The 568,330-nt window shown below is 46.8% G+C and overlaps 12 protein-coding genes and 7 long non-coding RNA genes across 39 annotated transcripts; 9 read left to right on the top strand and 10 right to left on the bottom strand.

Annotated features, from left to right (window-relative positions):
* Positions 1-15,277: 15,277 nt before the first annotated feature.
* On the top strand, positions 15,278-52,204 carry VILL (villin like). The gene is made up of 20 exons (XM_064422937.1): positions 15,278-15,833; positions 26,838-26,919; positions 28,336-28,410; positions 30,413-30,609; positions 33,025-33,133; positions 33,449-33,559; positions 34,944-35,143; positions 35,227-35,305; positions 36,651-36,749; positions 38,285-38,438; positions 39,470-39,570; positions 39,834-39,971; positions 40,504-40,662; positions 41,468-41,647; positions 42,552-42,697; positions 43,414-43,558; positions 43,875-44,063; positions 45,740-45,808; positions 46,683-46,949; positions 48,231-52,204. The coding sequence occupies exons 2-20, from the start codon at positions 26,851-26,853 to the stop codon at positions 48,342-48,344; spliced, it is 2,601 nt and encodes an 866-aa protein (XP_064279007.1). The 5' UTR covers positions 15,278-15,833; positions 26,838-26,850; the 3' UTR covers positions 48,345-52,204.
* PLCD1 (phospholipase C delta 1) lies at positions 51,901-107,454 on the bottom strand. 3 transcript variants are annotated; one of them, XM_064422835.1, is made up of 15 exons: positions 107,370-107,454; positions 91,072-91,236; positions 80,163-80,391; positions 75,306-75,435; positions 71,437-71,665; positions 70,108-70,309; positions 67,967-68,111; positions 66,771-66,920; positions 59,230-59,391; positions 57,745-57,901; positions 57,339-57,455; positions 55,861-56,039; positions 55,230-55,362; positions 53,372-53,521; positions 51,901-53,054 (listed from the first exon to the last, which is right to left on the bottom strand). In XM_064422835.1, the coding sequence occupies exons 1-15, from the start codon at positions 107,437-107,439 to the stop codon at positions 52,963-52,965; spliced, it is 2,310 nt and encodes a 769-aa protein (XP_064278905.1). In that variant the 5' UTR covers positions 107,440-107,454; the 3' UTR covers positions 51,901-52,962. The 3 variants fall into 3 exon arrangements, with proteins under 3 accessions (XP_064278905.1, XP_064278760.1, XP_064278817.1); XM_064422690.1 differs by lacking the exon at positions 107,370-107,454 and adding an exon at positions 103,242-103,647; XM_064422747.1 differs by lacking the exon at positions 107,370-107,454 and adding an exon at positions 95,395-95,841.
* Positions 107,455-120,935: 13,481 nt separating this feature from the next.
* Positions 120,936-153,247, top strand: DLEC1 (DLEC1 cilia and flagella associated protein). 2 transcript variants are annotated; one of them, XM_064422615.1, is made up of 38 exons: positions 120,936-121,091; positions 121,932-122,072; positions 122,608-122,764; positions 123,289-123,399; positions 124,301-124,452; positions 124,699-124,916; positions 125,156-125,237; positions 125,619-125,706; positions 126,477-126,650; positions 127,417-127,553; positions 128,445-128,537; positions 128,791-128,881; positions 129,769-129,931; positions 131,633-131,825; positions 133,144-133,202; positions 133,679-133,853; positions 135,119-135,212; positions 135,436-135,566; positions 135,878-136,036; positions 136,778-136,917; positions 137,154-137,307; positions 138,387-138,497; positions 139,531-139,661; positions 139,995-140,180; positions 140,272-140,330; positions 141,479-141,630; positions 142,138-142,241; positions 142,935-143,005; positions 143,637-143,854; positions 144,837-144,971; positions 146,203-146,325; positions 147,301-147,395; positions 147,482-147,566; positions 148,087-148,296; positions 149,179-149,340; positions 150,264-150,417; positions 150,993-151,113; positions 152,743-153,247. In XM_064422615.1, the coding sequence occupies exons 1-38, from the start codon at positions 120,951-120,953 to the stop codon at positions 152,849-152,851; spliced, it is 5,079 nt and encodes a 1,692-aa protein (XP_064278685.1). In that variant the 5' UTR covers positions 120,936-120,950; the 3' UTR covers positions 152,852-153,247. The 2 variants fall into 2 exon arrangements, with proteins under 2 accessions (XP_064278685.1, XP_064278714.1); XM_064422644.1 differs by lacking the exon at positions 126,477-126,650.
* Positions 153,167-163,466, bottom strand: ACAA1 (acetyl-CoA acyltransferase 1). Its single transcript, XM_064423050.1, has 12 exons — positions 163,253-163,466; positions 162,348-162,441; positions 162,064-162,121; positions 161,182-161,261; positions 160,691-160,733; positions 159,114-159,212; positions 158,628-158,708; positions 156,813-157,003; positions 156,545-156,724; positions 155,727-155,782; positions 155,115-155,260; positions 153,167-154,807 (listed from the first exon to the last, which is right to left on the bottom strand). Exons 1-12 carry the CDS (start codon positions 163,439-163,441, stop codon positions 154,732-154,734), a joined length of 1,293 nt encoding a protein of 430 aa, XP_064279120.1. The 5' UTR covers positions 163,442-163,466; the 3' UTR covers positions 153,167-154,731.
* A 1,290-nt stretch (positions 163,467-164,756) lies between these two features.
* LOC135302560 (mitogen-activated protein kinase kinase kinase 3-like) lies at positions 164,757-241,495 on the bottom strand. Of its 6 annotated transcripts, XM_064423260.1 has the most exons (18): positions 241,373-241,473; positions 233,915-234,052; positions 219,726-219,805; positions 206,627-206,736; positions 196,912-196,955; positions 195,828-195,927; positions 190,736-190,849; positions 189,122-189,233; positions 181,825-181,958; positions 179,216-179,289; positions 177,259-177,326; positions 175,330-175,422; positions 174,193-174,387; positions 173,253-173,401; positions 172,545-172,676; positions 169,518-169,647; positions 168,785-168,962; positions 164,757-167,494 (listed from the first exon to the last, which is right to left on the bottom strand). In XM_064423260.1, exons 3-18 carry the CDS (start codon positions 219,727-219,729, stop codon positions 167,266-167,268), a joined length of 1,866 nt encoding a protein of 621 aa, XP_064279330.1. In that variant the 5' UTR covers positions 219,730-219,805; positions 233,915-234,052; positions 241,373-241,473; the 3' UTR covers positions 164,757-167,265. The 6 variants fall into 6 exon arrangements, with proteins under 6 accessions (XP_064279330.1, XP_064279491.1, XP_064279245.1 ...); XM_064423421.1 differs by lacking the exon at positions 233,915-234,052 and having other exon boundaries at positions 196,912-196,952; positions 241,373-241,495; XM_064423175.1 differs by lacking the exon at positions 233,915-234,052 and having other exon boundaries at positions 241,373-241,495.
* A 960-nt stretch (positions 241,496-242,455) lies between these two features.
* On the top strand, positions 242,456-251,344 carry LOC135286867 (uncharacterized). Of its 2 annotated transcripts, XR_010350873.1 has the most exons (5): positions 242,456-242,791; positions 243,239-245,139; positions 246,315-246,409; positions 246,567-246,697; positions 251,105-251,344. It is a non-coding gene; the product is annotated as an uncharacterized LOC135286867 (long non-coding RNA). The 2 variants fall into 2 exon arrangements; XR_010350864.1 differs by having other exon boundaries at positions 246,315-246,697.
* Positions 251,345-253,793: 2,449 nt separating this feature from the next.
* LOC135302763 (cryptochrome DASH-like) lies at positions 253,794-273,281 on the top strand. Of its 2 annotated transcripts, XR_010364391.1 has the most exons (15): positions 253,794-253,867; positions 253,978-254,150; positions 255,209-255,302; positions 255,595-255,725; positions 256,714-256,862; positions 258,222-258,310; positions 260,697-260,770; positions 262,350-262,439; positions 264,501-264,580; positions 265,834-265,893; positions 266,920-267,077; positions 269,885-270,004; positions 270,970-271,146; positions 272,299-272,479; positions 272,800-273,281. XR_010364391.1 is itself a non-coding variant. In XM_064423680.1 (14 exons), exons 1-14 carry the CDS (start codon positions 253,802-253,804, stop codon positions 272,392-272,394), a joined length of 1,557 nt encoding a protein of 518 aa, XP_064279750.1. In that variant the 5' UTR covers positions 253,794-253,801; the 3' UTR covers positions 272,395-273,281. The 2 variants fall into 2 exon arrangements, 1 of the variants encoding a protein (XP_064279750.1); XM_064423680.1 differs by having other exon boundaries at positions 272,299-273,281.
* Positions 273,282-274,073: 792 nt separating this feature from the next.
* Positions 274,074-285,802, top strand: MYD88 (MYD88 innate immune signal transduction adaptor). The gene is made up of 5 exons (XM_064423801.1): positions 274,074-274,472; positions 278,777-278,908; positions 280,414-280,594; positions 281,126-281,217; positions 282,788-285,802. The coding sequence occupies exons 1-5, from the start codon at positions 274,124-274,126 to the stop codon at positions 282,940-282,942; spliced, it is 909 nt and encodes a 302-aa protein (XP_064279871.1). The 5' UTR covers positions 274,074-274,123; the 3' UTR covers positions 282,943-285,802.
* A 1,261-nt stretch (positions 285,803-287,063) lies between these two features.
* LOC135302882 (uncharacterized) lies at positions 287,064-294,947 on the bottom strand. The gene is made up of 2 exons (XR_010364462.1): positions 293,107-294,947; positions 287,064-290,884 (listed from the first exon to the last, which is right to left on the bottom strand). It is a non-coding gene; the product is annotated as an uncharacterized LOC135302882 (long non-coding RNA).
* Positions 294,948-295,367: 420 nt separating this feature from the next.
* On the top strand, positions 295,368-382,862 carry OXSR1 (oxidative stress responsive kinase 1). 2 transcript variants are annotated; one of them, XM_064424070.1, is made up of 18 exons: positions 295,368-295,640; positions 314,581-314,693; positions 324,043-324,151; positions 334,838-334,979; positions 348,956-349,011; positions 357,979-358,088; positions 361,484-361,585; positions 364,229-364,362; positions 366,188-366,236; positions 368,831-368,896; positions 369,137-369,259; positions 373,808-373,843; positions 375,465-375,638; positions 377,088-377,164; positions 378,015-378,067; positions 378,379-378,447; positions 379,325-379,389; positions 380,209-382,862. In XM_064424070.1, exons 1-18 carry the CDS (start codon positions 295,571-295,573, stop codon positions 380,281-380,283), a joined length of 1,623 nt encoding a protein of 540 aa, XP_064280140.1. In that variant the 5' UTR covers positions 295,368-295,570; the 3' UTR covers positions 380,284-382,862. The 2 variants fall into 2 exon arrangements, with proteins under 2 accessions (XP_064280140.1, XP_064280061.1); XM_064423991.1 differs by lacking the exon at positions 295,368-295,640 and adding an exon at positions 308,304-308,355.
* A 382-nt stretch (positions 382,863-383,244) lies between these two features.
* Positions 383,245-391,242, top strand: LOC135302996 (solute carrier family 22 member 13-like). Its single transcript, XM_064424169.1, has 10 exons — positions 383,245-384,522; positions 385,514-385,617; positions 385,942-386,096; positions 386,428-386,596; positions 387,018-387,138; positions 387,722-387,816; positions 388,120-388,334; positions 388,792-388,900; positions 389,027-389,237; positions 389,706-391,242. Exons 1-10 carry the CDS (start codon positions 384,151-384,153, stop codon positions 389,799-389,801), a joined length of 1,647 nt encoding a protein of 548 aa, XP_064280239.1. The 5' UTR covers positions 383,245-384,150; the 3' UTR covers positions 389,802-391,242.
* Positions 391,243-396,480: 5,238 nt separating this feature from the next.
* LOC135303161 (solute carrier family 22 member 13-like) lies at positions 396,481-405,710 on the bottom strand. 2 transcript variants are annotated; one of them, XM_064424706.1, is made up of 10 exons: positions 402,815-405,710; positions 401,435-401,538; positions 400,844-400,998; positions 400,572-400,740; positions 400,019-400,139; positions 399,341-399,435; positions 398,625-398,839; positions 397,743-397,851; positions 397,429-397,639; positions 396,481-397,295 (listed from the first exon to the last, which is right to left on the bottom strand). In XM_064424706.1, exons 1-10 carry the CDS (start codon positions 403,184-403,186, stop codon positions 397,275-397,277), a joined length of 1,572 nt encoding a protein of 523 aa, XP_064280776.1. In that variant the 5' UTR covers positions 403,187-405,710; the 3' UTR covers positions 396,481-397,274. The 2 variants fall into 2 exon arrangements, with proteins under 2 accessions (XP_064280776.1, XP_064280696.1); XM_064424626.1 differs by having other exon boundaries at positions 396,481-397,301.
* A 121-nt stretch (positions 405,711-405,831) lies between these two features.
* Positions 405,832-452,356, bottom strand: LOC135303092 (uncharacterized). 2 transcript variants are annotated; one of them, XM_064424490.1, is made up of 9 exons: positions 452,241-452,356; positions 450,708-450,844; positions 449,425-449,479; positions 447,715-448,113; positions 446,893-446,974; positions 428,382-428,533; positions 427,141-427,194; positions 411,117-411,241; positions 405,832-409,664 (listed from the first exon to the last, which is right to left on the bottom strand). In XM_064424490.1, exons 2-9 carry the CDS (start codon positions 450,833-450,835, stop codon positions 406,526-406,528), a joined length of 4,134 nt encoding a protein of 1,377 aa, XP_064280560.1. In that variant the 5' UTR covers positions 450,836-450,844; positions 452,241-452,356; the 3' UTR covers positions 405,832-406,525. The 2 variants fall into 2 exon arrangements, with proteins under 2 accessions (XP_064280560.1, XP_064280488.1); XM_064424418.1 differs by having other exon boundaries at positions 450,708-450,847; positions 452,241-452,350.
* On the bottom strand, positions 417,000-425,551 carry XIRP1 (xin actin binding repeat containing 1). The gene has a single exon (XM_064424296.1). The coding sequence runs from the start codon at positions 425,549-425,551 to the stop codon at positions 417,866-417,868; it is 7,686 nt and encodes a 2,561-aa protein (XP_064280366.1). The 3' UTR covers positions 417,000-417,865.
* Positions 452,357-478,500: 26,144 nt separating the features above from the next.
* On the top strand, positions 478,501-485,955 carry LOC135303265 (uncharacterized). 3 transcript variants are annotated; one of them, XR_010364783.1, is made up of 3 exons: positions 478,504-478,573; positions 483,110-483,238; positions 485,841-485,955. It is a non-coding gene; the product is annotated as an uncharacterized LOC135303265 (long non-coding RNA). The 3 variants fall into 3 exon arrangements; XR_010364752.1 differs by lacking the exons at positions 483,110-483,238; positions 485,841-485,955 and adding an exon at positions 480,408-480,656 and having other exon boundaries at positions 478,501-478,573; XR_010364728.1 differs by lacking the exons at positions 483,110-483,238; positions 485,841-485,955 and adding an exon at positions 480,408-480,656 and having other exon boundaries at positions 478,502-478,562.
* Positions 482,205-486,455, bottom strand: LOC135303245 (uncharacterized). The gene is made up of 3 exons (XR_010364719.1): positions 486,126-486,455; positions 484,776-485,879; positions 482,205-483,156 (listed from the first exon to the last, which is right to left on the bottom strand). It is a non-coding gene; the product is annotated as an uncharacterized LOC135303245 (long non-coding RNA).
* Positions 486,456-503,392: 16,937 nt separating this feature from the next.
* Positions 503,393-527,401, top strand: LOC135286876 (uncharacterized). Of its 6 annotated transcripts, XR_010350887.1 has the most exons (7): positions 503,393-503,596; positions 504,571-504,679; positions 504,812-504,870; positions 510,849-510,930; positions 515,520-515,628; positions 524,957-525,073; positions 527,179-527,401. It is a non-coding gene; the product is annotated as an uncharacterized LOC135286876 (long non-coding RNA). The 6 variants fall into 6 exon arrangements; XR_010350881.1 differs by lacking the exon at positions 504,812-504,870 and having other exon boundaries at positions 503,405-503,596; positions 504,571-504,768; XR_010350884.1 differs by lacking the exons at positions 504,812-504,870; positions 524,957-525,073 and having other exon boundaries at positions 503,416-503,596; positions 504,571-504,768.
* A 5,359-nt stretch (positions 527,402-532,760) lies between these two features.
* On the bottom strand, positions 532,761-535,605 carry LOC135303330 (uncharacterized). Its single transcript, XR_010364818.1, has 3 exons — positions 535,366-535,605; positions 533,241-533,565; positions 532,761-532,982 (listed from the first exon to the last, which is right to left on the bottom strand). It is a non-coding gene; the product is annotated as an uncharacterized LOC135303330 (long non-coding RNA).
* Positions 535,606-545,777: 10,172 nt separating this feature from the next.
* Positions 545,778-547,962, bottom strand: LOC135286893 (uncharacterized). The gene is made up of 2 exons (XR_010350892.1): positions 547,790-547,962; positions 545,778-545,941 (listed from the first exon to the last, which is right to left on the bottom strand). It is a non-coding gene; the product is annotated as an uncharacterized LOC135286893 (long non-coding RNA).
* Positions 547,963-568,330: the final 20,368 nt, after the last annotated feature.

A 568,330-nucleotide genomic window follows, 5' to 3' on the forward strand; every position in this document is an offset into this window, starting at 1 on the left:
TTCTTCTTTTAACTTTTTCATAACCAGGTTGTCAGCTGTGACACTTTGTTGTGATGTTTTTTAAAATAATGAATTTGATGTGCTTGCTGACAGGCTGGATCACACAGGCACTGGGTTTGTATGCTGTCACCCATTTTTAGGGATCTCACTACCAAAATAGGTATCAGCTCCATCCTGGAGACAGTCAGAAATGCTGAAGCAGAGCCACTAATTAGTCATAATGGTGGGTTCTTTTCCCTGATATCATTTTGAGCTTTAGAGCAGGCACCTCCTGAGAACTGATGTGTGATTATCAGTGAAGCAGAAATTAGATCATTAAGAACCTGGGCAAACACAGAGAGCAGCAGCTCATCCTGCAGCACGTGGAGCCCATCCTGGGCTGCATCACCAGAACTGGCACCAGCAGGGGGAGGGAGGTGATTCCCCCTCTGCTCTGCCCTCCTGCAGGGCTGGGAGCAGCTTTGGAGTCCCAACACAACAAAAACTGGAGCTGCTGGAGCAACCCCAGAGGAGGCCATGGAGGTGTTCCAAGGGATGGAGCCAGGCTGGGAGAGCTGGGGGTGCTCACCTGGAGAGGAGAAGGCTCCAGGGAGAGCTCAGAGCCCTTCCAGGGCCTGAAGGGGCTCCAGGAGAGCTGCAGAGGGACTGGGGACGAGGGATGGAAGGACAGGGCATGGGGGGATGGCTTTAAACTGAAAGAGAAATTTGGATTAGTTATTAGGAAGAAATTCTTGGCACAGATTCCCAGAGAAGCTGTGGCTGCCCCTGGATCCCTGGAAGTGTCCAAGGCCAGGCTGGACAGGGCTTGGAGCAACCTGGGATAGTGGAAGGAGGAACTGGGTGAGTTTTAATATCCCTTCCAACCCAAGCCATTCTGGGATTCTGAGAGATCCCACCTGCCATGGCCCTGCTGAGAATGACAGCAATTAGGGATGGGTCAAAGTGCTCTGAGTTGCCTTTTTAAATGCCAATATTTTTTCAAAACAAACCTCAGCATTGTCGATTCCTACAAACTTTCTGCTCCCCTCTCCTACTCTTAGGCAGCTCTGGAACAATGTAAAAAAAAAAAAAGTAATTTTTTCAACAGCATTTTCAAAGCTCATAACAATCCTGTGATTATTATTTTATTTCCTTTTTTTTTTCTTTAAATGAGCAGCAACTACAGCTTTACTGCTTTTATCAACCAACAGCCTTGAGGCTGATATAAAAAAAGCTGCACTGCTGTAATGAAAGAAACACAGATGGGAAAACTAAGGCTGCTGCTGTACCAGTGAGCTGTATGTGGCCTCTGAACATTCAATTTTAGCTTGCAGGTAGCCTAAACCACCATTCAAGGGAGGGAAGGGGAGAGAGAGGCTGAATTCTAAAAGGTCCCAGTCCAGCTCTGTAAATTGTGTGAAAGCACAGGCCTGTTTTCCTAAATGTTCAGAGCTTATCCTGATGCTTGATTTAAAATTGCACAGTGCAGGGTGGGAGGGGAGAATGACTGTGTCAGGCTGAGGCAGGAGGGAGGAGGGGAAGCACAATCTGTCAGGGACTGGAGCTGCCCTCAGATCTCCAGCAGCAGCTTCAAAGCACTGCAACAAACCTCGGCTGTCTGAGCTGGAAAACATGCAGGAGTGGGGAAAATAACATCAGGTGCCTGTTCCACAGAATTCCCAGAATGACCAGGCTGGAAGAGACCTTCAAGATCATCGAGTCCAACCCAGCCCCAACAGCTCAACTCAACCCTGGCACCCAGTGCCACATCCAGGCTTTGTTAAACACACCCAGGGATGGGGACTGCACCACCTCCCCGGGCAGCCATTCCAGAGCTTTATCAATCTTTCTGGAAAAACTTTTTCCTGATATCCAGCCTGTATTCCCTTGGTGCAGCTGGAGGCTGTGTGCTCTGGTTGTGTCAGTGCTGCTGGAGAAAGAGCCCAGCCCCAGCTGAGCACAGGCACCTTTCAGGAGCTGTGCAGAGTGAGGAGGGCAGCCCTGAGTCTCCTTTTCTCCAGGCTGAGCACCCCCAGCTCCCTCAGGGGTTCCTCTCAGGGTTTGTGTTCCCAGCCCCTCTCCAGCCTCGCTGTCCCCTCTGGATGTGCTCAGTGTCCCAAGGTCCTTCCCAAGCTGAGGGGCCAGAGCTGGGCACAGCACTGCAGGTGTGACCCTAGCAGAGCTGAGCACAGGGGCAGAGTGACCTCCCTGGGAAAAACAGTGCTGGGAGAAACCTCTCTCATCTCAGGTCAGCCCAAGGTGGGACTGGACAAGAAGTCATTCACTGAATCCTGGAATGGTTTGGGCTGGAAGGGACCTTAAAGCTCATCCAGTCCCAAGGCCCTGCCATGGCAGGGACACCTCCCACTGGGTAGGCTGAGGTCAGTGTTTCCCTTGTGTCCCAGATTGTGAGGCAATGTGTGTGTTCTATCACCATCTGCCAGAGCTGGGGCAGTTCTCTGTTCATGGGGCAGTTTTCTTTATCTCTCCCACAGCCAATCCTCCCTCCAGGAGATCTCTGCTGTCCATGGCCACTGAGTGTCCCTGCAGGGCTGATCAAATTCCAGCATCCCATGGGGAGATGCTCTGCCCAGGGCAGGAGCCAAGCATTCCTACCTGGATACAATCTGAGATCTAGGGACACCAGAACAGCATTTTGACTGGATTCTCAGGGCAGCAGCTGCCTCTTCCACTGGATCTTCAGTGGAAGACTCCACCTTTCTTCAGGATCCCTGCTCCAGCAGAACCACACCTGACACTCCAGGAGGGCTCAGCCACAATTCCCATTGGACTGCTGCCAACACCCCAACCCAGAGGGTGTCAGGCTGTGTTCTGACTCTGTCAGTGTTGTTTTGATTTACTCCATTGTTTATTTTATTTTTCAATTTTCTTCCCTAATAAAGGAGCTGTTATTCCTGCTCCCATATCTTTGCCTGGGAGCCCCTTAATTTCAAATTTATAATAATTCAGAGGGAGGGGGTTTACAATTTCCAGTTCAGGGGAGGCTCCTGCCTTCCTTAGCAGACACCTGTCTTTGCAAACCAAGACACCTTGCTGTCATCTGCTCCAGCTGATATCTGTCTCCACCAGAGGTTTTAACACAGCTTTGCTCATCCTTCAGCTCCCCCAGCCTGGCCAGAAGTGCTGCTTATAGAAAATCTGGGAAAAATTGCTTTAGTCATGCCCAAAAGCCCCCTGGAAAGAGCTAAATCCTGTCTCGAGCTCAGCTGCCTAAGCTGGGCGGGCTTGGAGGGACTTTCCAAGCGTAATTTCTTGCAGCAGTTTCTCCAGGGAGAGCCCTTTCCCGTGAGGATTTGGTGACTGCCTTGTGTGAGCTGAGCTGTGGAGCTGCAGGGAGAGGAAAGCAAGGCTCTGTGTTAGACACTGCTGCCATTTTAGAGAAGCTCTGTGCAAAATCACCTCCTCTGTCAGTGGATCTGTGGGTACAGCCACACCTGACTGATGCTCCCCCAGCCAGACCAGGGAGGGGTCTCTGAAGCCAGGGAGGAACAATCTGCAGTTGAAAACCCAGGAGGAGCAGAAGAGAGTTTGCCCTGGGAACGACTGAAATCAGAGATGTGAGCAGGGAGATCTCCCTGAGTGACAAATCCAAGCAGATCAAACACAGGAATAGAGATCAGGGGGATAAAAGGAGGAGGTGATGAAGTGGGAGTTGGTCTCTTCTCCCACAGGACAAGAGGAAATGTCCCCAAGTTGTGCCAGGGAAGGTTTAGTTTGGATCTTTAGGAATATTTATTCACCACAAGGGTGGAACAGGCTGCCCAGGGCAGTGGTGGAGCCACCATCCCTGGAAGTGTCCAAAAAATGTGTAGATGTGGCACTTGGGGACTGGGTTTAGTGGTGGGCTTGGCAGTGCTGGGTTAAAGATTGCACTCATGGATCACAAAGGTCTTTTCCAAATTTAGAGATTGAATGGTCCTGTGCAATGAATGCCAAGGTCTGGCTGGATCACCTGTGCTGTGCTTCAGAAGGAAAAAATACATGAGTTTAAACCAACAAAGCATTGCCAAAAAAATCCCCATCTCATCTGAGGAATAGGGGTTTTCAAAAGGGGAGTTATATAAAAACTGGGAAATAAGTGCTGCTGCTCTGCTGGATGCCAGAGAGGCTTCCACAGAGCTGTGGCCAGTGCCAGTGAGCCCCAGGGCAGAAATCAGAGATAAAGTGGAGATAAACAGATAAATCAGAGATAAAGTGGGCTAGGAGTGCCACAGAACAGAGTGTGGAAAGCACAGGGGGAGAAAAATATCACAGAGAGAGGCTCTGCCTTCCTCTGATGTCCCTGCCCATGGCAGGGGGCAGGAACTAAATAATCTTTAAGGTCCCTTCCAACCCAAACCACCCCAGGATTCTAGAAGAGGGAGGAAGTTGTTACCAGGATAAATGCCTGGCTTTCAGCAGGATGTCTGATTTGTGTCACATCCAAAAAGAGGATTAATTCTCAACACAAAAATGAGATTTCAGCAATGTGCAAGGACAACCATACAGCTGTGGCATTCACATTCTCTGAGCAGAGAGAGATAATTCTCTCTCTCAGGGCTTTTACCTGCAGAAGCACAGAGAGAAAAGAAAACAATTCTTATCTCTACTTGCTGCTCCTGTTGTTTTTGCACATGTGGAATGTGTTAAGAAAATTATTTACCTGAAAAGATTAAGTAATTAGATTCTAGTAATAGTTGTTTTTATTAATTGGCCAATTAGGTCAAAGCTATGTCCCAGCTGTCTGGAGACACTCATGGGTTTTTCTTTAGTAGTATCTTTTGTATAGTATAGTACAGTATATTTTTAATATAGTACAGTGTAGTGTAATATAATATTCTTTAATAAAGCAATTGTTCAACCTTCTAAATCATAGAGTCAGATGCCAATCACTCCCTGCATTGGGGGCACCCTGAATTTGATATACAGTTACATCCTTCCTGCAAGGGCCTGTGCTGCTTTTGGAGTGGATGATTCCTGTAGATCTTTTCCAATTGAAAACCTCTTCTCTTCTCTTCTCTTCTCTTCTCTTCTCTTCTCTTCTCTTCTCTTCTCTTCTCTTCTCTTCTCTTCTCTTCTCTTCTCTTCTCTTCTCTTCTCTTCTCTTCTCTTCTCTTCCTCTTCCTCTTCCTCTTCCTCTTCCTCTTCCAGCTCCTCCCCACCTCTTTTCACTTCTCTCTCCAATATGAATGCCAAAGTGAGGTACCTGTAGCACCTGTGAGCTCCTTTTAGTGAAGATCTTGAACAAACCCAGCCCCTGGGCTCCAGCAGCACGCAGCTCTGCAGACCCCAAACACAGCTGGGCAGGAGCTGTGTGTCCTCTTCAGATTCCTTCATTTCCCATTTCCCTTGTCTGAGTGGGGACACCCCTGATCTGGACCAGCACACCCTGTCACTGTCACCGTGCTGCAGGTGAGGCTTCTGGCCACCCCTGCATCCCTGGGGCCACAAGAACATCTGCAGCTGCAATTCTCTGGCACAAATGCATCTGGACTCATCTTCAAAAGCAAACGTTGTGGGAGCTGCCAGCAGCCAGGAAGGAGCTACCTGCTGCTGCTCTGCTGCCAGGGAGTGCAAAGCAGCCCAGTGAAGAGGGTTGGAGACTTTGGGAAGTGTAATCCAGCTGGGAAGGCTGATTTGGGAGAGAAGAAAGGGGATGGAAGGAAATAACTTCAAGCCTGCGTCACTGGAGATTTGAAGTGGTTTGGATTTTGGCTGAAATGGCTGAGAGCTGGGGCGTGGGCTTTTATTGAATAATTGCCATTTTCTGTGCAAAGTGCAAAAATGTTCCTGAGAAACCTCTGGTGCTTCAGTTGTTCACACCACACATTTCCTGTGTGTAAAGTGTGGCCCTTTAGAAACATCAGGTCCTTTGCTCCCCGGGCAGCAGCAATCCCTGTGTCCCCTGCAGTTCCCCAATCCCTGTGTCCCTGCAGTTCCCCAATCCCTGTGTCCCCTGCAGTTCTCCAATCCCTGTGTCCCCTGCAGTTCCCCAATCCCTGTGTTTCCTGAAATTCCCCAATCCCTGTGTCCCCTGAGCTCCCCAACCCCTGTGTCCCCTGAGCTCCCCAACCCCTGAGTTTCCTGAAATTCCCCAATCCCTGTGTTCCTTACAGTTCCCCAATCCCTGTGTCCCCCTGCTCTCCTGTGTACCTGCAGCTCCCCAGTCCCCTGCAGTTCCCTAATCCCTGAGTTTCCTGAAATTCCCCAATCCCTGTGTTCCCTGCAGTTCCCCAATCCCTTTCTCCCTTTGTTCCCCAATCCCTTTGTTCCCTAATCCCTGTGTCCCTGCAGTTCCCCAATTCCTGTGTCTCCTGCAGTTCCCCAATCCCTTTCTCTCTTTGTTCCCCAGTCCCTCTGTCCTCTGCAGTTCCTCAATCCCTTTGTTCCCTAATCCCTGTGTCCCTGCAGTTCACCAATCCCCTTGTTCCCCAATTCCTATGTCCCCTGAATTCCCCAATTCCTGTGTCTCCTGCAGTTCTCCAATCCCTTTGTTCCCCAATCCCTGTGTCTCCTGCAGTTCCCCAATCCCTGTGTTCCCCAATCCCTGTGTCCCTGCAGTTCCTGGGAGGGAGCAGAGGCTGCAGCTGCCAGGACAGGGCAGGCAGAGATGTGCAAACACACTCAGAGCTGGGTGCTCACTGCTCTCCTTGCCTTCACTCAGCTGCCTGAAGCTTGCAAACCAGTCCAGCCTGTTCCAGTCCCCTCCTCCCTGGTTCCTGGCCTTCATCTGGGCTCTTTCCTTTCGGGACTGGAGAATGATTCATCCATCAGCACAGGAATGCAGCCCTGGAGGCATCATTTGGGGCCTCTCCCAAAATCCTCTTCTGGAGCTGGATTTCTGTGCAGAAGGAATGTGGTCTGGAGAAGTCCTCCCCAGGAAATCTTTGAGCAAAGAGGAATAGAGTCCCACTCTTGTCTGGTCCTCAGCTGTGGCATTCACATTCTCTGAAAAAATCCCTTCACCCAGGATTTTTCTCCTGGGAAGCTGAGAAGCCTCAGAGAAAAGGAAAACAATTCTTACCTCATTTGCTTCTCCTGTGTTGTGCTCATCTGGAATGTGTTTGGAGATTGTTTACCCACAGGTGATTGTTTCATTGGATTCTGCTGTGAGTTTTTTTCACTCTTTGGCCAATCAGTGCCAAGCTGTGTTGGGACACTGGAGAGAGTCACCAGTTTTCATTATTACTTTTTTAGCATTCAGTAAGTATCCTTTCTGTATTCTCTAGTATAGTATTCTTTATACAATATAGTATAATAAAGTAATGAATTAGCCTTTTAAGAACATAGAGTCAGATTCATCCTTCCTCCCTGACATGGGTGTTGTCTGCAAATACAACACCCAGCCTCATCCAGATCCTTGCTGAGGAGAGAAAACATCCCAAACCCAGGCGTGGGTGCAGCAGATCTGCCTCAAGGGCCAGGACTCCTGCTCAGGTGTGAGTGCCCTGCCCTTCCCTCCTCCCCTGGCTCCTCCTCCTCCCTCTCCCTGTTTGCAAAGGGAGTGATGCCTCTGTCTGCAGGCCAGGCAGAGCCCGAGACACAGGGGAGAGCCCAGGTGCATGGTGATGTCACTGGTGCCATGTCTGCCTGTCCCCAGGCGGTTTTGGTGAGCAGGGAGATTGCCTGGCATGCTGTGCTGTGTGCTCGTGCCCCTCTGCTCCACTGGGTAATGTGTTTAATCCAAATTAAACACAGCCAAGCCCTGGGCGTAAGGAGAGGCAAGTTCTGCAGCTCCTCGTGCTTTCCCCTGGTGCCAAAAATAGGTGAGATAACACTGCCCTTTGTAGGACAAGCTCCCTGAGTGAGTGCTGCTGTTCAGAACAGCCTGGAAAAGTCAGGAGACACAATAATCCAGCCAGTTTCTGTTCAGTGTGGCACAGGGCTGCCTCTGGAACAACCTCTCACTTGTGTCAGAAGGAGTCCCATCCCACAGGGAAGTAACGTGAGCTTCTTGTTTGGTGTTCAAACACAGTAACCAGAACTTCCTGGGAAAAGGCTCTGGGCCCATCTGAGCTGGCTCTGGGTGGTGCCAGTGTGACTATTCCAGTTATTCCCATGGGATAACCCCAAAAGGTTCCTGGGAAGCACTGGGTGTATCAGCCTTGTGGCAATGAAAGCTGGAGGGTTTCAGGCAGCAGCCTGTCATGCACAGGCTGGGCGACACCAATCCTTGCTGGCACCCAGGACTGTGGCTGGCCTTTTATCTCCACATGCAGCAGAGCAGGAGGTGGCCCAGAGGGGACAGGGGACACAGGAGCTGGGGGGTCAGCTCTGGTCTGGACTCTGTGGAGATCATTTCTGATAAGGCAGCTGAAGTCCATAGACTGTGATGTGTCCTAAAGAATGGCTGCTTGAATTCTTCGCCCATTGAAAAGCTGTAATGGTAAAATCAATCTTACACTTTATCTTGGGGGTATGGTTTGGTGGTAAACGTGGCAGTGCTGGTTGGACTCAGTGACCTTAGAAGTCCTTTCCAGCCTTAGCTATTCTATCTTCCATTTTTGAGAAGTCCTGTGGTCCCAGCCCACCCAGTCTGTGATCCTCGGGCTGATCTACAAGAAGGGGGTGCAGAAGTGTGGGGGCCACACGGGGAGGTGTGCACAGCACATCCATCAGCTGAACCAGGCTGTGGTGGGATCATCCCCTCTGGTGTGGGCAGCGGGGCTGGCAGAGCTGAGTGACCCACATCTGCTGGGGGGCAATGGGCCAAGGAAGGACACCAGGCACAGACAGAGCAGGGTGGCATTTCCCCAGCCTTTAGGGGTGGTGGATTTTTGTTGCTCCTTCCTGGTTGGCACAGGCAGGGCTGCATTCCTGCAGACAATAGCTCCACCCGGGCAGCCCCAGCCCTGCTGTCCCCTGGCCATGCAGGCACAGCCCCGGCTCTGCCTGCAGCTGCCAGGCTTGCAGGGTTTGTCCTCACGCTCCTGCACCTCCTCAGAGCTGGATTAATGAGCTCTGCTGGCACACGTGAACAAGTGCAGTGATGAACTCAACTCAGCTGCCAGACTCCTGGAGAAATCTTTGCTCTGTTTTGGGGAAAGTCCCTAAGAAAAATCTGGATTCTCTGTCAGGGCACAATTCCCACCTGACACAGGAAAAGGCCATCCCCTGTGCTCCCCAGACTGGCAGCTGCTGTGCTGCTAACAATTTCCTGGGAGAGGCCGGTGGGCCCTGGCAAAGGCAGGGATTCAGGATTTCATCCTGACTCCCCAAGCACACGGTGACTTTCTGTACTCACACGTGCAGCCTGGTCACTGAAATGAGACGGGTTAAAAATTAAGTTTGCAAGGGAGGGTGGGGTTATTCTGTGGGAACTTGGGTCACCAACAGGAGCAACCAGGTTTCCCACAGTTGTGAAAATTTCTGGTCTGCCTGAGGAAAAAGGGAAATAAGGAAAAAAGGGAATAAACAGTGAGGGTGAGAGCTCCAGCTGCCTTCACCAGTAAAGCCAACCTGTTCCATGGCTACCTCAGCATCCAGTGATCCTGACCCACAGTGAAACCACTGGGATTAAAACCCACTTGGATTACTGAGTGCTAAAGAAGCAGCCTTTTTACTCTGCAGGAGAGAAACCCAGGCTACCTCTCCTGCAGGATGGGCATGAGCTGTGGGGAAACTGAGCCAACTTTCTGGTTCCTGCATGGACATCTCAGGTAATCTTGTCCAAAGGGCATAAATAACCTCTGTTTGCCACAGCTTGGTAGAACAAGGTATTGTTCTCTCATCTTGCTTGCTCGTGGTGTGATTCCCATGAAAGGACAGTTCCAAGGAACCTGGACCTCAAGGGCTGTCCCTGCCACAGCACAAGTGATTTCCTCCTCCACAGGACGCCATGGGATGACCTTTGCCAGGCTCACACACCCATTAACCAGCGCTGGGGCTGAGCCTCCCCTGCCTGTGAAATGTCTCCTTTCTGCTGGACCCAGCTGACACTGGGAATGGCAGAGGCTCTGCCTGATGACCCTGACCAAAGTGTGCTGGAATTTGCTGGGTTTCATAAGGTTTCCATTAGGGCTGTGAGAGAGCCCCTGAGGTTTTGTGGAACTCCTAAACTATCCATGCAGCGATTTTGCAAAACTGTTCTCTTTGCAGGGGCGTTGGTTTTTACTGATCCTCTCTGCTGTTTTTCCTTCCTCTCCCACTGTCTCCTTCTTCAAGGTGTAAACATTTCTCTGAGGGAAACATCTGATCCACACGAGGGCTGAAAGGGTGGCCAGGCATTGGCACAGGAAGTGGTGCAGTCACCATCCCTGGAAATGTTCAAAACCCCGTAGATGTGGCACCTGGGGACAGGGTTTAGTGGAGGACCTGGCAGTGCTGGACTCAGTGATCTGAGAGGTCTTTTCCAGCCTCAGTGATTCTGTGGCTGAGGGACAGGGTGGTGACAGGATGATCAGGAGGAGGTTGGGTACCATTCCCAAGTTGCCAGGCTCGTGTTTGGGTGATCTGGGTTTGGTTTTGCTTTTATTACCCAGTTCCCAGTGATCCTGGCTGGAAAACCTCTGTGTGTATCCTGTGCTCCCTCCCTGCTATCATCCCTGTCAGGGCAAGCAATAATCCCTGCTGCCTTCTTACGGCAGACATGGAACAGGAACACATCTCAGTGCAAGGCTCCCACAATGCCTCACCTGGGATTAAGTCCTGAATCAGGATTTAAGATCTCTAGAAGACTGCAGTTTAATATCAAGAATCAGCAGGTGATAGTCCAAATGGCTCAGCCAGCTGTGGCTTGAGTACAACTGAGAAAAACCCTCAGGAACAGGAACTGCCCAGCTTTGTTTTCCTGCACAATGTTCCCCCGTGGTTACCCTGTGAAGCTGCCATCAAACTCACCCTGTCAGACTCCATCTCTTTCCCTAAAGGATCAGCTCCTGCTGAGCCTTCACTGCCACCAAGCACTTCCCTAAAGTTTCTTGGCATTCTGGAAAAGCCTCTGGCTCATTTTCATTTGCAGTAGCAAAGCCAAGTTTTTCCCAGCACAAACCTCATCCATCTTAGCAGATAGTGAGATAACCCAAAGAACATTTTGTGCCCATCAGCATTAGGAGCAGGCTTTGACAGCAACAAGGGGGTGACGGCTCTTGGGGGTTTGGGTGGTTCTGGAAGTTTCCCCAGATAAAACAATGGTCTGAGCACATCCAGATCTGGCCTGGGGCCCATTTCCTGCATTCCTGGAAGGCAGCCAGGGCTGCCACGTCAGGGTCCCACCTGGGCTGTCCTGTTCCCTCTGCACCTGCTGATTCCTGGCTGTGGCGGGCGAGGTTAAAGGGGAGAGGTGCAGAGGAGCCCAACCCACAGTGCACACAGGCTGGGCAGCTGCCCCTCCTCTGCCACCTCCCCTGCACCCAGCAGCTGCAGATTTACCTCCTGCAACGGCAGGGCAGCTCTTTTGCTCCAAGACAGAAGCCTGGAACAAACCTCCTACTCCAAAGACTGGGAGAATGTAATTCTCCCAAAAGTAATTTTGGAAAACATGCTGCTGTACATCCCTCTGCAAAAACTCCAGCCAGAGCTCACAGGGACAGACCAAGGGACACAATACAGCCATTCCATCAGTCTTGCTGTGGTTATATTCATTGAGGTATTTCTCCTGGCTAGCAGAGACTTAGAGTGGTGCATCCCACCTCCAAGGATGGGCTGTAGACATTTTAGGATGCAGAAGAGGGTTCAAGACTGACCAGAAGCCCTGGCAGACCTTGCTGGCAATGCTGCAAGAAGTCACCACCTCTGTCTCTCTCTCAAGGGGTACTTTTGCCCATAAGCCTGAGGACACACGAGCCCCACCTCTCCAGTCCCCAGCCCAACACAGATGGCTTAAAATGGATTTTACACTAACGTGGCCAAGTAATAAACTGGAGCAACAGCTACAGGTTTGCTCCATGTCAGAAACTGCTCCTGTCTGAACCTGCTAGGAGCTGCTGGCTCTGGAAGGGTGAACTGCATCTCCAGAGCTCTTGCCAAAGCTACTCCTGCCCCAAACCAGCATTTACCCTCGTGCCAAGGCCATGCCTTTCTCCAGAACGGGGCCCATCCTGCCTGTGTCTCCACAGAGTCTGCAGAGGGAGGGCTCCTGAAGTGGACTGAGGGTTCTCAGAGTGCAGGGAGCCACTGACTGACAGGAGGTGACATGGGGAGGGTGCAGCCACTCCCTGTGGCTGGAGAGGCGTGTGACAGCACTGCTGTGCACTGCAGCACAGCCACGCTCCTCACCTGAGTGCCCAGGCACCTTCTCCTGTCCCCAGAAGTTCCCACCTGCTGCTGTTCACCATTAACCATCACCCTGATGGCTGCCAGGGGCTGCTCTGTGCTGCCCTGTCAGCTGCTGCCCACAGAGCTCCAGAACAGGACCACAGGATCATTTGGGATGGAAAAGACTCACAAGATCAACTGTAACCCAGCACTGCCAAGGCCACCACTAAACCCTGTCCCCAAGTGCCACATCTCTATCTTTAAATCCCTTCAAGGATGGTGACCCCACCACTTCCCTGGTCAGCCTGTTCCAATGCCTGATAACCCTTGTGGTGAAGAAACTTTATTCCTAATATCCAACCTCCTTTGGCACAACTTGGAACCACTTCCTTTTTTCTTTTGTTACCTGGGAGAGGAGACCAACCCCCAGCTCCTGTCAGGGAATGATAAGGTCTCATCTGAGAGATGATCTGGCAGTCAGCACACAAGCATTTGTATTGCCTTCTCAGCTTTTCCCCCACACCCAGGGGCACAGGGGGTGAGGGAGCAGCAGGTTACAACCCAATCCTCCTCTATCAGAGCAGCAGTTACACCTGTAAGGGGCACTGTGCAGATTTTCATTTGGTCATTGTGATTTTTTAGGGCAGGGAAGTGCCTGAACGAGGCTTGCAGTGAAATGTCACGTGAGGGACTTGCAGTGAAATGTCACTTGCTTGGGTTGTGGGTCAAGGAAAGCTCTCCTGAAAGCTTCTCAAAAATTCATGCAGTGCTTTTGCTGTTACAGGTCAGGGTCTTTAGCCTCAGACTGATGGCTGAAGCACTGGTATTTGAGCAGCTTGTGAGGGTTTTTTAACTCCTTCCTTTGATTTTCCAAGGCAGGAGGCCCCTGCTGTGTTATCTCATCTGCAGGGCTTGGCCCTTCCCTCTTCCTCCCAGAGCTCCAACCCAAAAGAGAGCTGGAAATGCCTTTGGAAGGTGTCACTTTGCAAACACATCCTTGGCAGAACCTGTTTCCCCGTGCACAATGTCAACCCTGTCCACAGGAACGTGGGCTGCTCCAGGCTGAGGCAGATGTTGGGCCATTCTGCTGCCAGACCCTGAGCTTGCAGTTCTGCTCTCTTCCTCCCAGCAGCCTCTGATTTACCCCAGCATGGACCTGGACAATGCTTGCAGTGTCTTGGGCTTGCCTCATCTGCCACCTGCAAGCACAAAATAACCCCCAAACCACAAGGTCTGTGAGCTCTGGGAATACCAGGGCCAGGCTTAGCACCAGGACACGAGTGCAGCAAGTTGAGCACATGGGAAGCACAGCTGGACAGGGACATCTCAGCTCAGGTTTCAGTTCTGGAAGTCAGGCTAGGCTGTTTTCCACCACTACTGAGTTAAACTGCTCGGAAATAATGTTTTCTGCTCTGTAACCCCATGGCATGACCAGAATTAGCAGGAAGCAAAAGTGCCTACAGCTCAGCACTAAATGAGTTTTATGACAAAGATCTTCTTTTCCCTTGGCATTGACTGTTCTAAACTGCTTTGCACATATTTCTGCAGAGTTGGGCTCCTTAAAAGCTCAACAGGATGATTTAGTGGTTTTTCACTGTGGCACTAATGGAGAGGAGGAGAGGGCAGCAGCTCAGGCATCACCTGTGTGGGAGCCTGAAGTGCATGAGCAAAGCTGTGGATATAGCAGTGACAGGCTCCATCCCAGAGCTCAGACTCGTATAGCCACTGCCATGGATGTGCCTTGACTTACATCAGCACCAAAATACACCCAACTATTAATTACATCTTTGGTTCTGGGGATAACGAGTCCATGTGGCAAAAAGGGAAGGGGAAACCACCATGATTTGGTGCTGATCCTCCAAGAGTCCAGGTGATTTCACCCCACCTCCCAATGCCTGCCACCAGATCTGCTGGTGTGTGACCCTCACTGCTGGGCCAGCTTAGGGTGGGCTCCAAAGATAAAAGCAGACCCTGGTGCAGGTCCCCATCCTCTGTGGACTGGAGGAAACACAAAGCATTGTTCCTCTGTCCCCTGCAACAGATGAACACTCTCAGCACGGTGAAATGAAAAGAATGGCATGAAAATAATGAAGAATGAAAGGTGAAGGCTGTTACAGGTTTATGAGCCATAGCCTGCAGACATGAAGAGAGAAATCACTTGTGAGGAGTTGGGTTTGCATCTTAAACTGTGAAACTCTGGTCTCTGCAGTGATCCTCTCAGAAATGGGCACACCCAGGCTGAATAAGCAGCTCCAGCCCACGCCCTGGTTGGCAGCTCTCTGTGGTCAGTGGCACACCGGGCTGCAGGCAGTGTCACTGGTATTTTGGGCACCCCTCCCACCACAGCTCCCTGAGGTCTGACGGTGGTCAGTGGATGAGACCTGTGGGAGCTGTGGTTTAAACCCATTCAGCCACCTGGTTTAGCTGGTGAGCTGATTCATATTTATTTTCAGATTGTGGGGGCTAATCTAGAAAATTAAGGAAGTAACAAAGGAAAAAAATGTATCTGAAGGGAAGGCCTTGGGTAGCTGCCAGTCCTGAGAGGTTGTGTGTAGTTTCCACCCCCAGAGAGGTGCAGAGCACAGCTGGGCACAGCCCTGGGTGCCCCAAAAGTCTCCATCCTCAGAGAGGTGCAGAGCACAGCTGGGCACAGCCCTGGGTCCCCCAAAAGTCTCCATCCTCAGAGAGATGCAGAGCACAGCTGGACACAGCCCTGGGTCCCCCAAGAACAGAGCTGGTGGCTGATGGCAAGGCACCATGTGGTGCCTCCTCCAGACAGGGATGTTCCCTCCATCAGCAGCAAATGGCAGGCAGGAGCAGCTGGGAATGCCAGGAGATGGTTTTTCCTCAGGTCATCCCCAGCCAGCCTTCAGTGGCTGTGATATTACAGTTTTTAGGTATTAGCCATCCCTCACAGGTGATTTTTTCCTCAGCAATGAGCTGCAAGTGTCCACACACAGAGCTTTGTGCTGCTGAAGGTGGCTCAGCAAACACTGCTGGGCTGTCTGGTTTATCATTACTCCTCTCCTGGGAGGGCAGCCCAGTTAAACACTCCAATGCTCTGTTACATCCCCGTTCCAGGCACCAAACCTGAGGGCAATCCTCACCCAGGGCTCCTTGTGAGCACAGGGACACCCAGCTCAGCCTTGCAGGGAGAAGAAGAGCTGGGATCTTCCCCGAGCACTTTCCCCCTTGGAACAGCTTTGCCAAAATTCGGGACAAGTCAGAGCCAGCGATTGGAGCTGGAATTCTTTGGCCCCAAGGGTTAACACGGCTGAGCAGCACCGCACCTTGCTTTGAGAAAAGGGAGGGAAAAAATCCCTGCTAACCTGGACAAAACAGGTTTTTAATGAAAGCAGCACTTAATCACTATTCAGGGAATTCAGAGCGGGGGACATCTGATGCAAACAGAGTTGGCTGAAACTCTCCCGCACCGGCTCCCTCTTTGTCCCCCCGTGAGCCGGGGAATGGGTGTGATCTCCGGGTAGGAGTGTCTCTGCGGTTAAGTAGAGGATTGAATTACCGAGCAGTGCTGTTCCCCGGCTGACAAGGTAGCAGAGCAGTGAACAAAAGTGCCTTGGAAGTCGGCGGAGAGGAGGAGAGGGAGCTGGGCTTGGAGGAGAAGGGACACCTGCGAGGACAGCGCGCACTTCAGCAAGGTAAGCCGGGTCCCTGCACCCTGCCAGTTTCAGAAATGTTCCATGAATTTATGTGGGATGGTAACAAACAAAAAAATTAATACGCTTCATACTCAGAAAAAATGATGAATTAAAAATCCTGCCCTGTTGCAAAGCAGGATGGACACATCTGGAAGGAGCCCACCCTGATTTACATCGTCTGGGGATGGAACAAGCAGCGCTGAGCTTGCCAAGAGCCCATCCCGGCTCCCTATCAGCTCCGAGGACACAACTTTTCCTTTAGCTCTGCACAGCCTGGCTTTGATTTCGTGCAGCAGCCAATTAACAGCGTTTTGTCCGGGCCTGGGTTGTTTTGTGCTTTGCTGCCGTGGGGGTTTCCAAAAGCTCGCCTGCCTTTGGGGCGCAGTTACGGGTCCAGGCAGCCGCAGAAAGTCTTTGGAAGTTCTCACGGATGGGTTTTATCGTCATCTGATCGACAGATTGCTAATGGCCGAGCTGCTGAGCTCTGCAAATAGAATGTTTTCTCATCCTGCTCTTTGGAGATGCGAGCTGCACCGAGATAAAATTGAGTTGTAATGGAGTGGAGCTGCTGGCTCGCTTGCCAGTATTTTTCTTAGGCGTGCCTATTAGGAACATAAATATTTAACACAAAGGAGAGCTGATATGAATTAGCATCTGTGGGAGGTTCACGCTTATTCAAGGCTGCCCCAACGCAGATGTAAACAAGTGTTAGAGCAGCTGAAGCAAGCCCGCCCCGCCAGAGCAGCCCTTGGATGGTGAATCACCCAGGTGCTTTTTACACACCGCAGCTAAATGGGCTGATTAGGGCCTGCGAAGGAGAGATTAGACAATCAGAGGGCACTGGCTTTCCCCTTCCTCGGGGTTTTACCATTTCCCCGGGATGCCAGGTGGAAGGCAGTGCAAGGACTGGCAGAGCAGAAAAATCCCTACAGCCGTCTTGCCTCACCTTCCTCCTGGCAGAGCCAGGTGAGCCTCCCCTCCTCCTCCTCCTCCTCCCTGCACAAACAGGATGCCTTTATCCTCCTCCAGCTCCCTTCTCACCAGCAGACACAGAGGTCTCATGATGGTTTTTTTTTCCCAGGCACGACTTTGAGGCAAGGTCTCCCAGCTGGGAGCAAAGGTTTTGTGCCATGGCTGTGAGCAGTGTCACCCTGATCTCCTGCCTCCTCCTGTACCTTGGGGCTTCCCCTTAGGCTGGGTCAATAAATCCCTGCTCTTGCATGGCCAGGGATGCTGAAGATGTTTTTCTTAGGAAAAAATTTCTTCACTGAAAGAATAATAAAGCACTGGAATGCTTTTCCCAGGGAGGTGGTGGAATCACCATCTCTGGATGTGTTTAAAAAAAGGCTGGGCATGGCACTTGGTGCTATAGTCTAGATTCTGAGTTGAGGTGTTAGGACATAGGTTGGAATCAATGATCTTAGAGGTCTCTTCCAACCTCATTATTCTGTGATTCTGTATGTTCACAGCATCTCCTGGTCTTTTCCACAGAGCTGTGCAAGTTTTTTCTGCACTTTGAGCATGGAAGTTGTTATCTTTTCTGTTATGGAGCACCCATCCTGTGGTGATCCATGCCCAGCTGAGGAGGAGGCTGGCTTGGGCACCTGCCCCATGCTTGGAAATGGAAATGAGCTGGGGCTCAGCTCTGTGCTGGGCACATCCTGCTGCACCAAAAGCCTTCCCTCAGTTCCCAGAGTTAAATACGTGGTGACCCACTTGGAAGCAGAGCCCTGAAGTGCTCAGTGCAGTGAAGGCAGCTCAGGGCACAACCAAAACCTTGGTGTTACCCACCCCAGATGTGTTTTTGTCACCCCTGGGGAACACTTGTGCTACCACTGACCCTCCTCAAGGTCCCTCCTTCATGACATTTTTGTGCCAGCCCTCTGAGGTTCTCACTGGACTGGCACAAGCCACAGGTTGGGCTTTCCATGTGTGAAATGTGCATCTGCCAGAGGAAGGACTCCAGGGTAACCACACCACACCCCAAATATCTCTTTGTTTATTCACATACATTCTTCAGCCTCTGTTGTCCCCTCAGAGGAGCAGATCCTTCAGACACAAAGGGAAACACTCTCCCACAACTCATTAAAACCTCTCCTCTCATGAGCTCTCTCTCCATATAACACAACCCTGGAAATGGGCCTAATTGTGGTTTATCCTGGATGATATACATTTCTACTGTATTTTCACCCGTTCTGGGTGTGAAAGGGATGCAGAAAGGGGTGACTACTATCATTTAAAGTCTTTGGCATCTTTCACTCTGCAAAGTCCAGGCATCAGGTGATGTGCATCCAGTTCAGCTACCTTGATTTCCAAGGATCTCTGCTTGTAACAGAAACCCTCTTTTTGTTGTCTGCCTTTACCTGAGCCTCTTCAGGCTTATCTGAGGCAGAGCTGGGTACAGTAGCAGTGGAACTTGTTATTGCCTTGTGTCCATGTCAGGGATGTGACACGTGGGGGACCTTAAATTGCATGGTTGGGCTCCATCCTGGGCAGTTCCTGTGGAAGGAGCTATTCACAGCAGTTGGCCTCTTTTACCTAAAAATGTCCTGTTGCCATGCCCTGGGATGAAAGGAGAGGTTTGTGCCTGGCCCTTTATTTAAAACTGCTCTTATAAAAACAGCTGCACCGGGTAGGAAACAGGCAGTGCTGGAGATCCTGTTCTTTTTTGGGTTAGAGACTATCTGGGTACCTGTCTTCCCTCTGGGAGTGTGCAGAGCCTGAATTACTGTCCTTTGTGGCTATCCCACCCATCCCAGTCCTTCAGATGCCTGGTTCCCTTCCTGGTGCTCAGACAAAACTGCCCTGGGCAGCTCCAGGTGGAAAAGGTTGTCCAGGATGAGTGACTCTGTCTAAAGCAGTTTTTGCAGCGTTTTCAGGGGTGTTTCACTCACCTGCCTTTGTGCTGGTGACGTGCTGCTCTCTCTGCTTCCATTCCTGCCCAGAGGAGCTGAGTGGCCTCTCCAGGGTCCCAGGAGAGCCAAGAGCAGCCTCAGAGCCCCCAGGGCTGGAAGGGCTGGGTGACACAGGGACAAAAACACCTCAGGTGTGGAGGGAACACGAGCCTGGAGGGCAACCCTGCTGTGGGTGGCTGCTGCCAAAAAGGTGTGTGGTGCTGGTGTTCCACTGGGAGCAGATCCTGGGGAGGGCTGGCTCTGCTCCTGAGACCTTAAAGCTCAGAAAAGGAAACTCACAGCCTGGCTCAGGACCCATCCCAGTGGAAGCTTGGGCTGGGTTAGCTGGTCCCCTTTTGTTTTGACACAGGTCTGTCTTTCATTAGAGTTGTGTCAGCCAACACTCACAGGGGATGAGCTTCCCTTTGCTGCTTGAGAAACAAAACTTCCCCCTGAATAAACATCTTTTACATCTCACTGGGCCAGGGATGGAAATGCAGAGTCACCCACAGAGCACCTGCTTAGGTCCAGGGCTTGTCATTTGCAATCCAAAGTGGAAACTGTTTGGGGTTTTGGTTTTGTTTTCTTTTCTTCATGGAAGTCCTGGGTTTCTCTTCCCAAGCTTGATGTCATGCTTGCAGGTCTGAACTGGGACAAAACTGCTTTTTGGTAGTTAATATTAATGTTTCCACTTTCCACTGGGAAGCCAGTCCTCTGGAACCAGTTCTCCAGCTGGTCTGAGGGAGGCAGAGCATCTCCCCTGCTCCATCACCACCAAAAAACGGTCTGTGGGCAAGGGCTTGTTCAACTGCACTCATTGAACTGTGCACCAGGGAAAAGCTGCTCTTGGTCTTGCACACATACACATGTGTGAATTCTCACAATAAATATAAAACTGTTACATGCAGCAGCAAAACCACTAACTCAGAGTTGTTTTTTGAGAAGGATGGGCCTGGTGGGCACTGGCAGCTGGGTTTAGAGGAGATTTATTTATAGTATTGTCTCAGTTCATGCTGGCAGAATGTTGGGGCACAGTGCATGGGACTGAGCCCCAGACTCTGGGAGAGCAGGAGGGCAGTGTGGCACTTCCCAGGCTCTCCACCCAGGGCTTTTCCTGTTAGGCCAAGGGAACAGCAAGTCCCTCCTGCCCAAGATTCACTGGATCTGCCCTAGAGCAAGCACCAGGATGAGGGGAAGCACCCAGGGGAAGCCCTCCTCAGACTTGTGCAGCTGGAACTGACGCCCAAGGGAAGGTGGATAAATCCCAGTCTCTAATCTCCTCTCTTCCCCTTCCTCCAGGCTCTGCATAGCAAGTTGTGGCCTTTTTCTCAGTTTCAGCTGGGAAAATGTAATTTTTTTGAGGTTTTCCCCTTCCTTTAAGCTTTGAGGAGCACATGCTCCCCAGGATCCTCTTGCACAGATGAACAAACACACTTTCTCTCCTCCCTGATGTCTCAGCTCTGGTTTTATTTAACCTGCAGCCACGGGGTTAAATAATGCTCTGTTAAAATGCTGATGTGGGAGAGGGTGGTAACTTTCTTTTTGTGGAGGTGGTGAGTAATTAGGAATTAGTTAGAACCTTAAGCCCTTCCCTGGAAACCAGGAAGAAGAATTGAAATGGCTTTGCTTTCCTTCTGTGTGCATCTCCTGCCCCTGCCTTTGGATGCAGGGCTGGTCCTGAGCCAGGAATCTCTCCCTTTCACCAGAGGAGAAAGAGCTGAAAGAAAGGAGAGATTTGTTCCTGATGAATTGGCAAGCTGCCTGCTCACCTTTCCCTTGGGATGGCTCCGTGCTGTTGCTGGCTCACAAACCCCATGAGAAGGGCTGGAGGTGCAGGGGACACCTCTGAAGTTGGTGTGCACCCAGCTGAAGTTTATTATTTGGCAAAAATGCACCTGGCACCACACCAGCACAATGCTGCTGCAGTAGGTTTGTGTGCAGGTTTTTAACAGCTTCTTGTGCCTGGATTTTTATTTTTTTTTCCCTGATGGATTTTCAGGGAGGTGAGTTTGCACAGCAAGAGTTTGTTACCAGTCTCAGGGAGAGCTTCCTGCAGCTCAGCCTCTGCTGCTGCTTGGGAAAGCTTTGAATCTTTTAGGGCTGCCCTCAGCCTCAGAGATCCTGCCTGCCTGGAAGAGCCTCCTGCTTTCAAAGCCATCCTGGGGAAGGAGGACTTGTGGGAAGGAATTCGGGCAGGAGCTGCGTGGGTGCTGTGACCTTCTGTGCAGGACAGCAGGGCCAGCCCCACCTGCAGCCAAGTGGCTCTGCCTTTCCCAGAGCTCTGGGCTCCACGTCCAGCGTGATGGATGTGGAAACTCAGGCCACATGACTCGGGAGCTGGAGCTGAAGTCAAAGTTCTGATTTAATTGTCAGCGCATTGTTCCCACATTGCCAGAACTTTGCTGGGACAATGCAGCTCCATCGTTCCCAGGACAAGCAGTCAGCTGGTAAAATTTTAGAGGGAAGACTCAGAAATAGCAGCAGTTTGGGGAAAAAAAAAACAATCTGCTCTTACAAATCAGTTTCCCAAGACCATCTGCTTAAAGATCAGGCTGCTGGAACTCCACCAACAGTGAGATAAACAGGGGGGACAAGGGGGATCATGAAGAGAGGTGTGGAGAGATGAGAAATATTCCCTGGATGGAGCGAGGTGTTGAGCTGGAATTTATGGCAGGTGGAAATGCAGCTGCAGGGACAAAATCAGAGGAGATAAATCAAGAGATGCCATCCCTTCTAAATCAGGAGGAATTTGAAGAGGAAGATGAGATACAGATTGAGGGCTAGTGCAGGTGGGAAGGTGGTTATTTCCCAGCAGCCTGGTATTTCCTTGTGCTCTCTGCTTTTATGTTAGCAACAATGGAAGGACTGGAGGATTAGTGCAAAGTCCATCCTCACGAGGAGCTGAAAGGTAAAGCTCACAGCCTCAGTGGTTTTCTGGGAATGACCAGGTATCAGCTGCTAAGTCTGAGATGCCAGAAATGGCCAGGAGGGGAAGGCACAGATTGGAAGAAGCCACACTAAGCCAGAGGTCTGCTTCTTGTCAGGCCTGGGTTGGTGGTTGGAGATGGGGTAAGTTTCCAGGGTTCAAGGGACAGAGCATCTGGGTCCCAGAAACACTGGTCAGCTTTTTTCAGACAGGGCAAAATGGTTATTGCCCTTTCAGAGCCTGAGGAATTCCTTGGCTAGGTGAATGCAGGTCCCTGCATCCTTTGAATTCACTGGATAGGGAATTGAAACCTCTCCTGGTTTCAATTTGAGAGGCCATCATTAACATCAAAGCATCTCCTCATCCCATGCTCTTAGATCCTCACTCACATCAACCTCAGCATCTCAGCCCAGGAACAGGGAACAGAGAACACCAGTCTCCCGTGGTAGCTTGTGGTGTGGTGATCCCTGGAAGCCACTCATGGAAAAAGGGGAAAACCTGCCCCACTTAAAGCAGTGAAGTCCCCTCTTACCTCCAGAGCCAGTGACCCCAAGGAGAGGAGCACAATCTCCAATGCCACATCTCGTGTTTTGAGCCAGCACTACTTAAGTCTAAAAAAAACCTCCAAGCCCTTTCAAGATCCATCCTGATGATCCTGTAGCATGGACAGCAGATCTTTTGTGGCCAGTGGAGGTGTCTGAAGCACGAGGGCCATTCCAAGTGTTTGCCTTATTGCCAGAGCCATGGGAAGGAGCAGCTTGCTGGAAGTGCAGCTCCTGGCCACAGAGCCTGAGGGGCTGAGCCCAGAGAGCTCAGCCCAGCCATTCACCCCACTCATTTCAAAGACATTAAGTAAAGCCAAGCCTGCCAGCTTCCCTAATAAGCTGTTCCAATGTTTAATTGCCCACCGTGATCAGAAATAGCATCTTGTTTCAAGGCCTGCTTTACGTAATTTTAGCTGCCAGGCAACAGCTCTTTCCAAGAAGGCTGAAGTGCTCTCTGTGGTCACCCAGGCGTGTCTGGGCAGAGCCCTGTCCTTGGCTTGGGGGCCACACTGAGCTCCTGAACCTGGACCTCACGGGACTTGGAGCAGGAGGATGAGCTGAGCTGTGTTTTTCCTCTTTTCCCATCCCCACAGTGCATATCCTGTTCCTTGCCCTCACCACCAGGCTCTAGCACATCCAGCATGGGTTGGAGGAAGGTCTTACAGCTCTGAGTGTGTGACAACATGAGAGAGTAAACAAGCCCCATAGCTGGCCCTCCCTAGCCATGATTTTCCTGTGATATATAAGCTGCTTTTTCTCCTCTTGCAGCAGAGAAATAGAAGACAGCTTACCCAGGCTGAGTGCTGAACTTCTGGGCAGTCAGTGTTCCTGAGCTCTGGCTGATGAGCCACATGAGGGAACTCCAGTGTTGAATTTCACTCCTGTGGGCTAAACAAGAGTTAACCACTGTCCTCTCTGCAAACAAAAAATGGCACCTACTTGGGCCCAGATGCCCAACTACAGTCGAGACAATGAAAGCAATTCAACAGCCCCTGCTTTACCTCATCTAATGCCAGTCCAAGTATTCCCAATAATTAGGCCTTTCAGCCTGGAAAGGCTGGAGCCACAGCTGCTTCCTATTTTCCCAAAGCTGTACAGAGCATGAGTCATTTCACTGGGGCTTTTTTATTGCCGTGACTGCAGCCCCGAAAGCACGCGCCAAAACCCAGGCCAGCCAAACCAGCCTGAACTCAGAGAGTGCTTCAGGAGCTGGAAATGCTCCCCTGTCCCCTTTCTGAGTCCTGCTTTTTCCCTCCCCACCCAAACAGCCCAAGACTGCCTGGAGAAATGTCCTGCTAGGTCTGGGTCCCGGCGTGGACCGAGCTGACCCGGTGATGGCTGGCACTTCCACCCCAGCCATTAATCATTAACCAGCCTTGGGAGTGACCTTGACACTTAATTAGTCATGTAGTCCTTCCTGAAGGCGAAGCTTTTCCTCGTGCTGTGCTGGTTGGAGAGGGGGCGAGGGTTGGATTTAGCAAGCAGGGGTGTTGCTGTGGTTTTGGCAGTGCATGAAGGGCAGTGGGAGTAAGGGAGACCCATCTGCCTTCACCCACAGCTTTGTTGCCTGGATTGTGACAGGAGAAGCTTTGATTTTTGGCTCTGGAGGCTCCAGGGGCCCCTGGCTGTAACACCCAGTCAAGGGCCAGCCACCGACGTTCGGTTTCCAGGTTCTCTGCCCTCAGCCAAGAGCAGCATTTGATCTTTGCAAATTTAATTTATAGCACCTTAACCAAGTGGTTAAGGCCAGAAGCTGCCTTTGCTATGCAGTGGCCACCTCTCAGCCCACATTCAAGGGGTGAACTTTTCTCCTCTTCCCATCAGAAAGGAAGATTTCCCTGGAAATGGTGGCAATGGGAGAGGCTGGCCCTGGAGGTGGAAATTGAGTAGCTGCATGTCATTAATGTGGGGGCATACAGCTGCTTCTCTCCTCCCTTCACGGGTAAAGCTGTGTCTGCCCAAGCAAGCAAATCCATCCCCATAACCAGTGATTTTCCCTGGTGAATTCCTGCCCCTCAGGTGGTTGACTCACACTTCTTGCCAATTTGCATTTCACCTAATGCTGAGCAAAACTGGTTTGACTGAGATAAGGGCTGCCCCAGACACTGCTGTTGAAACCCCACAGTGAATGCCCCAAGACTCTTAACATCCCTGTTTTTCTTCTTTTTAAATTCTAAAAGTTTCTGCCCTTCATGATTTCAGCACAGATGGGAAGATTTCACTCCATAAATACCTGTCTGGACAGGAGCTGAATTATGGGATCATCTGATAAAAACCCCACATTAAATCATTAATGAAATGAGCTGTTTGATTATATAAGTCACATTCCTATTACTTCTAACTTGGCCACTGGCTGAAAGAAGCTGGAAAATCTAAAGAAACAGCCAACCTTGTCTGTGATTCACACTCCCCCAGCTAAAGCACTGAGCAGGAAGGGAGGGACACCATTTCTCAGAAAAGTGGGGAGTCAGCACTAATTGTGAGGGTTCAGATGGAGAAAGGATCCCCAGGAGTGAAGGAGATCCAACTGAACTCATTTTCAGCTAAATAGGTTTGGTTGGGGATCTGTGGAGCACTGCTGGCTCTCAGAGGGCTCTGTCCTGCACCACTGCTGTGCTCAGAGGAATCTCAGCATCCTTTGGGTTAATTTTTGCAGGAGGGGTTGGGATGCTGAGAGAAGCAGGGATCCAGCTGTGTCTCACAGCTGGCCAGCTGCTGGTTTCCTGAGCTGTTAGCAGGAGAGCAAGACGCCTGCTGCCTTCCACAGGGAGAAGTGTCAGCAGTGCTAGAAAGCTTCACTGCCCTCAAATATAAATGTCTTTAGTGGCTTTCTTTTCAGGTTCTTCCTGCTTTGGTGCTGGAAGGAAAAACCCCTAAATAAATTAAAAAGATAGCTGAGGGAAGGAGGCTTCACTTGGGTTTTTCTGTGATAGGGACCTTTTGAGTGTGATACTAAAAGAAAGGAGAGGTCTTTTGGCTAAAGATCTGAACTAAGACCATGTTTCTGTGTTTAGTTCTTGATAGCCCTGTACCCCAGGACTGTAGAAGAGTCAGGACACCATTTAGAACAGTGTCTATCTCCTCTGTGGACACTGAAATATCTTCCTGGATCTGGCTTTTAATCTGCGTGGGTGTCAATCACCTTTCTGGGAACTGAAGTGAAAAATGTCTTTTTTTGTCCTTGCTGTTTGTTTTCCTGCCTGGAAGCTCTCTGGAGGACCTGAGAGGGAGCTGAAGGTTGCTGAATGTGTTCCTGAGGCCACATGGGCTCAGTCTCCAGCAGTCCTTCTGTGTTCAGGAAGGAATGAGCCCTTCTGACTGCTGCTGCTGGGCACTGCCAGGCTGTGCCTGCTCAGGGACAGAGAGGTGCTGGGGCTGTGCTCAGAACACCCCAGGAAACATCTGCACCTCCCTACTGCCTGAGCAGGGAGCCAGGGTCTGGGAGGTCTGGATGGACCAATGTTCTCCCTGTGGCAGCATTTTTTGTGCTCTTACTTAGTGTTCAACCTCGTCACTTGCTGCTCCCAACACGAGCAATGAACACCTTCTGGCAGGGATCACACCTCTGCCCTTCCCTCCTTCAGAACAGCAGAGAGCTGTGTTTTCTCTGGAGGCTGGGCCTGGGTTTGTGAGCAGGACTGGCTCACAAAAAGGCTGGTGTGGGTTGTGCCCCTGCACAAGCACAGCCTGTCCCATGGCTGCTGCAGCAGAGCCAGCTCCCACAGGATCTAACTGCACGTCTTTATGGACATTGCTTTGGGATTGCATTTGTTTCTGGAAGCTGCCCTGTAAACAAGCTGGGTTCTGAAGTTGTTTCTTGGGCAAAAAACTCAGCAGTAGGAACAGGGAGCATAGCTAAGGATAGTCCTTTGTTTTCCCCACATCTGGTAGGTATGATAGAGGATGGACGGGAGACCTCCGCCCATCACAGGGAGAGCTGAATACACAAAAACTATCCCAAATATTCTCAGACACCTTTGTGTGGGCAACCTGAAACCTGCTTCTTCCCCACGGAGGCACCAGAGCTTAGGAAGGTGCTGGGATTTGTGTAAAACAAATTTTGCATTGTGGTTATTGATTGGGTCCCTCTGTGTGCTGCTGTGCCTGCATGGAGCTGGCAGCCTGGTGCCCTGCCCTGAGATACCTGTCTGAATTTACAGCTGAAAGTTGGCCTGAAGTAGATGGGCTTCATTCCTTGGGCTCCCAGTGCCCCAAGGCCAGGAGACCTGGCCTGGCCTGGCCTGGCTGGCCCAGGGGGGCACAGGACTGCTGGAGGTCCTCTCATGTCTCCTCCACCCCTTGTGCCATGGTGGGAACAAACCAGTACTGCTGTCAGGTCCAGCAGCCCAGTGGATCCTTTCCACCTATTCAAATCCAGGTAAAATAATCCCCCACCCAAGCAGCAGTGTCCTATCAGTGTTTGCTGGGCTGGGATCCTACACTTTGCTTGGCCCTTCATGAACATGGATGGCCTGGGAATGGGGGTTCACCCCACCTAAGTGTTCTTAGCAAAGAGAGACACTTCAAAATGTGGATTTTCTGTATTAAACCTGCTCTGATGGCAAGAGGAACCCAGCACACTCACCATTGCATCTAATTATATAATTATTTTGGGTTTTCTTCTTCCTTTGCCTTCTAGCTCAGCCTGCAGGATGACAGACGGTGACACAAACCTCCCAAGCATCGAGAGGAAGCTGGGACTGCAGATATGGGGCATAGAGGTAGGACAAGAGGGATGGCACATGTCCTCTGTCACAGCCATGGCACATGGCCTCTGCACAGCTCTGTGTTTATGTTTCAAGGAAGATTAATTCTTGCGGTAATCTGTGTGGGAAAAGAGGGTCCTAAAGATAAGGTACAGTGGGAAACAGACAGAGTATTTCCCCATGAAATGTTCAATATGTTATTGTTTTGGTTTCCTGCTCTGTAAAACGGAGATGATAATGTTTGCAAAGGAAACAGGAATGTGGTGGGACTGAAGGAATTCCTCCAGCACTGGAGGCTTTCTTACCCCTTTTTGGAATCGATGCAAGGCTGCTTTAACACACCAGAAATTCCCTGTTTCACCAAGGTGGGTTTTCCATAGGTAGCCTTAGTCCACACCAGCAGCTGCCACGGGGAAGACACCAATTTTTGCAGCAAAGGAATTAATGGAGTCCATTTGTACTTCTTCCTTGCCTTTCCTACTCTGTGTCAGTTCAAGGAGAGATGCTGCAGCTTGTGAGGATGCCTTTTTGCTGGTGGTGCTGTCTGATTTTGGATTGGACCCAAGCTGTGCTCAACTCTGCCTTTTCTGGCCCAGTTCACCAGGAACATTCCCCTGCAATGAGAGTGGGTTTAGACTGAGGTGCAGAATCCACTCAGGGCAGCAGTGGGAAGAGGCTCCAACATCTCAGCAGGTCCCAACCATGTTCCCAAATATCACAGTGCCTTCACCTTTCCATTTCTCTGCAGAGCACTGCTCTGAGCTGCTCTCAGGGGATCTGTAATCAGAGCTCTGTGGGTTCACAGGGGTCAAGCTGGTATGCTGGGAGACAAGTCAGGCCAGCAGAAGAATGCTTGGCTCTAATTTCAGGGAACCTCAGAGCCAGCTCCAGCCCAGGAGCTGCCTGTGGACTGGTGGGTGGCACAGCAGGCACCTGTGCTGGGCAGGCATGGCTGGTTAATTATGCACTTGTGCCAGAGGAAATCTGCAGTTAGGGTCTGGAGGGGTGAGGGACCATCAGTGTGCTCTGTCTTTTCTCAGCTGAACCCCTAGCAGAGTGATTATCCTCACAAAGTGCTGGAAGTACTCAAAACTAAATTTAGGATTATATGTGCTCATTCTCCTGGGAAATTCCCTACAAATGCAAGCTCTGGAGCACTTCAGCCTGAGCCCCAGGTGTAGATCTACAGGATTGCACAAGGGCAAGGGCACTAAAATGTACTTGTCAGTCTGTCCCAGCAAAATCATCATTTTCCATTCCCACTCCTTAGTACTTTGAATATTTCCTCACAAACTCACCCTGATTCTTCCTCCTCCAAACCCTGATTGTCACCTCAGTGCTTTGTGCACCCCAGCCTGTCCTGTTTCATACACACCACACATTTCTGGCTCTTCACTTTTAGCAATGACCCCAACTCTGATTTCCTTACAGAACATGAAGATGGTTCCTGTACCTGAGAAAGCTTATGGGACTTTTTTTGAAGGAGACTGTTACATCATTTTGCATGTAAGTAAGACAGGAAACACTGCTCTCTGTTGGGCAGCTGGTTCAACCATTTTTATTTGGATCTGCCTTGGTTCCTAGGTACCCTGTACTGTGGAAAAAGCTCTGTTGAAGTGGTTGTGCATGTGTGCTCACCATCTAATCATGGATCTGAATTTCACGTGGCTGTTGTGACAACACTGCCTGTTTAGTAAATCAGAAGTTCAGAGGAGCCATTAACTTAGTAATTCATTAAAAGTGTTTATCTTCCAATCAACTGAGTCATGCCCAGGCATGGCAGAATGACCAGTACATTCCTGGAAAACTCAATCAAGGCCCACATTTGAATGATTTGTGGGAGTCCTTGGGGGATGTGGGATGTGACCAGCTGGAGGGTCTCATTTTTAGCAGGTGATGTGGGCCATGACGATGCTCCATGTCGTGTGTCACGTAAGCAGCAGAGGCTTTGCAGCCCATCCCATGTCCCCATAGAGACACTTCAGCCCCACCCAAATTTGGTCCAGACCTAGCTGCAGCCAGCTGAAGCTGAGCTGGCTGTGAAGGGCTGCTGAGAACCAGCTCTGCTCTGTGCAAACTGCCTCGTGTTCTCAGATTTTGGCAGGAGGATGATGTGTTTCACTCACCTCCTAAAATCCCTTCCAAATCTCATCTGCTTAGAGCAACCCAGGTCCCAGTGAACCCAAACCCATCATAAGGTGCAGACCAGAAGCATTTCCCACTTTTTGGGTCTGAGTGTGCCTCCTGCAAACATCTCTGTCTGGAGAGGCAACAGCACCTGCAGTGCCCCACAATAACCAACTGTGCATCCCCCCTGTGCCAGGATGGGAAATCAGGCTGGGATAGCAGCACAGGGTGTGTCTCCTGCTCAAGTGCCCCACACACATGCCTCTAGGGTACCTTCTGAGTGCTGAAAGCCTGATTTACAGGCCCACAAACACATGCTTAGAGCAGGATACTGGAGTCCTTGCAGGGAGCTGGCAGTGTAAAAATGGATTTTGATGCTCACAGGCTCAGCTTCTGTTGCAACAACTTCCCCAGGCAGAAGAGCCCTTCATCAGCCCACTATTCTCCTTTTCCCTGGAAGACAGGAGGGTAAAAACACTCATCTGTGCATTCTGCTTCTTTGCTGGAGCCTTTCCAAATAACAATTGTCCGTGGGACAATGGGACTTTGATCATCTTCAGTAGCAATGTATTAAATTGAGTGATTTTTCCACAAATTAATTTTCTGTGCCTGAGGAACAGAGTTGTATTTTATTCGACTCCTTCTGCTGTGTTTCGCTGTGGTATCACTGCACAAAGCAAATAAACAGAGTTTAGTGTCAAATCCAGCTTATAAAACGAGCTTTTATTACCTTTCCCAGGTGTCCACAATGGGATTTAACACAGTGGGTGCTAAAAAATAACTGGCACAACTCAAATAACACTGAGCACACCTTCGTCTCAGCCTGCTTGCCTCCTTTTTCTAGGCTGCTGGGGTTTTCTGTAATAAGATGAATCCCAGCATGCACACACTGGCTGAGCTTCGTTTGGAGTTATGTCTGTTTCGCAAGTCAGCAGGAATTCCGAGGCAGTTTGTGCTTCTCTGTCATGTGCTGTGAGAGCAACAACAGGAAAGAAAGGGTAGCATCTCCAGGCAAATAAATAACAGCATGCGTTGTATTTCAAAAGGTGATCTATTAGAAGAATCTGCTTTAAGTCTTAATATCAAAATGTGCAAGAGTAGGACAAGCTGAACACATTAATTGCCGGGCGCTCAGTTTTACTTGATAATGGGAGTTATAAAAGAATATCAAACAGAATCATCCTTCAGTTCAGTTTATAAAACCCATAAATTGCTCTGCTGAATAAGGAGAGCTGAGCTCCCAGGGAGTACCTGAGGCTCTGTCCTCTCTCCCCTTGCCCAGGAGAAAGGCAGAACTGGGAAAGGGCTGTGTGGTCTTTGGTTCTCCAACACAAAAATGGGCTGTGCCTTCACCTGAACTTGTCCTTCCCACCTCTTCCAGACCAAAAGGACCTCCCGTGGCACGGCCGTGGATCTGCACTACTGGATAGGCAAGGACTCCTCCCAGGACGAGCAGGGAGCTGCTGCTGTGTACGTGACACAGCTGGACGCGGCGCTCGGGGGCAGCCCCGTGCAGCACCGCGAGGCGCAGGGACACGAGTCCGAGACCTTCCAGAGCTACTTCCGCAACGGCATCATGTGAGTGCCTCCAAAGGACCACAGCGAGGGGGGTCGTGGCCCCTGGGGGGCCTCGGCTTCTTTCTACATCTCAGAGACATCTCAAAGATGTGAAAAATGCAGAATTCTCAGAATGACCAGGTTGGAAGAGACCTTCAAGATCATCGAGTCCAACCCAGCCCCAACAACTCAACTCAACCCTGGCCCCCAGTGCCACATCCAGGCTTTGTTAAACACACCCAGGGATGGGGACTGCACCACCTCCCCGGGCAGCCATTCCAGAACTTTATCACTCTTTCTGTGAAAAACTTTTTCCTGATATCCAAACTAAACTTCCCTGGTGCAGCTGGAGGCTGTGTGCTCTGGTGGTGTCAGTGCTGCTGGAGAAAGAGCCCAGCCCCAGCTGAGCACAGGCACCTTTCAGGAGCTGTGCAGAGTGATGAGGGCAGCCCTGAGTCTCCTTTTCGCCAGGCTGAGCACCCCCAGCTCCCTCAGGGCTTCCTCTCAGGGTTTGTGTTCCCAGCCCCTCTCCAGCCTCGCTGTCCCCTCTGGATGTGCTCAGTGTCCCAAGGTCCTTCCCAAGCTGAGGGGCCAGAGCTGGGCACAGCACTGGAGGTGTGACCCCAGCAGTGCAGGGACAGAGGCAGAGTGACCTCCCTGGGTCAGCACAGATGCTGATTAAAATTCAGAGCAAAGAATTCCCATTTTGAAGGAATGACTTATTCAGTCTGGAGCTGTGGCATTCTGTTCCATTGGTCGTTTTCCCAGATATTTGCAGTAATTGAATCTTAACCTCCCTTTTGTTCACCTGAGGGTCGTTGTTCCTCTCCTCCACAGAATTTCAAGTGCTCATTCAGAGCACTTCAGACTAATATCCACCTTACAGTGAAGTGCTGATTTGGCTCATACTGGGTGTAATATTTCTGTAGTGGAAGGAAGAAGTGACTGAACTTCTGTCATCTAAAAGATACTGTTGAATATATGATATGTTGATATATTGAATCCAATCCCAGGGTCTTTGCCCACTCTGGGGTTTTTGGAAGGACTCCAGTTACTGTCCTCCAAGGAAGATCTTCACTGGCAATAAACAGCCTGCTTGCTTTGGTTTCAAAAGCTGAAGGAAACTTAGATGATCCTGGGTCAATATCCTCCATCCCAGTCTGGATTGATATCTCTGTCTTGTGCATCTCAACAACCTCTCATGAATCTCCTCAGAACTCTTCTGAGGAGAAAAGTGCTTTTAGCCTCATCTTGAAGTTGAGTAGGGGACAATGAAGGACTGAAAATCAGACCCTCAAAACCAGTCTGTTTGGAAACCTCTCTGCCTCTGAAATCAGCGTGAATTAGAGTTTGTCTGGGTCTAAACCACATCCCTGTGGTCAGTGAGGAAGTCTGAGGCAGAATGAGAAATTAAAGGAGGCTCTTGCCACATCTTGGCAGGTGGACTAATCACCACAGCATCCTTCTGTGGGTATCTAAACAAGTCTAGAGTGCTGTGAGTCACATTTCTGACCGCTTTAGCCAGTACCTTTCCACCCAAAATAAAATACATCTATTACCCACAGGGCAAAAAACACAATCAACAATTGTCCCTTTCCCCCCCCCAAATGGCATTGTGTCAGTTATTACTGTAATGTGAACAACGGATCTGTTTTCTAAAATGGTCTAGGATATGTGAGAGTGGCTTAGACTTACCCAAAAAACATTGAAAGGGCTGTGGGACTTCTGTGGGGGGCTGTGCCCTCTCCTGATTGTGCAAAGTTGCCACAAGAGAGGGGATGGCATTGTGGCATGAGGTGATAATAGTGCTGAGAGTGGCTACTGCAAAGTGTGTGTTCAAGGATGGAAGAAAATAATTGGGAGGTGAAATCTGAGAGAAAGACAATGTCCCATATGTGTTTACAATTTTGTTCTGCTTCTAGCCACAGTTTCCTGTCTAAGCTGCTTTTAATAAAATAACTATTTTGAAGAAAACAAAATTTTAGCAAGAAGTTTGTTTTCTGCCAGGTCAGATTCATATTTTAATTGAATGTTTGTGGAATGTTTCAATTTTGGGATGCCACTGCCATGGTCAATAGGATTTTCAGTTTGGTTGTGTTACAATCCCATTGCCATCCCTGACCTGCCTGTTCATTTTCTCACAGGATGTTTAATGCTTGGAATCGATGATCTTGAAAGTCCAACCTAAATGATTTTATGATTCTATAATGGTGTGCACAGCAGGAACACAACACCATAAGAGGCAGACAGACACCTTGATAATGACCATGAGCAGCAGTGAGGCAACGCAGCATTTGCCACTGTAATTTTAGGACTCTGAGATTATTTTGCCTCCAGATTTTTTAGTTGTCACCAAAATTTGGGGATGTTCTCAGAGAGTAGAGGGGAAGGTATTTTCTAACCAGCTCTAACTCTTTATTCTCTGCTACACAACAGCTACAAGAAGGGAGGAGTGGCCTCAGGGTTTAAGCACGTGGAGACCAACATGTACAACATCAAGCGTCTTCTTCACGTCAAGGGCAAGAAGCACGTGTCAGCCACAGAGGTGAGAAGAAAACCCTGCTCTTCTTATGGATCATTTCTTCTTCCCTCTCCTCCTACACTCATTTTTGAGCAGATTTGCCTGGTGGGTATCTCATTTCTGCTCAAGAACTTGTATTTCAGGACAGTTTTCAAGTCCTCACTTGAGGGTTTGGTGTTACCACTGTGCTCAGTGAGGAGCTGAGTGCCAGCAGAATGAGCAGTCGCTGCAAACCTGTTCTTACATCCCCAGGGACAGGTTTGCCATGGCTGTGGCTTGTCACCTGCAGCTCTCCTCATCCTCCCCACTTTGCCAAACTCTCTCATTTCCCTGTGACAGGTAGCACTCTCCTGGGACAGTTTCAATAAGGGAGATGTTTTCCTGCTGGACCTCGGTAAGGTGCTGATCCAGTGGAATGGACCCAGCTGCAGCATTGCTGAGAAATCCAGGGTGAGTACAGGCAAAAGCCACTTGGTTTAAGGTGGCATTTTTTGATGCCTAGTGAAAAAAAAAAAGAAAAAGCTCACAGTGAAAATCTTACGACCAGCACCATAGATATGACCAAATAATCATAAATTTTCTACTTGCCCATCTGCTGGTTTTAGATGCCCATGGAATTGCTTTGCCCCAGTTCAGACCTGGCCTCAGATTGCATTTCACAGGCAGCCAAGGGCATATCACAGGTTCCTGCCCCAGAAAGTCATCCAGCTCCCTCTGGAGCTCATCTCCATCCCTCTGTGCCCAGTTGTTTGCAAGCCATAGGAGTAGAAAGTCAGCAACTCCAGTAGGTTTAGCTGCAGTAGCCACCCCAGGGTAGATTAATTTTAATTTTAATTTTTTCTTTACAGCGTCAGCAGGGAATTCTGGCTTGGTCAGTGTGAGACAAGCAGGAATACATAACCCAGGTTCTGATAGGTCAGATCTACAGCTCTTAAGGCACTTTGCAAAGGCATCATTACCCTTATTTTACTGATACAGGAACCAAGATACAGAGGCCTAATAAAGCAAGATACACCAACAGGTCATCAGCAAAGCTGGTGGCCAAGCTTGTGGTCATAATATTTATAATATTTAAAGGCAGGTGGGTCTGCTCTGTGTGTGGTGTCCCCTGATGAACTGGGAGAGGGGGAATCTCCACAGGGAATGCCATTTTTGGGACACAGTGGAGATCCTGAGGGTGCTGAAGAAGGTACAAAGCAGTCCTCAGCAGAGGATGGGGAGCAGGTTTGTGGCTGCTGGGTTCATCTCAGGCCTCGAGCAGGTCATCCCCTATGGCTGATAAAGACAGGAGTCTTTCAAAGCTATTGCAGTAAGAGTCATGGGAAGAAAAAAAATTCAATTGAAGGTGGAGATTTCAGCCTAATTAGCTGCTTGACATTTCATGCTGCTTTTCTCACAGAAGACATCCACGTTTTTTGAGCACTTGAAACATTTAAATGTAAAACGTCACCGTGGGGCGGCCGGGGTCCTGCAGCTCTGCAGCATCCTGCCTCGTTGGCCTCAGCATGTGTTCATCTCTCCCCCAGAGCATCCCACGGGACCACTGGACCTGCTGGTGCACAGTCACACGCAGGCAGTGCCTATTGTGGCTCCCACATGCCTGTGCCCTGCGGGAGCAGCGTCAGCAGCAACTACAATTAGCAATATTTTCCTCTGAGTTAGTTAATAATCAGGCATTACAGACATATCTGCTTCTTTAATAGCTAAATTTGGAGGGCACTAGGGGCTTCAGAGAGCTGTGGTATCCTGGCTTGGTTCTCAGTCAGTGCTTGGGGTCTGGGCTCTCTGGGTTTGGGGTGTGTGTCAGGATTTACCCCTGTGGCTCCTTGTGCAGGGTCTTGCTCTGGCTCGGAGCATCAGGGACAGCGAGAGGGGCGGCCGTGCTCAGATTGGCATCATTGACAACGAGAGGGACTCCCCAGACCTGATGCAGATCATGAGGATGGTGCTGGGCGAGAGGCGCGGCGAGCTCCGCGACGCCGTCCCCGACACCAAAGCCGACGAGCTGCAGAAAGCCAACGTCAGGCTCTACCAGTGAGTGCTGGGCTCCAGACCCCATCCCTTCTCACAGCGGGGCTCTGTGGGGTCTGACTCAGCTCGGTGGCTCTGTCTTGCAGTGTCTATGAGAAGGACAATGACCTGGTGGTGCAGGAGATCGCCACGCGGCCCCTGACGCAGGATCTGCTCCAGCACGAGGTGAGGCAAAGCCAGAGTGGCCTTTCCAGTGAGAAAAGGAGGCTGTGGCTCACTTTGTTTTCAGCTGAGCACCTGTTTCCTGAAAATTATCAGGCCTTCCATCGCTAGGAGAGCTTATCCCTGCTGTTAGGTTAGGACAGCTTAGCCCTGCTACAATCTCAGCAGCCGGAGGTAGGTGGTGTGTTGAAGCTGTTCCAAGAAGAGATGGCAAATTGATGCTCTCAGCCAAGGATTATATTAGCTTGGCAATCACAGTGAGGGAGAGCTGCATACCAGGAATAAATTCCAGATGGAATGAAGGCTTCTTAATACCTGATGTTCAAGGATAGCCTTCCCTCTGCCGACTCCAGAGCAAATAAATACTCTGCTCATGAAACCAGGGAGATTTGTTTTCCCGTCATAGCAAGTGGCTGGTCTCAGTGACCCACCTTGGAAGGAGATTTCCTGACAGACCCTCTGTGCAGAGTTTTTCAGAAAACAGAGGCTTTTCCTCTGACTGAAATTTGGCAGAGAATTGCTCATCCTTAATTCTCTGCAGTGCAGACCAGCCTATTCCAGCACAGCGCTGTGCTGCAAGGCTCCCACTCCCCTTTTCATCCTGATGTCAGCCTTGTTAAAATCTCAGCCTCCCTTTGCAGACATGTGAAGCCCTTTTTCTTCTTTCACAGTTCAGTTTGAAAAAGGAGCAGCCTTTGGTCCCACTGTGTGTTTGGAGCACCAGCTGTCTGCTGGGCTCAGCACACCCCTCATCCCCTTTGGGTTTGGGATCCTGCTGCGTTCACAGCAATGCAACACTGAGCTCCAGATCAGGGATCTCCATGAGGACAAAATATTCATGCAGAAGATGTCTAACTTGGACCTTTCCTGCTCCTTTAGTAGCAGATTTGGGCATAAATGCAGGCAGCAGCAGGCTGGGGTTGATGTTTCAGCATACACTTCTCCTGACCCCTTTTAGAGCCTGTGGTGGTTTTGGTTTGAGAACACCTCCTCTGAGGGGGTAATAGACAGTTTTCAGTAATGCCTAAGAAAAATACATACTTCAACTAGTTACAATTATAAATCAGCATTCTGGGCCAGGTGTGCCCACACCTGTGAACCCCTACCTTGTGGGGTTGGTGGTAGTTGTACTCCATTTATAAACCACAAGAAATTAATTTTCTGTCACCTCTAATAATGGCTGCACCAGGGTAAGAGCTCTGCAAGGCAAAGAAATGAGCTGGATATGCATCTAACTTCAATCTTCACCAAGGATCCACCTGATTGGGCTACAAATGATGAGCTTTTCCTGCACAGAGTTTTTAACGTTTGTTTTTTTCCGTTTCCTGTTTTTTCGGTTTAACCTCAGGACTGCTACATTTTAGACCAAGGTGGCTTCAAAATTTATGTCTGGAGAGGAAAAGCCTCCAGCCCAGAAGAGAAAAAAGCAGCATTCACTCGAGCTGTGGTGAGTTGTAATAGAGTGCAGACGATGTCGTGGGTGGTTGATACGTGCTGATCTAGATCTGACCACTAATTACAATTAAGTGCAGGTCTTGGGGAGCTGGCCTGTGTAATAATAGAGAGAGAAGTTGAACGTCTGGGAGAAGCATGATGACATAAATACAAAATTGTTAGTCATCAAATTGTGCTAGGACTAAGACCTGCCACTAAAACTAAGACAAAAATCATTAAAGAAAATCAAGTATAAAAGAAAATACTTTTCTACATGGTAGATAGTGAACTTCTGGGAGCTGTTGGTTCCAGGGATGGTGGAGTCAGAGAGGATCAGCAGGGTGAAGAATTTGACCAAAAAAGGTGCATAAACAGATAATAAAGGGGCTTTGACATCCATGTGTTATTTTCTGTCAGAGCATTCGTCAGCTCTTCCTCTCAGAGAAAATTAGCCTCAAGGGAACCTGAACAAGTAAGGTATTTGGTATTTTTTTACAAGTTAGCATGTTGAAGTGAAGGCTATGAGGGAACATGGCTTTTAATTAGACATCTACTTACGGGAAGACCATAAATGGCTTTATCTTCCATGAGATCTGACTAGGAGATACTGAACTTCTGTGGGTCCACCTTCAGTAAGGTCCTACCTGGAGACCTCCAGCTTCAGTAGCATTGCACCTATTGTCTCAGAGAAGAAAAGCTTAAAAATGCCTTAAAACTTATCTCACTGTCCTCCCAGCTCCTTTCAAGAGCTTGACTCAGACTCATTTTAGTAGGCAATCATCTCTGCAAATTCTGGCCCTGAGCTACACATGTAGAACAAAAGATGTGTCTGTCTTTCAGTGTGGCAGGTGGGAGGGACGGGAGAACCATCTGCTCTGCTTTTCCCTGAGGGCAGCGTGTGGCTGCAGTTTTTACAGCAGAAGTTGGATGCTCAGAAAGCCACAATCAGGCTCCTTCCCACAGCTGCCAGCCCTGCACCTCCAGGGTCATCCTGGAGCCTTCTGAGATAAACACAGGAGCAGTTCCCAAAACTGAACAAGGATTTTGGCATTGTGGCAGAACACAGAACGTTTTCTTCTCACTCTTACTGTATCAAGCACCTCTGTTGAAGTAGTCTTTTAACTCAATGATAGCACTGTTGCAAAGAAATAATATGGGTTTAGGGAAAGAAGTAGAAGAAAAAAGATTTGTGAGAGTTTAGTCTCTTCAGAACAGACTTCATGCTCTGTGGGTGCTGGGCTGCCTCCACCCCTTCATTCCCACTCTCTTTACCAGGCTGCAGGCAGAACAGTTTTCCTGGATTAGAGAGGGAAAAAAAGTTTGGAGAAAAGGGGTAGGGCAGGGTTCAGTCCCCTAAAGACAGAAGTAAACATGGATACTGCAGCAAGAGCCTTCAGTTACTTCTGATGGGTTTGAATGCAAATCTTGGACTGAATCCTGCCCTGTGTTCAGTGAGGGACACTCTTCAAGCTGGTTCAGGTCCACGTCCCTCTTCTCATGTCTGTAAAAAGCAAAAAGCTCACTAACAACCTTTCTGAACCCCACCAGGGTTTTATCCAAGCCAAAGGCTACCCTTCATCCACCAACGTTGAGGTGATCAATGATGGGGCAGAGTCAGCCATGTTCAAACAGTTGTTCCAGAGGTGGACAGAAAAGAACGAGACACAAGGGCTGGGCAAGGTCTACACTACAGGCAAAATTGGTGAGCATGTTGCTCCTGGGTTTTTCTTTCCTACCTGTGCTAAGCAGTAGCTGAGGGAGCATCATTCACATCAACTGTATCCTGCCTTCAGGATCTCAAAAATCTAATGTACACTCTCCTCATGCCTTCTATTTTCCATCTTCTTCAGTAGATGGAAAGGATTGATGAACTGAATGACATTCAGCTCTGCTGAATTTTCTTATATGAACCAAATTGCCACTTAACTCTGAATGTAAATGTTGGCAGAGTCACTCCTCTCTGAAGAATTGTGTACAAAATTTCCCACTTGCAGATCTCCCAAATTTCCTTTAGAAAGGGCTAATGCTGAGCCTGATAAGGAGTTCTGCTTTCATTTACACTGGCATCCATCCAATCCCCTCCTGACGTCAGTGGAGTGATGCTGTATTTGCACTGAGTGTAAATGGTGTATTTATCACACTGCTGAAGGGAATATTACAATGCATTAACCCCAAAGAGTGAACAATTCCAAAGAGAGAGAACTTGTTGATGAATGATGGGAAGGTGACAGAGATGCTGAATGTCTCCATCAATAACAGCTTGAGAGCCACAAATCTCTTTCCCTTGCAAGTTCTCTCTTTTCTCTTTCCCTTGCAAGTTCTCTCTGTTCTCTGTTTCTCTCTGTGCTGTCCGTAAATACTCTCTTTTCTTTGTCATGAGCTGGAGAAATGTAGGCATTTTATTTCTGAAATCAGCATTTTAAAAGGAGGGAAATGTTTATAGATTTGGAGAAAAATTAAGATTTTTCAGTCAGGAGACGAGTAATATTTTTACCAGCTAGCCATCACTGGAGCATGCTGTGTGGCCAGTTCCAGCCTGTCACAGGTCAACACTGGAGTGGCTGAGCTCTTGCATATCCCAAAATCAACGTTGGTTTACTGGGGGCAGGAGCGGCTTTTTGCAAACCTGGACTGGGTTTTACTTGCTGTACAGTGGTTGTGGGTGATGATGATGGGGAGGGTTTGTGCTGTGCACTCACTGGGTTCTTGTTTTTGTTCCGCTGGCGCACGCAGCCAAGGTGGAGCAGGTGAAGTTTGACACCACCCAGCTCCACGCCAGGCCTGAGCTGGCAGCTGAGCAGAGGATGGTGGATGATGCCTCCGGGGAGATTGAGGTGAGAGAGCTCCTTTGGCTGACAGAGGGTGCAGTAACCAGCCCGTTTCCAAGCATTACTTGCTGTGTGCAGCTTGGGGGAGGCTGAGGATGGACCTCATGGAAATTTACATCTTCCTCACAAGGGGCAGGCACTGGTCTCTTCCCTCCAGTGATGGGACCTGAGGGAGCACCTGGAGCTTCAGTGGTGTGGTAGCCAAAGGGTTGTGCTCTCTCCTCACCTTGACTCCACTGCTGTTCACCAGGATGTTTTTTGCTCCCTAGGTGTGGAGGATTGAGGATTTGGAAATGCAGCCAGTCAATCCCAAGATGTACGGGCAGTTCTACGGGGGTGATTGCTACCTGGTCCTGTACACCTACCTGAGGTCAGGCAGACCCCACTACGTCCTCTACATGTGGCAGGTAGGTCAAAGCAGAGCAGAGGGCACTGTGCTGTGCCTGCTGTACAGGCCTAAAGCTGAAGGAAGCAATTGCACACAAAAATCCCAACCCAAGCACCCAGAAGAACTCAGACACACTTTGCTCACCAGTTTCAAATATCCCAAGCTGTCCTTTGTAGGTAGCATGGACTCTGATCCCAAACTGGCATCAGACTGAACACCAGCAAAATCAGACAAAAAGACTGAAGAATGATGGAGCTTACAGTGCTGAGGTCAAAGTTTGGAGTCAGGCTGTCCCTTAAAACCTCAGTTCCTAGAGTTCTGTGGGTATATGGATACCTCTGCTTTCCTTTTTGAAGTATATTTTCATGCAGAGAGAAGCTTCAAAAAACTCTAAACTCTGCAAAGCCAGAATGCAAGTGAAATTTAAATATCTGAACGTTTCAGCTCTGATCTCATGACGTTACACACTTCGGGATTGGCAGGTGTCGAATTGTGCAGATGTTTGTACCCTTGCTCTCATCACACTGTGTGTGTCACCCCCTGTCCCCCAGGGCCGCCACGCCTCCGTGGATGAGATCACTGCCTGTGCCCTCAATGCCATCGAGCTGGACAGGAAACACGGGGACGAGGCCGTGCAGGTGCGGGTGACAATGGGCAAGGAGCCCAGGCACTTCCTGGCCATCTTCAAGGGCAAGCTGGTCATCTACGAGGTGAGCTGGCTGTGGGAGGTGGGAGCACCAGTGATGGCTTGGCAGCTGCAGTGGAAGCAGTCCAATAAAAATGGGCTGATACTCAAGAAAGGAGCCTGCCAGCCCTGCACAGGCTGGCAGAGGGGACATTTCTAGTATTCCCCAAGCAGTCTGAGCACTGTTGGAGTAAACACAGTCCTGGACTGACCCAACTCAACTGAGCTCCAGCCCTGAGTTCCAGCAGTGATGTGTGAGGTTCATTCCGACCCTGTCCCAAAATATTTTGCAGAGTTAGAATAAGGCAGTTGTCCTGTGAATTACCAATGCTGCTATCCAGAGAGGGTCTTTCAGAATACCCTACAAACGTGATTTGAATTGTCCTTGCCTGAATTACATCACATAACTTCCAACCCACTTCACTTGCTGCTGTGACATCTGTGATGGAGAAATTCCACCTGTGGCTGTGGGAGAGGGGGATTGCCCTCAGCTCTCAGTGTTGGTCCCACTATGTGGTTTCCTTGGCAGGTGTTCAGTTAAGATAAGCACAGCTGGAAATCAGGGTACAGATGCCTTGCCCAGTTTGCATGGCAAATCCTCTGCAGACACCAAGATCTTGAGGATCTTGATGGGAGCTGGTTAGGACTCTGTAATCGGGGAGAAATGTGGGAGTTGTGCCATGTAGGTTTCATTCTGACCTGGAATCAGTGCAGAACCATGGTCCATCACTGCAGCAGTGGGCAGGGCTGCGAGCCCACAGCCTTCTTCAGAGCAGTCACACCGTGGATCTGTGTCCTCCTCACGTCCACCCTTCCCTCTGTCCTTGCAGGGCGGCACGAGCCGGGCTCAGAGGAGCAGCCCCGAGCCAGCAATCCGCCTCTTCCAGGTGAGGGGCACGGATGAGGTGAACACAAAGGCCACAGAGGTGCCAGCCCGAGCCTCCTCCCTCAACTCCAACGATGTCTTCCTGCTGGCCACCAGCCAGGTCTGCTACCTGTGGTGTGGGAAGGTGAGTCTGCAGAGACACGCGGGGAGGAAGACAAAGGGATCTGGAATGGGTGAGGTGGGGCTTGAGTCTCCTGCCTCTGCTCGGTCATGGAGATGAATCCTTGGCCCATTAATTCAGTGGAGAAACACCTCAAGTTGTTCCAGGGGGTGTTAATACTACATATTACAAAAGATTTCTTCACAGAAAGGGATGTCAAGCACTGGAACAGGCAGCCCAGAGCAACGGAGGAGTAAAATGTATTCAAACATGTGTGGATGTGGCACTTGATGACATGATATAATGGTGCTGAGCTGATGGTTGGACTTCATGATCTTAAGGGTCTTTTTCAACCTTAATGATTCAATGATTCTGTGAGGAAAGTGCACCCAGGAAAGGGCTCTGTCTGTGGAGGGTCAGCAGTAAAAGCCTTCTCTACAAAGGTAACCCATGTTGGGGTTCACCTCACCTCGTTGTAGGTGTTCATACAGCTTTCATTCAGATAAATAAATAATCCCAGATTTTCCGGCTGTAAGAAATAAGGATGAGAGCAAATTCATGTGTCTGGTTTCAGTCATGTGTCAGGATGAGATGGTAGATCAAACCAAAGCACAGAAGTTGTCAATGTCCCATCCCTGGAAGTCTTCAAAGCCATGTTGGATATGGCTTGGAGCATCCTGTTTGAGTGGAAAGTGTTCCTAATAATCTTTAAAATCCCTCCCAACCCAGATAATTCTGTGAGTTTTGCTCTAAGTGACTTTGGCTGCACTAAATGTCCCTTCAAGGACTAGAAATGGACTCTGAGTGATCAGCTCAAGAGCACTCAAGCAGGTCTGAAGCTCTCCAGGGGACCAAGCCAGCTTTTCCCCATGGATAATTTTTGCCAGTCTGCCCCTAACTGCACCTCCATCTTTTATCCTGGACACAGGGATGCAGCGGAGATGAGCGGGAGATGGCAAAAATGGTGGCTGACATCGTTTCCAGGCGGGACAAACACACCATTCTGGAAGGACAGGAGCCTGCAGAGTTCTGGGAAGCTCTGGGAGGCAAAGCACCTTATGCCAGTGAAAAGAGGTAATAGTGGCCTGCTTGTTCCTCTGGGCCTGGCCAGGGGACATTAGGCAGGGGATCAAAACTTCTCAGGAAAGTGAATACTTTGATACTGTGTCCTCAATAAAGGGAGCTCCAGGCCAGAATATCATCAAGATCTTGGTCAGAAACCACACCAAGGTGTTTCTTTCCTGGCTTTTGGGCCAGGGGTTCTCCTGAATTGGGAGCTACAGGTCCAAAGCCTGTGGACAAGGGTGTGCTACATCCTCCTTTCTCTCCAGTAAACCTATCCCATATCTTGTCCTGAGGGCTGCAGGAAACACATGCTCCATTTCCAGCCATCATTAGCAGCAGCCCCAGGAGAATAATGAGACTAGTTCTGCTTATGGACAACATGAATTTCTCCAGCCCTCTGGGCTGGTGGTGGTTTCCTCTGCAAAAAGTGATCTGGTGTGGCTTTCACCACAATGAGCTGACATCAAGCTCATTGCCACAATGAGGGAAGGGTTCTGCTTTTGCCTTTTTGTGTGGAGAAAAAAATTACCTTTGAAAGTCATTAAAATGGTCTGAGAATCCCCTGCAATCTGGCATTGCTGACTTCCAGGCCTTTAGATGAGTGTTGCCATGTTCCACCTCTTCCTTCAAGGCCACAACAAGTAGCTTCAGGGCCCTGCAGTAAGCCAGGAAGGAAAGATTTCCACCTGTGTTGCTTTTTCCCTCCCCTGCCATGCATGAGGCAGGTTCCAGGAGCAGGTGACACACTACCAGCCTCGCCTCTTTGAGTGCTCCAACCAGACAGGTCGGTTCATCATGACGGAGGTGGTCGGGTTCTGCCAGGAGGACCTGGATGAAGACGATGTCATGCTGCTGGACACATGGGAAGAGGTCAGAAAAAGCCTCCTCCCCTTCTCCTCAGACATATTTTCAAACAGGTTGTGGCTTTAGTTGGTGTTTATTGAGTTGGATCTTGGCCCACAACTGGGTTCAGCTACCTTGAAATGTGCAAGAGCTGTCACCTGGAATATTTATGCTCCATGCAAAAGCAAAATCTTCCTTGGATGGGGGTAAATGTGGGCTCAGAATCACAGGGGAAAACACGTTTCCAGTCTTGTCTCTGCTCCCACTGGCAGGGGAGAGCAAACAGCTGTGTCTGCACAGGTTCTGGTGCCTCACTGACCTTCAACACCTTCTCCCCTTGCAGATTTTCCTTTGGGTTGGCAAAGCCTCCAATGCCCAGGAGAGGAACGAGGCCATTGCCTCAGCTAAGGAGTATCTCAAGACCCATCCAGCTGGGAGGGACCTGGCAACTCCCATCATCCTGGTGAAGCAGGGCTATGAGCCCCTCAACTTCACAGGATGGTTCAACGCTTGGGACCCCTACAAATGGAGTGTAAGTGGCTGGAAAAGCCCTGTGGTGTCCTCAAGGGTGTTGTTGTCAGTGATACAGGATGCACGGAGTGAAACCTCACTAGGAAATGTCCTGAGTTAACAAAATCATGGAATGGCTTGGGTTGGAAGGGGTTCTAAAGATCATCCAGTTCCAGCCCCCTGCCATGTGCAGGGACATGAGTTCCTGGTGCTGTCTGAGCAGCTTCTGCTCCTTCACCAATAAAAAAGTACCTGTGTGGTGAAACAGAGGCTTTTGCAAATGAATTCACAATGTTCATATTTTCATAAATATTAGGTTCCAAAACAAGTTTTTGATTTCAGCCAGAAAGAGGTGGGGGCTATGAGCAGTAAAATCAAGTTCAGAGGGAAAACAGACACACCCACATCATAAAGGGAAAAAACAAAAACAAAACAAAGTAACTGAAGTTTTTTGTTGAAAGTGCAGCCACAGAGGCAAATTTATGAGCCAGCTTTAAGGGCAAACTGTGGTGAAATGAAAGATGTGAGCAGACAGGTCTCATGTTCAGGTTTTTTGGAAAGCCCATCAGAGCTCAGGAGCTCCTGAGCAAGGTCACCCTGCAAAAGCAGAGTTACAAATACCAGCTCCTCCTTATGTAGAAATGGAAACCTGCTCCAAGAGGTGACTGGGAAGGAAAAATTCCTTTCTCCCCTCTTTCCCCAGGAGTCCACACCGCAGGAAAACTCTTACAGAGATATTTTATTTCCTGTATCTGGGTTTGCATTGTCTTTCTTCCCAATCCATGTGGTGGTGGATCCAGTCTTGACAGCTGGATCTGGAGAGATAAGACAGCAACTCACAGTGACCCTTAAAATATTTTGATGCTTAGAACAAAGGTCAAAACTTGTGGGTTTGTTTTATTATTTTTTTTTCCTGAGAACTGCTGAAAAACAAGGATACAGCTCATAAAATATGTGCCTCTAAAAATATCCCCTGTAGGCAGCTTCAGCAACTACAGACAAGCCATCCAAACTGTTGACATCCCAGAAACATCTGGTGTGTGTTCTTTGCTCAGTTTTGGGTCTAAATCTGTTTTCTCTGCAGTCCATGTGTTTATGTTGCTTGTTCTTGTTGGGAAACTTTGTTGGATGATTCTGTTAAGAACTGACATCTCCTGGCTGCTTAGGAAAACACAGTCATGAGCTTTGCCAATTTATCTAGCATATTCCATTTTTTAAAATAAAAAATAAGAGGTATCTGGCAATACATGACACCTAATTACAAGAAGTAAGGACTTGAGGCTTTGAAAAAATATGTTGTTTGAGCTAAATGAATCAGGAAAGTTGGAAAAAAGGAATACTTTCAGGCACTGCAAGATTAATCAAAAATGTAAAAGGTTTAAATCCAGCAGTGAATATTATTTCTCTTCATTTGTCTTCTGCTCCAAAGTCTTTACATTTCCTGGTTTCACCTTTTATTGTACAACTGAAAAGGCTGAAGTCCATTTTTTTAATTTGCTTTCAAGTGAAAGCTCAGAATCTTCTGATTGCAGGGGCTGGGGTTTGCAGGAGCTGCCACGCCAGTGGCCATCACTGGGCTTTAAAATTCAGGGTCTCCTGACCCAGGAGTGTGGACTTAAGACCCAGGAGTGTGTGTTAGAGACCAGGAGTGTGGGCTAAAGGCATCCATGGCTCTCACAACTTTCTCTTTCCCTTTAGGATGGCAAATCCTACGAGGAAATGAAGAACAGCTTGGGAGATGTGTCGGCCATATCCGAGATCAAAGTGGTGAGTTGTGTTGTGGCCATGCAAATAGAAAACACCTGGGTTCACACACCACCACATCCCCCAGCCTGTTTGCACCAAGGAGGGGACACCAGCATCGGGGCAGGGATGGGAACCTCAGGCTGCCAGCATCAGAGCTGTGGGAAGCAGAGGGAGATGTGATAAATTACCCATAAATACAGTCAGACCTGCTGGGCCTTTTCCAGTCCTGCCCAGAGGCATCTGTGAGCAGGACACTGTCCAGCTGCTCTAATGCAGAACAAATTAAGGTGTGTGCAGCTCTTAGAGGGTGTAGTTAAGTGTTTTGTGAATAGTTTACAGTGGTGGAGCCCCTGAGACCTCAAACAAGAATCCCCTGGTCAAGAAGGGCATGGCCCAGTGGGGGATCCTCAAAGTAAATGAGGTCCCAGCAGTCCCAAATGCCATTGTCACATGGGTCAGTTCTGCCCTGGGCAGGGTCAGGATGAAGGCTGGAAGGAAGTGGCAGGTTTGGATGAGGAGAGATGGCTCATCAGGGAGGGGTGTGCAGGTGATTTAGATGTTTTAGACATGGTAGACATCTAACCTCACCTTCTGTTGTCCCACATGTGCCTTCCCCTGATGTTATCTTGAGAAGAATGAGACTGCTGTAAGTATCCTCAGTTGTTTGTAAGAGCTCTCATTAGTGTGTGCTTTTAGCAGTCCTAACACCAAGGTGTAGCATTTACAGAGGCACTGCACTAACACTTTAGTTGGGACTTTCCCCTTGCTGCTTTGGAGCTACAGATAGTCTGTGCCAGAAATAGTCCCCCTCAACCCCAGCAGGAAGATCCTGGGCTCATCCCCAACTTGCTCTGCCAGAACATCTCATCATGACGTGCTTTCCTCCGTTTGGCAGGACCTGAACAACCTCAGCCTGAACAAGAGAACCCTCAGCACGACCAGCCTGGCTGGTTCAGCCACAGCAAATGCCTCCTCGGAGTACAAATCTCACTTCAGCCACGGCGACAGCAACAGCAACAGCTACAACAGCAACAACTACAACAGCCACAGCCACAGCAGCCCTGCCATGGTGCCCAACGGGGAAGGGATTTACTCCCGAGAGGTGCTGATGCACAGGACGGTGGATGAGCTTCCCGAAGGCGTGGATCCCACTAAAAAAGAGGTGACAGCTTTGCTGCTGTGGTACCTTTCTAACTCAACCTGCAACTGGCTAAGTGTGCTTTAGAACACCAAGCCCTGCTCAGACTCAAGGGGACACTGGCAGGACACACAGGTGTCACCAAAAGGAGGAGATTTGTGTGAGGAGGTTCATAGGACCATAGAATGGTTGGGTTGGAAGAGACCTTAAAGATGGTCTAGTTGCAACCCCCTGCTGTGGAAAAGGACACCTTCTGGTGGTTTTAGCTTAGTTGAAGTAATTTGGGGTTCCTATGGCAGAAAAAAAGAAAAAAAAACACCAAAAAATAATTTTAGATAGTAATTTTTGAAAACTGTTTTCTTCTGGTAGAATTGTTTAGCTCTGCCACTCAACTTCTGTCCTCAGAGGGACAGGGGGACAAGGTGACAGAGCTGAGAACTAAGCCAGAATTTGCATTTTACTTGAGCTATAGGTGAGTGTTTTCATTTGAAACTCCTCCCAGAAGAGATGTTTGGTTTTTTGGTTTTTTTAATTCTCAGAAAGCATGCATTTCAGCAATTTTCAATTTCAGAAGAAATTACACATCCCCGATTTCCAGTCAGCCCAAGGATTTTGGCAGTGTCTGCAGTTGAATCCAAGCAAGCTGAGGGGGGTACAGAGTATTGATTCCCTCTACTCCTGTAATCCTTGTTTGACCAATGTCTTGCCCAACAGATCTAGCAAAGGCCAGCACCCACAGCCAGAGCCGTGATCCACAGCTGGGCTCTGCATGGCTTCTTCTACCCAAAATACCAGGAAAAAACTCAACCTCCCATTCCCACAGGGCCTTTGTCAGCATCCCTGATGAGCCTGCTTTCTGCAAACCCTGTATTTCCAGCAATGGGAGTTAAGATTTCCAGTGAATATTTTAGGGGAGGGGACTGAGCGAGGGGGAGATGCTTTCGCTGTGAATCACTGCCTAAAACTCTGGCCAGCAGAGCTTCCCTGGTGGACCATAAACTGTCCTGGCCACAGTATGATCTGCAGGGGCTAAATTCCAGCCAGAGCATGCTAGCTCCTCAAAACTGGAACATCTCTTTGGGCTGGTGGGTTTTTATTCCCCTGGTGCTTTGGGAAGTGGGGGATGAGGAGCAGTGGGCTGGGATGTTGCATTTCCCAGCACAGGGAGGACAGGGAGCTGAACAGGAGCTGTTGGTCTGGAGTCAGAGGTCAGCACTGGCACAGTGGGGAGGGGATGCAGCCATGGGGGTGTCCAGGCTCTGCCAAAGCCAAAGCTGACCTGTCCTTCCTCTCTCCTCACTGCAGTGCTATCTCTCCGATGCTGATTTCCACGATATCTTTGGGAAGTCCAAGGACGAGTTCTACCAGATGCCAAAATGGAAGCAGCAGAACGAGAAGAAACAATTTGGACTCTTCTGAGACTGCAGGGGGCATGTGGTGACTCTGGGACCAGCCCCTGCTCCCTTAGGAGCTGCAGGAAAGAAGTGCAGGCATTTCCTCAGTGATCCCAACCCAGCACACCCATCCAACGCAGTTATTCCAGCAGCCACTGTTCAGGGCATGGCTCCTTTCTCCCTGCAAACCCAGAGCCCCAGGAGGAAAAACGTTTTTCAGGAGCAGCTTGACAAGATGTTTTTGCCTCTTTCTGACACTTTAATGCTGATAGCCATGAAGACAAGTACGTGCCACACAACTGCATTGTAGCCTCATCTTTCCTCTCCCTTTTTGCAAATTGCCACATGCACGAGGCCATGATCTTCCTTCATTTGTAGAAGTTTAAAGTTAGTCAAGACAAAGGCCATTTGCAGCTGCTGTATGAATTCTGGGGTGGGAGAGGATGGGGAAGCCCTCAGAGGATGGAGGAGGAGCCTTGAGGTCAGGAAAAAGCCAGATGCCTGATGAGGAACTCTGTGGAGTGACACCAGACAGTTCTGCCCTTTCTCACCTTGTAGAACAACTGCTCACCAAAAAACAGCAAAAATCAGTTCTAGATTAACATGCATAGCCCAGGGCAGGTAAAACACATAACAACCTGGTTTGGAGAAAAAAGCACTTATTATGAGCATATTTATTGGCATATTATTAGTTTCTAGAGGATGACACTGAAGGTTAGACACAAATATCGATTTTTGACTGCCAGACAAGATTCTGTCTATATTTTTTCTCATTCAGACAGCATCTGCAATCTCACCTGGCCTCCCTGACTGTGGCCAGGTGAATGTCAGAGTCCACCTGGCCACAGACCAGAGGCTTGAGGAAGCCAGGTGGGTTTTGGGTATGACCTGAGGCAGAGGGTGTCCTACTGCAGCTTTTATCAGGGCTCCATCCCTGTGATGTCCGTGGGGCTGAGAGTGCTGGTTCCACACTGTGGGATCAGTCTGACTGGGGAGGGCAGTGGGAAATGTGAGCAATCAGTGATTATGGGATAAAACTGTAAACTAAAGGAAGAAACACCACCTTAAAAACTCAGATAGTGTGGGTTTGCAGCTTTACTCCATTTCCAACCTGATCAGTAATTCCGAATAAACATCCAGCAGCACTGTAAGTGTCCTTGATCAGCGTGGGAGGTGGGATGGCAGCAGATAAAAAGCTCTGCAGGGCCACAGATCCTTCAAACACCTGGTCATCAATGGAATTTTGGATTTTTTTGAAAAGAGCAAACTGAGGAGGTGGGGCCCCTTCTGTTCCCAAGCTCCAGGTAGCTCAGGCCATTTGTCCCCCCATGCCCATGTACCCTGCTCCTGAAGCCCTTGTTGGCAGCAGTACCTGGCAGTTCAGCAGCTGGCCTGACTGCCCAGCCCTGCTGCAGGGGTGTGGGCATGGAGCTGGGGAGCTCCAGGCTGTTAAATGAGGAGCAAAGAGCTCTCACTCAACATCCAGAACCACATCATTGTGCAGAAGTGTCACAGTCTGGCTGGGGTGGAGAACTTTGTGTTTAAGAATTGGTAGTTAAATAAACCCCAAGCCCGTTGTTTGGTCCCTGTTCCTACCACCACTTCATCCCATTTCTGCTTGAGAGTCCAGCCCAAAACCCACTGGAACGCCCTGTGCAGAGTAAGTTAAGCACCAAGCAGAGACACAAATCAGCTGAATTACCTGTGATTGCTCCTGTTGTGTTCACAAGAGATGCAATCAGTGCACATTACCCATGTTTCAACCTCTGTTGGCCCTGCTGGAATCAGCAATATTTGCCTTGCCTCGTTGAGGAGTGCTGCTGCCAGCTCCCAAATTAATGACTTGTATGTGCTCCTCAGTAAGATGCAGGAATGCCACCTACCTGTGGCCCTAATGAGCTCCACATAATCACAATACCAGCCAAAATACAGTCAGATTATAGAGATTAGGCCAGCTTGCTGCAAAGTCCTTTAATTCCTGTGGCCACCACACTCACCAACAGGAGTGGAGTGCTCCTGCCAGCACTCAGGAACCAGCCTGGGATTTCACAGACCACGGAGCCTTCTGATACCTGGGCCTGATGGAAACTGCTGCTGCACTCCTCTTCTCATGGGGGAGTTGCTTTTACTCCCACCTCTGATTTCTGAGAGATCCTCTCCCTCCTCCTCCCTTTGGTGCCTTTTGCTGGGATGTTGGTGGCCATGTCCTGTTTCTGCTGCTCTTTTCCTCAGAGCTCTTCCCTCCAGTGGGGCTCCAGCACTTTCTGATCTGTTCAGAGATGAGTTCATGTGATAACAACATGGACATGTCCCTTCCTTTGGGGAGAGAGACCTTGCAGCATTGTCACCATGCCCTGCCCACCCCATCTCCATCTCAGCTCATTTCCCACCTGGCTAGAGTAGCTTTCCCCAGCTGTTCCTATTTGATAAGGGATGTGTTTTCATCCTATGGATCTTGCCTATCTTTAAGTGCAAAACAAGCAGAGAAAAACCCAGCCTCTCTGTGCAATCCATCCAAGCCCACCCTGACCCTGGACCTCCACTTCTCTAGTGCTGGCCACATCAGACAGGTGAGGGCTTTAGCTCAGTGATCCAATTGAAATCCAACCCTGCCACCCAAAAAATGCAAGTAATAAATTCACAGCCAACCCAGCAGGCTGATCTGACCTCACAGAGGAACAGAATCACAGCATGGTTTGCATTGGGAGGGACCTTAAAGATCATTCAATTCCAACCTCCTGCCATGGACAGGAACACCTTCCACTATCCCAGGTTGCTCAGAGCCCCTGCCAAAGTGGCCTTGAACATTCCCAGTGATGGGGCATCCACAGCTTCTCTGGGAAACCACTTCCAGTGCCTCGCTGCTCTCACAGGGAAGAATTTCTTTCTAATTTTCCCCACAAGAGCTGGTGTTGATACGAGTGAGGGGGCAGGAACATTTCTTACCACCTTCACCTCTGCTTTTCATCCCATGGCTCCCTAAAACAAAGTGCTGATAGCACACTGGCAGCAGGGACCAAACTCAGGCTGTTTGGGAGTCAAGGATGTTCCATCCTTGGCCTTCAAATGTGTCCCCAAAACGTGCCCCATCCAGAGGTGACCTGGGAGAGCTCGTGGCACTGCAGGGCCCCCTGCTCTGCCTCACTGCCACTCTAGAGCTCTTCCAGCTGGCTGGTTGTTAATGCAATATCAGCCCTTGAGGTGTGGGTTTAATTCACATTTAATCTGGCAATGGTTTACATCACACAGTATTGTAGTCAAGAGGAAAAATCAATGTGTCCAGCAATGTTTACTGCAGCATAACAAACTCCAGGGAGGGCTAAAAGAAACCCAGCTTTGCAGAGGGCCTAAGAATCACTAAATCCAGGCTATTTTGGACTAAAAAGATAAGATGACCAGAGTATGCTTAAAAGGACATTAACATCTTTGGTATCAGCCCCTTGTCTTCACCACCAGGGATCAAAACCCCCACGAATCCTGATAATTTAAGAAATCAAGCAGGTCTATCTCCAAATTCATGCATGCTGCATTCAAGTAGGACAGAGAGGCAAATAGTGACAAGTAATTGAACGCTTCCAGAATTTGTTTTAAACTTTTAATAGTCTAACATACTGTTAGCAACACAGTTGGCACTTCAAAATATATATTATTTTATTTCAACAATATTCCCTTAACTCTGTAGTTCTACTTGAAGACAAATCACTGCTTGCCATAAATACTGTGTTGTTCTCAAAACATTCTCGTGCTGGGTTACCTCTGCAGTGCAACTGGGACCTCCTAGCACTTACAACATTTACTTCCTCTCTGTTAAAAAATGACATTTTTTCTGTAAAAACACAAACAAAGTTTCACTGTATTAAAAAAAAAAAAAGAAGAAGAAAAAAAGCCCTGCTGGCAGTAGAGCATATTCCCACTGTCTTTGGCAAAAGACCTTCTCTGAGGTCCCTTTGAGTGGGTTTTATTTTGGGTCAGAGGGAAATCTGCTCTTCGGCAGCTTCTTTCTCCTTCACAGGGTGAGAGCTAGGCTTTGAATGCAAAGTGGCCTGGCTGAGAGCCAGGCACACAGGCAGAGTAGTGCTCATGTATTTTTTATTACAACACAAAAGGAAACTCGGGTTACATAACACGGGGCTTTGTAGTGCAGCTTTCTTTTTTAATCTGTAACAGAAAGGAGGGGAATGGTGTCCCCGTTCAGGGCTTCCTCTGGTGAAAGATGGCTGACACCTGCAGTTGCAAGCAGCCACCAGCCACCTGGCACCTGCAGTGCTGAGGGAGACTTTTCCTTGCACAGATGTTGGGGGCTTTGCCCAGATGCCTGACCGAGCCCAACCCAAGAGCTGTACTTCACTAAAAAAGGAGTCCCTATCCTCTCGCTAAAAGCAACATTAAAAAAAAATCGAAATAAAGTGAACTAGAACCACAGCTGGATTGGTTGAACAGGTACAAAAGGATTAATCTCGTCAGCAGCATTAGGATGTTTCCAGCAGCAGGGAGAAGGTTGTTTCACATCGGGGATCCTACGGAGCACCGAGTGCTGCTCCAGGGAAGGTGCTGGGGACTGACCCTGCCACCGGCAGGGCTCACACACTGAATTCCTTCCAGGTCTGTAAGGAGGCTGTCTGTGGCCTGGAGGAGCCAGGCTGCTAATCACAGTCCTGGATGTTGACGTAGACAAAGAGGGTGGAGGAGGAGTACGGGTCTCCGTTCTTGGTCAGGAGATGGATGTGGCGGTAACCTGGAAGCAGAGACACAGATGGAAAAAGGTCTTCGGTCCATTTGGAAAAGGATTTGCTCATGTTTTGTCAAGACCCTGCACAAACGTCTCCCTGCCTCAGAGCATTTTGTCCCCATTTCCCACAGGGTCCTGAACAGGCAGGTCCCAGAGGCACAGCTCTGAGCATGGGTAACACAAAGTGCCCAAGGCCTCTGGTGACAAAAGACAACAAAAAATCCACTCTGACCCCAGCTGTGATGGATCTGGACCACTCATCCAGGACGCTGGAGCTTCCCAAAGGGCTCAGTGGCTGTGAGGAGCAGGCAGCAGGGCCTTACCTTGCTTCAGACTCGTGAAGGGAAGGGTGTACTGCCCGATGAAGTCATTCTTGGTCGACATGTCAAAGTCCTCCACCACAAACCGGACCAGGGCAAGTGCAGGGATCTCTATGTCAAATGTAAACTCTTCATTCCAGTTTGGGTTAAAGCCTGGGCAACACAGACAAGGATGGAGGTCAGAGATGTCAGCAGTAATGGTGGTCTGAGGTGTTTGCAAATGGACGGAGACTCTTCCTGACTGTCAACCTAATCTGACCTAGACCAAGACTCTTAGGAGATGCCAAGAGCCTTGTTCCCAGCTTTGATATTGTGATTTGCTGCCTGGAATTAATAAATCCTTCAGCTTGGCCTGTTCACTGCAGACCTTGGTCCTACTAAGGAGTGAGAAGCAGGACAGGGGAGGAACTCAGCTCTGCTCCACAGGCTCTTGCTGGGTGGTACATGGATGTCTTTGGTTGCCATTGGACCAGATGCAAACTTTTAGAGCCCTAAATCAGAGGAGGGAAGAGGGGAAAGCTGTGCTGTAATATTAAGACAGCCTTCTGGGGCCTTAAGCCTCTCCAACTGCTTGAGATAATCCATCTAAGCACCACTGTGTGCCCCAATTTCCCTGTCTGCAAGAAAAGTTAATGAGGAGTGTCTGATTACAAAAAGCATAATCAAGTCTGGATAAGGGTCACGTGGTCCAGAATCACAAAGCAAACAGAGCTGAGACCGACACACATGAAATGTGGAGCAAGCCCAGTGCCCTCTCTCCAGGCCATGGCAGGTGCAGTGTCAATAAACCACTCCCCAGAAGCAAACAGGAGAGAATATCCTGCTGGAAACCCTACTGCCTGTGCAGAGCAGAGACCAAGGACAGCAAAATGTCACCTGGAGCCTGCTGGTCCTGCAGGGCTTGTGAGTGATTCAGACAGGGATCTTTCATCTGGCCCTGAAGGTGCTGAGATGGGCCTGGGGCATCTTTATTGTTTGATCTGCTTTCCACAAGGCAGAACTTATAATTCCAGCATCATTCCAATATTGTTCCAGCTAGAGAAGGGCTGGCCATGGGGCTGGGAGTGCTCAGCAGCCCTGAGGAACAGGCCTGGCAGGTCTGAAATGTTCCCTACACAACTTTCACTTGACAGGCTGTAAAAATTATTGTAGGTGACGGAAATGGCCATGAGCTTTAGGAGCCAGGCCAGATTTATTCAAACAGGAAAGAGGAAAAGGGAAACATTGTTAGCAGGCAGGAAAATATGCACCAGCTTTCCAGTGCTTGGCTCTTACTCCACACAGAAAAGAAGAGTGTGTCTGTTTGTGCAGAAGGCCATAATATTCCAACCCTCAGTGCACAGGGGGATGTCACAGCCATGTTTGACTGGTAAGAAATGGTCCTCCAGCTTCTGAGATATTCAAAATTCATCTGGGCAATACCCTGAGGAGCTTGAATAAACTTTGTATGGCTCTACATTAGGCAGAGGCTGGAACAGACACCTCTGAAGTTCCTTAAAACATCAATCTTTTGTGAGTTTGTGACACTTCTGGGGTGCAATCAGCCCCACAAGAAAGCTTCCTCTGGGCAGATCCTGGTGAAAACCCCTGCACACCAGGTCAAATCCAGCTGCATGGAGGTAAAGAGCACTTCCAAAGCTCTAGCTCTGCAAATCTGGCAGCCAGCCCCAAACAACCCACGTGGCTGATGTTGTTTTACAGGGAATTTCTGTCTCCAAACTGAAGAAGAACAACACCTCAAGTATTGCTTAGTGTGGGCAGGATTGGGTGCCCGGGCAGGTGTGCCCACAGGGCAGCAGCCTTGCCAAGGAACAGAAAAAGCTCCTGCTATGGGAGCAGGGCTGGGAGGAAACCCCCTCACCGTTGTTCTCGATGACTTTGGTCTGCTTCTTGTTGTTGTCCTGCTGGACACCGTGGATCTCTATCGTCACCTTGGGATCCACAATGGAGTTTTTGCTTTTGTTCACCTTTGGCAGCTGCTGACCAGAGATTATCTGTGGAGGAAACAGGGGAAGAGGTCAGGACACCATTAGGAGAGGGGCTCCCTGGAGGATTCCCTCTCCTTCCCCAGGAGTGCAGGATCTGCTGTGGGAGGCTGGTGCTGCCCTTTCAGGGCTGGTGCTGTGACATCCTTCAGAGGAAGCTGTCAGGAGCTAAAGCACCTAAGGAACCCTGCTCCAGCCCAGCCAGCTGGCTTTGGGACAGGCAGCTTTTCTGAGTGTCCCCACAGCTGGTACTTGGGAACACCAGAGGTGATTGCATGTCTGCCTGCAGAGTTCTGGAAGGACAGCAAATGTTGTCATTAACCTACTGCCCAACATTAAACATCTGAGTAGATCCCTGGAGGGTCCAAGTCCATGAGAGCCCCCAGATGTGGGAAATCAGTAGGGTTAGACAAGATTAAAGGTAGGACCAGAAAAAAGAGAAGATACAACCTACACACCCCCCCAAAAGTGGATGTTACTGAGATGTTTTCCAACTTCTATTCTTACTTTAAGCAGCAGCTTCTTCTTTGTCCCCCACGTTCCTTCTGTGATGGATTTTGGATTGAATTTGGTTTGTTCATCCCGGAGGAATTCGGGCTTTAAGACATACCCAGAAAAGCCATTGTCCTGGAACCGGCCCTGGTACACATCCATTTCTGTGCCTGCTGTCTGGAAATTTAGGGCAACTGCAACATAAACAAATAACTTCAGTCACTCAGATAAATCAATAGGAATCTTCTCATGCTAATTCTGCTCACGTGAAACTGCACTTCATGGACATAAACATTGGCTTTTCCACGCTTCAAAGAGCAGCAGTAAACTCTGACCCTCACAGCCTGCTAGCCCTCAGGATTTCTTGCATTCAGAGATGACAGAGATGGGAGGGGCCATTACAGCCATCCTGCTTTCCCCAGGATCAAAAATTGTCCTGCAAGGAATTTATGCTACCTGGAACAAGTGCATCTTTTAGATAAACCTCTTCATTTCTATGCTGCAGGAGCTCTCTCCTGCAGTGAAGCCAGAAAATCCATCTCAGATCATTTCTCTGGCTACTTAGCCTCATTATAAAATCTCCTTTCCAGCCCAGAGCTGCCTGTTTTCATTTGCCATCCCGAGGGGCATTGATGCCTCTGTTGTTTGGACTGGAAAGCTCCTCATTGTCTGAACTCCTTAGGTGGCAGCACAGAAGCTGTGATCAAATCACCTCTTTACTGTCTACTGCCCAAAATAGATTAAGCCTCACTGCTGTCCTAACACCAGGCACATTCCTCGTATTCTTCCCAATTTGTCGATACCTTTTTTAAAGGCATTGATGTAAAACCTGGAACAGCCTCACTGATACCACACAGGGAGTGCACATGGACCCCAGCAGCTCCTCAGTGCTCCCTTGATTTCCTCAAGGATGATTTTAAACTCTTTAGCAACATCCCTTAAGACACAGAATTTTATCCTGATTACATTTCCTTCATACATGGTCATACTTGAAGGCTGAGAGCACTTTAAGGCCCTCTCCTATTTTTCCACCTGCAGCAAGATTTTGATAACTGCAGGACACTGGTTTTCCTGGGAGCTGAAAGTACTCAGGGCTTCTAGAAAATCTTATTTTGCATGCCCAAATAGTGGATTCAGGTCTGGCCTTCCTGTATCCCATGGGAAATGGTGGTGCCTCCCAAGGACTGTCCTGAGGCCACACAGGGGTGCTACCTGTGCCCCATGGGGGCTGCAGGACCCACAGAGTTCATGCTCTCCCCTCCTTTGTTAAATGGCAACAACTCTGTTGACAGTGAAACTGCAGGGATTTGCACATTAATGTGCAGAAAAGCCTCTCCTGGTTGATTTGTGAGGCAGAAGATGGTCCATGGAAAGTCACTGGGCATTGTTTGGAAAGCTGGTCTCTCCCAGTGACTGCTGAGATTCTGCCTCAGCTGGAGCCCCTCCCCAGCCAGGTCACAGGTGACCCCCTCCAGCCTCCCAGAGACACCCACCAATCTGGCAGCCAACATTCCACAGGTCCACGGGGCTGTAGTTGGAAGAATCTGTCCTCCAGCCTGCAGGGTAGATACGGCTCAGGTGCCTGATGTTGTGATGAATAAAACTGGTTCCTACAGAGAAAGGAAAAAAGAAGAAAACATCAGTTTCAGTGGTGGGGCTACTTTTATCTCTTCTTGCTGCTGCTGTGTGCTCCTCTCTGGCTGGCAAGTCTGGCTGAATGGGAGCCACCTGCAGAAATGCCCCTCTTGGTCACAGCCTCGAGGATATTAAATTCTTCCCACTTTTCTCAGTGACATGCCTGACTAAAGAGATCACCAGCCATGTCTTCGGGGTGTCTTTTCCACCAGCAGCTGTCCCTTTCTGGGGAGCAGGGACAGAGGAGGGCAAGAACACACATACCAGACTCCTGGGCCAGCTTCAGAGCTTTGCTCTCCGAGAACGATGACATCTCGTAGAAAGCCCGAGGATGGTTGGGGTCATCAAAGCCTTCAAAGTGGACACTCTTGCAGTAGACAACTGTGTCTGACAGCTCCTTGGCCAGCTTCAAGGTGTCACTCTAAAAACAGGAGAGCGAGAGGTTTGTGGGGAGGTTTTGCTGTCGTGCTCAAAACTGGTAATTGGGTTTTCTCTATAGAACCCCTGGGGCTTCTCTTCTCCACCACTTCCAGCAGGAAAAGATGCACACTCTCAGTGGCTGCTGGTGTGCCCTCTGTGTCACCCTGTGCAGGAAAAGTTGGAAAAGGATTCCCCCTTTTTTGGTGGAATACCCTTCCTTGCTGCTCTCTGCAGGATCATTTCTATTTCAGCACCCACGTCTGTCTCCAGGTGCTAAACTTTACAGCAGAGCCTTAGCAATGACTTTTCCATACTGTCCTGGTCCCAAGCATGCAAATATGGAAATAAAGGGAATAAAAGGGTGTTTGGCCTCCACAGAGCTTGGGCTTTTCTTGCCCTTAAACTAGGAAGTTGTCACAATGCTTTGATGACTCCAATTCTACAACCACATTTACTGGTGCAAGTGAGAGTCCTCAGCTCCCCTCAGGGGCAAGAAAAGAAAGTGACAGATGTCAAAATAATGTACAGGTTACTGACTAGAGATCAGAGAAATAAATAAGACCTGCAAAGAGTGAGCAACTCATCAAAGGGAAACATAGATCAGACTGGATCCAGAGGTAACACCAACAGCTTTGCCATCAGTGGGGCTGAATGTGTCTGTGTCACCTTTGAAGCCACCCTGTGAGGGATATGGGCTTCACAAGAACCTGCACGCTGGAAAAATCCATTTCCTCACAAGATGGGACGCAACCCTTGTGTAAAGGCCAGCCTTTTCCTTCCAGCAATCACCACACAAATTGCTTTAGTAACTGGCCACTCCTTCCCCATAGATCTTCCCTCCCTCTCTCCCTCCTCCAGGTCAGAAACAAACAGCCAGTGAGGCTGCAGGGATATCCCAAAATGTGACTGGAAAAGCCAAAGTCATGTCTGCCCAAAGGCAAACAGATTTCTGGAAATAAAACAGAGATTGAACATGTGCCCTTCCACTGCTTCCAAAATTGCTACATGGTCTGTCCTTGCTGCAAGGTCCTCCAGTCTCATTTTAGAGAAAAAAGCCAACCTTTGTGCTTGGCTGGCTCTGCAAGATCTCTGTTTGTGCTTGGGACAGAGATCATTAAGCTGGGCAAGCACCAGGATCCTCAGCCCCAGCAATTTCAACAATTCACCCTTACATATCCCCAGCTGAGTAGCTGAAACCACACTGAGACCTGTCTTGGCTGGGAACAAATGAAAAATTGTATTCCAACTGCTTTTCTTTATTTATTTCTTTAGGTGTGGTACAAAACCCACCTAAAAAGTGATTTCTCAGTGATTTCTTCTTTCACTCACCTTTCCCTTCTGCTCTACCTTGGTCTTCACAGATTCATCTTCAATTTCAGCTGCTTCATCTTCATCAGAGACATCCTCAGCCTCCAGGTTGTTGTTCCCATTGACGGGGTCCTCCTGCCTGCTCAGCTTCTTGCCTTTCACCAGGATCTTCCCTTTCAATTGCTGCACAAGGAAAAGTGGACAAAATACCTGGTGGTTAGAGGAGGCTCTGGCCCACCCTGAAAAAGTCCCTCAGCTTAACCTGTGCTTTTACAGTTGCATCAATGGCTGGTTATTATCCAGAGGTAATAATAAGGTAATAATAAGTCAGGTAAAAATAAATCTGTTTTTACACTGGGTCCCTGCCCAGCCTCTGAGACCATAAGCCATGAGTCTGAAAACCCCAGAGAGCCCAGTGACTCTCCTCTGCTATAGAGCTGACCATCCCCTCAACCAGACAACTGAAGCAGTTGTGCTGTTAAAGACAATTAAAATATACCTTTTTTCCCCCATGACTGAAATGTTGCTCAGCAAACAAGGCCAAGCCTAAAGGTCTGAGCAGCTGGGAGAAATTTGTGGGACCATTTTTGCCCCTCTGTATGGCCTGTCATTTAATAAATTTATTAAATATAATATGTTTATTAGTTAATACATTTATTAATAATTTTACTAATTTATTAATAAAATTATTTCTTAATTTGTTAATAAGTTTATTAATAAAGTTTATTAACCACCCCTAGCTCTGCAGTGTGTGGTTATAAAGCTGTGCACAGCTCTGGAAACTGTTTGAGATCCAAGCAGGGACTGAGGCAGGGCAGCCTCTGCTCCACAGACATTTTATGGGGAGAGAGCCCCAGTAAGTTCTGGAGAAGTGCCTCATGCACAGCAAACATGGAATTTTAACACATTTGGCATTTTGCAGTGAAGCCTTAGGGTGCTGACAGCCTCAGGAGGATTTCCCAGACCCTCTCCAGAGCTACCTCCTCTTCAGGGAGCAGCTTCTCCTGCCACTGCTCCGATGGCACAACCCTGGGCACGAGCATCATGTGCCAGTGCACCACAGCTGGGTGCAGAGGGAGAGCAGGGAGCAAATTCCCTGTGCTGAATCAATTCTCTCCAGCCTCTTTCAAGGTTCACAAAGCCCTTGTTGGAGCCCTGGCTGCTGGGAATTTCAAACTTTCTGTGCTGCCAGGCACTGACCCCCCAGAGAACACTGCATTGACCTGAGGCCGTGGAGAAGCTTCCAAAATGGAATGACAGAACTGGGATTGTGGGTGTGGAGTTTGAATAGAAGTGTGTGATATCACAGGGTGGGAAACTCAGAGTTTAAGGGTTTAGAATATAGTAATATATAAAAAACAAGATCGAGCTTCTTCACCTTCTTCTCCATGGGTTTGGGTGGTTTTGTGTCATTGGATAAAAAAGTCCCCATTGCAGGGAACAGGTGGTTGGTTATTGAGTTAAAAGTAAAAATAATTTAGGTGTCATTTCTTAATTGGACAGTTGATCCTTCAAAGGCCTTGTAGAGAGAGAGATGGGGCTCCATTTTTAGTTTGTCAGAGTGCAGTGCTGCAGAACTCAGAGTTTGTGAGACTGACATAGATAAGGACTGCTAAACATCTGAGTCCAACAAGAAATACCATCTCACACATTTAATCCTGACCTTGGCAAAAAAGAAGCAAAGAATCCACAACCCCTCACCACTGCTGTATCCTTTGCACAAGCCCTGGCTGTGAGAGGAAGGCTAGAGCCTGGACAGGGATGACTAAGAGCCCAAACAAGGCAGCAGCAGTGCTTGGGACAGGGAGAAGTATTGGGAAAGGTGACTGGGGGTGATCTCCAGGTGTGTGGGTTGTGCCTTAAAATCAAGAGCACCACTAGGCCTGGCAGCCTCCAGGAACAGGAGATTTGCTGCCACCTGGATGTGTTTGGTACTCCTGGCTTTGGAGGGTACAAGTTATTCCAGAAAAATGCTGTCTTGGAATTAGCCAGTACAACCCCTCAGTCTGTGTAGCACATTCCCCTTTCCTCAACAACACCCTGTATTTACCTTTTCTGCAACAGCAAAAGCAACAAAACCCCACCATATTTAAATTACAGGACTGTGAAAAACCAGGAATCTTTTATAAAACAATACAGACATTTTCAAAGAACACCATTCCCCCGCTTTGCACCCTTTGTGGGTTCAAGCAAATTGCATCACATCATTACAGAGACCAACCCCTCTCATCACCACCTGGCAAAGCTGTGGATGAAGCTGGGCTTGAGCAAAAATCTGATAGTGGCACCTGAGGAAACAGCTGAGAGCATTTTAATTCAGCTACCACAGATGAGCTGTTTACAGTGGGGCACTTTCCCTGCCACTCCAAAGAGCACCCAGAGCACAGCAATATCCTCCTCCCCATCCCCAGCCCATCCTCCCAGGCTGGGCTGTGCTCTGCTTCTTCACACCCATGGCTGGGAGATGAGTTGGCTCATCTTCAGAGCCTGACTTCAGCCTGCTGCTCCCGTGTCCCTTCCCACCCTCCTGCCTCAACACCAGCTCCACTCTGTTCTTCTACCACAAAATCCAGTTCTGTGTGAGCTTTTAGGCTCTGCTCAGCACTTGGGGTGGACAAGCCTGGAAGGATTGCTCTGGGGACAGTAAGGAGTGATGCCTTAAGTTTTAGCTTTTCTATTTTTCAGATTCTGTGCTGCTTTAGTGTGTAGTTCTGAGCTTCATTTTAAGGGTGGTAAGCTCTCTGCACAGAGCAGGGAGACAAAACAATTCCTGCTCCAGCTGGGCACCAAGGACAAAGGATCCAAATCTCAGCCCAAGAGCACAAACCCCATGGGCTGCAGAGAGAAAAACAAGCAGGATGGGAGTGCAGGGGCTGCAGCTGGGATTGGACAATGAACTGCAATGTGCACATGGAGCAGAGCTGAGCCCAGGGAGAGACCCCGGCAGCGCTCGTGCATTTTGGGACCATTTGGGTTCATCTTGGGTGCAGCCCTGGCTGGGCTCTGGTGCTGCCCAAGGTGGATCCATGGAGGAGATCCTTTGAATAAATCCCTGCTTTATTCTTTAACTCTGTGCAGTCTCTGTTCTAGGTCAGCATTCTCAAGGCATCAGGAGAGGCTGAGAGCAGCCACTCTTGTCCCCTGCAGGCTGCAGATACCATCCTAATATTTAATATATTATCTGCCTCTGCTTTCTAATGTCCCACAAGAAATGTTACTGTCTCCCCTCACAGCTCAGCAGTGGAAAACTAAGCATAAGGTATTTGGGTCAGCCTGCTTGATTCTTAATTACCAGTAGGTAATTAAGCTTTTAAGTCTTGTCAAGCCTCTAAAGGGGGGAAATGATGCCTTACGTTTTAGCTTTCATATTTTTCAGATTCTGTGCTGCCTAGGTGTGTAGTTCTGAGCTTCATATTAAGTGTTGGTGAGCTCTCTGCACAGAGTAGGCAGACAAAACAATTCCTTTTCTAGGTTGGGACCAAGGACAACCAATACAAATTTCAGGCCCAAGAGCAGAAACAACGTGGACTGAAGAGAGAAAAACAAGAAAGATGGGACTTCATAATCTGGAGCTGGAATTGGACAATGAACTGCAATATGCAAATTGACCAAATCTCAGAAAAGTGAGAGACCGGTCATCCATTTTGTGACCATTTTGGTTCACTTTGGGCTGGGCTCTTGTACTTGGCCCTTAAGGCCATTTAATAAATGTCTAATCTATTCTTTAGCTCTGTCTAGCCTCTGTTCTAGGTCAGCCTTCCCAAGGTATCACTCCCATTCAGCCTGCACAGCAAGTGGGAGGTGCAATTCCTGGCACAGACCAATCCTACATGGCTGAAGAACATCATGAGGGAAGGCACAGCAACACAGCCTCCACTGTGTCTCCTCACCACAACCCATTCCAGGGCTGCCAGCAGCAGGTCCTCAGTGCTGTGTTATCCTATCTAGCCTGTGGTTCCTCTGGGAAACCTTGGATATGGTGCACATGCTCCCCATGGGCACAGGACACTGCTCCTGTGCCTACAAGGGAGATGTGCCAGCCAACTCAGAGGAGATCCATCTGCTTATTTGTCAGAAGGAAGGGTGAGACTCACCCCAGAGAGAGGCATTTTCATCCCCATTTCCTGCAAAAGGTGCAGGAAAATGGGCATGTAGTAGCACTGCAGTGAATCCCCCCTGCAGAGGAAGCAAAGTCCTAAATCTGAGAATTTATCTTCTTTACTGAGGTTTTAAATAAGCTGATATAGACAGTCACAAACACACACATGCCCTTGCTCCATCTCTCCTGGTTCCCCTTCATGTGATATTAAGTATTTCTAGCCTGAGGCAAAAGACACTCAGCACATCAGTTCAGCTCTGTTGAGCAGATCCCTTGTCTTAGGAGGAAGCAATAGCTGAAATACCCAATAAATGTTCTCCAAGTAGACCATAAAGCCATTCCAGCTGTCTGTGGGAAGCCCAAGGTGGAGTACAACCTCAGGAAAGGCTACAAGGACATTGGACTCCACTGAGAACACACAGTGGAGTGGCTGCTGGAACAGATGCAACTCTTGCCCTTCTTCACATGTCCTATAAATGGCATTCCTCAGTCCCTCTGAAGTGGAGCTCATCTGCTCTCCCACCTTTTCCACTGCACACTGAACAAGCTCAGCTCTGCAGGTGAAATGGTTCTGACAACACTGGGATATGGAAACCATCTTAAAGGAAAGCACTGATTTTATCAGAAGCAGCAGAGCTGTAATGAGCAGAGGGTTTTAAAAGGTCTGCAAACACAGGTTTATCCTACCTGAAAGCTTCCTGCCCCTAGGAGCAACCTGAGAGCCACAGCAAGGTCAGAGCTCCAGCTTTCACCTCAGTGGGAATGAAGATTTGTGAAGTGATCCATCTCAACAAACTTTCTGTGGCTTCAACACCTCCTTTAGAGTCAACAGAGAAAACCAAACACTCCCAGGGTGTGATCCCTCCAACGTTTGGACAAACACTGAGGAGGAGTGGACCACACCTCCAACTCCTCTGACTGTTTCTCCAAAGGAGTCCTCAGTGAAGGGCTCAGGTACACAGAGACAAGGGTCTGAGCACTGCCTCCTGACATCCCACTCTCAGGATGAGGATATCCACCTCTGCAGACTTCTGGGAGCTGTGAGGAATAAGATGTTCCCATTCCTGAGGAGATGTGCAGATCAGATGCACTAACTGGTATCACATCTCCATCTGTGCGTGTCCTTCAGCTGCAAACTGAAGTGTGGCACCAGAGGATGAAGAGAATCTCCAGGAGAGGGGAAGAAACACATTACTGAAGGAGGTTTTGGAGGACTGAAGGAAACTCAGCTCAAGAACTTCAGGCAAGAAGATGCACTGCAGACAAGACTGACACAAGCTGGGCTAAGGTTGGAGAAACAGAGATGGGCAGATGGACCTGAAGCCACAATGACACAAAATGTGTGGGTAATGCCCAAAGCCACTGTCCTCATAAACAGGAATTCCAGGAACAAAGAACTGTAGGGGTTTCAGACACCTGAATACACTGAATAGTTCCAACACTGGGAGCAGTTTTAGTCTCATTCTAGGACTGTGACATTGCAGCATTTCTAGCTGGGATGTAGGGACAGGGCCAAGGGGCCCTGGCAGACCCCTGAGAACATCAGTGATGGGACAGAAGGACAAGAACCCACCAGCAGCAGAGACTGGATCAGCTCCTCCCTACAACCCTGGTGCTGCCTGGAGCCTTTATGTGGTTTTTCACATAATTCACTATCGGGACCTAAAGACAGCAGCTTGGGGGAGATATTTAGATAATCTGTGTAGCCCAACACTGCTCCTGAATGGAACTGAATAAATCAGATTCCTGCCCCGGGCTGTGGTGTGGATCGTTAGCACCAATCCAAACCGTGTCAATCTTCCTTTAATTACTAACCTTGCCATGCTGACACAATCGGCAGCAATCCTTCCACTGTTTGTGTTTACAGCCTCCAGCCCTTTGCCCACTAGCAGCTCCCACCCTTTTCCTGGTATAAAACATACCTTGTTGTCCATGGTTTCCTCATGTCAACAAGGGAGGGAAAAGCCAAGAGGTTCCTGGTTTGTTTGTTTGTTTGTTTTTCCCTCACGTTTCAGTTTCAATGTATTTACACCCAAAATAATCAGCATTTCAGCCCTTTGCACGGTCCTACTTCACAGAGCAGGAAGGCAGAGGAAAAGTACCAGAAGGAAAAGGATAAGTGTTGCAACACTGCCAATTTTTCTGTGTTTAAACTAAATGGTTCAATCTCTGCAATGGAGCAGATCAGCCCAAATCCTTTCCCTAGGGTAGATCTGGGCACTGTGTTCAGCTGGGGCCAAGTGTCTTTTTGGCAATGAAAATCAGGCTAGATGAGCACAAGCGTGGAAAAAACATCTTTGGGAAGTTGGGGTCATCCCCTTCCACTCACAAATCACACATTGCTTTGCTCCGTGTTTCTCCTTTCTTTCATCCTATCATTGCCATCAGCTGAAAAGCCATCAGCAGTTTTCCTGATCCTGCACCAGGATAAATAACAAGTCAGGAGGGGACACCGAAGACGTATTTTTCCAACTCAGTAAGAGCCTGCAAAGATTGATCTCTGTGCTGGGAGTGTCCTCACCCTGGGAGAGTCACTTCTCCCATGGAGGCACCTTGTCTGTGCCAGAGCCAAGGTCCTGCTGAAGCAGCAGCAGTAAAAATTACAATTCATCCTAATTTATTGCCCTGGTGCTTAGGGACCAGCCCAGAGCAGCTTCCCTCTGTGCCAGGCATTGTATCAAATGAGGCATGACACTCCTGAACAAAAGGGGAAAGTCAGAAAGAGAAAGGAGATAAAGGAAGAGGGAGAACAAATACAGAAGATATTCTGGGTGGATTGTTTCCCTCTCCTTTCTCCCCTGCTGATTGCCAGCTTTACCTCACCCACAAACTCCTTCCAGCTCTGACTAGGCATGTTCATCCAAGTTTTGGAGAATGAGCAAAGAAATGCAATTTAAAGGGAACTGCAGCTAACTGTACAGGAGTCTGTTTCTGCAAAGTGCTAAAAAAAAAAAAAACTGAAAGAAAGAAAGAAAGAAAGAAAGACAGCAAGCACAAACCACATGGGTGGAAACAGATTAATGTTTCCTTTTGGCTCCTGTTTTGGAGACATATTTTTCATATCAAGATTCCATTTCCAGTTTTTCCTGTCAGCTAATGATTTCTCATGATTTACAGTGGTGAACCACTGTTGAGTGCTGTGTATCTCTTTCCTCTTGCAAGGCCAGGGCTCAGCTCCCAGCCTGCCCTGCTTCCTGGGAATAAAAGGGGCATCTCTAGGCCATCTCCTGCTTCCCTTCTTCCTCCATGGACACCTCCAGACCCACCCACCCAGGCCATTCCCAGTGGCTCCCCCAGGACACTCTCAATGGCAGGACACCTTGTGTTTAATACACCTTCAGTGTATTAACCACCTTGCAGTGGTTTTCCCCTTGAGTTTTGAGCTTTGCACTCAGCAAGAAGAAAAACTTCCCCTCTAGTCCAACCCTCAGGAGGCAGAAAATGTTGGAGTGGCCTTGCTTACCTCTGGGGAGGGGAACTGGGACTTGTTTCCATCGACTGGGGCAACCAAGAGCATGTCCTGCAGGATGGTGGTCATGTGCTGGGCCATGACCTTCTGCTGGTCCACGCTGCAGTGGTTCTCCAGGGAGATGATGACGGGGTATGGTGAGGTCTGGAACAAGACAGCAACACACACCATCAGTGACCTCTGTGCTTTCACCAGTCTACAGCAATTGGTGTGAGCCCCAGTGCTGCTCCCTCTGGGAATGAGTGTGTCGACAGGAGGGTCTGATATTCTGCTAAAGCAAGGATTTGTTAAAAATGGGATTTGTGAAAAATTTAACCGTGCGGTAGTTACTCAGATCTGTGCTGGTGCCTTCCAGGGATGATGATCCAGTGGAGAAGGCACCAGGATGGGTTAGGACTGCCTCTCACAGACGTTCTGGGGCACTCCCTGTGCCTCCATCTCCACTTGCACTGTTGGCCAGAGCACCTTCCTACCCACCTTCAGAGGAAGGACTGGGAATGGGGCTTTGAAATCACCTCACTTAAGGGTTTGCTCAAACCCTGGAGTGATACAAATCCTTCCTCCATTCCTGCATGGGCCTGATCTGGTTCCCTGTGCCCCCCAGGTCATTTTATGTGCTGAAGGCATTGTCATTATTGTCACTGTCACTCCTTTATGGCCCCAAACAAAACTTGGCACCAGCTCCCCAAGTGCACTGAAGGAAAAAAGCAGAGTCCAGTGAGTATGGACAGACCTAAGATTTTCTGAAGCCTGCTGCCATACAAGAATCCAGCCCTGTTCGTCCCTTTGAAAGCAGAATAAAAGCAGTCCTTCACATCCAAAACATGCACATGGGTTCCTCTAAACAAGAAACAGACCCTGAGACATCAAAGCCACACAATCATGGGCTTGCTGGTGTTTCCCACCAGGTATGCTCAAGATTATGAGCATCAATTTCATTGTAGTGGGGTCCAGGATGCAGCTCTGCTGGCACAGGTTCAGTCTCATCCTCAGATGGTGCTCTCCCTGTGCAGCAACCCCCAGGGATGATCTCTGCAGGAAGCAGAGCATGGATGCTCAGACAGAAGGAGCAGGAATTTCTCTTGTCCCCACGAGGAGAAGCTGTCATAGCTTCTGCTCTCTGCTGGGAGGGAAGAGCTCTCCTGCCAGTCCTGGGTTGTGCAACATGAGAAAAAGTTCCTCATGCTTACTTGGAATGCATAGTTCTTGATGGCCTTAATGACATCGCTGAAGAGGATCTTGGAGGTGAGAGTGTAGCCGTGATAAATGACGGGCTCTGAGTTGGGGCCATCCCAGCAATCCAGCTCCACACAGCGACAGCCTTTGGTGAGGGCTCTGCGAACAAAGAAGGACTGGTTGGGCTCTACACCTCCTGCTCCATCTCCAAGTGAGGACACACCAGGCACAGGCACTGCCTGGGAAGAATGGAAGGAAGTTCAGGAGCAAGGGAGAAGAAATGAGCTTGGAAAAACAGGGAAGCAGATAAAGGATGGGATCAGGTGGAATCAGTGTCAGCAAAGAGAGCTCAAGGTTGAGCAAGGAAAGCACAGAAGGATCTGAGAAACAAGGTACTGAAAGTCCAAGGTAGAATTATCCAAAGAGTAAGACACAGTGAGTGCCAGATGGGAAAGGACACTGATGACTGTCCCCAAGTCTTTCAGAGAAGAGAAAGAGGAAGAGAAGAGAAGAGAAGAGAAGAGAAGAGAAGAGAAGAGAAGAGAAGAGAAGAGAAGAGAAGAGAAGAGAAGAGAAGAGAAGAGAAGAGAAGAGAAGAGAAGAGAAGAGAAGAGAAGAGAAGAGAAGAGAAGAGAAGAGAAGAGAAGAGAAGAGAAGAGAAGAGAAGATCAAGAGAGGCTGCAGTGGAAGAACGACAGTGAGCCTTAGAAGCCAGGTCACAAAGTTTAGATGATGTGATTTCTTCATCTAGATCTGAAATGACATGAGGGATGAATCCTCAGAGCTGGGAGGGAGGGAACTATGGGAATTCCACCATAGCTGAGGAGCCAGTTTCCTAAACCAAGTCTACAGACTGAATTTCCATGTGAAATTCCTACCTCTACATATCCATGCTTCCATTTCAATTTATTTTCAAAAGTAGATCCCCCCCATCTATCTAGGAGGTGATCTTGCCTCTTTTACAGTAATTCCCTAAATATTTCAGACAACACAATTCCTTTAACTCATTGCAATAAAATCACAGAATGGTTTGGGTTGGAAGGGACCTTAAAGATCATCCAGTTCCAACCCCCTGCCATGGGAAGGGACAGCTTCTACTAGACCAGGTCACTCAGAGCCCTGTCCAACCTGGCCTTGAACACTTCCAGGGATGGAGCATCCACAGCATCTCTGGGAAACCTGTTCCAGAATAATGGGATTTTTTTTTCGTACAACCCACACATACATCTATAATTTTAAGACTGTAAGATGAATTCAAAGAGCTACTGAGAAGTAACCTGTGCCAGATTTCATTCTCAACACTTTTGACCTTGTGACTCCAGTCAGCCATTGCTCCTGAGAATGAGATAAGTCATAAACAAAGGCAGAACTGCAGCCATTGACTGGCTCATAAGGAAACACTGTCTCACCTGATAAAAACAAGCAGTAATGTATTGTGGGTGTGCAAATTACTAAAGGTCACTGCACCCATCTGGCCCTGAGACATCAGCCACTGTTAAAGGCAGACATAGGCAACACCTGAAGCTCAGTGCAGGGGTGCTGTGGGAATATCTGAGATGACAAAAAGGCACCAGGTGTGAGTTCTGCTGATCACTTACTCTGCTCATATCCCACCTCTGTTTTTTTTTTTTTTTTTTAATTGTTCCAATGAGGACTCTCCAAAATAAACCCCAGCATGTTGTGGGGACAGTCCCTGCCATGGGCCTCTCCCAAAAGGCAGAACAGAGCATAAGCACCATGACACTATGCATCATTTTGGCTTCTCCCAGACCTGCAGCTCCATCCCAGGAATCTTTCCATCTTGTAAGCTCCTTGCACTCTCTTGTGCCATATTTTGGGGAATGCAACACCCCCTCAGCATCATGCTTTGAAACCACCAGGCCAGAGGGCTGTAACCCAGCCTCCAGTGACTGCAGATTTTTTTATACTGCTTCCAAATGTAATAATTATGCATCCTACACTCAGGTGGACACCAGATGAGACTCAGGTCAAGGAGCTGTGACAAGGAGGGCATAGCCAACCTGGTTTGGAAACAGCTCACCCTGGAAACTTGGGCTGGTGGGATATTGCTTCTTGACCCCTTGCATCCATCAGCACAGACACTCATGTCTTCCGAAAGAAAGAGGTTAACCTCCCAAACACACACACTCTTTACCTGATGTAGGCCTCTGTGCTGCTCGGCCCTGTGATCTGGTCTTCCATGAGATAGGTGTTGTGTGAGGATGACACCAAGTAGTGGCTGAGAGGTTGGGTCATGTCCTGGTAAACTTTCCGGTGGGAGGGGTTGAAGATGTTCCCCTCCTCTGACAGCAGGTACATCAGGAAACCATCCTTGGTCATGGCATTGCCCCTCTTGGCTGTCAGGTAAACAGAGAGAAAACCCCACACTGAAAACGAGATGCCACCAGGTCGTGCCACCACCCTCACCACGGGGCCTCTGCTCTCCAGGAGACCCCAGAGGCAAAATGTGCTCCCAGGCATTCAGTAAAAGCAAAGACATGGATGTTCTCCAGACAAGGATGACACCTTCAGCTGCCTGAAAATGCTTTGAAAGCCCTTCCCAAGAACAGATTTTTATGACACTTACGTGGCTTTTTATTACACTTTACTTGTCCTTGATAACATCTTAAAAGTGTCAAAGACAGACCTTACCTCATCTGTCTCCTGAGATTTACAGCATGAACATCTTTGAGCATTCCAAGGTTTCTTTGTGCCAACCCAGAGAAGCTGTCAGATGTCTAAACACAGCCAGATAAATCCTGTCTAGATTATCCAATGAAATACATGATTTGCAAAGAGGAAATGCAAAATTACTCCCCGTTTTGAGGGACTGAACTAGATCTCAGCCTAATCCTAACACCTGACAGTTTCAAAGCCCTGTCCCTCTCCTGAAGGAATAGCAGGAGAGTGGAAAACCAGCCCATAATTCTGAGTTGGCTCTTGGAACACCCCCTCCAAGGTGCTCCAGACTGATGATTCACCCACAGTCTGAGCAGGCAGACAGTTCAGTGTCTGCCTCCTGAACAGCTGTCCCCTCCTTGGCCTCCACTCAGAGACCTCATCTGCAGATGGCTTTACAGGTGCCCACCATCGAGGACATCTGCCTCCACTCCAGCTCCTGGAGAGCACAAATATTGCTACATTCTCAGCCTTGAAAAGCCACACGAGGTCTTGGCATCAGAATAATCCATCTGAGTCTTTCCCTCAGGATTTTCATCATCCTCTAGTCAAACCTGCATCAATCCCTCTCCTGCTGTTCAGTGCACCCAAAATAAAACTGAAGAGAGATTTCCCAGCCTCTCCTCTGCCCTCCCCTCCTAGAGCTGTTAATACTCCCCTAGGAGTAGTGTTTTAGAAGCAGCTGTGGGGAGAAAATATTGCACACCACTGCAGAAAAAAAACATAAATAAAGCAGCAGCAATGCAATTCATAGTTCATCAAAAAAGCAAGATTTTGAAGCAAACCAGCCAGGGTTTTAACCTACCTCTTTCGTTGGGCTCGTATCTCTGAATTAAGGCAGGGGCAGCAACAACAGCATCTTCTTCCTGCTGCACCTCATAGAGAAACCTCACCAGGTTCTGGCAGGACATGAACCCTTCTGGGTCCGAGTACATTTGGAAGATGCTGTCTATTTCCTTCCTCTCTGTCAGTATCTTGTAAAATTCCTCTATCTCATCATCCTCCAGAGCCTCTGTTTTGGACTTGTCACAGTGCTGTAAACGTAGAGGGGAGAAGGAGTGAAAACCTTCTTTCCTTCTGGCATAGGCCAGCCGTAATCTGCACCAGGGCTACACAACGCAGAACACAAAATAATTGCAAAGAGTTACTGGCCAGCCAGTGAGGAGCACGTGGTCAATGACAATGGTTCTCACTGACAAGGCCAAAAGTTAATAAAAAGTTAAATAAAAATTACAGTTATTAGTATTTATACACTGCAAGTGTGCTCAAAAGCACCAGCCTTGAGTTCCATCACTTGGTGTGCTTCAGTCACAACAGCTCAAAATAATCCAAGCACAAATCAAGGATCAAAAGAAATTTAATTCTTAATCTCAGGGGGAATAAAGGGAAACAATTAACTCTATTAAATAATGATAGAGAGTATAGCCAAAAATCCAGGAAGTTAAGTGAAAAGAACCCTTCCTTTGACCTGAGTGGCTCAGACCTCAAGAGGCTGTCAAGATTCACAGTAGGGCTGTTTGCAAAGATGGCATCAAAAACAACTTAAAACCCCCACAACTGCTAACAAGTGCATGTTTGGGGATTAAAAAATTCACCTCTCCATGGAAATTTTCCATTCTGGGGTTTGAACTTTTTCAGTAGATACCATCTGTGACAGAGCACCACAGCCAAGGACTTGATTGACCAAGAAAGATGGGGAGTTTGAAATATACATGTTAATATCTCCATCAAGGACACAGATTTTCCAATTACAAGTTTTTCTAGTTTATTTTAAATACTCCCAGGTTCAATTTTTCATCAGAAACAACTTTTTTTTTTCCTGTTGCAAATTCTGATATTAATTTTGTTGTTTGCTCCTAGCAGAATTCTTCAGCTTGTCAAACCAGAGGAATTAAATTACTTTCCATCTTTGATCCCCTGTGACTGAGCTATTTTCCTGGATTTCATGGTGAAAATGCCTGTCTTAGTTTAACCAGTAATCACACTAATCTCAACCTAGCCCTGCCAGTGATCTCAGCAACGGCCACAATGGCTTTGGCAGTGTCCCAAGATGATAAGGAGGGACTTTTATCCCTTGCAAATCTTTCACTATCTGTTTAAGGAGAACATATAAAACCAAAGAATGTCATTATCATGATGTCTAGCATTTCACAAACTGAAGTGACAGAAAAAAAGAGTTCAGCTTGTCCTGACTTCAGACCCTGCTGGGTAGAAGCTACATGGTCCTCTCAGGGATGGGACAACCTGTGACATGCTCAGTACTACAAACACCTCCAAAATAGGTGTGAGAGTTCAAGAATTGCCTTTTCCTTGCTGCCTTCCATGTCTGTGATCCTGTTCTGTGGCTCTGGCAGATCCTTCAAGCTAAGCTGAGCATGATGCTTAGCAACTGCAAAAGGAATATAAAGAGGGAAAGCAGCTGGTGGAGGCAGCAGGGATGTTGTGAATTACAAATGTTCTTTTCTTTAAGACATGACAGGGAAAATGACAAGATATGCCTCCTAGCAAACTGGCATTTTAAGTGGTGTGCCTGGGGAAGTTTATTCATTAGTTGCCATTAAAGGCTGTGATGAAAACAGGACAAAAGCACTGGCACCAAAGTCAAACTGCAGGACAGATCAGATACGTGGTATAAAAGTGGGTTCCTTCTGCTTTGGCTACAAGAGGTCCAAATTAGAAAGAAAATCTCAACCCAAAATACTGTGTTCTACCTCCCATGTATGCATCACAAGCCCTGAGTCCTGGATGACCCTTGGCCTGCCAGCACAAACACCTTTCTGATGCATCAGAATGAATATTCAGGTTGAAATGAAGTGAGCAATGACAGGAGCTCTGCATCATTTCTGGTTGCATTGCAATGTGTTTTACTCCAGTGTCTCAAAGCTAGATGTGGACACAGAGTGACGTGAGGAAAGGCAAAAATAATGTGAGAACATGCCCTGCAGCCCCCTCCTGAGCCCCTGATCACCCTTCCTTCCTGTGACTAAATGAAGAAAAACTCTCTGAGACAGAAAAGATCACCCTTTAATAGGCTGTAATGCCCTAGTCCATCTAGGCTGAGGCAGGATGCAAACTGAAAATGTAATTGCTTTAAAAGCAAGACAGACCTCTCCTGGAGGCACATCAGCCCTCAGGAGATCTGAATTAACCTCCAAAGAGCCTCTCTTTCCAGTGGCTATACAGGAAACTTTAAAATTACTTGCATAATGATGGTACTTCAGCTAACTCCCTGCATTTCCATGGGTTGAATCAAGGTTTAGCAATTACTCGGAGTCTTTAAGCAAAAAAGGATTAATTTCATCAAGTTTCCTCTCCTGGAGCTCCCTTGTAACTATTGTGACAGTAGAAAAGGTCCATTAAATAAGAGGAGACTGTGCCTCTAAAATAAAAATAAATTAAAAAAGGGAAAATCAAAAAAAAAAACCCACAGGTGATTTTTTCAGGTTGTTGATGTGTGAAGATGTGGAAGTGATTCATCTCCCATATATGAGATGTATCTTTTAGGATGAGGAGATTCACACCCTGCTCCCTGCTGGCTTCCCCTGCACACACTGCAAAGGAAGTGTTGGCAACTACCTCCAGTGGAGACTGCAGCTCAATCAGTGGATTCCCAGCCTGATTTCCACTCTTCCAGGACCTTCCTGGGAATAAAGGGATGGGATCCACCAGCCAGAGCAGCCAGTACAACTGGAATATTTTTTGAGCTGAAACTCTTTAAGATGTGCTGATAACCTTCCTCCTGATTCCTGAGGAGTTGCAGAGAGATGTCCATAAAGCAAAGGCAAGGAAACTTGGACCTCCTTTGGGGGAAGGCTGCCTGCTCACACAGAGGAGCAGAACTCCTGCCTGGTGCCCAAAACCACCCACGTGTTTACCACTGATCAGAAAAAAAACATTTCTGAAACACCACACACATTAATTCAAATCCTGCTTCAGACAGGATGGAAGTTTGGAAATTATCCAGATGTTTTATCTCACCTCAGCAGGATGGATTCTCTAGAGAGAAATCCAAAGCTTAACAACTGAGAAATTGTCATCCCTTTCTTATCTTCTGATAGGCTCAGCCAGCAAGCTGAATCTTGAGAATTTAGAAGTCTACATCCCTGCTGACCAGATTAAATGTGCCTTGGGAGTATTAAATCAATCAGACTAGTCCAGGCTTGGGTGCAATGTTGTGTATCTATCATGAATCTGGAAAGGTTTTTTCTTAATTTGCACTTTTTTTTTGGTTTGTTTGTTTATACCTGTCACTTTGCACCTCTCTCCTCTGAGAAGGTGAGGATCTGGGTTCACAATTGTAACCAAACAAAATTCATCCAGACTTAGGCATTGACATGGAGCTGTGGCACACAAAACTCCTGAAACCCCTGGGACTTCAACTTTGTTTCCCTTTTTCTTGCATTATCCATGTTTGCATCTCATTTTCTGCTTCGTGGCAAAATTAAGCATCGATTATGAATAAAGATCTTAAAGGCCCTCATGAAAAGCATTGTGCTGCCTAACTCAGTTGGGATCAATTTTTCTGAGCAATAAATTACTGAGCACCAAAACCTGTGAGTCCTCCCTTGGTACAAGAAAAGAAGCCAGGAGTTCACTTTAGGCGAGGTCTCTGAAAGCTGTGGGACACCCTGACCTCAGCCAACAGCAAACCCTTCTTCTGCCTGCTGCCATTACCTGGAAAATCTTCTTGGCATGGTAGTCATCCACTTCAATGTTCACTTCCTTCAGGAAGTCTTTGAGCTCTTTCAGGCTCATCTTGTTGTCTTTGTTTTTGTCAGCTTTCCGCAGGCAGGTGTGAATCCAGCTGCAGGGGGATGTAAGGAAATCTTTCCAGGTCAGTGCCTAACCTGAACACCTAAATACCTTCTGCTGCACATGGCAGGGGGGAAATCCTCTCCTGAAGGCTCTGAGCCACCTCTCCAGCTGCTGTAAATCAGCGTGGGCCCCCTGAGCAGCTGACACCATCTCACCTTCTGCTCCCACAGAGCACAAGGGTGCCTGGGCAGAAGGAAAATGTGCTGTGATACAACTGATCCTGACCAGGGAGGAGCTTTTCACCATCTGGCCAAGGCTGGAGCAGCTCTCTTTACCCTGTAGGAGTTTCTGGCCGCAGCCAGAAACAGTTTGATTTCTCTTTTATGACAGAAAGTACATTCTGCTCCAGACGGCTGAAAGGGGATAAAGGAAAGAATGAAAAGCGCTCCCAAGAGAAGCTTGGTAAACTCATTGTCATGGATTTGTTCAATATTCAGTGTGTCGTGGTGAACACTGGACTCCAGAAGAAGTATCAATAATAATTTTTGAACTCACCTTCAGCATATTTTTAGGGATTTCTACCTATATCTCCTAAGAACTTTGTTGTGAGTGGAATCAAACCAAACTTTGTGGGTCTTGCCTTCTTCCCCTGATGAAGTGTACAGGGTCTGTTACTGTGCTGTACTGTGATAATACTTCATTAGACCTTGGGTTTTAATCACTTTAGTGTATCTGTGGATCAGGAGTAACTGCTATAAGAATGATCTTCCTAATGTGATGTCAGATAATTTGGACTGAGACTTGCATTTTCTTTCAGTCTCTAAAATCATGTTAGACAGTTGAGACATACTGCAGTTTTAAACACCAAAAAAAAACCCTGCTTTTTGCATCATGGAACTGACTGTCTGATTTGTTTTACTGTCAAAATAAGAAAGGTCATCCAGAAAAATATCAACTTTTCAACAGGAAAAAAATGATCAAAGTACGAATTTGATCTCCAATAATAACCTTCCATGTCTCACATAGGAAACAATGCTTCAAACTCATTCCAGAAAAACTTCCAAAAAGCCATGCCCAATCTGAATGCTAATCAGAGTAAAGCTTAGGATCAGCAAAACCAGCTGAGGCATATAGTGCTGTAACATATAAACTGGGCCTTTGAAAATGACCCCAGAAAAGGGCATTAACAGCCTTAGGGGCTGTAAACATAACACTGAAACAGTGTTTGCCACAGCTACCCCTGCACTGAAGTATTTCCTAGTGATGGAGATATGTGTAAACTGTTAGTGAGTATTGTTTGTCTCATGGAAAGTTGAACTTTCTGACTTTAAAAATCTTGGCAGGTGCTAAGCAATGACCTCACCCCACATCCGTCTCAGCCTGGTCATATTAATATTCCCCTTCTTTAGACATGGAAACCAAAATAAAGGGAGGCTGCATTTCCCAAGAGCCCTGAACCAGGGTCTGGCTTGGACTGATTCTTCCCAGAAAACCCAGTTGGGGGCATGAAGCTCCCATGAGCAGAGGATGCTGTGCTGGGAGCACACCACACCCACCCTGGGGTGCAGAACACCCCCTCCACCAGCTCTGCTCCAGACAGGGTCTGTCAGACTGTCACCCTCGTGCCACCCACTCACACCTGACCCTGCACCTTGTGTCCCCTTCCCAGTCTTCCCTAAAAACAACAGGCAGGAGGAACACCCAACTCTGGTGAGCCAGGAGGAAATCCAGCCTGCCACAGCCAGGGGTGAGAGTAGGGGTGGATAGAAACTACTCTTTTGTGCATAGAAACTACTGGTTTTGTGCTGATCACTGCAAAAAACCCACATTTCTTTAACAGTCTGCATAATTTCCTCTCATAATGGACACCCAGAGGTCATGCACATATCCAAAGTCCTCTCTGGAAGGCAAAATGTGGGCAGTAAATGCATCTGTAAGAGAGTATGCCCAGGTCCTGCACGTTAATGGAGGGTGTTTTTCTCTTAGATCCCTTCCCAGGAGGCTGAGAAATGCAGGAGGGAAATCAGAGAGCCCAGGAAAAGCCCAGGCACACACAGTGGATCCTCTTGCTGCAAGGACAAGCAGCAAAGAGAGAAAAAGGACAGTACAGACAACTGAGATCTCAGTAAATAGCAGCATTCTGGCCCCAAAATACCCAAACTCCTCATCCATCTGCATCCCCTCAGCTTTGGGAGAGCTTGGAGGAGCTGGATGAACAAAACACTTCAACTGGAAACCCTCTCAGCTGGTACAAACACCATTTTTCAGTCCTGGCTGTGGGTTTTCCTTTCACCTTCTGCCCCTCTGTGGGCCTGAGTGCAGGAGGAGCAGCTGCTCCCATTTCTGTGTGCATCCAGGGACAGCCTGCCTCTGCTCTTTAAAGGCTATGCCAGCTCCAGGGCTACCAGCTTTCTCTCAGTCACCCCTCTTTGGTTTCTATCTGGCAGATATCCCATGAATGTGCTCAGAACAGAAATGCTGCAGAACTTCTGGTAAGTGCTTTCAAACCAGAAGAAAAGCTCACACATAAACCCCAGACCCGAAGGAGACGGTGCCACCCTGCTCAAATGAAAAGTCCTCTGTGTTTTCTGGTCTAAAGCCTTCCCTGCACACATACCTGCAATATTTGCTAAACTACCCATGCCAGCCTGCTGCAAGGTTCAATCTGAGGCTTATTAAAACAGAACTCTGTGTATAAGAACATCAGACATGCTCATCAAGCATGTGGGAGTTTTATCTGTGTAGGAATATAGGACTGGAAAAATACATAAGACACTGACTCCAGTCCCTTTTTACCACAGGCAGCTCCACTGAATTCCAAACTGAACGAGCCCCATCTGAAACTAGCAGAGTTTTTGCTTTCAGCCCTTGTTTTCAAAAACTTGCAGATCCCTTACTTGTTTTGCAAGGCTTTGAGAGGCTGAAAAAGATACCCTGCAAGGCAGCTCTCCAGTCATGGGGGACAGGCAGGGGACACAACACATCCCATGTCCTGACTCTTCCCCTTCTGTGCTCACAGATGCTGAGAACACTCCTGAGGTTTAAGGAAGATCTGAGCGAGCCCACGCTGCCAAGCAAACCCAGTGAAGGCAGACTAAATTTAAAATCCCAGGCTTTAATTAAACATCATCAAATTTCAAATGAGAAATCATGCTGTTCTGTAATTCCAGGTTACGTTAAATGGCCTGAGACAAGCCCAGATTGGAAGCCAGCACTGCACAGTAATTACTCTTCCAGAAATATGGTTTGCCTACCCACCCTATTTAGCTTCAATCCTGCTTTCCAAAGACAGAAAGGCACTTTTCCATGCTGGAAATTTACAGCCTTCTTCCTTTGCAAATGTCATTGTTATTTTTCCCCCCTTAAAAATCTTGTCTCTTCTTACAGGCAAGTTTTTCAGCAATATATTTAACTTGATATGCTCCAGGGACAACTTTCTGTAGCCTAGATTTTCCCCTACACACTGTGGGGTGGCTGAGGAGTGACCTTACAGCCCAGAGCTTGAAAAACAATCCAGAAAAAGACACTCCTAATGCAGGAGATAAGCAGGACATCCCAGGCACATCAGAACTAATGGAGTCTGATTCCTTTAAGTGAACAGCACTGTGGCTGTGAAAATGCTTCTCAGACTTCAGAGAATCCTCAGAAGAGTAAAACCTGATGAAAGCTCAGCATTTATGCACCATCTCCTTCTCCATCAGTACATTATTAGCCAGCAGAGAACCCACATGGAGTGAAGACCTAACTGAGGGCAAGACCTCCTGGTGCCTTCTCAGACTTGAGCTCCAGCTTTGTGATTTTTCCCAGCTGAGGATTTTGCATCTCCCCTCCTCTCTGATGTTTGGTGTCAAATCATGAAGCCCACCCAGCCTTCTCTCCCCAAGAGTGGTACCTCTTTTCCTGTCTGATAGCTGAATATCTACCTTTGGGAATCTTAAAGGAACCTAATATTTCCCCCATTATTGTGGCACTGTCAAATCAGGATGAAATCAGCCAACAGCTTCAGATGTCACGGTCAGTCTCAGACACACAGGGACTGAAGAAAATCCATCCAAAACTGCACCCACAGATATCCTCTCTTTTTATACATAAGACCTCTGTTTGCAAAGCCACTTATTGAGTGAAATGCAGCCTCAGGGAGAAATCCCTGTGAATTCAGCAGAGCCAGGATTACACCCAATAACCAACCCCTCTCTATCTCATAATGAATTCACTCTCCTTTCCTCCTCTGTGCCTTTTCCTTTCTGATCTCTGCATTGTCACTAAAGCAATTGCAGATTTTTTCAGGGCAAAACTTCCTCCCATGCTGAGGCTAATAAGGAGCAATTTCACTCCAGTCAGTGGAGCTACCCTGCAGTCAATTTGGCAGTGAGAAGAGGAGAATCAGTTCCCTCTCCTTGTATTACCGAGAAACACGGTAAACAGTGAGGGCTTTTCATGCCTTGCCAAGAAGTGCCTGTCCTGGAGTTTACTGCAATGCAAGTGAAACAGACCCCTGAAGAACACAAAAAAAATAATGATTGTTTTATCTGGAGCTCCATGAAAGAGGGAATTCTTTGCTTAAGGAGCCACATTAAGCCTGACTCCACTCTTGCTGGTGTCATTGTAAAACAGGGGGGAAAAGCATTGGAAACCAGGGAGCTTGCCTGGGTGCAAAATCAATGCAAGTGAAAACCCAGAATAGGGAAAAAAGGAGGTTAGTCTACTATCCCCACCCACGTGGAAAGACAAGTGCATCTTTGTCCATGATTAATCACTTTATAAGGCAAAGGATACTGTTGGAGTTTCTGTTTCTGGTTCATGGAGTTGCTGTGGGCTATGATTTTCCCAAGGCCAGCAATCCAGTGGTTGGCATCATCCTCTGAACTCGCAATGAGGTCCAGGTTTTTCCGCTGGTCTTTGAAGATGATGGAAAAGCAGCGATACTCTGGGACATCCTTGGCGTATTTTTCCATACCTTCTGTTTTATGGCCTGACCTCACATCCCGGATATCTTCAATGGAGACTGTGGAAAGAAAGCAGAGCCTGCTGTCAGCAGGGGTTCAGTCAGCCTTATCTCTACTTGGTGAGGGATATTAAAAATTACTCTTTCTCCTTTCCCCGAAGCCTCTGGAGGGTTCCCTTCCCTTTCCCCCCTTCCCCAAGCTTTGGTACTAAAGAAAACTCAACTCAAAAGGGCTAGAAAGAGCAAGAAATATTAAAAAGAAAACCTCTTTCTCCATGTTCTTTATTTAATAAGAAACAGAATATGCCATGGGTGCCATCCTGTGATGTCCTCTTTATGAGACACAAATCATAGCCAAGAGTTTGGTTCCAAGTCCTCGGAGCATTCCTGACTTGAGCATCCCTTGACTCATTCCCCCTGAGAATGGGGAGAGTGGAGCTGTGCCTCCCTCTGAACATCACCCCACAGGAAAATCCTAAAACCGCTGAATGGTTTGGGTTGGAAGGGACCTTAAACACCACCCAGTTCCAAACCCCTGAAATGGACAGGGGTGCCTTCCACGAGATCAGGTTGCTCCAAGCCCCATCCAGCTGGCCCTGAACAATTCCAGGGAAGAGAAGTCCACAGTCTCTATGGGCAAAATAAGAGGTGACTTCAATAAGAGGAGGGTAAGGAACAAAACTGTCCTTTTTAGGTTGAAAAAATTGTGAGAAGGTAAAATTTAAGATCCCATCTGTTCCTCACAGTCACAGTAGTGCAAATTAAGGAGGCAAAGACCAGAGCAGTCTGGTGTCACCCATACTCCATCCTAACCCCTGTCAAGGGTAGAATTTATCATCCTTGCTGCAAGAAATCAAAATACTGTTTTCAAATCATTCTTCCCCACTTCCATCTCTGCTCTTCAGCTGGTGGAAATGAACCCTGAAGTTGCTCCAAGTTTGCAAAATGCACACGCAAGGCAATCCAGAAGGAGCAGTGCATGAAAAGACTTTCATTAAACAAATACAAGTAACAGAGACAACCCCAAAATGCTCTTGAGAGTAATCAGTGCCCTCAAACTGGGCTGAAATCAGGCGAGCTCCCAGCAGCACCCACAGCCTCTTTTTGTCTTTCATGGGTCACTTCATACACCTACAAGACACTGGCACAGGTTGCCCTGAGTTGTGGATGCCCCATCCCTGGAAGTGTTCAAGGCCCTGTTAGATGGAGCCTGGAACGACCTGGTCTGGAGCTTTGTTGAAAAGCAGTGCAGGAGTATGAAAAACCCCCAAAGTTTAGCTGAATAGGAGAAACTTGCCTTTAAACTTCCATTTCACCATTAAAATGCCCAGTTCATTCAAGTCAACACTGTAGAAAGACCCAACATAGCATCCACCTGCACGTTTTTGGCATGGCTGCCTTGAGATTATCCAAAATTCATCAGATGCTCATTAGAGGTTTGAAAACTTTCCTTGCTTTCTCAGAGCAGTCATGATAATGCTCAGCTGCTGGAGGAAAAAAACTGCAACAAGCCATCCAAAATTTCAGCCTTCAAAAATCAGTGACTTTCCAAAAGCAACACTTAACATTTGCTTCAAGTTCTCACCAGATGCTGGGGTGGTCAAACACCTTCCACAGCACTTTGCTGGTTTGGTTCCCAAACAAGAACACATCATGAGGAGCTCCCTGGAGCTGGCAAAGCTCTTCCCTGGCAATTATGAGCTGTTATCTCTGTGTGGTCTTTGATTATCACTTTGTAAAGGCCAATAGTTGATCAGCTGAGGGGAGGGGAGGAAAAGGTTGGGTTGGGATGGGCTGCTGTGGAATTATGCTATCTGGCCAATTTACCTCTGAGTGAAAGTTTATGGGTTTGAGTACTAAAACCAGCTTAAAAAGGAAAAAGGCAGCAATTCCCCCACAGCTGGGCCTTCCTGGTGATCTTGCCCTTTAACTAGGACATTAATCAAATTATAGTGGTTGTGCCTAAGGCGGAACTTCACCTTTAATGTAAAGCATCTTATTATATTTGGCCAGATTCAGTTTAGTCAAAAAGTCAAAAGTTTAGTTAGGTTAGCCAGTGGGAAATAAAGCAGCTTTTGGAACACAGCTGTTCTGTCCTAGTCAAACAAAAATTTCAGGGTAAGGTAAGTTATACCCTTAATCCACGGCTACAGTGGACCCTTGACCAGAAAGGAAGTGCAAGCTGGGCATCTCATATGCAGACTGTCCTTAAGCATGGGGTTTTCCTCCTCTCCAGATCTCTCCTGCCCATGGCAGTGAAGTGGAAGGATCATCCTGTTATTCCTCTTCACCTGCCAGCTGCTCACCACTGCTTGGCTCACAAGAGCTATTGTCCTGCAGAATAGCAAGGACAAGTCCTTAGTCTGCTTGTGCAATCAATCCCTAAACTTCGGGTTGGCAATGGCCTCCTGTTTCCAAGACCAGAAAATCTGATGTTGAATATTGGAAATTTAGAATGGATTCTTTGGAAACCATTACGTGGCTGCATGAATCCACTGGAAAAGAAAGCTGTGTGGGAGGAAAAAAAGATTGAAAACCTGTGTCTGGAAGGGCTGCCTTGATCTTTTCAGGGTGTGCTGAGGAGAGAATGATGGAGATAAAAGAGCTCCTCAGTACAGAAAGGGTCCAAGGAAGGCTGAAGAGCACGACTGGTGTCTATTGTAGTCACACAAGAGAGGAGAGAAACTATCACCACAGGAACTGTTACAGAGCAGGGTAAAGAAGGACACTTTTTATAGCTTTCCATAGCTTGGTTGTGTGTACTGTTTTCATCTATCAATAAAAAAGCTGGAGCCAAAGGACTCAGCCCAAGCCATCTGCTAAAGTTATCTCTTTTCTGGAAAATCTTAACCCAGCATGAGTACTTTATCAGCTGCTCCCAGGCAGTGACTGTACTCTATTAGGAGTCCCAAACTGTGTGTTCAGCTGAGCTATCTGCAAGGAGAAATCAAAAATAACTGGGGCACAGAGATGTTTCACAGCAGAGGAACACTGGCAGCAAACAGCCATCAATCACAGCTCCCTGCAGCCTCCCTGTTCCTTCCCCATCACGCCACAGCGGGGAGATAACCACAAGCAGAAGAGAATCTGGAAAGTTTGCATCTACTTCTGAGTGTTTGCGTCTGCTGAAGAGGTGGTTTGTAGAGAGCCCAAAACATGACGCACAGCACAAGGAAGCCTGTGTTCCTGCTGACCTCCAGACACCAACTCACACAGGTTACATCCTGGTCAGCCTTCCTGGCTGCTCTGGATGCTGCTCAGACAGCCAAAGGCTCCCCACTGACATGGACATACAGCAACCTTCCCCGGAGCCCGTGGAATTCCTCCTGTCTGAACTACTCTCAGGGAGATGTTGAGAACTTTCTTTCTAGCCCTCCTTTCAGTTTTCATCACTGGCTCCTGCTCTTGTGCTTCTCCCTTGCTGATTTTCAGCCCAGCACCCTTCTCCTCTTTTACTCCTGGCATCAGCAGGCAGGGATGACTCAGGCCCTCAGGATTCTTTTGACAGCCCATGGTATCTTCAAGCAACCAACATGTAAATTTTGGGTACCTCTGTTGATTTGGATTTCTCTCTTCATGGCTTTCAAGGAGCTGGGTGTTACATTTGCAAACTCATCTCTTCATGCAGAAGGGACACCTCTTAAAGGAAATCAGCTGGATGATCTTTAAGGTCCCTTCCAACCCAAGCAACTCTATGTATGATTCTGGTGTAGAAGAGCCAGAAGGATGAGCCTGACAACATTCCTAATGATGAAAGCCCTTGTCAGGGAGGAGCCCTGGCCTCTCCATCTCTTCTCTCATCACTGCTCCACAACTGAAATGTCCAGACTGTGCTGGGAGAACGAGCATCACACTCTTTGCTAATCCTAAGGAATAGAGGGAAAGGAGGAACAAAGGCAGGCAACAATCCCTTTGTTTTCCTCCTGCTTGACACACAGCCCTTTGAGATGAGATATTTTGTCAAGAGTATTTGTCAAGAGAGAAGGTAAAAAACTGAACCTGCACCTCCTGCAAACTACCAAGCATGTGAAGGACAAGGACTGGCAGGTGTTTCTCCTTTCTTGTGCCTTTGCTGATGGAGTGGGAGAGGAGGGTCACTGTATGGGCACTGCCAAAACAGCCTTCCTTGAGTTAGTCCAAGAAGCACTCCTCAGAGTCCTTCCTTATCCCACCCCCTGTCAGGAAGAGGCGATCTGTGCAATGTGGCACTCAGTCACACTGAATTACTCCATCCCACTCTAATTGGCTCAGTAAGTCACTTCTGTTTACTGTCAAGAAATGCAGATGAGAAACATGCTCAGCCATACAGAGCCCCCACAACATCCTGCACATCTCCAGACCCTAACATGCTGCACCTCAGCTCAGCTTCTTTGAGGAGCAGATGAAAGCTGCTACCTGAGCCCAGGACCATCCTGCAGAGACACTACATGGATTTCACAACACGCTGAGTGTGCTCCTTGCTCTGGTTTCAGCCCGGGAAGAGCCATTCAGCTGATTTGGGTTTCACCAGGGGTGGCTGATGGCAATGGCCAAACACAGCTGGGATCAGGACCTGCAGCTGGGATCAGGACCTTTGTAAACAGATGGAGCTGGAGCACTGTCAGCCTCCCAGGCTGGGAATACCAAAGGCCATCCATCACCCTCGTCCCTGAGGGATACTTTAACACAATGGCTCATGGGTGGGTTCAGCATGAGTGTGCCCTCCCAGCCCTGCCTGCCTTGCTCCTTCATCTCCCTGTGTGTGAATTATGGCGGGTCCCAGCTGCTGATTCCTCATGCATTCCCTTCTCCCCCTCCACAGCCACGCTCAGCAGGTTGCTGTGACTCGAGATCTGCTGCACAGCAGTCTGCCCTCACTGCTGGTGTGTGTTTACCAGCTGACAGCCGGTGATGCAATGCACATGCAATTTTACAGGTTGTTTGGAAATACCCTTTCATATAAGGTCTTTACTCAGTCTTTACCCATCATGGCTTGGGGCACTGAAGCAGAGAGTGATCTCTGTTTACATCCCTTCCACTCAACCAGGGCCCTGCAAACTATTTTGGCGACCAGCTCCTACTTGCCCTGCCATCACAGCACTGCTAAATTTGTATCTGAGGCTCTCAACACTTCTGCCTTTTCATTTAACATATGCTACAGAGAACAAGGTCAATATTTGTCAGCGCGCTGCCTGTGATGAAAACTGTCCCAGCGACGCCCGCGGTGGCCTGATTGAAAACTCAATCGAAGAAACAGGCAGCTCTGCATCTGAGATGACGTGTTTCATGGCTTGAGTGATTGTGATAAAAACTGATGAGACCCACAGACAGACGGTTTTGTTTTCACAGCTGACAGTGCCTTGCATAACGCACTGGCATCAGCAAATATTTTTCCAGGGGTAAATACAAGTCTGACCACGAAAGCAGTGATTCCTCAAGGAACTGCAGAAGGAAGCTGTTGGTGCAGCCAGCTACCTGCTGTGTGCACACAGGTTGCTGAGAGTTTCTGTTGACTTTAGACACTTACCAGGAACAATTTCAAGCTTTTGCTTTGTGACTCCAGCAAACACAAAGCAATATTACATCCTTCCTGTTCTTCTGCGAGTTCAGGACATTAATTCAATGGAGACAATAATTTATTCTTCTACAAAAGTGATATGATATGTTCACTGCGTGGTATTTTAAGGATATTCATAAATTTCCCAGCAAGTCAAAAGCAAAGGAAGAAGTTTTCTGCTGAACACTGGTACTAGGCTATAAACACAAACCTTTTGTACTATGTTTAAACCAAGCAAAAAATATCCTATAACTGTGCCAGAAACCAGAGGAACAGAAACAAATTCTGTGCATTTTTAATAGGGAGAATAACTAGTCATCAGATCTAAAGATCTATTTCATGACTTTAATAATACAGTCATCACTTGCAACACTCAGTAGTCCAACCAAGTTTAGCTCACCCCCCAAAACCTATTATTTTAATCAAAAAACAGAAAAAGAAAAAAAATCTAACAATAGGAGTTCTTACGTAAAGCTTCTGGCCAGAAATGGATACATTTCAGCTACAACTCCTGACGTTCTCTCTTGACTTCACTGCTCGTGACTCAACAGCACAGCCCCAGTGAATCATCCCTGCTACAGTGTGTGAAGTTTTTCATGGAAAACATCACCTCCTTGAGCCTCCAGGAGAGGCACAGTGCAGGAGGCACCAAAGCACCATCTCTGGGGCCCCACTGCAGCACCCCTAAACTTAATAGACTCCTTCAGCCTTTTCCTTCTGCCTTTGAACACTCTGTTTCTCCACCAGCTGCTCAAAAGGATGATTCACTGGAAAGTTTTCAACCATTCCCACAAATCCCCAAGTTGAGAGAGTTTTTAAAGGGATTGAGGCTGGCTTAAGTGAGCTCACACTAGGGATTACAGCTGATTTAAGAAAATACTTTCAAAAATCAATTTCACTGAAAGCAGCAAATGCCCTTTTGCTCTTTTTTTTTTTTTTTCACCTACATGAGATCTGGTATTTGACCACAGCTGAACGAGACAGTGCTAGTGACAGGCTGCAGCTCTGCCCCTTTGGCTCTCCTCCCTCACACCACAGTGATGCTCAGCAGTGAACTGCCTCAGAATGAACTGTTTTCCAGCTCCCTCACATAAATCTGGTTTTTTGCCCCAAAACTGTTAATCCAGCCACTTTAACTCTGCTTCTGGCGGCCAGGGAGAAAGCACTGTGAAAGCTTCCTGGGCCAAAGCAGCATCCACCCTCCCATGGCCCTACACAGCAGTTGGGATAATGAGAGCAGCGGTGTGTTTGTGGATCTGGTTGTAGCTCAGCCACAGGAAGGAGCAACCTTTGGTGAAAAATGGATTTTTAAAGGTGATTTTGAACAGCCCTTGGTGCCCAGCACTCCTGTGTTTCTGCTGGAGGCAACCAGAGAGTACACACAGGGCAGAACATGCTTGCTGGAAAATTGGCTTAAGACACTTCAAGGGCTTTTGGGAAAAAAAAAAAAAATTGCCCTGGGGTTAAATGGAATATACTGAAAAATAAGGAAGTATTGACAATAAGTAAAAAATGGATTATTCTACCAGATCAGAAACTATTTTGGAAGGACAGCTTATCCCCAAAGCCCTGTTTGGGGGTTGCAGCTATGAAGACAGCACCTAATTTAGATTCCCAGTTGTTTAAAATAAAGACAACAGAGGAAGGTACTGCTTATAGCCCATGTATCTGATCCAGGCAGCATCCGTTCCTGTCACCACCCTGATAGGTGGGGTTTTTTGAACTTCAGAGATTCTTCTGTCTAACCCTGGCAGTCCCCAGATTTATCTAGTGGACTCCATCACACCATGGTTTACAAACAGCTTTTCCACCTGGTCATAAGAATAACAGAAACTATCCAAACAAAAACATAACCCTTAGACTTCCCTCCTCTGAGGTGCATTCATTGCTGTAGCAATGCTGCAGATAAGATTGGACCTGCTGCTAAACCTCCCAGTTTCCATCCTGCTCATCCTTTTTTCCATCCTGAAAAGGGAGTTTATCTGCAGCTTTGGAAAGGCTTTGTCCTGGAGAGCAAAGTCAGTGTTTGTTAGCAAGGAAGGGTGATCCTCTGCAGAGACTCACCCTGATTTGGGGTCTCAAATCATGGCCCTGCACTCCTCCTCTGCTGTGACAGCCTTCACAGTGACCAAGATGGGGTGACAGAGCCTGCCAGAGGCCACAACATGAGCCAGGGGTAATCCACTCTGTACCTGCACCCAGAGCAGCCTGGTGAAGCTAAAAGCTCCAGAATTAAACTCAAACACAGCAGTCACTCTGAAAACTCATGAATGGAATGTCTCAGAGGATCAATAAAAGAGAAAGGCAAGGAGAAACATGACCAGAAGGTAGAGGGAAGTGATTTTGTCCCTCTCCTCTGCTCTCATGATACAACACCTGCTGTACTGCAGCTCCGGGGCCTCCAAGGATGTGAATCTGCTGGAGCAAGCCCAGAGGAAGCCACAAAGCTGCTCCAAGGGCTGGAGCCCTCTGCTCTGGGGACAGGTGGGAGAGCTGGGGGTGTTCAGCCTGAAGAGAAGCTCCAGGGAGACATCAGCTCCTTCCAGGGGCTTCAAGAGATCTGGGGAAGGACTTTTATCAGAGGGCCTGGAGTGATGGGACAAAGGGGAATGGCTTCACACTGCCAGAAGGCAGGATTAGATTGGCCATAAGGCAGTGATTCCTTACAGTGAGGGTGGTGAGACCCTGGCACAGGCTGCCCCATCCCTGGAAATGTTCAAGTCCCTTCCAACACAAACCATTCTATGATTTTATGAAAATGGACCTCTTTGATGTTATGGCTTAGGACTTTGTAGGAGTCAGTACTCCTCTCTCTCCTTGACTTCCAGGCTCAGGTGTGTCCAGAGCACCTGCAGGTGTCCCTCCAACCCTGCCAAGAGCTTGGCACAACAAGTGCAGGCACAGGCTCACATCCTCCCAGGAGCACAGGGGACACAGCCTGTCCAGCTCCCACAGCCAGATGGGTGCAAAGCCAGTCTGGCCAGAGCCTTGCCAAGATTGCCTTCACAGAGCTGCAAGGACAAGCTCTGCCTCTACTGACCTGTCCACTGCTGTTATCCTGATGACAAAAAAAAAAAAGTAAATCTTTCCCTGGGAAAGGGGTGTCAAGGAGCAAGCACGTGCTGTGAGCCATCAGAGAACATTACTCCATCTCCACGTGCCACTGAGGACACCCCCAGGGCACAGCAGGTCCTCCTGCCTACCGTGGCACTGCCTGTCTCCAGCAGTGTGGCAGTGCTGGCTGTGCCCAGCCACCACAGTGCATCAGGAGTGCTGTAAATCCACACCCACACACCCCAGCCTGTGCTCAGAGCCCAGCTCAAAGGACTTATCTCACTCTTGTTTGTAAAATAGTCCCAGTTGCAACCCTTCTCCATGCCAGGTCCACAGCCATGGATCCACCAGGGCTTCTCCAGGCAAACATCAGGGTACCTGGAGACTCAGCACAAGGATCCTTCCCATTCACTTCCAAGGACTGGGTGGGGTCAGGACTGTTGCTGTAGGGGCTCTCAGACCCCATAATTTGGAAACTGCTGTCTCAGAGCACAGAAAAGGGAGCTCTGAAAGTCATTCTTCTCCATTCACACCTTTATGTGATTTAGAGCAAGATATATTAGCAAGATAAATTGTATATAGAAAGATATACATTATGTGGGAAGGACTTTGGTTTTGTATGGGACAGAGCTCAGCAGAGCAGGGAACAAACACTCACTGAGAACTTTCTGTTTGTTGTTGCAATGATGGGTTATTGCCCTGGGACACCTGAAGAGCCCAGCTGAGCTCAGGACCCTGCCAGGCTGGGCATCCAAACACCCAGGAGGGGACAGCCCAAAGCCTCAGGGCAGGTCTCACTGCAGCCTTCCCCTTTATAAAAAAGGAGCTACAGGGACTTTTTACAAGGGCAGATAGTGATGGACAAGGGGAAGAGTTTTAAACTAAAAAAGGAGAGATTTAGATGAAATGTTAGAATGAAATTCTTTACTCAGAGTGTGACCAGCACAGGCTGCTCAAGGAAGCTGTGGATGCCCCATTCTTGGAAGTCTCCACAGCAAAACACCTGGATGGGGCTTGGAGCAACCTGGTCCAGGTGTCCTTGCCCATGGCAGGGAGTTGGAACTCCCTGATCCATGATCTTTATTGTACCTCTCAGCCCAAACTTTTGTGATTCTATGATTTAAAGCCTTTTACAGTTAGTTAGAAGGAAGAGAAAGAAAATGTGTGGAGAAGGATGTACAAAGAGATTAAATGAGGTGCCCAAGGTCATGTGAGAAAACTCTGCTCATCCGGGTTACAAACCAAACATATTTTACCCTGCTACTTTACTCCTCCTACTGGAAATCTTATCACTACTTGTGGGAGGAAGGGAGGTAATTTGAAAGACCCACCCTTCATTTAGTTAATTGTGATCATTACCAAAAAAACCTGTGTAATTAAAACATCTTCCACGTTACTAATTTATCTCCTGGATTTACAAGACTAAAATGATTAGTGAAATAAACGAGAAAAAAAGTGAGAAAATATGGAGAAATGTGTCAGAAAAATATGGAATGAGAAGAAAAAAAATATATATAAACAGACACACCCTGTCTGATTCCATTTTGTCTGCACAATTGGGTTCAATTGGGGTCCCAATTACGGTGCCAAGCTGGGTGCTGCTGGAACAGAATGGTTTTTCCTGTGCCATATAATGGTGATTGTAGTATCAGGACTTTTTACAGCAGGGCAGATCCTGGGTTTCCAAGATAAGGATGAGAATAGGCTGTCCTTCCCAGAGACATCTCCTGTCAGCCCTTGGATTTCCACATCTCTGCAGTTCTCCTGTGAGGCTGAAATGCCAGTTTTCCCTGGGGCTGCAGGCAGCAAAGGAGCAGCAGCCACACAAGGGCTCACACCATGTCTCACACCGAGCATTAGGGCTCGGACACCTGAGTGAACAATTTTGGGGAGGAAACGAGCCAGGCAGGGCTGCTGAGACCAGCACAGCCCACCCCACAACCATCTGAGGCAGCAGCTCGTGAGCTTGGGCAATGTGACCATTCCTGACACGGCAGATTCCTCGTGGCTGTCCCAGAGGTGACAGCATCACTCGCTGTGTGTGTCACAGGAGGAATGAAGGACCTGCTCTCATTGCTCCAAACCTTCCCTCCACACCACATAATGGTCCTGGTTCACCCCAGGCACCTCTGACAAAGCAGTTTACTCACAGATCTGTGACTCTGGGGATCTCAGCACCTTCTTTGACTCCTGCCAGATGGTTTTGCAGTCCTCCTGGAGCTTATAGAACCGCTCCTTTCTCCAGGAGCTTGACTTCACTTTTAGCAGCTGGCTGCCTTTCAGGAGGAACTTCAGGTCCTTGTCATCTTTGAGGCCTGTGGAGAAACAGAAGTAGTAATGTTTTAAGAGACAGCTCAAGAAATGATGCTCAAAGAGTTTTCCCTTCCACAAGGGCAGCCGGGTCTGAGGAGCAGAGCAGAGAGACCCAGAAATCCTCCACACCACTTCATGATCACAAAGGAGGCTGAAGCCTTTGTGCTTCTCAGATTGAGTCCGAACACTTTGTGTTGTAATTCTCAGGTGTTTTACAAGGGTGAAATAGCTCCTTCTCAGCAAATAGTTAGGATGCAAAAAACTACAACAAAACCAACAGCAGAGAATTAAAAGCAGAGAAAGGAAAATTGCATAACTTGTAACTGGAATGCTGTCAGGAACTTTCAAGTGACTTCAAATCTGCAACAAAATTTCCTTTGCGGAAACAGGAATACACAAAGATATCTCTCATCCTCCTCTGGCAAACAGTGCCTTCCTATCCACGTGGGAATTGTGCAGATCAGATGAAGCTTAGGAGAAAGAAGTTTGGTGACAGGCAGCAACAGATTGCTAGGACAGCAGTAAGGAGCAGCCAGGATCTCCTCATTGCTCAACCATCCGAAGGGTCTCTGTCTTTCTTACACTGCAAAGACAATGCTATGTCAAGTAATAACAACCAAACCTTCTGGCTGTGGAAACTTCGAATTTCATAACTTAACCTGGATTCAGGAAGGCATTTAAGACATCTAGAGAGGAAACCGGCACCCACTGAGACTCTGAAAACAAATTTGGCATTCTACATGGTTTTGAGTGTCTCAGCAGTGCCTGACTTCCACATACTTAAATACCTGGGAGAATCTGTCCCTCAAACCAACCATTAATTACAGATCTGAAGCATGGAGACTGAGAAGGGAGAGAACATGAAACACAAGGAACACATCCTGGGCTTTCTGTAATAGGCACCTTGCAGCTCTGTGACACTGCATGAAAGGTTGGTTCAGAGCTGGTGAAGCAGCATTGAACTCTGCAGTGCTGACCCTGCACATCCCAACTCCCAGGAAACTTTTCTTCCCTTACCTTGGCAGTGCAGGGAGCCCCTTGGCCACCTGCAGCCACCTGACATTAAATCTCCAGGGACATTCCTCAGTTTTATACAAACATAATGTGGAGTCTCACAAATAACATTTTTTCACTGCAGTGTCCCCTGTGACATTGGGCTGGTTCTTCTCTGGGAGACACAGCTGCTTTGGATCACTGTCTTTTAAAAAAGGCAGGACAAGAAACTACCAGGCATCACTTCAGGCCTGCTTGAAAAACAAAACCCTGAGATCCAAGTGGCCAAATTCCCACTATCCTGACATTCCATACAGGAAACTGAAGTGCCAGGTGCTGCAAAGCACCAGTGTGGGTCATGGTGGCAGCAGCAAAAACCAGCACTGAGAGTTTGTAACTGGGATACACTGGCCTAAAGAGAGCACTTTAGGCTGCCAAAGCTGGTATTTACATCAGAGATAAATATTATGGGTGTCCAGTGTGCACTTTGTGAGCAGCTCACACCATTTATTGGTTTTATAGAGCTCAAGGAACATGCCCAGAGCTGAGCCAGGCTGAAACATCGAGACTTGAAAGCATCAGAGTAGAAACTGGAGATCCTGCAAAGGTGCCTTTGCCCTCTTTCTTTCCTCAAAGTAAAAATAGGTATTTCATTAATTGTCTTCCTTGCTGCAGCACTGCTTGGCTCCCCAGCTCATGAGTGGTCTGGAGGTTCCTAGGAGGGGAAATTGAATGCTTCCCCCACAGAAAACTTTGGAAAAAAAAAAATAATGGAGAGAAGAAAAAAAATCCGTCTCCTGGAAAGCACGGAAGGGTGACAAGGTGAGGACAGCTATGGGACAGCATTCCCAGGGGTTGATGAGTGGCCAGATCATCTGGAGGAAGGACACACACCACAACAGCTCCACAGGTTCTTGCTCTCCTGAGCTGGCTTAGAGCTCTGCTCTAAGGCACAGGTCCTCCAAGTGCACAGCCTGCAGCCTCACTAACATCCCTGGGGCTCCCCTCGGGGTTCCTGGAGAGGAAACCAACTTCTCCCTTCTCCCTATTCACCCACATTCCTATCCTGGCTCCCAGCTCAATTCCTTCTTTTTCTTCAGATCCCAACCACTCTCAATCACTACAGGACTTGGAGGAGGACAAGTCGTCCTGGGGTGACATGACAAGGAGAGCAGGAAACCCAACAAACCCTTTGGATGCCAATGTCTGTAAGTGTGGAATGAGAAATCCATTTTACCAGGGCATGTTTTGTTCCACAGACCCTGCGTGCAGCATCTGTAACGTGTCCTGCTGCCAGGACATCCCAAAGAGCTGCACCAATGTACTAAAGACAAATCTGGGTGGGCACAGGCGGTGGCCAAGGGCAGATTCCTCTCCTCAAGGCTTGAACCACAGAGTTCAGCCACAAGCTGGAGCTCAGAGCCCTTCACCCTGTCCAGCAGCACAGCCCAGTCAGTGTAACAGTGTGGTCAAAACTCTCCTTCTTCCTCCCCAGAGCTTCAGGCTCTGCCTCCTCTGCCCAAGCAAGCACTGGCACAGAATCTTTCCTTGAGTGAGTCACTTAACTTCTGTGTTCCTACCTGCTTTTTGTTAGGCCATAGTGCAGCGTAAGACACTCTGATCTGCTGATACAGGAACCACAAACACACCCCTGATGTGTCAGTGGGACATTACTCTCAGCTGGTTATTTGAACTGCTTTCCAGTAAAAAAAAAAAAAAAAGAAAAAAAAGAAAAAAAAAAAGAAAATAAAAACCCACCCAAACAAAAAAACCCCCACAATTTTTCCCACCAGAAACCTGAAGATTTCTTCCTACAAACTCCATGGAGAATCATGGAATGGTTTAGGTTGGATGGAGCCTTACAGGTCATCCTATTCCACCTCCCTGCCATGGACAGGGACACTTCCACTAGACCAGATTGTTGAGACTGAAGCTGAGGTTTGTGGTCCAGAGCTCCATCTCACAGCAGTGAAAACCAGAGTCACACATATTGTACACATACACCATGTAAAATTTAAAAATCACTGTGCAACAGGACAAGGATATTGACTCCCAACTATATAACAACATTTAGCATGAGAAGCAAAATCACTTCACTGAAAGAGATGTGTAAATCCTGCCTGAAGCATGTGCAAGACTGTGTCTTGCTTAGCATCCTCTGTAAAATACCAAATACACACTTAGCATGCGAAATTCCAGAGTGCTTTTCAAGGGTCAGGACCTCCCTACTTGCAAAACATCAATCACACACTTTCTGAAGAGAATATATTCAGCACACAGTGATGTTCAGAGCGAAAATCATGTTTGGCCAAGGCAGGAGTGCCTTGAGCACACACAGCACCACAATAACCACCGTGCTAATACACTGCACTAGGAAGCTTCAAACCCTGAGCCATCAGAAATGTTAACCTTTGCCTTATCTAGCTCAGGTTTGCAGCAAGCAGGAAGCCCAATAAAACGATAGCTGTCACGGTAGGAGCCGGCTTTGAGTTCACTGAGGAGCTCCTTAGGATGGCAGTGATAATCTGTATTGTTGCAGTGTTCTCACAAATGTGCTGATCTGATAGAACTTAATTACAGTTGCTATAAAACAAGTCTCCTCCCGCCCGCTTTCCCCCTTCCACCTGCTTACAGACCAGGTTTAACTCAGGTTTGCTGGTTTAAAAGGGCAGAAAGCCTTTCAGGTAAAGGAACTCGGGTGAGTAAATGGCTATTTCCCACTTCCATCCACCCTGTGAGTCCACAGGAATCAAAGAACTTGCATCCACGGGGCTGTGCCTCCAGAGAGCAGGAACCAGCCCTGAGTTCACAGCCAGGCACACAAGTTATGAAACTCCCCGGGTTTCCTCTTTCATCGGCAGCCTCTGCGTGGTTCCCTGGGCTCTCACAGCAACAGGCAGCACACCACCTAAAACTGGCCAGGAGAATGGCACCCCAAACACCCTCAATCACAGGCAGTGCAGAAACCCAGCAAGAGCTTTGGGAACCGAGCCTTTGCCCACACTTTGATGCCTCCAACGAGGCTGCTCACACATCTGGCGTGTGGTTACAAGCAAAGGAAACCTTGGGAATTTAAAAATAACGCTGGAGCTTAGGGCGGAGCGCTGCCTCCGCGCAGGGAAAAGAGAAGGGAAGCGGCTGCCGGGTGTGCCCAAGCTGTCCCTTACCCAGCCTGATGCCATTCAGCGCGGCCACTCTGCGGCTCTGCTCCAGCAGGATGTTTTCCTGGGACACGGTGCGCTTGGGCTGCCTTCGGATGCACTGCATGGTCCAGCGCGGGGCTCGGGGAGAGGCGGCGGCCGTCGGGAGGGCTGGGGGGCCGTGCCACCCCTGCAGGGATCCCTGCTCATCCAGGAGCTCCGGCGGTGTCACACGGGGCTCCAAGGAGCGGGCAGCGGGACAGCGGCAGCGCGGCAGGGCAGGGGAGGGCAGAGTCCGGCGGGGGTGGGACCGCGGCAAGTCTCTCCTCCTGCTTCACACGCGGGATGCAAAATCAAGCCGAGCAGCCTGCCCAGGTAGAAGGAAGGAGTTTTCCACCAGCGGGATTTTACGCATCGTTTCCAGAGGCTGGAGAAGTCGCAGATATTGTTTGCGGGTCTTAATCGCTGCCTTTGGGCTCGTCAGCTCGTCCTGCCCACGAGCGAGCCGGCTCCACCCTTTCTCTTCTGAGCGGAGCTGCTCCCGCTGACCGCCGCCGAGCACGGTGCCTAAAACACCTCCCGCCAGGGCAGATGTGACCCAAAAGATGCTCGGAAACTGAGTTTTAATCCTCTTCCTTTTCCACCAACGGAAGAGTGTTTTCCTAAGAGCGCGGAGAGTGCCTTCTCTGCCACCGATTTCCTGTGTGACTTGGGTGAGTCACTGACCCCACATTTCTGCATAGCTTTGGGTTTATTCTTGTAATTCAGATTTACCCTGCACTCCGGTATAGGAAAAAGCCTCCTCAGGGATTTAACAAGTCACTGATTACACGGAATCACGGAATAATTCATGTTGGAATGAACCTCTGGAGCTCTCTTGTTCAACCACCCATTCAAAGTGAAGAGTCACCTTCAGAGGTAGATCTGGTTGCTTGCAGCCTTGTCCAGGTGAGTTTGGATATCTCTAGGGACAGAGACTCCAAAACCAGTTTGGATGCCCATACAAGAGCTCAGATGTTCTCAAAAAAAATTTGTATGTTATGACCAGTATAAATTTCCTTTGCTGTAACTCACAGCCATTCCCCATTGTCCTGGCAATGGCTGGGACTAAAATCCATCACTTACCCGGCCAGGACCTTTTCTGAAGGGAAAAACAGTAGCTATACACACACACACTTTGTCACAGACTATTTTTTTTTTGTTTGGTTGGTTTTTTTGTTTGTTTTTTTCCCTCATTGCCTTTGCAGCTGCTGCTGTAAGGGTGAAGATACTGCGGGGACATGGATCAAGCAGGGGTGAATATTCCTTACTGCAGAATCAGCATGTACCCAAGAAACTTGATATCAAACCACACTGTTTTAGCCACTGTTTTCAACTTAAATGAAGGCTCTCCATCACCAGCCCCTCATCATAGTCAACACAGATTTTATAAACATTATTTCTGCTTCTGGTGCCTGCCAATCCAGACATCTTCCCCTCCTTCCTCAGCAGTTTGAAGGAAGCCCTACCAGCCCCCACAGGGAAGCACAGAGCACTGGGTTGTTTGACCAGCACAAGAACAGGGTCAGAGTCATTAATCACTGCCATACACCACAGGTGAGAAACCCTCTGGGGACAAGACAGAGCCATTGCACGGCCTTGAACAGCAGCACACCTAATAACTCTTTATTTACACACAGCCATTGCAGATCACAGACAGCAAAGGAGAATAAAGGCAATTTCTGGGTGGGACATTGATGAACATGTTAGCCAGATTATCAGTTTGTTTAGGGAAACACCTTCAGCCTTTCTGGGCCTCCTGCACAGACAGGGGCTGGATGTCAGAGCTGTAATCTCCATAGCACTCTCCTGGGAGCTGGGGGCTTTGTTTTTGCCCTGGCAAGGAGGTGAGCACCATGATGTAATGGCTAGATGATATTTATTAGCTATCAGTCTCTGAGCACTTCTCATATTTCACATTGTGCACATTGGAGAGGACTGATCTAATTAAAGGAGTGGGGAAGTCTCCTGTAATTGCCTTAGCAAAACAATTTGCTTCTATGCACCAGCTCTCCTGTCCAGCAGCAACCAGCATCCCATAGGGATTGATCTGGGAACACACAAAGGCCCTGTGCTTCACTTTCTCATTAATTCCTAATTGCAGTGCCAGTCACAGCTCTGCTCAAAGCTTTCCATGCCCTTGGAGAGCATTTTACTGTACTTAGCCCTGAAGTTTGCTCACACACTAAGCACAGGGTCAGCATGCCATGAGTTTGGCTACCTCTCCAGAACAGCAATGTGCAAGTTCTGCTGTTGTGAAGGCTTCAGAGATGTAAAGCAGTTCAAAACAGTTTGCTTTTTAAATGAAGATGAGATAAATCAGGACAGAAATTCCCTCCTATGGGAAAAAAAAATGAGCTGGATTTATTGTGGTCTTGAGATAAATTAAAGACTATGTCACAAGTCACAGAAGAAGCCTGATGGGTAAGGGTGACATGGGTATTGATGTTACACGATGCTGCTGTCACACTCCAGCATGGGAGGAAGTGATTCCTGCAAATGGCTCGTGGAAAAATTCTTCAAGCCTTATTCACTGCAGGTAACTGCACCTCAGTGGGTCGTGCAATTTTACCCATGTGACCAATCCCAATTAAATAAATGGCCCTGGTCACATGAGTGAAGTTATCCACGTCCCCATGCCCAGGATTTGCTGTGCTCATCACCCTATCGATTCCAGCTGGATTACTCACAGAGCAAATGGAAATCAATGGGAATGAGGATGCCAGAGGATGGTCCCAAAGTCAGCAAAGTGCTTGAATATCCAGGAAGCAGGCACTTGCAGATGGAGTGGCTGCAGTGTCTGGTAGGAAATGGGCTATGTGAGAACACTACAGCCCACAGGCTGCTCTTCAGATGATTTTCCAAAATTAATTAATCTCCATCACATCCTTTCACACGGAAGCTAAGGAAAGGAATTACCACTTCACACTGGGAGTAGCAGGTTGGCTTTTGAGTTCTTTATTAGGGCTACACTTGTTCTCCCACCACCATCATATTTAGGTAACACCAGAAGGGGTGCAACCCTAATTCTGGTCACAGTCTCTTTGGAGCACATTGACAAAAATAACATGACAAAACTCAGATGCTGATTTCCCCAGATTTGTAATATTTTAGGAGCAGAATAAAAATACCTGTGCTGGTGATGACCTCATCACTTCCCCATCACATCGTGCACATGATACACATTAGAACTAGTAATGCCTATGGAACTACATATCAAATAATAAATGTCTTGTTCAGGGCAGATTTTCCCCCTAAAGAGGACAAAGGTTGTGTCTTGCCCTGTATTTGTTACCAAGAAGAAAAAAAACAGGTCTATTTTACTTTATGCCATTCTTCTTACTAAAGAATGTGACAGAAAGGTGCCTTCCACCTCTGCAGGGTCCCACCTGCCCTGTCCTTCCCTCTGGAGTCTATTCCTCACTTCATCCATGCCCTGCCATATTCCACCTGCAGAAACCCTTTTTCCTTCTTCTCTGCTACACCACTCACTGCTCTCAGCTTTTTCTCCCCAGTCACACCTCACATCCTCTGAGAACTCAGCCTTACTGTTGGCACAGCTTCTCACCTCCAGAAAAAAAAATGCCTGTGGATCCTCTACACCAGCATTTCATTCTTGCTCCCTGTGGGGAAATGGGGATCAGGGAGTGGGTGCTGAGTCCAGATGCATGGGTGCATCCCTGGCCAAGGCTGCTGCTGCTCGTTCCCAGTGGGTGCCTCCTCAGAGCATGTGGTATGTACCAAGTTCCACCTTGTGGTCACACTGAGAACGGGCTTCTCCAGCAGCAAACCTTCCCTTGGCTTTTCTAGCCCTCTCCCTTCGCAGAGTGCTTGAGAGGTGCAGCTGAGCTGGGGCAGAAATCATATACATTAAACCTTAAAGATTCATACAGGAGGAGTTTTCCAAGTCTCGTTGTTCTCTAGATCACTGCCTAAAGCCTCTCCCTGCCTGCACACTGGAGGAGCTGTGTGATGGGATCAGCACTGCCCAGCATTTCTCAGCCCCACTTTCTCTCTGTATCCTTTGGCTGTCTCACCTTGTCTGAATGGTCTCTGGGAATGGTCTCATGTCCCTCCTCCAGCTCTGACAAGTCCGTGCATCCCATCTTTCCTCAAAACAGGCTGTTTATATCCAGAGTGCCCACTGGGAAGGGCTGCAGGCCCATCACCCAGGCCACGCCATCTGCCAGCTTGCTGTGGATCAAAACCAGGCTGGGGAATGTGCTGAGCCCTGGCCCTGCTTGGTGTAAACGAAGCCAGGCTGCCAGCTCAGACATTTCACAGACAGACAAATCATGACCTTTATTTGTAAAAACCTTCATACATCTTCCTGCCACTCCAGGTCCCTCCCAGGGAGCTTGGATCAGTGCAGGGAACAGGCTGTGACCCATCAAAAGCTACTGCCCTGAGCTCTTGATGAAATCCAGGTAAAACAAAACACCCAGCTAAAGTTCATCGTGCTTGGAAACCAAAACCAGACTGAAGGTTTGGTTTGCTGCTTCCACTGGTCCCTTCATCTCAGTGCATAGGGATCTGGCTGCAAAGAAAGTGTAAAAAAATACTGGCTTGTAATAAATTACAGATTTTTCCAGTAGCTGGTGTGGAAAGAAAGTAATTGAAAATAAGGATATCAACTTGATGGATAGGACCAGGATCAGCAGCCAGGAGCACTTGAGCAGCTCAACTGCCCAACTCCCAGGTCATGTTTCTGGGAACATGCAGATGAAGATGTTCTCTTCATAAACCCAAAGTCAGTTCTAGGTGGGTCCAAGCCTCATTTTTTAAAGGCCACTTAAAAGCTTTTCTCAACATTTTCTTCAGGAGCTGAAATTTCTTTCATAGACAAAACGTAGGTCATTCTCAACATTCTGTAGCAGGGCAAAATTTGTGCAATAATTAAATTGCACAACTGAATTATGCAAAACTAGGGAATTCAATTTTATTTTTCCTAAGGGATTTTTCTGGAATTTCTGTAACTCTAGCCAAAACCAGCCATTGAGACGTGTTGTGTGGGCTTTAAAAGGTACCGTGGTACAGGGCTTTAAAAGGTACCATGTGAGGCAAAGCCTGAGGTGTGAGAATTTCCCCACACACAGTGTTTAGGCTGGCTCATTTAAGGCGTGGAAGTATTTCAGTTTAGAAGAAACTGTGTCAAAATCTTCTCAGCCTGCACAAAGGAAAAAAGAAACTTCTGTGTCTGACCAAGGTCTGCAGCCTTCTGGTCTGGTGGCTTGGCTGAGTGAGGACTGAGCCCTTCCACCCACAGTAAGGACCTCAGAGACACATGGCTGAGGGTCAGTCTGCAGGATTTAATTATCTGCAGTGCCAACAAGGGCCCAGGAGAAGACAGGACACAATCCTCCTGCCTAGATCCCTGTAAGGCTGACATTTCTCCGAGATGCTGGTGCTCACCCAGCTGAATCCCACCCTGTGTGATCAAATCACCAAGTGTTTATCTGCAGCTTTCCTTCCAAAATACCTTTTTTTAATTGATGTCCCTATAGAGGAAACTCGATTTTGCTCCCAAATTATTGATAACTTTGGCTCCAAGTGCCTGTCCAGGCAGCTGAGTTTCCATTCCTACACAAACCACCTCTTCCCCACACACCTCTCCCTCTTGCTTTTCCCTGTAGTTGGCTGAATCCTTTCATCTCTGTACCTGCAGGACTTTTCCAAGTGACTGCATTTCCCTCTTCTTTCTTTCTTTCTCATTTCCCCATTAAAATCTGCTTTTCCTCAAGCATCCTCTGGCCCCGTCTTAGCTACTTTTGGGCCTGATGGAGATTTACACACTGGCAATAATCTCAAAACCTACTGTAGGCTTTAGTTTTACTAAAATACATTTTTCAGATGGAAAATTTAGCAGGTTTTGTGTCAAAATAAAAATGACCCAAAGTGAATTTTACTTTTCCTGTCTGAAAAAGGGAAGTGTTAACTGTTCAATGTGGTGGGATGTGTCAGTATCCCAAATTCCCCTGGACTATGGGGAACTATGGCTCACAAAACTCTCACGTGGTGGATCAAGCACAACCTGCATCAAAGGTGTGTGCTGGGAACATTTTGTTGCTAGGAAAGGAGATCAAAGTCACCAGCTGCTCCAGAGCAGATCCCAGCTGATCCAAGCTGCATCACCTCCTAGCTGGAGGTGCAGAAGGAGCCTCCTCAGTGCTCCCAGCTCACAAGGGCAGGTGGAGATGATTCATTTGGAAATTTCAATAGAGATGTTAATCCTGAGGACTTTCTGGCAGAGCAAACAAGGAAATGGCCTGTCTTGTAGGATTTTACAAGCTGATTCTCCCCTTGGACTGTGGCAGAGGGCATTCCCTTTACAATGTACACAGTGTCTTGGGTGAAAAGTCAGTGTATAAGAATAAATCAGAGCACAAATTAGCTATTCTACAATCTATGAGCACAAGGGCTCCCAGTTCTGAAACAAACCAACTTCATGAGGCAAGAGAAAGAGTATTAATAGCCCACATTAATTCTGACATAGTAAATACAGCTGTTGTTGTATGCATTTTGGGAGAAAAAAAAAAGAAAAAAAAAAAAAGAGAGAACCTGAAAGAAAGAAGCTGAGTTTCAACACAGAGCCAGGGACAAAGCATATCCACAACTCACAGTATCAGAAATTTCTGACAAACTACATAGCAAAATCTAATCCTGCTAAGAAGTCCACATGGGAACAACTCCTCTTATCTAAGTAGTCTGGCATTTGGAGTGACCCTGGCATTTGTGTGTGTGTGTGTGTTATGTGTCAAGGAATTTCAGTAAATACTTTTTTAAATTCTTGGCTCATTCAACATTTGTGTATTTTTCTGCTTCAGACAAAATAATAGATTACCAGCCACTGAATTTTTCTTGGTTCCTAAACCCAGAGGACTAAATAATATTCACTGAAAAATAACCCACAGGCCAAAATGGGAAATGTTTTAACAGTTCCAGATGTGTTTCTTAGCTTTCTTTCCCCAGTGGCTGTATAATGAATGAAATACCTAAAAAAAAAAGTATAACATTAACCTCTGGTTCACCCTCCTGTGAGACTTCTACCATCTGGGAAAATCAGAGTGAAGATTTCATCAGCCTGGGGGAATATTTTCACATTTCTGCTGGTAACACTAAAATGATTATTACTTATTGCTCTATCAGTTTATTTTTGTTTATAGCTTATCTGTAGTAAGAAAGCACTCGTCTCATGAAATAAAAGAAATATTGGAGGCTTCTCCCATTTCTTAGGGATTAAAATATTCCATTTCAACCTGTAGCTGTCACAGCCCTGAGTTGTTTCTGCTACTCAGAGTAAGTAAAATACAATGAAGTGGTAACAAAGTAATACATAGAGTCAGGTGAGGAAATAAGGGGGGATATTTTATTACCCTGTCTATCGGACAAGCCTCCCAGGCTTGGCACCAACACAACCTTCCTAAATCTCACTCGCTGCAAGGGCAGCGAGAACTTCTTTTTTTAGAAACATTACTTATTTTGTACTTAATATCTGCAGTGTCTCGGGACAGCCCCTGAGCCCAGATGTTTATCCAGGCTGTGCTGGCTCCACCAGCGCCCACAGAGGTTATCCAGCAGAGCACCCATCCCGCTCCCCGTTTCCTATAAAGGAGAGGAGATCTGGATCCACTTTTCTGAACTTGCAGATGCTTCCCCAGCCAAGGCAACCCTTCCTACCAACACAGAAAAAATCCACCACCTCTCTCTCCGACAGCGCTGAAATGCCCCATTACATCCGAACGAGAGAATGGGGAAGTGGAGAAGAGAGGAGGAAAAAATAAAGCTCTTGGACAAGATAAGAGAGCCGAAACACAAGAACACTTCCCCAGACTTACTGTTGCAGGCGAGGAATGTGCCATTGGATGCCATGGCTGCAGCAGCAGCAGCAGCGGGGCTCCGGGAGCAGCCGTGCCCAGAACTCAGCGCTGCTGCGGGGCCAGAGCCGCCTGGCTCCCGCTGCTCCTCGCTCCAGCGATCCCCGACAGGGGAGGCAGCTCCCTCCGCAGGGGCTGCTCCGTGCCCTGGGCTGGAATTGCGTCCTGGCTGTGACTCCTCATTTATCTCTCCCGCAGCCGCACGCCGCTGCCTGCCCGGCGCAGCGACCGCGGCCAAGCGCCGCTCGGGCTCTGGCTCCTCCCTGCTCGCTTTTGGCGTCTTCGCCGCTGGCCCGGCCTCCTCCTGCCCCTGGAGCTTCCCAGCGATGCTTCCTTTCTGTGGTTGCCACATTTTCCTGCTCTGAATCCATCCTCGGTGGTCCGCAAGTCAAGGAAAGGGTCTTAAGCAGATGCCACAGGTCAGAGTTTAGGGCTAATGAGCTTTTAGGCGCTGGCGGAGGCATAATTCTTTCCACAAGTTAAAAAAAACCAAAACCCAGTCAGAACTTGCCAGTGTAGAAATAGAAACTGTAACCACAAACGCTCACAAAGGCATGAGCTTAGGGCAGAAAAAAAAAGTTGAGCATTGCATTTGAGACAGCGAGACAGAAAAAACTGCACTGTCCTGAGGCTTTTAGTGAGTGGAACTGATTTCTTCCACTCTGTTCCCTCCTCCTGAATTAGGTATCTTTGAAGGGTAGAAAGATGGTGATGGTGAAGAGGGAGAGGGAAAGGAAGCCAGTGTGGGAAAATAAAGTTTCCCTCTACTTGAATGTTTTTAGTAATAGGTTTGTTATTGTTTATGTATGTTTCTGGTTATTTAGGTTATCCTGATGCAAACACTTGATGGAGTTATTGGCAGATTCAAAGCCCTCTCTCCTCAGCAGCTCCACTGAAAGAAGAGAGAAGTCTCTTCCTGATGGTCACAGATCTAGAAAACATGTGTTGAAAAATACTTTGGACAGTTTGTCCCTCCCTGCCAGGAACTGGGCTGCTCCTCTGAGAGCCCAGACCTTGCTCTCAGACAGTTTTACAGTCCACAAATACAAGGCTGCTGCCACCACCCAAGGAAAACAGCCCTAATATAGCAAAACTCCTCATGCTAGGACAAAACTAACAAAGCCAAACAAGTGAGCAATAAAAGAGCAGAGATTTCACCCCATGACTCCTCCCAAGTCCACTCTTCTACCTCACAGTCACCAGCTTGGCATGGGGAGGGCTCATCTCCTGCTGGACACTTTCCAAAGGACCTAGGAAGGAACATTCCTTTTTCAAACCCAAAGACATTGATTCAGATGGGGCAAACTGGCAGCTGCTGGCAGGCAGGACCAGGAGATTGCTAGTACAGACCTAAAAGCTTCAAGGTAGAGGGATTTTGGGAGGACTCTTCACAACCTGTCACCCTTTCAGCTGATGGGGAAGAGTACTGGAGGGAGTGTACAGGAAAGCTGCTGGAGGAGCCAGCCAGACTGGAAACTCCAGTAAGGCTGAGGTGGTGAGGACATGATGGTTTTCACAAGAGAGGAAAAGGAGAGAAGGGCAGTTTGAAAGTGGTGACACAAAAGGCTTTGTACTAACTCCTTCCCTGTTCTCTTTGTCACACCCCATTGTGCCCTCACACTGCCTGGCACAAGTCCTCACTTAGAGGTGGACTGGTCAGGGTCCCTGTGCCCTCTGTGGCAAAAGGGACAGTGTAAGAGAGCTCCATCACTCCCAGAAATGACATGGAGCTCCTTGTGGTCAGAACCTCTTCCCAGAAGCATGGGGTACAATGGCACCATGACTCTGCTGTGAACACAGCCATCCTCACCTCAGGCTGGACAGGGCTTCACCAGGAAAACACAACTGAGCTTCTCTGCCATCATCCCTTGAGTCTTGAAGATCATCCCCTGCATTTACCCCTTCATGAGAGCCCACTCTCTCTCCTTGTGCAACATTCTTGCCACACTGCATTTTCCACCATCATAGCTGAAGTAGAAGCTGGAGCCATAGAATCACTAAGGGTGGAAAAGACCTCCCAAGGACATCAAGTCCAACATTAACCCAGTACCAGCATGCTCATATCCCCAGGTGCCACATCCAAATGGTGCCTGTCAGGAGGTCTCACAAAACTTTCCTCTACTTTTCACTTTTTGCAATCCCATTTACTCTCCCTGCTTCTGTGCACATCCAGAAGCATCACCACTTAGGCTGCTGGGAGCATCTGGGGACCTTTCTGCCACCCTAAGCTAAGTCATCACCTTTTCTAAATTCTGAATGGGCTTGACATGTGTGTGTGCTCAGAGCAAGCCAGGCAGTAACAGACAATCTTGCACTTCTTGCATTCATCAGAAAATCCAGCAGGCCCCATCAGAGCGCTGATATGCTGCAGCAGACACTCAGAACTGGAGATCCCACAGCACAGGTTTCATCAGTTTTGTTTCATAAGGCTGCAGTCCTTTGAGTTGTATTTCTGCCTGTGCTTGAATTTCTTTTCCTTTGCAATTGCTAAGAACAGTATAGATCCAGAATAACAATAAAACCAAAGGGATGTGAGCTTCCGTGAGCTGCAGAAATCCTACTAATAAAAAATATTCTAAGAATAATACAGCAATTTAAGAATGTCACGTGAATATGCATTTTTTTTCTTGTCCACACCATCACTACTGTGCCCATAGTGAAGCAAAGTCAAGGCATTTCTAAGCCTGGAGATGGGCTGGGAGTTGGCACTGCCTTCCCAAAGCAAAGCTGCCACCTTTGCAGCTTTGCTTTTGGGAAAAGTACAAGGTCAGAGCTGTGATATTTCACTGAGGGACAAGGCCCAAAGCCAGGACACATCCTGACTATCCCCTTTGCTCTCCAGCCACAGAGGTGAGGCTGGAAGGAGTTAAATGTCAGGCAGGCTGGGTGAGGAGCCTCTGTAACACGCCCTCCAACACAGATGTCTGCATGCAAAGGTGCCAAGATCATCAGCTGAACTGGAGCCCTGCAAAGTCAAGGAGCTCTCCCATTTCTCTCACTCCTACACCCCTTTGCATTCTCTGTTTTGTACACACAGCCCAGCCCAGGCACCAAAGAGCAGTCACAGAGCTCAGAGGCAAAAATGTTTGCAGGGCTCAATTCCACAGTGAACCACAAATCACAGCAAAACTAAAGCAAGCAGTTTACCTGTCTCCACTCTGAAAGCATGACTCAAGTGTTGACTTAATTGCACACAGTGGAAGGAGCAGCTTTTCATCTCAGAGGAATGCTACACCGCCCCAACACCGAGTGTTTCCAATGGAGAAGATGCCTCCTGGCTCCCTCTGCCCTTCAGAATCTCACACACACCCTCCTCACCCCACTGCAATGTTCCCAACCACCTTTCCAAAGGATAACAGCAAAGGTCTTTGTTTGCTTTGCAGAAAGGACTCAGGATTCCTGCCATGCTTACGCAGTGTAAGAAGCATTTGGGGGTTACAAAGCCAGCAGGGAGCTCTGGCAGCCACGTGGGACTGTTTTTGTCAGCAGGAGAATTTCAAAAACCAACACAAAAGAAAATGTCATATTAAATAGAGTTCATGTCAATGCAGAAGTGGGACAGGAATTCTCAAACACTTTACTTATGGTCTGGCTGTTCACTGAAATGGGTTTTTAAAATGTTTTTTTCCCAGTCTGTTTACTGGTTTAGATGGGGTGTGCTACTATCCTCAGGTTGTCAGGTCTCTCTAAATCCTACTCTCATAAAAATAGATTAACAGAATCACAGAGTAGTTTGGGTTGGAAGAGACCTTAAAACTCATCTCCTTCCAGCCCCCGGGCAGAGAAACCTTCCACTAGGCTGAATAAATAAGTCTATAGTCGATAGACAACAAAATATCAAATTGTCAGTTGCCTTTTACATTTTGGGAACTGCCAGAACTCTCACCAAGGAGCCTGAACACCCTTGTGGGAGGCAGCTCCAGTGCCCTGGTGACTCACCTGCCATAGAGGCAATCATTACTCTTTGGTTATCAGTGCTGTCTTTCATTAGGTGGACACGGCTCTTGTTGCTAACACTTCCCTGCCCATGCAAGGCCTGGGATTCCTAGGACTGATCCTGCCCCTGAGTCTGCTCCACCCAATATTTACCTATCAGCAAATTTTCCCAGCACTCCCAGGTTTGCAGCAGCTTCTGGTCCCTCACTTGCAAGGAACACATGGAACTGTGGGGAAGAGCAGCCTCGTGGATCTGCAGGAGCTGCTGGAGATCAGCACCTTTGGAAATCAGCTTCCCTTAGGAGATAAATTGAAAAAAGCTCATGAATGGGATTTATGACTGTAAGAACAGTGAGATTATTGGGTTTATGGACAAGTCACCGGACAGATTAATTCACTGTAGTTAATAAACTAAAATGGAATGGAATTATTATGGGATTATTGGGTTTATGGACAAGTCACTGGACAGATTAATTCACTGTAGTTTATAAACTAAGCTGGAATGGAATTAACACCAGTATCATGCAGCTCAGGGAATGGGAAAGGCAGCCAGATGCCTTGTTTATCACCATGGACTGCTGTGCCAAAGTACCTTCAGAGTAAATGATATTGATGTATACATCTGCATTTAAACCATTTATTGCAGCAGTTACTCCCATTTAGGAGAGCTGTACACGGCCACAGGAAAAGGAAGCAACAGATGCTGGGATGTGCAAAGCTAAACCTGCTGCTGGCAGAATCCTGTATGAGTCCCATTAAAATTAATGAGGTATTTCTGCTCGAGCAGAAGATAAATTTGACTTGCTAAGCCAGAAATACACCTAGCTGACTTACTGTATCTCAAGTATCTTGAAGGGTTTTCCCTCCACTTAGACTAAGTAATCAAGAGCAGTTCTAACCACCAAATAAAGCAATAAAACAATCAAAGGAGTCATTTATTACTGTATGGTCACAATTAAAGACTTAGAGAGTTGCCAGTTCAACAAGTCTCACATTGATTTCAGGCTGAAAAATTATAGGAAAATAGAACCAAAAGTAAGATTATGCATAAGATTTACAAATTAAATTCCTAGGTTCCTTTGCTTATCCAATGAGTTTGTTATAACTCTTGGAATTTCAGTAAAAAGGAGACAAATAATTTTACGTCAGTTTGACAGTGCTTGGTATTTGGACATCTCACCAATTTTTTCTTCAGACTAATTATGTGCTGAAAGTTTTATTTCACATTTGTTTACCTCATTTCTCCCACTACTGGACAGATTTTATGAGTCTCTGAGAGCAATTGTTATGCATTTCCATGCTTTAACAAATGTAGGTTTAAGTAGACCCTCTTATGTTAAATTCCCTGACTTTAAATATTTTGATTCTGGTAGAACGAAAATGTCTTTACCAGAGAGTTGTACAGAAAAGTACATTTAGTCTAAAACACTTATAGGAAGACTTTCTGGGGGAAGGGGACCCTAGAGACTCCTTTTAAAGCTCTGAAAAGCTCATCTATTAACAGAGAATGAGAAGCTCAAAGCAAACATGGTGCATTCACTCCATCAGCCTCTCAGTTCAGTGCTTCAGTAAACACCACGGATCAGCCCCACAATGCTATCATTTATAACTGTGAGAATGAGTTTGTGAATCTGACCATTAACATGGAGTTACTGTTGCATGAATGAGAAACAATAACCTAATTGGGGAAACTAATGATGTACTAGACTTGCTGCAATGAAAACATGACATGGAGTGATTATCTCTTGTTTGGAAAGAACAGCAGGAGATTGGTCCCAGGGTCCTGCCACTTTTATCCATTAATGGCTGATTCTGATATTTGACAGGATGAGAGGAAATGGCCTTAAGTTCCACCAGGGGAGGTTCAGATTAGATATTAGGCAAAAAAACCCCTTCACTTAAAGGTTGATCAGGCAATGGAGCAGACTCCCCAGGGAAGTGGTGGAATCAGCATTCCTGGAAGTGTTCAAAAGCCACGTGGATGTGGCAGCAGGGGGCAGGGACAGGGTTTAGTGGTGGACACAGTGTTGGGCTCAATGATCTTGGAGGCTTTTCCACCCTTTGTGGTTCTTTGATTATCTGATCCCAGATTACAGCTGAGCACAGACCCCAAGCTTCACAATCACTGATGTCCAGGTCAGCAAACTGATTTCTAACCTTAAAAGATCACAGTCCTTAGGCCAAACATCTGCTGTCAGGAATGCTTGACATGTGTCTCTTCCTTGTTCTACCATGGCCTCTTTCCAGCCCACAGCACTGGGGTATACAGGTTAAGTATAGGGGAGGGTTGATGATTAATGTCATAATGGCTCTTTTAATATACTTCATCTGTCAGCTTAATTCCCTGCAACTGGGATAATCACAATAATTAGATGCAATTGTTCAGATCATTACCTAATTGCAGCTTTTTTCCCTGTAACCGGTTCATGTGACTTTTAAATGTGCAGAAAAGATGGAAAGTCTGAATTACACCTATATTGTAGAAAATTCTACGAGATATAAGAATGCCCCACAAGTTTAAACTGCACATGAAGATCTTGTGATTCCAGCGTGTGCAACATGGGTAATCAGGAATGTTACAAGCAGTGCACTTTTATTTCTGATTCCAAAGAGTTAAAACTATGCTTCACGTAAACACAGTGACGTCAGACTTCCCTCCACCTCCATCTGAACAAGTCAGGCAAAATCAGAAAATGTTCTTGAACTCCTAACATCTCCAGAGCAGATGCTTATGCAGAAGGTATGCAAGGAATTCCTGTGTCTCCCTGGTCCTAATTGACAGCCAGCATTTTTGGTGTTAATTTATAATCAGCCATGCTTTTTGAACAGCCAAACATGAGATGAAGAGAACAACACAAACTGAAACTTCGGCCAAAAAAATCCACAACCCAGACTAGATGACAATTTATTACGAGATTAATTTTTAGATCAAGATATTTCCTAAATGAATAAAAGGATGAACTTGTAAAATCTCATCAAGTGTATTCAAAAAGAGTATTCATCACCTCTGATTTAGCTTCTTATTGGATCCAGTTTCATTTCATAAGATGAAGGTTAGGAGCACAGTTCAATAAACTCACTGAAGAGAGAGGAGCCTTTGAAAAGGATGAAGCAGACCAAATTAAGATGCTGAAGTATCTCAAAATGAATATCCTTCAGAGAGGTGGTGATTTAAGTCTGAGATCACACTATATCTTTCTTACAAAGGGAAAAATGAACCTTTGCTTTAAGTGCAAAGAAGAACTCAAGTTTATATATAAAAGTACAACTGCCACTTCCAAAATCACACATTTATACACCTGCTAGAGTCAAATGCAGCCTCATTCCTCTGGCCAGTGGTGTTATTTGGGTTTTGGAAAAGAAAACACCGAGGGGATATCAGGATATAGAAAGAACCACACAAGTTGCCCACTGAGGAAGTATTTTATTGGGTTTTGGTGCCTCCTCATCAGTTTTGCAAGCCCGGTGCAGCCAAAGCAGAAAGGTTGAATGACTCATTTCCTTCCTGCTCCTGTTGTCAGGCACCTCAACCATCGAAGCCTTCCCACAGACACGTCCCCCCTCTGGCTGGAGGAGCCCTGGTTTGTGCAACTTCACGCGGACGTGCCTTGGGAACAATTCCCGGAAAGTCACACACAGAGCTGCCCCAGTGCTGTGAGCATTGCTGGTGGGATCCCAGCTCTGAGCCCGTGGGCTGTACAAGAACCAGAGAATAGAACCCTGGAACTGCTGTCTTGGCATTGCCTTTGAGTTTGTGGCACCTCAGGCACCTCCCTAAACTCCTCAGGGCTTCCCTCATCCACCTAGTATGAATTATGCTGTCACCTACCCTTGTGCCCACCATGTCATACTTGAATTGGGAAAACTTCACCCTCCTTGCTGTCTCTGGCCACTTGCTTGGTGGAGCAGAAGGGGAGAATTCCCATCAGACATCTATTTTTCTACAGAAATAGCGGACAGACTCCTGCTTTTATCGGTATTGGATCTCCTTTGGATAAAAGATAAAAAGGGCTGCCCTGCCAAAACTTAAGACAACCCAACAAACCAGCTTTGGCTGCTTAATGAACAGTTTCACTTTAAAGTGTTGAAAGCCTGTGGAGTTTCAGCACACAACCATGCCAGGAGGACGTGATGGGACATGCTCTCACTGGTTTATGCCTTGTATTCTTCAACTCCAATCAGCATGAAGACCTGATGCATTTCATTCCAAGGTGCCAGCTGCAGTTCGGGTTAAAATGAGCTTTTGAAAGGTTTTTCACACTTTCTAATACATCAGGGATAATTCTGTGCTGCTGGGGGAATGCAGGAGTGTGTATTTTAAGGACAAGTGCTATCAAAAAAGAATTTGCCTATTCTACTGAATACCAAAAAAAATGGAGGAGCCCCTATATGCAAAAAATTTCTTCTTGTATTAGGTAACTGGCTCTTTCCAGGTGAAAATAAACACTGTAGTGAATTTAATGTGAAAGTATAGAACTTCAGGTCATACTTTGATTTTAATCAGTTGCTGACAGTTTCTGGGTGCTCCTGGATGGGGGGGAAAGTGCTGCTCTTCAAACTTAACAACTGTAAAAACAGTACTTGGCTGTGTGAACACAGAAGTCTCCATGTCATCTGAAGTGCTGCAGGTTGTCCTTGCTGGCCACCTGTTTTTGTTCCTCAAGGCTGCCAGTCCCTACAGCCCCTGGATCAGTGTATGGATCCTGCCAGACCCCAGTACATCTGTCATGTATCCTTGGGCATCTTACACGACATGGGGGCACTGTAAGCAGCACTGTCCTAAGAGCAAAACCTTCCCTTGGGAGACCTTTCCTTACTCAGACCCCTAAGGGAACTCCTGTGTTAGAAATAAGCTCTAAAATGTTAAAATATAATGTAAATAGCTCCTAGAGTAGCCTGCCCAGAGATATGTTACGATACAAACACAATCAGCTTAATAGATGGGTTGTTAGGTGTGGGCAGGGCCTAATGGGGAGAAAAACAGTCATTTTGGGACCTCCACACTGGGGCTGCTCCTTGTCCCAGTGTCTGCAGTGAAGGCCAGTTAGATGGCAAGAAATGAAGGAAAATTACATATACATATACCTTGTTTCATGATTTCCTGGGCATGGTAAAAGTGTACCACTGATTGTGTCCTGCTATCCTGGGCAGGAAAGAAGATGCTGATTTTCTAGGCAGGACCCAGTTCCTCTGGCTGCTGAACTCTCTGCCTTTGATCTGCTGCAGGGCTCACATGGAAAAGAACATACAAGCCCGATGGTTTGGCTGAGCCAGCCTTATCTTCCCCTACCAGCAAAAATGAAATAATACACTGGGAAAGCGAGGTGATAACACAGCTGTGCATTTTGCTGATGACAGACTCTGCCTGCCCTCAGGACATCACCACCTCTCACTCTCTCCCATCGCAGCAGGATGGATTTTCTTTCTGTCATACTGAGTTATCTTGACTGCTACAAACACTATTTCCAGTGAGATTCCTCCCAATCCACAGGAGCTAAGGCACAGTTTGGAGAAATTACAAATGAGACCAGGCCCCCTTTAGTAAATCCAAATCTCTTCCTTTTCATTCCTGTCACAAATTCCAGGTTGCTACAGCTTCATTCCCTCTCCTTGTCCTCTCCTTGCACTCCAACCCTTTGCAGCAGATGACATTGTGTTTTCTGGGATGAATTTACTTATTTACTTATGTCTCAAACTACATTTGCAAGGGCTTTTGGAAATAGCTCTACCAAGCCATATTCATGTTGTCCCAAAGTGAATAAATAGCCTCCTTGAGATGATATTTTGAAATAGAGCAAGATGTTCTTGGTCAGTTTTGCAGCCCTAACTCAGCTGGCCTTCTGGATCATTCATCTGTGCCCAGGTTCCTGGGGATAAAGCGATAAAAATCCATTTAAACCTACCCTATTCATCACCCTGAAACAACATCACCAGGAAAGATATTGTTTGGAGCTTGGCCTAAATTAGCAGTTTTCTGGGAACTGAAAATAACTCGAGGTACAATGAAAAAAGCTTTTCTCTGGATGTTCTTCTTAGAGAGATTGGGATTTCTTTTCCTTCTGAGTTAGGTAGCAGTTCCTCATTGCTCTGTGCTTCACAGGAGGCAGATGTTGAGTCTTCTCCATCTTCTACTCCAAATAATCAGACCTAGCCCACTGTTTACCAGCCAAGGGCCTTGCTCAGCACATCCTCACATTACAGACAGCTGGAGCACAGACAGGCATGCAGGAATGATTTGCATTTTTCCCTCCAACTAATTCACCTGATTCACTCACCCAAACCAGGACAGCGGGGGAATATCTGCAAATCAGTTGTGCCTGACAGTTTGCTGAGAAAACTTGCCAGATAAAGGTAAGAAAAAGAAGCTTAATTCCTTGTGCACAAGATGACAAGACAAGAGGGGTAACCTGGTAAAGTACTGAGGCACTGAGACAGCACAAGACAGGCCCAAGCCATGGTTTTCTGACAGCCATAGCCTGCATGAATGAGCCCAGACAGGTAAATCACAAGAGGATAAAAAGTAAGTAGGAGGGTGTTTTCAGACAGGAGCTCCCAAGGGTGACAAGAAAAGCAGAAGGAACAGACTGCAAGTTTCTCCTCTTCCAATAAATTTTTGCATTTATAGAAATCCTGGCTGCTGTGTAGAAAGAACTTCCAAAAGAAGTGAAACCCAGAAGGGAAGAAAGAACCATATTTCCTACTAAAAAGTGTCAATCATTGGGTTATTCCCAGCAGCATAAATTAGCTGTTGTGGAGTTCTGCCATGGCATGCCAGATTGCTTTGAGGACAGAAGAGGCTCATACAAACTTAATCCATGTATGTGTGTGTATATACATATACATATATATACATATCTATATCTATGCAAACCTGGAATCTGGGTGCAGACATCTCCCCAGTGATGACCCTGAAGGGCGGATAAACACTATTAAGCATCAGTTAAACATTTTTCTACAGCAAAATCTTTAAGATCTGAAGAGATGAATGCTGTGATCCACCACCAGGTACCAAGAAATGGATTTCTACCAAAAGTAGCACTAGTAGAGCCTTTATGATCACAGGTGAAAACACTATGGAGTGTGAAAATGCTAACCTTATTCTTTAATTTGGGGACAAAAGGTATATCTTTCTCTATAAGAAGAAGCCAAACACTGGTTTTTAAATCTATTTTCTTGTTAGTTTTCATAGGCTCCTTATAAATAATTGGTGGAACCCCATATAGTCATAGGAACACAAAATGAAAATCTCTAATTTTAACAAAAGATATCATTGGGTTAAATTGTTTTGGGTTAGAGGTAATAACTTTTGAGAAAAGGAAGTTAGACTCTGTAATCCAATAACTCTCTCTGACTCAGGGGTCTGGGAACGTGTCAGTGGAGTGGGAACCCCTTGTTCTGCTCTGCCTGAGAGTAACAGTGTCACACCTGCACTGCATCCTCCAGCTGGACCCCTATGTGGAGAGGAGTGTGAAGGATCCCAGGATCTCTGCATGGAGAGGTTTCATGGAGGATCCAGGATCTCTGCATAGAGAGGTTTCATGGAGGATCCCAGGATCTCTGCATGGAGAGGTTTCATGGAGGATCCCAGGATCTCTCTGTGGAGTGGTTTCATGGAGGATCCAGGATCTCTGCATGGAGAGGTTTAATGGAGGATCCCAGGATCTCTGCATAGAGAGGTTTCATGGAGGATCCCAGGATCTCTGCATGGAGAGGTTTCATGGAGGATCCCAGGATCTCTGCATGGAGAGGTTTCATGGAGGATCCCAGGATCTCTCTGTGGAGTGGTTTCATGGAGGATCCAGGATCTCTGCATGGAGTGGTTTCATGGAGGATCCAGGATCTCTGCATGGAGAGGTTTCATGGAGGATCCCAGGATCTCTGTGTGGAGGGGAGCGTGAAGGATCCCAGGATCTCTGCAAGGATAAGTTTCATGGAGGATCCCACAATCTCTCTGTGGAGTGGTTTCAAGGAGGATCCCAGGATCTCTGCATGGAGAAGTTTCATGGAGGATCCCAGGATCTCTGTGTGGAGAGGAACGTGAAGGATCCCAGGATCTCTGCAAGGATAAGTTTCATGGAGGATCCCACAATCTCTCTGTGGAGTGGTTTCAAGGAGGATCCCAGGATCTCTGCATGGAGAAGTTTCATGGAGGATCCCAGGATCTCTGTGTGGAGAGGAACGTGAAGGATCCCACAATCTCTGCATGGAGTGGTTTCATGGAGGATCCCAGGATCTCTGTGTGGAGTGGTTTTATGGAGGATCCCAGGATCTCTGCATGGAGAGGTTTCATGGAGGATCCCAGGATCTCTCTGTGGAGTGGTTTCATGAGGATCTCAGGATCTCTGCATGGAGTGGTTTCATGGAGGATCCCAGGATCTCTGCATAGAGAGGTTTAATGGAGGATCCAGGATCTCTATGTGGAGGAGAGTGTGAAGGATCCCAGGATCTCTGCATGGAGAGGTTTCGTGGAGGATCCCAGGATCTCTGCATGGAGTAGTTTTATGGAGGATCCCAGGATCTCTGTGTGGAGGGGAGCATGAAGAATCCCAGGATCTCTGTGTGGAGAGGTTTCATGGATCCCAGGATCTCTGTGTGGAGGGGAGCATGAAGAATCCCAGGATCTCTGTGTGGAGAGGTTTCATGGAGGATTCCAGGAGCTCTGTGTGGAGTGGTTACATGAGGATCTCAGGATCTCTGCAAGAAATGGTTTCATGGTGGATCCCAGGATCTCTCTGTGGAGGGGATCGTGAAGAATCCCAGGATCTCTGCAAGGAATGCTTTCATGGAGGATCCCAGGATCTCTGTGTGGAGGCGTAGCCCATTTCCAGTTTAATTAGAGTGATGTATCTGCCCAGACACTGCCAAAAAGGGATGACTGGCCCCTTTGTGTATGCATTTTCCACATGCTTCTCCTACTGGTTGGGTGTGTCTGGTTTGCAAATCCCATGTGGCCTGAGTGAAATTACAGCATAAGTATTTCAGCAGAAGCACAGCAATATCTCACTGATATGTTTTAGAGAGGGACAGACTTCTAGGTACAAGAAAGAAGTGCAGGAAACACAAAAATGCTTAAAATCAGGAAATGTAAACTGGAAGCAAATGACATGATTGGCTCATGTCAGGAAATGGTGACAAAATAATGAAAAATATCCAGGAAAACTAGAAATGACCACAGCACATCCAGCAAGGTCACATCTGTAAGACACAGACTGTCTCCAAACCAGGACATTTGAAGAAAAAAAAAAACAAAACTTTGTCAGGACAGGAAAGCAGTGCATTGGGAGAAACCAGCTTTTAGAAACAGAGCTCTTTGGCACTTTCCACTTGAAAGTGAAAGGTTATTTCTCCATTTTCCTTACCTGTAAATTTTACTTGGGTGTTAAAGTCATTCTGTGGATGTTGGCTTTAGCTCTTCTTAAGAAGAAGGAAGGAGTGACTTCCAGGGTAACAGGCAAAGGAGAACTGCATTCCAGTGATACCTGTTTGGCTGCATCTGCAGTAATTACAAGTTAATGCATAGTTTTGCCAGCGAAAAGCATTTCACCCAAAACACTGGTAATAGAATATGCCAGATTGCATAGATGGAAATATTAATGCCTGCTCAGTTGCCTGAGCAAAACAAAGATTTAATGCAATGTTTGTTTTGAAAGGCTTTCCTGAAAACATGGAAACCTTAACAGGACCACTTGAGGGCAGCAATGTCAAAGTGAATCATTCATCACTGCACTTTTGGGAATTACTTCGTGAAATCCCCCCCAGAAAAAACACCTTAGCAAAAAAATTATAATTAATTAAAAATAATTTTCTACTGACCAGATGCAAGCATGCAAATCCGGGCAATGCCTCCGGAGCAAAAGGCAGCACTGCAGTGTCAGTTCCCTTGATCTTCCATATCTAAAGAATGCCACCTGAAGCCTGCAGGACTTGTCTTGTTGCCAGAAAATTCTAAAAATATTTCAAAAATTGTGGAGTCTTGATGCATTTTGAACCTAAAGAATCTGTGGGTTTTTAAAAAATCAATATACAAGGAAATGCTAATTTGTATATCTATATATCTATATCTATATCTAATCTATATCTATCCATCTATCTATCTATGAATTATTTGAGATAATTCAATTACATTTGAGATAGGTACATATTTCTAAATTAATCCATACTGTTGTATGGGGGGAAAACCTTAGATTTTTATTTTTAAGAGTGTACTAAATTTCATCATTTCAAAGAAACCTTTCATACATCAAGTGAGTGGAATCAGTGTAATGAGTGCTCCCTGTCTAAAGAAGTCCACTGACATTAGTGAAGATTTTGGGATCACTAGGAAGATAAATGTAGGAACTTTTCCCCAAGCATTGAAAGGATGCTATTATTAGTCCAGTGTTTGCACATTTAAGGAATACATGTTCACAATAATTTAAGATTTTAGTTAGTCAGGCACAGTAGTCCATTGGGTATAAATATAGAAATAATAAGAAATGTACTGGCTGACTTACAGACCCACGACATTACACCTATCTATACTTTTGTTAACAGAGGAGTAAGGTAAATAAAACTGGTATAGAGCTTGATATTTTTGTAAAAAATGTAAGATACAGTTCCACTCTGCAATTCTGTTATATACACATAACCTCTTGCTCAGTAACTGAACTCCCTGTTTGTATTTAAATCACATCCAGCTATTTTACATGCAAAAATGTTGTTTTCAGTCTTAGAACAAGGAGAAAAAAGGAGCTGGGCTTGTCCTGTCATAGTGTCATTTGGTACCTACAGGCCTGAACAAATCACCTCCAGGACTCTGATTTTGTTACATTACAACAAGAAGGACTTTTTCTGATCATGTGGCTACCAGAAGAAAGAAGGGGTTTGGACAACACAGGAACTTTGAACAGTGCCCATGGGATAACAAAGAATGTGTGGGGACCACCTGGGGAGTGTGAAAATAAATACAGAAAAGCAATATGATCCTGAAACGACATGGAGACTGCTTTAAAAAGTGGAATAATCTGTATTTTAGCAGAATTTATGATTCCTCTAAGGTCTGTGACAGGCATTTGGGCATATTTTATTTGAAATTATTTTGTTCCTGGTCCTGTAGACTGAGAGCCCATTAGCTGATGGAGCAGATCAGGTGATCCTGGAGAGTTCAGTTTCAGATTAGTTTCCTCCAAGAAAAATCCCCCTGTGCTCCACACTGCCACAAGCATCAAGGTGGGGCCCTTGGGACTCTGTTCAGATCCACACACCCAATCCAAACCTAAAACCCACCATAAAATTCAGCCTTACATGGTACAGAGGGGAAATCCAAGGTAAAACACCTGGTAGAAGTCACATATGGCAGTTAGAGAAGGTGTGTACATCTACACATATAAATATTTATACCTGTATATTTATACCTATAAATGTAGGATAAAGTTGCTGTTTGGGTTTTGGTTTTCATTTTTTTTACATTCCCTACACACACGAGCCTCTCTTCCGCCTTTGGAACTTAAATATCTTGTAACAATGATAAAGAGGATGATATAGACACAAATTTTTCTTAATGTTCATCATATTTTTATGAAAATGTATGTGTGTGACATATAGATATGTGAATTAAACAGTTTTACAATAGGAACTGTGGCATTTATTTTTTAAGTTTATCTAAGTAAAATTTATCTGATGATGGTATAAAAATGGAAATCTAAGGAAAAATATCCCATTGTCATATGGGAAACAATTGTGCGCTGCTCTGGAACAGTGGTTTACACCCCTCCTCCTGATCCTGCAGTTGGCTGCTGGGCAGATGGATCTCACCTTCACTTCCAGATTTTATGGACTGTAGTTTGAAAAACAAAATCCAGCTTCTAAGCTGAGATGATGTGCTTGGCAAGTTACTGAAAGACAGTAAAGATGAAAGTACAGAAAGTTTTTTCCACAGTCAGTTTTCATGTGCTTCTATATACTGTTTTAAACAAAAACATCTGCTTTACTGTCACCATTTTAAAGGCTGGGAAAGAATTCTTCTTTAAAATGCTGGATTTTACTAACGTTCCAGTTAGCAAACAGATGTTAAAATCAACTGTAATAGCACATGATGAGAAAAGTTGGACTTCTAATATGGAAACGTGTTAAAATGTGCACGCAGTGAATTTTAAAGGCGAGAACCTACAAGCCTGCACAGAAACAAAATCGTTTGAGAACACAAGCTGGAACAAGGAACAGCTGAGGGAGCTGGGAAAGGGGCTCAGCCTGGAGAAAAGGAGGTTCTGGGGGGACCTTGTGGCTCTGCACAGCTCCTGACAGAAGGGGACAGCCAGGGAGGTCAGGCTCTGCTCCCAGGAATAAGGGCAGAGGAAAGAGTCTTGAGTTGCATCAGGGAAGGTTTAGGTTGAATATTAGGGAAAATATCTCTGCTAAAGGGTTTATCAAGCATTGGAACAGGCTGCTCAAGCCAGTGGGGGAGTCACCACCCCTTTGAAGCTTTCAAAAAGTGTGTGGATGTGGCACTTGGTGACAGGCTTTAGTGGTGTTCTCAGCAGTGGTGGGGTAATGGTAGAACTTGATGATCTTAGAGAACTTTTTCACCCTTAGTGATTCTGTGATTCTATGAAAGCTGTGACCCTTTTCTATTAGAAAGCACAGGTACATGGTCCTATCCTTGTCAGACATCTGTGATTTCTGTGCCTTAATCGTTGGAACAGGATATTGCAGTTTTGCTGAGCTTTCTTTGGGCAAGCTTCCCTTTTGCATGGGGAAATTAAAACCACAGCAGTGACTCTGGCTTTAATTTGGTGTTTTATTCCAAACACAGACTTTGGTGAGCTGAGGACCTGAAGCTTGTGACACCCTGTAGTCTCAAGCCCATGTGCCATATACCTAAAAAAAAAAAAAAAAACAAGTTGAATTTCAACCACCCCCGTGGCTGCCGTGGGGTTTACACCCACAGCCTTTGGCTTATCTGCTGGTGGAAAAACACCTGTTGGTAAATTCCAATTATTTTTGCCATAGTTATTTTCTGTTCAGAGTGTAACATTGCCCAACTCGAGCAATAGAGCCAAATTACTCTGTTAGTGATGGAGAAGCCCGGGGACCACGGTCAGATTCCTTCACTCTGAGCAAAAAGAGTGGAGGAGGGGGAGGAAAAAGAAAGAATAAAAAGGCAGCAGGACATGGAGAAAATCTACACCGGGATGGTTTCTACGGAAAATATCACCGGATTCAGCGGAGGCTGTTGTTAGCAACCAGTGTATACAGCCAGGGCGCCGCAGGCAGAGCGGGGCTGTGAGGGGTTGGGGCTGCTGATGAATATCCCCATCTCCCAGGCTGATGAATATTCCCATCTCCCAGGCCGGTTCCAGGGGCAGGGATGAGCCCAAGCTCCTCGTCCCACGTATGGGCCATCAGGAGAGGATTCAGCCTCTTCCCTCAGCTCTCACCCGCGACCTGCACAGCGGGGCAGGGCCGAGCAATCCCCGCGATGTCCAAATCCCCTTCGCAGGTTCCAAGTCAATATTTTATTTCTTATTAAGTCACGAGGCTACTGATCCTTAAGAGATCGCAACTACATAGCAGGGAAGAGAGGGACTACGAGCCTTTCAGAGCCTCGGGTGCCTCCCTCAGCCAGCGGGGCTGTGAGGGGCGATGGCGCCGGGGAGAGGGAGGAGGGCACCGCCATTGCCCCGCCAGGCCGTGCCCTGCCCGCACGGTCACTCGGCAACGGCGGGGCCGGGAGCATGAGGAGGGGCCGGGCCGGCCATGGCTCAGGAGAGCCCGAATATCGGCACAGCGGATCACAGCGCCGGGCTGGGCATGGCTGAGGGGAGCCCCAACTCCAAGACGCAGGATTCCGGCGCCGGGCTGGGCACGAGTGAGGGGAGCCGCAGCGGCGACCCCCAGGTAAAGCAGCGGGGCTGGGCAGCGCGGGCAGAAATAGCGTGGCCCCACAGCCCTGTACACAGACCTTGAAAACAGCCACACACAGAGACCTGTCCCCTTGGGACACACAGACACACACATTCACAGAAACTCTGCTCACAGAGACCACCCTGCAGTCAGCTTCACACACGGAGATCCTCACTGCAAACAGCCTCACACACACACACACACACACACACACTCCTGCACACACAGACTCCCCTGTAAACAGCATCACACACAGACCCCGCCATGAACAGCCTGACAAACACACACCCACAGCCTCACACAGACCCTGCTGCAGTCTCTCACACCCCTGCACATACAGATCCCTACATACAAACAGCCTCACACACACACACACACACACACACACACACACACACACACAAATCCCCATATAAACAGCCTCCCATACAGAGCCTGGCACACATAAATCCCCATACAAACAGCCTCACACACACAAACCCCCATACAAACAGCCTTACACACACAAACACAAAAAGCCTCACACACCCTAGGACACAAATACACGCCCTGCTCAAGGACTGACACACACACATATAACCTGTACAACGTTCATATCTTCCTCCCACACACTTTCCCCACTCACACAGCCCCATCCCTGCACAAACCATCACACACACTTCCACACAGAGAACTGTGTCCATCATCATCATCTACATGTCCAGCCAGCACAGTCACACACACACACAGACATCCACATCTCAGTGTCCATGTGCACACACATTCCCTTTCCAGGTACCTTTTCCATCCTGTCTCTTGCTTTAAGCTCTAAACATCCTCATTTTCTTTTCCCAGGATATCTCCCATGTGCTGGCTAGAGCCTTTAAGGACCTGTACACTGGAGATGTTTTTGAGGTGGACATGGCAACAGGCTGGATTGAGTCCCAAGGAGGAGACAGTGTTTATCAAGACAGTTACACAGATGAGCTTGAGAAGGTAAAAGTCCAAACCAAGTCAGAGTTTGGAGTTCTTTTGTCACTACTTAGATCTGTAAAATAAAATTTAAAGGCAGGTGTTGATTCTGCAATTGACATTTTAATGGAAATTTTCTTGAGCACAGTTTCCCACAGAACCTTTCAAGTAAGTTAATAGTCACACAATCCTTCATGATATTGTTATCTCTAGTTGCCTTTTCAGACAGAGTACAACTAGTAAAAGCAGTAGCTTTTTAAATGCCTATTGTACTGGCTGAAAACTTTTCCCTGTACCTGCTGATCAGTGGCCCAGGTTTCTTATCTTGTCATCACTCCAAAAGCTGTTGTCAGTGGATAAAAGTAAAAGCTGATGCTGGATGATTTGAGCCACAGGTGTTTTTTTCTGTTTTGTGAATGACAGTGTTTTAGCAGGCCAGCTGATGCTTGTAAGGTGGTGATGTTTTACTAATATGTCTATGTTTACCTCTCAAAGACAAAAAGAAAACATCTGCCTGTAACAGCTCTAATTTCTCTTTGTTCACCCATGCCTGTGGCAGCTTCTGGCTGAGTATAAGAGCCGACTGACAGAAGCTGACAAAGCAGAAGAGGAGATCATTCAGGCCCAGGCCCGAGCAAAAGATGAAGAGGAAAGGGTTCTAAAGCAGATGAAGATTTGTGCAGGGAAATATTTCCATAAACTGGGGCTGCCTCCAGGTGAGGATTCTGGAATGTTGCTCCCCAGTACATGCTTATGGTACCTGGACACCAGTTTGGGGTTGGCTTTACATCAGCAGAACAACTTTGAAAGATTTTGTGCAGAGGTTCAAGTAGAGTAACATCTGTTTAACACTGAGAAACTGAACAACCAGGTCATGTTCAAGGTGTTACATGTGGATTGAGGGGTTACCACCTAAATATTACAAGCATCCATACCTTGATATGTAGCAGCAACAAACAGATTAAGTATTTCTCCAATGGGTGCTTAGCTGGGTTTGAACTGAATTTAGAATTGTGGAGATGCATGTCCAAGTCTTGGGATTAAAATACCAGATTTTTTTTTCTATTCTATTATTTCCTCTAAAATATATATAATACTCTATATAATATTATTTTCTATAAAAATAATATTGCCTGACAGGGATGAGATGTAAAAGCAACATTACTTTGGATTGATCAAGACAGTGTGTTTTAAGGAGCTAATAGTTTGCTTTTTTTGTTTGTTGCCTTTACTGTTGCAGTGGCATCCTCTTTTCGGTGGATTGTGGATAATGAACTTCTCAGAAAAAATAATTTAATCTGTCCTGAGGATTACATTGCTGAGAAATTACCTCTTGCTAAAGCACCAAAAGGTAACATTTGAAGCAGAAAGTAATTTAGACTTTTTAGAACACTCTGTATTTTAAGCATTGGAGGATGTAGCAGATCTGAGCATATTTTTATAGTTTTCTGCCAAAGCAGAAGGGACTCAAGTATTTTAAGCATAAGATTCCACTAAGAACACATTTTCAAAGTCTAATTGATAAATTCAAAACTACTGAATTTAGATGTTCTTAAATATGATATTTGATCATTATTGCACATTTGTTTGCAGTTCTTCCCATCTCACACAAACACTGCATTAGTGTTCTGTCTCCATCCAATTTCATTACACAAAAGCTGCAACTGCATCTTGTATCTAGAGAAGGGAAGTAGTTACATTAAAGTAAAAACTATTGTCAGTGAAATAAAATTGTATTCTTTATTTAGGGTTTAAAGTTTTCCAGTTCTGGAAAGGTATTAGTTTTATTTGCACATGAAGATCAGTAAGGAAAATATTTTGGCCAATGTCAAGACTACTTCTTTTATTTATGTGTGAGCCAAGATGAAAGGTTTTAGGATCATTGAAAGGAAGTTTTTTAGTCAAGCTGAAACAAACATTTCAGAGTAATCAACTTAGTCACAGATTTCAAGATTTGTGTTTTGGTTTTTTCCATTGTAATTCCAAACAAAGTGAAAAATCTCACTTTCCTGATAAGGTTAACATATCTATCTGTGAGTAATATAAGTATATACAGCCTGTTTAATTAGTGCTTCTAAAATATTTCTTATTAAAGCTTATAAGCTTTGCTTATAGAAAATAAGGTACATTACATTCTTGAGGATTTTTGCCAGCAACAAGCCTTAAAATAAACCCATACACCTATGCTTAGACTAAATATTTGTTGTTCATGTTCTCCTCTTACAGAAGTTTTGTTTTTCTTTGAATTGCAGGAGAATCAGAACCTGGGTACCTGAAAGGGGCACGTAAACAACGTGCTTTTTCACTGGATGAGAGTGTCTACTTGACTGACAGTGCCACAAGTGTGTCTTCAGCTCTGTCCTCTGTCCAAGACTCCAGCCTTGAGGCTAAAACCATCAGTAAGGTACATTTTACAAGTTACTTTTAGTCTGCCTGATCTGTAAGACCTGTTGCTGTTTCTGCAACAAATCAACCCATTGTTGATTTGACACCAGTACTTATATTTATTCTGTTAAAAAAGGAGAAATACTTTATTTCTGTATCAATTATCATTGCTGTGTAGCTTTAATTACACATGTGCAGCTCCCTTTTCCCTCATCCTCAAAATCTCTGTGTTTCATGTTGCACTGTGCACTCTTGTTTTTCAAAGAAAACTAAAGACTCACAGAAACAAGCCAGGAAAGAGAGTAAGTCATGGATAGCAGAGGAATTAAATGAGTACTTCTCCAGACTTGAGAAAAGACAGAATTACTTGAAGAATCCACGCTTTTTCCCACCAAATACTCTGGATGGAGGCAAATCTCTTGTAATTTCTCAACAAAAAGTGGAAGAAATCATAGCCAGAAGAAAAGCAGAAGATCCCAAAGGGTATGCAGTGTGTACAGTTTCTGGATTCTGGGCTGGAATGCACAGAGCTCCTCTATAGAATTGCTGTGGATTTACCCAGAGATATTTTGAGCTAAATTTCTTATGTAGTCCCTTAATAACAAAGTATGTCTGTATGATATTTCAGTTTTGCCAAAGGAGACATTTTGCAATTTCTCACTTTATCAGTATTTATATAAACAGGAAGTAAGATAATCTCTCTCTTTTTTTTAATGTTTCAGTGATATCTCATGTGTTCCTGTGTTTCTTGCCAGTCCACCTTCTATCCAGTTTTTGTATGATAAAATTGGGCAGGTTTGTCAGGTGAGAAAGTTCTTTGTAGAGAGTTAATTCTGCCTCCCTGAAGAATTATATCCTATCATGATCTACATATTTCACCCAATGTTTAGCCTTTCTGAATTTTAATAAAAGTCTGAGTTTCTTTTGTATATTGAATTTATGACCCTCTAACTTCCTTGAAGATACTCCATCACACCTGCCACTGACACACAAACCAGTGAAGACAAAATGGGCTCCTCTCAGTCTCTGCTTTGTTTTGGTACTGATTCAGCCTCTATTGAATAAACTGTGATTTTGGGGCTGGTTGTGATGATGAAGTAGTTAGTCCTAGCAGTAGTACCAGGGAATTGCAAATATTTTAATGAGTGACGGTAATTACAATGTAGCTTTTTTTTTTTAATGAAGAAAACTGTAGAGCTACGGAACATCACTTCAACAGGTCAACGTGTAAGACTTATCCCTCCCTCTACTTCAGTATTTTCCATTTGTCCAGGTGAGTGTTCTTTTTCTGCCTTTAAAATGTCAGCACATACAAAATCTAATTTACCTGCTCTAACAAAGATTTTCCAGAGATATTCTGTTTTCCATAGTGCTCAGTTCTTTAGAAACTGACAACTGACTTAGGGCCATTCACATGCAACTCAGAAGCAGATTGAGATGGTCTAATGAGGAATTCAAGAAGACTAAATTAAAGTGTTTGATGTTAGATTGAAATGTGTCAGTGGAATACCTAGATTGAGTCTTACCCAAAATTCTTCTAGGAGCAGATGGAGTTTCCACTGAAAAAATTACAAGGAGAGGGCAAGAAATAACACACTGCAATAAAGAGGGATAGGTTAGAGGAAAGTTAAGAAAATTCTTTCCTACAGTAGGATAGCCAGGCACTGGGATAGATTGTCTAGGGAGATTGTGATACCCCAGGAACTGCAGGAATATTTGGATGCCTCCATGGAAGTCTTGTGGTAAAGCAAAACTGGGTAATGTCTCTTAAGTTTCTCTTCACTATTTTCTGTGTTTATGAGGAGTATATTTCAGACAAAGCAATCTTTGAGCTCACTGGAACATGTGCACATTTTCAGATTGCACTGCCAGGTCTCTTGTGCTCATCCCTTTTTATCAGCTTGAATTAGGCAATAATTGGGGGGGAATTTACAGGCATCTTTCCAGAGGAAGATGTGATCATAAATACTGCAGCCAATTTTGGGAGGTTTAATTTATTTTTTTAATTTTCTGCCTTTTTTTTTTTTTATTTTTCTCCCCAAGGAAAATATCCAGGAAAGGGAAAAATGATTGCTCCTGGGATGGCACGCCAGTATACAGTCCAGTTTATTCCTAAAGATCTGGGACAGTATGAAGATCATATATTAGTGGAAAGTCAAGTATCAGAATCTTTTGTCATCCCAATCCAAGCTAAAGTATCACTTCCAGTATTAAAATGTCAGTAGTGTCCAAATACTAAGTTTCTCTAAAGTTAAGCAGACTTGTTTTTTGTTTTTTTTTTATTTGACTGTCTTCAATTTTGTGTCACAAAACAAATGTGGAAAAAATTGGCAGTGCAATTTCTACATTTTGATATCTATCTCATTTTCACTTATCCAGATTTATTAATTATTGAAATGTAATCCTGTTGGATTTTTCCTCAATTATTTGTTCTTGCCATCTTCGGCTCTTCTTGCTCACTATATTAGAGAAGTGAGTAGGGACACATTTCTAGGTTTGTGTTTTGTTGATTCCTGAACTCCCAATTGTAATTACTAATTATAAATATTATGAAGTTATGATTTAGTTATAACTATTTGATGCTATTAATTAATGTTCATGAAATTAATTTTATGTGGATATGGTATACCTGTACCTCTCAGATATCTAAGTTCTACAATAATAAACAGGATTACTTTTGCAAAAATTTGCTTTGATTTTTTGTAAATTCACCTTACCTGTTATACTGAGCTTTTCTAAAAAAAATCATCTTACTTTTTATCCTCCTTTTTTTTAAGGAGGAAAGATCATCTTACATCATTAAAATATAAGATCAATGTAAAAATATACATCTCACACTGTCCAACTTTGAAATGGAAAGAATTTGAGGAGGTTTAAGATTGCAAAACCTGGCGTGGCCTCATGCTGTAATGTCTGTAAAGAGTTGTTTAATCAGCAGCCTTTGCTCTCTCTGGAGTCTGATTTTCTGTGTTACTCCTTGCAGTGCCTGCCATTATAGACTTTGGTCCCTGCCTTGTTGGAGGAATAAAAACAAAAGAAATTTTGTGCAGAAATGAGGGAGATAAGACTGGGAAGTTCTCTATAATGCCAGGGAAAGCCTGGCCAGCTCCTGATTCTGGGGTGAGTGATCAGAAGGGAAATACTGGACCCAGCATGGTGTGGGTGCCCTGGTGTGAAGGCCTTTTGAACCAATCATGTTGTATTAGCACAGAAGTCATAAGGCCTTGCTGGAGACATCTGCACTGTGGCATTCCTTCAGGAATTCACCTTTATCCTGAAGCCCGGTCTCCCTCGATGGCTGTACCTCCTTTCTGTGCTCTGGTTTTCCTGTGGAAGAGCTCATCTTGCTCAGGGGAGAGGTAAACTGAGGCATAGATGAGGGAAAGGAAAACTGGCTCAAACTTTAACCTTGCCCTTGAATTAAATATAAATCCTATCAGTTCTAGAATTGCTTGAGGTAATTTCCTCTTCCTCCTCAACAAAACATCCCTTACTGACCTTGCTGCACCTGTAGACACAGCAATCCAATGCAGTCCTGCTCTGTCTGTAGCTCCCCATCACAAACCAAGGAGATAAAATGGGACAGGTAGACTGGCATTTTTGGTGCTGGAGAAAGAGCAGATGGGCCAGGTTGTCCCTCCAGAAACTTTAAAGTTCCAACTCAAAGTGAGTTTTAAGCATGGAGAAGCAGACAGAGCCCATCTCTCAGGCAGAGCTGTTCTGCTGTGAGCATGAATATTAGGGCTTCTGACACTGTCATTTATTTGTCTTCAGAGACTGCCCTTTCCTTTCTGCTTTCACCAAGGTCATTATAAAGCAGGGAGCTTTTTTTTTTTTTTAATGAAGCCATATTTATGAGCCCCACTCTTTGGAGGTGTGTGAAAAAATGTATGGTAAGAGGTAAAATACTGATGTTGTAGAATGCTGCCTGTTTCAGGTAAATCTGTGTTTTAAACGCAGCAATCTGATCAATTTAATTTATTAACTTGTTTGTTTGTTTTAATGCCTTAGGTGGCTGCCACTGCTGATTTTGTGATACAGGATCCTTTTGGGATCCAGCCTGCTGTTTTGGAGCTAGCTCCAGGGCAGAAAGCAGCAGTAGAGGTAAGTGCCAACTGCTGCAGAAAGAGTTTTTACTTCACCAAATAAATTAACAACCAAGATCATTTTAGAAGACCTGGCTGGACCTTGCAAGTTTGGGTTTATGTGAGCAAAAAATTACTCTGTTTCTTCCAAGTGTTACTTTTAATTACTAATTACTAAAACTGTTCTTCAGGGAATATTTGCAAATTGAAGTGTATTGCTTAGGAGAGAAACAAACAGTTACAGACCTTGTTATTTCCCTTCTCTCTTTCAGGTAGTGTTTTTCCCTTCTTTGCCAGAAGCCTCACAGCAAACATTCACCATTTTGTGTGACAATTATCCAGTCAATTATGTTACAGTCACAGGTTTGTTTCTAGCACCTTTCTAATTCCATAGATATTCAGATAATGTGCATGGTGATTGTTGGCATGGGCATGAAGTGATAGTAACATTCTATGTCATTGGATTGAGCAAATACTGTGTCCCCTGCTGGCTTTTTTTTTTTTTTTTTGTGTTGTTATTACTGCTCCTTCCCAGTGCATGGATACACTGGATTCAGAAAACATTGAGCTTTTAACCTTCAGTAAGCAAAAATACAAATGTAAAATGTCACCAAGTCACAGAAAAGAAAACCAGTGTCCAGGTGCAACTCATCTCTTTTCAAATTAATAAGATAACTTGACAAGCTATGAAACATGAAGTGTAACAGGGCAGAAATGAACCACATTTGGACCACATTTTAGATGAGGGTGTTCAGGAGAGGTAGGCAGTCTGAATGAAACCCGTTCAAATTCTTGTAAATGTTGGTGCTTGTACTGTAATATAACTGAGTGCTACAACATGAGGCTTGGTTTGTCATCTATTGAATCATTGTATCACATGTATTTACTTTGGATGTTTTTAATACTTCATTTGCTGCTTATTTTAATTTTAATGTACTGCTCAAAACATCTGGGAGCCACATTGTCAACTACTGCAAACACCCTGCTCAGTGCAGTGAAACCATGCTGATGTAAGTGAGCTGAGGCTGTGGCCCTGAAATCCCTGTCTATAAAATTCATGAACAGAAGGTCTCTGTAAATACATGTTGATGAACACAACATCAGGATTGTACAATTAACACACTGGAGTTCTGAAACTTCAGGAAACACCAGATATAATCAATAATGAACATGGATGACATTTGCTATTGATGATGTGAACTATATTAATAGTCAGATAGTAAACAGCGATACCTAATTATTTCTTCCAGGGCTTGGAGAGGTGATGGCTCTGGAGCTTTTGTTTGTCACAGGTGGAGAAAGCAAAGCTCAGCTGGGTGAAGTCACTGATGCAACAGCACAGCACCTCATACAGTTCGAGCCCCAAAATCCACAGAGCTCTAAGAAGAAGACCCTGGTTATAAAGAACTCCACGTAGGTAGCTGCTATCAGAGTAAGGCTCTGCAATGTGGCCACACTGCTAGGGATCTCATTTGTCATACTCTGCTCTCTCAAGCTGGAGAAACCTTTGTGCCCTTGATAAACTTTTTGCAGCATCTTTGCTTCTTTTTGCTCCTTATTTGGTAATTAAAGTTCAAGGAATGTTGTAAATTGTTCAAGTGTTATGGCAACCATTAGCCAAGGTCAATATATTTGCTTTAATAGAGGTAAATCTACAAAAAATTCATAAATATACATGGTTGCAGGAAATACTTACAGGGTAATCCAGGTGAGATTTATCTAACTTTAAATGTCTACTATATATATTTGTGCAACTGAGATAAGCACTCTTTTCTTTTCATAGTGCAGGGAATAGATGCTTCCAAGCATACAATTCTGACTGTAACATCTCCCATAGAAAAGTCATAATACATCCTGGACTCCACTGGATCAAAATGGGAGCCCACTGTAATTAACTCACATTAAAACTCTCATGTTTCCTGCTATTGAGTCCGTACAGATTTAAATATAAATTCAATTTGAAGTCAACTAATGTGTCCTTATGGACAATTACACCATACTGAACATAGTGGCATCCTGATTTTGCTCAGAATTAATCAGATTTAAACAGAAATACACTTGTGCATGATTGCAGCAGCTAGAGGCTGTAAACCATCAAAGCAGTGAGCAGGTCAGTGCTGGGTTTAGGACCATTAATCTAAATTGCTGTTTGCAAGCAGTGAATATCTGGCAGTTTATTTTGTGGCCTGGAAATCACACATGCATAATGCCAGAACAGGCTGATGTTTGAGTAAAGAAAGTGTGATTGGTGAACTGGATATTGTAAACTGACAAAGAATGTGACTGTGCCAATTTCCACATTTTCTCTGTGCTATAATCACCACAGCACTCCCTGCACATCTGGTGTCAGCATTTGTATAAAAGAAAGCTGGCCAGGCTGAGAGTAAACCCCATAGAAGCAGGAAGAAGAAATGTTCCTTCTGCTACAGAAAGTGATACAAGAAATTGTAAATATCCAGTTTTATCAGCGATGCTTTCAAATTCCAGTGTCCTTTCTCCCCCTTACTAAGGCAGAATTTTTGAGATCAGCATGAGCAAGATTCTCAAACCCATGAAGACATTCCATGGAATACACTTCTGCTGAAACAACCTAGTTAAGCAACCTTTTCTGGATTGCAGAGAGTGGGGGCAGAGCCATGGCTATAATTTTAGATGGAGCCATTGTGTTTGCTGACATGTTAAAGACCACATCTTGCATTTGGATTAAATTCAGAATGTGATGTAGGTCATCAGTAGTGATCCAAGGCAAATGTACTGGTGTCAGCAGGAATGGTCCTGTTCATCCCAGATCTTTTAAAAAAAGAATTGTAGAGTTTCTAAAACCTGGATTACATGACAAGTTCAAATAAGGCAAGAAAGTGTTGAGATATCTTACACGTTTATAGAATTTACTTTCACATATTAGCATGTTCTTTGTATGATTTATATACTCTGACTCTATGATGCCTCAGCAGCTTTGTGACTCACAAAAACTGGGAAGTCAAGCCCCTGTAATGTGTAAAGAGAGGAATTTCCTACCTGGAAAAAGCATCTGAACATTTTCTTAATATATATTACTAAAAAATGTCTGATTTTTTAATCATAGTTTTCTGTTGTTTATTGACTTCTTTGCAGCCATCTAAAAGTTCCCTTCTTCTGGCAGATAACGAAGCCCAATCTGAAACCATTAATACCAGAACAAACTGTAAACTTTACAGAGGTCAAAAAGAATCAAGACCCAGAGTCAGCCTTCTCCCTAAATCCTGAGCAGGGAGTTTTGAGTCCCTGTAGAGATCATGAGTTTATTCTCACTTATGCTCCACAGGAGGTATGGCTTATGATTCCTTCCTATCTACAAACTCCAGCTGTGTATTTTTATTCAAGTCATAAAATCCTTGCTGTGCAACTTTTCTCAATTAATTAGCTGGTACTATGCTCTGATAAACAGTGTTCAAAATGTAGAAAGTTACTGAAAGAAAACATGTTTTGACTGCAAAATGTGAGACAGTTTCTGATCTCATGTAATTCTGGGGACTGACTGGACACAGTTAATTTTACACTGAAATTGTGGACACATCCTCACACTGCAGCTGTGCTGGCTGGTGAAGTTACCACCCTCACCCCTCTGTCAGCTCCTCCACCAGCTCCTGACCCTTCCCCCTCTTCTTGGGGATGTGTCTTGTGCCTACTCCAGTCTAAATAAATTAGTTAACAAACACTGATTATTTAAACTGTTTCCAGCTGTAGTTTTTTTGGCCTGAAATGGGTCCTGTGAACAGCTGAGTGGTGAATTAAGGGGAGAGTAGGAGCCTTTGGCAGAGAAAAGCTGTGTGCAGCTGTGGGTAAGAGGGGTGCAAGGATGTTGGAATGCAGTTATCCCAGAGAATGCTGTTCTCTCAGATTCTGCTCCCCTGTCCCTGTAAATAAGGAGCATGAGCTCACTGTATTTAGAGAAACCTGATCCAAAGAAAGCCCAAGAGTGGCAATGTCCCATGCAGTGTTGATTGTCAGACATAAGAAATAAAGAAATACCTCAAATTTGTGTGGAAGAGAAACTACTTGGCTTTTTAAAAATAATTAGTTCATAGAATATATATTGAATTAAAATATACATCAAAATTAGTATCTGTCTACAAACAAATTAAGCTTTTGCATAGCCCTTCAAATTTAAGGCCTGTTTCTGTGTTTCTTTCCCCCCTCCTCCATTAGAATACAGAAGGCATTCTCTTCCTATGATGGAAAAGTCATGTTTCTTACTCAAGATCAGACTGATGATCAGTTAGCTGAATGCTCTGGAACAGTTAGAAGAAACTTCTCAATTAGTACAGCAGTACTGAGCTTAATTTGGGGAGCCTTTGCAGATGCTTGTGTGTAGTATGCAATTTACAGGGGAAATAATAACAGGCATGTCAAAAATGAGTATTTTTCTTGGAAACATACACCATGAGATCAGAATCTGGCTTAATGTTTTGCAGTCAAACATGTTTTCTTTTAGTAACACCAGAGTTTGAATATTGTTTATCAGAGCTTAGCATTCTGATGATGATAATTTATCTTTTACATGTAAACCACTTTTCCATCTTTTTTTGATGTTCAACATAAATTATTACTTGACACTAAAATCCTTTTCTCCTTCATCTGTGCAGCTGAAGAGTTACCACAGTGTGGTGCAGATGGTAGTGAGGGACATCCCAGAATCACCTAGGTAAGCTGAGAAACATTTCCCAGTAAGATATGTAACCACAATTTATCTGTGCTATTACATTAAATTACTGGGATTTTTCTTCTTTCTGGTGATGATGGATTGACAAGCATAAAGAATATTATCTGCACAAGTAGTTGTGGTACAAAGAGCATCCCTGATATCCTCCCCCATGCCTGGCCCTAGGTTTTCCTCTCTTGGAAAAAGATAATATTGTCATTTTGTCTGCTTATTTTCCAGGGTTTCCTGCTATTGCCTTTTTCACAGCAGTGTGTGACTTATATACTTGGACAGATTGGGACAACTAGAATACCTTAAAGTATAATGAAGTTTTTAATTGGCTAAGCTAATTGCCCACAGGCAGTCTGTACTTAAGAAACTTGTGATGCTTATCAGTTTTGATCTGGCAATTAAAAGACAGAATCCAATTTAACACAGGTTTAACATATTTAGTGATTCTACCATATTTCCTACCAAAGTTTTCTAGTAAAGAAGATACTTCAGAACATCCCAGAATGCAGAGTAGAGGGTGTAATAGCACTGGAAATAGAAGTTAAAGGCTCAACAGAACCATTTCATCTTCTTCTGGAACCATATGCCATTATTATCCCTGGAGAAAATTTCATTGGTGTAAATGTCAAGAAAACATTTAAGGTTTGTGTGCTTTTCACTTCACTGTTGTCATGTGGTTTGTGTCACTGGATGTCATAGGTGTTGTTAGAAGATATCAGACAGTCATTGTTATTTTAGTTTTCCTGAAATGTTTTTAAAGGAGGCCATGAATCCATGAAGGGTCTGCACTGAAATGCCCTGCCCAGCCTGCTCAGCCCTTCACTCCAGGCAGCAGCCTTTGTTCCTTTTTCATCTCTCCAGTTTGATACCACTGAGTTTGACCCCTCTCAATGTTTTTCTGGGCCACTAACCTGTTGCTTATCACTTTGTCAGTCCTGTAGTGTAAAAGTTTTCCAGCTGGGAGGAATAGTCAATAGATGATTAAATTAGTTTATAATTGAGCACTGTTCATGCAAAGAACTACAGGAAGCACAGAATTACAAAAATCACACATGCTGCAGCTTACTAGATGTTTTTCTTTCCTGCAGGTTCTGGTAATTTCTCTTTGGTCATTCTGGGACAGAATGCTGCTGTAATTGTCCCCTCACAGAGCATCCCCTTCACTACAGATCAGGATCCTTTTGATCTTAGACTCACTTGTTAAAAACAGGCCTGTTAGCAAGAGCCAGGCAGGAAGACATTTCCCAGTTAATGATTTTCCCATTTTTACTTAGAGATCCTGCTAATCACCCTTTGGTTTTAAGATTTCTCTCCCTAGAACTTATTTTTTTCAATTTAAGGCAGCTATTTCATACTTCCCAGTAACCCAGTATAACTACACGTGATAGAGGTAATTAAGCCACTTACTGATGATATAACAACATCCTTTGCAGTTTCCAATTTTTTTTTAGTCTTAAAAAGATAAGAATTTGAACTGTGCTTAGAGATAATTGTACTTCAGAGAACAAAGTTATTTGCTGTAGTTAAGAAATAATATTTTGACTAGATCTGAAGAGCAGGCCAGACATTTCAAGAGCTTGCATCTCCCTCAAAACAGAGCCTTTGGAAAAAAAAATAATAAAAGCTGCATTCAAAAGATTTTCAGTTTATGTTTAGAAATTCTGTTACATTTTTGAAAAATGGGGGGAAGTTTAGATGTCTCAAATATGATAATGTTTTTGGAATTAATTGTTAATGAATTCTCTTCAGGTTTGAGGGAACACCTTCACCCATGTGAAGGAGACACTGTTAAATAAATGATGACTCATAAAACCTAGTTTGCAGTGCATCAGTGCTCTCAACAAATTGACTTGTTGCTCTGAAAGCTTAAAGTGCATTAATTGTCTCATTGATTTTAATTGTTTCAGCTGTGGAACAACAGCAAAACATTGATCAAGTACACATGGGAGAAAATCACAGACTCTGAGATCATCGAAGCAGAACCTCGTACTGGTGTCATAGGTAAAGTTTCTGTGACTTGCAAGCAGTAATTAATGAAAGAGACAGTAATTGATTATATCAATTTATGACAGTCACAGAACACTATAGTGAAAACTGAAAAATTACCTGATCTCCAGCCCACTGGAGCCAGCAGGGGACTTAATTTCATTCCAGTAGCTTCATGCTTGAAGCAGGTGGTTTCTTACAAAAAAGTGAGATAGGAGCCTGGTGTTTTCTCTTCTAGATGTGAATAAATGCTGTGAATTTGTACTGGCAATTTCTAGAAGCAAACCTGGGATCATCAGCCGTAACCTGCCCTGTCACGTTGAGCTGTGTCCAGAGCCAGTTATGCTGCATGTTGAGGCTGCTTTTAAGGTAAGGAGCAGTTCAGTCTTGCAGGAGGATGAGCTGTGTGGCCTGGACATTGTCCAAATAAAGCTTTTTTTTTGCTTCTCAATGGCTTGAGAAATCTTAAGTAGTTACAAGCAGGAGTTATTTTTGCTGTAGTGACTATTGAGTCAATGTTGATATTCCCATGACACACAGAATTTTTCTGCATTACACAGTGCATTTGCTTTCTGATATTCTCTGTGAAATGAAATATTAATCCTAGATAATAACATGTTTCTTAATGAGGCAGTTTTGGCAGAGGTGTCCATTCTGATGTCTGTTTTCTTCTGTCCTAGGGTCCATTACTTTGTATTGATGTTCCATCACTCCGGTTTGGTTTGACTAAGCAGGGTGAGATTGTGTCAAGAACCTTTGAGATTAATAACCTCTCTCAGGTGCCAGCACAGTGGAGGATGCAAGAAAGCCAGGTTTTTCTAGCTCAAAGGAATGAAGAGGTAAATCACTGCTACTGCTGGCTGTAGTCCCTCCTTAGCTATTTTATTTCTTCTGTTTAGAAGTTGTATTATTCATTCCAGCTATCAGAAGTTCTAATTTTTGTGACTTTTTATGAAACTAGTCCTGCACAGTTTCATAAGTGCATGAGTTCTTTTGAGATTGAATACTTCTTTACAATTTTCTCTATTTGCCTTTATTACAAATCCCTGCCAGCCTGATTCAAAGAGACACAGAGTATTTCCTGAAGTTATTTCAGCTGCTGCTGCTATAACTAAGAGTTCAAGGCTTTAGTAGAGCTGAGACTGCTGAACATTCCTCCCACACACCCACACCAGCATCTTGGACAAGAATCTGAGCCCCCACTCCTCGCTGATGCTCTTCCTGTGTCCACTCTCCCAACCCTCCTTCCTCACCCTTCTGTCCAAGAACTTTCCCACTCGTGGCACCTTCCTGCTGCTGAGGCTGATTGCTTCTCCTTCACATTCCCTGTCAGTCCATGCACAGCTGACCCTGCTGTGCCCTGGGCTCTGACTGAAGCAAAGCCCTGCCTCCTGGTGTAGCCAGGCTTTCCCAAAGCTGGCACTGTGCTTCCTGACATCAACCCAGGTGGGACTTGAGAGGCAGAGAGAAAGGACATATCTGAGGAAAAATTAGACACTTGGAAGCCCTAATTAGATTGTGTGGCTTCAACATTTTACCCTTGCTTTGCACATGTCAAAAAAATTTCTGTTCTCTCTCAGGTATCCACCTTCACCATCCAGCCATCATCTGGGGAAATTCCTCCTTTGGGTCTGTGCACAGTTTCAGTTCACTTCACAGCACTGCAGTGCCAGCGTCTCCAGACAGTGCTGGAACTGGAGGTAGAAAATGGAGAAGGAAGGTAAGGAGGAAAAGCAGCATTTGTTTTGTTTTTCCTGAGGTTCACATCTGGTTTTCACTTCAGGTAGTTTTCTCTCCTACAACAAAAATATGAACTCACAGTGGGGTTATGTAACCTATCAATGAACTATCTAATATTGCTAAATAAACATAAGCATCATTCTTCCCAGCATGCTGTTTTATGTCTAGCACGTTTCATTAACAATAACAATAGACCATCTGTGTGTTTATTTCCAGTCATCTTCCTGTTTTTGTTGAAGTTCAGACCCCCCAAGCATGCCTGATATCTAGTCATCTAGTATTCAGTGAAATTTATACTGGAGTTCCTGTCAAAGCAACCAGTAAACTTTTTAACCAGACACTGCTGCCAGCAAAATTCTTATGGGGAAAGGTAAATGCTCTTCTAATGGGTGAGGAATACAGCAGGGATGGAAATTGCAATTTCTGTAGGAATACAAATAATGACTATTCTTAAAAGCTTTTCTGATGCATCTTTTGAGTGTTCATTACTGTTTTACTGGCTTGGGAGCAGAACTTCAGCTTTAGACCAACCTTTATTAAAAGATTAATTACAAGTTGATGTCATTATGTTCTTACTGTCTGTGGATCCCTGGGAAAATGGATGAGCAGATGTGAGGAGTCATAGGATGTAAAGCCACCAGAGTGTTAAACACAGTACCATGGCAGTTTAGGGTTTGCACTTAATTTAGTAAAATAAAGAAATTATGGTGCTTTTGGATTGTGTCTGAATTCTGTTTAAATTTCACATTCTGGCTGGGATTCAGCTTACAGAGTAGGAACCCAAACTTAATATCAGTATTTAAGCTGTGGTCTGAACTCTCTTTTCAGTCAATGGAAATTTATCAGTGCCTTGATCATTCAGATGTGGCATCCATCACATCTGACATCCAGGGTTCAGCTCAATTGCCTAAAAGCACTCAGTGCCACTCCAGATGTCCTCAGGTGCCCAAGGGATCCTAACAGAGCATCTGCATGGTATAGGACCTACAGGAAAACACTCTGGAGCATCTGGAGTCTGGGAGGAATATGTAGAGCATTTTTCCTGATGTGTGATGTTGATGTGTGAACAAGTGAGTGGAAGCCCTGGGTACATTCCGTGCTGGTCTCTTAGGGAAGGTGCCAACACCAGGATTGTGTCTCCCCCACCTCTGTAGTGGAGAGAGGTGGGGCACATCTGGATCCTGCTCTGATATCAGATAGATTGGCTTCACCCTGGAAAGCTTGAGGGTGTGAGAGGGATGACAGTGGCTCTGCTCCCAGCCCAGCAGCCTCAGCTGGGCACCTGAAGTTACTTGGAGTGAATGTAGGCATGGGGAATTGTAAAGCCAGTCTTGACAAACTGGATGTGTTGCTGCCTGAAAGTGTCCTAATCCTGAGAACAGCTTGGTGTTTTTAGAAGAGACAGTGTGAGGCAATCAGCATGAGCTGAGTGTCCTTTCTGTTTGGCAGCCCATTGGAAGCCAGGCAGCTTCCTGCTCCATCGTGGTGTCCCCTGCCAGTGGCACCTTAGGCCCAAATGAAGAGAAGGAATTCTGCATAGAGCTGTCATCCAACACTGTGGTGAGTTTACAAACTGATGCACTTTTATAAAAACAGCAACACTGGCTTTTTCATATCACCTCCATCTGACAAAATTAAGGAATTCTGTGTACAAAACCACGTGCTCTTTTTCCCATACAATATCTCTGAAATGGCTTTGCTTTAGAGGTACTACAGTTGAAGGCAAGAATTAAAGAAGTGAACATGGTGTGCAATTTCTACCCTGCCACTTTATGTCACAGCTCTTCCTGTTTTCTTCCTTTCTTGAAGTCCTGAACAATTGCTCTTCATGCTTATCACTCTTCTCGGAGCATACAGATCCTTACTTTAGATTATCTGGAATGATATGCAGAAGTGGGGCATATACAGTGTATATTTGGTTTTCTGAATGCAGTTAGGCTCATACCATTTTGATATTTGAAAACTTAAAAGGGACTGATGGGACTGAGAGTCTGCAAAATAGAGGAGCAGAAATTCAGGAAAAGACTTTACAAGGGCCTTCAAACAGCTGAGCTAAAGCACCTAAATACAGGATCTTCCTATAGATATGGTGTCTTAGTTCCCAGTCACTGGATACTTGGGTTTCATTTATTTGCTTCAAAGTAGGTATTCAGTACTATCAGAGTTAGTATTTAAAATTATGTATCTGTGGCACTTGGGAACATGGTTTAATGGTGCCCTTGGCAGTGCTGGATAATGTGTGGACTCAATTATCTCAGAAGTCTTTTCCAACCCAAATGATTCTATGATTCAATATCTGGAGCATAGGAATTATGTCAGAAATCAATAATGGAGCAGTTTTAGGCTCACAGACAGCTGCAGGTACAAAGCTGAGAAACAGCCACAAATTTTTACCTCAGGACTGCCTTCTAAGCAGCTCTGAGGCTGCAGAAAATGCACTAAAAAAAATTCAGTAAAACTTCTCATAAATCTATTGTTCTGGGTTTCATGCAGGGAAGTTTACACACTTTTAAAAATAAATATCCTGAAGAGTCTGCCTTTCCTCTGTCATATATGCTTCATTCACAGGGAAACTTGATTCTTTGCTTTTCAGGGTGAGCTGAAAGACCTCACACTTTCCTGCAGCATAGAAGACATGGCTGAACCCCTCTTCCTGAGCATTTCTGGAGAAGTGAAGGGACTACATGTCACCTACTCAGTACCTTCTGGCAGTGGAGTTGACAGGTAATATCTGACTGATTTTTATTTCATTTTTCTGATACATAGAATGATGACTGTATTTTTGAACATGCTCATCTTTATATTTTTTCATATAAGTAAATATGTCTTTAATTTGGTAGACTGGCATGTTATACAGGATAAAAATTTGACCCCAAATAAATCCTTATATGGGTTGAAATGAAAAAATGAAAAGCAGAAAATGCTGATGGAAAAATCATAGACTGCATGGTCCTTTTACACTATGCAACCACATTGCAAGTTGCACGTTTTTAAATCTCCTGAAATGATAAGAAAATAAGACCCATGTCTAAATACTATTGTTATTTTTTCTGGCAGTGATGAAGGACAAATGCCACAAAGCCCACGTGAGCTTCTTTTGGACTTTGGGTCTGAAGTTGCACTCAAAGATGTTGTAAAGCATCAGCTGATTGTAACAAATCTCACTGCAATCAGTGTTCCATTCACACTGGAAGCTGAGTATTTTAGTGCCTGTTTGGTGCCTCCAGAACAAGGAGCCTGCCCGTGAGTCTTGTTCTGCATAATGACTCAAATACTAATTTAGGTCTGGTTTAAACCTGAAATCAGATTAATTTTTTTTTTCATGCTCTCCAAGCTACCTGGTGAAAAGAAGGGGGCCTGTCACAGAGCATGCAGCCAGAAAAGTAAAGTCAGGTATGAAAATATCTCTTCAGTGGAAAGAAAGTGAAAGCCAGCTGAATGGCATATTCAGCACTAAATGTGTCAGTCAGGCACATCTTCTCATGGTTGGAGTATCTGGTGAAGTCTAAACTGTTAAGTTACATAATTCATCTGTTCATTCCTGAGTTTGAAAGCCCACCTTGTATAAGCATTAGGTCAATCTCTCTCTTCCTCTTCTGCTTTTTTCTCCTTTCTCCTCCCTTTCTTTCTCTCTCTTCTTCATCTGTTTCTTGCAAACAACAGTATGAAGCAAAGTTGGTGATTCTGGTGCCAGTTCACTCCCAGAACACTCCCAGCACACAGGATGGATGCCATGCAGGAAGTTTGGCTCCTTCTCTCCTACACAGTTTTCCAGTCCTAGTGCAGCAAGCTTTTCTCCCTCAAACCCTTTACCATACCCTCCCCACTCTGGAAAGCTGCAGCACAGCCCATCTGTCATTTCTGATGTGTTGTACTGAAAAATGATAATATTTACAGCCACATGAGACTGAGGGAGGGAGGAAATGGGAGCAAAAAGCTGTGAAGTGTGGATGTGTTTTCTGTAACCAAAATAAAACTTGCACATATTGGTACCTTGCCATAGAGTTTGGTATCTGTTCCACAGACAGAGCTTTTCAGCTGTTGAATTAGTGCTTAAGATTAGAAAAATGCTGTTCTGACAGATTCCATGCAGGCCTAGGTGACTCAGAATGTGGAAAGGCTTTGCTCTTTGTAATTAATTCTTTGCATGGAAGAGCACACAGAGGTAAACAGGCAGCTGCTAGTGGAACAAGAAACAGTCAACACAAATCCCAGCCTATTTTTTTCACCTTTTTTCAGGTAACCAGTTAGTGCCTTGCATGTCCCAAAGAGTCTTGGATCAGGTTGTTGGAAGGGTTGTCCTGCTGTAAAATATTCTGGGCAAACACTAACTCTGAAAAACAGAGTAAGACCCACTGCAGAAGGGAACTTGGGTGAAGTGGTATAAATGTGAGCTGAGTAAATGATCCCAGGGCTTCTAAGGGAGTGAGGTTAAGCAGATTAAAGGCAACTAAAATCATGGTCCTATGTGTTCTTTGAAAGACTAACTTTGTTCCATTTCCTCAAAATTGATGAAATGCTTCTTTGCTCTGCTCCTTCAGAGTTTGCAGCAGCGTTGCTGTCTCAGGGGAAGGGAGCAGCTTTCCACATCCAGCCTTCCACAGGAACTCTGGAAGCTTTCCAGCAGCTCACCATAGAAATAGCAGCTTACAACAACATGTGGGGAGAGTACCAGGATAACCTTGTCTGTAAGGTAGGTGGGGTTTGGTTTTTACCATGGCAGACTTTACACCAATTGTATTTCCCAGATGCCTTTCTGTTAGAAATACTTCAGTTTTTTTAAGCCTTCTGTAAAAATTCAGAATGAATCTTGCTATATACCACTACTTCCAATAACATGTAAGGAACAATTGTTTGGTTTTAGGGGGACATGTTTATTCTCTGGGAAGTTTTCATGTGCCTTGAAAGTGACTGGAGTAGTTTTGATTTATAACATCTGTTTGGGAGCTGGCCAGTGCACTGCTCTGCTCTACCAATACCATAGATTGTGTTGTGTAGAAAAGCTGCAGGAAAGCTGATAAATACATGAGGTATTGCATTCTCCTGCTGAGAAGAGTTGTTGTTAGCATATGAATTAGAGGCTGTTAAAGGAAACTAGTCAAAAATATTTGAAAATCCAATCAGTTTGCAAAACATAATCTTATAACACAGAGAACTAAGGTGTTATCTTGATTCTAATAGCAAAAATTCATTTTAATAGGTGGGAGACTTACAACCTAAATTAATTCCTATGCAAATGACTGTGAAAGGCTGTCCAATCTTCCTGCAGGTGACAGGACCAAAACCAGAGCCACCTATTATCAGGTATAGTGCAAAATACTGTCAGACAAATCAGAGAATGAAATACCAATGGACTGCAGCCAGCATACACACCTGTTCCATCTTGTGACATAATGAGAAGGTCAGCAAGGTGACAGTCAAAGCACAGTATCTGCTTCTAGAACATCAATACATTTTTCTCTGCCAACACAATTAGAAAATAATCTGCACTACAAGACTGCTGGCAGACTTCAGCCTCTGAAGCCTCTGTTCTGTGCTTGCAGTTGTAGAATTTCACCCAGTGCAGCCTCATTTGGCTATGTGGAGATGGCAACTAGCACATGGTGGCAATTCTCATCACCCACAGCTCATTTCTCCCTGGCCCTTTACCTGGACCAGGAGAAATGCAGCCCTGAGGTCAATAGGGGCAGGGGAAGGTTTAAACTCTCTCATACAGCAAATGGCATCTGCATCTTGGGATGAGGGGTAAGGGTTGGTTTTTGGGGAACCCCATCACTGCATGTGGTTATTCTGAACTGTCTGAGACAACTGAAAAAAATGGGGAAAAAAGAAAAGAGACAGATAAAATAAACCAATATTGTGCTTCACAGTGTAGGCCATGCCTTACCTGAGAGCTACTCCAGTGCAGCCAGCTTGGTTTCCACTTTTAAACAACTCTTCAGTGATTTCAGACACTTCTGTTCTCTGCATGCACTGACAGCAAGGTTCCCTGTCCAGGTTTGGCACTCAAGTCTCAGGAGGGTCCCCTGTGCATCGGAGGGTCCAGCTCAACAATCCCAGTCCCTTTGGTAAGGATGGCTTTTGTACAGCAAACATTGATGCATTCATTGTGTTCCTTTTAGAAATAAAAGTAGAAGGACCCATTAACCTGTTAATTGACAGGCATACTTGTTTCCTAATGAAGATGGTTTTAGTAAAAAAAAAGAGTGACTCATTGGGTTGCCACAATGCAATTGCACATCCCATCTTGATGTAGTTTTTCCTCATTGAAGTGGTGGGAATTTAGGCTTTTCCATTGTGTTTTTATGAATTTCTTACAACACTAAGCCTGGTCAATCAGATGTGCTACCTGCTTTTTACTGGCATCATCTGGCTCTTCTGTTTAGCCTTTTTAGCTCTTGAGTGAAAGCTTTTCAGAGCAAAGTCAATCACCTTTTTCTTTTAAAAAATTTGACTAAATCCATTTGCTTAACCAAAATAAATGAGAGTATTTTGTTTATAGTTTAGGACGTAGAAAGTGGCCAAACTATAGCAAGCTCGTAAATAATTTTCATTTACAGCAAACATGGGAAACCTAAGAGATACATTTAATACAAATCCAGGTGCCAGACACAAATTTGTTACTTGATATTCTGGTACCAACTACACCATGAGCCTTCTCTGGCTAGAAGTAATTGTCCTTTTTCCTTTCCCATTCAGACATCCGCCTGGACTTGGAAGTTTACAACCAAGAGCCAGATGATGAAAAGCTGGTGGACCTCTTGGTGCTCTTTGGAGACCCTTTTCCTCCTGTGGACATGGCTGGAAATGAGGCTGCATCAAGTGGTAGCACCTCAAAGTCAGAGGTCGTGTTAAAGCTGGATCCAGCTGCCATTCCCTGTGGGAGCATTTATCCAGCTTTGGAAACCACAGATGAGGTCAGTTCTTAGGATGTTTCTTATACTGCTGCTGAGATACATGATGGGTTTTTTGGCATGAAGGGTTGAAAACAATAACAGGAGATAGAACTTGTAACTAAGAGCTGGATTGTTAAAAGAAATGTCAGCTCCTCTCCCAGTCAAACACACAATATGTGGGTAGGTGGCTGTGGAGATCAGCAGTCTGTTTCCAGAGTGAGCTATAAGCAATTAGCTCTCCTTAAAAGTGTTAAAAAAGCTAAAGAAATACTGTTTCAAATACTGTCACTGACAAACTACTGTCATTATTACATGAAAGAATTAAAATAACTAAAACTCCTTAATTTGGCTCTGCTTTTCTCGTGGGTGCTTTCTGGTGTCAACATGTGCTGTAGTCAGGGAGCAGAACCTACCCTGCAAATTTCAAATTGAAGCTAATGATATGAAATTATATTTATCCCAGTGCTAAAATTAGATTGGTTCTGTTAGAATATGGTAACATCTATTACACATGAGGTTTGATTATAATGTGGCAATTTAGTGTTTGAGGGGCTGGGAGTGACAGGGAGAAGGTATCTCCCAGGATATTGTATATTGGTCTAGCAAAAGCTGCACACAAAAGATACTAAAATCACATTTTCTCTGCTTCAGCTCAGCATGCACAGTTCTGAACACAGCTCTAACCTTTCTTCTGCACAAAGGGAGCAGTACTGCCCCAGAGTGCTGGTTTGTCTAATGGGCCAGAAGTGTCATGACTGGGTGCTTCTCTAGGTAGAACTGGCCCCAAGCATGCACATTTTCCAAGGAATTCAGGAGCAATTTCAGCAGAGTTACTCTGTCGATGAAAAAATTGATGTGCAGGACACATCCACGTGTCCAGCCCTTGTGCCAGAAAGAAACTGGAGCTGGCCATGCTTCCTGACCAGTTCCCTGTGCACATCACTCACATTCCTGCCTTGCAGTGTAACAGTTTTAACCATTCCCCACCCCTGTGTCTCTGCAGCCTCCAGGTTCTGACAGCAAAGAGATGGAAATCAGCAGTCAAAAGTGTGCAGAAGAGAAAATTATCTCTGTACTTATCCGACCTCATGAGGGGGTGCCTGCAGACAGCCCCTACTCCATTGCTCCAAGGCAGATTGTAAGCTTTTACATTTTCTTTGGGCTTAGATTTAGCACATTTTCTGCAGGGCAGAGGAGACAGAGGAAGGAGAAGAGGTAGCTTTGAGTTTGGTTTGAGGTAGACTCTATTAAAGAGTGAAACACCAGGCTGGTAGGGTTTGGAGATGATCATGAGAGGAGTTTGCAAGGTCAACAGGAAGTGTCCTACCTACACCTGAGCAGTGGCCTGATGACTGGACTTAAGTGTTAGTTGTACTCCAGAGTGGCATCTCTGGTCTTCTCACTTGGGCTGGCGTGGTGAAATGTGGGAGCCATCCAGGCTGAAGCTGTGGAAACATGCAGAGCTGGAAATCAGGCTGCTGGAAAGGGGAAATCTGTAGATTTGTGGATAAACCATTGTAACCCACAGTGCTTCAAAAGTGAGCTGTGCAAATACAGTGTCACAATCCCTTAGGAATATCATAAAGTAAAGACAGTCCTGGAAAGATCTAGCTGTGAGTGACAGGGTTACCCAAAACATCAGTATCTCAATTTTATTTTTAAATATTTTTTTTACCAAAGGGTTTCAGTTACAAGTTAAAATGAGCTAAAGATTACATAAAAGAAACGATGGCAGAAATGAAGCTGCAGTCAGCTCTGAGGTGGCTGAGGCTGAGAAAGGTCAGACAAACAAGTGCCTCACTGTGGAGGCAGCTTTTTTGGGGTGTAGCCAGCAGCAGTATCAGGATTTAACCTGCACAACAATTCACCTAAAGAAAGCAGAATCCAGTCAACCTGTAAATCCCAGAAAATCCACTGCAGCTGGCTAGTGCATGTGATTACATTCCCTGCTGTCATGTAAAATTAAAAAATAGCCAAGACTAAACTGAACTGTAAAATACTCATAGTTCACACTTGTAACTCTTCAAAAAATATTTCCTATATGTGTAAGTTGTGGAGTAATCACCTGAGGTAGCCAGGGAGTAAGAGTGGGCAGAATTGGGTATTTTTAAAAACAAACAGATGTGTTTGTGTACTTAGGCAGTTGGTCTGTGACTGTGCTTAAGCTCTGTTGATGCTAAATAGTGGCCACAGTGATATTTGCAGTTGAAGTAATTGTCAGTTTTGCTGTCACATGTTGGCATTTTCGTGCAAGCCCGTGCCCAGGGGATTGCGTGCTGCTTGTGCAACTCAGTTTTGGCAGCTGAGTGCCGAGGTTCTTGTGCAATCCCCGGCGGGTCCGTGCACCGAACGCTCTGTCCCGGCCGCAGGTGGTTCCAGGAGGTGGCAGCAGCGATGTTTACATCTCCTTCACCCCGCTCGTCCTCCCGGACACCGAGGCTGAGCTGTGCTGTGACGGGCTGTTGCTGGGCTTCATGAGCCTGGACGACAAGGTAAACTGACTGTCACAGCAAGGCCAAAGGGGAATATAATTTCCCTTCCTGTAATTTATGTACAGGCTGCTGTTACCTGGCCAGTCTGTGTAAACAGTCCTGTTCCTGCTCTCCTGTACATCCTTCCTTAACCAGGGTTGTTCATCTGTTGCATTTCTCTTTGGGCTTGGAAGCATTCTGGGCTGGGAATGTCACCGTCTTCTTGCATTGTCTGGGGCAGCAGACCCCAGACAAAAGCCCAGGGGTTTGAAATGCTATCACAACATCAGGTTTTATTGATAACAGTAGTTAACAATGGAAGTGAGACTCAGGAGTGCTGAGTCCTGTTCCTGGCTCTGCATCCACCTTCCTGTGTGAATTTGGACAGCATATCTCTCCTCTGGGAAACTTCCTCTTCAACAACTGCTGATGTGAGGCTTGAACAGTGTTTTATGAATGGCTCAGCAATTCCCTGACATTAATTGTTGCAAAGGTGCAAGGTAACCTGAATGAATGCTAATAGAATGTTCAATAAAAACAACCCTAATAAGCCTTATTCCTGAAGAAAGAAATGTAGAATAATAGTGTCCTGGAATGGTATGAGTTGGAAAGGATCAAATAGCTCCACCCCGCTGCCATGGGGGGTGGAGCTATTTGATCTTTAACCAGAAAAAGTTGTTCCACACTCCATCCAGCCTGGCCTTGAATGTTTCCAGAGATGGGGCATCCACTCTGGGGAGCCTGTCCCAGGACCTCACCACCCTCAGAGTGAAGAATTTCTTTCCAACATCTGATCTAAACCTGCCCTGCATCTGTATCACCCAGAGCCATTCAGAGTCCAGCTACGGCTTGGCCTGTGCTGTTCCATCCTCTCTTACAAACACTACATTGCCAAGCAGAATCCTATTTTGGCTGACAGCCTCTGTGGCTTAAAGCAGCATTTCAGGTTTAGTGCCACCATTTCCCATGTGATTTCTGTTCCCTTGCTGTTGTCAGCTTGCAAGGAGGGTGCCCAGCAAGGTGCGGCGCAGTCACGGCTACGGAGCTCCCCCCTTACGAGTGCACATGGAGGCTGTCCTGAGGCATCCCCTGTAAGTCCCCCAGCTCACAGCTGCCACCCTCATGGAATGGCCAGCCTGGCACAGGGCTGTGACCAGCCCTGGTTCTTTACACTCAGGTTGGAAGTGGAGATGGATCACGACAGAGGAATGGTGTTTTATTCGGTGGCGAGTGATCTCCTACCTGCTAAGCCTTTTTTTGGAGTGAGTATTTCACATACTGATATATTTGTGTTGCTGTGCTGCTGGGAGAATTCAGAGCTGTGTAACACATGGTTGTGAAAATGCATCCTAATCACCAGTAGCCTCATTTTCTGTATTGCACATACCAAGATAGGGAACAAAAAGAAAGCACTACACGTACTTATTAGCCAGGAATAAGAAAAGCTGAGCTTACACAATGCCTGTTTTATTCAAATTTTTCTTTAATTGTAGGGGAGTTTGTAAGTAGAAAAATAAGTTCTGATTTTCAGGACATAAAGGTCCAAAAGCAAAATGAATCACTTTACTTACGTGACCCTTGGCATTTGAAAACTTAGACTTTATGATGTTACTTTTATTTTGGTTTTTCATTAAAGAAATGTTGAGTAACACAGGTAGAAAATACTGGGTTGCTTTGGGGTAAAATCCTTCAGATCCCTGCTGGTGCTCCATGACCAGACAGAACAACACAGACCTCTCCAGGGAGTTAAAACTGACCAGTTCTGAATCATTTCTCCCCCAGGTTTTGAAAGATGCAGTAATTACTCAGAGTTTGAAACTCATGAATTGTACCAAGGTTCGGCTGTACTTCAGGCTCTTTCTGTCTACACCCTCTATGCCCTTCAGCCTCTCCAGCACAGATCCCAAAAAGAACACCGAAACATCCCACAGCAAGAAGGAGGAAAGGAAACAGCAACTGCAACATGTACTTTATCCACAGCAAAACATGCTGGTAGGCTCAAAAAGAATGATCCTGTGCTAGATTAGAGAGTTTTGTAATTGGTGTGTTAGTGTGGCCCAGAAGAACCACAGGAAAACAAAACTGGCATAGAAATCTCCCAGTTTCAGGGGGATGGTGCAAAATGCTAATTACTGTCATGTTGCCTGCTCATTGCAGGTACAGAATTATTTTTTTTTGCAGATAATCTTTTTCTGTTCCTGATGTGCTTTTCCCATCAACTCTGATCTGCTGCAAATTCCTGCAGAAACCCCTGTGAGTTTGGAGCTCACTTAAATCAATAGCCATATATATGTTGGACAAATTAAAAGATTTCCAAGGACTGTAGTCTTCCCTCATTTCCTTAAATTAGATGCAGGCAGTGCAAGGAGAGGAAAATTTGATTGGTTTTGGGTGTACAAATTACATTAAAGGAAATGAGGTCCCAGAGTAGAGAATTAGGTAACCTGCAAAGAATGAGTAACTTGCATTTTTGAAGCATGCTTCACGTTTTGCTGTGTTCATTTTGACATGGAGACACATCTCAATTCTGCATGTGGGGGAAGAAGGAGGATTTAGATGTCTAAGACAGCTTTGGGAATGTGATATTTGTACCCTCAGGAACTCAAAACTTTTGGCTTGCTAGAGACTGTTTCTCCCCTGTGGTTCAGAGATCAGCTGTTCACCTTTCCACTCCATCTCTGTGTACTGGATTCATAGGAAATAGCTGTGCTTTTTTCTTTAATTGTATTGCTTTGTTCCAGTGGGAGTTTGGCTGCTGGCATGACACCTTTGGGTTCCAGTGGGAAAATGTGTGCCTGGGCCTTTGTGTACTTAGGATTTCCTGCACACAGTTGTCCTCTTATGTGATGGTCATCAGAATTCCTCTTCCCACAGGTGAAAGTGTCATTCCACACAAATCTGGAGCTGCTCAGGTATCAGCATTTGCCAGAGACCCAGCTGCTTCCTGGATGCCAAGTGCTGCAGCTGGAGAGTGGAGAGAGAAAGCTGAAGTTTAATCAAAATCTGGTCATTGAGCACAGTAATTACACTACCCAGGTGAGGTCAGGACAGGGTCTCTGGGCCCTGGGAAAGGGCTGTTTCAGCAGCATCTCTGACTTGGATTAAGATTTGCTCAGCCTTGAATTACAGGCAACTCTGGAGTAAATGGCTGTGGGGTTGCTCTCTGCTGAGACTGCAGGTGATTCCCAGGTGGGCTGTGCAGGTTGGGGTCACACCCTGGTGCTGGTACCCCAGCTCTGCATGGCAGAGTGACACTCAAAGGGCCACACAGCCAGTCTCAGGATGACTCTGAGACAGGGGTCAGGGCTGTCTCAGGGAACAAGCCATGCCTCAGTCACCAGGCAATGCCTCCTGCAGCAACCAAGGGCTTCTGGAAAAGCTCCTGAGTCTGTTGAGCTCCTGCAGTGTGGTCAAAGCCCACGTGTGTGTAAAGACTGATCCCTTCCAGTCAGAAACCTATAACCCCCTTCCCAGCCTCCAGCACCCAGTACACTGCAGGCACTTCTATTTTCTTTTCATACCAGGTATTTCTGAGGCATGACCTGTGTAAGACTGAGCACCATACCTAAGACACACTCAAGTGAATCATAATCTTGGGCAATCTGCACAAACTGAATGATTCATAGTGGGCCATATACAGTCCTGAGGGACCAGGAGATGCTGTAATGTCTGCAGCTTCACAGAAAACCCTAAAAACAAATGAGACTGTTCACTCTGTATTACTTCATTAAGACCAGTGTCTGCTTTGAAAACCTGTCCCAAAAAAAGTAACACACAAGCAACAACTTAATTCACTCAAGGCTGTAGAATGGGAATTGACTCTATTGTGAAAGAACACAGAACTAGGATTCTTGATTCTGTAGCTGGGATTAAGAATGATCCAGCTAGAGCAGAAATTACTAAAGCTCTATAAAACTGAGGTGGGTTTTGTTGTCTTTTCCCTTTCCCCTGTTTTGCAGCTGGTCCCAGTGACTGCCTACCTCACCGTTCCAGTCCTGGAGCTCTCCTGTGACAGGGTTGATTTCCAGACCTGCTTTGTTGCACAGACCAAGACAGAACATGTCTTCCTGTATAACAGGAGTGGCTGCAGAAGCTACTGGACTGCTTTGCTGGGTATTCTGGTTTTGCAATTGATTTCCTTGTTGCAGAGTTTCACTAAGACTGCATGCACTCAATATAGATGCAATATGTGATGATCCTAGGTGCAAACATGGCCTGCTTTTGTTCTCACTTATATGGGCTTTTTCCACTCCTATCTTTCCCCTCCTGTTTTTGATATTATTGTACCACTACTGATTTCAGCAGTTATTCCACATCTAACCAAAAGACTGAGTCTCAGCCCTCTTGGACATGCTCTGCTCATTTATAAATTAGTCCTGAGGGGCAACAAGAAGCAGCAGCTCCTCATAGGTTCAGTTTGAGCATGAGCCTAATGCTGTTAATAATAGATGGGCTCTAGAGGAAAGAAGATCAGGGCCTTATTATTTCAATGTGAAGACCACTGATCACTGCCCTTGATTAGAAGATGAAAACAGTCTGGGCACGTGCACAGAAACTCTCTGACAGTGTGAGACATGATGGATTAGTTGCTCAGCAAAGAGATGCATTGCCATGAGTGCTACTTGCAGTACACACTTACACAGAGTGTGTTGTATGGCTTTGTTTGACATTTGCTCCTTCCACTGCAGATGAACAGAAAAGCCCTAAGGCCATGCAAGTATTTTCCATCTTCCCAACTAAAGGCATTTTGGAGGCACGTGAAGGGGAGGCACCTACCAGAGAGATTCTGCAGATCAGCTTTGCTGCAAGGTACAGTTAAACAGGACTGAAATTGTGCTGTTCACAGAGAGCTGGGGTTGTTCAGCCTGGAGAAGAGAAAGCTCTGAAGAGCCTCAGAGCTCCTTCCAGTGCCTAAAGGGGCTCCACGAGAGCTGGAGAAGGACTTAGGACAGAGGCCTGGACTGATGGGAAAGGGGGAACGGCTTCACATGGCCAGAGGGCAGAGTTAGATTAGAAAGAACTTTTGCACTGTGAGGGTGGTGAGGCCCTGGCACAGGGTGCCCAGAGAAGCTGTGGATGCCCCATCTCTGGAATTGTTTAAGGCCAGGCTGGATGAGGCTTTGAGCAACCTGTTCTAGTGGAAGGTCTTCCGGCGAGGGCAGGGGCTTGGAACAAGATGAGGTTTGCTGTGTCTTCCAACCCACAATATCCCATGATTCTGTGATGATGCAAAGACTTTTAATTTCTTTGCTCTGATTAGGGAAATACAGGTAATGTAAAAAAAAAAAAAAAAATTCCATTACAAAGTATTTTTGGAGGTTATCACATGGTGGCAGCAAGTTAAAATAAGTCTGTCCTAGTGATTTCAGTGAGCTCTGAAAACTGCTGACAGGGAAATTTCAGGCAAACTGTAGGTGAGTTATTGCCATAACTCCCATCTCCTTGGAACACAATCCAGTGATTTCCATCACTGGAGCCACTGATACTGCAGTGGGATGGAGCTTTGAGCAGCTGCACTAAACTGTCCCTACTTAGAGGAGCATGGTGGTCCAGAATCCTCCCCAGGCTCCTGAATGCCTAAATTTTTCTGGAATTCTGCTGAATATGCCTGAAGCACTTGTCTGACAAATGCACTAATCAGCATGGCTGAAAATGCCTGAAAATACCAGAAAGCAAAGATGTTCCTGTATAGCAACCAGCTTATCTGTCGGGCTCCATAGGAAGAATTCCCAACACAGCAGTGTGGGATCAATGTGGCAGTAGGAGATAATTATATGCAAGGTGTGAAGTGATTTTAATAATTCACCTCCCCAAATCCATGGTCTTTCTGCAGAGGCATTGTTTTATGAGAAGGAAAAACAAAGATTGGCAGAACAGGCTTTTGCCTCAGGCCCTTACAACAGCTGGCACTTGGACACAGAGAAGTCCTTCACAGGAGCAGTCTCAGGAGCACTGAGTGGCATTAGCCTTGGGCAAATAATGCTCTTCAACTTGGTGCAAAACTAGAGTTGTTACAACCTTTTTGATGTTAATTTACAATTTGGGCTCCACTGACTGCCCCTTGTCTCAGGGGAGTGACAGAAACTTTTCCCTTCAAACTTTGTCAAAGTGAGGAGCTTTCACATCAAGGCAGTGCAGGTGTCTTGCTCCCAGCAGAGCTTCATTTCATTTATTCACCTGAACCAGAATTTCACAAGTAGGATGATATTCTCATTCTTTCAAACATGAATCCAGTGTCTTCAGGCACAGACCTGAACATCCTTTTCAAACACCACATCTTGCACATCTGTGGAACACAGCCCTGTGGACTTGGCACCAACATCAGTGCCCTGTCCTTGTGACTTGGAGCATTCTTAGACACCATTCTCCCCTTTTCATCTCATCCCTAAACACAGGACTGCACGTAGCTGCAACTCAACTTTCTGCTGTGCATTTTAGGAGCAACACTGACTATGAAGCTATTGTGACCATTTCTGGAATGCTGGAAGAGAAGCCTTGCAAGCTGCACCTCACAGGGCGAGGAGTGCACCATGAGAAGGTGCATTAAGCAGGACAATGTGGGACAAATGTCAAGGTAACAGGTTGGATGCAGATGTGCCAGCAGCTCAGCCTATATTTTTGTTTTTAGTGGGGACTGGAATTTTAGCAGAATGAAAATTTAGGTTATGAGGAAAGAAATTCTCATGGTACCTTAACCAGTCGTAATCACACTCTGTACTGTTACTTCTATTGCTGTGGTAAGCTTAGCTTTAGGCTCAGAACAAGGTTTTATATTGCAAAGCACCTGTGTAAGTCATGCCAAAGCCCTCTGCAGAGCCCAACATGCCTTGAATAACAGCTAAAGACTATTTATACCTTAAAGTAACTTTTGTTTTGCCTCATTTATTTGTTTGACATTAAAATGGACATTGACACATAATAAAACAAGAATTGGTGAATAGGCCAGCATTTCCCAGGCTGTTTTCTCAGTGCCTTACGTGAAAAGGGGAAGAGAGAACTTTCCTTGGTCTCCTTGGAAAATTACCAACCTGTGTGTTTCATCATGCTTGGGCCTTGAGAACATCCCCTTCAGCAACAGAGGGAGGAGCCCTTCTTCCCTTTCATTCTTTCCCCCCACATGGTTCCCATTTACTCTCACTTCTCTTTAAACTATTTTAGTATTATTTCAGCTAAAGGTCACTGGAATTCCCAATTCTGAATCTGTTAAATTTTCCACTTCCATTAAATAAAAGGCTTTTGTAAATGGCTCATTATCCCCTCTAATTCAATTTTTTGGCTCTAAGACAGGGCCTTAGATTGCTGGGTGAGACAGGCTACAGCATGGAATTGTGAAAATAACAAGAGCTCTAACTCATCATGACCTTCAACTAAAAATCATCATAAAAAGGAAACAAATGTATTGCAAGAACCCAATTGTATTATTAAGTGCAAAAACAAAAGTCAGGACAAAGTACTTCAGTTTGTTACAAATTCAAAGCAGCAATGAGTAAATTTCTTTTTCAAGCTGAGTTTCAGTGATCTTCCTGTTCAGACAAGAGAAGAAATAAGGGATGACAAAAGACACAAGACAGAACATGCTTGTATTAGCACTGAAGGACTGAGCTGTCACTGATATTCAGGTAGTGCTTGCAGTAAATGTAATGCTGCAATTTGCTTTGTGTTAGGTAAGTAAATATGATTAAGCACAAGATTGTCCTTGGAGTCACAAACTGACACTCAGACATGTGGAAGAAGGAATGGCCACATCTAAATCCTGGCTCCTAGCAATTCAAGAGAACCTTTCCATGCAGGCATTTCCTGTGGAAATTATGTTCCAGTCCTTCCACTTTCCCCCACTGGAAAGAGGCTTCAGAGCAGCTCCACCAGCAGCGAGCTGCAGCCCATCCTCCAGTGCAGGGACAATTTAAGACACAAACAACTTCAGATTGGGCTAGGACAGACACAGGCGTAAAGGCAAGGATGTCAAGTCTTTGCTTCAAAACAAGCTCTTTTAAACTTCTTACAAAATGGTGAATCCTTTTAAGGAAATGCTGGAAAAGTCTTTCCAGGTGGACTGATGTCTTCATTTTGAGTGACTCTCTTTGCCAATTTGTCATACAAAAATACTGTCCCATGAACTATTTCCCTCTGGTAATATTCACAGAGTAAAGAGATCAATTAAATTAAAAATGTTAATTCATAATCACCACACCAGGGGCTGTAGTTGAATTTCAGCTGAGCTAATTTGTTGTGTCAGGAAGCCATGTGCCAGTTTTGCATTTCCTCACCTTCTTCGCAGAACTGCACCGTTAATTCTACTTCACAATTTCTGCCTAAAATTTGGAGATCTAGTAACAAATCCCAGAACCCACTTGATTTCAGTGGCAATCACTTGCTATGCCTAGGGAAGGCAGAGAGGGTGGTGTTGTGTCAGCACTGGAGCTCACTTCACTTCCCCGGGTATTCGAACACGGCTGCGGCGCCCATGCCAGTTCCAATGCACATGGACACGACTCCATATGCTCTGAAACAAAGAACGTGTGCAATTAAGGAAAAAGGCAGCTCAGGTTTATACCATTTAGGAGAAAAAAAATAAAAATAAAGAATACAACAAATAAAGCATACAATAAATTCTGCTGCTCTCCTGTTTTGCTAGGAGAGCACCGGCTAATGCAGGTTCAAAGCCATCCATGGGATGGAGAAAGCTTAACCCAAAGGGACAGTTACCTCATCCAAGGGATGAAGGAAGCTTAACCCAACTGGTGACCCCTGAGCCTGTGGGAGCTGCACAGGCAGCAGGTGTGAGGCCAGTGCTGATGCTCAGCACTCACCTCTTCCCTCGGCGCTTCAGTTCATTGAGCAAAGTGACGACCTGCCGAGCACCCGTACAGCCCAGGGGGTGTCCCAGTGCTATGGCTCCTCCCAGGGGGTTCACCTTCTCCATGGGAATGCCCAGCTTTTCAACACAGTACACAGCCTGCAAAGACACAGGGAACGATTTCATGGAGATGCTCTTGTCTTAGTTCTCAGCTCTCCTCCTCCAGGTCAGAGGCCTGACTCCATCGTTCTCAGGGGACAGGAGTGGAACTGATCCAAGGCAGAGAAGTGAGCTAAAACTGTCCACTTCATCTCAAACTGAGCCCACACACATTCAGACAACCTGACAATAAATCACAGCCCCGGTGAAACAGATGTTGCAAGTTGGTATGAGAGCACAATAACCAATTCTTTCTTAGTGGACTTTTTATTTTCTAATATTAAGCTGTATAAGCAATGTCCTGTTCATTTTTATTTGAAGGAAAAAGAAAATAGTCTGCACATGTTATTAACATTTGGCTGAAGACGTAATATGTGGAACAAGTTAAAAATCTTAACCTGGAGACCGAGCTGAAATACGCTCAGTTGCCAAGCAATGCAGCAACACAAACATGATGCTCACTCACCTGGCTTGCAAAGGCTTCATTAATTTCATATATATCAATGTCATTCAGAGTCAGACCTATGGGCCAGAAAAGTCAGGAGTTAAAAGGAGATATTTTTGCCTCATGACTATATCAAAGAGAGTAATTGCCTGACAGCCTCCCTCTACGAATTCCAGTTCTACTCCATCTAAGAAAGAGAAACTTCAGCTCCATGTGGGGTGTCTACACTTGAACAAGTTTATGTACAGCAATGTCTAAAGACTGCAAAACACCACAGTTTATGGCATTGTGTCACTGAATCTGCCAAGTTTCCTCAGATTAAGTGTGATTTCTCCGCAGAGGGATTAAGGATTGAAGGGTGTTTGGAGAGTGGAAGATAAAGCTACAGGTGGGCATGGGACTGTAGCCAGGCCAGGCTAAATCAGCTCATCAGCTACAAAAGCTGTTTAACCCAGTAAGTGTGGTAAAAACCTAATAAGATGACAAAATTGTAAAGAGAAAAATCCATCAAAAACCAAACACAAAATCACCCCCTACACACTGGCCATAATAAAGAGAAAACAGCACTAAGTGAACACTGAATCACTTGCCACATGTCAACTCTTGTTGAGTCTGTGCAGAGATTTGCTCCTGAGTTTCTCAAAGGTGAGTGAATTATAATTTACACACCAGTAAAAGGCAAAAGCATTGCAACAATCTGAGGCAGGACCTCTTTTAAGGTTTCAGATTTATCTTCACTGCTCCTGGGGCCAACAGCTGCACAAGCTTGAATAATATAACCTTAAATCTCATTCTGAGGGAGTCTGATCTGCTTTACCTGAATGTCAAATGGTTCTTACCTGCCTTTTCCACAGCAACAGGGATGGCATAGGCCGGCCCTATGCCCATCACATCAGGTGGGACCCCCACCACAGCAAAGGACCTCAGCACCCCCAGCACTGGCAGTCCCAGCTGTGCTGCCTTGGAGCGTTTTGCCAGGAGAACAGCAGCTGCTCCATCACTGACCTGGCTGGCATTCCCTGTTGGAAGAGACCTATTAACATGCTTTTTGTTCTGGTAAAGGCAGGTAAACCACAAGAACAGTGCAAATGTAACAGCTCAGCTGACCTGCTGTAGTGCTTCCATCCTCTTTGAAGGCAGGTTTCAGCTTTGCCAAGCCTTCCAGTGTTGTGGAGGGCCTGATCCCTTCGTCTTCGTGCACAGTGATTGTTTTTTTGTTGCCCTCATTATCTGCAACAGTGGTCTTGACTGGAACAATCTCTGTTTTAAACAGTCCCATCTGCTGAGCTTTTGCTGCTCTGGTTAAAAAAAAAAAGAGTATGAAAGTTTGTTAAAATATTTTGGAGGTGAAATGCAGGAGAACTAAAGTGAAGGAAAGCAGTTAGACAGAGAATGAACTAAGGTGGGATTTGGTCCATCATCGCCAAGTGGTGGTCAAGACAACAGGCACATTCTTACTTTCATTCATGGAAAGACAAACCTCTACATCAACATTATGGGCATTGTCCCCAAATGTGGGTCACAAGATCACTCATTTCAGAGCAATATCCCCATTCTGTTCCCATCAACACCTCTGTGCCTGACTGACCACCCCAGCCCCCAACATGAAGTTTTATTTTTTTCAGGGGTACAGCCACATCACAGTTGTGATTTTGATAAATGAACCCTTGAACTAGCAGCAGTCAACAACTGTCATGACCAGACAGAATACAATTAACTAAACCAGAATTAACTCAAGCCACATATATTTAATCTTTCCTATCAGCAAGGTAATTTAAACCTTTCAAAGCAGAGCTTATTTAGATTTACCTTCCAGAGGTAAACCCTTCACAGAGAATACAAATTGGAGACTAAAAGCTTGTTTTACCCCTTCATCACTTTGCACTTTTACTCATAAAAAATGAAAACATTCAATGCTCCCAGGTCAGTGAGAATTGGAGCAAAGTGCTGAAGAACAGGTCAGTAACCCCACAGATATCCTGAGACCAAGGCCAGAAAGTCACCCTTTGCCTCATGTGAGCATGAGGATCACATTCACATACCCTTTTGGTTATCAGCTCCATGGCAGTGAGAAAGGCTGGCATGCCAAGTTCCCTGAGCAGCGGGGCCGGAATTTAAAGGTTAACTACCCTGTGCAGTGGCTTCCTGTGTTAGATAAATAATTGGACCAGGCTGATGCTTAAACAGAGCTCTGAAAGCAAATTTAACTCTTTGCTGGCAGGAACTTTACCCTATCACCTGCCACTGCTCTGGCACCACAGCCCCATGGATTCCAGGGTCAGTTGATTTTGGCAGTGATTTAACCCAGAGGAAGGTTATCAGAGGTAGGAGTGGACTCACTCAGAGCCAAACCTGCAGTGAGGACAAGCCACTCTTCTCACAAGCTCAGCAGTTCTCTACCAACAGCCACACTCAACTATTCCCTCATGGGAAAGGCTCCTCCTGCTGCTGCTCCCACGTTCAGGTTCCAGTGATTCTGAGCCAAAGCCACTATGAAAATACCTCACCAGGCACTCGTTCCAGAAACCTCCCTGAGGTTCTGTCACAGAAACACAGCAAGGTTTGGGTTGGAAGGAACCCTAAAGATCATCCAGCTCCACCCCCACTGCCACGGGCAGGGACCTTCGGATGCTGGAACAAGCAGGGCACTCACTGCTCAGGGTCTGTGTGCCCAGTGATATTTGTGAGATCAGTCCCACAATCCCAGCACAGCTCTGGACTGCAGTTCCACCATCACACACAACCCTGCACAGGCACTGAATTTCAGCTGGACCCCCTCAGGATTCCTTGCTCACTATTAAGGACTGGAAGGCAACACAAAGGCTGCACTTCACCAGGAAGTAGCAGTGTGTTTTCTAGCTGTTCTTATTTCTTAACTAAAAGGTTAAAAAACCCCAAAAGACTAACAAAAACAGCATTTACTTTTGTTGGGAAGCCAAAGCAAAGGCATCTTGCTTCTTCCGGGAAACTCCAAACTTCTCTGCCACATTTTCTGAGGTTATTCTGGGGAAAAAACATCAAAGAGTTATTCCAAGAACACATCTAATGGAGCTGCACTGGCTTCTACTAAGATCACACGAGGTATAAGCAATGGCTTTAGTTTAAAAACCAACTGCTGCCTTCTCAACTTAGAATTGCTGGCAGAAGCTAATCCTGAATCAAATCTAGGACCAGAACAAGGTTCAAATCTGTTCTCCTTGCTCAACAACCCATTGATCTTAAGACAAGAAAATCTTTGATCAGAGTTAATGATTTCCCCCCATTTCATGTCATTAATCTTCCACCACAGCCAAGGATGCCAACACACACAGCTCCAAGCTCACCACGTTCAGGCTGATTTGTAACTGTGGTCACTGGGGAGACAGAGCATCTATAAAACCCTAAACTGTGGGAGGGGGAAATACTTACCCCATAGGAATAAGGCAGTCTCGAGCTTTGGGGTTATCCATCATGTTGGAACTGATATCACCAGGGTTATTTGCACTTCTGAGGGACATTGTTTCCACTCTAAACACAAGAAAAATTTGAATTGCTCCATTAACACTGATCAAAACTCAGTATCCTGACAACATGCTTTCCCATTATCCCACAGAAACACAGCTGCTAATTAGGAACTGGCTGAGGCAGAATCTCTTCAATCATCAATTTAAGAATTATCATGAAATGAAAACAGATTGTGAGACTCAATTGGTTCTTGCTTCACTAGAACAGGATACCAATGTCAGCAGTTAATTTCTTGTGTTTCCACAGCTAGGAAGGAATTGCTATGATTCTGGCACACTTGTCCTTAAACATAATGAGGCACAAGGGCTGGAGTTTTCAGTGAGACTGCCAACAGACATAAAAATACCACTCAGATCTTAAGAACAGGTTGGCAGTAGAAAAAGAAGTATTGAGCAAACCATGGCAAAGAGATTTCAGTGAGTTGCACCATTTGTGTTTCACAATACAAAGAATTTCAGACATGGATCCCACAGGGTGCAATCTTTGACCCACAGATGAATTAACACATTGAAGATACTCAAATTTACTGCAGAAATACAAAGCCATCAGTTAAGACTCGTGAGCTTTTGTAAGGTCAATCTAGATTTTGAAGCCTACAGTGGGAAGAGGGTTTGAATTCTACTCTGCTCCACACAAATACCTTTATGAAGAATAAATAACAAAGAAACTACTCCTGGAAAATGAAAGGCAAGCAGAAAGTGAGGCAGCTTGTATTAAGTGCTATCAGCAATTTAAACCAGCTCTAAGATGGGACACTCCATAATTGACTTCAGCTGCATCTGCTCCTGAAAGAAGGCACAGGACTGGGTTTTTAGTAAGTGAAACCCCAGCTACTGTCTTTTATGCTTGAATCCAGGGTTTCTCCACTCTGGAAAAGTAAGACTTGGGATAAACCCAGCTCCCAAAAGCTATTTGTAACTTATGGATTGTATGTCTTCTGCAGGTCAGAGGCCAGACAGCTTCCCAGAGCAAAACCCAGTGTCTGGCACACCCAGGGGTGCAAAGGCCATCAGTCCCTTTAAGCACAACATCTTGGTGGACATTACTGTGTGCAGTAATAATTAATGAAAGATTAGAGTAATAAGTGATAAAAAAGAAACCCAGTATTTTGGCCTCAGGATTACTGAATAATTTTTTTTTTCACTCCTTCTTCTGAAGTCAATGTGTATGTGGTCACTAGTATTTCCCCAAAACCAACCTAATGTTTACATAATCCTCCAAAAAATAAGCATTGCTTGTGATGTTAGGACTGAAGCACAGAACAGCTCATCTGTCCAGCACAGAACAGATCCTGTAAGGCTGCAGAACACTCATTAGCACACATAGGATATTAATTTCTTCATCCAAGAGAGCTGCTGGTTTTTCAAGAGGCTAGTTAATTGCAGACTAGCTAAAAAGCTGATTTTTTGGCAGGCTATTGCACAGGGACAGAGTGTTACCTTCAGGAAGCCTAAGCAAGCACTATGAAAATACTTCCTTACCCACAGGCCAAGCCAATGTCATACGATCCATTTCGGATGCCACCTGTAACAGCAGTGCACAAATGTTCTTACTGTCATCAGGAGCAAAAGCATTTCCAGCCCAGCTGCAGCTTCCAAACCTGAGCACCCAGAAGAGCCAAATGGGCATTTCCTCACCCTCCTGCCTGCCAGAGAGCCAGGCCAAGGAGCTGATGGGGCTGAAGGCTACCATGGGGCCAGAGAGAACTGGAAGGACCCTTCTGGAAGCTGCCTGATGTGGAGGTGATGGTGGAACTTATCCCCAGAAAACCACAAGTCACTTCTCTAAGGATAAACTCGGCCACTCAAGGATATAAAAGTATTTACCTAACACCATACTGCAAATTCCCTACAGCACAAGACATTATCACTGTTTTACTGCTCAGAGACACTGGAGGAGAGGAGCATTGAGCCTTTGGGGTGGGACAGGCTCTGGGTGGACTGAGGCTGATGCCAGTGCCCACAACACCTACCAGCTATGTTGATAATGGCCTGCAGCCCGGAGGAGCACTGCCTGTTCACACTGGAGCACGGCACTGTCTCTGGAATGCCACTGGAAAACAAGGGAATGGTGGCAAAGACTCAGTGATACAAACCAACAACAACAACCCAAAGTTCTAAGGAGTGCATTAATCCACCTGATTAAACTTTAACCCTCAAGTTCCAGGCACATCCCTTTATCCACTTCTTGATCTATTTGGTCCTGCACCAAGGGAAAGCAAAGTTCAAAGATAATTTCTTCACTTCATTTGCAAGTGGTTCCAAGTGCTGTTTCCCCATGGATCTGTCTTCAGAAGGTGCTCTGTAAGCAAGGCCCTGCCCTGGAGATCCTGAGCTCTGACCCAGGCCAGAAACTTGAAAAGTTCTGCAACATTCATAAGCTATGGCAGGCTGTGCCTGCACCCCTCTGAAGTGGTAGTTGTGCAGTGATTGAAGCAAACAATGGCAACAGAAACATCTGGAATCTGGGATCCAGCAGAAATATCTGGGATCCAGCTCAGTACAAGCCACTGACCAGCACTGAGCAATGACAGGAAGATCTGAGCCCATCCATGGTTTGGGGACCAGACTCAGCAGAGAGAGGTGCAGCCTCAGAGAGCGCAGCTGGGACTCACAGAACACCATGTCCCTCTCAGAAGCCCAACTCAGGCAGCACAAACAGATCAAACAGCTTCAGCTGCCTCCCTGTCTCTGTGCCATCAGGGTTCTCAGAGCTCGATCAAAGTCCAGTTTCTAGGCAGAAGGTGATTTGCTGTAATTCCTGGGAGTGCTTGAGCCTCACTGCAATCTCTGACCCTGAGCTGCTCCATGGCTCAGTGAGGAGAGGAGGAACCTGAGTCTGGCTGGGAGCTTACCTTAGAAACTGTGCAACTCTTGCAATCAAGGCACCAGCTCCAGGCTGCAGCACATTCCCTGAGTGCAAAGACACAATTCCAGTCAATTGGCTGCACTCCCCTCACAGGCACTGAAGGGATGTTCCCAGCACCAGATCAGAGCCCCACCACCAACGGGACAGGCAGGAATACCAAATGCTACACACTAACCCAGCCCCCTGAGAGTTGTGAGTATCCCACACAGGGAGCCTGTCCCACAGAACTGCCCAGAGCAGGAGTTTCACCAGGCAGAGGCTGTCACTCACCCACACAGATGTCTCCCAGCACCTCAGGACGGAGGTTGACATCCTGAAGGACAGCTGTCATCACAGCAGCCAGCAGCTCATCAGGTGTTGTGTCCTAAAATGTACAGGGGATCAGCACCACCAGTGAACACCAGCAAGGGCCCTGTCACCAGTTCAGCTCAGACCTCTTCAGAGGCTGGCCAGTGGTGCTAAGACAGCTTTACTCCATTTCTCAGCTCACTGTGGTTGTTGTTTTCCTGCCACAGCAGAATTATCTGCATGTTTTTACCCCAGGTTTCCTTCAGGCACTGCAACACACAGGCTGCTTTCTCACCTTCCTTGGGTTTATAGGAACATGCTCTGAAGGGCCTTCAGAATCACACCACTACAGATTTATGTGACAAGAGCCAGTGAACGGAACCTCTCCATTTGTTTTGTGAAAGAAGCAGGGGTGGCCCCTCAGCTGGTGGGGAGCACCGCCAGCATGGAGACCTGTTTGGAGGGATGACACGGAACCTTTGGGGTCAGCCTGGCACCGTGTCCTTTCCCAGCACTCTGTGGGTGCCACCCAGGGAGAAGCAGGGTCCAGAAGGGTGGCAGGTCCGTGCCAGGCTGTGCAGGTGAGGGACACCGCGGCTGCTCGTGTGGCAGGGCAGGTGACAGCGGGCTGAGATCGCTCCCCGGGGAGCTGGGGACACAACGCCCGACTCCTCCGGGGGATGCCACCGGCGCTGCCACCCCCAGCACTGAAACCATCACACAGCGCTGGGATTTACTCTTCCAGAGCACAGCAGCGGTGTCTGGGGGTCAGGCAGGGGTCCAGCACCAGGCCTGCAGGGAGGGGAGGCGAAGAAGCGGGACCCCTTTCCCCATGGGGACGCCAAGCACCTGCGGGGACCCGGCGGGCAGGGTCCCCCGGGCCGTACCTTGAAGCCGTCGCGGCGGGCGCGGCCGATGGCGGTCCTGCGGCCGTGCACCACCACCACATCGTCGGGGCTGCTGGCCCGCGGGGGGCCCCCGGAGCAGGGCACGGCCCTGGGGGCGGCCCCCGGGCCCGGCGCGGCCCCGGCCAAGTGCCCCAGCACCAGCTGCGCCCGCCGCGCCGCCGCCGCCATCTTGTCACCGCAGCGGCTCGCTCCTCGGCGTGAGCCCGCCCCCTCATTTGCATACAGGAGAGCTGGGCAAACGCCCTGCTCATTTGAATGTCCACGCCCACCTCATTTACATGGCCCCGCCCCGACCGAGAGAAACAAAACCCCCAAAAAATAAAAAGGGGAAATAAAGGGAAAGAGGAGGGGAAAAGGGGAAAAAAGGGAAAGAAGAAAAACAGAAGGGGGGGGGGGGGGGAAGGGGGGGGGAAAGGTGGGAAAAAAAGGAAAATAAAAGGGCCGAAAAAAGAAAAACTAAAAATAATGAAAAATAAGAAAAAAATTTTAAAAAGGGAAAAAAATGGGAAAAATAAGAAAAACAAAGAAGAAAAAGAAGGGGGAAAAAAAGAAGATTAAAAAAAGAAGAAAAAGAAGGAAAAAAGAATATAAAAAAGAAAGGAAAAAGAAGAAAAAAGAGGAAAAATAAGAAACAAGAAAAAAAGGAAGAAAAAAGGAAGAAAAATAGGAGAAAAAAGGAAGAAAAATAGGAGAAAAAAGAAGAAAAAGGCGAAAAAAGGCGAAAAAAGGAAGAAAAAGGAAGGAAAAAAGGAAGGAAAAAGGGAAGAAAAAAGGAAGAAAATGGGAAGAAAAAGGAAGAAAAAGAAGAAAAAAGGAAGGAAAAAAGGAAGAAAAAAAGGAAGAAAAAGAGGAAGAAAAAAGGAGAATAGGAAAAAAGAGGGGAGAAAGGAATAGGGCAGAGAAAATGAGGGAAGGAATGGGAAAATGACGATGAAATAGAAATAAAGAAAAATACTCAAAATGTTAAAATAAAAATAAATTAATTAAAATAAATGAAAATGAAGTTCAGAAGCAGAAAATCCTGTGCATTGGGAGTCCAAGGCAGAACGTCAGGACAAAGGGACAGGCAGAACCATCGGCTCAGAGAGGCTGCACAGATCCACCTGTCCCAGAAAAACCCAGGAACCACCAACTCTTTGTCACTGCCCCCGGGATGGTGACACCAATGCCCCCTGTGCCCCCCACCCGAGCTGGGACTGCCCTGGGGGAAGGGGCTGTACCTGGGAGCAGGGCACAGGCAGGAGGAATGCAGGCTCATGAGTCATTAAGGTTAGAAAAGACCTCCAAGATCCTCAAATCCAACCATGTTCATCACCAAACCACATCCACACTTCCAGGGATGGTGATGCCACCTCTCCTGGCCAGCCTGTTCCCATGTCCTGCCCTGCCCACCCCCAAAATGAATTAATTCCTCCATGGATGTGCAGGGAAAGCCGCAGGGCCCGCTACGGGCAAAACAAAATCAAACCAAACCAACAGAAAATGACTTTACATGGTAGAATAATTCCATTTGCTTTTCCTAGTTCCATTCTGTACATCAGAACACTGCAAGGGTTTTACAAACCAGAAAGGCAAAGGCACCTGAGGAGTGTCTCACACTCACACTCACACTCACCACATCCATCCACGGGAGGATTTGGGTGGTTTGAGGGCTCTGGGAGCATTTTGGGGCAGCCAGGAGCCCCCTTTGGCTCTCAAATCTTTGGAAAGAAGGGAAGCACCCTCCCACCACTGAAGGGCTGAGAAAACCCAAACCAAACAGATTTAATGAAAGAAGAGAAAACAGCTTAAAAATTGTTTTGATTTTTGATTTTTTTTTTTTTTTTTAGCTTTGGTGAACACACACTTTGTTACCCTCTTCTGCCAAACCCATTCCCAGACAAAGCTGATTTTTTTTTTCCCTTGTGTTTGTTTCCATCCATCCCATATTACTGACCAGACTGATGGATTTGGTCCTATTCACAGAATAAAATTCTTCATCCCCCTCAGCAAAAGGAGACTTTCCCCCTCCCCATGGGGAGCTGCCCATCACCACCACGAGTGACTGACAGAAGCCCCAGTGCTGCCCACAGCTTCCCTGGAACCTGGCCTGGAATAAATGGCCTCGGTAGCTTTCACAGAGATTTATAGGGAATTCTTTTAGGTATTATTTTAATTTGCCCTAATACTCACTGTTTATTTTTTTTTAATTGAAATAATTCTTAAAATCATGAGATCTTGAATGGTTTGGGTTGGAAGGGACCTTAGAGCTCACCTCATTCCAACCCCTTGCCATGGGGCAGGGACATTTTTTCACTAGACCAGGTTGCTCCAAGCCATATTCCCTGAATGTTTCCAGAAATGGGACATCCACAGCTACACTGGGCAGCCTCCTAAATCTTGCTTCTCTGTTCAGAGCTGAGGACATGGACATGCTCTCACCACCACACCAGTGAGGCAAAGCCTTGATCTCTCCCACGTGGAAGAATTCAAGGATGTGTTCACACAAACAACTAATTTGTCACTTTCCTCTCAAGTCTAAGCAACACTTTTCATTTTCGCTGAAAACCAGCATTAAAATAAGCCTGTGTCTGACACACTGGCCTGAGGATGGAGCCTCCTGGAAACTGCTTTTTGGACCCTTTGCTGAGTCGGTGGAAACAGCTAATGCAGCAGAGAAGGGGGAGGTGGGAAGGTGCAATTAATTAATCCCAAAGCCCCCACGATCTGACTGACCAATTAATTAACCAGCTTCCAGGGACTCTGTGCGTGCTTCCTGCCCAGGTTTTCCAGCAGGGCAGTGCTGGTCAGAGGCTGTAGCCCAGCTCTGCTTTTGACTGGCCCGTTTTCTCATACAACTTCAAACCTGCTGAGGGAAGGAATCTGCTTCCAGCTGCCCTCCCCTGCTGCAGCTCCACTTTCCCAGTCTGGGGCTCCATTATCCTGCAGCTGCTCCCCTGGGCACCACCAGGGAAGTGATGCTCCCCTTCCCTGTACCCAGGGATGGCCCATAAGGAACAGAGGAGGGGTGCCCAGAGGAGAACACACCCAGATTCACAGGCATCAGCACTCTCTGCCTAATTTTAGGCACTCTCTTGGGTTTCACAGAGATGCACTGGGCTCTCCCTGCAGCTCCACTTCCAGAACACCATGGCATTCCTCCAGCGCAGCAGCACGGACACGGCTCAGCAGAACTGTGGCTGTGAGCAGAGCCCTCCTTGCTGAGATTCCCTTCAGCTCCCACCTGAATCCTGATGGCTCCCAGCACCATTTAAACATCACCACCATCACTCACCCATCCCTCAGCCCACGGCAGGGGTCCCGGGCATCCGTCCGCAGGTGTACCCGGCAGAGACCTCCTGCACCCCGACAAGACCCCCTGCTTCCCAGACTCACACACACACACACACGAGCCAAGGCAAAGTCAACACGGCTGCTGCATCCTCACACCAGATCCGAGCCGAGCATCACTCCTTGATTGTAACCGCGTAAGGCACAGGACAGTGTGAAACGCCGCCCCGCCGGCTGCTCCAGCGGGGTCGGTCCCCTTGTGAACGGGGACGCCCGGGTCCCCCCGACTCTGTGGTCTGAGGATCATCTCCTCCGGCTTGGCTGAAGGCCCTGTCTGTCCCTCTGCGAAAGGTGGTGATGGCCACTGGGCATCCCATTCCCCCACCGGTCCTGGGGATGCCGCCAGCACCGCCGCCGTGCTGAGGGGACATTTTCCCCTTGCCGGGGGTACATCTCCCGCTTGCCACACGTCCCCCAAGAGAGCAGTTACTTGGTGAGGGGGCACGACCCCGGTACCGCTGGCAGCAGGGAGGTTCCGCGGTCCAGCCACCCGCAGCACAGGCCGGGAAATCCCTCGCTCTGGATCCCCCACAGTCCCGAGCGCAGCTTGAAAATCCATCAAGGCGGCGGGGCCGAGGCAGCAGCGAGCGGGAAGGGACTGTCCGGACAGCCCCGCTGAGGGCCGAGCTCCCGCCGGCGCTTCCCGGCCCCGCTGCCGGCGCTCAGAGCCCGCAGTTGACAAAAGGGTGTCTCAGCAGGTCCTCGGCCGTCGGCCTCCGCTTCTCCTCCACGAAGATCTGCTTGAGGAAGTTGCGGCAGGAGCTGGAGACGCTGTCGGGGAGCTGGGGGTTGGTCGGCTGCGTGGCGATTTTAAAAATCGCCGCCATGGCCTCGAACTCTGCCCAGGGCGGCTTCTCGGTTAGCATCTCCACCACGGTGCAGGCCACGCTCCTGCAACAAGGCCGAGCACAGCGTGAGGGGCTGGCCGGGTTAGACTGCAGCTCCAGTCTAACCAGATCTGGGACTGCGCCCGCCTAAAGGGAGCCAACCTGCGGGAGATGGGCACATCCCCCTGGAATGTCTGGTCCCCTGAAGCTCCCTGGTCACACAGGTCCTTGGCACGCAGCTTGGAGTGGATGCACGAGCCTTGCCTTAAAGCTGGTGGCTTTTCTGCCCACTTTAACTGGCAGGTTTCATAAAAGCTCAGGGAAACACTAAGTTAACTGGCAGATACCAAGTCTCATAAAAGCTCACTGGAGCATCCCCTGAAGGGAGACACATGCACAGCTTCAGACAGCATCATTCCAGCAATGGCACGTGGTTCCCAGGGAAGCTGAGCCAGAATAGAACATGTTTGCCTACATCCAACTTCATCTCTGAGGTGTGCCTGAGAAGGGACAGGTGGGATGAGCAGCAAAGAGCCTGAGAGGTTCCCCATGGCTTGCTCAAGAATCCTGGTCTCAGCAGAGATACTCTGCCACTTCTATTCATGAATGACCCTTAAAAATTTAACCTATCCCATTGATCCTAAACAATTTAACAATTAAACATTTGCCCCCCATCAGCCAGTGCAGATGGTGTGGGGTACATGGACACCCGCTAAGGTCTTTCTAGGTTTTCCCACCCAATTAGGGTTCTCTTGGAAGGATTATTTTTTGTTGACCCTCTTTGCTTGGGCACCCAGAGAAAGCACACTGGGAAGACATTGCTTCCTCCTCATACTGGGAAGATTAGTATCATCCCAACTCCTCCAGGTTCCATCTGTCATCCTCCATAGATCAAAACATTCACAAGCAGCCAATGATTTTAGCTGTCTTTGTGCCTGAGCCACATGTAAACATCCAGCAGCAGATTTGGGAAGGCCACTGGAGATCCCCTGAGCCTCTGAGCTTAGTGAAACCAAAATTAGGGCCAACAAAACTCAACAGGTCTTTCGGTGAGCTTTGTTATCAACCTGCTTTCCAGAATCAAAAAGCAGTTATGGGGATGAGCTGGATGTGAGACTCACACAAGGCAAGAGTTTCCAAAAGCAACTTATGATTCTGAGTGCTCCTGTTTTGGGAACTTAGCTGCAACAGGTTTCCTCTGGATATCTGCACAGTTGATCCTAACACACATCTCCTATTTTCCATCCTTTGCATTGCTTCTAGCTACTAGCTATACCTGTTGCTCCCATTACAGCTCCCCAAAAGGATTGTTTGATTTAAGTAGCAGTGGTGGGGTTTTTACGGCGTTCCTTACCACACATCAGCTTTCCTTCCATAGCCCTCTCCACTGATAACCTCTGGGCTCATCCAGTATGGTGTTCCCGTGACAGATTTAATCCCAGTCCCAGACATGCAGATGGTCTGGATGCGTTTGCTGGCCCCAAAATCTCCGAGTTTCACATTTCCAGCAGAATCTCTCAGAATATTGGCACCTGGGGTGAGAAGAAAAGACAAGACCCCCCCAAGAAATTAAGCAGGAGCCTGAAGTGGCTACAGTGAGGAGAGCAGGAAGGGCACAAGGAAAGAGCCAGGCAGGAGGGAGCCCAAAGGGCTCTGGTGGGGCTGGACTCAGCATAATTTCAAACCCTTCTCTCCTAAGGCAGCTGCTCTCCAAGAGGGTTGACTCCCACCAGCATCCCCTCATTCAGCAGGTTTCCCAAAAATGAGCAGTGCATGAGGGCCAACAGATTATTCTGCCCACCCACAGACAGAAGAAAGCAGCATCAGACTTCTCCAAATGCTTCTCAGTTCTTGGCTATGTTACACCAGATTTTCAGATGTGTAAGGGCAGTCAGCAATAATCCCTTGAGAGGGAAAATAGCCCAAGATTTTGGTTTCAGCTGCTTGCTCAAGATTTTCATGGTTCAATCTGGTGAAAGGCAGGGGCAAAAACACTTCAAAGAGCAGATCCCAGCACTATGCTGTGCACAAGGATTTGCACTGGGGCAGGGGGAGGCTGGGCTGAAGCCTCTCTATTATCCACTCACCTTTAATATCCCTGTGGACAATCATATTGCTGTGTAGGTAGAAGACTCCCTGCAGGATCTGCCTGGTGTACTTCCGTGTGACATTCTCGGTCAGAGCACCGTAAGCTTTTAGCTGGTCCTTTATTGAGCCCTGTAAGGACCAGAGAAACCATCACATCACAGCAACTTCTTAAACCTTCCTGACCACTCTGTCTTCTTCAAAAAAATCCCCAGACCCTATTTGTAGAAACAGCAGAAATCCACTGAGTGCTGAACAGAGCCAAGACTTGTCCTCGTGTCCCAGATCCCTGGGGAGATGGAGCTGTGGTTTGGTGCCTGGCACAGCTTCCTCCTGCCAACACCACAGACCTTTTTCCCCCTCTAGTGGTTGCAGGGGAGTCACTGACAGCTCACTGAGAAGGACCAAACTGACAAGGAATTACAACTCAAATGAGAAGATCAACTCGATTAATTAGATTCATAGAATCTTAAGGTTGGAAAAAGCCTCTGAGACCATCCATTCCAATCATTAACCCAGCACTGCAAGGTCCACCACTAAACCATGTGTTCTTCTGAGCATTTCCAGCAATGGTGATTTCACCACTTCCCTGGGCAGCCAATTCCGATGCTTGACAACCCTTTCAGTGAAGAAATTGTTCCTAGCACCCAATCTAAATCTCTGCTGGTGCAACTTGAGGCCATTTCTTCTTTTCCTACCACTTGTTACCTGTGAGGAAAGACCAACTTCCACCTGTCTAGAGTCTCCTTCCAGGGAGTTGTAGAGAGCCAGTTCTTTAGGGCCAAGATAATGAGTCACTCTTTGAATGCCTCCTCCCAAAACTTTGCACAGCAAGGAACACCCACAGCCATGAGGGACAACCAGCCCCAAAAGGGACTGCACCAAGACCGCCAAGAGAAGATAATTTGCAAGTCCTTGAATTTCTGACCCAAGTATGCAGGCTCAAACTGGTTTGATGGTATTGGTCAAAGAGGAAAGGGAGCAGGGCTGCAGACATTTATCATCTGCAGCAGGTTGATCCCCTTGGTTTTAGCTGTATTTTTGGGCCACTTGGAAATGGACGTGTCTCACTGTATCAGAGATGGGTTTTAGCAGAGATGAACCAGAGGCAGATTTGGGGTTCACACTCAGCTCTACCTCCAGTATTCAGGTTAGCTGGGAAGTGAGAGGGGAAACTTATCCTGTTTCTGCCTGTCCTGCAGCTCTGGGGTTGGTCCAAGATTGCCAGTCCTATTCTGGGAACAGTGGCTGCTCTGCTCCAAGCCAGCCCATCACACTGTAGTAGCTTTTCCACATCCACCCATCTCTGCTATTGCTCTGCCCAGCTACTGTTTTGGCTTCTTTTGAGGCTGGTGGTGATCCTGTGGATGGGTTTCTCCTTTTCCTTTCTCAGCACTGCTGAAGCAACCTGAGATGCTCTAAATGACCCCCTCAATATAACCTGTATGCAGGCTACGTTCTCTCACTACAACCAAAACAGATTTCTTATCCTGCCCTCCCTCACCCTGATGAGGGTATATCAAACAAGAAGAGGAAACTGGTTCTTTGAGGACTGTGGTCAAATGGAACATTCTGTTTTCCAAGCATAATTTAAAAAACAATTTATGGGCAGGACAGAAACTGCAGAGTCAGTTATTAACTGAGGGCCATTAAAAGAATGGCAGCCTCAGGGTTCACCCAAACTTGGCCCTGTGAATATTTTGCCAAGCTGACTGTCTTAAAGTGGAAGCTTGGCCAGACCCAGCTTTGCAGAGCTGCTGTCCTGCAAGGTTTGGGAACTCCCTCACTTCCACTGCCCTTGGAAACCAGAGCCCCAAGCTGCTTTTGTCAGACAAGCTGTTGTTGCAGCAGCAAAGTCAATCTGTATTTGGTCAGAGCTCAGCTTTATCATTTAAAAAAACAAACATTGAATTTCCAGCCCCGCTGGACACTGCCCCAGCATCAAATGCTGGTTTCCTGGCTGCTAACAAACATCAGCATGCTGTGGAATAAGCTGCAAGGGGACTGCAGGAATTCCTGGGATTTACTCCTCTGGGTCCACGCCTTGTGGAGGGCCTGAAGGCAAGATGCCCACAGGGAGAGAGGGAAGACAGGGCTTGGAAGGGATTCAGAGGCTTGCAAGTCCACCTGATCACTCACATGCAAGATGCATTCAGAGAGCCTCTAGCACATTTACTTAACTACTAAAATTATTTGCAACCAAATGACTTAATTGTCCCTTCTGACCTTACAAATCTCTGTGTAAACAAGGGTTTATTCTCCCACACTCTGGGGAACAAATCCAGCTGGACAGAAGGGACTTAGGAGAACACATCCTCCAGCAATGTACATAGCATTATGCTGTTTTACACCATCAGTCTAATGGCTGATGTAATTCACAAGCTCCCAAACACAAAGAGATGCTCAACTCTCCCATGCACATTCTCCAGCCCCTGCTTAAACTCCCTCAAAGCATTCTGATCTTTTTCCCCATGACTATTTCATCCTATATCAGCAAAGCCACAAACTGCAGCCACTCCTGCACAAGAGGATAATGCTGCCCACAAAAAGCTCTGTCCTCAACAACAGATTCTAAGTGAATACCACTGTTTTTAGTACACACGTGCTGAAAGCCACAAATAATTGGTGACAGCTGTGGGTGGACAGTTGTACTATTAGCCTGTCCTGCAGGGAGTTGCAGTAAATATTTAAGGATGGGCTCAGGCCACAGTGCTTGGAGCAGGATCTGGATCATGTCCCACATTCACCAGGCTCAGATTCCAGACTGTGCACACACCCTGCTCCAGGACTCAAACCTAAAACCTGCCTGCAAGGCTTTTATTTTCACCCAATGCTTGTTGAGGGGCTTCACCATGACACCTGAGTCACATCCTAAGCTCTCCCAAGCTTTAGGGATGCATCCACTGCTTTGGTTTGGTTCATCAGCCATAAAACAGCTCAGCTGGACAGATACAAATTTCACCAAAGTCCAGGAAACTCCAAATCTGTTTTTGCCACTCAGGACAATGTTTAGCAGGAGCCACACTTACCCCTGGCATGTATTCCACAAAGATGGACAGTTTCTTCTCCTCAGGATCCCGCAGACATCCATAGTACTGCACGATCCTGTCGTGACGGAGAGTCTTCAACAGCTGAATCTCACATTCTAAAGCATTCACCTCCTGTAACAAACCACACAGGCTTCCTGATGAATGGAATAATGGTGTCTTTGGGAACATGATAGAAATACTGCTCCATGCTGAGCACAGTTTTTGTAGCAGCTGTGAAGCTCCCAAGAAGCCACATGAGGCTCAGAAATAAGGAGCACTGCCCTAAGGGAAAGGCAAGGAAAAAGACAGGGCTTGCCTTTGAGACAGGCTTACTACTTCTTCTTCTTATTATTATTGTTATTGTTGTTATTATTAATTGTGTTTAAGGAGTTTTTCTGGAAAGATTTCAAGAAAGTCACTGAGCAGAATGGGGAGAAGGTGAAGGGAGCAAGAAGGACAAAACTAAGGAAGATCAGACAGACCTGCAAGAGATGACACCTGGCACAGAGCAGGCCAGTGTAACCAAGGAACTGGGAGGCACAGAAGTCACCAGAGCACTGTGACTGGTGCCACGAGCTATTCAGGACTACTCCAGAGAGGGGAAACAACACCCTGTCTCCACACACAGGCTGCCAGGGACATGGACACCTCTTCCCCCAGCCCACAGCTCCCCAGGGTGCTGCAGAACAGCCCTGGCCTTGTACTCACCTTACTTGTCTCCTGGCTGTCAGGGTCAAAAGGCACCTGCTTCACTGACAGCTCCCTCCCAGTGTCAGCATCATAGCAGAGATAAACTTCCCCAAAAGCTCCTCTTCCCAGCAGCTTCCCCAGCCTCCAGTTCACAGGTGCCTGCAGGGCTACAGGAGAGAGGAGAGGGTTGAGAGAAGAGCACAGCAGGGAGATTTTAGCATCAGGGTCCACCTGACCCTACAGGGCAGTCAGTGAGTCTCTCTCTCCCAGGGGCACCAGGACAAACCAGTTTTAACTACACTGGTGCTATTGGTGTGGAGGGAATGTCTCCCAGTCTGCATGAGCATAAAGCAGAAACAAATCCCAGGAAAGTCCTATTTCATTAAGAGTCTTTCCTCTTTTAGCCAACATTGGAATTTCCCTTCTGCTGTGGGAATGTTTAGCAGAATACAGGAGGGCTGAGCAGCAACCCAGGCAGGGACCAGTGAGGAGTTTTATCTCACTGGTCATTTATAGGATGCTATCCATCACAAAACAGGCCCAAAATGCACCAGCTTCTATAACATGGGCAGTCTTGCAATAGCAGAGGAGCCTGCAAGAGGTCCTGAGGTGACAGCAATGCAAGACAAAGAACAGAAACTCTGGATGCATTTGCTCCCACATCCCAAGTTTTCTGGGAAGCTGACACACCCACATGGACAGTCCAACACACAAGCAAGACAAACACCAGCTGACCCCACACAGCTCCCAGCCAAAGGCCAGGCTAAGGCACAGGGTGCTGTACTAAACTTTGCTCATGACACAGAAGCTGGTGCAGTGCGCCCATGGTGGAGGTGCAAAGTTTACCCATGGCTGGCTTAGCTGATGCCCAGTAACTCAGAAGGTCACAATAATTCAATTTTGTGCCAAATCCCAGCTCTGCTGAGACCTCGGGCACTCGGGGCTTTGGTTCACTCACAGTTCCTGGTTTTTGTAGGGGAGGTGCTGAAGGCCTGCAGACCCTTTTCAAAATTGTTCCAACACTTGGGCCTGTACTCATCATACTGCAAGGTGCTGAGCTTGCTGTCCCCAGTAAAGCTCTTGGTTCTGCTGGAAGGGACAAGCTGAAACAGGTTCTCCTGTGGGAAGTAACTCCTGGGGAAAGTCCTCCGGCCTGCAGGGGGAAAAGAGTAAAATTACAGCTAAAACACACACACCAGCTTGGATTCACCTGTCACCACCTTCTCACATCACTGCCCAGATCCTCACCTCTTCAAATTAAGCAAAGCAAGTGTAACGAAACTGAAGCAACGGCCTGTGAAGATTTTAAATTCAATTTAAGAGTTGATAACAGCAGGCATTACATCTAATGTAGATGTTTCCAGAAGGGTTTGCAACAGTTTAATTACATCAGGGGGTTGGTTGGTTGTTAATCACAATTAAACACTGAACAAGCAGAGATTTACATTGAAAATTATCCCTGCCATCCCCTAAGTCCATATGCAAATGACCACACAGCAGGGCCAGACCTGCTTTCACAGGGGTGGCAGTGAGAGATGAAGCTCATTCTGGAAAGCTCAATATGCTCTCTGCACATCCTCAGTACATTTTTCCCAAGGGAATTTTTGCCTCCCACTGCTTCCAGTCTCATACAATGAAAGAATGAGCAGGAAAAAGGTGATGGAGTTGGCCCCAAAGCTCAGAGCTCGCCAGCTTAAAACAGAGAAGCAAACAGATACTGCTGTCCTGAAATTGCTTGGGGATTTCCTATGGCTCAGTGAGAAACCTGCTGTAAAGGTCACAAAAATCATCCTCAAAAGCAAGCAATTTAGGGGAATAGACAGGTTGATACTGCCAGGGATGAGAAATGCCAATCATCCCCATGGCTAAATTAAAGCAGGAGGTGTAAGCAGAGGACAGGCTCAGCACTTCCCAAGAGCAGAGCCACAAGGTCTCACAGAGAACACCCTTCTGAATGCACAAGTGAATCCTAAAGCACTCGATGGCTCTCCCTTTATCAGAAACCTCTCTTTCCCAAGTATTTCCAGTCCCTGGCACTGTCACAAGCCATCAAGGACAGATCACCTCCCTCCCCAAGCCCCCATCACGTCCTTACCATCGCTGTAGTCCTTGCGACTTTGGGAGAGATGGTACTGCCTTGGGAAGGTCCCACCTTTCCCAAACCTCTCACAGAATGGGATGTCAAAATCTGCCAGGAGGGAAGAAGACACAGACACTTCTGAGATCAGCTCAGTATCAAATGCCCAGAGTGTTTCTTATGGGAAACACTGAGTTAGAGTCAAGAAGGAGGTGACAAGGTGCTCATTTACACAACCTTACATACCCCAGGGCTCCCTGTGAAATCTGCCCACACTCACAAACTCTTCGGTGGAAAATCAGGGTTAGACACACTGCCCTTAGTGCCCCTAAAGCAGAGGTTTGACTGCTGACTTTATGGACCCTGGCCCACATTGTTCAAGTGCAAGGCAGGGGATTAACACAGACCGTGCTTCGTTTCCAAGGCAGAGCACTAAAACATATTTGCACTTGGAAAATGCAAAAAAATGAAACAGAACTGCCAGGCAGGGTCAGGCCTAGACACATCCACTCCAAAGCCTTTGCCCTGATATCAGCTATTTCCAGGGAAATGCAAAAAAATCCAGCACTTGACTAACACCAGATAACATCTCCCCTCTTTCTTCTCAGATGGACTCCTCCCCTCTGAAAGTCAATGTAAACCTCCAGAGCTCCAAACTTTTATATTTATTTGATTAAATGCTAGAAAGATAGAATATACAGAAGGGATTAAAGACCATCAGAGTTTAGACACTGGATGATGAGAGAGATGGATGGACATGCAAGATAAGGACTTTTTTTTTTTTTTTAATAAAAACCCCAGCACAGGAAGCCATTGCTGGTAGCACCAAATAACTTGAGATTAAAATATCTGTCATTCCACCCCCTTCTTTCACCTGCTGTTTTTCCTCCATCCAATTCTAATGACACAGCCCCTTCTGACTGTTTGTTTGTCTTAGCCTGGGGCCAGCAGCCGCTCCTCAGAGGCCATTCCTGGCCTCTGCTGTGCTTCGGTGTGATTGCCAAAAAGAGCACATAATGGCTGAAATATGGTCAGCAAGAGGAGCAACAAGGACAGGGCAAGAGGTTCTCGGTGAGCCACGTGTGAGCAACGGTGCCCAGAGGTGTCTCACAGCAAAGTGCCACGGGGGAAGCATTCAAACCTTCAGCAACGAGGGCTGACTGCAGCTTCATCTCTGCAGCTCAATCTAGAAATCCTGCCTCAGGCCAGCAATGAGTTATCCTGCCACAGGCTGGCTGCCATTTGCTCATTTTTATTAGTGCAAGTCATTACAATATTACAGAGTTTCCATTATTTAACCAGCTGGATGTTTGTAAGTGATTAAGCAGTAACCTATGATCTGTGCAAGCACCAATAGTTTCTCTCACAGCATTTGCACTATTGCAGATTATTATTCATGCAAGTGGAAGAGGTGTAACTCCCTAGAGAGTTGGGGTTTGCTGTGTAGGAAGTGGAGATCCTGAAGGGGCAACTCCCAGATGAGAAAAGAGAGACAAAAGCTGATCCTACGAGGCTGTTCCCAGCTTGTCAGAATCTTGCAGCTGTCTGCAAACACAAGAGCAACATCTTCCACCACAGATCTCTCAATAGCTCTGCTTGCTTGCATCCATCCCCCTCAGGGCCCTAGCTGCCCAGTTTGGACTATTGTTGCTGTCAATTGATTCTCAAACCAGTCCCAAAGGTATTGCTGCAGAGTCACAAAGGGTTAATGAAGACAAGAGCAGCCCTGCCTGTGTTTCATACTCTGGGCCATTTGATTTTAGAGAATATTCATGTTTGATCATTGCAGAGTCAATTCTGAAGGGGTACCCAAACCATGAAGCTGGTTTGCTTGATTACTTTTAATTACTTTTCATAAAGTGCTATCTCTCTAATAGATTTTATCCAGCATCTGTACAATAGGCTTTTTATACTTTTCAGCAAATATAAACCACCAAGAGTGCTTACCCATGCAGTCAAGACTGTCTTTGGGATGGCTCTTCCTTCCAGGAACAGGGGTTTGGGGAAAGGGAGGGCTGCAAAGAGATGGGGAAAAAAAAAAAAAAGCTTTATTTATTATATCAGAAAGGCTATGGAATTAATAAATAGGGAAAGGACAGGATAAACCACAAGCTGCACTGACCACTGAGCTCCCATCCTCATCCTGCACAAGAATGAAGTTCATGCAGGTTTCTCTCCTGTCCAAAATCCCCTCCCACCTTCCTCTGCACCACCACTGGGAACACGCAGCCTCCCACAGCACCAGGAGGGACAATGTGGCATTGGTTCCTCAAGGTCTTTAAACTACAGTAAGAGGATGGAAAAGCACTGCAAGGGGATTTCTGCAATCCAAATCTCAGGCTCTCACAGAGTGAGCTGGGCATGTGGGTTTTATACTCTTTTAACAATATAGGCACAGAGTAGAAATCAGCTTTGTAAAGTGCTCTGAAACCTACTCCTGTCAAAGCTGATCACTGCTGTGGCAAAGAGGAGTTTGTGGTGCTGTTCCCAACCCTCAGCCTGGTCACTGAGCCTGGTGACTTGCTCTGTCCTCTTGGGCTGATGCCATCCCAAACAACTGGCTGCAAGGCCTCTGCCACCTCTTTGCAGCAAGAGTCCCACTTACTCCTTTTCCTTGGAGTAATACAGCCCTCCTTGTGCCTATTCCAGCTCTTAGACCCATGACTGGACACATCTGCCTGCTTTGGACATGAAATCAGGCCATTCCACCCTCTCACAGAGCTAAAAGCCTAAAGCTCTCCTGTCAGTTCACAGCAGAGTGCTACAAACAGCCCGTGCTCCTTCTGCTGTTCTTCTTGGCACAATCTGTGCAAAAGCAAAGCTGGGCCAGAGAGGTTGGGAACACAAGGAATCTAGCTTCGATACAGCCCTAACAATGAGCAAATACATCACAGGAAATTATTAAAAGCCACAAAAAGGAAATGGACCTTGGTGCTGAGACGGGTCCAAAGCACACGGAGCTGCAAACCCCAAGCACGCCACACAATCAACCCAAGGCAGCCTGCTGGAACACAGCCTTGGGGCTGTATGGAACAGCAACAGCGGAAAAAAATAGACAACCTTTGATGCAGATGGAAAAAAAAATAGACTGCTTCCCAAAAGGACACTGTGTCTTATCCACAGCTCACCCTGCACAGCAGCAAACACAGGGATTCTGTGCACGTGGGAGCTGGGATCCAGCTCAGTGGCAGCAGGCACTGAATCGCAGCCTGGCTTAGTACAACGTGTCCCAGTTGCTTCCTGCTGAGTAGCTAAACTTAGTTACTGCTCATCTGGTGTCCCCAGCACCTTGACTGACACGTCTGTGGCTGCTGGCACTCACAGGGGCTGCTGAGTTTGCCAGTGGTCAGTGGAGAGCAGACAGAGTGCCCGGGGAGGAGGAGGCACGGAGAGGCTGGTGGAATATTGACCTGGTGACTGCAGAGAGCCAGAGGGGAAGGAGGGTGGTGAAACACTGGAAAAGGTTGCCCAGAGAAATTGTGGATGCCCATCCCTGGAAGAGTTCAAGGCCAGGCTAAATAGAGCATTGAGTAACCTGGACTAGTGGAAGCTGTCCCTTCACATGGCAGGGGATTGGAACTGGATGATCTTTAAGGCCCCTTCCAACCCAAACCATTGTGTGATTCTGTGAGAATTTTCATCTCAAAAGGCAAAAAAAAAAGAAAATCTAGTCATAAAAAGTTAGGCTGTCCTTGTCCAGCTCAGATTACTGCAATTCAGATCATACCATTGCACAGACAGCTGTGCTAGGGTCTGGTTTTCAGCAACAAAGATAAATTTGCTTTTCTCAGGTGCCTCTTCTTCCCAACAGAAACCTCAGGGATTGCCACCGATCCTGTTGCTCTCCTGCTATGAAGCAGAGGCTGCAGTTCAGCTTGTGAACATGGTGACACACACAACTCACCTGTCCACAGACCTGTCCAGTGACTGACAGCTCCCAGACAGCGAATCATCGGGGCTGATGAAAGCTTCAAGCATCTGACAGAGAAAGAAAAGGGGAAACAATAAAACCATGCACTGTAGCTCTCCAAGCTCTAGAATGAGCAGACCTCTGCAGGCTCATCTATTTATGATGCCTCCTCTGCATTATTGTTCTCTCCAGCTGCTATTTGCTGGTAGGAAAACTGAAGCAAAGATCATTAGCACCCTGATGTTCAAAGCGTGCGGAGAAGTCAATGAGATTCAAAGTGCTCAAAGCATTTGTGAGAATAATAATATTACTATAAAGGAAAATATGTATCAGGACACAAACGATGTGCCCAAGGCCAAGTGGATATTGTGTACCACAGGCAGGATTGCAGCCCTGGGCTCCTGACTTCCCGAGCTGCCCTGGCACACGAGCCCAGCCTTCCTCTCTGCTGATAAGCGCAGCATCATCAGGGCTTTGGCTGGAAGAACCGGCTTGGCACTCACCAGCTCAGTGAGTCAAAACTGCATTTGTGTTGCTTCCTGGATGAGACATTGTACTGGCCAGGGTTATTTATAGCTGGCTAGTAACAATAGAGGGTTTGTAAGGAGTGGTAAACCCTGGAGCTGTGTGCATTTCCACATGGAGCAGAGCCTGCTCTGGGCCACACTGCGCTGCCAGCAGTGCCATGCTCCCTCCTGGCTGAGGACATTCACTAACCCCTGCTCCACAGCTCCTGGGAAAGCTGAGCAACAAGGGTTCAGCTTAACAAGGTTAAGGTTAACAAGGGTTAAACACCATGTGGAACCAACCTTTGCTGCTTCCCACATGGCTCCTCCTTCCCCAGCAGGCTCCCTTTCTCCCGGCTGTTCCCACCAGCCCTCCTCAGCCAGTTGTCAGCACAGCTCGTGCTGTTTTGGCCAGGCAGTCCCAGCTGCAAAGGGCAATTTCTCTCCTCTTCCTAGTTTGTACCCCAAAACCTCCTTCAAAATGCACTAGGCCAAAGAGGAGCAAGCACTCTGACAGAAGCCACTCCCCACCTCTGCCAGCCATGCCAGGTCTCTTCCAGCAGTTAAAGCTGAAACAGACTCATTTCTCAAAAGCATAAAATTGGGAATTGGAGCATGCTCCATACTCAGCCTCTGTTCATCTGCCAGGCTGGTCTCAAGACCACAGTTACATCACAGGCTTGCACAGGGGCATTCCCCAAAAGGCAGCAAGCTCCAGCTTCTGAGTGGTTTTGCTTGAAGCACATATGGAGGCAGCAGTACAAGAACATTCTGCAGGCAAAGCCCATACAGGGAAAAGCATAACTGCTCAATGAGGAAAGACCATAAACCCCAAACCATTCCCCAAACCCCTTTTCCCTGCTTTTAATTCACCAGCAAAGGTCTGTGGGCCACCCACAGAGTGATGCTGGGGAAAAGCAAGGAGAGCATCTGGGAACCTTCATCCAGAGCAGGCTCAGGGCTCTGAATTAATGGAGCTCCACAAACAGCCGGTGGAGCTGAGCTGATTTACACCCAAGGGGGTCACAGGGACCCTCCCCCTGCACACACACTTTGTCTTAATCCTCCCCAACATGTTTTGGAGGCATGTGAAAACAATAGAGAGCCAACTTTTGGCTGCAAGGAGCACACGATACATCTGTACTCTGACGCTGCCAAGACTCACCCGGAGTGACTTCTTATTTTATTAATGGCTGTATAATAAACTGTTGAAAACACAACTTTGCCATGGAAACACTGGCACAGCCTGCATGCAAATGTGGAGCCAGTGGGTGCTTTTGGGTGTAGGAAATACATATCTCCCCAGGAACATCCTTGGGGGCCAGCATAGCAGCCTGATGGATTGAGTTTAGTGCCTTCCAGATGTCCCTCCTGCAAACTTGGTGCTGTGTTTCCAAGAGTTTTGTAAGAATGGCGTGCTCAGACAGCCCAGCTGACTTCACAGGATCTCTACTAAACTCTTCAGAGCTACAGATTGAGCAGGAATGCAAATGGAGAGGGAAGTGTAAGGTGGTCCCTTGACACTGCAGGGTTTTGCTGACCATGGGTACCAAATTGACTGGAGGATGAGGTACTGCTCAGCACTGAGGAACTTGCTGCTCTTTTATTACTGAGGGACTGGAATATACACTTTCCTTATGAAGAGAGTTAAAAAAATATAAATGGGGGAAGGACAGAGACACAAAACCACAGAGGCTTTGGGCAAAGCCAAGAACTGTAACTGGAGCTCAGGCAGAAACACCACATGGGAAGCAGCCAGAGCTGCTGATATCCCCAGGCTGTTGCAATCGGTTGCTTGGCACATTCCCACATGGTCCTGGATCTGGGAATGCTGTGGCCATGAGGGTCTGGCAGCTGGTGCACACATGTGCCCCAGATTTCTGCTGCTCCAGAGCAACCTGAGGTGCCTGGGCACATCTGCCATCCCCACTGGCTCTCAGGGTTCCTGGAAATCAGACTTTCCCAGGCATGTCAAGCCCGGGGGCACCCATTCCTGGAAAAAGCTGGCCTGAGCCCCAGAATGTAATGGTGGGGGCAGCTCTCCCAGCAGAGCCAGCAGAGCTGTCCCGTTCCAGGCAGCCCCCCAGCCCCACTCACGTTCTGGTCCATGGTCTCGGGGATGAACTCGCCCTCGCTGTTGATGCTGGTGTAGGAGCCCTGGCGGGCGATCTGCTGCTGCTCCTCGGGAACGCTGCCCGGCGGCGGGGAGCTGCGGCCGGTGTGCAGGGAGCCTGGCACGGGGACAGACACGGCTCAAGGAGGGCACCCACCAACCCAAACCCTTCCACACGCACTGTCCCAGGGAGCACAGAGCTCCTGGGTGTCAGCACAGGGCAGTGTAATATGTGACACAGACTCCCAAGGTAGTCACAGAAGGCTAATTCACTTTATTAAGAAAGCCATTGTTTTTTATACCCTAATTCCCTACAGGTGGACTTGATTGGTCCTTTAATTAAAACACCATCAGCATTGGCTAATAAAGAAACCACCCTTTGGAAAACGTATCTCCATAACATATCCATCCCTATCTCTACATTCCACATGTTCACAACACCAGGTGCAACAAGTTAAGATAAGAACTGTTTATAATTCTTCTCTCTGAGCTTCTCACAGAGTGATGCCTGGGAATGTTGTCTGTTGCTCTCTGTGGCCAGAGAGCTGCTGCCACAGCTGGGTTTGGACTCATGAGGATGGGAATGGAGCTAGAGGTGTGATGCTGTTTATGGGCATCCTCCAAAGCTTTAGCACCAGGGAGGGTTTGTTACTGAGGGACCACACATCATGTAGCACCTTCAACACACCCTGGATCCTAAGATCTGACACTGTATCCAGGTGTGATGCTAGAAAGGAAAGAACTCTGGGAGTTCTGCTGTGATACAATCAGTCAGTCTCAAAGCAAACCACGAACCACAAACCCACCTCCCCTTTGACCTCTGGGCATTCCCTTCCTGGAACAGGTCACTGCCTTGTCCAGGCATGTGGGAAACAGCCTGGCTGTGCTCAATACAACATCATTCAAACACTTGGTATATGGAAAACAACTTGCACTCAAATACCCTCTTCTCCCCACCTTTCCCTACACAAAAGTAAAGACAAAGGAAAACCAGCCCTCAAACGCAAAAACCCCAGGGCAGGAATGACCTATGGGATCAGTTTGTCCCATTTTTGGCCAAGGGAATTGTCTCCCCTGTCTATAACCCCAGAGCCTCTACCCTGTGCATCCTATGCACAGACAGCAAAGTTTCCACTGGCTCCCTCACAGGGTTTGTTTAGCAGAAGGTGATTTCCATTTTGCACCTGGGATAGAACCCCACAGCTTCTTTAGGAAGATGTTCCATTCCTCCTGTTTATTCCCCCAAATCCACTCTATCCTTGTGCCTTTTGCAGCTTTAGGGATTGCTGCCCTTGCTTGGCCCAGCTGCAGAGTCTTGGCTCTGCTTGACTGCCTGCAGTCCCTCCCCTCCATCCCTGTGCTGTCATCACTCCAAGGCAAGGAATTGCTGACAGAGATCCGTGTGGATCCGTGCTGGAGCTTCAGCTGGCACCGTGCACCGTGAGCTTCCACACAACACAACAACTTGTTTTCATGCAGACTTCTGAAAAGTACACATCCTTGAGGAGATGGAAAGCACATGGAGATGTGTTTCCTCACATTTTGTATCCATTTTGTGGCACTCCTGCCAGTTCCTGGGTTCATTACCACCATTTGCTAACAATATGCCCGGAGCTGAGCACAAGAGAAAGGTACTGGGATGGGGCCTACCCCATCATGGAGAGCCAACACTGATCTATCCAACAACACTCCTGCCTCTTCTGCATCACAGTTACTGTGCCAGATGGATCTCTGGAATAAATCCATCTCTGTGATCAACACTACCAACCCGAGTTCCCACCTTTCACTTAAGCAGGATACACATCAGGAGCTGTGAATGTTAACAGTGTCACACCAGCATTAAAGATCATTAAATCAGGCCTTTTTGGATTTACACCAAACACACAGATTTGTCTGTCCATGCTACATCTTCCTTCTGATTCCTTGCTTAGATTGTAAAAATAAAAGTCGTATGGCTTTGAGTTACTTTTTTTTTCTTCTTCCTATTTTCTCCTTCACAGATTTCCTGCAGGATAAGAACACAGTGAAAAAACTCCAACTGAAGTAATGCCAAGATCAAGAGAAGAGAAACTCTCGAGTGCTGCAGCACTCATAACGAACTGGCTTTCCACCAGCCCTAAAACAAAACCAGTTGGGAAGTACAGCATCCTCTCTTTGAAGATAAATAAATAAACTTTTAACTGTTGAGCAGTTCAGGCACCCTGAATAAATCACTGCATCAGCAGCCCCTCGTTTGCTTAGCAGATGCCAATGTGGAATGCAGCACAAGGACATTTGGGTGGCTCTTGCCCCAAAAAGCTGCTGGAGGATTTAGTGAGGTGTAACTGCTGTATCCTAGCTCTGCTGAGCATTTCTGTTACTACTGATCCCTTTGCTATCCAGAAACCCTTTGACTAGGATTTTGCAAAGATCTGTACATGCCCTGCTTGATCTGAACCCAGGGAGTTAAACCAGATTTATCACAAGCACAAAGACTTCCCATGATCTCCCATCACCTGTAACAACTACTCCCAGCCATAGATCAGCTCTGTTTGACCTTCCAGAGTCACATTTCCTGCCAAAAGCTTTAAAAGGGAATAAGACACTAGCTATTTCCCAGCAGGTAAGGAAATTAAACAAAGTTCTTAGGCTTTTGCATGCTTGGAAACTGCTGGAGTGAAGCAGATCCCTTTTCAGCTAGGCTGTTTGGGTAGAAGTGCTGCCCAAAGTAATTTCTGCAGCTTCACATCTCCAGAAGTACTGGCTGCTGCTGCTTTGCATCCATGCATGTTCCTCCACCTGGGAGAAACATGGAGAGGTGCTGGGAGCAGAGCTCAGGAGCTCAGGGTTGATTCCCCACTCCAGCCCTATGCTGCTCTGGTAACAAAACCTCAGGCAATCCCAGTGCTGCTGGAGGAGGGGAGGAATGGAAAACAGGGCTCAGAGAAAGAGAGCAACAGTGGTACTTCATGGCAGGCTTAATTCATAGTGGGGAAAACACATTGGATATGCTGGATAATGCTGATGAATCCACCAGAGGAAGAAACAGACAGAAAAGGCCATATGTGCCCATTTGACATGTCACAGATGCTCCTCACCCTTGACCTAATACTCAAGAAACAGCAGCAGCACCAGGCAGGGAGAGGAGGCCCCCAGGGAACTGTCCTGGGGTCTGTGGGACAACATGTCAGCTCCAGTGGGGATGGGGCAGGCTGTGAGGCACTTCTGTGCAGGCAGAGTGCTGGTCGGATCTCAGCAGCTCTGTCTGGGATTCCTGAACTCAGAATTGGCCCTGGCTGAGCATCTGACCTCAGGTACCCTCTGCAGCAAGGTGCTCTGTGGGGGGAGTCCTGCTCCACTTACACACACAAATGTAAAGCCATAGATCTGAGAGGAGAGCACAGCGTGTCCTGAGGACACAGAGCCAGGACAGCACGGAGACTCAGAGTCACTGCTGGCACCCACTGGGGCCTTTCATGTTCCTTTCTGATATTTTATTTAAGAAGTGCCTTTCATGCAGTGTGTGCAGGGCTCGTGGTGCTGCACGTACAGGCAGCTCCCCCGTGCCAGGCTTGGCTTCCCTCCGCCCCCACATTCCCTGGCTTCATCTTCCCCTGCTCTTCCCAAAACTTCACCCACTGCTGACCAGCATCAAGCAGGGAAGAGAAGCCCCTGAACAGCCAGAGCTGGGGAGGGTTTGCTGGCAGCTGCCACCACTCACAGCTGCAGCCACAGGGAGCCCAGCCCTGGGATGACGTTCCCGAGCAAGGGGCACGACGTCAGGATGTGCTGCTCCTCTGAGCCCTGGCAGAAACACCAGGCTCAGGACAGGGCTGCACGGGAGAAAGAGAGAAACCTGCTGGAAATTTCTCTCTCTGGTCCTGTCAAGGGGAGCTGTGAGCAGATGGATCAAATCTCCCTCAATTTCTTCTTTTCCAGTGGGATCCCTACAAGCTTCCCTCCTCTCCTTGCTGATCCTTCTGAGCATGGATTTCTACATTTTGATTTGAGGCATATTTAGGGTACTTTTAAACTAACAAGCAAGACAGAACCTACTTTCTATCTCTAAAGCAGCTGGCATGATGCACATAGATAAATTTTCATACTCCTCTCAAAACAGAGCAGGTTTCATCCATCCTAACTCCTGCAATACTCCTGGTCTGGAGAGAGCTGGCAGGCACATGAAAACATAGCTCAGCAGCCTGGTTTTCCATGAAAAGAAACCCCAGTAAAATAAAGCTTCTGGTAAATGTTTCTACTGAAATGGTGATGCTGGAATGGGCTGTTAAATAATTTTTGGATAATGTTCTGAAACATGCATTTCTTTAAAGTAAATAAAAACAATCTGTTATCTGAAAATCCAGAACCCGACAAGTTTTCTTTTTTCAATTCAAGTTCTCTTGCACTTTTGCTGGCCACGAAAAAACTGGAAGGGGATTTCCACTGAAAAACTTTATGGAGAAAAAAAAAAAATATTGACTTTGCATAAGGTTTTTCAGGGACACGGCATGAAGACATTTTCTGCCCAGCAGAAGCAAAAATAGCTAAATCTTCCCCAGAACATCTACCTCCCTTCCAATGTGCTTGTGCCAATTACATACAGTTTTATTATTTTCCACTGCTGTTTACACGGCAGAGTCAGCAGAAAAACATGAGACATCTCAGAAACATGGAGAACATGACCCTGAACTACCTTTTAGTATAAAGACACTTTAAGTCTCCTTTTAAATGTGGTTTCAAGAGAAAAGCTGAACTGAATTAAGATCCTCTTTTGATAGCAACCACTTTGATGACAGCAGAAGGAAAACACTGTGAAATGCCTTGTGACTGCAAGGGAAGAAGAGTTTCTCCTAGAGAATTCCCAGCCTCTTAGGATGCCTTTTGACTATGCACCAAGTTCAGTGAAATCCCCACTGCAGGAAAACAAAACACAGCATCATGTCTGTCTGTCTGTCTGTTCCCTGATGCTGGGTTTTATGCTCCATTTGAGATGCTGCTCTCCCTTTCAGCTTGCTGGAGTTTCTGCCCAGCTGCTGGATCGCCCAGTTCTGACTCAGGAGGTCAAAAATGCATCTGCTGGACTGTGAGCACCCCCTAAGCAGAGCTGCAGCAGCTTCCTACAGACCCCAGATAACCCACAGAGAGGAGTGACCTTCTGTTGTCATGCTGAGGGCTTGCTGCAACCTCCTGGCAATACTGATGGCTTACATGGAAAAAGAAACAGGTATGACTGATGCTTACTTTTGCCACCTGACCATGTAAAAGTGCCAAGGACTGAGAGTTTGGCACATTAGTTCCTGAAAATCCCAACATTAGCACACTCTGCATCCCACAGCTGGTGCTGCCCACACTCACCCTCAGTTACCTTGATTAAAGCAGCACATTATGTCCATCCCTCCACTCTGCTCTTCAAGCACTCCCTCAAAATCCATTTGTACCTCAGGCTCTCACCCTTGCAGGGCTGATATCTCACCCTTTGTCTGCCTTGCCTTGGCTCAGGGCATCCTTAAGGCAGTGACACCTCACAGTCAGTGGTGCAGAGCTGGTCAGGAACCAGCAGCTCCAAGACAGGAAGGACAGGCCAAAGCATGTGTTGGAAATAGGAGTTGGTAGGAAAGGCTTAACTTTGCAAGAATCCATCTTCCCACTAGCACAGCTACACAGCTACACAAGGAATCAACCCTGCCCATCATGCTCAGGCTCACACGTCAGTGACAGCTCCCAGTGCCATGGCTCTTTGTTCATTAACAGCCTAACATGTACCAAAAAAACCCAAAAAACAAACAGGGCAGCAGAGAAGTTTTGCTCAAGCACATTTCCTGCTGAGACTCTGTGCTTTATGTGTGCTTTTCATTCAGGGTTATCTAGTGACTCTGCCAAACTCTCAAAAACCATGTGTGCTAGGAAAAAAAAAGATAGAAAAAGATAACCCTGTTACTTCCAAACACCAGGCTCAAGGAGAGCCCTTGCACATGTGCCACCCACCCCTGGCATCAGTGAGAGCTGGGCATGGCTGCACAAGGGCTATGCTGTCTGTAGAAAAGAACATTTTCTATACATCTTGTCTGAAATGCAGCAAACCACAGGATTTGTTATCAGCACAGGCTATGAAACAGAGAAGGGGTGAGTCCTTGGAGAAAAACACTCATTTGTTGCACAGAGAAGAGTTTGGAAGTGTTTACTGCCATATAAGTACAGAGGATCTTTAGAGGATGAAGTATTTCTCCATGCGTATTTCTGAAGGAGGGCCCCACTTCATTCAAGGCTGCCAGTTCTACAGCTGGCAAGTACTTGCATGAAAATGGTAAAGATCTGTAGAAATTACCCTATAACCTGCAGCCAGAGACACAGCAGAGAACATTCACTGTGTGAAAAAGTCATTCATCCTGCCTGCAGGCTGGAATATGAATAATTCTGCTCCTGCTACAAAGCCCTACATACTGCTTTACCAGCTCTGCACTCTACAAAATCCTCCAAGGTTCTTCACACAAAAGCTCCTACAGACAGCTCACCAACAGGATTGCAAAAAGCTCAGAGTATTTTAGAAAGCAAGGAAAGCATAAACTCAAGCTCAGGAAACCAAACAGAAAACAAAACAAGGCTACAAACAAACTCCAGTCCCTACAGGGCTGCAAGAGGAGATCAGCTGTTTGCCAGCCTGGTTTCAGGGGTTGCAGCACCTACTTCCAGCACCTCTAGGGAAAGGGATGATCCCTCTCTCTGGAATGACACCACTGCACAAATGCCCCTGAGAAACCCCAGAAACAGCTACCACAGATGGCATTTCACCCACAAGAACAGACTGGTGGCACACAGACACCTATTTGGTCTTTATATGGTGAAGCTGGTCCCAGCCCAGGAGCTAAGGAGCCTGAGCCCACTCTGCTACATTATCCTGCCTGAGAAAAGGGGACAGAAACTCAGAGATCAACAGCACATGCTTAAAGGAATAACCAAAGGTCCCAAACAGCCTTGGCTTTCTACAGATTATCACCCTTCACTTTGATAAAGCTCAGTGGAATCAAATCAATTTTTATCACTGCATTTCCCACCCCCAAGTGACAGCCCTGGTGCCCCATTCTCTTCACTCCTGTGCTCAGAGTGGCTCTGCTCAGCACAGACCTGCAGAGCCTCTCTTCCTCAGGCTGAGGACGAGCACACTACACTGAGTCACTCTGGGGGACAGCAGGGTGGCTTTCCAGCCTGTAACACCCACGGGGTTGTGACAAAAGAAGAGGTTTGAGGGTGGTGGCCAGGTGGAAGCAGCAGAGAGCTCCCCAGGGAGAGCTGTGTTGCACTGACCTGTGGAATACTTGCGCGTCCTCTCCGAGTCTTTGTACAGGGAGCCCATGATATCACCCATGGATCTGGAGATCCTCATCTCATGCTGCTTGCTGTTGTTGGGCTGCAGGAGCTGGTGATCAGACAAAGGGAATGATCAGAATTGGCCAGAGCCCTGTGGACACACCATGTGAAACCCTGTATTTGGCTCCCAGCGACCCTATTACCCAAGAACTACTGAAAAAAAAAAAAAACAAACAAAGAAAGAAGACATGCACGTAATCTAGAGTGATCCAAAAACCATTCACAAACAATTCACATCTGCTAATGAAACAGTCTAATAAGACTAAGCTCCCACAGATAATGGCAAATACAGATATTTGACATAAAAGACTGTTCCTGCACTTCGTATGTCCAGAAAGGTACAGAGACTGATCACTGGACTGAAAACACTTGCAATCCCAAAATCAGCCCTCTCCTCCCTGCTCCCTAGACTCCAGTGGCAGCTGAGGCACTGCAGAGGTTCCTCTGCAACAGGGCAGAGGAACAGAGAGGGGAAGGTCAGGGAAAACAGGTAAGGGAAGAGCAAAGAGAATCATATCCAGCTGGTAACTTGGTAGTGGCCAGGTTTTACTAAGATTCTAAGACCACATGCCACAGTGAACTGTGATTTTATGATAATTTTATGCATGACCTCAGAACCGTGTGCTCTCACACACAGGAGCACGGCCACACGCTTCAGGAAGAGATGGACCTGCTCCTAAGGGCAGGCAGGGATCTACCTGGCCCCTGCTCTCAGCAGCTGACTTGCAGTACTGCTGTGCTCCCACAGATTGCCCCATTTCCCCCCAGGGTTTAGGAAACCCCAACTGATGCCTCAGTTTCCCCTGGGACTTGCTCCCTGCACTTCCCAAGCCTCTCAAAAAGAGTGGAGAAGCTGCAAGGGCTGTGAGCACCCGGAGAAGAATGGGGATAAGTGAGTTTCAAGACTCCCAATCTCTCCAGTACTTCTAGGAAACAAAGAGAAGAAACAGAGTTGCAACATCCACAAATCCCTTGCCTTACAGCCTGTGCTTGGGGCAGCACGACATGTGCTTTGGCAAGACACTCTGTGCAAGCGAGGTCAAGCTAACAGGCTTAACTGCAAAACCACTGAGCTCAGGAAAAAGCTAATAAATAAATAAAGATGGAAAAAAACCAGGCAGTTCTGCATGAGACCGAAGGATTCTCCAGTTTGCTCTTCCCAGCCTTCAGCACGGCTGCAGCACGTGCAGGGAACAGTCCCCACGCTGCCACCCAGCATGGCCAGGGCCAGGGCATCACCCTGAACACAGAGAGTGAAAAGGAATGGTGGCAGCACCTCCAGACAGAAAGCACAAGGAGTCCTCTCAGCCTTTAGCCTTGTTTGAGGGTCAGCCTGGTATTTAACCCCTCACAGGATGCAGGAGCCAGAGGGAGCTGAGCTCAGCCTCTCACAGGAAGATTTCCGAGCAGCTGAGCCAGAGCAGGGCTGAGCCCCCTCATAACCAGCCTGCCCTCTGCTCTGCACCCTCAGGAGACTCCTTTCCACTCCCCAGCACAACAACAAGGCATGGCAGGCCGCACACAGAAGAGCAGAGAAGGTGAAGGGCTCACATTCGCTTTCTTTGGAGCGCTCACAAGGATCCGCAGGCTCTTCAGGGAAGGGCTCAGCTCCAACTGTTCCATCGCTTTGTCCAAATCTTCCTGGGATTTCAGTGGGATCAGGAGCTGGAAGGGATTAAACAAACACCAGAGGATGGCAATGTCACACTTCTGGGTAAACAGAAGGAGGCAGATTCCTACAGGGAGCAGCCTGGGAATGGGGGATGAGGGAGGAACCCAAGGAGGCGATGGAAAACAGGGCCCCCATGCCCTCCAGTCCTAATATTTTCTTCCAAGACCTCATTTACCAAAGAACAGATGCAAAAAAAAGTCACAACAAACAACATCTGCAAGGAGAAAGCTTAAAGGTCACACCAGCAATCCAGTGTGGGAAAAGGAGAGGGCTGGGATGAAACTTTGGGATTGCTGCCTGCTGTTCTGGGGCTGCTGTGATTCTGCAGCAGGACCTGCTGCTACCCAGCCCCAAAACAACCCCACACGTTCTTGCTGGGTTGATGGTCATGCAGTGGTGCTCCAAGACACCAGTGAGTTGTACCCAAGGATTTACTCTGGTAGATGCCTTGGGCCCTTCCCTACTGCTGCAATCTCTGTTCCTGCACACTGACACAGATCCCTAGTGTCTGGCCATCAGGTGAAACCAGGGAACATCCCACAAATAAAAGTCTTTTCCCTTTTGATGTGAAAGGTGTGCGTTGCTCTCCTTCCAAGAACCACTTCTTTCACTCCCAGCAGAACAAATTCAGCTTCTGCTCTTTGTAAGAACAGAGAACTACACATTGCTGTGTCTGTCAGACAGCAAAAAGTCCTGATGTTTTCCTGGGAAAAGGAAATGGCAGACTATTGCCCTCATACCTCCACGGGGAATGTGACCCTGCCAACCTCGCTGTGTGGTGTACCATGTCCTGCAGACAGCCTGCAAAGCCTGACACAGCTGCACTTCAGAGGAGCTCTGTGGCCTTCTGCTGCCCTGGGCTAAGATTAAAAGCACAACTTCTTGCCCCTCATTCCAGGATATTCTGCCTAATCTCTTCCCAAACAGGCCTCAGCCTCTGCAGGTTGCCTCGGGCACTGGATCCAACACAGCACATGTTATTCTCATGCCTGTGCCAAAGTACACTGCAACTCCACTGACCAAAGGCACCGAGCAGCCACAGCTCCCAGCAGGCTCTCACTGGGAGCCACAGCTTCCCAGAACTCCTGAAAGGTGGCTCAGCCCTCTGGGTGAGCAGAGCTCCTGTCCCCAGCCACAGCAAACCCACCTCAGAGCAGCTGCCACACAAGGTGATGCTCACAAGCCCACTGGGACAACCTTTTTGATCCCAGGGTGGTGCCAAGGGTTTGGCTGGTGGCCTGTAGGCAAATACACCTCAGGCTGTGTGCTCCTGGCCAAGAAGGCCAGTGATACCCTGGGGAGCACTGGGAAGAGCACTTGCAGCAGGTCAGGGAAGGGATCCTGCCCCTCTGTCCAGCCCCGTGAGCACATCTGGAGTGCTGTGCCCAAGAGAAAACACATCTGGACTCAAGAGAGACAGGCAGCTCCTGCAGCAGGGCCAGCTGAGGCTGCAAGGAAGATGAAGGGATTGGAGCATCTCTCTTAGGAGGGAAGGCTGAAGGAGCTGGAGCTCTTCAGGCTCAAGAGGAGACGCTGAGAGGGGACCTCATCCCTGTCTGTGCCTGTCTGCAGGGAGGGCTCGGAGCAGGGACCAGGCCCTGCTCTGTGGGGTGCAGCAATGGCACCAAAGGAATGGGCTGGAACTGATGCCCAGGAAGTTCCCTCTGGACATGAGGCAGAACTTCTTCCCTGTGCAGTGACTGAGCCCTGAACAGACTGTCCAGAAAGACTGTGGGGTCTCCCTGCCTGGGGATATTCCAGAACCATCCAGACACAACCCTGTGCCATGTGCTTCCCTCTCTCTTCTTGTCCCTGCTGAAGAAGGGAGGTTGAACCAGATCACCCTTTGTGGTGCCTTCCAGCCTGACCCATTCTGTGATCCTGTGATTTCCTCTCATCCTTCATTTATATTTGACTGAACAACCTGTATTGCCCACAGATATCAGACAGAGTATGTTTCCTAAGTGCAGTTCCCAGCCTGATCCCTTAAGCAGTAGAGGTGGAGAGATTCCCTTGGGGCACTGCTTAACTCTCCTGAGGTTCACAAAGGCTCTGCCTCAAGCACACAAGGCTCCTCCTCTACACACCCCCAGACAGAACTGAGAATGGTGGAGAGCTGCTCTCCCTTGTTTCACCACCAAGGAGAATTTGAACTGTAAGCTCAGCCCCACTGCTCACCCATCCCTTCACTGAGCTGCTCACAAGTGCTCAGAGCAATCCCCCAGCTGCTGCTCTGAACAGAATGTTCTGTAGGTCACTCCATCTCTCTCCAACATCACAACATGAACATGTTTGCATGCCTCCTTCAGAGGAGCCAAAAACATCAGGGAGAAATTGCCCTCTTGTAAAAGGGATTGGAGCCAAGTATTTAGCTTGGCTTTACCTATTACCCACATCTGGAGAGAAAATTCTGCTCCGTTTGGCTTCCAGACTGTGGCACATATGGATATCAGGAACAGGTATCTGCTAGGCATGAAAGTCAAAACAGACTCATGCAGAACCATGGAGGTAATTGCCAGGGTGGATTTCCAGAAACTGGGTTTATTTGATCTAAAGACTGAGTAGCTGTGATTAACAGCAAAGTTTACCTACACAGAAGTTGCACAAACAGAGCTTATTGGATTTTTTCCTTGCTTTTAAATAGATTCCTCCCCTGGAGCCTGATGTTTTAGTGGGGGACTTGATGGTCTCTCCAGGGCAGGTTGAAAATGTGAGAGCAAAGGCTGAGGTTTCACCAGCTACAGCAGCACTGTCAGACCTCACTCCTAAGACACCGCAGAAAGCCAAAGAATTGTAGGAAACAGGGTTAGGGAAAAATCTGAGAGGTCAATTAGTTCATCTTCCTGCCCAATGCAGGACCAACTGGCATCAACAATTCTCGACAAATGTTTGTTAAATATGCTTTTATCTCCTCCCTCCCCTCTGCCATTTCCCCAGGCTTGAACTCTCCCTAAGCTCCCAGAATGATGCTGAGGGGCAGCCTGGGAGGAGACAGCAGGAGGTCAGAAGAGAAGTGGTGGCACAGGGAGGTTCAGTGAACTTCTGCCCAAGGTCACACACAAGCTGGTGTCTGTGCTGCCCCTGGCCAGGCCAGGCTTTGCTGTCCCACTCCTCAGAAAGATGAGCCCAGCCTAGAGCTAGCACAGACATGCCCCACGGGGGACACCCATGGCCAGGCCCTGCTCTTATCTACAGCAGCCCCAGCCTGCTGATTCCGTGGTCCCACCAGGATGTGATTCATGTGTGCCCCTGCTCCACCCAGCTGGCATGCTCATCTCACTGAGCCTGGCTTCAGGACACCTCTTCCACCAGGACAGGCATTGCCACTCAGTGAGATTCTGCAGGGGCCTGCTGACCTCAGTCTAAATTTGGTCTACGAGGTGCCACTGCAGGAGAGGTGTCTGATGGCAGCAAAGAATTACTGCACAGCTCCCTTGGGCATAAAGACAGGGTGAAATATTTAACTGCAATGAGTCTGTGGTCATGTTCCCTCTGAAACTTGCAGTCATGACACCCAAACCCCTGAGCCAGGAGCCAGATGCTGGGGTGTCACCACATGTGCACGTAGGCTGTGTCCCCAAAGATCCCTCTTGTCTGTTTACAGTGTTTCCAGAGCAACAACCCTGAGTTGCTATTCCTCAGACATCTTCCCAAAGCTGTGGGCTCTCACGAGGTGGAACTTTTAAGCGTAGGAAAACCAAGCACTGCCCTAAGAAACCAGGAGTACCCAAAGGCCTGCTCATGGCCCTGCTATGTGCTGTGCACATGGCAGAAAAGACAGTCTCTAACATGGGATAAAATGCATTATTTAAGCTTCTGTTTGCTGTTGTTGGAAAGAAATCCTCTTCCAGTGGGAAGAAACCTGGAATGAAATTAGTCATTCCTGGGGAATTCAATGGCAGGCTTTTCCCAGGGGGGCTGTCAAAGAATGCCCAAGATTAGAAACCTGACTGCATTCAAAGTCAAAACCCAGTGGACACTTTGGTATCATGAGGTACCTATTGTAAAAGAATAGCAACTTGCTTTGTGGAACAAATCTCTATTGAAACAGAAGGGAGAAAATAATAAATGGGGTGAAAAAAAAAGAAGAAAGGTCTCTTCAGGATCTCTCTCTCCATTCATACTCTAATCAAAGGCTGCAGGTCATCTACAATTAATACTTGAACAAGCCAGCTGCCAGGCAGATCCAAAAGGATCTGTGTTTAAAAGCCCACCTCTTTGCCATTTGGCCCTCTCCTCCTTCCCAAAGCCAAACCCACCCTGTGAGTCCAGTGGCTGGAGATGCCCCACAGGAAAACACTGAGCACACCAAAGGAGATGCCAAGGATTTCCCCCTTCTGCTAACAGCCCTCAGCAGGGCTTTCACACACAGTGCTGGGCTCAAAAGTGGGACAAACACAGAGGCCTATGTGATGAAGGATGGAGGAGAAAGACCTCCTAGCCTTAAAATGCAAGGCTTGCAGAGGGAGGGCTCCTTGGCTGCTTTTATGTGGCCACAGGGGCTGCTGGAGGAACGTCCAGTGATGCACATTTCACTGCAGACCCAGCCACAAGAACGTGCACGTCGTGCCGGGGGTTTGGGTGAGACAAAGTCAGGGCTGGATAAAAGAACACTGTGTGAGCAGCACTGTCCCTCCTGCCCTGCACTTCACGCTCCTGCAACTGCCCCCGAGGTGGGAAGGCTTCACATCCCTGATGGAGTGAGGGGAAAGACAATGTTCCTGTGTAACAGGCCTTCCTTAGAATGATTTTGACAAAGGAAAATCCTGGCTTGGGGGCTGAGAATCCCTCTGAGCTGTGTTCACACCACAGCTCTTGTGCACTCACTAGCTGGGAGCCACAAAATAAGGTTATTTTTCTTCAGATCCAAGTAAAACACAGAATCAGGGCCTTCAGAACAAACCACTGCTCAATCCTGAAGTTGGCAGCAGGCACCCCAAAGCTGCCCCTCAGCAGAAAGGAGAAGAGTACCTCATTGTTCACACAGACCAAGTCCATCGTCTGCCCAAAAGCGTCCGTGACCTTCTGCACCACTTCCTTGAATTTGACTGGTCTTGGAAACTGGATAATCCTGTAAACACAAACAAATACAACAACAGTCTCAGTTTAGCAGAAGCATACTGGAATTTGGGATTTGACTGACAGTACTGAAGAAAGGGCTTGTATTCCATCATGAAGCATAAAGACTGCTCCTTGTCCTTGCACTCACAGAAATGCTGCTCCTCTGCTGTGCCCAAGAGGGGACCTGACAACTCTGCAAGAATATCTACCAATAATCTTTGTGCAGCTCCTCTGCTCCTCCCTCTAACATGAGTACAGGTGGAAAAAAAAAGGAAGTCCAGCAGCACTCCATTGGAGAAATCCCAGATCAGGCAATGGTCAGTGATTTATCATCTCTGTTTTCAGCAGGAGGCTCTGAATGGGGAGGAGGGCTGGAAGTGGGGACGATGCAGTTTGGCATCCTGTGACACTCCTGTACCATCACACACAGCACCTCTATAGGTACTCACAGCAGGTAGAGTCTAACCCTAAAATAACACTACTTAAATTTTCTTTGGCTTTAACATGCATCTTGGACCATCAGCCTGTGTCCTGCCCTGTCACAGTCACCAAGCAGAGGTGATTCCATGAAAATGTCAAGCAGGGAAGGGCGGACAAGCTTTAACTCCCAGCCCTATTTTTATGGGACCCATGCCCAAAATCTGGTTATCTTAAGTAAGTGTCATGGACTGCTAATCAAAGGACACATTTCTGTAGAGTTCCAGCTCCACTGTGGGTTCAGCAGGGCTCAAGAATTAACAAGAGAAAAGGTTCCAAGTGTGCTCCCAATGTCCTTGGTAAAAGAGGCATTTAATGACTTCCAGCTTGGAACCATTTTGCCTGTGTGCAAATCCCAGGAGCTTCTTGTGGCAAATGGGATGATGAGGCAGGGCTCTTGCATATACAAGTGAAGCTGATTTTAGGGGAATGAATCCTGGCTGAAGTCAGCTGGACAGTGTTGGGTGGAAAAGGTATTTTTTCCCTGTGTTCACAGGGGACTGGAGTAGGTACCTACCTTTTCTCTCCTTCATATTCAAACTTGATCCTGACATTTCGCTGCTGAAAGAAAAAGCAGAGAATGGTGAGGTCCTAAACTGCATCCTGGATTGACCCACAGACCCAAAGCTGACAGGAGCTCTCAGGGAGACTCTCCTAACTCTGTAATGCATCTGGTTCATTTAGGCCAAGCTGCCTGGTGGACTCACAACCTTAGGGGACACTCCACACTGCTGAGGAATGTGCTTGTCAAAAAATAAGCTCTTCTGTAAGCAAGAAGACAGTCTCCTCTAGAACTGTTAGTCTTAATAAAATGAATTCATAAGGCTGAAAATGGTTCTGAACTCTTGGGAGCAAGGCACTAATATCAAAGAGGCCAATATGGCAAGTGTCTGGTGCCTGTCCACCTTCAGTGCTTCCCATGGTTTCACCCCAGTACTTTTCTGTTGGAAACCCAAAAAACAAAGCTCAAAGGATGCTTACTAGTACACAGGAATATTTGGGGTGAAGAATTAAGACTCAAAAGCAAGCATTCTCTAATGGAGGTGGAGACAGTCTTAAATTTTAAAGCCAACAGTGGTGGGATGGTTGAAGGGCTGGTTGCTACAAAATGCAAAGTGTATGAGGCCCAATACACGATGCACAGCCAATGCCCCCCCTGAACTGACCCACTGCTCACCTCAAGAGAAACCACAAAATTTACCCAAAGAAGAGCCAGTGGAATCACAGGCACACTGGGCACACAGCTGTGCAGGAACCAGTAAAAAACACTTCTCCCATCCTCTGTTTGTGCATATTTAGCAGCAATCAAGACCACAAGGAGCTTTTTCATTCCTTCAGCTCCTCAGGCCAAGTCTGAGCCAAGCATCCCTCTAGCATCCCTTAGATCATTCCAGGACTTTCCGACGGTCTCCAACGCAGATCAAACCCCTCTTTACTCCCCAGACCAGGTCTAGTCACCCCACTTAACCAGCATTTTCCTCCCCACAGTGCCCACCAGCCTCCTCAAACAGCTCTCTTCCCATGCAGGGAGAAGTGCTGGCCACCTCCCTCCGAGGTGTAACCGCAGGGAGGGCTCGGTCCCGCGCCACCGGCGTCTCGCAGGGATAACTCCCAGCTGGGTGGGTGACAGCCCTTCCTGAGCACAGCACTTATCTCTGGGCCTGGGCTGCCAGTGTGTGAAGGCACACTTTCCATCCTCTCAGAGGGAAAGCAGAGCTGCAGTGAAACAGCTTTGTTCCTAACGAGGAAAACGAGCTGGACCGGCGCCCTCGGGTTTGTTTTTCGACCGACAGCTCCTCAAGTTCTGCAAACACCCACTGAAATTCAGGAAGTCAAGGCTGGAGGCAATTCTGTTGAAAAGCTTGAACAGATTGAGGGTAAACACGCTGGATCACCCAAAATGCATCCTTGTTATCTCTGCTCGTGGCATTTTCTGTGCTTCCGGAAGGGCTGGGAAGAACCAGTGCTGGGACAGTCACCAAGTGGGGCACTCCAGCAGCGATACAGCCCTGTGCTACACAGGCACTTACATCACCTCGCTGGCTAAAGCCAGTTCTCCAGACACACAAAGTTTGGACAGTCGCCAGATTCATTTCCAGAACCAGGCCCAACTTGTAAAAATATCAGATTAATTCTAAACCAGTCCAAAATTCCAAATGAGAAGAGATGACCATAACCAACCTAGTGCTGAAGGTTCAAATCATTCTGGAGAGACAGGCAAATCAGGTGGTATTGCCACCTTGGGCTATCTGTGCTGGAAAAGAAATTATACAGGCTCTTTCATGCCAATTTTTATTTGTATGTGCCTCTCTGAACAGGCCTGGCTGGTTTATTCCTCCTGGAGGCTGGCAATAAATTGGCCAATCTGGGTTCACTGACTAGAACACCACAAAACCTTTCTCTAAAGAAAGAGAGAGGAAAAAAAATATCAGGACAAGGAACTTTCAAGGTTTCTCCTTACAAAGAGCAGGACGTGGAAGGGGAAGAGCTCACACAGCTCTGGCCTCACTGCAGGAAACCTTTCAAAACACAGGTTTCACTTTCAGCACAGCCCCAAACACTGCGCTGAGCTGGGATGCAGCACACGCTGCCTGGTCGTGCTGAACAGCACAAATTTCACAGACAAACAAGTTTTGAAAAACAGCTTGTGGCTGGAAAATGTCAGAACACTTGTCTAAAGCTCCAGAGAGAGAAGAAAATGAAAAAAAATGAGCCACGACCCTGCTGCATCCTTTTCTTCTACATCAACAACAAGGCTGATGTGCCGTGGCCTGGTGCCAGCAGAAGGACGCCAGCTGCCCCACACTGCTCTGCTTCTGAGCAGAGCTACAAACACATTGGCTGCAACAGGGAAATGAAAACCCACTTCATTTCTTAATTAGATAACATTTTTCTTCAATATAAAACACACTAACCTCTTGCCTCCCTCCAAGAAACCAAGACCTTTAGCTCGCAAGCATTTGGAAGAGGGATAAATTCATATTTATCAGTCTGAGAAGTTGATTACAGTTTAATTTTTCAGGCTTCCCTTGGCTTGCTCATGTTTTTGACCTACAGCTCAAGCTGAATTCATCACTGCTATCAGCATAAAATACTTTTCCCCTTCTTTAAAAAAAAAAAAAGAGTGGGCAGTGCCCAAAGTACTAGGAAATCTCAGGGGATGCAAAGCACTTCCTAAACGCTGGAGCAGGCTGTGATTTTTTACACCCATGGAAGTCTGGTTTGCAGTAACTGGTTTAAGATTACACAGGGAGCCTGGGGCACTGCCAAGTGCTGGAGCAGAACCTCGTGTGAGTCTGCACCCAGCACCTCAAATGAACAATCAGGGGGAATGCAGGACCAGCACCTCCTCCACCAGGAACCCAACACAGCGTGCAAATGTTGAGGTGGAAGAGGTGTGGGTGGTGGAAGCTGTTGGGTCCTACCCACTTTTGCAATTTTGTGAGGAATGTGACTCCCCCTTGCACAACCCAGGTTGAACTATTCACTGACCCTGCCATCAGGTGTCACATGAGGTCAAGGGCAGCCCTGTTCTTCAATCAAGAGGCCCTTAGTGGGTGGAGAACAAGCTGAGACATCCAAAGGCTTGTGTTAAATACAGTGCAGGAGAGGGGTGAGGACAGCCACAGGCACCAGCCTTAAACCCTGAGCTCTGGCAGACCATTTAAACAATATTTTCATCAGCACTGTGAGAGCTCAGGCAGGAGATGGAGCAAGCAAAGGAAACTGAGGCATGAAGGCAGGAGAGGTTTTGGCTAAGGGTATGCAGAGAAAGCCTAGACTGGGGAGGAGAAGGCTCCATGGAGACCTTCTTGCAACATTTCAATATAAAAAAGGGGCTTTATAAGATGGAGAGACTGGAGACTGCTGTAGTGACTGGAGGAGAGCAACAGTTTTCAACAGCAAGAGGCTAGATTGAGGCTGGATGTAAGGAAGACATTTTCTACCACTGGGTTGCTGAGACACTGGAACAGGTTGCCCAGAAAAGCTGTGGATGCTCCATCCCTGGACATTTTCAAGGCCAGGACTGAGCAACATGGTCCAGTGACATGTCCCTGCCCACAGCAGACACTCTGGCCTTTAAAACCCTTCCCAGCTCAAACCATTCTGTGGTTCATTCTCTGAAGCAGCAGAGTGGTAGGAAGAAGCACAGAATGAAGGAGTTTGGCCTCCTGGGCTGTGAGCATGAGCAGTTTTCCCTCTCCGTGCGCGTTTCCGCGCGGGGCGCGGAGGAGCCCACGGCGCGGCTGGCGCCTGCAGACCCCGCTGCGACACAAACAAAACCAGCGACAGCCCTGACAGGAAATACCACAGTCATTCCCTTCGTTTCTACAATAATTTCTTCTCCAAAATACTTGTGCTGGCATTTCCTCCAGCCCTGCAAACAAACGGTATTTTACTCCTTCTTGCCATATTCCTCCGAAAGGAAAAAGCAAAGCCGCTGCTGCGGCCACAAACCCATCACCATCCTTCCAGGCTTTCCTTGAGGTATTTTTGGCTCTTTCCTCAAAAATCCAGATTTCACAGAGAAAAGACCACAACTTCCAAGCTTCAGAGACAGAATTCAGATGGGAATCTGGGGAGAAAGGGGGGAAACTGCTTTTGCCTTTTGGCTGGGGTCCATGTACCCCAGCAGGCTTGGCCAAGCTTGGCCCTCAGAGCTGGAGCAACAGCCCTGTGTGCTGGTTTGGATTAAGGAAAACGTTGGAAAAAAAACAGAAAAAGTGTTTCCAAACGAGGTGAATCATGATCTTATACAGAGATCCCTGAAGAGCTGACTGCTGTTTGTAATAAAAGCACACACGGAGAGCAGGAAAACAAGCAGCTAGTCCTAAAATGGAAGCGGCTCTGGAGGAGCAGAAGATGCTGAGCACCCTCTCTGCTGAACAGCCAGGGGGTTGCTCAAATTGTGGTACAGATCCAAGCTGAGCCCGTGGAGAAGGCTGTCTAATGGCAGAGGCAGGCAGGGAGTCTCTTACTTCTGTAGTATACTTTTTCCTTTGTCTTGATAAACACTCTTCCCCTATTATTGTTGATTTAAGCTTTCACTCTCCTTACCTTCTTTTGGGTACCACCATACATTTTTTTGATGTAATCCATTTTAAAATGTCTAGGGGACCTAAACTGATACCATCCCATGGCCAAATCTCACTTAAGCATGTCCCCCTGCACACCCAACAACCAGTCAGATTAAATTCTGCCCTGCACCTCCAAGCCTGTCTGTGTCACTGAAAAAACTAAAGCTGCCACTGGGGAAAATCCCAGACTAGCACAAATTCAAAGATTTCCCCTGTCATGTCTTTTCCTCCTCCTAAACTCCACTGCCATCAGAAACAGTGCTCTGTCCAGACCCCACTTCTGTGGCTTGCTTTAGCCCTGCTCCTGTCAAACCTAACCAGAGGACAGCTTTTCCCATGCTGAGACATCACAAGGATGGGGCCTTTAGGGCACTTCTTCCACCCAAATCCACAGCTGCCTCACAAACCAACTGGGACAAAGCCTCTGACTTCAGCATTAACCCTTCTGTGGTCAAGAAAGACAGGAAAAATCATCACGAGGGGCCTCCTATTCCCCTTGGTGCTGCTCATTCCAGCCTTGCTCATATCCACCCACAAGACCTCGGGCACTTATTTTGCCTCAGTTTCCCCCCTGGGTAACACAGGGGCAGTGAAATACACCCACTTTTGCACGCCACAGGGTAATCAGAGGGTTTGATTTCACTTCCCTCATTTTCTACTCTCTGGATTAGGAAACAACGAGAAAACCCCGCGGAGCCGCGCTCGAGTCACTCCCTTCGCACAAAGCCGCAAAGCGGTGGGATTCCTCCTCAACTCCTGGCTCTGGCTGAGAGGAATCAGCACCACAGGGCCAGGCTGAGGGGACTCCTACACTTCCCCAAGGTGCAGGTCGTTTGCATCAGCCCTGTGCTCGCCCCTGCCCTCAGCAGCGGGACGTTCCTTGCGCGCCAGACAGCTGGAGCGCGGCCCCAGACCGCAAGAGGAGATGACTAACGCACGTCACTGGGAATTATCTGCACAGAACCCCCACGCACGCCGGGTTATTCAGCAACCAGACAGAAAGCAGTTTGTCTGGCACTGCCCCTTTATCATTGCAGGGGCAGAAGGCACAATATATCCCAGTCCCTCCGGATCTTTGCAGCTTTTTTTCCCCTCTAAAAGCACCTGCGCAGCTCAGAGGACAGCGCAAAGATGATGTCTAGAAGGTTCACTGCTGCCTGTTGCAGACATTTCTGTTTCAGACAGCACTAGAAATCACAGGCTTCAAAATGTTTATCTAAAACCACCCACCTGGCAGGGAAGAGCTTTTTTTCAGCTGGATTTCTCACTGGTATCACCCTCTTTGCACCCAAGTCAGCTCCACATCCAGACATGGGAAAGCCTCTTAAATCCTTAGGACTCCCCTGCCTCTGCCATCTCCAGCCAAGGCTTTCCCAGTCAGTGATTTTCCCCCCTTGTTTCTGCTCCCCAGGTGGGGAAATCCCTGCAGATCCCCTCATAGAGACTCCCATCTTCCCCCATCCACACCATATCCTCCAGGTGATAAAGCCAAACACCTTTTCAGGCTGCTCAAAGACCCACAGAGAGCCCTACAAAATGAGCTGTATTTTACTGGAGTTATGAGCAAGCCTTGTCTCGCACCCAGCTTGCCGAAGGGAACGGTCCACAGGTAATTTACTAAAAGAACAACTTTCAGGGCTGACATTTGATGTACATGGAGAAACATTTCCTACCAACATTTAATTGCCGTGGGAGAATTTGCCATGGTGATTAAGGTGGCAGAGGAGCTGCTGGCTGTCATTGGCTGTGACAGAGGCCCACTGACAAGCAGCTTCATACTGCCAGTTGCCAAGTGCTATTTATAGAAATGAATGGATGTGAACATAAATAGATCCAAAATAAATGCTAATTTAATTGCTCTTTTCTCCCTCCATCCTTTTGTTCAGGATTTCCTAATTATTCGGGGTTTCCCTTCTTATTCCACTCATCTTTTTCCTTAATAACACAACACAAATCTTCATTCTCCTGTTTCCTTCTTCCCCTCTTCAGGGACATTTCTATGAACAAACTCCCTTGTTCAGTCCAAGAGATAGCCTGAAAGGGCTCCTTCCAGCCATGCCAGAGGATGCACAAGGAATAACAGAGTGATTAAAGGAGAAACAGAGGAATACAAGTGCAGAAGCTGCACTAGGAATAATGTCATAAGGATCCCTCTGTTCCCAAAGAACAGCTCTGTTTTACCTCACATGAGGAAAGAAAAGGGTGTCCATGGCTGTCCTTATAATTCCCACAAGGTAGAGAGGCAGGACAAGGTAGTGGCTGCCACACCTGACCAGGACTCAGGGGATTCCAGCTCAGCCATCACAGCTGCTGCCAGCTGCCTGGGCAATTCAAGGGAGGAAAATCAGCCATGCTGTCCTATTCTAATTTCCAGCCCGTTCTGCCACAAGGCATTGCACATCCAGGAACTCAGCCTTCACTCTGAACTCATTTGTGAGGGACGAAAACTAAGGAAATAAAGACTTTTATGAAATTTGCCAAAGGATGTTCATTTCTTAAGATGAACTGAAGCAAAACTATTGATATTTTGGGAAATAAATATTCTGGAGCGCACACAACCACAGGCTGTTTTCTTGTGTGGCCCAGGCCTATGAGGAATAAAATCTGGCAGGATTCAATTTTCAACTTGTGTCAAGAGAGCACTGAGGAAGCCCTCCAGGAGACAGGAATGAGATAGCACTTCAGTTGTGCTTCTCTGTGTACCAAAAACTGCTGCAAGCCACAGAGAACTGGCTAGCTAGCCAAGACATTCTTGTTGTGAACTCTGTCTTTCAGTGGAAATTTGGAACACTGACCAAAGGATTCCCATGCCTCAGAAAAAACATTTTTCCACAGAAAAAGAAATATTATTTTATTAATCTATTAACTGAACTCCCAAACCCAAGTAGTTCAATGTGAGCATGTTGCTGCAGGGCCTCATGAGAGGCCCCAACAATTAGATGACCAAGAGGACATTTTATCACCAAAATGGCCCTGTGCCTCATTCTCCCCACAGGAAGGGAACTGTGCAGGGCATCCTTCAGCCCAACTGACCAACATAATCACAGGATTAGGTAAACAATAGAAAGGGAAAACCAAATACCAAAGGAACAACAAATCACAGCATAACAACTGCACTTCCAAAGCAATCTCTACCCCACATCAATTTCTGTCCTAAAAAACAAGGGGAAAAAAAGAAACCTAAAATGACCCAAACAAGCTGATTAAAGTGAGCTACAAACACGAACCAAGTTCCCACTAGTTCCACCTCCTCTGGCCGCTCCCCACCTCCCGCCGTGCCGCGAGCCAGACGTGTTCCAGCCTGTCCAATTTAGTGAGGCAACAATTCAACATCCTCCAACGCCCTTCATCTCCTGGGACCTGCTGGTCTGACCCCTCAGCTCCGGATGTGTGAGGAGAGCAGGATCCTCACCATCCACATCTCCTCCATCAGGGAGCTCTGAGCAACGCTGAGCATGCAGCTCCACTTGTGGATAAAAAGAAAAAGCATGAAGGAGGAAGTGTTTTTCCAAGTATCAGTGCTCTAATAAGAAGGAAATTTTGATTCCTATATAATACAATCCTATAATAAAATTAAACACAACTGGCAGCCAACTATTCTAAAGCTGATACCTCCATGGGTGACTTACAAATGAAGATGCAGAATGGATGGGCTGTGGGTGTGAATTTGATTCCTAGAGGCCAACTTTATGCAGATAAGAATTCAATCAATGAAAACTACAATTTACCTTATTTTCAACTAATTATGTGGTTAACTGTGTATGTGCTACATTAACAGCCCAGGCCTCAAAAACAACAGCAGGGATTTTCCCCCATCGTGCAAAACAAATGTTTTAAGAAGAGCCTGGAAAGCTTTGCTACCCTGAAAGCAACTGGAGCTGGCTCCACACGGTCCCCACCCATCACTGCGCACAAGATGCTGCCCCTGCAGCCACCCAAAGCTGCTCTGGGTTTTCTGCTTCTCCTGCAGCTGCAGGGAGCCAGCCCTGAGTTTCTCTGGTCAGTTCTGTAAACATCTTGGACTTTTTTCAGCATGAGCTGAACACAAACCCAGTGATTCAACTTGGCCAGCTGCTACCGCCGGGCCGCACTTTGAAACCAGACGCGCGCACGTGTTTTCGTCTGCATGTGGCTGGGAAGTCCTCAGGGATTCGGGAAGGGATTTTTCCTCTCTGCACCCAGACTTCTTTGTTTGTAGCACAAGTGACATTAAAAAAATGCATGACGACAGTAAATGACAATTTGTTTTCTCCCTTGCTAGGCATCCAGCAGTTGCAGGGTTGACTGCAAACTCATTCTAAAGCACAGCACTAGAGGTAGAATTCCACGTGGATTTGCTGCCTTGCTTCTCCAGCAACTTCCCAGTTGTCCCAATCTTTTTCTCCCTTTTTCCCTCGCTATTTTGACAACTGAATTCTTTCTTCACAACTTTCATGTTCCCATATTATTTGCTCCATAGACAAACATGCTATTAAATCCACTTCAGCTATTGTATCAATGTCAGCAAATAATTTCTGACATTGCTCAAGGGACAATGTTTTTTGCTCACCAAAACAACTCTGAATGTGCAACAGGGCCAAAACGTTTGGGTTTAAGAACATAAAGATAAACAGCAGTAATTCATAATTAAACACTTTATATAAGAATGACATGATTCCTCCCCAAAGAGCCTGGGTGTCTACAGCTCAGAATTGGCAGTCTGTCATTCAAATATCTGAAGCAAAATGTGCACATAATAAATATTGTATTTCATTAATGCTGTCAATAGAAAACAATTGACTTGTCCAAGTCCTAAAGCTGCACAGCCTGAAACAAGTTCTGCTACTTTCAGACCAAAACAACACTTAGAAGTGCCTTGAGGTGAGACTCAAGATTTAAACCCAGTTTCAGGCCCTGTTGTTATATTTGTGAATAATTTGGGGCATTACCCTTCCCTGCTCCTCAGTGATATAGTGATGCCTGTAACTTCCTTTCAGCTCTTCAAAAAGAGGTCATAAACCTCCTAGCTTGGTGAAATGATGATATTTCTGATGTGCTGAGCAGTTGTTAACTTCAGTTCTAAGATTTAAGCTCTGCTCTGCCAGCATGGCAAGCACCATGCCCACCTCTGTGGCCTGCTGGACTTTGGGGTGGCCTGAGGAAGCAATGCCATACCTGTTTGTTGGAGTGGACACTGTTTTTATTCCTGTTGTTGTCCAGCAGCCCCCCACACTTGCCCAACGCTGCCAAATCCTTCATAATAGAGTTCAGAGCTTCTTCTTCATCTGCAAGAAAAGAAGAGACAACTGAAGTGTGGAAAGCAACCCTGCCCACGGATGTGCAGAGTGAAAATACAGCGCTGCAAATATAAACTTTCAACACAAATGGATCAGAAGACACAATGGCAAGCCTCCTGTTAAGAGAGGCATTCCAAGACCACACCACAGTCTCTCCCAGCCCAGTCTGTCCTGAAAACACAGGTTCCTTCATTACAGGTGAGACAGATAATGAGATCTCGTTATCCCCACCTGAAAGAGCCTGCAAGAAAGCTGCAGGAGGACTCTTGACAAGGACAGGATGCCAGAAAATGCCATTAAAATTAAAAAGGGCAGGTTTAGATTAGATATCAGAAAGAAGTTTTCCTCTGTGAGGGTGGTGAGGCCTTGGCACAGCTTCCCACAGAAGTTGTGGCTGTCCCATCCCTGGAAATGTACAAGGCCAGGTTGGATGGGGCTTGGAGTAACCTGAGCTAGGGAAAAAAGGTGTCCTTGTCTTTCCTCCCTCTCCATTAAAGGTGCTCAAGAGCCACGACTGACCTGCAAAACCAGAAGCAGTGAGAAACCAGGGGAGAGGACAAGGAATCCATGAGAAAAGAGAACAACTCAGCAGTGCTGGAGAGAAGACACAGAGAGCCCTCGTGGGAGTTCTGATTTCTGCAGTAGCAGGAGAACTATGAGGGACCACTGGCTCTGAAACCAACCTCCTCTTGTTCAACACTTCAGCATCTGTGGTTATGGGCTCTTGAAGCAGCTATGAAGTGTGAAAGGCAAAACACCAACCACAAGAAGCAAGAACCCTGTCAAGGCCTAGGGCAGGGCACACTGTCAGGAGGGTGTGAAAATCCACTGCACACTCCATGCTCGTGACACAGGCAGGGCAAATGTCAGGCACATGCAGCTCTTACTGCAAAAAATACAAATACAGCTACAAATCTCGTCTAAAAATGAGTGTCTCCAGTGACAGAACCACCCCTACGCCAGGCCAGCCTGCTGATTTAACTCAAAGTCCACAAATATGTGAAAAATGACCAAAACCATATGAAATCAGACAGGAATGGACCCAAATACTGAGGATCTTTCCCCAGGGAGGTGCATGTCCTGGATCCTCATGCACAGACAGAACACCATCTCCTCTTGTTCTGCTCCTCCTGCTGGGTTCTATGAGCAATGAAGCTACAAAAAAACCCAGATATGTGAGAAAAACATTTCTTGTGCATGCTCTGCTCCCAGAGTGTATTAAAGAAATAAGGGGAAAAACTCAGGGAAAATGTTTAAAATCCAGTCTCACGTTTCAGAGCTCAGAAATGAGCTTCAATGCCTACATCAAACTCTTAGGAAAAAAACTACATTTTCCTGTAGGCAATGTGTGTATACACATTTAATATATAAATATATATCTTTACATCAATATTAAAAATATAACTGATAAAATAATAAAATTCATGCATAAGTACATTAAAATATAATCCCTTTTGCCTCCTACATTTCCCTATTTATAAAAGCACAGGTATGTTTTTCCAGAGGGGTGGCAGGGAGTACAACCTGAAGTGCTACAGGAAAAACTGAAGAAAAGATAATTTTCAGTTCAAGTTCAGGGGGAACAAACAAAAAAACCCCAGCAAACCAACAGTAAAAAATAAACACATCAACAATGTCCCCAAAGTTTGGGTTTGTTGTTGCTGTTGGTTTGTTTTGTTTTGTTTTTTTTTTTTTTTTAAGCACCTCTGGGACAAGCATAGTTTTCCACACAGATTTTGTAGTAGGAAAATACCCAACACAAAAAAAAAAACCAAAAAAAAACCAAAAAGCTTTTTTTTTTTGTGGAGGGGGAAGGGAACAGGGGGAGGGATGAGCTGAAAGAAACCCACAAAAACAAAACCCCCTTACACCACCCTCTAGGAATTTTCCACCAAAGCTTTAATCTCTACAGTGCCCCTCACCCTTTTTTTTTTTTTTCCAGCGAGTGACAACAAAAGTTTCCTGCACTGCCTGACACAAAACACAATCTGTAATGTCCTGGGCCAACAGGGCCAGCAGGCAGAGACAGAGTCAAACCACCCAATTCCCCACCCCTCTCCCACCTCCAAACCTCCCTGGCACCATCTTCCAGGAGAGGAATCCCTGGTTAACCCAGCAGTGCCCTGGTTCATATCACATTCTCTTCCTCCTCTATCTACACATCAATCTTGCCAAAACTTTTTTTGTAACAGACTTCTGAGTCCACCAAACAGGTTTAAAAATTCCTGGTGCTGCAAACCCAGCTCATGATAAGTCACATTGCTTAGGAAGTCAGGTTAAAAATCTCTGCCAGAAGTGACTTTTTTGCATCTCTCCAAACACAGCAGAATCCACTCACTTTCAGTAACTGCTTAAATTCACCTCGTGTCCAGAAATACCCGAACATCAACTGAATAGGCCTTAGAATAAGTGGTGTAAAACTGAGCTCCAGCTGTCCTGAATCAGGTACTGAAGAGAAAAAAAGGAAAGAGAAGCTATTTCTTGTATTTGACTGTCAAATCAGCATTTTCCTTCCTTTATCTACTAAAAAAACTGATGCAAAAGAGCACTCTGAAAAGCATCTGAGGATTTTTAATTACAAAATGAGTGTTAATTGTCAAAAAACTAAAATCCACATCCATGACATCACTGCTGCAAAATAAGATAAGAAAACTTCTTCCTATCCAAGCAGGAAAGGTTGTTTTCTGCTGCTGGAGGGTGAAAAAAAAACTTAAGCACAAGCAGAAATACAATATTTCCTTCAACTAATATATTTCTATGTGCTTAAGTATTTTCCAGCTGCTTTTAACAGTGTGTTTTTACTCCAAGAGAGCTGTGATTTCTGGGAGGCAATGACCAAAGCCTCAACTGTTCAAAACAAAACCCCCCACACCAGGCTCTGAGGCAACTTCTGAGCAGCAGTAGAATTTGCATCATCTCTTGCAAAACCGACACTTCCCAGTCCTCTCCGGGACAGCTCTGCACAGGCACTGATCCTTTCCAGACTGAACCTCTTGCCCATCCTAATTACTGCTCCTGGGGTCTCCCAGCTGACTCCCAAGAAGGGTGGAGGACTTCGTTCCATGGAAAGACGCAGCCAGCTCAGCCAGTGCAGTCAAAAATTCAAACAAGCCCTGAAGTGAACAGGATAATTAAATCCAAATGCCACTCCCAAGCCTTTCCAGCAAAAGGGGTGTCACAGGCTGCTCCTTCTCTGTTTGGCTGGGTTTGAGTCAGGAGAGGGCCAAGGATGGATGGCTCTCCCAGGGACAAAATGCCAATTGTCAGGAATCCCGTGCCCAAGGGACAGGAGAAATCCTGTTCTCCTGATCCAGCCCTGGCAGGACCCAAATATTCTTCAGCCTTGTGAGAAGGCAGCATTGAGGCTGCACAGCAAACACCTCCCCAGGCTCTGCCATGGCTCCAGAACAAAACATCTGTGAGTTGCACAACACTGATGAAGTATCCTTGGAGCTCTATGGACTTGGGAGACTCCTGGAAATCTTTGTGCAACGTGAGCAGGTTCCTGCTCCTGAACAAGCTCCTGGCCCAGCTCCACTCTGGCATCGTTTTGCACAAATTCACTTAAGGTACTGTGGGCTGACAGGATGAATTGTACAACAAATCCCACTTGATCTCCAACACAACATGAAAACAGGATTATTTCTACCATGGAAGATCAGGACAGAGAAAAGCTGATTACAGAGACAGCAAAGATGAAACATAAAAATAAATTGTGTTTAGTACTGTCCCTCTGTGCCCAATGTCTCTTCTTCCATCCTCAGGTTTCAGCTATTTCCCTTAATAGGAAACTCCTTTCTTCTCTACTTTCCACCAACACACTTAATTTTCTGCTTTTTAAATCAGCTTCCTGTGACCAAGCTTGTTTGATCACACTGCCAGCCCATCCAACCAAGGATCACTTCCAACCAAAAATAATAGATGTTTCAAAAGAGATTAATTTCCCAGGGGTTTGGGGGTGGGGGGAAATATCCACAGCCACACAGAAGAGAGGAACACACAGGAGCAGAAAGCCAAGAGCACTCCCAAGGAGCAGTGACCAGTGAAGCTCCAGTAGACAGGGTTTGTATTTTTATTAAAATACACTCATCCATTTTGGCAGGATCTTTTATCAAAACCAGAATGCCTCCTTCTCTCATCAGGTTTCGAGTTCTGCAAGATGTTAAGACTTGCAAGTCCCGGGCACTGCCAGTGTGAATCTGGTACTGACAGAACCAGAGCACACAGCCTCCAGCTGCACCAAGGGAAATACAGGCTGGATATTAGGAAAAAGTTTTATATAAAGAATGATAAAGTTTTGGAATGCTCTGCTCAGGGAGGTGGTGCAGTCCCCATCCCTGGGTGTGTTTAACAAAGCCTGGATGTGGCACTGGGTGCCAGGGTTGAGTTGAGCTGTTGGGGCTGGGTTGGACTCAATGATCTTGAAGGTCTCTTCCAACCCAGACATTCTGGGAATTCTGTGAATCTGGGGCATTTGGCTACTTGGCAAAATCAGCCAGGGAGTGACAGCAAAGAGGCAGCAGATGACACATCTCTCTGCCCTTCAGAGACACGTTTCCAGTGCTGCTACGTGGCCTCGGTTCCAGCCTGCGTGGGGGAGAGAGGAACCTGGACTTTCAGTCTTAGTACAGCAAGTTCACTGCTCAGAGAGATGAAAAAAAATTTGCAAAAGGGAGGAATAGAAAGCCTGAAGGTCAACACGGACCACCCAAAACAATTCAAGAGTCAGGAGAGAAAGCAAATGAAGAAGGGACAAAGGAATAATTTAGCTGTGTTCAGATGGTCTAGACACTGCTGTTATTGTTGGCTGCACTAATAGGTCATTGCTAAGAGGCAGTTTATGGTAGTTCCATGAAGCTGCTTCCTTCAACACTGAAATAAAATAAAAAAAAATTAAAAAGGCAGCAGCAGCTGGATGAAGCCCACAGGAAAGCCTGCAGGAGCAAAGCAGATCCTGTAAAACATGGTGAGCTCTGATTTGGGCCTCTCACACACACACACCAGGCAGAACCAGGGCTGGGAAGAGTGGGGGAAAAGCCCTGGGCGTTGCAGGAGGGAAGAACATTGTGAGTCATCCCTGGGCAAGGCTGGAGCATGCAGCCCCAGGGCCCTGCAGGCACTTGGATCCAGAGAAAAACCACAGATGTGACCACTGGTGGTCACTGAAGATCCCACTGTGCTTTTCACAGCTGTGGTGCTGATGGTGCATTTGCCTGCGTAAACTCCAGCAGCAGCACCCACCTCTCCAGAAGGTGATGCAGCCACTGGGGATGTCCCCAGGCACAGGGGAGAGCTCTGTGAAAGCTGAGAGGGGGATGAAGAGAGGCTGGGGAGCCACAAATAAAAACTGTCACCTCCAGTAAAAGCCCTTTCAGTGGGAAAGACTTTGAATATATAGTGACAAAAATACTGAAATGTAATAAAACCAGAGAAAATAAATATGGAGCCACATGATGACGACTCTGACAATGCTGAATTTGGTCAGAAGAGACATCAGCCTTTCATTTTTGCTGGTTTTTTTGAGAACACACAATTTTTGGATCAACTGTATACAACATTTATCACTTAGCAAAGGGACCCTGAAAGACAAGACTCACTCCCCTGGCATCACTTAGTTCCTGCAAAGGGCAGCCCCTGTCCTGATGGAATTCCAGCTACACTGTCAGAAAGGGACAGTAGGCTGGGTTTTATGTCTCATTTGATGGACAGAAATCAGAGACAGACAAAAGCCTTGCTCAAGACCACACGAGTCTGCAGCCAGAGCTAAACACATTAAAGGAGCTTAAATCCAGAGAGGACTTCACTTGATCTGGCCTTCCTGGCTGTATACAAAGGGCACAGCAACTCATTTAGCAGCCTCCACATCCCACATCCCAGCCTTGACCTGGAATCACACAGAACAGCCTCTTCAGTAAGCCTTAGCTGGAGAGCTCATGCCCTTGCTCCTCTTTGCAACAAACTTCTCAATTCCAGTTTGAGAATACAGCTGGCTTTGTATTCTGTTCATTAGACCTTTATAGCCCTGACCCCTCTATCAACAGACACTGCCCATCTTCTCCAGGTACTCACAGACTGTGATTTCATCTCCTTTTAACCCTTCTTCATTTAAGTAAATGGCAATACACAGCTTCTGCCACTAGACTGATACTTCATTCATTTCTGCAGCTCTTTCCAGGGGTTTTTTGTTTGGTTGGTTTTGTGTTTTTTTGTTATTTTGGGGTGGTTTTTTTGTTGTTGTTGTCCTTGCTGTTTTTATCAAGAGGAAATAGCAAAGAAGCACACAATGCTCAGTGGCCAAAGCACCTTTTCATGTCTGTTTGCTGTGTGAGCAGGAGCTAACAGCAAACCTGGCCCACGTGTTCCAGTGGAAGCCCACTCCTGTCAGAGCCCACTGCCCTCCCAGAAAATCAGTGTCACACCAGGCCAGGCCTTTCCTGGCCCAGGGAGCAGGACAGCACTCACCCATGGGAGAGCACACACCAAAGAACTTGCTTGTGAAGATAAATGCTGCCTTTTCTCCAAAAGCCAGGGGGGGAAAAAGCTTGGAGACAAAGCTTGGATACAAAGAGAAACCCAGGCCTGGCGTTTCTGCAGTACCTGCAAACACCATGAACAGGCAGGTGCAGCCACCAGCATCCAGGCCATGCACAAGACACCAGGGGAAAAGGTACCAAGCCAGCACAGACTAGAAGGGTCTTTTCTAAATTAAATGATTCTGATTTTTCTGATTCTGAATTTTAACAGAAGGGATCAATTAGTAACTAAATACCATCACTGACTGTCCCAGTCAATACTGGGAAGGAGCCCAGTGAGCCAGAGGCTCAAGAGCCTGACTTGGACTGTAACAAAAGCCTCCAAGCAAGCAAAGAAGAGACCCAGACACTCTGACAGGCAGCTACAAGTACTGTTGTGCAATTCACCCCCTTGGAAGGGCTGTCTGTGAATGATCTGTGGCAAGCAGAGTGCTGCCTGCACCCACCTAGTGAGATCCAGACAAACCTCCCCATAAATCCAACCCACACGCACAAAGCATTTTGCCACTGTCTGATAAAGAGAAGAATTATCCAATTTCCCTCCTCCAGAGCAGACAGCAGTGCAGCAGACACACCAGCAGAGCACGTTCCCTTTGCAAGTCAGCAAAAGCTGACCAGCAGCTGGATGCTGCTGCTGCTCTCCCTCCTGCAGCCCCACCCAAGGGATGCCAAGGTCACCCCTGGGCAGGGCTCAAGGGCAGGGCACAGCCCAGCAGGTCGGGCAGAGCAATTATGCAGGAGGAAGTCAGGAAAGACCCTCCTGACATGCTGGATTTCTTGGCAGGAGTTTGCTCACTGATGGCTTGAGCTCAGGACACACAGACTCGCGTAGAAAACCAGTGCTGTGATGTGCTGGGGGTTCTTGTAAGCATGTTTGTTCTTCTCAGAGAATTATGATGCTAAAGGGGGCACCAGGAAGAGGACATTATTAATTCTCAGCCTGGCAAATCAATGCTCAACTCTTGCTCTCCATAAATGACATTGGTTTGGATTTTTAATTTCGCTTCTGTGGCACCATCAGTAACTGCTTTGTGAAAAGAAACAAAACCAAACCCATCAGAGGCTTTGGACAGCTGCAAAGGTCCATCATACCAAGTGCCCAACAGCACATCTGTGGGTTTAGGGCACAGTTACACTATCCCCCACACCCCTTTTCTTGGGGTAACACTGAGTTCCTGCCTCCTCTTCCCCCTCTATCCATGCTAGCCCTCAGGTGATCCCTACAGCTACTGGAAAAATTGCATAGCTGAACTGGAGACTGTGTTTAGATCAAAAACAACCCTTCCTTTTACATCCCCTTGCAAAATGGTAGAGAAATCAGAGCTCAGGAATAGGCTTGGAGGGGAAGGTAAAAATCTGTTTTAAAAAAGCTAAACCAGTTCTTTTAAAAATTATAAATATGTATCACATTTATAACCAAATCAAAACACCAATAAGAGGACCCAAACGTCTCCAAAATACTCGTGCACACAAACAAGCAAACACCCCCAGTGTAATACAGACATGCTAAGGCTCCAGTCAATTAATGAGAGCATTGAGAAAACAGCAACAGAGACTAAACTGGCTCATAAATTCGTGTATTATGGCAGAACCCATTTCAGAGCCAGAGTGAGATCATGAAGAACTTCAGTGCCCTCCAAATTTCCCCAGGAAAAACCAAAAGCAAAGGCAAAGCTGCTGGGACTGCACCTCAGTTTAGGAAAGGTGAGAGAGATGCCCTTAAAGCTGAGTGATCAGTACCCCACAAACACCAAACCCAAAGCATTTGGGATCCAACTTTGATCACCCGTGGAAGTTTCAGTGGTTAGGCCACAAATCACAGCAGAAATTTCTCCTGACGAGCTGTGCCGTGGCACAGTGCCCATGCTCCCTCGCCCCAGAGGCTTACCAGGGACTTTTGCAATGGAAAAGGCCTTGGGATGCAGAAGGTGTTTGGTTTAGCTCAGCAGGGAGGGAAAGCAAGGTTACATCTGTGGTTCACCACAAGCCTCCAGTCCCAAAATAGCCACCCCTGACAGCGCCGCGCGCAGGAAAATTCCACAGGAGCAGAGCCACAGGCACAGCTTCTGCACACCCTGCTCCCCTCCACAGCCCATCACCACCACCAGCACCCTCTGCATCCCCACAGGCTTGGAGGGTCGTAAAGTCCAGCTAAGGAGCCAATTTTCCCCCAGGAAAGCATCCTGAGACTCGTTCTCCTTCCTTCTCTCAGCTCCTCACCTCCAGCAGCTCAGGAGCACAACCTGTGGAGGTGCAGCCACCTCAGAGCCTTCCCCCCTTCCTGGCTAGTGGGGCAAAGTCTGGGTTGGAATTGGGTGGCTTTTGGTGAGGGAAGATTTGCAGAGTTTGGGGAAGCAGCTGCTGCCCCTCGCACCCAGGCAGTGACCGGGATGCTGGAAGAGGAGACAGGATCTTTGAGCCCAGCCATAAACCCAACACTGCTCATGACAAACCCCCTGTTTCCCGTTGGCTTTTGTGAATTAAAGTCTAGGAGAGCTGCAAGCAGGGGCTAGAATCTTAAAAAGCAAAACTAACCACATTTAAGAAAATTTTTGCATGCCTGTATCTCTGCTACTCCTCACCACTTCAAGGTACCAGGTTTCTCATCCCACAAGAAACTTTCACAGCTTTTTTGCTAACTCTGCCCTTTGCTCCACAAACACTAATTTTCCTCTAATGGATTAACATAATTGAATTAAACTTGGGCCAATTATTCCAGCAGTTTCCCTGCTAAGCTTAAAATTTGCTCCTTCTGAAGAAGGGCTTATGTGCCTAAAAGGCAGCTTGTTTTTTTCCACCTCTATCATTTGGTCTAATAAAAGATATTACCTCTCCCCACAACCTGTACCTCTCTCTTGAGCACACTTGAAAGGAGAAAAATGTTTACCCAGCAAAGAAATGTAACTGGCAAGTTATTTCCCCTGACTGACTCTGATACCTTTGAAGGTTATTTGAGGGATCATAAAGAACTCCTTCTCCCTCCCAGCCCAGCAACTTCCAGTGCTCAAAGCCTCAGCCCAGAGCCCATGAATTCCTATTCTGTTGCTGCAGCAACAGCTGCAACATCCCAGATGTGATGCAGGTCCAACCCCACATTCCCCAGGTGCCCAGAGCACCCTAAATTTGATCCCTGGGTACAATGGGTGCAGTGCCAGGACAGGGAGAAGGAGACCATGGGCGCCTTTTAACTCAGACACCTCTCAAAAAGAACAAAACCTGAGCTAGAAAGCCTGATGATCTTATTATAATATAAAGTGCTGCAATCCAACATGAATAATTCTTCCTTGATAGCTCTCAGCGTACAAAGAGAAAGCTGAGGGCAATAAGGAAGTGAAGAGTGAAAGCATTGCCTGCTGAGGAATGAGGAAAACACAGCATGGGAGGGCTGAGACCTCCACGGGACAGGCTCTGCTCTGCCCCACCAGCTCTAGCAGTCCCCTCTGTTTCAGCAGCCCCCAAAAAACCCAACTGGGCTGAATGGCCATGCCAAGGCTGTTCAAACAAGCTCTCAGCAAGCTCCTGCCCTCTGCCAGCCCAGCCTGCAGTCACACACACTCTGTCAAGTCAATACTATAAACAATATCACTCTCCCATCTCCCACACCTCGGATGACCTTTCTGCTGAAGCAGAAGTCACACTCTGCCCAGCAAAGCACTGAAGACCTAAACCTTTGAGTTATGTGGATGTCCACTGAGCAGAACAGGTCAGCTTTCCTGGAGTTTTTATCATCACAGTCACACATGCACACACACAATATTTCATAACCACAACTGAGAACACTTAAATAATTTTTAAAACAAAAATAATAAAACTTGAGCAACAAACAAACCGGTGCTTTTTGTACCAAGTTCTGGAGGATTTTTAATATTACTTTTGCTGTGATGTCAGGTTTAAACACAGCAATTTTTAATACTTTTTGGGCAGGGTTTTTACACTGTGCTGCACTGAAGATGCAGACACCTTTAAAAGTGTCATAAGCACTCATTTGACCAAATTACAAAGAGTCTTGATGAGAGGTTGCAGATGGAAATGAACTATGAGATGAATAAAAAGACTCAATGCCAAGGACTTAGGCTGGTCCCAAGCTGGCAGATGCAGAGATATTGCCACAGCCCAGGGATACCACGGCTGCACAGGGCTGGTCCAAGCACTGCATGACACAGAGACGCCAGAAGTCCCCACTTCCCCCCTTGTGGTCTCCATGCAAGGTCGTGCAACTTCCCTAGAACATGTCTAGGAGTGAACAGTGCTGTGCTGAACTCTGAGACACTGAGCAGACTATAAATAGAATCCTGGAAAAAGGAAAAAAAAAAGGTAGACCTGGAACAGGCTGTCAGAGATCACCTCATCCAACACGTCTCCTCTGAAGGAAAGGAGGAAGGAAATTTCCAGAGGGAAATCAATGATGTGACTGCAAATTCCCTGCACTTCCATTGAAAATGCTCCCTCATCCCAAAGCACGGAGTAAACAAACACATACACAAGGAAGAGGGAGATAAGTTAAACTAATAAACCCTGAAAATTCAGTGTGAATTCCTGTGCATCAGCAAAGCTACTGCAGTGATTCTTTAACAGACAAACACCACGCAGGGACACTGCTGGGGACACACAGCTCCTCACCCATCTGATCCCACAGACTCAGGATCTCAGCTTGATCCCACCTGGACACATCCTGGCACATCTAACCCCACACAGGTGTGGGTGCTGCTGGTGATGAGCCACAGCAATGACACCTTGGCGAGGGGACATGCACAGTGTTCCTCCCACACACAAAATGCAAGCAGAACCCCAAACCTGCACAAGACAACCAAAAATTCCCCAAACCAGCCACAGTGCCTCTCTTCACTACAGAATTCCCATAATTAATGCTGCCCTGGTGCATCCATATTACATTTTCAGCTGGCAGGCTGAAGGCACCCTGGCCAGGCTCTATCAACCACTCTCTGTACGAGAAATCACAAAATTCACAATGCCCTGAGAACTGGGCTGGAGCCAGCAACTCCTTCCCTGCTGGTGCTCAGGGCAAGTCTGAGCTTTCCTTGTTAAAATAACCCACATTGCCTTGACAAAGCAGTGGCTTTTGCCTTCAAAGTGAAAATGTTTCTAAAAACTTTTGGGGTTAGTCACCAGGGATTTTAAACTGAAATTTGTCATTCTTTATATTGAAGAAGCAGATCTGGACTTTCTCTCCTCTTCCCTTCCCTTTTTTTTTTTAATCTAGTTTTAAGTTAGTTCTCTTCCCACAAAATCTCTCTTCTAGGTTAACAGAGAAAAGAGCAAAAACACACATAAAGCCAGGATGGAGTAAATACCACTCTTCTCCTTTCTCCACAGGGGAGAATAAACACTTAAGATGTGGCAGGGGCTTCACACTTTTCATTTTCTAAATTGAGACCACTACCAAACTCTGAATCACGTTTGTTCAAGGCTTTTTCTGTGTGTAGTTAGTGACAGGACAATGGGGATGACTTCAAACTGACAGAGGGAAGATTTACACTAGGTATTAACAAGAAATTCTTCCCTGTGAGGATGCTGAGACCTGGCACAGGGTGCCCAGAGCAGCTGTGGCTGCCCCTGGATCCCTGGAAGTGTCCAAAGCCAGGCTGGATGGGGCTTGGAGCAGCCTGGGACAGTGGGAGGTGTCCCTGCCATGGCAGGGGGTTGCAATGAGATGATCTTTTAGGTCCCTTCCAGCCCAAGCCATTCTGTGATTCTACACATCTGCAAGAACAAACCCTAAAGTTAACACATCTCTCCTTTTTTCTTCTTCTTCTTTAAAGCATCACTTCAGCCATCCCTGAAAAGTTTTGGGTGAACTCGTGTAAATGCTGCAAATGTGCAAGTGAAGTGCTTAGCCTGGACTCCTCCAAGATCTCTGCTCCTTTCTTGGGGTACCAGGCCAGGAAGCCATTTAAGCACTTCCAAGTGGTCCAAATTCCTGACAGAATGAATTTTCTTTAGGAGAAAGTTCTTATCTATTGAGATAAGACCAAAATAATTACGTACCCCCAGAACTATAAATAATTCCCACCTAATAAAGTTTCCATCTGCACCTCAGAGCATCTCATACACAACTATTCCAGCAGAAGAGGGAGAAGGTGGAAGTAATCCAGGTCACGCTTAGAAAAGCAATACATTCAAGCTTTGTTTGAAACAGAAAATTCCTTGGGAGAAGATCTACAGGGAATGAAGATGCTCTGCAGAGAAATACAAGGCACACTTGGGAAGAGACTCCACCTGGAACATGACCACCAGATCACACTCAGAATAAGAAGAAAATTTGTCCAATTTTGGCACCACTAAAATGCTAAACATAAATTGGAAATCAGTATAATAGTCAGAGCATCTTAGCAATTTCTCCCAGCCTGTTGTCACGTTTGGTAGTCCCAACCTCAAATTATGAGGCTGCAGAAAATTGATTCTCCAGAGGAATGCAGTTCTTACCCATCTTTCCATCTACATCAGGCCTCCATTCCACCGGTCCCAGACTCTTGTGCCTTATCCTCCTCTCTCAAGCATCCACCCTGTAATGAACATACACAGAGGTTACAGATTAATTTTTACATGACAACAGGGTCATGGACCACTCTTCCCAAAGCCTCTCCCCAGCATCACCTGGGAAAGAGGAAAACCTTATTTAGGGATGGAGACCAGGAGTCTGCCCTCCTCTGCACGCACCAAAGGTAACACACCACAAACCTGAGACCTTAATGGTTTTAAAATCTTGGAGTAAACGACTTGTACTTCCTCAAGAACAGAACATTTTAATTACATGATTTTTTTTATGTGCTTTTACATGATTAATGTAACCCTAAAGCAACAGCATCTTTAACACTTCAGATTCCACAGCATCCCTGTGGGATAACACTCACTTGGGGAACAGACTGACTGCAGGACATGCAAAAGCAGTCCTGAATCAAAGCACAAACCTAAATTTAGGCATTCCAAATGGCAACCAAGGTTCCCCAAGGCTGGACCAGCTTTCCTCTGACTGCCTGGGAAAAAAGCTGAGTGCAGGCAGCTCTCAGCAGCAGTGACTGCCCCATCCATCCCTCATGGGAGCTGTGTCCCCAGGAGCCCTCCCAGAGTCTCTGCTTTAAATCTGCCCCCAACACCAGCACAAAAGTGGGGTCAGTAATCTGCCATCCTGCATTCAGCCAAACTCCTGCACCCAGTAAGGTTTTTTGGGGTATTTTAGCCACCAAGAAACTAAAGCAGGCCTGAGCTGTCCTGCTCACTAATGAAAAGCCTCATTTTAGACTGAACAAAGGCAAAATCCACCTAAAGATGGGCACCTTTTAAAGGACACTGTGATAGAAGACAACATCAAATTCCACTTTAGCTGCCTGATAAGCCCTCAGATTTCTTGGTCATAAACCTGTGTGACAGCACAAGAAAAGGGAGAAACACCTCAAGAACTCGATCAGACTTGCACAGGGAGTGAGACATTCCTGCCCTGCAGCCACTGCAGGTTGCCCTGAAGTCAACGAGAGCCACGTGCTCCAGGACACTGACAGGGATCCTGGAGTGTTAAATATGGGGCACTGGTCAGAAATGGAAGCAAAAGGCACTTTGAGAAGCTCCTGACTTGGTCAAATCAATTCAAACACGACCACAAATCTGAAGAGGAGCAGGAATGGTCCCAAGCATGGATTAAAATTATTTTCTGCAGCTCTGGTGGCTCGGTGCTGGCGAGCACAGGGATATTTATCCAACCTATTTTGAGAGAGACGAGCAGGAAGGGAAGGTGATAAGAGAGCAGCAGAGGCAGAGACATCCAAGTGCCCCTGAGTTGCTCCCTCTCCTGCAGCTTCCTCCCAGGACAGCACCATCAACCCAGGGCCACCAGGAGCTCTGCTCTGTCCATTTCCAACACCAAGGAGGAGGCAAGGAAGTAACCAAACAGCTTGAATGGTGAAAAATCCTACCTTGAGAAAGAACTGGTCAATCTGTGCAACACTGAATCAACAGGGAGCAGAAAACCAGCAAGACAGCAGAGTGAAAATTCTATCTGATTATAACAAGAGCAGGAAACAGCCCAAACCTTCACTTTTGCTTTCAAAACTGCTGTGACACTTCCAGGAATTAAGCTGTGTGCATAATTTGCACTGAGGGCCACAGGCAGATAGCCTGGATCAACTGTAAATTCCTGGGACAGCCCAGGCTAACTCTCCTATCAGAGCAATAGATTTTTCTAATGTCTTCCTGGAGACATTCCAGACCTTTCCAAACCATATCTAGTCACAAAAACAAGCATCCACAGGAACTGTGCAAACGAGCCCTGGAAAAAACAGGTGACCTTTCCATCAGCAGAGCCCTCCCCTGTGCTGCTCTCCATCACCTCTGCCCCAGCCAGCCCCTGAGACCCCACTGCCCACCCTGGTGAGCAAACCAGCCCAGCACACAGGGCAGGAAACCTCCCCAGATACACAAGAGAAAGAAGGGTTTTCTGTTTTAGCAGAAAATGCTAAATGTCCTCAGTGCTGAGGACAGCCAGCCTTCAAACTGGCCTGCAAACACGGGTGATTTCCGTGGCTTCCCAAAAATACATACCAGCAGCTTCCTGTTCCAGAAGGACAAATTCCTGTTTCTAGTACAAATTCTGTCCTATTATTACGTCCCTTAAAAAACAGGGAGGGGGAACAAATAAGAGGGCAAAAAAAGGGAAAATCCTTTTCCTAGAGCTGCTGTTCCAAGCAGCTTCTCCAGGGAGATGAGCTCCCTGATCAGTGCTGGCAGTTTGGGACACAAAACTAGTGAGCACCTGAAACTGGGCTCCCACTGGCCACTGCACCCCTCCCAGAGCCCACAGAACTCTATAAATCTACTCAAATCCCCTGGGAAGCACCTGCCAAGCAGTGAGAGAGCTCAGCAAGGTGTTGGCTCCCAGGGCAATGTATTCCAGGCTTGTGTTGCGCATGCAAGAGACTCTGTCCACTCCAGTCTGCTCAGGGAACTGCTGGATGTTACTTCACCTGCAGGAAAGCCCAGTACAGATGCTCTGATCCAGGGGAAAGCAATAATTATATTACAATAATTGAATTACTATTATAATAACGGTATAGCAATAATTGAATTGTTATCACCATAATAATATAAAAATAATTGATTGTTTATCAGTTTTGATTTGCCTGAGCTGAACTTGGCAGACAGAGTGGCTCAAACTTCTTTACAGCTCCATGAGTGCAAGGTATGAGTATCTACATGAGAGATGTATGCAAGGTTATTAATCCACTTTGAAAATTAATCCCTGCTTTTCTTTTTTTCATCCCATACTCCTGGCTGGGAAGGGATTAAGCAAGACTGAGCTCAAGGGAGACAACAGTTCAGCCATGACATTCCTGTGCATCCATGACTCCTGCCTTTGTGGATCTAAATTACAGAAAGCAAAGCAGGGGAGGAGAGGATGGAGAGGTGTGATTTTCTCCTGGATGTAAGGGAAGACAAAGCAAAGGCACCAGGAGATTTACTGTGAGGAATTATGTAGGCTAGGAAAGCAGGAAGAGTGCAGCCCAGCACTGAGAGCTGGAGTCACCTGCAGGCTGCTATTGATAAATGGCATTTACAGTATCACCCACCCCAAAAAGGGTTGTTCTTACCCTGCAGAGGCTCAGCATCCCCCATAAAACACAGACTTCATGTCAGCATGTCTTGCCACTACTGCAGCACAAGCAAATAGAGCAAACAGCATCTCCCTCTGCAGTTTATCACCCTCACTCTTCCAGGGAAAGCAGCACCTACTCATTCCTGCCTGAGCACCACTTAGCACTTGGGTTTGGAAGTGTAGGGACACACCACTGTAAAAAAAAATATAATAAAAATAATAAGCCACAGTTGCCCCTGAAATAGGGCTCGGCTGGAAAGCTACTCAAAGTAGCATTGCTAAAATTGGGACTTTCCTTGTTTTTTCAAGCAGCAGGGAACATGTTGGGCTCAGAGAGTTTAACAAGCAAGAGTCAAGCGGAAAAAATCTCTCCTTTTTAAGAGTTGACCACATTAACTTTCAGCAAGTTTCCGGGAGTGCTGCCAGAGCACTGGAGTTTTGTATACTACGGAACTGTTAAAAATATTATTGTAAATGTTATTTTCAAAAAGCTTCAGAGGCCAGCGCTGGGGTAGTGTAAAAAACAACAGCAAAGCAAATGAGATTGTTTTAATGGTGAGAACACAAATGGATGTGTGCTGATAGCTCAGGCAGCCTGCAGGCTTGGCAAAGAGGGATTCAAAGGCAGAGGGGTTGGAATATTACAGGTTTTCTCTGGTCATCCCAACCTCATCCTTACAGTTTTCTCCAGACACTACAGAACCTTCAACCTGCTGTACTAAAACTGCCCTGGAACTTGGATCCATATTCTGGGATACACAAAACAGCTAAATTTTTGGTGCCAGTTCAGACACATAAGACCCTGCCCTTGTGGCATTTTCCACCCAGGTTATCCAAAGGATATACCATGCAAGGGAAGTGAAAAAATAGCAATTTAAGACTGTGCATCTCTGTAGATATAACACTTAGGGACATGGTTTAGTCATGGACTTGGCAGTTCTGGGTTAATGGTTTGACTCTGTGATGTTAAAAGTTCTTTTCCAGCCTAAATGATTCTCTGATCCCATGGTTATGAGCACACAGCTGGGATGGACTTTCTGCAGACGTGTGCAACCAGGTTTGCAGGTGTACCTCCCCAGAGAGCTCAAGTGACAAAGTTCATGAGCCAAGAAGAGGAGAATCAAACCTCCCCTGAGGTTTTATCCAGGCTGCTGAGCTGGAGGTGACAAGCACAGACCAGCAGAGCTCATGGAAGGAGCCAGCCCCTGCCCTGGGAACTACAGCCCATGAAACCCAACAAGGAATTCTGTATCAGCACCCATCAGCTGAGGCTTCTTCTCCCCAGTTTTTGGCCATGACACCCCAAAACTGCTTAAGAATCTCTCTCACAGCACCTGCTGCTGGGAGGAGAGATCTGTGTTCAAGAGCCATCGTGCTCAGTGGAGGATTCCTTCAGCCAGTGACCCAGCCAGGGCAGCTGCTTCTGCAGGAAAATCTCCTGAGCCATCCTGTTCCTCCTAGCACGACGTGTACTGAGAATAAGAGGTTTAGAACCTGCCTGAGTCCTGCTGTCAACATCCATGACAGCCCTTTAAAAAAGCCACCGAGATCTTAAAACAAATCCTCTTCTCAGAAATTACTTTTTGTAAACGAAATGTTCCAGAGAACACACTCCAGTGCTTTATCATAGAGAGGCTTGGGTAGGAAAGGATCTTCAAGATCTTCTAGTTCCATCCCTGCCATGGGCAGGGACACTTTCCACTATCCCAGGTTGCTCCAAGCCCTGCCCAGCCTGGCCTTGGACACTTCCAGGGATCCAGGGGCAGCCACAGCTGCTCTGGGCACCCTGTGCCAGGTCTCAGCATCCTCACAGGGAAGAATTTCTCCTAAGACCCAATTTAATCTCTCCTCCTTCAGTTTAAGACCATTCCCCCTTGTCCTATTACTCCATGTCCATGTAAGAAGTCCCTCTTAGCTCTCTTGTAGCCCCTTGAGGTACTGGTATTTTTTTTTCAGTCCCTTTTCTTGCTTTGCAGGAATATTCCTTTTACTAAAGCCAGTGCACTAATCAGTAATATAAAATGGCATATTAAACAGCTTTGATTTTCCATACAGATCTCAAACCTCTGGAACAATAAAACAAAGAAGCAAATCAGACAGGACTCTTCTATCAGCACAGGTCAGACACCACAGCCCCATCAGGTCAGAGTTAATCTATTTTACATGTAACAGACAGGTCAAGTAAACTGAGTGCCCACATGTTCCCCACCTCTTTGGGTTTTTATTTTTATCAGGGTCTGCACAGCACAGAATTGTCTCTACTGAACTCACATTTTTTACAGAGAAAGCACCACCCCCAGCATCTTGTGGAGATGAACCAATTTGCAGACACCCTGATTACACCCCAAAGCCCCCCTCAGTCCCACTGTGCCTAAATCCAAGTTTTCAAATTGGGCACTGAAGTGAGCAAGCCTAAAGGATCCTCACTTCTCCAGATGAAGCTGAGCCGGGATTATTTACACACACAGCCCTGCCTGTGAGGATGAAGATCTGCAGCTAGGGGAGAGCACTGTCCTGCATCATTTTCCCTTCCACAGGGCAAAATTCTATCCTCAGATAATTCTCTGTGCACTTATGAATCAGAGGGAAACCCTGGTGCCAGTTACACCTACAGAAACCCTCTGATGGCAATGAACATTCCCCTCTAAGTGAACACAGCAAAGGGAAGGTATTTATATACATATAAATTACAAAATATGAAATAATATAATATAAAATTGATAATAATATAAAAACCAATATATAATATAAAAACCAATGCAGAAGAATGTTATCATTCCTTCCTCCTGCAGGTTTTCATTGCTTTATTTTTGTCTTTCTTCTCAAATGACCAAAGATTTTGTGGGAGGGAAATTAAAGCAAAACCGTGTATGTGGAAAAGTGAAGCTTCAGGCCTCTTTCTTCCACGTGACTGGGAAGAACAGGAGGGAGAATGAACAGAAACCAAAAAGGAGGAATAGACAGTAAAGCTTTCAGGTGAAATAAGCCATCAGAAAAGTGTTTGTGTCAGAAAAAAAACTTTCCTGGGAAAAGCAATTGGGAGAAAATCACCTGGTATCAGAAACAAAGAGTCCCCATGAATGGAGCTTGACAGCAGAGAGCTGCAAAGCCAACGTTGTGCCATGGGGAACCTGGGCTGAGAGCTGGAATCTTTCCAGGGATGCCCAGCTCTCCATGAGGATAATGGCAGGCAGAAACCAGCCCTGCCTCTGCAGCTTCAACATCTCAGAATATCTGTGTGAGACTCCTTGGGGCCCCTTGCACAGGAGACCCCAAATAAACAGTTTTGTGCTAGGATTGAGAGATGAACAGGACTTTTTTGGTCTTTAGGTTGCTGTTTATTTTTTATTTTATCAGAAGGTCTGCAGGCTGTCTACACCAGACTCAGCACACAAGGAGAAGACAGTAAAAAAGCCACTTGGTGTACAGTTTCAAGGTTTTTTTAAAGTTGTTTTGTCCAATTAACTTTTAAAATGTACTTTACTTCTACTTTTCTACTAATAACTAATTATTTGTCTATCGTGCAATATCTACATTGCAGCTCTCCCCAGCTAATCATTCTATACCACTAACACAACAGAAAATACAGTAAATAAAAAAAAAACATTGCCCAAAATCTTCCATTTTGTCTTCTATCCACTTCCATACTAAAAACCCAAAACTCCAGATTTTTCACCCTGTAATAAACTATACTATTATCTATTTTACACACTCATAAATTCCAATTCATCTCAAAGCCTTAAAAGCCCTCTCCATAAAAGAAAGTTAAAAGCAAGGTTTTTTAAAAAATCAAGACTTATCAAAACAGAGGCATATTCCCTATGCCCTAAGTTCCAACAGGTATCAAATGCATAACCAACCTCATGGCTGATCCAACAGGGATTTTAACACTAAGCGACCAAGCTCTGGACTGGGAAGGAGGGGGATTATTGTATTTGCAGGGCATGGCAGGAAGGAAGGATGAATCTCACTCCATGTTCTCAGAAGGCTAATTTATTATTTTATTATATCATATTAAAGAATACTATACTAAATTATACTAAAAGAATACGAAAGGATACTTACAGAAAGGTAAAAAGACAATAATGAAAACTCGTGACTCTCTCCAGAGTCCTGACACAGCTTGGCCCTGATTGGCCAAAGAGTGAAAACAACTCACACCAGAATCCAATGAAACAATCACCTGTGGGTAAACAATCTCCAAACACATTCCACATGAGCACAACACAGGAGAAGCAACTGAGATAAGAACTGTTTTCCTTTTTCTCTGAGGCTCCTCAGCTTCCCAGGAGAAAAATCCTGGGAAAAGGGATTTTTCAGAGAATGTGACAGAAGATCCATCCCGTGGCCTTGGCACAGCATGGTGGCAGGACCAGGGCTTTGAAGCCACTGTGCCAACTCCCACCCTCGCCCCACCTCATCCCTGGCCCACTTTCTCTCCCTTGCAGCACAGAGGATAACACACCACACCTGTCCATGCAGGAGCATCCCCCCAGCCCCTGTAATGCAGCATTTCCCCCCAGCCTGCCCGATCAATAGTCCCTGGCAGCCATCCCCCTGCACAGCTTCCTCCTTAACAAGCTTCAGCCTCTCCCCCGCAGCCTACCTGGCTTTTATTGATCCCAGCCAGACTTTCTGATCGACTGCAAAGCCCAGGGCTCAGGACTAATTGACCACTCTCTGCTCGCTCAGCAGCCACCTGGCTGATTTGCTCCTTCTCTGTGGGCTACAAGCACAACCTCCACAGCCCATGGGGAGATCAGGACCCCAGCAGCCACCACAAATTTTGGCAGGTCCTCTCCTTGCTCATGCACTTCTCTGGATTGAGATTTCTCCAGTGGGAGAAGGCAGAGCTCAGTGAGGGTTTAGTGGCAAGCAAAGATTCAAATCCAGCTGTGGTTTTGGGCAGAAGGACCAGGTTTCTGCACAGCCCCAGGACTGTGCTGCCTCCAGGAGCTGCTGGCTCATGCCTGCCATCAGTGGGGTGCTGATGGGGTCACGAAACAAGTGTGTGGGGCAGCTTCCATGGAGGCTTTGTTCTTGTCCTCTGGACTTGCAGTACCACATGAACTCAAGTGCACTTGCCTTCACAGTAAAAAATGAGCCATGAACAGAGCAGGAACCAGACTGTGAGCACACAGCCACGTGCTCACAGAACCTTACAGCCTGCAGAGCACACACACAGAGCTCTCAGGGCCTCCCAGGTCTGCCCTGCCTCTCCTGCCAGCCCTTCCCCACCCAATTTTCCCAAAGCTGTGGTTCTGCAGAGCCTGAGCACAGCCTGTTGCTTGCTGCAGTGCACACATGGCAGCTTCTTCTCCAGAAGAGTTGCCCAAGCTGTGCCATCACCCAGCACTCCCCCGGTGCTGCTCTCACTCTGCTTTGTTCCCCAAGCCCAGTGAAGGGAAGGAAGGATGATGACACTGAGGAAAAGGGGGATCTTGCCTCTAAACCCAGCTCAGGGCATTGCAGAACTTGAGACCGAGAGCATGACAGCTCACCAAAGCCAAGAGCAGACTGCAGGGGAGGCAGTGGGATGAGTAATTTCCTCTGCTACCATGTCCAGCCTGGTGTGGAGCAATGGAAAGTCACCGTGGGCATTTTGTCCAGCTCAGAGAAAGTCTGACCTGGAGACTTTGAGAAAAGAGAAGCCCATCACCCTTGAGAGACCACGACCCATCAAGGCAGCTGTAGAACACCTCTGAACTGGCAGACCAGCTGCTCAGCTGCTCCAAAATCAGGTCACTTATTAGGCACAGTGGGGAAGCAGTCAACTACTTTTAGAAGAAAGCTCTGGAGAAATACAGCTCAGCTCAATATTGATTCCCACGGCTCCGTTACAGACAGACAGAATTAATTTCCAGGATGGAAAGAAACATATGCCTGTGTATCAAAACAAAATACAGAAGCCTTTCCAGTCCTCCAGCTGCATTTCAATGCAAACCAGAAGGCTGTCATGATAGAAAGATTTCAGTTTTCTAATTAATCCTCCCTGCTGAGAGTTTAATGCTGCTAACTGATGGGGAGAGGTGGTGTCCAGACAGGGCTTGCAATTCCTTTTTACATCTTTAGGCCAAGTTTTCTCTAAATCAAATAATAATAAGGCAGATTTGTTCCCTGTGTGCACTGTGCCCTGCTCCAGCTCCCCCCTCCCTAGGAGATGTCTGGTGGAGGGAAGGGAGGCAAAGCCCATGTCAGAGCTCTTTACAAGTGTTGGAAGTTTTCCTGGAAAACGTCATCTGTGATACTGTCACTTCCACAGGACAAGCCAAGAGAAAGACCAGTGGTGCCAGGGACACTGCCTGTACCATGAAACACCCTCCATGGATCTGGGAGAGCTTCTCCCCGTGCAAATGAGCAACTGCTCAGCCAAGAGATGTCCCAAAACACTTCCAAAAACCACACAGAATGTACTGTGGTGTCAGGAAATGGATGATCAGAACAGCCCCTGGCGCCCAACCAAGTGCCACCACCAGCAAAATATGTCACAGGTGCAGAGGAAGGTTGGCTGCTCACCTGCACCACAGAACAGTTCTCATCCTTAACCCTAAATATTGATCCTTAACCCTAAATATTGATCTCACACTTAACCCTAAATATTGATCTCACACTGGTGTTGACCAGGAGACACCTCTAGAGCCAGCAGAGTGATCCTAAGTGCAAAAACCAACAGCCTCAGTAGGAGAAGGCAGTTCAGCATATGCCTGGATAGGAAATTCCTGCTCCCATTCCCTACAAGAGCACATGCTCCAGTTCTTTCCTGATCAGAATTTCTGCCTTTGCTCTCAATACTCAGTGATTCCAACCCGAGCTGCAGTTGGGGAATGAGGAATAAAAACCAACCCACGTTCACCGTGCTGTGGTTACTAAGCAGTGATAAACCAAGCAGTGCTGATGGTCCCCAAGCTCTGGCCTGACACTCCAGCACTGCTCTGTTTGTCATGGCAATAGCATTTCCACCTGCACCTCTCTGACATCTCCTCTGGGAGCCCTTGCACACCACTGCTGTAGATCACGGCCAGCAGAGCCCAGGCCAGCTGTGCAGAGGGCCAGCTGGCTGACCTCTCCTTTCCAAAAGGCTTCTATTTTTTCCCCCCCTATTATTATTAGTTTTCAAGCCACCTACTCCATCATAAATATCAAGTAAAATTAGCTTATTCCTAGAATGCTATAAAAAGACAAGCTCATGCCTGCACAAACTGACAGCAAGTTAAGGGGAAGGCTCCAAACACGCCAAGAATGTCAAGTCGAGAGCTTTTGGCCCTTTTACTACAAAATCCAATTGCTGCAAGCAACAATTGCAATTTGCAGGTTGTGTCACATGCAGAGTCCCTCACCTGCACAGGCTGCTGCTCCTCAGTGCCCTGAGCAAACCCCTCCTCTCTGCCCAGCAGCCTATTAATAAATATACACCAGGGAGAACAGCCAGCAGGGAGGCGGATGAGATGATCTAACAGGACCTTTTCCATCTCTTAACTTTTCTGCTTAGTCACAGGACAAATATCTCCCACATTGCAGAGGAACACACTGGCTCTGCTCGCCTGCCTGTGCTGGGAGAGTTGCCCTCTGGAGATGTTTTGTTTTCTAGATGTTCACAGAATCCCAGAACAGCTCTGGTGGGAAGGGAGCTCTGGAGAGCTGAAGGAGGCAGCACAGGATCCTCATTTTTGTACTCTCAGAATACTTCTCTGGGCTCTCAAGCCTGCTGCTGTCCAAGACGGAAAGGCACTTCATTTACTTTTGCAAAAGGCAGGTTGGCAAGAGCACAGACACCAAACATCCAGGTCAAGCCTCCTGTGAGAGACTGTCAGAAAAAAAGCTCAAAAAACCCAACCACCCCAGAAAGGGAAATGCAAGGAACCCCAGGGTTTGGGGAGAAGAGGCTCCAATGCAGCTTAGGTGGTTATGTTGACATGGCAATTTCCACTGGCACTGATTCATGCCACAACAGCAGCAAGGCTCTCTCTTGGTTTTAAAATGCCTGAAGAGAGCAAAGCTTCCACAAGAGACCATCCTCACACATAACCCAGAGAGCACCTGAGAGCCTCAAGGCCACAGAGCTGCAAATTTCACCATGCAAGGAGAAAAATATTTCACCAGATAAACCATAAAAAAGACCCCACACCATTTAAAAAAACCCAAAAAACACAAAATCAACCAACCAAACAAAAAACACACAAATAAAACCACCCAAAATACTCACCAAAAGCCACACAGCCTAAATATCTCTTGCAACAAGATGGACACCAAGGGATGGGGCAGCTGGGAGTAGAAGGTTCTGCTTCATTTTCTGCTGAACAATGGGATAACCCTGAGCATTGCAAATTCTCACAGGATTCTGTGTTTTTCATAAGAACGTTGTTCCTGGAGTCACATGATTACATCAGAATCCACACTTCCCCCTTTTTTTTTGTTAAAAAGAAGTATTTGCAGATGTCAAAAGTTGAAGAAGTGTAAGTCATGTCTGAAACGCTCAAACAAGAAAGAATAGAAACATCTACTTTAAAATAAATAAATCTGTATTTTTTGGAGGAAAGAATGTGATCCAGAATTCCTTTTCACCAACACTATACACTGGAAACCTTAGACTGGACAGGGAATGACTTAATTTTGGGGAGAGTGGGTTCCTTCAACATCTCCATCTGTATGTTATAGATCAAAAAATACAACTTTCAGGGCAACACCTGCCTAGAAATGAAGCAGCCCGTTTGGGGTGCCCTGGTACTGGCTTTCCTAGTCAAAAGAACATTATGCACTGGGGGACAATATCAAGGCACAGCAATTTTAAAATAAAATAATAATACAGCAGAATGTCTTTCCAAATTTTGCTCCCACGTCTTTTATCCAGCATCAAGCAGGGTAAAGCCACGGAATTCAGCTATGCCAGCTCACCTGCTGGCATTCCCTGCTCACCAAAACCACCAGATTCACAGCTGCTGGTGGATCTTGCCCAGCAGAAATTTACCTGATGGTAAAAATTAGTCTATAAACACTTGACCTTTTGAAAAAGCCTGTGTTGGATGCCAGAGAGCTCATCCCATGGTCTTGCTGAGCCTGGGGCAGTGTCACCATGGCACTAGAAGCACCTGGGCTGCAGCTGCCCACCAGTTCAGAAAAATAAACTTTGGCCACGTGTTCAAATACTCACAAGCACCACAAAGAAAAGACCTCAGCTTACGTTTATTTCCTATTTTTGCATGGAACAAAACAATTAAGACCTAGAAGATCTGTGGTGTGCTAGGCCATGCACTGAATACATTTCATGTATTAAATACATTATATTCATGTATTAAATACATTATATCCATGGAAAAAATAGGGTAAGGGCTACACTTCTGGTTACATCAGTGGTCTTTACCCATTCTGTCCAAACTAACTAGCAGAGATGCAGAGAAATGCAGAGGTGGAGGAGAAGATGAAGGGGCTGAGCAGCTGAGGAGCTCACAGCAGCTCCTGGCACAGGGTGCTTGGGCAGGCAGCAGCCCTGAGCCAAGCCCTGGGGTGGCATCCATCACCCTCCCTGGAGCTGAGCCGTGCCATTCCTCGAGCTCCAAGGCTTTGCTTTTCGTCAGCTTTTCACAGGGACAGCAGCAGCTCAGCTCCTCTGCTCGCCGGGCTCAGAGCAAGGGAAGCTCTCTGGCAAAGCTCTGGGACTCTGCACTCTCCCAGCCCAGCTCCCAGGGCAGGCAGCACAAACCTGTTCAGTCACATTGCTCCCGTCAGCCCTGGCCCAGGGCCACCGAGCTGCTGTGCTCCTGCTGCTCCCAGCACGGAGCTGCAGCTCCAGCCATCCCTCAGCACTCCAGGACACGCTTCTGCCTGCCCTGGCTGCAGCATCAACCCTGCACAGACCATGCCCAGCACCGGAGGCTGCTTCACAGCTATCAAATTCACACCAGACCCTGGCTCCTGCCAGCCCTGCAGAGGATGGGCACACCAAACCCACAGCAGCACAAATCTCCCTGTCCAAACAATTCATTACCTTCTGCCTGCCCAGGATTTCCCCTCCCTTCTCTCTGTCTGCTCTCAGGTGCCTGCAGAGGGTGGCTGGCCTTGGGAAGGATTATCCCAGGGGCTGCTGCAGAGGTGTCAGAGCACCTGGGGACCTCCTGCCCTCTGAAGCTGTCACAGGGCTCTGACTCTCTTCTGGTTAATGCTTATCTTGCTGCACTTGGTTCTCAAGGATGTCTGTGCTGCTGCCTTTGAACCACGCAGGAAAAAAACAGAAAGTGAACCCAGGGCCTACACATAAATAAATGAATATTTTAAAATAATAATATATAAATATAAAAGAATAAAAATATTTTAAAATAATATTAATAACATAAAATATTTTTAAAATAATAATCAGATTAACCAAATAATCAGATTAACTAAAACACCTCTTGCTAAGACTCTGCTCTGCTGCATCAAAGTCCCCTATTTGAGCAAACACGGTCAAAAAAGAAAAAAAAATATTAAATTACAGTTTTGTTTGTAGAATTTCCTTTGTACCTCCTTCTCCTTCCCCAAAAAGATTTGCTCTAAAAGGAAAATACCACTCATCGTGTTTCTATCCTTGCTTATTTAAGAGGAGAACCACAGCCTGTAATATTATTAGCACCTTTCCCCTTTTTACACCAAACCACGACTAAATGAAACATGCTACAAAAACTGAACAGACATGGAAGTTACAGGTCCTTTTTTTTTTATCCCATTTTTAAAATGAAGTAAGTACTTTCTGAGCCGAGCTCTAAAAACCAGATCACACATACAAAGAAACGAGTTTGGAAATCCCCCTCCCTCCACCCCCACTGCTATTTGCTAAGGAAACCAGATGCCCAAAGCCAGCCAAAAAATGATCTCAGCCATTCTTAAGAGAGCCTACAGTGCATTTTCATGAGTCATGGAAAGCAACAACTCGTTGCTTTGGTAATGCTAGGTAAGCAACTGGTCACCCATCCCCAACCAGACCTCCAGCAGCAAATCAAAGAGCAGCCCCTGTCTTGGCAGGTTACGTCAGAGGCAGCCCCAAAACAGAGCAAGGTACCTTGCAGGAGGTTTGATGGGAGATGCCACAAGTTGTGTCCCATGCAAGCATTTGGCACAGCCTTCAGCAGCCAGCATCCCCCAGGGTCCTGAGCTGGGGTGGTGTCAGTGCTCCACGCTCGGGGCAGGCAGAGCTTCCCTGCAGAGGGAGGCAGGGATTAGCAAGAATCCTCTTTGGGCTGGAGGCACTCCTGCAGGGACACACTCCTGGACATGGCCATGAAGGTGGTGATGTCCTGTGATGCAGCCCAGAGCCCTTCAACCACACCTGTGCAAGGTTTTGGAAATCCAGCCCAGTACAGGTCAGGGAGGGGGTCAGATCCCCATGCACCAAAGGGAGATCCTGTTCAACACGTCCCATGTTCTTCCACAAACATTTCCCACTTTCATCAGCTCCTGGTGGCTCCCACAGCACCCACACAGCCACTGCTGCCTGGGAAGCTCCCTCAGGGGTGAGACACCAACCTGCACCTCCCTGGCAACACCTGCATGAAAAGTGAATCAACTTCCCAAGCTGAACCAGGTACAGGAAGCCTTGCTCCATCTCATCAAGCCTCAGGGCACCACACCACCTCCCTGGGACAGCCCCACTGGGATCCTGAAAGGGAAGCTCTCCAGCACAGGATTTCCTGGACACAGACTAAGCCTAGAATTAGCTCATTCCCATCCAGAGATGAAGACAGTTACAATCTTCAGCGCTTTTTGTGCTAAGTCCAAAAGCCAACTGTGAAAACACATCCTCAGCTCTTACAGGCTCACACCAGATTTTATTCACACCTGTAATGCTGGAGGTGAAGTTGCTGAAATATTGGAATGATTAAACAAACAGTTTCTCTCTTTCTCTTGTGTCATCAGCCAGGTGTGTTGTGCATGTCTTTAACATTTCATATTCTCAGGAAGAGCACTGTGGAGAGTCTCAGTAAGCACCCCCAAACCAAACAAAAATAGGCAAGAATGGGCAGAGTTCCTCAAATCCTTAATTTCACGTCACAAGAGGAGCGAGCAGACCTCAGCCTAGGCCACCAGAGAAGCAGATCCAGGCAGCAAAGCCACCAGGAGCCATCCTAGCAGAAAGCTGAGGACAGGAGAGGGACAGAGCCCCACTCTGGTGTGTGGCTCCCCACCAGGGAGCCCTGACAGTCCCTGCCAGCCCCAACACCCACCAGGCTGCTCCAGATGTCAGCAGGGCTTCCCTTGGCTGCCCCTGCCAGAGGAGGAGCAGCTCCTGGGGCTTAACAGGAGCCAAGAGCAGAGTTTTCCAGTGCAAAGCCAAGAAATTAACCTGACAGGACTCGTCCCATCATGAACTCCACCAAGGCACTTCAGCCACGGCCACCATTCAGAAGGAACACATGGTGAGCACTAAAATGATGCTTTTCCCAAACATTTTCCCTCTGGCACAGCACAGCTCAGCTCAGGAGCAGCTCAAATGCATCCTGCAACAACATCCAGAGCCGGACCTTGACCCTTTCAGTAAAACCAATGATGTAATAAGCTAAGCACAGCTCTGTTTATCTCTTTTACTTGCTACCAGCACCATCCAAAGAGAAATAACTGGAATATCTTGCATATTTCTCTAATGACTCTTGCTGTTCTGTTAGCACCAGCACGGAGGGACTAAGACCAAGGAGCAGCAAACCAGTGGTTTATTAACCACGAGGTGCTGAGGTTTCCCAAAAGCCACTCTCCAAGAGGAAATCAACAGAAGGATTCTCATAGAGGGACCAAAGCTGCAGTTTTGTGCTGAAAGGCAAACAGAAGGCATTGAGGCTGCAGTATGAACACCTTCCACCAGCAAGGAAAGCTCTTCAGGATCTTGGCCCAGCCTGGTATGTTAATTGAAGGATGCTTCATCAAACAAGCCCCACGCTACAGCAAGGCACAGATCAGACTCAGCAAAAGGAAGCCCAAATCTCTGATTTGAGGTACTGGTTATTATTCATCACTTACACACTGCTCCCGAACCTCTGTGTCCCACAGACCCAGCTCACACACCCCCACAGCACAGTGATTCCAGGGTTATCAGCCCTCTGTAGGCAGCACTATCATCAGCCCCCATCTGCATCACCCAGGTGCAGATAACAGTGTTATCAGCTGCCCTCTGCAGTGACTGCACTGACCCTGCAAAAGAGGGACAGTTCCCCCAGGTAGTGACAAAGAGGAAGAGGAGAGAGGCTGAAAGGAAGAGGGTATTTGAGGGAGAGTTTCTCTGCATGCACTCTCACCTGTTCTGCCTTAACTTCACCACCTCTGATAACAAATCTCACCTTTTCCCCAAACAACCCTTCCTTATCAAATCACTGCCCCATGCAGGGGATGCCCCAACCCTTAAATCTGTATTTGGACAAGATATCACTGTTATTAAGAGCTGGTGAGAGCCAGATGTGCCCACCACCCTCTGTCCACCACCCTTCTGCAGAATCCTCATGGCTTGGCATAGAGCCCTGTTGCCACCTTGCACAGTAAAAGGTGCAGACAGCCCACTGTGAAGAATTCAGGATCTGCTAAATTCTTCTGGGCTCTTATTTACCATGGATTGCACTGCGCTATTTCCAGTTCACAACTAAACTGTGATGATTTGACTTCAGCTCAGTACAAAAGCCCCAAAACAAGAGGTTGCAGCACAAAAGTACTAAGCAATTCGAGTAATCCACCATCCTCACCACAAGGGACTTCCATGCACATCCATAGAATGGAACAGTTCAATTGAAAGGGACCTACAGTGATCACCCAGTCCTGACCCTTCAGGACTGCAGGACAAGGACAACCTCAGCAAGGACAGACCTCATCAGGTGTGCCAAAGCAGCAGCATCTTCCTCTGTCCCTCTGCACAGGTTCAACACAGGCTTCACTCTTACACACAATATCTGTGCTAAGGACAGTCACCTGCAAAGTTTTCAATATTTCCTTGGGATTTGGGAGCACCTGAAAGCCACTGTGCACGACACACTTGCACGTGGACAAGGCAAACATAACCCTGCCAAAACAGGAGCACTCAAAGCATTGCAGGGGCCACAGAGCACTGATGGATTTAAGGCGTTCTTACCTCCATCACAAAGACTTCTTATCGCACAAATTACTTTCCCAAAGCAGCGGTACAAAGTCTTTTTCTCCACCTGAATCACCCAGCTATCAATCAGATGACTTTTTGTCACTTGGCCACAGGAGTGTTGCAGAGCGCCTCTAATCCACCCACCCAGGGATATTTTTTTTCAAGCAATTTGGTGTTTAATCCCTACCTGAAGGCTTGACCCATCCTCCCACCGCCAGGACCTGGCCTGAACACGTGCTGTTTGCACAGCAGCCCACGCAGGATCTTGGCCAGCTCCTTCCAGGATCCGTCCCGAGGCGCTGGGCACGGCGCGCTCTGCCAGCCGGACTTTGTCCCAGGCAGCTTCTGAGCCAAGCCTGGCCCAGCTCCACCCTGGTTCACTGCTCCTACAGTGCAGCTCGTTCTCCCTGCCCTGCACAGAGTCATTTCCCAGAGTGGAGAGGATAAAATCGCAGAGGCTCTTGCAGGAGTGACAATTAGTTCTGCATAAAATGGTGGCCAGCCTGGGGTTTAGCTCAGGAGAGCAGAACCAACCACAGATTCTCATTAAATTCTGAGCCACTTTGTCTCCACTAACATTTATGGTAGAGTCTTACAGAGCAGAAAAAAAGGTGCCTGGGGAATGCATTTTGGGAGCTGAACCCCCTCTTCTAGAGGGCACAGGTAGATCTTTCACTTTTGACCTCTAAAAGGCTCAGGACAAACCCTCTGGGCTCCCTTCACAGACATTCCCAGTGCCCTGGGAACAGAAGCTGGCACCTGAGAGCAGACACAGCGATGACATGCAATGCTGTGTGCCCATACTGGACACAGAGACAGGGATGTAGAGCTGCAAGGGTCCCCATCACGGGCCAGGCTGATGCTGCTTCTTCCAGCATCCTGCTCTCAGCCTGGCCCCAAGCCCTGTGGCTCCAGGGGAAGATCCTGGAACAAATTCCCACTGCCAAAACAAAGCAGGGAGCCAGGTGCCCCCTGCCTGCAGCCCCTCTAGTGTTCTTCCTGTGCTCCTCATGTCCATGCAACAGGTCTGCTGCAGGGAACAGCTCCCCAGGGCCTGGCATTGGTTTTTAAAGGAGATCTTAGCTTTTAATTTCTTGTGTCATTAAAGATGAACTGAGACACACTGATTGGATCACAGAATCGTTAAGGCAGAAAAGACCTCTGACATCATTGAGTCCAATCATTAACTCAGCACTGCCGAGTCCACCACTAAACCATGTGCCACATCTACACTGTTTTTGAACACTTCCAGGGATGGTGATTCCACCACTTCCCCGGGCAGCCTCTTCCAGTGCCTGACCACCCTTTTGATTTGGGCACCAGCAGCATTTTAGTGACCAAAAGGAAAATTACTTGGCTAGACCGGATCAGAACTGCAGGGACAGACAGAAAACAGACAAAAATGCCCCCATATCCACACTCCTGCATGCTCACCTGCACAGACAGAAAACCCCTTATCTTGCCTGTCTGATGCTCACCACAGCACTGACCACATCAGATGAAGGCTCGTGCCACATGGGATATGGGGCCAGCCTGCGGAGACAGCGTGGTTCAGCCACAACTGGGATGACATTTACCACCTCTGCATCTCACACTGCACTCAGGAAAGGCAAAAAAGGCACCAGAAAGAAATGCTGAACTGCCCTGGCCTGTGGGAAAGGGGACCTGCTCCTTGGAGGGACTCACCAAAAATATCTGGTCACCCATTTCCCCTTGTGGAGGTTAAACAGCTAAATAAATAAAGCCTGGGGATTGAGGGTGAACCTGCCAGGTTCAGTATCAGTGGGCCATCTATAGCTTCCCCCCCCTTGTTTGGGGAAATGATAAAAATAAAAAAAGTTTAAATAAATCCATATTCCACTTCCTATGGCTCCACACTGCATTTCCCATCTCCCCAGTGCACAGCTGACATTCTGCACATTTCTGTGCACACTGTGCTTGGCCTCTGCTCTGTGCAAAGAGGGGAGTGCAAGGGACAGAGCCCAGCAGCCTCCTGCTATCGTCAGGCATCAGTGAGCACCATCCCTGTCTCCCACAGCTCCTCTCTGCAGGAGCCAGCCTGGAAAGAACTCGGCCACCTCCTGTGAAGGGCTGGCATGTGGGATGCATGTCCCCGTCCTGCATCTCAGGATCTAAGGAGTCCAGAGGTTTGCAGAGGGATGAAGTGTGCTTCCTCAGGCCAGATGAACTGCACAGGTTAAACTGTAGTTGAATCTTTTTTTTCCTCATTTTCTTTCAGATGATTCCCTCAGTCTGGAGAGCCAAGGCAGACTCCAAGCAATCACTGCCTCTTTTCTTCTACGTGCACTCCAAAGCCAGCCTGCCTTCCCCGAGCAGTCTAATAAAAGATATCCCTTCTAACAGCAAACCCTGACTCACTTCCCTCTAGCCCCGACCAGCAGGTCTCCGACAGCAGGGCCAGATCCACCAGAAGAGAAGCTGCTGCCAGCCCTCGCGCTCGTTCCCACGTCCATCTGGAGAGCGGGGCTGGAAGCACATCGCTTTCCATGCTGCAGCAGCACACTCCATCCCACGGCTCTGCCAGGGAGCCAGACACGCTGTGGGAGCCTCACCGGGCGTCTTCCCAATGGGAAAATTCACAGAGCACCGAGTCCAAGCTGCAGGAGAAAATCACGAAGCATCGCGGAGCAGCGGGAAGGTTCCGGACGGGATGGAGCCGCTCCTCTGGCCGCCACAGCCGCTGGCTTTTCGCGCCGGAGTCGCTTCGTCTGGGTGAAAATCCAGACCACGTCTCTCTGTGTGAGAACACTTCCCTCACAGGCTCTGACAGCCTCCAAAAAAATAGATGCATTGCCCATCAGCACACGTTGACATGGCAGGGCTGCGGGTTTCTGGTGGAGATTAAGGAGCCGTGGAAAAAATTGCGGCACCAAAATGCGTTTGCACGAGGAAAGGTACAAAAGGTCTTTTACATCCACATCCCACCAGGCTGGCAGCCCGTCCAGCCTCACGTCCTGCCTCAACAGAGGAGCTTTTACAAGCTGCAAAACCTTCCCAGGGCAAAGGCTGTGCCCTGCTGTGGAGGTCTGCTCTGATCTGCAGGAGTCCCGGGAAACCTCGAATCCCTGTTTATAATTAATGTCAGGTCAGGGGTTCTGGAAATTGGACCATCTGACACAGGCAGAACAAATCCCCAAATGCAAGTGATCTCTTGCACACCTGAGGAGCTGCTTCCAAGAGCTGCACTCCATGCACAAATCCTGCACGGAGCTATGTCAAACTGCACATACCAGACTGGAAATAAATCCAGGAGGTGTCACTGAAGGAAATTCCCCCAACCAAAGAAGTGAAATAGCTTGACCCTGGAAATCTCTGGGATCACTCAAACCCTGCACAAATCCCAAGCCTCCAAATCTCAAGTGAGCCCCATGTTTTTGGTTCATGCACCAGCAACACATGCAAGACCTTTCCCAAACCAGGAGCAGGTCCACTCACAAAAACTAATGGATTACAAGACACGAATTGAAGAGGAGGATAAAAGCAGCAGCCGAGGGAGATGCCTCTCTCCGGGCTGTGTCAGGGCCAGCAAGAGCTGTGCTTGGCCACCGAGCACGACCTGCCCAGCTGGTCCACGGCTCCCACCTCTGCACAGCCGCGGAGGGCAGAGGTTCGGTGCCGGCAGCACAAATCCTTCCCGAGCATCATCCCGGCTGGTGGCACTGCCCCACGGCAGCACAGATCCCTCCCGAGCATCATCCCGGCTCCCCACGGCAGCCGCTCGCTCCGTCCAGGTGGAAATCCAGCTTTCCCAGCTCCCCGGCTCTCGCACCACGCCGGGATGGGCTCCGGGTCCGTGCCCGCCGCGGAGCCTTCCTCCCCGAGCTCATCCCATCCCATCCTCACCGCTCCGGACAGACGGTGCAGGGAGAGCTCTGCAGGAGAGCGAGGGATGTCCAAGAACCCCCGCACCTCCCTGGATGCTTTCCAGGGAGCCGGGACCCAAACGACCACATCCAGAAACCGCTGGCTCCAGACGCCAGCGCATCCCAAAACGGGTATTGGAGTCTAATCCCGGCGCTCGCTGTCAGCTGGGACAGGCACCCAGGCAGCAGCCTGGGGAAAACAGCGACCCGGGAGCAGCAGCACAAGGCGGGGGTGAGCGGGGAGCCCCGGGAAGGGCAGTGCTTCGGTCCGCTCTGCACCCACGGACACGGCAACCCGCGCTGGGGAGCGCTCCTGGGGACCCCGCTTCCACCGCCACGCTCCCGAACACAGCGCAGGGACAAGCTCCCACTTGCAAGAGTAAAAGGAAGGAAGAAAAATCCACGGAAGCCAGACCCGGCTGCAAAACTCTCGGTCACCACTGCAGACAGCAAAATAATTAAAAGAACGAAACTGTTCTCGGAGGCGAGGACCCGCGGAAAGGGGGGCTGAGGACGGACTTACCGGGGTCACCCGCGGAGGGACACGCGCGGCCACCGGGGGCCGGTGTCACCAGCTCGGCTCGCAGCGGCTGGCGCGGCTCGGAACGGCTCAGCTCGGCTCGGCACCGCTCGGCCGGAGCCCGGCTGGGGCGGCGCACAAAAGCGGGAGGAAGCGGTGACGCGCGGAGCCGCGGCCAATGGGACGGGGATGGGGACGGGGACGGGGGCGGACCGGCCCCGCCAGCCACCGAGAGAGCGGGGCGACCGCGGGGCCGGGCCGGGCCCCACCTCCGGGGGGCGACACCGCGGCCGCTCCGAGCCCCGGGGCAGCTCCAGCCCCTGGGGTGGTTCCGATCCTTGGTCGGCTCCGAGCCCCGGGGCAGTTCTGACACCCCGGGCAGTTCCGACACCCTGGGGCAGGTCCGAAACCCGCTGTGGTTCCGAGCCCAGGGGTGGTTCCGAGCCCAGGGGTGGTTCCGAGCCCTGCGGCAGCTCCGGACCGCGGGTCGGTTCCGATCCGCGGTGCAGTTGCGGTCCCCGGGCGGGTTGGCAGCCCGGCTGCCCCGTCCCGCAGCCCCGCTCGGTGCCGGTGTGCTTCCCTGGCCCTGCAGGTGGGATTAGCTCAGGCGAGACTCGAGGTGAGCTCTGAGCCCCGGAGCAGTTCCGACCCCCGGGGCAGCTCCGACCCTCGGGCTGACTCTCACCCCGGGTGTTGCCCCATCCCTCAGCCCCGCTCGGTCCAGGTGCCTTTTCCCGTGCTCCCGCAGGTCCTGTCAGCCCTGGTGAGACACCCTGGGGTCCCGGCTGTGCTTTAAAGGATGGAATGTGACCTCAGCTCCAGCTGAGGTTCTCCTGCCTTCTGAAAACACGGGGCTGGATGCGAGCTGTCCTACCTAGGACTGACACAAAAAATCACGAGATGATGAGAAACGGGTGAAACTCTTTGATTCTGGGATGAGGCTTCCTCAGCTGGAATGCTGGTGAAGATGGTGGTTTCTTGCTGCAGCAGGGGAGCCTTCTGCAGGGCCCAGCTTTCTCCACACAGCTGGGATGTGCAGGAATTGCTCTGGTAACTTGGTTTGGGTTTGCCTCTTTGGGGCAAACTGAGCCACAGTTAAGACCAAAGAGCTTTAGGTTGTTTCTGAGTCACAGCTTGCTTTCCAGAAAAGCTCAGGGCTCCCTGGGCAGTTCCCTGGGAAGGTAGAGAAGCCTCTGGGCTGTTCTGATCTACACCCACTGTCCCAAATCTCTTTTGTGTGTCCAAGTTCCTTTGGGCTTGACTCTCTGTGTGGAAGGAGCCAACAATGGCATGGAAGCAAAATTACCCCTAAAAAGGGCCAATGAGAGGCTGAAAAACAGATGGAAGTGGGAGCTGAATTATGTACCAGATATCCCTCAGACTGGTGGGAAAGAGAGAAAATTCATGCAGACAATGGAAAAAGTAAGTAAGAATATTTCTCTGATTATTTCCTTGTTTCCCCATTTAGTAAATGTGTTATGGAGAGGAAGAGGAACAAAGTAAATGCAAGATTTTGGTGGGGGAGAAAAAAAAAAAGAATGGGCTGGATGCTAAAACCAGCCCCATTCCCCTCAAGTTTTTAAGGAGTTACTGCTGCAAGAAAGTCTGAGCCATTGCCTATAAAGGCAATAGAAACCCCAACCAGGGACCCCTCCTGAGAGATTCAGATCTCACATCCTCGTATAGAATCGCGTGACCTGTGAATAAAATCCATAGAAACCGATTCTGTATATACCAAATAACTGCAGATGGCTCCAGCCCAAACCGCTCCGGCTTCCCTCACTCCATAAATGATTCTGCGAGGGCCAGTCGTGATCTTGATGTAATTGAATAGGTTTCGCTCTTTTCTCTCTCCCTCCCCCTCCCCAGAATATTTGTGCAGCTTACGGAGACACGTCCAGGGGGACTGAGCTGTTGCTGGAAGGAACCTCTGACTCCAGCTTGCCTCATCCATTCGGGAAGCAGCGTGAGTGGAGCCTAAGCCACCTGGCTTTGGGAAGGAGGGTGCTTTTCTCTGCACCTTCTTTCTAACTCTTAACAGCTTTTAATAAAATTCTGGCAACTTGGCACATTTGAAAAGCTGGCCGCTGCCCATCGGGGATGTATGTCATGAATTCTTGTGCTGCAGATGCCTTTCTGAAATAAATCACATGTGTTTACCTTGGGAACCAGGCACAGGACCCCAGGACTTGAGGTTCAAGTATTACAAGGCACTAAATTGACAAGCAGCTCCTTTAAAATCACCTGGTTTTAATGGGAATTGATTCTGCACACTCCAATTACTGCTGAAAGCTGTAATTCTTCCAAGCATCTCTTCTTCCCTGAATGTGTTTGGTGGGTCAGGAGTCCTGCTGGGGGGGTTCCAGTTCTAGGGTGTCCCTGAACAATCCAAGGATCCTGATGTGTGTCAAGGCTGTTTCCTCTGATGTCCACAGCTCTCTGCTGAGGGGCGTGCTGGGGACCTGCCCCTGGGTTCTGCCGGCTCGAGTCGCTCTTGGAAACATTTCCAAAGCCTGGAGGAAGGATGGGCAGAGGAGTGTGGCTCTGTGCTGACTTCCAGGAGTTCTACAGATGCAGGCTGCCAGTTTCTGGTGGAGAGGGCACGGTGGAGAGCAGTGGCCAGCCCCAGTGTCACAGGCTGTATGGTGACATCAAACAGGCGTGGGCTCTTCTGTGTCCCTGAGGACAACAGGTGTGGCACACCTTGTACCCACAGAGCCAAACTCTCCCTTCTATTCCAAAACACTGTCCAAACTGCCACTAGGACACTTGCCTTGGTGCATGCTGTCCTGTGCTGTCCCAGTCAGCGAGATGAAAACCAGAGCACACATAAAACCTGTAGATGGGTGCTGTGATTCTCAGCTGACTGGTGGAAATGTTAGGTGGAAAGGAAGGCCTATTTCATCCTGATAGCATCTTCAGTGAAAAGTTTGATGGCACAAGTGGGTAATAGTGAGCTATAAGAAAAAAGCTGATGGTTCATCCACAGATCAAGAACTTTGCAAATCACAGCCCCAGGCTTGTTCTATTTATGCTTCTCCTTTAATGACGTAAGCATTAGTATTTGCTGTGAGGAGAAAAATGGGAAGATATTTGGCTTTTACCTAACTGCTGCTATTTTGGGCTGTGCTAGGGTTCCTGCAGGAAGTGAACACAGGTCCCAGAGCACTGACCCAATTCTTCTGTGACTAAGTATGCTCCATCTAACCCGAAATTCTCCCATGCCTTCTGTTTGATATAACATCCTTTCTTGCTTCCTGCCCTGACCAGCAGCAGAAAGCTCTTGTCTGCCAGGTCAACATGGCTGAGAATGGGGGGTGAAATCATTCCTATACTTAGTTTCCAAACTGGACAGGAGTGATGCCATCTCAGGGTAAAGAAAAGGAACCAGTTGCTTACTCAGAGATTGTGAGCTGCTCCTCAGCTGGAGGCTGGAGCTGGGGATGGGCCTGAAGAGATGTGAGCACATAAATGCAAGCCTGTGATGCCAAAACCTCTGCACAGCAATGCCTGGGCTTGGCAGATCTGTGTTGGCTGCAGCTCCTCCTGACCAAAAATGAATTGCAGGTCTGCTGATTGCTGCAGGTGGGAAAGGAGGCTTAGAGCTCTCCTGTGTCCCTCTTACTGTTAGGACCCATAGAAAAGCCACATTTATTTTGCTTAACTATTTCCCACGTGTTCTGAGCGAACTGGGGACTGCCTAACAGACAAACCTGGCACAAACCACACATGTCAGCATTCCTAAGGGTTTTGTGCTCCTCCTCAGAAAGGTATGCAGAGGTTTACTGGGCACAAATATTTGGGGATGGCATTTCATCTCTGCTTCTGTTTTACTGTCACAATGTCGTGGAGGGGTTGAGAAGGGTGAGGGCTGGGTTCAAATCTCAGTTGCTGTGGGGTCACACACTTCCCAGCCACCTTTCTCTGCATCTCCTCTTGCATGGAATGCTCCCTGCATGATGTGATCACCTGCTCTGCAGGGCAGATGCCAAAATCTGCTGTATGAAAGCCCTCACAGCCAGGCAAGAGCAAGAAGTGATCTCTCAATGGCTTTTGAAACTTTTCCTCTTCCATGGCAGGAAATGTTTTTTCACATAAAGCCTCCTGTCCTCACAGCAAATTAACCTCATGGTTGGTAGCTTGGGTTTAGCTTTTGGGATGAGGAGGAAATCCTCAAATCCCAGACTCAATATATGGAATATTTCTAGGATCCACTCCAGCACAAAAGGCAGGTGGCAGCAGCAGGCACTGTATTTTAAAAGGAAAGGACAAGTCCTGCACTTGAAGACAAAATGCTCAGTGCCCATCCTGGAGGAGAGGGTTCAGGGCATGAAAACCCAAGAGCAGGGAGCCACTCTCCATGCACTGCCAGCCATCAAACACTTGGGAATTCTGCAACACCCCATCTTGAGGGGTTGGGAAGTTGCTCCATAAGGGGGTCAGAGCAAATAGATGCCCCCCAGCCCTCTCTGACCAGTATTTGTGTTCATCCACCTGGCTGGACACAGCTGCCTGGAGAGAGATTTCAGATCTTCCAAAGCAAAGGCTGAAGGCTACATGTGACATGCAGAGGAAGCAGCTTCCAACAGCAAGCAGTGTCAATCAACCAAAAAGAACAGGTTTAAACTCATATTTCTTCAAAGCTGGGTGTGACTTACACTGAGACTGAGTTGTGTGGATGATTTTTTTTTCATGGTAGTCAGAGCATGCACTTTCACAGCTGAATGTAAATTTCCACACTGCCTCTGTTCCATGACTCACCTTCTCTGCCCAAACAGAGGGAAAAACATCTCCAAAACTGACAGAGTGAAAGTGAAGAGGGTCTGATTTCTGGGTGGGTTGTTAAGGAAACATTGTTGGAGGGCATTTTTCTGTGAAGCTTTTTCACATGTGGGTCGTGCTTGGAACTTATGTCAACCAAACCAAACTGAGGTGCATTTTCAAGGTGACTCTGTCAAATGCTGCTGAAAAGTGTGAAGCTGGAAGCCCTGGAGAATTACCCTGCTTATCTGCAAACAGGCTCAGTTTAAACTTTCTCAGGTAAGGTCAGAACTATTCCAGAATATTTATGGGTTCATCTGGCACCTGAATATTGTGGAAAATCACACAAGAAATACCCTTGTGGCATTTGCAGCTGAGACTGCAGGAAAGCAAAAAATCGCAATGGACATCCTGTGTTTCCATCTCACCTCCCCAGAAACTTCAGAAAAAACCTTGAGACTTTCCCTGAAAAGAACCAAGATTGTCCACCCTGCAACTGGCTTTTCTTGAGTAGAGTGTAAGGGACAAGAGGAGGACTGAGAGAGCGTGGCCCAGACATGGATATGGGTATGTGTCTCCAGACTGTTCTGCTCTTTGTTCCCACTGATAATAGGATTTTGTTCCTTGAGAATATGACCCTATTTCTCTAATCTCTCTCTTGATTTGAACAATAACCAATCTACAGGGGTGTAGCCAAAGCCACCCATTATAATCACTGGATTTTGGCTGCCTTTTTGATTGGTATTTTGCACTATTTTCTGTACTCTTGCCAGGAGCTTTTCAGGAATATTTGTACTCCTACAGCTGAAAGGGGATCATGTATGAGCAGCCATCGAGCCCCAGTTTTTTTGTATTTCTTCCCATTTGCCCACATGGAGCTGGATTTTAGGTGACAGAAATCAAAGGAAGGATTGAGTGATTTACTGCAAGTGGGATCTCTCCCATTTGCCACGGAGTTATCTGCACGCACCAAGTGGAAACCTCCAGTTTTTCCTTTATATCTGTCACGAGGGCGAAGAAATCACTGAAACAATCAAAACCTGGCTGTTTACGCGTGTTTTGTTTTACAAATGGACTGGTATAGAAAGTTGCAGGGCTTCTGCACAGACAGCTCACATAAATCTCTTATCACAAAAGCCATATGTCCTCATTTCCTCATCTGCGGCGAAACACAAGCCGTGGCGCTCCGATAATTAGGAAGCTGGAGGTAAAGCACTCGGCATCCAGCAGGAGGAAAGTGGATGTGGGTGAAGGTTGCACAACACAAAGCAGAGCAGTTTGGGTTCCAGCCGCGCCGCTCGTCCGCGCAACTTTCCATTGCGCGCCTGCGGCTCGCGTGTTTACAAACCAGTTCCTCCACGGAGGGGACACTGGGAGCACTGGGAGGCTCTCGGGGTGGCTGCTCCTCCCCGCTTGGTTTGCTCTGAGCTGGCAGCTTGCTTGCTGGCCTTTGCTGGGCAGAAATCCTTCCCTTGTGAAGGACTCCAGGTCGGAGTTCAAAGGGCAGTGAAATGGCCCGGTTCCATTTCAGTCCCTCTGGTGGGATCTCCAGGCAGGTAGAGGGGGAGAAAAGCACCCACTGAAAAGTCCTTCCTGGAATTCCTGGAAAAATCCTTCTCCTTGGATGGGCAAACGGGGGATTCCCTGTTCCTTGCATGAACTAAATAGTTCCATATGGGAAGAAGGAGCAGAGAGTTCCCAGAGGACCACTCCGATTTTTTTGGCTTCTCCCTGACCAAAAACTCAAGAAGACTGTACCTGTGGCCCTCGTTGGCACTGGTAAAACAAGCCAGTGTCCTTCACTAACTTTTAACTTCACCCACAAATTTCCATAAAGTCACTTTGAGGTGGAAAAAAATTAACTGAGAGTGTAGAATTAGCACAGCTGCTGTTATGACATGTCTTCATGTCTGGGTCCTTCCAAACTTTTTTTTTTCCCTCTCAAAAAAGAGACATTTCCTAAATTTCAGGTCAGCCAGCAATGGTGAAATGCCCTTTTGCCCAGCTTGGTGTGCTTTGTGTAAGGGGTATTTATTTAATCCATCTGAAACTACATGAGAAAGGAGAGAAATATCCCGGTGGCGAGATAAGATGATTATCTTCCTGGCAAACAATAGGAACGTGGTCAAAATTAAAAATAATTTGATTGCAAATAGGAAGCCTAGTAAAGCAGCAGGACTAGAGGAAACATGACTAATTTTTTTTTTAGCTTGTCTGAACTCACAGAGCAGAGCTTTGCAAGAGCCATAACTTTGAAATATAGATCTGTAGAAAACCCATGGGGGGAGGATGGCAACAGTCCAGCTGCAGTAGTACAATAGAGGCAAGTTCATGCAGCTGGTAGATCCAACCTAAATGGCTAAATAGCAATAGACAAAAGCTATTTTAGGTGTAGTTTGGGGGGGAAAACAGTAAATATGAATTGGGGAGGAGTGGAGAAAGTGAAGGCTTTTTTTTTCCAAGTCTTTTTAAAATTTTTCCCCTTCCTTTGCCATTCTCCTCAGCCAAACCATAGTGCCAGTGTCACCTGCAGGAGCAGCAGTAAGAGCCTGCAGGCCAGTGCTTCACATCCCGGCTCAATGTTGGCTCTTCCCATCTCCAGCAAAGACCTTCACTTTCTACAGGGCAAGGAGAAGATGGCTGCATGCCCTGATCCCCTTGGGGTTTGTCTCCAAGAGAAAATTCCAATAGATGTGACACCTTAAAATGGCATTTCCTTCTAATAAGGATTACCCTGCAGAAGTGTTTATGTGATCCTCAGAATTATTGTCTACTGAGCTACTGCCCCCTTTAAACAAAACTCAGCGTGAACCCTCTGTCCAGGGGGGTGTGAAGAGGAAAAGGGTGTGTAGGACAGCTGATCCTCAGCACCCATGGCAGGACTGTAACCTCTTCCTCTGTCCCTGGCAGTGCCCATATCTGCTGTAGCCATCCCACTGAGCTGGCAGACACAGAGCTGCAGTCCTTGTCCTTGTGTCACAGCCTGTGTGTCTGAAATTGCCTGGTGACTCTTGATTTTTAACCCAGTGGACAGGAACATTTGGTTTTTAAATATCTAAGATTATTTGACTGTAACCCTCTATATATATATTATTTCTTAGAATTTTCTGTGCTTTTAATAGCACCATTAGGGCTGGGTGTGTGATCTGAAGGCAGTCACCACTCAAACTGCCCTGTGCAATAGGGAAGTGAGGGTTCATCAATTTTACAGCAGAAGAAATTCTGCTGTAGGCATAAGGTTGAAATGATCCCTTCCAAGAACATAGGGAGAAGCATGGAGCAGAACACAACACAGTTTCCAGGTCTAGTTGTGACCACAAAACCACAGCTGCTTTTTTTTTTTTTTCAGTTTAAAAGCCTCTTGAACAGAGATTTTTTTTTTTTTTGTCAGCTGAGGATTGAAGTAAATCCTTGGTTAGCTCTGTTGAATTCCATCAGCCAAGGATGTGAGTACACTCCACTGATATTAAGCTACTTCAGTTGCAGTGGTGCATGTCTGATCCTTTGCCTGGGTAGAATTTTTTTTCTATTATTTTGAGGATTTAATAAAAGCCAGGTGAGAGTGTGTTGCAAACCTGTGTGCCAGCCACAAGCAGCAGCTGACACCGGAGACTAAACAGTGTTTAAGCCACTTGGCAAAGCTTACACAGGTCCAGTAATTGTAGGTGGATGAGGGCTTGCAGAGGGTCATTAGGTTCCTGATGGAGGAAACGCCGCTGAAAGGCAGAAGAGGAAATGACAGATTTAATGAGTAGTGGTCACAAGCTGAGCTACAAAGAGCAGTCGGTGTCTATGTTTTCCTACAAGGACGTTCAGAGCAGATCCAAGGCCAGACAGTCCCTGCACTGTCTCTGATGGCAAGACCCCTCCAAGCCAGGATGACAAATGGCATCAGGGAAAAGCCTCTGACCCGCAGAAAGAGTGGCTGCATTTCTGCAGGCAGAGAACTGAACCCTTGGAGCAGGGCAATGTCCTTCTGCTTCCACCAGGGAGGAGAGTGCCAAGCCTTGTGCAATGAAAACATCAAAGCATTGTCTCTGGAAGGAAACTGGCATTAAAAGCAGGTTGTCACTGTTAGTAATGGTTCAAAAAGCTGAAGGATAGATCTAGGTGCAGTGTCAGACATGCGTGAAAAGAGAGAGGTGTTTGGTGGATAGGGTTTATCCTGCTGTTCAAACTGTGCTTGTCATAGTCAAAGAGCCATTAGAGCACACGTTTGGATGCAACAGGACTGGTAACAGAATCTCTGGTCTGTCCCTGAGCAGAGCTGCACTCTGTGTTGATCCCAGAGTTTTTATGCTTTTATGAAAACAGCTAATGATGACATGATTCAAGATTCTGTGAAGGGCTCGGAGGGAGAATCAGTAAAACATCAAATAACGATGTCAGACTTTTCATGCATGACCAGATAAATGCAAAAGCATTGTTCTCACAGAGACTTGAAAGGATCAACAGTTGGGATTTGCTTCCAAAATGAAAAAGGAAAATTTTCAGGCCAATTTGTGCTTTTGACAGGTGAAACACCATCTGAATTAAGATGGTGGGTGCACATTGTGAATGAAATTGGGCACAGGTGCTTGTGAACATGGGAGGGGAGGGAAGCAGAGAAAAGGAAAAGAGAAATGTCACAAAACTGGCTATATTTTTAAGATATTTTTGTATTTGTTCAGCAAAAGCCATAACAGGGGACCTTACTGCAGGGGTGATGAAGTACAATGTTCTGACTCTGTTACCCAGGATGGATACAACAGGCAGTTCTGGCTGTCACACTCAACACCAGGAATAAACAAGAGACCATAAATGGCTTTAATGAATGAAAAGGACACCCAAAGAAGCCAGGGGAAAGGACTGCTGAATGATTATTGACTTGGAAGTTGGGGTCTGTCCATGACCTGTTATCCCAGGGGGTTTTCTCTGATTAACAAAGAGCTCACATGCTGATGTTCACATTGATATCCAATTCTTCTATTACAGGTCCCCTGTGTAACTTTGTCAAAGCTCAGAGACTTCCTCCCAAGTCCCATGAATTGCCTAACTCCAGGACTCCAGGAAAGGAGCTGGTTCTTGGAGGATGCTTAGAACAAAAATGACAGTGGACAGCTTGTTCCCTCCACATTGGCATAGAGATTGCTGGTATTGCAAGCAGGCAATGCTTCCCTGCTTCCCAGAGGGAGAATGGAAAGCTGGAACACCATCCTGGAGTAAAGAGACAGGTGTCAGTGAGGGAAAAAAGGAAGCTTTTGTTCTCATTGACTGTGTTCATCTGAATGGAAAATCCAGGCAAGGAGACTGGCAGGCCTGCAGTTCACAATGCCAGGACTCCTGGTTTCTAATTTTGGAACAAAGTACTCCTGCCCACACTGCCTTTCCCAAACACCCCTTATTTTCAGAGGATGATTTCATAAGGTCTCACAGAAGCAGGGACTAGGCAGATGTACTTGCAGAATCTGAAGATAAGAAGCTGTCTAAGTAAAAAAAACTACCCTTTTTCTCAATGTATAATCCAGAGTGGATGTGATCAGCACTGTTTTAGGAAGCACTGGCTTGAGTGTGCAACAGGATTTGTGCTCTCCTACAAGACTGCAAAAGAAATAAAACAAATCTCCAGCCTTGTGACAGAAAGGGTATGGTGTTGAGTATAAATCTGGGTTCTGGGCCTGAGCAAGCTGCCCATCCCTTATGGACATCTGTTTTTCCTGCCCACTCTTGCTGCCTGGATCACCACATCCAACAGCTGTGTGGGTGCAGAGTCTGTTGTGCTGCTCTTGCTGCCAGTGTTGGACACCTCACACCTTTTCTATCACCACAAATCGAAAGCTGGCAGACTCACCACTTTTCTTTCCTCACTGTCAGAGTTTCAGATCTTCTCTTAGCATTGTGTTGCAGAGGTGTGTGTTTAGTGGGAACCAGCCTTCCCTGCCAATGGGAAACACCCCCTTTGCAGGCAGCAGGGCACCCCTTTTTTGCACACCCTTTTGATGAGGCTCTTGGCGGTGCAGAGCACGTGGGCGGCTGTCTCGCAGCTCTGAGTAAGCTGCAAGAGGATGTCAGCACTGCCAGACTTGGCCCAGCTTAATGTCAACCAAGGCACTGTGGGGGAAGCCTGACTGCAAACAAAAGCAAAGCCAACTGCACTGTTTGTCCTCGTCCAAATGAAGGCAAAGGCAAACAGGGAAGATTTATAAACTGTGTTTTTTTCATTATTTCTAATATGATAAAGAGACATGTTGTCTTCTAAGCATTGCAATCCGACAGCAGTGTTTTCCTTGGGCATGAGCCAAAGTTTTGGCTCCTCTTTTCTTTTACCAAACATGAGTTCTCTGGGATGAGTCACTGGTTCTCAATGGGCTGCAGCTGCTGAGCCAGGAAAAGGAGCCCTTGGTGCACAGAGAAGGCATCAGGAGATGATGTGTCATGTGGGTTACACTGGGAACCACATCACTTCCCACAGCCAGGCTGCATGCAGAGTAACACCAGGCCTGGGGGAGATGGACATGAATCCAGGACTCCCCAGGACCCCCAGGGGTTTGGGTACCGCATTTCATCTCTGGTCAGATGGTCAGATTCTGTGCGGATTCAACAAAAACTCCACTTCAGCAATTCGGGTACTTAAATGAGTTGCAGCAACTCATTGCTGTAAACCTGGATTCTGAATCATCACCAGCTCCTTGCTGTTAACCCCTTCTCCATTGCTCTCCCATCCCAAGACAATCAGTGGAGTTACACAAGGGAAGCAGGTGGCTGGAGAGCACATAAACCAAGTATTTCATAGAATCACAGAATCATTTAAGTTGGAAAAGGCCTTGAGTCCAACCATTAACCCAGCACTGCCACATCCACCACCAAGTTATGTCCCTAAGGATGGTGACTCCACTGCTTCCTTGGGCAGACAGTTCCTGTGCTGGGTTTCCTCTTATGAGAGTAGCTGAATGAAAGAAGACCAAAAAAAAGGATCCTGAGGGACAATTCAATGAGTAAGGGATGTGTGACCACTGGTGCCCAATGTCAGCTGACGGATGCCATAGGATGAGGCAAAACCTTTTCACTTCAGCCAGGTCTGAGAACCAAGTACATTAAATTTTGCTAACCTACATCTCACCTTTTGTGGCTCAGCAGGTGACAAGCTCTCTGCAGAGCTGGTTCCTGTGTTAGTGGCCATCACATCGCAGTGCTGGCATTTAAAGGACCAGAGCAGGGCGAGGCTCGGTGTCACCGACCTCAGCACAGGGTCGCTGTCACCGTGCTGAGCCTCAGCACAGCGGGGCCGAGCTGTTCTCTGATGCTGTTGTGTGAAAGATAAAGATATTTAAAAAAGATATGAGGTTAAAAGAAACCACCCAGCAATAAGAACGACCGGGGCAAGGCTCTGCTGAGACACCAAGGACTGCACACCTGGCCGCGGTGCCGCTGCCCTCGGGGGATGCGGGATGCAAAAGTCACCAGCCCAGGCTCCTGGTGTCATTCTGCAGGAGGCACTTGGCACTGTCCAAGCAGCCGGCACTGGCGGTGGCTCGGAGAGGCATCCTGCCCCGTCCCGTCCCACGGGATGCGCCGGGGGCGGACGCGGGGATGGGAGCGGGACGGCTCCTCCCCGGCGGGGCGGGATGAGCGGCCGGGCAGAGGGACACACAGCCGCTCCGGGACACGGGGGAGAGGCCACACGGAGGGAGCATGTCGGGGACAGCGGGCACGGCCATCTGCCTGCTGCGCTGCGACCTGCGCGCCCACGACAACCAGGTAGGGACGGGCTCGGGCTGCTGCAGGAACAGCGCTGCTGTTGGGCAGGGTGGGCAGGGATTCTCCTGCATCCCGCCCCGGGAGCTCTCCTGCCCGCTCTGTGTTTCCAGGTGCTGCACTGGGCTCAGCAGAACGCGGATTTCGTGATTCCCCTGTACTGCTTCGACCCGCGGCACTACCTGGGCACCCACTGCTACAGCTTGCCCAAGACGGGGCCCCACAGGCTCAGGTTCCTGCTGGAAAGCGTGAAGGATCTGAGGGAAACGCTCAAGAAAAAAGGAAGGTAGTTGAGGAAGCACCGTGCAAATAACACACAATTTCTATTTTCCTACTCGCTTTCAGCACATACCTGTGCTGTGACTCAGATCATGTGCTCTGGGCTCTGGGGGTGGCTGATTTCAGAGATATTTCAGAGAGCCACAGCCCTTCTGTTAGATACAGCAGGGTCCCCTGTCTAGCCCCTGCTGTGGTCACCTGTCCTGGATGGACACAGAGCCATCCAGGCTCTGTGCCACGTGGGTTTTGCTTTCTCAGGTACCCCTGAGGGGATGAGTGTCAGCTTTGAGTGCTTTACCCAGAGTGCTGGCAGTGGGAGACGTGAACAGCAGAATTTTGAGATGTGGGCAGTTACAGTAGCCACTGTGGGCTGCAGCTTTCCTTGTCCCTGGGAGCTGGCTTGAGACAGACCAGCATGGAGACTGGAGAGTAACATTTCCTTATGCCCTGTCCCACTAAACCAGTCTCTAGACTCACATATCCTTGCTTATGATGCCTTTAGAACCATTGGGTTAGACCAGGGCCTGAAGAATCCACTACAAGATAATATCTGGCTTTGCAGAGCAAAAGATCATGGAGTCATAGAATAGTTTGGGTTGGAAGGGAACTTTAAGGGCTATCCAGTCCAGGCCCCCTGCAATGAGCAGGGGACATTTCCAGCCAGATCAGGTTCAGTCTGACCTTGAATATTTCCAGGGATGGGACAACCTCTCTGTGAAACTTGGACAAGGTGGATCAGCCAGCCCTTGAATCTCTTTAGTGTGTGAGGATAAACAGATTCACTTTTAGGTAACAGCCTGGCTTTGTGCCCAGTCATTCTTTCTAAGGCATCCAGAGTGGCAGAAATGTGTTTGACACAAACTAAGCCCCAGAGGCTTACAAACTCTGTTCAGGGGCTCCTAAAAAATGCAGGCTGGTCAAATCCTGTCTGTCTGCCCCCACGCACTGTTTGTGCTCCATAGCAAAATAGGACACGAGTGCCTGCCTGGGCTGGGATGATGGTCTCTTGTGCACATAAATAACAATAACATCAAACCTATTTCAGGCCAGTATTTTGTGTTTCAGTACCCTGGTTGTGAGGAAGGGGAAGCCGGAAGATGTGGTCTGTGATCTGATTACTCAGCTGGGCTCTGTCACTGCTGTGGTTTTCCATGAAGAGGTAAGGGAAATACTCCAGTGACACAGTTGAAAGATAAAATCATGCTGTGAAGGTTTCTTCCACGAGCAAGTGGTGATGCAGATCCTGTGTGTTCAGAGCCTTTCTTGGCTGTGGAGGTGTTACCTTGGGGGAACTGGGTAGTTCCTGGGATGGGGATTCCCTGAGTGGGAGTCCTCGATGGGGCAGAGGGAGGAAGGTAATGTGGAGAAGAATAAGGAAGGCAAGACCAAGGTCTTTGTGCATGTGGGAGCTGCATTTTGCAGCCCTGGCCTCACTCTTTTGCTCTCCCTAGGCCACGCAGGAGGAGCTGGATGTGGAGAAGGAGCTGTGCCAGGTGTGTAGGCAGCACGGGGTGAAGGTCCAGACGTTTTGGGGCTCCACGCTCTATCATCGGGATGACCTTCCCTTCAGGCCTATTGACAGGTGGGCTGCTCTGTGGTATCACCCCTCCACTGTCCCTTTTGTTTCTCACTCAGGAGGGCTCCCAGTCCTCTGGTCCCACAGGGAAAGGATCCATTAGTCCATCTGTTTGTGCTTTTATGGAACAGTGCTGTCGTGCTCAGGCACACACGGGGTGTGCACATTCAGCCCTTTGCACTGATAGCATTTATGGTTCTGTATGTGTAAAGCCAAGGTGTGTGTTTGACCATTCATTAAGGGGCTGAAAAAGACCTCTAAGACTATCAAATCAAACCAGTAACTTAAGCCAAGCCCACCAGTAAACCATGTCCTTCAATGCCATATCTGCACATCTTTTAAATCCTCCAGGGACAGTGACTCCTTCCCTCAACAGCTTGTTCCAGCCTGACCACCCTTTCTGTGAAGAAACCTTTCCTAATATCCAATCTAAACTTCACTTGAAGCAGCTTCGTAGAACCATTAAATGGTTTGGGTTGGAAAGGACCTAAGAGATGATTTACTTCCACCCCCTCCTTGGTGTGTGTACTCTTCACTTCTCCCTCAGTAGTCACCTGAACTGTGGTTGATGGAGTTGAGTGATTCATGGTATTCTGTAGAAAATGTATATAATAAGGTCAGACAAGTCAGGCCATGAAAATGCCTGTTTTTCTCCTTTGAGGCACCAGGAGGATGTAGATTTTTACACTGACATCAGCTGTGTTAATCAGAAGTTAGGTAAGGTAAATCTGGCTCTTATGGATTTCCCCACCAGGGCACACCTTAAATTGAAAAGGCACAATTTGCATCAGAAGCAGAAAGAAATTGGGTGAAGGGCTGAGCTTCTGGTGCCTGTTATCCCCGGGGGCATCTGCCCCTGTTGTGCCTGGCAGTGTTCAAAGGGGCATCACAAACGTGAGAGGACAGCCTGGAATGCCAGTCCTGCTCCTGAGGCAGGGGTGTGTGGTGTTGGTGGGGGGGCAGGGCAGTGAGCTGGCTGCTCCCATCTTTGCAGGTTGCCTGATGTCTACACCCACTTCCGAAAAGCGCTGGAATCCGGGGCCAGGGTCCGGCCAACCCTGCACATGGCAGATCAGCTAAAGCCCCTGGCTCCAGGGCTGCAAGAAGGGACTATCCCTGCAATGGAGGATTTCGGGCAGAAGGGTGAGGAAACTTAATTTGGAAGCTGCTCTAATGAAATCCTGCTTAGATTCTGCTCTTTTAAATATCCTGCTTAGGTCTGTTTTCAACAATGTGGTTTACAAAGTGAATAATTTCCTGCTGCTCCGGATTCCCAGATGTTCAGCCAGGCTGAGTCAGGTACCTGTACTGGCTGCACTTGAGCTTTGATGGTTAATACAAACCAAGCATCTTGCAGTGCATATTATATTCTGTCACAGAAAAAAATATATTTCTGCAAAAATGCAGAGGCAACTAGTGCCTGAGAGACACATGAAATGTAGTTCCTAAGGATGATTGGATTATCATGGCCCTGTCAGTCTGGGAGGTGCTGTAGAAGCATCTGTCTTTAGTTGCAGGGTTAGATATTTGTCTTCAAATTAAAAGAGTGTAGATTTAGATTAGATGTGAGGAAGAAATTCTTCCCTGTGAGGGTGGTGAGGCCCTGGCACAGGTTGCCCAGAGAAGCTGTGGATGTGCCATCCCTGGAAGTGGTCAATGCCAGGGTGAATGGGGCTTTGAGCAACCTGGGATAGTGAAATGTGCCCTTGTCCATGGCAGAAGATTGGATCTGGATGATCTTTAATGACCCCTCCAACCCAAACTATTCTGTGATTCTTTGATATGTCTCTTGCTGAAAACCAAAACACAGAGGCAGTGGTTGCCCTTCAAACTGTCATTAAGCCTCAGGTCACTCGCTCTGCAAACGCAGGTAAAATCCTTGTATGGGAATTTCCTACCCTGCACCTGTGCAGGAAACATCCTTAGTTGTGGCATTCACATTCTCTGAAAAAATCCCTTAGCCAGGATTTTTCTCCTGGGAAGCTGAGAAGCCTCAGAGAAAAGGAAAACAATTCTTATCTCATTTGCTTCTCCTATGTTGTGCTCATGTGGAATGTGTTTGGAGATTGTTTACCCAAAGGTGATTCACTGGATTCTGGTGTGAGTTGTTTTCACTCTTTGGCCAATCAGTGCCAAGCTGTGTCGGGACTCTGGAAAGAGTCACGAGTTTTCATTATTACCTTTTTAACATTCAGTAAGTATCCTTTCTGTGTTCTTTAGTATAGTATAGCATTTTAATATAGTATAATAAAGTAATAAATTAGCCTTCTGAGAACATGGAGTCAGATGCATCATTCCTGCCTTTGGCAGGGCACCCCTGCAAATACAATACTTAGTGAATTTTAATATGTTTGATATGACCCTTATTTTAAAGGAAAACCACACAATCTTTTACGCCCTCAAAGCAGACACCCCCACTGCTGAGCATCCCTAGATTTTAAGCTCCCTGCCTTTGAGATGCTTTCCCAGGGGGTAACAGGGTGTTGGTGTTTTCTGTGGCAGATCCTGTGGCTGATCCCAGAACGGCCTTCCCGTGCAGTGGAGGAGAGACCCAGGCTTTAATGAGGCTGCAATATTATTTTTGGGACACGGTAACTCTTACATTTCCTTGCCTACATCCTCCCCCTTGTACACATGGCTGTGCAAGTGGGTGAGGCTGCAATTTCACTTCCTAATAATATTTCCTTAGCTCCTGTATAAAACTTCACGAAGGAGGGAATTAGCATTATTTCAGTTTTTTAGAGAGACAAACTAAACCAAAAAGAAGTCATCTGGGACTGGGGAATGTAAGCCAAATACTTATGAGCCTAGTTTACTGGCCATCTCTCTGAAGTATTTTTTTCCATTAACTTCTGGGACTTGGGACAAAATTTTTTAGCTGCTTTACCTTGATTTGCTCCTTCTGTGCTCATGTCCCACATCATCAGCAATGTAGTTCCTCTATTTTGAAGGAGTGAAAAGTGGCCTGAAGGGCTGGAATTGCAGCTGGGGTGAGGAACAGCTGACCCAAGTTCTGCCTGCAGTTATAAATAGTAGGAAGTTTCTGTAGTGTGGTTTAAAATCTTGCAGCCAATAATGTCAGCTACTATTTGTTTCCTTGCTTTGGTGGAGTGAAGCTCCTGCTGCCACCATTTTGTCAGACAGTTTTTGAATTTCTTTCTGGTCTAGGTTGAGGAACTATCTTAAATTTGCCATATCAAAGGTACATGGTGCTGATTTCCAACAGCATCAGACCCCAAGCAGTTTTCTGGGTAAAGGAGGGAGCACCTCTCCAGCTGAGATGGGTTTAAAGTGTAGTGTTCCCAGTGCCTGGCTGGGACAGCCCCCAGGGCATCCTTTCAGCTGTGCTTCCCAAATTCCTGCATTCCTTTGGTTTTGGGGAGCATTGTCCTGGTTTAAACCCATAAGGCAGCTCAGCCCTACAGCAGCTGCTCCCTCAGTTCCTGCCAGTGAGATGGAGGAGAGATTCAGAAGGATTAAAGTGAGAAAAAGTCACGTGTTGAGTTAAAGACCATTTAATAGGAAAAGCAAAAGCTGCTTGCACAGGCAAAGCAAGGTAAGGATTCATTTAATTCTTCCCACCAGTGGGCAGGTGTTCAGCCATCCCCAGGAAAGCAGGGCTCCATCACAGTTACTTGGGAATACAAATGGCATCACTCCAAACATCCTGACTTCCAGCTTTATATGCTGAGCATGACATCATTTGGTCTAGAATACCCCTTGGGTCAGCTGGGGTCAGCTGTCCCAGCTGTGTCCTCTTCCAAATCCTTGTGCACCCCCAGCCTACTCAGGGTGGGGTGGTGAGAGAAGCAGAAAAGGCCTTGAGGCTGTGTGAGCTCTGCTCAGCAGTAAGGAAAACATTGGTGTGCTCTCTGCACTGTTTTCAGCACAAATCCAAAACAACCCCAGATTAGCTGCAAAGGAGAAAATTAACTCCATCCCAGCCAAAATGAGTACAAGTGTTCATAGCTTTTGCTCTTGGTCAAGCATTAATATATTCAGAGCTGGAAAACCTATTCCTTCTTTTTTTGTGATGCAGATACTGTCTCCCCCAGTGAGCTACAGCAGCCCTTTAGCAATTGTAACTTGTGCAGTGGAGGTGATCAAGGAGAGATTGGTCTTCCTTGTGTCCTCTGCATTGTCCATGGAAATCTCAGAACATGGAAAAATGCATCCTGCTGTAAATGTGTGGGGCACAGAAACAACAGTGGTCAGGGTTCCTGCAGCTGAGTGTTGGGGGCTGTCACATATGGAGGGGTTCGATAGTTGGTCTGTAAGTTGAGTAAATAGAAGAAATAACAGTTGATGATTTTCAAGTGTATCGATAGCAAAGAAGAAGACAAGGTTGTTAGCATGAGAATAGATTAGAAAAGATACATAAAAATTTTTGTAAGCTAGACTATGTGTATAAGTAGATGTGTATACGTGGTTTGTTATATTTCTGTAAATTTTACTAATTATATCAACACTAATTGTTTTGCACCAATACATGTAATAAATTATTGTAATGTAGTTAATGACTTAAAATTACACTTTATTAAGAGTATATAAGGTAGAAAACACAAAAAATAAAACCTTTTAATTTTAACAGTAACACTCACACTGGTTCTATAACCCCCAAACAAGCAGCCACAAGGCTGCCAGTTCCACTGGTGCTTTTCAGTGGGTTTTTGATCCAGAATCAGATGGGGATGGGCAGGGAGCAGCACAGCCAGGTGCATGGTGCCTGCAGATAGAAACGTGCTGTAGGCTGAAGCAGGGAGCACAGCTTGTGACACACATCCCAGGGCAATACTGAAGACTGCTGGCCTGATTCCTGCCTGTGTGCTGGGGGCAGGAATTGGGCAGCTGTGCAATCCTTGCAGGCAGCCATGAGAGGGAGCCCAGCCCTGCCAGATTGCTCTGGCTCCAGAAGGAAAGAACATTTAGCAGGTTGCTTGTAAAGTACTGAAACCTTTTGTTCTTTTGCTCTCACAGAACCTGGTTGCTTCTTACAAGGAGACTCGGAATGGGCTGGTGGGAATGGATTACTCCACGAAATTCGCACCATGGTAAAGATTTTTGTTGAGGCTGGAAAACCTTTTCTGCTTCCACCCCAAACAGGTGTTACCTGTCTGCTGAGTGCTGCTGGGCATGGGTGGGGGTCTAGATGTGGTTCCTTTGGCCCTTTTTATTGTGGTAGAGCAGCTCTGAGGCTGCACTTCCCTGGAACTGCTGCAGTGAGTTTGTGCTGGGAGCACAGTGTGGACAGGGAGCAGGAGGGACTCACCATTTGCCTTTGGTGCTGCTTTGTGTGGGAAGGGAAAGGCAGGGAGGCAACACAGCTTCAGCCTAATCCTGGTTTCCTGAGTAGTCTGGGGCAGGTCACCCCACCTCACTGCCATTCTGCAGGGTGAAGAGACACTTCTGATTATTCCTGTAGGAAAGGATCTTTTGTGCAGGTAAATATTTTGATTTATAATTAAGGGCTTTAGTTCCTGGTGCTGGAAGAGGCAGAGGTAATGCCAGACTGGAACTGAAGCAGCAGCAGAACCCAGTTCAGCCTAAGCTGAGAGCATCTGGACTCTCCCAACAGAATTGCAATGAGAACCAAATTTCAGAGGCTGTTACAGGTTGAGATTTCTTGTTTCCAACGAGCTTTGTGCTGTGATGATTGCAGTGGATGGCTCCATCTGGTGGCACTTCGGGATCCCAGGACTGCTGGCTCTGTGGAAGTTTGTTATTTCTGGTCTCCACTTGAGTTTTTCCAAGCTGGCCATTTGCTCAGAGCAAACAGTTCTGATCTGTCTACCCCAAAATATTCCTCTGTCACGTAATCAGAGCAGTTCAGGTTGCAGCCAGTCATTCCCTTCTCGTATTGGCCTTTAGAGCTGGTCAGCAATTAAGGAAAAACTCTTCAAAGTTTTCTTTCTGTTTTCCACAATTCATTAGAACATCCAGCGTTTCCACAAGCTGTAGTGGAAATGGCAGTAAAATGCATTTCTAGGAAAAGCAAGGTCAAAGCTGTTCTTTATCACCCTGTATGATTTGGTTGAAGTGTGCAAGTTCTTTCCTGTCTTGCAACAGCACTGATTTGGAACAAATGGAAGGAGCCCAGGGGGTTGAAATGCCAGAGCAGGGTTTGATTCCCTAGTTTTCCTGCCAAGGCTCAGATTTTCAGCAGTCACTTCCCTTCTGTGGTTGCTCAAAGGAGCCACTGAGGTTCTGCAGGAGAAGGAGCCCTGGGCACAGGATAAGGAGGTTTGTGGTGAAAGGGCAGGTAGAACATGTGATGCAGAGGATGACGTTTGAGATTCTTTTCTGGGTGTGTCATTGGGTTTGTTAAATCATTTAGACAAAACTTGTTAAACTTGAGTAAAATGATTTATCTCTATAGCTTAGAGACTCCTGTGACAGTCATACCCCAGGAAGGAGAGGATCTTGATTCTTGGAAGAGAATTCTCTCTCTTGAAGAGTTGCAGAGAAGTTACAACTTGACTAAAGCCATTTGGGAAGTCAGGGGCAGAACTGGAAGCTGAACAAAACTTTTAGAAACAACTCTAGACACAAAACTGCTCCTCTCCTCCCTCTGAGCTGGCATCAAGGTGTCAGTCCTGAGTGGCATTCAGGACATCATTCCTCTGCTTTCAGGCTGGCACTGGGCTGCATCTCACCTCGGTACATCTATGAGCAGATCCAGAAGTATGAGAGAGAGAGAACAGCAAATCAGAGCACATACTGGTATGTCTTTTCACCATCAGCATGGCTTATTTTCTCTGAAAAGGAGCCTGGCATTTCATGCACAGGAGAGTGATTTGTTAACTCTCTTTGTAATTAATGTTTGTTTTTCCTGTGCCTGCTGGCTGGTTCCTCTGGGTTGCAGTGTAGTTCTCTTTCAGTACAGATTTATTAGTCTGTTTTGACACCCAGGGGCTTTAGGCACTTTGTAAGTAAAGATTATGAATACCAGTTGTCATTATTATTGCTGGAAACCGTGGCTCATTATTTTTGAAAACAATCTCAGCAAATCAGCACCATCCATCTCTGTGTTCTTATGGGCTAAATGAGGAGGAGGAATAGTTTAAAAATAAAAGCCAAAGGGTTTCTCAGACTGAGGATATGAGCCCAAAGGTCTCAGTGACTGTGATTTGTGTAAATCTCATGGTGTTTGAAGGTCCCACGGCCACAAGTCCAGCAAGTTTTTGCTCAGCTGCCTGGCCATGACCACATCAGAGCAGAGGGGAAGAGGGCACTGGGAACTGGGTTTAATGCATCCCATCTTGCAACCCATGCTCTTCCTCACCTCTCAGTTTATCCATCCCTGGGCTGGCCTTGGACTTGTTCAGCTCTGCCCAGGCACTGTAAATCAGAACCTGGAGCTCTGATAGAGAAACAGGGTCGTGTCAGAGCCTGGCCTAACACTAGATCTGGATGGGAAAAATCCCAAACCATAATGTCTGTGCAAACTCTAGAACTAAATATTCATTTTGGTCTGTTACATTTGCAACATGTCAAACAGCACAGTGGTTGGTGAGGAACAGGCAGAACACTGCCAACCATTCTGGCCAAAATGCTCAGTTTCATTAAAATTCAAATGACAGATAAAATATCAACACCTATGAAGTGTATGTTTGGTTTTGGTTTTTTTTTTTTTGTTTGTTTTTTTTTTTGTTTTGTTTTTTTTTAATTTCAAAGATAGGAGAGGAACGATTTCAAGAAATGAACATACTCCTGTTTTCCATCTAACAGTCAGCCAGCCTGCTGGCAGCTGGCATGCCGTGGTGATTTTAGCATTTTAAAGTGTTCAGTAATTATAAAAATGAAGCTGTCAAGCTCCCAGGAAGTCAATTGTACAATGAAGTACAGGTCATGGTGGCTGCACATGAGGGACTCATTGAACCTCAGTGTTATGACACTGCTTTTTAGGATTTGGACAGTTCAGGTTGGACATTAGGAGGAATTTCTTCACTGAAAGGGTGATTAGACATGGGAGTGGATTTCCCAGGGAGGTGGTGGAGTCACTGTTCCTGGAGGTTTTTAAGCAAAGATTGGACTCGGTGCCAATGTCTGGTTGACACCGTGGTGTTTGGTCAGAGATGGGCCTGGATGGTCTCAGAGGTCTTTTCCAACCTAACTGATTCCCTAATTCTGTGATTCTGTTCTGTAACCAGATTATCCAGAAGAATCCTGTCAACCTAAAAATCAGCTGAGCAGAGGGCTTCCCATATGGCATAGAGTTGAAGCAGTTCTCTGAGGCTGATGTGCCATCATTTTATAAGAAGTTCTTTTTATATAAAAGCTTTTATATAAAACTGTCCTTTTTTTTTTCTGTGGGCCTAGCACCTGATCTAATGGGCTGGAGCACCGTAAAGCAGTTTTGAAGGGTGTCTTAGAGTCCCTTGCAAAGATAATTGCTTAAATCAACACAAATAAATCACCACAAAGCTCTCAGGAATGTGCTGATGTGCTCGTTCCTGCGGAAGTGTGAAGCTCAATCAGGCCCTCCCCCTGCTCTGGGGAGAATTACATCCCAGCAGGGATGGGGGAGGAACATGTTTCCTGAAACTCTGCTCCTGCCTGTGAGCTAAGGAAAGCTTCCCCAGTGATCCATGCAGAGTTTGCTTTCCCTGTAAGCCAGGTAAGCAGGCTTGGGGAAAGAACTGCTGCCACGGGAAAGGTCCCTGGAATTGCTTATTGTGAATAAACTTCACAGTGTTAGTGGCGGGTTGTATGGAAGCAAAATCCTTGTTCAGTTATCATATCTGAGACTCAGTGAAATGCTGAGAAGGTTTTGTGTTTCAGGGTCCTGTTTGAACTGCTGTGGAGGGATTACTTTCGGTTTGTGGCCCTGAAGTACGGCAGAAGGATTTTCTCATTAAGAGGTGTGTATGCATCACCACGTTTAGGGGGGACAGGTAGTCTCCTACAACAGGGAAAGTAAGAGAAGAGGCTGTTGGCATTAAATTGTACAAATGTTCTTCTCATGGTGCTTGTGTCACCACCCTGGGATGCTGCTGGGAGCTCTCTGTTAGCACAGAAGTGCCTCAGCACCACGGTGTGGGATGCTGATCCCCAAATCTGATTAGATGCAGGGAGCATTATTGACACATGCCTGTGGAAAACAGCAGCACAGAGAGAGTGAAGATGCTGTTTCCAGAGACATTCCACTTTTCAGCAGAATCCAGGCTTCAGGCTTGCCTGAGTTCTCCAGAGGACCTGGGACAGAGCAGGAACTGACCCAGCAGGGTGAATCCCAAGAAATCAAATATTGCACTACTCAGGAATCAGAATGAGATGCAGCTCCAGCCCCAGTGACAGGAGTGTGCCTGTGAAATGGGGGTCTGAGCACTCAGTGAACAACAAATACCCAGTCCATGTGTCAGAGACCCTGCAGGTGATGCCTGTGCTGGGTGAGCTGCTCTGCAGGGGATGCAGCACTGGCTTAGATGCTCCAGGGCAGCCTGCCTGGCATCCAGCTGTGGCTGCAGAGGGACACCTCCCTCAGGGTCTGTGTCACATCTGCCAGGCCTGTGTGGCTGTTCTGATGGCATTAGATGCCAGTGGTGGGCCTGGTCTGGGATGTTTGTAGCTAGAACTGAGTTGTCCCTTCTGCCTTTGCTCCATTGCACAGAAGGCTGTAATTGCCACTGGATCCTGCAAACATTAAATCATCCCACTCATCTGTTCCTGTCCCATTTACAGGGGCAAAGTGTTACCCAGGGCTTCTGCCAGGTAATTCTGGGTGTAGTACCTGCTACAGAAACAGGTTTCACATAAACTTTGTCCTGGAGTAAAGCTGAAAAAGAAAATACCAGTGTGGGCCAGAGCACATCTCCATCTACTTGTGAGGTCTGAGTCATTTTTAATTAAAAAAGGAAAGAAAATCAAATGTCAGCAAAACAAATAGACAAAATCCATTAGGGTTTGAGCACACTCTGTGGGCAAAAGACACCCCTTTGCAACACTTGAGGGGAGGAATGGATCATCTCTAAACCTTGTTTGTTTGTAATGGCACTGAGAGGCTGAGCTTCACCCTCATGCCTTGTGTCAACCAAGCTCCCCTGGCTGTGTTGTGGTCTGAGTAACCACCTGTGTCAGTATTTCTTCATCAGCAGGTCATTATTTTCCTCCACAGGGCTTCAAAGCAAAGAGATCCCCTGGAAAAAGGACCTTCAGCTCTTCAGCTGTTGGAAAGGTCAGTGGAAGCAGCAGGTTTGGCTGGCTGTGCTTTGTTCTCCACCTGTCTGTGGGGCTCACACGTGCCCTAACACTGACTCAGGTCCCTGCAGGGGAGCTGCCAGCATGGCCAGGGCTGGCATTTAAACTGGCATTTAAACTGGCATCACCAGGCTATGAATGTGTGTGGCTTCCCTTCCTAGAGCACTGAGCAGCCCAGAGGGTTATCCTGCTGTGTGAGGTGCACTGCAGGTAGATTTCCTGCCCAGGAGGGAGTGTTTGTGACCTGCTGGTCCCTTGTGTTTAGTCACAGAGGCTGACCAGCCCTTCTTATCAATATTAGCTTGCCATGCCTGCTTTGTTTGGTTCTGTTTGTTTTTGGTTACAAGGTTACAAGAGATTCAGACTAAATCACATCTTTTTTAACCCAGAGCCTTTTTTTTAGCTGTTACAAGTTTGTTGTTGTAACGTGAATAGCAAGCAGAATATCTCAAAACTTGGAGGGACTAACAGATTAAAGTGTTAGAATCAGTGCAATACACACCTCTGTATCTTTTCTCGTGTTAATGCCACGTGTACCCATTTGCACACAGGATAAAATAAATCATCCAGGCACAATAAATCTTTTCCTTAACAGACAAACTCTGCTTTTCAGGTACTAACCCTGGGGGATTTGTCCAGTACATCCCTCTGTTAGTCACCTGTCAAGAATCTTTCTGTTCTTGGCCCATCTCACTGTTGTCTGCAGATTTATTTTACTCTGCAAAATTCCCTGCAACCCACCTGATTGTTTTTCCAGTCTGAGATTTTTCTGTATTTTTTTCCTTCTTGCCAAAACTTCTCCCCAGCTTAATTTTCAGTATGATATCCAGTTTAATTTCCATTGGATCTTAGTGGCTGCACTCCAGCTAAACCACACAGAAATCTCTCCCTGCTGCTGTGCACTGGCACTGGCTTGGAAATGGCTGTGAATAGATGACCACAGGCTGGTTTGTGAGTGCCCAAAAGCATCCTGATATCCCAGAGCTGTGTTTTGTCTCTGCAGAGGGCAAAACTGGGGTTCCTTTTGTGGATGCCAACATGAGGGAGCTGAGTGCCACGGGCTTCATGTCGAACAGAGGGCGGCAGAACGTCGCCAGCTTCCTCACCAAGGACCTGGGGCTGGACTGGAGGATGGGGGCAGAATGGTTTGAATACCTGCTGGTAAGACTGGGCTCTTTGTGTACCTGGAGTTTAACAACAGGCAGGAGGACAGCCCTGGTTTATAAGAAAGGTTACAGGTGATGATCAATAATTTTCAGGCTGATACAAGACTGTGTAGATACTTTTTGCAGGGTGTGAGCTTCCCAAAGCTCACATAAGTAAAAGGAATTTTGCCACAGTGGAGCTGCCACCAACAAAGATGCAGCTAGGAAGTTTGCAGTAAGCTTTGATCCTCTGTGCAGGGTTTTAGCCAGAGATCTGCTGCACTTGACAAAACTTTCAAACATGAATTATGCTAACAATGCTCTGATTTGCTCACCCCAGAGGCTGGGGAGGGGGGCAGCCCAGAAATAGAACACAAAAAGTGTGTGCTGGCTGTGCATTGATGGCTGTGGACTGGGAAGCCAGCTAGTCAAGCACAGGCAAGTAGGGACAATGGCTGGATCAGCTTCTACAGCGCTCCACCCTGGCTGGAGGCATCCTTCTTCATTCTGGGCTGTTACAGACCCCCCTGCCAACTGCAGCACCAATTCCTCTCATATATAAATCAGCAGCTGTGTGAGCTCAGTTAAATAGCTGGGTCACTTTTCTGACCTTAGCCCCCATGGATTCTTGTGGTACTGACTGAAAAAGGCCAAATACTCACATCAACCTCACATTAAAGGTCTTATCTGTGGGATACAGGAGGCAAGTGGCAATCAGAAAACTTTCCACTCACTCAAGAGTGCTGGATGGGCAGAGAAAGCCCAGTTGCCTTGCCAATATCTGCAATTAAAAGTGATTTTTTGGTGAATGTAATTTTTTTAACTTCCTTGGAGCTGGGCTCTGACATGGCTTTGGCTGCAGGAGGAAGATCTGGGTGCTCTCCCATGCCAATGCTGTGAGCAGCAGTGGGCTTGGACAACAACACAGTGCAGGATGTCAGGATCCCCCAGAAAGGGCTTTGGGATTTCCATGCTGTGATGCTTTTCCAGATAAGAGCAAGAGCCTTCCACAAGTGTGTCCTGTTCTACAAGTGAGGAAGATCTGGAAGGTCTCACATTAGAAAGATGCTGCCTTGTTATCTATATTTATTCCTAAGGACATGGATACCAGCCTTGCTAGAAGCAGAATTTAGCACACTGCACTGGCCCTTTCACCAAGGGAAGCCCCAGATGCTGATGGCCACTGTGGGTTGGTGTGGCACAGGCTGATCCTTGTGCCCCTCAGTCTCATCTTGTGTCACACAGCTCTGGTGGCATCCCCAGAGCAGCACACGGGAGACATCAGCTTGGTGGGGAAGACAAGGCTGTTGAAGGGTAGAAGCCAGCACAGAACTGAAACTGGTCTCACTTGCCTCTAAAAAAAGGAAAGCAATGCCTGTTTCATCTCCAGTACTGCCAGCAAAGGCCCACCATGTGTGCCATCCACACCAGACAGGCAGGGAAACTGAGGCACAAGCTCTCTGCAACTCGGTGGAGCCAGGGGAAAGGCCAGAGACCACTGGTGTCCTGAACGGAGAATATCTCAGCTCTGACTTCATTGATTTCATTCCCAGGGTCAGGCCCCAAGGAAAGGCAGAGAAACAAACAGAAGAGAATGCCAGGAAGGGGCAAGGCTGAGGGGGAAATGAGCCTGCCTCCTCCAGGCCCCCTTGGATTTGCCCTCACCTCCCACACATGCTTTCCTGCATGTTAATCACACAATCGGGCCTCCAATGGCATCTTTCTTCCCTCCTTATCTCACCAGCTGGAGGAAGTGAGCTGGGAAGGGGAAGCCTGGTGCACAGGGAGCAGAGCTGGCTGCTGCTCGCCCTGACCCCAGCACTCACTGGCTCTGCAGAGAAAGGGCAGCTTGGCAGAGCCTGCTCCTCGAGCCTTCTGCCATCCTGGAGCATTGAGCTCCTCATGCCAAGGAGTGGCTGCGACCTTGGAAACATCTGTGGACTGGTTACTGCTGGGGCTGCAGTAAAGGGAGAAGAAAACGACACTGAACCATCTGTTTCTGTCACAGCTGCTGCTTTTGCAGCACAGGCATCCCTAGGAATGCTCAGAGATCCCAAAACCTCCTTGCCATCACTTCCACTCCTCTCCTGAGCAGGGTTTGGATTGTCCTACAACTGGAAAACTTCTGGTGTTGGATTTAAGCCACCCTGCCCAGCTGAAGAGCACTCAGATGGGATCATCTTCTGCTCTCAATTGTGCTTGTTCCAAAAGCCCTGCTCCATTTCATATAAGCATCCTTGAGAGTTTTTATTTGTTTAGAGAAGGAATAACTTGACAACGGGAGAAAACTGCAGTGTTGGTATTGTTTGCATCCTCATGTACACTGTGTGGTTTGTCTGCACAGTCTGAGTTAGACTTCTCTCCAAACTGCCTAGTAGGATCAGCAGAGATGAACTGGCAATGCATGGTGTCTGGGTAACTAGTCAGAAAAAAATTTCTCTCATATTTGAATACTTTCTTTTGGAATATGAGCATTCAAATGCTAGGGCTACTTGTGCAGTCTGCCAGATGATGGCAGAAAGAGAAAGATTTTCCTTTAAAAGAAAGGAAACTGAGAAAGACTTTGGTTGGACTTTTATCTGTTTTCTGACCTAAGGATCATGATGTGAAGTAGTCTGGGAAGCTGATCCCAGACTAAAAAGCAGCCATGCAGGTCCTTTCCTGAGCCAGATGCCTGTACCAGCATGGGGGGGCTCTGACCACTCCAGTCTGGCTGGAGTGAATCCCATTCAAGGAAATGTCCCCCTGAGCTAAAGGATGGATGAGAAGATTGACCAAGGGCCAGCCCAGCTCTTCTGACAGTTTTCTCCCTCTGTTCTCAAGGTGGATTATGATGTTTGTAGCAATTATGGCAACTGGTTATACAGTGCTGGCATTGGCAACGACCCACGGGAGAACAGGAAGTTTAACATGATCAAACAAGGCCTGGATTACGATGGGAATGTAAGTCTTGTGTGGCTGTTTCACAGGGATGAGTGCAGGGAAGGACATGTGGTGTTTTAGGGAGCAGAGGAGATCAATGTGCTGTGTGGATACAAAACCAGTTCTTGTGTCTCCTGGGCAGCAGTTGGGCAGGTTCCTTGGTGTGCACAGGACAATGTAATTTAACAACTTAAATTGTTGTTAAATTTAATCCCCGGCTGCTGTCCCCGGGGATGTCCCCACACCCTCCCTGGTCAGTGTGATAAATGTTTCATCACCATTTCTTCTGAGTCACAGCCACAACCCATCAGTACCTCACACAGATGCTTCCCTGAGCACAGAGCAGCTTCTTGGAGAACTCAGGAGTTACCTGAGAGACAGAACCATTCCTTGAGAGGTGCTGAAGAGTAGATTAAACCTGTGACTCTGACTATCCTCTCTGAAACTGCAGATAATTGCCCTTTCCATGTGCTTAGCCAGTATTCACAAGCTGCATTACCTGTTTCTACACTATTCTTTAGCTTCACATCAGGCTGTGCTGTTGCCTTTTGGCACTGTAGCTGGCAGGATTTAACAAGAAATCAGAAATTAGTCCTTGTGGAGGACACAATAGTAGAGTTAACAGGAGAGATTCAGGAACACAAAGTGTGCAGCTGAGCTAGCCATCCTATTTTCTTTCAGTCACAGCAAACTTCTTGGGGAACAGGATGTCCTGAACAGGATAGGTGAACAATGCTGAAAATGCACCTCTGCCTCCCTCCTCTGCCTGCAGTGAGCTCCAGCATCCCGGTCTCTCTTTAGGCACTAATTCTGAGTGGAGGATTTAGCAAAAGGGGCTAAGGCTTGTCAGAGGTAACTGATGCTGTACAGCACCAGCTTCTCTACCTGGAAATCTGGCTCCTCTCTTTCCCAGTGAGAGAGAGCCTTGCTGGGAAGCATTTAGAGATTGTCCCTGAATGGATCCTGTCCATTGGTTCTGTTTGCAGGGGGATTATGTCCGGCTGTGGGTGCCAGAGCTGCAGGGCATAAAGGGAGCAGACATCCACACCCCCTGGGCACTGAGCAGTGCTGCTCTCTCCCAGGCAGGAGTAACTCTGGGTGAGACCTACCCCCAGCCAGTGGTGACAGCCCCAGAGTGGAGCCGACACATCCACCAGAGGCCTGTGAGTACTGGGAGGGCTCCAGGGGCTGCTCTGTGAGTTCTGCTCTTCTTTCTCAGGTGTAAAGGGAAAAAAGTTGTTTTTTCCCTTTAAATACTCACATCACAGCAGGGACTGTGCAGCCAGGATTATTTAGCTGCCTGTCCTACCCACTGTGGTGAAGGGTGTAAACTTTTGCTGCTTCTCTGTCCCTTGTATAGTCAGCAGGGCTTAGCTACAGCATGTCCTTCTGAGCATCCTTCCATGCCCCACGAGAGGGATGGGGTTTCTCCAGGACCTCCAGTGGTGTGACCACCCCCCAGTGCAGGTAGACAGAAGAGAAACAACCCAGTGTCCTTTCTGTTCAGGAGGTGGAAGTAAAAACAACGAACTTCCTGCTTGAGTGCATCCAAACTGGGGTCAGCAAGACCTGTAAATATGGGGACTGCTCCTTGCACTTTGCTTTTTGAGTGTATCTTCCCTTTAGAAAGGGGGAAGAATGAGTTCTTGATCCTGCAGCATGTCAAGGCTTTTATCTGCTCCTGAGATGCTGTTCTTGGAGGAGGTGAGTATGGAAGGAAATGGATGTAACCAAGGGTTGTGTATCATAAGAGTGTTCAGCATTTTGCCTTTCCCCCGTGCATCTGCACTGCCTCCTCCTGAGTGAGGACACTTTGTGGAGGCTCAAATTTAGGGATTGCACCAAGTCAGTGAAGAATGAAGCATTCCCCCATTTCAGGTTTTAATCCCAAGGTGCAGTACCAAATTTTTTGGCCAGATTCCTTTGCTGTGAGTGGAAAGTGGAAGCAAAGCCTTCTGCTTCACCCATGCTGTTGGAGGGCCTGGATTAGTAACCTGCTGGGATGAGAGAAAGAACTCTGCAGGAGCACCTTAGTGAGACGCCAGTTTGAGGCAGTGATGAAACTTGAAGCCAAAAAGCTTCTCCATCAGGCAAAAGTTCGATTTTTATCAACTTTCCCAGCTCACCTTACCAGAAACCCTGGTTTCCTAAATCCCAGCCTAGAGCAGTGCCTGTCAGACCTTCCTGCCTTTTTGGGTGAACTTGGGAGGCAGAAGTTCCATGCGCACTTTCTCCTGGATGCCAGCACTGCTTTGTGACCAAATCCACTCTGCAGCATCAGTAAATATCTTGCTGTTCCTTGTCATTTGCCACAGGGAGGAAGTCCCCATGCCAGGGGCAGGAGGGGGCCAGCGCAGCACAAGGACAGAGGGATAGATTTTTACTTCTCTCGCAAGAAAGATGCTTGCTGAAGGCTGAAGGAGTGCTCAGCAGGAGGTTTTGCTGCTGGGGGTGCCTGGATAATGGTTAATCACCTTCAACAAGCCAAAGATACAGGTTTGTCACAGTAAAATGACATGGGATCTGCCTGCTTGGTTCTCCCAGGGACATTCTCTGGATGTGGGTGTTTGGAGGTTGTGTGTTAGCACCTCTCCTTACTATCTGGAGCCAGTGGTTTATGTGGCAGATGTTTTCAGTCAGAACTGAAACTTCCTATGCTTATTTTTAATTTCTTGAAGTTTTAAACCCACCAATCATTGTGCAATTAAAAGTTTTGCTATTGGAGTATTTTTAATTTCTTAAAGTTTTAAACCCACCAATCATTGTGCAATTAACAGTTTTGCTACTGGAATATTTTATCTTCCTCATTTCCACAGAGCTCCACAGACAGAGACTGCAGAGGATGTTCTTTTACTGTGTCTCCTGCAGTATTTTGGAGAAGCAGTGTGTTCCTCCTGAAAATTTCATTGCAGTACCCTTTGTTTTTTGTACCATCCTGGAAACTGAAACATTTTCAGATCATGGCCAAGAATTGTGATTTGTACTTGGCATCAAAAACAATTTGAAATGGATCCCTAACCAGTTTTAGGATTTTATTTTTATGCAGAATGTTGTGCTTGCTGAAGAATTTGGGAATTTGGAGATGGCCATATTTGTGCTGTCATGGAGCATTGTCATCTGAGAGGAGCTCAGATCTGAACACTTGAACCACCAAAGATGGGACGTGGTTCTGGATTTATTGCTACTAGAGATCCACTGGGCCTGTTCTGTAAAGAATAATTGCAATACTGTAAAACCTCTGAACATTCTGGGTTGGTGGGTTCAGGTCTGGGTGAGAAATAAACAGATATTGAATACATCAGCAAGTTGTTCTGCCAAAAACAGAAAAACCAAGTGATTTTGAACATGTGCCCTGCCTGGGCCTCATTAACAATTCTACCATTTGTTGTATTAGGGGCCTGGGCAGCCATCAGGGGGTGATTTGGGAGGGAATAGAGTGACACAGATTTAGTGACAACACTGTTCTCTCTGGCATAAGACACACAGCACAGATGCCTGTCCTGGCCACTCCAGAGGGCAGGGCACTACATTTGGACAAAGCCCAGCAGGAGAACCACAAATCAGTTTTTTGGAAAAGTCCTCTGAGATCATCGAGTCCAACCTGTGACCCACATCTCAACCGAGTGCCACATCCTGTCTTCCCTTAAACAGCTCCAGGGATGGTGATTCCACGTCGTCTCTGGAGAAGCCCATTCCAATGTAATCATCCTTTCTGTGAAAAGAATTCTTCCTGATGTCCAACCTGAACTTACCCAGCACAGTTTAAGACTCGGTCATCCTGCCCTGTCGTTTATTGCCTGGGAGAAGAGGCCAGCCCACACAGCCTACAAGCTCCTGTCAGGAGGGAGTTTTCGATGGTGATAAGGTATCCCCTGGCTTCCTCTTCTCCAGATTAAACACGCCCAGCTCCAGCTCGGCCATTCCTCACAGGACGTGTGCTTCAGACCATTCCCTTCTCTGGACCCGCTGCAGTCCCTGAATCTCCCTTCTGACTTGAGCCCGAAGCCGGCCCGCCCGGCCCCGCGCCGTGAGGGAGGCAGGGCAGGGCGGGCAGAGAGAGCCCGGCGGGGGCGGTGGAGAGGCGGGGCGAGCCGGGAAGCGAAAGTGCCGGGAAGGGGAAGTTGGGAGCGCGGCACGGCCATGGCCACGGCCCCGTCGGACCCCGTTGCCAGCCCCAGCCCCAGCCCCGTATCGCCGCTGGACCCGCACGCCGTGCCCATGGTGGCGCTGAACTACGGCGTGCGCCGCCGCCTCGGCCTCTACCTCAACCCGCGGGCGGCCGCGGCCGCGGACTGGACGGCGCTGGCGGAGGCGCTGGGCTGCAGCTTCCTGGAGATCCGGCGGCTCGAGGGGCTGCCCGACCCCACGGGCACGCTGCTGGAGGAATGGCCGGGACGCTGCCCCGGCGGGGCCACCGTGGGGCGGCTCCTCGACGTGCTGCGCCGCTTGGGTCGCGACGATGTGCTGACGGACCTGGCCGGCAGCGTGGGTGAGGCGCTGGGAGCGGGGATGGCCCCGGGAATCCCGAGAGCCCGGGGGATCCCAGAGCCTGCCCTCCTTGATGCCTCGGGAGGGAGGGGATGCTCTTCGTGTTGGTCTTTGTGTTCATAGTGGTCCTTGCTCTCTCCTGTTTGTGATGGTCTCTCCTGTTTGTGTTCGTCCTTGCTGCTCTGTCCGCGGAGGTGAGGTTAAGAAAACATCCCGCTCGAGAAGAAAAGCCTTTTCCAGATTATGGAGTGACCTCCTCTTTGTTGTCGGATGCTCCGGAGGCTGCAGCACCTGTGCCATGGAGACAGGCTGGGAGCTGAACGAGAGGAGGCTCCGGGGAGACCTTAGAGCTTATAAAAGGAGAGAGAGGGACTTGTTGCGTGGGCAGATGGTGATAGGATAAGGGACAATGGTTTTAAATTAAAAGGAGAGAGATTGAGATTAGATATTAGATTAGTTATTGGGAAGAAGTTCTTCCCTGTGAGGGTGGGCAGGCTCTGGCACAGGTGCCCAGGGAAGCTGTGGCTGCTCCATCCCTGGAAGTGTCCAAGGCCAGGTTGGATGTGGCTCTGAACAACCTGGGCTAGTGGAAGGTGTCCCTGTGCATGGAATGCAATGATCTGTAAGGTCCCTTCCAACCCAAGCCATTCACAGAGGTCTCACCTGCCTTCCAGGAGAGACGTGTGCTGTGTTTCTGCTAACCATGAGCCCTGCAAAGTAACCCGGAGCCCTGGCTTATCCCAAAGCTTCAGTTAAAAAGTTTCTGTCTGTCAAAAGATGCTCTTAGCCAGGAGACAGTGTGAAAATTATGATGTGTGGATATAGTGTGATAGGAAGATGTTTGTTGGAGGAGATGAGGAATGTGTGGAAGTGGATAATGTCAGGTGGAAAAAAATCCATGCAAGCTGAAAAAATTGAGGCAGGTGAATGAGAAGAATGAAGGTGTTTGTGCTGTTCTGATAACTTCTTTTTTTTTTTTTTATCTGTTTGTATTCTTTGTGGTCAGAGAAATTCAGAGGGAACTCAACTGTCATCAGAAGGGGAAATTTTTTGCCAAAGGATTTCCAAAGCCAGAGAATTCCCTGAAGGCCTGTGTTGTATAATAGAGCTTACTGAGTTAGCAAGGAGGAAGTAATAAATCTCACTTCCTGTTACTCATGGAGATAAAGGAAGATGTAGAAATCCATCTCTGTTGAGAGCCTGACCAAGAAGTGATGGAGGACTTCCCTTTGGTCCTGTTGTTCTTCCTACTTTAGATCACAGTCTGAAGGCCAGGTTTTGGGAAAGGCAAAAGCATCAGAGCTTTGTGATCTGCTTATCAGAGATTCCTAACAAATCTGGGGGAGCTTCCAGCTGTGCAGAAGGTCTGGGGCTTCACAAAAACCTTGGGATCACCCAGGCTGGTTCTGGCCCTCAGCTCAGGACCTGTCTGTCCCTCTGGAAGGGAGTGTGGTGGATGGGCTTTGTCAGAGCTGGAATAGACTCCAGCAGAAAGAGTGGAAGAGCCTGGGCTGCAGGAAAATCACAAGTTTTACCCAGAGTTGGGTCGTGCTGATAAGAGGTGACAAGTAAATTCTTGGAAGAGGGGCCCACTAAAGGCTGTTCAACAAAAAAACTCTGTGGTTCAGGAAGTTCCTTAACTGTGAATAGTCCAAAAGATAGATTATAAAAATAGATTTGTAGATTATACCTAAAAGATAGATTTTAGGGAAATACTTACATATATATATTAGGGAAATATCTCTGTAAGCTTATTTTATTCTTATGTTCCCCTGGACACCTGGTTTTGTGCAGTGCTTGAGACAGGATGAGGCTTGGGGCCAGTGGACCTTCAGCCTGACCAGTGTGACTGTTCCTCTTTTCTGATTTTTGGCTGAGGACTGCACTGAGAGCCTGTGACCTGTTGCTGGTGCTGAGAGAGGAGAGGAGAGGAGAGGAGAGGAGAGGAAAAAGGAAAGGAGAAAGGGTTTCATGTACTCTTGTGCATGGTATTTCCTGATGCCAGGGACATCTTTGTGTACCACTGGAACTTCTTCAATGGGATCCATCTCAGAAACAGAAAATATCATCATTGATGTCCCAGCAGCTCTGCCCTAACTCTGATCTTCCTCAGCAGTTTGTTTCTCTGTAGAATCATCTTCAGGGAGGTGAAGCTTTTTGCTTTGATACATTTCTGCTTTTTCCTGCTGAAATTCAGTGATTTTTGTTTCTTCCCTGACCTGTTATAAAAGTTCTACTTTCCTGCCTGACAGTTACTGAGTCTCTTTTCTCTGTGTTCTCATGCTACTGATTTTGTGCTTTAGATTTCTTGTTTCTATTGTGTTGTTTTTTTTTTTCCAATTCCTCAGGAATTTGTTTCACTGCCATAGAAATGTAAAGCCTAGTTAGGTGCTTGGTGGAGGAGTTTCATTTTATGGTCCCAAAGTCATCCCTGATCCTTGTTCGCTCTCACTAACCTGTACAATCAGGTGCTGTTTCCAGCTGGGGACTGATCCATCCCAAATCAGAGGCAAGGAGAGAAGACTTAGAGCAAACACACTGAAAATGAACATTTCTGTATTGAGCACTGTGCAATGCTGTTAAATAATTGCCTCTTCTTGCCTATTCAGCAGTATTTTGGATTGTGAAACTGGCTCCCAAGGGAATCGAGGCACACTTAAGGTGGTGGCTGTGTGCCAGTCCTTCCTCTGAGACTGCTGAACCTGTTGGCAACTTCAAAGTGACTTTAATCGTGATTTCAAAGATACTGCTTTAGCTGACACACCTCACGCAACAGGCAGCTGGCAGAGGGGTGGGACCTGAGTTAGGGCTTTAGTGAGGAAAGATGTGGAATCTGAACCTTCTGGCTGGTGAAGAATGTGGCTGATTCTCCCCTCTGTAGGACTGGGGAGGCTGAGGAGAGGAGAAAGGCAGATTGGGAATACCTCAGCCTCAGGAAAAGCTTTGATCAGATCTGAGCCTTATTAGATTGGAGATAGTGCAGTAACAAGATGCAAAGCTGAGATGGAAGCAGGGGATGGGGGCTCAGGCTGGGGCTCCTGCAGAGCTGCTTGTGCCAGGTTGTGTTGCAGGAGGACTCACTGGGCTCCCACCAGCATCCTGCACTTCCAAGGGATCCTTTGCTCTGCTCTTGCACCAGTCAGCTGTGCCAGCTGATTACCACTTGTGGGGTTTTTTTTTAATCTTAGGTAAAGGCAGAGACTCTAGGGAGTTTTATCTTTTTCATAATTCCTTTTTTCAAATCTCCTTTTACTTTCAGTTCTTCTGTAATTATAGAGTAGCAGAGGCTGCAGAGTTTCTTGTTGATTCTCTAAAGGCTTCACATTTAGATTTATGATTTATTTTTAAACCAAGTCTGTTTATAATAGATCTGTGCCCATCACTGACCTGATTGGGAAGTTCACAGCAGTGACTGTGACAGGTCTTTGCCCTTCAGTTATCTCAGGGTAGGGTTCCTGTCTACTCTGTTTGGGATAAGAGGATCCCTATTTCTGTTGCACAACATAAAAGCTGCTTCAGGGGCTCCTTAAAATTTTACCTGGTCCTGCTGTACGTGGTGAGTGTGGATAGTCATTGTCACCTGCAGTTGTCCTGGCTGGCAAAGGCTGGGGTGTGAATCAGCTCTTGTGTGTCTGCAGAGCATTGCTAAGGTAGGAAAAGATCTACAGGATAATTTACCCAGCACTGCCAAGGCCACCTCCAAGCCCTGTCCCCAAGGGCCACATCTACACATCTTTTAGATCCTTCCAGGGATGCTGACTCCACCATTGCCCTGGGCAGCTTGTTCCAATGCTGACCACCTTTCAGTGAAGAATTGTTCCCCAATATCCAATCTAAACCTCCCCCGGTGCAACTTGAGGCCATTTTGTCTTGTCTTATGGCTTTTTTCATGGGCAGAAAGACTGACACCATGAAAACCTCCTCAACTATTTTGTGATTTCAAATACTCCAAAATGCAGAATGGTGAGAGTAGATAGCAGAGTTGGGACCTGCTCTGCACCTTATTCCTGGTATTAAAGGTGTACTGGGACATAGTAGAGCTAAGGGGAGGAGAAGAATAAAACAAGTGAAAGAAAGTACTTCTTAAAATATCAAGAGTGATTTTCAGGAATTAATTGCTAGAGGAGGTGGTGGAGGCAGCATCAAGATGTTCAGAAAGAGTTGAGAGAAATTCTACGTACTGAAAAAGCCAGACAGGGGGTTTCCCTCTAGCATCCCTGATCCATGAAATAGCTATTCCTGTTTTAATGAACCCCAGCAGTGTAAACCCACGTCACAGGAGCCTCTTGCTGTGTGTTTTTGCAGAGGAGGACTGTAAGAAGTACTTGCAGAGGAAGCAGGAAGAGGCCAACCAGCCCCTCCAAGTGCCAGCAGTGGACAGCAGCGTGCCGAAGACGTCGGAGCTGATGGGCATCACCACCAGGGATGATCCATATGGTAAGAGCCCCTGCATCCACTGCTGCCTCATACCTCCTGTTGGAATCACCTTCCCCATGGGTTTCATAATTCCCACAAGTTTTCATACCCCAGGCCAGAATGCTTTCTTCATTTTTCCTGTTTCTTAGAGCAGAGAGGGGAAGCAACCCTGGGAAACACTTCACACAGGAGCAGGCTGGCACACATGGGAGGGGACTTCACAGAAATATGTCCCTTAGCCCAGCCTGGCCCACAGCAGGAGCTGCTGAAAGCTCAAAGGTTGGAGCCCAGGAGGAAGGGTGTCAGAGGTGATTTCCCTGCCCTGAATTTGGCAGGTGGAACCACCTTGAATGAAAAGGAAGTGGGTTTGAAGTAGGTGTGCAGTGGGTGGAGAAAGGAAATGGGTTCTGTGTGTGTGCAGCCCTGCATGTGCAGCCAGGTGTGTGCACATGTGTGTGCTGGCCACCTTTGCTGCATGTATGGACACCACCAACCATCCCCAAATGTCCACAGACCAATATTCTGGTGTTTGTACACGGCAGCTTTGCCTGATGTGACCCCCAAGTTAGCACTGTGCCCCTGCAGCAGTACCCTCAGTTTGACTGACCTGGCAGACATTCCCCTTCTGCTTCACTGGTTGCTTCTTGGGCTGAATCTGCCTGCTGGGTTGATACTTTCCTCAGCAGCTTTTAGAGCCTGACCTATTTTTTCACTGTGGTAGGCTTTAACTGGCATAAAAAATTGAATATATCTGTAGTGACATTGATATGGAAAAAAAAATAACACAGTTGGAAACTATCCAGCAGTATTAAGGCACTTAATTATGAGAAACATGCAGCACTTTAATATTTGGATAACTGCTAAATAAACAAGAGCTGCCAGCCATTAATGTGATTGGAAAACAGGTCCATTAGGATATGACTTTAGGTACCCAGGTTTGACTTCTTAGCCATAATAAATGACAGGTTCCAAATTTCAAGGGTCACCCCACAGCTCCATCGACAGCAGATGGCAGGACATTGCTGATTGTTGTTTTGGTTGGGAAGTTTGAATCTTTGTGACCTGAACTGAGGAAAAAGAACCCAGAGCCACAAGGATATTATAGATGTGAAATTCTCAGTGAAATCCCAGAGTGTCAGGGCTCTGAGTTGCATCCCCTGGGTACTCTGCTCCCTCCAGACTCCCTGTAGCTGGATGTTACTGCCTCCACAGATTTTGCCTGTCTGCACTTCAGCTCCTTTCCCTGACCCCTGCCAGGCAACGTGGGTGTGTGTGAACAGCCTGGCCAGTGAAAGCAGCCAGGGCACTGATGAGTGTTGCCTCCTGCCAGCCCTGTTAAGGACACGAGTCTGGGCTGAAGGGCAGCTCATCTAATAAAAGGCTATATTACCTTTTCCAGTTTGGCCAGAGCTTTTCTGTCAGGCTCCTGATTCTGAATTAAAGTCTGTGGGAGCTCATGAAAGTTCACTGCAGGAATGAACTTCATTTATAGTAGAAGATGACAGCTACATTTTTAATGGTTGCAGGGAGTGGAACAGAGATATTTGATGCCTTCATCTGCTACTGTCAGAAAGACCTCCAGTTTGTCCAGGAGATGATCAGGGAGCTGGAGCAAACAGAGTTCAAACTGAAGCTCTGTGTATTTGATCGGGATGTCTTGCCAGGAGCCTGTGTGTGGTCCATCAGTGGAGAACTTATAGAGAGGAGGTAAGTGAACCGTGGCTGCTGGGGCCAGCTGTGAGTGCAGTGGAACATCACATTCATTTTACAGGGATGTCTGCAGCGTGGTGCCAGTGAAACAGCAAAAATCCACAAGAATGTCTTAATGGGGTTTGCTTTATGCTCTTGGCTCAGGGAGGACTCAGGCTTTCCCCAGTGTGTCACTTCATTGTGCTCGTGAGGGAGGTGCCACTGGGGTGATGCTACTTATGGTCAATTGCTTTTCTTTGCCTTGTGTGTCATATGTAGACACAGGATCACATAAAGCTTGCACAGACAATCTGGACTTCACTGTTTCCTCATTTTTTGGTACATGAGTGTGTATCTTTAATCAAGTTTTTCTGTGTAACATCACTATGTGGCTGTCAGTCATTCCTGTTCTGCAGTTAATTCCTGCTGGAACACAGCCCCAGGTCCTTCTTCACTGGAGCAATTCAGAGCAGTACATGCTTCTGTTTTTGGGAATGAAAACCATCTCATTTGACATTTTATTTGTTTTCTCCTCTGTTTAATCTCCAGGTGTCGGAGGATGGTGGTTGTTGTTTCAGATGACTACCTGGAAAGCGACGAATGCGATTTCCAGACCAAATTTGCTCTTAGCCTTTCCCCAGGTAAGATCACACAAACATCCCATTTATAATTGCACATTATCCTTTTTATTACAGTGACATCTAAGCCTTCAGCTGAGGTCAGTGGGCACGGTACCATTGGAACTAACAGGGGCTTCATAATTTGGTTGTGCAGGCAGGGGCTTGGGTCCCTTGCCCTGCTCTTGACCTTCCTCACATGGCTGTGAGCAAGAAGCTGCCTGTGCTGCACTGCTCCTGCTGTCAGTGGGATAATGCTGCCTGCTCCAGAAATGTCAGAGCTGCATGCCAGGCTTGTGAAGGGCTTCCAGATCCACAGGGAAATTTGCTGCTCAAGAGACAAGTAGTATAATAAATCCAGGATGTGAGTAAAGCTGGGAATTGGGTGACAGGTAATGGACATGCAGATTTCAAGGCCAGGCTGGGTGGGGCTCTGAGTAACCTAGTCTAGAAGGTGTCCCTGCCCATAGCAGGGGGGTTGGAACTGGATGATCTTCAAGGCCTCTTCTAACCCAATCCATTCCATTTTATGATTCTTGCAGGGATCCTTGAGTGTTGTGGATAGGTAAACAAAATATGGAATGAATGTTCAACTTAGGTTAGGTAATTTTTTACATATTTTGTTCTGAATTGAAAAGCCACCAATTTACTTCTGCCAAGTCTGTTGTGATTGGTCTTTTCTAGCCAGTAGTTGTTCTATAGTTGTCTGTGTTGCTGAGGAGTAAGTGCAGCCCAGCCTAATAGTATGGAGGATATGTAGAACTGGGAAGAGTATCTGGATATAAAGTTTCTTGTCTAGATAAGGCATCTGACATGATATTATAAAGGACATGCCAGAGGTTAGACTAGAAGCTGGTGGCAGAGACAGGAATTCACTTCATCTTCCTTGTAACACTAATTTCATATGATATCAGTTAATCCACTGAACACTCCCAGGACTTTGTATCAGCCCCCAGTCATCAAGATATGTAGAAAAGTCCTTTTAGTTCTTCACCAGTTTTTTGTGGGCATCACATTAGAACAGGAAGAGAAGTTCCATCTGTATGGAATGTCCTGAGCTCTGCCAGTGAGAACACAGGTGGAAGTACAGGATTACTGAGAAGTTTGTGTGGGGTGTTAGTAATGCACAGAAGGGTTTGGTGGTGGGCTCTGGGAGCTCCATGGGTTACTCCAGCATCTGCTGCAGTTATGAAATCTTGGTTATTTGCCTCATCCCTGTCTCGGTGTCATCACTTGTGCTGGGCACAGTGCAGGTGGTGGCAGGTGTCCCTGTGGAGAGCTACAAGGGGAGAAACTCCTCTGTAGAAGAGCTGCTTCTTCAAGCAGCAGCAGTCACAGGGAAGGTGCTCTCATCTCGTGGTGTCTCAAAACCAGCAGTCTGTGTTAGCAGGAGGATTCCTTGGGGAACATCTGCAGCCTGAGTGAATCAGGACTCAGAGACTTGCTCTCCAGAGTGAGTGATTGCAATATAATCAGATGATGCCCAATCAGGAGCACTCCTGGATTTTGTGATGTGCATGCTGTGGTGGGGAGGGAATGGATGTGGGCTCTGCCTGTGGCTCTGTGTAACCCTCTGTGTGTGACCTCTCTTCAGGTGCTCGTCACAAACGGCTGATTCCAGTCAAGTACAAATCCATGAAGAACGAGTTTCCGAGTATCTTACGGTTCATTACCATTTGTGACTACACCAATCCTTGCACCAAAAAATGGTTCTGGATGAGACTGGCAAAATCCCTCATGCTGCCCTGATGCAAAGTCCTGAGAGCTGGGTGCTCTTGTAACCTGTCCTGGCTGTGCCTTCAGACCAGGGGTGTCCTTGACACGGGGTCTTCCACCACTTCAGAACCTGGATCCTTGCTTGGAACCTGTGATTTGGAACAAAGAACTCTCTCCAGCACTTCTTCACAACTCTGAGGGGAAATAAAGCAACTGTGTGGGTGTTCCAGGTTAAGTCAGTGAGCAGCAGCATCCAGCATTTGTGGAGTAAGCACTTTCACTAAAAATACTGAAAGTACACATCTAAAGAGTGTCTGATACAGGAAGACTCTGTTGTAAGAATTAGCAAGACCTCAGAGCCTCAAACTGCAGGTTTTGTCAATGTTTTAAAGCTACAGTAATATTGAGGCTTGAGGGAGTTTTACCATATTGGACAGGTCTGTCTCTATGCAGGTCACATTTGATTCAGGGGCCTTATACCAGCATTTAATATTCCCAGATATTACTAAATTTTTACTTCTTCTTCAAGAGAAACTCAGTCTTAAAATACATCTTTTCAGTGACAGCCCTTACTACACAAAGCAGAAGCTGCTGTTGCTCATTGACTTAACCAAGGTCTGCACCTCAGTGGATCCAGATCTCAAATTCTTTCACCTTTAAAGGCCTTCAAAAACACAGCAGCTTTTGGGATGCGCCAAAGGCACAGGGCTAAACACTGAATAAGGAGTGTATTAAATTGACATTTAGGCTGTTTAAAATATCAAAGTGAATGTTACATTAATAGGAAAGAGCCTAATTTAATTATCTGCCACAATAATTACTGTGTTTCTGTGACTAGGGCTCAGAGCAATGTCAAGACTGCTCTGCTTGTTAGACTTGGCCTTGAATCCTGCCCGTGGCTAGTGGATCTCATCAGTGCTCCAGGGTGGAGGTCAGGAGTTCTACCCAAAGGAGTGTTTAAAAAAATCCATTGGTGTATTAAACAGATTTACAGTAAATATTGACTTTTTAAATTGGGGAAGAGAGGAATCTTGCTTATGTGCCTGCAGTTGCTTGAACTCTGCCCCTTTGTTCATTACTTCAGCCACTGACTAATGTTGATTTTACAGCTTAATGTTTTACTAGTTTACATTTTTAAGGTTGCATCTGGATGTGATTTTATTTTTTTAATTTTACCTTTGTTTTAAAGCTTTAGCAGGGCTGAGGCAGAAACGGGCTCCTGCTCCCTCCCTCACACTCCGTGTCAGTGAATGATCCCTTAGCAGGGATGCTGCCAAATCCTGTCCAGGTGCTGCTGCTGGTTCCCCCTGGCTGACAGCAGCAGCCCTTGAGCTGAGCATGGTGAAGCTCATTCCTGCACATCATGTTGGCAGCAGGAGCCATTTCTGGATAGACCCAGGAGCTGGGTGTTTCTTCTGCAAAAATAACTGCTGCCACCATGCCAAGGTGACATTTGCACCTTCCTGTCTTGCTAGGACAAGTGAGAAGTCTGTGGACACTGAAGGAGGAAAGTTAAGCTGATGAGGGGTTTCTGAGTAGTTCGTGTTTGGTCCTGTTGCTCTGGGGCCTCTCCTGCAGAAGTGGAGACAGCTGCTTGCCTCGGGCTTTCTGCATAATCGTTAAATGTTAATTACAGAAGAGCTTCAGGAGGCTGCTTGATCCCCAGGCGCTCCGGAGGGGCTCGGTGAATTCTCATACTCTGGAGAGCCTATAAACCTCAATTACTCGCAGGAGATTCCTCCTGTCTGGAGAGCTGGAAGGGCTCTGGTGGCTCGTTCAGGGGGAGCTGAGGCAGAGGAGCCCGGGCTGTGGACGCTAGAGGGAGGCCATGGCCCACGCTGCATCTGCGAGGGAATGCGGGATGGGGAGACACGGCCGGGATGGGCCAGCAGGGCACTGCCATGGAAAAAACAAAGTGGGTTATCCTCCTCTTCCCCTTGCTGCCTCTTCTGAGCAAGGTATACCAAAACCAGCGAGAATTTTGGCAGCTTGAACCTCGTGCAGTGTCTTCGGAGTCCTCATGGTTTGGGACTTTTTTATATGAGGGGAAAATAACAGCAGGAAAAATGATGATGTTTGTAATAGATGGTTTGGGAAAGTGCTGATTCTGGAAGGGAAAGCAAACAGAGGAGCTGAATTTCTAAATTATTTGAGTTCAAATAGATAAATAATATTTACTGCCATATTATTGCCCTATTTAATTGCCATATTCCAGTTAGTGGTGAAAGATGTTGGGATCTTGTTACCACCCTGCTTGTGGTGCCCTGGCCCTTCTCTCTGCTTGGCTTGGATGCTGGGAAGGTCTCACTGTTATGGAGCTGTTGCTTTATTACAAGTTACTATTTATGTTGTAGGCTAAAGTAATTATTTTGGGGTAAAGTGAGGTAACAGCCCTAAAACATAAAATAGGCTTTAAATATGTATCCTTTTCTATGTAAACCCCAGAGTTGATGCACTTCTGACACTTTCATATCTGCCTTGTCACAGTAACTTGAAGTGTGACATTGTGAATGATATAAAATGTAGTTGTTGTGAACTGTTTTGCCCATTTCAGTGGCATTTGGGGTGCTCCTCCCCTCTTTCATGTTCAGTGGAAGGTCAACATTTTTGAACACCTTTAAAAAAGGGATTTTTAAAATTGTGATGTTACAGGGTTTCTTTTATTTTGTCTCTGTCCCTCACTGAAATTGTCTTAGTTGAACCTTTTAGAACCAAATCATTTATTTTTATATACAGACATATATATTTATAATCATTTTATGTCCTGATACAAAGGGGGAAAACATCTGTCTTTATAGGCATTCTGAAAATAGACAATATTTCTGTTTTTCTCCTCAAAAATCCAAACTTTTGCTACTTGTGAAAACATTTTAAAATAAAGAATGAAAACCCAGCAGGCTGAATCTGCTTTGTGGGCATCAAAGAACAAAACCATGTCTCAAAATGAAGTTTTAAGTAAGGAATATACGGGATAGTTTTTTATTTTCTTTTCATGTTTTGGCTAAGTAACTTCATCAGAGGGGGTGGTTGGCACTACCTGGGGGAGAGAGAGAAAGAGTTATGTCATGCCAGGAGGAAAATGTATCAAGGAATTGTACTTCAGACATGTGGTTCCTCTCCAGGTCTCCTTCTTTGTTTCGTGATCTGTGTTGCCATCCTGGATTTCTTCAGCCCTCGTGCCCATCAGGCTGGAGGGATGGAGCCAGGGCTCTGTTGGGATGCTGCTCCTGCCCCACACCCTTTCTGGAGGCCCCAGCAGGGATTATGACAGCACAGCATTTGGGGGGATTCTGCCAGTTTCATTTCCTTTGGCTTGCAGTCAGTCCAAGCCAGGGAAATAACTCAGAACCCCAGCAGCTGTCAGGCCAAGGCCCTGCCACAGGAAAAGACAAGGATCACTGCATCACAGAAGTGTTGGTTGGAAGGAATTCCTGGAGGTCAAGGCCGAGCTGCTCTTCCCCATGGGAGGGGCCATACCCTAAGCCTCTTGCAGGGCCACAAAAGAAGTCGTGTCTCTGCTATGGCTGCTATGAACATATGGCCAGCAGTATGGAAACCATCCTGGATGGATTTTTCTAGATGGAGGCTGCTGGCAAGAGCAGCCTGCCAGGAGGGTCCCATTCCCTGGAAGTGCTGCTATCCCATCACTCCCAGTTACACACTGCTCTGTTCTGTGGTTTGGAGCAGGTAATGATTCTTGCCTGTATTTAAGCTCTGATTCAGGGGGGGTTGAGGGGTCCAGCAGCAGTGGCTCTTTTCCAGCTGTCATTCCCCTTGTGCTGAAGAAATATTCCCAGGTTTCTGTTTTACTTTGGTGGAAGAATGTGGGTGCCATTTCCTCATTTCCTGGAGGACAGCTTTTACCTGGTGAAACTGCTGCAGAATGTTCTCAGCTTCAGAAAGAAAGGCTGAGAGGTCAGGTATTGACCTCGATGGATCAAATTCCATCCTGCATTTTCACCAGTGTGACAAGAGTTGTGTTACCATGGGAGAGGCACTGCTTGGTCCAGAGGGCACATTTACAGGAATAAAATTAACATAGGGAAGAAAGAGTAATTATGCATAAAAAATAGCTGGAAAAAATGTTGCTTGAGCATCCTGGAAACAGATTTTAATAAGGCAATAAAAAACAAACCCCACAAGGTTCACACTGCTGGGAAATATGCTCATAGAATTTATTAAAAAGTACCTCTGTCACACCATTTGGGGCTTTACAACATGTGCTGTGTACAAATATTTCGTTAAAGGTAATTTTCTCTAGGTGTTACAACCATTTTCGTATCCCCACTAGGACTTTGAGATGACTTTGAACCCAACCCAACCTCTTGATCAGCACTATCAAGCCCAGCCCTGGAAAAACTTGTTTATTTTGCAACAAAATCTGCAGTCAGGGGACTGAATAGTGTTGTATTCACTCTGGGGCTCTGCTGTGCTGTGAAAGGTTAATTAATTGAAGCTGTGTTTAAGTCTTAAGCAGTTCCAAAGTCTGATTTACTAACAATGCATTTTCTGTTCTGCAGCAGAACCCAGCTTAGCAGTGCCTTTTCCTCATCCTCTTCCACTGATAAAGCTGCTCGTGCCATGGCAGAGGTTGGGGCTGTCCTTGCCCATCCTGGTCCTTCTATCTCAGCTGGGTAGATGCCCACAAAGGCAGGGGATGCATCCCTGCAGTTCAGAGAATGAAGGCTGTGTCAGCTGCTCATGGAGTTTCTCCTGCCTCACAGCCAGTGGAGGGGTTTTGATTCCCATTTCCCCAATTCCTAGTCTTGCTTAGGGTGGGTTTGGTGGGGCTGGACTGGAAGGACAGAACGAATGTATCTGCACTGTCCATGAAACACTTAACTCTGGCTCTCTACAAAAGGTTGCTTGGAACTTTTTCCTCCTGTTTCCACACACTTTCCCACTGCCTTGGAGAGCAGGACAACGTGCAGTGAGTCCAGCTGAGCCCAAGGACAGCACAGCTGTTCCATCCTGTGCTTCCAAGCCTCCCCTTCATAGGAAACACGGAGAACCCCCAGTGAGGAGGCAGGTGATGGCTGGGAGCCCAGAGGCACTGGGAGGAACATGCCAGCATTTCCTCAACAGTCCAAACTGCCCCTGAGCAGACAGATTTTGCACAGCTCTCAGTCCTTCCATGCATTCCCACAAGGATAGAGTAAAGCAGTGTCTCTCCAGGGAATGATGCACTGGGTCCTGCTGGCCCCTCAGGGCAGTGGCTGCTTATTCACCTGTGCCAAGAGAGCAGGAGGGCTCTGCAGGGAGGCAGTGGGTGACATGATGCAGGCCACGAGGAGAACCCTTGCTTCAAGCCCAGTGAGAACATGGAGGATCAATGCTACCAATCTTCTGTGGTTTCTTAATGAAATCAAAGTTATGAGGTGATGCAATAGGTCTTTATCCACTGTTTAGGATGCTAGTTAGGAATTCATGGGGATTGAGTTCAGGCAAATGTGGGGTTACCAGGAAGTGAACTTTCACAAAGTTTTTGCAGCATTTTTCTGGCTCTGATCTTCAGCTGTGTCAGCAGAATGAGATGTATGAGCTGCAAGACCTGGGGTGTTTAACTGCTCATGTGCCATTCCTGAGGCTGTTGCCTCAGGAACAAATACCACTCAGGAGGGGAAAAACTGGGAAAGCAAACCTGGAGTTCCACATGCTCTTCCCTGTCCCACTGGGCCATGGCAGACCCTACAGTCAGCTTTACAGCAACATTTTCAAAAGTATTCAGAAATGTAGGTGACAGATTTAAAACTACTGAATAATGGAAGATTTAGTGTTTGATTTTTGGTAGCACTTGACAGAAACCCACCCAGTGAAACATAGAGGGAAATGAGATTTCAAATGCTTTGAGCCAAAGAATAAACTGGACATTTGCCTTAAAATATCACTGTCTCAGTAGCTCTAAAACCTTGCGCAGGTATGTAAAGACCATAATTTTTCAATATCAGTAAAGGGCTTTTGACATCTTTACAAAGGCAAAGAAGAGAAGCATCACATTTTTTACTTTAAATCTATTTAGTCTAAAAATTAATATTCCCTGCTTTTCCTAACAGTTATTCTCTAGACTCCTTGGTGCCTTCACCTCTCCTAGCACTGCACCTGGCATCTGCTCAGCTGTGTTGTGTTTTTGAGCATCAGGAGTGGAAGCTTTTCAGCTTCCCTCTCAGAATCTCGTCTCATCAGCATGCTGCTCTTGGCAGACGGCCTTGTCTTCAGCTCCAAGACATGAATATTGATCAGTCATTTCCTTTTGTTACCTTGCATCCTGCCATCGATTTTAATTGTTCCCTACTGAAGAGGAAGCATTCAGTACACGTACAATTACCAAAGACAAGATTTTTGCTTTCCACACCTTTTGCCAGGCGTTGCCTGAGCTCAGCTCTCCAGAGCTGTGGATCTCTCTCCTTCTCAGCAAGCAGCAATCTGCACAAATCATGCAGCAGTCAATTTGTGTCTATTAAATAAATTTATGATTCTCTGTGACAGCTTTCCCTGCTGCATGATTTCACACTTCAGCAGTTTGTTTCTGAGGTGCCACGTGGGTTTTTTTCTTTTTTGAAGGGGTGGTGGTGATAATCCATTTTGTTTGCAGATACCTTCCTCGTGTCCTCCCAGATCCTCTTTCCTGCTGCTGTCCTTAAGGGACTTGTACAACTTCAAATGACTCCTAATGAGTCTCCTCTTGTGGCTCCTGGCCCACAGGGGTGTTCCTGGGCTGTTCCCTGGAGTTTCCTGCTTCTGAAGTGGAACAGCTTCTCCAAGACAAAGCTGCAGCTTGGTCCTGTACCTCCCACCCCTATGGTGCAAAATACCAAAGCTGGGAACTGCTGTGATTCATGAATTCCTCTCCTTCTTCTTTCCAAAATACTGTCTGAGATTGCTCCCATCTTTTAAAAACATTCCTGCACTCTCAGAGGGCTTTCATTACGAATATTTTCTGAAGTCCCTGTGTGGAAGGAGCTTGGTGCCCTCCCACTGTCTCTTTGATTCTAGGTTTCCCTTTAGATACACAAAAAGGATCCTATTTTTAGCAGCTAGCAGTCAATGGCACAGGAATTCATGAGTAGGGAGGAAAGGATGTGAACTATCCAAATATATTTTTTTTTCAAATGAGATCTCTTTACATTCCTATCACCACAGTAATAAGCTATGAGTCACTGTTACACTGAACTATTAGACCATTATTGTAAACTCATGTCACTAGAATCTGCTAATGTGAACCATAAACCTTGCCTGCCCTCTGCTTTGCTGGGTTTGAGAAGATATTGGCCATTTATAAGGATAAGAACAGTATTCCCTCACAAATTTTATTCCCAGATGGCAAGAAATGAATGAAATCTTATTCAATCCTATCTTTCTCTTCCTAGAGTTTCTCTTCTCATTGCCTTGTAAGAGAACTCTTCTTGCTTCACTGTAACATTACAAAAGAAGTTTTATTTGATTTCTTCAATGTTTGCCAGCTGTAAATTGGGTCCAAGCATTCCCAGAGAGAGAATATCCATGCTGTACCACCTGGGAGCACCTCCAAAAGCTGCTCTCTGTGCTCAGTCCTGCCATGGCCAACCCTCTTGCTGTTGCAGCAGACAAATCCCACGTGTCTTTGGGTACTTCAATCTCCTTCTGAGGGTTTGTCAGTGTTTTGTTGAATAATAAAATGCCAAAATGGTCTTAAATACACAGAATGTATTGAAGTCCTTGGCCACCCTTCATCAGCTGCAGAAGTCAGGCCAGATGTATCCACTTGTCCAGCAGGGTCTGGCTGCTTCCACCAGGCTTATTTTGCACTTTCAAGAACCAGGGAAAAGCTCTGAAACACATTCTCATCCCTGTCCTGGTCAGCTGCTTAAAAAATGCTTTATGATGGAGATTTACCCTCCACAGAAGAGGCTGGTGGGAAAACCTTTCTGTCCTCAGAATTTGTGACTTTCCCAGGGTGAAAAGAGGTACAGGCATGTGAAGTGTCTTTCACTGGCTTCTGTAAAGACAAAGAGGCATTAAGACAGCATTATTGTAAACCAGAGCAGAGCAAGGGCTGATTATTAAATGGTGGTTCAGGTATGTGCTAATCAAGATCTTTTTATAATTATTTCTCAAGCCCAGCATTGATTTTATATTAGATTGGAAGGAGGCAGCAAAGCTTTAAATTGTTACAGAGAGGGTTAAATGGCTTTCAATTTATATACTAAAAAAATCATAAACTTAGAAGAAATTTATAAGAAAAAAAAACTTGTCTTGGAGATAAACTCTTTTCTTGTTTCCTAGAGCTTAAAATCTGGGGCTATTTTCAGTGAAGGAAGTTAGAGAGCAGCTCAGAGTTTCTGTTGAGAAGCAGCATGCTGGGATGAGAAATGTGTTTGCAGAGTGAAAGCTGGTTTCAGTAAACACCCTGTGAGAACCAGAATTCACCTGTTAAAACTGGGCCTTCAGCTACTTGACTTCAAAGTGACCTCAGAGCTGAATTTAAAATGGCTCTGTGATGGGGTGGAGATACAGGGTAGCACACGGGATCACTTAGGAAAACCTGCTGGTGTGGTTTAGGCTGGAATTTAGCTTGTGGTTTGAAAACAACTATTATTAAAAGCTTGCTCCATTTGGAGGGTTTGAAATCACTGCTCCTTCCTCCACTGCAAGATCTTCACATCATTGCTCCAAAGCAAAGCTGCCAGGAAAAACCCCTGGAGATCAAGTGCAGTGCCTGCCTTTGTTTGTTGGAGAGGAAACTGCCTTGTACTTAGTTAAGTAATCAGCTGCAGTTTGATAGAGTGAGGTCCCTTCAATAAACCTGGAAGTGTTTCCATGAAGAGAGAACAGCAGGCAAATTCTGCAGTGGAACAAGGTCAGGCATTCTGCTCGAGGACACGGGCTGCCCAGCTCTGAAGGCAATAAACCAGGCATTGATGGGCTTCCCTCAGCCCAGGCCTGTACCAGGCAGCTCCACAGGCACATCAAGGGCCATTGTTTGCACCAGCCCTGGGAGCCACTGCACTCACACACACAGAGGTTTATGGTGCCTTAAAGAGCCTTAAACCATAAACATGGCAACAAATGCCACGGCCCAAACACCGCTGAACTGTGACAGAAAATGTCTCTGCGTGGCTGTGCTGGAAGAGCAACTCTGGCTTCAACTCTAACATGAAGAAAATTATATATCTGAGAGGCTACATGGCCAGAAAGATGAAATCTGCAGGGCCTCAATACACCAACTGGAGTTTAAATTAGTTTTATGTGACACAAGTGTAAATGAAGTTGTGATGATGATCACAGAATCATAAAATAGTTTGGGTTGGAAGGGACCTTTAAAGGCCATGCAGCCCAACCCCTCTGCAATGACCAGGGACACCTTCAACTAGACCAGGTTGCTCAGAGCCCCATCCAACCTGACCTTTAATATTGGCAGGAATGGGGCATCACCACCTCTCTGGGCTACCTGTGCCAGTGCCTCACCACCCCTATGATAAAAAACTTCTGATATCTCATCTAAACTGACAGTCCTTCAGTTTAGAGTCATTGCCCCTTGTCCTGCTGCAACAGGCCCTGCTAAAAAGTTTGTTCCCTTTTTCCTTACAGCAGAGGTGCTCCAGCATTTTTGTGGTCTCCTCTTTGTGGATTTTTGTGGATTCACTCCAACAGCTCCTCGCCCTTCCTGTGCTGGGACCCTGGAGCTGGATGCAGCTCTGCAGGGGGGGTCTCACCAGACTGGAGCAGAGGGGCAGAATCACCTCCCCTGACCTGCTGAAAAACCCATCAAGGACCCCTTCTGGGTACTAAAGGTAGCAATGTCTGTGTGCTGAGCATCAAAAACCAACATGGGTATTAAACATCATTTTTACAATGTTACACGGATGGAAAAACCAAGCTAAGGGCTGGACAGTGCCAGTAAGTTTCACTGAAACAATAAGTAATTGGCCCAGAAAGGCAGGAAACCATGTGGCTGCCGAGAAGGGGAGCATTTTGTGCGAGCATGCATTGTGTGCCCGGTGTGCCAAGGCTTTGGCAGTGGAACACCAGCCCCGGGATATCAGTGGAATGCAGGAGCCAGGAGACAGCCTCCATCCTGCTGCAGAACCGATGGAGGAGGAGCGCCCCGCCTGCCCTGACCCGTGGTGTTTTACTGGAAGTCAAAAAATGCAGGAAACCCAGCTCTGGAATTTTTTTCTTCAGGGATTTCTTTTTTTTCTCAGACTGCAGCCTTCTCACCTGAAAGACATCTGAAGTTTTTCCACTTCTCAGTCTCCCCTAAAGCCCGGTCCAGAGCGGAGGTGGATACACCAGGAAGCTGCTTTTCCACTTCATATTTCCACTAAAATTTCTTGTTATTACAAAAGAGCACTTGATTCAGCAGCACCACTTCACAGCTCTTCTATAAATAGAGGCATTGCCTCTGCCCTGAGGAGCTCACAGCCTACACGAGACAGGCAAAATTCAGAAAATGAGGAAAATAGGATGGGCAGAAGTGATGAGAGAGGAGAAGGTGCTGCTTGGAGGCCTGAAGCTGGCTAAGGAATAAAAGCTTTGTGGAATCCAGCTCCATGTTTTCATCCTTCAGCAGACTCATCTTGGAACAAGCCACTAAATGAATGAGGGCAACAGCAACCCCTGACTTTTGAGAGACTCAAAATGCTGAGTTCATTAAAAAAAAAAAAAAGAAAAGCAAAATTTATGAGACCTGGAGTCTATGACTGAATGAGAGATCTGGGTTTAAAAATATGGAAATGCATTTTTCATGGCAGAGCTGGAAAACTAAAATGTAGCACTCATCTCTCTATGCTCACGTGGCCACTAGTGGTCTTGCCAGTGAACATTTTAAATTTTAATTTTGATCAAAGCCTGTGGTTATTCTTAAAGAACAAGGCACATTGTGGACCTAATCCTACCCCAGTGGTCTAAAGCAGTGAGAGTTTTAGCACTGCCTTCAGGGAGAGGATTTTCAGCCCAGAATGAGAGAATCCAAAAGATGGTTCTGAATTTAAAAGCATGTGGTAAAATTAAGTGTATAAGCCTCTTTTTGTAGTTGGTGCCTGGCTCAGATCCATTTTTAACATGCTGTTAGCTATCAGAAATATGACACTGGCTACCCGGGTGCCTGCTCTGGGGTAAAACCTGTTTCTAATTGCTACATAAACTCCTTTTATAACATGGTTAAAAGATCACAGAGACGGTTCCGAGCAGTAATTAAGGCATATTTAGCAAATATTAAAAATGGCTCAGCAGGGGAATGTTTAACACAGACAAGCAGGAAAATAAACAGCTTTTCAGTTGGAGGTTCTGCCTTATGACAGAGCTGCGGAGTGCCTGAACAGCAGTGAGCGAGATGGGGCTGTGGGGCTTTTGTAGAAGACAAAAAAAAGAGTAAAGGAATGAGCTGCAGTGCTGCATTAGAGTGAAAGCACTGTGGTCAGAGCATGCCTTTGGCAGTGGCCCTCCACAGAGCCTGGTTCACCAGAGGCATCTCAGGAATTTGTCCTAATAAACTAAAAATACATGTAACTGGTGTTCTTTGACCCACAGAAGGGCCTGACATCAGGCCACAAGAACAGTGACCAGGAAAGGATGAAATCTGATACTCGGATTCCAAGTCGGTTCTCCTGATGGTTACAGTCTTGCATTGCAATAGTGAGATGCTGCTTTATCTCTTTTCATGTTGAGGGAAAGAAATAACCCTCAAACTACAAACAATTTCAATGTATACATATTAGAGAGCAACATCAGCCTTCATGAGTGCATGTACTCAGCCTTGTATTCCTCACTCTTTTAAATATAAATTTCTTTTCCTCGATGACCACAGGACTGCATCCAGATAAAAAAAATCTCCGTGTGTGAAGCCTTAAACCGTAGGATGAGCATGCAGGGTATCTCCATGAGGGTGTTAGACATCTCCACGAATGCTGGAACCGCAGCGTGGAGCGGAGAACTGCCCATCCTCGGGTGCTGCGAGCATACCAGGCCTCCTGCTCCCTCACACCCACACTATTTTTAAACACGGAATGCGCATCCCTGCAGCGCCCGGGCCGGGCCCCGCTCCTGCCCGCAGGCTCCGGGTCCCCTCACGGCCGGAGCGCGGCCCGGCCCCTCGGGCACGGGGACCCGGGAAACGCCAGCACATGATTGACAGCCGCCCGACCAATAGGAGCAGCGGATCCGGCAGGGGCAGCCAATCGTTGCCCTCACTGCTCTTAAACCGGCACCCGCTCCCGCCCTGTGCCTGAGGGCGGGGATGATGTTCGCAGCCGCCATCTTGTGTGTGGCATCCCCGCCCTTTCCTTAGGGGCTCCTCCTCCGTCCTTCGCTTTGGTGTCCTCCCCTACCGGCCCGTCCCCTGAGGCCGGTGGTGTTAACCGAGAGAACCGTGGCGTAGTCGCCTTCTGGCGGCGGGCGGGGTGTCGCCACGCCACGCTCAAGATGGCGGCGGGCGGCGCCCCGCCGTGGCGGGCGGGGCGCACGCGGGTGACGTTAGCGCTCCGGGCATGGGCAGGTGCAGGAGGTGGCGGTGGCCGGAGTTGGGCCGGCGGTAGCGGCGGGAGAGGAGGAGGCGGAGGAGGAGGGGGCTCGGACTCGGCCGTGGTTCGGGACAGCCGGGACACCGCAGCGCCTCCTCTCCGCTCCCTCTGCCCTCGGGGACGCTCCCCCTCGCGGCGCGGAGGGCGGCGGGCGCGGCGCGGCCATGGCCGAGGAGCCCAGCGCGCTGCCCTGGTCCATCAACAAGGATGACTACGAGCTGCAGGAGGTCATCGGTGAGCGGCCACTGGGGTTTGGGGGGGTGCGGGGGGCCCCTCGGCTGTGGGGGTGCGAGTCGGCTGAGGGAAGGGGGGGTCGGATCCCTCTCAGCTGAGGGGATCCTGTCACACAGCGCGCAGAGGAGCGCGGCTGTGTGGCTTCCCCCTCCCTCAGCCATGTGAGGCTGCGAGAGGGTTTGTTCCCCCGCACTGTGAAAGTCTGTGGGGACCCCTCAGTTTAGGGGGGGTCTGTCCCCCCTCTCAGAGGGCTGTGAGGCTCTGGGGTGCCCCTCAGCTGGAGGGGTCCCGTCGCACACACGGACTGGGAGTGTGTGACCACCGCTCCCCCGCCTGCAGCCACGTATGTGGGAAGGATGTGAGAGGATCTGTCCCCCCGCCTTGCCGGGGACTCTGAGGCTCTGTGGGACCCCTCTGCTGAGGCTGCTGTCCCCCCTCATCTGTGTGCGGGGCCCACGGAAGGGGATGCGGGTCTGCCCCGTCCCAGGAGAGGACTGTGGTGGTCGCGGGGACTCTCCCCGGGCAGGGGCTCCTCCCTGGCCTCTGCCCGCTCCCCTGGGTCTGCTCGTGTCGGGTGGGTGGGACAGGACCCGCTCTGGGGGGCTTTGCTTCCCACCACGGTGTGGTCCGGGATGTGCAGGGCGTGAGGTGCTCAGGGAGTGAGCTCCAGAGCTTGCGTGGGCTCTCTCCTCCCGGGGCACCCCGGTTCTTTTTGGGGCGATCTCAGCTCTCCGCAATTTTAGAGCCCCGCGCTGCTTTGGTCCCTGCACCGAGGGTTTGGTAGAGACGCCGAACGAGCCTTTTACCCTGGGATTTTTGCTGCTGCCGTGCGTTTTCATTCATTGTTCTCAGCTCGAGGCCCCAGTCCTTGCTCTCTCCATTAAATGATTTTTTTTTTCCTTCTTCACTCTCTCTTGGCGTTAAGCTGCCCAGTTACCAAAGGCCTCCCGCTGTACTGATTTATTGGCTGTCTCGACCATTTTGTTGGGGTGTGTTTGAGGGATATATTGCTCTAGGGCGAGTGTGTGACACATCAGAGGTGGTGCCACAGGTGACTCTGAGGTCGGTGCCTCCCGTCTCGCCCTCCGGAGACTCGGAATGAAGCAGGAGAGTGGCAGGGCAGGCTCCCGGCCAAAAGGGTTTTAGGAAGGAGGTTAATTCTTTGAGTAATCTTTGTGGAGTGCTTTTATTTGAAGTTTCTGGATGACGTAGCACTGTCATGCCCAGGCTTTCCATCTCTGCCTCGTGGGGAGGCTTGTTTTCTGTTGAGGGTTGGAGAGTTTGTGAAAATGCTGTTTTAAGAGATTAAATTCTTAGCATTGTTTAAAAGTAGGAAGGAGCTAAAGCTGTGGAGTGGGGGAAATCCTTCTGGAAATCCCTGTTGCTCTGTGGGATCAGGCTTTGTTCCTCTCCCTCTGCTCAGAGGCAGCAGCAGTGCTTTAGGAAGGAGACTCCCTGTAAAGACAGGGAAGATGTAATCCTACAGACCAGCCCTTTAAATCTCCTCTGGAAAATGTGCCCTGGGGCAGAGGATGTTCAGCCTCCCCGAGGAGCAGGAGATGCTGGTGTGGGGAGGAAGGGGGAGAACATGCCACCAATTTCCTGGGGAAAGGGAACTGAATTTCTCATAGGAAATACTTCCTTTTCTTTTGAGAGCCTGCAGAGGGGTGTTTTGTGGTGGCAAAAAGCAAGGATTTGGACCTGGGTAATCAAGGACAGGAGCAAATGCTTCTTTGTAGCTGGGGAGCGGGATGGGATGGGAACAAAAGGGAATGTAAGTGCACTTCTGCTCTTGGGAGAACTTGCTGCTGCATACACACATCCCACAGCCTCAGAGTACTGGGAGACACACAGAGATGTGTTGTCTCATGTTAACTGACAGAACTTGGGGAGAAATCTGGAAAAAGTGTTGAATTTCTTCTGTGTCTTTTCCCTGTCCCTCTGCAAACTGAGTTTCTGGATGTCGCCAGCTCACTGAAAGGTTGTGTTGGCATTTTGGCATGTGATGGAGTGTACACTGAGATGTGTATATTGCAAACATATGGTTTCTCTTTTTAACTTTCCTGTCCCCTGCCCCCCCTTTACTCCTTTCAAACACTGGTGTGTCTGCCAGCGGCCTGGATGGAGATGTGACGCAAGTTTCCTAGCACGTATATGATTTGTGGGACAAAATGTCACTGTGTTAACTGAGCTGGACTGCCTTGCCTCCTGCTTCATGTCTCCTGTAAACCTCAAGGGTTTTTTGGTTGATTTTTTTTTTTTTTTTTTTTAGCTCTCTTTATAACTGAAGAGCTGTACAGATTCTTCAGCACGGAACAAAAGAGGCGCTCTGGTGTGGAAAGAGATGAACCTTGTACCGGTGCTTTTAAAGGATTTAACTTGTTTCCTGATGAAAAAAAAAAACATTAGTCTTAAAATTTTGTGTAAATTTTGAGATTACCAGCTCAGCTGTTTTTTTACATGGAATAATAGAAATCCATTTGTAGTCCAGTTCTTTAACTTGAACTATTCCAGTTCTTTAATTTGTTCTATTTTTGCCTGAAAATAGCCATATGTGGCTTTTATTGGACATGGATGATTCCATACCACTCAAGTGCAGGAATAGAAAAAGCAAGTTTCCTACCTGCAAAGAGACCCTCTACTGTAAAACTGCTCCCCTGATCCTGGCTAATACTATATATAAATAAAAAAGGATTACTCAGCACTGGGGATGACTCATGCCATTATAAAGGTGTGGATTAATATCCGTGTTGATTATGCTTGGTTAGTGTTAATAACTGCTGAGTAGCCTCCTTAGGCTTAAATAACTTCTGGTACTCTGAATCCAGGAACTTTGATAAGAAGAGAACCTGATTTCATTTTAGAAAAGCATAAAATGCAGGTGGGGTAGAGGAAGCAATTTAAAAAGCATTTCAGTGAAATGTACCCCCAGAGTAGCGAGAGCTCTGCAGGTGAATAGGGCCTTTGGAGATGCTGCAATTTTTATCTAAAGAGCAGAATATAGTCTGTGCTGTGGTTGTGAAGGTGGTTGGTCTTCTGAGCGTGGATTGCATATAAATTACTGCAGTCTTCTTTTTGAAGCCTGAAAAAATTCGACCTCATGCTGCTTGTGCTGATCAGATACTCACACATGCAGGTTCGCCTGCATCTCACAATTCCTCTTGGAAATGCTGGGAGCAGGAGTGAAGTTGGTTGGAACTGGGTCATTCTCCTTTTGCTACTTTTCTGGAAAGATTAGAGCCGTGCTGACCGTGGCTGTTTGATTTAGGAGCATCCCCTTTGCTGCAAACAGCCCATGCCAGAAACAGGAGATAAATTAGTGGTGGGAGTGCTCCCAGGCTCTGTTCTGTGCCCTCTCTCCCCTGACAGATTTCTTTGCAGCGTTGAGGACAGCGCAGGCTGCATGAACAGATGTGGTGGGAGTTCCTTATCCCATCAGAAATCAAGGCTAAATTGAAAATTGAAGTCACCATTTTAGGAATGATTAGTTTTTTAATGACTGTGGTTCAAGTAGCTTTGGAGTTGGGCTTTGCATGTGATCATGTTGATCTTTTGGGGCTGAAAATTAGATTTCTGTCTGTGCTCATCCCAGCCCTGTGTGGGAGAACTTTTTTTTTTGTGGGTAGAGAGGAACTTCTTAGAATTAAGGTATCTGCTCTCCCAAATTTTATCAAGATGTCCATGCTCATCTATCTGATGCTTGTGTAGGAGTCTTGTGTTGAAAAAGAGCAGCCTGGAGGTGCTGGCCAGGAGCAATCAGGGTCTTTGGATGTAAAAATCAGGCTGGAATGGGAGGCTCTTGTCCAATGATAACTTTAGGGGTTGGGGTTTTTTTTGGTTTTTTTTGGAGTGTGGTGTTCATTGCTAGCTGCGGTGCCTGTGTGCTGGCTGCAGCCAGTTTCACACGCCTGATATTTAAAACCCATTCAAGAAAAATGTTACACTGTACAAAATAGAACTGCCTGAGCTCTAAATGGAGTGTTTAGGATTCAGTCTTGGTGCCATATGTTTTGTTTTAGCATTTCCTCATGGATTCCCACTCCTCCCCCCCAGCTTTGCTGAGCAAAATTGATTCCTATACTGTATTCCCAGTACTCAGGCTGGTTAATTCATTTGAAGACTTTCTTTGTGTGCTCATTTTTTCCATATGAAGTTGGTGGAAAAGCCTTAGTTGTTTTATATTATGTTAAAAGTTACATTAAATTAACTTCGGGCAATTGTAGAGAAGTTAAAAATATGAGTGGTCATCCATAGTACTTGGTCTGCTTGGGAATTGAAGTGGGAGGTGCTCAGTAGCAGTTTATCTGCTGCTTGGATGTAGACAAATATCTCTTGTGTGATCCTGAGTGCAACAGAATAGCCAAGCTATCCTGCATCCAGGCTACCTTTCCTCTGCATACTTGACGCATCTCATTTCTTTAAGACCTTTGATACCATTGCCCTGCTAGAGTTAGAGCTGAACTAAGTCACTTTTCACCTCTGGGAAGTGAAAGCAAAAGGTGTTGGGTTGTACACGTGCCTTTTTTAGTGCTTCTGTTGTCTGTGTCCTGATAGGAAGGAGGATAAAATGCACAAGGCAGCAAAATGAGGGCTTAAAAAAGCATGCAGGGATGAAGGAGGCTGGCTGGGAAAAATATGTGGCTGTTAGCCTTGCCTGCTGGCTGGAGGGGAGAGCAGAGACAGATCCTGCTGCTTTCAGATATTCCAGGGTATTAAGGAGAAAACAACATGCAGGGTGTTTCATGTGGAAGAGTTCACACTTTCCTGGGCTTGGTTTCTATGTAGCAGTTGCTGTTAGGTACCCGGACCGATTAATGTTTAACACTTCCATTTCTCAAGAATCCATTTAAATAGTTGCAGTTTAATGCAAATGTCTTGGCTGGTGCTGGGAGTGTGGCTGTGCTGCTGAGCACACCTGAGGGGTGTACATGCTGCCTGACAAATGCATGCCTAGGAGGCTTCTTGCTTCTGCAGCTGATGAAATCTTGAAGAGAATCAACTCTTCCCCAGAACTTCTGTCTATTTAAACTTGGCAGCATCTCTTTTCTTTCTGAGTGTTAGCAGCTTGCCCACTAAGCCAGAGTCTAGAGATGTAATCTTTTAATAAAAGATGGAGCTCTTTAAAATGATGGCAATAACACTTATTGCTAATTGTATTAGTGCCTTGCAACAGACTGTGTCTTGGTCAAATTTTCTTGGAAGATTTCCCCAAAAATGGACAATATCCATCATAAATCTCTGCAGCAATAAATTTAGCTGTGGACATGCTAATGGAGTGCTTGTAAACTTGGTGTTATTAAACTTTCTTAATAGGGAGAGACAGACTTGAGGGCTTTGTGGGTGTAGAAGAATAGCTGTTGGAGCAGTGGAATTTGGCATTGCAAAATCTTTGAAATATCAGGATGCTGGGGCTTTCCAGACAAGTTCAGCCTATTATCCTGCCTTCCCTTTAGAATCAAACAACTGAGATGCAGATATGAAGGACTTGGCTCCCAAAGTCGCTGCAGTTTCCTGTGACTTCACCTAAGGGAGTTCAGCCTTGACGTTTCTGAAAACACGTGGAACTCTGTCTCTCTTCCTGGCAGCCACATGGGAAAGTCTTGGAGACAGGGTTAGGTCCCTGGCTGACAGGCAGTCCAGGCTCTTCATCAGAAGGTCATGGCTCTTGGTGTGTGAGAAGACTTGTGGTACCCCTGGTAGGCAAAACAATGCATGTACTAATGAAGGGAGCCAGACTGAGAGCAAAATCCAACTTGTCTGGCTTGAGTAGGACAAAATCACTTTAGCAAATGGTGTAACTGCAGCTGAGTGGCAGCAGGGGTACTGGTGCCTGACTGGGTCCATGGTACTGAGTGAGAATTTCTCTTGTCCCTCATGTGCATGGACATAAATGGAGGGACTGACCTTAGTGTGGGGTTCTGTCAGCCCTAAGTTTGATCCCTTAACTTGTCTGAGCGTGTTGTTTGCCTTGAAACATTGCTCACGAGTGGGGTTTTCATGTTAATCATCACAGCCTGCATATTTCTTGGTTTTAACTGTACTAGGTAGTCCTGTCACACTGTAAAAGCAGGTAGAGATTTGTGGTGATAAAATGCACAAATGAAAAATCCAGTGCTTCTTTTAACAACTGCTCAACAGCTGCAAAAACCAGCAAAGTTTTTTTTCCAAGTCCTTTCTCTCACCCCTCCCTGAGGTTCTTAAAGATTGTTATTTCCTGGTGTGCACCACTGCACACAGAATTCTTGTTTAATGTGAATTTTTTTGTAATTAAGAGAAATTCCATCCTGGAAAAAATATTTGGTTATATATCAACCTCCATCAAACTGGAGTCTAATGTGCCTTGTGAGGATTTCTGAGACCACTTTGGTTCTACACACTGGTAAGTCTGCAGGGGATGATTCTCTTCCACTCTTAAAGGCTTCAAGATCCCATCTGTGAATGAAGTGCAGAATAAATTCAGAGCACTGATTCACTTTCTCACCAAATTACCATATTAGGCAAATCTTCCTTTCACCTCCCATCCCTTACAGTTTTATACAGCTTGTGCTGCATGCTTGTGAAACGACACCTTCAGAGTCTGATAACTCAGTCAAATTAAAATGCATTTGTGAGGGAATACAAAAAAGTTTTTCTGAATGAGGTTTTAATTTTTTGCCAGATTTCAATTTTCTGCTCCAACTGCCTTGTCTTGAGAGTTTGGGGCGAGGGAGAGAAAAAAAAAATTAGTGTTTTCTTTCTTTTCATTGTTCCATGCTAGACTGACTTTATAGCATTCTCCCAGTGGATATTTCCTTTGGGCAGGAAATGAGCCTATGTAAATTCATTCTGGAAAGAAAAGGTACAAGCAGCTGTTAAGGAATAATGTGAATTGAAATACTTCAGTGATCATCTCTCACTGTAGTAAACTCTCCTTGGGTTTTGCCAGAGTTTTACTGTTTTATAGTCATGAATGGTAATTTAAGGACAAACTTTACTCTTATTGCTAGCACCTTGCTATTAATAAAGCTGTGTGGGAGGATGCTGTTCCCATTTCATCCATCCACAGAGTTGAATTAAGTTAAAACTGCAGAGTGAAAATTTGACCTTGAGTACCCCCCTCGTTTCTGGTGAGATCTGACTGAGCACATGGCTTGTCCACTGGTGTGCTCTGCTGGCTTGTTGTCTGGAAGAATTGAAGTTGGCTTTTGCCTTAGAGCAGAGCTAATTGATAAATTTTACAGTTCATTACAGGGGAGGGTGTTGTCGGGTTGGAAAATGTCTAAAAAACTCTTTGTGAATGAGGAATTGTGTTGAGGTACTTGTGGCAGGGTGTGAGATTATTGCCTCTTGGGGCAGTTCAACATATGTTTTGTGAAACTGATGGTTTACTAAATATTGGATGAAAGCTCCATAGTTACTGTTGGACAGGTTGTGCATTTTCAATTTTGATTCTCTCTGAGCTGGGCTCTTGTTCATTTTCAGTCTTCAGGGGATTTTAAGTCCATTTCCTTAAGTTCTGGGGTTCATTCCAGCTTTTCTGAAAAGGAAGCCTTGAAAACAGTGCAGAGGGTACTGGAAAATGATGGTATTTGAAAAGTGAGAGAGCACAATAATGGCTGTGGGATGAGAGCACTTACAGAATATTTTTCTTACCAAAATTGTCAGCTTGGCTGTGCTCTGAGCTGATACCTGTTGAGGTAAGTGGGGCAGCTGAAGCTGCAGTTGGGAATTTCAGGCTGGCTCCAGCTCCAGGCAGGCAGCACAGTATTAGGTTATCTTGATATCTTGAAAATGTGTCAATTAAAGACCATGCTTCTTGTTGTGGAGTAAACACCTTTCCTGAAAATCCACGGAGATGGATTTAATGATGCCAATTTTGAGAACGAAACCAGAAAGCTCCTGTCACTTTGCTGAGACCCAGCTAGTGAGGACTCCCGGGGTGGTGGAGTTCAGCCCCCTGCTCTGGCTGATGCCAAACTGTATAATCCCTGTACCAAATTAATGAATGCTTGTGCTGGAAATGGCACATGGGGGAATTACTGACACACGTTCTATTAAACACTCAAAGCTCCCTGTGACCCTGTCATTGCTGGATGAAACAGCTGCTGAATGGATTCCCCAGCACAGTGGGAAGTAAGAATGCCTTGTCTTGCACTGCACATGGCTGAGGTGCTTTCTTACACTACTTGCTTTATGTTCAGCCTGTGTCTGCAAGGACAGTTCCCTCTGAAGGTGCAGGAAAGCTGCACCTTGGCGTTTGTGCTGTCTCAAAACCTTAAAGGTGTTTATAAAAATGCCTCCAGTTTGTGATTCCTCAAGATCTGCCAATGGAAATGGAGTTCTTGGGAAATTTCATGTGTTATGTCTTTACTTCCTAGGCCGCTTCTTTGTGACCCTTTCTGTCTCTCACCATGCAAAGTCGTCATAAAATCATAGAGTCATGGGATCGTTCAGATCGGAGAAAACCTTTTAGATCACAAAGTGCAGTCAGCTACCCTGCACCACTGTGGTCACCACTAAACCTTTTCCCCAAGTACCACATCCAGTCTTTTTTGAACACTTCCAGGCATGGTGATTCCACCCCTTTCCTGGGCAGCCTGTTCCCATGCCTGACTGCCCTATCAGTGAAGGTGGTTTTCCTGATATCCTTATTCCTCATATCCTTATTCCTAATATAAACCTCCTGTGGTGCAATTTGAGACCATTTCCTCTCATCCTGTCGCTTGTTACCTGGGAGAAGACACTGACTCCCACCTTGCTGCAGCCTCCTTTCAGGGAGTTGTAGAGGACAATAAAGTCCCCCCAGGAGCAGCAAGCAAGTTGAAAGGTGAAGCCATAAGTTCCACCTTTCACTAAAATAAAAATAGTCATTGAGGATGCCAATTGCTGTCTAATAAATAGCTTGGTATTAACAGCTAATAAATACCTTGGTATTGACTTGCAGGACTTGCAGCAAACTGTACTTCACTGGAAAAAGCATCTTGAGCATGAACAGTTTTCCTGTTGAACAACTCACCAATGCAGATCTTATTTGAACAGCTGAGAGGCCTGATGAACTGGCAACCTCAGCTCAGTTATTTGTCCAGATCCTAATGCTCAGGATGGTTCTTGTTACTCTTGGTTAAAGAATGTAATTTTTAACTAGTGGGCTAATCTTTTGTGCTGAATGGACTAATAGATGCAGAAAATCTTTACTAGATCAAGATATTTGCTGGAAAGAAAGGATAATAGCCTTTGAGAGAGGATATATCTGATACTTAAAAGCTTATTTACCTAAAATAACTGCGGTACTATCAAACATCTGCACTGTAAGCAGACAGATTGTTCTGTTAAGTGGAAACCCGGCCAAATAAAATATCCTCTACAGCTGACAATTACATTTGAGACAGACTTCAGAGATAAAAATTGGGAGGGAAGAAAGGAGAACACTGGCTTGGCTACTGTACCAGTGCTGTGTTTTGAGCCTTGGTAATACCTGATGACAGCCAGCATGATATTTACATTGCTGCATATACCATAAAAGCAACTGACAGTGATTAAAAGGGAAGGATGAACTTTCTCCACCAAAGTTGCTGTGTTTGGAAATGAGATGTTTGAGCCTGCTTTCCATCGTGTAGAATTAACACTGCATAGCTGCAGTGCCCTTTAAATTAGCCAGAGATGTTGGCACAAAATCAAATAAATATAATTGGTTTCAAACTAAAAATCTAATTTAGGCATGCTAATAGCATCTTAAGTAAATGTGGCAGGTCACGCAGGACTTGTGTAACTGGCCCTTGGAGCTTGCTGCAGTTACTGCCATGGGGAAAATGGTCTCAGAGGTGTTCCCCAAATCACCTGGGTACCTTGGACAGCCAGAGGGTGTTTTATTAAAGGCATGATGGGAATGTCTGCCAGTCTGGACTGATCTGGGATAAGGTGAGGGCTGCAGGGGGTTAGGCATTCAGCCAAGGGCAGCACCTTCTGCCACCCTCTCTTCCGTGCTTTGGTGTTTGCAGTGGAAATTTTGGAGGAGAGTCAGATGGGCTGATGCTCCTCCCTGGCAATCCTTCCCTCTGCTGATACCTTGTGTGGCCAGGGACTTTGGCTCTGGTCTTTGCTTTCCTTGCTTGTCTTGCTCTGGTGTACAGTCTGATGCTGGGGGGCTGCAGCTCTGTCACAGGGAGGCAGTGGAAAGCTCTCTTGGCTGTGTGTGTGGGCTGGTGACTGCAGATGAAATCAAGCAGCAAAGTGACCCGGTGACAACTTTGTCACGTATTTTGCTGACATGCTTTGCATGGCCAACACTATTCCTCTCCCTGTGCTCCAGTCCTGGCCTGTTTTATATTGACAGGCTGACCATTTTCTCTCCAAGCCTCTCGCTTCCCTGCTTAATCTGTGAGGATTCTCAACCTGAACGTTTGCCGAAGGTGGAAAGCAGACAATGTTTTTCTGTGTTCAGAGCCTAAGAGATATTGAAATATTTTTGAGAGAACAATGCAGTGTGGGGTGGGGTGAAGATTTCCATAAGACTCCCCTTCCTTTCTGCAGAAACCTTGGCGTTGAGTCATTTAGATTACAGTAGGTAACCTCTCTCCATCTTAGAAATCAATGTCATTTATTTCTTTATAGTTTAGAGTTCAGTGGGGCCATAGGGAGATGTACCTAGCTTGGGGTATTGCCCATTAGTTGCTGATAACTCTGAAAATAATACTGAACTTCTTACAAGTGATTTGATTTGTGTTTATATCCTTTTGAGTCTGAGACATTAAAGACTTGGGCAATAAGTCTGCAGCATTAAGTGTTTCTGTATTGATGGGCCACTGGAGGGGAAGCATGTTTAAAAAAGTGCTGGCAGCACTGTGTGATCTTTGCTGGCTTATCATCCTTCACCACTGTACATGGAGCACTAGGAATCTTGAGAAATGCATTGTCTTACATGGGCAGAAACCTCTGAGCTCTGGACATGGTGTGTGGTTTTCAGTGGTATTCTCAACTGTGAGAGCTCTTGTCAAGATGGTGAATAACTCACTGTCAGCAAGTTTATGTGCTGTTCAAATGTTTTGGCTCTATTTCTAATTGGACAGCAGACTTTCAGAATATGCTTCTCCTTATTCTCTGAAATTCTTTGAGCATCTTTGATTAGTATTGGAATACCAGTTGTCTTTTGGACACTGCAGGTGCTGACATAAATTGAGCAAAGACTCTCAGGCTTTGAGAAAGACACATAATGGTTTCTTAATAACTGAAATCTCTTGTATTGTGAGTACTATTTGAAATCCTTGGCCTCACAACTTGCACAGAATCTCAAACTACTTGAGCTCTGGGTGTACTGGAATAAATGATCAGAGAGCATTGCAAAGCAATACACCTGCAATTTAAATGAAACAAAGAGGAATTCAGGAGTGAAAACTGCCTTTTCCTATTCCTCCTTCAATTCTTCAGTAAAAGGTCCAGACTGTAGCCATCAGATGTGCTGGTGTGAAATGAAAGTCACTTGTATTAAAATCTTAATTCTCTGCCTGGACTTATTACCCCCCCATCCTTGCCTTTGTCGGGGTGTTGTCCAGCACATGCCCTGTGTCTTACTGTGCCTGCAGCCACCTTTGGCTTGAACCCAGCTGAGTGTTCCAGCGCTGGGCTGTGCTCAAGGTGAGCTGAACCACGAGTGAACCTGCTGCATGCAGTGATGTGAGTTAGGCTGGGCTGAAGGGTGGGGTGACATCTTGACATTGACCACGCGGAAATGCAAAGTTGTAAAATTATTTATTTAAATCAGGGTTGAGCTGTGGTTCCTAAAGCCTTTTCATCAGAAATCCGAGGGTAGCCACCTCCTTGTAAATGTGAGAGTTCAGCTCTTAAGCTGCCTGCAGGATTGTAGCATGCACGTGGTGCAGGTGTCTTCATATGAAGTATGTACTTGTGCTGTGATATGTAGTCCGTGGGGATGGCTGGTTTTCCTCCATCCCCCATATAGGCTTTAAATTTGGCTCCCTCACAACTTTCCAGTTAAATCTGCTTTCACTTTCTGCCTTTGCTTATGCTTCTCTGATTTATTTCTTCCCTGCACTGTATTAGCAAGTGTTTCTCTCCCCCTTCTCTACACAGTGTCTTTCCATCTCTGCTGTTGATCAGATCAACACTGCATGACTTGAGAAGGTGCACCAAGTTAAACCTGGCTTCTTACTACCTCTGCCAGGGTTTAAATAGGTGATTGTGCTGTGGCTGTGTCATCCTTCAGCTTGTAAAGAAATGTAAAGCCCTGGTTCTTCTCTCAATAGGCAATACTATTCACAGTAAATTTGTGTTGGGAATGAATCGTGGAAAGGTGTCTGGGAGTGAGGGTGGCTGTGTTGGTGCAGCTCTGGGAGCCTCCTGGGGGTAGGTGCATGTCTGCACTCCCATGTTGCTGTGGGAGGGGAGCTGTGCTCACTCCTGTGCTTTTGTGACTTTTTTGTGTCTTGGCCATGGATTATTGCTCTGCTGCTGCTTCAGTTTACCACAGGCCTCCCAACCAGGCACTGAGCAAACCCAGCTGAATTCTCCCTTACTGGTTTTGCTGCTGTTCCCTGTGTCTCTAGCAGCAGTACTCAGAGGCAGCTTGCTGTTTGAGCTCACTGAGCAGTGCTAGAAGCACCCAAGTGATCCTCCTGCTGATGAGGGGCTTTAACTCCACTTCTGGAATTGTTAACACTCCTCCTGCAGTCCCATGCTGAGTAGATGACACTTTGCTGTGAAAGCATTTTCCTCTCCACAGGTAAGCAGACTTTTTGCCTCCTCTGTGGCAATACTAGGAGTATGTTATGAATTCCCTTTGGTTTTATTAATGCTATTTGTAGCTGTTATTGTAGATGGTATCTTCCATTTGTAGTAAGAATTTGGAATTTGGCGTGTATTGGGGAGATGGCTTGAAAAACATATTCAGGGACCATTAACATTGCATTACTTCACTCTTCCTGAATCGTGGGGCTTGTGCCAGCAAGACTTTGACATCCAATGGACTCTTGTTACCAAGTCCTGCTTGGGGAAAGGAGTATTCCCACCCCATGCTGAGTTGGCTGGAAATTCGAGAGTAGGCTTTTTTTTTTTTTCTTTTTTTGCTAGCTTGTTTTTAGAAGCAGTTCATTCTTTGCAAGAGGGCTCTTCTCACCAGAAGCCTCAAATGAGGAGCATAAAATAGAGGCATCACTTTGCCTTCATAGAAAATGGACCAAACAATGCAAGATTGGTCTGAATTTGCAGTCCAGTATTTAATTTCTGGTTTAATTAGATGTGTATTTGCCTTGTGCTCTGTAAGAATGCATAAGAAGTTCTATTCCCAGTCTTGTAGCTTCTTGTTTTATTACTGTATTGTCCTTGGAATGAGTAATCAGAGCAGGGCTCCCACAGCTCTTTGGCATGAGGCTTTCAAAGAGTTGAAGCATCCAGAGATGGAGTGAGCCTGCAGAGACAGGAATACCGAGCCTGGGCTGTAAGGCATTAAAGGTTTCCTGGGCTTTGGGGTACCTGCAACCTGAAAGTCACTGCCTGCTCCAGAGCAGCCTTGCAGGGAAGCGTTTTGTGTGCATTGTTCATAAGAGGAAAACCCGGGGGCACAATTATAAACAGAGCCTGCGTCACGAGCGGCTTTCTGGCACCGCGCTCCAGATAGGGGAGGATGGATTCCAGATCTCGCTTAAAAATAGAGAGGTCGTGTGTGTGTGCAGGGGAGGGGAGGAGCTCTGGGCAGGGCTGTGCGAGGTGTTGGCTGAGCATTGCCCCATGCTGAAGGGGACTTGGGAACGTGACTTAGGGGGCAGGTGTGGGAGCAGGATTTCTCCAGCTTTACAAGAATTGTTGCTGTCCTCAGCTGTCTGGTGGGAAGTTCTAGAGGAGATGAAGCTGAATTGTACAGAGGTGAATGGTGGAATGTCAAGGTTGGGAGAAAAACTGGGAGAGCTGATTACTTAGCAAGGGGGGAAAAGCTTACCATGTGGGTGGTCAAACAGAGAAACAGTCAAAGAGATTGTAGAAACATCTCTTGTTAAAGAAAAGCCAAACTAGACTGAATGCAATGCTGAGGAATCTGATCTAAGCAGGATTTAATCCTCCCTTCTGCAGGAGGGTGGACTAGAGGCTCCTTCAAACCTAAATGATTTGTCATGTTCATTTGACCCTGGGAAAGTATATTTCCTCTACAGAGGGGATTTGATACTGCAGTGGGGTAAGGACTGATGCTACAAGACTGTTGTGGAACACCTCTCCTGGTGATTGTAACAGCTTTGTGAGCAACTGAGTTACAATGAAGGGAAACTTTCACATCTCTGGGAGTGCCTGAGTAAATTTAAAGCTGGGGCAACACTGTTTTGTGAGTCCTCCTTCCATGTAACTACTTCAAAGTGCTGTTGCACGTGGTAGGAGAATACTATCCTGAAGCCAGGATTTGATGCTTGTCTTGTGACTGTTTGGCATGAGTGTTCATTGCTTAAGCAGATCTCTCTGCCAAGAGGATCTCTGGCTTCAATTGCATTTGCCTGGGAAGAGGCATCGGTGAAATTCATCCCAGTCTTACTGGGAGAGCTGCAATGTCCTTATGTGGCTGCAGAGATTCAGTTAAATTGGAGACAAATTGTGTAGGGACGTGCTGTGTCCTCTGGTCAGTCCCCTGTCTTTCCACTCCTCTAATTAGCCTTGAAATAATTGGTTTCCATTAACTTCAGCTGAGATCTCAGCAGGTTTGTTTTTATTTTAAAAAATGGAAGCTTCATGTAAGTTGTGGAACTGTAGAAGAGATGGTATCCAGCCTCCTTTGAAAGCTGCTACTGGGCTTTCATGGAGAATTTGTCTCACCTTAAGGAGTTCAGGCTGGAGCTGTGGATGCTGAAGGTACAGGGACCATGGATCCAGGGGAGAACCTGGAAAATCAGGCTTCAGTAACTGAGTGCTTGGGGACTTTTTTATTTGGGTTATTTTAATCCTTTCAGAGGTTGGTTTTCGTTCAGAAAGAGCCATTTAATCGTAGAAACATGAAAGAAACAGGGGTTAGAAAGGGTATGTTTTCCTCTTAAGGCGGTGTTTTCTAAAGTAGGTCGTGACCCTCTTATGCAGGAATTTTGCAGCTGCTATCCTAAGGGTTGGAACTATATCTGAGAGCCTTACAGAGGCAAAAGCAGGGGGTATTAAGCAGATCCTAATACTCATTTGGGGTCTCCTTCCTCCCCATCATCCTTCAACAAAATGATCTCCTGCTTTTCAGGAATAAAGCAGCAAGCATTTGGCTGTGCCCGGTTTTCATTGTTTTGCTAAGCCGTTATGTTGGAAGAGATTAACCAGGGAGGCAATTTTCTCCGAAAGCTGATCTTGAGCGAGGCTGAGAGAGGGGAGGGAAGAGCCTCAGCACTGACCTTGATCAGAGTGTCTTGAGGTGGGGAGTGAATGGGAACTCAGCACAGGAACATTAACCCTGTGCTGCCCTCATCATGGGGACTGCAGTTTGCTCTGATTGCAGCAGGTCTGTGGCTGCTGCGAGAGTTGGTTTGTCCAAGTTGTGCTACCCTGGCACAAACTGCCCTTGGGCTTTTTCCTCCTTCCATGGCAGCCCAGGAAATCTCTTGTCTTCCTGCTGTTGCCCACATATTTGTTACCTGCTCCTAAACTTTACCTAACTTTCTCAAGGAGCTTTTTCTTTTTCTCTCTGTTGGTGTCATCTCTCCCTATGCTTGTTTTCACTTAGCAATGTGTTCAGCATCCTTGCTGCAGCTTCTCTCCTTTCTTTCTCTTGCCAGCCTGGCATTTAATAAACAAACTGTGTGGCTGCAAAGCCTGAAGTGCCCATGTTGCCATGTTTTCTGAACTCTCCAAAGAAGCATGGAAACCAGTCTTTGTTTGGTCCCAGAAGCTGCTGCTGCCACCAAAGAGCAGCTTGCTTGTGGCACATCGCGCTGCAGCTTGGCTTAATCCTCGCTTGATACGCTTTTGAGATTTCATTGTTTCTCTATAATTAGTGCTACAGAGGAGCTGAAAGAAATGACGAATTAGCGGGAGAGGGGGGAGTGGGGAGAGCAGGTGGTGATCGAACTAAAGAGAGCTGCCAGAAAAGTAGGAGCAGCAGGGAATTAAATGGGAGGAGTCTCGAGTTCAGATGATTCCCTGCCGTGTGCCCAGAAGGATTTAGTTTGGGATTTCATTACTGTTCAAATAATGCCATACACTCATAACAGATCGGGTCCCTGTAGGCTGGGGCATTGTCCAGCACTTAGTGAAAAGCAGTTTTTGCCCTCAAGTCCTAGTGAGCATTGATCCCGCAGACTCAAGGACTGGAAAGGAGCTGTAGCATGAGTGGTGCTGCTTTTAATTAGGCTGCATCTATTGTTTCTGGTGGTAACATCCTAAAACAATAAAACACAAAGCTACTCTTTGTGTGGTGACTTCTTTAAGACCCTGGACTTCATCTTGTGAAGGACTTGGTTCACAGTAATGATGTTGCATCTGGATTTTAAGAAGCACCTTTGCCAGTTGTGCTGACACACGCTGGGTTTAACTGGCACAGAAATCCTGGGATGTCATGCTGTGGGGGGAAGCGGGAGCATGCTGACACTATTGAGTGTCTGAGATATCCAGAAAGAGTCTTTGAACACAGATACGTGTGCCTATGAGGACAGGTAGCTTTAGAGGTATAAATACACACTGAGAAACCAACTGGGGAGTGAAAAGGGCTGTGTGACAAGACAGTCCTCTGAGATGCACAGTCCTATATTCCTCCAGCATCTGGCTTGTGTTTTCAGCCTCTATTGCTATGCACTAAGACATCCAAAGAAAGAAATCATAATACTGGCACTTTGAATGTGTCAGCAGCAACATTTCTTCTGGGATCTAACTCTTTCCAAAGAACTGATACAGTGTTTGTTTTTTGTTCTGACTTCCAAAAGGCTATTGCCGTAGGGAGACCAGCAGTAACTAGGAAGTGCAAACTCACTTCTGCCTTATGTCACCACTTCTGTGTCTGTTGCTCTCTTTGTCTTGAGCCCTTGTGTTTTTACTTTTTTCCCCCTATCGAAGAAGCAGCAGAAACAAACCAAGAGAAGCAGCTCCTGGGTGAAGAGGAGTAGGTCAGGGCCACCCAGGATTCCCAGTGAATGGGAATTAATTTATGCTGGGATTGCTGCTTTCATGCTGGATTCCTGCACCTGCTGGGCAGAGTGACTACAGGGAGTGCATATGGAGGTTTGCTTTTGGGATGTTTGTCCTGTGCTTAATGTTGTGTATTTCAGCCCTGCTCCTGGCAGTCTTACCCAACTCTGCTGTCAAAACCTCCTGTCCTTGCTGTTCCTGAAGACTTTCTGTTAAATATCTGCATAGACCTCTCCATCATCTGTTATTTGCTCTAGAATCTGCTTACAGCACTCAAACTTTGTTTTCAAAGCCCTTTGTAAATATTCTTACTGTTATTGCTGTCCTTTTCCTAATAACTTTGTTTTGCCTTGTGCTATGAATAGTCTCTGAAAAACAATATGTGTGCAAGTAATAAATGGCCTCAGTGTTGAACTTCTTAAAAACCCATTTGCTTTGGGAAATAATAAAGCTTTAGCAGCATTAGCATTCTGTGTTCTGCACACTTCTGCCATTAAAATGTAAACTCCTGAGTACAGAGAGTCCTGGCAAGCTGATGCTGATGTCCAGGGTGCACTGGCCATGCCATATAAAGTGAAGTCAAAGTCCTGTAGCTCCCACTGTGGCAGGTGCAGGTTGAAGATTAGAGGAGCAGAGTCCCACAGTTCAGGGCTTTTCCATTTATTTCAGTGCGACTCGGAAGGGAGCAGTTTTCCTCTGTCTTTCAGGGCTGAGTTTAAAGCTCTTTCCCTCACCTGGTACTTGGTGTGAGAAGACTCTTGATAGTGATTGTAGGGAGCTTCAGGAGCCTTGGTTTGAAAATGAAAGTTTTTGCCCCCAGTTTATTTGAATGTACTAGAGAAAAATCACAAAGCTTGCAAAAATGTGCAGAATCTGGAAGTAGTTTTTATAGTATTAAAAATAGGAGAATCTGCTAAAATTTTTGGTGTTACACCAAAATGGAGAATAGTTGTTTTAATTTCTCTTTATTTTTATTAGCATTTTTTAGGAATTTGCAATAGGAACATTTGAGCTATTTTCCACATATCCTACCCCCATTTTATTGCTGTGGATTTACTCCTTTCCAGTGAAGTGTGTAAATGTGGGGAATCATGATGAAGGTAGAAAGTAAAACAAGGTGTCCTATTGATGAGAGGTGAATGTTGCAACAGCTTCTGGAAGCCAACAAACATCAACAGATTTTAAGTCTCACTATGGCAAACTCCCTTGCATGTCAGAGGCTATGATGGTGCTGGGTGCTTTAAATCCAGAACTCCCTACTTGTAGCAGCTTGAAGGACTGTATATTAAAATGTGGTATTTTTTCCCTATTGGAATTTAAATGTTCTGGGGCTGTGGTTTTCAACCCAGAAACTGAGGCAGTGTGAGAGCTGGAGCTGAACCTGCTTGAATGAAACCCACCTCGTGCCTTTGCATAAAATGAGGAGAGATGAGAACAGCAGTCAGTGCATAAAAATATTTGAAAAATCTCATTAGTGTCGGTAGCAAAGAGTGGCTTGTTTTGACAATTTGCGTGAACACATCAGGTTAAAATCTGTGTGACCTCAGTGGCATATCTTTTAAAAGTACATGAGTAGAATCACTCTTTTATATGGGAGCTGGAGTCTGGAGAGGGTTTTTGGTCTGCAGAGCTGTAATGATCCCTGGAAGGGATCACAAAGATCCACTTGTTTTAATTCAGGTTGCCCAGCACTTGGGTGTGGGGGCTGAGCCAGCCCATGGAGCTGTGCAGTGGGGAGTGCCTGGATTGCTTTCACTGGGTTTTCACCTGCCTCTGCTGTCTTTGCTACCTGGCACTCAGCATTTTGTTGTCTGGCCTCCTCCCTTCCTGCTGGGGTCCATCAAGTGTTGGTAACTGTGTCTTTTCCCCCCAGGGAGTGGAGCCACCGCCGTGGTGCAGGCAGCCTTCTGCGCTCCGAAGAAGGAGAAGGTGGCGATTAAACGGATCAATCTCGAGAAGTGTCAGACGAGCATGGATGAACTCCTGGTATGCAATCAGAACTGTCTGGGGAGTTGTGTTTCGGTTATTTCTGAGACATCTCTTTGCCAAGTGTCTTAAAACCTTCCTTGTAGTGGGGTGAAGGTGAGGGAACTTCACTGACTTCACTGAAGGCAGCTCAGTTGTCCTGGTTGTGGGACATGGTACTTAAAATGTTGAAAAGATCAACTGTTGCAAAACTTCAGACTGTTTGTTTAGAGCTCAGCACTTTGTATAATCCCTTTGTTTTGAACTGAGTTAATGTGCAAGTGTGAAGCTTTGCTGTACCCACAAGAGCTCTGAAGTTTGAGGGGGATCCAGAGCTATATGCTTTCAAAGCATTTAAAATTAAAGAAAATGGCATTGCTTTCTTTTCCTTTCCTGCAGTTCTTTACATTTTTTTCCATTCACCTGTAAAGAGAAAAACTGAATGAATTAGCTGTTGTTCCTAATCTCTTTTCTGGTACTGATGCCAGCTAAAGGGATCACTGACATACTGCAGGCTGCCATATGGAAACCCCAGTAATTCTGAGTTCAGGACAGGAGACAGAGTCCTTTGGAGCTGCAGCACTGTAATTTGCTGCTGCTCTGTGCCTCTTTTCTCAAGGTGGTCTCAATGAAAAACAGAATTTTGCAGTAGCTGTGGTAACTGAAATTTCCCTTTTCTCATATATCTCCTGGGTTGATTGGTTTGGTTTTATTCTCTTTGTGTGTGTGAGCTGGTGCCTCTGCAGTGCAGTGGTTGTCTCATTCACCTCACATCTGGAATTTCCCTGAATTTAAGCAAGGCAGACACAGACATTCCTGTGAACATTGAGGTGTCTCCACTAGAATGGGAAAGATCTCTGGGTCAAAAATTTCCACAGTAAATACTGGCATTGTGGAGATGAGGCCTGCTACCATCTTTTCTTTTGAAGCACCTCACTAGGATTTTTATAATCCTGCCTTGTTTTCTGTCCCCCCTCGACAGCTGCTGTGCTTTACCTCAGGCACTTGTTACAGTGCTTGCAATTAGAAGGTAGAACAGAATTTGGGAGTCCTGCTACCTCTGCATTTCTACAATCTTCAGTAAATCACCTGAACCACAATTCCAGTTTCCACCTAGTACCTAATGGTATCTGCAGATCTGCCCTGGTTAAGAGGAAAGGCCCCGTTCAGGCTGCCAGTGCTCCTGAGGAGGGTTGCGTGTAGGACTCAAGACAGCCTGTGTTCAAATCCTCTTATGGCTCACGCTAGTGTAGGAGTTCAGGATCTCTTCTCACAGTTGCTCTTTTTGTCCTTATACCAACCCTTGGTATCCTTTTGAAGCCTTTTGTGTGGCTTGCCCATGCTACCCTGCCTCAGTGGTATTCCTGACTGCATTGTTCAGGATGTAGTAATTGAGATTGTGATTCTTTGAGTAATTGCCAATTCTGACTAAAAACATTAGGTTCAGAAAGAGACACTGCAGAGACTTGATGTGTAATTTTAGATAAGTACTTCTAATTGCACATTTTAAGTCTCTGGCTGACCCGTTCCTCACAATGATTTTTTCCTGTTATGGGTGGGTCTGCAATGTATTGCTGTTGTCAGCTCTCCAGAGCTTCCAGTTTTGTGACTGAATCTGGTGTGGGTCCTTCTCTGGGCTTGAGGATGCAGCTGTAAGTGTTCTTGAATTTAATAGAGAGGTGGAGGGGCATGAAGATGGCTCTGAGCTGTAGCAGCTTCCAGGAGCAGCAGCTGAGATAGCTGTGTTGTGTGAAAAAGTGTTTTCCCTGAGTTTGTTCTGAATTTGTCAGTCTGTTGGATCACCAGTGTTGTTTCTCAGTGCAAGAGCTGAAAGAATGGAAGTTCCTGATTTCCCAGCTCTAAGTGCTTCACTTCTTTCCATCCTGTTTCCATATCTGCTTCTACCCTAATGTAAATATATTCAAGTTTTGGTCTTGTAGTCTCCCTTCATGGCAGTTTTCCCAATTAGTTTAATTAACTTTTCTGAGCAACTACTTCATATTGCAGGATTGCGCCTTCCTCACCAAGAAAAGAAAGTTAACTGTAGATGGTTGCAGGTTACAGTTGTTTTAAGAAGCAAATACAAAGACAAATATGGTGAGTTCACACTGGGGTATATTATGCCCCCACCTTGCTTTCTCCTCTCCCCCAGTGCAGTTAAAATCACAAACTGGGGCTTTCATGGGGCTTCTGTTGCTCTGAAGGCATTTGGGCACAGCAGTCAGCTTACTGTGAGCTCTTCTTTCCTGCCTGGGGTCAGGTGTGTGCTCTTGAGTTACAGCACTGCCTACTCACTTGCCAATGTGATAACAAAGGGAAAGTGGTGCTTAAATTATTTTATAATTATTTTTCTGCAGTGCCTCACACTTGTGGATTTCTCTGTTGAGGGCAGAACAGTCTGACATTGCTTGGGAGAGGATAGGGAGACCAACAAACCACACTGCCATCCTTAAAAAGATGATTTGGTTCTTGTACACCTCTTTCAATGTCTGTGCTTCTTAGTGGTTTGCACTAGTAGCTCTTGGGATGGAGGAGAAAAGGAAGGTTAATTTGGAGTGGGAAATGCAGAGTAAGTGGCTCTATCACCAACTGGATGGAAGAGTGGCCTTGAGCTTCCTTTAAGCCTAGCAAGTATCCAGAGGCCAGGAAATCTGGGATCACATCCTTGCTGTGGAGATGCTGTGCTTAGAGTAAGTGCTATGACTTGGCTCATTAAAGGTATTGATCTTGATCCTTTTATCTCAATATACATTTGAGCTGTGTGGCTGCTCAGGAATAAACTGCACACTTTGCATATACTGTATGACATTCTAGGTTAATGCACTACATTTATTTATTGCTGCTATGGGGTATGGAAAATGCAGGAAGGGCCAGCTTTGTTGAATCATTACAGGCCAAGTCAAGGGCATTCAGCTCTTCAGCAGAAGTGCTAATTGCTGTAAAGAATGTAGACTGCAGGAGTAATGCTGTGCAGAGATGTGCCTCCTTCTAACCCAGCTACTGAATTAGGTGATGTTTGTCAGGAATTTATTTCCATGCTTCATTTTCATCTTTTTTCCTGTACGTTTTTGAATGCTCACAGATCTTTCCTAGCCTGCCTGTGGGATTCAGCTGACAGAGAAGTACAATGTAGTTTATAGGGATTCTTGCTCAGGGGTGTGACTGGGAGTGGAGTGCTGGGAGAGGTGGTCAAATACAGTGTTGTCTACAAACGGTCTTGGACTTCTTGATTTATTGCCGAAGTTCCACTTTTTATTTGTCTTGCAGCCTACAGTAGTTAACAGCCACACTGGTGTGGGTTTGTAAACAGTCTGCTTGCTCATGTGTTGTATTTCACAGCTGCACACCATTCAGAGCTGTGTTTTGCTCTCTTTTCCATTGTGGGATGCTGGTTGCTTTGCTGCTGTTGCCAATCCTTGAAACAGTGGTGTAACATCTGCCTCAAAATAACCATGCTTTCAGCCTTTTTTCTTGTATAAGTGTTTTCTTGTTTTAAAGAATTACTGATCTAAAAGGCCTTAAATCCCCCCTCTGTCCTACAAACTCTACTTCATTTTCATGTAATTAAAGCCGAGTTTTCTTTCATCCAGATGGAGACTTTTTTTCTCCATGAGCAGCAGATGACGTGGGTTGTCAAGCTTAGCAGTTACCAGGAATGTTGAACAGCAGAGAGGGAAACATAAGCTATAGGATATTTCACATTGGGATTTCCCAGCTAAGGGGAAATGCTGCCTGTTGATTCCTAAGATGATTCAACAGGAGACGGGCTCAGGAAAGAGCATGGGAGATGTGGTGTTGCTGTTCCTAGAAAGATTCCAAAATCTTCCTGCTCCAGAGACTGATTGCCCTGAGCCTGACGGGTTGCACACAAGAGGTGAAGGCACTGCTCTTGCAGTGCTATGGCCAGAGGGCAGTTAAGGAGGCTGAGGGAACAACTTGAACTGCAGTTAAACAGAAATGTCCTTTAGAATTTCGTGGAAATAACCCAGGGAACTTGCTGCCAACAGCATGGAGATCAAACATTGCGTGAGATTAAATAAATCAACCTATAGTTGAGAAGGTTAAATTAGATAGGATTTAGAAAAAGGATTAAGAACTCCCCTGGTTTAAATCATAAGCCAACTGTTAACTGCCCAGGCTTAGTCAGAAGTCTACCCTCTGGGCAGATAATTGTGTAACTGCTTTTTATAGGGTTTTTACACCTTCTTTTGAAGACTTGTACAGGAGATTGAACAGCCTTTGATCTGATGGAGCACTTCCTACAAGTGGTTTAACCAGACTATAAGCTTGTTGGGGACAAAGCAGCAGATTGCTGTGGAAGTAGTACAGATGTTTCATCCATGCCTGTCATCTGATGGGAATTGCCATTATAATTCCATTTCCAGGCTTGAGACCTTCACGCTTGCTCCAGGGAAAAGAAGTCCCCAAGTGTCAGTGCCAGGGAATCTGATAAATGGCATGAGGTTTCTGCATGGTTATTTGATCTGCTGAGTTACACGTTCCTTGCATGTTGGGATTGCAGCTTAAGACTTAAACCTATGCTGGGTACAGCTTGCTTGTATTGTTTATCAAAGCAGCAACAACAGAAGTCTTAATTACTGGGCTGATTTAGTTTTGGTAAGGTTTTGTTTTGGATTTTTTTTGTGTAAAATTCACTATGTACATCAGAATTGATGGTGGGTGAAATCCTGAGCATCCAATATCTTCCTTCTCTTGGACTGGATGAGCATGAGATGGTGCATGTAAAGAATTTCAGAGAGTTTGCAGCTGTCTGTGGGCACTAATCACATTGAAAGCATTGTTGAGCTGTAAGCACTAGGAATTGATCTGAGCAACTGTAAGGATCAGTGAAGAGGGGGATGTGGGTAAAGCTGGCTTGCTTGTGTCTGTGAGAGGAGGCAGTCACTCACCCATTTGCTTTTTGGCTGAAACCAATAAAAAATGGCCACGTAGGAATTGCTACACCACAACAGCTCAGAAACACCTGCTTCCTTCCTTTCACTAATGCTGAAGATTTGAAAGAGGGAATGACCACTGAATGAGGCTGAAGAGTAGCCATTGAAATGGACAACTGCTGAATGACTTGCCATGGGACTATTTTGTTCCCATCACTGAAGATTACTTAATGGATGAACTGTGTTTATCCCTTTCAGAATTGTTTCTCTTTCACTGTTGTTCTAGGGCTAATCTGACTCCTCTTTACTCATGCCAGTTTAGCTCCTCTAGCCACTTAAGGCAAGGAGTTGAACTGGATAATCCAAGAAGTGGGACTTGAATCAGAATCTCTGATTTTGTGTTTTTCTCCACCTTCTTAAAAATGTCTCTTGAGTTAATTTTCATAGAAGAACATGTTTGTTGTTTTGTTTTTTTTTTAGTTATGTTGACACCTCAAAAGGCAAATGAATTATTATTGTCAATTTTACAACCTTTTTGCTGAACTGTTAAAATTTCACTTGGAGCAGAATGTGAATGGTTATGCCTACATGTAGGACTGGAGCTCTAAATCCTGCTTTAAAAGGATGAAGAGCAGCTTTAATGCCTTATCTCCCAGCTGAAATCTCATGGTATAAGATCTTTGCCAGCCATAGTTGAAGCATTGGTGTTTTCAAGGGGTGATCACATCTATCCTGCTTTGATTTCTGCTCCAGCCATGCTTTCCCTCCCCACTTCTCCTGTGCTTGTGATTCCCTTCAAACAGGGTAGCCACGCTGGCAGCTCTCTGGACTCCTCTGAAGTTGCAGGTAGCCACATGAAAGCACTCTACTGCTGTGCTATATCTCTGCAGTTCATGTCAACATGCAGGAAGTAAAACTAAATAAAGCATCATTTTTATCCTGGTATTTGAGAGCACGTGCCTCTGAAGCAAGCCTCAGGGGCAGATAAACACAGAGTAAAAGGTGGTGAAGTGAAAAGAAAATACCATTAAGAAACTTGAGCTGGTAACTGAAACACAGCCTTACCTGCTCCTATTAATTCAAACTTCAATTGTGTGTCACTGGGCAAATAAACCCTCATCCAAAAAGCTGATCTCCAGAAGTATGTCTGACTTACAGGAGACTAATAGGTTGCTTGTGATTCTAGATTATACTTCACTGCACTTTTATGACTGTTTTGCAAGCCTTGAAATGTTTCTTTTATTGCCTGTAGAAAACATTTGAAAACATTTGTCAGAACCCTTAATGGAAGCCATGGAGGCATTTAGAGCTAATCCCAGTCTATTTGCTTTTGGTATTTGACAATACAGATATTTTTAATATCTCGCTCAGGGTGAGCATGTAACCATTTCCAAACCATTGCCTGTGTCTAGACATGTTTTTGTCGGGAATTCATTCTCCATAGCTGAGCAGAAAGCAGAGGGATTTATGGGAATTGGCAGGAAGGCTGTCTCTCATCACTGGAGTGTGAGGGGTGTTGGGTGGAAGAGCTGTTATCACCCACTGCATCTGTGGATGGCTTGGGGGTCTGCATCAAGTGACCCATGGCTGTTGGCAGAGAGGGAATAGAGCAGCCCAAATGAATTATTACAGAGGTGTGGAAATCACTGAGACTTTTAATTAGCAGTCTTCCAATATAGTTTTGATGCTGGGGAAAATATGGGAAGCACAGTTGTAACTCTGTTATCTGGGGATAGCAATTTTATTAGGGAGGTGGGAAGAGGAAGCCTTTACCTGCTGTGACTTTGTTGTGCTTGAAGAGCAGCAAACTCTCCCAAAAGCTTTGGGAATAGTATTAAAGCTGACCTTACTACACACAAAATGGCTGTTTTGCTGCATTTTATCCCTTCCTACTCTAAGCATGCTTTTGAGCAGAGCTGCCCAGTGATCCTTGAGTGGGATCCCTGCTTTAGCTACAGCCCTTCAGCCCCTGCATTTGTGCTGCTGCAGCAGACTGTGGATAGATGACAGAATTGGCTTGGGTTCAGTTATGCCAGGAAGCATTTTAACCACAAAGCCCCTGTGATTTGCCACTATCACTTGAAACAGTTGTATGGGTTGAGCTTTCAGGATGTTGGTACCCTCTTTGGGGTGAACAGGAACCAAGCTTTGATGCAGCCAGTGTGAGATTAGCCTGGAAAACTGCTGAAAATGAAACGGGGGTTTGGGGGTGGGAGAGAAAGTCTGCTTGGCTTCTGCTCCTTCTGATTGGTAATAATGTAAAAACACTGAAAATCGTGGGCTGTGATGCCATTAATTATTCAGAGCTGTGCTACACTGTGTGAGAAATGGATTAATCTGCCTCTATTATACATCCACTGGCTGACTGAGGTGTTTAATTGCACAGATCAGGTTTGTGATTATTTATTTTCCCTCTTTATGCTTTGGTGCACATGACAGACTTTAGCTATTTTTTTAAGCTGTGTTTCCCAGCCCAGGGAGCAGATTGTGGTAGCAAATGAGAGAAGTTTTTAGAAAATAATAATGAAATGGTAACTGCCACAAAATGCCTGAAAAATTCTGTAGTATGGGGCTGCTTAAATGTCAAAAATTTGATCTATGTCTAGGATGTTAAGTAAACTTGGTCCAGACTTTGCCTCATTGCCTCCTACAGTAGCATATACAAATATATATTAAATATGCAATGTTTGTATACATTTCTCATATTGCTCTCATGATCTCTGTGGAAACTGCTTCAAAATATTTTGAGCAGCCTAGCTGAGAAAATACAAAGCCAGCTCCTGTAGATACTTTCTGAGAGTGGTGGGTTTGGGGCAGGTCTGGCTGATGGGATGGATTACCAGTCCTTGCTTGCTGCTTTCCACCTTGGTTTCCTCTGGTGCCAGTTGATCTTGTGTCGAATATTTTAATTGTCAGGGAGAACTGCAGAGAACCACAGAAAACTCCAAAGCTGCTGATTTATTTCCTTTGTGAAAAATGACTTGACAAGTGAAAGTTTGCAAGGAAGGGAGCTGGAGCTGTCAGAGTAAGCAAAATATATTGTTTTAGGCTGTATTTATTTTCACAGAGTGTTTTTCAGTCAGAGTATGCTGCATGGAGATGAATAGCTTATTCCTCTTCAAATATCCTTTCCTGTTTAGAAGGATTCTTCTTTAATCTGCCTGTTAAGTTTCCTGGAAAGTTGGTGCCTCTCCTGGGGAAGCAGAAAGAGGAACCAATTGCTTTGGATTCCTCAAAGGCACCTACTCCCTGAAAAGCAGTGCTAAGTGGATAAATCAACATGAGCCTGTTCCTTTGGAGCTGTGATTGCCAGCTCAGGCCTTGCCAAGGGGAAGCAGTGGCTTTACTCTGAACTCAGTCACAAGCAGGGCTTTGTACAGGAGCAGGAGGAAAATGCATTTGTGGGGTGTCCTGGGCACGAGTGAATTCTTCTCAGAGCTCTTTCTTGTACTTCAGTACCAGGGAAGTCTTGTGCTTAGAGGGAGGGAAGGATCAGGGGTGAAGGGCCTTGCTCTCCTTCTTCCACGAAGGAGTGCTGCAGTTGAGAGCAGAAGTTCAGGGTGTGAGAGGATGATGGTGGTACATTTGGGTGGGTGGGTACAATTTGTCAGGTTGGGGGACTTGGCTGAAGCACAGAGGCTCAGCTGGGTGCAGTGCAGGGTGCCAGGCTTGGCACAGTGGGTGGTTTTTGTCTATGGACAGCCAAGAAACTGTGAGTCTTTCTGTCCAAAGTGGTGATTTGTGCTTGCATAATGAAATCAGTCAATGTTTTCTGTGGTGGTGTTCCCTCCATAACCTGAAAAACCTCAACCCTGAATCCATAACCAAAATGAAGACTAAGCACAGTCAAAACTCAAAACAATTTAATATCTGAACATATTTCATATTGACCTGGACTGGTAGTAGCTACTGACTTTCTAATCTCAAAGTGATCTCTCTGTTCTTCCAGGGTGACAAAGGATGCAGCTGTCCTTTGTGCCTTCAACCTAACTGAGCTAAGCCATCTGCTTTCCTGCTGGGAAGAAACATCAGGAATAAGAGGCCTTTTTCCCCCAGAGGCCAATATTTCCCTTTCTCATCCAAATGATAGTCTTCAACAGATTAAGCATCTGTTGCATAGTGTTGTACTGAAAGGAGAAGTCAGCATGAACTTCCTAGGTCACAAACCAGAGTGAATTTTTGGGAATATTCCGTTGTAGCTGCGTGCAGGTATTTTGATTGCCACCACTTTGATGTCCTTACCACGGATTTTTTGGTTAACTTTTTGTTCCTCTAGACAAGACAGGAAGAACACCCTAAAGTTTGGCTCTAGTATGATGCAGCCTGAGTGTTTAGAGTATTTCTGGATTTTCTACATTTACCTTCTAGGTATCCTTTTTCTTTGCACCCTTGCTGTGTCTTGAGGAAGATAACTTCTGTGCCCGAGGAGTAATTATCACTGTGTCCAACTGCCAATGTTTTATTTTTCTCTACAGAAAGAAATTCAAGCCATGAGTCAGTGTCATCACCCCAACATTGTATCTTACTACACATCGTTTGTGGTGAAAGATGAGCTTTGGCTGGTGATGAAGTTACTTAGTGGAGGTGAGTGGTCCAATTTCTTTACCCTAAAGGCAGCATAAAAACCTGTCCTCCCTCCTTTCTCTCTTCCTTCTTTACCTCTTAAGGTTCCCATCCATGAATTAAGAATTGTAGAGTTGTTTAGGTTGGAAAAGACCTCTAGGATCAGAAAGTCCAATGATTGCCCTAGCACTGCCAAGTTCATGACTAAAACCCTGTCCCCAAGTGTCACATCACATGTCTTTTAAACACCTGTGGGCATGGTGACTCCACCACCTCCCAGACAGCCTGTTCCAATGCTGAACAGCCCTTTCCATGGAGAAATGTTTCCTAATATCCAATCCAAACCTTCCCTGGTGCAACTCGAGGCAGCTTCCTTTTGTCCTACTGCTTGTTCCCTGGGAACAGAGCTCGACCTCCACCTGGCTGTCCCCTCATGTCAGGAGCTGTGCAGAGCCACAGGGTCCCCCGGTCCCCCTTTTCTCCAGGCTGAGCCCCTTTCCAGCTCCCTCAGCCTCTCCTGGTGCTCCAGAGCCTTCCCCAGCCCTGTTCCCTTCTCTGGACTCGCTCCAGCACCTCAAAGTCTTTCTTGTCACGAGGGGCCCAAAAGTGACTCCAGAATCTGAGGTGGCCTCAGCAGTGCTGAGCACAGGGGACAATCCCTGCCCTGGCCCTGCTGTCACCCTATTGCTGACCCAGGCCAGGTGCCACTGGCCTTCTTGCCCATCTGGCCACACTCTGGCTCGTGTTCAGCCACTGTCACCAGCACCCCCAGGTCCCTTCCCACCAGGCATCTTTCCAGCCAGTCTGTATGAATAATATTTGATTGCAACCTGTTCAGCTCAGAAATAGCTTCTAATGTTATGTCCATCAGTAGTAACACATAGCTGGCTTTTGAAAATCACTGCCTGGTTAACACAGAGCCAGGCAAACTTCCCTTTTCTGGATTTATTCTCTCAAACACCGGGGAAACAACTTTTTTTGAGAGAGTGAGTTGAAAATTTTGTATCAGTAATGTTTTACTTGAAGTCATAATATTTTCCAGGATCCCTGTTTAAGTTACAGTTGAGACAAGAAATGGAGTCAAGTTCTGGATGTTAACACAAAGGGCTGTTGCTAAATCCTGTGCCTGTCTTTAGGAAGACTTCATTTTCCTGGCACTGCAGCAAGCAGGAATTGAAAACTGGAAAAAAAAATTCCTATTTTCTTTCTTTTGAAAAAAAACCCAACCTGGCTTCTCTGTTCTTGGCTTAATTTTGCAGACTGTGAAATGCCAGAAGATGATGTGGAAAAATCTGGCTGAACCTGTTTGCATTTTGAACAAGAGCTCAACAATGACCATAAACCATGTCTCTTTGAAGGTGTTCTTTAGATAATTTTAGCAGTTCTCTTGGGAGAAATCAAATTCCATGCCAACCTTAAGTCTGTCTTAAAGGGTTTTTAATGTCTTATGTGCTCATGTGTCATTGAGCAATACCCTCTGTTTTCTTAGAGGGACATATAACAGGTCATTAAAGATGTGATGACTGTTTGTGTGTGGAAAAGAATCCTCTGCCAGCTTACAGCAAGCAGTGTTGCTGTGTGTATAGAAAGTGTATCTATGGGAAAGTTTCCACAACACGAGGAAATGGCATTTCAGGGGTGCTGGGGAGGCAGCAGCAATGGGTTTGGCCTTTTCCAGGAGAGCACACAACCTCTTTGAAGAAAAGGCACAGCTGCCTCCATCACTTCACAGCAGTTTTCTGTCACAATCGAGTCACGATGAGGCTCATCCTTGAACCTCCAAATGTTGTCTCTGTTCTCAATTTTGTGTGGAGGTGGGGCTTTTTTTTTGTGTAGACCCTGACTGGGGGGGGGAAAGTCAGACCATCATCATCAAGGCAACACAGAGGTAACGATTACACTGGAAAATTTCTGGAAAAATAATTATTGCTTCAGAACCAGCCTCATGCTGGTGTGAATGATGACCTGCTTCTTATTTAATATTCCCTTTGAATGGGCTTTTATGTTCTTCAGCCTGATAATTGACCCTTGTGCAGCTCTGGCATTTAGTGGGGTACTTGCAATAAAGGAGTGCTGGGAAATCTCCCTGCTTCTTACTCTGTTGCATATGTTGAAGAGTAGGGTCGTACAGTAGAAGACAGATCAGTAAGAGTGTAATTCTTCCCTCTCCCCAACATTTCTGTGAGTCAGTGTTAAATTTGCTCACTTAAAAGGAATCATTCGAAGGTTGGAGGAATTGCTAATCTAAATGGAAAGACTTTGAGAATGACCTTTCACTTTCTAAGCAGGTGGATACCTTGTGAGGTGTTTTTCAGCTGTTTTCTTCTATGTACTTTTTATTTCATACTTTTTTATATCCGTGCTTCAGGAATCTCATATTAGGTCTCATAGGCAGATTCTACAGCACAGTCTTAAGGATGGGGGAACAAACTTGTGATTGGAGCTTTCTGGCTGAAGGGCTTTTTCATTCACTTTTAATGAGCCTATTTTCAGTTGGTCTTAGGCTGAGTGATTTATGTAACAAGAGACACTTCTAAAACTGCCTCTCATTCCTTTGAGCTTAGTTCTTATCAGTAATAAAGTGGCTCGTTTTGCAGTCATCTGTCATCCAGTGGGAAAAATAATGATCTGGGTTTCTCAACAGAAAAAATCTTTGAGCTGGTTTTTAAACCAGAAAACAAAAGCAAAGAAAAAGCCCCCCAAAACAAAACCAAAAACAAACAAGCAAACAAAAAACTCTGCACCAAAACAGAGTACAGCCTAAGACTTCCATTTTGTTTAGCTGTTTAGAAAGATTTGTGCATCCCAATAAATACGTAAGAAATACATTCTGATGTCCATTCTGTATTTTGATCATGGCTTTTGTTCATGATAATTTATTCTGGGTAAAGTTCAGAATTTTATTGCCTCTTTTCTGTCAGTGTGTGCTGGTGTGTGATTTCAGGCTGAAACTAGTTTTCATTTCAGCCTACAAACACTGACCTTATTAATTTGACAGACAGCCCACAAGACAACCCAATCTGTAATGCAAGTCTTTTTTTGTTGTTGTTGTAAATGTAATTTAATTTATTTTGTGGCTGCTGTCTTTTGTTAAAATCCTAACCTGGTCATACATGCAAGTGTTTTAGAAATGTCTCTAAGGGAAAATAATCTAAATCCACAAATTGCTGTTTTCTAACAGTGCCTTGCTCCTCTGACAACCAGAGGGTGCACTCAAAGGTCCTTAATTACCTGACTGACGTTGTAACTGAAACAGAACTATTTGTCTCCACAAGTACTCTGCTGATGGGAGATTTCTATATTTGAAAGTTGTCAGCAGCCAGGAGGTAGCACTGGGGAGCTGATGTGCATCAGAGCCCAGGCAGGCTGGGGGGAGGCACTGCTCGGAGCCCTCTGGGCTGGCAGCCCTGAGCCCAAGGCAGGTGAGGAGCTGCTGATGGCACAAACGTGGCTGTGATGTGATGCAGCTGGGGGAGACAAGGGCTGCTGCTGTGTCCAGGTACTGACAGCCTCCTTCAGGTCTGGTGGTGTGTGTCTGTGGGGTTTGTGAAGTGCCTGCTCTTTCTGTTCCCTTCATTAGAAGCTGCAGACCCTTTTCTCTAATGCTGGAAGTTCTGTAGGGTTCTTAGCTTGGCAGTGTGAACTCGACACCCCAGCCTTTGAGTCCAGTGTTACTCCAAACTAAAATCCAATGGCTATTTCTAGACAGCTGCTGACCTGCTCTTTGCCTCCCTGGCATTCTCCTGTCATGAATTTTACTCGTGCCTTTTTAAAGCCTGCTGAAGCCCAGTCCTGCTCTCAAACTCCTGTGGCTTTTTAGTAGGAAGAGGAGCAGCTGTGCTTTTGTTCTTGTGCTTTTACTGATTGTGACCTGCTTGCTCTTCTAAATTCTCCCTGCTTTTAACAAGAGCTCTCATTTCACAGGTGACCCATGGTTGTAGATAACTCTATAAAACAGTTGCTCCTATGAAACAGCCGGCCCTGGTGACTTGCTACATCACAAAACAATTTTTCCTGTCCTAGCCTGCAGCAGATGAAACCTCCAAAATATTTTTAAACTGTGTGAATCCTTTAAATACTGAAACATTTCCAGATAGGGTTCTTGGATATCCTGCCCTCTTGAAGGCTTCTGATGAAATCTCCTAAGGAGATTGCTATATTGAAATAGTTAAACCTTTTATTTCCCAAAAGTTTTTAAGATTAGTTAATCAACTTCTTACTTCAACCTTTGATCTGAAGTTCAGAATGCCAGACCAAAAGAGGTAGGCAAATCTTAGTTCTCTACCAGGGAGTTAGGACATCTTGTTCTGCTTCTGCTGTGTTAATCTCTGATCTGGCTCCTCCTAATTCCAACGGAGAGTTATGATCAAAGCACAAACCACAGGTCCTTAGAAATCTTTGTGTTTATGTTGAATTATTTTCTTAGGAGAGAGATATGCTATTTTTAATTCATCTGGAGGGGGTTTGATTTTATTTGTAGAAACACAACTTAATTTCAAACAATTAAGGATGGGATAAGTCAGAAGCAGGGGATGGCAGGGATTGTACATGATTGCAGAATGCAATGTGTATAGGTACATTGCCCCTCCTAACTGTAATAAGAAAAGCATGAAAAATTAGTTTATCTTCAGATTTTCTCCTATAAATGTCTTGATCACAACATCAATAGGCTGTTTTGCTCCCTTTATTGTATTATCTTGTTTTCTGCCTTAATCTTTCCATATTTCTTCTGCATCCATGCACAAGCCCTGGGGGGAAGGAGGCAAGAAGTGGATGTTTCCTTAGCTTTCCCTCTGAGGAGGTTTAACCAGGGTTAATGTCTTTTCCTTTGTTTTGTATAACTTGTTGTTTCCTTTACTTTGCTACTCTCTAGCTGTATCTGTATTCCTCAGTCCCAGAAGTACTGAATCCAAGCAGTTCTTCCTTCTTATGCATTTTCTTCATCTGTTTGCCAGAGACTGACAAGGTGCAGATTTAATTCTTGGCTCTAATGACGACCAGGCTCACTGAAACCACTGGCTAATGCTGAGATGTCTTGAAAGAAGCAGCAGTGAATCTGCCAAGTCCCCCTTCTCAAAGGTTCAGCCTGTTCAGCATCAGTGTTTGTCAGGTTTGGGGCAGATTTTGGTACTCACAAAGTTGTGTGGTGATTCCCCAGCACTGTTTCCAAGCCTATTGGTGCCAGGCTCTAAATGGCCAATCAATGCAGGTACTGTTACCTGTTTTTTTGTTGTTGTTTTTCCAGGTTGGAAATTAGAGAATTAAATTTTCCCTTTCTGCTTCCCAGAAAAAAAGTTAAATGAGGAGTTTTCTTTGCATTTAACTTAAAGTATATCTTGGTTCTGTCACTTAAGTTGTAATATAACATGCAAGATATGGTTCCCATAGCAACCAGCTCTGCTGTACATTTTTTTGTTCCTCTGGGGCATGTAAAATTCCAGCTGGAATATTCCTGCATTTATCTATAATCTTGTTCCAAACAAGCTTTCCTTTCTGCTCAGGTTTTCATGCCCTCCTCTGCTTCAGTCCCTGAAGCACTAAGGGACTGGGACTGAAGCACTAAGCAGAGTCACTGATGAGTGTGGATGTTTTCTTCCTCTGCTGAGGAGAAACGTCAGAAACCGGCTTCCTAAATACCATTCCACAGGCTTGCTGGTGTAGGTGAGGTCAAGGAATCACGCTCTGGATTGGGAACAGGAAGCCTCAGTGTTTGTGGTGGTTTGTTGAAAGTGAATCAGTGAAACAATTAGGACTTCTTGCCCCGAGGGTGCAATTACACAGAAGTTTTCTTCAGCAGCAAAGCTTTAAGGAGCAAGGTTTAAGGAGTTCCTGGCTCTTTGGTCTCCACCCTGCCTGGAAAACTGGATTTCCAGTTACTGCAGTGATTCCATTTTCTAGTATGGCTTTGTAAGTGATACAGGGACACAACAATGAGGTGGTGAACCATGGAACTTTAATCTCATTTTGTCACCATAGGTAACCTGGTATCTTTGCTAATTCACATAATTCATCGTGTTGAAAGAGTCAGTTTTACTGGATATATGTGGGGTGCAAGTCAGGACTGCTTTTGCTGGGATCCAAGACTGTCCATTGCAAGTGGTCTGCCTGGTGCCAATATCCAAAACCTGACTGTCCTTCTCTTACAAGTAGTTACAGGTTACAATTACCCTCAGCTCAGGGTAAGTCTGTACAGATTCCTTCTGACTCGTGCTGTCCTCAGGAGCTACAGCAGCTTTTGGAGCAAACTGGGAAGCCTGTGAGTTTGAGCAGAAAACCACTTCCCTGTCAACTGCTGTACAGCTTGCACTGAGAGCTTGCTCTTTACTGAGCAGGTTCATTTCCATGACCATTGGTGTCACAGTACACTGAGACACTTGGATGATGAATGACAAGTCATGCTAAATGCTTTATCAGATTGCACAGTATCTCTGTAGGCTTCCTGTTGATGTGCTGCACAGTGTATATTTGATGGGCAGGAACTTGTTTTAGCTGCATTTTTTCCATATCAATCACTAAATGTTGTCTCTTTCCCTTTGTCTTCTGTTGGGCTTTGAGATCAGTTGCTCATCACCAGCTTTCTTTAAACATCCTTGTTAATGACAGCATTATTTATGTTTATGGTTAGACTCCAGTTCTGACCCTTTTCTCTCTGTCTTGTTTTGTCTTTTCTTGGTATGTGACCCTTCTGGGCTTGGAAGAGCTTTCCAGTCAGCCTTAGCCAAACTTAATTTCTTTTTTTTTTCTCTTTCTTTGACTTAGGGTTCGCCTTCCTGTAGTTTGGATCCGTACTTGCTACTTGTAAATTTTTTATGAGAAAATTCATGGGGGAATTGTTGTAATCAAACCTAATGCCATGTATAATATACACCAGAGTGCTTCATAGCATTATCTAAAATAGAGGTTTTATTTTAGGGAGGAGTCAAAGATTTTTTTTCTTTTCAGGAGATGTTGTAGTGGATTTGTTTTCTCCTTGAAAATCTTGTAACTGTTAATACAGAGCAGGGTACCTTATTTCCAGTGTGAACTTTGTCCTCTGGCCACTAGGTTCTGTCTTAAAGTGAGACAGAGCAGTTTGCACATGGAGCAGAAATCCGTAGTGAAACTGCATTTAAGCAGAAATCCAGCTGTGTTTGGATGTGCTCCCTCTTCCCCAGTTACTCCTGACTGGTTTGAAGCTGGCTCAGAAGCTGGCAGTCTCAGCAGTCGTGCTGGTGTTTCCCAGCAGTGTGGTCAGTTTGTTAAGCACATCCTCTGGTGTGGTTTAGGCCCTGGTTCCAGTTCAGCTGGATTAGTTTCCAGTTAATTTTAGCAGTTATTGTATTGCTGGATTGGGAACAGGCCACTGTACAAAACAGTCATTTCCCACTTTAGATTCTGATTCCCTCATCTCTTGGTGCAGTATAATGGAGTTGGTGTGGGAATTTGTATCCTGAGGCAGAGGAGTCTTACCCTAGTGAGTGTGTCACACACTAACTGAGAGCTCTGGCATCACCTTTGCATGGAATTGATCAGCCTCATGCTGCAACCCAATCCTGGCCTTCTAGCAGGAGGTGTTTTCCTTGACAGCCAAATTCCCATGACTTCTCCTTTCAAAGTAGCTCCTGCCTTGGCTGTGGGTTTCTGTTTGGGGATTTGGTTATTCTCTTGCTCCATGCCAGGCTTCCTGAGCCAGAATGCTGGAACTGCATGGAGCAGTGCTGGGAAATGCAGCTTGGCTTTGTTCTGTGTATTCCCTGGTGCTGTGCTTAATGAAGTTGCAGTTGAGTTGTGAGTCAGAACCAACTCCCAAACTTACTGATTTGTGAGTTGGAAAAATCAGTTTCATGGTGCTGTAGTGCCAGTGGCCAAACCCTGAGCAGAAAAAGAGGGATGGTCCTAAGAATACTTTTTCCAGCAGAAGGGTGACTCTTGGATTGCTTCTCGGCTGTTTCCTGCAGTGGGCATTTCACTGATCCCTTTTTGCTGTTCTTCTTTCTGCAGAGGACTGGCAAATTCCCCCACTTCTATGAACATCTCAATGTGAAAGTGGTTTTAAAATAAATGTGCTTAAAAAGTGTCAGGCAGGACTGGGAGCAGATATAGCCTGGGTGTGAATCAGCCTTTTCACAACCAGGGCTGGCTCTGTGCATGCCCTCTTGTCTGTCTACCCTCCACCCCCCTTTCAGGGTTAAATACAACCTCTAACTTGGCTAAATAGAGGATTTTTTGACCAAATGAATTTGAGCACCATATGATCTGCCTCCTCATGTTCCCTGAGCCCTTTGCAGGAGAAGGGAAATGTTTGTGAACCAAGTCTGCTAACGGAGTCGTGGGTGGAAAGAGGACAAAACGAGTACGTGAAGAACCACATATTTTCACTGGACTTCTAAAACAAGTGACAGTTTGTTCTGCAGATTAAGGCACATTTCAGAGGAAAAACCTGAACAGTGGATGTGGAGGGGTTTCTTTGGTGGGATTTTTTTGATGTCACAGAAATTCTTGTCCAGAATAGGAAGCCTCCAAGTTAGTATGTACTCTTTAATGTGAAAACATGACAGGCTGAAGGCCAGGTGAGTCCTTATGACACACAGCAGAAGATGCTTTTCTCAGAACATAAAGGTGAGATTTCAGTGAAGGGGTTCACCTTCAACATCTGAAATCTTAGCTTTCTTCAGTAAAGATATTCTTGCTCAGATGCGGGAAATCCTGTCCAAACAACCTGAGTTTTGTCTGGGTGGAACCTTTAGGTAAGACCCATGTCAAAATTCACTAAACATGAGTGTGCTTCTCTGCTTGGGTGGGGTAAAAGAAGGCTGAACACTGAATATTCTTGCATAAAATGTTGGGGCGATGTTATGTAACTTCATTTCTGTATTTTTTAAAATTTTCCTCTGGGGTTTTTTGCTATTTTTGTTAGAGTCTTCTGTGTTAAGATTGTGTTCTCTGCAAATACTTTGAATTAAGCAAAGATTTTTTTTGGTAAGAGGAAGCTGAAGGGTGCTGTTCAGGGCAACCAATTTATCTCACAATTTATTTTCACTGGGTTTACTGGATGTCTTGGTGTCCAGGTGAAGCTCTAGTGCCAGTGGGCCAGGGAAGATGGAAAGTGAGACATAGTAGCTGTGTTGTCTGCAGCAAGCTTTTAGATGAGCTCAGCATACACTGCTTTACACCAGCTAAGGGACACTGTGCACCCTTGTAATTGTTTCCTGTGCAGTTTGAATTGTGCAAAATGAGCCTTTCCACATGGTGTTTGTACTCAAACCTTGCAGCTTCTGCTTTCGTAGGGGAGTCCAAAAGGAAAATACTCTTCTGAGTGAAAACTGATCTGCACAATTGTTTTAGCCTAGAAATTCACTTGGGATAGTTAATGAAATAAATGTTAAAGAGGAAGGGTCTTAGGGTTTTTTTTTATCTACCTGAACCTGAAGGGTGAGAAGAAAGTCAAACTAAAAACCTCTTTTGTATTTTTCACTTGCTTCAGGAATTTACAAGGTGAAATGTCTAATTCTCCCATGGGCCAAATTCATAAGAGTTCCTGTTCTTCAGATCCAATAATAATTTTTGCTTACTTTTTTGTTTGTGAGTTAAGAAGAATTAACTTCTCTAAACTTTTCTAAAACTGAGCCCAGCTTTTCTAAACTAACTGAGTTAGTACTGGGGTGTTCCTTCCCTGTAAGTTTACTGTTCAAAGACAAACAAAGCTGCAATTTGTGCTCTCCAGTTGTGCCTGCTTTTCTCATTCTTTAAGAACTTCCAGTACTGCTGACATTGCTTTGTGCCCATAGCTGTAAAAAGCCTCCTAGTCCCTCTCCAGCCATTAAACCATAGCAACCCAAGTTTGAAGGGGCTAAATGGCACAGGCTTTGGAAATGAGGCTTAGCCACCTCATGCTGGAGCAATAACAAATTCTGAGAAGTATCTTCAGTCCAGATGCAGACACAAAGAGGGCAGTGCCCAGTGTCTATGAAAAGCAGGGCCTTGCACAAGAGCCTTGGTGCGAGTCACTGGTTCCGTTTACTCCTGGGTGCACTTTGAAGAAGTGGTTTGCTCTCTAAAGCCTGGTTTGTCATGAAAGATGATGTAATTCACACCATGCTTGGGAGAGAGACTAAACATGCTTCTAGGGAAGGATCTAAGCTATTCCAGTTTTGTACACAGTGAAGAAGGGACTTATTGTCAGAATTCAGCCTCATTTGTTCACTGTTTAATGATTTCCACTTTTTTTTCTTTTTTTTTCTTCTAACTTTTTGTTAGGGTTGTACCAGCCCTTAACAGATGAGATTTTTCCTGATATTCCTCTGCACAGAATTTGTAAGGGCTGAAAAAGAGTGCCTAATTTTATCAAGCTTGTTGCCTTCAGCTTGAGTCTTGGCAGCCCCCTGCTTTTTCCATTTCTCCCTTCAGCTTCTCCAGTACTCAGCACTAAGCCAGCTGTAGCATCAGTATCTACTTAAAAACCCTCCAAGTGTCCTGTGTGTGACATTTTACATTTTGGCTTGTTCAAATTACTTCTCAGTTGTGTTCACGGGGGGTTTTACAGCCCCTCTTGAGGCTCTACCCCCAGAGGTGCATTTTTGTCTCTGCTTTCCTGCAGCAAAAGTTTTGTCTTCTGACTCTGATCCTGACCATCATCAGTGAATTTCTTGTGTATTAAATGATAATAAATTACACTTAACTGTGAATCAGTTCTTCTAGTTTAAACTACGATGTTTAACTCTTCTCTAGGCTCTGTTTTGGATATTATCAAGCACATTGTGGCCAAAGGAGAACACAAGACTGGTGTCCTGGATGAAGCTTGTATAGCCACAATCCTTAAGGAGGTGCTGGAGGGACTGGACTACCTGCATAAAAACGGGCAAATCCACAGGTATTTTATGTTTTTCTCACTTTGTTTCAGTAACATTTTATGACAGAGTATCTGAGCACAGAGTCTCATCCCATAACTTACTGAGGGCATAAAGAGAGGAAAGTAAAGGTGGGAACTTTATTAAAATGCAGAATTCAAATGTTTGTATTCTATATACTATGCCTCTATTCAATGACTGGGCCCAATTTAGGTCAATTTTGGGGTGTTGAAAGTTCTAATATAGGGAATCTCTTTTCAAATGTCAACATTCAGCTGCAAAGTGTAGTTGATGGAAAGCTGGAAAACTTCCACTGGTTTTGTTTCTTGCAGAGCTACAAATTACCAAGAGCACTGCGTAGGCAGAGTTGAGCAATTTAATAAAAAGTCCTTCCAGCTCTGATTTTTTTTTTCTTTGGTTAACTGCAAGATCAACATAATGAAATTTCAATTTGAGTAATTTCATTAAAAGAAAAGGAAATAAAAATAATGGAAAAACTTCTTCTGTAGGCAAAACCCAGTTAAATAATGGCCTGTGATTTGACAGACCACTGAAATTCATGAGTTTCTGTGCTGGTGTTTGTCTGGGATGTGTTTTTAAATCACATTTTCCTCTCTCCTGGTGTCGAGGTGTGGTGTAGTTCAGTAGGAGAAGATGCTAAGTTGATCTGTTCTGCGTTAAAAAGACTGAGATTTGCAATCCTAAATATGTGCTGAAAATAGAATATACTGCTTGTGGGTAATATACACAATCCCAGCCACAGACTGCTACTGGAACAGCCTCTTCTTTCTTGGGAATTTTGTGAGCTTGGCTCTCTTCTGGTACAATGCCATTATAAGCATTGCTGCTGCTGTGCTGGAGTGAGTTTCTGTCCTCTTATAGCTGCACAAGAAGAGGTAATTTTTTTGTCAAAATGTTGCTTTAATTAGAAAATACAAGAAGTATTCATAGTTTCAATCAAACTGACTGGCTTTTGTAGGTTATTTTGGATTCAAAGGAAAGAAACAGTTGGAAATGATTCAGGTGGAATTCTTCTCCCTGAAAGAAGTCTCAAATTTCAGTTTCCAATCTCAACTAAAATTGTGATTTAACAAGAATCATTGTCTTCATTGGAGACAGTTTTGATTTCATTGCTGGTTGCTTAACTTTGTTTTTTGAGATAAGACTTGAGGCAGCTCTGGGAATTTAGAGTAAAGTAATAAACCAACTTACTTGCCAATTACAGGGCAGTAAGTTTTCACTTTGCCATAAATAATTGGCAGAACTGTGTTCATCTGTGACCTACAGTAGCTTTGCTTGGCTGATTTAGTTATCTTCTGGTCTAGTGAAATTGAAATATATATGTTAAAGCAGCAGAAACCTGTAAAATCTCAGTTTCTTGGAAGATACTGCACAATGTTTCATGTATTGAAGAGAGGTGGTTCTCCATTTGGCTGGCTGGAGTGGAAAAGCAAAACTAGTAAATGTGGTGAAGATTAGAGATAATAAATGTGTGTGTGGTGTGGGGTTTTTTTTTTCTGCACTCAGCAAAAATACCATGTTCACAAAATTCAAACTGCTGGTCTGAAGAAAATATGATTCATATTGAATCATTTGGAAGTGAACTGGATCAAACCTGCTGTGACCATTCTCATCCTGCTCATCGAAGCATTTTGCCCAAACTTCAGCAAAGAAATCAGAGCTGTGTCATTGCTGCAGCTTAAGGTTGTGGTTATGCATCAGCCCCTATATTTTGGGGCTGCTCCAAAAATTGTGTAATATTTTATCATAGGAAAGGATTGTGCTGGGCACAGTGGTCTGGGAAATGGGGAGAAGTGGGATACAGAAGGAAAGTTGAGTGGTTTCCTACCTGTGATGCAAAGCTGTGTTGGCTGTTGGCAGAAGGCAAGCTGCCATGCCTTTGAGGGATGAAACACGTTTCCTTAACGGAGTTCATCATGCTGTGTTCCATTTTATCCAGATGTGTGTGTGCTGCTGAGGAAAACACAGTTTAAAGTTGTAGTGCAGCTGGGACCTTTCCTCATCTGTAGGAATATCTGTATGGCTTTCCCATTTTGCTTAATGCTAGGGGTCATAATACTGGTCATGCCTGATGGGAAAGGCAGGTGGAAATCTTGCAGCCATGCCTGAGATGCTCTCAGAGGAAGTGTTTAAAATAACTGAACTTTGGTCCCCTGGGTCAGCTTAAAGTATCTGGCTCTAAAGGAAAGCACATCAAGTGTGGCTGAACTGCAGATATTGTATCTGTAGTGTGGGGCAGCTGTACTTGGGGTGAGCTTCAGGCCAGAGCAGGATCAGCTGTGAAGGGTCAAAACTGAAGGGCTTTAGTTAAGACCTGGAACAGCCAGCCCAAAGCAAGCAGCCATCCAGCAGAAAAAAATGTTCAGCTGGTTACCCTAAATATCCAAACTCTGCTTGTATTACGCCTTGGAGAAAACAACTTGATAAAATTAGAGCCACAGTATGAGTGAATGACTGTAATTAGCACATCTGAAGTTGGACAGGCAGGCCAGTGGCACAGCCCAAACGCTGAATATTGGGTCCCAAATGTAATTTTGTGGGCATTGTAGACCAGAAGTGGGGCTGTAAATCACCAGTGAGATCAGAGAACATATTTCTGTCAGTGAAGCTGCTCAATACTTCTAAATTATGCATAATCTTAAATGGGTAAATGAAGTTAACACATGAAAAAATGGCTTAATGAAATTTTGCTGCTGCTGAATCTTGCTCTGCCTACGCCTGCCTTGAACTTAATGCCACTTCCAGTTAAGGTTTGGGAAGCTGTCTTGGTGTGGAAGTGCAAATCCCTGCTTTGGACAGGAGAGGAGTTTGACAGTATTCTCTAGAGGAGATTAGAAAGCCAAATATCTAGTGAAGGCTTAAATTATAATTTTTTTCTTGTTTACTTTCCTAATTAACAGCCAGAGCGAGTCTGAAACTTGAATAGACACCATTGTTCAGGAATAAATGCTGAAGTCTCCCACATTGCCCAAAGTGATGGTTTTTTTTTGCTTTCATCTTGCAAGGGCTGATGGGAAGTGTCTGAGGCCTTATGGCAAAGACAAAGGAGAAGACAAAATCAGTTTTAATTTCATGAACGCTCTATACCACAGCAACAATTGATTACAAATGGTCCCCATCTTCCTCCAAAATCACCAGTGCCAGCCTTACCTGGGCGTTGGCAGCTCCCTGTGCCTGTCCCTGTCCTCCTCTCCCGTGCCAGCTGCTCCTGTCCCTGCTGTGGTTTCCTGCGTAGCGCGGTGATCCCAAGGAGGATTTGAAATCCCAGTGATCTCCTGTTCAGTGAGTTAAGTACCTGGGCAGCAGCCAGAGCTCTGGGGACAGAGGGCCAGACTCGGAAGCCCTGGGGTGAAGCTGTCCTGCAGGAATCTGCTCGGGCACATTTCTTCATGGAAGTCACACAAGACTGACGTGCTGTCAGGGGTCGTTGCCAGGCTAATCTGGGCTGGGTGACACTCAGGGTATGTTGTACCTCTTCCCCATTTAGACTCTGATTCCTCTGTGTACTTGGGGATTAGCAGGAGTTTGATGAATGACTTAGAAATAAAACTAAAGCAAAGTCAACCCAAGAGGTTTTATTGCTTAAAAAGATTTATTGGAGGGAACTTCAAGGCTTTCTTTTTCAGGTGGTGCTGCGTATGGCGGGCTGACAAATGAATCGTGCTGATTAACTGTTACAAGGTCTCTCTGTCTTTCTCCCTATTTTTATCTCTGAGCTTATCTTCTGTTCATGATTAGCTGTTGTGTAACTGAATATTTTAGTTAGTCCAGGTGAAATAATACACTGCTTAAATATAACCAGATTCTCCTATTGCAGCACAATAAATGTGATACTGTCCATTTTGGTTTTTTTTTTTTGTAAAAACAAAAAAAACCCCTGGGAAGTGGCTTAGAGTTGCATGCACTTGAACTATTGGCATGGCAGCAATCCAGCTATTAGTTTGTTTGCTGCTCTACTTCTTACAGAGTGAGAGGAGCAGCAACATGTTTTATGTGCTGAATTAGATCAGCCTGTGCTGCCATACAAAATGTTTGGGGCGTTTTTGGTGTCTTTTCAAAATCAGAATGTGGGCAGCAGGGTGCTGGGACAGCTGTTTGAATGTGGCTTTGAAGAGACCCTGGAAACAATATTCTTGCTGTGTTTTTATGCCAGATAGGTTAAATTTTTTTTTTTGACCTTAGGATGGTTTTGACAGGGAATCAAAGTTTAATTCTTTGCCTCTTTACCCATACTAGGAGTAAATAACTTCTGAAAAATGGGCCTCTATCTATCTGCACACACACATCACCAATACTTGCATGTGGGATTTTGCAGGAGCTCACCTCTCGTAGCAAGTTTTTGATTTAAGATGAAGGAGCTGATGGATGTATTTTGGCAGAACTTGGCTGTCCTACAGGATTCAAGTTTAATTTTCATGTAGCTGATTAATGCATTGATAGCCATGCTGGCAGGTATTGTGGTTAAACTGGATTCCAGTATGCCTCTGAAATAGTGTGCTTTTATGTTTCTGTAGAATACTCTAGGAGAACTTCAATCCCTCCTCTCTGCAGTGCTGTGGTCTTGCTTTGAGGAGTGTGTTTGGAAGTGAACTTCAGTAGGGGAGGATTGAGGAATGGATAACAGGATGCAGAACCTTTCCACCTCTACTTGCCAGTTTGATTTTCAGTCAGGACACCAGGAATTTGAAAGTTGGCTATTGCTTAGCTGTGGGAAGTGCAATTTTTTATTCAGAGAGGTGGACATTGGTCTCTTCTCATGTACAGTATGGGACAGGTAGAAATAAACTTTAGAACTGGTAGTTAATACAAATTCTAGAGCTTCAATTTGTAAACAATTCAGAAGCCAGAAGAATAGAAATGTTATCTTGTGTGTCTTAGCAGGAAGGAGGAGAAGAGGCTGCTCTAGGTTGTACTGGGTGTTTTGTTCCCCAAATAAACCTTGCTGTGCAGTGTCAAGGGCCCAAGGACCACTGCACCCCCAGTCTCTGTACAGTCAGGCTGGGGTGTATTGTGGTGGTTTGGCAAACCAGCACGCTTTCCTGGTGGCTGTTTCTTCCACTGCATCATCCAGAAATTCATTGTTTAAAAAAAAAAGTTCCCTGTGGTTGCGGAGAGATAATACAAACCAGATGTAATCCCAAATCTGCAGACAGCCAGAAACAATAACTCCTGTGGAGACAGTTTTCCTCCAAGTGAATAAAGCCAGTCTTTGCTCTGAAATCTAAAGACAAGGGATTTCAAACGGTGATAAAATATCATTGCTGCAGAAATCACAGGGGTGCTGGGGCCCTGCAGCAGCTCCAGGTGATGCCCCAACTCTTGGGAACTCCCTGCAGTACAGGGGTGCAGGTGGGCTCTGGGGTGGTGCCTGGAGGTGTGGCTGCTGCAGACAGGTGTTTGTCCTCCTGTCATTTCCCTCACACCCAGGAGCTGCCTCTGAGCTTTGTCACTGGATGCCCTGCAGTTACTCAAAGTAACTTTGGTTTGGTCCAAAGGAAAACCCAACTGTTTGGTAGAATGACTCTGGCCTTTTATAAAAGAGAGAGGAGTTTTTAGGTTTTTGGCTCTACTTTGCTACAGGGAGATGAGAAGCAGGAAAAATATGGTTAAGAGTGGGAAAATAGAGGTTGGGTGATCTCCTAAAGGTTCTACAGCAGTGACAGGTTTTGGTCAGTGATCCAGACTGAGTTGTACACTCAAGTAGTGTAGTTTCTAGCAATTCTCAAATTGTCAGTAGTATTTGAATTTGCTGTGTTTCCAGGGGGAATAATCATTCACTGTCTACAGCATTAAATGTATCAAGTGAAAATGTAACAGACTCTCAGCTTTTACTCTGAAGAAACCCAGTGCCATTCACACGTGTACAACCCTGTTTGTGACATCCTTCTCATGTCACTGCCTTTATCTGGTGTAGATTGCTGACACTCGGTCACCCAGTGCAGGCTCTTGCAGCATCTCTCCAGCAGCAAAGTAATTGTTTAAATTGTCTTGTTCATCTGTTCTACTGTGATGATACATGACGTGAATAGAACTCACTTCAAAAAGATGGCTTTGGAAATTGTTCCCTGGTTTGGTGCACCAGAATTTCTGGCCTTCGTAGATCCTAAAAGCTGAACATGTAGAGGTGCTTTAAACATTTATTCAGAGCACTGCAGTCTTTTCATTTGTGTCTTATGCTAAAGCAGGAGAAAAGGGCCACTTGCTAAATTTGTGTGGTAACATATTAAACACACAAACATTTTTCAAGGCTGAATCAGAAATTATTTTTTCATGTTTACTAAATTGAATTATATCTTGCCTTGCAGATTTCTAATAAAACTTTGATATTAAAAAGTAAAGTGAATACTTTCAAAATAAAAGTTAGACAAAATCCACACACATTTAGGACAAGGAACAAAGAACTGCCACAGAGAAATCTATCCCTTCATGGAAGCCTGGAAAGCATCACAAAGTGAGATGGGGAGTGCAGTGAGGACTTCAGTACAATCTTCAGGACTGTTCTGTACAATGGAAACTACAGTTTCCATTGTACAGATCCTGATTTTATAACTTCTTTTTTATAATTGGATGAAACAGAGGTCTTCCTTCCTATGCTGGTCATGCTTAAAACTTCTTACGGATTTTGGAGAAGGAAGTCTTTTTGACAGGTTTCTTGTTAGCCCTGGCTGTGTTGACTTTCTCCTGTTGTGTCATGTCGCAGACATGGCTGAGCAGGAGCTGTGGGTGGCTTTGGAGACAGGGACAGCTCTTGGCTGCAAGGGGAATGCCTTGGACCTTGTGTGCATCGAGATAGACTCACTGCTTCTCCAGAACAGGATGCTGATTGCCTTTGGGAAATGGAGACCTTTTTCAGCTCCCCATAGTCCATTTTTTTGTGACCTAATTGATCCAAATTGGTTCTGTATTTGCCAGAATGCCTTTCATCTTTCCATCATGGCAGGGAGCTGTGTGAATCACTGACATTCCTGTTCCTTCTGCTGCCTGATGCAGCTTGTACTCAAACTGGGGTGATGTACACGTGGTGATTTTTTGGAAATTCCTATTTCTAAATGCATATTCTGACATGCAGGAGATACTGCAGCATGGTGATGTCACTGCCACATGAAGCAAACCCACGTCCTTCCACATGAAAGAATTTGACATGAAATACTGAAATAAAACCATGTTATAACTTGACAATTTCTCTCTGTTACCAATGACTAAGGCAGGGTGTCCCAAAAATGTCGGGGCCTCCAGGGGTAGGATGAGACCTTGTGACTCCACAGCTCACTCTGTGTGTTGCTTTTCATGCAGTAGGTGTTAAAGGGTCTTTGTGCCCTGTCCCCACTGCAGTCCTTAGGGAGCAGGATCATGAAATGGGCAGACTGAATAAATGCATTTGTGGAAAAAATCCTGCTGTGTTTTTAGCTGCTGTTCAACATAAGAGATCTTGATTTTAAAGCTTGCTGGGCAGAGTCCTTTCCTTATACAAGAGAAAAAACTAAACTTCTGACAGTACAGGGGGAACTTTAAAAGTGGTGTGTGAAGTTGGAGATGGAGCTTCTCTCTTGCAGTAACTGCTGGAGGTTGTTAGAAGCGTGGGCTGTTTGGCAAATCCTCCTTGCCACGAGCTGATGTCACAGCAGTGATGTGCTTTGGGGCGAATGTGTGAAGCAAAGGCCTCATTTGCAGGAGGAGGAAGTGGGACTGTGAGTACTGGTATGGTTAGATCATCTCAACATTGGGAGGCAGGCCTGGGTCCAGTGCTTGCAGCACTGTTTTCTGGTTAAAGGAGCTGAAAACTGCTTTTTAAGGGTTTGGATTTAGCTGGAGCAACTTGCCCCACACTGATGTGCACTTAAGGTTCCTTGAGCACTGCTGCTGGGCTGGAGGCTTGGCCATGGATGGGAGATGGAGTCCAAGGCAGGCAGGATCTGTCCTTGAACTGCACCTCCCTTTAATCCTCTGTTAGGCTTGAACCACGTGGGTAGAGAAGGAATTAATGAGAGCACCAAACCATCAGAGACAAAGTCGGCACAGGAATGAGAAGTGTGAGCTGGACATAATTTGCTGAGATAAAGGAAAATTGCAGGAGCTGCGATAACGGTGGCTGGGTGACAGACAGGGACACAGTGAGGGATGTGACACACTGCTGCCTGTCTCACTTCATAATGGAGGCTTGCACCAAGATAGCCCAAGGCCTGCAACTCTTTCTGTACTGCCTCAGCATCTTCCCAGACCCTGGAGCTATTCAGACAAGCAAGATGACAGTGAATTTCAGGGAGATCTCCTGCAGCTTTCCTTAGTGAGTCGTTCCTTGTCTGAGCTGCCAGAGTGACTTGACCTAAAAGAAATCAAATTTGAGTCATGGTTTCTTGTGCCCCAAACCCTCTACTTAATCCACTTCTGCAGCACTGGAGGTCAGAAAATCAAGAGGGGTTGTACCTAGTAAGTGCATTGTGGAACCTCTGATAGATATTTTATTTTTTACAATGAAGTGAAAAAGGAGATTTAATTTCTCACGCAACCCTTACTGGGGTTTCTGTTTGCCTGTTCCAGGTGACAGGATGGAGTTATCTCTCCCAAGAGGTCTTCACTGCAGTCAGAGTGATCTGTCTGGATCTTATGGGTAGGGTAGGGAGAAAACAAGTACTTGCTGTACTCTTAAAGCTCTCTGTGATGGAAGCTGACAGTCCATTCCAGTGGGCTTTGTCTTCACGTGGCTCTGCTTGCAAAGCCACAGTTTGTCAGTCACTTCTGCCTTTCAAAGCTTTGCTTCAGACTGCTTAAAAAAGGAAAAAAAAAGTTTTAAAGTTCCTGGTAACATTGGATTATTCATCTAAGTTTCTCCGGTCATTAAAAATGATAATTCAAAGGCCTTTAATTATTGCCACCTATGTAGCCCCCATGAAGGCGTAGCTTCAAAAATGCTTCCACCGTTTTGAGTTTTGGAGTTAATTATGAGTTGCCTTGTGCTGCTGGCTCAGCTCCTGTGTGGGGGCCGTGGTCTTTTGCCACAGCCCAGCAGCTGACAGAGCAGCTCAGAGAAGAGGGAAGCTGCAGTTGCTGTGCTTGCCTGATCCTGGGCAATAAAGCATGTCACAGGGCTGGTCCCCTGCTGGAATTTATGGCAGCCTGGCTGCCGCCGCTGGGCCCGGCTGCCAGTGGCCACGAGGACCTGCTGAGAGGGCTGTGGATGAGCAGGGATGAAGCAAGCTGTAGACTTGGCCCTCTCTTCCCTCCTCTTATGCTGGGCTCAGCAGGGAGTATGGAAGCTGCTCTGCCAGCTCTCTGCCATTGGAAAACCTTCAAGCTCTGGGAGATGTTTCAGAGTCTGGCTCTGCAGTTCAGCACAGCGCTGTAACAGGCAGGGATTGCACCTCACCCAAGAGTTTGGGACTTCAGGTGCAATGCTGTGGCATGAAAATGTTAGTGCACACAGCTTCCCTGAGCTGGAACAGGGACATGCTCAATTCCAGTACAATTGCCTTGAATGCCTTCTCCTGTGCTGTACTGAACGTGCTGACATTTGAGGGGGTAAAAATACTGATCTGCCTGCCCGCTGCAAGCCTAGTTTACATTTTGCAGCTCTAAATGGTAAAGCTCTTGCCAGTCACCAGCTTTTTATATCTTGGTTTATAAGGCAAAGGGATGAGGTGACACAGGTAACAGCATATTGAAGAGAGGGGAATGTTTGATGGTGGAGAGACGATAGCATTTGTTTGGTGTAAAATGTCACAGATTGCCTCACATTTAACTGTATGTAGAGATATTGTCCTGGAAGTATTTTACAAGTTACTCAGAGCAATGTCAACTCCAGCAATTGGTTGCATTCAGCATAAATATTTTGAGTTATTCATTACCATTAAAAGAAAATAGTAATTGTTGCATCTTGCACCTTCTCTTTCTTTAAATGAAACTTGGCAGGGCCAACCACTCCTTCCTCGTGCCAAATTATGCACTATAGAGTTCAGTCCATGAAAATTTATTGTTGCAGTTGATGTAAATTGCATCTAATGGGCAAATGACTCACGGCTGTGCTTACAGCCAGCTTTGTGTTCTAAAGGCACATGCCAGCAGGTTGGAAACAGAGGCAGAGTAAACAGGGCTTATCTGTTTCCCCTCTCCTGTGACAGTTTTCTTCTCTCTGCTGGGCTGCAGAGCTCCTGGGGATGGCATTCTTTGCTCAGGTCCCTTCTGTTGTTGTGGTTGCAGTGGCTGTAACAACCACTGTGGGGTTAGGCCAAGGATTGAGGGCTGCAGGTGAGAGTGGATCTGAGCATTTAGCAGGATTTTAAGGACTCTTTATTGTGGTAAGGAGCCACCAGGATACAGTTCATGTAGTTTCCCTGAGCCCCACTGAAAAATTAATTGAAGGCAATGTGGTTACAAGGCACTTAAAACTGGGGAGCATAATCTCATTGCCTTCCTGTGCTCCCAAATCTCCTGTAGCTGGAGCTTGGCCCTAATTTTGTTGTTGGGATGAGATTTGTTCCTACAGCCCCTCATGCCTGGGGCCCAGCCCCATCCTGGAGACAATAACGTGATGTAACTCTTGTCTGGTCAAACTGGGAAGCTAAACCAGTTTGGAATGCAGATGAAGAAGGGTTTCTGCCCTGCTCTGAAACCTTTCAGGGCTGATGTGGAGAATCCAGCTCTGCCCTGGAATGAGTCCAAACCTCTCTTCCCACTCTGGTTGTGAAGTACAAGGTAAATGAAAACATAGTCCTTATTTTGTGGAAAGGCTCTTGAAGGCTTTAGAAGAGAGAAAGATGGCAGCTGTGGAGCAGGAGTGTCCAGAAGTACTGTAGCATTTGTTAAGCTATTGACAAGAAAGTTTATTCTAGCCTTCTGTAGCTTCATTTAAAATGTGATATAATTATTGTTTACGCTAAAGCTGCTTCCTGTTTCCACTATAGCAATTATGCCAGAGGCACACAATTTATTCCCAGTGTATCAGCCCAGGATATGGTCATTACCACATTAATGGGAAGTGCCTTCAAATTGTTACACTTGGCAATAACTATATCCTGGAGTAACAAACTTCTCGCCATTCAGCTCACAAATTTATAAGCATCTCCTGATGAAAATAAACAGGAAAGCACTGATCGTCTTTCCCCTGCCCCACTGCTTCAAATGCACTTAATTTTAAATATTATTTTAGAGGAGAACCTGCTTCAAAGGTGCTGCTGCTGCACCAGTGTATGCTAAAAGGAAGGGGTGAGTGCTCACCCAGTGTTAAGGTTGCTCTGTGTTCACCTGACAGTGCTGTTACAGTGGGTAGGGAATGGGAAAGCTGGAAATTGCTTCTATGGAACAGTGACTCCCCAAACATCTTCCTGCCCCATCAGTTTTGCTGCTCTGGGGTGGAGTGTGCCAGGCTGGGGTGAGTGATGGCCTTTGCAGAGGGTTGGTCATTGTGAGGAAGTGCCACATGAAATGGTAGTTCTGTAGTTTGACTTGGATATTTGGCAGTGGCTGTTTTGGCCTTCTGGATTTCATACTGTGGCCATGACTTGTTTTAATTTTTTGAACCAGCTTTAAGCATCATGTTTACTGACTTTTGTTTCCAATGAGAAAATATGTAAGTTTTAATTATTCCAAGCTGAAGTTAAAAAGAAAGCAAGCCCCTTGATTTGAGGCAGTTAAGGGCCTGGAGTCCTTGGGCTTATTTTTTCCATGGGATTCAATCTGAGTGCTTGTTTTGCTACTTCTTGCATTCATTCCAAGCCTGTCCAGCTTCTCTGCTGTGGTGGGGTGGTTTGGTGATAGGGAATGCCTGCTGGTTTCTGGCTGCTGGTGCTATGCCAGTGAAACCTGCCCGAGTTGTTTTGGGTTGTGAAGTGTGTGATGGTTGAGATGTCATCCTTAGTTTTGTTTAAAATCTTCCCTGGCACTTCCTTCATGGCTGAGTGTGGTCTGTTGTGGGGGCTTGGTGAGCCACGTGTGCAGCTCTGCCAGAGGGGAAGTTTGGAAAGGCTGCACAATACTGCATGGCCCAGCTTGCTGGGGAAATGCTCCAGCATCCTGGGCTGCCTTGGACTACAGATGGAAGAGGAAATTACTCTTACTCCAGTAAGAGAATTAATAACTTCAACAGGCAACCTCATGCATCCTATTCCTTTCCCCATGACCTGGAACTGGCAGGGCCTCGTGCATCCTGGCTGTCACAGGAGAATCAGCTGTGGGTAAACATTTCCAGTAGGATTGGAGAGTTTCCTGAACACCCTGTGTTCCCTGTGAATTAGTGCTGCTGTGCAGGGGGATTCCTGGAGGTGGCTGTGCCTGTGCCAAGCAGATTTCACACCGTGTGAGCCAGCTCCTCACCTAGGACACAGCAGACTTCAGTGCTGTGCTCCTGGGGCTGGATCCCAAAGGCATCTTCTACCTAAATATTGGTAGGGAGCTTTTTCATTCCTCCTTTTTATGGACCATGAGCAGTTTGTGGGAGTGCAGGGCTCAGTCAGGTTTGTGTCTCTCATGGCAATTAGCTCAACAGTACAAATTATATTGGATTTGGCCAATGGATGCTAAGGGGATAGTGCAGCCACCTGCTTAATTCTGCATTTATTCTCCTTCATGTATTTAAGAGCATCTACTGATGCTGTGTTGTCTGCAGTGGCTACCAGGTGCTGGTTGAAGGAAGAAAACAAAAATCATGCTTCTGGAAGGGAAAGTCAGCTTCTTGAGGCTATCAGATCTGTATGAAACTTTGAAATTATGTGACACATTCCTGTTATTAAAGCAAGTAAGAATTTTTCCTGTACAGCTGCAGTTCACCTTTAGTGGTACTGTCTTATGGACAGGTTTTTTTCTGCTGTGTGCTGGGGAAAAGCCTTGCCATGCCACTGTCCTAGACTGGGTATTGGGAAGAGTCTGACAAATGCTAGTGCTGGAGAGGATGTGTTTAAAATTATCCTGGCCTGTAACTGGCAGTGGCCCAGCCTGCTCTTCAGAATAGCAAAGCCAGGAAGGAGGAGATTTCCAGGGCCTGACTCGGGCTCTTTGGCCAGGCCATCACACCAGTTCTGTTCTCATGATGCACTAGGGAGAAGAGAAAAAAATAGCTTTGGACTCCTTTCTGTATGTGAAAGGATTTGGAATATTTGCCAAAGGCAGTGGAGGGAAAATCTGCTTGTTTTGGGGTTGTTTTCCTCTTTTTGCTCCTGTTCCACATGGGTTCCTGGGCAGTGCAAGCTTAGCAGCCGTGCTGATGAACAGGGGTGTCAACTGTGAAGTGCTTCTCTTGGCTTGGCATGTGGAGCAGCCTGTGAAAATCAACTGGAAAACTTCAAAGTGTTTGCAGTGAAAGCAGTGTTCCCCTCAGGAATGGAGAAGTGTTGCTGTTAACCTGAAAACCAGAGCTTTTGGCTAGAAAGAGGAAAGTACAAGACATTCATAGCACATGCTGGATGTTCTTGTGTGTTTGTTCATTAAAAGAAAAAAAAAAAGATAACAGGGAGACTTTTTTTCACTGACCAAGCTCATTAAGCCAGAAGCAAGCAACATTTTTCTGCTCTCTGGATTTTCACCAGGGGGTGAAAATGGGGCTAAACTGATTTCCTGAGGAAACACAAGAAGGGCTGGAGAGCAGTGAGATGAGGAGCTGAGTGAGAACCAGAACAACTCACTGTCTCTTGAAGTCTCTCCCCCTAAAGGGGGCGAGATACATGAGTATCTGACCAGTGCTAGGTTCACTTTTCACCTTATTAGCTAACTCTAAGAACCTGGGACAAACCACTTTCCTTGCATTTTAAGGGTACCTTCTGCAAAGTTTTAGTTTTTATTCCGTGTGTAGTACCTAAAATATAAATCATACAAATACTATTTAGTGCCCGTCTACTGAAGTTACAATTAAGTCCTTATTTCTGCATGATTTGAGGCAAGAAATACTAATATAAGAAACCAAGTATAAGAAATAATAACCTTTTAATGTCTTTTTGTTGGTTGAAGTAAAGATTTAATGACTTCCACTTATTGTTGCTTTATCTTTCTGCAGGGATGTGAAAGCAGGAAATATTCTTCTTGGAGAAGATGGCTCAGTGCAAATTGCAGGTAACTTCCCTGGTAGCTTTGAGTAAACTTTAGACATGTCCAAGGAAACAGTTTAATGATCAAGGAGAGAAACGTGCATAAAAATGTTAGCTTCTAAAAGCCTCACAGTTCATAAAACAAACAAAAAACCCCAAGAATAAAGAAGCCACAAACGAAAACAAAAAGCCAACCCAGAGTTTATTACATCTTGTTATCTTAAAATACTATTACTTGGAATAATGACAATCAGCAGATACAAATCATTTGATTGTGAAGTCCTCAGAATCAATAGATCAGATAAAGTTCTTGGCATAAGCTAGTCAGGTTTTTACATCAGCAAGTTTGTAGGCTTGGAAGTGGAGTGCACAGACCTCCCTGATTTATCATTGACCTGTGAGGTGGTTTTCCACAGGTCTCTGGTGAAGGGTGGATAGATCCATCAGAAGGAAATGGACATATCTGATGATAAAAGTAATTTAAGGAAAGATCAGCCGGTCAAACTGCTCCTGTGGGTGCTCCCTGCTCTGCTTCAGTTGCTCTGGATGGCAGAGAGGGTGTTTAAGTGGCTGCCCTGGCCCAGCCCAGACTGGGGTGAGCTGGAAGTCTTGGGAGCAGTCATGCAAAGCAAAACTGTTCAGACAGTTGCTTTAGCTTGTACAGATGTGCCTGGAGATGTCTGCTGCAGTCACTGCTGCCATGAGCTGCAGCAACAGAACTGTGCTGGAAACAGTCCTGGGTGGGGACAGACCATGTGGAAAAGGGAACTGTGGGAAAGGGTACTGTGTGGAGTGTCTTGCCCCCTGATCCTCTCCTGATATTTTATTTTATACATGTTCCTACAGACTTCACTCTTCAGAAAACAATAATTATGCTCTATCCCTGAAAACATTCAAAATTGAATGGGGCTCTGAGCAACCTGTTCTGGTTGAAGATGTCCCTGTCCATAGCAGGGGGTTGGACAAGATGACCATTAAAGGTCCCTTCCAACTCAAACTATTCTGTGTTTTTGATTATTATTATTATTGCTGACTATTAAGTAAGCCAAGATTTTTGAAGAGTACATTTAGAACCTGTGATATTTGTTTTTCCTTCTCTTCCCAGCGTGCTGTTTTCCTATCCTGAGTACAATTTTTCTCCAATTCTCCTTTCCTCAGTACTGTGTTCTTCCTGTGGATCTTGTGGTACCTTTCCAGTCCTAGTGCCACCTCTAGCTGGGGAGCAGAGCTCTGGCAAACATCCCTGTACATGTGTAACATTTTCAATCCCATATTTAATTGGGAAGAGCCATATCTGTGTCTGACAAGGTCTCTTCTTTAGTGCCCTGTCCTGCTGGTAGAGTCACAGCAGTGGTCAGGCCAGTGTGGTGGGAGTTTAGTGACAGTTGTGTGAGGGAGAAGAGCCTGTAGCATTGTTTATTCCTTTGGAATATCTATGCTTGGCTACGCATCTTGCAATGAAAGGTGTAGATTTTCTACCAGGAAGTAGAACATGTTGCAATGCAGTGTTTTCTAGGTAGCTCTCCTCTCTGCAGAGGACAATAAGCCCTTTTACAGGACATAACACCTATTCCTGTTTAAAAACCTGAAGTGTCTTTATTTTCTTTTTTAAGTGTCCTGGTGCCCTTAATGCCTGCTGTTACATTTCCAATGAGATGTAAATAATTCAGTTATGTGGCAGCTGATGGAATGTGGGGAGTGGCTTCTAAAATGCTCAAAGGAGCAGACTTAATACAGTGAAATCCTACAGTTTTTTCCATAATAGGACCAAGATATAATATGTTGTATTTGCAATTGCACGGAGCTTTTCATACTGTTTTGGGAGAGGCTGTCAAAAGCTGAAACTCTGAGTGTTTCTGCCAGCCTAGAGAGAGCTGCTTGTGTTTCTCTTCCTCAAGGCTGTCAGGGCTTGGCTTTTTTGTTTTAAGGCTCACTAGCAATAGGTATTTGTGTATTTTTTCTGCTGAGCAATTTTCAGTTGATAAATAGATTTAAGGTTGACTGGTCTTAGCTCTGTGCATTTCAGAGGATTTATTTTGTCTGTGATTATACATGTTGCCTAGACTCAACTGCTCGTGGTTTATGTGTGCAACACCTAAATGATGAAATTCATCTCTCTGCATATCCTGTGAAAGCAGCACTTGGAGATGTGCAAAGTTCCCTCTTCACAAATTCTTTCTTTGAACATGCAGAAGGACCAACCCTGCCACCTTTCATCAGCCACAGCAGGGCCACTAAGCCAAGGTCAGAGGGTTCACTGCAGTGGCAGGAAGCACTTCAGTTTCTGTGGAGGCAGCTGATGACTTGAAAGAAATGAAAATAAATGAATGAATAATAGAGAAGAACTTGACCTGGTCATAACATGAGATTTTGTTTCTGTGGGAATTTCTGACACTTAAGCTTCCTTGCCTCCTGACCCAGGATGAAGCAGCAGAATTTCTGGGGAATTTTTTGAAGAGGAAAAAATGCTGGAAGCAAACCAATCCCAATAAAACGAGATTTGTTTCAGCGAGATCAAAGCACTTGCCTTTGACAATAATATTAATGCATATTATGAATAATTCTCTTGATTGCTTCAATTATGAGCTGCATGACATCACTTCATTCCCATGAAACAAATGCTCTTAAGTTTCTCTGGAAAGTTACACCACGAGATAAAAAACAAAAGATTGATCAGCTGTGGAATGTAGCCTGAGGGTTGGAGTGAGTGGGGCACCTCCCTGCAAGGAACTGGTTTGGTATACATGAAAAATTTCAATCATGTAGCAGGGAAGAAAGACTTCCATTCTTTTATAATGATTCCTTCCCTTCTGCACTCCTCTATCCAAACTGCCTGTGAACAGTTTTTAAGAAGGTCTTATTCAATCTTTGGCCTTTGTGACCTTGTGTTCCTGTGCATTTCCTCCTGCTTGACACAATTCCTGTTCCTTGTCCCTGATGAAATGTAATTCTCAAATGTAAATGAGGAATGTACATCTCAATCTGGAAATCCTTTGTGGGGAAAAAAGCATTTGAGGTTGAGTGGTGGAAACCTCACTGCAGGACTGTACCTCCACAACGTGTCAGTGAATTTAACTGCTTGAAACTTTCACTGTGTGGAACTCATGGCAGTAATTTTGCTGCAGTGTTGCACAGTCCTAACCAGTGAAAATTAAAGCTTCTTTTGTGAATTTTGGGCTGTGCAGTTCTGTTAAGGCTGAGCAGAAAGAGCAACTTGATGAAGGTGTGTCAGACATTTCTCAAGTTCTGTTTGTGAGCCTGGATTGGTGTTTGTGCATATGGGGAAAGCCCCTGTGGGAGCACTGTGAGTTGAGGTCGCTGCAGGTAAAGAGATGGAGAGATCTGTGAGCTTGGGGGCATCTGCTGGAAGTGGGAATTCTAAAAATTCCTCTAATGACTTGCACAAATTCCCAGCTTGAAACTCCTCCCCAAGTCTTGTTTTTACTCATGACTATTTTTAACTGTGTCTCTCCTTTGGCTTTCAAAAAGTGCATCCACTGACCCAAGGAGAAAATTGCCTTTAACAGATCCAGCTGACCAGCGAGACCTAAAGTGAGGCAGTTTGCTTCTATCTTAACATTTCTCCTTTTTTCCCCAAGGACACTTGTGCTTGTGGCTTGGCACCAAGTTTTTGGAGCCTGTTACAATTCACGGTGTCACTTTCTCAGTTTGAAGTGTTCTCCTTCACACTGGATTAATCTGCCTTCTGGAGAGAGCAGGACTCTTTCCCAGATACCATTGTTCTGGGCTGTGCTGACAGTGGTTGCAATGTAAATGGAGATAGCCACGTTCTTTTGTGTTCCAGCCTCTCCATGGCAATTACTTCATTTCTTTTAATCAGAGCATAAAACCTCTTTGCTCTGGCATTTATCAGCTCCCTGGAGTCTAAAAGTGCATGGATAAAAACACTCTGTCAACATAAAACTGCATCGGCATCAGTATTGATGTATAAACCAGGAGATGGCTTCTCACAGTAAGCAAGGCTTTGCATTTGTCAGTTTATTTAATTATGCAGGACCTATAAATTACTGTGAAATGAAGTGAACATCTTGATAGATGAGGAAGGGATGGGAGAGGCTGAGGAGAAACTCTCCCAGGGTGCATGAGACTTGCTCAGTATGAGCCACGCTTCAGCCATGGCATGATGTGAGCATCCTACTGAGACTGAAATCAGACTATATCTTTGTTTTCTTCTGATTTTATCCACTGGGATATTAAAGCTGTCACCCACCCCTCTGAGATTGAATGTGATGATACAAGTGTGCTGAAGGCTGAGAGGCACATGTGTGGAATTTGAGACAATAACATGATCTCTTCAGGATTTAAAACCAGAGAATTCTCAACGTGCGCTCCCGAGAGGTGCCCGCAGTGTCAGCTGTGGCCTGGGCAGGCCGTGTTGCCAAGCACTTGAAGTAGATTGAGATTTCACTAAGTTGTTCAGGACTTGCTAATTGATCCTGGGCAAATTGCCTAACCCCTCTCTCTTTATCTATTTATAAAATGAGGATAGTTAAGGCCAGGCAAAACTTGTGTAACTGAATTTGTGTAACTTTCCACAAATCCATGCCAGCTTGTCACCGGTTCGCTGTGTTCCTGACTGCTCTTAATTCATGGCACTAAAATAGCGCTCTACATAAACATAGAGCTATGATGCAGGCAGTGTCATTCCCCACTTTCCCTTAGGAAACTCTAACTTTGGGAGATTAAATTGCCTGAACAAGGGGCAAGGCACAAATCTTACTTGGGAGGGGAGTGTTGATTGCAGGGTTTGCTCAAGGAGCCTGTGTTGTATTATGAACACCTTGGAGCCTCTTCTGCCTTTCAAAAAAAAGGGCAAAAAGTATTTTTCTCTATGATTGGTGGAGACTTCTAGGGCCTCTCCTGCAGCAGAGAGTTGTGAAATAACTTCTTCTTTGTGTCACTGGTACTATCTGTGTTTCCTGAAGAGATGTTGCACTGTTTGATTGTTGAAACCACTTGTGAATGTCTCCGAGGGCAGTGAGTGGCGTCACCCAGCCTGGGATTTGTCATCCTGGAGTTACTTTGTGAAGTAGGAGGACAAGTGTGCATTTACAGATTCAATACCACTGTGCATCAATCTAGACTTTAAAAGGAAAGAAGCCTTTGATTCCTGTTCTCCACTAATCTTCCTTTTATCTGGTGTCCTACCACCTGCTGCATTCTCAGCACAAAATTGCTATTTATCACTGCCTTCCTCTTCTTGCTGCCAGGTTCATTCATCTTCAGTGCTCTAAAAGCTTTAAGGTTTGCAGGAAAGCACTAAGTAGAACTGCAGATATTTTCTGATGGTGAACAACTGAACAAGAAGGAAGGTGACCAGTGAAAATAACATCTAGTGCTGTCTTCTGAAATGCTTTTTCTTTAAAGACAACTCAAAGTGATTTTGAAGTCAAGATTGAATTATTCTGTTTTTCTGCCCCTGTTGAAGTTGAAAAGTGCTTTAGGGTCTGATTCAAGCACACCAAACTCTGATATCAGAGCCCCTCTGATATCAGCAAGTTTTAGTCCTGGCTTTCAGTGCTCATTCTTCCTTCTATGTAGCTTGTAGGTAGCTACATGTAGTAGCAGGGACATGGCCTTTTTAGGATTAAGGTAATGTTACATATGAGAGGACCAAGGAGAGATCGTTTTTAACAGCTGACTTTTAGATTTGGATCAAACAATCTAGAATATTGTAAAACTGTATCTTCCTGAGAGACACCTGCAGTGGTGCCTGTTGTGATGTGGTCCTGCCACAGCATTCTTATGTTGCTGGGTTGTTTGTACTGGGTCTTCCTTTTCAACTTCTACATTTCCTATGTGGCCAGAGTAGTTTTTAAGTTTGATAATTTGGATACCATAGTACCAGGAATTTTTGCCTTTTCAAACACTACTCTGCAACTTCAATGCCACTATAGAGTGTCCTGTAGGATATGTGGTTTGCTGCATGTTTCTGCTGGAAGAGACAAAATTGGCCATATTTTATGCAGAGCCTACATCAGCAAAATTGAATTCCCATTCTGGATTGGTTTTGCTGATATACAAGTCTGCAGATCTACATCTTCATGGGTATTTTTTTTTAGCAATCTTTGGTTTAAATGACTGAAACAACTCCAGCAGATGAATATTTTCTACATTGCTTCAGAAAAATGGAAAAAAAGAGAAAAGGATCCCACCACCTCCATCCAGACACCCTGGAGACTGTTTGCTATCAGATTGCTGGCAGGCTGCAGTTTTTGGGCTCCTCTAGGATATCTGACAGTCGGTGCATCCCCAGCAGTGGTGGTTACTGGTATTGCAAACTGAGTCCAAGCGTTTCCAATTCCTCCCTCTCTCTGGTGATTCAGTCCTTGCCAGTTATCACTGTAGTGAGCCAATGTAAACCACGAGCTGCCAAGGAAGAGTACAAATCTGTAAACACTTTGGAGCTATCCTGAATTTCATGGGTTTCCCCATTTTCTAGAGTTCAATTCATTTGCAATAACCTAGCTCTGTTTTAACCTTTTTGGGGGCAGAGAGACTGAGCTCCCAACTGCTCAGAAGGAATTTAACCTGAACTTGTGGTTGGAGTTGTGTTTTATTGCTCTGCAGATATTTCCTGAGAGCAGGCATATTCTTATCTGAATGGCTGGGGCTTGGATAAAGTTAGAAAGATGACATTTGAGAAGATGGTCCCAAAGTCATTCCTTACAGGGGAGTAGCACAGGCTGTTTGAGCCTGTTTTAGCCCACTGGAAATGAGGGAAATTAATTGGGAAAACATTAAATAAATCAACCATGTAATGAAATAAACTTTAATTCCATTGAAGCTTTCTTCAGATGGCAGATGTAAGGGCCTGATTTCCATCTGGAATTTATAAACCCGGGTTTGATGTGAGATGTGGTGAATACTGTGTGAAGGACTTGTGTTTTTACTGCTGGAATGCTTTTGCTTTGAATGGCATTTCCTTTCCCCTCAAAATGACTGCATGGAAACTTGAGGTAAGATAATATGTGCAAGTTCAAATACAGCACATCACAATAAAATGCTGATGGCACTTGGACAAGTTTCTGTTAGTATTATCTTATTTAAAAGAACTTCTGATTGCTCTTGTGTTTAGAACAATAGATCTTGGGAGACTTCCTGTAATGAGCAGTGAAAGGCAACTTTACTCTGAATCTTTTAGGGAGCTCCTGCAGTTTCTGAGAAAAGCAAAAATAGTGGATACTCACATGGAAGATCTCAAAGCAAAAATCACTTTTGCAAAAAGTCGATTTCCAGAAGATTCAGCTTGCAGTACTGATGGGGACAGTGATCCATCTAGGAGTGATAAAACTTCAAGCATAGCAGGAAGCCAGAATGCCTTTGGGAACAGGAAAAGAACAATTCAGCACATCTGGAAGAGCTGAATCCATTTAATGATAGGTTTTTGTTAGTGCTTATTTTAGCCCTGTGATTTCTATGCAACTTTATTTAATGTCACCTTGCAGTTACCCGTGTCTAGTACTTCAGTGAGCACTAAGTTCCTCTCCTGGAAGTCTCTAACTGAAGTGAGCTGGAAGCTTTCAGCATCTTCTGAGTGATAACTTCAGAGGTGTTTCTCAAATATTGAAATTCTAATGAGAAGTGACTCATTGCACTGCTGGTGTGATGCAGTGGGAACTTGGGACAGTCCTCATATGGATTCCATGACTTACACATTGTAAAGAGGGATCTTATGTTGCAGTTAATTCTCCAATTTAACATCCTTAAGCCATGGAGTAACACTGGCTCCTCTGGCCACAGAAGCAAAGGCTTTTACATTTTGCATTGTCAACAGTTTCAAGAATTTTCAAACCAATTGTGATCAATAACGTTCTGGTTTTATGTTAAATAGCCCTAGAATTTCAGAGATTTGCCCTCCAAGTCTGTCACCAATCTCAAAAATGGCATCTGAGATTTTGATGCTTGTACTGTGTTTAAAAAAAAAAAGTGGGTGTGTGTGGATAAAGTTATGGGGAATTGAGTTATATATTGAGTTATAGGCCCTTTGCAGGCCTGTAATTCAACAATATATAAATAGTGTGGTTTAGAGCAGTTCACTGTTAACAGTTTCCCTGTCACTTGATTTTTTTTTTCTTCCAAACAAAGTGCCATCCTCTCTTGAATGACTTGGTTGCCAGATCTTTGGTAATGCTCTTCTCTGAACAAACATACTTTATTGCTATCCCTGTATGCTGCTGCTGGTAACAGATTCTGTTTTCCATGCCATTCTTAATTGCATAAAACATGAGGTTACAGCGTAGTTTTCACATTAAAGAGTGATTTTTCCCAAGAAATGCAATTACTAGTGAGCACAAAGGGCATGCTTTAGCATTCTGGTTTGTAAAAGGTGTTTAAGGTGGGCTGATGCTGTGCAGGGTGTGAATCAGTGTCTGTGAGGCTTCCCTGGGATGCTCAGGCTGGTCTGTGGCACGTTCAGTATCATCACTCTGAGATCCTGTTAAAGCACTGAGCATTATCAAATAAAACATGTTCTGGTAATAAAAAAATCCAGAATAAAGGGCTGATACCTCAATTAGGACAGTTCAATGCTTTCAAGGGACTTTTTCTGCAGCCAGCCTGATTGCTGTGGATGTTTGGGATGCTGCTTGAGGGTCAGTGCAGTTATGTGTGTATGCAAATGTAAATACAGCTCTGGCTGGCAGGGCAGGTTTGTACAGCAGCACGGCTGCTGGGGGAGTGTGGGCAGGCTCTGATGTGACCAGTGGGCTGTAATGGAAAGTGGAATTTTCCTCTCTGCCAGCCAGGGCTGAAAGCTCTGCTGTCCCCAGGAATTGAATGGTGAACTGCTGAATGGCAGTTCATGTACCAGCACTCTTAGCTAACTGTTGATCATTGCTCCTTTATTAGGAAACCCCTCATGCGTGACTGCATGGTCTGGGTGGCTGGGAATATGAGGGGAGAGAAGGGACAGCCCTTCAGTTTGCTCAGGATGTGTTGTTAATTAATTCTGCTTTTGTTTTCTTTTCAGACTTTGGTGTTAGTGCGTTCCTGGCCACTGGTGGTGACATTACAAGGAATAAAGTCAGGAAAACCTTTGTGGGTACACCTTGCTGGATGGCACCAGAAGTTATGGAACAGGTGAATTGTTTTTCCCAGTGTCCTCTGAGCTGATCTGCACCTGGAATTCCCTGTTATCAGCAATGACTGTGTTTATTTCTAAGATGATAATTTGACATCCTGAAGAGTTTTCTTAAACACAGGATTTTCTTTGACCTGCCTATTGCAGCTAGGCTCTTACTGGGGAATGTTAAGTGTTCAGTAGATTTTTGCCCCATTGCTTCTCTTCAGGCTCCTGCCTAAGGTGAGGATGAGACAGCTCAGTTATTGCATAAGGAAGATTAACCTGCCCCTCCCTTTTGCATGAATGTGAGGTAGAATATAAATAGTTTTGTGGTAAATATGTCACACACAGCTCAGTAACATGCTCTTCTGCATCTGCAAACACAAGATTTGGGATAGTTTATTGTCAAAGGGGGGAGTTAATTCAGTATAATAACATGCATTTGACTTCATTCAGGTTTTTAACTTCTCTTGGCTTGTGAGTATCTAAATGCTTTGGAATACTTGCATCTCCCAGTTCTTCCTCTGCTCTTTTGGCTCATTAAAAGATTTCATACTTCTTCCCCTTGCATGGAGAAATGCCACTTTTTGTCCTCCACTGCTTCTAGACTAAACTACAGAAGCTTTGTCTGTGTAACTTCTGGTGAAGAACACTTGGAAACTTGTTCAATGTAAAATTGCTGCCTATTTCTTAGTAAGATTCACAGAGAAAATTGTACCACAGTCTTACCAAGGCATTTGCAGTAGCTGTCGATGGCATTGATGTTCATTGCCATAAACATTCTGAAAATTATCCCTCATCACCTTAAAATCAGTTTGACATAGGACTGGGCTTCTGACAGGTGTGCTAAGTAGAATATAACTGGCTATAAATGGGTTTCCATTTTTCTTTCCAAATTTTTTAAACAAAAGTATTTAAGGATTTGTTTTATTACAGTAAATCTACCCTGATACATTTCTACTTGCTGTTGTTTCCAGTAAAATATTTTGAAGCTTGGGAGGATCTTGAATAAGACCCCCATGTATATCTGTATCTAAAATCAAATGCAGCTAAACACAAGTGCATTAAAGTGCATTTTTTCCAATATCTAAAACTCCCCGAGGAATGGAGTTAATTTTGGAGTAGCTTAAATATATTATTGATGAAAGGCTTGTTCAATGTTCAATGTTTGGCCTTTTCAGGGGCTCCCCATGGTGGGACTGAGGGGCTGGTGCAATCCAGCACTGCTGAAGCCTCCTCAGATGCAGGTCTAACAGGGCAGGATAAAGCCACACCTCCCAAATGGGGGTTGTCTTTGCAAACTTGATTCTGAACCGCTTCACTGTCATATTCTTCTGGATTTTTTAGTTTAATGCTGAGTTAAAATAAATAAAGAGTATTTGGTGTTTCTGAAGCTAGATCAGAACTGTCCCTTGCTTTTCTGTCCTGTGTGTCGTGCCTGGGGCTCAGCAGCCTGGCCAGGACCTAATGGTGCTGCTCCAGGCTCTTTGCAGCTGCAGTCCTCAGGCCAAAAGGGAAAAATACCTTCAGGAGGGAACTGCAAATAAAGGTTAATAAAGGTTTCAGTGACAAAGTGGGGGGTGGTTCCCCACAAATGTGTTTCCAAAGGAGGTAAGTTTTTTACGGAGTGCAATACCTCCATCAAGGCTGTGCACATCTAACCAGTTGGAAATACCAAGTTAAAGCAGTATTTGGGATGCTGATGGTGCTGATGTGAAATCCTTCAATGTCCATTGTTAGATGATCTTGCTGCCTTCCAGCAGGTGTCACTCTGAGCCACCGGATCCAGCCGGGAAGAGGGGACAGAGGGCTTGCTCTAAGTTAGCCTTTCACATGTAGATATTATCGACCCAATTCCATCTGGTTTACTTCAGCACCATTAAATTCCTTCAGAATGTTAATATTTGATTGCTCAACATTGTCTTTTAATGTATGGTCACTCAGCGTATTTATGGAAAAAAAGAAGTTGATGAGAAAAATAAATGTTGTTGATATAAACTAACTGCAGGGTGGTGACTAATGTATTGGACAGATGTCAAGATGAATTGCTGCAGGCAGTTTTGAGCTTTTTAGCTTTCACATGCAAGCAGGATTATGTGAAATAATGAAAAAAAAACCTTGAACTAAACAGTTAAAATCCTGTCAGGAAATGGAGAGAGCTACAGTGTATTGGTGTGCTGCAAGAGTAACTAAAAGATGGAGCCAAAAAATGCCCAGAAGTTATTCTCCAAACCTAAAAATAGTGTGAGAAGACAAAAAACCACCCTTACAGTGTATTTCTTCTTGTCCTGTGCTCTTTTAAATGTTACTAGATATCTGCTTGTTTATTTAACTGACTTGAAATTTGTTCAAAGTCATGGCATCCATAAACTGAGGAACTTCAAGAAACATTTCAGACTTTTAGGACTCATGAAAATTGTGCTTACAGAGTGGAAGAAATCAGTGCAAGATATAAATTCCTGTCTCTATAACAAGTTTCAGTCCAACTCTAGTATTACATGACAAATAGTACAGGAGGGGTTTTTGTTAGTTTGCCAAGATTCAAGATCATCTTTAAGGTAGCGTGGGGAATGCTTTTTGGCTGCATCACAAGGAGTGTCTTTCTGAAGCTTGTTAGGTTAGCTGAGCACAGTACCCCTGTTAGCTCTGCTCTGATTCAATTTTCATTTTTCCATAGCGTAGTGAGAAGAAACACAAACCATCCTAAGCAACCAAAATGCTTTGATTTTCAGAGCTGCTCTTGAAGTTAGTACATAATGTCTCTCCCCTGCAGCGGAGAAAGCAAGTGCCAAAATATTACCTAATGATAATGAGGAAGTAACTGCTTTGGCATATGAAATATTTTTTCCTGTGCAGGAGGGGAAGTAAATGCTATAAATTTTCCTGAACAAGGCTGTGTTTAATGTCAAGTGCAGAAGCTACTGTTAATTAGTGGAGAGAAACATTAGACTGCAGGCAGGAATGAGGGGCTTTTACTGGGCTGGTGTGTCATGAAGTTCCAGGATGGAGCATATTTGCAGTCAGGTTGATTAACAGTGTAGTGAGGCGGGTGTCCCAGGGGGTAGCAGTCCATCTATTAACTATGAGAGTTTGATTGCACTGTGTAATGACTCTGTGTCTGTGTGTAGAAGTCAGAGCCTGGGTTAGCCCAGGGCCCCTTTATGTTCTGCAGTGGAGTTTGTGGCAGAGCAGTCTGGTTGTACAGTGCACAGCCATGATTTTCACCAGAGCTTGGTGAAACAAAGAAAACACCACCTGGAAGGTATGAGGAGCTGGGGGGAGAGAAGGGAGAAAGTCTTGTTTCCATCTCTGTAGTGCTGGTCTTTCCAAATTTGTATGGAAAGGGTGTGTGAAAGGAATGGTAGTGTAGGACAGCAAGAGTCACATGATAACATCCTCTAATATTTTTCAGGTCAGAGGATATGATTTCAAGGCAGACATCTGGAGCTTTGGGATCACTGCTATTGAACTGGCCACAGGAGCAGCTCCTTACCATAAATACCCGCCGATGAAGGTGAGCAGATCTCCTGATATTTGTGAAGATTAGGGATCAGTGTGTTCTGTAGATGTTTTCAAGAATTTGGCTAGCATGTTGCACAGAAGAGTTTGTCCTCTCAACTTAGTACATTGCATAGAAGAGTTTGTCCTTTCAACCTGCACTTGTGGATCATGATGTTCTGGGATGTTTCGAGTCACCTTTTAAAAATACGCCACTTCATCAGCATTATCTGAACCTGCAGTTTTTATTTAGATCCTGAGTCTCACCATTCTTAAGGAAAGTGCTGTGTGTTTTAAACCTCTGAAGTCAGCAGATGTTTTTAGGGTTATAAATAATGATCCAGAATGCCTTATGGGCACCCAGTGACATTTGGCTAGCCATTCTTTCTCTTGTGCTGATAATCCTTCTTAATGCCTGTCAGACATTCTCTTGATATCTCTCCTGTTACCAGTTACCCAAAAGAATGTCTAATTTTGTTTAACACTGGCAATCCTGTCAATCACTGATTCAGTTCAAAGTACCACATCACTATGAAACTGTGGTATTGTCAACAATAGTATTTTATTATGGTTGAAATGAAAGAAATGTTCTTCTTTAAACCATGACACACCAAAATTATTGTTTGAATATCTTGAACCTTAGATCACCTTATAAATCTGGGTAACTCCCTGTTTTGTGACTCTTGAACCAGGAGCTGCTTCTAGCATGCTGCTCTTCCAGGGGGAGGGTACATCTCAAAGTTAAGAGCTGACACCCTGCAGTTGGGGTCTGAAGCATCCTGTCCTTCTACTGAGCTTTGAGATCTTTTTCTTTACCTCCTTTGTGATATCTGATGAGGCCTTGTCTCAGTCATAAAACTTTAAGCCCCTTTGGCCCATCCTCGTGAAGGCCACTTGGGTTCTCCTCCTGGGATGTGTGGTCCTTTGGATCAAACACGAGCATGTGGAGAGCCTGTTCCACCCCCAAGGCTGATGTTTGGAGCAGTGACCTGGGATGTGAGGCCTGTGGGTGTCAAGTCCCTCTGTTGCTGGCATTGGGACAGTGATGTTTTACACAGGCAGATAGTGATAGGACAAAGGGGCTGTAAACTGAAAGAGGAGAGATTTAGATTAGATGTGAGTAAGGAATTCTTTAATCTGAGGGTGGTTAGGCACTGGAATATGTGACCCAGAGAGGCTGTGGATGCACCATCCCTGGAGGTGTTCAAGGCTAGGCTGGGTGGGAATTGGAGCAGCCTGGGTTAGTGGAAGGTGTCCCTGTGCATGGCAGGGGGATTGGAATTGAATGAGCTTTAAGGTCCCTTCCAACCCAAACCATTCAGTGACACTGTGGGCAAACTCCCATTTTTTCAGTCTTACCTGCTGAAGTGCTGTGGGAGTTGGGTGTCACTTCTTCAGGGCCTGGGTGCATCCCCTCCCACACCACAATCACAATGGCATTTGGAAATCCAGCTACTCCTAACTCAGAACAGGCATATCCATGCCAAATGGATGAACTTTGCACAGGTTTAACTCTTGTAGAACAAAAGAATACTTTTAAGAATTGTCATCTACGTGCAGGGACTGTTGAGAGGCTGAGTATTCAGAAATGCCATTAAATTTCCTACAACATCAGTGGCTGTGGCAGGGCAAAGAGCAGTTCAGGGGAAAGTGCTGCTGGTTTAGGTGCTGCTGGTTTCATTGATATTTCCTTCTGGGCTATGATTATTGGCAGCATTTTACAGCATCTCCTGGAAATTGTACTTCAGTTTATTGTGGTTTGAATGCACAGGATGAAGCTTTGAATACCAACATCACCTATTTAATATCAACTGCACCTACTTAGTGCTGTCATATGCTAGATAGAATTGAGTCCCCAGTTCTGTGAGGTTTGGGTTCCAGTCATGCAGCCTGCAAGAAGACTCCTCTATTTTATTTATTGAATGTAATTTTATTGCACTGCAGATTAATTTTTATGCAGCAAAATTACTCATGCATTAAGTGATCCTTCAAGGAGTGGGGAAGAAAGCAGGGAATTCTGTCATGGGCTGTGTAATTTCAGCTAGATTGATGGGCTTCTGCTGCCCTAAGCAGTATAGCTGTTGAAAGCTATTTAAATGTGCTACGTGCTGTTTCCTTTTCTAAAAATAGATATTCATCTGTATGCAGGTGACAAGTGGAAATGGAAATGAGTAATTTTCTTCCTTTCCTTCAGAATATTTAAGTGATGTGAGGGAAAGAACCAGTTTGACTTGATAGCTGCTTATGTGAGGAATGTCTTCACCCGCTGTCACATTGGTACATGGAAGTGAACTCATGTATCTTTTTATGTTGCCCTTCTGTCTTTAATTTGATTTCTAGCTAAGAAACACCTCAGGGAGGTATATTGAATCAAAAGCCTTGCACAACTGCTCATCTTGAATGAGGAAAACTGGTAGAAGTGCCACTCTGCTTGCACTTTTAATCCCACAAAACAGACCTGAAAACATATTCCAGCCCACACTGCAGTCGGTGGGCCAAGAGATGGGGTGGAAAGCAGTAACTTAAATTGTGGGTCTTTATTGTTAACACATCCTTGTTGACTCAGATGCTTGATGAAAGTGCTTGTCTGAAATACATTCCCCCCGTCTCTGACAAAGTCCAAGAAAGGTCTCATTGCCAATAGCAATAATTATTTCAGGTTTTAATGCTGACACTACAAAATGATCCTCCATCTTTGGAAACTGGTGTGCAAGATAAGGAGATGCTGAAGAAATATGGGAAATCATTTAGGAAGATGATTTCATCGTGCCTACAAAAAGACCCTGAAAAAAGGTAAGAATAGATCACACCAAAATAAATTAAAACAAACAAAACAACCCTAACTCACAAACATCATTATGTTCCCCTATTTTTTGAAGTTGGTGTACCCTCTGCCCCTCCAACCTTTCAGTCACAAGGAACACAGCAATCCTACTGTGTGGCAACAAATTCTCTTGGCTGTCCTTATTTTTATGGATAAATATCTGGCACTGTGCCTGGCCAGGGTACACATTTTCCATTTGGGTTAATGAGAGTGCATCCCAGTCCACTGCCTGCATAGGGCCATTCTCCCTTGGCCACCTCCAGCAGGTGACTTCAGTTCATGTTTTGTTCCCAGTCAAAACTGCTTTGTGTTTACAAATCAGAAATTACAGGTTGGGCAATATGTGTTTACTTGCAAACTACATAAATAAACTTTTTGAAATTTAGCTGTGCAGAGAAGGCTTTCAGTGTAGTTTTGACTTGTTTAATTATATGTCATATTTGGTTTGGATGGGAAATCAGGAAAAACACTGACAAATTTTACCAACATGTTTTCATCAATACAGATTGCTTAAGTGACCTGATGACACTTTCAGCCTTCCTTGAACAGTATCTTGACTACTCAGTGACGTAGGAAATATTACCAAGGGGATGCTGTGTCTGCTGTGCTATTTTTTAATACCTCTTAGGTTGTTGTTTTTTTTCCTCCTCAGTAAGCAGACTTAATTTTGGAAAGGAAAAAGTGCTTTCATAAAATAATAATAATGAAGACATTTTCAGTTCCCTCTTGTGTCAGATCCAGGAACACAGGCTTCTCACGCACTGTGCAATGAGTGTCTCTCTTCTAACAAGCATTACACTTGAAATGCATAATGAATCCAGTGGAGTGCTTGATAAAAGTTGATAGCTGGGTTTTTTTTCCCAGCATGACATTTTTTCACCTTTCTAAAGCATATCCCATCCTTGCAGGTTAGGGTGTGTGCTGGTCAGGCTATACATAATCACTGAATTTTGGGACACCCCTTCTCTCCTCAAGCATTTCTGACAGCCACTGGCATTGTCCTGGCTGTGGGAGCAGGAGGTTAGCATATTGCATGGAAAGAGACTTTAGTGCAACTGCTTTTTCATTATTTTAGGGGCTCCCTTGCTCTGAGGTGGATGCCTTTTGTTGGAGTACTCTGTGATGAAATAAACCCTGCGATGAACGGCCTTTGCAGGTCACTGATTAAACTCTGTTACTATTTAAGCACTGTTTGCAGGGTGGAAAATGCTGTAAGCTGCCACCTTCTCATGTAGGCTTGAGTCTTTAGCAAATTCCTCCTAAACTGACCAAGGGATGTCTCTCACTTTCCAATATTTATTTTGAAGTCTGACTTAAAGGGGAAAATAGTTTATACTTGTTCATGTTCTTTCAGACCAAGATTGATCATCCTGCCTGTGTTTAATAGAACTAATTACACACATTTAATCAGGTATCTCTGAAATAACTGTTACTTGCACAGGATGAGTACTGCACTTCAGTGCTGACTCTGTGATTTCCATTTTGAGCAAATTTTTTCTGTGATTCTGTTGTTATCTAAGAGTCTCAAGTTCAGCATCAAAATGGGAGCAAATTCTCCCCATCAGTCCCAAGTTATTCATTACTTTTGAACAGAATAAGCCTTGTTCAGAATACACTGAATAATTTAAAAGATTGCTGGTGTAAAATTTACTTGGAATACATTGATTTTAGGGGAATTATACAGGAGAAGCTGATGCCTTCACGAGATGCCAACAAGCTGCAGCAGCCTGGAAGACCCTTGGGTTGAAAGGGAGCATTTATAATTGTCTTTTCTACATCTGTTTTTATTGACAGACCAACAGCAGCAGAACTCCTAAGACACAAATTTTTCACAAAAGCAAAGGTAAGAAAACACTTCCTAAACTGATTTGTGCAGAGGCTGTGGAAAGGACTTTTCAGGAGCACTATAAGTGTGGGTGACAGCTTTACTGGCACAAGTGTGGGCTCTTTCACTTGGAGCCAGCAGAGCTGAGTGAGTTGAATGGGTCGTTGTGAAGGAGCAGAATAAAATCCCCCTTCTGTATCTCCTGTGTATGCTGTTGTTAACAGAAATTATCTAGGAATTCTTGAGCATTTAAATGTCTTTCAGTGCCTTTTGGGTTTGTTCTCCCTTTGTAATGGTGCCATTCTGGCTGCCTGTCCAACCATGAAGGTCTCTGCTGCAGTGAGTGTAACTTAGATTTTAGTAAACTCTCTAATCAGCCTGTGTGCGAGGGGCTGAGTGAGGCCCACTGTGCAAGAGCTACCTAAAGATATTTCACCCTGTGTTGCCTTATGGAAAGTGAAGATCCTGTGATACAAACCAGTGGGAAACTCCCATTTCTAGCCTTGGAGTGAACTGCCAGCAAGCATTATGTAATTACTGCCTGGAGATGAGTGCATCTGCAACGTGCGAGGTCTTACTGCGGGAGACAGACAGCAGTAACACAGGGCAGGATTTACATTTCCATGAGCAAGGGGAATGTTTTCTGTTTGCCTTTTTTTTTTTTTTTTTTTTTTTGGTGATCAAAGTGCACAGGATTTATAGCAGAATACAGATTAAACTGTCAAAAAGAGACTGCATACTTGGCATAGCTCAGCAGCATCACCAATTAATCAGAGTAGTTTTCAATTCCCAGATTAAGATGCTTAAATGGAATTTGCCATGCCAGGTATCTGTACAGAAGCTGGATGCCCTATTAAAGCTGACAGGAATCTTTACAGGTGCAACCCAGGGAGAGTTGCACTTCCTCTTCATGAGGAGAAGCACAGGGTCAGGTGCTGATCTCTTTGGTGACCAGTGACAGGACCTGAGGGAATGGCCTGCAGCTGTGTCAGGGGATGTTTAGTTTGGATTTTAGGGAAAGGTTCTTCCCCCAGAGGGTGGTGGGGCATTGAACAGGCTCCCCAGGAAATGGTCACAACCTCAAGGCTGCCAGAGCTCCAGGAGCATTTGGACAACACTCTCAGGTGGGATTGGGGTGTCCTGTGCAGGGCCACTGAGTTGGACTCAATCCTTGTGGGTCCCTTCTGACTCAGGGTATTGTGTGATTTGATAATTTTATGAGCCAGGGAAGTCTGGAGGATGATCCAGTTGATGAAATGCAGAAGTTTGCTTTAGGGCAGGTTTAATTGATGTCTGGGCTCTTGACAGTATTAACTGGGGTTTCACCATCCGTAGTGGGATTTTAGGCAGCTGATCAGTCTGCATCTGTATGCTGGATGCACACTTGGTGTCCAAAGTGACAAGATGGTTTACACATTACTGACCTTTCTCCATTTGGTTCTGCAAGTTCTGGTTCATGTTACACTTCATTGTGTGTTAAATCTCCTTCGTGCTTTCATTAAGCTGCTGGAGACATATTAGCATGGGTGGTGATAGAAAATTAACATTATTGTAAATGAGGCACAGCTTAACCCAGCATCCTGTGCCAGTTCTCACTTGGGGTTAAATTACTGTCACACATCAGCCACTGCCAAACTGACAGCTGGAGCTTGAGGGCTGAAGAGTGCAGCTCCTATACATCTATATTGAGTCATATATTTAAATACCATCTAGGTTATGTAAAAGTATGGTTTGATAATGCTGGCAGCCACTTATCAGGAATGACAGTGTGTCTTGAGACTCTCCATCCTGCCTGCAAGCAACCATCCTGGGGGAGTTCTGAGAGCTCTGCGTGGGCAGGGACAGCAGAGCTTTCCAACTGCACTGGTGTGGTGTGGAGCACCCAGCCAAATGCCAGAATGCTGGCCTGGACTGCCTGCTTCCCCTGCTGCCACAAGTTTGGCCCCACAGTTCAGCAGTGAGAAAATTGTATTCTCAGGAGCCCAAATTGGCCATTCTGGAGCAATTTGCTGAAGAGGAAATTTAATACAATAGAGCATCATAGCAGTTCCTCAGTATTCAGTCTGTTGTGATCACTGCATTTACTTCCTCTCTAAACATAAATGCTGTAACTTTTTTCAGCCACTTTAAATCTTGCTGTCCCAGTTTGTTTGCTCCAGCACAGAGGGATTCCTACATCCCAGCCTGTCTGAGGTTTGCCTTTGACAGTTGGACAGGCATAAATTTAGGAGTAAGATAAAGCAAAGAGGTTGAATCCAGGTGGTGTAGTAGCTGCAAGTGGAAGAATGCCAAATGCCTCAGCAGGGTACAAGATACTGCAGTATAATATGTGTATTTCCAAATAAATCAGAATAATATCCAGCTTCTCACTTGTTAATTCCATGTCACTTGGCATAAGGAGAGTGCCACTGTTAACTGAAAAGGTATTTAGGATGAAACATCACATACTGCAGCCCAAAGCAGAGGAGTGGTTAATATCCTTGGGGGAGTAGGGATGAAACGTGTAAACCACTTTCTGCTAGAAACAACTTAACAGTTATTTCAGCAGAGACAGTGAAAGCACCAAAGGACGTTTTCAGCAATGCAAATGTTTGGTATTTTTTTCTTTGCAGAATAAAGAGTTTTTACAAGAGAAGATGTTGCAGAGAGCACCAACAATCACTGAAAGATCCAAAAAGGTACTGAAAACCTCCTGGGCTCTTGCTGTTACAGTTGTACTATTTTTTGTGCTTGTATTCACATTTTAATAATAACTACTGCAGCACAGCTTTTTCTAGGTAGAGCTTTTAGTTTCAATAAAATGATCAGACAGCATGGCAGGTGATGGAACCTGAAGATGTTCTGGTGCTATTTCTTCTAAAATCAACTGTAGAAACTGTTTGACTGAGGTGTAAATTCTGTGTTCTTGTGCTGGGCAGGTCCGGAGAGTCCCAGGCTCCAGTGGGCGTCTTCATAAGACTGAAGATGGTGGCTGGGAATGGAGTGATGATGAGCTTGATGAGGAAAGTGAGGAAGGCAGAGCAGCAATCTCACAGCTCAGGGTGGGTCCTCAAACTCCACTGTCTCTGTTTTGTTGTCCAATTGCAGTAGGTCTAAAAATACTTGGGGAGCACATGGCCTTAAGCATGATGCACAGCAAGCTGTAATCCCTTCCCTCGAGTGGGGAGCTGAAGCAAAGAAAGCAGACTGAAGGTTGAAGAAATTGTATTGATCTTTTCTGTCATTATGGGGCACAGCTGGTCTCATTCAGGGATGTTCAGCATAATTGGAAATGTTAATTCAGACAGCCTGCTCCCAGCTCAGCATACTAATACACTGCAGCTAGAATATTTCCTTTAAGGGTGCTGACTGCTTGAGATGCTTCCTTCTGGAAGTGTCAGGAGAGGTTTTGTCCTACTGCCCTCTCCAGGATGGAGCTGAAATCAATAGGGCCTGTTCTTGTGGCTGATTCCTGAAACAGCAAGGCCTGGTTCTGTCCCCCCAGTTACACTGAAATCCATTAATCCTGGTAGAAAACCTCACAGCATCCCTGAAGTCACAGGAGGGATTAGTCTTGTGCTTGAAAATCCTCAAGAAAACACTACTTTCCTCTCTCCCAACACATATACAAACCACCCAACAACTCAGAGAAGTCATGTATAATGATCAGCTGAAAGATTACAGTGATTTTCAGGTTGTCTTCCCCCAGCAGTCACCTGTGTGGGTTTTGACTATAATGGTTTGCCTGGTCTCTTTTCACAACAGCAGGTGCCTGGAAGTGGGCTGTGTTTTAATCACCCTGTAATTGAATTAGTGACACAGTGAAAGATGTTTAGAGGAAGTTTTCAGTATAAAAGGGAAAAAAGCAGTGTTGGTTTGAAGCATTTAACCCTTTACAACTTCTCTCATTTCTCTTTCATTAGTCTGGCATCTGTTGCTGTTGTGAATAGACACTTTAATATTAAATGCAAGATTTTGCATCTTTTCAGCATCTTCTGAAATGCTTGGGGTTTTAAAATCCATTTGATCCAGTAAATGCATTATTTGTGACAGCAACTCTTGTTTAAAGACCTTATTGTGTCCAGCTTCATATTATACATAGTCAAGGAAAAACTCTTGGTACCATGTAGCTACTACTGAAATTCTTTGATGAATAAGCTATAAGATATAAGCTGAATTCTTCTAAATTCCTTTTGTAGGTGAGAATACCATCAAATTTTAGGGCAATATTGTAAAAGACCCTAATTCTGTTCCAGAGATTATTTAGAATTTGTTGTATCTTGTCTCAAAGCTCAGGCTACCATGACTTAACACTGTTTACTGTGTTTTGAACAGTACTTACTTGTTTCATTCCTCTTAGGCAGGAAAAAGCAGGTTGACAAACATGTTTACAAGCTCCTTTTCAAGACAGGTTTTTCTTGATGCTTTGATATATTTTCCTTGTACTGCTGCCTGCCCTGATCACTCTCATTTGGGCTGTGCTTGGCCCTTACTGGTAGGTCTCCCACTGAGCAAACCTTTAGAAAGGATGTTGGAGCAGTAGGTCTTAATTCAGTTAGCTCCCTGTAGATGTGTATTATCATTTTGGAGGCAGCCCATGTGTAACACAGCACTCAGGGGCACCTGTATGTTCCAGGATGTCAGGAAGGGCACTGTGGAACCTCAGACCTCTCTACATGTCTGCCTGGGTACTTGAATTTGATTCCTTTTCAAGAAGTCCTAAGACTTGTATCCAAACTGCCAATTTTTTGAATGAATACAGTGGTGTTATTGAGGGTTAGTGTTTATCCTGTGTTTTTGGTCGTATTTCAAACACTTGGTGTAATTTCTACCTGTCTGTAAATCCCTCTGCAATTTTAACCAAGTTGTTGGGTAGAACAACTTGTGTTAACTAGGTGGCACCTTTTTTTCCTGCCCCTTGCAGTGGGGGTGGAGTAGAGGATTTTAAAAGGTCCTTTCCTACCCAAAATAATTTGTGATTCTGTGATTCTGTCAGTACCTGCATTTTACTGCAGTAAAAGTAAAAGGAGGCCCTGCAGGTTGACTTAATGTGCCAAAATACTGAAGTATTAATATTAACCTGCATAAAATCATCTACATAAATGGAAAGTGTTGGTATTTTTTACTTGCTTCCACTTCACAGAAAAAATAGGGTGAATTTAATATGTGCAAACATGTATTTTACAAGTCTCTTCCTAGGACTGTACCTGAAAGCAGGCAAATATTTATTTTACCCAAAGCCAGAAATACCTCTTCAATTCACTCAATATGGTGACTTGCTGGGTCAACATTGCCTTCTGAATATAAAGACCTTTTGAACTTCCTCTCTGCATTTAAAGCCTTGAATTCAAATTAAAGCAGTTGTGCTCTGTGGGCTTTTAAATTGTGACTTTCTGTTACCTGATAAATCACTGCAGTGGTGAATTGTATGGTCACATTTCACTGCTTACTCACATCATCTTTGATTACACAAGCAAAAATTAGTTAGAACTAATCCCCAAAGTCATCCTATTTGTGCCTTAGGTAAATGTTTTTTAATGTGTGTCCTGTTTTCTTTGTATGCATGTGTTTAATAAAGTCATAGAATTGTTCAGGTTGGAAAAGACCTCCAGGATTGCTGAGTCCCACTGATGGCCCAGAGCCACTGTGGTCACCCCTAACCCTGTTCCCAAGTGCCACCTCTTCATATTTTCTGAACACCTCCAGAGGTGGTGGCTCTACCACTTCCCTGGGCACCCTTTCAGTAAAGAAATCTTTCCTAACATCCAATCCAAATCTTCCCTGGTGCAACTTGAAGCCATTTCTTCTTTTCACCTGTGACCTGGGAAGACAGCCTGATCCCCTCCCCAGCTGGCTGCACCTTCCTGAGGTGAGGGTTGTGGAGACTGAGGTCTCCCCTGAGCCTCCTTTTCTCCAGGCTGAGCCCCTTTCCCAGCTCCCTCAGCTGCTCCTGGGGCTCCAGAGCCATTCCCAGCTCTGCTGCCCTTCTCTGGACATGCTCCAGCCCCTCAATGTCCTCCTGGCAGTGAGGGGCCCAAAACTGAACACAGCCTGAAGGTGCCTCAGCAGTGCTGAGTACCAGGGACAGTCCCTGCCTGGTCTGCTGGCCACACTATTCCTGACACAGGCCAGGTGCCACTGGCCTTCTTGGCCACCTGGGCACTTGCTGGCTCGTACTCAGCTGGCTCTCACCACTTCTGTTGGTCATTTATCTGGATTAGTTATCAGCTGAGGGGTGGGGTCAGTGGTTCCATACTCATCTGTACAGTGCTCAGCACACTGATCTTTCCTTTTATGTAATTCCTTGAGGCATTCAGGTAGTCTTGGAGATCAGCTTTGCTCCTGGAAGAACACTGCAGCAGCTGTGGCCTGCAGATGTGGAGCAGGGCTGTTTCTCTGGGAGCAATGCCATGATTTTCATCCCACCTGGTAGCTGTCAAATGAAGGCTGAGCACAATAAGGTGGATTTCAGGCTTTACCTTTCTGGCTCTGTCATTTTTTCCCTGACACTGCCTACACACAGTCATGCTGAGGGAACTGTTCCTTCTCCCCCTGTCCAGAGACCTTTTTGAAACTTGCTGTTCTGAGGGTAAGACTTTTAACCTTTTCTCACAAGAAGCCTCTGAGTCATATGTTACAAATTGCTCTGATCTGCACTCATTAAGGCAGTGGCCTCTGTTAGTGGAGAAACTCTCTCAGAGTAGGGGCATGATGAGCCTTAATGTTCTGCTGTCCTTCTTGTACTGTCCAAACAGCAACCTCTTAGACCATTATGTGGAGAAGGAACAGGGTTTTTTTATTGCCAGCATGGACCAAACCATCCCACCTATCTCCACTAACTGGACTTGTTGGAAGTCAAAGTTGCAGGTTCTCTTAATTGCAGGGCTTTCCAGGAATACTTGGCAATTCCCCCTGCTCATGTGGAACAGCTGGTGCAGTGTTGTCTTTGTTTTACTGATGAGCAAAAGTTGGTCACGTTGCTTTACCTGCACTTTCCCCATTGTTCCCTGGTCTCTGTGTTTCACTGCTGAGTGTACAGCTACCTGTCAGTTCTCTGCTTTCTCTCACAAAGAGCACAGCAGAATGCAGGGCCAGGGATTTCCTTCTAAAAAGCAGCACAGGCAAGGCTGATTCCTCCCTCCCACCCTACAAACGTTCTGTATATTTCAAGCAAGTTGGTTGGGAAACTACCACCCTAAGTGAAGGGAACTTGTTTTCTATCAGAATTCTGCCAGGCAGATCTGTGTTTATCTTTTTCTGCCAGACTTGAGTAGCTTAAAATGGATTTTCCCATCTTGATGCTTAAGTAATTTGATCCAATCTGAGTGATCTTCAAGAGTCCTCGATTTTGCTAATGAGTAACAGCTGATAGCAACTTAGGGTATTGTGTGTCACTGTGGAAATACAGGGTCTGAAATGTGGCTGTGTTTCTGGGTGGTACAATGTGACAACAAATTGTGTGGTGTCCCTTTTATCACACATTTTAATACACATGTGTAACTTCAAACAATTATGTAGGTTTCTCATGTTCAGTGTGGTTCTGACAAGTCTTCCTAGTCAGTAAGCTTCACTGTGGTCTAGGCAATGACATTTTTTTCTCTGTTTTTTAGTCTCCCAGAGTGAAAGAACCTGTACAGAATTCCGAGGTAAGTTAGAATTGCAAATGGCTTCTTGAAAAGATGACTCCTAGTTATTGTTGTTGTTTCAAGGAATGTGCTTTATTAGCCTTTGAAAGCAATATTATGTGAAGTAAAGACAGTATCTAGCTGAGCTCTGTTTGAAGAGCTCCCTATAAAAGGAATCCTTGGCTGTGTAGTGCCAAGAGCTCTTCTTGAGGTAAGTTTGTTGTATGTCTTGTTAGCTTGCTGTGGCAAAAGTCTGTTTGTTGCAAGGTAATTAATTGGTCACAAGAATAATCTGAGCATAACAACTGTCTTCTCATTTCCTCCTTAAAAAAAACCCAAACTACACAAACCCAACAGAACACAACTTTAGGATGTCTGGTTTGCATTGTCTAATTCTCTGGTTTGGAACCTGTGCTCAGAACTGTGAAAGAACTCTGTAGTCCTATTTGATAGCAAACACAGCTTCAGTGGTAATTTATCATCTTTCTTCAGTTCTGAACTGTTTCTTACATTAGGAATATTAGTATGTCTCATCTTTCAGTGATAGGGACAGCTTATCTGCCAGAGACTGTGCTATGTCTGTCTTTTCCCTACCTGTGCTGAAAGATAAACAGAGCTGTCTCCTAGAAATTAGTCTTGGGTTGGGCTGTCCTGTTCTTCCTTCATTTGTTTCCAAGAAGTGTTTATAAAGGGAGACTTTGAGAAAGACTACAGTTCTGGCACTGTAATTTGACATAAATTCTAAATTAAAAAAACAAAGCTGAAAACCAGAATCCCTTTGAAATGAATTTTCCTATTGGAAGTGTTCTGTCCAGGTTTGCAGCATTGAAGGTGATTTATATTTCCTCCAGCCTGCCAGAGTAAGCTGGAGGGCACACTGAAGTGCCATCGAGCTGACAGTTCTTTGGCTCCTGTGCCAAGATTTGTTTCTCTGTACAGAATAATAAGAGGTAAAAAAGAGATTAAATTTCCATTTAGCTCTTTTTCCCCACCCTCCAATTAATTTCATATGGATTTTTTTTTGTTTGCTTGGTTGGGTTTTTTTTTTTTTTTGCAAGAGACTAAAGTAAAGCCCAATCCTAAATCGTCTCTAGTGTGATTTGAAGAACTCTAAATTCACTTTCCATTGACACCCAAATTACCCTGACATTTCTTTGGTGAAAGGCTCAGTTGTCAATAGTTATCTCACTGCTTTGCTGGGGTTTGTTCTCTGAAAGGAAGAAGTCAAAGCAGGGCTCCTCTGCTCTGAGGGCATGGCTACTTGAAAATGAAAGTAGGACTCAGATTCCAGGAAAGAGGGAGACTGAAGGATACAGTGCTCTCATCCCAGCTGGATGTATCTAGGTACATGCAGCCTTGCCACAGAGTGTCATTTTTGTCCACGATCACAGCCATGCTGGTGTCTTGGTTTACTGGTGAGTGGAACTTGCAAATGTCAGGACAGAATGGGTCCCTGGACATATGGACACATTAAAGCCCTGAACACCAACTTGAGATCAGCATTCCCTGGAGGCCTGGGAATGACCTTGGCACTGAACTTCTCTAAGTGATTTATGTGGCAGACAAGCACTTCTGGGAAAGCTGGTGCTTGAATCAGAACTCTTGAGTTCCTTTTCTCACTAGAACTCCTTTTTGCTCGCAGCTGTTTCCATCAGCTGAGCCTCCAGGTCCTTCACTCAATGCTCCAGCACAGGCACCTACTGAACTACCTCAGGCTGCAGGACAAGCACCTGCACAACCTCCAGCTGCTGTCCCTCCACCCAGCCAGGCTCCTCCAGCAGCCCCAGCAGCAGCAGCAGCCCCAGCAGCAGCCCAGGTAAGAGCAGACCCTTCCTGCCAGCTTTCAGGTTTGCCCTTAGCTGTGCTATTCCAGGTGTGCCAGAACAGTCTGAAACAGTGGAAGTTTGGCATTAAAATAGCTTTGATACTTAAATCAACCCCCTTCACATCTCTTTAAGAAGGCCAGTATTTAATCCCTAAATTTTATGCAGCAGTTGAAACACCAGCAGCAGTGAAGGCTGGAGCAGTGTTGGTGTCAGTGACACTTGGGACATGCACTAACAGAATATATGCCACTAGTGCCCAATATGTTATTTATTGGTAGCTTGTCTTAAGCTGAACTTCATGAACTTGGGTCAGTGTGTTCTTCTCTATAGCTTTTAGTGTCAATATGCTCTTTTTTATAGCTCTGCATATATTCTTCCTCACAGCTCTCTGTGTCAGTGTGTGTTATTCTTTATGGCTCTCCTCTGGCACTTGTTGCTCAGTGGTTACTGTTTTGCAGAGCTCTGGGCTTCTCAGTGAACCCTTGTTTGTTTTTACTGACCTGGTGGTTTTCAGCTTCAGCAGAAAGCAGGTTGTGATCAGAAGCCTTGAGCTGCATTGCTGGGCCAGAAGCACCTTGGAGTAAAATGCTACTTTTAAACAAAGGGTTATTTTCCTTTTCTATTGTGAAAAAACAAGTGGTCTAGATGAAAAACACTTTGTCAAGACTTCTATGCTTAAATTATCAGCCTGGTGTTGTGTCTGTCTTGTTCCTGCAGGTATAAAGCCCTTGCCTCAGCATGGGCAGTACAGGTGACTGACCCCTCTCTGTTTTATTTGGGTTTTTTTGGTGGAGATGGAATAACACTTAGCTCTGTACTGGAAATATCACAAGAGCTGTAAAAAGTGCAGGGCAACTCCTGGATCCTCCCTACTGGAAATCTGCTGCTAACCAATATGAAATTATTTTGATTACATGTTCCAATAGTTACTCAGAAGTAATTTAGAATTGAAAATTGGCAGCTATAAAATTGCTGCTGGATGCTCTTAAAGCCTTTGATTTCATGGAAAAAAAGGTAACTGAGAGTACATGCTAATCTGCCAGTTCAATTTTTTCCTGATACAGTTGTATCAGGTTTTTAAATCAGTTGTTTGGGGCAGGGATTAAAACACAGGAGCTCTTGAGGCTGTCATGAATATCCAAAAACCTTAAGTTTTAATGCAAAGCAAGTAATCTTTTCACATGTAGCACTTCTGAAGTCTCTTGCTATTTTGGCATTTCTCAAAGTTGTGCAGCTTTTACTCTTTCCAAGACAATTGCAGAGACCCTGCTGTTAAAGTTGAAGGTTCATTGATCTGTCATCTTTCTCTTTGTAGTGCCATGATTCCATTAATGAGTCAAACTTTTACTTGTATCTACAGTTGATCAAGGTTACATCTAGCTTTAAAACCAGAGCAAGGTGTTGTTAACCTGCCTTGAAATGATGTAATCCTGTTGCAGGCCCCACCCACAGCCCCTGCTGCAGCTCTGGTACAGGAAGATGTGAGAGTCCCCATCAACCTTGTATTAAGGTTAAGGTAAGGACACAAAACTGACCTGTTCTGTTAGCATGAGCCTTTGCACACAGGCTCACTGGCACTCTTCTGTGCCTTTTAATTATTAGGGTGGTGGTTAAGAGTTTGTCAGCTTGGATTTCATCTGCTCTTCTGAAACTGCAACCTGGAAAAGCAGTTTATCACATCCACTTTGGTTTGGCAAAACCTGTATTGAAAGAGGTTTTGATATTTATGTAAACATTGCTAAACTGTCATGGAGTGGGAAAGGAACTATCTGGGTTCCCTAGAAGGATTCAGGGATCCAGGAGTGCTGGTCCATGTTAATCTTCATGCACAACTTCAGACTTCAGTCAGTTCTGAGAGTGAAGAGCTTTCACCCAGTTCAGGGAGTAGAATCTGGTCTGTGTCACTGGAAACAGGCAGAAAAAAGAATCTTTCTATGCTCATTGCACATGCTGCTGTTTCTCATTAAAAGAACCTGCCTCTCCTCTCTGGAGGCATCCTGGTTGTTGGTGGACATTGGAGTGGGGAATGTGAGCATCACTTCTATAATGTGTGTGCATCTGCAGCCAGTGAGCATTTTCCTCCTCTGGATATCTCTGCTGAGGGATCTGAGTTATTGAGACAGTGGAACAGCATGGCCTTGCAGCAGAGAGGTGGCACTCACCTATCCTGGACTGGCCCAGGCTCTGTCAGGTTGGGAGGCAGACTGTGCTGCTTCCACATGCACATCCAAGTGATGAGTTCCTGCCTTTGAGGGAGTAGAATGCAATGAATTCACAGGCTGGTTATTCAGTGATAGCACTCTCTTTTGGCCACCTGTCATGCCATGAAATGGTCTCTTTTATATAAAATTCTCTTCTTTCCACAGGAATTCAAATAAAGAGCTCCATGATATTCGGTTTGAATTCACCCCAGGGAAAGGTGAGCTGGTGGGAAATTCCAGTGTGTGAAGAGGAAGTTTTGTGTTTGGTGTTGTGCTGAGTGTCTGTCCACACTGCCTTCCTAAAGGCTTGTTGTTGGGCTTGGAGCACTGCTGTAAAACTTATGGGTATGGCTAAAGTGCAGCCCTTCAGTGAATTCACAGCACCTGGTGTGCACCCTGATATCTGTCTGTTGTAAAGGGCACTTCTGCTGTGTGGTTTGTACAAGCTCCTTTAGGTTTCTCTGTGGTGCCTTCACCAGCTGGACAATTTCTGCTCTGTGGTGATGGCTCTTGGGTTTTTCCCCAACAGATACTGCAGATGGTGTGTCTCAGGAGCTCATTTCAGCAGGTCTTGTTGATGGCAGAGATCTGGTAATAGGTAATTACAAATTATTTTTTCTGCTCTAACCATTTCAGTCTTTTTTTTTTTTTTTTTGCATGTTAAAAATGACCTGATTAGTGGATGATAGGAACATTTCCTCTGGCCTTGTCTCTACCCTAGTGGCCCTGCACAACTGCTGTCAATTCTGGTGACAGTTCTGTGCCAACATGTAGGCAGCCCCCAGTTCACAAGAAGATGATTTAATTGTTAACATTGTGAAGCAAATGTTCCTTGTAATGCAGAATGAAGTCTAATTGATGCATTAGCCAAATCATTATCATCTGACAGAGATGCATCATCAATCTGCTGCACAAGCCTGTCCTGCTCACAGGTCCTGTGCAAGAGAGCTCTGGGACTGGAATCAGCCAGGTTTTTTGGGTTTAATTAGGGCTGGGGAAGGAAGTGTGAGTTGCCTGTGCCCTGGGGCAGCAGCACGAGTTGTATGGGGGGAACAGCTGCCTCAAACAGCAGTTTGCTAAATAAATGAATCCTCCTGTGCAGCAGGTGAGACTTAAACTGTCAGCACTGCCTGTGTATTCCAACTGCAGCAAGCAAAGCTGTTCCTTGTACACAGGAACAGCTGCTAGTGCAAAATTACCTGGATTTCCAGATGCAGTTTGACATTTATTACTATTGACCCTATTACATCCTGGGAAAAAGAACTACCTCTGAAAGAGTAATGTAGGAACAATAACAGCATTTTCACAGTTCAAAATTTTAAGTAGACTGAGTCTAATTGAGACCTAAACCTTTCCTTATTAGTGTAAAAATTCAAAGTTTGTTAAGTAATAGAAAAAGGACTAATGAGTTTGGGATGTTTCTCTTCAGCCTGTCCTAATATTTGCCCATTTTCTTCGTGTCTGTGTGATTTCAGTTGCAGCTAATTTGCAGAAAATTGTGGAAGAGCCCCAGGCAAACAGATCCATCACTTTCAGACTGGTATTTATTCCTGTTCCCTAATTGATCAAGTTGTCTCTTGCAAGGAGAAGGCATTGCATGTAGATGTTTACTGCAGGCATCTGATGTATGCACTCTGAATCCTCCCTTCTTTCCCAAAGCCTCTTACTGGTTGTATAACTGTAGGCACTGCAGGCTCCCTGCTTGTATCCTCTGAGCAGCACCTGGGATAAATAAGCATGAGATGATGTGCTAATTAATATCTGTAAATGTTGCAGAGGGGTATTTTTGTGCACTTGGAGAAATATTTCAAGGCAGGTGAATGGGCTGAGAATTGCCACAGACTCCTTTTTTGGAGGAAGAGAATGAGGGAGGGTGCAGATACATAGTTTCTGAGGAAGAGATGGGGAAATGAAGGGAAAAAAAGGAAAATAAAAGTGATAGGCCAAAGAAGAGAGCCAAAACTGGGAGTAGAACGGGTGAATCTTTGAAGTGGTGAAATTCCTGGGGAATTACAGTGGCAAAGCAAAGGCTTAACCAGGTTCATGGGAGTGAAGCTGTAAGTGCTTATTTTTTACTCTTCCTTTAAGGAGTTTTACCCCAGTTATTGCACATATAATGTCTAGTTGGAGCAGACATTGGCAAAACTTCAGTCCCAGCCCTTCATACCTTCAGAAAAAAACAAAGGCAGAAATACAAAAGCACTCCATTTTAACTTTGGGTAGTGCAAGCTGCTGAATACAGTGCAAAGCTGTCCTGTGGCTGCTTCCTGCCCCCACCCTCTCTGATACAGCTGCTTGTGGTTCCTGCTGGAAGGCAGAGCATTTGTGTTGCTATTTGCATCTCTCTTCCCTGTTTCAGGCATCTGGTGTCGACGGCTCAGAAATTCCGGATGATGGCAAACTTATAGGATTTGCACAGCTCAGCATCAGCTAAACATTGGTCCCAGGAGATGTTTCCCAACAGAGAACCCACATGTGCATATTCGTAATGCTTCTGTTAGCCTAAAAAAAAAACCACTACTGCCAAAGAATTGAACTACAGCCCCCTTCCTAGAAGCTTTAACATTTTCCTTAATAGGATCACAAACCTTCCTGAAATTACTGATGACGTTTACACCTTTTGTAAACAACTCTCATGTTTTTGTATCTGTCATCTCAAACATGCAGACCCAACACGTCATTGCCTGCATGTTCATTTTATTATTGCCTTACTTTAAAGAAAAATACTACTGAGTACGAAGCAGGGGGTTCCACTGCTCTGATGATCTTGCCTAAGTGTTTGCTTACATGTGGTTTCATTTTTTTTCACTTGCTGTTTTTGCACAAGTTTTAATACTGAACGGATTTTTTTTTTTTTGTTCTTTACCTGCTTCTCCTTCTCTCTGAAACACCAATGTACGTGTTGTTTGGGTCACCTGGAGTGCTGAGAAATCTGCTTCTCTTTGGCTGTGTGATTTAAAACTGCTGGTTTGAATGCTTGCACCTGAGAAAGCAAGCAGAGTCTTAACCCACAGGAGGGAGAGCTTCCTTCCCTTGTGTTTGTGTTTTGGAGAACTTCCTTGACTTTGAGGTGTTAGAAGTCAGCTTCCCTATGTAAACTGCCTTAATTTTTTTCTTTTTTCTTTATCATTTTGGTTCTCTCCACATGAGTGCCAGGCATGGCATGAGGGCTGAACCTTTTAATTTACATTCAGCAGTCCTTCCTGTTGCTTTCATTCTGCATCTTAGACGTAGTCTGTTCTTGAAGCAGACCAGGGAGGCATTGCTGCCTGGAAACTGGTCTTTCAGATGGTGAACACAATGTCCATGGTCACAGGGAGAGGAGATCTGTGTCACTCTGCCTTTGGAACAGATGCACTTCCGAGTGTCCCTGAAACCCAGTTTGGTCATGCCTGGCTGGCCTCCCAACGTGTTCCCCAGTCCTTTGCAAGCTGGTACCCGTGGAACCATCCCTGTCGTGTTTTACAGCAATAAAGAATCACCAGTAGAGTGGCTGTACTGGGCAAAGGCAGGCACTGGGTTTGTCCCTCCTGCACTCAATCCCTTGGGTCGACGGGCTGCACGTCAGCCCAAGCCTCGACGTTTGATCAGGATGTCACTGCACCCCTGTCACACATGTATTTAGCTTTTCTTTCCATGTGGTGTTGAAGTTGAGTTTCTACATGAATAATATAAATTATGCTCTGAGTTTGATAAGAGACACTTGTAATGCAATATGTGAATAATAAATGGTGTTGACTCTTTTTTTTTTCCTACTGTTTCACAGTTGGCCTTTGTAACTGCTTTTGGCTCTGGAGTGTTTTCTACACAGAAGTTGTAAGTCTGTAATTTAACATGCAGATGGAAACGAGCTTTGTTTCCATCAGACACAAACAATGCAGAAACAGAGCGGAATGACTAGGTTCAATTAGGACTTTTGTTCTGTTTCATTTTTTTGGGTTATTTTTTTTTAATTTCCAAGTCTTCAGATGAACAATCTGTATTTATATCTTGTTCTCTATGAGCAGCTGTGGAAGCTTCCTGAATTGTGCATGTTCTTTTTTACCGCCCCTGTTGCTTGTAGCCTCTGGGTGGATATTGGGTGTGTCCCCATGGGCTGTTTGCAGCCCCATGGCTGGTGAGTGTGAAGGGGAAGGAGAGGAAGATGAGAATTTGGGAGTGAGATCATCCTGGGGTGCTGAACTGGTGCTCTCTAGAGCCCAGGAGGCGAGTGCCCGATAGCAGGGAGTTGGTGGCTGTGTTGGCAAATGTGTGCTGGCACCATTCCCTGTTGCCTGACACAAAGCACTCCCCCATTGAGCTTGTTGGCTTGGGAAGAGCAGGCTGGCACCTTGATTTTCCCATCACCCTGTGCTCAGTGTGGATGTGTTGGGAGCCTTTAGGATACAGAGACAAGGTAGTTGTGGTACAGTATTATTTTCCCTCTGCCTGCATGCCCTGGGGACCTCCTCATTCATTTGTGTACTGGTGCTGAGGAAGGTTAGGACTCAAACTGCTCAAATGGAACAATGCAGCATCTATTTATTGTTACTCCCCATTTTCCCAAAGCCAGGACTTAGAGAGCTTGAGCTCATGCTAACCCAAGGTTCCGTAGTTCTTTAATGGAGAAAATAAGCGAGGAAGAAGCTGATGGGTTTTGCTCTATGGATCTCCAGATCTTTTGGGTAGGGATCCAGAATATTTACTTGGGCTATTACAGTGCTAGACAACTGTTTTTTCTGATGTTGTTCCAGTAAGTGCCAATGCTGTTCATAATTGTTTTCCAGTGTCATTAAGAATTTGGTTTTTGTGCAAATTTCTGATCTGAACCTGGAAGCAGGTGGTAATTTTAAGTTAGTTCCTACTTTTAAGGACAATGCTCTGTTAATGAAAACGGATCCTCTTCACAACTTTGGTGTATTGTAGATTATAATGAAAGATGTAAAATAGTCAGGCTTTTTTTTCCTTTTTTGGACTTTGTATTTTACTGCATGTGTCTAATTTTTAATCAATAAAGAACAAATTGTCCATTGCCAGGTGTTTGATGTGTGGTTTGCTTGTCACTGGGTGGGTTGGTGTGTCTTGAGGAAGGGGTTTGTCTGAGTGGTGTCTGCAGCCCCTGGGGTGTTTCTGTTTGGGAGGTTTGACAGCCCCCAGGAAGACTCATTGGGAAAGGGACATCAGGTCCAGGCTGGATGGGTCTGGTGGGAGGTGTGGAACTGGATGAGCTTTAAGGTGCCTTCCAACCCAAACCATTCCATGAGTGCATCTCTGCAGGAGTTGTGTGCAGAAATGGAGCCAGGAGGGCACTCAGGATGGTGTCCTGAGAGCTTGTCTGTAGCCAAGAGGTTTGCTCCAAGCTCTTCATGCAACTGGGAATGAGCTTCCCGTGTCCAGGAATGCCTCAGGATGCCACAGGCTGGTGTGAAAGTGGGAGGCTTTATACCCTGACAAGTGGTGAGAGCATGAAGTGCACTCCCTCCTCTCCTCCACAATAATTGTTCTTTGTGGGTGCCCTGGTCAGCCCCAGTGGGGCATCCATGGTCTGTTTTCCAGTGTCCTTCTCATGGATCTGTGGGCAGCAGGAGTATCCAAATGGCTTTTGGGCATCTCATGGACATCTCAAAGGGGCCCCAGGCAAATGCTTTTCCTACATGAGGGATGGGCTGAGCAGTGCTGGACTCGCATTCTCGATGATAATTTTAGGCATTTCAGCCTCAAGCACCATTGCCCTGTGTCAAATTTCTCCATCCTTTACCCTTTCCCCAAGTCCTTCCCGCATTTAGCCCCCAGCAGCTGCAGGGTGGCCCAGAACTGGTGGAAAGAGACATCCTGTGCCTGGCTTGTGTTGCACAGGGAAGCTGCAAAAGATGAAGGGAATGACAGCTCCCATCTCCTGGAATCACAATGAACTGGCTGCCCTTCCTCATCTCTGGTTCTGCCCATCCATTAAAATAATTCCCTTTGCTCCTCTGGGCTGTTCCCAGCTCTGCATCACACTGGGCTTGTTTTGGCCCCTCTGAACCTGGCTTTCCTGAGTGGTTCAGCAATTGCAGCCATTGTAGCCACAGTGGAGAAGAGTCTGTTCCCTGTCCATGCCACCTGGCCCTGGCAGAGGAGCTGGCCCAGGTTCCCTGAAGCAGGGGTCCTTCTGCTCCAGCCAGCACTGGATGTTTGTGGGTGGAGCAGGGACGATTAATGTATTACATGGTGTACTTCTAGTGACTGCCTATGACTGCAGAGCTTATCTGAGGTTTAAACATTAATTCCAGCCCCCTGGGAAGTCTGTCCCAGCACTGTCCTGTCCCAGACACAGCCACCAATGTCAGGTGTCGGGGAAATTTTGAAAGCAATTGGTGATTTTGGGCGACTGCAGAAATGCCTGGTGCTGCTCTCCGTGATCCCCTGCCTCAGTGTGGCTTTCCACCAGTTTTGCCAGCTTTTCATGGTCATGGAAGTGCCTCACCACTGTGACACCAGCTGGATCCGCGCCGTCGGCCCCAACCTGACAGAGGAAGAGCAGCTGAACCTCACCCTGCCCCGCCGCGCCGACGGGGAGTTTGAGCAGTGCTCCATGTTCTCCCCGGTCGACTGGGACCTGGATGCCATCCTGGCCTACGGGCTGAACCACACGCAGAAGTGCAGCAGTGGCTGGGTGTACCCCTCAGAGCAGCCGCCGTCCCTGCTGACCGAGGTCTGTGCTTGCTGCTTGATGTGCTGGCATGTGGAAGGGATGGGACACCCAAACGGCCACAGTTCTCCCAGAGCTGGTGCCTGACCATCATGCAGTTGGGATTTACAGCAGGTGTGGGTTGGGGACCTTGGCTCCACCATGCAGCCCCAGGTGTGGTCCTGGAGAGGGTGCAGGCTGTGACAGAGGTGACAGTGGGGAGATGAATCACTCCTGGAGGGACCTCCTGCCCCTAGGTTTCCCCATCCCTCTGAATACAGCGGTTAACCTTTGCAATTTAATATCATGGAATGGTTTGGCTTGGAGGGGTCCTTTGAAAGTCACCTAGTCCAACCCACAACATCACAATTGTTAGCTGAGAAAGATGCTAAATTAAGGTAAAGGAGAGTAAGTTTAGATTAAATATTAGGAAGAAATTCTTCCCTGTTAAGGTAGTGAAACCCTAGCACAGGTTGCCCAGAGAAGCTGTGTCTGTCCCATCCCTTGAAGTGTTCAAGGCCAGGTTGGATGGGGCTTTGATCTATCTGGTCTAGTGTAAGGTGCTCTGCCCATGGCAAGAGAGTTCAAATTAGATGATCTTTAATGTCCCTTCCAACCCAAACCATTTTATGGTTCCATGATCCTTCCTATGTCACTCCTTCCATTGATATCCTCTGGATACTGACAATTGCAGGACATCTATTTAACAGAAACTGCTTGTCCCAGGAATCAGCATTGCATCCTTTCTCCTCTGGGAGCTCAGGTGGTCTGGCAGGAAGCAAGCTGCTGCTTCTGTCCCCAGGCCCACCTAAAGCAAAATTTGCTGACCAGGAGGCTCCCCTGGTTGGCTGGGCTGGATGAGGGGGATTCCTGCAGGTCCCAGTGCATGACAGAGAATTCCCACTGAATGTCCCAAGAGCTTGTCCCACCTCTGCCTTGTGTGCCCTGTGCACACTGTGGGGATTCACATCCTTGGACGTGGGGATACCAAAGCATCTCCTTCTCCTTTCTCCAGTTTGACCTGGTGTGTGACAGGAAGGACCTCAATGACATTGCCCAGGCCATCTACATGGCAGGGCTGCTCCTGGGATCCATGATCTTTGGGCCTCTGAGTGACAGGTGAGGAGCCACAACCCCCTGCCCAGGTCTGTGCAAAGCACAGCACAGACCAGGTGGTGTGAGCCTGTCTGGACTGTGCACCCTGTGCATTTTGTTACCACTTCTCCCTACAGGGACCTGACCAAAGTCCTCCGGTCCCATGAGGACATGGCCACACAGGGAGGGGAAGGGAGAGAGACACAGCATGTGTGTACAGTGCTTGTCACCCCACAGTCTACTCTGAGCCTTATCAGGGTGATAAAAATCACTGTATAACCTGCTGGGCTCCTTGCCATCTCCATGGGGTCTCCAGACACCGATTGTGTCTTCCCTGTTTCTCCCCAGGATCGGCCGCCGCCCGGTCATTCTGATCTCCGTCTTCCTCCAGGGCTTGTTTGGCCTGGGAATTGCCTTTGTGCCCCATTTCTATGTGTACATGGCCTTCAGGTGTGTGGTGGGGGCCTCCGTGTCAGGGATCACCATGACAATACTGGCCTTAGGTGAGTAGGATGCCCTTGCCCTGGGGCATCTCAAGATGCAATAGATAAGTCTTCAAAGAAATAAAAATATTTATGTTTGACAAGAAAAACACCATGGTGAGGACGATCTTGATCTTCACTCTCCTTTGGTACTTTGGCAGCTTCTCAGCCCTCAGTAGATCTTTGGGGAGCATCTCTCTCCAGCCAGTGCTCACAGGAGGCCAAGGGGCGAGTGTCCCAGAAGAGGATGTCAGTCTAATCCTTACCTGCAGAATAATTCTTCTCCAGGGACACACCTCTTTGCCTCAGGGGAAATAATTGGATGGCTCTGAGCCTTCCTTCTTCCTTTCAGCTACGGAATGGATCGGTGTCTCCTCCCGGCCAAAGGCAGTGCTCACCTCTCACTGCTGTTTCGCCATCGGGCAGATGATTTTGGCTGGTTTGAGTTACGGGATTCGCAACTGGAGGCTGCTGCAAATTGCAGGATCTGTTCCTATATTTGCCTATTTCTTCTGTATTGGGTAAGTCAGATGTGGACAGAGCTCCTGCAGACATGACAGCGGTGTGAGGGTGTGAGTGAGGAGGAGGCAGCAGCTCAGAACCAAGCTGGCTCTCTCCCACTGGAGTGCAGGTGCTGGAGGAGCTGCTGCAGAGCTCAGCACATCTCCCTGGGCACTGCGCTGCTGAGAGCAGCAGCTGCTTTGCTTCAGCTCTCTAAATGTGGCCTTTGGAGCCTACATTTAGGCTGTTCAGACCCATTGATCCCATGGGCCTTTCACTTTAGAGTTGGGCTTGATCATCCTTGTGGGTCCCTTCCATCGCAGAAGATTCTGTGGTTCCAGGATCTGATTCTCTGGTGATTCCAAGGCTTGCTGGACATGGTCCCAGAGAAAGGGGCTGTGGGGGATCTCAGCAGCATGTGCTGGCCTCCTCTTGTGGCAGGGTGCTCCCAGAGTCAGCTCGCTGGCTGGTGACCAAGGGCAGAATCGAGGAAGCCAAGAAGGTCCTGCAGAAGGCGGCAGCCACCAACAAGCGCAGCCTCCCAGCAGAGCTCCTGCAGCAGGTACTGGGGGTTCCTGTGCTCAGACACTGCCCTGGGCCTTGCAGCAGCCCTGGGAGCTCAGCTCATCCCAGAAGCATCTCTGCCTTCCCACTGGGGATGCTCTGCCCATGGGCTGTGGGGGACTCCAGCTCCACATGAGTTCCACAGGGATGAGGTCAGGGAAGAGGCCCAGATTCTGCTGAGGCTCAGCCTGGAGCTTTCTGGGTCCCCCTGGGCATGTGGGAAGGACTGAAAGGCTTCCCTGGCTTTTCTCCTGTGAGGATTCCAGGAGTGGGACTGATGAGCACAGAGTCTCTCTTGAGTCTCTGGGTTTCCATGCAGAAATGCCTGGAGGGGAGTTCCCTCCTTGCCCACTCCAATGTTCCTACACTGGGGAGATGTTCATCCTGAGGAACCTCTCAGTCACCACCCCCTGTGCTGGGCGCCCAGAGGGCAGAGGCAGGAGCCCAGCCCCACTGGGCTGCCCTCCCTGCCAGATCATTGGCCTGTCCCATTGAGGCTTTCCATGGACTGCAGGTGGAAAAGGAGCTGGACATGGGTTTCCTTTTCCTGCTCTGACTCTTTGACTTTCTGTGTTTTGAAGTTGAAGCCTGAGAAAGAGGTCAAGTCTGGAAGTTTCCTGGATCTTTTCCGGAAGAAGCACCTGCAGAAGGTGACTTTAATCATGTCATGTGCCTGGTAAGACACTCCCTGGTTCATTCTTCCTTAACTTCCAGGTGAAAGAAAGGAAGGGATTGAGTTAGTCATTAAGAAATTCACCTTGTGGGTTTTGAGTGTTTTTTGGGTGTTTCTGCTTCTGGCTGTTTAAGGTGCTTTGTGGGGAAGGTTATAGCATTTCCAGCTTTGGCAGGCCTGTGGTGTTCCTCTGGTTTTACAACTCCTGGGAAATGCTGTGGCTTGGTCAAAATGTTGTCATTGGAGATCAATGCTGCATTTCCTCATGGCTGATGTGTGCTCAGTGCCACCCTGCCTGGCTTTCAGGTTTGTGAACAGCTTTGTCTACTACGGGCTGAGTCTGAACGTGACAAATTTTGGCCTGGACATCTACCTGACTCAGCTGGCCTTTGGAGCAGTGGAAATCCCAGCCCGTGTTGGTTGTATCTTCACTCTGCAGAGGTTTGGGAGGAGGAAGACGCAGGTCGTTCTTCTGGTGCTGAGTGGCCTGGTGTGCCTGATCATCACCGGCATCCCTGAAGGTGAACCACCTCATCCCACATGCAGAGGATATCCTCTGGGACAGGGAGGCACAGAGCCCCAACCCTTCCCTTGCTGGTTTTCTCCTCCCAGCCAGGGTGGCTCACATCCCTCTAGGCCTGAGCTGACCCTGGCCACAGGAGCCTGGCCAAACCCACAGGGCCCAAACCAAAACTTTTCTTGCTGATGGTGATACCGGAGGGCAGAGCTGAGCCCAGTGGGCCCCCTGTCAACAGAGCTGTGCTCTGGGAAAATTAATCCCTGGGGAGGTGAGATGATGGATGCAGAGTGCACTGAAAGTGGCCACCAGGCCAGAGCAGCCTGGTCCATGCCCAGACACTGTCAGAGGTGATGGCTCCCTGCAGGTGACACGGTTTCCCTGCAATCCCCAGTTGCCATCTGTGAGTGGTGCTGAGCCCTCCCCCATCCCACAGCAGCCATCTCTCCTCCTCCCCTCAGACCAGCCCGTGGCAACCACCGTCCTGGCCACCATTGGCAAGTTTGCTGCCTCAGCCTCCTTCTCCACCTCCTTCGTCTATGCTGCCGAGCTCTTCCCCACGGTTGTCAGGTGAGCTCTCCCCACACTTTGGAGCCTCCTTCTGCCGTGGCTGGCAGTGGTGGTGGGGCAGGAGCCCTCTTGCCCCCGTGGTGGCCCGGGGGTGCTGACCCAGCCCACGCCTCGCCGTGTCCCCAGGCAGACGGGCGTGGGGCTGTGCTCCATGGCGGCGCGGGTGGCCGGGATCCTGGCGCCGCTGGTCCGCCTGCTGGGCCAGCACCACCGGGCCATCCCCATGGCCATCTTCGGCAGCTCCCCCGTGCTGGGCGGGCTGCTCTGCGTCCTGCTGCCCGAGACCCACGGCACCGACCTGGCAGACGACACCGGGGACGGCCACCCCCCGGCTGAGGTGGGTCCCTGGTGCTGCCTCTGGGGTGGGGATGTGGGCAGCCCCTTGGCATTGCATGTGCTGGGGGTTCCCTTGGGAGTTACAGAGGTGGGAGGGAATGGAATGGGGCTGTGCCGCTGTGGAGGAAGGGGAGGAGACCCCATAATCCTGCATGTGGAGGTCATCCCTTCATTCCTGTCCATGGGATACAACAGCCAGTGCTTCCTCCTTCTGCCCTCCTCAGAGAAGCACTGGTGCCTTGTAGCCACATCCTCTGGCTTTCACTCTCTCATAGCTCCCAGCCCTCATTCCCCATGGGACCAGGTGGAATTGCACCCCAATAATTTTGTTGTCTCGCTGGGAGAAGGGTGTTCACAGGAACAGTCAGGAATGGGATTCAAGTTGCTGAAGGCTGCTTGTCTCAGGGACAGCTGCCATCAGCTCTTCGCACACCTCTCCTTGCTTTTACACCCTTTTCCCTTTCATCAGGTCTGCGAAAATGCCACCAGCAGCTCTCAGAATGGGCAGGTGAAAGGAAAAGATGGTGGCCAAGACAATGAGAGCACGAAGACCACGTACTTCTAGCTGTGTCTGCAGGTGGCTGTGGATAAAGGCAGCCCAGGGCTGTGTGGGCACTGAGGACAGGCAGGGTCTCTCCACCACAGGACATTGTCTTTGCTTAGGCCATCACTGCCAGTTCTTGGGTTTCCTTGACTTTTTTGCCTTCCTATCTCCCTCTGCAGCTTGTCCTCAGGCACTGCAGGCTGTTACTGGTGTCCAACAGTGCTCCCATCAGAGAAGATTAGGTGCTTTTTACTTGAGGGAAAAAAAGAAAGAAATTAAGAATTAGAGTGGAGGCACTTCCTCTGTGTTTCTCCTGTTATGTCTCCAGGAAGGTGAGACTGTAAACTTTGTCCAGTGAGACACCCACTAGAGCATTGAATAAACTTGCAAGAGAGAACTGGGCTCACTAACAGGGGAGCTGGAGCAGATGCAGCACTGAAAATAATCTCACACTTGCAAGGAGTGATTTATCGTGTCTGTCTAGCAAGATCATCCCGTTCTCTCATAAAAACACTCCTTTTTTTTTGTAAATTTGAGATACTCAGCTGAGAAAAAAAAATGTGATGGAAGAAACAGCATGCAGGGAGCAAGGATGTCTAACAGGCAGCAGAATTTTCCCTTCAGTGCTAGTGGCTTTGAATTGATGCCTGTCATGATGCTTTGGGCATGGAAAATGGTGCTGTTGGGCTGCAGTGTAGGATGAAATTGATTCCAGGAAACTGAGGGATGTTGTGGCAGTTGGTCTCTTAGAGAAAGTACAAATCTTTCTGGGAAATGTCAAGTCTTTCCTACTCTGTTCTAATCTATTCCTTTTTTGCTGGATCCATTTTGTCTTTAAAAATTTAGGACCATTTTGTCTTATATTGTGAAGAAAACAATTTATTTTTCCTGTGCTTCCTTTCATATTATCTCATGCCCCTCAATCCAACTTTCTTTTCCCACTGGATGGGTGCAGAAGAAGCCTGGAGTTGTACATGGTGGTTCTTCATCTTTGACTGTACAGCTCAAAAGGTTTTTTTGGTAGTGTCAAGAATGTTAAACCACAGTATTTCTTCTCTCCATTGTCATGCCTACATGTTTTCCCTGGACCAAAGTACCTCACGGATATTGTTTGATCACAACAGAGTTTTGGATAAAAGCAGTGCCACGTGACATTGTCCTGCCAGGAGGGACTGGCTGTGGTGCCATTTTCTCTCTGGCACTGCTTTTCAGAGGATTTGCTGTGGTGCTCATCTTCAATACCCCAGAACAAAGGAGTCCAGTCCTTTGTCCTTTCTTTGGAAAAGGCTGGGGAGTGCCTCCTTCAGGCTTTTATGGAAAATAAGGCATTGAGGGTAAAGGCTGAGGGAAGAGCTTGGAGCTAAATGTTCAGTTATTGAAGGAGCCTCTTTGGAAATTGTATTCTGAGACTCTCTGTTTTGGCTCATTTCATAAATAAAGGCATCCAAGCTCAGCTGATGTACTTCTGCTTCCAGCTCATTTGTGCCTCCAGTAGGCTGAAGATCCATTTCATGGAATCTTGGAGTGGTTTGGGTGGGAAGGGACACTCTCCACTATCCCAGGTTGCTCCAAGCCACATCCAACTTGGCCTTGGCCACTTCCAGGGATGGGGCAATGTTCTGGTTTAGGTCAAATTTGGTAGGAAACTTCCAAAGGGGTTCCTCTAGAAAGCAGATTCAAGAGGCCTCTCCCCCAGCTGGTTTGAGAAAATATTTCCTTGGAGAAAAGTGAAAAAAAACTGTTTTTTTTAAAAAGCAAAGTATTTGCAAGCATAAAAAATGAATAATATTAAACAGTAAAACCTCTTGCTCTTCTAAATAGATGGCAAATTTAGAAAGTCCTTCTTGTGGGGTGTAGCTTGGCTCACTCAGTCTCTTATCAGTCCCTCCTGCACTGGAAATGCCACATCCTGGGCCCCAGTGGGCCACAGGTGTGAGCTCCCCGTGCTCTTCTGGGTTTTCAGTCCAGAGAAGGGCTGAATAGTTCCAAGAAAAAGAAAAACCACAGCCTGGGAAGCATTTCTGCCTCAGCTAGCTAAAAACTAACTAAAAGTAGAAGAGAGCTCTCTCCACTGTCTGTGCTGCAGACCACACAGTCCAGGAGAAGACGTGGGGGAGCAAGAGCAGTTTCTGATAACATACTGTGCTATTCTTCTCCCCCACTTCACTCTCAGAACCAGTCATAAGGTGCAGAACTTAATATCTAGCATAAACAGAACACATGATTGGGGATACAAGAATCATAAAGCCACCCTAGCACAGGCAGCTACAGCTTCTCTGGGCAACCTGGTGATGCCAGGGCATCACCACCCTCACAGGGAAGAATTTCTTCCTCACATCTAATCTGTATCTCCCCTCTGTCAGTTTTATGCCATTCCAACTTGTTCACTCCATGCTCTTGTCCCAAGGCCCTCTCCAGCTCTCCTGGAGCCCCTTTAGGCACTGGAAGGGGCTCTGAGGTCTCCCTGGAGCCTTCTCCTCTCCTGGCAGAGCCATCCAAACTCTCTCAGCCTTTCCTTATTGTAGGAAAGGTTCTTCCATCCCTCTAATCATCTTTGTGGCCTCCTCTGGACTCACTCCAACAACTCTGTGTTATATTTTATCTGCTCTTCTCTGGATCACTGAATCTTGTGAGTTTCAATACCCTTGGGCTGTGCAATTGAAGAGCACCTGAACAGCTCGACTCATGTTTTGCCCAGCTCAGCACAAGTGGGAGGATGTCCAATGTTTTTGCAGTGCCTTGATGTCACTCCTGGCCAGACCACACATGGCCTTGCACTGTATTGAGCAGAGGTGACAGCTCAAAAGGGAGGCAGGAGTGCTGGAACAGCACGTGGGAATGCAAACATAAACCTGTGGGAATGCAAACACACTTCTGCATGCACACAGTGGGGTGTTCTGGGCTCTCATGATTGTGAGGCCATGGACACAGGGTAAAATGGGAGCTAAGGAAAAACAAAGGCAAAGAGAATGATTCCATATGGAAGGGAGGGAGCCAGAAAGTGAACAAGGTGATGAGGACAGAATGGGCTAGAGAGGTTTAGCTGGGAAGAGCAGGTTTTCTCATTTTAGAGACAAATTTAGGAGAAAATGCTCTGGAATGAGTGCTTCTACTAAAGAAAAAAGGCTTCAGTAATCCCTTTTCCTGTCAATGAGAAAATTGATACCAGTGGGTGAAAGTAAAAAAAACCACAACAGTTTATTGACAAAGTGCCCACATGGCAAAGGAAAAAAATGGAACAAATGCTAGCTACTGAACTGTCAGAACCTTACCCCCAACACACACACAGCCACCCTCCACAGCAGAACCAAAATGCCAGGGAAAGAAACAAACAGACCAGTTGTGTGACAGGAGGAACAAAATGGCACCAGCTTTTTTGTCTCGGGGTAGGAAAAAAGTTCATGCAGCAGCTCGGGCAAAACAGATGGGAACCTGTGGAACCTCTGGCGTTGGTCTCTTCCTCAGAGCAAATGAAGCTGGTGGATTTTGGTGTCTTTTCTCTTGTTGGTTCAGCTTTTCCTGAGGTCTTGGGCTAGACAGAGCAGCTCCTGCAGGCAGGAGCCTGATTGGCTTCTGGCAATTGTGTGATGTTGGACCAAAACCAAGGTGAACAATTCAAGAAAAAAAACAAAAGCCACCAAATGATTGCTGCTGCAGTCTCTTCAGGCCAGGAAAAGTGGAAAAACAACTTTCTTGCTTAAGCTAACAAAAAACCCAAGCTAGCTAAGCAACAGTCTTGGGGTGATTTTATGATGATGCTCTATTTCCTGTCTATTTTATGCCCAGAAATGGCGTAAAACATTGTAGATTTAAGATGGATCTGGGGAGGAGGGTCAGGAGCTTGGGAGCCCTGGTGGGGGCTTTGTTCAAAGACTGTCTTGGTTTGCAAAGACAGGTGTCTGCTAAGGAAGGCAGGAGCCTCCCTTGAAATGGAAAATGTAAATCCCCTCCCTCTGAATTATTATAATTTTGAAATTAAGGGGCTCTTAGGCAAAGATATGGGAATAGGAATAACATTTATTAGGAAAATAAAAATAAAAATGCAGTGATACAGAACACCACTGCCAGAGTCAGAGCAGGAGCTGAGCCCCTGTGGGTCAGGGTGGTGGCACAGTCCCATCCCGTGGGGGCTCAGCCCTCCTGCAGTGCCAGCTGTGCTTCTGCTGGAGCAGGGATCCTGCACAAGGCTGCACTTTTCCTCTGCAGCTCCAGGGCTGCTGGAGATGGGCCTGCTCTTCCTCTGGGAATGCAGGGCAGCAGAAAGCTGCTCCTCTGGGAATGCAGTGGCCAAAGGCTGCTGTGCTGTTCCAGGCTCAGATTGGATCCAGGTAGGAATGCTTGGCTCCTGCCCTGGGCGGAGCATCTCCCCATGGGATGCTGGAATTGGATCAGCCCTGCAGGGACACTCAGTGGCCATGGACAGCAGAGATCTCCTGGGGGAAGGATGAGTCCTGGAAGAGACAAAGAAAACTGCCCCACCTGGCTTTAATGGCTGACCCATAAACAGAAGATAACTGCCCCACCTGGTTCTAACAGATGGCAACAGAAAACACACCCCAGCCACATCTTGCATTGCAGTTTAAGGCTCACTCCCAGACTTGCTCAGTGCCCTGCCGTGGACATTGGCAGCTACTTTGTTGCTTAACTAACCTTTTTTTTTTTGGTTGCTTAAACAAGAAGTTCCTTTTTTCTTTCCCCACCTTTTCCCCTGATCTGCAGCAGCGATCCTCCATTTTTATTCTTGAACTCTTTGCTTGATTTTTGGTCCAAAATCAGACAATTGCCGAGATGGACCAGCCTGTTTATTTCTTCCCTGGACATTTTGAAGTTTTTTGTTGAGTGAGGGGTAAGGTTCTGAAAATAAATATCTAGCATTTATTCAGTCTTTTTCTGTGCCTTGCAGGTACCTTGCTTTGTTATAAGCAGGGTTGTTTTCACTTTCACGCACTGGTATTAATTTCTCTTGTTGGTAAAAGCTATTACTAAAGCCCTTCTCTTGGAAGAAACATTAATTCCAAGGCATTTTCTCCTAAATTTGTCTCTGAACCAAGACAACAGCGAAGTCATGTCCAGTCTGCACTGCACCCAGCACACTCTGGAGTGAATCTTTGAACAAAACCTGTGCAGGAGCCCCCAAGGCTCACACCTGTCTCCCAGATCAACCTTAAAGTACAGCAGCCATTTCTGGACATAAAGGAGATGATCAGGAATAGAGTATCATCATAAAATCACCCCCAGACACAGAAGCAAAACCAAAACAGCTCCTGTTGTCAGAGGAGCCTCACAGGGACCACTGAGATAATCAGCACATTTTCAGTGTCAGTGACACCAACAAACTATGCTGAAATTCTGGCTGTGGGACAGAGGTGTCAGGATCCTGGATCTTCCCCTTTACCTAGAGGACATCACCCTCTCCTTTCACCTGTCCCCATGCTGGAAAACCCCAGGTCTATGAGAAGAGTAAAGCTTGCAAAAGGGGACCCAGCAGGGAATGGCTGAGGAGGTGAGGAGATGAGCATTGAAGCTGCTCTTCCAACTGTGCAAGAAGCCATAGAATCATTGATTCATTTAGGGTGGAAAAGATTTCTAAGACCACTAGCTCCAGCCATCATCCCAGATCCACCATGAAACCATGTTCCTAAATGACACAGCTGTGTGTCTTTTAGATAGCCCCAAGGATGGTGACTCCACCAGAGGGCTGGAAAGCCTGTTCCAGTGTTGGACAACCCTTGTAGAGAAGAATTTTTCCCTATTATCCAATTTAAACCTCCCGTGGTGCAGCTTGGGACCATTTCCACTTGTTCTGTCATTTGTTACTTGGGAGAAGAGACTGACCCTCTCCTGGCCACATCCTCCTCTCAGGGATTTGAAAAGAGTGAGAAAGTGCCCCCTGAGCCTCCTTTTCTCTAGGCTGAGCTCCCCCAGCTCCCTCAGCTGCTCCAGGTGCTCCAGCCCCTTCCCCAGATCCCTTCCCTCCAGTGCCAAAGCCCAGAACTTGCAAAATCCCGATCCCATCTCCAGACATAGCCAAGTTCCACATGACTGGGATGATTTTGTGCACCACAGCCAAAGCACAAAATTAATATCGTCTCCAGGCACATCTGGCCTGGACTCGGGACACCCCAGTCCTCAAAACACCATTTAATAGAGCACAGAGATTGGAAACCAAAGGGTGCAGCAAATCTGAGTGAGCAGCCTTCTCCTTCTTTGAGAACAGTGATTTGTTTGAGGAGATGGATTCGTCAGAGGGCACTGAAATACATCCTCTGCTGGCAAACAAATTAGCCGACAAGAGGAGCCCACCCTTCTCTTCCTTTTGCATGACACTAGATGACACTAAAATGTCATGACTGAGCTGGCAGCAGCCAACTAAAGGTCGCTGTAAAAGGCTCACCATGACTGAGGAAAACTGTCCAAATAACCACACAGTTTGGAATCGAATTGCAGAATTCCCATGCAATTCAGAAAACTTCTACAGCTGCTAGTAGAGAAAATAAACGCAGATTGCTCATTGGAAGACTTTGAAAAAAAGAAAAAAGTCCTTATTGAACTCAGCCACTCTGCTTTCACACTCTGTTTTTGCATTGTTTGTGTCTGATGGAAACAAAGCTCGTTTCCATCTGCATGTTAAATTACAGACTTACAACTTCTGTGTAGAAAACACTCCAGAGCCAAAAGCAGTTACGAAGGCCAACTGTGAAACAGTAGGAAAAAAAAAAGAGTCAACACCATTTATTATTCACATATTGTATTACAAGTGTCTCTTATCAAACTCAGAGCATAATTTATATTATTCATGTAGAAACTCAACTTCAACACCACATGGAAAGAAAAGCTAAATACGTGTGTGACAGGGGTGCAGTGACATCCTGATCAAACGTCGAGGCTTGGGCTGACGTGCAGCCCGTCGACCCAAGGGATTGAGTGCAGGAGGGACAAACCCAGTGCCTGCCTTTGCCCAGTGCAGCCACTCTACTGGTGATTTGTTGCATTTGGGTAAAACATTACAAAAAAAGGCCTTGTAAAATCATAGTTCAGGCCTACTGATTTGGCTGGGTACCGAAAACAGCTGGACTGACAGGTGTCTGTGAGAATCAGCCTGGCAGCCTTTACCTGTGAGAACCATCCAACACCTGTGAAAATAAGAAGTCTGTACTCTTGAGAAACACGACAGGGATGGTTCCACGGGTACCAGCCTGCAAAGGACTGGGGAACACATTGGGAGGCCAGCCAGGCATGACCAAACTGGGTTTCAGGGCCACTCGGAAGTGCATCTGTTCCAAAGGCAGAGTGACACAGATCTCCTCTCCCTGTGACCATGGATATTGTGTTCACCATCTGAAAGACCAGTTTCCAGGCAGCAATGCCTCCCTGGTTTGCTTCAAGAATGATGGACTCAGACTAGACTGTTTGTAGATGCCTCTCCAGTCATTGATTCTTCTCTGAGCATCTGCAGGCGTCCTTCTCCAAGTCTCTGTCATCATCTCTGGTGTCTCAGAGAGACACTTCAGTTTTCTGCTCCTGAAGAGAAGAAGGAGAGAGGTGAGGTGAGACTGTATTCATCCCTGATTCTGCCATATTTTCTTTGCCTTAAATTTGCAGTTTTGGATATCTTTTTCCCCTTAAATTCAGAGTTCCCTGTACCCACCTCCTCTAGAGGTTGTTCATTGCCTGTGTCATCTGCCAGGTCAACGCCGCGGGTCTCGGGCAGCAGGATGCAGAGCAGGGCCACCAGCACAGGGATGCTCCCAAAGATGGCTTTGGGGATGGCCCGGTGGTACTGGTCCAGGGGAATGATCAGCGGGGCCAGGATCCCTGCCACCCTGGCCATGGTGGAGCACAGCCCCACGCCCGTCTGCCTGGGGAGAGAGGGGCAGGGGTCAGCACTCCTGCACTGAATGTGGCCCTATGGCCACCCCCAGCCACGGAGGAAGGAAGCTCTGATGTGTGGGGACATGTCACCTGAGGATGGTGGGGAAGAGCTCAGCAGCGTAGACGTAGGAGGTGGAGAAAGCGGCCGTGGCTGTGAACTTGCCAATGATGGCCAGGACAGTGATTACCACGGGCTGGTCTGAAGGGAGGAGGAGAAACAACCATTGTAACCTCCAGGGACATGGTTCACTTGGGACCAGAACTCTCTGCAGTGGGATTTCTTGGGATGGCCCTTTCTAACAGACTAGGTAAGCAAACGTACCACCTAACCCACTGGAAATGATCCCCAGCATACCCTTACCTGGAGAACACCCTCTGGCAAAGAGAACCCAGATGTCTCCTGAGTCTTTGGGCATTTTCTAGATCTGCAACTGAATGAGCTGCTGAGCCAGCAGAGGTGTTTGGGGAGTGCTTTGTTGGAAATGCCACGTCCCTGACCTGGAAACCATTGGGAAGCCCCACTGTTACCTTACTGTCTCACTCACAGCCTTGGCACAGTAGCAGGGCTGGGGTATGGACTGGGGCACAAACAGATGCAAACTGATGAGGGGGAGTGGGCATTTGCTTTTTCTCTTAATCTAAGAAGGGGAGACATGGTGGCTTTTAAACCACTTCTTCTGCAATAGCTTTCTGCCAGGAGGTGGTGGTGTCTAGTGGGTGGGTGGTGGGTAATGGACACTGCCAGGCAAGGGCCAGGAGCTGTGGGAGAGCCAGGCACAGCCCTGACGGAGAAGGAATCCCAGGTGAGGGGAAGCCAGAATGCTGGGGATGAAGCAGCCTGGGCTGTGACAGTGGGGGCAGCTGAGCCCGTGGGAGTGAGCGTGGGTCTGCCAGGATGGGAGGATGGCTCTGAACAAAGGTAGAGGTGTGCAGAGCCCTGGCCAGCTCTGCTCACAGGCTGGGAAGGTTCACCTTCAGGGATGCCAGTGAGGATGAGACATATCAGGCCAGCCAGGAACAGGAGAATGCTCTGCACTTTCTTCCTTCCAAACCACTCCAGCAGGAAAATGCAGGAAATTCGAGCTGGAAGCTCCACTGCCCCAAAGGCCAGCTGTGTCAGGTAGATGTCCAGACCAAAATCTGTCACGCTGAGGCTCAGCCCATAGTAGACAATGCTGTCTGCAAACCTGGAATTCAAGTAAAGTGGAGTGGAACATGTCAGCAGATGGATATCTGGGGGTTTATAACCAAAAATTAGAAAGGATAGAACACATGCAATATTCTTAACACATTCCTAACAATCTCTGTTTTGGTTCTAGTCAGCAACTTTGACAGTTGTGTGGGATGTAGTTGCAGGAGATAAAGCAGAATGGGTCTTCATATGGTCAGCAAATTCTAGGCTGAACCCAAAGCTTCTAGATAGGCACAAAACTCCTCCAAGGCCAAGGGATTACCAAAGCTGGAATTACTCAAGCCTTTCTAACAAAACCCACAGTATCATGGATAATCTTGTCCCCATGCCCAAACATGGTAAATCTGGTTGAGTATGTGGCGGTAGAATTATAACAGATAAAGACAAGCACATGTATATTACCAGAAAATTGACTTTAATTTACAGTTCTTGTCAACCACCAACTTCTTTTCTTTCACCTAGTAGTTTTGAGAGAGGAGACCAGGGAATGTCTTACCAGACAGATGACATGATTAAAGTCACCTTCCGCAGGTTCTTTGTCCGGAAGAGATCCAGGAAACTTCCAGACTTGACCTCTTTCTCAGGCTTCATCTTCAAAACACAAAAAGTCAAAGAGTCAGAGCAGCAAAAGGAAACCCATATCAGGCTCCTTTTCCACCTGCAGTCCATGGAAAGCCTCAATGGGACAGGCCAATGATCTGGCAGGGAGGGCAGCCCAGTGGGGCTGGGCTCCTGCCTCTGCCCTCTGGGTGCCCAGCACAGGGGGTGGTGACTGAGAGGTTCGTCAGGATGAACATCTCCCCAGTGTAGGAACTTTGGGGTGGGCAAGGAGGGAACTTCCCTCCAGGCATTTCTGCATGGAAACCCACAGACACAAGAGAGACACTGTGCTCATCAATCCCACTCCTGGAATCCTCACAGGAGAAAAGCCAGGGAAGCCTTTCAGTCCTTCCCACATGCCCAGGGGGACCCAGAAAGCTCCAGGCTGAGCCTCAGCAGAAGCTGGGCCTCTTCCCTGCCCTCATCCCTGTGGAACTCATGTGGAGCTGGAGTCCCCCACAGCCCATGGGCAGAGCATCCCCAGTGGGAAGGCAGAGATGCTTCTGGGATGAGCTGAGCTCCCAGGGCTGCTGCAGGGCCCAGGGCAGTGTCTGAGCACAGGAACCCCCAGTACCTGCTGCAGGAGCTCTGCTGGGAGGCTGCGCTTGTTGGTGGCTGCCGCCTTCTGCAGGACCTTCTTGGCTTCCTCGATTCTGCCCTTGGTCACCAGCCAGCGAGCTGACTCTGGGATCACCCTGCCACGAGAGGAGGCCAGCACATGCTGCTGTGTCCTGCTGAGATCCCCCACAGCCCCTTTCTCTGGGACCATGTCCAGCAAGCCTTGGAATCACCAGAGAATCAGATCCTGGAACCACAGAATCTTCTGCGATGGAAGGGACCCACAAGGATGATCAAGCCCAACTCTAAAGTGAAAGGCCCATGAGATCAATGGGTCTGAACAGCCTAAATGTAGGCTCCAAAGGCCACATTTGGAGACCTGAAGTAAAGCAGCTGCTGCTCTCAGCAGTGCAGTGCCCAGGGAGATGTGCTGAGCTCTGCAGCAGCTCCTCCAGCACCTGCACTCCAGTGGGAGAGAGCCAGCTTGGTTCTGAGCTGCTGCCTCCTCCTCACTCACACCCTCACATCTGTGTTGTGTCCTCCTGAACCTCTGCCCTGCTCCTGCTTACCAGATGTAGAAGAAAAGGGCAAACATAGGAGCAGATCCTACAATCTCCAACAGCCTCCAGTTGCGAATTCCATAACTCAAGCCAGCCACGGACATCTGCCCGATGGCAAAAGCCGTGTGAGTGATCAGCAGTGACTTTGTCCGGTGGGAGACACCAACCCATTCTGTAGCTAAGAGGAAAAACAAAGGTTCAGGCTTTGTTTTGGGCTCCCTTTTGTTATTGTACCTTGTGAGGCCACATCTGCTGCCTCATGGCAAGGGCCTCCCACTCACCCAGGGATACGACTGTAATCATAATTCCTGACACCGCAGCTCCCACGACACACCTGAAGGCCATGAACACGTAGAAATGGGGCACAAAGGCAATTCCCAGGCCAAACACCCCCTGGATGAGGATGCAGATGAGGAAGACTGGCCGCCTGCCTATCCTGTGGAAGGAGAGGGTAGACCCAGTCAGTACCTGGAGTAACCCCAAGGGGAGAGAGAAGAGCCCAGGAGGGATGCAAAGTGATTTGAGAACCAGAGGAGATTTGACATCCATGTGAACATAGCTCCTCTATACACCCCAAGAAATAATGTGCAGAAAAATCAGTGTCTCCAATGATGACCCATCCTTGTCCTGGCACAGCGCGAGACACCGGCAAGGGCTAAACCTGTGATTCCAGAAGAACCCCCCCACAAGGCTGTATCTGCCTCTCTTTTGAACCTCAGACATTTCCAGACCTCTCAGGGGGTCCCAGATGCCCAATCTCAGGCAAGGGGATTGCATCCTGGGAAGGTTCAGTGCATGTACAGCCTGTCCCCTGATCTGGGCTGTCCCAGGGTGCGGGGCAGTGTCTCTGGGAAGGAAGTGTGTTTCCTCACCTGTCACTCAGCATCCCAAAGAACATGGCTCCAATGAGAAGCCCAGCCATGTAGATGGACTGGGAGACATCGTTCAGGAACGCCCTGTCACACACCAGGTCAAACTGGAGGAAGGAAAACACAGAAGCTGTTGCTTTTGACAGACTCCAGCTGCTGTCTGGGGTTGGGCAGCCTTTCTGGTTGGTGGTGGATGCAGGATGTGGGTGCCTGAGCTCTTGCTCCAGCCCCTGGGGGCAGAGAAGCCCTGAGAAGGGCTTGAGCCCTTCATGGTGAGCACTTAGGACACAAATCAATGGTGGGAAGGACACTCGAGATGCTCAGCATGGCTCTGCATGCTGGTGCCCATCTGCTGGCTGCTGGCATCTGCAGGATTCCCCTCCAGCCCAAAGGTCCCTGAGGGAGCGTCCTGGTTGTCAGCTTTTATGAAAAGCGTGGCCTTGGGGTGAGAGCTGTATCAGCTGTCTTCTCTGGCTGAAAAGGCAGGGCAGGGTGGAGAGAGGAGGAGAGCAGTGGTTTTCACTGATAAAGGAGGAATGGGAAGGGATGCAGCTGCTGACACCTCCAGAGAAGCCTTGTCTGAAATGGACTTGGTGCTTCAGGGGCACCAAGGAGCCTTTGCAAATGCCAGAGGCTGGACTTCCTCCTCTGTCCCAACTCCATGGAAGATACTTGTGAGGAAGTGCTGGAGCTGGCAGGTAGGAAAGGAGGGAGGAGGAGTGAGGGAAAGTGAGAAAGGAACAGAGGTCCACAGAGGGAGCATCACAGAATTATGGAATCATATAGCTTGGAAAAGACCTCCAAGAACATCAAGTACAACCTTTGACAGACCACTACCATGTAAAGTAGAAGGTGGGAGATAAGGCAGAATGCAGAAGCTGAGGATGCTGATAGAAAAGGCTTTTGCTGAGCTGTATGGCCCTGGCATGTCTTGTTGCAGTCCTGTAGGTTCCTGGAGGCTCAAAAATTATCAATGACAAGAACTTGGAAGGTGAATGTCTTTCAGAGAGGAGGTGATATAAGTAGAAGCAGGCTGAAGAACTATGGGGATACTATGGCCGGGATGCCCAAAAGGTCCCTCTAGGCAGATACATCATGAAGTCAAGGGTCTGGATAATGGAAAGGGGACAGAGGGTGGGCAGAACATGTGCTGGACTCACACCCCCATGATCCCTGCCTGTGCCCACCCCAGGCAACTTCACCCCGGCCTTCCTGTGGTAATCTGCCAGGGATTCCAGCTGCCATCTGTGTGATGGAGGCGAAATCCTGCAGTAAATCTCAGCCTGCCTGCACCACAGCTGGCAGTGGCTGACCAAAGCACAGGCTGGGATATCCCACCCCCTCCTTTGCACAGCCCTGTCTCATCAAGCAGCAAGCACAGACCTCGGTCAGCAGGGACGGCGGCTGCTCTGAGGGGTACACCCAGCCACTGCTGCACTTCTGCGTGTGGTTCAGCCCGTAAGCCAGGATGGCATCCAGGTCCCAGTCGACCGGGGAGAACATGGAGCACTGCTCAAACTCCCCGTCGGCGCGGCGGGGCAGGGTGAGGTTCAGCTGCTCTTCCTCCGTCAGGTTGGGGCCGACGGCGCGGATCCAGCTGGTGTCACAGTGGTGAGGCACTTCCACCACCATGAAGACTTGGCCAACCATTTGGAAAGGAATGAGAAGTAGTGAGAGGGAGAGGAGCAGGATCAGCAGTTTCTGGTAGAGCCCAAACTCCCCCAGAGCCCTCAAAAGATCCCCAAACTCAGCCATGGTGAGCACCTCTGTGGGCAGGCTGCACTGCTGCCTATGGCTTAAATAGGCAAATATTAATGTTTAAACTGTGTGAGCACTAAAGCCCTAATCCAGTGTGATAAAATGAGCACCTGCACTGGCACACCGGTCCACTGTGATGATACAGTGCAGTGCTCCAGGCTGCACTTTGTCACCAGCCATTCCCTCCCTGCTCTTGGGAATAGAACAAAGGTGCCAGAGCACTGCCACTCTTGGGGATGGTATAGTGACATCTCGTCCTTCTCCAGCCTGAGAAGTGTCACAAGGCCTCCTGAAGGCAGCTGTGCTGCAGCACAAGGTTTGTGTCTGAGGCATGAAGTTGGGATTCTGCAAATGAGGGTTAATGTTGCTGGGGTGGGGATGCAAACAGAGCAAATTTGCTGCTCCCATTAATGGTTTAATGACTCTGTAGCGCATCCTGGAGACAGAGATATGTAAGGGAATATGGAAGAGAAGCAGAAGAACACTTCTCCTCTGGAGCTGGAAATATGTCTGATAGTGCAAGAGACTTGCTCTTGACAGCTGTGTCCCAAGCTCTCTGTTTTCATTTGTAGAAACCCTGGTTAGTCATAAAACTAGAACTAAACTTCATTTTCTTGAGATAATCCTAAACCAGACTTGGCTGAGAGGGTACCCTCAGGGAAAAAAGCAGGTTACACACACAGACATTGAGAGCACAGAGGAATTGGGAAATGACACCAGCTTGGCTTTGCCTGAGGTTCTGATGTCACTTGAAAAGCAGATTGACCTGATTTCTGCTGCACATCTGAGCTGCATCCTGGGTAGGCTCCCTGAGTGGCTTGGGTCTTTATTCCTGCTACACTGGCTGCCTGCAATAGCCCTCAGTGTGTGAAATTTTGTGTGTAATTTGGCAGAAGTTGTTTTTACCAGAGCTGGTGGCTGCTTTTACCAGAACCATGAGGACATCACTAACCTGCTCATTGCAAATCTCCTCTCCAGTGCTTTGTCTTGCACTCTCAAGGTGCCCATTGGATATCTGAGCCTCCCACAAGTCACTCCTGGGTCACGAAACATGGACTGGTGTTTCATGAGTGGGAATAGCTCTATTGTGTTTGTGAAAGTCAGTAAAGGAGAAGAATATTGGATTTTAAAGCATCACCCCTAAGCTGGAGTGGGAGAGTGAGATCACACAGGTTAGTGCTGTTCAGAGTAAAGGAAGGGAGGAGTAAATGTTGCTTTGAGTTGTGTAAATTCACACCAGTGCTGTGCATTTACCATCTGCACACACCACACAGCCAAACATCACTCAGCTCTGCATCCACATCCTTGGATGAGAGGACTTGCTGTTATTCAGAGACATTCCCTGAGCAGGAGGCTGAGCTACACGACTTCCAGAGATTCCTTTTACCCTAAATGCATCTCTGGCCTTTGGCTGGGGTGACCTGGCCAAGGAGATCTGTTCTGGCAGAGACATTTGTCCCTGTCCTGCCTTCTCTGTCAGTGTGCAACAAGCTCAAGTCTTCAGGCTCCCCCTGTTGTGTGTGGCTCATGGTCTTCCTTGCCATTCCTCAGCCCCCAGCTGAGGAATTTTCTGTGGCAGAGGTCCAATTTATGACTACAAAACCTCCTTGGGGGTCTCCCAGATCTGAGTGAGTTTCCTGTGCTAATGCAGATGTGACTCCTTCCTTAGAGCTGCTCTTGCAGCCATGACCAGCCAGGCTCTTCTGAAGCCCTGGGAAACTCCAGTCCTTTGTCACCCTCCGATGACATTTCACATGGAAAGATGTCTTCATAACTGTGTCCATCACCTAGGGCTGATGGGTCAGTCCTACATGGTGCAGATCTCTCAGGGACGAAGGCTGGGACAGCCCTGCAAGCTGCTCTTTGCTGCAGCCCCACTTGTAGGGATCCTGGGCTTGTTTCTCTCTTCCAGCAGCTCTACCCATGTGGGCTAGTAAGGCTTGGAAAATCTCCTGAAAATGGAGAAGCCCCTATCAGGCAGAATCAGAATCCAGAAAGTCTCAGGGAATGCCTGGATTGGACAGGTGGAAACCTGTGCATCCATATCAGGGACAAGGGAGGGGGAGCATCCCAGAGAGAAGTTCAGGGAGAGAAACCAGTGCCTGGGAATGAGGCCTAGTGCAGGAAACAGAGCACTGATGCATGAATTCATGGGCTTGGCTTTTCTCTGTACACCAGGAGTGACATTGGCTGGAGACCCCTTTGGACACCTCTGTGCTGGGCTGAGTTGTGGGGAATGGAATTGTACCCACCCATTCTGGTGCTCCTGCCTTTCCTTTCTTCCTCCAAGAGCTGGCCGGGAGGGATCAGGTTCATGGGTGTCCTCTGGCAGTGACAACTCCTCTGGGCCATCTCTCTGAGCCCCCTTTGCACAGGTGACAGGGCCACCCCCTCCCACTGCCCCAGTGAGAGGTGTCTGATGTCTGGAGCCTCCTCTCCACCTCCAGGCACAGCCTGGCCAGGTTTCAGGCACAGCTCTGAGCCAGCAGCTCCTTTACCCTGAGCCCCTTGACCCACCCCAAGGTGAGACTGACTTCAGCATTTGATGAATCATATAAATTGCAAGGATATCCCTTTTTTCCCTGATTTGTGTTGATAGAGCAGTTTCCCTGCACAGAGCACTGACACTGCTTTGCAGTAGATGCAGTCATTAAACAGCTTTATTCCTCCAGCAGATCTGAGAGAGTCAAGGTGATTTTGGCTCTTGTGAGGCAGGGAGATTGTTGGTGTATTTTATTTTATTTTATTTTATTTTATTTTATTTTATTTTATTTTATTTTATTTTATTTTATTTTATTTTATTTTATTTTATTTTTTTTAATTTTATTTTATTTTTATTTAATTTAATTTCATTTCATTTTGTTCTGTTTCAAAAATTAATCATTTTAACAACTTTATCTTTTTTTTTACAGACAGCTGATTAAAACATGTGAATTGATATGCTCTATGACCCTTCTCAGAGTGCACGTGTTCATGCTTTGACCCTCTGGTGTTTCTCTTGAGTTTGTTTATCATGAGTATAATTGTTAACTCCTATAGCATTTATGTTATGTAATATTTATGCCAAAGGCACTCAGGGAGGAGCAGAGTGCAGTGGCACAGGGAGAGCAGATTTAGCAATGTCCCCACACCCCAAGACTTCAAGACAGCAGGGTTCATTTCCCTCCTCTGCCCTTCTGACCTTGGCAAACTCATTTTACTTTTCTTTGCTTATCATTATACAGCTGATTTCAAGAATCGCTTTTGGTCCCATATCAGCAAACTTGTGCTGATTTTAAAAAGTTTAAAATACCACACAGCCCTCCCTATATTTGGTTGTTTTGGTTTTTTTTTCACCTATATAAAGAACTCCTTCTCTGAAAGGTCATAATTTAACATCTCCAAGTCTTCAGAAGACAGACTGTCATAATCTTCTTTGTCTCCTGATGTTTTTCTGCTCCTGTCCCTTTTTTCAGAAGCCTCCTGGCCTGTTTTGGTGGAATCAACATGAAAATGATGAAGGACATCATGATTAGAGGTTTCAGAAGCACAGCTGCTGAACGTGTGTGTTAAGGGACAGTTGTCATCCTGTGTAGGGAGATGGTTTTTTGTGGAGCCTTCAGCACTGAGACCCATTCCAAACATTTCTTCTGCTGCCTTTGGAGCCTGGCGTTGTGGATCCACCTGCAGCAGGAGTTCACAGCCCTGAATCCCTTCCAGGTCTCTCATATTAATCTCATCTTGCCCATCAAGAAGCGAGAGGCTGGAGGTGTCCCAGAGTTCTAGTGAGGTGTTTGTTTCTGATGAGATTTCCTGGAAAAAATCAGAAGGATTTGGATCAAAGAAAGGCAGAATTTCTGCCTCTGCGTTTTGTGAATCTGAATTTGGAGTTTCATTTGCTCCACTGGGGAAATCTTGTTGTCTAGAAAAGAACAAGTGACTTCCCCCCAGAAAATCCATGTTGCCAAACAGAAGCTGAGCATCCTTGGGTAACTCTTCTGAATTGCCTAGTGAAAAAAATATCCCATCCTGTGCCCCTGTGTCCTGGACATCCAAGCTCAGCAGGTTCTGGGTTCCTGGCAGATGAGCATCATGTTGATTCCCCTCCCTGGTGAGATTTTTGCTGTTGTCTGCTGCAGACACAAGCTCTGGAGGAAGCTGTGGAGGGTTTGTTCCATGATTTGAGTTTCCTGCAGATTCTTTCTGACTTTTCTGTGCTGGCATGAGAGGGGGCCAACAGCTGTCGTGTTGCTGCCAAACCTGACTATTTAAAGACTCTCGGTAATGAATGTCAAGTTCAGTTCTCTCACTTTTATCATCATGTGACATGGCTGTGCTGGGAGCTGACAACAGGATATCAGTCTCCTTGCCATCAGCAGGGCCTGAGAATCCTCCAGAGCTCTCCTGGATGTGTTTAGGGAACACCTTCACCTTTCCAGGCTGTGGCAGCTGATCATTCTTGGAGGAATTTTGCTTTTCTTGGCTGCAGGAGCTGAGGAGGCCCTGGGCCTTTTCTGTCCTGCCATCAGTATTTGCTTGTTCTGAGGATCCTGCAGGTTTTTCTGGCGCACTCTGCTTCTTCTCTGAGGAGTGACCAAACAAAGTGGCAAGGGCTGATTGGGGTTTTGTGGGTTTCCTCTGGGTTGTTTCTTCTTTCCTGGGAGCTCTGCCTTTGCCTTCAGAGCCAAAAAGGGTAACAAAGGGGTTTTTCCCAAGCCTGAAAGCTTTACCTGGTGTCTCCCTACAGGCCTGGCTGCTTCTGGCCTCCTTGCTCTGGGCCCTGGTCTGTGACATAGGCCCAGTGCTTTCCCCTGGAAGTTTCATATCTTTTTCTTCACCTACTGGATGGCCTCTGCATTTTTCCAAGGATGTATTTGGTTTGGAATATTCTGATGTCTTGACTGGTTGTTCAGAAATGTGCAAAGTGTTTTCACTAAGAACTTCCCTGGATTCCTTTGACTTGGCCTTGTTGACTTCATCATGTGAGGGGCAAGGGGCACAAGTTCCTTTCAGAGGTGTGTCAGTTGATACTAGAAAATCCTTGCCAGATGATTTAGTATCATGTCTCCAAATACCCTCATGGGTGTCACTTTTCAGTGGGCCACATGTGTCCTGAGGTTCTGTTTCTTGTAAAGAGGACACATTGTGATCACCTGTGCTGTCTGGACAACCAGCTGAAGAGACTCTGCTCTTTTCAGCTTCATTGTCCTGAGGTGCATGCTCAGGACTGGGCTCTTCCAGAGAAACTGTCATAGTTACTGGTTTCTCTTCTTTTGTCTTCTCAAATTCTGCCCCTTTGCTCTCAATTCCAGGCAAATCACTGCTGCTGGGTGGCTGCATAGCTTCCCCCAAAGTTAATGGCATCTGTTTGCCAGGGAATTCTCTGGTGCTTGCCTTTGATTTCTCATTCAACATTTCAGTGATCTCAGGTGACACACCCAGCCCTGCTGGCTCCAGGGAGCCAGAAGATACAGGAGAGGTCCTTAACACTCCATGGGGGGAGTGGGCTTGTTCAGCTTCATCTTCAGGGGGATCAACATCCTCAGCTGTATGTTTTAGCTCTGTACTTGTGGTGTTTCTGGTTTTGGGCTCTCCTGGCACATGAATGGCCTGTGTGCTGTTCATTCCCTCTCCAAGGTGATGCTTGGCCCCTGCAGTATCTGGGGTGGCTGTGATTAGCTCAGGCTTGTCACCTGTGATTGTGCCTCCTTTGCTGGGTGTGCTCAGTGACCCACAGACCTTGTTTTGTGTCACTGGGACCTCTGTGGCAGGGAGAGTGCAGCCCCCTGTGCCCCCCAGGTACATCCTGGGGGTGGGTTTGGTGCTTTGGTGTGTGGGGTGGGGAGCAAGTGAGGCACGAGGCAGGGGCTTCACAGGCTCCAGGACGGGAGGGAGGGGGGCACAGGCAGGTCCTGTCTTCTTCTGGGCTTGGCCCTGCTGGATTGCAGCCACTCTCTGGGACACTTCCCCACCCCTCTTCCCTTCAGGCACATCCCCAGCCTCTTCAGGGCCTCTCTGCTCTCCGTTCTTGGGCCAGGAACACGCCTGCTGTCTTTCCTTGGTGTAGGTGATTCCAGGTAGGAATCTTCCCTTCTCCACTGCTCCCTCCTGGCCCCTGAGCTCTATGCTGCCTGCACCCTTGTGGGATTGCAGGCTCAGTGCAGGCTTTTTCCAGGAACACACTCCATTTCCAGCTTTCCCATCTGCAGCCAAGGCTGGCTCTGAAGGTGGCCAGACTGCTCTGAGCTTGTTCCCCAGGAGGACAGCCCTGCTGTTCCTGTGCTCAGCCAGCTGCAGATCACACTGAGCATTGAAGGATGTGGGTTTCTCTCTTGCTTCAGTCCTTTTGGCCGTGTTACACCAGTCCTGGGGCTGTCCATGCTGAACCTGGTGGTGCTCCAGCCTTTCCATCTCACTTCTGCTTCCAGCCCCAGCCATCAGCTTGTAGTGGACTTGGCAGTAGAACACCCCGTGGAGGGCAGCATAGTTTTGCAAGCTGGAAAACACACATTGGCACAGCTGTCAGTGGCTGTGTGGGAGGGGAGCTGTGGCACTGATGGACAGGCTTTCAGCAAAATCATTTCTCAGTGGGGAAGGGAGGGAGGGAGGGAGGGAGGGAGGGGGTTGAAGAATGAAACCTTTCAAAAGTAGTGTTGGCTTTCTCAGAATATGTTTGATTTTTCTTTCAAACACCAAAACAACATGAAAAATTAAACATTTCCTTGCAGTACCTCTGGGGGTTGTAGGTCAGGTTATGTGCAATCCCTTTCTCATTTACAGGCCAGGCTACATACCAGCACTTCATCTCTGGCCCTGTATGCACAGCGTGAACCTTGTGGGTAAAAGTGCCCAGGGCTCCCATGATACAGCAACTGCAGGATGGAAGTGTCTGCAGAGCTGGGGGCAACAGGATTTCAAGCAGCTTCACAGAGGGTGGCTGTCTCAGCCACTGAGAAGCTAAAACAAGTCAGCTTTGTGCCCCGGGGATGGGGAAGCCAACAATGACCTGAGCAGCATGGCAAAGAAAAGTGAATGTTCCTCTGTATTTGACTTTTTTAGAATTTCATGTGGAGTACTTCATCCATTTTTGGGCTCTTCACAGCAAAAAAGACATTGCTGTACTGGAAGGAATCTAGCAAAAAGCCACTAAAGTGGTGAGGGACCTGTGTGACCTGAGGAAAGGCTGAGAGCTGGGTTAGCTAGGAGAAGGTCAGGAGGGAGAAACTCCTTGCTGGATGTGTGTGTCTATTTTATGGGAAGTTATGGAGAAGACAGAGCTGGAGTGCTCTTGGAGAGGGGCAGTGACAGGATGAGAGACAATGGGAGCAAATTGTGACACAGGGAGTTGTGATGAGATGCAAGAAAAGCCATTTTCACTGGTGGTCAGCTGTTCAAAGGGGGCCCCAACTGAGATTGTGCAACCTCCAGCCTTGAAGCCATTCACACTCTCCTGGACATGTTCCTGAGCTCCTGCCCTCCTTGGGCCTGAGAAGGCTGGGTGGAGGCTTCCAGAGGTGCCTTCCAATCTACCTGGCTTGATGTGAAGCTTGGGAACATGATTTGGTGCTGGACAGTGCTGGGTAAATGGTTGGACTCAATGATCTTAGAGGTCTTTTCCAACCTTAATGATTCAATGAACAGAGGAGGCACCCAAATGACTCCTCCAACAACATCTCTTATCAGTATTCCCAAACTGTGAATATTTATTGTAGTTCCAGCTCACCCTTGCACCACCATCCATGCAGATTCCTGATCCAGAGGTGTCTGCAGGCTTGAGCTGGGCAGACTTCAGCCTCCAGTGATGGAGAGGCAGATGGAATCAGGGAGACTGCCTGGCCCTTTTTCTCATTTCCTGAGTCCTGCTCTGTCGGAATTACCCTTGGACAAATTTGATGGAAACTACTTGGGCATCCCTTAAAAATAAATGCTCCTGAGTTCCACCACTCACCTCAGCTTCCTCCCGCAGGCCCGACAGCAGAAACACGAGCGGTGCACACAGACCTTGTCAGTGACCACACGCTCCATGGGGTAGACAGGCTTCAGGCAGGAGGCACACATTTCTTTCAACATGGGCTGAGGAAGGAGAGACTGGGGTTAAATGACTGAATCATGACCAGCTGGAAGTGCATCTGCAAGGTAATTTACTGGATTTCCTGCTTGTGTTGTGTTTTCTTGTTGTTCTCTTGCAGATCTGTTGTGAAAGTTCAGGTTCCTGTCTGACTCAAATTGCCTGTCATGTTGGATGGGTCAGTGTTAATTTTCAGTCAGAACAGAAAGACAGAACACCCTTGCATGTCTGATGAGAAATATGTTCATTTGATTGAGAGTGAATGATTCATTCAGTTGAATTATTTAAAAACTGTGAGTGAGGTGAGAAATGTTGCTCTGACTCAAAAACTCTGTGCAACTCCTGGAATCACTGATATCTCATGGCTGCTCACGCAGACATGGTCCAAGCCCTGGAAAGGCAGCTCATTTCAGTGTAAAGCTTCCACAGCTCCATGGATCTGGTGGTTTTCTCCACTGTGTTTACTCTCTGGATTGTGTTGTGAGCCACAACCAATTCCCCAAACACCTCTTTATGTGAAAAGCCCAGAGAATCTCTCTGGAACTCATTACCAACACCAGCCACAGTAGTGGAGAGAGAGAGGGGCAAAGAATCTTGGCTATGAGCCCAGCTGCAGAAAGAGCTCCAGGTATTCTGCATGGTCAAGTGACCCAGAGCATGCAGGTGGCAGTGAGGATGTCTCTGTGCACCCCTCAGTGTGGTGCAAAGGCTCAGCTGGTGGTTTAATCTAAAATGCAGATCTTTCCAAAGCTCCAGAAGGAGCACAGCTGGGCCCAGCCTAACTGTGACAGATCAATGCTCTAAGTACTGACACTCCCTCACATCAGGGCAACTCTGCCTCTTTGTAGGGAGCTTATTTGTCACAGTTCTGCTGGGGGTCTCTGATTCCTCAGTTTTTCTCCCATATGTTCCTACCCTGGTTTGCAGCATTTTCAGCTCAAAGAAAGGGCAAGTTCACTTTCTGCCCTCCTGTGGAGTGGCTGGTGGCCAGATTTTAGCTGTGACCAGAGTAAACATGTTGGCATCCAGAGAAGCTGTGGGTGCCCCTTCTCTAGAAATGCTCAAGGCCAGATTGGATGGACCCTGAGCAACCTGATCCAGTGGAAAATGTCCCCACCCATGGCAGGGCTTTGAAATTAGATTATCTTTAAGGTCCCTTCCAACCCAGAACATTCTCTGGCTCTGTGTTTCTATGAAAAAGGAAAGATGTTTCTGTATCTCAGGAAATGGGTGGACATAAACAAGAAAAAGGCAGGTAACAAAACCTTGTCTTTTGCTTGCAACAGACACCTGGGGAACCAATTTTTAACTTTTTAACTTTTAACTTCCATTTTTCTGAACATACCATTAAGGCCAAGTCATCTTTGATTTTGTGACAACGCTTTCAAGAAGATGAGTTTAACATCCTGAGGTTTCTTTCTTCCTTCTAGAAGGAAACATGTAAACAAAATCCTTGTCTTTCCTTCAGTCTGAAATGATCCCAGCACCCCTCTGCTCTTCCAGTCCTTTGCAGAGAGCAGACCATAGATGTAAGTGACTACAGAAATAATCGGTGTCTAAACTCCCAGTATTCTCAATGGAGAATTAAGGGAATCTAAAGATTCTAAAGAATCTAAAGCATCTACCCTGAAACAGGCCCATGTAATTTTACAAAATTGATCTGCTTGCAAGGTGAATTTCACCAATGTGACTGCAGATCTTCCTCTGCTGGTGATGAGCTCTCACCCAGCACAAGGTTCTGTGCCCTGGCAGAGAAGATAGTAACTTGTTTGTGTTATTAAGAAAAAAATATGCTTTCCTTTATTCATGAGCAAAGAAGGAAGAAGGGCTGTTTAACAAACAAGCAGGATCTCTCTCCTCTGAACTGGGAATGAGTGTCTGAACTCCTGGAGTGTCTTTCCAAAGTGGGGTAACCTGTTATAGGGGATACTTGTCTCTTTCACAGGGGGTTTTATTTTCAATGCTCCTTGTCTGACACATGGCAAACACTCCTGCTCTTCAGAGGTGTACTTGCCAATGGTCTGGAAGGTAGAGAGGTGATTAGAAGCAATTGAATGGCGCTGTGGGCAAGGAAATTATCCTAAGGCTTCTGTGGAAAGCAGTTACAGGCTGTTCCTGGAAGGCTCTTCCAGCACAATGCTGATTATTGCAGTGCTGAAAGTTACAGCTGGATTATGGCTTATCAGCTGTTGCCTTTTTTTCCTTGTGTGAATGAAAACCTTTATATAGCAGTGCAGGTCAGCCTGAAAATGCCTGTGTTATTGATAAGGGGAGAAGCTGGGGAAGGGTCAGGAGCACAGGGCTTGTGAGGAGCAGCTGAGGGAGATGGGGAGGCTCAGCCTGTAGAAAAGGAGGCTCAAGGGGCACCTTCTTACTCTCTGCAGCTCCCTGACAGGAGGGTGCAGCCCAGTGGGGGTTGTCTGTTCTCCCAAGTAGAAAGTGATAAAGGAAATGTCCTCAAGTTGTGTTAGGAGAGGTTTAGATTGGGTGTTGGAAGATATTTCCTCACAGAAAGGTTCGTCAGGCATCAGGACAGGCTGTCCAGGGCAGTGGTGGAGTCACCATGCCTGGAGGGATTTAAAAGATGTGTAGATGTGGTGTCACCATGATATTTTTATGAAAATCCTTTGCTAGGATTTTTCTCCTATTCTAGCTGAGAAGCCTCAGAAAAGAAATGTAAACAATTAACTATCTGATGGCTGTGGAATATGGTCTGGACATTGTTCACTAACAGGTGCATCCTTGATTGGTCCATGTGAGTTGTTTCTACTTAATAACCAATCAAAGATCCAGCTGTGTTGAATTCTCTGAGAGTTATGAGCTTTTGTTATGATTTCTTTTTATTTCTTTCTATACCAGCTTTCTGATGGATCCTTTCTCTCTATTATTTTTATTATAGTTTTAGTATAGCATTTTAATGTAGTATAATATCACAATATAATAAATCAGCCTTCAGAAACATGGAGTCAAGATTCTCATCTCTTCCCTCGTCCTGGGACCCTCGAAGACAACCACAGATGTGGCACCTGGGGACAGGGTTTAGTGGCATGTTGGTAGTGCTGGGTTAATGGTTGGACTTGATGGTCTCAGAGACCTTTCCCAGCCTTAATGATTCTGTGATTCTGTGGTGAGCACAAATCTTTCAGACTGAAGGCTGAGTGTCCTCAGTGAGGCCAGACTGACAGAGCTGGGAAGGGCAGTATTTTTGTGGGCACTCCAAATGAAGCTTTCCTGTCCACTGCTGCAAAAGAACCAGACCTGTAGCTGAACTTGTCCTTTGACCCCTCAAGGAGGCACAGTTCTGACAATACCAACTGTCCTCTGCCTCCTGGTCCAGATAACTCTCCATCCTGCTTGCTTTTGAAAATATCTGCTGTGTGAGAATGCAGAGAGCCACCAGGGCAAAGAACAGTGAACAATGTCGTGTCTTGTACCCCAAAATCACAGAAAATCTGTGACAACTCATTTGGGATCTGAAAGTTTGTATGTGCTCTGCTGGTTTATTATTGCAAAGTCTGAAGTGCAGGGAACGTGAACTGATCCTTCAGCTTGTGTTTGAGTTTCAGATCTTTGCATTTGTTTTTTCTCTCCAGCTCTTTCAGTGTCTCAAGGAGCCATGTATGGCGCTGAAATAATGCAGCATCTGTCTCCTCATCATATTTCAGTTCCTAGCTGATGGAAATACCATGAAAGAAACATATCTTAAATGATCTTAGCCTCATAAATGGCTCTTTGAGACATTTAGAAATCCTGTAAAACCAGAAACACAAACAATAAGATTGGCATTTTTAAGCAGTGGCAGTGCAGAATATTTGGGTTTATTTGAGTTTATGTGGAGTTATTTTCATTGCCCAAATAACCTGTTTGCAGCTTACTAAAATTGCTCCACAGCTGTGCTTCAAGAGAAATGAAAAAAATGTGTGATGGAAGCTGAGATGGAAACAAACAGGGAGAAGAAAGTTGTGTTGAAAGGATTTTGAAGATGACCTCTAGATAACTAAATCTCCCTTATTTTTGTAACTGGTCCTACTAAAGGAATGGGGAGGGTCTAAGTAGTTTAGTTTTTGGGGTTTTTTTGGTTTTTTTTTTTTTTTTTTTTTTTTTTTTTTTTTCCTGATTGCCTGAAAGTAGATCTGCTCAGTTTATTATGATCTGCTCTTCCAGTTCAGCCTTCAGAGTGGAACTGAAAATGATGTCCCTATTCTTTTGGCATGTCTTTCAAATTCACAGGGTTCTAGGTGTGTAAATCAGTGCATTCTGGCAATGTGCCTCTTTTCTGGGGAGGAAGCAGAACTCTGATGTGGTCTGGAACACCTCGAACAAGGTGTTCATAATGCAAGATGACAGCTGCTGTTTAAAAGCTAACTATGGGCTTAGAGATATGGAGTGGTAGAGTCTGAACTGTCCCTTCCTCTCCAGTGTCCTGCTCCTAATTAATTACTGTGGGCTCTTTTTCCTCAGAGGAAAAAATGCAAACATTAACCATAACAACTTATTTTAAAAAATGAAATTACTGTCTGATTCTCAGACAAAGTGATGGACTGAGCGATGAGGCGTCTGCCTGTAGGTCAATCAGAAGATCTCCAGCCAGACCCGAGGCTGGCAGTCCAAGTCTGAGCCAGGCTGTGGGACACAGCCCCACAGCCTCACTGTCAGTCCTGTGGGAAGTTTTGGTCACCACGACACAAGAAGGACAAGGGAGGGCAACAAAGAAGGTGCAGGGCCTTGAGGAGAAGCTGTGTGAGGAACAGCTGAGGACACTTGGTCTGTTCAGCCTGGAGAAGAGGAGACTGAAGGGAGACCTCACTGCATTTACAACTTCTTCATGAGGAGCAGGGGCAGACACTGATCTCCCCTCTGTGTGACCAGTGAGAGGAACTGAGGGAATGGCCTGAAATTGTGTCAGGGGAGATTTATGGTGGATGTCAGGAAAATGTTCTTTCCCCAGAGGGTGGCTGGGCACTGGAACAGGTGCCCAGGGAAGTGATCACAGCACCAGCCTGAGCTCAAGAAGTGTTTGGACAATGCTTGAACCACATGGTGGGATTTTGGGGGATTTCTTGTGCAGGGTCCAGAGCTAGACTCAATGGTCCTTGAGGATCCCCTCCAACTCAGGGTATGCTGTGATTCTGTAGAAACAATCTGGTCCCTCCATGGGCTCCTCACATTCCCCCACACCGGGAGTGAACTCCTTGCCACCCTCCCACCCCAGAGCTCAGGGTGAGGTGAGTTGAGGCACAGCAGTGAGGAAGGGCTGCTCATCAGCTGCTCCTCCTCCTCGTGAGGCTGGTTGGGGTCCAGCACCTCCTCTGCCCTCTCCCATGGGGGAAAGGGATACACACAAATGTCCAGACCTTTCCTGGTGTACCCATCCTACCCAGAGCCCTGGACTGGGAGGTCTGTATCACCCTGGACTCATTTTTCAGATCAGAGTATGAACACTCTTTGCTGGTGGGCAGATGATCCACCCACAGCATAAAGCAGGTGTAGACCAAATCCATCCAGTGACTCAGAGTGCTTTTTCAATGTGTGATTCAACTGGTCCATCAAGAGATGATTTCCAGGTATTTTCAGAGGAAAGAAGCATTGAAGAAAAGAAACTCAACCAGACCAAAGTATTTTTAGAGGTAAAGTTTACCATCAGAACGCAGCAATAGAAGTTAAAAAAAAAAAAAACAAAAGCCACAAAAGATCTAAAATGTTGAGTTGAGAATGTACAAAACAAAGTCATAATAAGAAAAATTGCTTTACAAAGTCTCAAAATGAATTTAAACAATAAACATGTAGGAAAGCATGGAAAAATCTAAACTAAGGGGTTTGTGTATACTGAATAATAAATTACAATTCTAGAAATAAAGAAAAGAAAGCAGTAACCATTCTGTCTCGAGAATCTTTCATAGCATCATTCTTTGGGGGAATGGCATTTATAGTAGCTGTAGGCCTTAGCTTTACAATTTCCAGCATCATCAAACACTTTCCAGGAACTGAAAAACAAACTGATAAATAACTCCCCCAAGTCCAAGACTGACAACAACTCAAGATTTTTTTTTTCTTTTCTTTTCTTACTGGCTAAGAGAAAACCTATCCAACCCACCCATCAATATGAACTTGTGTGTGTATATGTATATATATGTGTGTGTGTGTGTGTGTGTGTGTGTGTGTGTGTGTGTGTGTGTGTGTGTGTGTAGGATGTCCTTCTCAGAAAAAGAAGGTGCCATAAAGATGTTTGTTTGCCAGTAACCAGATTGATTGGTTTTTTAATTGATCCTGCCTTCTGCAGTAGTTCAGAGAAGCCCGATCCAACACCTCCAACCACCCCCACCAAACATTCTAGGGGGAAGTACCCTAAGGTGCTCATGGATGGATTTTTCCCTTGTGCTTCTAACAGTGCCAGGACTTTGGGTTATGGTGCAGCACCAGGTCTGTTGGGTTGGCCAGGTGAGGGCTGTTCTCCAGTGTCAAGGCAGGCTGCACTTGTCCTGTTTGTATGCAAACACCAAGACAATGACCCTGAGAAGTTCTTAGGGTGCAGGTAAATCCCTGTCTGTAATGTGGATAAAACAGGATAAATGTTTATCGTGGCCTTTCTCTTTTGTCTTATACATTCCTCTCTTGTTCTGCAGAATCTCCTATTTCTTTGGCTTGGAGTTGCCAAATGTGACAAAGACAACTCCTGGCTCTTGAAAACTCCCATTGGTGTGGAAGTCTTCACCTGGGCTCTTCAAGTACCTCCGAAACACAGGTGAGGCAGACACCTCATACTGGGGATGAGAGCCCACATCGCGTGTGGAAGACGTTTGGGTCTCAGACTGCTTGGTGACTGTGGTGGATGAAGTGATGATTTTGTTTCCAAACTGGTCCATTTCCTCATACTGCTCCATGACAGTCCGGGTGGCTCCGTAGAGCTTGGACCCATCAGGCCCTGTCTGCAGCTCCAAGATGCTTTTCTGCCTCCGTGGATTTTGTGGGCTGGGGGTGTTCAGGGAGCGGTATTCCGAAAAGCTGCCTTTCACCCCACAGTGGCAGCTGTCTTTGGAGCTGTCCAGAGAACACTTCTCTTTGTCACTGGTTGGATGGTTGGCACTGCCAAGGGTGTTCTGTTTCATGGAGCTCAGCCCAGCTTTTGTTTGGACAGGGTCTGATCTCTTCTCTGAGGGTTTTGTGTCATGCCCAGCAGACCCTGCTGAGGAGTGGTTATAGGAGTTAAAGCTGCTCTGAGCAAAAGCCTCTCTCTTTCCTGGAGAGTCAAGAGAGTCTGGTGAAGGGCGATCCTGGGGGGAATGTGCTGTCCTGGGTGATTCTGCTGGTTTCCTGGCAGCAGACTCAATGGAGATGTAGGAAGGTGAGGAGGGAGAGCTGACACGAGACTGAACGAGGCGGGGAACCTCCAGCTCTGCCTTGGCTGCCTCTGTCTTTTCTGCCACCTTTGCACTTTCCACAGATGCTGCTTCCCCTGTCTCCAGCATGACTTCCTCTTGCCTGGCTTTGCTTGAAACAATGCTGATCTTACGGATGTTGCTACTGCTCACAGAGCTTTGGGCGCTCCCCAGAGACTCCTTGAACAGCCCTGAGAGCCCAGCAATGTCTGACTCAGATTTGAGATTAGAAACGGAATAAATAGCTTTCTTGATGGCCTCCTCGATGTCCTGGATGCGGGCAAGTGTCTGCTCCTTCAGGTGGAGAATCTCAGCACTTGCTCGCTCCAGGTCCTCAAAAACCAGATCCACTGAGGAGACACTGTCAGCGTCCTCCTTTGCCCCAGCCTTGTCCTGTTGCTTGGCCTTCTGGCGCACAACCCACTCGGGGACCTTCTCAAAGAAGCTCTTGAGAGCTTTCACATCCACTTTGCTTGTCTCCTCCTCAAACTCCCTCACTCGGGTCAAGATCTCTTGCAGCTGCTCCTGTCTCCTGAGGTTCTCAAAGATCTCCATAGCCTCCTTGACATTGCCTTTCATGATCTCCTCCTTGTGCACTGACAACCTCTTCCGACGCTCATCTTCCGTCTCGCTCTTTTTTTTTTCTCTCATAACAACCGCTGGCTTCTCCTGGGCAGGTGTCTCAGCCTCCCTATCAGGACATTTCACTTGCCTGCTGTTTCCCTGCTGGTGCTCCTCAAAGGAGTTCACTGACTGCTGATGGAAGGACATTGACTGAGACATTTGCCTCCTCTCATGCACCTGCTGCACAACTCTCTGACTATCCCACAATCCATAAGAATTAGATACACTTTCCCTTTCCACCTTGGATGAGGCATTTTGTGCAGTGCCATCTCCTCTTTTTGGAAGGCTATTTTGACCCACAGGGGGGGTGCTTGGCTCAGTTTGTCCTGGCACATCCTGTGCCTGTGCTCTGCCAGGACAGGCCGGAGGTGACAGTGAAGAGCACCCATTCTCCTCTCGGCACAGCTCTATCTGCCTTTGAGCCACCTGGCCTGGGCATCTACTTGGAGCAGCTGCTGTATCACTCATCATTCCCTGCTTGACTTCAAAACCAACCACTCCATTTTTCATTGGCTTTGAGGTCTTCACACTGTCTGGTTCTGTCTTTCCTTGTCCTCCTTTGCTGGCCTTGTACCTTTCTTCTGCCATTTGGAGAGGGGTTTTGGCAGTGTATTTTGGCAGCTTTTTCTCAGGGTTTGTACCCTGAACTGTAACAGACTTCTTCACAGACGTCTCTGAATTGCAGCATTTTGCTTGAACCTCCTCATAGCTTGATTGTTCATGAACTTCCATGCAGCTTAATCCCAGCTCTGTGGGGAAAGGCCTTGGCTTGTTGATGTCCCTCAAGCCTGAAGGTTTTGGAGGCAGGGGTGGAGGGATGGGTTTTGTTGAGCTGATTGTGCTGTAATTTGCAGAGGCAGAATGTGCTCCGTGTAAGAGGTGCTCAGGTTTTGGAGGGGGAACAGGTTTTTTCTTGGGTGGGGCAGTAGTTTCTGGTTTTGGAGGAGTCCTGGGCTTCTCTGCAGGACTCTGGTCACTGGGTTTACAGGACAGAGAAGGGAGAGCAGGAAGAGGGGTCTGGAGTAGTGCAGAAGATCCTGGGACTTCATCTTTGCTGGTTGGTAATGGAAGGGCACCTTCTCTTGCTGCTTTAGTTGAGGGTGGGCAATGCTCTGCTTTCATCACAGCAACTGAGGGAGGAGGAGGAAAGTCATTATCAGCCTGTGACCCTGAAGCCACTACAGCAGTCTCCTTACTAGCGAGTTGAGTCTCATTTTTCTTTTTACACACAGAATAGGACTGCCCTGCATTTCTGTATATCATAGCAGCTTTAAAATCCCCTCTGGAGACATTAACATTAGACTTTTCCAGCGACTGAAGTGTGGCTTTTAAATTACCTCGGACAACGTCCTCCTTTTCTACCAGGCGCTGTTCTGTGGCGGCACTTTGCAGCGCTCTGATAGCTGTCTGCACATCCCCTCTGACACCAACATCTCTTTCTTCTTGCTCTGATTGCTCTTTGAAATCAGACTCAACACAAGGGTTTACATAGGTTTTCACTGGTGTGGCAGCATAAAGGCCATCCTTAATGCTAAAATCTCTACTGGGCACAACTTGGATTTCCTGGCTCAATAGTTGTCGTCCCTGTACTTCCTCAGAAGCACTGACCTTTTTGTGTGATGCTATGCTCTTCTCAGACACACTTGTGTGGGTCTTGGATGCCTCCTGGACTCTAGTGGTGGTGGTCCTGGTGGCAGTGCTGCTGCTCTCCTTCTTGGTGGATGAGGAGTCCTGTTGGTGTAGGGTCGATTGAAGGGTCATGGTCCCCTGTGAGCTGACTGTCTGCTGCCTGCAGGCTGTGTGGACCTCCTCCCTGTTCCTCTGGAACTTGCTCTGAACATGGTGCTGAATGTTTTTTGCTTCTGCTGTTGCCAGCCTCAGGCTTTGCATTGCAGCCTGGAGATCAGTCCCCAGAGCCTTTTCTTCTGTCTGAGTCTGGCTGGCTTCCCCAGGCACCACACTCTGCTGTTTCCCATCCACTTCTGCCCTCTGAGCTGTCACTTGTGTTGGAAATGTGCCTTGTAGCATAGATTTTGGTTCCTTCAAATGGGCAGTGGTGGCTTCTTCTTTCTCTGCCTTCTTGCTGGCATCTGCAACCCTTTGGATTGACTTTGTAGTCACCTTAAGCCCTCCGGACAGAACTTCTTCCTTTCCCATCGCTGTGGGCAGGGGCTTCCCAAGACATTGCACAGTGGTTCCTGCCACACCTGCTGCATGCACAGCCTCTCTCTCCAACACACCCTCTCTGCCCGTGCTTTCACATGCAAATCCCTTTTTTGCTCCCTCCATAGCCCCTGGCTCACCTCCTGCAATTACTTTCTCCATTTGTTCTTTATTTGCCAAGACATGTATGTTAGCCCCCTGCACAACCCGTGGGCTGCTCTCATCTGCCCCATCCTCCTCTGCTTGGGAGGAGATGAGGGATTGTATCTCTGACTCCTGCTGGAGATTCTTCAGATAGCTGAGGTCTCCCTTCTCAATGCAGCTCGCAAAAAGTTGGACATTTCCCTTCTCATTGTCCTCACGCTTGATGGTGGCTGCTGCTTTCTGCTCCTGAGAAGAAGCCAGCAAGTTCCCAATTGTTGATTTCACATCCCCCTTGACGACTTTCTGCTGGACAGAATGGAACAGCAGGGAGTAGAGAGTCATCTTCAGTGATCCCGACTTTGTCTCTTGTAGGACCATCCCCTTTTTGATGGAAGCATCTTGGCTGAGGAGACCCTGTAAGGCCTTGGCTACATCTCCACTCAAGTCCTCTTTGCCTTTAACAGCTTCACTCTGATCCAGCAGCTGCAATGGGCTTACTTTGATCTTGCCCTCTCTGTCCTCCTCCACCAGCATGCTCTGTGCTTCCACATTGGTCCTGTGCAGGAGCTGCAGCATAATCCTTTGCAAGTGGCCTCCCACAATCTCCTCTTTCAGGATCTCTGGAGCTCCTGGGCTGCTGAGCTGGTACTTCACCATCTTCACACTCTCCATATCATTAGCTTCAATGAGGATCCCACCATGCTGGATAGCCTGGCAAGTGCAGAGAGTCTCTAAAGTTTCCTTCATGGTTCTTTCTTTCAGTTCTATTTCTATGCCAGCTTCAGAAGCACCAAATTTATCTAGGGGCGTGCTCTCAAAGAGCCACGTTGTGCTTTTCACATCTGCACGAGGGATCTCTTCTTGGGCCCCAGTGCTGGCTGTCACCTCTGTGTCCTTAAGGGTGTCCATGGGCTGGGTTTCAAACAACCAGGTGCAGCGTTTTACATCCCCTTTCTGGCTGTCCTCTCTCTGCACCGTGCTCATGGATGAGCTCCTCTCTGCGTCCCCGTACAGGGAGTCCACAGGATGGTTCTCAAAGAGCCAGGTGGATGTCCTCACATCACCCCGCTGCACGTCACTGACGCTGACCATCCTCACGTACTTCTTCTGGCCCACTTGCTGGGACTCAAAGAGCTGCTTGTTGGACTGGACATCTCCCTTCTGCACATCATCCACTGTTCTGGGCACGGACAACTTTCCCCCTGAGAAGGAGTCAAGAGGTTCTGTCTCAAACCTCCACCGTGCAGTCTGGACATCTCCTTTCTTGATGTCCTCTTGGGTGACAGCCCTAATGACAAACACCTCTTCTTCCTTCTTGATCTGATCCAGGGGCTTAGTTTCAAACAACCACCGGGCACCTTTCATGTCACCTTTCATGATTTCTTCTTTCTGCACGGAAGTGACCTCATGGTATCCCCCCTCTTTGTCTTGGATAGCGTATAAAGGTTGGCTTTCAAAGAGCATTGTGCAGGACTTGACGTTAGCTTTGCTCATGGTGTCTTTCTGGATCTTCTGGAGTTCTGTCTCATCCACTTTGTCATTGATTTGGTCAAGGGAATAGGTTTCAAATACAAACCTTTTTCCTCCAACATCTCCCCCCTTGGCATCCTTTTCAGGAGGTATTTCCTGGATGCCCTCAGAGTTGTCCTTCAGGGTGTCCATGGGGTAGTTCTCAAAGAGCCACGTGAACTTGTGCACAGACCCAGCTTCAATTGTTCCAGCATCCCTCTGGGATTTTGGCTTGGTGGCTGTGTCCAAGGGCTTGGCTTCAAAGAACTCTTTCACTCTGGACACTTCCCCAGACTGGAACTCCACACGGCTGGAATACCTCATGGTTTTTTTCCTGTCAGCTTCACTGACAGCGCTGCTGCCCAAGGGTTCAGTCTCAAACAGGTGCCGGACAGTTTTGACATCCACTCCCTGCAATTCCTCCTGACTGTAGGCCTTACTGACTTGCAAATACTGCTCCTCCTGGCCTTTCAGGGAGTCCAGGGGCTGAGTCTCAAACATCCACGTGTAGGACTTCACATCGGCTTGGGGCACGCTGCCATCCTCCTCCTGCTTCTTCTCAGCCTTCTCGTACAGGGTGTGCATGGGCTGGGTCTCAAACAGCCACCGGCAGGTCTTCACATCCCCCTTCTGGGAGATCTCCCGCCTCACTGAGGGGTGCTTCTCCCCTTCCGTGGCTTGGAGATGAATGACATCCATGGGCTGAGTTTCAAAGAGCCACTTGGCTGTCCTGACATCACCAGCCACCACCTCTTGTTTTGTGATCCCCCGTATTATATCCACTTTCTTGATGCTTTCATCAAACTGGTCCAGGGGCCTGGTTTCAAACATCCACTTGTAGTTCTTGACGTCACCACTGATGATCTGCTCTCTGCTTACAGAGGTGACTTCGTGGAAATTGCCAAAGCTATCCTTGATGGCATACAGGGGTGTTGTCTCAAACAGGATTTGGTTGGCTTTGACATTGCCAGCTGGAATCTTCTCCTCCTCTTCTTTGGTGGTGGGCTCAGCATCAGCCTGCTTAATGCTGTCTAAGGGGAGAGTCTCAAACAGGGTTTTGAAAGATTTCACATCCCCTTTCACTACCTCTTCCACGCTGGTGGCTGGAATTTCTTCCTCAAATGCCTTGGAGATACTGCCAAGGGGACAGGTCTCAAAGACATGTTTTCTTTGCTTCACATCTCCCTTCTCCTCTGCTGAAAGCTCTACTTTCTTCAAACGTCCCACCTCAAAATTGTCTTTCAGGGTTTCCATTGGCTGCGTTTCGAAGAGCCAGAGTGTAGATTTCACATCACCTCCAATGACTTGTTCTTTGGCTACAACACTTTCTGAAGCTTCTCCTTTCAGGGAGTCAAGAGTCTGGGTCTCAAAGAGCAATCGTTGTTTAGTGACATCCGCCCCTGTGACAAAATCTGTCGAAGCCTGGAAGTCCTGTTCTTCAACCGTGATTTCTCTGATGGCATCCAGAGGCTGAGTTTCAAATATCCACCTCGCGCCACTGACATCCGGCCTTCCAATTTCTTCCAGTGAAATCCCACGGATTATCTGCACTTTGGAAGTGTCCTTGTTGATGGTATCCAGGGGCTGGGTCTCAAAGAGCCAGCGAGCTGTCCTGACCGCATTGGTCTGGATTTCTTCTCGGCAAACAGACTTGATTTCATGGATAGTCCCACTTTTGTCTCTTATGGCACAGAGGGGCTCTGTTTGGAAGAGCCTGACAGTCTTCTTGACATCGCCTTTAAGCTCCTGGATTTCTGATTTGAGTTGTAGGATACTCTTCTCCTCCACTGAGGAGCAGCGTCCTATGGCATCCAAGGACTGTGCTTCAAAGAGCTGTTTGGCCCCTTTCACATCACCTCCCTGGACAGGCTCCTTGAGAACTGCCTCCTGCACCTCGGTTTCATCTGAATACAGTTTATTTAATGTGTCGAGTGGTTGGGTTTCAAAGAGCCACCGGGCAGTGCGAACATCCCCTCTGGCAAGGTCTGTTTCTGACACCTTGGCTGATGTTGGCAGGTTGTATCCATTTATGGACTGGCTTTCAAACCTCAGGGAAGTGCTTTTCACATCCCCACTGGGAATGATCTCTTCTTCTGTCAGCTTCTTCGGGGCTTGATGGTCCCCAATGGAGTCAAGTGCCCAGTTCTCAAAAATCCAGCGCATGGACTGAACCTCTCCTGGGAGAACTTTATCCAGGTTCACGGACGCCTGTGCGTTGGGATCCTCGGTGTTAAGCATTTCTGCCAGGTCCTCAGTCACAGCTTCTTCCAGGTTCTTCCTGAGCTCAGGGTGCATGTGCCTGTAGAGCCTCTTCAGCTCGTTCACCTGGCGCTGCTGGTAGAACTTGGAGAAGGCTTGCTTTGGAGGAGGCACAGGGAGTGCATTGAGATCCTGGCCCCCTGGAGCGACGACCTGGACTGAGCCAACCACTGGAGGGGGAGGCAAGTCATCTTCCATTTTCTGGATGGCAACTTTAGATGATTTCTGAGCTTCTGACATCTTTGGGGAAACAGTTTTAAACGTCAGCATCACCTCTCACCCCCCCATCCCCGTGGCTGTTAATGGAGTGAATGGCAAAGGGAAAAGCCAACAGGGGAAATCCGTGCACCCAGTAAGCTCCATACCTTTGGTTCAGTAGCACACATCACTCCAAAGCATCACATCACTGCACACGCTGCAGGCTTGGTGTTAGCCCTGGTTCCACAGCAAAGCAAGATCTCTAATCCAGGTGAGGTGGTTAGTCTACAGTTCCCAGGATTCAGTCCAGCTAGAGCACAACAGAGGTGCCTGATTTGGGCTATGTGACCAAGAGAGAGTGACCACAAGAAGGATAAGGCTGACTTAGAAAAGTCAGTGAGAATTTAACTTCTCCTTCCTGCTGTTAAGTGTCCAGAACTCTTGTGTCCCTGGCTGAGGACCTGCAGGGAACAAAAGATCTGGGTGCAGAAGAAAGCCAAGGAGCTATTTGTGAAGAGGTCTCAAGAAGAAAATGGGAGAAGGAACCAAAGTGTCAAACTGAGCTGATGAGTAAGTGGCTGGTGAAGTAATGTGATGAGCTTTTGGTAGCACTGTGGGGTGCCCACTCACTGCTCAGTTGGGAGGGCTTGGGGAAGGATGTTCATCTGATTAATGACTTCTTCTGTTGCACTCAGAAGTGTGCCCCATTTGCACAAGAGTAGATGCACATTTACACAATTGGAGATTTAAATAAAGCCCTTCTGATTTGCAGACTTGTACAGGCATGAGGCTAACTAAAGTTTGCAAACTGCTGGAATCAGCAGTCCTGATGATCTGCACTGCCTGAGGAGGAAAAGCAAGGCGGAGGGACCAGAAGTTGGGGCAACACCTATAGCTGGGGGTCAGGAAAGTTAGTCTTGTTTATTCTCAGTCAGACTGAGCTCATCTTAAATTCACAACTGTGCTGGTAGAGAAGTGAACAGAGTGGGCTGTGCTTGTCCAGTCCCCATCTGAGCCTCCATTTCTGCAATTTTTCTCCTCAGTTTGTGCATCCTGGGCACTGAGCACTGAACTGAATACCTGCAACCTGCACTGCCTGGGCATTTATCCACAGAGAAGGTAGCTGAAGCCTTTAATCATTGTCTAAAAGAGACTGCAGTCCTGGTGGCTTTCCTTTCAGTAAACAGATCTGCTGACCCTTGGCATGCCTGTGCAGTTACGTCTGCAGAGTTATGCCCGGAATATTATTAGTTGTTGCTCAAAGCAATGGTGCACGGTGTTATTTCACTCTGTTACACACAGATTGTTCTGGCTAAAAATAAAGTTTTGAACATTAGTAAAAGAAACCCACACTCAGAACACCAAAATCAGCATATTTTGCAGCAAGTGAAAAATGCAAATATTTTGCATGAGGCAACATACTTGGAATGCACTTCTTAAAATAAGAGTTTTTGTTGGTTTTTTTTTTTTAATCTGTGTAGAACTTCTGAATGTGGGGAAGGGCAGCCGAGCAGCTGATAGCTATATTCAGTATGTAAGTGCTCCTGGCTGCCTTGTGTGGGTATTTAGATCACACTCACAGGCCACAAATATTTGGTTAGATAACAGTGCTTATCTTAAGCATTTCCTACCTTGCTTTTTTTCTGTCTGTGGGGAGAGTGAATGGAGTTGTCCTTCACAGTACTCTGGAAAAGATATGAGGAGAAATGCCATTAAACTACACAGCAAGACACATTATATGCATATATATTTTTATATACTTATGTGTACTAATGTGTGTATCAATTACAGAAAACTGAAAACCATGCAGATGTGATTTTCTCCTTTGGGTCATTGGCAGTTCTGTACAGCTGAGAAAACAGTCTTATTCCAGGTTGATCAGAAATATGTTTTCTAATGTCTCAGTCAACAAGCAAAACCCCAAACATATTTTGTTTTTTAAGTTAGGGGAAAAACAAAACTAGCACTGATTTCTCCAAAGTTTGATTTAGCCTTTATTTTCCCTTATACTTAAATATTTTAAAAAATGAAACTGATCTACATTTTCTTGGTTCTCTAACCAGCTGTAATTTTCCAAATGCAGTGTCCACTCATTTATTTTCAACTGAGACTGCTTCATCTGCTCCTGTCCCTGATAAACACTCAAGAGACTGCATCTCTGACCACAGGCCCCAGAAAAGGTTCAGAGTATGGAGAAACATGAATGTGCCTGCAGGAAGGGTCCAGATATGAAATCCCATCCCATGTCATTCCTGGATCACCAGTGGAACTGGGGAAATGGGAAAAATAGGCCTCATAACCCTTATAACCTGTATCATCCTGTGGCCCAATGATCAGCCTGGAGTGGGGGATTAAATCCCTGGACCCCAGACTAAGGGATATAAACAGAGAAACACTGGTTGCACTGCAAAGTTATGCTTGAATATGACATATATAGACATATATATATATCTGTGTGTGTTTATGTATGTATGTGTGTGTGTTGGAATGGGGATACCATGGAGACACGTGTTGCTCTTACTGATTAGTTTCTCCATAGATGTATATGAATATAACTGTGCAAATAAAGGTGAAATCTTGTTATAAGTAAACTGTACAGGCTAGTGGATGTAGGACTCTGTGTGTGTGTGCTTGGTGTGTGCGTGCATGTGTGAATTTAATAAACACGCTACATTTGCACGTGTTTGTACACATTTATCTTACATTTGCAAGCATCAAGGGGAAAATAGTCACTTTTGGGGAAACCAAACGCGGTGTTTCTTCAGAGTTACAAAAGCAGACAAGTTCTCTGTCACCCTCTCACAGCCCCTTGCTGGATGGGACATTTGCTGGGATGCCACCGGTGGCTGGGAGGGGAGGAGCGGGTCCTTACCGGCTGTGCGGGGCTGGCAGCAGCAGCAGCTGTCTGCGAGAGATACAGAGCCGACAGCTCCTTCACGGAGGGCGCAGAGGACCTCCCTCGTCCTTGCTGAAGTGTGTGGCTGGTGCTGCCTGATGGGTCTAAAAATGACCGTGCCCGATCATCTGGAACAGGGACAGAGCGCGCCGTGAGCCGCGAGCCGCAGGCAGGAGGGCAGGGCCAGCATCTGCTGGGCTTCTGGCACTGCACACTGAGGCTCCCCACACCCCCCACCCTGCTCCCCCAAAACTTCACATTACACCCTTCCAGTTCAAGGAAAAAACATGGACATTCCCATCTCCTTCATGGCTGAGGTGGACTGTTGAGCCTGGATGAGGGTCACACTTTGGCAGTGACCTGATGGCCCCATTCCTGCTTCCCTGAGCAAGGCCATCACCAAACACGAGCGAGTCAGAGGACATAGAGGAGCTACACATATCCAAATTGAGCCAATTCCTATTTCTTTTTTTTTGCTCTATGGCCACAGCACTCTCCTATGGGTGTGCCTCACAAGCAGTTACATCCGCTTATCTTTGCCTCTCCCCGGGAGCTCATTTCAGGAGAGATGAAAAGGGTGAGACCTGCCACAGGATGTAGCAAGGAGCCCCTGGTAGAGCCTTCAAACCCTGCTCTGAATTTAGAGATCTGATCTTTTGAGCTGCACCAGCTTCCATGGGGTCCCCCCAACCTGGAGCTTCACTTTTCAAAGAAAGAAGCAACTCCAAAATGTAGCCAAGAACTTTTTGCATTTATCTGCCATGTGTGAGGATGGTTATCTGCACCTCCCATCACAGACATACACAATATATAGAGCTTTACACCTTTAGGGTGCATGTCAGCCCTCCAGGTTAGTCAGGGCTGTAATTTCTCTGTTCCCACTGTAAAAACACGAGAAGGTTCTCCCGTTCTCTGCAGGGCTTGTGCCGCTGCGTTCGGATTTAGTGAGGTATTTGCAATGCTTTTGGTTTGAACAATGGGCTCTCTCTCCACAAATCCAGCTATTGCACAGCCAGGAAAGGGCTGATGTACTTTGTAATATGTGCACACTAGAAGCACTGCAGCCATTCCAGCATTCTTTGCCCTAAAACCTCAGCCCTCAAATCACGAGAATTAGAAAACAACAAACCAAATGACTTTTCTTTGTGTTCTGAATTTCAAGTTCAGATTTTCAAGTTTTTCTCTAAAATACTGAAATAAACTTACTATGGTTTTATTTTAATTTGACAGGAATCAACTCCACACACTAAAAATGTACTTCAAATGAAATACCAGCTCCTATAGGCACAAACATGCACCAAAAAGCCATGATGATAAGAGCAGAAGGACCTCACTGGGTTGTCAGACCCTGCCAGCTGTGCTGCTGGAAGGTGCCAAACCTCAACATTTCTGTTGTCCTTTATTCCAGCTGCTCCTGCAGGTGTGCAGGCACTTTGATGCAGAGCCAAGGCTGGATACACGGGGAAGCAATGGGATGAAATACAGATTGAGCTGCCCAGTTCTGCTGGAAGTCACTAGGACACCACATAAGGAAACAGAAGGTATTTCCTTAATGATTATTTTTTTCCCCCTAAATCTCCATCTAAATATGGCACCTCTCTCCCTGATTTCTGCTGTCCACAGCTCAAACACTGAGTCAAAGGGAGTTATCTGTCTACAGCCACTGCAGACAGTGGCAGGGCCGGGGCAGAGCTGGTGCATCCTGAGATAGGCTGTGAGGTTACAACCACCCTCTGGTTGCATCATTTCCCCCCAGTCTGCTCAAGACACCCCAAACTTTGACTAGATCCTGGATTTTTGAGATGAACAGCATCCATGAAATCATAGAATGGTTTGTGTTGGAAGGAAGTTGGAGAACATCTCGTTCCAACCCCCTTGCCATGGGCCCCTCACTAAATCAGGCTGCTCTGAGCCCTGTCCAGGTGGCCTTGAACACTTCCAGGAATGCGACATCTGTAACTTCTTTGGCAGCCCATTCTCACTACCCTCACAATAAAGAATTTTTTCCTGATATGTAATCTCAGTCTCTTCTCTTAGTTTAAAACTGTTCCCTGTTGTCCTAGGGACATCAAGAGGGTCCTTGCAGCAGGTACTGAATTAACTTCAGAAACCTTTGGGTAATCTGAAAAAAATCCTTTTTGAGGAATTTGAAAAATCTTGTCTGGGAATGTCTTTCTTTCATCCTACATTGCTGAATTACCTACTGGAAAGGCAAAAAGGAGTCCAATCAGTCTGGCAAACAGCAAGTTTCTTCTTTGCATGGTAATGAGATTTGCATGGCTAAGTCCTCCAACAAGAGCAATGGGGAGAACTGGGCACAGTGAGCCTTCAAGGTAGAAAGGAAACCAAGCACACATTTTCAGCCTTTCTGACTGGGAAAATGAACACAAGCCCTTGGCTGTCCTGGAAACCACATCCAGGAGATGGGAGCACCTCATGGCAAAGCAGGGACCCTGCCTAGACTGACAAAAGTGTTCCTGTGCTTGACCATTTTGGTGAGAAGTGCTTAGCAAAAGCATCCCTGTGTCCTTGAGCTGGGCTGGTGGCATTTGATGGTCTCCTCCCAGCCCAGGCTATGGGCATTGCTGCTGAGATGATGTAATTTGTACTGACCTATAGGCCTGTAAATTCACATACTGCACAAAGAAAAGCAGCGTGCCCCTCCAGCCATGAACAAATAGTGCAGCTGAAGGAAGAGTTCCAGTTCAGGCAGTGGGAAATAGCACAGTGTCAGTGCTGCCCGTTCCTTCACCCTTTAGCTTGGATGGATGAAAGGCCACAGGGCTTGTTGTAATGACAGATATTATTAGATACAAGGCTTTTTTTGAAGGCATCCCCTCATTTCTGCCTTTGTTTTGTTTTGTTTTTTTATTCTTCCCTTCTCATTTTGATTTTTTTTTCTTTTTTTCAGTGCACAGGCTGTGTTTGCTTATCACTTCTCACAAATCCTCCTGCCTTGGAGAAGGGCTGCTCCAACCCTCTGTGCTGGCTCTGCGCTCGCACAAAATCTGGTCTCTGCCTGACGAAACAGGCTGCTGCCTCCCTCTAAGTCGCTAATTATAGACGAGAACCGAAGGACAACAGTTCATTCTGATAATGAGAGAGCTGAGCTGTCGCGTGTGCGTGGATAGCGACATCCGAGCTGGGAGGACACCCCAGGAACTGGGAGCAAGGTGTGGTTTCAACAGCATCCCCTGGGAGTGAACGGGGAGATGCTGGAGCACAGCTAAAGGTCGCTATGCACGCCAGGCTCAGGGTGATATCTGTTGTGTATGAAGGGGAAGCCGAGTCTGAAACCAGGGCCGGGCTCCACATTTCTGCCTTGCTGAGTTAAAGGGCTCCGCTGCAGCGCTGAGCGATGGCGCGACTGCTGATTGACCGCGCGACTGCGGCCCCAGGGGTGTTAAACACGATACTTCAGGCATTAAAGCATCCCCTGCGAGCTAAAATAGGAGGAAAAGATCTCCTGAAGCCCCCCTCCTCCCGTCCCACACAGTGGCTGGCACCGCGGCCGACGGCGCTGCTGTCCAAATGAAGGATACAGGGAATGCTCCTCCCTGCTGGCGTTTGTCGGCAAAGTGTCCCTCGTGTCACTGTCTGGCGCCGGATGAATCTGCACATTTTGTGTGAGGGGCTGCAATGTTTGGACTGCCCATGAGGAGCAGCTGTCGGGTTTCTTGAGTTCTTCCCATGCCCCGTGTATGTGTAGGTCGGGCTTGGTTTACTCTCTGCCCTCTAAGTCACACCCCAGGCAGGCAGGGAGGAAACTTGCAACAGGGGAAAAGAATTCCTTGTACTCACTGATATTTCTAATCACAGGGGTAATAAGCAAGGCAGTGGGGTGAAAAGATTCATAAATATTAATCTAAAAGTTCACCCACTTCCTCTCCAATTATTGCCCATAAATCACTCAACTGCTTTGTCTCCTGCTGGAGATAATATTGCAGCTCTCTCAAACCAGAATCATCTTACACCTGGCAGCCAACTCCTAACAAGTGGAAAACAAATCACCAACAAAAACCTCTGCCCCCTCCCTCCCCTGAGAAAACCCCATCTCAGCAGTAACAGGGCAGCTCTGTCTCGCTCTACTTTCTATTTAAACCACTTTATCCAATGAACAAACAACGCTACCCACCTGTTGGTGTCCACCACCTCTGCTGCTGGCACTCCTTCACAGCCCGGCTCCCACCACCAACCCCAGTGAGCTACCGAGCGCCTGAGTCACCTATTAAAAAAGGAAGCTGCAAGCTCAGCACCAGTCTCCCGGGTCGCCTGGCCAACCACATGTCATCAGCTGTGCTCCCAAAATCAGCCGCCCTGAGCAAACACAGCTGCTAAGCAAAGCCCTTTGTGCCGCCGCGCGCGCCCCACGGTGCTCCCGGGGCTGGGGCTTGTGTAACGGGGCCTGGGGGCAGATGGGGGCTTGCACAGGGCTTGTAGAAGTCAGAGGGAAAGGGATGGCCCTGTGGGGCAAGTTCTGGCAGGGTTCTGTCCCTTTGCAGTGCTCACTGATGGGAGCAGTGCTGCAGAGAGCATCTCCTCCTGAATCCGGCATCCTCCATCCCCTGCTCGGTGTCTGCTGCTCTGCAGGTCAATTTGGGTTTGCCATGTTGACTGCTGGACTTGGCTTGTCCTTGCCATGGGGCACAGATGTGTTGTGGTCTCGTGCCTTGGCTATGCCATGGCTCCAGTACCACGAGACATTTGGTACATCCCATGGTGCAGGACCCAAACCCAATCCTCAGAGGCCAGTGGGAGCAAAGGGACTCCTGACCTGGAGCTCCTTAGCACTGGGGCAGTCATGGCAGGAGAACAAGTGATTTCCTCAGATTGTGAAAGCAACTTTCTATTCCAAAAGGATGGAGGTGAACTGAAAAGGAAGTGCTGCTTGTGGCTCTCTGGGCTGTTTGTTTCCTGGGAATTTGGGGCTGGTATTCTCCCCTTCCTGGTATCAGCTGTGGGTTACCCCATCAGATGGTCACTACCAGCTCAGCCTCCTGACCCAGGAGTGTGTGACACCCCTGTGTGACTGCACATGTCCCCAGTGCCACCTGCTTGTCCCTGCTGTTCATCCCAGTGAAACATTAGCACCTCACTGACCTGTCCCAAACCTGGAAGAACATCCCTGCAGATGGGGACCCCATTTCTAAGTGCCTCTGCCCTTGGAGGTGGCAGCTGCATGAGCAAACTCCCATCTGTCCCATCCTCCTCCAGTTTTTCTCCCCAGAGAATCAGTTTCCTGACAAAAGTGACTCCTAAATACCGGCACAGCTCCACGGCTGGGCTGGGGGAATTTGCACAGATGGGTGAGCACCCATAAAAGCTGGCTGGGAAACCAGTGCTGCTGCTTAATCCAGGAGCCAGGCAGCCCATTGGGGGTGCTCAGCCAGTGGGGAAAGGTTTAAATCTCTGCCCTAACCCCTCTGCCAGCAGCCCTGGTCCACAGGGAAGCTCTGCCAGAGGGGACACATTCTGAGGAGGTGTGGGCAGCAGGGCAGGCTCCCTGCTGTCCCAGTTTGGAGGCTGCTGAAAAGGTGAGTGGTTCTGGGATGCTTCAGTGATGGCAGGGAAGGGTAGTCCTGGCACAGCGAGGATTTGGGCAGGAGAGAATCTCTATCTGTTCCTCATTGCCCTCATGACCCACTCATGAGGCTTTAGAGAATGTTAAAATACCAAGTGTTTTTTTCTGAAGGAAGAGGGAAAAAAAGGTGGGACAAAGATGCAACAGGGAGCATGGATGGAATTTTAGAATCTAGCAGAGACTGAGGACAGGTCATGCTCTAAAACACTCTGCTCACCCTCACGGGTGCTCCCTCCTGATGCCCGGACCACACTTTGTTCTCTTTTCAAACCACAGTACTTTCTCTCATTTTCAGTCCTACAAAGGCCTGTGAGTGTTTGAAATTCAAGCTTTTTCTTTCTGCTGTGGATTGGCCCATTATGTGCCAGAGTGGTAATTGTAAACATGTTTTTTTGACATAGAATTCATGTGCTTTTTTACTGGTTTGGTCCAAGAGTACCTGTTAGAACTATATGGGCTATGAATTGACTTTCAAAAGTAAGTATTGAGATTTCCTCATGCTCACCTACCAACTCAGATATAAGAACAGCACTGATTACAGCTGGATGATTAATAAAAATCATACAACCTAACCAGGCTTTTTTTTTTTTTTCTGATTCCAAACTTTCATGAGCACACCTTGTCCTTTCAAATAAATTTTTCCAGCATCACATACAATAGATCCCTGATTTGGAGGTGGGGAGCCCTGCTGGTATAGAACATAAAGGTTATGACTAACACATATCAAATAAATAGAAATTATTCCCTTTTGAAAGGGTTTAAAAGAGATTTTGCTCTGTTTGCAAACCACATCTTGCAATTATTAAAGGAGTTCTGGTGCACAGAGTTAATAGGTGATTTCTGGGGTGGGAAATGGGCTGAAAAGAAAAGCACCAGAAACAGAGGAAGGTGCTACACAGAGGTAAAATAAAATAACGTAACTAAAGACCAGTTGTGTTGAAGAGGAAATAAGATTTAAATTATCATTTCATGCTTTTAGGCATTTTCCACTAATTATAGTAAAATAATTAATGTTTTGCACACGTATAAAGTTGCATTTGCAAATCTGAGAGGGTGGGAGGGGGTGAAGGGAAAAACATCTTGAGGAATGTCTTGTTTCCTGCCCTTGATATTCAAAATCAGATCTCTTTGCAATTTCCAGCACCTCCAAACTGAAGGTTCATGATCTTTGGTCACTTCTGCAAATGTTTTTGGCTCTTTGGTATCAGCTGGAATGTCCTTTACAGGAGCAGCATCATGACCCCCCAGGTAATTTAGAGAGCTTCTGAGAAGAGCTGGGAAAATTTAGCCTCAGGCAGAGATGAGTATCTGCCCCGAGGCAGCTCGGGGCTATTTCTGGGCTTTGCAAAAATCCAGGAATGTGGAGGACTCTATTCTGGGCACCAAAAAAAAAAATGCCAAGAAGCTCTGCTGAGAGACAGCTGCGGGTGGCATTGCTGCTTGGGGACACGGCCTTCCCGCGTGGGCCAGCTGCTGTGGGCTTGGCTTTCCCTGGGGAGCGCTCCAGCATCACCCCGGGGTCTGGGTACCACGGTGGGTGCAGCCCCGACTGTGCCCTGGGCATTGCCTCGTCCTCTGTGTCTCTGCTAAGCCAATAAAGGGTTAATCAGGGGTGTTTAGTGGGTGTTTAGTGACTGTCCCCGGCTGTGTGACACTGCCCTGGACACATCGTGGGTCGCACCCTGCTCATTCTGGTACCCTCCGGTGTCTCTTTATCTGCTATTCACAGAGGGGTTTTTCACTGCAGTGGTGACAAACACCCCTGCCTGACATCCATTTCCCCACTTCTCTGTCTCCTCTATCCCATCACCAGCACAAGTATGGAGGGACTTGGCAGATGGCATGCAAGCAAAGCTGAGTTAATAGAAGAAATAAAAATTAATGATTTTCGAGTGTATGTGTAGCAAAGAAGACAAGGCTGTTAGCATAGAAACAGATTAGAAAAGATACAGGAGAATTTTTGTAAGCTAGACTATGTGCATAAGTAGATGTGTATACATGCTTTATTAAATTTCTGCAAAACTTTTACTAATTATATTGACGCTAATTGCTTTGCATCAATAAATATAATAAGTTATTGTGATGTAGTTAATAACTTAAGATCACGCTCTTTGTTAAGAGTATATAAGCTTGAGAACAGGCAAAATAAAACCTTTTTCTTCTTAGACCCTGATCATGTGTGTGTATATCATGTCCAACCTAACAGTAACACATTAATTTTATCCCTAACCCCTCTCCCAGGATCTGTTCCTTCCTGCCCCTACAGCCGGGAGTTGAGGATGACCATTCATGACAGCAGCTTCCCTCCCTCTAAAACCCCCTTCCCCAGGAAAAGCAGCACCCAGCTCCCCACTGGAATGGCCTCAGCCTGGGGAGAGGGCTTCTTGGCATGCCACAAATACCAGACCTTTTAAGGGAAGCCCTGTCTCACCCCTCTGAAAAGATACCTTGGGAATGTGTGAGCCCCGTGAGCATCCCCAGCCTCACATCCTGCCGGGATGCAGGGCCCAGCTGGGATCAGGGCTGTGCTGGCCCTCTCTCAGCATTTCTTTGCCGTGCCATGGTGTTTACGTGGGGAGCATTGCAGGGATGCCACGTGTCCTGAGGAGCTGCAAGGCCCTGCCTTGCCTTTCTATTCCTGTCCTGGTGTTTCCATGCTGCTGTCAGCTCTGCACTGCTGGCAGCCAAGAAAACTTCATGCTGTTTTGGATGAAAAAGTCACACCCCAAACCAATTTGTCAGAATCCTTTAAAGAGAAAACCCCAAACCTGCTTGTAGCTACTGAGATTCCCAAGAATTTCAGTTTGTTTCTGAGTGAGGCAAATTGCCAGCAAGAATATGGAAGAGGAGAGAAGTGGTTGGCTTGGAAGTGTAAGATACCAGTAAGGCACAGTACTTCAAGGAAAGATTCCCATTTCTCTGTTCAGACCCATCCTGGGACTTTCACCAGTGCTAAAGAAGGATTTTCTCCCTCTTAGTAACAGGTTTAAGGCATCCTTGCCTGGTTTCTCCCCAAAAGGAAGCTTTTGCATCCTGTAAAATACTGAGTCTATTCAAGGGCTGAAAACAACCTTTGCAAGATGTTCCTACAAATTTCCATCCATGTTCAATCCCTTAATAGCCTAGTGAATAATTTACCACTTTGCCTGAACAAGAGTATGGAATTTTTTTTTTATTTAGCCTTTTCTCACAAAGTGATATCTGTACCTGAGGCATAGGGAAAGGAATACAACTCCACTTTTCTTTCCCTAAAACAAAAATCTGAAGGTACTCTTCATTTTTTTTTTTGGTACAAACACCTGGGTGAAAACTGGAGATCTGGAGGGAACTGGGGAAAGCTACACAATTTCTGTTATTCTCACAGCCATCAGCTGGACATGAATCTCAGAAAGAAATATTGGCCATTACAAGTGCATGAGCTGAAAAAAATACAGCTTTCAGCTCAGGTCAGGCCCTTCCCACGGTGACAGAGGGGCATCCCCAGGGCTGGACCTGAAGTCCTGGCTCTCCTGGTGACCATGAGACAGCTCTTAGAGCCAACAGGCAGATGGATAATCAGGTGGGAGACCTGAGAGATTATCCACCCGGATAATCAGGTGGGAGACACACACGTGCACACACAGGGACACATTTCTGCTCCATCCTAGAGTGACACAGGTTTTTGGAGCGCCCTTCCACACATGTGAGCACAAACAGGGAGTGGGCTATGGCCATGTTAGTGCTGCTGCCCCACAGGTTCCTGAAGCCCTTTGTTTGGCTTAGGGTCACAAACACAGTTTTCAACCCTCTCTGGAGACACGGATTGAGGAAAGAGGGAAAGAAATTCCCTCCTTAACTAATCCTCCCCGTCTCCTGCTCCCCAGGGATGTAAGATGAAGCAAAGCTCATTTCCTTCTGAACAGTCCATGTTTTTCTGCCTACCCACGACCTGTCCTGAACAGGATTTGGGTCTGGAAGGTGTCCCCTCCACCCCCAGCATTCCTCTGGCTCAACGGGATCCCATACAGATTTTTCCCCCTATTTGTGCTCAAGGTGATAATAAATAACAGTATTTTTGGGGTTTTTTTTTGGGAGAGAGTAGATACTAAGATCTGTCCCCATGAATTTAAGCTTCAAAGCTGGATTTTCAGTATTTTAGAAGAAAAGCACAGAGTTACAGTGCTCTGTTTCTATCTAGAATACACGCAGGTGCTTTAAACCATGGTCTTAAACCAAACCAAAGCCACTCTACCTGGAACACACCTGCAGCACAGAGCAGGATTCAGGATTTACCAAGATCCAGGCCAGCAGAATAAAATCCATGGCTTTCCATGAGCTCCAACACCACTTTCATAGCATGAAACACTAAGCATCCTCCTTTGCCTTGCATTTTAGGATCAGTCTGAGGTTCATATTCATGCAATATCCACCCCATTCTAATCTACCCCAAAATTACTTACAGGGAGGTCTCTGCAGTCCCAACAGGCGAGTCACGTCTCAGACAGCCCCGGTGGAAAATCTGTGTGAAACCAGGGCCAGGCAGCCCTTTGTGTATCCCAAAAGGAGCCCTGCTCCACACCCCACACCCTCAGTCCTGTTCACTGCCTCCCAGTGGTCTCTGGCAGCTGGTTTTATCTCAGGGTGCTGGGCTATGTTGAGAGGATGAACTACTTGGTCTATTTTTAGGGAACAGGGAAATTGCTCTTCCACCAGGCTGAGTCAATCATGAGTCCCAGCAATTCTGTGCAGGGGCTGGGAAAGGCTGGGGCCCTGGCTTATTTTCAGAATTTATTCATTCAAAATACCCCTGGTGTAACCTGGTACGGGATGGGGATGCATCCAGGCAGGGGTGCAATGGGGAAGAGGCATTTCCCTGACTCACTGTCATGTCCTCAGGCTGTGATCCTCACAGCCAGGCCCCTCTGTCACCTCTGGCCACAGCCAAAGCTTTAAGAGAAACACTGGGAAGATGAGAAGTATTACCTACCTGCATTTTCTGGTTCCCTATTTCCTCATCAGTTCCAGTATTTTAGAGTAAAGAATTAAAAAAAATTATTTGGGAAAGTGACTAAAGAAGGGCAACCCCTCTACCTGCTTTATGGTAAGCTGGGAATTGCAGCAGTGTGGGGTCACAGATGGCTGCTCTGGGAAGTGTTTGTAGAGGGATAATAATAAAGCACTCAAAGCTGGAGGACTCTCGATGCCCTCAAAGTTCAGCTGGGCAAAGGGTACTATTTTAGCATGTTAATGGTGGGTAAAACTGTGTGCCAGAGCTGATGATGCTGCCTGGCCAAGCTAACTCACAAATACAAACATAACCAAAGGCTCTGGGGTGGTTTTCAGAGTCCAGCTTTAGCAGGCTGGGATACAATTAGACTGATGGACCCAGTCATATTGAACCAGGCCCAGGTGCTCTCACTTTGGTTTGCTTTTCTGACCCCTTTAGAGAGTGTGTGTTTGAGAACACCACCCCTGGCAATGGAAGATGTGGGTTGGCTGCGCCAGTACCACAGGTCCCCATCACCTGAGATAAAACACTCCATGCTCTTTGTAGCAAAGGGCCAAGTGACTGATGCTGATTTTGCACTTTCACAGGATCCCAGAGTGGTTTGGGTTGCAAGGGACATTAAAAATCATCCAGTTCCCAACCCCCTGCCAGGGACAGGGACACCTTCCACTAGACCATGCTGCTCAAGGCCCCACCCAATCTGGCCATGAGCACTTCCAGGGATGGGGCATCTACAACTTCTCTGGGCAACCCATTTCAATGCCTTTCTACCCGCTGAGAAAAGGCTTTTCCCCCTAACATCTAATATAAATCTCTCCTTTTTTTTACTTTTAAATAATTCCCCCTTGTCCTCTCACTATGTTTCCATGTAAAATGTTCCTTTCCCTCATTTTGTAAGCCCACTTTCAGCACTGAGAGTTCTTTTTTTCATGTACTTCTTCTGAGTAGTTCTGCTGGACTTTTCCAGGGCTGTTTGGAGGGGCTGCTGCCCCTCTCTTTTCCCTGTGGGTTTGCAGGTATCAGGAGAGGATATCACACATCACCCAGGCTGCAGCTCAGCATGAGGTGTGGTTTCCTTGCTGACATCACCTGGCATCACCTCCCATCACAACCTGTCCAGCTGCAGGTGAACATCTGTTTTCACTGAGGCTCCTGAAGGGCCCAGCTCCTCTCTGCCATGGCCCAGTTTCTTTAACCATCCTGCAGGGCCATGAGCTGCTATTCCCCTGCTGCCTGTTACACCCAGTGCCTCTGGAGATCATCACCCCTCCTTCTGATGTGGTCTCTGGGCTCTTTGTTGGTTCCTTCCATAAATGAGGGTCAGAAAAGGAGCTGCCAGGAGGGTGACAGGCAGGTCCTTGATGGCCATCCAGGTGGTGGGGCAGAGGGCTGGGGATGGCAGGGCTGTCAGCAAGCACACACCTGCTCAGGTAGCACCAAGTGGGTGTGCAAACACATCAGCACACTGGGAGCTGAGATATTTATTCCATGTGGATGGAGGGACATGAATGCAGGAGGCAAAGGGCAGAGCAAATCAGCTCAGCCAGCAGCTGGCAGTGGGTATTTGTGTATCATGGGCTGCCTGCGCCTGGCAGGAGCACACAGGGTGTGTGTGTGTGTGTGTGTTTGTGTGGAGTTCTGTTCTCATCTGCAACCCCTGTGTGCTCTGTCTGCACACGTGGCTGGCTGTTCACACTCCTGCTGTCCCTAGGTGAAGGACCTGCTCTTCTGTGGGCTGTGACTTCCACGTGTGTCCCCACCAGTGGCCCTGCAAACCTCTCCTGCAGCCCTGAGAGACCTGAGCTACCTGGCAGCTCTGCACAGCTCCTGGGGAAAGGGTTTTGTCCTCCTCTCTGAAAGACAGTGACTAATTAGAAGGCAGGAAATGAGAAAAAAATAAATCATGGAGTCACTGGGGTGTTCTGGGAGGCACTGAGTGTGTGAGGGGAGAGATCAGCAGCCCCAGGGTCTGGAGCAGAGGGCAGCCCTGAGCCCTTGGCTGAGATGGGGTGGCTCTGCTGGAGCCCAGTGAAGAGGGCAGGAGGGTCTCAGCAAGGGAAAGGCTCTTTAGGTTACACTGAGTGAAAGCAGACACTGGGGCTTGCAGGAAAAGCCAATTAGGAAGGACAAGCCTGTCTGCTTTGATTGTTGGCAGATCTCAGCCGGGCTGATCAGCAGAGGCTGATCCTTCCCCTGCCCTCCAAGAACCCCTGGGAACTACTGTGTGCTCCCATGGCAGCCTCCCCCAAAAAATGCCTGTGATCCCATCTCCCCTAATCGGTCACAGGGGCTGGGAGAGGCGACAGGGGATGGGTGGCACGCCCTGCTGCCCCTTCTTTCTGTGATGTGAGGTGTTTGAGTCGGGGCACAAGATGAATCTTGTGCTTAAACACCCCAAGTTTCCCTCCTGCCTGACCTGCAGAGGCACAAAGCAGTGAGGGCTGGACAGGAGTGCTGACATTCATCTCCTGCTTCTCATGCCCATGAAAAGCAACTGCTGGAAGGGAAATGAGCTTTTAAGGATTATTTTGATTGTTCAAGCCTCTATCTAAGAGTGCAGCTTCCTTGAACTCGGAGCCATCTCTGGCGTGAGCACAGCCTTTTATCTGAAACCAGCATCCCCCGCCGCCTTTCAGACCTTTCCGGCTCACTGGCGATGCCCTCCCGAGCCCATGGGGCAGAGGGCGGAACGAGGGCAGCAAAGCCCCGGGTCACGGCGACAGGGAGGGTGGCACTCCGGCACCGCTGGGCTGGGACGCGGCTCCCGGAGCATCCTTGCGGAGCCCGGTTTTGGGATGGCAGTGAGTCGGCCCCGCTGTCGCTAGATGGCACCGCACCCCCTCGCAGCAGAGCCTGGGGGCTGCAGCCAGCCGGGGATGGAGCCTCCCCTGTCAGGAGAGCCCTTGGAACAAACCCGAGTGTCCCTGCGTGCGGGATGGGGGACCCCGCTGTTTCCTGCCCTCTCCTTCCCCTCCTCTCCTTGCTTTGAAAATTCCCCTCGTGCAGAGGTCGAAATGAACGGAACAGAATGGAATAGAATTAGAATTAGAATAGAATAGAATAGAATAGAATAGAATAGGATAGAATAGAATGCAACGGAATGGAGTGGAATTGAATGGAATAGGATAGGATAGGATAGGATAGGATAGGATAGGATAGGATAGGATAGGATAGGATAGGATAGGATAGGATAGGATGGAATGGAATGGAATGGAATGGAATGGAATGGAATGGAGTGGAATGGAATAGAATAGGATATGATAGGATAGGACAGAATGGAATGGAATGGAATGGAATGGAATGGAATGGAATGGAATGGAATGGAATGGAGTGGAATGGAACATGATAGAATAGGATAGGATAGGATAGGATAGGATAGGATAGGGCAGGATGAAATGGAATGGAATGGAATGGAATGGAATGGAATGGAATGGAATGGAATGGAGTGGAATGGAATAGAATAGGATATGATAGGATAGGACAGAATGGAATGGAATGGAATGGAATGGAATGGAATGGAATGGAATGGAATGGAGTGGAATGGAACATGATAGAATAGGATAGGATAGGATAGGATAGGATAGGATAGGATAGGATAGGATAGGGCAGGATGAAATGGAATGGAATGGAATGGAATGGAATGGAATGGAATGGAATGGAGTGGAATGGAATGGAATAGGATAGGATAGCAGAGGAAAGGATGGAATGGAATGGAATGGAATGGAATGGAATGGAGTGGAGTGGAATGGAATGGAATGGAATGGAATGGAATGGAATGGGATAGGATAGGACAGAATGGAATGGAATGGAATGGAATGGAATGGAATGGAATGGAATGGAATGGAATGGGATAGGATAGGACAGAATGGAATGGAATGGAATGGAATGGAATGGAATGGAATGGAATGGAATGGAGTGGAATGGAATGGAATGGGGTGGAGTGGAATGGAATGGAGTGGAATGGAATGGAGTGGAGTGGAATGGAATGGAATGGAGTGGAATGGAATGGAATGGAATGGAATGGAATGGAATGGAATGGAATGGAATGGAGTGGAATGGAATGGAATGGAATGGAGTGGAGTGGAATGGAATGGAGTGGAATGGAGTGGAGTGGAATGGAATGGAATGGAATGGAATGGAATGGAATGGAATGGAATGGAATGGAATGGAATAGGATAGGGTAGAATAGGATTGGATAGGATAGGATAGGATAGGATAGGATAGGATAGGATAGGATAAGATAGGATAGGACAGAATGGAATGGAATGGAATGGAATGAAATGGAATGGAATGGAATGGAATGGAGTGGAATGGAATGGAATGGAATGGAATGGAATGGAATGGAATGGAATGGAATGGAATGGGATAGGACAGGATAGGATAGGACAGAATGGAATGGAATGGAATGGAATGGAATGGAATGGAATGGAATGGAATGGAGTGGAATGGAGTGGAGTGGAATGGAATGGAATGGAATGGAATGGAATGGAATGGAATGGAATGGAATGGAGTGGAGTGGAATGGAGTGGAGTGGAATGGAATGGAATGGAGTGGAGTGGAATGGAATGGAGTGGAATGGAGTAGAGTGGAATGGAATGGAATGGAATGGAATGGAATGGAATGGAATGGAGTGGAATGGAATGGAGTGGAGTGGAATGGAATGGAGTGGAATGGAGTGGAGTGGAATGGAATGGAATGGAATGGAATGGAATGGAATGGAATGGAATGGAATGGAATGGAATGGAATGGAATGGAATAGGATAGGGTAGAATAGGATTGGATAGGATAGGATAGGATAGGATAGGATAGGACAGAATGGAATGGAATGGAATGGAATGAAATGGAATGGAATGGAATGGAATGGAGTGGAATGGAATGGAATGGAATGGAATGGGATAGGACAGGATAGGATAGGACAGAATGGAATGGAATGGAATGGAATGGAATGGAATGGAATGGAATGGAATGGAGTGGAGTGGAATGGAGTGGAGTGGAATGGAATGGAATGGAATGGAATGGAATGGAATGAAATGGAATGGAATGGAATGGAATGGAGTGGAGTGGAATGGAGTGGAGTGGAATGGAATGGAATGGAGTGGAGTGGAATGGAATGGAGTGGAATGGAGTAGAGTGGAATGGAATGGAATGGAGTGGAGTGGAATGGAATGGAATGGAATGGAATGGAATGGAATGGAATGGAATGGAATGGGATAGGACAGAATGGAATGGAATGGAATGGAATGGAATGGAATGGAATGGGAATGGAGTGGAGTGGAATGGAATGGAATGGAATGGAATGGAATGGAATGGAATGGAATGGAGTGGAGTGGAATGGAGTGGAGTGGAATGGAATGGAATGGAATGGAATGGAATGGAATGGAATGGAATGGAATGGAATGGAACGGAATGGGATAGGGTAGAATAGGATTGGATAGGATAGGATAGGATAGGACAGAATGGAATGGAATGGAATGGAATGGAATGGAATGGAATGGAATGGAATGGAATGGATTGGAATGGAATAGAATAGAATAGAATAGAATAGAATAGAATAGAATAGAATAGAATAGAATAGAATAGAATAGGGGGGGGTTGGAGGTGGGGTTGGGGCTGCCTGGATGCTCTGTAATTTTCAGTCACCTCAGGCTCCTGTTTCATCTTTGCTCTGCTCTGAGGTAGCACCCCTGTGTGCCCTTCAGCTGGAAGCCCTGGATAATGGAGCAGTGTTAATACACACACACTCACACAAACCTGTGTGCATGTCCCTCTCCTCTCTTCCTTGGCCACAATTCCTCTCTCTGATTGTCAAAATTCATCTAGAAGTTGTTGATTTCTAAATTCAGAGTACTCAGAAGACTCCACCTGCAATAAATTAGCTGGTGCCTTCTCCTTTTGAATATTAAAGGACTCAAGCTTTCAACTATTTTCCTTTGGGAAAAATGGTTCCTTGATTTGCCTTCTTCCTTCTGAGGAAGAATTTTGTTCTGCTGTGTAAATCTGCCAGTTTAATCTCATTACTGCAGACTACAGCCACTTGGACCTCTTTAATCAGTGACTTGGTGACGTCCTTGGTGGCAGCTTCCTCCAGATGATCTGATATTGCCAGTGTGACCAGGGGCACAGTGCCCAGCTGGTTTGGCTGCCTGGGAATGCACTTTTCTAATGGTTGTAAAAGCAATGCTCAGGCCTGCAGCAGTGTCTCAGATGTGACTCTGCTGTGCCTGGAAAGAGATGCAGCCACTGGTGCTTGGACTTTTTGTGCACTTATTCAGCTCCAGACTGACATGTGTTTGCTGATAAACCCAGCTCCAGTCAGCAGAGCTGTCTGCCCTCCATATCAGACATCCCAGCCCCTGGGAACTGTGGTGTGTGCTTAGCTTGTGCTCCTTCAAACCACTTGACCCTGCCTTCCCCATCCCAAGTCGGGGATGTCCCCTCTCAGCCCTCAGGAAGGGCAGTGGGGAGGAGGCTCCCATGGAAGACCTGCTCTGGTCACTGCTGGAGCACCAGCACCTCTCTGGCTCCATGGGAATGGCAGGTACAGCCTTGGATGTGTCTGCTTCCTGAGAGATTTGGGACAGCTGGCTGCTGGACTTTTTTAGGAAGCATTACAGCTCCTGTCTCTGAGCGAACCCAGCACCCACCTCAGCGGTCGCTGTGGAATTCCCAGCTCCCTGGATGGAATTGCCTCCCCAGAAGGACCTCACACAAAGCCCTTCCAATGAAGCCATGGCTATTACAGGGTCTTTGAGTCAGGGGCTGGGGGGTGGTGTAAGGCTCTAAGATAAGCCATGATTCAACCCTGGACAGCCAGGGGAAAAGACGTTCCTGGCACTGGAAAAGGAACACAGAACTGTGACAGCGTTCAGCTAGATAGCCTGGTGACATCATGTGCTCTGATGCTAAAAAAAAAAATCCCAGCAATGCTGTGGAAACCCAGCAATGCTGTGGAAAACTCCATCATTTGTGTGCTCCTGTAAGAAACTTCTTTTCCCATGCACTGGGTAATTAAATACAGGGTCTCAAATCCAGGCAGTGTGTGATACCTTTTCCCCCTCTTGTGTGAAAGCCAAGAAAGAAATGGAAAGAAAAAAAGAACAAATCGTAAATACATGCTTTAAGGGGACCCTGGATTCCTGATCTAGGACCAAAAATCCTGGGATGGTCCAGTAGTCTCTAATTCAGTCATTATGGGATTTGTTGGAGACCTGGTTTTTTTTCAGCACCAAGTCAAACAGCAAATCTGGTAAAATTCTACTCTTTCCCATGCAAAGCTTGGATTTTTCTCTCTTGACAAATGTGTCTTGCCTTGAAATATCCCTGACCTGCTTTAGTCCTGATGATATCATAACATTAGGGATCACTTACATGCCCTATCTTAAGCCAAGGATGACTCTCTGAGACACCACTGCTGCCAAATTCAAAAAGGAGCCCAGCCAATGCTCCTTAGTTAGGTACAAAGGAACCTCTCCCTCTTCCTCTCCTCAAGGCTGAGGTGTAGGGAGGTATTACTCATCCCAAACTAAACATGGATGTATTTCTTCCTTGGTATTTAATAGCAGCTATTTTTAACTGCTGGGATGGCAGCACAGGGAGAGCCAGCCTGGCTCTGTGGACTCATCACTGGCCCAGATCCCGGCTGTGCTGGGATCTGCCAGCTCTGTGTGGTGGGACTGATCAGGGCTGCAGTCAAGGGCTTGTCTGCTCTCTGTGCTCCCTATCCTTGGCCACATTCCTGAGTGTCCAGTCCTGGCAGGACCCACGTGTCCCCAGGCAGCATCGCCTGCTCAGTGTCTGCTGTGGGGTTCTGTGGGAAGCACAGCTCCGTGTAAGGACCAGGCAGAACCCTCCCAGCTGCATCTATAGAAGTGGAAACAGGGTAGCAATGATGCCTGGAAGCCAAAATAAATCCAACTCACAGCTTCTGCTCGTGGCTGAGTCATCAGCTGTATCCGGCACCGAGGAGATGATCCCCTGCCTGCCCCGGGACTGCTTCCCTTCCTGCGTGGGAACAACAGCAGGGAAACAGGTAAATTCCCATAAAGAGAGGAGAAGAACTGCACAAAGACCTGGTGTGAGGAAAGCAACAGCACCAGAGGCTTTCCAGAGCCAAAGGTGGCTTTTTTCCCTGCAGGACCCAGCCTTGGCTTTTCTCTGTTCTCTCCAAGGGTCGTGCTTCAGTTTTTTGATGCTCTGCCTCATTTCCAGAACTAAGTGGTATTTTCCCTACCTGTCTTTGATTTCTGAGACAGGATTATCCATCCATTTCCTTTACCAGCTCCCACAATGATTTCTGTGTCTCAAACCCAGTAGTGATGGGTGTTGCCCTTTGCTGCTCTCCCAGTGAAGGATGAGTCCCTCATGTGGGCTGATATCACACAGCAAAGAGAGGAACAAGATAATTTCTGAGAGGATCTCATCCATAATTAATATTCCAGATGATATCAACATGGTTGATAGACTTTCCCATGTTTTCTGGATGTAGGTCTCTCTGCAGGCTGCCCTTTCCTACCAAGTCCTTCCCTCCAGGAGCAGGATCATCATGAGGAACAGTTTGTTGAACGTCTGACCCCTGCCCCTGGTGCCATCAAATCACCCAGGGCTGGATGGCACTAGACATAAACATCCAGAGGGAAAACTGTCCCCTGTGCTTAGGGGTTCACATCAGTGTGTGATGAAGTCCAGGAATTAAAAGGATAAAATGTATTTCCAGAGCTTTTTGAAGAAGAAGATCTACTGACCTTTGCAGCAGACTCCTTCCCTGTGGTGGTGGCAGGGCTCCATTGTGCCTTCCTCTGGATGCTCTGGAGAGGGGAAAGGAAGGCTGGGTCTCTGTGGGCTTTGCTCTCCAGGCTCAGGGGCTGGATTGTGGTCAGGATGCTGGTGTGATCAGCCTCCCTCCTCCTCAAAGGGCCTTTGGGAGATGGTGCCTCCAGTGCAGCACAGTGTGGGGTGGTTTTAGGGCTGTCACAGCTGCTCAGGAGTCCTCTGAAATTCCTTGCTGGAGCACCAGTCTTAGAGATGGGAACACCCTCCTTGGGCTTGCTTGGGCACATATCACAGGGATGACTTCGAGGTAAGGCGCAGTTTTTCCCCACTGGAATGGCATTGTTCTGTGATGGATATCTTGCTTCCATGAGCTAAAAAACCCCAAAACACCAAAACAAACAACCAAATCCAAACAATCAAAATAGGTTCTTATATAATATCAATAATAAACCATGTGAAGTATTTCTTTCCTGCCCCTCTACTTCAAGCTTTACATCTGTTGATTTTCTAACTTTGTGGAATGAAAGAGTATCCCCCTCACTTTCTATGGTCTCTGAAATTAATTTAAGGACACAATAGCTTGTTTTATCTCTTTTCTTTCTGGTGACCCTCCCAACTTGTCCATGAACATGCAAGAAACCTTGGAGTAGAAAAAATATGGCCTGAGGTTATCCTCCTGTCTTGGATCATTGCCTTCTTCCCATCTCCATCCTCCTACTCTATGAAAATGTGTTTCCAAACAGGAGAAAATGCCTCTCTCTATCATTTAATAAGAAATCTCCAGTTTCTTCTTAGAAACCTGGACTGAAAATAAAAAACTTCAGATTCTGCCTTTTGTTTAATTAGGTGGAATTTATCTTTCTGTGGCCAGTGGGAATCAACCCCAGTTTTAGCAGAAAAGCTGGATAAAGTCCGGAATATCTGGCTGCCACTCTGTTATCTCCTCCTTTTTATTCCAGGTTGTAAGGGGCCCCTTGTCACAAAGCAGGGTCAAATGAGCAAACACAGAGCTGAGAACTGCATGTTATGCCAGTGAGTTTGCAATCAAAATATGAGGAACACTGGCAGGTGGGAGGTGTCCCTTTGCCATGATGTGACAACAGCAGTCACAGCTTCTGGCTGTGTGGAATCCCATCTAAGATCCTGAACTGCAGACCCCTAAATGTAAAATCTACCCATGAACTTGATGTCAAAGTCCCATTACAGTAAAAGCCACCAAGGAAGTGCTAGAATGGTGGAGTAGAATGGCAGAAATGACACAAGCACCTAGCTTGAGATGCAGAGGGCAGCATCAAAAAACCTCCAGCTGGTGGTGGAGGAGGGCAGAGATGCCCCAGCACCATCCCTGCCAGCCCAGTGTGGCTCTCTGGGTGCCTTCATGACTTCCCAGCCAGCACTAAACCCTCTGCCAGGTCCTTCACTTCTCGATTGTCTTCTCTACCTCCACATTTTTTTTCACTCCTGAATATTACACATGAAATTTCCAAACTGGAGCATCTGATGTATGCCAGTCCACCTGTACATACTGAGAGGCAATTGGGTCTGACCTGTCTTGAGGTTTCTCAGAACAGCACTGGTTATTGCAGAAAATGCTGGGTTTTTGTTTGTCTCTCATTGCCAAGAACTGCAGCTTTATGTTGTGAGGACAACCCACACCAACAGCTCTGACCCTTGGCTCTCACCTTGCCATGTTCTTGCTTGGTCATGTTTTTTTCACCGTTCAGGATGCGCTGGTACCTGCAGGGAAGACAGGAGATGGCACCTGAGTCCCTTTTCAGCCTGAATCTATTTTTGCATATTGTGGACAGGCTTGTTCTGCCTTCCCATACCCTCTGGAAAATATCAAAGCCAATAGGCTGTTAAGGGAAGCTTGAAGTGACAGAGAGGTGAGAAATCTGCCAAAGAGGACTGGTTTAACTCAGGGCTGTACTGCCAGAGCCATTGTGAGCCCTGTCCTCTCAAGCTCCATGCAGAAGTGTCCCTGGAGCATCCACGTCCCCACTGGTGGGGGATGTGTTGGGGGTTACATTGCCTGAACGAGGTGTGTGATTGCACTTTGCTGATTTATAGCTTGGAGCTGAAGTCAGGCTTTCCAGAATGGTGATTTATTCAGCTTTAGCCTCATGTAAAGGGATTTATCAGGTGGGTACCTGACCTAATATAACACAGTGGTGAGTGAGACTTTTGCAGAATAAACCACCTTCCTTCTCTTCCATGCTCTGGGAAATGCACTCTCAGCTTTCTCCAAAGACTCTGTCAGAGAGATGGCTGTTTGCAGTGGAAATGAACCAATTTTGGGATATTTGGAACCAAACTGTCCCACGGGGAAGTTCAAGATACAGACTTGACAGCTGCTCTGTCACTCTTACATGGAGGGAGATGCACTTTGGGTTCTGTTCTTAATCTTGTCTCATGCTTGGCAGAGTTTTGTTCTGATCTCAGTTATGGCTTGTAACAAGAACAGAAATCAGCCCTTAAGAGGCTTGGGCTGAAATGTGATTCTCCCTGGAGCTTTTTGGAAAGAGACAGCTGAGAGAAACCAGGAGAGGATGCAGTGCCCATACCCCTCTTTCCTCCCCATCAGCTCATCTCTCCAGCATTTGCTCTTTTCCCCTGTGGCACCTTAAAACTACCAAGATTAAAAACTTTAATTGTCCACCTGGGAATGCTCCAGCCCTCGGGGTCAAGGGCAAATTCCTCCGTGTCATTTTATTTAGTGAAGATTGTTGTGTGTGTCTGGGTTTTAAATCAGGACTTGTCTTTCAAGACGTAAAATAGAACAGAGAGGAACACTCATGACAGAAAACACTCACCTCTCACTTCAGACCTGACAATTTGGGATGCTGTGCTTGGGAAAGACCTTATCTGAGTGAGGTTTGTTTGTCACAGAGGTGGAGAGGGAGGGTTCTCCCTGGAACCCCTCGGATCTGAGGTGAACTTCAGCCACAGATTAAACACCACCCACCTGGCAACCAGCTCTGAGACAGACACAGCTTTCCTCAGGAGAACTGTCCTGAGCTCTGGGTTGCTCCTTGGAGAATGGCACAGGGAAGGGAAGGACTGGGCTGGCCTCAGCCTCTCAGCTTTTTCCATGTTTTCTGTCTGCTGGCATTGAAACAGAGAAGGAAAGAGCAAAAAAGGGAGCAAAGGTTACGGTGCTGGATGTGAAGACTCAGGGAAAAGAGGCCAAAAATTGGTGTCTGCATCTCCACTCAGGGCATCAGCAGAGGGCTGTGGAACAAATGCTGTCTTCACGGATACACCTGAAAACCTCATCACTGAGATGCACTTTTGAGAAACAAAATAGGGTTAAAGCAGGCACGAGTTAAATGAAATCACACTCAATGCAGGGAATTGGTCTTTTCTACTCTGTCTACCACTTATCTCATTCTCTTAGATCCCCAGGTTCGTCTCTATGACAGTGAGAGATGTGAAGGAAGAAAAGATGTGAAGAAAATTAGCTTTAAATAATTTATAAATTATTTAATGCAATTTGCATATGCATAATCAGTTAAAATTTTCTGATGTTTCCAGTGTCACACAGACCTGAACCAGCTCTGGATTCAGACAGTTACTGGAGATTTAAGTACCCCTTGGCCTCTTCTTCCAAAAATGTTCTTGTTTTCCAGACTTCAAAAATGTGCAGCAGAAGTCTCAGGCATTGTATTTGCAGTGACTGATCTGACACTTGGAAGTACACTAGGTCATCTGGGGTTCATTTTCTGAATGTAGACAGAGCTCTGGGGACCTACAAATTATATGTAATTGCTTTTTAATTACTGACACAGACATTTGAACTACGGGATTATTAAGTACTTGTATTTACATTTTGAAAGTATTCGTTCTAAAAGCCACGTTGCTTGTAAAAAAGTGTTTCATCAGCAGTTTCCATGGCTCTGGCCTGAATATTATTTATTCAGTGTCCAGTCACTGTCCACCCATGTTTGGGTGTCCACTTCCAGATGCACTCCAAAGGGACGGATTTTCAGGGGATAAGAATGTCATTCAGCAACTTGTGAATATCTGCTTCCCTTCTCATGCCTGTTAAGACATCTGAAATAAAGACCGGAGGGAGGAAAATACAATACTTTGTTGTTTAATTTTTTTTTAATTTGTTTTGTGTTTTTTTTTTGTTTTCCAGGTCATTTCCCATGGTGTTAGAGAAGAGGCAAATCTGTCAGCTCACAGGCTCCCACCTCCCACAGTTAAGGGGTTCTTTCCCATTTTTGTGGTGGTGTCTAACATTAAACAATCCCAGGTTAAGGGCCACCAGGGATTTACTTCGTGGCAAAATGAGCCTGTTAGGGAGCAGTATTCCCTATCCCTCCTTTCCCTTAAATACAGGCAGCTGATGGAAATACCCTTCTCAGCCCACCCTGAGCAGTTCCCACAGCCAGCACAGCATCCCCCCAGTTGCTAAGGGTTTACAGCATTTTTCTGATATTAATTCATTCCATCTCCTGTGATCTGGGAGGGGTTTTTGTGTAAAATCACTTACATGCTAGAGCGCTTCCCTCTGCCTGAGATCTGCCATTTGATAGTCTCCTTGGGGCTCTCCAGCACCACGCTGCTGCCTCCTTCCTCTCCCCCTCCTGTGCAGGAGAGGAGGCAAAGTCCCTTGGCAGAGCTGCAATTAAATATTAAAAGCTGATGTGCAAATGGGGATGGTGTTGAGTTGGAGAGCTGACACTGAAGAGCGGAGGAGATGAAGCCCCCTCCCTCCTCCTGTCAGCTTTTTGCCAATTATTGAGGTTTCATTCCTGCCCATAAAATCACCAGGTAAGTTCAGACCCTGGCTGGGCACCCACAGCCATCTAGACCCAAAGCTGGAGTCTGATTTAGGTGGGAAGCTGCTGGAATTTGTGTCCCCACCTTGTCTCATCATGAGCTCCAGAAATAAGGGGACTTTTTAAGTGGATGCCTCTGGCACAGGTCATACACCCACACTCCAAACCAGAGAATGTTTTCAGTTCAATTTGTGGTCCCCTGGGCTTGTGGCTTTGCTGGGGAGGTTCTGCAGGAGAGGGTTTCTCTCTGGGGTGTTAACAGCTCCAGGGCACACACTGCTCCTCCTGGCAAAAATGAAAGGCAGGCCAGGGTCCAGATGAAATGAATTGAAATAATTCACCCTTAGGGGAAACAGAGGCAGGACCGTCTGAGGAGATTTGATTTAGCCAAAATCTAAGTTTGAGTAAAGTCAGAGTCTGGCAAAAGTAGCCTCCTCAACCACTCAAAAAGCACTGTGGCCCAAAAAGAGCTGATTTTCACCTAACACAACTGGGTTACTGCAAAGTTCTCCCTGGGATTTATTCTGCTCACACTGAATTGACCAAGCAGTAAAGCCAATGCACAAACAAGAGCTGATCACTGTGTTGGTTTATAATGAACAAGAAAAGCTACGTTTGACATCAAAAGCTGGGAAATAATTTACCCAGAAATGACTAAGCTAAGCAAGAAACCTTTGAGATGGGAAGCCAGCGAGTCAGGGCAAGGCAGAGATCTGGACAAACAAATGGAGTGTCCGTGTCATTGCTGTAGGAAATAATAGCTTGCACTTCTCCATCTGCTCTGATTCAGCTCTTACTGGAACAAACCTCCTTGCTGAGCTTTTATTTCAGCATCTAAAACAACTGAGAAGCACTAATGGTTTTGATTCTCTGTCCTGTGGATAGATGCAAGTTTGGTTCCACATGGTGGACCCTGGTCATGGTGTCAGTTGTGTTCCTTTCAGCAGTGCCTGAGATCAGCCTGGAGCTGAGCCCTGGCTTTGTACAAGCTCAGGTTTGTGCCAGACATTCTCCCAGGGTCTCCCTGAACTGATGGACAATTCTTTTTGGAGGATTGTGCAGGATGCCCCGCGTGGTAATGGGAAAATTCCAGTGACTGTAGCAGCTGCTGGGTTATCAAGAGACAAACCTGATGGAGGATGGAAGGATTTTAATTTTGTGGGCAACCCAAAGCTCTGAAGCTGGGATGCATCCTTGATAGTTATTTATTTTAGTGGAGGAGGATTTGGCTGCCAGAATGAAACAATGAGCACTTCAGTCCTTCCAATAGTGAGTAATAGAGGCTGCTAAAAGCCTCATGAATTATTTTGGGGACTACTGCTCTCCAGCTCCTCTCTCCATAAAAGGCCTGCATGAAACAATTCTCTGCACTGCTCTGAGGCACCCTCACTAGATAAAGTGTGTTTTGAAACAGTTTTTGCCAGGATTACAGGGGCTCAGGCTGATTCCTCAGCTACTGTCTCCACTGGGGGCTTTGCTCATCCCACAGTGATTTCAGCCTTTGCCATCAGCAGTGCTCTGGGCTTGCTCTGCTGGCAAGGGTCTGTGGGAAGATGGGAAGGAATTCTTGGTGCTGAGATGTTACTAGGAAGAGGGGCCTGAATCACATTGTTTTGCTTCCAGGTAGCAAATCAAGGCAGTGGGGGACTTGTTAGAGGTTGGAGGGACTGGATGCACCAGCCCCCCAAAAAAACTTTTCTTCCAACAGCCAAGGAAGGGAAAGAATCGCTCTTGAAGACTCCCGGGGTTTGTGTCTTGCCTTGTGAGAAGTTGGAAGAGATACCTTGAAGAAACTGGAAGCTTTTCTGGGATGTGGTTTTTGAGCTTCAGCAGTTCCCCCAGGTGGAGGACAAGGGGTAAGGAGGTGCTGTGAGGATCATTCAGCACCTCTGCAGTCCCCAAATTCTCTTTCCAGCAACCCTTCACGTATTCGGGGTGCAGATTGTGCTCTGGTGGCTCTGTTCCTGTTGTCCAAGGGAAGCAAACAGTTGAGCACTGGAAGGGCCTTTCCAGATGTCCTTAACTCTAATTAAAAACTGGTGGCTGAGATAGAAAGAGCAGCCAACCTCAAACACCTCCTCTGTTTCCAGCAGAAAGGTGGGAACAGCCATGTTACTTCTGTGTGTCTCTGTCCTGATGACACCTGGACAGAAAAGGCAGCTGAGAGGTTTTAGGAATCCAAGCTTCCTTCTCTCTCCTCTAGTGATAAACAGCCAAATCCCACCTTTTCCCTCAAACAGTGGGGGTTTCCCTGCAGAATATGAGATGGGTGATAAAAGTCCTCCAGGTGCTTCCACAGGCAGTGGATGATGTCACTTCCATGCTCCTCCTCTGGATCACACCTTTACCTGTTAGAACCACCCACCCTTCCTTGTCCTGTGATTGCATCCCAGGACTTTTCCAGGGCTGGAGTTTTATTCCAGGCACTCTGAGGCCTCACTGCCTGCCCAAGACATCTCCTGACCACTACACCAAGAACAATAAACTCTGCTTTTTGTTTTTGTTTGCTGCAGTCAGATACTCTGTGGGTGTGGAAGCCCAGAATATTTCTGTGTCTGCTCTGGGGTGCCCTGACCCCCAGGGGAGCACTGACTCTGACCCTCATTCATGGAGAAAGTTTCCTGGACTTCAAGATAGACCAGAATCCACAAAAGTGTGAAATAGATTATAGAGAGCAGTGTAGGTGTGTCACTTGGTGAGAAATTTAGGTTTTGGGATTTTTAGTGTGTTGTGGATGGAAGCAGGATGGAGGGCACAGGGAGCTGTCCTGGGTTCCTTCTTCATGCTGCTTCTTCCTTCTTCTTCTTGGGTTTGGGTGGCATTTTGTAACTGGGCAGAAAAGTCCACATTGGGGATCTTTGGGATCAGTTATTGGGTTAAAAGGGAAAATAATCTGTTAGTTCTTAATTGGATAATTCAGTCTTAAAAGACCTTGTAACAAGAGATTGTAGCCATTTTGTGCCTTCTCATGAAAAGCTGCCGAGCTCACAGTAGTGAGAGTGTTTTACTGATAAGAAATAATAAACACCTGAGTCTGAGCATGAAATACTGCCTCAAGTGCCTTCAGTCCAGATCCAGAGAAACCAACAATTGGAACCCCACACGTGGGGAGCATCCAGGCTGGAAGGGGAGGTTTGGTGCCTCGTTCCCTGCTGAAGGGTTGAGCTCTCCAGCAGGGACATGGGCAGGGCTGGGCAGTGCTGCTGCATCTTCCCTGAGGCAGACTTGGGAATGCTGGCAGGGAACAGAGGCAGCTCCCAGGGAACTTTGAACTGGGAGCTGCTAATGGTTAACACAGACAACTATTTCCAGCTGTGTCAAACAGGCTGACCTAAGAGCACATGAGATTTGTGCTGACCAGACAGGGACAGCCATTTACATAATCACTTCTACTTTTTTTTTTAAAAAAAACTTTTTTCCCCCTAATTGTATAATGTTGTTTTGATAGCTGTATTCCCACTAAAAACCTGTGTGTTCCTCTTTCTTTCCTCCCCATGTGCCAAGCTTTGTTGCACACAGATTTGTACTCTGCTTGTGAGAGGAGTGTGAGTGGGGATGTGGGGAGTGAGCAAGCATGAGAGAATAAATCAGTTTGGGTGGGAATAGAGATCTGCTATTTGTTATAAACAGATTGATGCATAAATGGTTTTCTGAAAAATACTGATTGTGACGTTTTTTTCCTCCAGATTTGATCTCTAACCAAGGAATTCACAGCAAGCTGACTACAAGCAGTTGAGGGAAAAACCAGATTTTGCACTCCTTCCAGCACATTCTCCACATTTTTTGGGGGTGAGGAGAGCCATTTGCCTGTGTGGCCTCAGGGCTGGATATGTGACTGCACAGCCAGATTTTAATCCTGCAGCAGAAGGGCCTGTGCAGCTCCAGGGAGATGAAGCTCCCAGAGCCAATTCCTCTCCTTTGGTCTGCTGAGTGGGGCTCTGCATGAGCAGTTTGCTCAGGATGGGTGCATTAAGGGAGGAAAAATCCCTGCAAAGTCTCTGGTATTGTTCACTCTCCCTGTCTCTGCCTTCTTGTTCTGGAGACTATCTGGATCCTCACACTCGTTTCCATAATTATTGGTTTCACGTTACGTAACTCAAAAAAAAAATTATCTATAAAATGCACATGTGGAACTAATGGGGCTTATTTGAAAAGACCTGTCTTTGCATTTGCAGCTGGCACATTTCTTGGTCCATCTGAATGAGCTTCCACAGCCCTGGCACGTGCTGGGGAGGGACCCCACGTGTGCTCACCCCGTGCCCCCTTGGACTGTGGGGCTCCAGGTTCACCCCAACATGTAGAAAACACAAATACTTGCACAGGAAAACTGCTGCAAGAGCCTTCAGGAATGCACATTCCCTTTGAATATTCCCTGATTGTCAGGTTTTTCTTCTGATTTTCTTTCATGCAGGGTGGAAAGCTTGGATTTTTTGGGGGGAACTTTGTAGTTGCTGGGTTTTGTGGTGGCAATTTCCACTTCAAAAAGCCCTTGGCTTCCCAATGGAAATGAAAATATACAAATTTTGAATATTTTTGGACTCCATGCTCTCAAGTTCAGGTGGTTTGCAGAGGTGGCTAAGGATGTAGGGCTCAGGGTATGGGGACATCCCAGGCCAACCCCAGCTCCTGTCTGGCCTCAGTAAGTGAAATGCAGCAAACCTTGGACTTCAGTGGAGCCAAGATGTGGCTCTCAGGACATCAGTGGCAGATCCACTCACCACCACAGGATGTGTGAAATGAAGTTCTTTCTGGACTGTTAGAAATGAAACTCTGAAAGAGAAGGCTTCTGGTGCCCTTGGTTTAGAGTTTTAGGGTCTGGTTTTGAGAACAGCACTGGCACAGCCTGTAGGACCTGCCAGGGTTTGTGAGTAGATAGCACCCTGAAATGCTGCCCAGATTTGACTGTCTCGTGGTGCACAGGACCAGGCTGTGGGACAACAGCAGGTCTGTTTGGTGTTTGATGGTTTTGGTGTTTGATGGTTTTGGTGTTTGATGGTTTTGGTGTTGATGGTTTTGGTTTTTGATGGTTTTGGTGTTTGATGGTTTTGGTTTTTGATGGTTTTGGTGTTTGATGGGTTTGATGTTTGATAGTTTTGGTTTTTGATGGTTTTGATGGTGTGGGGCTGCACTCACACAGCCTCCACCCCCCTGAGGAGCAGAGCTGGCCTCCAGCAATGATGTCTCTCCTTGCCACAACAGAGCATCCCCCTCTGAGTGAAACAGAATTAGAGAATCATTCAGGTTGGAAAAGACCTTGAGAGCATCAAGTCCAGTCACCACCCCAGACCTGCCAAGTCCATCACTGAAATGTGTCCCCAAGTGTCACATCTACATGTTTTTTAAATCCCTCCAGAGATGGTGATCCACCACTTCCCAGGGCAGCCTGGGATCATCCTGATCATCCTTTTGCTGAAGAAATTGTTCCAACCACAACCTCCCCTAGTGCAGCTTGAGGCCATTTCCTCTCATCCTATCCCTGTTACCTGAGAGCAGAGACCAATCCCACCTCTCTGCTGCTCCTTCCAGGCAGGTCAGCCATCCCCACCAGGGCCAGGTGCTGCACCTCGATGGGCTCCTCTCAATGCTCACCACCTCTCATGGTGCAACTTAATCCCAGGGGTGTGAGCTCCCCTTCTTAGAACATGAACGTAGAACTTAGAACATGGCTCATCTCCCCAAAATGTGCTGCTTAAGCCCTGCTTTGCCCTGCTCCCAGGTGGATTCTGAGCCCACCCCCATGGCTGTCTCCATCTGGGGCAGTCCTGAGCAGAATCCACCCCTCCTGGATCCACTGGCTGACCATGGATCTCCCATGCTGATGTTGGGAAGGGGAGCATCAGCTTTCCCCCACCCAGCAGGATACACTGCTGCACCCGTGTGTGTGGATCAATGTCACAACAGGACACAAAATGAACGACACTCACACGCTGAGATGTCTAAGGCAAAAAAACGTGCATTTATTTCCAAATCTTGGTATTTATAGAATTGTAAAAGTGACCATGGATTGGAGGATGAAATTGCTACCTTTCTAACCACACTGGTCAAACTAACAGTTCATCAATACTCTCTTCCTCCAGAAAGGAAGGCAAACCAATCATTATTTACATGAAAAGTGTGTGAGAAATTCCATTACAAAAATATAAACATCAGAAAACTTAGAAGAACTTTAAATGAACAGGGCAACAGATCAACTCCCCACACTTTCCTGAGCTGCTTTCAAACTCAAATGACTTTTCCCCCAAATCCCCTTAATTTCTCCCATACCTTTCCATTGGTACAGGTCACATCCCCTAAGTCTTCACTCACTTATCACAGCAGGGAAACTGCCTGGTTTTGTGGAAATGAGGAAGGAAAGAAGAAAAAAAAAAAGGAAGGAAATGAAGAACTAGAACTACCTTTAATTCTGAATACAATAAGCCCACGCAGCTAAAAGCTGGGTGATTCCTGTGCTGAGTGCTCTGCTCATCCCAGGCACTGCTTTGTCTCAAGGGAAAATCTCATTTTTCAATCTTTAGTGTACAAACCATCATACTCTGACTGTATGGGGCTGCAGTGTCCCTTCAGGCTGATCATGTTTTTGTTTCACAGGCTTTTCCCCATGAAAAGGCGTGATTGCCTGCGATGGTTTTATGAAAGTGTTTGGAGGTGGATGTTCCTTCCACCCTCGTTCCACCCAGCAAAACACGAAACCGCAGATTGTTCAGGCTTCAGCTTCTCATTGAAAAGTATCTTTTTTTATTTCCCCCCTGGGAAGCTCTGAAAATTAAAACCAGCAAAAATACATTTCTTGTGAGGAGGAAATATTTCCTGGCTGCCTCTAAGACACCGTGGGGGCTCTCTGTGTGTGTGTCTGCAAACTGCACAGTGTGCATACCCTGTGCTTTTGTACTCTTTGGGCAAATATGGGGAAAAAAGCCACAAAATATGAAGCTTATCCCTGTTTTGTTTAAGGGCCTGGAGCATACACACTGCCCTGGTTGATGCTAAAGGAAGGGGAAAGGCAACAGCAGCCTCTCAGCATCCCTGCTAAACATGCCCTTGTGCACAGTTTGCAGTGTATTTTTGGGTAGTTTGAAGAGTGCAAAGGTTTGGTGTATTTTTTCCTCCCCCGTGCCTGCACTAGAAATTCTTGGCAGCCCAAACTCTTGTACCTGAAAATGCAGACTCAGAGGAAAGGGAGCAACTCTGGGAGAGCTGGCTGAACAGCTTGACCAGGTTGAGCACGAGCCTTGCAGGAAAGAGGTGACAAATCTGTGAAGATGTGCCTGGGGAATGTGGGTGAGGGTGTGCCGGGGTGAGAGGGGGCTGCTCTCCACCCCAGGCTCAGCAGGGTGGGCAGGGAGCCAAGGAGCAGCTCGAGTCCTGCATCACTGCACTGCTGCTGGAAGCCCAGCAGCAAACCCAGCTTCCCTGGTCTCAGGAGGAGGGAAATTGTGCTGCTCCACCGCTCTCAGCTGGGCTCTGGCCCTGAGTGCATCTGGAGCACAGGGGCTGTGTCAGCACCCAGGGATGCTGGGATGAGCTGGGGCACCTCCCCAGGGCCCAGCTCACAGCCCTGCTCCATCCCCTGCCTCTCTCCAGCTGGCCGGGGCACCTGGCAGCTGTCACTGTGTCACTGCCTCCCTCCCCTTGCTGCTCCTGGGGCTCAGCTCCCTCCTGCTGCCTGGTTAGGAGCAGGGAAAGGGGTTTGGGCCAGGGGATGGGGAATGGGGCGGAACTGCATCATGTGGCAGCACTCCAAACTGCTCATGACAGCCTAAAAAACAGCTTTTTTTTTTTTTTCTTCCACCAAGCCTAGTTTGACCTTCAGGATCAGACATCAGATGGAACTGTAAGGTTGAAAGGTGCAGATGTTTGGTTTTTATGCAGTGGGCTGCAAGGGTTTGCAGACTATAGATGAACTGGCTGGGTATCAGTTTTATTTCACTTTAATGCCTGCAAGTCCTCACTGAGGAGCTGTATTCCTGAATCCTATGTAGTTATCTTGAAGGTCTTCACATGCCAACTGTGAAGGAATAGATCTGGTTTCATATCTGCATGCATCTTTGGAAAGATGCAAATAAGGAGGGAGCATTTGCATACCAAAGTAGGCTTCAAGTGAGATTTATTCAGCACTTTTATTATTATTATTGTTATTATTAACAGTGGCGTGCTTCTGCGAGTCTCTGGAAGGCAGAAAAGGTAAAAATAAGAGATTGCTTCCAGCTCTTCTTTTTTTTTGTGTGAATAGATTTGTGAAGCCTGAAACCACCCAGCCGGTGGTGCCACCATTAACTCAAAATGCAGAAAATGCTCTCTGGCCACGGGAAATGGTGCATTGAGGGATTTGGGGGCTTTTGTGTGCATCCCAAACATGGGAGCCTGGGGATGTCCCCACCAGGAGAGGCTGTCTGCAGCCAGGTGGAGGAGTGTGCTGGCAGGAGTGTGCAGCCTCTGCCTCAGGAGCTTGCCGTGCCTCTGGCAAGACAAAAACCCTCTGGGCCATGTGGGCTGTGGATGGAGAGGGGTCAGAGGGCCCAGAGCACACACAGCAGGGGGAAGGTTGGGTTTTCCTTCTACTCAAACACATATTTCTGCTGTCAGCACGGGAAACTCAGAGTTACCTGTGCACAGATGCTGTGGCTAAAACCCCAACTGCAGAGGCTCAAAGCACAGATTCATTTTCCCTCCTCCTTGCTTGTGACATCTTTGCATTTCTGAGCTTTGTTTCTCTGTTTACAGCTCTGTTCTCTGTCTTGTCTTCAGCTGCAGAGGCAAATACTCTAAATAGGGTGTTTGCCATGGGATTTGAACGTTTTCCATAATCAATATTGTGTTGTTACAGTTTTTTCACCTCGAGGGGCTGCTGTTCACTGCTCCCCTGACTTCTCAGGGTCCATTGTAAAACAGCCAAGCGTGCCCCAAAGTGAATTTGGGAAGTTTGTCTGTTGAAAGAAGGCAGACAATTGAAAACGGCAGGTTTTCAGGGGCTATCAAAGTGCTGTTTCCGGGTAGATCTTTGCCAAATAGTTTTTTTACAATGGGGGTCATCCTGAACCACGTGCCCAGGGTTTGCTTCTGCCTTTGCATGGAGAGCTGCACCCCCCTGCTCCCCCTGATGCATCCCAGCTGGGAGAGCACAGGGGACAGAGCCCAGGACATGGCTCCTCCACTGATGCTCAAGGTCCTGCCTGCAAAGGTGTCCAGGGACAAGGCAGAGCCTTGCTCAGGGCTTTTTCCCTGACCATCAGTGTTCCACGCCTCCCTGCTCTCCCTGTGCTTGAAGGAGCATTATGCCAAGCAGAGAGTGGGCAGTGGGAGGTACCAGAGCAGCCTGGTTGGTTCAGGGCGTAAAATCTTCCTTGACAGATGCCCTGAGCCAGCCTCCCAACCACATCCCACTCTGGGAAGGATTTAGAAGGCAAAAATACTCCGAAAGCATAATTGTAGTTTATTTTTACATCCTGTGCAGTTTGTTTTCCCAAATCCCCTCACTGCTGTCCCCCATCTGGCACTTTCCTGCCCACATTCTCTGCCTGACTGTGGTGGGCTCATTGCTGGCTGTCTTGATGTTGTGATAGAATCCATTTCCATTCTACCTCTGCACGTTTTTTCCATACTAGATTTACAGTAAGAGATGGAGCTTCGCTTCCATCACACGGTGTCACACTGGGAGCACTCCCTGTCCTCCACCTTCTCTCCTTTAGGCGGCCAAGGTGTTTCCTACCTCTGCAAAACGATCTGAAGACAACGTGCACCCACCCATTTTTGGGTAACGATCCCACGCAGCCTCACCCAGGAACACAAGAGGGCGCTTCCACCTCATTTTTTGGGAGCATTTCCTCAGCAGGATTTTCTCCCGCCTTCACCCCATCAGCTGTGGAAGGTTGGGTGAAGGTCCTTGGGGCAGGGAACCCGTCCCTGTATGTGTCTGCAAGGCCCTCGGCTGAGGGGAGCTCCATCCTTGCAGCATCCCCAGAGCCTCACACAGGGCAAATTAAATCATATTTATGCGTATGAAACGGGAGTGTTCCACTTCAGGATCTGGTGGATTTTCAGAGGATGTCTCAGAGGATCTCAGCACTGAGATATGTCATTGGTTTTGATTATTCTCTGTGAGAAACACAGACATGTCAAGGCATCATTGCTGGCAGCCTCTCTGACTGGAACATAACTGACAGATCCAGAGGAAATTTGGTTTAAAGACAAGAGTTGGGAGCCTTTGAAGGGAGAGGGAATGGATTTTGTGCTCACAGCCCCACTGGGTGTGGCAGCAGAGGGTGAGCAGTGAGCACATCACACATCTGACATCCCCCCACCAAGGAGGAGGCAGAACAGGCAAGAAAACTGCCAGAGGTTGGGGAACCTGCCTGAATCCACTTAATCCAGGCCATTTCCTCCCTAGTGCTCTTTTCCTGAGAAGGCTGTGGCTGTGCCCAGCCGTGCTCAGGACCCTTGAGCCCCAGGCTGACCTGCAGGGCACACACACATCACAGCACTGGCACTGAAAGGAACTTTCCATTTGCTGCTGTGTCCAAGAGCTCCATACCCGGAGTCTGAACAACAGCCTGAAAGCTCAGGCTGTGGAACAGGGGTTTTACACAGGCAGAATTCCCTTCAGAATTCCCTTCCTGTGCTAGCTCACTCGTGGGGCTTGGAATCTGCTTTCCCTCCTCCGTCATCCTTCAGGGCTGCTCCTGGAGAATCACAGAGTTAAGGGACATCCATGAAATAGGAATACATCCCTCACTGCAGCCATGACTACTGCAGCTGCCCCTCATTACTGGCTCGCAAATAAAGCCTAATTAGCCAGCACCCAAATTTTCTTCTGCACCTTTGTTCTATTACCTCTGTCCCAACACAGGGAAAACAGTGTTCCCTCCAGGTGTTTGGACTGGGATTTTTTTTGCTACAGAGCTGGCAGAAAGGGCCAAAGTGACCTGGAGCAGGCACAGAGTGTGCTGCCAGACACATCTCCTCATACAGGACATACACATCTCCTCCTCCTGCAGGAGAAAATGAGTGCTGGGGTATTTTCATCACAACAGTAGAGCTTTAGTATTTCTTGGGGCTGTATAATCTCCAGGATGTGGAGGTGGTGGGCTTTTGTGCTGGGTGACATTGGATGGGTTACTGCCTGGTATTAGTTTTTGTTTGAAGAATATTGAATCCAGATACTTTTAAGATGCCTGTCTTTCAAAAACTGCTCTATGGGAGGCAAGGTCTTTCCTGCAAATCAGACCATTTTCTGATGTGTAGAGCTGTGTTCTGGAACAGGATGTTCCCCAAACACTTGTTACATGTTAAAGGGTTTTTTCAAGTGTTCTACTTTTAAAAAAGCAACAAAGGCCATTAGGAAAAAAAGGAACTGAAAGTGCTTGGCAACTTGGAAAATCAGAGTGCCTCTGTTTGGTTTTTCAAATATGGAGCTTGACACAGGCTCTGATTTCCAGAGCATCCACAGATCCTTGGGGGCAGAGGTGGTGAGGAGGCTTCTGAGCAGAATTGTTGGGTTCTGAAACTGTGTGTGTCTCTTTCAGCCAGGTACAAGTGACCTAAACAGAACATTCCTCTCTGCTGTCCCACCAGACTCTCAGATTCATGGACTGCACTTAAACATGTATAAAAAGGTCCTGCAAAACCTAAACCCTTCCACTGAATAACTGATCCTTTCTGAAAGAGAGTTGGGTATCTGGGTGTGAGGAATCAATGTGGTGAAGAGCTTTGTCAATAATTAGGCAAAAAATGCCTGGGCAACCCTTCAGATGTGTTTCATGCATGAGATATTGGCATTTAAAACTCCAAAATTCTCCTTCAGCAGAGAAATGTGGGAACATCTCCCTCTTTATATCCCTAATGATATCTGTTGTAAGGATCTCCCCAAAGGTCTTGTCCATTTTTCCCTGGAGAAGTTGTCTGAGCCCTCCTTCTTCCTCCTAAGCCTCCACAATTTCAAAGCTTGTCCTTCATATCAGACAAGAAGATGTTGAAGGATTTCATCAGAAGAACCTGCATCTATTTGTTTTAGTAAAGACCAGTTTCCTTCTGGGTCTTTTGAGGATCTACGTGCCCCATTTTAGTGACTTCTCCAGGAGCTGGCCCTGCAGTGTTTTCTTATTGTTTTTTTTCACATTTGTGAGTTGTCTTTTCCCACTAGGCTCCAGTCTTGCACAGGAAAACATCCCAGATCAGAGACCACAGACCCACAGAGCAGCATTGCTCACCATGACCCATTTTGCAGAGTTTCCACCCCTATCTGCTCACCCCCCTTTTCACAGCAGGGTGGAGGCATTTTGCTCTGCAGCTCTTGGCGGTTCCAACCTCTGCATTCCCAAGGATGTGCTGCCAGGCTCAGCTGAGCACAGATGTGAGAATGTACTGCAGATATTCCCCAATTCTTCTTCACCATATAAGGGAACGCTGTCCCTCCTAATGCTGGCTAACAGGGGTAGTATGAACAACTTTGAGAATTAAGGATGAAATCTGGATCTTTCCCCTCTTCTGCTCACGGGCTTGTGTGCTGGAAAGGATTGTTACCATCTGAAGGGCTGGTGAAATGGGTTGGCTCCTCACTGTTCACCTCTCCAGACTTGTTCCTGCAGTCTGCTGGCTGGGCTGAATGGATCTGGGGATCCAGCCTGGATGGAGTGCTCCAAACCAGGGCTGGAGAATACTGAGACAGCCTGCACCTAAAAACTCACTGTATCCCCACTAAACAGGGCACTCAGGTCTTCAGGGCTGGAGTCCATCTGGCCTTCAGAGTCACTTAAGCAGAGCTTTCAGACACAGCTACCAGGACACGCCACTGTGGCAGCAGCTCTCTGGTCACAGAGAGCAAGAGACAACCTTCCCAGGCATTGTCCTGGGGAAGGCTGTGAGAAGATCAGAGAAAAGAATGAGACACAATTCTTATCTCCCCTTGCTGCACCTGTTGTTGTGCACATGTGGAATGTGTTATGGAGATTTGTTTAACAAAGGGTCGTTTCTTAACTGGCCAATGGTGATGGTGTTTGGATTGATTGATGAACTGGATCTGTCTGTATCGGACTGTCTGTAAGGATGATGACTTCTTAATAAGTATAATATGATAGTATAATATAGTGGAATAAAGCAATTGATCAGCCTTCTGGAATCATGGAGTCAATGCTAATTATTACCCAGCTGGGGGCCCTTGAACAGAACCCCTGTTCTGTGCTTTGTATGCCAAGAAAGTCCAAACCTGCAAGGAGCAAGAGTTTGGTGCTTATAAACCATCCTCAGCAGCTGGTCTCAGCCAGGGAAACCTTGTAGATGTAGGGAAAAAGTGGGCAAGGTGGTCCTGTAGTCCTATCTCTGCCCTGGGAATTTGTGCAAGAGGGATAAGCTGGGAGATGACTTTAACAGCATCTTGGAAGTGAGTGAGGTTCTGCCAGAGCATGCAGAGCTGCTGCATCCATGAGAGAGGAACCAGAGGTCTTGGGCACTGTGTTAGGATGGTACTTGGAAAGGTTCTCCAAGGTATTCCAGAGGGAGCAAAACTCTTTGGCACTGTGTTGAGATGACTGTTTGAAACAACCTCTGAGGTGTTCCAAAGGGAGCAGAGCTCTTAGGAACTGTGTTGGGATGACTGAAACAACCTCTGAGGTGTTCCAGAGGGAGCAGAGCTCTCAGGAACTGTTGGGATGACTGAAACAACCTCTGAGGTGTTCCAGAGGGAGCAGAGCTCTCAGGAACTGTTGGGATGACTGAAACAACCTCTGAGGTGGCCCGTGGCAGGTGAGAGGCTCAGCTGTGGCTCAAGGGTGCTCCTGGTGCCAGGCTTCCAGTGAGATGAAGGCACAGCCCAGGGCACCTGAATTCAAACCACTGTGACCCAGATTTACCTCTGGGGCTGGCCACGTGCCTGCTGTGTCTGTGCTGCCTGGTGTGGGCAATATTGGCAGCTCCTGGCTGAAGCTGGCCACCCTCCTCTGGATGTATTTTATGTCCGATTACTCTCCAGCCTTCTCTCCTTTGTCCTGTCAGTTCACCCCCGCTGGGAGCTGAACCTCTTTCCAAATGCCTGGCTGGTCTCCCAGAAGCAGCACAACACCATTGTAATGTGTAATTGGGCTGGAATTCTCCTCCAACCCCCTTTTTTATTTAAATTACACCAATCCCTGAGTATGCAAGAAGTTATAAACCCAAAGAGAAGAGGCTCCTCACACATTTTAGAAGATGTAACCTTTTAATATTTCACCTGAACACAGGAAGAATATCATCAATAATAAAGCCTAACACTGAAAGAGGACAAATCTTGGAAAGATGGAGTAGGGCAGTGCTGCTCTTGTGAATGAGATTCTGCAAAAGAAGTGTTGAGTGAGTTTACCAAGGCCACCTGGCACAGGAAGAGTAAAAGGGATAAAAAAGTAGCACTTCCAAGGCCAGTCCTAATCCTTTGTCCCCTGGCCAACACCTAAATGACTCCAACATATGATCAGGGCTGCATCCTTCTTGGACATTTATTCAAAGCAGCCTGTAGCCAGACATCAAAACAATGCAAAATGCAGCACAGCAGTGCCAGCCTGGACCTTGCCTGTAGTGGCCAAAGTCCAAGGAAAGCACTGAAGGATTTTCAGATGTTGCTTCGGACAAATCCCCAGACTCTTAAAGCTGACCATCTCTGAAAAACTCTTTCCTCCAGCTGGGAAGTGGCAGCTGAGTCTGTAAGGCTGGTTACTGCAGCCACCCCCTCTGAAAACAGCAACTGCTCCAATTCATCAGGTGTTTTGACCTAATGTAGGACAGACAGATCCCATCAGAGAGCCCAGGACATTTTCAATGCCCCACAGGAATAATTACTCTCCCTCTTTGGTATCCAGTCTGCACAACTTAAATGCTCCACAACAAGCTCTGCCATCACAAAGACTCCAAGCTGCATCTGCAATGGAATCACAGAATCATGGAATGGTTTGGGTGGGAAGATCATCTAATTCCAATCTCAGGCTATGGGCAGGGACATCTTCCACTACCCCAGGGTGCTCCAAGCCCTGTCCAACCTGGCCTTGGGCACTTCCAGGGATCCAGGGGCAGCCACAGCTTCTCTGGACAACCTGCCCCAAAGTCTCCCCACTCATTGTAGAGTTTCTCAGTGTAGCTCCATGTACTCCAATTGATGATGTGACCCTGGATTAAAAGGGAAGAGGTATTTCTAGGAATTCCCCACTCTGGCTGCAGATTTTAAGGGCATATAAATACCTGGGAAAAATACAGATACAGGCAAAGATGCCTGGAAACTGTCAGGCCACCCTTATTCCCATTGCCTTGGGTTGGCCCTGTCCTCCACACTAAACCAAAGCCAGCATCCCCCACAAAATGTGTGGCTGGTTTAAACATCATCAGAGCAGCTCTCCAGCTGCCTGGCATGGTTAGACTCCATCATGTTCCTTGTCAGTGTTAATCTAATCTGTATTAGCAGCAAGGCAAGTCACTGTGAAGATAAAGCCCAAGTGCTAAAGGGTAAGAGCCACATGAGAGTTTTTTCCTGTGTAGCAGTTTCTGTGGCAGTGACAGATTTCAGATTACAGGTCCAACTCAATGTCTGTCAGAATAAAGTAATTCTTGAGCACCATCTGCTAGGAAGCACAGCTGAGATCCTCCTGAGTGCCTGAGCTGACCCCTGTTTGAGATGTTCATACATCTCAGCCCCCTCAGCAGACCCTGGTGTTCACCAAGGAGGTGGCTGTCACACCAGTGGGGACTATTTGGGGACTTGGGGACTAATAATTTCACCTTGGTGTCCCCTCTGCCAAACGTGTGAGTGTCTTGTACTCCCTGCTTTAGGGTCATGCACAAGAAAGCCCAGATCTTCATCCAGATGAAGTTTGTAATCTGTATCAAACCTCAGAAAGTCCCAGTGCTTAGGAAATGTCACCCTTGTCCTCACTTAAATGATGTGCTGTCACTGTACATTGGTACCAAACCCAGGGAAGGGCACAGTGAGAGTGGAAGGATAAGGGAGGGAAGTACCAGGTGAGTTCAGTCCTCCAAAAAGTTTCTCATCATCCAGAAAAGGAAGACAAGAGAGTTGAGGAGGTTTGGTAACTTTTTGTAACTTCCAGGTGCTGCTTAGCAGCTCATGGCACTCAGTGACTTTCAGAGGTCACTCACCTGGGATATTTGGACATCCCACAGCACAGCCTGGATCTCTGCTCCAGCCAACAGAACCTAAAACAGGGCCTGATCCAAGTTCACCTTAGTCTGAGGATATCTTCATGCATCTCTGGATTTTATTTTTTTTGCTTTCTTTGAGGAGACTCACTGAAATTAGAGGGATTGTCTTGCAGTGGTATTTATTACAGACTTTTGCTGAGTGCAGGTTGTATCTGGACCATCACTGTAGCATGTTGCAGTGCATTGACCCTGACTGGACGCCAGACACTCATCAAAGCTGCTCTATCACTCTCCTTCTCAGCTGAACAAGCTTCTATGGCTGGGCCTGGCAGAAAGGAAATATGGATAGAAAGTCCTCAGCTGTAATGCACATTTTTGTCCCTTGGTGCAAACCAGACTGGTTTTCCAGCGTGCCTGAGTTATGCATTACCCACAGCCAGTCACAAAACGACACTGGACCTTCCCCAAGAACAAATGAGGTTTAAACACACTTCTTTTTTAGTGAGAAGCAAGTGTTTTTGCCTAAATTCCTGTTCCATCAAGCACATCTACTGAGCACTGAAGTCTTGAGCTGAAAAATGGGACTCATCTCTCAGAAATCTTCCCCAACATATGAGGCAATTCTTTGTTGGGTCTGATAAGAGCAACGTGGATATATTGGTGTCATGAATGGATCAGGGCCCTGATATTGTTCTTTAGGTGAGAGCTGGCTCTTAGTGGGACCTCTCTGTGCAGGCAGTGCCAGGTCTATGTCCCCAGAGGGAAGATAAAAGTCAGGACATTGAGGCACATGAAACTGGCAGAGAAAAAATGTAAGGTAGAAAACAAACAGACAAAGTAAACCCCACCCAATATGTGCTCCAGCTGTGTGAATTTAGGCACCTGTATTTTATTTTTGAGCTACTGTAAGTGGTTTTGAAGTTGAAAGGTGATTCTTTAGTTCTGAGAAGATGCCTATGATAACGCCACTTATTTATAGCCTAAATAATTATTAGGACTCTTGCTCAGCAGGCAGAGTATCAGAATATCTCAGAGATCTACTGAAATTCCTGGTATCTCCAGGAAAGCAAAAAGAAATGCAAAGCTCTGCTATGATTATTTTTTCCAAGCCATATCTGAGACTATTTTCTCTGTTACAGTTCCTGCTATAACATTTATAATCATGTCATAAACAGGGAGGAGGATTTATTGCAGGGTGGCTGTACATCCTGATTTGGCTGGAGATTGTTCCATGAGACCAAGGACATTCCCACCATCCTGAAAATAACCCTTGGGGTTCTTGGTTTTAATCAGGACATGAACTTTCTCCTGTATCTCTTGAACTCACCCCTGGGAACCTTCCCATCACAGCAGAGCTCAGCTGTGGTGTTGGGTCCAGTTCTAAGCACATAATCTGATAAAGTGTGAGCCCCATGTCCTGGAACCTGGTGTGGATGTCATGGTCCATGTATCTCCACTTTTTTACACTTTTTCAATCTGTTATAAACCAGTCTAAAGACACCAAACCATTCTGAGGTGCCATTTTGATTGTCACTTCTTGTTGGTTCTGCTCTGGAGAAACCACCCTTGATAGATGAGGCAATTACCTATTTCTTTTTTTTATCTACATGGACCATGAAGTGGAGCAGAGAAAAGTACTCCAGATAGGAGCAGAACTAATGATTCTGTGTTTGATGGCTCAATGACAAAATCAGCTCTCCCTAGCTGGGGGTGACTGGGAGAGAAAATCTGCCTGTGCTGCTCCTGCTGAGGGGTGTAGGGGACATCCCAGGGGTGTGTGGCTGGGTACACCCTGACATGTACCTGCTCGAGTGACAGATGTCCTAAAGCCCTGCCAGCCTCACCAGAGCTCAGTCTGCTCACAGCCACGGGGAATCCATCACCTTGCATTGGGAATTCTGCTGCCATTCATCAAGTGATATCTCAGCTGTGACTGCTTGTCAGAGAAATTTTACTGAAGATGCTTTATCCCCTTACAACCTCCACTGGACACCTTGATTTACAGCTTCCAGCTCTCAGCCAAATAGAGGAGGGGATGCAGGCTGAGCAAGCTGGGGAGATGCTGTTGTCACCCACTCGTGGGAAGGCAGAAAAACCACCTGATTTCCTTTGTGCCTGGGACTGTGGTGGCTCGGAAGTGCTGGACTGTAACAGGAGGAGAGAGGATTAGAGCTGGGGTCCAGCCTCATCCAGCAGGCACCTCCTTCCTGCACACTGCCCTGTGCATGGTGTTACAGCAATTTTCCCTGTGGGCTCTGGAAAAAGGCCCTGCTCCCTTTCCTGACCCCTGCTCCCTGTTCACTGTCTTGTTCTTGCTTTACCCTTTGGCAGAGTCTATTAAGATGAAGGTTAGTAAGTCCAAGTGCCAAGCCCTGCATTTTGGCCACAACAACCCCCTGCAGTGTTATAGTCTGGGGACGGTGTGGCTGCACAGTGCCCAGGCAGAAAGGGACCTGGAGGTGCTGGTCAGCAGAGACTGACCATGAGCCAGCAGAGTGCCCTGGTGGCCAAGAAGGCCAATGGCTCCTGGGTCAGGAATGGTGTGGCAGCAGGAGCAGGGAGGTCACTCTGCCCCTGTGCTCAGCTCTGCTGGGGTCACACCTCCAGTGCTGTGCCCAGCTCTGGCCCCTCAGCTTGGGAAGGACCTTGGGACACTGAGCACATCCAGAGGGGACAGCGAGGCTGGAGAGGGGCTGGGAACACAAACCCTGAGAGGAAGCCCTGAGGGAGCTGGGGGTGCTCAGCCTGGAGAAAAGGAGACTCAGGGCTGCCCTCCTCACTCTGCACAGCTCCTGAAAGGTGCCTGTGCTCAGCTGGGGCTGGGCTCTTTCTCCAGCAGCACTGACACAACCAGAGCACACAGCCTGCAGCTGCACCCAGGGAAATACAGGCTGGAGATCAGGAAAAAGTTTTTCCCAGCAAGAGTGATAAAGTTCTGGAATGGCTGCCCGGGGAGGTGGTGCAGTCCCCATCCCTGGTGTGTTTAACAAAGCCTGGATGTGGCACTGGGTGCCAGGGTTGAGTTGAGCTGTTGGGGCTGGGTTGGACTCGATGATCTTGAAGGTCTCTTCCAACCCAGACAATCTGTGATTCAGAGGGTGAGTGGCTCTGGCTCTGACTCCTCCTCCTGCCTGTGAGGCTGCAAGCACAGGGCAGAGATGTTCCATGTCTGCTTTCCCCTGGGAAGCAGAGGCTGTGTGGATGCATGTGGGCTCTGGCATCCCCACACATCCACGTGCCAGAGCAATGGCTGGGGAGTGCAGCCCCCCACAGGCACCAGGAGCCTCTCTGTGCCTTTACATATCTGCAAACCTCATCCATCTTTGTCCCCTCTGGCTCTGGCACGGTTGATCCCACACATGCCTGTCACATTTCCTGGTGTGTGTTGGTTCATGCAGGGGCTGGAGCAGGCTGTGGGGATGTGGCTGGCCAGGGCAGGGAGGAGGAGATCACCAACTGTATTCACAGTCCTCTGGGGCAGGTAGGAAGGAGCTGATTTTCAGCTGAAGTGTAGTAAATATTAATTTCTCATCTGCCAGTATGACTAGCACAGTGTTTGCAATTCTCTAAAGCCACGAGGCAGATTCCCTGCTCCTGCTGGAGGCACAGGTCAAGCCCTTGTCAGCACCTCTGGGCACAGCCTGGCTCTGTGAGTACTCCTGCATGGCTTGTGGTGAGCCAAAAGCCCACAGAGAGGCAGGACAGGTTAATTCAGCCCCAGGACAGGTATTGCCACCGTGCTGGCTGTCCTTGCACAGACAGTGCATGGGCTGTGCTGGCTGAGAGCTGTTGATGGGACACTGTGACCCTCTGCCTGCACAATCTGGGCTCTGCTGTGCTTGGATCACCCCTGGAGAACGCCTGAGAGAGGGGCTGAGTCAGGGGGCAGCTGGAGAGGGGCTAACAGGAATGACCAGACTGTGTTGGTAATCAGAACAAACCACATCAGGTATGCAGGATATGGAGGGCATTGATCTTTATTAAAAATCCCCATTCCTTTGTTTCCTTACCCAGGTGCAGGGTGTGAGGAAGAATTTCTTGGCGTGTGTTTGGGCCATCTCATTATTCACAAATGACAAAGTGAGGCAAAGGGAGTGAGTTATGTTGGCCTTTGCAGACAAGTGGCAATAAAATAAGTTTATGGTACCACCTCCTGTACCATCACATATTTATGTCCCATATTTATCTTGCTTTTTTAGCTGTTTGTACTTGCTTGTCTTGCAAGGCCATTCCACCTCCATTCCCTGAAAGCAGCAAAGGGATGAATTCTGACATTGCAGCTTGTGCTGGGCAGCACTGGAGCTCCCTGGAGACATCCAGGCAAAAATTCTTCTGGCATCAGTAAGGGATAGCTGAGCTTTATGCTGGCTCCCTATAGGTTCAATGTGGGAAATGGATTTTTAGAGCGTTCTTAGGATCTGACAGTATGCATCCATATATAAATTGAGACAATAAATGCTGATTTAGAAATGCTATGGAACAGGACAGATATTGTTGAGAGAGAAATGGAACTAGAAAAAACCCAAGTGGCTCTGCAGGCCCTTGCTGGGGCTGAGCCCAGCCTCCCTCAGCAGTTTGGGATAGGACCTGCTCAGCAGCCTGATGAGATCCTGAACCACAACTGGTGCAGCCCATGGGTGTCTCTCTGGAAGGAAAGGACTGGTTGAATGTTTGTGTATCATCGTGTCCCCATGGCCAGGGACACTTTGGTTCCTTGAGATCTGGCAGTACTAAGTTTCTGCATCCTCTGGAAGGCCCAACACCCCTGTGTCAAATCTGCTCAGAGGGAAGAGCACTGAGGGGAGAGGGCATGGTTCTGTCATCTTTAAAGCCAACAATGAGATTTTGGCCATGTCCCCAGCCAGAGGGGTCAAATGCATGGTTTTCATTATAGATCCCAGCTCTGTTTCCCCCCATTTCTCTCTTCCCTGGCTGGCCCACCATGTGCAGCAGCAAGACAAAGACATGAAAGCTCAGCCCTTTGTGCCATCTGACAGCAGCACACAGCCCCATCTGTCCCCTGGGGTCCCTGTGCAGTGTGACCCTCCCATTGTGCTCCAGCCCTGTCTGCAGGGCAGTGGTTTGGCTTTGCACAGACGAATTACCTGTGGAAGGACAGGCATCTGTAAGATGCACAGTAAAGGACACTAAATTCTGGTAAACAGGGCTTTCGATTTCACTTCATGTGGCTGTAGCAATGACTCTTCTCCAAGTTTTCTCTGCTTCCCTTTTCTGAGTTATTGACATATATTCCCTTTTGCTGCCAGCTTTGACGGCTGCTGCTAACTCAGCCAGCACTCATCTCTCAAACCTGAATAATCAAGTGACTGGGACAGCTAACAGAAGGACAGTCTCCCTCTAGGACATGATGGTCCTGATGTTCAAATGTGCTCACACACAATGGGGTTGAAAAGGAGAGGACCAGGTGGGCAAAATGTGTGTGCTGGAACACTGGGATTTCAAACACATGATAACAAAATTTCTGCTGCAATATTAATTCTCGTGACTGCCTGTTTCAGCCTTGCATGCTCACTGTGGGTCTGCTCTGTCCAACTCATCTGCATCCCCTCCCCAGCCCTCCGCACACAGGAGAGGCTGCAGGAGAGCCAGATTTGTCCTTTCCATGCCCTTCATAGTGGTGCTAAACAAAAAAAATAGTGCAGTCCCAGTTCCTAAGCATTGTATCAAGAGGGAAATCCCATCCCACCTGCAAGGATAAGTCCCTGGAGAGCAGGGATTTCATAGCATTTTAGTACTGCCTCACTCTATCACACCAACCCATCCTAAGTCCTAGGTCCTGCTTATTTTTACCAAGATGCTGCATGATATATCCACATAATTAGAAATACTGTGGTATTTCCTTGGTGTTGTTACTGTGGAAGACTCAAGGAGTGTCCCCAGACGCTCATCACAACCTTGCTCCTCCCTTGATGCTGTCTCTCATACTTGGCACTCCTGCAAGCCAGCTCCAGAAATTCTGCCCTGGAAGACGTCATGGATGTGCCCAGCAGGACTTGCCTACACACAGCGAGTGTTTATGTGCCTGCAGGAGCCAAAATATTCCCTTTCCCACCGAGCACCCAGAGCACGGAGCGAGGCGGCCGCATCTACCTGGGGCTCTGGAAATTTTTAACATAAAAATGATTTGATTGATTTGGGGAGGGAGAAAGAAGCACAAAAGGCCTTAAGATTTCACTGATTTCTCCTGGGACTCTTTTCTGTACACAAAGTGTTTCCTGCTCTGTTCTTGGAAGCATTACCCTTGGCTGGGCCTGGCCTTTAAAACATTACCAGCTGTATGCAAAATAGAGTGCAAAGTGCCAAAAAGCCCCGCGGGCTATTTACATTTGGCTGGAGCTTGCTGTGTTGGCCAAGCTACAGAGATACTTTGTTCATAGGCCTTGCAAGGAAAGCAGCTACTTCAAGCTGTTTGGTCCTGTTTATACACAGAGTTACCATGGAAGTCCTCAGGCCCCACAGCTTTGCATACTCACATATCCATGGTGTATTTCTCTGGGACCTGATTTGTGTCCCCTCTCACTTGGCCAGGATTTGGTTGGATGTCCTGGGATGGGATGTGGGATGCAAACTGATTTGTGTCAGTGGTAAGGGTTTCCTGGGTGGATCCTCTCTTGATGCAAGCAAGAGCAGGTGGAGCCATGGCATTACCTGCTGTGTCAGCAAGAACATTTTTCTAGGGTGAATTTGGGGAAAAGTAGCACTATCAAAAAATTTTCATCACAAACTCTTGCAGTATGGAAAGAATAACTTATAATTGTGTTGGGTTTTACGTTTACAATAAATAGATACACATTACCTGAAGGGTGATAATCAGCTGAGGGCGACCTGAATTACAAAAGTACAAAAAAATCAAGGGAGATCTACATGAATTTCTTCGGGATAAATTGTTGTGCCCTTGTATTAATGCATTTTAAATATTATATTGTAGGCTCTCTCTCAGAATAGTCATTATATTCTAAAAGCTCAATATAGATGAAGCCTCCATCTCATCAAAGTCAAAAGTATGAAGCAAGTGGCAAATCCCACAACAATGGGCCAAAGAATAGGTAGGATTTTTTTTAGGAGACTTCAGGGAAAAGGTAACAATCTTTGCAATATTTCTGGTTAAGATAGTTCAGTTTTTCTTGAATCCTTGGGCTGCCACCTCAGCTAATAAGGATTGTGGCTTTCTTGACTTTTCTTTCTGCTATTATTTGTTACTTTAGCTGTTTTATTAAAAAGACTTCTCACAGCTGAACACTTGTCATTAATCACCTCTTGCCAGCCTGTCACAGGCACACTGACTAATGGCATAGCTGGATATGAGGATATGGCTGGAGATCCTCTCCTGACTGGCTCTAGGTATCCAGGTTAGGGAATTTTACATCTCTGCCCTGGAAAGCAGTGCTGGGGAAGACTAAAACATTGCTTCCTTGGCCTCATACCAAGGTCCAGGATTATCTTGTGTGCTTGATGGAGTAGTTTGAATTTGTCCTTCTGTACTGCAAGGAACTGAGCTCGCAGTGAGCGTTCAGAGGGGAGTGGGGAAACATGATCCTCACAATCTGATGGTAAAATCCACTCCTCCCTGTGTCTGAGATCTGATCTCAGACCCTGAGTGAGGTCAGTGAGGACTTTTCCCACTCATTTTTGCAGGACAAGTGTGTTATAAATGTGTGGAAGGGGAGCAAGGCTGAGCCAAACTTTCCAGGCTGGCCGAAGTTTCCAAACCCAGTTGGCTGAAGTAGAGCCTGGACAACACAGCTACACCTGTGCAATGAAGGTTCTTCTGCTTTGGCTTTCAGACATCCTCACTCAGGAGCAGAAACGCTTGGGAAGCAAACCAGCAATGTGTCTGCTGTCTGTGCAATTGCTCTCTACCAAAGAGGGAGTCAGCCAAGCCTGGAGTTCATTCTGTCTTGGCCAATAGTTAATAATAACCCTGTAACAGCTTCTTTTTCTTTCTCTCTCTCTCTCCCTCTCTCTCTCTCTCGGGTTTTTTTTTTTGGTTTTTTTTTTTTGTTTGGTTTTTTGGTGGTTTTTTTTGTTTGTTTTTTTTCTTTTTTTCCTTCTTGTTGCAAATTAAGGGTGGATAAAATTAGACAAGAAATCTCTTCCTGAAAGGCTGAGCTGAGTTTACAAAGTTATAGCTCCACTGATATCCCATTGCAGCTGGGGAATCCCAGCTGCTCTCTGCAGGGTGAATAGCTGATAACAAAGTGCAAACGTGTGCCCTGGGTCAGAGGGTCTCCCCCAGCGTGCTGGCTTCACATCACAGCAGCTTTGAGGAGGCGGATGGAGTGATTCCCGATTTCACCTTCCTTTACTGCCAGGACAGGCAGGAGCTGTAGCAGGGAAGTGCCCTGTGAGGTATTAAGGGATGGGGGCTAATGGGGTTGGACGTGTGTTGGGTGGCCAGATGCCATTGGAGTTCAGGTTTAAGAAGGAATTTGAGTTCCTTTGAGCATAATGCCCAGGTACCTGCTGGATAGGGAACTTTCTATGTGTGGATAGCCAGGCAGAAAATTGGGAGGCTGTCCCTCATCCCATCTAGTAAGAGACTCCTCCCAGGGCCTTCTGCATGATTTTGATCCACTCTGGCTATTTATCCTTGAGGCTGCATGAAGAAGTGGTGCTCATGTTTTGAGTGACCCCAGCCCTGATGGTCATTATAAAAAACTGTTTTTTTCATAACTGTGAGACCCAGAGCTCCCAAGAGTCTCACCCATGAGAGAAGTTAACAGCAAGAGGTTCTTTGTGGCAAACCCCACCTTCATTCCCATATCCTCTTTGGGTGAGGGGTGTAAGGCCATAGCTGGCTATGACTGAGCTGCTGTGACAAACCAGATGTCACCTTCAGCTGGCTGCTCCCACATCATTCCCACCAGTGAGGCTGAACACGTGAGCTCAAACCAGCCTGACTCCAGATGGACAACAAGTCCATCATGTAGCAGCTTAAACCATTGTAATTCCCATTTGATGGTGCCACCACAGCTCTGGTGAACGTGACGTGAACATTGACTACATGCTTTTTTTGGATTTTGCTGGTGTCTAAAATGACCCATTGAGGTCAGTGGAGATGATATGCACCAGCTCAGTATCAAGCCCAGCCCTTTCTGCAGAGTATTAACATTTAGATCCTCTCTGGAAAGGATGGAGAATTAGGTATTAATAAAAACTTCCCCAAACAAAACAATATATGCTTGATACCTAGAAGGTCTGTCTGTTGGTTTCAAAAGTCATTCTGAGCCCTTATATAACAGTGCATTTAGCTGATGCTATAAACTTGTTATGTACCTGCTGGAACACAGCAACTCCTTTGAAGCAATTCAGATCTATTTTGTAATTATAGAATTAGGCCACATGCCATACTAGGAAGATTGTGCAAAGGGGAAAACTCTCCATTTCAAAGTGACTGAGAGCTTTGGTGGCTACAGGCTTTTTTTTTTTTTTTCTGGCTGACCAGCAATTAAAAAATGTAGAACTCTTCAATATATCACTCTTTGGCTGATTGAACACCCCAGGAATCTCCAAGGGGGTCTGCAATGCACTGACAATAAAGAAATTTCCTGGGACCATGCAGAACTTGCTCTGCACACTGTCAAATGTGAGGGGATCCAGCACCTCCAGATACAATGGTAGGAATGCAGGAAAAAACTGGTTAAGAATGCCTTAAATAATCCAATTACATTGGTTTCAGGTTTGATTTTTTTTTTTTTTTTGCAGGCATTCCAGAATTACCACAGCTGGATTTTCCCCTTTCCTTACACTTTTAAGTGTCTTCCTCTTTAGAGGGATGGAATGGTCCTGCCTAGGATGTGACACCAGGCTGGTTATGACATCTCAGCATTTGGAGTGTCTGGGGGCAGCTGTTTGATGTGCAGGATCATGAAGAGGAATTGCTGTGATGAAAAGCAAGTTTGGTGGGTCCCAGGTGTGGCAAAGCACAAGAAGAGAATGAGATGGTTCTTGGTTTTGCTGGGGAATTTAGACAGGCATCCAAAATGGGACAAGGACCTCCAGAGATCAGAGCCTGGGGTGGGATATGCAGGTCACCTCTGCATTGGATTTGGTGCTCTCAGCCCTTTTGGACTGTGAAAGTCCATCCCAGAGTGTGACTCTTCTCACATAAAATGGGCACCAAAGCAGAAGAAAGTGGAGGGATCTGTGCAGAGATCTGTTTTTCCCGTCTCCAGTGGGAGTCCCATGTGAGGTGTTCAAAAAGACAACATCAGCCCAGATGTCTTTCAGTGGGTGACACCTGTCCTACCCTGGTGTCACCCTGTTCTTTTGAGTTCTTCTAAGCCTTCTGATGTTTACATTCTTGTAACGAACTTTCTCATGGACTTTATGTAAATAATTAATTGTTTTGCATTCTTCTCTGGAGGAGGAGTAATTTGATGGACTGTTGGTTTGTCCAGTGTCATTGGAGAGGTGGCACTTTCACCCTCCAATCCACTGGCACTTTTGGAAATCTATATGTTGGAGTCAGAATTAAAACTTCCCTCTTTTTCACCTTGAAGAATCCAGTGTCTGCATTGATTTTGTGTCCTAGAGTGACACCCTGCTTACCAACTCATCAGCTGTAGGAACCCCAGCCCTGCCCCTGAAGGGAAACACCAACACAACAGTGCCCCAACTTTTTCCCTTGTGAAGGATAAACTTGTCTTCATCTCCCAAGCAATCTGGGTTTGGGGCATGGCTGTGTTTCCTAGCTGGGATCTATATCAAACCACTGCCCTTCTGGTGTGAGGGACACACAGATTTTGAGCAAAACATCCTGACCCCCAGTGTCCACCTTCAAGAGTCTTGGTTTGGGTGCAAAGGGACAGTGGTGTGTGGTTTGGAATTTGGAGTTAAAAAGGAGTTTAAAGGAGTTAAGCTGTGGGATGTGTTTGTGACAGGGTTTTGAGGATGTGCTGCAACAGAGCCTGGGACTCCCAGGAAACAAGTTCTTGCCCTCACTCCCTGCATTTGAAGCCTGGCCCAAACTCTAAATGGAAGGGATTGTTTCTCTTGACACCAGTGCTCTGGTGGGATGAATCCTCAGCCTGGATGAAAGCTGAGCTGCCAGCTCAATTGTCATTCATCACATGGTGCAGAAATGTCATTTTTTAATGATCAGGCTTCCCTCTGGAGGCTGTGCTGCAGCCATTCCTTGACTGAATGTCTCAGAAGATGTGCTCCAAGGGGGGAGTGTCTCTGGTGGCATAAATCCTCATTTCCTCATTATCTGGGCATTAGTGGAAGCAGGTCACTTTCTGCACAGTACTTTTGAGAGTGTATTTGCATATTGATGCAGTGGGTCAGATTCTGGTGCTGGGTTAAATCCTGAAAAAGTTCATTAACAATCATGCATTAAACCACACTATTTGTGAAGTCTGAACCTCCTGAACACAAAAGGACCATAGCCAGGGTCTTGCAAAACAGCAAACAAATGCAAAAATACATCTGGGTCCTTTTGTAGAATATTTCAGCAAATTGTCCACATCCAAGATTAATTTTTGCCTGTTTAAAGCTATGTTGACTTTTTCTTAAGCTTGTGCATGGACACAATATTTTCTGTTAAGCAAAGCTGTGCAAATTACTCATATGAACTAATGTGATCAGCCTAACAGCCTTGAACATGACATATATATATATATATATATATATATATATGCTATATATGCACACATACATATATGCACATAGAGACTACACAAAAAAGATGTTAGCTAGGAGATGATACAACATTTTTCCCTCCAAATCTACTTTTTCCCTGTCAGATTTACTGGAGGATTTTCCTTGTTATCTCCTGCTGAACTGAGGACCTTGAAGATGAAGTCAAGCATGAGATTTAACTGTACTGATTTTGGCAGCCCTAGAGGGGCAGCACTAAAGGTGCTTTTCTTCGAGTTGCTCCAAGATTTTTTTTCTCTGTCCCCAAGGAGAGTCCTGCAAAGGAGTGAGGGAGTTTGCCAGCCTGTTAACTTGGGGTACAGAGAGGAAATTAAAAGCACAAATTTCCCACTGTACCTTTCTTCATGGTGCAGAAAATCTGTCCCACCCTTGAGTCCCTGAAAGATGCAGAGCATCTCCAAGAGTCCTGAGGTCTGTGCTGCAGTACACCCCTATGAAGAGAAGCTACCAGAGGTCTAAAAGTGCTGAAATGTGACTAACCCCACACAGGAAGGAGAAGTAAATGTGAAAAGGGTTTGGAACAGTGAACAGTGACAGTAGCAAAATAAAAAAAAGTTTCCGTTTTTCCCCCTTATCATTTTAAATGCCAAAATGATGGCATGGCCATGTATTTCATGGGGCTGTTCTGTCCTTGAGAGCTTTTTCAGCTCATGTGAGCAATGGGGACATGAGGGTGCTGGAAAAAGGGATTATTTATGTGGGTATCACTGCAAGGATCCCATTTCCTTGGGAAGCTCTTTAAAAGAGCAGGGTTTGAATTTTCTTTTTAATTTTTTTTTCTTTTTAATTTTTTTTAAAGAAAATCTTCCTGCTCTTACCCCAGAGCCTGGATCTCTGCAAACTGAGGACCAGAGTCCCCTTGCCATGTGTGTGGTGCCTTTGTGCCCTCCAGTATCACCTGGGATTTTGGATACTGTCCTTGGGGAGGGATTTCCCATCCAATGAGGAGGATCCTCACTTTCCCACTCTTTCTTTTCCCTGCTCCATTGCTTTGATCAGCTGAGCTGCTTTTGAGACAAGGCTTGACCCCACACCAGGGGTGTCTTGGCAGGGCCTGGCTGGGACACAGCTGGAGGATCAGAGGGCAACCCTGAGCTCCCTCAGGACCCACCACAGGGATGTGCCAAGCAAACCCCAGCTCAGCAGAGAAAATGGTCCACGCCATGGGCTTTGCAGAACTCGTGCCAGCTGAAACCCAACCACGAAGCTGCTGGCTTTTTGTTTGCCCAACAGCCCCCACAAAGCAGGAAAATTGCTGGAAAATGGCAATACTTCATCTTCTACCCACTTCTGCTGTCAGTCTCTAGTTTGAAGCCTGAGCACTCAAGGAAAGGCACAAGTGATTGGTTTCTACAGGGCCAGGCAGTGGGCACGGGTTTAATTGTGCCTAAACAGCACGGAGATCATGGATGGAGGTTTGTCCCTGGGCTGCTGAGCACTGTGGTTCTGGTGGGGCTGCATCCAGCTCAGGGCTGTGCAGAGCTGGGGGCTGGTGGGTGGCAGAAGCACATGGATAACATCCTGCTGCTCACTCTGAGCAGAGACCAAACCTGGGGTCCCAGCACCACATTCCCATGATGCAGGAGGATGCAGATGCTTGGATGTAATAATAATAAGAAATAATAATTATACTTATAAATTATTATAACTTATATATACCAGTACTATTTATATATCAATTATTATCCTAATAATACTATTTTACTAATAATTATTTAATCACTTTCTGGATCCCCTGACCAATACAGGCTGAGGGCAGCCGTTCCCCAAGAAATAATTGCTCTGTACTCTGACTGGAAGTCAAGAAGTGGAAAAACACAGGTTTATAGCAGTTTCAGAGATAACTATGGGAGAGGTTTCCATGCAGAGATGGGAAGCTCTTCTCCATCCACAGTCTAGGGCCCTCAAGGGACTTTCCCTGCAGGGCTGTGGCTTAAATCTGTGTTGAGACAGCAGAGTACTGCATCTATTCCATATTTATGGTTTTGTCCAGCAATATCTCTGTGCTGAATAAGCCCTTGGCTGCTCTGACCTCCTCTTGGGTGACAGTGGCTTGCTTTGGCAGTCTGTGTTTCACCAGGATCAGCTCAGCTGGCCACCATCTCTCCATCTGTTTGGATCTGCTCTTTCCTGGTGAGAGTTTAGTTTTCCTTGCCTTAAAAGGAGACAGCCTTCACCACTGATGTATCTTCTCCCCTTGCTCCTCACCGTAGTTTTCATCAGCTGATGGCACATCTGTATTCCTGGGAAACTGAGCTGTCCTTAGCATCCAATTCCTCTCTGTCTCCTGCTCTGCAGGCAGTGATGTATCTCTGCCAATTTACCGAGGAATTAGCTGGGGATAAGGATCTGTGTACACTTTATACTTTGCTTCCCAACACCCACCATTAATAACAAGCATGTCCTTTATGACCTGAGCCTTGTTTTAAGTGAATGCAAAGTATTGGCCCTTTCCTTGGTGATCCATAGCCCCTGCAGCCACACACTGTTATCTGGAAGGATTCCAAGTGTTTTGGAGCAACGCACTGGAATACATCACAAATGAACCAGTTTTGCTTGTCTAAGTGTTGTCTCTGGGGATTTGGGAGGGATGGCAGGGGAGGAAAGGGATGAATATTTATTAGCTTTTAATCAAAGAAAGTGCTCTCTGTAACCAGACAGGCTACTGTCTGTATCTGATCCAAGAGAGACATCAAGATCCCTGTTCTTTGCTGTGCTGCAGCTCGTGCCCCTCTGAGCTGAGCAAATGGGTTGTAAAGCACTCCAAGAGGTGCCTGTCTCTCTTTAGGTTTTGCAGCATCCGGATTTTCCTGGCCACGTTCACCCGGGATTCTCCTGGAAAAAACAGTCACTGGATGAATGGAGATGAACAGCAAAGTGCATGTGCCATGACCCTGAGACAGGAGGTGCATTTTGGGTAAATTTGCACACGTTTGAGCAGCCTGGCCTACTAGAAGGTGTCCTTGCCCATGGCAGGGGCTGAGAACGAGATGATCTTTAAGGTCCCTTTTTTAAACCCAAACCATTCTGCGATTCTGTGAGTCAGGCAATTTGTACACTGACTGTAGATCCTGGGTATCTTGAATAACCTCTCCAGACCCCATCCTGGATACCCTGAGCAGGGAAAAATAACATCTCTCAAGTAGAAAGGAGAGAAGATACAAAGCAGCAGAGAACTGGAGCTGTGGAGCAGAGCTGAGCTGGGAGGCAGGGATTTATGGAAGTGTTTGCCAGACTCAGTCCAGCTCCTGGACTGTGTGTGAAAGGCTCTCCCCTGTAATCTTAACCTGCTGGGAGTGGAATGCAAAGCCAGTGGGGATACACCATCCCTGTGCATTGCACAAGGTCAGGGTAAAAGGTTTGCATCCTGCTGTTCCATGATGCAGGAATTCTGTGCAGACCCACAAAGGGGGTTTAAAGGTGAGACCCCAAAGCTTGGATGTGCCCACCTGGAGACCTCTGTGTCACGAGAGGACAGGCAGCAACGGGGAGCCCCAAATCTCGGAGGCAACATTCATAATTCTGCACTAAGCCAGGCACCAGGCACTCACAATGGGCCATCCTGTTAAATTGTCATCAAGCTCCTTGGCACAGTGTCCTCCTCTCCCAGAGAGGGCCTGGGGACTCTTCAAGGGCTGGCATGGGGCAGGGACCAGCCCCAGCTGTCAGCATGGCTGAGGCCACCCTGGTTAGGGTTTGGAGAGGAGAAGAGGTTTGGTTTGTAGGCCTGTGTTGTGCCATCTGGCTGCACAACTGCTCTTAACCCCTTTTATTTACTGGTGTAGACATGGTCTCCTTGTTCAGTAAAATCCTGACTGTGAAACTGAGGGACCACATAGCCCACCCTCGTGGAAATGCAGATTCCCAACCAAAAACATCTGGTAGGAGCCCTGTGTTTGTGAGAGGCCAAACAGAAAATGCCATCAAACCACGCTGCAGAGATCAGATGAGATCAAGTCAAGGCTAGATCCTCCCTGAGCAGTTTGGGGCTGAATTTTACCGCAAGACACCACTGCAGGACCAAACTCTTGGGCATGTCTCCTTCTGCTCAGGCTGCCTCTGTGGCTGCTGCCTCAGCATCTCACACAGCTCTCCAGGAAGACATGGATGGGCACACCAATACTTCTGTTACAGACCAGGAGCCGAGGGGTTAAATGTCTGGGGATCTTTGTCACATCAGAGAAAAAAAAAATCTCCCAAATCCCAGGGCAGGTGTTAGCCAGGGATTTCTCTTACTTCTCAGCTGGAATGTCTACCCCACCAATGTTCCAGCAGAGGACCTGGTGCAGGAGCACGGCTGCAGCTTTTTAGGCTGCCTCAGATGTGGACTGAGGGCTCTCTCTGCAGCAGGAGGTCCTGGGGGTGGGAAGGGGCTGTGTGTGCTCTGAATACAAAAGAGGCAAATATTTTTCTTATTTCCCAAAGCACACTTCTGTCAGCACTCGCTCTCCCACCTAGGAAGTGTCCATGCAGGAGGTCTTCTCCTGGCCAGAACAGACTGGGGACACTGACAGGGCAAAGCCTCTGAACATCTGGTGTAAACAAAGTCAATCCTCCCCTTCAGAAACAGCCACACAAAAGAGCCCAGGCACTTCAGTGGCAATTCATGGAGCACAATTACACTGCCACTGATCAGTGACTCCTTTGGGCTTGCATCAGGGCAGCTGCAGATGTCCTGCAAAGAGCAGCAGTGTGACAAGAGCATCATTGCACAGCTGAGAAAGGCAGGGTCAGATGTCTTGAGAGTGATCACAGGGAAGCAATAAAGCAACCTCCAGATTTGCATCAGAGCTGTGGCAGGATTGTACCCAAGTCCAGGGCAGGAGGAAATCACATCCTTGACACTAGGAGTGCAGTGAATGTCAAAGTAAATTCATAATTAATGTTGCATTCCAAAAAATAAAGCAGAACTTTCAGCATCTTTGTCTTGTGGGTTTGCCTTGAGATGCTGGAGTTTGGGATAAAGGTTTGGCAGCAGGCATGTGGTGGGGTCCTGCTGGGTCGTGCTGGAGGACACATCTCCCTTCTCTTCAAACAGCCCCAGTGGATGACTGGGACTACAACCAAGGGCCCATCAGCACCTTGCAGGAGACAGGATCAAGATCCTGAGGCACAAGGGCAGGTCCCAAGACCCCCCAGAGCCAAGCTGTCAGCTCAGCCTGAAGATATCCCAGAGCTCTGCTGTCCCTGGCTCTTTGAGCAGCCCCATGCACTTGGCCCTTGTGCACAGCTGTGTCAGACAGGCCCTTCCCTGGCATTTCAGTCCTGCCTCAGCCTTCTCCTGCTGCCTTTTCCCCAAGCTGCTCCCTAGGGCAGCATGGCTCCGCAGCACCTTCTGCAGAGCCACCCCACAGCTCATCCATCTCCTGCCAGCACTGCTGGCCGACAGCTCTGACTAAACAGCAGCTTCCAGCCTCCTAACAAGGGCATAGGGAATCTGGATCAGGAAAAATATCAGACCCTCCTGCCCTACCACCAGCCCTTTCTTTACTCCCATTTCTTTCCTTTTGCTTTTCCAGGGGGATCCAGGAGCTCTTTGCTATGATGCCAAGGTACTGCTGTAGCAGAGAAATGGAAAAAATATCTGGGTGTTACACGAAGTGATGCCACTTTTGGAAGTTTCAGAAACAAAACTTCCCAAGGAATGAAGAGCTTTAGCCTTTTAAGTTTGGGATGGCTCTGTGTGGGGTGGTGCAAGGCTGAGGCTGCCAGCTGGGAGTGTCCACCACAGACAGAGCACTCCTGTGATCAGCACAGCTCGTGTCCAGTCCTGGTGCACATTCCCAAATGGATTTGTTTCCTGCCTTTGTGCTGGGATTTCTGGAGCTCATGCTGAGGGAGCCAGCAGCGTGTGCACAGTCATGTTGGTGACACCAGACACGACACCTGCATCTGGGAGAGAAGGCTCTTTGGGGAGCCTTTCCCCTGAGAGGCTGGGGAAGGTCTGGATCAAAGCCTGGGGTGTGTGATAATCAGCCTTTTAGGAGCTGTAATCCACTGAAAGGCTTTTTCCTCCCATCCAGCTGGAGGGCTTAGGTGTGAAATGTCAGACATGGGTGCTAAGCAATTGAAGAGGCTGTTGTAAAACACGTTGAGGTTTTGCTGCTGCATTTCCTTTATGCCTCCTGTGTGGCTTGGTGTGGCTCAGGGGCCTTTTGTGACCTCACAGGCTCTGACATTTCCTAAACACATTCTCTGCACCTTCTTGGTAAGGTTCTTTTGACTTCCTGTATCGGCAGAAAAGTTTTTATGCATAATGTAAGCTTTCCTTGAGAAAAAAAAAGGAAAAAAAAAGAAGAAAAAAAAAAGTAAATTTTGATGCAGTGTTTTACCTACTGCTTTATTCCTAAGAGGATAATTTTATAGAATCACAGAATACCATGTTGGAAGGGAATTAAAGGATGAGCTGGTTCAATATTTCTTGGTAAAAGATGGCCCAGCTGAGTCTTAAATATGTCCAGCACTGGGGAATCCAACTCTTCCCTGGGGAGATTTTTCCAATGGCTGATTGTTCTCATTGGAACGGGATGAATTGGTGATACAAAACCCTAGAATAAACCAAATCAAATGCTGTAAACCACTTCATTCCTCAGGGAACACCAATCCCTCCAAGTGACCCAGAGGCAGCAGCACATCCTCTGTCTGTGGAGGGCAGAAGGGCATTAGAAATGCAGGGCATGTACAGGCAGCAGGGCATTAATTGTCCCCAGGGGATTTACAGACAATCCCCATGGTGAAGAAGAGGCATCAGATCAACCAAGGAAGGGTTGAGGCAGGACACAGCCGGAGCTGGAGCAGAGTGACCCCTCCCTCTGCCATCACAGGCTGCTCTGTGGGCTGCCTGGTATTAATCCCACCCAAGCACGCACAGGACAGCACTGGGCACTCCCAAAAAAGCTTTTCTCTGGCCTGACCAGCAACATTTCATCACTTGTCATCTACCCCTCTGCAAGTTCTCACGCTGTGTCACTGGCACAGCGGCTGCGGCGGGAGCCTCAGCAGGGAAATGTTAATGAAAATCATCTATCACAGGCAGGGCAGGGCTCAGGATGAGGCACTGGGGGTGAGACTGTGCTTCCAGGGGTGGGAGCTGCTGGGGGAAGCCTTTGCAAGAAGCCTTGTTTCCACTGCAAGGCCATTGTCCTCCTAGATGGAGGGGACAGGGCCTCCAAGCAGTAGGGTTTGGTGGTGGTGGGTTTGGGGTTGGACACTCACCTGTGGGGAAAGGCTGTGTCCTCTTCTGCAATGGCTCATGCATGAGAGATTTGGCCTTCAGTTCCCTGCATTTCTCTATTGATCCCACAATAAATTCCGCTCTTGGGTAGGAATGTAAATGTAGCCCAGGGGTGGTCTGAGGTCTCCTCCCTGAGGGGTGGTACCAGCAAGAATCCTGAGTCTTCTTCTGGGAAGGGAAGGGTGGAGATGGCAGAGAAAGAGCCAGGCACTGCAGCCCATGGCTGTTCTTGGGATGGATTGGCACCCAGCAGTGAACAAACCCAAGTCTGAGGAGACTGATCCCTTCTGCAGCATTGAACCCTCCCTGAAGGGGTCTCAAAACGTTGTGTGGATCACACAGTGCTGTTCACACATCCTTTATTCAAGGAAATAAAGGTGATTTTTATCCCTGTGGGGCCATACCTGCCTTCCTCCCACCAGATCTCCACCTGGGCATTCATTGATGTCTTTCAGCAGGAGTGAGGTTCTGCAGCTTCTGCATCCCCTGTGAGCATCTGGATGGACCCTGCTGGCTCTGCAGCCTCCCAGACTGAGGTTCAAGCAGTCATGAGGACCCTGACTCTGCCCCAAATCCTGTGCTTAGTTTAACAAAATGTGGTTGAAATCATGAAGACTAAGCCTTGCCAGCCCCCATACAGAAGTCTCACCATGATGGTAAACTTGCAGCAGATCTTATCCATAGGGAAAATACTCCTCACCTCCCAGGCTGCACAATCTGCATTCTAAGGCTCCTCACCCAGAAGTGTCTGAGTTTTCAGTGCCACCTAGCAATAGCTTTAGGGAGGAAAGTTAAAAACCAGCCTTTTTTATCTTTTTGTTCTGACAAGCAGTTGTGCTTTCCTGAATTCAAAGGGGGTTTTCAGGTAAAATGAGAATTTTCTTAGAAAATGTCAGCTTGGGTAGAGATGTTTTAATACTTTTGAAAACAACAAGCTTAAAAACATAGGGTTTTTCCCTTCTCTCTCCTCCTCACTTTCTCCCAAAAACAGGTGGGCAGGGAGGGGGAGGAAGACAGAACATTTTCTGCTTTCTTTTTCTCAAAAAAAAAGAAAGAAAGAAAGAAAGAAAGAAAGAAATTAAAAAATTGCCAAGATTTTTTTTTTGTTATTTTGTTCAGAGCATTTCTTTTTTTCCATGGAAAAAGACCATCTTTTTTAAACCAGCTTCAGTTGCTGCTTTTCTATAATTATACCCCAGTGTCTGGGAACTAGGGCAGAGGAGGCAGTGAGCAGAGGAGAGCACTACAGTGCAGACAACCCGTGTAGCAAGCACGTTGTGGGATTTTGCACTGTCCTGTCTCAGCCATATGGCACACGGGGCTTGTTCCAGGGCAGCACTGCCTCTTCTCCTTTTAAACACCCATCAGGTTTTATGCCATTTTGCTGAAAGTCGTAAAGAAGGAAGGAAAAAGATCATGCAGCTGCCATTAGGATGAACTATCTAATTAGTGTGCAAAAGCACTTGCCTCCTGGAGGGAGAATGAATTAAATGACCTGCGGCGGAGGGTGATTCATTTCTGCTCTGCTCTTGCATTTCCCCTCTCGTGACATGAATCACTCGTCCACCAGCCTGTGCAGGGAGGAGGGCAGAGCTCCTGCATCAGCCTGTGGGGCCAGCCTGAAGGGCTCAGACCCAAACCACCATGAGCAGCCAGCCAGGTTCCCTCTTCCTCAGCGAGGAAGATTTTTATTCAGCTCTCGTGCAGTCTTCCCACTGCTTTTTGCCTTGTGGAGAGAGTATCCCACCTCTCACGGGTACCAGCTCTGCCTGGAACATCCCTACAGCATTTGTCTCTCACCCAGGAGGCTTCTCTGCTCTGCTGGTGCCTCTGGGCTTGTGCTGCTTCTTGTGCCTCCCTGCCACCTGCATTCATGGTGGCAACCTCATGTCTTTGTGGTCTGGTGGTCAAATGGCCAAAATTGCCCCAGGGTTTTGGAAGATTTTGGAAAAGCCATGTCTGAGATGTGCACAGACAGGTACTGGAGTCACAGAAGCCTCACTCCCTGGAGAACTTGACCAAAACTCTTCCTAAACTGTAATGAAGCCTCCAGAAAGGTATTGGTGGTGGTTTTAACGCAGTGCTACCCTGACATGACTTCCCAAAGCAGTAATTACAAGACAAATTGTCATCAGTGCTTTCTTCCACCCCATGGAAGTGGTGATAGGAGCAGAGGAATTCCCTGAGTCTTTGCAGCATTCCATGCCTGGAGCAGGCTGATGTCCATGTCATTCCCCCAAACACAGACAGACTCTGAACATCAGTTTGACTCAGAAAAATCCCAACTTGCCTCCTCCACAGGATTGGTGTGAGGAGTGACCACCTTCCTCCACAACCTCTATGGAAAAGGGTGCTCAGACACTGCCTGAACCACACCAGGATATTTTAACCTCCTTCTGAGTGAGAAATGAACTCTTCACTGGAGGAGTGTGGGGTTTAACAGGGAAGGTCAAGGTCCTTTGCCGTTTGGTGGGGCTGGATCTCACTTGTACTCTGTCCATGTGGTGGACTTGGGAAGAAAATCTTGGAAAAACTTTTTAGGAAACAACAAAGCTCACTACCTCACAAATCTCCATCTGTTCCTTCCTTCCTGTTCTGGACATGCAAATTCACAATCACTGGCTTGACCAGGTCACACCTGGAGTCCTGGTCAAACTTGTCTCAGCTCCTCTGCTTTTGCTGAAAATATTTATCTGTTTGCTGTTTCTGAGAAGATCCTGTTCTGCTGATGTGCAGTGACTGTAGATTTGGCCATCATGGTAAAACTGGGCTGGTCTTCTACCTTAATCTCCTGTTTTTGTATCACGGGTGACAAAAAAAAGGCACTTAGAAAGGACATGGGAATGCAATTAGTAGCTAAAACACACTCTGTCAGGGGAAAAATTTGAAATATGTCACCACCAGAGTTGGACAAAAAGATGCTGTTGTGTCTTTTGTTAATTTTCCTTTGTTCTTGTCAAAAAAATATTTATGGTAGACAAAAATGACATACTTCTGAAACATCCAGATGGCTGTTTCTACAGCTACTAATTCAAACTTCTGAATGGACTTGGTCTTCACGCTCTAAGGAAGCAAAATTCCCTGTTGTTTAAAGGAATTTTTCATCTACCCTCTCATCTCCAGGAAAACTCCCTGGGCAAAACAAGGGTTTTTCTTCATTTTCCCACCACAGCTGCTCCAGTTGTGTAAGAACTTCAGCTCATGGAATCATGGAAAAATATCATGGAATCCTAGAGTGGCTTGGGTTGGAAGGGACCTTAAAGATCATCTAATTCCAACCCCCCACCATGGGCAAGGATGACACCCATTAGATCAGTTTGCTCAGGGCCACAACAAACCCAGCCTTAAACACTTCCAGGGATAGGGCATGTGTGTGGGAGCATGGACACTGAGCTGGACACCTGCATAGAGGAAGCTCAACGGCAGGGATGGTTGATGCTGTTTCATTTCACTGGACAGAGTCATATTTTGGGACTGCAGAAAGATGAGTGCTTCCCTCACCACGTCAATGACCCCAGTGAGAGGCTGAAACTGTGGGGTCATTAACTGGAATTCCCAGGCCTTTCTTATTTGTTAACAACTTCCCTGGTTAAACACTGACATTTTCATTTCTGTCTGTAAAGCAGGTGTGAGTTCCACCCCTGGGTACAAGGAAGGACAGAGGACTCCAGGCTCTGACCTGCAGGCAGTGGTGAGTGACGGGGACGGTGACTCGGGGAGGCAGCCGGTGTTCGGTGTGAAACCACCCCCCAAAACTGCCCACCTCCAACCTGCCTGGCTCTGACCAGACAGCTCTTAAATGCTCCAGATGGGGCCCTGCCAGCACAACAGGCTCAGCCTGGCCAGCCTTGGCCTGCCCCTTTCTTCTGACTCAACCAACCTTGCCAAGCTGCCATCGCTTCCCTCGAGCACCAAAGGTCTTCATTAAACCCTGTCAGTCACGGGCTGTGCTCCCTGACGGGCATCCATGTGTGACAAGGAGCACCAGGGGATCCCCAGCCTGCCCTGGGAGGACAGCGTGCTTTGGAGGGGGGCACCATTCATGTCATGCCACTTCCAATTTGGGATGTGCTCTTGGATGAGCTCGTCCCAAGCCTGTGAGGCAGGTGTTGCAGCTGTAGGAGCCCGGCGCTGTCAAGAGGGAGCTGCTGGGTGGAACAGCCCCCACGTGGGAAAAAGCAGCCTTTCCCCCCTGGCCTGGTGGCACGTCCCCAGATGGGGAAGTGGTCTTCAGCCTCTGTCAGCTCCACTCATGTCAGTCATGTCTCGTTGGGTCCTCTGACGGATGGGAACGGGCAGGACCCATCGCAACCGCTCCCTGTCAGCCCGGGGCTGCATCCGCAGAGATTTCACTTCAGGAGCTCAAGTGCTGGCTCCCTCCTGCACCGAGGCACAGGAGGGTTGTCTTCCTCTCAGCAAGGCTCCCTGGATAATGTAGGACATTCCCAGACAGCTGATTGCTGCATCAGCTGGCACAAGGCATGAAGGAATGGTTGTAGTGAGCATCCCTCCCTCCCTTTGTGTTTCAGGACTGTGAGGTCCAGCCTAGGGGCTTTGCAGCAAAAGCCGTGTCTATTGTAAGCTCCAAAGCAGTTTTTTGCCCCTCAGTTGGTGTCTGCAAGCAGCATGTAGGCAGAGAGGACCCCTCTATGTCCCTTTCACAAAACTCATTCCTGCAGAAGCTGCTATTTCCAGAGCCCAGGAAGGGCTGTGAGCACACAGATTTTGAGCAGGTTAAGGACAGTGTCTCCACAGGGACATATCACCCATGTGGCAGCGGGCTGTGGTGTCATGGGGAAAGCTGAGTATGGGATCTGAATGCCTGGGGTGTTCTCTGAGATGAAACTGAAGATGGGTTTCCCCACTCCTGTGTTTAATTAAGAAAGATGCACTCTTCCCATAAAATGTCCTTTCTATCCAAACACACTCTTTGCAACAGGTCTGTGGTGCCAGATGCTGATTTAATACATGTGCAGGAGAATCCTGACCTTAATGCAGGTCTCTTTTTCTCCCTTGCTGGAGGAAACGCTCGCAAGTAATGTACCATGTTACAGCCACAATAATGTTTAATGATTGTGTCCTGTGACTGAGGTTAATGACTAGTTAGGGAAGCTTTTACACTGAGGAATAAAAAAATGTATAAAATAAAGCTGGCAAGGAGCAGGAAAGAGGGTCATGACAGATTCTGGCAGTTGCCTGTCCCAACCTTCAGTCCCAAGGAGGTGGATGTTGTTGGTTGTAAAAGCCAACCCAGCAAGCCCTTCTCAGGGCATTGACTTTGCTAAATCTTTGGGAGGGTGAACAAGATACGTAGCTCTGAGCAAGGAGCCTGCTGCAGATGGGTGAGAATCTTCTGCTGCAAACAGACCTGAATATATTTTTTTGGTACCCCACAAACTCACACAGGTTCCCCCAGCCCTACTTTAAGCCTGGTGCAGCAAGCCAAGCCACTCCAAATGCCTCACAGTGATGCTGGCCCAGCCCTCCTCAGTGGGTCACTCTGTCTCCCCCCTGTGTGCCTTCAGGTCTTGATGAGCTCAGGTCTCCTTTGAAGGGTCACACAAACTTAATTGAAAGGCTCACCTGTGTCTGTGATCACTGATGCTGGGCCCCAGGAGGAGACTGGGTCTCTTTGCTGGCTCCAGACCAGCCCTGCACCAGGGGGTTTTTGTTAAGCCTCACCCTCCTTATGGTCCCCTTTCCCAGCTGAACTTCCAGCCTTCTGTAACCAGACTCCATTTATCTGTCTGTGGTTGCATGCTTGCCTCCCCCCTGCTCCCTTTTTTTTTTTTTACAGTTGTTACTAAAAGGGTTTTTTTTTTCTTCCCTCCTTTCTTCTTAATGATTTGCTGCATAAAATAAAAGGGCCCTGCTGTGCCTGTACTGGTGATAAATGAGAGCCTAGGGAGAAGCCAGGGCTGGTGGGTGACCCAGGTCTCTCCTTTCCCAAGCTCTGAGCTGTGCCCAATGTGCCAGCTGTGGGGCATTGCCCTCCCAGCTGCTGCCAGATGTGGCGGCCCCTCCATCACTGCCTGCTTCCCCCTGGCAGGCACGGGGCTGGTCTCCAGAGTGGGAAGAAAGGGCTGAGAAAGGGAGAAGCCATCTCTGCTGTGTTGTGGGCTTGCTGCCTGGGGACAGCTGGCCTGCAAACTGGCTCCAGAGGCAGATCCAAGGTGGTGCTGAGATTTAGTTCCAGCTGGCAGCTAAGTACCACACAGCTGCTTGCTCACATTCCCCACTGCTGGTGGGGGAAAAGAAATGGAACAAAAAAAGGTGTAATCCATGTGTTGGTATAAGACTGTTTAATAATTAAAATAAAATAAAACATAACAACAATAAAATATAATAATTATAATCATAGTGAAAAAGGCAGACAACAAAAAGAGAGAGAGAGAAATAAAACCCAAGAAAGACAAGTGGTGCACAACACAATTTCCCCCCACCCAGTGCCTGGTGCCAGCCTGACCCTGAGCAGCAATCGGGGTCCCCCAGCCAGCTGCCCCCAGTTTATGCACTGGGCAGGATGTGCTGTGGAATGGAATGTCCCTCTGGTCCATTCAGGAATTCAGATCAGTGTCCTGGCCACGCTCCCTCCCAGATTCTTGTGCACCTCCTCACTGGCAGAGCATGACACACTGGGAAGTCTGTGATTTAGGGTGAGCACAGCTTGGCAACAACCAAAACATCGGTGTGTTATCAAAATTATTCTCATCCTACACCAAAACCACAGTCCTATGCCAGCTACTAGGAACAAAATTAAGAATCTGTAAGCAGCACTGTTGCTCTGACCCCTTTGCAATGCTCCACAGAGCCCTGCTGAGGCCCAGGGATGTGCCTGACCTTGGCATGACATTAAAACCTCGTGGGGACTGAAACAGGAGAGCAGACTCTGAGGATAGGATGTCCTGGCCAGTGGATCAGTGCTCTGTACCCTCTCTCAGAGGGTCTGAATCCAGTGTCCATTCCTGCCACAGGTGTCCAGGTGACTGTGTGTGACTCACCAGGTGAGTGCACTCTGTCCTGCTCAGCACTGCCTGTGATGTCCCACACACCCCAGGGTTAGCAGAATAATCAACCCTAAGAGTGCTGTAAACACCACTTCCTGCCTTTGCCTTGGAGCATTTGAGCCTCAGAGCCTCTCCTGAAAGTCACCTGAAAGGTAAAGCCTCCTTCTTCATCTTGAGCATCTCATCCATGTGTGTCAGCACTGGACAGAGCTGAAAGAGTCCTTGTGCATCCAGCCTGTGATCAAGATGCTTTGATATTTCCACTGCACCATTCAGTTTAAGCTAAAATACAAAACCTGAGGGAAAAAAAAAACCCAAACACTCAAAGTGTGACATACAACCTCATCTCCTTCCTGTGAGGCTTTTGTGTGATGAGCCTCAAAGGGAGAAATTAGGGTCTAGATAAGGCTGCCTCGCTGGCATTCAGAGAGCAGGGTGGTTTCATTGCTGCTCACAGTGGCATCTTGACTGTCTTTGGGATATTTTTATTGCTGCTGGTTGTAACTTGGACACACATTGTGTGTAGTCTGCAGGATAAAAATAGCTGCAGTGCCTATTTCTGTCAGAGCAGAGCGCACCAAACCTTTGTTTACCAGTTGCCTTTGATTTAAATTTAGCAGGAAGCCGAGCACTCAAAAGCAGAGGGAAGCTGTGTGACATGAAATCCACCCAGCTAATTTTAGCTCACTCTCTGCACAGCCCTGCAGAGGTGTGTGATCCCACACAGGTTCAAGGGGAAGGAAGAAAGGGATTGACCCAGTGGGGGCTGTCACTAAACCTGTCACCCTTGGGAGCATCTGCCTGGATAAAGGGAGTGTGCCAAAGCTGCCAGCTGGGTTTAGGGAGAGCATTGAGCCCCCAGCATCATCCCCATCCCCGAGACAGGGTGGTGGGAGGGTGTGCTGCAGGGCTGCAACTTGTTTTGGTAGATGTAGTGATTATTACAGTGTGAGCTTTCAGAGAGCAGTAGGAAAAGAGTGTTCCTCTCTTTTTTCAATCCCCACCTCCTGGAGCCTTGAGATTTTCGAGGACTATCTGTTTTCTTCCTTTGTGCAATATGTATTTTAAGAAAACTCACAGCTTTGCTCTCTGTGGGAAAAGCCTGGAAATACAACTCCAAAGGTTTCAAAATCAGTCGCAATGAAGGAATCAAATACAAATCTCAGTATGTTTTTTATCCTATGTTCCCCTGAAATTAAACCCCATGATCATGACCCCTTGGCCTCCCCCTCAAGGTCTGGTAGGGGTGACATGAAAAGAAATAACTTTTCCTAGCAGAGGAAGAGAGTCACTGGGAATTGGAAGGAATAGTTTCTGGTGGATGAACCTGCAAGATATAACATCCCTGCCTCAGTTTCCCAAACTTTAGAGCAGACAAACTGTCTCCTTCCCCAAAGGGTCCTATAATTGCCCTGACATGAGGGAGTTGTTTCCAGCTCTGGAATTCATGTCCTTATCTCCACCATTTCTTACTCCACAGAGGAGGTGCTAAGGTTGTCACAGCCCCTTGGTGAGGGGCTGTGGGAATACAGAGAGAAAGCAGAGACTCAGCAGCAATTAAATCAGCTAGGAAGGTGATTTGTATCATGGCATTCCCAATGTCACTCACATCCATTTGCTTGTATAAACCTTCCAGGGCTCCCACCCAAGCCCCAGCATGCCAAAACACCCCAGCTGATGCCAAGAGCTGTGTCTGACTGTGCCTGTCCCAGGTAGGAGCAATGAGCTCTGCAGCAATGTTTGGCTTCTTCCCATCTGCTCAGGCAATGACAACCCCGTGTTAAAGACATGCAGCTATTTTCAGTGTCTGCCACTCTCATATATAAAATATATTGAAATTAAAAGCAGGTGCTCAGCTAAGGTGAACCAGCACAGGCTGGTTTGCTCCAGTGGGCAGATACTTATTTACACCACTTGAAGATCTGGCCCATTTCCCCTAAAATATCTTATTTTAGGGGAGCTTTGATGCACTTGTGTTTATTTTTTAATTTCTTTTTTTCTTGATAGCAGGGCTATATTTACTTGAAACCATGATATTCTCACATCGGAAAGAACTCTGCATATCCTCAGAGTTGTTTCAGAGAAGCAAATAAACTTTTAAAGTTGTTTCAATGAATCTTTTCAATTTGACATAATATTGGCATCACATCCAGTTCCTGTGTGAAACTGTGAACTTTAAAAACATCCCTGTTTAGAAGACCCATAGGAGGATGATGCTCACCCACGATATAGCACACTTGGTTGAGACCAATGAGGTCTTTATGGATTTCATTTTCTATTATTTTCATGCCTGCATCTTCCAATTTGTGTGTCTGTGTGGGTTTTTAGTTGCTTGGTTTGCTTTTATTTTCTGGTCTTCACCCACCAAGCTGAAGTTCAAAAATCAGAGGTACAAACATCTTGAAACAGCAGTATTTGAATTTGGGGGTTATTTTCCTGGTTAAGCAGTGTTTTGGTGTACTGAGAGGCAAAACACCTCGGTAACAGCAGCACATCCAGTCAGGAGAAGCTGCTCCTTGTTTTCTGACACAAAGAGATCCAGCTGCATCCCGCTCTGCTCTCCGGAGTACAGCATCACCCCACGGGAAACACAAGGCGATTCAAGGAACTTCATCTCAGCGAGGGAATCAAAGATGTCCCTCATATTCCAAACCTGGCAGGATGGGGGAAAAAACCTGCTGGGTTTTTTGGCTAAATATTGTTTTTTCAGGGCAGCTCCAGGCAGCTGGCTGTGGTTCATCCCCGAGCGCTGCCCATCCATCTCCTCTGCTGGCTGTTATTAATGAGGATGAGAGCGAGCAGCGGCAGCACGGGCAGGCTGGAAGGGGCTCCCCGTCCCCGGCACGAGGCTGTGGAGAGCCCGTCTGTCTTCCAGCTGCCATCCCCTCCTCTGCCAGGGCCCCCTGCCCCGCTGCCTCCTGGCACATCTGCTCTGCTGCTCCTCCGGCACCGCGCTCCCAGCGCTGGGCTTTCGTGGTGCCTCCCGCTTTGAACTGATTGTTAAAAGATTGGGAGATTCTCAAGGGGTGGAGGGGTTCTTCTGGTGGGTAGGGTGGGATCTGGGCAGCAATCAACACAAAGGGTGTGTAGGAAATGGATGCATGAAGCTTAGGAGAGGCATGAAGGCGTGAAGTCACCTGCTGAGGGACTGAAGGACTTTGAGAACAAACCCGGCGCAGAATAAATCCTGTAGCAGCATTGCACAAGGCCTTGTGAACCACTGAACACCAGGCAGAGCAGATCTGCCCCTCAGCACGCAGCACCTCTGGAAAACAGCATCTCAACTCTCACAAAAGTGGTGGCAGAGGGGATTTGGTTGGCGTAGCACCTGCAGGTGAAACATGAGACTTTTAGCTTTGCAGGAGTTGGTGGAGCAAGATTTTCTGTACCTTTTGAGTGTTTGGAGGAGAAGCATCCTGCCTTTCTTCATCAGTGCCAGGGGAAGGCACCCAAAAGGATACTTTGGGGTGTTGCTTGGGGATTGGTGGGGTCTCTGCTTCCATGCAGAAGAGAAGACAGGCTCAAAGAAGCATCATTAAAAAACTGTGTAGGCAAAGAGTGGTCCTGGGCTGCCACTGATAGAGCTGCATCTTCTGAGATTGTTCCCCAGACAAAGCTGGAAGGTGAGACTGCTGAAGAACAGGGCAAAGACCTGGAATAATCCCCATCCTTCTTGAGGGAAGGAAGCCCAGTGGCACTGGGCCAAGCGAGGAATTAAAGGAGCTCTTCCTTCCCATGACATATTTAATGTAATGAAAATAGAGATTTAAGAGAAATATTGCAGGCAGAACCCAAAGTAAATGACTTCAGAAAGGGTCTAATGAGACTGGCACTCTCTTCCTTGCCACTTCAATAAGATAAGAAGATTTCAGCTCATGATAGGCCAAGGGTCAACTCAGGAGTTAATGCAGATTTTGAAAAAGAAGCCAGGAGTCCTGCAAATTGAAATCCATCCACTCTAGTCCCATACTGTAGCAGAGCAATTTACTGGTGGATGTAGCTTCAGCAAAACCTTCTTGTTAATACTTGGTTCACAGACAAAATAGCAATGGAGAAGGGGAAATGAAAAGCTTTTCTGTCCCCAATGCAGACACCATAAAATTAAAACTCTTTGATTGCACGCCTTAATGGAAATGCAGTAAGTAAAGAGCTGTGCTAGATGGGCCACCCATATCCCTCCCCACCCTATTCACTGTAAGTCTGAAAAATGCACTGAGAAAAAGCTCCTGATGTTGTGAGAAATATTTTTCCATTGTCCTGATCCCTTGAGTCTTCCCCACCACCACCAGACACCTGGGGGGGTGTCTTGGTTTGGAAAGCCAGGTGTCTGCTAAGGAAAGCAGGAGCCTCCCTTGAAATGGAAACTGTAAATCCCGTCCCTCCGAATTGTTATAAATTTGAAATTAAGGGGCTCTCAGGCAAAAAATACGGGAGCAGGAATAACAGTCCTTTATTAGGGGAAAAAAAAATTAAAAAAATAAAATAAACAATGTAGTAAACTAAAACAACACTGACAGAGTCAGAACACAGCCTGACACCCTGTTGGTCAGGGTGCTGGTACCAGTCCAATGGGAATTGTGGCTGCAGCCCTTCTGGAGTGTCAGGTTCTGCTGGAGCAGGGATCCTGTAGAAGGGTGGAGTCTTCCTCTGAAGATCCAGTGGAAGAGGCAGGTGCTCCTCTGGCAGTGCAGTGGGCAGAGGCTGCTGTGGTGTTCCAGGCTCAGATTGTATCCAGGTAGGAATGCTTGGCTCCTGCCCTGGGTGGAGCATCTCCCCATGGGATGCTGGAATTTGATCAGCCATGCAGGGACACTCAGGGGCCATGAACAGCAGAGATCTCCTGGAGGGAGGATTGGTTTATGGAAGAGATAAAGAAAACTGCCCCATGAACAGAAGATAGCTGCCCCAGCTCTGACTGATGACAATGGAATACACACATTGCCTTGCAATCCAGGACAGGGGGTCTGTCCTTGGGCACATGAGGACAGATAACTGTGTATCTGCTTCCAGCTAAGGCACTCTATGACAAGTGAACTTACAGACAAATGCATTTGTGAAGCAGCTAAGGACCAGACACAGCTCTGGGTGATGCTGAGGGCTGGCAGGTATCTGACCCCTGTGTCTGTACCCCTGACCCTGGTTCAGGCCAGCCAGAGAGGAAACGTGGTTGCAATCTGTAGGAGCTGTTGAATTGAATTTGGGGAACCGATGGATGAGTGCCAATTTCCACTCTGAGGCAAAACCAGACGTTTAATCTGAACTAGTGATCATGCTCATAGTTTGGCAGAACAGCCATATCTGTAAATGCCCAGCATCTGTAAATCTATGCTTTTGATGTCAAAGGGTTTTCATGTGTTTTGCAAAGTAAAATATTGACTAAATTATGACCTACTGGAACGTTCTCTGATGACTGCTGTGTGCTGGCAGGCGATAAAAAGGGTGGCTGAACTTTTTTTGCTCAAGTTTGGTTCCAGCAGATATAAAAGAAGCAATTGAATTAATTTGCTATAGAATGAGGTTCAGAGGTTGTTTAGAGTGAGCTGTGAGATGAGTTGCTGCATTAAGGTGGGGTTTTTTTTTGTTTTTTTTGTTGTTTTTTTTTAATGCACCCTGTACAGATAAACCTACAATTTTTCCACAAGTGTTTCAACAACATCGGGCTGACATAAACATTGCAGAGGTTCTGGCCTTTAACCTCATGCACATGGGCCAAAGACTTCTTACAACTCAGCTCATTCAACCAGCCTTTTCTTGGTTTTCCAGCTCTTTCTCTTCCTTCACAGCTCTTCAGTGTCATGTCTGATAGGCTCTTAGAAGAAAGACCTTCCCAAACCCCAATAAATGCAGCCTTTTCTGCACTGTCCACAATACACTGACCTGTCCCTGATGCAAAGTGTGAGTGCAGGGCTGTCCCCAGCCCAAGTGGCAGCACTTTAGTAGGGTGCAAATGGTTTTGTGATGGAAAGGCACCGGGGAATGCTGAGTTGGAGTGACTGGCTCAGGAAAAAGAGCTCTGAAGGCTGAACTCTGTCCCTGGTGGATGGAGGAGTTTTCTTTGAAGGACTGGCCTGACCCTTGGGTTGGCTGTGCTGGTGTTTCCAGGCCCAGTTCAGATGCCAGTACTGCTGGGTAGGAGTTTTCTGAACAGTCATTTTTTCATAAGGAAGTTATCATTTTCAAAGCCAAATTTTTGGCTCCCAAGTCCAGCTGGCTTTGGGAACAGAGGAAGAATTAAAGCTGGAGGAAAAGGCTCATCCCTTTCCCTTCTTGTGGTGTGATGACTGGGTCAGTGCTGAAAGCAGTCTCCTCTCCAGTCACAGATGCTGGGATCAAACCTCCTCTCTGTCTTGCTCAGAGGAGTGATTTGAAAATCAGCCTTCACTCACCTCAGCAGAGCTCCCTTAGTGTGTAACTCTCTGGGTCATTCTGGGTTTTGCCAGAAAATGTAAAAATCCATGGGTCTCTTGAAATTCTGAGTGGGAAAATCTTTCACATCTTTTAACCCTCCTCAGAAGAGGAAAAAACATCTTAAACATCTGGGACAGGATTTTTTATTGTTATTATTTCAAGCCAAGATAAGGCATGCCATTATATTTAATGCTGATTGACCGGAGAAGAAAATTGGTTGCTTAGAGTGTAATGCAAAAAAATTCTAACAATGCATGAGAAATCCTGTAATAACAGACCTACTTGAAATTTTGAGTGGCATGAAATGTGAAGTGTACTGTTACTTTAATTGTATTTTTATGCAGACATACTCAATTCCTATTAGTGGCAGAGTTGTGTTTGCATTTGGCCAGAGGCAAAGAATTACTAGTGGACAGTTTAATCAGGATGAAAGAAGGAAAATAAAATTAATGTAGCATGTGCTGGGCTCAGACATTTGTGTTGGAAGAATTTTCACATCTGTATTGTGTGAAGCTTGGTCCTGTTTATTTTAAAAACCTGAAAATGAGGGTTGAATGATTTCACACTGGAGTTATGATTGCCAGTCATTCAGTTCGAGGGTTGAGGTTAGTAAATGAATAATTCCAGTTTGCCACAAGTCTTTGTTGGCAGTCAGTGGTTAAAAATCAAGGGCTGGAGATGTTGCTGCTTTACTCCTGTGTAAATCCACCTGTCCATTATTTATATAATTACTGCTTTGAACTCAAATGTAGATGGGGATCCTGCGGGGATGGAGAGCCCATAAATACCTGCAGCTATTTAGCAAATGCCCTGAAATATTTTATAACTCCATAGGACAGAGCAGAAAGTGGAATCAACTTTCCCATGTCCTGTGAGTGGGTGGCCAGTGCCTGATCCAGGAGGGGAGCCCCAAAATAGGGCTGGCAGGACCAGAAATTTGTAGCTGTGTGGTTGCAGCCAAGACCATTGAGATAAGCCAGAAAGGGATTCCTCCTGTCCTCTGGAGGACATAAGTTGGAAGTGTCAGATGAGGTGCCCCATAGTGGAGCTGCTTCTCTGTAAGCAGAGATGATGAAGACTATGAAGACAGGAGGACTTACAGTCTGAAAATTCTGCTTTCCAGGTTTTTGAAGCAGGTGAAGGTGATTCCCACCATGCCTCCTGAGATCCCAGCCAAAAAAAAAAATCCCAGCATTTTTAGATTGGCTCTGCCTATGTTACTCAGCCACCTATGTTACTCAGCTGACATCACCTGCAGTGACATTGACAACGCTATCAGTGCAGTATTTTCTGAAAAAACAACATTTCCTGAAAAAAAAAATCTATTGAAGGAAAAACTGGAGAAAGCTTTTTCTGCCAAGTGGTAGAATTTGTGTTTATATTTCTATCAGCTCTGGCTTCCCTAAAAGAATCTTGCCCTGACATTATCAATCAGAGAAGAGGAATTTTCTTTGCTTGGCCTTCATTTATTTTACCATTTAATGCTGAGCCAGTTTAGCCAGGAAGGACTTGCTTCCAGACTGCACAGTCAATGAACGATTCATCTTGTCCAAGAGCAAATTAAGCAGAGTGAATAATTAAATGGAAGCACTCAACCAATATTTCTCAGAGCTCTCCTAAACAATTCCCCACAGTCTCCTTGCATCCTCACCCCCAGACATCTTCACCCCCTCTGTTCAGCAGCACCACGTCCAACACCCAGCCCAGCCCATGCCAGCACTGGCCAAAGGTTATTTCCATCTGGGTGGTCACTGGGCAAGGCTTGGTGGTCTCGCTGCTGTTCCTATGGGAAAATCCTCTGGATCACAAGCCTCCCTCTCCATCCTGCCAGGATTAATGAGGCCTCCTTGCTGGGAATGGGGTTGGGATTGTTTGGGCAGAGTGAATGAGGTTGCCAGAGGAGATGGCTCTTGCGGGAGAGAGGGTTCCTGGTGTCAGTGCTGCCCTTCAGGGATGCACAGGGCTGTCTGCCTGGCAGGCTGCCCGTGGGAGCAGGGAGGGGAATGCCAAATGAGGGTTTCCAGCCAGCTGACTGCATCAGGAGCCTTCAGACAGGGATGCTCAGGGCTTTCCAGGTGAGCGTGGGGAGGGATGGGTTGTGCTGTGCAGGCTGGGAGGTGCAGAGGGTGTTCACTGAGGGTGTTCACTGAGGGCAGGCTGAGCAACAATGGGAGTCTGAGCTCTCCCAGTGGAATGGAGAAATTCCACTTCCACAAGAAATTCCACGAGAAATCTCCCATTTCTTTATGGGATTGGCAGGCTAAACAAGCAGCAGAGGTTTCTGCAGGCATGAAGAGCCACCTCCTTCCTCGCTGTTTCCTTCAAACCACCCATCTTGGCAGGGCAGAGCACAAAGGGTTTAATTAAAAAGTCCTCAGTCAAAGAACTCCCAACTGCAGTTACCATGGAGGCAGCAAAAGCCAAAGACCCAGCTGGGGACTGGGATGAAAAGAGCTGAGGCCACCTGGCTTGTGACATCACCTGAGACCAGCACCATGGTGGCCTAGGGCAGAACATGATGACGTGGCTGCTTGGTGACCTTGAAGGTATTTTGAGAGGTGAAGGGGACCCTGATAGTGATTGTTGATTTAGTTTTTAGGAAGATTTTGGAAAATAAAGACAGCAGGTAAAAGGTGAAGGGGAGGAGGACTTTGCTAATCACTCAATACATCCTGTGCTTCTGTCCTACACTGTTGCTAGAGTAGGTTGGGAATTTTTCAGACAAATCTATTTTCTGCAGAAAATTATGATGGTCATAAACAATTTTTCATGAGATTTAGAAACACATATCCATAGAATCATTTAGGTTGGAAAAGACTTTTAAGAACATTGAGCCCAACTACAAATTTATGCAGGAAATTATTTTAGGGATAGGTAGGACCTTGCTCAGATCTGCATACCACTGACCAGGTTATATTTTTTCCAAAACCTCAATGACAAGGATGTGGGAATCCCAGCATCAAGTTGTGGTTTCAAAAGGACATTTGAATAGAAAATGAAGCACCTCCAGCAGGCAGTTTAAGAGGCAGAGCCACTTCAGGACAACCAAAAGCCACCCTGGTCCATTCACCATCTGGCCTGGACATATCAGCAACAGGGGCTTGAGCCCAGCATCCCAGAGTGGGGCAGAAGCAGCCTGTCACCATGCTGAGTCCTGGCCAGGAGGATAATTTCATTTCCGTCTCAAAAAGTGGAGGTTCTGGGCTTTGTCTCACTGAAGAATGGGGAACCTTTGGAAATCATAAAAAGTTTTAATGGGACCCAGAAACCTTTTCCTGCCAAGCCCTAATTTCCACCACGTTGTAACAAGCATCTCTCAGGATAGAAAAAAGGGGGAAATCTTGGTTTTCCCATAATGCTGTTGCTGTCAGGCCAGCAATTTTTCACCACTGTGGATGCCACTACCACACAATTCCTTAGCTGAAAGGGGCCCAACAGAGTGAACAATATCCCAATTGGGAAGATAAGCTGCAAGACATTATCCAGAGAGATATAAATTGTAGTAATCTATTTGTTCTCTTGCCCATGGGGTCCTCGTAGTAAACAGGGAGTGCTGGGAAGCGGGTGAGTTCTGACACATCATTTCTCATTGTTCCCCAGGGATGGTGAGCAATCCCAGTGCTGGCAAGCCAGACAGGCAGTAAATGTTTCCTAGAATACAAACAGAGCAGGAGCCAGTACACGAAGGCTGCAGAATCACTGTCAAAATGTAATCAGATGAAAAAAAGAAAGCAAAAGCAGAGACCAAGACATGGATGTGACACCCTGGAGAGGGGGAGGGAGGAATGTAAAGAGAAGGTGAAACTCACTCCTTAAAGTATTTGGGGAACTTCTTTAACAGGGACACACAGGGACAGGCAGGAGAGCTTTCCAGGGGCCCGTGTCTGATGCAAATCAGAGGTGAGTCTCTGCTAATGGCTCAGTTCATTAAGTCTGAAGATACTCTGGGCCTTTGTGCCCTTTTGTTACAATCTCCTTCTTCCAGGTGAAGGTTTATCTTCCCAAAGCACCACTAAGAGCCAGGGAGGTTAGGCCTGGAATGGAGCCATATTCCAGCCTTGCTTCCAAGTTGGTGGACTTGCACGTTTCCAAGTGCTGACAGCTTTTCTTGGAGAGGCACTGGAAGCTGGCAGCCCTGGAGCTGACCCCGCGGTCACACCATGGCCCTGGGTGCTGGTCCCACTCCTTAAAGTATTTGGGGAACTTCTTAAAGTATTTGGGGAACTTCTTTAACAGGGACACATAGGGACAGGCAGGAGAGCTTTCCAGGGGCCCATGTCTGATGCAAATCAGAGGTGAGTCTCTGCTAATGACTCAGTTCATTAAGTCTGAAGATACTCTGGACCTTTGTGCCCTTTTGTTACAATCTCCTTCTTCCAGGTGAAGGTTAGTCTTCCCAAAGCACCACTAAGAGCCAGGGAGGTTAGGCCTGGAATGGAGCCATATTCCGGCCTTGCTTCCAGGTTGGTGGACTTGCACGTTTCCAAGTGCTGACAGCTTTTCTTGGAGAGGCACTGGAAGCTGGCAGCCCTGGAGCTGACCCCGTGGTCACACCATGGCCCTGGGTGCTGGTCCCTGCCTGAGAAAAGCACTGACATCTCACCTCAGTGCCTGGCAGCATCTCAAGCCACCTCCTAAATGTGCAGAGGGGGACTTTGGACAACTTATGGAGACAGCAGGATGCCAGCAAGGACATTGCTGGACATTGCAAGGACAGCCTGCACAACACCCTCCAAATGGGTTAAAAAATCAGTATATGTCTGCTAAGAGAGAGGACAGAGCCACCAGTGGGGTTCAAGGTGTCAGATGAATCCAGAGAGATGAAAGTGAGAGGAAAGGAGGCACCTGGAGCTGTCAGCTTGCTCCCTCTCAGCCAGGCCTGTGTTTCTCAGCTGTTTTACTGCCCTGCTTCCCTTTCCCCAGCCACCCCCTGCAGTTCTGCTTCCCTGCCCCAGCACAGCTCCAAACAGGGATCTGCCAGGTGCAGTTTGCATCTTGGTTGACTTTTGCCCGAGCCAGGATGGGGAAGCTTGTTCTCCAGCCCTCTGCTTCCCTGTGGCAGCCAGCAGCACCACTTTGTGCTGTGACCTTCTGAGGGACGAGGCAGGAAATATTTTCCTGGCTTAAATAACGAATCTGAAAATCAATTTGTGGAGAGGTTGGAAAGCAATGAGCATACAAATTAACCAGTGTATGAGTAATACATTTGCATCTTGTGGATCCAGTTAACTTCAGAGCAGGCAAAATTTATGACCTACTGAACTCCAAGTATGAGGCTTAAAGAAATTACTGGGAGGAGAATTATTGGGTTGGATACTAGACATCATTCCAGCCTTCATTAATGTTTTCATGTGCTCTTGAAGGTTTCTCCCTAGCAGTGCCCATTACAGAGTTTGGGGAAAAAAATCAGCCACTGAGATCACTTGGAAAACACTTTGCCTCCTCCCTCTCATTTCCCCAGGTTGCATTTTTATTCTGCACAGAAACCCAATGGTCAGACAAATTACTTTACAAGTGAGATTCTGATAACAGAAATCATGTCATAAGCCAAATGCTGATGATGTGCAGATACAATGTCAGGGGAAAAAAATCTTTTGTGGGTGTGTGTGCATGCATTTAGATAGATGGTTCTTCTTTATGGGTGCATTTATGGCACTTTATGACACTTGCTCTCCAGTTGTGCTTACACAGAGCCCAGGCAGAGCTCTGATTTGGTTCAGCCTGACTATTGAGCTAATCCTAGTGGTTCTGTGAAAGGAGGGAAATTGCACGAAGCCCTCAGGTCTCCAAGGTTTGGGCTTCTTTGAGATTTCACAGACCGTTGATAATCCCCTGTGTATTATTTTTATGACCCTGTCACTTGAGAATAGACACCTGTGCACACCAGCTCCAAGGGTCAAAGAGCCTTCTTGGTGTCTGGGCCATGGGGGAATGGCCAGGTCACACCAAGTGTCAGATATCTGGACTCCCCACCTCTTTTTCTCCTGGGGATGCTCTCATTCAGACAGTGAGGGAGCAGCTCCTTTTCTCAGCACCTCTGCAGTCAGCCCCAGTCCTTGAGGATCCCCAGGGAGGAGGAGATGGGAGAGGACACTTCTCTGTTGGCTTTCATCTGTGAGAAATCAGCTGCTCTCCCTGTGACAGATGTTCCTGTGCCAGGAGGTGCAAAATAGGGGAGGAAGCAGCTTGAGGCAGGTGTGCATCTCCTGCTGGCTGCCCATCCCCTGCACCCCAGCCTGAGGGTCCTGCACAGCCCCAGGGGATGCTGAACCACCCCTGATGCAGGTGGGATGGCTTTAGGACACACAGCTTGGTCTTGGCCTCACTCCTGGGAAGTGCTGTCACAACATCCTCACACTGAGGCTCTTCCTCTCTGGAGAGCTCTGGAGATGAAGCTGTTGACGAGGCTGGGACTGAGGTTTTGCTCTGTGTCTTGCATATTTTGGAAATGAGCTCAGACCTGTGTTACCCCACCAGGGTGAAGGATACTTTTCTCCTGCAAATGCCATGATTTTCCTCCTGCTTTCCCATTTGAAGTGGTGGCATCCAGAGTGAAGGTTAAGTGCAATTGGGGCCCCCTGATCATCCAGATGTGAGGACACGTTTCACCTCACCCCCTGGGGAAGGGGACATGCCACTCCCTGCCTCCTCCCAGCACACAGCTGGGGTGTGGATGGGGTGCAGAGCTGGACCAGGGCACTGGAGAGCAATTCCAGGCCACAAAGTGCTGTCTCTGATGGCTTTTCATCTGTCCTCAACAGCAGGGAAAATCATCAAAGGGAGAAAATAAAGGGTTTTTAAAAACAAAGCCAAACAAAAATAGGTCCCAAGCTGTAAAATTTGTATCTGAACTTCCTGGAAGCTTTGAGACTTTGGGTGGGGTTTTGTTATGTTGCTGTAAAGAAAATGCCATATGTAAATCTCCTACAACATGAAAGATCACGTTCCCTCGTGATCCAAATAGACAGAGACATATTCCTGGTGATGGTCCAAGCAGCTGCACCAGGGCAAGGATGCTTATGAAAGAGAGGATTTCTGGATATACATAACCTTGCCTAACTAGCAGATTCCAGTCTTTTCAGTGAAGGGATGTCAGAATGAAAATTTGGAAGAAATACAAGGGAAAGAACCACAAGTTCCAGCACAGGTCAAAAACGGGTAGTGCTGCACACTGGCTACAGTATGTGATAACACAGGAACGTGGGCAGCTCTTTGGAAATCCCATTTCCATAGACTTTTAAATGAACTGAAAGCAAGAGGGTGAAAACCCAAGAGGTCTTTTCCTCTTGTGGAAGATGTTGGTGCTGTGGACTCAGAGCAGGGTCTTGGTGTGGGGTCCCCAGGCTCTGAAAATGCCCAGCACTGCCTGGGTGCCTGAGAAGCCTTTCTGGGTTTGCTCTGGTGAAGTGAAGCCTGTTTCCCACCATGGCCATATTTCACATTGCCCCCTGCCCCTCCCTGGCAGCTGCCTGGGTTCAACACAGTTGTGGCTTTGGGAAGCTGAAGCCTGTGCTCACCGAGCAAATATATGGTACATATGTGAACTCAGAGATGTGAAACGCCTTTCTGTAAGGAACAATGATGCCCCACCCTGGAAAAGCCACAAAGACATCAGGGAGGGCCTTGGGGACAAGCTGCAAAGTCTTCTTGCAAATGCACTTCAGCCACAGCTCTGCTCCCTCTGGTCTGACAGTGAGGGATGGCAGGAGCACATCTGCTCAGGTACAGCTCCTGCCTGGGCAGCAGGCACAGATTTCCCAGCTCAGAAACCCACCTGAGCTTTGTTTCTGGTGTGTTGCAAAGGAGAGGATGTGACATCCATCATTTCCATAAGCAGCACTGCCACATGGAGTGCATTTGTGTGGCCAGATCCTGTGCACAGGATTACAGCTCAGCCAAGGAATTTCTTCCCTGTTGTGTCTCCGGGCATTTAGACTGGGAGGTCTTTTCAGAATAAATGATCTTGCCATTTGTTTTCCACCCATGCTGTGCCCAGCACTGTGGCACAGGGCTGGAGGCAGCAGCCCTGCGTGGTTCCTGCTGCTGGGAAGAGTGAGGAGAGTCTCTGCAGCTGGTACCTGACCTGCCCAGGCAGAGCTCTCCCTGCCCAGCCTGCTCTGCCAAGGTGACACTGGCAGCTCTCTTACAGTGCTTCATGTTTCAGCACCTATTTCTTTCAAAAGTCTCTGAATATGGCAGTTTCCCACTATTCTTCATTTTCCCACCCTTTGATTTTAGCCTTTGCATCAATCTCCTGCTTCAGACAGTAGCCTGCAGTGTTATAATAATGCAGGGGGGACTCCCAAGGACTGATTTAGCTTTGGGTTCCCAGTCAATAAAAGGAATGGCTGCACATGCCATTGAAAAAGTTTCAGCATCAAAGGCTGGGGAGAGCTGTCTTCTCCCAAATCATGGTGTTCCTGCCTTTCTGTTTGCTCACCCACTCCTGGTTCCAGCTGTGAAAACTCTCTCTCACCTGTGTCAGGCAAAGTGAAAAGCACCTTTGCCTGAGGTGTGAGCCCCTGAGGTTGATCTGTGCCTATCCAAGTGGTGGCAGAGCTCTGGAGAGCAGGGATCACAGGATCACAGTCCACGTGGTAACACTGGCAACACAGCCCATTTGTTATCAATTTTCTCTGTGCACATTTTGCCCTCCCAGTGAAGAGTTGTGAACATTGTCCTGTAAATTAAATAAGAAGATTTTTTTTTTAATTAATGGGAAATTTAAAGTAGAACAAATGCTCATTTTCCCAAATGAGGCAAGGAAAAGGATTCTTTTGAACCAGCTCTACAGAGCAGCTCCATTAACTCTTCCATCATGCACCCCAGAGCACTCCTCAGTGTGCTACAGCTCGAGCAAAGCTCACAGCTTGGAACAACCTCATTTATGATGCAACCTCTGGAGGAAAGCAAAACCCCTGGATGCATCAGGGTTGCATATTTCATGTGCTGATCCAGATTCCACACTATGGGTAACTCAGCATTTTCACCTGCTCATCTCTGACCACTGCTACTCACAGCATCATCCCTAACCTTGGCAAAATTAGCACTTTGTGGGAGCTTTAAGCCAGAGCTGCAGAGCTCCTGGGATGCTGTCAGGTTTGCAGTGTCCACAGGGAGTGCAAAGGACCATCCGCTGGAGGATTCAGCTCTCAGGCCGTGACACGAAGGTGTGGGGATGCAGGTAAGGAAAGCTCAGCACTGGTTTGTGCTGTTCCTGATAAAGCACACAACAGACACAGAAGTGATAGATAAGTTTATCTCACACTGTCTGATACTGTTGGGAAAACCAGGTTTGTGGGCACAAGCCTTCAGAGAAGTCTCCTTCTACCATATAGTTGGATGAAATTAAATAACACACGATTTGTGTTTTGTGGTTTACAATTCCAGTGATCAATGCTTTAAAGGACCCTTTCTCCCCCTGCTCCCTGAGGACTCATTGCTTATAGATTTTGGGAACACTTGAGATCTATTAAACTTAATAGGCCTTTCCTTGAGAAGGTTGTACAGAGCAGACTCCTCTACACTCACATTTTCAATTAGAGCACACAACAGCCCCTGGGTGCTGGGGATGAGGGATGGGAGCAGTTGCTCCATCACTCTCTTGTTAGATGGCACTTCTGGCACTCAGTCTGCCAGCATTTGTTGCCTATGAATTATGGTTTTTTTAGCATCTTAAATCCTTAGGCTTTTTGGAAGCTTTCTGGAGGTGTATTTCCTCCACCTTCTGAGACACAGAAGCCAGAGTGGTGGATGCCTAGAGAAGCTTGTAAACACTTCCATACCTATCTGTGCTTCACTCTGAGGTTTATTGGCCTGCTGTAAACGTGATAACAAGACAGTAAATTGAAAATAATTATTCACCCATATTTTTGCAGAAGAAGCAGCTGAACTCTGTGCTGCTGAGTTCTACACAGCTACAGCTGTCAGTAACCCTTGCAACACTCCCAGCTTGAGCAGGTAAGGTGGACACAAGGTAGGGAAATGGGCAGGGAAAGTTGGGAGATGTAGTCTTGGCGTGAGGATGGGAACTGATGTTTTATTGTTATAGGATACAAAATAAAACATGCACGCTGGAACCTCTAAGGTAAAAAGAAGTTTATTTCCTGACTTTAATATTTATAGATTTTCAAAAGTGACAGTGGATTGGAGGATGAAAGTGCCACCTCTCCAATGACGTTGGACAAGACAACATTTCATTAAATTTCTCTTCTTCTAGAGAAGAATGTAAAACACTAATTATTTATATAAAAATGTGAGAAAGTTTGTTACAAGAATGTAAACATCAGAAGGCTTAGAAGAACTTAGAAGAACAGAACGACAATGTTTAGCCTAATTAAGGGCTAAGTAGCAAGCACTGTAAGAATGGGCAGGTTTAAATGATGTGTTGTGAGAGCTGTTGCCAGAAGGTGTGAGGAAAGTGATTTTGGATCAGTTGTTCAGGTTGTGACCCTTTCCAAAAAGGGAGAAATCCTGATGATGCATGTTGTGAGCAGGTGAGAGAGGGACAGAGCTCCAGAGCAGAGAGAACAAGGGGAAAAAGCCACAGTGCTCTGGTCTGTGAGAGGAGCTCTCCAGCGGCAGTTACTGGGAAAGAGAGCTGAATAAATGCAAATGGCAGGCGAAGTCTGCTCTCTTTCCTGCTGGACTGGTGCAGTTTGTGCTGTGCCTTCTGCCACATCCCACACTTGGCCTGCTCGCTCTCCAGAAGAGCTCTCTGGGCTTGCTGCAGGGCAGACTCACCTGTAGCTGTGCATGCCAAGGGCTTTGGCAGCTGCCGAGTTTAACTTGGCCACAAGAACCTCAGGGCCACCTCTTTGCTCATGAGAGCTCACTTTATGTGACACCACTTTGCAAGGCAGCTGTGGGGGCTGCTCACCACAGGGCCCCAGGGGGGAGAGCTGAGGTCTGAAGTCATGGTTGTTGTAACCACAATATACTTTTTCATGATTTAAAAACCACCCTACTATGTTCCCTAGTGGGGAATTTCCTGATGGATGCCAAAAATATGAGAGAATGGGCACAGGGGAGCTGTTCTGAGTGCTGTGTTTGATGCTGGTAGCCCCAGGCATGTTGGACAGCCAGCCACAAGAGAAACCCCTTAACCCTGAGTTTCATGGGGTCACCAGTCTGGACACTCCACACCCAGCCAATATTAGCATAAGCCCTCAATTTCCCAGTTCAGTGTCCTCCTGCCCTCCACTTTCTGCCCCACCTCACACCATCTGGGTCAAAACTTCCAAGGAGTGCTCGTTCTTGTTACTCACTGGCCTGTTCTGCAGTGAGAAAGCAAAGTGATTGCTGACACATCCCCAATTCCACCTCTCTGCTCCTCCACAGGGTCCTCAGGGACTGCCCAGCTTGTCCCTGAGCACAGAGGGTCAGCACCAGGCAGGTCTTTGCAGCCCTGAAAGGCCAGAGCATCTTCCCTGTGCCACCTGGCCACAGGCACCCCACAGCTGGAGCTGTGCCCTGAAGAACTTCCAGGGGGCATCTCCCAGAGCTGCAGCTCAGAAACAAGCTGTGCCAGCCATGGAGCGCACAACTTTCATTTAATTCTTGCAGGAGTGGGATGGGTTGGAGGTAAAAGCTGCCTTTGCTGTCTCCTGCCTCCCTGATGGTTGCATTGAGGCTGCTCAGGTGCCTGTGGCCATGAGGGTTTGGGGGCCTGCAGAGCCCCTTCTGCTGTCAGTATCATCTGAAGGTGCTGAGTCCCAGCTCTCAGGCTCCCTGAGAAATTGCTGGGGAAGCTCCAGGCCTGAGAGTCTCCAAGAAGCTGACACATTTGGAAGCCCTGGGGAAGGAAAGCTTCGTGTCCCCTGGAAGGCCCTGGCTGGGAATCCTGCTGGTGACTCAGTGCTGTGGCATGGGGAGGGTTGCTCCTGCCTCCAGAGACACCTTCCAGCAAAATCCTGGTGGTGACAGGCTCAGAGAGAGCTGCTGCACCAAGGGTGAGTAGAGTGGCAGGAGATCCAACAGCAGACCCTCCTGCCCAGGATCAGGCATTTTCTCTCATTTCCCTCCACCAAGGCCACTGCCACCAAGGCTGAAGGTTTCCTGCAGCTGTCTCAGGGAGCAGGCTGGACAGTTTGACATTGCTGTGACTCCAGAGAGGGGACACAGCTCCTTGATAAGCTGCAGACCAGGGCACTCTGCAGCCTGTCCTGACACTGGGGGCTAAGAAGAAGGGAAAAGCCATCCATTACAAAGGCAATGGTTAGTGGAGAGTAATTCTTTGCCACCAAAAAAAAAAAAAAGACCTAAAATATTAATCTGTTTTGCTGAGCTCTGCTTTGTTAAATTTTGCTGCTTTGATTGCCAGCTGCTGCAGACCCAGGTCTTGTGGTGGGTTTGAAGGTGGGTGTCAGCTCTGAAGAGTGTTTGGGCTCATCCAGAGGTGCCGAGCTTTGCAGCAGGATTTCACCAGGCATGCACACAGGTTTAGAAGGTCTGGGAGGAAAACTGCTCCCAGTCTCTCATGCAGGTCCCTTGAGTAGCAGCACAACAGCTCGAAGGCATTGCCACATGGTTTTACTTGGCTGGTATTAAAATCCACAAGGGAAGGGTGTTTTTGCCTGAGAGCATGCATGGGGTTTATGCAGATGGGGTGGTGACAGAAGAGTCCCAAACACTGAAGAGGATGACGGGATTTGTGCTGTATTTTATCCTGGCTCTCAGTGACCTACAGCTGTAGGAAGGTGCTGAAGGGCCTTTGCCCCTCAGACACCAAGCCCAGCGAGTGCAGAGGCTGGTAACATTTTGGGAGAGCTTGATGAGGGTCCTGCCTCAAGGACTGCCTAAAGAAACCTGCAAGAAAAGCAAATATTTGACCTTAACATGCAGGATTTGAATGAGAAAAGCGATCCCAGCCAACGGGTGCTGCATCCTCAGGGAGGCCGGGATGGCAGCTTGGTGTCTTTGTTTCCCTGGTCCATCAGTCAGCAGCTGGAGGCACCCAGATCCAGCTCAGAGCAGCCCAGGCCACCCTCTCGGTGCTCTGGGAGCTGGCAGAGCCCACAGGGTGGCACTGCGACCCAGCGTCCCCGAGTGTCACCATTGCTCTCTGGGGGACAGGTGGTGGCCACAGCCCCAGGGCACCGGGAGGTGCAAACCCGGCAGCAGGGCTGGTGTGGGACAGCTTCACCCTGTCTGTGTGAGCCTTGAGCCGTGCTGGACAGCGTGCCAGGGAGCAGGAATGCCAGCTCCACCTTCCACCAAGGCACCAGCCTCCTCCAGGGCTTGGCTTTGTCCTCACCAGTGCTGCCAGCAAGAGCCACATCTTCCTGATGCTGCAGGTGACACAAGGGACATGCTGGATTCAGCAGCTGGCCAGGACGTGCTCACTACTCCCTTTGCTGCTGTAAGAGATTTAAGTTTAAGGAGGATGAAGACCCTGTCTTCTCCACATAACCAAAAGGCCAAGCAGCTTTTGGGTAGAGGTGAGGATCTGTGTGTGACCTTGGCTTCTTCACCCAGAGCAGCTGCCACCAAACAGCCCCATCCTTCACCCACGTGTTTCACTTGGGGTCTGTGGCCAAACTCTTCCATCCAGTGCAGGAGGAGTGAGACCAAACTCGATGGTCCTGTGAGCCACTGTGTCGGAGCTGTGTCTGGCCCAGGGCTCAGCCCCAGCCAGATGTCCTCGCATGGGATGTACGTGCTGCCAGCTGATTTTCCAGATAGAATCAGCAGCGTTTCTGAAAAACCATTCACCCTGGAAGGATCCACCTGGGCTTAGACATCCCTAGAATGCAGCTCCTTCCCTGCAGAGGAGCCTGGTGGGGCTCACCACTCAGACATACCAACAAAACAGCTCTCTGTGCTCTCTGTCCTGGGCAGGGGGTGCCTGGTGCATCACCTGCAGCCAGAGCTGGGCACCTTTTGTGACTTCTGCCAGCAGACAGGATCACAGACCACTCAGGATGAATGGAATTGTAACTACTTAGCCTAAGCAGTTACAATTCACGTGGATTAATCAAGCTGTTCTCCATCACATACCTCATTTAAATCACTACAGCTCTGCTGCTGGCATCGCTATTGGCATGGCAGGGAGTCTGCTCATAGCAGAGCAGAGTTCTCCCCTCCACTGGCCTGGAATAGGGAGAGGGGTGATCAGTCAAGATGCTGTCCCAGTGCCTGCTCCTGCTGCCCCACTGTGCCTGCTGTGCAGAGTTGGGAATAAGCTCCTCGTGGAAGCATTCCATTAGCACTGTGTGCAGCAAAGCCCAGGGGATGCAGATAAATGGGGATTGAGCTGCCTTCGAGGAAAAAGCCCTACAAAAACATTCCCCACTTCTTAACATCAAGCTGTCATAGGAAATGCTGTGGAATGGGAGGTGGAAGGCATAAAGAGTGGAGTGGGGAGGTGTGGTTTACCTCTATCTATGCCTTGGGAGGAAGCAGACTGCAGGGAAGATTTTCCCTTTGCCAGCAACTTCCTCTGGAATGAAGAGACCACAGGGATGCTTGTACACAGAGAGGGGCAAAACACAAGGATGAGCAGGATCTATTCTTGCCCAAACCCTTTTCCTCTCCTTTCTCTTTCCCAGGTTAAGTCAGCTGTGCTTTGCTCCTAAGGGGGATGCTGGCTCTGCCAAGCACAGAATCCACCCCTGGATCCTCCTCCAGAGCCCACCTTGACAGGCTCGTCAAGCCCAGGTGAGCTGAAAGTCTGCCTGAGGCCAAGTTTGCTGGGTCAAGCTCTGGTTATAGTCCCAGAAAAGCAGAATTGTGCCATTATCCTCTCTTCCTAGGCAGAGTCAGCCCAGCTGCATTTATTCCCATTTGCCTTGGGCTGACCTAGGAAAAGGTTGTTCAGCCAAGAGACGTTGTTAAAGATGCACCCAGGTCTGAGGGATGGGGAGCAGAGGGTGTAAACTGCTCAAGAAGTGACAGCACATTAATGCCTCCTAACTATATGTGCCCAAAAATGTCTGTCTATGCCTTGCTGCTGATCTCAAAGTCCTTGGGAAGAGCACTGCATTAACATGGGGAATTGTTTTGTGTCCCCAAGATATTTCTTATGCTTTTGTTTTGCTCTGCACAATGCAGAATAAAACACCCTTATATGCCAGTGTGGGAGACACTTCCTAATCCCCTGAGAAAGATCTTGTCCTGCAACCTAATGGCAAGTTCAGAAGAATTCCCAAAAATTCCCACTACCAGGAACCAAACAGTTGATCCTGCAGTCGAAGTTGCACAGGATGCATCTATATGCAAGACCCAAGATGTCCTTCAGGGTGACATGTACTTTGCCACAAAAAGGCTTTAAATCTTTAATGGGAAAGTGCACTTTGTTCCTTCCTACGAACACAGTAAAAGGCTTTAAATAATAGCTGTTCATGCGGCCCTGGCAAAGGTTGCTGTGTGGCTGAACTCTATAAATCTGGACATTTGCTGAGTTGATTTTGCCAAGAAACATACTAGAGCTGAAAAATGAGCTGGAGGGATAAGACTGGCTGCTTGCAGATGCCATGCTGCTGCTGCTGCTGCTCTGCAGAGCTTTGCTCGTCATTTAAAAAACACATTAAAGCCCTCTGTAGTAGTGGGAAGTTTACTGCTAGCTTGAGGAATTACTGGGTGAAGCTAAAACCTTCTCACTGTGTAGGAGCAGGATGAGCTTCAACCCAGTCACTGGGAGAGAAGAGAAGGAGAGTTGAATTAGATGCAAATCCAGGTTGAGTGCCATGATTCATTCCACTGTGGTTATGAGAACAGAGAGCAGCTGCTCTCTCTTGCTTCCACAGCTGATGAGCATGGTGTGGGGTTTTTTTTTTTTTTTTTTTTTTTTTTTTTTTTCCCTTTGTTTTGTTTTGTTTAGCTTTTCTGATATGCTGGTTTAATTAGAATGCTCTTGTTTTGCCAGTAGCACTCCCTTATGCAATACTGGTTATACCAGTACAGATTTATTCCAGGAATAAACAAACCATCAATTTTTTTTCCCTTTTTTATGAGGATATTTATGCACAAAAGGAATCAAGCTGGTAACTGGAAGAGTTTAAATTCCTGTGTCTTTTGGAGATACAACTGCACAAACAGATGAGTGCTAAGAGCCATCCACTGCATTGGCTTTGCTTGTGATCCAACACTGAGCAGCTTCTCCATCACTTGGGTTGGTTCCTCTGGACCAACATGATGTTTGTGCCCCTGGACATCTACACATTGCATGTGAGCAATTCCATTGAGCCCACATTTGATGAGCTGAACTGCTCCCAGGCCTTGCTGACACTATTTACTAGACCTTGGGGGAAGATATTCTGTCCTGCTCTATTTTTTCCTGACCCTAAAATGATGCTGAGGGTACAACCCATACCCATCTTCTGGAGGGAATTCCCTTGGTGTAAGAGGCTCCAGAATCACCTGGGTCTTGTACTTTCTTCACTCCTGGCACAAGGGGATGGATCTGGGCAAGAAACCAAAAGATCTTAGCAGCTTGCCTGTACTATTGAGTCAAACCCAGATAGCAAAGTTTACCAGCCTGGAACATCCCGTTTTTATTTCAGTAATCTCAGTTAGCATTCGAAGAAAAGGGAGTTCACAGCTGACTGTTGGAAATGGGTCTTTCCAGGAATTGTTCGGGACAGTGCTTGTTTGCATGAGCATAAACCAGCCAGGGATTGTGCTGATGATCTAAAAGTATGGCTCATCAAGTTCCACTAGCAGGGAACATTTCCTGGCACTGCCTAATTTACTGCCACAGATCAAGCCAGAAATAGCATGAACCCTACATTTTGCTCCTCTCCTGCTTACTTGGTAAGAGAGGAGTGTTCTCCACTTAATATCTTTGGAGGAGTTATTTGTATGCTTCTGTTCACTTTGGTCTCTCACACGGTGTGGTAGAATATTCATCTTTTATTATCTTATACCCTTGTTTCTGCATGGAATTCCTGAATGCCAAATGTTTGTGCAGTCAGACAAAGTGAAACTGTCCTGAAAGAAGACTCTGAGAAACCACCTTAGTAGAACCTGCCAGCCAAGGTGTGCAATCAGTGCAGAAAAGATGCAAGGTCGCAGCCAGGCATATTAGTAGCTCTCTCTTCCCTGTTCAGGGCTACTTGAACCCCTTGGCATGAGGAAAAGAGATATATTATGCCCCTGGAAGTAGTCAAGACCAGGTTGGATGGGGTTCTGATCAACCTGGTCTAGTGGAAAGTGTCCCTGCCCATGGCAGAGGGGTTGGAACAGGGTGATATTTAAGGTCCCTTGACCCAAATCATTTGATGGTTCTGTGATTCCATGGTATTCAAGTTTCCAGCCAGCTTTCAGGTCTGCTAGTCTTGTCTGAAACCTGCATGGAAAGTCATACCTTGGAAAGCAAGTGATGGACAAGGAAACTGAGAGAAAAGGTGGTGCAGGACTGACTGCTCCTCTTGAGTGAGGTTTCCCCACTAATATGGAAAAAAAAAAGTGCCTTCCATCCATATTTCAGTGTTTCAAGCTGTGGAGGTTGTTTCTAAATCGCCGTGCCCAGAGATAGATTCACAGCCTCCGATCAATTTTTAAAGGCTTTGTGGATGATTTTAGCAGCCAAAATGTGCCTGTTGTTCCAGTAAAATAACCTTCTTCATTTCCAGCCAGAGCCTTTTATTTCTCTATAAATATTGACAGGAAGGGTGACTCAAAAGATAACTGCATCCAGGACTGCTCACCACAGCATTGCTGCTCTGGATCCAACTGTGGTCACTCCTCACCATCATGTTGTTGTTATGTTTGCAAGAAAAATGTGGTGAGCCAAGCACGATTCTTACATGCAATCACATTATCTGTAAGCCAGGAGTTGATGCTACACTAAACAGCCCTCTGAGTTTGCTTTATCTGGATATGTTAGGGTTTTGACCTCAGAAAAATACAAATAAACTTGGGAGGAGAGGACAGCTTTGTTGTTAAAGCTGGAGTGTGTGTCAGCTCCTCTTTCCTCCCTGCACAGCGTGTGGCAGGTCCCAGTCCCATCTCCAGTGGGCTTTGAGCCACCAGCACGGTGGAGCAGTTCCAAGAGGAGAGGCTGAAGGGACACCTGTGGGACAAGCCATGCTGACAGAGAGGACATGCTCATTAAGATACTTCCTTGAGAGCCAGAGGTGCAATTAACTGGCACTTTCTAAGTAAAAAAAAACTTAGCAGATAATCCTCATCCAGGCGCAATGTGGATATGATTCCCACAACAGGACACTCCAGAAATGAGAAGAGTCCTTTGTGCAAAGAGCATTCTGCACAACTCTGGCTGTTTGGATGGAGATGGCTGCCCCCTTCCCCTGTGGTTTTGCAGGAGGATTTAAATAGACCACTTTTCAAGATCAGGCTGTACTATCGTTTCCCCTCCCCCTCTCCCCACTGATGTTTTTAGCTCTAAGTCTCGGGGCTGCAAGAGGTGACAGTTGCATTTTGTGGCCAAACAGCTTCCCTCTTTCAAACAAGGCAACTTTTGAAAACAAAGCACCACAGGAAAAACCTGGCAAAACCAAATGCTCTTTTCATGTTGGCTTTTACAAGACCACTGCTACTTTTTTTTTTTTTTCTGCACCTTTGACAACATGCAAATAATTTCAACTCTAGCAAAGACCCAAGCCATAGTTATGCAGAGTAGTCCTCTTGCTTGCTTGCTTTGCTTTCTTATTTAGAAAAGGAAAAGGAGTGTGTGAGATGTTAAAAATACTAATTTTCCAAGTGGCCTTGTGCAAGGTGTATTTGAATACCAAACATAATCTGTAGATCTTGAACTGATGAAATATTTAGTAGTTCTTTGTGACATTGATTCAAAAATTTTTTAATACTGAAAAAGATGGTTCTTTCCAGAGACCCACACAACACAAGGAAGAGGTTTATGGTCCAGGGCCACTTTGTGTGTGGTTTTCATCATCTGATTGAACTACAGCATTTTCTGTAAGAACATGCTCAGTCTTCATTTAAAACCCCTGGATGATGGAGGATCCATGCATCCATAGATACCTTGTCGCAATGGTTCATTACCTTTGCCATCAGAAGGTGTGTACATCATTTCTAGCCTGAAGTGGTGGCATTCATCTTGCCTAAATCTGGGTGTTTACAGTGTAGATGTCCACGGCTGAACTGATTGCCTGAGAGTCCTTTCTGATTCAAAGGGGAAAAAAACACTTGGTTGTGGTTTCCATCTTCCTTATTTCACCTGTTTGCTTTGGGCTGGGAGGAATCTCACTCTTGGCTGGGGACCTGTTGGCAATACCAGGGCTAACTAAACTGAGATGTGTTTGCCTACACCTTGGCAAATGCTGCCTGACACATCTCTCTAACCTCTGGCTGCTGCCAGCTCTTTCTCTGCTGCTCACCTGCAGCCCCACACAGAAACAAGGGACACTCAAGTCAATTTTTACTGTCCTGATAAATCAAAGGGATTGATATTTCTGAGTGTTTTCCAGATTTCTTATCACTGGAGCTCTTCCCTGTTCCAAGACCTGTCCTGCTCATGTGCAGGAAAGAAAATGCTTGCTGTTGTACACTGTATCATAATTTTCCCCCTTTTACACACCCAGCATTAATATTTGTCTTCTGAGCAGTGCACAGCACTGGAAATTCATTCTGCCTCCACATCATCTGGGGAAGTTGTGATCACCTACATCCCTTTACTGACTCTGCATGGAATTGTTCCCGTGAGCCTCAGTGGGCCATGAGCTCTTCATTTATCTGTTTAATTACCTGCTCCTCTCTCCCTGCTTCATGTCTTTCTTTGATGTTGTCAACACAGGCTATCTTAAGTGATTTAATTTTAATTTTTTGTTGCATTCTAACTAAAGCCACCAAGAGCATGGACCCAAGAACATGTCCCATCTCCTGGAATTGGTCCTGGGGGATGAGAATTCCCCAATTTAAATAAATTGCTGTGATGTATCATGAACTACTTCCTCAGTTGAACAGGGTTTGCTGACTGCATAGGTTTGGGTGACCTGCAGCCCAACTCTGCACAGGTTGAAGAACTTTTTGCTGCTTGTTTTGAACAGATCTTCTATTCCTTCCACTCTGATGTCCCCAATTCTGGTATTGGAAAAACCCCATGATTGTACTTTCATTGAGGTTTTACTTCTTCTGGACAAGCCAGGCACATGAGAAAGGACTTGATTGTGAAGTGGATTTGATTACTCCATGCTGTGTGCCAGCCTTGAGGCCTGAAAGAGGAGACCAGCAGTGGAAGGATTAGCACACACCCTCCCCTTCCCACCACAGCCTGTACCCCTCGTGCAGATATCTTCACTGGGGTAGGTGCCATATCTAATCACACTTCCACCAGGCCAGGTTGTTTTGACAGAAAGGCTCATATGAAGCAACAAAAGCCACTCAGAGAGAAAAGAAAAAAGGCTTTTCATGGGGGCCACACTGAGTATCTGCTGTGCAACACACACACTCCCTCACCAACCACAGATCCTATCAGGCTGGACTGAGAGGTGCCTCACTGCTCTTCTCTATCAGCAGTGCACATGCAGCAGTTTTGGAGTTTATAGACTATTTTATTTTTGGTAAATAATCTCCAGATCTTTGCACTGCAAAAGGCCACAAATTCCTGACTCCCAATGAGAAACGTGGCAGCAAATGCTACTGTGCAAAGGAGCAGAAAGCTCCAACAACTCTGGCGTGCTGTGCCAAATGGGGAAGATGTTCTGGAACCTTGGATGTCCTGCTGGCAATCAAGGTCATTTCTTCTCCAAGGATGGGATACACAGAAAAATCCAGGGAAGTTCATTGGCTCTAACCTGGCTGACTGCAAAGGCTCATGACTTTCTGCACACCAGAGCCATGACAAGTGATTGGTATGGTCAATGTTAAGAAATATGTACTGCAATCAGGTTTAAGCCTACTGGAGTCTTCTCCATCTGGAGACAGTCCTGCCCAGGCATCATGGGCATCTGGACTTGGCATTGCATCATCCTAAAATCAAACAAAGAAATGTGGGTCTGGCAACTGGAAAGCTTTATGTCTCAACTTCGTCCTTGAAAATATTGACCTCTGCCTCCATTTTGTGTGTCTGCTTTGTCACATTCAGGCCAGATGATGAAGAAAACTGACTCTATTTCTTCAACATCCCCTTCTGTGCTTTACACGGCCCCTGGTCAGTGATTCCCTTGCAGCCAGGACAAAGATTGGGGAAAGGAGAACCTCTTCAAAATTCGGCTAGACAGGTGAAGCTCAGCATGTAGGTCCTCCCTGTTCCTGTGAAGGGAGAGATGTGGGGATTTAAACATACCTGTACCAAGCCAGTCCCATGTGTGTCCTGTCTGGACATACCAGTCTGTAGCTTCTGTGGGAATCTCAAAATCACCAGCAAAAGGAAAAGAAAGAAACATCTAAACCACCTTTTTTCCAAAGCCAGGCAAAATGATGATCTCCTGGTTTGATGCTGACTTCCCAGCAACTGCTCCCTGCCCCTGCACTGTGCATTCCCCTGTGGGCCATCAGATCAGACTAGATGATGCCTAGATCTGGGAGGGGGAGAAAAGAGAGACAAAGAAAGAATTTCACCGCCCAGCTGATGACAGGGCTGGGGGCTTACACCAGGTGCTGCTCTGCTCCCCCAGGAACAAAGCTGTGGCCCCAGACAGCAGCAGTGGCACGAACCCATCACCTCTGAGTTGGTGTTTGGACCAGAGCAGGAGTGGGGAGCTGGCCCCAGACAGCAGCAGTGGCACAAACCCTTCACCTCTGAGCCGGTGTTTGAACCAGAGCAGGAGTGGGGAGCTGGCAGAGAGTGGGGGGAGCACTGGGGGTGTCAGATAATTTATGGGCAAGGTCTTCAAAAGAGCTCTGTTCCCACTCGGGACAATGGCAGCTACCGGGGGCTCGGCGCGCACTTACCACTCCGGTCACGTCAGCGCCAAGCCCCGGGTGGGTGTGTGAAGAATACCCTTCAGTGTGACACTGACCTCTAAAACAAATAGAGTATTGCGGCTCGCTGATGCCCCATTCATCACGGGGTGACAGCGGGAGCCGGGCCCGTGAGCGAGCGGCATTCCCACCGGGCGGTGCCAGCGGCTCCCGCTCCGCCGGGAATGCGCCCGCAGGCTCGGGATGCCGCAGCACCGCCGGGAAATGATGCTTCACAGAGCGTGGAAGGGCTGGGCTGCAGGGTGGGATAGATGGAGGCAGCCAGGGAGGGCACGGAGTGGGAATGATGGGGAGGGCCGGGGTATTTTCTCACTGTGCAAGAAGTGTTGTCACTCTGGGCTCAGACAAGGGGCTGCCCCAGTGTGGAAAGCCAGGGCACTGGGAATATTTCTCTCTCTGCTCTGGGGTGTTCTGACCCCCAGGGGAGCACTGACTCTGACCCTCATTCATGGAGAAAGTTTCCTAGACTTCAAGATAGACCAGAATCCACAGAAGTGTGAAATAGATTATAGAGAGCAGTGTGGGTGTGTCACTTGGTGAGAAATTTAGGTTTTGGGATTTTTAGTATGTTGTGGATGGAAGAAAGATGGAAGGCACAGGGTGTCGTCCTCAGTTTCTTCTTCATGCTTTTCCTTCTTCTTCATGAGTTTGGGTGGCATTTTGTAATTGGGCAGAAAAGCCCACACTGGGAGCTCTTTGGGATCAGTTATTGGGTTAAAAGAGAAAATAATCTAGGTGTCATTTCTTAACTGGATAGTTTAGTCTTAAAAGACCTTCTAACAAGAGATTGTTAGCCATTTTTTGCCTTGCTGCTGAACTCATGGTTGTGAGTCTGTTTTACTGATAAGAAATAATAAACACCAGAGTCCAAACATGAAACTGCCATCTCAAGAGCCTTCAATACAGACCCAGAGAAACTGACACCCCAGGGGAGAAAAGATGCCTGAGGAGTCTGGATTGGGTCCTCCTCTTCGCACTGATGGAGGAGACCAAGAACTGGGAGCACAATACAGCTGTGGTGAAAGGTGATGGAGAATCAGGGTAGGGAGATGGGCATGAAGTCTTGCCAGCCATGCTGTGCCATTGAGGGGTAGGTGTCAGCACACAGACCCTAAGAGGGGCACTAGAACCTCACTAGCTAACTCCTATGGCTTCTCTTCTGCAGTCATCTGCTCCAGGGTGAATTTTCTCCAGCTGCTTCTGCTGCCCACAGCTCGCTGTTGTTGTTCCTGTGCATGAGGACAGAGGAGATGGCTGGTGGCAGGAGAAAATCACGATGTCATCCTTCAGAGTAATGTGCAGGGGTCATTTGATGGCCCTCTATGGTGCACCAAGCCAAGGAAGGCTTTCTTCCCCATCCCTGAGCCAGGCTGGGGTGGGCATTAAAGCCCAAAGGTGCACATGCTCACTTTGTTGGGTTTTTTCCTTCATTCACATCCTCCATCAATGGTTAATTTCTCCTGAATGAGCCTTGGACTGTCTGATGATTGCATTTGCTGGTCACGTCTCTGGATCACAAAAGCAATCACAGTTCTACATATGTTCCTCATAAGGACCTCTGCAAATGACCAAAGTGAATTTGCAGGGAGTCATTCCCACGTGCTGATCGTAGCACGAAGAGTGCAATTACAGAGATTCCTCGAAAAAGTCGCCTGTGTAATGTGCAGATGTGTACATTCACACTTTTAACAAGCCTGGTCTTATCTAGGCAGGCATCAGGACTGTGAGAAATGCTCCCACACATTTTTAGAGGGAGTTTCAGAGATTAATCCTGCCAAGGACTTGCCTTTCGGAGAAAGTGGCCTTGTGCTGGTGCCTGAAAGATTGTAATGTGCAACATTATCTTTCAACAGACATCTGTGTTAACAACTGAAATGAAATGATGGCACATTAAAAACTTTACTGTGCTGTTGCAAAACACTTGCCAAAAAAGCCCTGAGCTGCTGCTGCTGTAGGTTACTCTGAATCATGCCTGAAAATAGCATATCCAGCATTACTTGGAAGCAGGCACACGGTTGCTAGCAAATCTAATTATCTCCTGGGAAATAAAGCACCAGTGCCTGTGTGAAAGGCTCAGAGGTGAGTGTAGGCATTGTCCCACCATTCAGGGGAATGATATGTGGATTTGTGACTCCTGTAGGTCGTGGAATCACAGCGCCCTTGCCAAGTGTGCAGTTGTCTGATCATGTGAAGATCACCTACCTGGCTCTGCCTTGGCCTGCGAGGGATCTCAAATAAAGCAAGCAAGGGTGACACGGTGAGAATTCATGTCCTGATTTCCCAGCTCACTGCTCAGAGAGGGACAGTGTTACAAGGGTGAAATTATTCATCTGGCTGAATGAGGTTGTTCAGCACCTCTGATACTGGTGTGTGCAATTTACATCTTCCTTCTCCTCTGAGTTGTCTGGAAGGTGTCTGTCTGTCCCAGGCTGGCAGAGGGAGGCTGGAGGATGGGACACAGGGCTAAAGGACACACATGGAAATATCTTACACAGGTGGAGCAGCATCACTGAGGCTGCTCAGGCACTGCAGCAAAGCCTGGATGGTGAGCATTGAATTAGGGACCAAGGGCATGGCCTCTTTTCAGGAAATCTCTGTGGAAAGCTCCCGAGTGTGAGAACAGCACAGGGAAAGACACAAGGGATGGGAGATGAGAAAAAATAGTTTACAGGAGACCTCTGATGTTTTGGAGAAGCAGCTGGAGAAGAGAGAGGATGTGTAGGGCACCTGAAGGGACGATGCATGACAAGATATGAGAACTGAATCTGGCCACAGCTATCATAAAAGACTCAAGTGGAAAGCAGCTCAGAGGTTATGACATCTGCATGAAGATACCTACAAGCATGTGGAGAACTAAGAAAGAAGATTCTGGAGAAATTTGAAATACTTGATGGCATCCCACCTGAATGTGAAGAAGTTAAATGGGGTTCTTGTGGCTGGAAGCTAAATCTCAGCTCACATCAAATGGCCTTAGAGATTGTTTAACCAAAGGCAGGTGTCTACCCTGGGAACCTGAACAGCACCCTGGAGTCTCAGCTCTAGTAACTGGCTCTTTTTCCTCAGCAAGGGGCATTTAGATGCCACACACTTACCTGTTACCTAAAGTAAATCTGTGGTTATCCTAATGTCAGGGAATTGCTGTTGATCCCAGCAGCAAGAAGAACTGTGAGACAAAGGTGGTCACAGCACCAGGGAGGACAGGATCTCTGGGGGAAGTGATTTGCATTGTGAGGCTGGGGAAGAGCATGTGCTGGTCAGCTCACTCCCTTCACAGGCATATCCCAAAGAGTTGCAAACACAAACCACAGGGAAGGTCCCCAGCTTATTTCATCCCTTCAACATCCCATGTGAGAGCCACACATTGTCCCACACTGGCCAAAACTTTATTTCTCAGGATTATTTATTCTCAGGATTTTTTTTTCCAACATCATTTCTGGATGATTTTTTTGATAGACCATGCTAAGAATAACTCTAGTGGGAAAGATGTGGCTTGACTGAGTGAAAAGGGAGCTCCCTCTCCTTCAAAGTTTTGCTGTCAGTGCCTGAGAGGTTTATTATTAGCATTTAATCACTTAATATGTGTGAAGTCCCCCAAAACAATGAGCAAGGTTTGGTAATGTGGAGGACAACAACACTGTCATTGTGGGAAATATTCAGAATTTTATACTTTTGTAAAATTCCAAGTACTGGTCAAAAGCTCCTGGAGTTTGCTGCAATCCAAACAATTGGTTGTGAGATTGCAAGTGCTGTGTTTTTTTCCTCTGTGCCATGTTCCAGGCTCATTCTCAGGGAACGTTGTGTCCGGACCATCTCCTGGTCTCTGCTCTATTTCACATCAGCAAAGCCATGCCTTCAAACTTAATCCCTTGACCAAATTTCTTGAGCCCTCCTATTTTTTTTATTTTTTTTTTTCCTGAGCACCAATGGCTCAGTTTAACCTTTTGCAATAATGCAACACTCCCTGGGATAATGCCTGAAGTCTCTGCCTGGTTAGCAATTATTTAAATACTCTGTTGTGAATAGGATCAAAGCCTTCTCTTATTGAAACACTCCATTCCCGATGCCAGAAGTTGTCACCGCATGACAAATGGATTGCCCGCTCCCTTCTCACAAGCGTGCTCCAACCAGACGAGGCTGGGCAGCCTGTGGGATGGGGGAGTTTAATTAATAACAATATTTAATTTCTACAATGGAGCACTTAGGGGAGGATGAATATTGCAGCAGCTGTGATGTGCCTGCCCAAAGCGCGAGGAGCGAGAGGCTCCATCAGCAAAGCGCTCCGCGTTCGCCGGCTCCCAGAGTTCCGCGGAATGTTTCAGCCAGGACAATTTTTCTTTTTTTCTTTTTTTTTTTTCCTCTCAGTTACTGAGCAGCACAAGTGTCATCGTTCCTCCAACTGATAGTAGCTATGGAAACTGTGACATCACCACCGACATAGCGATACATAAAAATTCAAGCGGCTGGGGACCGGTTGCTAGGAGAGCTCCGCTTGGGAAAGTCACCGGGCAGGCAGCCAAGGGACGGGAGTCTGCTGAACATGTTGTACTTCACCCTGGTGATTTTACTCTCCTCCCACTATTTTCCCTTTCACATGCAAAGCTTTTTTTTCCCTCTTTTTTTTTTTTTTTTTCTTCCCCTCACTATATTCACCCTTAAATTATCTCTGAGGTTTTTACAACGTTCTAATGAGCTGGTGGCGGGGTAGCGGTGCATTATAACAGTGTGCACAAAGTCAGGAAATAAAGCCACCTACTGTACTTAAGATCAAGTAAAAACCACCACGAGCCACCTTTGTATTATAAACATGCATTTTGGACCACTTTTGGACAAGGGTTTTTCACTAAGCTTTATGTATACATAAATTAGAGTAAAAGCCTGACCAATAATCATCAGAATTAAAGGTGATTTGAACCAAGGATGAGAAGTGACCTATTCTCATAATAGTGGATAAAACCTCCTATTACAACTGGATTATTCCTGGTTTGAATTCAGGCAGTGGAGTGTTTCCAGCAGTCTGAGTCACACCTGGTTTCTGGAGAGCTGGTGCATCTCATCTGGAGGTTTTGGACCACTGGTGGTCAAGAGAAACAAGAGAGGGAATTCTTGTAGGGCAAGATGTCAATTTTTATAAGACCAAAATTGTTTTACTAGACCAAAATTGTTAGAAAAATCCACAAACTAAGGAAACCCTTCCCCAGGCTCTGAGAGGATTTATTGAGGCAGTTCATTTGCTCATTTCAGCATTTCTGGTTGGCCTAATGAACGATCTTTCACACAAATCTGGTCACTTGCTGGTGTGTGCATCTTTCTTGGATGTACCTGCAAAAAAGGACAGCTGGTATGTCTTTGCTTGGATGCAATAGATTCAGGGGTACAGGTTTAAATCTCTCTTCCTATATACATAACATAAGTAAATATAGACTTTTCTTCCCTCCCAGAATGAAATGCCACTTGCAGAGGAAATTGTGCAAGTAGATTTCTACATGGCCACCCAAGTAATGACAAATTACAAGATCTTAATAAAGGCAATATCCAGACTGAATAATCCTGGTAACTCACCCAAAAGTGAAGTGGTGCTGGGGAGCCTTGTCTAGGAATTACTCATGAAAAGTGTTTGATGAAAGGGTTTTGGTATTTTTTTCCAGAATCTGTGTGTGCAAAATTCTAAGAATGTAATCAGAAACTAAGAAGGAAACAGAAAGGGAAAAAAATAGCTCTTGATAACTTATTTTCAGACAATCCCTGATTCTGGGAAATGCATGTGCCCTCAGCACACTCAAAGCACCCACAGGAACCCAGCCACAACCTGAGGATGCATGGGAATATCAAAAAAAAAATAAAATTGTTTTAATTTTTATGAACCAACTTGTGACCTATTAAATTGGCAGTATGTCTTATTTCAGATATAGATGAGATTTGACTTATTAATGTTTATTCAATGTACAGGATAATGTGCATTAAACTTTGAGGCCTTCTTAACCAAGATAGTAGAAGTTTGGGTTGAAGTTCTGGTGTGGAAGGATGTTTGCTGTAGGTGCATCAGGCGGCTTAATAGGTCACAGTTTGGTTCATAAAAAGGAACAGATAAACATCCCACTTTATCTGAAGGTGTGTGCATTTCTATGGCACCAAGCTGTTGTTTTCCCTGATGATCTTTGGGGAAGATGAAGTACTTTGGACAAGCTGCTACGTATTTCATTTTATCTTAAAGAACAAGGATTATTCTTTAGCCATCTTGATTAAAAAACAAACAAACAAACAAACAAACAAACAAAAAAACCCAGCCTCTTTTAATAACTCTGGCCATAGCAGGATTTGAACTTGCCTTCCCTAAAATAAGGTAGGAACTTTACTGTCCATCAGGATACAAGATCTTTGGCTACCTTCCATGGGAATTTAAAGGTGTTAAATTGGCTACAGGAGGGTTTCACTATTGTTCCCTAAATGTAATGGACGTGGATTTAAATTTACAAGGGGGAAAAGCTAATAATTAAAAATTGAACATAAGGGCTATAAAGTACAAAATGGGCTCCCTTGGACTGGGTTACAAAATTTCATGAGAAGTGCAGCTCCTGCTGGGTTGTGCTTTTCTAGAATGACTTTTAAAAAAGGGTTTCTTAAAGGTGGTTTTTGTTGCAAATTAATTGCAACAAAATTAAGGCTTGTGGCTTCCATGGATATTACAGCCTATAAAGATGTCCCCATTGTGGTTTCCATTGATTATTTCATCAAGGGTTCTCCCTCTACTAATTCTTGTTACCAAAATCACACACAAATTAGTAGAAGTCTTGCTGAGGAAGTTGTGAGAGCTATTAACGCCCCAGATCTGTCATGCCTTAGGATTTGGGGTACAGATCTCAGCAGTCTCCAGTTCCCTCTCAGATTTCATGCATTTGCCCCTTTTCCATGCAATATCCCATGGGCCACAGGCAGCCACTGATCCCAGCAGGTGTCATGGTCCCCAATTGCATGAGCTCCAGCATTTATTTGAAGTGGGTTGCTTATCTACCTATATAAAAAAATAAAGAAAAATAAATAAAAAAATTAAGTAAATTAAAACAAAATAAAGTAAAGGAAATGAACTCCTAAACCTGAAGACAGCTTGAGAAAGGTCTGGTGGCAATGCAGGGTCTGCCAGCAACCTGGAAGGTGACAGGGAACTACCGAGGGAACTCATTCTCACTTTCTGCCTTCACCAGGAATTCCAAGTATGCAAGTGATGTGAAATCTCAGCAATCCCAGCTGCCTGTGTAGAAATGGCACAATGTCTCAGAACTCCCTTACTGGGAACAAGGGCCAAGAAAAAAATCTTGGAGGATTTCTCCTGCCATGGAATTTTCCTTTCTGAGTTCTAGCCTGTTCATAAGATAGCTTCTTTTCCAGAAACTTCTGCCTCAGCCATCTTTTTCATCTGTGCAGTGCCATTCATCTCCTCATTCCCTTTTGCCTCAAGCCATCAGTTTGTTACTATTATTTTTAATATTTAATCATTGCAAAACCACTTCTGAATTTTCTCTCACTCTTGTCAAACAAGCAGCTGAATTGTGTTATCTTCTAGGATTGTTTCTTTCCCTGGTTTTACTTTTTCACTGAATTTTTTCAGCTCCCTTAAACTTTACTCCACTCACACTGAATTTCCTCCTGTCTTTTCACCCCTAGTCTGTTTTCAACCAGAGCATATGAACTCCTGGTCTCTTGGGACAATTGACCTGATGTGAGGAACATCACATTATTGGTGAGAGGGTTCTGCAGTGCCTGCTGGGAAAAGAGAATTATCCAGGCAGACACTGCTGTGGCTTCAGTAGCACTTCATCCACAGGAATATGTTTGAAGGGGATGGTCATTTTAAGCCTGTAGGAAAGCAGAAAATGGGACACAAAGCAGGGTGGGGCTGCCAAGGGTAATCCCCAGTGCTTACTTGCATAAGATAAGGGTGTTTATAGAAAAGTTGTGCAGTGGAGCTAATCCCTGAGGGTGCAAATGTATTTGCTGATCTGAAGGATGTTGTGAGATATCAACATTAGTCAGGTCACTTGTGGCTGGAATTGAACTATGTCTCCTACTGATCCCATAACAAAAGGGGGCTGAGCAAGGAACAGGGAGCCTTTTGCTGAGCAAATGCAAAATCTTTATTCCACTCCTTTGGCAGAGACTCTGCTTCATCTTGTTTGGCACTCCTCTGCAAATGAGCTGCTTAAAAATATGGGCTTCCCTCCTCCTTTTGGAGAAGGACAACAAAAGTTGAAAGATTTTGTGTTTCAGCTTAAATTCCAAGAGGAGGAAAAGCAGGAATGGAAATCTGTTATTTACTGTTAGGCTGCTGCTGTATATCAACATATATGACTAAGTGGCACAATCTGGGCTCAGACTTTCATTATCAAGAACTGATAATTTTGAACATGGAAGAAAGTTTCACCCAGACCTCGTGGTCCCTTGCACAAGGACTCAGTGCTTGCAGAGAATAAGGATCATGAAGTTGTTGCAATTGTCAAACAGAGCTGCTGGCAGGGCTGGAGGTGTGTTGTGCAACAAACTCTTTGCTCCTTGAAGATCAGCTTCTACTTGCTCCCCCAGCACATTAATCATGAGCTGGAGGTGGATGGAGGGGAAGAGATAGAAGTTCAGGCTTTAGCAAAACTTTTATGTGTTGAAACTGTTGATCAGTGAAGAGATAACAGGAGATCACAGAATCATGGGGCGTGCTCAGCTATAAGAGACCCACAAGCTGAGGTTTAAAACTGTATTTGAGATGTTTTCAATGTCACTGATGTTCAGAAAAGAGCAATTCAGACTGACTGCTAGTGCAAGCACCCCTTTCTCAGCCAGAAGGGATCACTGTTTAACTATTCAACTGTTAAAGAAATGCTTTTCTCCACTGACTGGGTGGGGATCAAGGATCTGGTGGCTCAGTAGTCGTAGAGAGTTTTGGTTTCTTACTGATTTCTGCAGTTCTGGTTGCACACTCTGAGCATTAATGCCTCAAGGTCATCTTCACCTGGGTTGTCAGGTGAGCAAAGTGGTAGAACTATCAGTTCCATACAGAGCAGAACAATTTCAGCCTGGAAAGTGAGTAGCTCCAGACACTGGTGTCTCCCATGGGCTCTTTGGATTTCCACTTCTTCTCCCTCTCTCCAGTTTCCCCAAAAGACACTTCCCATGGAGCAGGGACACAGAGGAGAAAGTCACCCAACAATCCTTTTGACATCCCATGGTGCCATGTCCCGTCACCAGCAGCAGATGGGTGGATGCAATGAAGCTGCCAGCCCACATCCAAACCACCAATTCCCAGCACATTGGACTTTTCCAAACCCACATCACCTGTGTGAGACTCAGTGGAGGCTGCAGTCACTGGACAGAAAGCCTGGGATGATTTCCCTCTGCAGAGTGTTTCAATCAGGAGCCAACCAGACTCTTGGTCAGTATTCAGCATCTTATTTTTATACAGAAATAAATGGCAAACTTCCCATGATCTTCAAAGGGATAATACAGCCCTGGGTCTATATACAACACATTTCTGCTAGATGGAAATACATCCACTGGGATCTGATACTGGTGAGATTCAGAGTTTTATTCTTTTAGCTATTGTATATTATTAATTTTATTATTTTATTTTATTTTATTTTATTTTATTTTATTTTATTTTATTTTATTTTATTTTATTTTATTCCATTTTATTCCATTTTATTTAATTTTTATTCCATTTTAAAAAATTATTTTATTTTATTCAATTTTATTTTGGTTTGTTTTATTTTATTCCATTTTATTTTATTCCATTTTATTCCATTTTTTTATTATTCCATTTTTTAAAAATTATTTTATTTTATTCAATTTTATTTTTGTTTGTTTTATTTTATTCCATTTTATTTTATATTTTACTTTATTTAATTTTTTTCTATTTTATTATTTTATTTTATTTTATTTTATTTTACTTCTAGCTCTACAAATAAATTTGTCAGTTTACTCATAGAAAGAAATAATTGGTCTAGCACAGTTTAATCTGTGATTCTTTCCATAGTATGAAAATCCAGAGATTTGGATCAAACTATATTCCTGAACAGAGATTTGGGAAAAGAGGGATGGTGGTGAACTCAGCTCTACTTTGCAGCGCTGATCCCAATTTCAAACGTTGCAGATGGAATCTCTGCTGAAACAGAGAGGTTGGTTTGCTGGGGAAAAAAGCAGAAAAAACCAAGTGACAAGATCAGGTGAAGCCGTGCTGGCAGAGAGGGGCACTGGCAGCACTCCCTGGCCTGGGGATGCTGGAAGGGCTGAGCAGCCAAGTGCTGAACCACGGCTGGGTCCAGCCCTGGTGAAACCACTGCCCTGAGTGCCAGGCGAGTCCCCCGTGTGAGGCTGGGAGCTGTGGATGCTCCTGGAGCCAGCAGCTGCACCTGGAGCTGGCTGCCTCCCCCGGGCCTCCTCACCTGAGCTGCACTCGCTTCATGGAAAACAGAAATGGGAATGGATCCTCAGAGGGGCTGCCAGCCACTGCCGATGGTTTTTGGGTTGCTGTCAGATGCAAAGCGATAAAAAGAAGTTTTTGAGCTTCCCGGGTGGCTCTGGAGAAAGCTCTCTAGGTCAAGGCTGTTGGTGAGGACCCCTGGCTACTCACAGCTTGGGAAATTGTACTTTGTGCAGCTGAACTTCTGAAGGAACCTGAGGCCAGGAGGAGATGGATGGGCGGTGATTCTTCATGGCCCCATCTCCTGCAGACAGGAGCTGGCTTGCTGAGGACAGGTTATTCCCTAACTGAGCATTACAGACATCAGTGCTGCAGCTGACCCTGCAGGCCCTGCTAGGGACCGTGGCCACGTTCGACCACAGGAACCAAAACCAAAATAATTGCGTGTATTTTGAGAGACAGCAGTGAATGCAGCAAGCAGATGTGAGGATGAGGGCAAAGCAAAAGCTGTGAGAGAGCCTCTCGCTCTCCTCTGGAGCACCTGCTTGTGGTCACAGCTGCAAGGGGAGTTCTTGACCCTGGAACTGCTCCAATACAGCGATTTCTTTGTGCCTGGCTCAAGACCAACAGCAGGCTGTGCAGTGCCAGGAGCAGAGGGACAGGCAGCAGCCCAGAGTGTCTCTGCACTTGTTTCATTTGAGAGCAGAGTAGATACACCGGGAGAGAGATAAATGCCACCCAGTTGTCCATGGATATACCTCTGGGGGTCAATGCTAGACTTAAGAGTTTCTCAGCATAGAATTATAGAATACCCTGAGTTGGAAGGGACTCACAGGGATCATTGAATCCAGCTCCTGGCCCCGCACAAGACATCCCAAAAATCCCTCCCTGTGCCTGGGACCATTGTCCAAACACTCCTGGAGCTCTGGCAGCCTTGGGGCTGTGACCATTCCTGGGGAGTCTGTTCAGTGCCCAAACTCCCTCTGAGTGAGGAACCTTTTCCTAAATCCAACCTTTTTAGCAGCTCTGCTGAAAAGCTCCAGACCAGCTTTGCAGGCAGGGTGGGCAGATGGCATCCAGCTGAAGGACTCAGTGGCACCATTTGTCACAGCAAAGAGCCACCAGACCAGAAGCCACCTTCCTGGCTCACTGCAGCCCTGCTACTGCAAGTGGTGAGGCCATATGCTGTCTCCCACAACCTGTGAGTCTGTTCACATCTCGTCAGGACCTGTGCTGAGATGCTCTGAGACCTCCCTATTTACATGGCATGGCTTATAAGCTTCTGCATTTGTCACTCCATGTGTGAGTCTCATGCCAAGTCTGGGATAAGTCTCTTTGGTTGCCCAGGAAGGCCAGGATCTTTCTTAACCAAAAGTGTCTCTCTCATTTTTGGTAATATTTTCCATTCTGCTTTTGATGGCAATACATCTTTCAGACAACCTTTTATAAAAAACATTTTCTTCTTTTTTTTTTTTTTTTTTTAATATTTTAATTTGAACAGGTCTAAATCTTTCACACACTGACCCAGGCATCAGGTGAACACTAAGCCCAGGAGTCATAGAAATATTCCCAAAGCACAAATCTTAGGGCTAAATGCTCTATGCAGATTCCCCAGAAGTGGGAATTTTCCCCACAGGGAAAGTTTTCCTCCAATGGCTCAGGCTGCTACAAAGAAGAGCCCCTTTTGTTGCAGGTGTTTTTTTAATCCATGTCCCTGTGCCAGTGCAGAATGCCAGTTATGGAAAAAAATAAAATATTCACCCAAAAATAAATTAATCACCCAAAAAGAGGTATTCTCCAACACTCTTTTTCAGTCAGATGTTTGCCAGCTCTCATTGCCCAGTTCTGCTTTTTGTAAAGGCTGTGGGGAACCACCAGAATAAAGGAAGGGATGCTGGACCAGCTCCATCCTCCTGCACTCATTCCAGAGGGGAATGGCTGAACTCCACCTCTGGTGATGGAGGGCAGGGCCTGAGCTGTGCCAGCCACAGGCAAACCCCAGTGCCCTTCTGCCCACAGCCCTGGCACTGCCAGGAGAGGAGCTGCTGCTCTCCCTGAGCCATCCAGGGCTGCTGCCAGTGATGGATCCAGGCAGGTCCCCATATGGAGGGGAGCTCTGCTGGCTGATCCACCCCTGGCAGGCTCACCTGGAGCCAGGGCTGGCTGTGGCAGTCCCTGAGACATCCCCAGAGGTATCCATGACCATCCCTGTGACATCCCCAGGGTGGCTGTGGCAGTCCCTGTGACATCCCCAGGGTATCCATGGCAGTCCCTGTGACACCCCCAGGGGTGACATCCCCAGGGGTATCCATGGAAATCCCTGTGACATCCTCAGGGTGGCTGTGGCAGTCCCTGTGACATCCCCAGAGGTATCCATGGCAGTCCCTGTGACATCCCCAGGGGTATCCATGACTGTCCCTGTGACATCTCCAGGGGTATCCATGGCAGTCCCTGTGACATCTCCAGGGGTATCCATGGCAGTTCCTGTGACATCCCCAGGATCACCAGCAGGATCAGTGAGAGCCCGGGGAGCAGGAGAGGGTGAGCAGCCAGGTTTCCCCCGGCTCCCAGCTGCCTTTTCCTGCAGGGTTGGCCTCTGGAGCTGCTTCCCGCCGTCCTTGAGCAGAAATCCCTGCTGAGGGAGGATTTTGGGGAGCTGTGAGTTAAATGTGACTCCTCCCTGGCCCCCTGCCCGGCGCTGAGGTCAGGCTGTGAGTCAGGGAGCAGGGGAAGGCAGCCAGGGGATGCTGTCATGCTGCGAGGGGAAATTTGGGCTCCACAGCCTTTGTTAGGTGTGGGTGGTGCTTGGAGGTGGCTTTTGTAGGTGGGAATGCCCCCACTGAGTGACACTTCTGGGCCCTGCTGTGCTCCTGGGAGTCGCTGCAAAGTGGGGGCTCCAGGAGAAGGGCTCAAACACTGAGCTCAGCTTACATCCCACCCCTTTCCATCCCATCCCTTTCCATCCCATCCCTCTGCTCTCTCTGGAATGCCAAACATAGCTCATGCACCCTTACATCAGCTGTCCAGCATGATCTGGTGCTACCAAGGGGACACCCAGAACCTGCCAAGCCCTTGGCTCACCTCAGCAGCCACACTCTGTGTGACAGCTTTGGGAAGGAGAAGGAGGTGTTTCAAGCCAGTTACACATTTCCAGGGACCAGGCTGTGAAAAACCAGCTCTTGGCTGCTCTGCCTGGGACCAGCTGGAGATTCTGAGGGAAGCTGGGAGCTGAGGTCGTGTAGCAGATGCTGATCTGTGCCCTTGCTGCTGTGGCTGCTGCATAACGGGAGGGGATTAAGGAGCTGTGTGGGACAGCACCCTTCCCAGAGCTAATTAAGTGAGTTAATTTTGATGGGGACAGGCTTTTTAGCAGGGCATCTAGCAATAGGACAAGGAGTAATAGTCTTACACAAAAGGAGATTCAGACTAAATATAAAGTAGAAAAATTTTGCAATGAAGGTGGTGAGGCACAGGAACAGTTTGGCTGTGGGAGGTGGTGGATAATCCATCCCTGAAAAAATTTGAGATTTGGATGAGGCTGAGCAACCTGACCTAGCTGCAGGTGACCCTGCTCATTGCAGGGGGTTGGACTAGGTGGCCTTTAAATGTCCCTTCCAACACAAAACATTCTATGGCCCTGTGATCCTGGGAAATGCATCTTGGCCCCCTTTGTGTGAACCAGAGCAGAGTACACGAAAGCAAAGTGGGGAGCCAAGGGGTGGGACCCCCTATGGCAAAGTGGGAGGCACTGCAGAGGTGCTCCCAGGGTTCCACAGTGGCTTTGGGAGTGACACACACAGGGAGCTGTGCAGGCACAATCGAGTCCAAAGGGGGCTGCACAGCAAGCTAGAAATCAAATCTGGAGCACGGAGTGGCTCTAAGACTCACCAGCTTTGTCTTATTTAAAAATCCCCAAACTGGGACTCTGCAATCCTGACTCCCTTCAGGATGCTGTGTTTAGAGAGAATGCAGCATTCCTCTCTCAAAATCACACAAACCCCAGAAACCAGGGATGCTGGCAGCTGCTTGGATAATTTGGCTGACTGAGCATGACTTTGATTCATTTATTTTTTGAGAGGGAAATATCTGGCTCAACTGGAGACTAATTCCCTCCCTCTCCTGAGATTGTCTTTAATAGCTAAATCTCAGCTCTCTCCCTCACTCTCATACCTCTGGAAACAATTGAATCAATTCCTTGTTTATGAAATGCCTGTGTTTATGTACAGTTGACAAAATAAAACCTGTCTTCTATTTTTCTGCCAGATCTCAACAACATTAGTGTTTGAGGAAAATTTTCACTTTGTTTTGTATGTTTTTCTCAATCTCTAGTTGTAAACAAAGCACACTTTTAGAAAGGGGAAATGAAGTCCAGAGTGAGATACACATTAAGGAATTCAGGTTCTGACCTAAATCTATTTTTCATCCAAACCTGGACCCAAATACAATTTATTTTCAGCAGATGATAGCTGGAGCTGGACTTGAAACACACCACACAGATTTCTTTATCACAGATATAGGGCCCGAAGGTGTACTTTAGTAGCTGCTTTTCAGATGTCTGCTGACCCCCATATCCCTCTAGCTGAAATACATTTTCTCTGCCCTTGGTCTTCTGTCAGAACCCAGGACATCCCTCTGGGTGCCCTGGATGGCTCAAGATCCTGTCAGGGGCTCGGAGATCCTGGCAGGAAGCCAAAGACACCTGGGAATTCGATCTCAACCCATGGAGCAAATTACCAACTTTATATGAAGATTTACAAGTCACAAAAGTTTAAATAGCATAACAGTAGTTGTCACAGGGTGAAAAGTGGAATTTTGAAGAGTTTTACTGTGGGGGTCTAGGGGGCAAGACGGAGAAATTTGGGCATTGTCCTGTTCTTCCTTCTTCTTCCTTCTTCTTCCTTCCCTCCATCTTCTTGGTGATGGTGGCACTTTGGGATTGGTGTAGAGTAGAAAGTCACTGTCTAACATAGAAGATAGGTATTGGAACATAACTGTAAATAAAGTACATGTAGTTTTTAGTATAATGAGATAGTACTGCCTCAGGGCAGTGCAGTGTGCCTCAGACTGACCTGCAGAACACACCTCGGCAGGCCAGACAGAAAATGTTTGAGATAAGAAATTATAAACAACCTTGAGAACGACAAAGACTTCTGACTCCTTCTTCGACAGCTGGGTTGGGGAAAAGAGACTTTTAGTACATCTTGGGGTTATCTCAACCAGAGGAGGTTCTGAGAGTAATCCATTGGTGAGGGGGGATCGTGCTCTTTCAGGCTGAGCAGCAGGATGGCAGAGAGCAATCTCTCCCTGCAGGAAGGGTTCCCCTGATCTGTCCTGAACGTCTGCTTTGGGTGAGAAGAACCACAGCAGGACTTTGCAAACCTTTAAGGGGATAAGATGGTAACTTGTTTTCATGAAGATATTCACATGTGGGCATGATTTGGTGCTGGAAAAGCACCTCACAGCTCCATCTGACAGGCACACCTGAGAGTGGGCAGCAGGAGCTCACCATGGGCAAGGAGGGCTTGGGATGCCCCACGTGAAGAACCCAAAATTTGTGCCTCTGTGCAGCATTCCAGATGTGCTCTCCTGCTCTGTCACCGTGATATTTTCTGGAAAAATCCCTTTGCCAGGATTTCTCTCCTGGGAAGCTGAGAAGCCTCAGAGATAAAGGAAAACAATATTATCTCGTTTGCTTCTCCTGTGTTTTGCTGCTTTGGAATGTGTTTGGACATTGTTTACCAACAGGTGATTGTTTCATTGGTTGCATGTGAATTGTTTTTACTTAATGACCAATCACTGTCAAACTGTCTCAAGACTCTGGAGAGAGTCACAGGTTTTTCAGTAGTATCTTTCTAGCTTTCTGTCTGTATCCTTTCTGTATTCTTTAGTATAATTTAGTATAGAATTCTTTAATATTATATAATACCATAAAATAATAAATTAGCCTTCTAAGAACATGGTGTCAGATTCCTTCCTTTCCTTCCTTTGTTGGGGTCTCAGAAAATACAAGACTGCTCCAGAGAGTTTTAGAGACCGAGAAATGAAAAATGTACTTATATTGGTCCAATGTAAAAGTAACACTGCTTCAGTTCCTGAGGGGTTTAATCAGTTCATCCCCATGCTCTGATGTCAGGCTGGCAAAACACCCCATCTTCTCCCTGCCCAGGGCAGTCTCCCTTGGCAGACCCAGCTCAGCACTGACACGCAGGAATTTTGGCTCTCCCATTCAGCCTTTGACCCTCCACCTTGCCATGCTGCCAGCAGCGTTCCCAGGGCTCAGGGCAAGTCACTGCCTGTGCTTCACACCTGTGTCCCTGAGGCTTTGATGTCACCAGAGTCCTGCCTGGCACGGCTGTTCTGACCCAGTCCCTCCCAGAAAGAAGCATGGATTTTGAAAGGAAAAATGAGTGCATGAACAGAGCCATTCTGGCACAACCACCGTGCCTTTAATTCACATTCTCCGCTTGTTTGAAATAACATCATCATGTAGACAAGCTGTAAATTCACTTCTGCCAAAAAATCAAGTTAATCCCTGCCTTTCTTAGTGCTCATCAGACAGAGTTTGCTCCTGGCTTTCTGGCTCTGGGAAGGAGCCTCCAACAGGTTTTCTGTACCCTGAGGTACCTGACAGCCAGTCATGTCAGGGTATTTCTTCTGGGAAAATAGCTAAAAAAAAATACTTCTCATGCCAGGATCCAGGCTGTGGAGAGTAACCTTGGGCAGTTTTTACTAGCTTGTGGATTTTGAGTACCTGGTGAGGTTGTGAAACTCTTACATAGGTGGTTTTGTGTTAGAAGAAACAGTTTTAGCCAGCAGCAGCAAGGAACCTCCCACATGGGAATTGAGACAGACCTTGGTTGGAAAGAGGTCTCACTATTCAGGGAGCTGCTAAATGTCTTTAATTGCTTTCAGCACTCAGTCCCTGCACTGTGAGTACATTTTTTACCTCTGCAGCTGGTAACCACCAGCACATCTCACTCCTTGCCTGGAGGGACTGAGCTGCTGCAGTGTGGACTGGCTGGAAACTGGTCCAAGCATGAGGGAGTTCAAAAAGTACCAGTACACTTAAATAAAATGACGTGAAAAGGATCTTTATCTTCTGTCTGATAGAATGTGCAGCTATTTTTACCTTGGCATATCAAATTTTTATGTGTAATCTAAGGTAAACAAACAACAGAGGGAAGGTAGAGCACTTTCAGCAGTAAACTTCATAGAGGCAGCTCCAAGGAGGGGATAATCTTTCTCTTGTCTAGTTTGTTTGGAAAGAAAATGAAACTTGCTTGTTCTCATTGTGTGTTTACCCATTGTGTGCACATTGGTTCTCAGCAGTGCAAAGTACAGTGTTTTGTGCCTTACAAATCAGTCTATAAATATGTTCACTTGCTTTTGCTCCTTTCTTAACTTTAAGTGATTAAAAAAAAAAAAAAACCCAACAAAAAAACCCACCACAAAATCCACCCTATTTTTGCCAAAATAACATTTTCAGCTGACTTTTGCTGTGAATAAAAGGAGAAGCTAAGCTCTGTATTACACTGGAAAAGACTTTATTTTTATTTCTTGTGAACATTCATGGTACAACCTGTGCAGAAGCAGGAATATTTTCTGCCCCATCTCACTGAGGTTTGTGTCACAATCAGCCCCCTCCACTTTTTTGAAGGGAGAGATGTTTCTACAAGGCAGGTGAACAAATAAATAATGTTAAGGTTTAGCCAGATGTGCAACCTTGCAAACCCATTGCTTAAAGGTGTTTCTGGTCTGGAGACCACTAATAAAAGTGAAAAACTGACTATGCCTATGACAAATCCACTGGTTTGATACAGAGCAAAGTGCTAGTGTAGATACAAAAGCTATCTCTAACAGATGTTAAACCCACATCTGTGGGAACATTTATTGGTGGCTGTATCTATTGGCTGATTAACCATTTATGAAAACACAATAATAAAATCGTAATACTTTACTGCCTATTAAAAGTCCTGTGGTGTGAACTATTACTGGAAAAAAAGAAATCTCATCTTTCTTTAAAGAAGAAGCTGATGGGGTTTCTTTTTTAATTTTTTTTTTATTTCCTTGTGAATGTTCTCTGGATGGTACAAACCACACTGAAGGTGGGGAGAGGACAGTGTGAGGTGTCTGCAGTAGGACCCAAGTGACACAGCCATTGCTTTTCCTGCCTTTTTGACCCTTGATCTCACAAACCATCAGCAAGAGCAGGGCAGTGAGGTTTTGGGGGCTGCCCCCAGCAATCATTTCATTAAGATTTTTGAGCTAAACAATCACAGAGTGTGCAGGGTGGGATGACAGGCCTGGTGAGGGGACCCTGCCTGGCACCTTGGATGCATCTACTTAAAGCTGTTCCCTTGGGAAAAGCTCATCTGAGCAGAATCCACTGTGCCAACACACTTCCCTGTGGGATTTGCAGGGGCTCCAGACCCTGCAAGGTTGCTTAGAGCATTTCCACTTCTCCCAGTTAGGAGCATAATGGAAAAGATCCTGCAAGGTTGCTTCTTACAGCATTGCCACTTCTCCCAGTTAGGGACATCAGGGAAAAGAGAGGATTTTCTACCCCACAGGCAAACATTTCCTTTTGTACTCCAGGGCTGTGGAGGTGGAATGCGCTTTCCCCTGTTGGTTTTTCCTCATCCCTCACCTCTCGGTCCTCCTCAGCATTTCCTGCCTCTCCATGGTTACTCCACACAAACAGCTTCCCCGCTGCCAGGGCTGATGCAAAGCTGCCATAAATACGCAGTGCAGATGCAGCGAGTGACTCAGCCTGGTGACTCATCTGGAGCCATCCTGGGGCCCGTGAGTCAGCAAGGCTGGCTGGCTGCTGAGCTCACACCTACGGCCAGCGAAGCACATCCCCGTGGCTTCTGTGGAAAGCCAGGGAGTCCTGCATGGGTGGCCCTGATGGCTCTCTCAGGAGGGAGCTGGAAATCGGGGGAGGAAAAGCTGCAGTCAGTTTTGCTGTCGTTGCTGGCAGGGTTTGTGTCATGAGGGGGCTGCCACTGTGATAAGTGTGGGATCCAAGCCTGAGCCCACCCAGGGTGTGAGCTCAGCCCTCTGACACTGGAAATGAAGATTCTGGCACCTGAAGGCTGCAGGTAGCAGAGGCAAAGCCACACTGTTGGCTTCCCTCTTTTAGGGCAGAAAGCAAGTTTCATATAGAGTCCATAAACCATGAATTTTCTCAAAGTTCTGTCACTAACCCAGCCACAACTCAAAAGTGTCCCGAGTCTGTACAGCCTCAGCATCCTCAGGGTGCTCAGAATTCTCCTCTATTTACCTATTTTCCGTTGGTTCACAGACATGAGATCATCATTCACAATAATTCAGGCAGCCTGCCCCAAAATGATTAGGCTTTCATGGTGACAAATTAAAGTAAATTTTGCTCAACAATGTAATCAGTTACTACAATGGGCAAACAAAGGATAAAGCAAGGCAGATATCGCATGGGAAAGTTACTTGTGGAACTGATAGGAGCTGTAGGCAAATGTTAACACAAATGGAAATAAACCCAATGTAAAACAAGGAAACATATAACTTACAATCAAAAGGGAATTATGGTGCTGTTTTGTCTGGTTTTTGGTTTGGTTTTTTTTTTTTTTTTCCTTAAAGGATAATAGGGAAATTGACTACTAGAAATTTGGCATAAGTGTTGTGACTAAATTTCATGCAAGGCTGTGGCATCTGCTGGTGGAGGACATTGTATGAATGCCAGCTTGGGGACAGGAATGCAATTGGGCCATCAGATCCCTCTTTTACTTCTTAAGAAATAATTAAAAATATCCTCATCTAGCTGAAACAGATGGCTACAATCACACCATTTTGTCTTAATCTGAATAAGGAAAAAATTGTTTCCTGGCTGCATGACACTCAAGCTGTTCCTCTTAGCCTTTTCCCCAGGAAAAGCCCCAAACACTTCACACCTTTGACACTCTCAGGCTCTACCTACTGGCCAGACTAACTCAGGCTACATTTCCCTAACATGTCCATAAAAGGGTTAGGTTTAAAGAGGGTGTCTGAAGCCCTTCCAGGTAATCATTTGTAGATTGGTCTGGTCATGACAGATCCATCTTGTACTGACTCCGCTCTGTTTGCTGAGCAAAGCTGGGCCAGAGCTGTGATGCCCAGCATGCCTGGGCTGGCTCACATTCAGAGAGCCCTGCAGCTCAGCTCTACCTTCATCCAGGCCTCTCTGCTGCCAAAGAGGTTGGTTTGCAGAATGATCTTAAGATTCAGGATTATCTGGGGGCACATCCTTAACCCCCAGCATCCTGCAGGGAGGAGGCCATGAGGTACCTCTGGTTCTGGTGCCTTGGTACCTGCAGCTCTTGGCCACAGCCTGCAGCAGTGTCACCTCCTTTTCAGTGAAGAACCATTTCCAAATCTACATTGTCAAGCTCCAAAAAGGGTTGGCTCACAGCCTGTTGTAGAGGGGAGATAAAGTTAGATGATCCCTTACGCGCCATGAAATGCTCCATGAAACTTTGTAGGGGAGAGAATATGAACCTCCCTTGAACAGACTCACTGTGACTGCCTGGGGAATGCATTTCTCATTGAGATTGCTTTTCGTTTTGATGAGCAAGGGATTCTTGGAGAGCATTGCTCCTCTTCTCCCTTGCATTTAAACCCCTTCTTCACTTCGCCACCATGCTGTGCCTTGGCTATTGTGGTGACACTGCTGTGATGACACCATGGTGCTGCCACCATTGTGGTGACCCTCTGGCTATCCAGCACTCTCTGAGCAGCTGCTTTGGTTTCCAGACCAACTGTACCTTGCTGGATTCCCTTTTTGTGCCTGTGCTCCTCTCCACATTTGCAGGAGCTGGTGCCTTCCCAGAGGAATGTCGCGCTGGATGGAGATGGAGGAGCAGGAAGGGGAGGGCAAAACCCATCAGCTGCTGCCAAAGCTGATGTGGTTCAGCAGAGCATGGGTTCATTTCTGTGCTTTCCAGAGGGCAATTAGCAAACTGAGAAGATGTTAAGTGGACTTGGGTGGAAAGGGATGGCCTGGTGCATGAAAACAGCAGGGATGGAAGAGGAAGAGCTCTCCTGGTAAAAGTGGAAGGGTGCAGGCATCCTTCAGCCCACTTGTCAGCCTGAGAGCCCTGGACTGCTCCAAGAGGGCCAAGAGTGGTAGCTAAGAAATGTACATTATTAGGCTTTATTTTGCCTTGTGGGAGTCTGCTGCACAGCTGGAAAATGTAATTAGGTCCTTGTGCTGTAAAATGGGCTGCACACATGCTGCTCCAGGCTGAGATTAGAAGAGGGATCTGGGAAAAGGTTAGGCACAGGCTATGCTGCAGTGGAAACGTGCTTGTTGTAAATCTAAGAGGATAAGATTTGTTTCAGAAGCCACTTTCTTTTTGACCCCAACCATTTTCTTGATGCATCCAAGGCAGCCAGAACAGTTTGTTATAAACCTGCAACAGATCTGTGCCCCTCATATTGAGTGGAGAGCTCAACCACTTCTACAGGCTGAAGATCAAGTTTACAGGATTAATTAGTAGATTGAATGAAGGAGCAGACTTTGAGGAAGAGAATAGAGACAGGGAGGAGGAGGAGAAGAATCTCAAGCAACAGATCCACCCACACAGGAGATAAGAAGGGGTTAAAAAACCGAGCTGAAAGAGGACAGCATGTAAGCAAGGAAGGTCCCTTTCCTGGGAGAGATCCCAGCTTTGCATTTCCTGTGTGCCCTGTGAGGTCAGCTGCTGCTGGAATGTTCCTTCCAGAGCCAGGTGAAGGATTCATAACATTTTGTTTCCAGCATTCTTCTCCCTTCCAGCGAGTACACAGAGCACACAGAGTACTGTGCTCTGGCAAAGCCTTCAAACTGGAGATAATCACCTGTCACTACCACCAGCCATTCCTCCAGGCTGCCAAGAGCTGTACCTTCAGCTCTAGGTTCAGATTTTTCTCTCTAGACGTAAGTGAGCACCGTCAGTACATTTCCATATAAAAGAGCTCTTGTTCTTACATCACTGCTTTGATTTTGTTTGTTTTTGTTTTTGTCGTAACCTGGAGAAAATCCAGCCAAGAACAATAGTAAGGTTTCAAAGCCAAGCACCCTGGTGCTAGAAGCTGCCAGAAGTCAGGCTGCTCACATCAGTTCAGTTTGATCTCCTATTTTGATTTCTTTTTACAAGACCCTGCATATTTCAGCAGAGGGGCCCAACCTCTCTCAGCACGCTGGCTGGACACTGAGTCAGGCCATAAAGCAAACACTTTTCTGGGGTGATTAATGCACACGGTGGGTATCCAGGAGAGGTGAATTATAGTCTTGGCTTTGCTACCACCTTTTGTTTGATGTTGAGTTGGGTGAGATGCTATCATAATGGAACTCTACGAGGTGGCTGAGTTATGGTGGGGGCTCAACAGCATGAATTATGGCCTTCTCCATCGTAGCTTTTTTGGTCTGTCTTTTGAAATCTTTGTCTTCTTGCAACTCAGCTTTTTCACAGCACACGTTGTCCTGGAGGACTGGGTAGATCCTTGCTTTTTTTTTTCCCCCAAAAGAAAACAGCCTCGGGGTGATCTCTGAGTGCTCGTTGTGATCCTTCTCCACTTGAGGGCGATGTGACCTGGTCCAGCGCACACAAGAGGCAATTCGGGGTGAAATTAAGATTAAAAGAATTTGGCATCTAGTGCTGGGTGTCCACATGAGGTCTAGGCTCTCCACCACTGTGGCTGGTGAGGAATCATTCAATACAGCCAGGGGAGCTGGGAGAGAAAATCAGAATAGAAAATCAGCTTTCTCCAAAGTGGACAGGCACCAGCTGAGCACGTGAACTGTTCCCTCTGCTCATGGGGCTGGACTGGGGAGGGTCACAACTCCCATTCCACTGCCTTTGTGTCTTTGAGGCGGTCTCAGAACCCTGGTGTGGGCTCCAACTCTGCCCCAGAAGGGTCCCCAAAGGTCCTTGTACCTGTTATCAGTGTACAGGTATGTGACAATCCTGAGACACGTCAGGTGTCCACTGAACAACCAAACCTAGGCCGAGATCTCTGCTCAAAGTTCTGGGAACTTGGACTTTTAGTTCATGTGCAGGCAGAGGCACATGGCTGCCTACATTTAAGGGTCTTGTTTGCAAGATAAACTCTGCCCAGGGTTGTTTATGTCATCAAGGAAGGAAATATGTCCCACTGGGTGTGGAAATGGAGGATACTTTTGCTGAGGGGACTGCATGCCCACCTGAGGCAGACTGTGACTTGTGGGTCAGGATCTCAGAGCAAGATGAAGCTAATGAAATTGACTGAAAATACAGATGACTCTCCATTGCCAGGTTGCACAGTGAGATTTTGCTAGAAAATATGTAGCAACAGGGCTTTTTAAAGATATAAATCTTTGTTTTGCAAGGGTCTGTAATAATCCCTATGGTAAGAAATGTATTTCAGGTTTCTGCAATCAAGACATACACTCTCTTTTTGTAGTCCAGGAAAGCTACACTCCAGGAATATGGGAATATGCAATGACTGCCTGATAAATGTTAGTTGATCTAAATAATTCACCTTAGTAGTGTCTGGCTTATCTGTCAGGTTGATCAGCATTTATCTTTCTTGTTTGCAGGTGAGCAGGAGAGGAATACTAGATGGAAACATTTCAGTCCACTTAAAATGACATGAAACTAAATCAGTGTTACAGTGGCAGTTGAAGCAGACATTTCTAATTAGCAGCAGCTTAAAACACAGCAAAGGTCTGTAATGAAATAAATAGATCACCATTGTCCCCAGCATTAGGGAAAGTGGTGCAGGGCACCAGAAGCCTCATAGCTCATGCATCCTCTTGAAGCCTGCTCCCATGACCATGTTCAAAGTCTTAAGGAGCCCAGTTCCCTCCCCAAGGCAGTTTTTGATGCATGTTACTTGAAGTTTTTCAAATAGAAGGGTGTATGTTCTGCCGTACTGGGTGTAAGTGTTGTTCTGATGTGGTGAGAGCTGCACACAAAGTTTTGGGTGGCTGTGGACAGGAAGAGATCAGATCCCAAGTTTGGGAGCAGAGCCCAGAGCTGCACATTTTATCTCCTTGGAGCCAGTTGAAGCTTAGACCTGTAACAAATGTGGGGACCCACATCTCCTCTGTGGGTATTCCTCTAATCTGATTCCTTGAGCCTGGTCATCTTCTGATAGCTGGTTTAATAACACTTGGGTTCAGCTGGAGCAGGAAAGGATTTGGTTTCTTTGAAAAAAAAAGAAAAAAGAGGAAACTAAAGTGCTTTCATTTATGTGTTAGTGGGTTAAGGAAATGATTCTGGGATCATTTGTTTCATATGTGCCTCTGTCTCATTTCTCAGACAGACAAGGTACTGCTGTTCTCTTAGCCTTTGATATGGGACAAAAGTAATAAGAAGAGGGGAATTTGTATAGGAAAAACAAATTCCAAGGGGGAAATTTCAAACTGGCCTGCAGACCTCACTCCCTCCCAGGACTGCAGAGAGGCCAGAGCTGGGCAGGGCTTGGGACAACTGGAAATTGTGCTGGCTCTGACAGAGGTGACCCTTTGAGGGGCTCCCCAGTTTTGGCTGTGGTCTTGCATTTCCTCCCCGGACACACAGCAATAGTTCTGCTCACCTGCACCCAGGGAAGCCATCCAGAAAGCCCTGGCACTGTGGTCTCTGACCCTCCAACCATCTGCTGGTAGCAGCAGGAGCCTCCTGGCTCCCTTGCTGTGGGAAGCACACGGTGACATTCCTGCAGGAGGGACTTCTGCTGAGCAATTGGCCTGCAGAAGGACAATTTTATCAACTGTGTCTTAAAAACTTCCACTCTGGCCCTGAGGATAATGGGAACACACATTCCTGCTGGCCTGCTTGCTGCTGATTTGACATCATGCCACGTGGGGGAGGTGTTGGAAATAGGCAAATACTACAGAATTAAAAAAAAAAAATCACTCCAAGTTGAAAGGGAGGAGAGCCAGGAAAGGAAATACCTCAGGCAGAGAATTACTACTTCTGTATCAAAGCCAGCAACTCCTTACTTTAATATTCAACACCCAAGAGAGCTGAGGGGGAGGATGCTGAGAAGGGGTGAATTTTTTCAAAGGAACCCAATTTCTGGTGATTTTCCTTGGGTACATTTTTTCTAGTAAGTATTCGGTTTGATGAGAAATGTGACTTTTGGTCATCAGAAGCACATTTACACGTTCAAACTGCAAATTGCTGAACAATTTCAGCTGGAAAGCAAAGCGTGAAGAGCGGCTGGAAGGGGAGGTGACATCAACCCCTCCCACCAAAATCCAGCACTCATTGCTGCTGCTTTTCTCACTTAAAGTGTTTAACTCTGGGTCAAAGAGAATGTTTAGCTCAGGAGAAGGCAAAAGGGGTAAAGCTTTTGCTGTGTTTAAGGGAGGGATATTGAGAAGACATGTTTAACAAAGGGTGGTGAAATGGACACAAGCTGCATCAGGGGAAATTCATTTTGGGCATAAGAAAAAGCATCTTTGTCATGAGAGCACTGAAGCACTAGAAGAGAAGCCCAGGGAGAGTGAGCAGTCTGCATCTTCAGAGAGAATCAAAACTCAGTGGAGCAAGGCCCTGAACAACTGGAGATGACCTTGAACCCAGACCTGCTTTGATCAGGGCACTGCGCTGCAGACCTCCAGAGGTCCCTGACAACCCAAATTATTCTCCAGCTCTCTGAAGCTGAGACTGAATAAAATGAGGAAAAAAAGTTCCCTGTTTTCCTGTCATTCCTCTCCCTTCAGCACAGCTGGAGGCTGGCATTCATGTGCTTTGCCATGCTCTTTGCCTTTCATACTTGTGCCCCATACACAGTCCTAATATCCATTTCAGCCGCTTTGCTTAATCAATTAAGCTGAAGTTATTTCAGTCCCCAGTGATGCTGTCTGCCTCAGTGACAGTGAAATCAATTGCCCTGCAACAAGCAGCACTCTTACTGCACTGCCAGCACTTATGGGGATGCCTTTTGATGCTGCAGGGACAGGGAAACAAGTGAGACAAGGGCCAGACAAGGCACAAGTCCACATCTTACCGAGGGAAAGGCAAAGGAAGAAGTTATTGGGAGGTTGAGGCTGTTGTCAAAGGGACATGGCACATGTACAGGGATCTACTCCCTCTCTCACCATCTGCTGAGGGTGCAAGGCTGGATCCAGGCTAAGGAAAGCCAATCCTGTTATCCAAACCAGTACCATGACAGCTCACCTGTCCTGGAAAGAAGCTGCAACCACATCTACCACAAAGAAGATTTTTTTTAATTTTTTTTTCCCCCTATTTGCAAGTGGAATTCCTATTTTCCTATTTGCAGAAATCCAAGACTCACAGTTTCATTTTGGGGCAGGGGGATGTGGGGTCTTTTTCTTGGTGCCAGCCCCTTAGGAATTTTGGAGGTTTTGGGCAGAGAACTATTTCAGAGTTCTGGAATGGGGCCAGGACTCTGCACCAGAGGCAGGAAAATGAAATGTCCATTGCAACTGGTGATAAGATGCATTTATTGTGCTTGTCACATACTTGGGAACTGTGAGGCTCCAGGTTTGATCCTCCAGGGGGAAAGACCACAGACTGACTTTGCTTGGCCTGAGGTCACCTCCCATCCCTCTGGGTACCTGGAAAGCTCGGAAAGAGCCAGGACACAGAGTTAAACAAAACACTCCCTGGCATGTGTGTCTTTTTCTGCACTGGCAAAAGCCAGGTTTGAGAAGATCCAGAAGGCTTTGGTCCCAAATATTTACAATTGCACTGCTGAAAGGAACTGTCGGATGTGACCTGGAGGGCTCCTCTGAGGGAGATCCAAAACAATGCAAGGGAGCTGGAGTTCCTGCCAGCCTGGTCTCTGCCTGGGGGAGGGATGAAAGAAAAAGAACAGCAGACAGCAGATGTCCTTGATATTATTTAATCCAGCCTGATGTGGGGGCAGGAGAAGAACCTGTAACAAATGGACCAGCTGAAGGGTCTGCTGGGGAACAGCTTCCCAGAGCTCTTGGAAAAGTCTGGCTCATGGAGTGGCCAAACCCTGACTTGCTGTGGGTCACTGCTTCTGCTCTGACTTCACTATAATCAGTGAGGAAAGGAGAAATTATGGTCCTTTGTCATTTATTGGAGGAGGGTACATTTCCTCTGGAGTCTTTGAGTCCTCTGGTGGATCACAGGGAAAATTTTATTGCTGCCCAGCGCTGCTCTTCTTGCTTTTCAAAAGAAACGGTGCAAAAATGTTCTTTTCTTTTATTTGTAGAGTCTGTCCCAGTAGGACTTCATTGGTGTCTCTCCTCTTAAATTCAGAGACTTTTTCTTGGCTTAAAGGTAGCTCATAATTGACTTACAGCTGCCTCTCCACAGGATATTGCTGTATCATATTCCCTTTTATGTTGCTGCGTTGTGGAAACATTCCTGTGAATTTCGGGGAAAAGGACGAAAGAAAAGGTGAGGGTGGGATAGAAATCTACCTCCATTTTGTCCTCAGTCTTTTGCAGCTTACCCCAAGGATCTGAAGGGATCAAGCTTTGTACTGATAGGGTCTGTCATTAATAAGAGCTATTTAGTGATGTAGGGGACCTTTGCTTGGGTTTTGATAAATACTGTTCCTGAAATTTTCTTGAAAAGTCACTCTTGCATTTGCAAATGGTGTTTGTGTTTCCTTGTCTGTTTCTAGAGGACAGTGAGAGACCCTTGCATTCAGCCCTGGCTGCATTCCCATCCCAACTCATGGTGTCACAAGAGCCAGTCTTGAGTGCCCATGCAGAAAGTTGTGTCTGCACCTTCTCGTGGCTTGCATCTCTCTGTGGATTTACTGACCACTGAGCAGTGAAGGAGAAGACAGTTCCAAGGCTCCAAACTCCTCCTGTAAGAGCTAGAAACGTGCTACCAAACCCTGAGCAATGGGAATCCACTGCTGACTGTATTAGCTACAGTGCCAGGGCTGGCCAGCTTCATTCATCAGGCCAAAGCTGGTCTCTGGGGTGGCAGGGAGGCTGTTCCCCCATGGAATTGGGTTATATGAGCAGGTGAATGGAGCAGGTTTATGATGTAGTGCAAGAGCAGCTGGAGCCCCAGCACTGCTCAGGTTTCTTGGCTTGGCCCTCGATGACATGTCAGGGATTGCCAGTGCTGCTCGGTCTGGTTCAAACCAGGTAAGAACATCTGCCTTCTCCTGCTGCCCTCTACATCAAAACTGGCCCCCAGCATGACTCTGGTGCAGGTGAATGCTGTTCACCTCCATGGAGAGCTTGGTCTGGTGTGTTGTGAAGTGTCAGAGCTTGGATTCCCACTGCTCATGGTGGAGCTGGTGGAGGATGTGTCTTCCTCACACTTCACACGATCCCACTTCCCCTTCTTAAAAGCCTTCTTAAAAGGCTTTTTCCTTACATTCATCTGTGGGCAGATGGAGATTTTCTGGGATGTAGGTGCACATGGACCTCATGGCTGTGGCTGTACCACGCCGCTTGAGCTCCTCCAGTCTGTCAGCAATGTTTATTTGGGGCTGTTCCCTTGAACAGGCTCTCCTGTACCTCTTTTTTCTAATACCCTGATAGCATGGAAGTCTGGCCTGATAAAAGCTCATGGTAGAAATCTAGACAGAAAGGAAAGTGCTGAAGCATCCTCATACATAAAAGCCTTTTCCTCATGTGATCACAAGCAGAAGACTGGTGACCTGGGGAAGCAGCCCCCACACAGTCACCAGTTGAGCATGGCATGTACTCCAGCAGCCCCTGTGGAATGTTGCCAAGCAGCATCTGCTGGTGATTCAGAGCTGCCCAAGTCCTCCAAGCCAATTGCGAGTGGGCACAAAGAGTCCTGCAGCATTTTATGAAAAAGCACAGCTGTCCCAGAGCTGCATCACGAGATGACAGTGAGTCCTGCCAGGTTGTGACATGAGAAAGCCTGTGTGTGACACGGCCAGCATTGTGATGCTCTGATTCAGTCTTGCACTAAGTGGCAAAGCTACAGAGAAGCTTCACACCAGCAAACACTGGAAAATGTGGGGGCAGGGGGGTGAATTTCTAAGAAAACTGGAATTCCTTGAGGTTTCTGCTCAAAGTGTCATGACTGTTCAGCCAGGAGGCTGGGGAAGCAAGGGCTATCAGCATTACACAGTGGTATAATTTAAAGCCATAACTCCAGGGACTGTAGCTGGATGGCCAGGCAGGGGCTGCTGAAGAGCTGTGATATGAGACGAGCTGACCCAGAGAGCAGCTCAGCGGGGAGGCACGTGGCTCTGGGCCTGGCAGGGTGGGTGAGTGCTTGGGAAGCTGTAGCTTTATCTCCTCTGAGATGCCTTGGCTGTGTGTACAGGACGTGGCGTGCTGCCAGGGCTGGAGACGGCGCTGCCCTGGAGGGAGCAGGGCTGTGGGGGCTGAGCCAAAGCTTTGGCTGATCTGGTGCAGCTCATGCTGCAACCAGGCTGGTAGCTCAGGAGCTGCAGAAAATGCAGATGCTGGTGGTCTGGGGGGTGATCTTTAGGGCTGAGGGCAGCCAGGGTATGTGGTTGTTTTTTGACTGGTAAATGACACACAGGCTCCCACAGCAGCACCAGAGTGTCCCTGCTGCTAGATAGCCCTTGGCATGCTCCTGCTGGCATTTCCCAGGCACAGTTTGGGGGTTATCCCAGGCTGTAGCCATCCCCAACAGACATCAGAGTTGTGGCTGTCCTTTAAGAAGGACAAGAACAGCTTAAAAGGTTAGGTGAGCTGAAAAAGGGTCTCATGCCCACTGTGTTGTCTGGTGCAACCAGGACAGTGCCAGGGTGCAGAATGGGGTCTGGCAGCCACAGGACTCCTGCATATCCATTGTGCACTCCACATCATGGCCTCCCAGAGATTCCTCTGCTTGCTTGCAGTCACCTCTGAACTCTCCCCGACTTCTGTCAGGTTAACACATGCACTCCCCAGCCCTGCAGATGCTCAGGGAAATTCAGACTAGTTGGGATCTGCACTGGGAAACAGCAGCTGAACCCTCTGCATCACTGATCTCCTGCAGAGTGGGACTTCATTCGAGCACTTCTGGTTTATCCTGATTTAAACATCCTGGCAGTGGCTCTGGAGAAGCTCCACCGTTTGAACAGCACTTTGCAAACATACAAGCTGCAAAATTTCCTGGTGCCACTGGGGCTGCTTGAGAAAAAGCAGGGAAAAACTGCTGCTGGCTACTGTATTACAGCCTGACAGAATGCTGCAGGCAGGCTGGCCTCACGGCGTTGTCACAGAGCTCAAATTGATGGATAATGGGGCTGGCAGAATAAAAGAACGCTCTTCCTCGCGCTGCCTGGGGAACAGGAAACTGCGCGGCGAGCGCGTGGAGGTGAACAAAGGGTTAAAGCCTGGCAGAGCAGCTGCTGCTGACCTTCTGGTCCCAGCACCGCTAAACAAAGCTCCTGTTACAGCTGAACTTTAGTACCAACTTCTGCTGCTCCAGGGATCCTCGCAAAAGTGCGCTCTGAGTGCAGTCAGCGCGGGCTGAGCGTGGGGGAGGCAGAGGAACAGGGTCTGCAGGGGGGTATTGCCCCCAGACCCACCCTGTCCCCCCTCCAGGCTCCCTCAAAAGCCACCCTCAATTGTCATCTGCAGTGGAGGACTCCTGAAATTGAAGGTTGCTGCCAGACTGAGGTTTTTGGTAGCTGCTGGTCAGTATATCCAGCATTTTTATGAATTTCCAAACAGCCTTTTGGCCTAGCCACCATCCTGCAGTGATGAGTTCTGTGGATGGACTATGTGAGCTGGGAAAATGTGCTTACTTTTGTGCCTAAAATGTGCTTAATTGCAAATTTTCAGTGTGCTCCCGGATCGTCTGGAATGGGAAATAATGAACAACTGTTTAATATTAATATTTCCCTTCTTATTCATGGTTTTACAACCTCTAATATCGTATCCTCAGAGAATTCTTTCCTTTCAGAGGAAGAATTCAAAGCCATTCAGTCTATTCCCACATGGGAGCCTTCCATAACCTAAACTTAATGCTGCACATCCTTGCTGTCCTCCTCCATTACTTCTACAGAAAGCAAAATTTAAGGCACTTCTCAGCAGAGGTTTTACAGGTATGGTCCAGCTTTTAGTGGGACATAAAGATGTGAGAGACATTTTCAACCCATGGCATTTCACATCTTCTGCTGGGGATGATGATGGAATTACACACCACTGGAAAAAATGCACTTATTTCTGTGTGAGACTTGATAAGAAGGATGAGACAGACTGGACAAAACACATCTGGAGTCTCCTTGTGCCCACAAACTGTGAGGAAGAAAAGAATTTTTCCTGCAATAAGGACAAATAGCTAAGACTCAGCAGACCTAGATGGGTGTGTAGACTGATTGTGGCACAGAATAAAGATGCAGGGCAAAAAACAACAAGTTTGGGTTGAAGTAGTAATAAACATCTTGATTCTTTCTGCATAAAGCTGAGCTCAGTTGTGGTGCCCAGTTCTGACAGTTTGAGCTCAAAATTTGCCCTTTTCCTGCTCAGTGCTTTTTGTGCAGGTAACTCCCAGTGGGGTCAGCCCCAGAGCTCTCCACTGTTGACTTTTTGCTTTTCAGGGCAAGAGGTCTTCTGTCCTTGTCCTTATTGTCCCCAGACTGTTGGCCTTACACTGACAGGAGGGTGAGGGAGGTGGTGGGAAGGTGAGCATCGTTCCTCAGGTCTGCAAGCTCCAGGGATGTATCTTGGGATACAGGTGGGTTTGGAGTAGAGATTTACCTAACACTACCCATTGATAGGGGTGTGTTTGAGGCCAACATTAAAATCTGCTCATTTTTGTTTCTTTGGCCTCGGGAGAGCGGGGAGCTTGGAAGGAAAGGAATCTTATTGCTTAAGAAGCTGGGAAACTCTTTGGACTTTCTTATTCCCTCCCAGCCGCATAGTAAGAAGTATCTCAAAGTGGCAGAGCTCTCAAGGCCATGGCACATGTGCATTCTGAGTGTGCAAATTACCTTTTTGGATCATTCTGGGCATGGAATTCCTTGTTTTGCTGTGGCTGGTACCTTCAAAAAAGCAATGAGTGACAGGGAAGTGTACACTGCTTCTCCTATGAGATTTTACAAACAGTGGTTGTGGACTTTCTCCATGTAAGAAGGACAATCCTGAATCCTCAGGAGAGGCACTAAACAGTCACTTTACCATTTACCATATACTTTTTAAAACCTGTGTGTTTTTGGATTGGACCAAACCATGGTTAGTAGAAATTGGTTTTATCAGACAGCCTCTGGAATATTTATTACTTGGGGTGGATTTTCACCTTTCAAATGAAGTCCAGGCCAGGTTCCATGCTGATGTGTGTCTCAGGATGGCTTGGGATGGAGCAGGACTATGGCTTGGAAGTCACTTTGCTCCTACCCCAGGTGAGAGGTGCAGCTTCCACTTCGCAGGAAGAATTTGTGTCTGAGGCCACGAAGTCATGCAAGGAGATGAGTCTTGCAGAGGAGATCAGTTTTGGGAACCTGGAGGCTGTGGGGCAGCTCCTTCCCCTGCCAGGACACCCACCTTTGCCCCCAGGATGCAAGGCAGTGCAGTGTAACCTGCCCAGTGCTCCTGCCTGAGTCACAGCACCCCTGGGGCTTTGCCCCAGTTCCTGGGATTTCACCAATCCTCACCTTCCCCTTTGAAAACTTGTGAACCTGACGGTTGCTGGGGAAGACTTGAAAGCGTGGTGCAGGCATAATTGGAAAGCTTAGAGCCTCAAAATTTACACTAAAAGCTGTCAGTTCTTGGATTCAGAAAGCTGCTGCGGGTGGGCGCGGGAGGAGGCAGGCGGCGGCACTGATGCTTCCAGCAGGAACGCTGCCAGCATTAATATTAACTGAGCCACCACGGCCCAGGACTTCATTTGCATTTGCTCTGTGGCAGAGCTCACCCCAGAGCAGTCTCTCAGTGCTGCAGACGTGATGCGTGACACAACCCTGTCCCAAGAAGCTCCTGATCCAAGCACAAGGGCTCTGGCTTGCAGGGCCTTCTCCACAGTCACCTCACCCTGACCCTGTCCCTCATGCTGCAGCTCCCCAGCCTCTGCCCTTGCCCACATGGGTTACCAAGGCTAATTAATGTGACTTTTATTTAAGTGGCTGGGGTGCAATTAGCTCAGCACCTCACTGAGAGTTTGGAGGCCCTGTGGTGCTGGTACCTGCTCCCATCCCTTCATGAATCACTGTGTTTGGAGAAAGGACACTGTGAGCAGACACTGGAGAGGTGCCTGGAGCACGCTGAGCCTCTCCTCCATGGGTGCCTCAGGAGAAATCTCTGCAGCTGTATGAGATTTCTTATCTCCCCTGCTAGATCTGTGTGAGCTGGTGACAGGCTGGTATGCTGGGTTCACACGTACCTGGGTACAGTGAGAGTCATTCTGGCATGTTTGGAGGTCCTCTTCATCCTCACAGGTCAGGAGGATTTGCAGGCTCAGTTGCACCACTGCCAGTATTCATCAGGAGCTGAAATCATGGTACAGTGGCAGTGGTGGCCAAGTTTCCAGTCTGGTTGATGCTGCAGAAGGCTGCCAGGACTGAGTCCTCACCCTGGGCCTCTGGGAATGTGCCTGGAAATTGGCTCACCTCTGTTTCAGACCATCCACAGGCCACCCAGATGCTCTGGCAGGAGATTGTGCTGTGGTGAACTGAAGCCTGGGGACCCCCAGCCTGGGGCTTTTCCCCTATAAAGCTGGTGAGGGAAACTTGCCATTTTCCCAGGGCCTTTGCTGTAAATTAAAAAATTATTCTGGAGGCTACCAGGGGTCCACATTCAAAGCATCCTCGTGGTGCTCTGTCCTAAGCACAAGGTTCAGTGTGGGTGTTTTTCAACCCCCTAAATCAGTAGTCTGGTGCACCAGGACCAGGCAGTGAAGCCTGGACTTAAAAGGGAGGAAAACACACCCAAAAGGCAAACCTCCAACCTCCACAGTTGCTTTGGACACCGTGAATTACCAGTAGACACATGACTAGCAGGAGAGAGGATGGGGAGAGCAGAGGTCCATTAGCGACTCCCTACCCCCAGCATATGGCTAATTAAAATTTCTAATTAAGGCACGGTGGGGGTGAAGAAAGGAAGCTCTTGGCCGAAAGTCCCCCTCCTTTTTCTGTATTTCCTTCGATAGCTTTATAAATTTTCCCCCTAAATTAACTAATTAATATCACCTAATCAGTTAATAGAATTAGCTAATTAGATTGCTTAATGGAATTTCTGAAGAGCAGATTTAGAAGCTCTTAAAGAGACTTTAATCACTTTTTATCTGAGAAGCAGGGCACCAGTGTCTGCATTCATTCAGCAACTTAGAGTGATTGCTGTTATCAGCAAAACATTTCTGAAAATCACTAATTTGGCTTCATCCTGCTCCGGAGTCACAGCTGCAGCCACCCAGGATTGAAAGGTCAGGCTGAGCCTGGCTGTTTCACCCCTCCAAGATGCTGTTGCCTGCACCTGATCCCATCAAAAAATCCTCATTTCTGAAGAGCTCAGGGCAGTATTTACCAGAGCCAGCAGTGAGGCAGAGCACTGTGAAGGCAACCCAGCTCCCTGCAGGGTCTGGAGTGGTTTGTCAGCCCCTGGCTTGTTTGCTGGTGGTGTGCTGGAATTGGTGAGTGATAGCAAATCACTGCCTCAACCACTGCAGCAGCAGCAGCATTGCCTGTGTTCACAGAGGTCAAAGTTTTCTCCACCATGGTGTGCAAACACACACACAAACACACACAGAGCTGATGATGCCACCACTGAGACCCCAGTGAGGGAGAAATGTGTGTGTGCTGAGCAAAACACGGTGCTGGGTGAGCTCGTGCTGCACCATGGGCTTGGTGGTTTGCAACACTGCCACAGGAACACTTCAAGGAGGACAGGGCAGCTCTAGCAAGTTCTTTGTTTAAGGCTGGCCAGTTAAGGGGGGTGAGATTGTGGCTGGGTTTGCAATGGTACCCAAATACAGGTAGTCTGATCATGCTGGGACATCCAGGCTGCCCAGAAAATTTGTGGATGCCCCATCCCTGGCAGTGCCCAAGGCCAGGTTGGATGCGGCTTGGAGCAATCTGCTCTAGTGGAGGGTGTCCCTGCCCATGGCAGAGGATTGGAACCAGATGAACTTTAAGGTCCTTTCCAACCCAAACCATGCTGTGATTCCATGATTGTGTGATGCAGAGCTGTTCTGGCTTTGGGCACTGGCCCTTGTTGCTTTTCAGCAGTGAAGATTGGAGGGTGTGTCCCTGCTCTTTAGGGGACACCATACATAAAAAGGAGATCTTTGTGATCCAAGATCACAGCTTGATGAACTGGGGGGAAAATCAGCTAGCCTGGAAGATCCCATTATGTTCATGCTTCCACACCAAGGATAGATCCTGAACGTCCCACGTTACTCCCTGCTGGGTTGATGTCTCTCAGCACACCTGGCTGGGTGCAGTGCTGGCAGGGGAGGCAGGGAGCTGCTCTCCACACAGCTTTGAAGCAGTCTCCACTCTGTGTGCAGCTCCCAGCCCTGATGTTCACTGGTTTGTTATCAGTGAGGCTGTCAACAGCTGCAGCTGAGCAGTGGGATGTGCGGCTCCAGAAGCCTGGAGTCTGTCTCAGGCAGAAGTTCAACCTGGCCATCTGGGAGACATTTGGTTGTGTCACCCCTGGGCAAACTGTGTCCAGCCTGAAGCAAAAATCAGGCTGACACAGCTTTAACAACAAACTCTGAAGGCAGTTTAATCCATCCCTGGGTTCTGACACCACAGCCTGAGCTGGATGCAGGAGTCAAATGCTGTTCCTAGCAGTTGTTGCTCCAGTGATTGTGTGATCCATTCTCACCCTGAGCATGGTGTGAAGCAGGGAAGGACCCAATGTCAGCTCTCACCTTGAAGGTATCACTCTGCCTCTGTCAACTGTGCCCTTATAATTTAATTCAACAATTTAATTTAATTCAACAATTATGCTTTGTGTTAGTCAGAGTCTTCATAAAATGCCATGTTCTAGGAACTCCTAAGAGGTCACTGTTTTTTATTCACCCTCTCCAGTCTGCTTTTGTTAGACCTCCTCCAAAATAGTGCATCCAGCTCTGAGGTTCCCAATATGGGGATGACATGGATGCAACCAAAAAGGTCCAGAGGAAGCCACAAAGAATCTCACAGGGCTGGGGCACCTCTGATCTGGAGCCAGGCTGAAAGAGCTGGGGTTGTTCAGCCTGGAGAAGTGATGACCCTGTGGAAACCTTTACAGCTCCTTCAAACCCTAAAGGGGCTCCAAGAGAGCCAGACAAGTTTCTGGGGTGATAGGACATGGGGAAATGGATTCAAACTGGAAAAGGGAAGGTTTAGATGAGATATTAGGAATAAATCCTTTACTCAGAAAGTGATGAGACACTGGAATAGGCTGCTCAGGGAAGTTGTGGGTGCCTGATCTCTGGGAGTGTTCAAGGTGAGGCTGGATGGGGCTTTGAGCACCCTGGGGCAGTGGAAGGTGTCCCTGCTCATGGCAGGGGCTGGAACAGAGCCATCATCAAGGTCCTTTCCAACACAAGCCATTCTACAAATTTTCATTGGTAGCAAGGTGGGCCCCTTCTCCTAACTCTAGGGTGTCAGGTGGTAGTCCAGGCAGATCAGCAGTAAGGATGGAGCTTTTCCAGAGCCTGGCTCAGGTTCCTGCTGGGAATCACTATCAGGAACAGCATGTCTGTGTGTGCTGGCTGTGCAGAACCAGTGCCTAGAGCCTCCAAGCTGAGCTAACATAGACACCTGAGCCTTTCTCCTCAGTCCCTCCAGCACCAACAAAATGGTTTTAATGAAGTTCCCATCAAAACCAAGCCCTCTGAAAGAGCTCACTGTGCTGGGACTAAAGCCAGACACACAACACCATGTTCTCTTAATAAAGAAATCTCAGCAATTTCCCAGGGAATTTGCCCCTCTGTTTCCCCCCGACTTGCGGATTTCCTGTGGACGAGTTGAGACCTCTAGATTTCCTCAGCGACTGTGGTGCTGTTTTGTTGTTTTTTTTTTTGTTGTTTTTTTTTTGTTTGTTTTTTTGTTGTTGTTGTTGTTGTTGCTGTTGTTTCTTTTTTTTTTTTCCTGCTATTAACCTTTGCAAGCCATCCCAGTCCAGGGATCACCTTCAACCCAGGCCAGGCAGCTCTTCTGCTGGAGAGGGAGTAAGCTGTGCCATGCAGTTTTTCTCCTCTTGGGCTGAAGTGGGATTAAAATGAGCCATTTACAGATGATGAGGAACCTCATGAGCCTGGCTTCAAAACTTTAGCATTTTAGACCAAGTGAACAAACAATTAGAAGGGTCTTGCAAAGATGTTCACGGGTCTCCAGAGAAGACAACTGGGTTTGATATTAACATTGTTCTCTTTAGAGAATGAAGCATTTTAAACATGGTGACTTGCCTCTTCTTTGGAAGACATGAAGTGAAGCCAGTGAGAGGAGCCTCTGTGATGATCCTTCAGAGAGCAGCACAGAGACAGTGGTGCAACCCAAAATGTCAAGGTTCCTCGTCTTTGAGAATCTGGTTGCTCACAGGCTTCACTTAAAAACACAAAGAGAAACATTATCCAACATTCACTGGTCCTGGGGACTAGAAGAACAGCTCAAGAGGAGGGTAACAAACCTTTATTAGCACTAAGAAGAGTTGCAGCCAGTTTCTGGTGGCAGCAATGATTTCCCTGGCGTGGCAGTGGGGTGATGGCTGAGCATTTGCCCTGGTGCTGTGTTTCCTGCAGGCAGGTAGGCTCAGGTTTGTCCCTGGGCACTTGCAGCAGGAGGGGCTGAGCGTGCAGGTGCCTCTGCTGCAGCTGCCTTGGTAACAGGGAGATGATGAGGACCATATGGCACCAAAACAGCATCACTGCTCACTAACAGCTCTTAACCCTTTGGGGGGCATCTTCTTCCAGGCTGAGGAGCAGGGCAGGCTGAAATGTCTGACCTGGGCTCCACCTGCATCATCTCAGCTTTCACAGAGGAAGAGAGGAGAAATAAAGGAATTCTGAAGTGGCTCTTTCACCTCCCTGATGTCTGGTGAGAGGTGGTTTGGTACCTTCCTTATCCACAAAGTTGTGTCTGCAGCTTTTTGTTTCAGGTCTCTTGACAGACTTTGAGGAATGTGTCTAGTTTGTAAAGTCTCTCCAGCCTTATGCAGCAGCTCGTGCCCCCTGGCATATGAGTTCATGAAAACAATAGGAATATCATTCCTTCTCTCTCTCCATGGAGATTTCTTAGCCTGCCACGTGGATTTTTCTTCTAATCTCTTGGTGATGGCAAAATTTGTTTCACTAAGAGTACCAAAATCCTGCTGGGAAATTAAATTCAAACAGTAAAATAGGCCAAAAATGTTTAAGGACTGCTGGATTAGCCCATCTAGATGAAAAGAGCTGGAAACAAAACAGGGAAAAAACCCTTGAAAAATAGGGGAAAAATTATAATATCTCCATTGGACACTTGAAGGCTTTAGCAGTATGTTGTATGGAGTCTTTTTGAGGCAGAGTCTTCAGCTCCAGTAACTGATGGATTATTTGGTAGAACTTGCCTAATTCCTTTTTGAGGAATTCCTTTTTCCCTTGAGCCTCTCCAGCATCCACAGCATCCTGCAGCAAGGAGCTCCCCAGCCCAACTGTGCGTGGGTTAATGAGCCACATCCTCGTGTTTGTTTAAGACATCTGCCTGTTAGTTTTGCTTGTTGGTCTCTAATTCCTGTACTGGTGGAGACCACGGACACCTGGTCCTTGTTTATCTTCTTTGAGTCACTGATGAGCTTTCAGACATCACATCCCTGCATTTTCCCCAGTGACTTCCAGAGACAGACGAGTCCTGGATTATTGGATCATTGCACAGTGTGTTACAAGGAACGTTCCATAACTCTGCTTAATTTGTCCATTCCAGATGTTTCATATTCAGAAAAATATTTGTGACAGCAGATTTCATGTGAACTTCTGAAAAACACAGTAGGATGTGATCATTCTGGAGAGGTGGAGAATGTTGTGAGTGCAGTGGTAACAGTGAGTGCTGTAGGAGGATGGATAGAGGTTTTAATTAAAATGCTTATGTCTAAATAATGTCTCATATTTGCACAGTCTTTCTAAGAGAAAAAAAAGGAATTTTTTTCCTTATTAAGAACTCCCTTGAAGCAGAATACCCCAAGCAGGGTCTGGTTTGTTGCTGAATCCTTGCTCAGGGATTATATTCCCATCCAGCATAAAATGGTTAAAACTGGAAAGCTAAAATATCCCTCTCCTGGACATTCCTGCATGTGTCCATTTTCACAGGCTCTGACTCCTGCACTCCTTGAGCATGGGAACATTTTCTGGTTTCCCAAACTGCAAGCTTGTATTAACTTTCCCTGATCAGGTCAGCAGCAAAGCTGTGTAAACAAATGACCTGTAGCCATAATCTTCTTCAATTCCCCCTATTGGTTTCACTTTGCTGTTTGCCTGCCAGATATTGGCAAAGCTTCCTTTGGAACTGGGGGGAACTTTGGAATGCCTCTCAGGCAGGGTGGGTCAGGGCAGACTGGGAACAGCCTGCTGGTGTGTCATGATCCTTGGCTGGGGTGGAGGAAGTGTGCTGGTTTGGGCTGGGAAAGAGTTAATTTTTTTTTTTTTTTGTAGTCACATGTTTTGGTTTTGTGATGAAAACGGTGTTGATAACACACCAGTGTTTTTGTGATTGCTGAGCAGGGCTCCCACAGCCTCCAGGGCTTTTCTGCTCCCTGGCTGCCCCACTGGGGGTGCAGAAGGTGTTGGGAGGGGACATGGGCAGCACAGCTGGCACCAGCTGACCCAAGGGGCATTCCTGGGCTTGCAGTGCCATGTTCAGCACAGAAACCTGGGGAAGGAGGAGGAGAGGAGGACATGCAGGGTTATGGCATTTGTCTTACCAAGTCCCAGGATGAAACCTTGATTCCTGGGCTTGGCTACCTGCTTGCCAGTGGGAAGTAGTAAATTTACTCCTTAATTTGCTTTTGCTTTACAGATTATGGTGTCTTTGTCTCAACCCATCAGTGCTGCCACTGTTATTCTCCTGACTCTCTCCCCCATCCCACTGGGAGGGACAGAGGGAATGTCTGTATGGAGCTGAGCTGCTAGCCAGGGTTAAACCACAACACAGATATGGCTGATAAAATCCTTCAGTGAATATCACCCATGACAGTCGATGATGTTTTGATTTTGAAAGTGTACATTTTGCAGCATCAAGGGGTCAACAGTGAGGTGGACCAGTTCTCTGCTGCATTTTGAAAGCCATTAATGCCATGGCTCCAAAGAGCAGAGCTATTTTGAGCTGGTTTCCCCAGAGATTGGTCTTCCTCCACCTGTTTAAAGCTTTGCAGGGGTTATTTTGCAGTGATATAGAACATATAGGGATAAGGAACACTTTATGACATTACAGAGGACACAGAAATTTGCAGGCTAGAGAATGAGGAAGATATGGGTTACTCAGAGATATGGATTGTGTACTTAACTGGTCATGGTTCAGCAGGATGCTTTTAGTCCAGCTAAATTGAAGGGAATCCCTCTGGGAGTGAAGAATGCAAGGCTGTGCTCACAGGAGACCCAGCTCTGTGTTTGAAAGCAGTGTCTTGAGGAACGACTTCAGGGTCATCGTGATAACCTCTCAAGATGAGCTCTCACTGTGGTAATTCCATGGGGGAAAGGAAAAAAAGGAGGATAATCTTCAGAGCAGCTAAAAAGGTAGGTAGTAACAGCTGGGACAGGGAAGATACAGTCCTGGGAGAGAGCTGTGCTGAGTCCAGACATGCTGGGAAATCAAATGGGAAGAAGAGTTCAAATCAAATAAATCCACCCCCAAACTAGACCTCAGGTCCCTAAAGCTGGAGACAACAGGCCACAGGCCTGGAGAGAGATGTTGGACTGACCTCTCCAGATGAGCTTTTGAGCTTATGCTGTAGCTCAGCTTTGAGGAGACCTTTTTTAAGGATGGAGCTGGAGCAGTGCTGGCCTCATGGACCAGTGAGGCTCTGGCTGTGACCCCCCATTTTCCTCACTGTGGTCCAGAAACCACTGCCAGACATGAAACAAAGTAAGACAAACCTGATGAGCTTCAGGCCTTCCTGAAGTGTCCCAGAAAGCTCCTGCATGGGGAACTTTGAGTTTCTGAAGGACAAACCACAGAATCACAGAGTAATAAAGGTTGGAAAAACCTCTAAGGTCTTTGACTCTAGTTGTTGCCTCAGTGCTGCCAAGTTCTCCACTAAACCCTGTCCCCAGGTGTCACATCCATGTGCCTTTTGAACACTTTCAGGGGCAGCGATGCCACCACTTCCCTGGGCAGCCTGTTCCAATGCCTGACCACTCTTTCCATGCAGAAATCATTCCTGATATCCAATCTAAACCTCCCCTGGTGCCACTCAAGGCCATTTCTTCTGCTCCTGTCACTTGCTGCCCTGGGGGAGAGCCAAATCCCCACCTGGCTGCACCCTCCTGTCAGGGTGTTTTAGTGAGTGAGAAGTCCCCCTGGAACATCATTTTTTCCAAGCTGAGCCCCTCCCAGCTCCCTCAGCTTCTTCTGGTGCTCCAGAGCCTTCCCAGCTCTGTTGCCCCTCTCTGGACTCTCTCCAGCCCCTCAATGTCCTCCTGGTAGTGAGAGGCCCAAAACTGAACACAGCACTCAAGGTGTGCCCTCACCAGTGCCAAGTAGAGGGGAAGAATCACTTCCCTGCTGGCCACATTATTCCTGACACATGCCAGGATGCCATTGTCCTTCTTGGCCACCTGGGCACAGCTGGCTCATCCTCAGCTGGCTGTTCACCAGCCCCAGGTCCTTCTCCTCCAGGCAGCTTCCCTGCCCCAGCTCGTGACTCACTGGGCTGTGATGCAGGAGGCCACTTAGATGAGGCAATGCTCCCTCAGTGCCAGGGATTCCTGTTCCATGTGTGGGCACAGGGATGCTCCATGTGTGGGCACAGGGATGCTCCATGTGTGGGCACAGGGATGTTAGATTTGTGGGCACAGGGATGTTGGATGTGTGGGCACAGGAATGTTCCACATGTGGACACAGGGATGCTCCATGTGTGGGCACAGGGATGCTCCATGTGTGGATGTAGGCACTCACATGCATGTGGGTATGCAGCCACATCCCCGGGGTGCTCATTACCACTGGGCACCACCAGGGCAGCACCCTGACTCTCTGTTCACTCAGCCAGAGATTTTGCCTCCTTCCCCCTGTTCATTTGCCCTTCAAATTCCTTGAAATCCAGGAGGGAGCTGGCTGCCTTTTGCCTCCCCCACAAAACAAAAGGAGAGAGACAGAGACAGAGAGAGAGGGTTGTATGTATAAAGAAAAAAGCTGCAGAAGAACAGCCTCACAGCTGACAGCTCAGCCAGGGTCTCCCCCAGGGACAGGAACACATTATATTAACTGTGATACACCGAGGAGCCCTGTGCATACATCACTTTCCAAAATGTTTTTTAAAGTTCATTAACTTCCAGTGGAAAGTTGTGGCTGCACCAGTTGTCTCCGAGCCATTTTCGCCGGCTCTTGGCCCTGGCTGGGGAATACTTTGTTGATTTAGATGGGTCTATTAGAAAGTGTAAGTCTGCTGGGATATATAAAAGGCAAAGCTTCACTCTCCTGAACATTTCCTTAGTGCAGCACTTTAAAAATTGCAGGGGAAGCAGGCTTGGAATGCCTTGCTGCTTTTTAACGGCTGGACTTTTCAGCTTGGATGTTTCAACTTGGTTAGTAACCTGTAAATGACACCAGTAAAAGGAATTTGAATGGGGAGGGAAGAGAAAAAGATGAGATCCATCCAGCATTTCTGTGGCTTCTGAGAATTTGTTTTTAACCAGTACTAAAAGCACCTGACACCCAGTGAGGCTGGAAAATTGGATGTGACCCACGTTCCCAAGGGAAAAGTTGTGGGTTTGAGGTTTTCTTGGAGGGGGATGGAAGGGGAAGGATCATGTCTATAGTATCAGAGCAGGGAGAATAATGGAGTGAAATATTATCAGAGTGGTATCCACTGCTTTTTGGAGGTGATGTCCCAAAATTGATAACTCTCCTTTAACAAATAATCATATTTTCTGCTTTCATTCCTATCTCTTTCATGACCTCGACTGCAAAAATTTCCTCAGATTCTGTATTTTCCATTCCTTTTTATTCTCTTTTCCTCCAACTGAACCACAAAATTAGAAGAAGAAAGGGATTTTGAAAAAAAAAAGGAGATATCAAACTGCAATCTTCATTTAAAAGCGAGAAAAATGCCAACTGTTTGCTAAATATATTTAATGCATTTATCCTTTTTTCCCCCCTTCCTTCTCAATCAGACCAGATTTTTCTCAGTGGCCAAAGGGAAGCTGCTGTATGTGTCTGGCTCTGACATGCTCTGTACGTTGTTAAGCCTAATACATATTTATTTAAAATATTAATGTAGATGAATGAGCGCTGCCTGGCTGATAAGGTGCTCAGGAGGGACATTTGTGCACATTGTCTTCTGTTGCTCACAAAGCTTCATTCATGAGCCTCGTTGGAAGGAGAAATATACTGGAGAGTTGCTTTCTAGCCTATAGGAATTTTTTAATTACTGTTTTGACAGAGAACAAGTTTAACTGGCTTTTCAGCCACAGACTATAAGGTCATTGCTATCACAGGCCATAAAGAAGATACAAAAATGAGGTAATAAAGTATATGGGCTGTGTATGCCTGGCAATTTAACATTATTCTTGTAACCCTGTGAGTCACCTGTGACTAATTTAAAAATCCTGATGCTCTTAGATGAAAGCCACAGTAAACCACCTAAATCAGAGTCTGAGAGCAGTAAACACTGGGGGTGGGGAGAAGGATGAGGGTGAGGAGGAGATCCAGGCTTTTATCTCAAAAGATGCAGTCAAGATGTGCCCTGGTCACAGATGCCTGCTCTGCACAAGGATCCCAATGTGGTGTTCACTCCCTGCACGCCTGTGTGGTGCCCGAGTGCTTTCCCACCACAGAAAGGCCTGAAAAAGGTAAATTCCAGAGGGTTTTGGGTAGGCACTGCCTCCCAGGGGTGAACAACATGTTCCAGTGAGTGCCAGCACTGGGCTTGCACTGAATGGGCTGAGGGGGTTACTGGGTATCTGGTCCCAGCATCTCCTCAGCTGCTTGCTAAAGCTGTTTTATCCCAAATAAAGGGAGGGCAGAGCCATGAACTGCTGCTTCTGCTGTGCTCTGGCCAAGAGACCCTTCCTGTGTCAAATTTGGAGTATTGCTCTTTCCATTTCTTTTTCCTTCCATCCTTTGCCAGCAGCTGCCTGTTTGTTTTTCAGCTGCTGGTATCATGGAGCTGGGGGAAGGGGTTTTTTGTAGGTAAACAATATTTTCAGGCAGGTACCCAGAGCAAACAGGCATCAGGTTTGGGCTGCTGGCTGCAAAGATGTGCATGTGCCCTCTGTGGCCCTTTGCCACAGGGACTGAGCTCTCAGCAAGGTTACAGAGTCATTTTGTCTTGGTGCAACCAATGCAAATCAGCTCAGTCCCCAAAATCCTGCTTGTCCCCGTGCCCCCAGCTGCATGTTCTGAGCCCTTGCCTTGCAGGAACCAGTGCACAGCTCAGCCTGGGATGAGTGGGTTCAGGGAAATGAGCCAGTGGGAAAGTATTTGCTTGTTTGGGATGGTTCTTGCTGCCTGAACTCTCTGAACCAGCTGCCTGCAGAGGGAGGGCAGGTGCCTGCAGGGAGGGGGTGGGAGGCCCAGCCAGGACTGGGGTGGAGGCTGGGATTCCCAGTGATTTCTGCTGAGTTAAAGATTCAGGAAATATCCCACATCAGGAAAGAGCTTTTCCTTCTCCATCTCCCCTACCCCATGTGGGGAAGCAATGAGATCTTTTGCATGCTGCTACTGAGCATTTTGTTTCCGTGCAGAACAGCTCCAGAGGAGCATTTTTTAATGCAATACTTCAATAATTTTCTACCCACAAAGTCAGGATTTCCACAGTAACTGTGATACAGAGACAAACACTGTCCTTATTACCATTGTTTTGGGTTGTGAATTAGTACTGGCTCTGAGAAATCCAATTTTGGAGTTCTCTTTGTGGGGAATGAGCTGAATTCCTGATGTGTAAAGCAGACAGGGAAAGGAGAGCAGATACATAATCACAGGGGCTGGGGACACTTGAAGGAAACAGCGATGGTCGATAGGTATTGATCCCTCTCTTTGATGTGTTCAGCAGCTGCAGGCTGGGGGAAAAAAAGCCTTTTGTTCCTCCTGGGAAGGTGCAGGAGGCAGGTTGTGCTCTCTGGCCTC

Source organism: Passer domesticus, chromosome 1 (genome assembly GCF_036417665.1).
Source record: "Passer domesticus isolate bPasDom1 chromosome 1, bPasDom1.hap1, whole genome shotgun sequence".
NCBI classification, from domain to species: Eukaryota; Metazoa; Chordata; class Aves; order Passeriformes; family Passeridae; genus Passer; species Passer domesticus.

Coding starts and splice junctions, on each gene's coding strand:
- VILL (XM_064422937.1), top strand. CDS start 26,851: ATGACAGACGGTGACACAAACCTCCCAAGCATCGAGAGGAAGCTGGGA. Junction 40,663..41,467: donor GCAAGCTGGTCATCTACGAG/GTGAGCTGGCTG, acceptor CTGTCCTTGCAG/GGCGGCACGAGCCGGGCTCA. Junction 42,698..43,413: donor CCTTATGCCAGTGAAAAGAG/GTAATAGTGGCC, acceptor TGCATGAGGCAG/GTTCCAGGAGCAGGTGACAC.
- PLCD1 (XM_064422690.1), bottom strand. CDS start 103,632: ATGTGGCAACCACAGAAAGGAAGCATCGCTGGGAAGCTCCAGGGGCAG. Junction 75,436..80,162: donor CAGAAACAGAAACTCCAACA/GTATCCTTTGCC, acceptor ATCCCCCTGCAG/CTGGATTCACACCTGCCTGC. Junction 55,363..55,860: donor AGAAGAAGCTGCTGCTTAAA/GTAAGAATAGAA, acceptor TTTCCTCCACAG/ATAATCTCTGGTCAGCAGCT.
- DLEC1 (XM_064422615.1), top strand. CDS start 120,951: ATGGCTCAGGAGAGCCCGAATATCGGCACAGCGGATCACAGCGCCGGG. Junction 124,917..125,155: donor AAAGCAGAAGATCCCAAAGG/GTATGCAGTGTG, acceptor TTAATGTTTCAG/TGATATCTCATGTGTTCCTG. Junction 143,006..143,636: donor CAACAATCCCAGTCCCTTTG/GTAAGGATGGCT, acceptor TTTCCCATTCAG/ACATCCGCCTGGACTTGGAA.
- ACAA1 (XM_064423050.1), bottom strand. CDS start 163,441: ATGGCGGCGGCGGCGCGGCGGGCGCAGCTGGTGCTGGGGCACTTGGCC. Junction 155,261..155,726: donor ATGAAGCCTTTGCAAGCCAG/GTGAGTGAGCAT, acceptor GTGTCTTTGCAG/GCTGTGTACTGTGTTGAAAA. Junction 154,808..155,114: donor CTGAAGCGCCGAGGGAAGAG/GTGAGTGCTGAG, acceptor TCTTTGTTTCAG/AGCATATGGAGTCGTGTCCA.
- LOC135302560 (XM_064423175.1), bottom strand. Junction 174,388..175,329: donor TCGCAAGGACTACAGCGATG/GTAAGGACGTGA, acceptor TTCCCCCTGCAG/GCCGGAGGACTTTCCCCAGG. Junction 168,963..169,517: donor TGTCCACAGGGATATTAAAG/GTGAGTGGATAA, acceptor TTCTCACCCCAG/GTGCCAATATTCTGAGAGAT.
- LOC135302763 (XM_064423680.1), top strand. CDS start 253,802: ATGTCGGGGACAGCGGGCACGGCCATCTGCCTGCTGCGCTGCGACCTG. Junction 258,311..260,696: donor AATATTATTTTTGGGACACG/GTAACTCTTACA, acceptor TTGCTCTCACAG/AACCTGGTTGCTTCTTACAA. Junction 267,078..269,884: donor AATGGTTTGAATACCTGCTG/GTAAGACTGGGC, acceptor TCTGTTCTCAAG/GTGGATTATGATGTTTGTAG.
- MYD88 (XM_064423801.1), top strand. CDS start 274,124: ATGGCCACGGCCCCGTCGGACCCCGTTGCCAGCCCCAGCCCCAGCCCC. Junction 280,595..281,125: donor GGAGAACTTATAGAGAGGAG/GTAAGTGAACCG, acceptor TTTAATCTCCAG/GTGTCGGAGGATGGTGGTTG. Junction 281,218..282,787: donor TGCTCTTAGCCTTTCCCCAG/GTAAGATCACAC, acceptor ACCTCTCTTCAG/GTGCTCGTCACAAACGGCTG.
- OXSR1 (XM_064424070.1), top strand. CDS start 295,571: ATGGCCGAGGAGCCCAGCGCGCTGCCCTGGTCCATCAACAAGGATGAC. Junction 358,089..361,483: donor CACCAGAAGTTATGGAACAG/GTGAATTGTTTT, acceptor AATATTTTTCAG/GTCAGAGGATATGATTTCAA. Junction 377,165..378,014: donor AACCTTGTATTAAGGTTAAG/GTAAGGACACAA, acceptor TTCTTTCCACAG/GAATTCAAATAAAGAGCTCC.
- LOC135302996 (XM_064424169.1), top strand. CDS start 384,151: ATGTCAGGTGTCGGGGAAATTTTGAAAGCAATTGGTGATTTTGGGCGA. Junction 384,523..385,513: donor CGCCGTCCCTGCTGACCGAG/GTCTGTGCTTGC, acceptor TCCTTTCTCCAG/TTTGACCTGGTGTGTGACAG. Junction 389,238..389,705: donor ACGGCCACCCCCCGGCTGAG/GTGGGTCCCTGG, acceptor CCCTTTCATCAG/GTCTGCGAAAATGCCACCAG.
- LOC135303161 (XM_064424626.1), bottom strand. CDS start 403,186: ATGGCTGAGTTTGGGGATCTTTTGAGGGCTCTGGGGGAGTTTGGGCTC. Junction 400,741..400,843: donor GATTACAGTCGTATCCCTGG/GTGAGTGGGAGG, acceptor TTTTCCTCTTAG/CTACAGAATGGGTTGGTGTC. Junction 397,852..398,624: donor CCTCACTGGCATCCCTGAAG/GTGAACCTTCCC, acceptor TCCTCCCTTCAG/ACCAGCCCGTGGTAATCACT.
- XIRP1 (XM_064424296.1), bottom strand. CDS start 425,551: ATGTCAGAAGCTCAGAAATCATCTAAAGTTGCCATCCAGAAAATGGAA.
- LOC135303092 (XM_064424490.1), bottom strand. CDS start 450,835: ATGGAAAAAGCTGAGAGGCTGAGGCCAGCCCAGTCCTTCCCTTCCCTG. Junction 449,480..450,707: donor GTCTCAGAGCTGGTTGCCAG/GTGGGTGGTGTT, acceptor TCTTCCCTGCAG/GTACCAGCGCATCCTGAACG. Junction 446,975..447,714: donor GGAAGGAGTCTGCTGCAAAG/GTCAGTAGATCT, acceptor GTTCCCACGCAG/GAAGGGAAGCAGTCCCGGGG.